Consider the following 550,634-nt stretch of genomic DNA (forward strand, 5'->3'; position numbering starts at 1 on the left):
TTTTATCCTTTTTATCGTATTAAAGTCACTGAAATCTGATGTGAATTTTACAGTTGCACCACATCTCAATTTAGTTGCTAAATTTTCATTGGAAATACTTGATCGGGATTTAAATTTCATAAAACTTACTGTTGAAAAAGTAGGTTAACCTGCCCAAGTTTTCCCAAACATAATTAAATTTTCCTATATCTGAATTAAGAATCTGTTTTCAAATTTAAATTTAAGTGAATTAAAAAGACATAAAACTACAAATCAGGTTCCTCAGTTGCACGAGCCCAATTTCCCGTGTGGCTGGAGGACACCCCATCACACCTCTCTCCCCTGGGCGGGATTACTAGTGAAACATTGACACTGGATAGGCTACTTTATGGGGAATAGGCCTGAACACACCGGCTTCTCAAAAAGTTCACGTCTAACTCTTAATCACGTCAAAAGAATGTAAATTGTAAGTCCTTACCTACTTTCTCGGCCTCTCTTTAATATCGCTGAATCACATGTATGATGAGTTATTCTCGGCAAATTTATCTACAGAACGAGAAGTAATAGCCCACACTGAAAACGAGGCCTTGCTCTCAGCAATAAATTGGCTGCACGATTTCTCTTTCCCTCTCTGGATTTAGAGATGATTCTGCCACTATACGATTTCTAATAGTAAAGATTGAGGATGTGAAGAATGCAAAATACAGGCATTTTCCTACTTATAGTAGATGGATTTGCGACCGCCGGGGCAACAGAACCTCCTCACATATTTAAGAGCCTTGCATCACTCAAAGGACTGGAACGGATGAACTGTCCAAAGCTCAGCTGTGCTTTTCAGCTTGTCCATACAAACTGAAAAAGCCCTCTCCTGTTAGAAACCATGCCTGGTGGTGCTGGTGACTGCAGTATTTTAAATGCATCACAAACTGGACGCAAATTCTTGCAGAGTGGTTATGTGAAGTCGTGTCCTGAGTACTGGCAATGGATCAGCTAAAATAGAATATGCACACGAACATGGCTGCCAATGATGTCAACTGTTTGGAAAAATTATCATGACAAAAAAATCATGACAAATGTTCCTGTCCTTCCTCCGAATGAAGGTATTCCCCCAAAACCATAGACGTCATCTAGCAATATAAGTAAAATGCAAAACCAACTAGGATGTGATAACCTAAGAGTGCACATGAAACACTCGTTCCAATACGCCAATGAAACATCAATAAACTTTAATTGTACTGAGTGCCAGGCACTCCAACAGTCGTCAGGATACAACTACATCAACGACACAGCTCCTAATCAGGGCGGTTAGATTCACAGACAGCAGAAGGTAACTGACAGCTGTGAAAATTAACAAACAGAAACCTCATTTAAAATGGAGTGAGGAGGCCAGAGGAGAGAACTCTCAGCCACTGCCACTCAAGGCACATTACAGACCCCAAGAGGAAGAGAGAGACATTGCATCTCTAACAGGAAGCCTACGACTTCCTACCCCTGCAGAAGGAAGGAAGAAATCTCTCCTTGCCCCGCAGCAGCTCAGCCAATGAGAGATGGCCTAACCCGGCCAATGAAAAGCCATTATGCTGCCAACTCCCGTCCACGCCAGTGGATTCTTTGTTTATAAAGGCCCCTCTCAACTTTATAAAAAAAATTTCTCTCTTTTGTTTCTCCAGACTTGCCTGTGGTTTGCCACAGACCTCATATCCCGAATTGTAATTCTTTCCTGTTCCCAAATAAACTCATTTTGCTGGTAAAATAACTGCTGTTTGTTTTAGGTCAACACAGCTTAAGGCAATGTGCAGTTAAGTCGAGAGTTGAATGATTCAAATAGGTGTTCCAGGACGAGGGCAGTGGCTCTCAAAGTGAGGTCCCCAGACCCCTGGAGGTCCCCAAGTCCCTTTCAGGGGTTCTGTGAGGTTACAATTCTTTTCGTGATAATTTTAAGATGTTATTTACCTTTTTCACTGTTGATGTTTTCACTGATCGTGGGTAAAACTGTGGTTGCATCTACACAACGCAGGGCAGCAACATCGAGCTGTGGGAGCAGTGGCTGAGTTCATCACCACACATGGGCAGTAAAAAAAAAAAAGTCAGTTTCACTTGAGAATGTCTTTGATAAAGCAACGAACATCATTCACTAAATCCTGACCCACTAGGGCATGTCTTTTTATTATTTTGTGGGACGAACTGGAGGAGAATAGAAAGTGCTTCTGCGGAAGTACAACGGTTGTCTTGAGGAAAAGCACGGGCGCAGCTGAGCTTCAAGTTGAACTCGCCACTTTGTCAGACAGGAGCATTTTTATTTGAAGGAACAACTGACAGACAAACTATGGTTATTCAGACTTGAGTATTTGGCAGATATTTTTTCAGAAATAAACAAAGCGAGCCTGTCATGTCAAGGAAAGCAACCAACAGTATTTCTCCTCAATGATAAAGTTTGAACTTTTGAGCAAAAATCAGAATTTTGGAAAACTTGTATCCTAATATGTAAAATTTTGTCTGATGAAATCAATGATAAAATTAAAGAACTTGATATTTTTGATAATGCATGATGAAATGAGGCGACGTCGGAAGATCTGCATGATTCGGTGAACCAAGAGTTTCCTCGTGACCAGTGCCTGCCGTTACAAATCACGCATGGGACCAAGGCCCAGGCAATAGACCGACGGGTTTTAACACAAGAGAGTATGAGAAGTGTACTCAAATGGATTTAAATCCACATTGCGACTTTGTAAAAATTACCACTCGAAGAATTTTGGAGTACTATCAAAGAACATCCACAATTATCTGAAAAAAACTATTAAAATACTCCTCCATTTTCCAACTATGTATCTCTTTGAGCCCAGATTTTCTTTATGTGCTTCAAACTACATACCACATCCCAATGATGAGACGCAGAAGCAAACTTGGAAATTCAGTTGCTTACAACCAGCTAGATATTAAATCCAGCTAGATATTAAAGAGATTTATAAAATGTAAAACATTTTCCTCAATTTTTTTTTTTTTGTTTTGGAAAACATCATCACTTTTCATTAAAAACATGTCATTTATGCTAATATGTAATGGGCTTATCTTTATGATAAATTAAGTAACAAATGAATATTTTAAACATCTTTCCAATTTTAATTTCTCAGATGATGAGTAGCAATAGGTGCAATCCACATAAATCTACGTAACAAAAGTTTTTGGGGTCCTGAGACCAAAATATTTGAGAATTGCCGGACTAGAGAAAAGGGAAGCAATGAGGAGGAGACAGCAAACCTTCTGTGGGACCACGTATAGCATAATATCCAAACGTACCCCTTCCCAGCAATCCTTTAAGGCCCCAGATCAATGGTGTTGATTATTTAAATATAACCAGTTGACACCAGTGCTCTTCACATGACAATGTATGTACGTGAAATGCAATATAAAATCCCCAAATGCAGCAAAACTCCTTTATAATCAGAGATCTACTACTAAGTGCCAGAACTGAAAACTAACACATAGAACAACTGTATTATATGAGATTTTACCACGTATCACTGGTTCCTTTTCATGTCCAAAGCCTCCTTTTTAATATTTATTATCACTTACAACCCTCCATGGACCGTATGTAGTTAAAGATATTGTCTAGCAAACAAACTATATTTATTAAGTAGCAAACAGCTAATTCATTTTACTGTTTTAGATTGACCACACAGGTTTGTAGCCATGTAATGGTAGGCAGAGCAAAAACAATGGAATTTTAGTTACTCTATGTGCAGTAATCATGCAATTCCTGTTTAGATTTTTGAAATTTTAAAATAGCTCGTGGACTCCTCCCTACCCCTTTGTTACCTCCCTAAATCATCTGGGATACAGAAGCTCCAGATGCAGAGGCTCTGTGGATGTAGGGTGCTGGTTTGTTTTGTTTTAATTTAGTTTTTGGTCAATCAAATTGTGATAGAAATGAGTTTGACATTTTTACTCAGTCACCAGACACCTGAGAGTCCAGGGTCAGTGTCCATTACAGTGACACACTGCAGTCTCAGGGGCTGCAAGACAGTGTAAAAAGCCTGGGCTCTCGAATCAGAAAGTGGCTTTCCAGATGATAGCTGTGTAAACTGAGGCAAGTATCTTCACCTCTTTGATCCTCAGTTTCCTTACATGTGAAATGGAACTAACGACACTTGCCTTGTGTAGCTGTTGTGTGGCACACAAAATGACAGCCATATTTCATCTTATTGCCAGTTTGTAGCAACACTTTTTTTAATAGGAAACCTTTTGTGGTTGATCCTTGGTGCAATTTTTTGCCACCTTTAAAACATGAAATAAAACACATTTTCATGCTCAGTGTGCAGTTGCTTAACACACACATTTAAGGTAAACAGCATTGGCCCTTGACCAACTGAAAATTGTTCAGGTTTCTCTTTAGGCACAAGTGCTATCTGTGTTCTCAGATCCCACAGGGAGCCAGTCCCCTGGTTCTGCAGCTGTAGGACGGACCTCACAGAAGCAGCTGGGTCTCTGGTTTCTCTTAGGACTTTCAACCCAATTTAGAAATCCCCCACCTGATTTACTCGCTTTCTTTTCCCCACCTGGACCACAAATCTGTCTTTTCCTTCTCCTCTTAATTTCTCCTCATCCCTCTCAAATACCAATTTAATATTTTCCTACAAATTTTATAGTGCCTTAATTAGTATTCATCATCACTTGGGGAAGATCGTATATTCTTACATCATTATATGGACTTTTCATGTTAATGAAACTTCTAACAATTAAGTGTGCGCTTGAAATTCTTCCCTTTAGCAGTTATGACTGCATTTCTAGAATCTGTTATGGTATTGAAAAAAATACATTAAAGGTAGATATCATCAATATGTTTTGTTCTTAATTGTAATAAAATTAAAACCACCTAGAATCGTGTTATGATAAGTTCTATAATTAAAAAACTGTAATTCTTCCCTACCTTCCAAAGGTATTTCAGAGATTAATTAGGGTTTTTAATTGTGCATGAGATTTATCAAGTAAGGGCACAACCTTGCTACTATTATCTATTTTTCATTTGGATAACTTCGAAGTTTTCACTTGTTAAAAGCTATTTAGATGTGACAGTAATAGCCAGTCTCTAATTTTTTACATTTTCGGATTTTTCTTTTCTTCAAAAAAACAATTACTGCTCCACAAATGTATTTTTAACTTAGATTTTTAAAATTCTCATTTTTAAGGAAATAAGCTTTGGAGAAGATATATAATGCCTCCTTGACAATTCTGAAAACTGAAGCGCCGGGGCTACCGACTGAGGTGGGATTTCAGGAAAATCCGGCCCTTGGTGAATCTCCGGGGATTCTCTCTGGATGGGTCTGGACCAATCCGCGCTGCCCCAGCTCCGCGCTCGGACCGGGCTGCGCCGCAGACGTCTCGCCGCGCTTGCGGACACACCCCTGCAGACCTGGCCCCGTCCTCCCAGTTTCCCTTCCCAAATGCCTCAGAATCGTGATCACAGCAATCAAACGACTCGGTGGGTCATGGTAGTTCCCAACCTCTTCTAAAAAGAGACGCCCTTTTAAAATTCAAAATAATTTAGCAGACCCCACCACCACCACCATCCAGACTGTGATAGCTGTACTTTCAAATTCTCTGTTGATTGAGAAAACTTAAAAACGATCAAAAGCTTCAATAGATTGTGTAATACTTTCAAATGCCTGTATACTTTATTAATCATACTATTTGCATACATCTGAATTTATTTATTTATGGAGTATGCTCACTAAGTGTACAGGCACTGCTTGGTGCACAAATGGCTTCGCCCACCCCTTGCACAGGGAAGCCCCCAGGGTCCCCAGGAGGCGCCCAGGGTCCAAGGCCCGGGGCCGGGAGCTGCTACCGAGGACGTAGAGGCGCTAGGTCCTGCCTTCTACCCTAAACGTTCCTTTAAGCCGGATTCCCAGGGGCTGCAGGCGGCCCTTCCTGCAAGTCGCCGGGGCATCGCAGGGCATCTGCTGCCCCCTATCGGTGGTGAGGCGAACAATAACCCGAACCCAGTTAGAATCGACTAGAAGAGGCCTCTTGAATAAAAGAATATTCCATGACTACGCAGTAGCCAGAGGACTCTCAGAGCCTGTTTTCCGCAGACATCCAGCTCCGGCTGCCGCGTTGTAACGCAGGTGTCCGCCAGTCAAGGAGAAGATGATGGATTGTGAGGAGCAATCTGACGCTGCTTCGGCGAAGGCAGGGAGCGGCGTGGGTTGCGGGGTCCCGGATACACCCAGGGTTCACCTTGTGTTTTCCACCCTCCCATTCACCAGTCCACCTCGTCCTTAGGAAAAGCGTTTGCCCTCACTCGGGACGGGGATGTTCCTTAGGGCACAGCGTGGTGTTTTCCCAAGCCCCTGAAACACCTGTCCCCTCATATTACACCTTGAGCAGAGTCCAGTGACCTCTGCTGCAGAGGTGACAAAGGCCACTCTCCTTGAGTAGCCGCCTCAACTGTGTCCAGGAATGGCCTTCCAACAGCGTGTTACTTCTCTGATCCCTTTGGTGGGAATATGAATATGCTTCAGAAAAGTCAAATAAATACTGAGAAGAAAACTCTCGGACACCCCCGGCTACCACTGATGCCCGTACAGTGAAAGTTCCTGCCAGGACCGCACAGGTAAAATTCGCCTGCCCCGGGACACAGCCGAGGCTGCTAGCCGACTGAGAACGTGTGTGACAGTTACGTACTGAGATATTTCTAATTTTATTTTCATTATTTTCTCCCACCCCACTACCACTCCCCTTCCACACACACACACACACACACACACTTTGCAGTGTCCTAACTTGTTCACTCTTGTCCATATTTGCCTTGGCCCTTTTGGGAAGAAGGCAAGAGAAAGATGAACGAAGGTGAGTGGGGGAAGGGAGGGAGGGGAAGAGGGAGAATCGCCTTCTACGCAAGACTTTAAGCCGGAAGACGCCCCGGCGGAGGGTCTTCAGGACGACAACGGAAAAGTCCCACTACACGCTCAGAGCGCTGGTGCTGGCGCCCCCAACTGCCGGTGGCAGCAGGAGATCCGGGATCCAGTTGGTCCCCTCCGAGGGTTCCGCCCGCCCGCGCTGGCGGTGGGGCCCTCCAGGGTCGCTGCGAGTCTGGGAGAGGAAGGAGGCTCCGCTGGCTCCGTTCTCCCTCCCAGCTCGCCGTGGCCATGGCCCCGCCAAGTCTCCGCTCCCGAGCGGCCGCAGGTGCCGAGTGGCCGATCCCCGGAGCGAGTGAAACGCGGGCCTCGCCGCCCCATCCCGTCCCCGGCTCCAGGAGGGTCTCCGGCGGGTGGCCGCGTCCCCTCGGTCCGGCGCCCCTTCCCCGCGGCCTGTGGGCGCGGCGCGCAGGGGCGCGGGCGGGCGGCGGCTCCCGGGCGCGGGCGGAAGGCGCGGCACCGCCTCGGTCACGGCCGCCGCCGGGCTCAGGCGGAAGCCCGGGCTCCGGAGGGGCGGGGCCGCCGCGCCCGGCGAGGCCCAGGGCTCCGGGCCCGGGCGCGCCCGTCGGTGCAGCAGCGGAACCCCGGCGGCCGCCGCGCCCGCCAGGCACCGATGGCCCCTGGTCAGCTTCAGCGCCCTCCCCGCGCGTGGTGGGGCGAGGCCGTGCCCACGCGTGTCCGTCCGGCTGCGCGTCTGTCACTTGCACACTCGGAGCCCCTCCGGCCGCGCAGGCCCCGGCTCTGGGGTTGGCGGCTCCCGCGTCTGCCACCTCCAGGACCCGGAGCCGCCAACCCCAGCCTCCCGGCGAGCCGGGACTTCCCGGATGGGGCCATGCTTTCCTTCCAGGACAACCAGGGCTCCTCCCCTCCCGGCGATCTTTCTAGGAGGCCACCTCCAGAGATTCCGAGGCGATTTCCTCCCTGCCGGTACCAAACCGGTAACTCCTCTCACTGAAGACACCAGGGGGACTGACAAGCTGAGTGAGTGGCGAGGGACCACCACCACCGAAAAACCCAGCGTTCCACGTGCGCGGACTGTTTTGATCGGTGGGTTAATGGGGGATAGAGGTCCGCTCTCTATTTTTGATAGCCCTGATTTTCAAGCTTTTTACAAAGTTACGTTGTCCTGCTTTCTGCTCGGTCAACAACACAGAAAATGGAATATTGCTTTTTTTGTGATTCAGAATCAATTGTCATGACAGTGACTTGGAGATTTTCCCGGCATCTTGTGAGATAAAATGGAGATGCACACGTAGGTGAGAGTCGTTGTGTTACACGGTGGCCGCTGCATCGGCCGGCAGCGTCCCTGAGCCTCGTTCCCTGCCCCTCTCGGCTCTCCCACCTAGTGGGACTTCTGTCATTTAATTATTGTTTAATTATCCTGAGGGTCTAAGAGTAAGCATAGGGCAAAGATTGAGCACAGCACTTAAACAGTTCCTTCAAACTGTCTTCACCTTTCTTAGGGAAGTAATTCCTGGGCTGATAAAGAATTTCAGATCTGAGGGCAAAAAATAAGTTGCTAAAAAAAAACCCCACTTCAGTTATACTTCTGTTATTTATTTAATAGATATTTATGGAGCACCTACCCCACACCAAACACACACACACACACACCCCCACACACCCCCATACATACATACATACTATGGGCTATACAAATGATAATATAGGACATCTGTTGAATGCTTAGTATGAGACAGGCAATATACTTGTTTTAAAAGCATTATATCATTTTACCCTTCCAGGGACAATAAGAAGTAGATGCTATTATCCTTATCCCTCCTTTATAGATGAGAAAAATGAGATATTGCAGACTGGAAATAACTTGCTCAAGGTCCCCCGGTTAGTAAGTGGCACAGCAGGGACTTCAAGCCAGCCAGTCTGATGCAGAGTCCACAGACTCAACTGCTAAACCAGGTCCTCCAGTCAGATCTGAGAATCTGCACGTTTTGGAACCACCTCAGGTGAACCTAAGGCAAAGGAGACCTTGAGAAGCATGAATATGGTCACACTCCCTCATCTTCCTGATCAGAAGGCAGACCCGAAGAAGTGATTTGTCCAAAAACACACAGTTAATTAATTGCAGAATGAGATCTAGAGGGCCGGCCACCTCCTCATCCCTTGTGGAAAGACTGTCTACCATCCTAACCACATCGGCTCAGTCCAGGAGGAGTCAAAGAATGTAAATAACTCAGCAATTACAGTAAATGTACAGTCAGATCTGGAATATCCTTAGCTTCCTCTTCTAATTGCTTGCCTTCTGGATATTTGACTGTGGTAGTTTCTCTCCCAGAGGGAGAGAGAAACCAAGTGAAACTCAATTATTTTATTTCTGCTAATGTTAACTGGTAAGAACTCTAATTTTCAAGAGAAAAAGGGGCAGGGGGGTGGGGAGCCAGGAGGTTTGATGGCAGAAAAGGCTAGAACAAGTTCCTAAATGAAGACCTGCAGGTGATCCCTAGATTTTGGCTTCCGTGCTACCCATAACGGCCATTGCCGTAGTGAGGGCTTAAAGTGGGGAAGAAGTGAAATGGACGCCACGTGGAACACAACTGTTCCTCCACTCTTCCTCTTCCTGTGCACCCAGGCCTGCCCCGGTTTTGATATTTGAAAAGTGAGGAAAAGGAGAAGGAAATAAATGAAGAGAGTATGATGAATTATCCTGGAACAACTTCTACTTTTGTTTGGGAGAGTGAAAGAGTTATAGTACTGAAAAGAAATACCTAGGCCACGGTTCCTCCATCCTCAGCCTCAAGCACTGAGCATAGATAGTCATAAATTGTCATTAAACAAATAGATTTGGCCTGCTTATAACATCTTGACTTCTACTTCTTTTATTTATTTATTTATTTATTTTTGCTGGGGAAGATTAGCCCTGAGCTAACATCTGTGCCAGTCTTCCTCCACTTTATATGTGGGTCGCTGCCACAGCATGGCTGATGAGTGGCGTAGGTCTGCACCCAGGATCCAAACCCAGAAGTCCCAACCCCAAAGCGGAGCATGCTGAACTTCACCACTACACCACAGGCTGGCTGCTGTTTTTGTATTTTTTTTAATATTTTTCTTTTTAACCTACTCTCAGATCATAGGGATGTTGAGAGGCTGTGCAGGAACCCTGGGGACTGCTGCCTTTTCTCAACAACTCTGACCAAATCATTTCCTTATGTAACATCATTTAATGATTCCTCATCATCTCTAGGGAATAAAATTTGACTCATTAACAAGGAAAACAAAATATTACATGCTAAAGCCCCTGATTACTTCCCGCCCACAACTCTGCCACTCACTGAAACTTTGATCAAGAGGAAACTAGCTGTAGTCCTTGAACATACACGCCGTCTCCCGCCTTCGTGTTCTTGCATTATCCCCATCCTCTCCCTGGAATTCTGTCCTCCCTTGTCCTCTTGGTAAATACCTATTCATTGCCCCAAACTCTGCTCAGACAGCGCCACACCTGTGAATTCTTTCCTGACCCTCTGCTCCATCCCCCAAAAGCAATCATCTCTTGTGCATGTGGAGGCCACTTCTCTTCCTTATGTTCTCTCTGATGGTTCTGAGTCTGTGGAATGATTTTTTTCCATATCCCTTGCCTTCTGTTCAACTGGAGCTCCTTGGGGATCTGTCTGTATAAACTTTGTTTAGTGTATCTGAAAAGTTAGGGAACAGAGGGTTAACTTACCTTTAAGTAGAATATTATTTCCATTTTGAAATAATATGCTCAGTATGTTTAAAGCAACAGGTCCATTAGTTATATAGTACAGAATGTCCAAAAAATATGGAAACAGAGGAAAACATAGTGTATTTATTACGCTTTTTTCAGATTACCTCATTACTTTAAATTTAGAGGTACTTAACCTAAAAGGTTTCTGGAGTCTGAATAACATACGGAGCATATTGCTTGACAATGTAACTAAAATACTGTTTAAATATAAGTATATCCTGTTTGCTGAATTCCCCACCCCTTCCAGTCCCAGCACCTAACACTGTCTGGTGCCTGACGCATCATAAGTGTCCGCTGAATTGTTCTAAGCTGAACAAAGCAACAGGCTTTGTCCACTGGTCCACGGTCTTCTGGTTCTCGCTCCGCCCCGGTCCAGCTCTGTCTCTCCTTTTGGTGAGCTCTTACTAGCTTCAGTCCCTTTGTCAGTCACAGTCCTGTATGTGCTCTCGTTCAGTTTGAATTAATGCTTTTGCCTAGAGTGTAATTGCTTACATGCTTTAGACATTTATTAGGGAAGGGAGACCCCAGACTTTTCCTCGTTGATGACAGGACAAGTTATTGAGGGGTAGAGACAGTTAATGGAGCAATAGAGCAGATAAGGCCCTAAACCAACAAGTGGGTCATTCATTCATTTATTCAACAAATTTTTTTTTCCAGCACTCATTACCTGTCAGCCTCTGGCCAGGCAACAGCCTCCCAAACCTGCAGAGGCACTGTTTTCTACCCAGCATCTCCGGTTGTACTTGTGGCAGAATTTCCTACTGCTGGAAGCTTATGAGTGGGCAAATACTTTCTGTACCTTCTGAGACCACGAGGGCATGCCAAAACCAGCCACTTGAAGTAAGGGCTTTGCGTGGATACGTTTCCCTTGTCCATAACTGTTTAGTGAATAAGGAACTTTGTGTATATTTGTGCAAAATTTAAGAAATAATTGAGAGCTATTTAATCACACCTCTGGAGCACAAATATATATATACCTAAAGTCCACATCCCTGACAAATGGTCTCACAGTAACAAACTGATCTCATATGATGAGACAGCTGCTTCTCTAGAAGGGTTCACTTAGCATTTAATATAACAATACTCTAACTATCATACATGTTTGTTTATTTAGATATATTAGCAACGTGCATATACTCACTTCAGGTAATTAATGAGGAAGAAAGCCTGTGATATTGTAGGTACAGTTGAATATACTTTTTAACATCATTAAAGTACATGTTGTACATCACTAGGGAGGAGATTCTAGAACTTTACATTCTTTAGTCCTGAGGAAAATAATGTGGAATATAGTAAGATATGAAGAATTAGTGGAGTCTGTATTTCTGAAGAGTGGCTATATTCTCTAACAAAAATCATTTTGGGAACTCTTGGCCCAAGAAGCATTTCTTAGATTACAGGTTTGAGAAATAGGGGGCAAGTGTCGTCACCCCCAGTGAGGGGTATTTTTAGAAGTGCAGTTTTTATGTTTTTTTCCCTCAGAGACATTCAGGTCATGTCTCAATTGGCAAAGCAACCAAAAATATCCAGTCAGTTATCTGAGTAATTTAGGCCCCCAGATAAACTATCTTTGTTTGAATTACCTCAGCAGCGTCACCCTTACAATCATATTAGCTTAAAGTAGCAACGACAACATGATAGATTGGAAATATCTGGCGTCAGATGATGAAGATTAAAATCCCAACTCCTCATTTCTCAGCTCTGTGACCTTGGCCTTGCTGAGCTTCCTTCCTGTTTGGTTACCTCCTTGGTGAAACAGGTGTATCCCAACTGCCCTGTCTACCATTAGGGAGGTGTTGTGAACATCAATAAGGTCCTGTGTGTGAAAACTGCACCTTGACCTGCAGAGCAGTTCAAATATATGTTTTTGATGTAGGTCATACAATTTTAGGTCAAAAGAAATATTCCTTGAAATGAATTTTAAAAATATCCCACTCCTGGGTATTTATCCAAAGAACTTGAAGTCAACAATTCAGAAAGACTTATGCACCCCTATGTTCATTGCAGCATTATTCACAATAACCAAGATGTGGAAGCAACCCAAGTGCCCATCGACTGATGCATGGGTAAGGAAGAGGTGGTGTATATATACAATGGAATACTATGCAGCCATAAAAAAGACAAAACCGTCCCATTTGCAACAACATGGATGGACCTTTAGGGTATTATGTTAAGCTAAAGACACCAGACAGAGAAAGACAAACACTGCATGACTTCACTCACATTTGGAAGGTAAACATGGACAAAGAGAACAGATTAGTGGTTACCAGAGGGGAAGGGGGTTGGAGAGTGGGCAAAAGGGGTAAAGGGGCACATATGTATAGTGACAGATAAAAATTAGACTATTGGTGGTGAGCACGATGCAGTCTATACAGACACTGATTAATAATGTACACCTGAAATTACACAATGTTATAAATCATTATGATCTCAATGAAGTAAAATAAATATTCCTTGAAATTAATTAAGGAAATATTCAAATTGTTTCTTGGAATCACTCACAGAATAGAATTCTCTAAATTAGATACCCAAAAACCACTTTCTCAAATGTTTGTCCATTTTGGGTTTTCTTGTATTTGATCAGTAAAATGAGTTCTGATCCTACTGTAGCTACTAAACAATTTCTACTCTGACTCCTAAACCAGTGAAGAAAGCATCAGTGCAGTGACCATAAGTATCATTGACTTCTCTTGTCATCTGACAGTTTATTTTACTATGCATTCGCTGGATTCATTATTAGCATCTGTGCTGATAGCCTTGAACAAACATTTATAAATTCTGTAGCCATTTATCCAAACATTTGTGAGTTTATATGCAAGGCAGATGAGAAAACTGAGGATCAAATAAGTCCTTTTCTATTGTAGATCCTCACATTTGATTATGAAACCGCTTTTTGCCTAAGCAAAAAGATGCGATGAATTCATAATTCTAAACTAGTGCTGTTGAAACTGGAAGTGAAAGGAAAATGTATTCATAAAAATAGCTGTATAAGACTTAAGCAACAAGAGGCATCATAACGCAAAACAACACCCATTTCTTCCAGTTAAGTTTTCTTAAATGAGATGGGTCTGCTTCATTTCTCACCTCTATCTTCCCCTATAGTTTGGGGATTAACGATTAAAATGTGTATCCTTTTCATAATAATTGCATTAACATGCCCCCCCCCACCACCTAACTACTGGTAAAAACAGAAGAAAAATTATTGTAAAATGGAAATACAAAGAAAGCCTAACTCAAAACATTTTTTTTTATTTTGGGTAAGGAGAGGGAAAATTTGAGCATCACTGCCCTAAATAAGTTACGTAAGAACTGTATGTAAAACTAAGTTTGTTACATCTTTATATCCTATGAGGTTATAAGCATCTTGAGCAACTGGTCAAATTGAGCTCCTTTCCAACAGGTAAGGAGACCAGGTCTGAGAATATTCTGGAGTCCTCTACAGAGGGGAGGGCAGTGATTGGCAACTCCCATCTCTTTGCAAACAAGAAGCCATGTTCTCTGGAGGTTTCCCTGGAAAGGCCAAGAAGTGAGTAACGTTCAGATGCAGGGTTGCAAAGGTGTCCAGGGGATTCTAATATGAATATCTGTGTGTGTGGGCATGTTAAAGAGACTCCGCAGAGACGAATGTTCAAAACACTAGAAAACACCCACTAGAATTATTAATGCCTCTTCAGGGTTATGATTGTATTTTCCTGATTAATGTGGTAAATTAAACTGTTCTTAAGTGAACAGAATAAAAGATAGGTCCGTGTCTACACAAGAGTATTAGAGATGACGAGAGAAGGTATTTCGTGATCCACAGTGCCAATGAGTGGATTTCCCAAGCAGAATCAGTCTGTGTCACAAGAAAAGGAAAGAATGAGTTGGAAACCCTCACAGCATCTCCACAGCTCCCGGTCATTTGTAACTTTATTCTATTTCCAGTCTTCCTTGATGAACAGGGGGCCTGATTTCTTGCTTTTCATTAGCTCGGTTTTCAGTGTTGTCTGAGAGAGACGGGTTTGCCAGCAAAAGCTCCATAGCCATGAGTTACAGTGAATTCAGTGGGGTGACCACAGCCTGGCGGAGATGGACTTGACTGTGAGCGGCTTGGAACGCTGTACCCCTGGCCTCAGCGCTCGGGACTTCTCTCTGCAGAGGGTGTGTGTCAATCTGCACAATGTCTCTTTTAGTATATAAACTTCCAAAGAACACGCAAAATTTATATTTTACTCATTCTATATAAAGGTTCTAGAACAGGGCTGTGAAAAACCAGCTGCTCTGTTTTTGGAGACGTTCCCTATAGCTTATTAATTATTAGTGAGTAAAATTTAATAGTGGTAAAATTTTTTGAGAAATTAAAAATATTAGTAAATAATAGTTGACATGTTTTTCCAACTGTGAACTCATGTAACAGTTAATTCCTGAGTACCCACTATGTACCAGGCACTCTTCTAGGACCTGAGGTTACAGAAAGTGTTAAGGGCAGAATTATGTCTCCCCCCTAAATTCAGATGTTGAAGCTTGACCCCTAATGTGATGGCATTGGGAGGTGGGGCCTTTGGAAAGTAAACAGGATTAGATGAGGTCATGAGGGGGACCCTCATGATGAGATTAGTGCCCTTATAAGAAGAGACACTAGAGAGCTTGCTGGCTCGCTCGCTCTCTCTGTCTCCCCTCAGGCACATGCACAAAAAAGTCATATGAAGACATAACGGGATGGCAGCCACCTACAAGCCAAGAAAAGAGGCCTCAGAATGAAACTTACTTGCCAGCACCTTGATCTCAGGCTTCCAGCCTCCAGAAAAATGAGAAATAAATTTATGTCATTTCAGCCACTCAGTCTACAGTATTTTGTTATGGCAGCCCGAGCAGACTACGACAGCAAGAAACAAAACTGACAAATAACATAGAAGTAAAATCTACAGTGTGTCAGGTGGTTATAAGCACAGGGGACAGAAATAAAGGTGGGAAGGACAATGGGTGGGGGTTATAATTTCTTAAAGGAAGACTTCACTGAGAGGGTGACCTTTAATTAATGACCTGAAGGAGGTGAAGAGCCAGCTGTGCAGCATGGGGACAGAGCAGGCCAGGGGGAGAGCAAGTGCCAAGACTCTGAAGCACGAGTGCGCCTAGCAGGGGAGAGCCAGGAGGCGGGTGTCCCTGGAGTGGGTGGGGACAGGAGAGGAGGAGCAGATGGGGTGAGAGGTAACGAGTGGGTGGTGTGGACCCATAGCACCTTGAGGTCGTGGTGAGGGCATGGCCTTTATTCAGAGTGATCACGGAGGGTTCTGAGCAGAGGCGTGACCTGAGCTGTCTTATGTTTTATGAGGAGCACTCTGTCTGCTGAGTTGAAAATAACTAGAAAGAGCCCAGCTGGAAGCAGGGAGACAGGAGCTACTGCAGTGGCCGAGGTAGGAGACGACAGTGCAGAGTGGCGGTGGTGGAATTAGTGAAACGTGGCATATGTGTTTTGAAGGAAGAGCCAATAGTATTTGCTGAGAGCTTGGATGTGGGGTGTGAAAGAGAGGAGTTTTTAAAAACAACAACAAGGCTGGACTTGGAGCGAGAGAGGTTGGGCTGCCGTTACCTGAATTGGGGAAGACTGTGTGAGGAGCAGGGTGGGAGGGAGAAATCGGGATATTTTAAGTGCAAAATACCCCTTATGTATTCAAGTAGAAATACCAGACAGGCAATTGGATATACAAGTCTTGGGGTTCAGGGGAAACATTTCAGTCTGAGCTGGAGATAAAAATTTAGGAGTTCATTTAAAGCTCTGTAAAGTGCAAGGATGCTAATCAAAATATGTGACAACCAGTGTGGTAATGGTACTAACCAATCAGAAGGTACTGGAGCACAGTTCTAAAGTGCCAGGTATTAACATTTTAGAAACTAGGTCATGGGTAGGTGTGGGGGTCCCAGAGAGAGGCTGGAGTCGGGGGGTGGGAGAGGGCATCAGAGTTTGAGAGCAGCTCTTTCCTAATGGGAATGGAAATACGTCAACATTTTATCAAGCAGTATAGCATACCAGTGCACAGCAGTTGGAAAACAGCCCTGAAGGAGTGTAGAGAAGGAAAAGAACAAGAAGTCCAAGGATGCCCTGGGCAGCCCAGTATTTGGAGGTTGGGGATAAGAGGAGGACAGCAGAAGAGACTGAGGAGAAAGAGCCAGTGACACAGGAGAAACGCCAGGAAGGTGGTGTCCTAGAACAGTGACTCTCGGGTCCAGTTTGCCTGAGATGGTCCAAGCTGGTATCTGCGTCAGTGTATTGAGAACTAGTGCCCATCTTTCACTCTCAAAAATGTCTTTATTCTGAAGAAAACTTATATGGTCTCCTTACAAAGAAGCCAAGTGAAGAAAGTAGTTTAAGTGGAAGGAATGACCAACTATTTAAAATGCTGCTGCTAAGTGAAGTAAGAGGAGGACTGAGAACTGGCCACTGGATTCAGTCTCACGGAGGCCACCTTGTCAGGAAAGCAGCTTTGGTGGCGCAGGAGGCATGACAACCATAAGTCAGAGGAGAATGGGAAGAGAGCAACTGATGGCACTGAGCAGAGACAAATCTCTTCAGAAGTTTTGCTCTTAAAAAAAAAAAGGCCGAAAATTGATGAGGAGTGGGTGGTTGGAAGGGAAGGAGAGTCGAGACAGGGTTCAGGTAATGTGGTGGACTGAATGCACGTGTCCCCCCAAATCTGTATGTCAAAGCCTAAGCCCCAGTGTGATGGTGGGCCTCTGGGACGTGATTAGGTCATGAGGGTGGAGCCCTCGTGAATGGGATTAGTGCCTTATACAGGAGACCCCAGAGAGCAAGAGCTCCATTGTATGAGTGACTATATTAACATTATATATTAAAATATCTTCTTTAACCTAAAAGTTCCTATTTTTCTTCGGATTTTAAGCATTTTCCTGGGCCCCTCAAAGTAAGGTGGGCCCTAGGCACTGTGCCTGCTGTGTCTGTAGAGCCGTGGCCCTGGATCTCATTAAGGAGGAGAAAGGGGTAGGTTTGTGCACAACGCAGGGTTGGCCTGAGACAGAAGCCCTGGTTGTTCATCCACAGGAAGAAGAACGAAGGCCAAGAACAGGGGCGCAGGTACGGGGTAGACGTCATACTGGGAGTTTGTGCAGGGTGGGTATTTTGGGGTTTTTTCCCTGCTTGTTTCTTTTTCTCAACTTAATCATAAGCACAGTCATAAACTAAGAGTGGGGATGGTGGAGGAACTAAAGAGGTTTGAAGAGAAGAAAACAGATGGAACAGCCGCCAAGGGGTGTGGGAGAGTGGCTGGACTGGGGAAAATGCAGTAGGATTCCGGGGCAGCACTGAAAGCCCCCCTAAGGTTAGGTGAGGAATGTAAAAGGAGACCAGGCAGCATGAGTTGCGTGGCTTTTCTCCAGCCACGTTCAGCTGCCCAGTGGCATGGCAGAGCAGGAGGAGAGTTGGAATCAAGCAGGGATGGAGTTTACCAAGGGAGCACAACGAAGCGAGAAGCAGCAGGGCAGTTAACATGTATGCAAAAGTGTGCTTGTAATAACGGACACGGAATTCAAGCTGGGTAAGGACGGAAGAGGGGATATGAGGGGACTGAGGACATCGAAGATGGGGCTTGAGCGTAGATCCTGGTGGGTCCAAAGAGCTGGAGTTAAACTGTAGAGGAAGTGAATTGGAGTGGTGGCCGATGATGGGGTAAGAATCAAATGTTTGAAATCGAGATGATGGAGGGATGTGCAGTTCTTAATGAGGAGGTCTACAGGTAACACTCGATATTTGTTATGCAGACTGCAAATAATACTCCATAATCCCATAGACTTTCCAAATGTAACCACTGTTAAAAATTTGATCAAATGTGTATCACACATACATATATACATACAAAACACACAGTGCTTCAGTTTTGGTTTAATTATTTTCTTACATAAATGGGATCATGCTACATTATCCCATTCCTTATTTTTTCACTTAACAATATATTCTGGAATTTTCATGACCGTTTACATAGATCTACCTCATTTCTTAATGGCTTTTTTTTTTTTTTAGTTACATGAACTTCCAATTGAACGATCTACTGGAATATTCTAAACCTGTTTCATGTTTATCATGGCGGGTGGAATGGGAAACTAACGAAGCTCAGGTCTGGGTTCTTCCCTTTCTCAGACCCTTTCCACGACCCTGGGCGGGGGTTAGCAGAATATTCATATGGCCGTAGGTTTTTGGAAAATTTACAAGAGTAAGATATTTCAAACATGATTGGTTAAGACCAAGTCTCTTTCCACATTTCCTCCATGGCACGTTCCCTGTTTTGGACGGTGTTGTAGAGACTGTGAGCATTCAAATAAATACTCACTTCCAACTGAATTCATTTCTGAATAGATATGCATTTTCATACCTAATTTTGAATTCTTTTTCCTAAAGAGGGCCTTTACGACTGAATAAGCTTTAGACCCTACGAAGCCTGGATCTGCCCCTACAGGTTTAGCAACTCTCCTTAACAGCCTATTTCCTCAGTGATGTCTAGACCCCTGGCTATTCCTGCTGACCCCAGCATGTGTTGCTGAATCACATAGCGAGAGTTCTCCCCCCTCCCTCGCCTCTTCCTTCTCCTTCCGTGAAAGCCAGCAGTGAGGTGGCCAGAGGACTTTCACTTTCCTGGATCCAGTTATTGCCCCTCAAACTGATTTTAGGCAATTATGAAAACACGCAAATAACTCTGTCTCCAGTGCTCTAATTTGGAGTGTTTATTTCTGTCATTGTTGCCTTAATCTCTGCATCAAAGCAGATAATCATTAACTGAGAATTTTAGATATACAAGATAATTTAGAGATTATCTAATCCTCTCCTCTCTCCTTTTAGAGCTTTGAGAGCTGAGATGCAGAGTAGAAGGCCCTATGACTGTTTATGATTCTACAGAGAAGGCTAATCATTTCTTAAGTAAGGCCGAGGCCTGTGTTAAGTGGGAGGTGAGAAAATGGAGTGAGGCAGGTCCCGGCTCAGAGACGGAACACTGCTCACCACCCCCTTGTAAAATTCAAGCACGGCTCCCCGGCTAACAGACACTAATGACTATAATAAAGTAAGGAGGGTTTAGTTAGGCAATAAACAATTACAGCTGACAACAGGGTGTAAACTTGATGCCTTAATTAATGTATTGACCAATAGCTCTTTCTGGGTTAAGAACCCTAGCCTTAATTCAGCCATAATATCTGTGTTCTTTTTTTTTTTTTAATGTACTAGGACTAAACCACGTTCAATATTCAAATAATAATTTCACAGAGTAAGGTATTAGAAAAACACAGAGACTCAAAATAAACCCAAGTTTGGCCACACTTTCCTCTATGAGTGATGATACTTTGACTTACCTCACAGTATTATGAAGATTAACAAGATTATGCCTATAAGTATTCTAAGCTCTTTGGATTTAAAAGCTGCAGTTGGCTGGCAGTGACATTTCCTTTATGTCTGGCCTGTGTGGTTCATGTGGTAATGAGATATGACTGTAAAGTAGGGAGACTAACTTTGGACAAGCATACCCCGTTAAGACTCCTGCATCCAAACCTTTGTCCTGCCATGTGGTCACGATGGGAGACTGGGTACTTATTTTGAGGAGGCTGCCATTGCTTAACACATTTTCTGAACTGCTCTTTAGGAACTGCTTCGGAGGGAGCTTATGAGACATGGGAGAAAAGCAGCCTACTTATGGTTTAGGGAAACTGTAGAAATACATAAAAGTCTTTAAAAACAACAACAACTCATTTGGCAGGTAACTCAGTACCCTGCAGAGACAAAGTTCTCTGTCTAGCAAAGAGGCAATTGCATAAGAAGGCATATGTCAGGTTGAAACTCCTATAGAGTTGTTATAAGGCTATCAAAAGCATTTTTAAGCACATCTATGCATGTGACATTCTCCTGGAAGATAGGAAGAGGAATTTTTTGAATATGAAAAGTAAGACATCTAGCGAGCAGTGATTTGACAGGTCATATGCTGGCCAATGATTTTAACAAGAGTGAACATCTGTGTAGTACCTTATAATTATTTAAGCATTTTTATTGTACATTGGTTCATCTTATCTTCACAACCCTAAGATATTGCAAAGACAGACAGTATTATCATCTTCATTTTACTTATGTAAAAATTCAAGCTTAAAAAGTTGAGACAAGACCGAGTTGACACAATTAATAAATGAAGCGAACCTCAGACCCACCTCTTCTAACTTTTCACCCTGACTTTCAACATTATAACTAAGGTTTTCTAAAGTATGGTATGAAAAATTCTGGACCCCCCAATATGGTAAGTATAGTGATTTTATAATATACCAATAAATTCTTTGACATTACTCCTTTCGAAATTTGGAGCCTAAGAGAAAGGGTGGAATCTAATTCACCTTCTATTGAGTGTGGGGTGGGTTTAGTGACTCGTTAGTGGGTGTGATGGTGTGTAACTTCTGAGACTAGGTCATGAAAGACGTTACAGCTTTCTCCTCGCTCTCTTGTAGATTGTTCACTCTAGGGGAAGCCAGCTGCCATGCCATGAGTGTATTCAACCAGCCCTGTGGAGAGGTCCCCATGGTGAGGAACTGAGGCCTCCTGCCAACAGCCATGTGAGTGCGCCATCTTGAAAGCAGACCTTTCAGGCCCAGTCCAGCCTTCATATGACTACAGCCTCAGCCAACATCTTTGCTAAAACCTGAGGAGAGACTCTGACCCAGAATCACATAGCTAAGCCACTTCCTGATTCTCTGAAGCTATATAAGATAATAAAGCTTTTTGCTTTAAGTCTGTAAGTTTTGGGTAATTTGTTATTCAGTAATAGATAACTAATACAGTCCTTAAAGTATTCTATGATCAATTAAACTTGGGAAATCCTCTTAAAGATTCATAATGTCCAGTAGAGTATAAAGGTTCTTGAAAAGTCCTGCAGCAAAGCAGCCTGTTTTTACTTTTTTATAAAGCAATTTCAAGTCCCCTTTAACAAAACATCCTTTGCACCCCAAAGAACTAGTTTGGGACACTTTGAACTATAGCAGTCTGGGTCACTAGCCATTTCAGTTAACTGTAAACTTCCAAGTGAGCATTTAGACCAAATATCAAAAACTACACTACAAATCTAGCACACGTTTGGGCCTCTATTGGACATCCTCCAAAGCAAGGGCTTGGATTCTTTACAAACGTCAATGTCATAAAAGACAAAAACGTTTGGGGCAGATTAAAGGAAACTAAAAAGACATGTCAACTACCTGCAATCCTTGATTCTTCCTTAAATTTTAGACCAGAAAAAAAAATAGTTATAAAGGACATTATTGAGACACTTTGAGGAATTTAAATTTGGATGGTAGGTTAGAGAATAGTATTGTATTAATGTTAAATTGTCCAATTATAAGAATCATACTGTGGTTATGTAGGAAAATGTCCTTTTTCTTAGGTGATAACATGCTGAAATCTGTAGGGCTAAAGTGTCAAAATACCTGTAACTCTCAAATGATTCAGAAAAAATGTGGTGTGTGTATTTGTGTGTGTGTGTGTAGAGGAAGAGTTGAGAGGGATAGAGGGCGAATGTGAAGAGAAGAATCTCAAGGCCTCTGGAAGCACAACTACATATGAAGGTGTGGCGCAGGAGATGAAGGCCCACGCCTTGATGGCTGACTTTCAAGGTCTCTGCTCAGAGGCAGCCCTGAAAAACTGATGCAGGAAGTGAAATGCCTGTTCTGGGCTCTTCCCATTACTGAATCCTCCTCACCCTTCCAGTTATAGCATAAATCTCTCTTCCCGACCATCCTATCTGAAAAGGTTCTTCTCAGCTATGCTCCATCACAAAGCACTCTGTAAATCTCATAACACTTTCTCGGTCTTTAAATATCAAGTGTATTTATTCTACACGTCTTTATTGCTTCTCTTGTCCCACTGGATGGTATGTCCCCTGAGGACATGAATACTGCGTCTTCCATTTACTGCTCTCCTCCTATAACATGTACTCACTATATTTTTTTAGAGTGAATTAATGTCCTTTCCACTCTTCCTTTTCTACTGCATGGTAGTCCCAGGTGACTTCTCACATTCAAGAGGTGCCAAGTGCTTTTATGCTACACTCACACACACATACACACACACACCAGTGTCAATGCCCCATATCATATGATGATTACTTGTCTCCACAATCAGATTTTCCCTAGAAGTTAGCTGAGTGTCTGGCCTTAACAGATAGAGTGCTGGTTGAATAGCGTCCCCCAGAAATTCATGTCCACTCAGACCTCAGAATGCAACATTATTTGAAAATAAGGTATTTGCAGACATAATTAGTTAAGTTAAAATGAGGTCATACTGGATTAAGGTGTCCCCTAATCCGATGACTGGTGTCCTTATAAGAAGTGAAACAGAGGCACACAAACACACAGACACAGTGGGAAGAATGCCATCAGGAGGTGGGTGTCGTGATTGGAGCACTCCATCTACAGGACAAGGATCACCAAGGATTCCTGGCAACCACCAAAAGCTGGGAAGAGACGAGGAAGTGTTCTCCCCTAGAGCTTCCAGTGAGAGCGTGGCCCTGCTGACACCTGGATTTTAGACATCTAGCCTCCAGAACTGGGAGACAATAAATTTCTGTCATTCTAAGCCACCTGGTTTGTGGTAATTTGTTATGGCAGCCTAGGAAATGAAAACAGATGGTTTGTATAGATAGTTGTAAAACTTAACTAATGTGCTCAGATAGACCCTTCCCAGGTAAGCCTCCACTGTAGGCCTATAAACCCACTACAGTAACTGGCCCTGTGGGTCATCTCAGAGACTGACCACATGGAAAGAGTTTTGATAACAAATCCCCAGCCTACCAACTTGTTAAATAGGGGATGACAATTTACTTGTCATCCCTCTCAGAATATTTGCATTTTAATAGGGCACTTGGTCATTTCAATATTCTGGAATCCCTTTACTCAGGAGGGTTTCCCGAGTGCACACTCTGTCAGGTGGGGCTACAGGTCAGCCAGAGAACCAGCCTGGGACATGGAACCAGCTTTCCCTGAGTGCTTGACATCACACCCTAGAGCTCTCCACCTGCTCATGCAATGAGCTCGAGGAACCTACTGGATAGTCTACCTGGGGAATACAACAACACGTATATCTTCTATGGAAGAAGAGCATACTCTATCTGGAAAAGTTATTCTCAGTGTGAGCACAGTTTGGGGAGATATAAACAAAAAGTGAAGAGGACGAAAATTCACCAGCCATATAACCAGTCAAGCAAGGTTCCGCTAATCAACATTGGAGAACCTCACAGCACATCGTCTCTCGGCTTTGCTCCCAGCTCTCTGGCCTCTTGTCCTCCCCCTCCTTTAAATGCCCATCTCCTTCTGTCCATTCTGCAAATTGTTAATGTTTTTTACCTTTTTGTCCTGAGTCCTCTTTTTTTGTCATCCGACATACTTTCCTTTGAGTTTTGCATCTGTTTCCATTGGTCTCCATTACCATGCAATATATGGAGACATCGCCCCAATCTTTAACTCTAAACCAGGACTTCCTCCTACGCCACACACCATTAAATTCAACTGCTTACTAGATGACCCCCCTTGGACATTCCACAAATATCTCAAGTTCAGCGTCTCCAAAACCCAACCAATTGCTTTCACCACCAAATCTGCTTTTCTATCACTATCTAGCATGTTGCTTAAGTGAGAAACCTCAGTGTAACGAGCTCAATAATGCTCAGACTGTACTGCCTTTATTTGTCCTAAATTTAGTTCTTTCGAGCTTCAAGGGCAACCAAACTTCTAGTTCTCTCTGATTTTGTGAATACATTTTTGCCTACCCTTTCGTTGATCCATCATTTCTCCTTTCAGACTATAATCTTAATTTCCAAAGCCCAGCTCCATTTTTTTCAGGGCTTTAATAATTACCTTGGTCTTCTCCAACTCTTTTGTAAAAGTCTCGGAATAATCTAAATTTCTAACAATAGAGTCTGGTTACTGAAATTGTGACACATCAATATGATGAAGTATTAAAAATCATGTTCTAGATGAATATTTAATAACCTAAGAAATGCTTATGATTTCATATTATAAAAAGCAGGTTTTAAAATTATACAGAGCATGGTGATAAATTTGTTCCCAAAAAAAGGCATGAGCATAATAGTCAGGTAAATATTGCAGACCAAACATTTACCTTTATTCCATTTAGAAATCACACTAAAATGAGAATTCCGTGAGGGAAATAAAGAGGATGTTAAGAGAGTAACTGCAGGTGGCAACCTAAGAAATGAGGTCAGGGGAGACCTCTCTGCGACAGCAATATGAGATCTGTCACCGAAAGGTTGAGATGGAGCCACCTGTGTGAAGAACTGGAGAGAGGCATGCCAGGACTAGGCAACAGGTACAAATGCCCAGAGCTGGGCAAAGGCATTTCATTTTTGAGAAATAAAAACTAGGAGAAGTCTTTGATGAATTTTAAGTTGGGAAGTGACAACGTTCTGATTTAGGCTTTCATCTCTTGCTGTGGCAAGGAAATCTATTGGAGCATGGCAAGAATGGCAGCAAGTGAGCGGTGAGGAAGCCATTCCTGTTGTCCAAGTGAGAGATGATGTGTTTGCACTAGAGGGTGGCTATGGGGATGGAGCAATTCAAGATATATTTTGGCAGCATAGTTTGATGATATCTTGAGATAGTTGATGTTATATGTAGATATATTTTAGTGGTATATCCTATTTGGTCGGTAGGACTTAGATTTGGGTGTTGAAGTGAAAGAAATAAAGCAAGCCTTTAACTTATGCAATGTGGTGAAGGCTGCGTCATTTACTGGGAAGATATTTGTATATTTAGGATGTCTATTATGATTGAGCATAAATGAGGCGCCTGTTGGTGGGGGCGAAGAAGTACTTAAAAATTACATCACTCACTCTTATGTCTAGATGTATAGACTACAAATTATCTGCAAAAAATATTCTAGTTCAGAGAAGAGTTATTTGAAAGGAAATTCTTAGTTATGTAAACAACTAAGTATCGATGGTTTTAAAAGCAGGGCGTAATAATAACTTTTAAAAAAGTGTTTCAACATAATCTGCCTCATGACTTCATAAAGAGAACTCGACCTTGGAAGTTGATATATCAGTTTGCAAAAGGAGCCCAGGCCTTCTGCAGCAACAGGCCCAAATCACTAACCTCTGCTCCTTGAGACTCAAAGTTAAATAGACTTGGAAGGGAAGACAGGGTGGTCTCGCCCAAGGCTCAGGAGCTGAAACTGCCAAGGAGGCCCCTGAAATATGCTTGAGGAAAGGGCGAGTGGAGGGTGGTATCCCAGCCTACACTTGTTGAGTGGTCTCTACAGCGTGTGACTAAGGCTAGCCATGATGACATAGTGACTCATAGAAGGTTTTGTTGTGGTGAACAATGGCAGAATGTCTGCATGCCACTAAGAGACCTAGAAGTTCAAAGTCCAAGTTCAGAGCCCCAGTGTGAGGCTGACAGGCATCCAGACCAGCAAGGGCATCACACAGAGTAAATAGGCATCTGTTGGACTTTGGGCACAGTCTTCACAGTGACACCAGGCGCCAGCCAGAAGTGATGAAAATCCTGAGTGGATCAGTCATTCCAGACCTCTTCATCCCAACCCATTCTCTGCACTGAGTAAGTTTACCCCTGGTACTCTTGAAAACTTGGCCAGCAGAAAGGAGAGGGAAGTTGGCTAGTTGGGTAGAGAAGGCTTCAAAAGGGTTAGATTCACTCTCAATAACAATAGGGTCTCTGGATATACTTGTGTCAAACTGGTTCCAAACCTACATAGATCATACAGCAGCCTCTTTTCACCTGGGTACATACACCTCGGAGCCGGCATTTCTAAAAGAGTCATTGTAAAATCCTTATAACATCAGTGCTCATATTCCACCAGGTAGAGGTCTTTGGTTTCTAGGATTTTAGTTGTACCTCAGTGACAAGTCTTTAATTCACTTTAAAAATGTTAATAATCTTTATATTATTAGCAAAATCTCCTTCTTATAAATTTCCAAGTGTCTAACCTTTTTCATAAGAAAAATAAGCCTTTTATTTTCTCAAGAGAGAGGGAAAAATTGACTTTGCCATAATACATGGCATGACTCATGGAAAGGGCTTGAATAATTTGTAGACATGTTGTTATTGAGTCATCATGGATGATACAAGACCACTTGAATGCTGATGAAGTTAAACTCCTTACAATCTGTAAGAAATACAAATACTACTTTTATATTTCAAAAAGCTCAGTTTCAGTTTTATCCTCGAGGAGACGCTGGGGCTAGATAGCAACAATTCTCATTCATAGATAAGACAGCTTCTTCCCTAAGAAGCCAAGCATGGTCTTCATCAAAGAGAAAGAATCAGAGCTATAACATGGGGTTTAATACAAGTGTTATCTCTCCTTGTCCGGTAGATTCCTTTTCTTTATAACCACAAGTAATATATTATATTAAAAATCAAACTGGCCCAAATGTGACTAAAATACTTAAAGATCCTGTGATCCTAAAGGTTCTAAGCAACACGACTGATGGGGTTTGATGGGTACATTGGAATGCTGGTGATTTACTATATAATTTAAGTACCCATCTGTGCAGCTGGGCAAAGACATAGCTGATGAAAATATTAGCTGGCCAGCTGTTTTCTCTGCTCAACAGAGGTCATGAGGATTGCTTCTCTGGCTGCCATCACCACTCCAACAACCTCATCTTTGTCAGAAGGACTCTTCATTTCCATACTCTCCCGAAAAAGCAAGGGCAGCAACACTGGTCCTTAATCCTGAAGAAGATCTCCGCTATTTTCTAGGCTAGTTGCAGCTTAATGAGCCTTGATATTGGCTAAAGGAGTCATTCCCTCAAGCTCTATGTCACTTTTTCTCACTTCCCAGGTAGCCAGCGTGGGACTTGGAGGGGCTATGGTCTGGCCTAGTCTCCTGGGTTGAATTTCTGGCTCTTTACATTTGCCTTTCAACTCTTAAAAGAAGAAATTAATTATGCAAAAACAGGCTATGCAACATTATCTTCCAGGCACCTTCCAGGCACTGCCTAGCTGATTTGTCCATTCTCCATGGTTCTGGGACCATTGACAAGTTAGGTGACTGCAAGAGGTGAAACAGCCAACGTAGAGATAATTTCCAATGGGTCCTGCTTTGTTTTAACATGATTTGCTTGAGTCATCTGGGCCTTAGCCGCCCTTCTTATTATCCTTTCCATTGAGATAGTTACTCACTAAGTGACAAGTGTTATAGTAGGTATTCAGTAAACAGGACGAACAAAAGAAAAGGTAAAGAAGATAGCCAGTTGTTGTTGACTGGTAGGTAGGACCAGAAGAAAGGATTTGCAAATATATACAGGATTTATTTACTATGGTATAGACCCAGTGTGTATTCAAACTTCTTACCACATTTATTGCCTTTAACATTGAGGACCTATGATCAGTCAGGCATTGAATTCATAGCTATTGACCCTTCCATATGCCTTTCAGAGCCGTAAGTAGCAACTTTGACCCAAGTGCAAAGAAAACAACAGGACCCTCAAATCAGTAGTGTGGGGAAGAAAAGAGCTGGGGGGAGGTGTCCTGATGGCACTAATGGGCTTCCCAGTCTTGATCTTTGGTCTCCTATTCCATCATCTCAGCCAAGGAGGCTGGCCTAGGGCCCAAGGCTTATTTGCCACCTTGACTAGAGATTCAGGGGAAACAAATAGGAAGTGGCTTAAAAATTTGCACAACCTTTAAAAAGTATGATTTAAAAACATAGGGGCCCTTTCAATGCCAGTGCCTAGGGAAAAGGCCTGGTTATCCCACTCTTGTTTTGGGTTCTGACTTTTTCTTATGCTAAGGACAGATAACATGAGATCTACCTTTTTAACAAATTTTTAAGTGTACAATACAGTACTGTTAACCATAGGCACAACATTGTACAGCAGCTCTCTAGAACTTATTCACCTTGCATGACTGAAACTTTATACCCATCGATCAGCAACTCTCCATTTCCCCCTCCCCTTCACCCCTAGCAACCACCATTCTACTCTCTGTTTCCATGCATTTGACCATTTGAGATACCTCATAGAAGTGGAATCACAAAGTATCTGTCCTTCCGTGACCGGCTTATTTCACTTAGCGTAATGTCTAGGCTCACCCATGTTGTCACACATGGTAGGTAGAGTCTGACTTTTTACTATAAAACTGTGAATACCTTAAGGACAGCCCATACATGCTATGCATATTGTAAGCATATGCATAAAGGGCTTCCTCAACATTGAATTAATTCCCAGTAACCATAGGAATTGTTAATGATAAAGGTTCCTCTTTGTACCTCATTCAGAACAGACATGTACTCCTGTGATGGGTAGACTTTAATAAAGCCAAGCAACAGAAGTCAGCTGGGTTTTATTTGGAGCATTTTACTCTCAGTTTCTCTGAGTCTCTGTTAACTGCTTATTTGTGGGGGAATGATACAGTTCTAGAGGCTTCTCTCTAAATTTCTCCCTGGCCTGTCACAATAATAATGAGTAATATTTGAATGGTGCTTTACAATTTGCAAAGGATTTTAACATTCATTTTCTCATCCCACCTTCAGACATAAAGTAGCTAACATCCCCTTTCACAGATGACGAGACAAAGGCTCAGAAAAGGAGTGATTTATGCAAGGCCACCCTACAAATCCCAGCCGCTTTCAACCATATCCTGAAGCCTTTTATGTTCTTTCATTTTAACTTCAGGTATGCCTATTGCTTGAAAAGTAAACTCTTATGTGGGAAATTATGTCAAAAATTTTACAAGTAATATCAATATAATTAATTAAAATTAAGTTTGTAACTGCTTATCCTTTCTTGCCTACAGAGTCTTATGCACAGAATCATCATTCAAAGCAAAATTATTAGCACGATCATAAAACAAACATGGAACCCTAAGTAGATATCTCTCTCCTTGTTTGTTTTCAATGTGCTAAAATTTACATACAGTCTTGACATATAAGATGTGTCAACAATGTAGCAAGATAGCTTTGTGGGCTGAATTGTGTCCCCTCAGAATGTGATTACTTTTGGAGATAGGATCTTTAAAGAGGTAATTAAGTTAAAGTGAGGTCATTAGAGTGAGTCCTAATCCTATATGACTGGTGTCCTTATACGAGGAGGAAATTTGGACACTGACACACACACAGAGGGAAGACCTTGTGAAGACACAGGGAGAAGATGGCCATCTACAAGCCAAAGAGAGAGGCCTCAGAAGAAACCAACCCTGCAAACACCTTGATCTCAGACTTCCAGCCTCCAGAACTATGGGAAAACAAATCCCTGTTGTTTAAGCCACCCAGTCTATGATACTTTGTTATGGCCCTAGCAAACAAATACAATAGCTAAGATTTAGTTGCTTGTACAGCTTAACAATATAACTGACTTTTAGTATAATACACGGGTATTGAAATGCCATTGCCCTCAATTTTTAAAAATATGTAAATATATATGTTAGTCATATGTATATGTTTATCATGTTTTAAATAGAGGCATTACTCATCAGGCAATGATAACCAATGCATAAATAATCACATGCAAGTTAAAGTGACACACACAGGGGCCAACCTCGTGGTCAAGTGGTTAAGTTTGCACGCTCCACTTTGGTGGCCCAGGGTTTCACCCATTCAGATCCTGGGCGCAGACCTAGCACTGCTCATCAAGCCACGCTGAGATGGCATCCTATATAGCTTGACTAGAAGGACCTACAGCTGGAATATACAACTATGTACTGGGGGGATTTGGGGAGAAGGAAAAAAGAGGAAGATTGGCAACAGATGTTAGCTCAGGGCTAATCTTTAAAAAAAAAAAAAAGACACACAATGATAATGTTATACACTGGACAGGCATTCAGATTTCTAGGACATCAATTCTAGATGATATGCAAGAGAAGTTTTCACTAAAGTGGTTGAATTATGCTGGGTATTAAGAATAGATAAGGTTTTCATGTAAGTAGCTAAGAAACAGGTTAAGGAAGAGGCAATGAAAGTGAAAAATCATAGAGCACACCAAACAGGCCACTTTGGCTGGAGCAGAAGCAGTGAGGAAACTAAGTCAGTTTAGTTTCTGGGAAGAAAGAACTGAAAAAGGGTGAGAGATAATCCCATGGTGAGGAGACGGTGTGAGGATGAACTCAGCATATCCACTAGCCTCAACACAGAAGCCAGTCTATGACCCTGTCTATAAGAACAACCCTCTGGTGACCATCCCGTCACCATCCTGGGGCTGCCGTTCCACTTCTTGAATCCTTTTCCAGAAATACCCAGGGAAACAGATGCTTTGATCTATGGCACTGGCTCCGAGAATCAAGGCAGGGCTTTCTTCATTGTCCCCATCCTGGATGTAGTCAACAGTACCTATAGGGCAGTGTTCTCAATGTTGTCTGCACATTAGAATCACCCATACAACTTTTAAAAAATTCTGATGCCAAGGCTATAGTCTAGACCAATTAACTCACCAGTGGTGGGAGGCAGGTATCAATATTGTTCTAAAGTTCCCCAGGTGATTCCAACGTGCAGCCAAGTTGAAGACCCACTACTGTAGGCAGTAGGGCCTGGGTATCTGTGCTTTTAGTAGGCTTCCCAAACGATTCCTCCTTGCCAACCCATGAAGAGCATTTGATCCTCAGCCCTGAGGCATCTATCTTCCATTCCCCAGTTAGCTTTCTCTAATCCCCTAAGAAAAAGCAAACACGTCACCTCTTTTTCATTCTCTCTTTCCTACCAAAAATCTCATCCTCATTTAGCTAAACTTAATAGTTTGGCAAGATAAAAATGGGGTGTGATACATAGAACATATGACATAGAGAAGGGGTTCCACATTCATCTTGATATCAAGGCTCTTTAGTAGCTGTATTGTGAAGCAGTGAGTTTAGGAAATAGAGTATTGAAAAATAAGAAAGATATGGACCAGATTCTGGAGGGACCAGTTTTTCAGCCACAAAGACAAATGGCCTTGAAAAAAATAATTCACCAGGAGATTGACAAGATCAATACTAGATTTTAAGGAAATTATAAAGAAGAGAGCAATGAAAGAGCAAAATAGGAAAGACAATGTAAAGGAGGAACAATTGAACTTGACTGATAGATTATGTCAGAAAGTTGCGAACTGAAGATTTGATTCTGAGTTGTAAGCCTGGCTAATAGAAAGAAATTATACAAATGGGGAAATGAAGAGAAGGGGCTGAATTTTCTTGGGGGGGAAGTGGAGAAGGGAAGAGGACTGAGTTGGGTTTTAGACTTGTCTGAGATAGTGTGACATTTAGAAAGTAAGGCCAGTCTAGAGGCAGAGATTTGGACTCTTCTGCGAAGAAATCTCAGTAGCAGCCAAAAGAGAATATTGGGAAAGATGAGATGAGAACTAAAGACAGAAATGGGAAAATGCTATTGTGGAGATAAGGAAGCCTAAAAGGAAGCATCTATTGGAAATGCAGGAGGAGAACCTGGATAGGGCCATGGAAGAAGAGAAAGAAGGAGGAGGTGATCTGTTATGTTAAATGGCCAAGGAGAAGGAGGCTTGAGATAACACATACGATAACTGCTCATTTCATGGCAGCGCCCAAGAGCCATCATTGGCTTCCCATTGCCTAAGGATAATAGACAAGAAAAGGTCTCTATAAATTGGCTCTAATATACTTTTGTGGTGCCTCATCTCCAAACCCATACTGAACTATATACTATTCTCTATGAAAATATGATCTTTTAGGCTTCTTTATGTTTATACATGCTACTTTCTTTGCCTGGCAAAATTCTACTGATTGCTCAAGATCCAGCTCAGACATAATGCCCGTTCCTCTGTGAATCATTATATACCCCTAGTCCCTAGGCAAATACTATATAGTCAATACTTCCTCAATGCTACCACTTCAGTTTGTACATACCTGAATATTAGTACTTACCACATGCATCATCATTATTTTTTTACTCATCTGTTTCAGTTATCTGTTGCCATGCAACCATCCACTCCAAAACGTAGTGGTTTAAACAATAACTAATTTATTATCTCTGTAAATTCTGTGGGTTGACTGTGCAATTCTTCCACTCTATGTGATGTCAGCTGGGGCTACAGTCAACTGCAGGGCCCAACTAAGCTGGAACTTCCAAGATGGTTCACTCATATGTCTGGTGCCCTTGCTGAAATAACTGGGCTCATGCTGGGATGCTGGGAAAACTGGGCTTCTTTCTCTCCAAGAGGTCTCTCCACATGGTCTTTCCACCAAAGTAGCCTAACTTCTTGCACAGCAGTTCAGGGCTCCCAAAAAAGAGCATTCCAAAAGGAAGGAATCGAAAGCCACAGGTCCTCTTAAATGCTAATCCCACACTGTCACCTCCACTGCTGTTAACACAAGTCACAGGCCAGGGACTACTCAAAGGCAGGAAGAGCAGAAGGCATGGTTCCTGGTTCCATAGGGGCCATCTTTGGGGCTAGCTCCCTTATTGCTCTGCGATTTGCCTAAGGGACAAAGAGTGTGTCTTTCTCATCTTTGTGGCCTGAGTACCTACCACAGAACTTAACACACAGGGGACATTCATTAAATGATGGTTGAGTGAGAGAGCAGAGGTGGAACTGGAGGACTGAGGCACAGGCCCGGTGAAGAACAGTCAGGGCCGGTAGAAAAGTCGGGGGTGGGAGTGAAGTGCCTCATAGCTAAACTCTGATGCTGTGTCAAAATGAGGCCACACATGCTGTCATCAGTTTTGTATCTGAGTTAAAGTGTTAACCTGTTAAGTGTAACCCTTTAAATTTGCATAATCCTCTTTAGCATTTCTGTATTTTTTTATATGGAAGTGGCCTGAGTCTCTCCTGACATTTGGGAGTCCCTGGGAATAACCACTGTTAAGTGCACGTGTTAGGTAGTAACTTTTAAATTGTGTTGCTAAGAGATGCCCTAAGAGTTCAGTGGAACTCCCTCAGGGACCACTTTAGAAGGGATGGGAGAGAAGGGTCTGAGCATAGGGCCCTGTGGGCCCACAACCCCATCCTTACTCCAACCAGGGAAACTTTTATTGGTTTCATTTGTTGGCACAAATAAGGCTTTATTTGGAAAAATAAATAAAGGCAGTATTTTGATTTTTTTCCCTAGTAAATAAATCGTGAAACTTAAATGCTAAGAAAAACAGAGGAAACGAATAACAAGATTAACCATAAAGACGTAGCTGAAGCCGGACAGCCCAAGCTGGCAGCAGGCCAGATCAGCATGGTCCTGTTGGCAAAGCAAGCGTAAGAGGAGATTAAGGTGCCCAGGGAGTCTGGAGAGGCAGTGCAGGGGAGAGAGAGTGACATACTTCGAATATGGAGTCCAGATTTTAGTCCATCTTCGTCACTGATGGGCCCTATAGCTTGGGTAGGACTTAACCTCTTTGGGCCTCGGTTCCCTCATTTGCAAATAAGGTCATTGGTCTAAATGACTTCCAAAGTCTGGGCTTCCTGCCTCTGTGACTCCAGGGAGCTACGGAAGCACTGTAGTGTGGGTGACTGACAATGATTTCCAGGCTACACATATTACTCAGTATCACCCACGAAAGCTCATTATTTGCAGGGTATGGAGCCCAGAAGGGAGAGGTGAAAGGCTTAGGAGCTTGATATTGGAGTATAGAGTATTTAGCTCCAATAATATCTGTTAAATTAACTAGACAAGGAGAGCATTGGACTCAGGCGGCTCTAAGCCGTGGAGGCCTCTGTAAGCAAACTAAAAATCTGAGCCAGTAAGCGCCTCAAGGTTATGAAATTGAAACCTAAGGACAACCAATCAAAAACAGCCAACTAGGCTTTAAACTACAGCCGATCAATAATTTCCTGACTTTGCTTCCACCTTTTCTCTATACCACTCTCTCCTGGAGCTCCTGTCCGTGGAGCGCTCCTAACCACTTCCGGGGTGGTGCTGCCTGATTTGAGTTGATTTTTGCTCAAATAAACACTTAAAGTTTTCAACATGCCTCAGTTTATCTTTTAACATAACTAATAGTGTCTGAGCATTAAGTACAGATATCGTACTAAGGATTTTACTGGCAAACAGCATTTCATTCTCACCACGTCTCTCTTAGGAAGGTGCAATTGTTATCCCCATTTTAAAGATGAGGAAATTGAAGTTTAAGAGATTGTCATTTGCTTAGAGCCACACAACTAACAAAGGATAGAGCAGGGATTCAAATCTAGGCATTTAAGTGCATATCTTTATTTTTCCTTATTCATACGAAATCTGTCTGTATTACACAGAAAGCTCGAAAGAACTGGAATTGATATCAGTTTAACTCAGTTTGTCTAACCATAGCACACGCCTTCAGGCAGACAGGCACCTTTTATAATGATGATGCCGGGAGTACTGACAACGTTAGTGCTGGTTAAAGAGAATTTATCTTTGAAATGCAAGTTAACAAACCAAAGCGCATATTTCAGTATCAGTTCTACCACACTGTTCTTACATAATTCTACTGGAAGCTCTACTCTTAAAAAGAAGCTGAAAGAATGGAAGCATTTTCAGAGAAGCTCAAAAACTGAATTCTATTCTATCGATTAAGTAGATGTGTAGGTGGCAGAAATACACAAAATAGTTCCCATTTTCTTGTCTTGATGGCAACTTGTAAAATAGGTAAGTATCAAAAAATATAATAACATATTTGTGAAACATTTAACAGACTACAGAGCACCTTCCTGCATAGATATTACCTCAGTTAATTCTCATAACTCCACGAACATTATCATCCCCATTTTACAGATCTCAAAACTGAGGTTTATATAAGTTAAATTTTTGGCCCAGGGTGGCATAACTAGCAACCGAACCAAATTTTCATCTTCAGACTCCGAGTCCGGTGTACTTTCAATTACACTACAATCTACTTTATTAAAATGCACATTTTATATCACAGTAAAACGTAGTAGGTATTACTTGCTACTCAAGTCTACTCCACTGGTAAGTTTCGCCCCCGGAGGAGGAAATTATATTCTTTCCAATGATTTGGTTGTCAGAGGTAACAACTTGCAGTTACAATATTAATATTGTGATAGATATTGATTGAAATCTGTAGCTAACACTTTAAAAGAGGCACATAAGAATAAACCCAAACATAGGATTTTTTTTCAATGTAGGACTGTGAGCACAGTTAGATTGGGCCACTTATTGATATTTTGATGTTTTGGGATTGTGAAGTTGCTCATTATAAATCACCCCAAGAGCATCCATAGTTTATGGTTAAGCTGCTGGTAGTTTTGGTATTTGACGAGCTTAACTTTCTGGATCTCAGGGAGAAAGCCTATATGCAGCATGTTCTTTAAACCCATAGAGATCTGGGATTTCCTCTAGTTCAATTGCTAACTACCTGTGTGACCTTGGGGAAATGCATTATCCTCTGATTCCAAGTTTCCTCAACTGTAAATGGGGTAATCATTCCTATACCATTGAATTGGCTTGAAAATTAAATGTGGAAGTGTAAACAAAGGATATAGCAAAGGATGTGACACTCAAAAAACAGTAGTTCTCTTCCTTGAGAGACTTGAAATTTTGGTATATTGGGCCTCACACGTCAAAAAACAAAAAAAATAAAATAAAAACCCCTTCACCTCTACTTACACTTGACACCAAAGAGACAGCTATTTAGTACATCTGCTGTACCCCGTTCACAGCCAGGAGTTTGGTAGGTGCTCAATAAATGAAATGAAATTACCCCCTCTCCCCGGGTCTCAAGTGTCTCATTAGGAGACTGCCATAGCCAGAACCTCCTTGGCCAGTCTGCAGCCGACATAGGAAAGGATGTTGTCTTTGCAGCACCCCACCCTCCCTCTCTGGGCCCTGCTTTTTTGTCATGGTTCATTCCAGCCAAGCTAAAATTTCCCCAAACATGACTGGAGCGATGGGCCGAATCTAACAAGATTAAGTTTAATAGGGATAAATGTAAAGACTTATACTTCAGTCCAAAAAGAAGCCTGTACAAATACTAGATGGAAAATATGGGGATTAGCAGCAACACGTGTGAAAAAGACTTAGGGGTTTTAGTTGATATTAAGCTCAATTAGTCAACGGTGTGCTTTTGCTAACAGTAAAGTTGACGTGAACTGGGCCTGCATTAACTCCCGCCCAGGCCCAGTGGTTACCCTACTGCGCTGGTTCTTTAGCCTTAGCAGAATCACCCACCCACCAGAAAGCTCATTAATATCCAGATTACTGCCCCACCCTGCAGAGTTTCCATTCCTTCCATCTAGGGTGGGGCTTGATAATTTGCATTTCTAACAAGTTCCCAGATTGGTGGTGAAGTTGCTGGCCCCCGGATCCTTCTTTGGGAACCACTGCTTTCCCTATTCCACCCGGTCAGGTGACACGGGGACCAGTCCTAGTACCAAGGGTAGTGAAGAGACTGCAAACATAGGAGGGACAAGGAAAGGAAGGGAATGGAGAGTTGTTAGGTGCTGTAGTAATATCAGTAAATTCATAATAATAGGTAACATTTATTGCGGGTTTATTGTAGGCTAGAGGTTCTACCAAACTTGTAACAGAATTAAAAATTGTAATAATAACAATAGTAGTTATCATAATAACTGCCACCCAAATAGCACTTCCTGTGTGCCAAGTTTTGCTCCACACGCTTTACGACAATTCTGCAAGGTACATGTTACTATGCTCGCTATCAGGTGAGGAAACTGCAGGCCTGAGAGGAAGCCCACCAAGGCCACGTTCACACAGCTCACAGGAAACCTGGCTGGGACGTGGATCTAGATGTGCCGACAGCCAAACTCCTGTGGTACAATGAGGACTCCTGCAGGCGGGATTGAACTAAAGGCAACGTTCTGCCTAAAGAAGAGAAGAACAGAGAGAGGAGGATAACGTATTCAATGGTGAATGAATGAACAGAATATGGTGTATCTGTACAATAGAATACTACTCAGCAATAAAAATGAACTGAACTACTGAAAACAACATGAATGAATCGCAAGATAATTATGGTGAATAATGAAGCCTGACAAAAAATGATTAGAAAATGCTTACTAAGCGATCATGGCAGAAAGCAGGTTAGTGGTTGCCTGGGATGGTGGGAAGGGGAGCTTGAGAAGATGTAGGAGGGAAAGATTACAAATGGGCACAAGAAAACCTTTGGGAGTGATTGATCAGTTCCCTATCTTGATAGTGGTGTGCTTTCAAGGGCACCTAATCATGTTAGAATTTATCAAACTGTACACTTTAAATATGCACAGTTTCTTGTACGTCAATTATAGTGCAATAAAGTTATAAAAAAAATTGGGGTTTAAACATATTAAGTAAAATACACAAATCCTGTGAAATAGACCAGTATTATTACTCTGTGAATAACTGATTGAAAGTCGTGTGCAGTATAGGTTCACACCTATGGAATAAGTAATTTGGATAAACCTACCCCTTTAGCATGGATCTATACATGTAATGTATAACCAATGTGTCTTACCAATTCCCAAGTAGAAATATCAATTAAACAATAATTTAGGCTCTATGAAAATCTACCTCAATGGAAAAATCTATAACTAAATTCTAGTTCATCAAAAAACAACTGGGCCTTAAGAGGTCATGGATTATAAAAACTAAAATAACACGTACATATAATTACAGTTGTAATAGTAGCAGTAGAAGTAACACTATTTTCTTATTAAATTTCTCATTTTAAAAAAATTCCAAAAAACTTAAGCATTTTCCTTCTGAAATAAAAGGATAGATGGGCTTATTCTCATTTAATAGATGTTAAAATTTAAGTTGCCAAAAAAAGACCTTTTTCATATCTTATTTTTTAACTGCTTCTGATAACAAGGATCACAATATGTTTGTAAGTTTGCTTTGCTCAGTGTCATAACTTGGTTTAAACTTCAGTTGAAAGCCCTGGTTTGTCATAGGAGCTCACCAATAAGCATAATAGCCAGTGCTTTTTAAAGACGTTAATTAGAAAAATTACAATAAAATTAATTCACATAGCACTTGTGTTTTGAGGACTTGGGAGAAACATGATGACAGTGAGCAAAGAATTCTAATCAAATTTGGAGACACTCCTATAGAATTATTCTTGGAATTGTTCAGGATTACCAATACATGCTGTTCTCAAATTATGTGTGGCTTAGTAGATACATGAAACCCACCCGGCTCAGAAACGCAAAACTGAATATACAGCAGAGGTGGGTGACATACCTACCATGTCTTTATTCTACTTTTAAGAGAAAATGTAAATTGTTCAATTCCCTCATTCTGTTCCCAGGGAGAATAAAGTGATTAATGCAAGTCAAAGATAAACTCAAGGATACAACTGAGCCTCAAGACAAGGAGAAGCACGGAGTTTGAGGCAGGAGGAGCAAAGAAGACCAAACTCTCTAACTCATGAAGATCTCATCCCTCTATTGCCTAAGGGGTGAGATGGGGAAAAAGGGAAAGGCCTAGAGGAGACTGTTTAGACCCTCTTGGTTGGTGGTCCTGAAGTAAAAGGGGTGCAAGGATTCAGCTCCAGCAAGGGAGATCAAGGGGATTTGCGGGAAAGGCCACAGTGAAATAATAACATGGATCTATATGCCATTTCTCCCTCATTCCTAAGCAGGGTGGGGGTAGGTAATTGCCTAAAACCCCAAAAAGATTCCAAGATTGGGGTCTTGGCTTTTAACAACTGATAATCACGTGGGAAGGAATGAGAGAATATCCTTCTAGGATTAATTATTGAAATTCTATTAAGAGCCAGTCCTACCCAAAAAATCTCTGAAGTTTCCTGCTGTGGTGTACCTAGGTATTCCGGTATGTTAAGAAATTACGGAATCATGTTTCCATAGCCCTTCTCTAGGCTCAGTCGTCCTTTAGATATCTAATGTGTATCCAGGGACACTTCACTGGCCAAGAACCACTGAGAATGAAGCCTTGTCGTGGAGAAGGAGCTCAATCAAAGGGTGGTAACCAGGACCAGCCCCCGGGGTGTGGGACCAGTGCATTTGCACAGGCCCTCCTCCCACAACGTGGCTGAAAGCTCTGCTGTTGCTGTCTTGAAATTCTTCATCAGTTTTGAACAAGGGACTCTGCGTTTTCATTTTGCATCAGGCGTCAGATTATGTAGCCAGGCCTGAGTGTAACAATGCAATATCTAGATTACAGATCCCTCCCTTTTGGCAAATGTCTTCTGCACCCTACCCCCGGTTACAATATTTTTCTAAAGAGATCGTCATTCAGAGCAACTGCTACTCCCTGACGAACTATGCGTTGTTCCTTAATCACAACTTTAAAATCTTGCAGAGTTCAAAATTATTTAATCCAAAATTTATTTTACATTAAGAAAACAATGCCAGAACTGTAATCCTGTGAGTATAGTTTCATGCAGAATGTTTTTCTTTATATACATCTGCATCCGATCCGCATTCCTTTTCACAGAGTAACTGCTTCTCAACCACAATGACATCCACAAGCCTTCTGCACAGATCCACATGCACAATCTATTCAAAAGTATTTGACTTTTATCTCCATATGTAAAATCATATAGATTTGTGGATCACCCAGGGAAGGGAAGTGAGTACTGCCTGACCAAGCCCTGATTTGTCCCTTCTCAGCTGCCAGTGCCACTGGCAGAGGAACCTCTAACGCCATCTTCTGAGGGACAAGGCCCTAGTGAAATTCTGACCTACCAGGACTTGCTGATGATTCAAGTAAAGCTGAAATCCCAAACACTGAAAAGAGTGACTTTATAAGAAATATATGACTGGGTCCAAGCCATACAATACTGACTTTTCCTCCTATCTTTTGCATTATTTTATTTTCTTTAACTAAGCTAACTTTTCAAGGGTTATGTCTACAGCAGCCTGGGGAACACACACAGCTGTGTCTGTTATGGTGAATTCGATTTTCTGGCTGCAGGAAAAGTTATAAGATCTGTAGACTGCCTCTTTGGAATGAAGAGAGAGCTAAATGTGAATGAATACTGCATTAGAGGCTATGGCAAAAAAGCTAAAGGAAGAAGACTACAAAATTAGAGTATTTGGACACTTCATCCGTATCACACTTTCTACGAGACCCTGATTCAATCATTGCTCAAGTAATTTCAAAAGTACAGGAAAACCCCATCAATTTGGATGCTTTCAACTTAAACTTTATACTAGCAATATGATAGAACTCTGCTCTTACCTTCCTATAGTAGGCATAAAAATGAATAGTATAAAGATGATTATTGAAAAATAAACTATGTTCAAAAATAAGCCATTTTAAAGCACCCTTAGGTGCTTTATAACTCGTGGCTTTATTTTTAAATATTTTCGGAGTTGCACACATACTGCATGCAAGACATCAGGCTAGGCAGGAGCTGGTACTATAAAGAAGCATAAATCTAGGGCCTGTCTTCAGTGAACTTAGAGGCTGGGGGGTGAAACAGTACAGGTATAAGGAAATACGGTTCTCAATACCGGGTAACTTGAAAAGTGTGGAATGAAGGCAACAGATAATTTGTTCTGCTCTTTAGGGCAGAGCTTCTACTGCATGAAGTGGTCATTGCTCTTACAGAGTTACTATAAGTCCTTGAAAAATATAACTTTTTCCTTCTTTTAAGTTGTATAATGCAGATTTTCCTCTTTATTGAAACCACTCCACCCTTAGTTGTTGAACACCTATGTCAAGGAAGAGATCGTGATCGGTGTTGAAAGGAACATATGGAGGAAGATGCTGTTCCTGACCTCAAGCATTCCGACAGATCCCCAAATGAATATTTCCCAAGGTAAATGAGGCTACAAAATAGGAAGAGCCTAAGCAGCCTGTTCTGAGCACAGAGACAGTGTACTGTGTTGAGTTCCATCGAAAGTGACATGAGACAAGAGTATATGTGTGAGTGGTCTATCTGAGAGGTCACAGAAAGCACAGGAGGGGATCAGGGAAGTGGGGCAAGGAAGCAAGGTAGCCCACAATAAAAGAGGCGTTCCTGAGCAGACTCCTGCTGTGAGTGACTGAGGCTCCATCCTGAGCGCCTGGGAGGCAGCTCTGGGATACGGAACAGAAAATGCCTCCGTTACCCTCACTGAGGGGCAAGGACAGCTGGACTTTGTCCTCCAGCTTGCTTCATTCATTGATTGAGAGCCACTCCTTGGGAATGAAAAATCCTGGCTCCTGTGGCCTGCCTTGTTCCAGGTACAAGAGGAAAGTGCCCAGGCAGCCGCTCACAGCTGGAAGCCCATTTTGTTGTGGTGTATGGGAATGATGTTCCAGGAGGAAAGGGCAGGGTGCTAATAGTATCTGCTTGACAAGGGGCAAATATGATTCCAGAGATGATTATAAAAGAAGGCTGTCGAAAGAAGTGGTATTTTTTTTTAATTAAAAAAAATTTTTTTTTTAAAGATTGGCACCTGAGCTAACATCTGTTGCCAATCTTCTTTTTTTTTCTTCTTCTTCTTCTTCTTCTTCTCCCGAAAGCCCCCCAGTAAATAGTTTTATATTCTAGTTACAGGTCCTTCCAATTGTCCCATGTGGGTCACTGCCTCAGCATGGCCTGAGGGGCCGTGCCATGTCCACACCCAGGATTTGAACCAGCAAAACACTGGGCCATCAAAGTGGAGTGCACAAACCTAACCACTCGGCCATGGGGCCGCCCCAAAGTGGTGGTATTTTAGTAAGGCCATACAAGATGGAGGTGGTGATAGAGGATAAGACTAAAGGCACAGAGATGGAGAGGGGTGTGTAGTGGTCACTAAAGACAACCCGGGGTTCACAAGGAAGGAGGGATGGAGGGCGATATGGCTAAAAAGACAAACAGTAATCAGAATGAGAGGGCCTCTTTAAATGTCCTATCCAGCAACTTTAAACTCTCCCCTGTAGGTGTCAAGGAGACTGAATACATGTGATTAGTGGAGTGACATTATTCAATTTTTATTTTAGCAAGCTTGCTCCGGAACTCTTGTCATAGTCTTCAGGATGGTGTGGAGGAGGTGGACAGAGGGCTCTTGTTAGAGTCAAGGTGGGACACAATCAGCGATGGTACAAGGGGATTGACAGTAAGAATACAGAGGGGTAGGGGCGAAGACACCTTGAGAGAAGAGGCCAGGGCTGGGTACCAGAGAGGAGGATAGAGGGGGAGCAGACAAGTGTCCCACAAATGAAGCCTGGTGACTCTGGGATTGATGTCTTTAACTGAGGTAATAAATTATAGCAGGAAGAGTAGGTTTTATGGTTGGAATTTGGATCTGTTGAATTCAAGGTGGGTTATTAATCTGGAAAGGTCCAGCAGGCAGCTAGAAAGATGTGTCCAGAGCCTCAGTGGAGAGCTGGAGCCAGAGATATACATTTAGGATTCACTGAAATGAACTTCCAAGGAAGAGGATAAAGTGAGACAACTTCAGGTTGGTCTCTCTCAAATATTCAGAATTAGTGATGTTTTCCGGTAAATATAATTTGGAACAATCATTTCAGGATACTCACTAATTAGGATATAGAATTTCCCTTTCCAATTTTTGTTTTAAATATGAGAGTAAAAGGCTTGCGGAGCTATAAAATATAAAGTTTTTTTCTCTTACTGAATATAATTTATTTCTATAGGAATAATATAGGAATTATAAGTGTAAATTGAGGATAAACTACAAATGCATTGTTCAGATCTTTGGGTAATGGATGAAAATACCCGAACCACTATATCCTAACAGCACTGATTGACTGATTCCAGAAATACTCCGACTGTGTTCCAGGAGAGGAGATACTAATTTTAAAGTATAAAATAAAGCAGTCACCCGATTCACTTTTGCCAACTCCTCTAATGTTCTAAATTGGCCACTTACTTCCCTTTCCAAAGGCTGTGTACTTGGTGATCAGCACCTTGAAAGGTCCTGCAGAATATTTCTTGAGCAACTTTAGGCCACCTCTGCTGTTTTCCTCGCTAAAGCTCGAGACAATTAGTGATGAAAACATGTGTTGAAGTTTGTGGAGGTCCAATAAATAACACTACTGTTTTCCTCACTTGGGTTTTGAATCAAAAGACATCAGGCCAATGGAGAACAACATATTGCCTTTATCATCATCGTCCTCATCATCATCACCACCACCACCACCATCATAACCATCGTCATTGATAAAGGCCAGGTTAGAAGATGTAGCTTTAGATATGGAACAACGCCGGGCATCCTAGTACTGAACCCCTGAATTACACAGATTTACTCACCAAGTCATATGCAAAAGTGGACAACCACAGGCCTCCCACGTGGGGACTTACCTTGTAAAACAAACTTCAGGCATGAAAAAGCCAACCAGAAATGATGCTCCCAGCAATTTATTCTCAAAAATAAAAGAGAGGGAAAGAGGTAGCGCCTCGCACGCCCAGTTCTTTATCCTACACTTACCAAGAAGTTAAGTCATTTATTCTTCAGTCACTGATGTACTTGGATGTCCCATATCCTGAAAACAGGAAGCCATCTGAAAGAGATTCCTCTCTTCCTTGTCACCTCCCTCCCTTCTCTACCACCCACAAACCCTTAGTCCAAGGACTTAAGAAGAGTTGGAAAATAGAATCTAGAGTTAGGAAAATCCTCTGAGATCACTTAGCCTGACCTATAATGTAGGGAGGTGAAGTGATTTGCTCAAGGTCACACAGTTAATTAGCAGAAGATCTTAGGCCAGTATTCCTTAAGTTTAAAGAAAGGATCTGGAAAAACACTTGATTCCATAATTTTGCGTACCACTCAGAGGTGCCTTTGAGGAGTACACATCAGGCAGATGGTGATGACTTTTTCAAAGGATCTCTAACCCAGAGAGGAAGCTTAATGAAGCAGCGGATTTGCACATGGCCCTCATTTATCCTGATCTGAGCCATATTTCTGAGGCCACTGGCTGCGTTCCTTCTTCTACTCTTGAAAGACTCAGTCTTTTCTACCCCGGAAATGGCAAAAGACTTATTCTGTCCATTCGTTTCTGTGGAATCACCTCCCAACTAGCACAGAGCCTGACAGATAGTAGGCACTCAATAAATGGGAAATGATGAAGGAATGAATGAATAAGGTTTTCCTGTCATGTGAATGAAGTACAAGATGAAAAATCAGTGCCATTCCAGCTAAGGCAACAAAAAACTCAACAGAGAAGTGCATCAATTTACTTTCTAAAAATTATCTGAAATGAATCCAAATATTAATAATTATCATTCTAATTGACTTACGTGGGAGAAGGGAAAGGAAAACTGCGATTAAAGAAACAGCAGGAGAGAGATCTAACTAAGAAAAGTAGTTAGGAAAGCCTCACTATTTATGAGGGACAGTCCTGACAACCCCACAATTCCCCAGACTGACAGGAAACTCTAAGCACTAAACCAGCTTCACTTCTGAGCAAAATGCTTCCCTCCTGAATACCAGCCCCAGAGCATTTGAAGTTTATATTTGTGCCAGGAACTTTGCATTTGCTGTTCCATTTCAACCTTACAACCACACCAGGAGGTAGGCCTTATAAACTCTGCTACAAACTATCCATGTCACAGACCTTCACAAATGCTAAATTAATAAATACTACATATATGCTGTATACATCTTTCTTTAAGCTTACCTCCTTCTCTCTCCTTGGGCTAAAAATTTTTCTCTTGCTCATTCACACGTCAATCTATTAATTTAAAAAGGATTTATTAAGCAATAGGTGAGATAATTAGTATATATAGAAAATGAACAATTCAGTAATGAAATTAAGAAGACAATTCTATTCAAAATAATACAAGGAAAAAAATACTTAGGAATAAATTTAACACAAGAAATGCACGACTTGTACACTGAGAAATTAAAAACTTTGCTAAAGAAGATCTAAATAAATGGAGAGACATTCCATGTTCACAGAAAGAAAGATTTAATATTGTTAAGATGACCTAAGATTCAATGCAATTCTTACCAAAATTCCAAAAGGCTTTTTTTGCAGAAATTGACAAGCAGATCCAGAAATTTATTTGAAAATGCAAAACATCTAGAATAGCCAAAACAATTTTGAAAAAGAACAAGTTGTAGCACTTTCACTTCCCAATTTAAAAACTTACCATAAAGCTATAGTTAACAAGACAGTGTGGTACTGACATAAAGATAGATTTAGATCAAAGGGAAAGAATTGAGAGTCCAGAAATAAATCTTCATATTTATAATCAATTGAGTTTTGACAAAGGTACCAATGCAATTCATTGGGGAAAGGATTCTGTTCAACAAACGGTGTTGGACAACTGAATATACATGCAAAAAATTAACTTAGAGCCTCACCTCACACCCTACACAAAAATTAACTCAGAATGGGTCATAGGTTTAAATGTACAAGCTAAAACAACAAAGCTTTGGGAAGAAAATACAGGAGAAAACCTTCAAGATCTTAGGTTAGGCAAAGATTTCTTAGATATGACACTTAAAGCACAGTACATACAAAGAAAGAAAAAGATAAATTGGACCGCATCAAAATTCAAAACTTTTGGGCTTGAAAGTACATTATTAAGAAAGTGAAAAGACAAGCAACAGACTGGGAGAAAATATTTTCAAAACCATATCAGATTAAGGACTTGTATCCAAGATATATAAAGAACTCTTAAAGCTCAATAATAAGACAAAAAAATCAATCAAAAAATAGGCAAAGCCATGAACAGACAGTTCACCAAAGAAGATATATGAATGGCTGGCTAATAGGCACAAGAAAAGATGCTCTACATCATTCTTCCTTAGGGAAATGAAAATTAAAACCACAATGAGATACCATTTTACACCCACTAGAATGGCTAGAAGACAGACAATAACAAAGGATGTGGAGAAATGGGAACCGTCATTCATTGCTGGTGAGAATGCAAATATTACAGCGACTTTGGAAAACAATTTGGCAGTTTCTTAAAAAGCTAAACATAAAATTCCCATACAACCCAACAATTCTACTCCTAGGTATCTACCCAAGAGAAATTAACACATGTCCACACAAAGACTTGCACCAGAATGTTCATACCAATAAATGCTGGAAACAACCCAAATGTCCATCAACTGGTGAATGGATACATAAAATGCGGTCCATCTATACAATAGAATGCTATTCACCAATAAAGAAACTATGTGATGGATGAACTTCCAAAACATTATGTCAAGTAAAATAAGCCAGACACAAGAGACCACATATTGTGAGATTCCACTTACACAAAATGTCCCAAAAAGAGCAAAAAGAAAGTAGAACAGTAGTTGCCTGGGGCTGGGGGTACAATTTGAGATTAACTGTAAATGAGCATGAGGGATCTTATAAGGGGGGTGAAAATGTTCTGATAGTTGCACCATTTGGTAAAGTTACTAAAAATCATTGAATTTTATACTGGAAATAGGTGAATCTTATACGTAAAATACACCTCAATGAAGTTGCTGAACAAAAACATAAACTAAATTAAAACATAAATCAGTAAAAGCCAATATATCATTTGGTTCTAGATGGAATACACAGCATATACTCAAGCTCCAATTTTAAAGTCATTACTGAAACATTCCTCTTCTTCATGGTCATACAGATCAGATATCAAGGCCTTCCTTGTTCTTCCTGTGAACTTTACTGCATGAACTCATTTCTTTATTTTTCCTTCTGAAGCCATCCTACTAATCCAGATTCCTTACTTCTTTACTTTATTTTGTTAGAATTGTAAGTACTTTCCCTAACTCTATTTGCTACCTGTAAATTAAACAGCAGTAATTGCTAGATGAACCCTCCAGTGACACTGGTTTCATCAGGTGGCACTTTCTATCCCCAGACCTCTGCCTGTTCTCCTTGCAGGCAGTATACTGTGTAAAGGATAGCCTTCCCATTTGAACCCACCTGTTTCCAATTTTATTATTACGATCCCTTCACTCTATCAGATTGGTTTCCTCAACGTCCCCTGTATTAGTTTCCTGGGGATGCTAACAAATTGTTACAAACTAGTGGCTTAAATCAACAGAAATGTGTTCTCTTACAGTTCTGGAGGCCAGAAGTCCGAAATCAAGGTGTCCACAGGGCTGTGTTCCCTCCTAGGAGTCTAGCAGAGGCTCGTTCATCGCTTCTTCCAGCTTCTGCTGTTGCTGGCAAGGCAATCCTTGATGTTCTCTGGTTTAAGCATACACATCATTCCAATCTCTGCCTCCGTCTTTACATGGCCTGCTTCCCTGTGTGTTCTCCCGTTCTCTTCTCTTCTGAGGACACTTGTCATTAGGCCCACCCTAATCCAGGATGATCTCTGGTCTGAGTCAAGCTCACAAAGCTGCTACTGATCAGAACACCCCATATCAGTTTCTCCTTTTTCTGAACTCCCATAGCACTCCCTGTTCCCTTCCTTGCTGCATTGTTTATGGTCATGTTTGTAGGTGCTGTTTGCCAACCAGATTTTAATCTCCGGCAAGAGGATCTCAAACTCTACAGCAGTGGTCTCAGCTTGGGTTGCTATTGGAATCATCTGGGGATCTTTAAAAAGACTCTCTTATTTGTGTCCTACCCCTAGAGGTTCTAATTTAACTGGGCTGGGTGGGGGGTGTCCCAGGTACAGGTATTTTTTAGAAGCTTCTTTATTTCATTCTAATGTGCAGCCAAGATTGGGAACCCACTGTTTTAGAGTTTGTTCTCAACAGAGGGTGCTAAAATTGGTTCTCAGAGTACGAAGGGGGCACAAAAATCTTAGATATCACAATGGTTTGTCATCCTTGAAAGGGCCAAAGTATGGAAACAGATATATAGTATACATCTATGGTACTAAAATTTCATGGGGGGGCAATTAGGAGAAACATGCCTAGAACGGCTTCTTGGAGGAGCAATAGTGAAAAATATATGGAGTAACACTGCTCTAAAGTGTATCCCAATCACCTGTGGAGCTTGATAAACCGCACGTGCCCAACCTCCCAGAGATTCTGATTCAGGAGCTTGGGCTGTGGGCCAGAATTCCGTCTATTGAACAACTAACATTTATTGCATGCTTACATAAACCAAGTACTCTCCTGAGCACACCCATGCAGCATCTTCACTTTACAGGTGAAGAAACAGAGGCACAGAGAGCAACTTGCCCAAAGTCACTCAGCTGTAAGGGCCAGAGAAAAGATTTGAACCCCGGCATCAGTGCTCCCCTACTTAACCTCTAATCATACGACCTCAACTACCAGAGCTCGTGCTGGAGGGCAGGAAATATGCTTCATGGTTCTCTTCTATTCCATTCCACAGGAGCAGAATGTTTCACATGTTGAAGGGGCCAAAGAGCACCTGTTGAGTTAATGATCATGACACTAATAGATTCCGTGGCTGACTCGGGTAGTTACCGTGAAACTGGTTAAATGGGCAAGGATGAAGAAGTGTTTGTCCTTAGTCTGAGAGGTTTAGGTAATATCTGTGAAATCTCCAGTATATTATGACTGTTAACACAGGGTTAAACCAACAAAAATCTCAAAATGTTCATTGCTCATTGTTCCAAAAGCCACTTGATGGTTGAGATTCCTTTAGAACAGAGGTTGTTAACTTTTCTTAAGTTCCATGGACTCCTTTGGCAATCATATGTGATGTCACATAACATATATTTAGAAAATTATTCTGAGAAAGGGTGAAGTCTATGTTTCTAAATGTATGTAATGGAGTTATGAGATTACAAAGGCCACCAACTCTATTGAATTATAGTTATCAAAATATGTTTTTAAATGTGTGATAGGGTAATAAGTGTTTCCTTATTAACATTTTTAAAAAGAGCCAGTGACAAGTCTAAAAACAACTGCAATTTGAAGTTGCGATGAGTGTCAATGATAGTTCAAGTTATCCATAACAACTCGAAACGTGATACAGAAATATCTGTGATTTCTATTGGTGACAGCCTCACAGGTACAGCTAATACTAAAGTGATTTGTTGCCAAATGCATAGTAGAAAGAAATACTAATTCTCAGTTAAACAATAGTGAAAATAAAGACATAAACGTTTCCCCCTCCATAGTCCCTTGGGTGGACCCATGGACCCCAGATTAAAACACCTGCTGTGGAACTGCCAGAGCCTAGCCCTATCTGCCTCATCCTGCCCAGCTCGGCCCATCTGGACTGATGGAAGCTCGTAGACCAGCTCCATCACTGTCAACCTCTTCCGGCCAGAGAAATTTTTCCAGAAGTTCAGGACATATTTCTTTGATGCCGCAGCAGCCTTGGACACAGCACCCCTTCTAATGACAAGAATGGAGCAGTGTTGTGCGGAAGGATTAGTTGAAAAGCATTTCTGGAAAGCAGCCTTTATCTTTGCTTACCAATCAACTGGGGAATCTAGAAAAAAATGCAGATTCCTGGACACTCCCTCCCCCACCCCACAACATATGCACCTCTCTCCTCTCCCTTCTCTCTCTCTCTTTCTCACACACACACACACACACACGCACACACACACACGTCCCTCAGAGCTTCTAATTCAGTGGGTTTAGGGTTGGGCCCAGGTATCTGCATTTTAAAGGGTCAGGCCAGGTGATCAAGCCATTGCTATCAGGTGCATTAGCCTAGAGTCCAGCTTACCAGAGACCTCTTTTGGGAGCAATTTTTGTTTCCAAATGGAAGAGAAGGAAGAAAGCAGGGACCCTTTCAGAGCACTTCCCAACAGCTGCCAGGCCAGCCCTCAGGTGGCTATTGGCCGCCTAACTCTAAGGGTTCATCATCAGGGCAGAGCAGCCTACAGTTCCCATCAGAAGTAAAATCTCGTGGCTAAATTATCCTCTTTTGCGAAAAGGAAATGTTCTTCCTCCTTTTCTCTCCACCTCCCCTGTTTTCCCCCGGGGGATGCTGCAAAGACAGAAAGGAGTAAATACATGATTCGCAGAGAGGCTTGACCTCTTAACAAAGGTGCCGAATAAATCCTGGGTGTTTCCCAAAGCCCCCTACTTTGGAGCACACAGCGTGAGGACTTCTCAGACTCAGAGGCCTGCTGTTCCAGTGTACAGGGTAGCTCCTTTGTCTTATCTGCAATAACTTTATCTGCAATCTGGAAGATAACTTCAGACTGTGTTAAGAGAACAATGATATAAACCTCTCTCTATCATTCGACCCTTGACCTTTTTCTGGAAGAAACACAAGAGGGAGGTCTGTGGCTCGCTGATCTTTTTATATCTTTATCCTCACCAGTCAAGACTTTATTAGAAACTTAACTAAAGCCGCCTAGACTCTATCTGGCACACAGGTGGTGAGATTCTGCATTCAAGACTGAATGAATCTAAACTGACAGGTTAAAATCGTAGTTTTGTATGTGAACAAAGAAGCAAAAGATTTTCCTAATATATTAAACACATCTTTTACATATAACATTATGCTAAATTATATTTATCAGCAATTACAGTGTGATTTAGTTTTCCCCCTCTTGCTGTAGGGCTATTTATAGCTTCTGGCAGTTAATTTATCAGTTTTAGATTTTTAACAGCTTACTATTTAATAGGTGGTTGTTCAGTGAAATATATAGAATTTATGCATTTCTCTCCAGTGTTCCATCCACCTCTCACAAGCAACAATAGCACTTATTACTAACTTTTGGTTTCCGCCCCCCCCGCCGATATCTCTCCAGTGCTTACAACAAAGTCTGACATAGACAATATTTGTTGAATCAATTCTGAGCTAGGCACTGTATTTACTACTTTACTATAGTTAATCTCATTTAATCTGATTAATTAAATATTCCTCATTAAATTCTATGAGGCTAATTAGAATTATTATCACATCTCGCTTGATAAACTAAAAAACATGCCTGAAAAACACTGAATGAATTTCCAAAAGAATCACTGGGAAAACTAACACTAAAACTGAAGTTGCTTAGGCCCACGGGTTTCTAATTGTTCAGTCCAGGGGTGAGCCAGCTATGGCCAGAGGCCAAATCTGGCCCACTGCCTGTTTTATTGGAACACAACTCACCCATTTACAACTCAGAAAGCTGATCTGAAATAAAGAATATTACGAACTCCAAATCCTTATTTCCTAAACCTCCACAAAGAATAAACATGTTAAAAATATTTGGCTATCTTGGTATGTTGACAGTATTTTAATAAATAAATTGTATTTATATTTGTCAGATTAACCAGATCTCTAAACATTAAAACATATGGGCGTCCACTAATTTATTTTTCACTCTCTGTCCTGATGTTCAAGGACCATTTAATTGTAAGAAACAGAAGCATACTGGAGAAAGCAGAAGTGAAGACCAGATCCAGGGAGACTCCAGAGTCCAAGGGCAGGAAGAAAGGCCTCGCCTCAAGCTGAAATGGACTCAGAACTAGGAAGACATCAGAGCCCATGGCTGCTTATTTCTCCAACTCTCCCTCTTTCCAAAACCACATCCTCTGTCATCTTAATGCTCTCTGTTTATCAAAAACACATGGCCCACAATGAATGCCCCTCCATGGTGGCCTCAGTTGCTATATGACCGTATATGTCTAGATTTTGTGGCCATTAATACAGTCTCTGGGTCAAACTCTTTGCTCAAGTATCTAATGCACTATTGCTGGGGGAATATGTGATATTGAGATCTGTCTCTTCCATGTTATGGAGGGTCAAATTCTCCAAGAAGGCTGTATGGAGGAGAATAAATGATTGTCATCACTAACATGCCCTATTAAAATGATTCTCAATGTGATGGAGACGGGTGTCTATCCTTCAGATTGCAGTATAACACTGTAAAAAACCACCACTACTCATAGGAGTATATCATGTCCTTTAGTTTTGTTTGTCTGGATAAAAGGGAGAAAATCATGCTCTAGTACGATTTATAATAATATACGATGTTATGGAGAAAAAGCTTTGTTATTTGCAGAAATATTTTATTTGGAACTAATGCAAATATATGATAAATGTTGTTCCTTGAAATATTTAGTTTAGGATATATTGTTAAACAACAACTGATAATTAAATGGAATTATTGAGATGATAATTTGCGTTACTTTGATGTGCTGTAAGTGTCACATTTCTTTTGGCTCCTTAATCTGAGCTACATATTTGCTTGCCTTCTGTGTATTTCTTGTAATATTTATGCTTAGCGACACAGGAGTACCAATAAGTACCACAATATTATAGGCCTATCCAACAGCAGAATGTCTAGCCTATTGGTAGACTTTAATGATATTATCATGTCTCTGTCCCAGTACACCTTGTAGCAATTTTCCAACACATTTCTAGGATTACATTTATAATGCAGTATTAATCCATTTGCAAAATCACATCTGAGGTCATAACATTGACCTGCAAAATTAACAGTATACTCGTGCTGTTCATCCAGCAGCTAAGTATAACCTCCAATTATTTTATTTTTTTTTTTTTTAAAGATTTTATTTTTTCCTTTTTCTCCCCAAAGCCCCCCGGTACATAGTTGTGTATTCTTCGTTGTGGGTTCCTCTAGTTGTGGCATGTGGGACGCTGCCTCAGCGTGGTCTAACGAGCAGTGCCATGTCCGCGCCCAGGATTCGAACCGACGAAACACTGGGCTGCCTGCAGCGGAGCACGCGAACTTAACCACTCGGCCACGGGGCCAGCCCCTAACCTCCAATTATTTTATAATTGTTTTGATGAGTGTAGTTTCTTTTGTACATGAAAATAATAATCCTTTCTCAGCTGAACTTACCCTTGGATTGTTTCCCCTTGTGAAACAAAGTCTCACATTTATAAATCAGTTGATCCAGATTGGTGGTATTTTCCAAGAACAAAGTACAGTGTCTTTCTCTATAAAATTCTAGTTTACTCTATGAGTGAGAATGTGATTTGGAGCTATTGTCATGTGTCTGTGCATCAAGTCACATTTTCTGAGTGTCCATAATATTCAAAGCAGTGTTCTAGAGGTGTAGGTTCCAAAAGAATAAGATAGTCACTGTCCTCAAAGAGCTTCTACTTGTTAGGGAACAGTCACTGAAACATTAAACCTGAGTAATTATGACATGTGTTATAAAAGACTAGAGGGATGAATAAATGCCATGGGAGAACAGAAAAAGACGTTATTAATAATTCTGGGAGTGACACAAGAAAAACTGCATACGACATGACCTTTGAGTTTGGCTTTGAAGGAAGAAAGATAAATTCAGGTGAAAGACAACAACATGAGAAAGTATGGTGAAGTGAGGCAAAATAATTAGGTCAGTAAAAAGACTGTGTCTAGGATGGCTGCAATATTTTAGGGAAAGAGGTGAGAAATAAGGCTGGATAAATAAGATGGGACCATGGTATAAAAAGCCTTGCTTGCCGCTCTAGGGCATTCAAATGGATCATAAAGACAATGGAAAGCCATTGAAAGTTTTGAATTTGGGGATTTACAAAATCATGTTTATGTTTTAGAAAGATAATGTGTGTGACAGTGTGGAGGATTGACCAAATTGCAGTGATTTCCATGAGTATTCATTTAGTATCATTCTAGTTTCCCTCATTCTGTAATATAGATATTTATCCACTTATTAATTTAACAACTCTCATGTGCCAAGAATCCTATTTTGAGTTATCATGACCAAGTATATATTATTACCATTGATTAACTAATGGTTCATTCCTTTCAACTTCAAGAAACCCCAATATTCTTAGATTTCCCTGATACTAATCTATAAATGTGACTTTCAATAGTAGTTAAGCCTCATTTACATCAAGTTTGCTTCTTGCCATTTATAATTATGCAATATGGAGGTATATGTCATTGTTCAAACTACTTCAAAACTTTCAAAAAGAGGAACAAACACAAATTACCAATATAAAGAATGAAAGAGGAAACATCACTACAGATCTTACAGATATTAAGAAGATAAGGAAAAATTATCAACAAATTTATGCCTGCCAATAATTCCAACAACTTATCTGAAGTGAACATAATCCTTAAGAGGTACAAATGATCAAAACTAACAAAAGAAGAAACAGAAAATATGAATCATCCTATATCTATTAAATAGCTAAAATTCCATAATCTAAAAGTATTCTCATAAAGAAACCTCCAGGTCCAGATGGCTTCACTGGTGAATTATACCGAATATTTAAAAATTAATAACAAACTTACACAAACTCTTCAAGAAAATAAAGGAGGAAGAGGGGATGCTTCCCAACTTATTTTATGAGGAAAGCATTACTATGACACCAAAATCAGATAGAAATATTACAAGAAAACTGCAGACCAATATCCCTACAGACTTAAAAGTTCCCAATAAAATATTAGCAAGTTGAATCCAGCCATGAACAAAAAGGGTATTACATCATGACAAAGTGGGGTTTTATCCCAGAAACATGAGTTTGGTTTAATATTCAAATTATTTTAAAAGTTTAAAAGCTGAGATTTAGAACTAACATAAAACTTCAATAAGCATACATGGGGTAAATGACTCACAGAGGGATGATAATCCTCATAACTGATGTCTTATTTTCTTTTAGCTCAATGGACTCAGACTGAGTCAGATGCACAGAGATGGCTGTGCAACCCAGGTCTAAGAGAGTCTGTGTGTGATATACTCATGGCCACATGATTGGTTTATATGTGGGTCCAATCAGAGCGAAGTCTAAGACTTCTGATTGTTAGATGAGCAAAGAGAAGTTCTCTCTTACTCTGGAATCAGAGTCATACATATGTTATCTCTAGAACTGCTCCAGCCATTTTGTTATAAGAATGAAGCTAACGTACTAGGAAGGCCAGTGAAACAATCATAAAAAGAAAATATACAGGCAAAGCCAAGGTCAAACCATTTATAAAGACATTTATACATCTGAGTTTTTTCATAAAAGTCAAATAATTCCAATCTTAATTGGACTATTTTTTTTATTAGCTAAGTAATAAATAACCATAGAAGAAAAATCTGAAAATACAGACAAACCCACTCTATTTCCATTACTTTTGTATGTACTGTAGAAATTTGACCATAACATTTAATTTACAAATTCTAAAATTAATCAATATCTGTATCATCCTCCTGAACAACACAAGGTCACTTGAACACTTTAACTCTGATAATGTCTTAGAATTTATAGCTATGGACTTTTGGTATATCTGTCTTTCAGCCCCTAAAAGTTATTTTTTTACAGCGTTTGCTAAGATTTACCCATATTTTTATATTTTGTTTTATCATCTCTTCTTGAATCTCAAGCCATCGATTTGGAATCATTTCCTTACATCTGAAGCACATATGTTTGAATTTCGTTAGGTTATGGATTGTTGATTGCAAACTCTCTCGGTTTTTGTTTGTCTGAAATGTCTTCATTTTCCCATTGTTTTAAAAATATTTTTTGATAGGCATGCACTTCCAGGGTGAGAGTTATTTTCTTTCAGCACATTAAAACTACTCCACTTTTTTTTTTCTTCCATGGTGGTTCTCAGTTTATCTTTTCTTGGTAATCTGTTTTTTCCTTTAGGAGTTTCCATGTGACTGCTGTTCTACACTTATCTACAAGGTGGCTGGATGTGGATTTCTAAAAAAATTTATCCTGTTTGGGAATTGATGTGCATTTTGAATTTTTGGATATATGGTTTTCATTAGTTCTGGAAAGTTCTCTACCACTAACTTTTGTAATATTGCCACTACCCCATTCTACCTCGCATCTCTTTCTGGAATTCCAATTTCATGTATGTGAAGTCTTCTCACTCTGTCACTCATGTCTCAATGTCTCTTCACATTTTCTGCCTCTCTATGTCTATACTACATTCTGCATGATTTTCAGTACTGTCTTCCAGTTCACTAATTCTGACTTCAGCAGTGTCTAATCTCCTTTTAAACCAACTTATTAAATTTTTTTCAAGTATTATACTTTTCATTTCCAGAGGTTCTACGTGATTAATTTTCAAATTATCTTGGTCATCTTTGATTTGTTTAAACATATTAAAATACCAATTGTGTTGATAATTCAAATAGTTAAAGCTTTTGTGGGTTTATTGATTTTGCTGGTTCTTGCTCATTGCAGCCATGCTTCCTTGTGTATTTCGTGATTTTTGATGGTGACCTAGTAATTCTTGGGATTTATCTGTAGGACTTTTTTGATGTCTGGATTGAAGTCACCTTCCTTCTGAGAGGATTTGTGTTTACTTTTTCTAAAGCCTAGAGGAACACTACTAATGTGATATCACTTTAAACTTAATATTCATCTTGAAGTTTTCCAGACCATGTGGGTGGTGTGAATTCAGGCTGGAATCCCTTGAGGTTGGCCTGTGGTTATGAATTCTGAGGAGAGAATTTCCTCCTTCAACCAGTGCCAAAGTTTAAACCCTGCAATTTTCCTTGCAATCCCCTTAGGAAGTGAGGAGTAAGGTGGGTTTATTTCACTGTCACACTGAATAAGTGTACATATTCACTGTCAGTGTCTAATTTACTTTCACACTGAGTATTCTGCATCCTAGTGAAATGTGTGAGCCTCAAAATTAGACCCCCCAATTTGAGAGGACCTTGGAATTAATCTTTTGTCTCTTGTACTCCTCGAGACTCAAAAAGTGAAGTTCAAGTTCAAAAGATTTGACAATTGCCAAATTGCCAATTACCGAAGTGAGAGACATTTTCCGTGTTCAAATTCATGCTTTCACTTAGTTTTGGCGTCTATGTATTCCACACTTTCTTGCCATCTCACTGATGTATTTAAACACAAGTTTCTTATCTTTTTAATTCAAGATATTTAGGGTTTTTAAAATTTGTTTCACAGTGGGAGTGTCAGTCGGTATCTAGTCCATCATGCTGCCAGATATGGAAGTCCTCTTTACGTGTCTTCTCTCATGCTATTCCATTAGCTGGAAGACTTTCTTTTCGTACTTAGTCAGTTTCCAATTTATTGCCTCAGTTTCAAATTCACTCTTCATTGCCTGCTGTGCAAAAATGCAGCTGGACCTTTTGAATTGTTTTTATTTGCCAACTGACAAAATGCTAAACTTTGTCAATAGAGGGCGATGGAGAAACATTGGGGGATGAAGGGGTTTTCCTTCCTGTTCCTGGTGGGCTCCTTCAGCAGGATTTTGCAGCATGTGCAGCTTCTCCAGCACCAGGCTCCTGGAGCACTCACAACTTCTCTTGCCTGGCTCCTGTAGTGCACATGGTTTCCCCGGACCCACCTCCTGCAGTGTGGGCAGCTTTGCCAGAACCAGCCTCCTGCAGCTCAAGCAGCAACCCCAGTACAGAGCAGTCAGCAGCCAGGAACAGCCAGCAGCTTTCCCCAGCACCTGCTTGGGCTGTTTCCTAGCAGAGTGCCTTCAGTGAGACAGCTCTCCTCCTGCACCCCAGAGAATATATTTCCAGGACTTCCTTCATAGCAACTTCTCTGCCTTTCAGCGAGTCACGGGCGTAAACTTTTTTTGGGTCTCAGACCTGGGGTGGAGGGGAGAAAGAGCTCTTCTTTTGGTATATGGGTAGGATTCAGTAGTGGCTGATCCTTACATATGCTATTTCTGTATTCTTTAGAGACCTCTTTACTTCTTACTAGCCAATCCTTCCTCACTCAGATCCCTTGTTTCTTTTTTTGTTTTTTGAGGAAGATTAACCCTCAGCTAACTACTGCCAGTCCTCCTCTTTTTGCTGAGGAAGCCTGGCTCTGAGCTAACATCCGTGTCCATCTTCCTCTAGTTTATACGTGGGACGCCTACCACAGCATGGCTGCCAAGCAGTGCCATGTCCGCACCCGGGATCCGAACCACCAAACCCCGGGCCGCCGAGAAGCAGAACGTGCGAACTTAACCGCTGCGCCACCGGGCCGCCCCCAGATCCCTTCTTTCTTTGTGTTAAACTTTCCCTGTCCAATTCACTGTATGGTTTTTTCTGCTGATTTGACCCTGACTGATGAACATGCCTTGTCTGGTAATCTCCTCCTTCCTTATCAAGATTCAGCTCAGCCAACATTACCCTTCTGGTTCAGGGGTATAGAATGAATCATATGAAAATGTCATTGTGGTAGGTCAAAAATAGTTGAATATTGGCAATTTCAAGTGGTTCAAACTAATATTTTCTCTGGATTTCCCACTGTATACTTCTGCCAGCATTTATCCACTAATTGAAAAATATCAATTTTTTTATATAATGTCACCCACTATAAGAATGCACACTCTTGGGGACAATTTTTAATCTTTTGTTCCTAATGCCTAAATGCCTAATCCAATTCACAGTAATTGCTATATTCTCAAAAAATATGCTTGTTGAATAAACTGAATACTGGTAAATCATTTATTCTCTCTAATCTTCAATTTCTTCTTCTTCTAACTGGAATCATTAACACCTGCTCTATTTAATTCAGAAGTTCTTAAAATGGACTAAATGAATATTTGTTCCTACTTAGTACAACTGAAGGTAGATCATGCTACTAAATGTGTTATGTGGGAAAAATAATTGAAGAATTACTCAATAATAACATTTTATTTTTCAAATATTATAATCAATTATAGAATTGTTTAAAGAACACAAAAAGTTAAAGAAAATAAACATTATTCAAAGTTCTACTAACAAACGTAAAACAATATTTTCATGTAGTTATTTCTAGTACTTTTTCCCTGAACATTTTTAAAAGTAAAATTAAGAAAAAACTCTATTATAGTTTCTAATCCTCCTTTTTTTTTTTTTTTTTTGCTGAGGAAGATTAGCCCTGAGCTAACATCTGTTACCAATCTTCCCCTTTATTTGCTTGGGGAAGATTAGCCCTGAGCTAAAATAACATCTGTGCCAATCTTCCTCCACTTTATATGTGGGTCGCCCCTATGGCATGGCTGATGAGTGGCACAGGTCCACGACTGGGATCTGAACTTGTGAACCCAGGCCACTGAAGCAGAGTTCACCAAACTTAACTACTACACCATGGGGCCAGCCCCATTAAGTAACTTTTTTCTTTTGGCGAGGAAGATTGGCCCTGAGCCAACATCTGTTGCCAATCCTCCTCTTTTTGTTTGAGGAAGATTGTCACTGAGCTAACATCTGTGCCAATCTTCCTCTATTTTTTGTGGGATGCTGCCATGTGGCTTGAGTGGTGCTAGGTCCACGCCCAGGGTCTGAACCTGTGAACCCTGGGACACTGAACCAGAGTGCATGAACTTAACCACTAAGCCACTGGGCCAGCCCCAACCCACTAAATACCTTTTTAAAAACATGTTTTTATTGGCTGAGTAATATTTTATCATATGTATAAAACCATCAATAATTTATCAAGTTATTTGAATAGTTGTGATGTTTTAATTTTTTTGCAATTAAAAGAGTATTACAATAAACATTCTTACAAATATTTATGCACATTTCTCCTTGTTTCCTTAAAAGAAATTAGTGGGAGGACATGCTAGATCAAAGCATGCAAATATTTCTATGGTTTTTTGAAACTATTGCCAAATTTCCTTCCAAAAACTATGCATTAATTTGCACTCCAATATAAGAATAGCATTTCAACACATACTCGGCAACAAAATGGTTTGGAAAAAAATTGCCAATTTAGTTGTTGAAAATACTATTTACTTACATATGTATGTCTTTTATTTTTAGTAATTGTTGTACATGTTTTCATGTTACTTCCTTTTGATGTTAAGTATCTTTTTTTATGCATTCTGCTTTTCTAAAAATTGGGATGAACATATTCTTTTACTTTTTTATTTACATATTTTTAATTTTTTAAAGTTGTTTATATATTATGGCTATTAATCAATTTTTCATTTATTTTGAAAATGTTTTTCCTTATCATTTTCATTTTGGTTAGGATAGGTTTGTGAAATTTTAAGTTTTTATAGACAAGTATCTTGTACTGGTATGTTATGCTATGTATTGAATATGCAATCAATTTTTTTCTTAGTGATTCTTGCACTAATTTTACGTTAAGAGGGTACCTCCCCTTAACATCCTGACATCAGAGAGTCACCTCTATTCTATCCTTTTCTATCCAGTCCTGGCTGTTTTATTATTTCAGTTTTAGTGTATCGCATAAGGCAGAGTGTGACTTACTTTTTCCAAAAATATAATAACATACTCGCTATTTGATAATCTGAAAGGTAACCTTAATATATTTGCAAAATCTGTGGAAAATACCAGGCATTTTTGGGGGGTGGAGATTTGGAGGAGCTGAGCTATGTGCTTGAAAAAGAAGTAATAATAAATATGGTTCTGCTTTATTTGTTGTATGATTTTCTGACAAAATGTATAGTGTCCATAATGGCCTTGCCTTTACAGGTCTTTTATTATGTACGATTTTCATTAAAGAGATCGTTCTTCTCAACATGTGAGTGAATCGTGTTTGCTAATATTAATTTTCCTGGCTTAGAGATGGTAGGCATGTTAATAGCAAACTGTCTTCTGAATTTGAAATAGTGTCTTTGCTGAAGGGGTGTGTGTGCGTGCGCATGCGTGTGAGTTTTGTTAGTGAAATATCTGGCGGCCCTTCCGGTGGAGCTGAAGGAAATAAATGGTAGCTTTATAAAGTGTCCCTCCCTATCCCATTCTTCTGGCTTCCAGTACATTCTACTTGGCTTGCTTGGCACAACTGATGACCCTCTTGCATTTTTATCCTCTCAACAGCATCTTAGACATCCACAGTCCTCGGGTTGGGTGGTATGAGGACTAAGGAAGTTTCTGGGGTGTTTGCTTAGGTATGACGCATACTTTCACGGAATGTATTAGAATTCCCCAAGAGATTTTGGATCCCACTCCCCTTTTCTCATTGGAGTTTGCTATACATTTCCCACGGGCAACTCAAAATAATTATCCTCAAGTCTCCTTGGAAATATAAAATGGATCAATCAACATTCTGGTTGAAAATAACAAACCCTCACTCTGGCTAATTTACTCAGAAAAAATGACCTTAACTTTAAAAAATATTGAGTAGCTCATGGAATTTGCAAGAGGCCTGGAGAGCCAGGAGTAGAGGCTATCCTGCCATGCATGGCACCCTAAAACACTCCGCAGAACCAGCCTCATGAGGTGGCTACCACTGCAGCCGCCACCACAGCATCACCACGACGGAGTCTGAGGAGTCCCTGCTGCTTCACATCCTGACTCTGACTCAGAGTCCAGAGTGGGTATATCTCATTGGTGGACTTTATGACGTTGCTGCAAGGGAGGCTGGGAAAGTGAGTTAGTTGCTGGTATTTTCAGCGCCTGTGACAAGGGTTGCCCATTTTATGAGGAAGGAGTTCAGATGCTGGGTAGACATAAAGAACGTCAAATGTCCATCCTCTAGCCTGGTGCAGATGAACACCCAGTGATTTTACAAGAATATGGACATTAGGTGACCAGAAGTTCTCAAAGGGATTGATAGTATCTCCATATACCTCCTTAAGCTTCTTATTTAACAAATATTTACTAATAGAAATCTACCATATGCAAGGCATGATACAATGTATAAGAAATTCTTGCTGTCCTCAGGAGACTACAATCTAGTTGTGGAAGCAAGACTTATATTAAGATTTTAAAAGGTTGAGTTAATTAAAACACAAGGGCAATGCAAAGTAATGCAAAACTGTTGTCTTAGTTTCGGTTTCTCTCAAAGCAGAACCTGAGGCAAGGACTTGGGTCAGGCAGTCTATTTTGGACTTGGTCCCAGGAAGCAGGAGTGAGGGAGAAGGGAAAATGCATGAGAAAAAGAGGAAAAGCCAATATAACAGTGCCATTTAGAGGTCATTGTGTAGACAATGGGAACTTATTTCTGCCCGGATCTCTAAAAAGCATACAGAATAGAAATGTCAGGTGAAAGTATTTATCCACTGGTTCCCACACCCCACTGATGAAGGGTTTTCCCCAGGAATGATAACCCTCCCACACCTCCAGTCTGGGCTTGTCCACAGCATGAGCTCCCTCGTATTGGAGAAAGCCCTGCGAGCAAGCGCACTCAAGGAGAGTGAGGTGGGATGCCCACCGAGTGAGAGGAGACTGAGCTTGCAGGGGCCCTTCCACAGAGCTGCAGCTGACATCAGAGGTGGATCAAAGGGATGCGACAAGGGCACTAGAGGTGCTTGTTACAACTGTCAACCTACAGAAACACTACTGGGGGTGATGCATTCAAACAAGCACAAGGTCACTGCAGGCTGGAGTGTTTGGGGAGACTTCCTTAAGGAGGCTGGACTCCAGCTGAGCCTGGAAAGCACTGACAGAATTTCTCACGCCAGAAATTTTGCAACCTATCAGGATCTGGAGTTTTCCAAAGTCTGTCTATGCTGAAGGCAGCAGTTATATATTCCTGTGCATTGTGCCTCTGTGATTCAGTCTATACTCTATTTCTCTTCTTGCAGGAACATTACACTGAGGTTATGGCAAGTCAGGCATCTTTCAAATGCTTGCCCGGGCTTTGACGCCAAAAAATATTCCCCCTGTTCAAGTGATTTTAGAGTACCAGAAATTCTCATACGGTTAATAGTGGTTATTTTAAAAGACCTTTGAACAAAAATAGTCAACGATGGTTTATCTTAATGATAATTCTGATAAAATAAGCTATTACTACTGAGTAAAATAGGTGACATTTTTCCCTCTGATTTTCATAGCCTCGCTTATAAGTCGTCTGTAAAATAAAAATAAAGACATTTCTTTATATTTAAGAGCCTGTAATTATATCAAAGTATGTATATTTAAAAAATGTTTATAATCTTAAAGTAAAATCTGGGTCTATGAAGAATCATATTTTTTCATTCACTTCATTTTATTGCTGTCAATACAATCTACTCATTCTATCAGAAGAAGTAAAACTCCACTTCTCTTAAAATTTATATGATATAGACTTTACCTAAACCCACCTTGCATACTCCCCAATTATTTCAAAGCCAAGTGTTTTCAGACTTTACAGCTGCTTCTAGCATAAGGCTATTTGCTTGTCTCTTCCTGCTCTCACACTCGCTCACTCTTGCTGAATGGGATTCCTTATTCCTCACTCCTCTTCTCCTGAGAACAATCTCTCTGTGGACAACCGCTAACCTGCCCTAAGTTGCTGATACCATAGAAAGGCATAGAAACATGGATAAACCTCCCATGCCCCCTAACCCCATTCATTCCGCTTCTTTTCTGGGGTCGGTGATGGCCCCATGTAATGGCCCTGTGCTCTTCCACCCCCACCTCCCTGCTGTTACATCACCTCAGGGGACAGCTATTCCCACCAGAGACAACAGCTTACATTTCAGAGGGCCTTTTAAAATACCCTCTGCTTTCCTTGGCTCCCCCAACTTTTGACAATTTCCTCAGTAAAATCCCTACTTCTTTGCTCGGTTAACCGAGATCATGTTCTGGAATGCTGTTGGTAAACTATAAAGCAGTGCACAAAGCCAGTTTACTGTTATCATTGATGATCTCCCCAAATAACCCAAGTCAGGCCCGATGAATACCGCCTGTGATAAGTGTTTTAAAAAACGGAGAACAGTGCAAAATTTCATATATAAACTTTCCTTTCTCATTCCAAAAGTATGTAATATTCCATAAAAATGGAAAATAAAAATGTACCCAAATCTGACCATCCAAAATTAGCCATTTTTTTCTTCCTGTCTTTTTATCTATGCCTATTTTCTTACAGATGTGGTCATATTATACCTACGATTTTGTAGCCTGCCCTTTTCAGTTAACATTATAGTAGAAAAACTTTTAATGTTATTATATTCTCCATAACATCCTATAAAATGAAATATTTTATTGAAATTTTACACAACAAAAATGCCAGCACCATTAACCTCCTAAACCTTTGAAAGTGTTCAGAAGTTCCCTTTAAAATATCCATAAATTTTTCCACCTATCCCCTCTAATTAAACTTGCCTTTACTCAACTCACTATTAAAAATAAATACATGCACGTTAAATAGGCTAATTGTATGGTATATAAATTATATCTCAATAAAGCTGTTATTAAAAAATATTATAATTAAAAATAAATACAAATCTATTTCCCCCTAAATGTGATTACACTTTTAATTACTTGATAGTATGGCAGGATGATTTATTGAAATACTAATTTGTATTTTGGCCTGTGCATTTTTCTCTGCCCTCAGCCTCAGATGTTAGCCTAAGATTTTGTATTTCCTTTCTTCAGAGTATTTGCATGGCCAAGGAGAAGCCACATGAAGCAAATTCTCCTTCCAACTTGGATAAAAATCTAAAACTCATTGAAGAGTTTATGCAAGGTGCCCCAGAGAGGGCAGGGAGAAAGGGAAGACCCTTTGAAAGAGCAAGAGGGGAAAAGAAGGGCTGTTCTAGCCTGGAGAGAGAGCAGAGGGAGAGAGAGCACAGAACACTGCGGCAGGTGGCCCTGAATTGGGGTACCTGCCAGGGCCAGGTCCCAGGCACAGATATAACCAGCCTCACCCAGCAGTGTCACCGAAGCATCAGAACCCTTGAGACAAAAGGTCCTCATTGGCTGTCACAGGTTCCAGTGGAAATAGGGTTGATCCTGGGGTAACCAGACTGGCTTCCCAGGAGTTTTGTGACTGCAAGAGAATCTGGCAATTTTACATGAACCCTTGCTTGCAGGATAGGGGGTCCCAGCAATCACAGCCTGAATGAACCTTTTGCCAGAATGGAGCCCAGTGATGAAGGCTCAGGTTTAAACTGGTTTACGGGACGAGAAATGCAATTGCTTTTACTAAGGACATTCATATTTGCTAGTAGTACCGGAACCATACAGATTGCAATTATTTTCTAAACATTACCTCATATATGATGTTACCAGTCCATTTTTTAAGTGAAGGATTTTTCCCTTCACACTAGATAGACTGCTCTATTTTAAACCTGGAAGGGAACTTGTAGATCTAGTCCCTTCTCATTTTACAGACGAAACATTGGACCCTGCAGGCTAGGTGAGTCCCCCAGAGTCACAGAGTTGAAGCTGAGCTAGAATGAGGAGTCCTCACTCCTAGCAATGCTCCTCCACCTTCTCCGAGGTGGGTCTGCAGTCGCCACATTAAAGAGCTGGTAGCTAGCTGAGTTATGGAGCCCCACCAGGCAGTCTTGCCGGTCCACTCCGTGGATTCAGATGTTGAGCTGGATAATCATCACACATTCACTTGTCACAAAGCTTGGCTTGAGCACCGTTCACTTGAGAATGGCAGGCTTTCAAGTTTGTATAGTTCACCAGAAAACGTCATTGCAACCCAAGCCGTGCATTTACCGTGGCCCTTCATCCAAGAAGAGCAGTGAACAACTGTCATTGTTATCATATACTGCATAAGAAAAGCACATTATTCCTGCATTTATTTCTTTTAGGATTCCCACAGTGACTTCCAAAAGACACACTTTGACCTACATTTATATTACTCCTATAACATAACGATGTTGTAATTCAGAAGTGAACCACCAGCAGAAATGACAACATAAGATGCAAAGAGTCAGAAAAATTGTGAAACAAAAGAAATGATACATTGTGCAAGGGTTGGCTGTACATAAGGATATGTAATAACACGAAAGGTTAAAGAGATGCTTTCACTTGTACACTGGTTAAGAAAACCAGTGTGGAGAGGCAGAAGTGTGCAAGGTTTATCACGACACAGGGAGAGCTGTCCTTCCCTTCATTGTCATCCTTTGCATGCTGGTTAAATATTTGTTACGTATTTTATCACCTTTTAAGCACTTTCCTACTCACTAACTTAGAAGCAATTTAAGTAATTTTAAATTCCCACTCTGGGAAAATAAAACTGCCATTAGAAGAAAACAAATTTACTTTGATTTATTCCTATCAATACATTTTAATTCAAAAATATATTTTTCTGATTACACCTTTGTTCAATAATTGCAACTACACAGTATGGTTTTTGTTGAAGGAATCAAATGTAATTTTTATCTGGTAACCTCACTAAATTTTGTATCTAAGGTTTGGGCTTTATTCATGAGAGCAGTTTTTCTCATTATAAAATTGTGACCATGCAAACAGTTCTCTCAGGTAAACAGATTATTTTGTGATATTACCAGGTCACCAGTGCTGAAGTTAAAGTTCAGAAATAGAGATATCAGAGGCAGGTGGCCAGTCATAAGACCTCCCTGGGTCAGCGGCCTTTGAGGAGTTTCCCCAGCTCAGTATGGGTCCTGAGTATTGTAAGATCAGAAACGATTTTGTCAGAAAACTCAGATCTGATCGATTCATATCTAGTAAATTGTCAAGGGACTGATCTATAAACTCAGATGCAGAGGTACTCCTTTATAATGGTAAGGAGAACTTGGGTTATGAAGTCAGCAGAACTGGGTTTTGATCCAGGCTCACCACTACTGACTGTGAGGCTAGTTCCTGAACTTCTCTGAGACTCAGCATTTGCATCTGTAAATGCAACTGCCATGAGGAGTCAAAGAAATGTATAAGGGACCCAGCACAATGCCCAGTGCTCAGTGAACAGTGGCTATTATGATGAGCATGACGATGGTGATGACAACAAAGGAAGAGGAGGGAAAGGAGGAGTGGGAGGCTGGAGGGATTAGAAGACTTGTGTTGGCTCATCAAAGACAGTCAAGAGAGAATTAGAAGGTACTTGTTTAGCAGAGAATCAGAGCAAGTGAATTAAGTGGAATATTATAAAGGTTGGGTCTCAGCCACGAGGATCTGATCGATCCATTCTACTCTAGGGATATAGCTGTGTGGCAGACTGGATAAGTTGTCTGTTCCAGCACCTAGAATAGTGCCTGGCAAGTGGCACTTAATAAATAGTTAATGAATACATAGATAGAGTATCCCAACCCATACACAGTGCAGGAGATAGTGATAACTCCTCTATCTTTGCTTCACTTGTTTCTGAACTCAACTGAGGTATTGCTCCCTCCCGTTTCTCCCCAATTCCCACACTATATGAAGACAGAATTCCTGCAGTAATACAATCAAGTGATTCACAGATTTCTCTGTTACATCAATCACGTTTAGACATTGTCTAATTAAACTCAAATCACTTTGTCATTCACTGCAATCATATTTCCAAATTCTGCGAGTTCTGCTTTATAACCTGACATATGGTTATGGTAGAGACTGGGTAGCCGCTCCTGAAACTCATGTCTCCCTTGTCATGGGCACATGGCTAGTTACATTTCCGATGACCAACTTAGTTAGTGTGGCTACATTATAGAGTTCTTACCAATCGAATATGTGCACATGTGATGTACATTTCTTCCAAGCTGGGCCCATAAAATCTTCCTATTTGCAACTCAGCGCTATATCTTCCTTTGTCCAGATAAATGTAGAGAGTCTAGTGGCCCTAGAAGATGGTGGATTCAATGAAAGAGAAAAGCCTCGGTCCCTGTAAAATCGCAGGGAGCAGAGTCAGCCTCTCTTGCCACTATCACATGCACACATATCAATCCTCACTGGACTGTGATGGGGATGAGAAATATATCTTTATTCTATTAAGTCACTGAGATTTGGGGGGTATTTTTATAGCAGCTAGTCTATCTTGACTAAAGATATATTTATATATCTCTTGAGAACTTGGAATGGTTGGAATGGTTCATTTTTGTCCTGTATTCCATATTTATATGGCTACCCAAGCACAGCCTCTTTCCTCTGTTCTCTTAGTCACTCATATCACACCAAATCAATCAATAAGTAATCAATTCTACCCCTAAATATCTCTGCCTCTTCATCCCCAATACCTAGACCTTGTTTAATAGATCCCTGATTTTCCCACTTGGATCATTAAAATAGCCTCCTACAGTTTCTCCTTGCCCTCAGTCTTTCATTCCTTCAGTTCATGGGCCAACCCTTGCCAGAGTGATCTTTCTGACATGAAAACCTGATTTTGTCGTTCCTTTGCTCAGAATTCAGTAACACTTCACCTTCTGGTTAATATCTAAAGAAATGAGCCTTCTTTGAGAGCCTCTTTGCTTGCCTCTCCCTCATCATACACCCTCAACTCTTATAGTTCAATGGTCCCCAGTTGTGAGTCTACAATACCCAGGTTTCCAGGCATTACTGAAACGAGTTCTGGAATACATAAGTGGTCCAGATATTATTTGTTGACTGAACAAATGATATGGCTTGAATATATATGTGTTACTATTGAATGAGTTAATACATATGATGATGCAATACATGTGAGCTATTATTATTACTACCATCATCTTCCAAATGTATGTATTTGCTATTGTGATTAATAAAATAAAAATTTATTTGAATGCAACTATTTGTATCATATCTCTCATTCATAGGCTGTTAAAATAAAACTATTGCCATGTGCATCAGGGGCTCAACATTTTGAAGTTAAAAAGGGATCCACTATTTGGAACTACTACTCTAGCCATTCCAAATGATTTGCAATTCCTTGAATGGACAGTGACATTTAATCTGCACATGTGGTGGATTCTGTGGCTTGGCTTGCTCAACCTCCCTTCCACCTTCCTTCTAGGGAGCGTTCCTGTGCTGCAGAGACTAGAAAGCTAAAGGCTTCCTTTCTCGACTTCTTTTGCAGCAAGTGTTGTGCGTGTACAAAATAGATGTACTCCTGTGAGATTCAGAAATTTAAAACAGCGCAGAGGCCGTCTTCCTGCTCTCCTGGCTGTCTTTCTACTGGCAAGCAATTCTGTAGAGATCCTTTTCTCCAGCAGCGTTCCTGTGTCCGGCGGCAGCAGCATCAGGGCTGCCTTCCTGATTCCTCATCAGTGAATGGCAACGTGTTCTTGGACTGAATGATTCCAGGGACGGTCTCAGTGAATCAGTACTGTAGTCTTTTGGGAATCATTCCTGGTGAGCCAGGCTACAGCTCATTTTTCCAGCCCTTCCATGATTTTGTGCTAATTACCTATGGATCCTAAATCCTTTCTTTCTTAAAATGACTACACTGGTTTCTGTTTCCTGCACTGAATCCTGACTAATACAGGCCTTGGAAAATATTGCTCTAACATGGAACGCATGTCCCCTCCCCACCACTCGTCCTCTTCTTGTCCTCAGTTCGTGTCTTTTTTTCTAGAAAGCCGTCACCAACCCCCTCAGCTGAGTCGAGTACCATTCCTTTCTGCCCCAGTCATAACCCTAGGACGGCACTTCTCACTATTGTATACTAATGGTCTATATTTTTCTATTATTTGTCCCTAAAAGTTAACTATTAAACCTAGTTTGTGTTAGTTACTTGTTCGCAGGCAGGTGCACTGTAGGGTTTGTGGAGTGAATGGATGAACAAATGAACAAATGAGGATCTCTATGAATAACGAGCAACAACAAGTAGCCAACCCCTAAGGAAGGAAATGCAGGAACATGGAGAAGACGTGTGGAGTTCTTCTTACAAAATGGTCCCATGTACAGGTACATGTAAAATAAGGCAGGGCTGAAATGTCATGAATCTACCTATGTTCTCCTTAGACCCCAAGAAAGACCCTACAGTCTTGTCCAGGGATTGGCAATTTTTTTTCTGTAAAGGGACAGACAGTAAATATTTTAGGCTTCTTGGGCCGTATGATCTCTGTCACAACTACTCAACTTTGCCATTTCCGAGAGAAAGCAGCCATACATATAAGCAGATAATATATAAATAGGGGTGGTTGTGTTCCAGTAAACCTTTATCTATGAACATTGAAATGTGAATATCATATAATTTTCACATCACAAAATATAATTCTTTTAATTTTTTTCAACCATTAAAAAAATGTAAAAACCATATAAAAACAGCTGGAGGGGGAAGGAGGAAGGGGAGCAGATTTAGCCTGCAGGCCCTAGTTTAGAAGATTAAGGAAAGGTCTGGGCTTACACTGTGGAGTGACTTTTGATTTATTTTAATGGACCTTTGTATGCATTTCAATTTCCTTCCATGTAAAATGAAGATTATATTAATTACTTATGTTATAACATATTACTAATTTAATTAGCTCTGATATAAAGATAATAATGGTTAAAAGGCTTTGAGACCTTGAGGACAGGCCTTTGTCACTTGTAGGTGTCTTTAAGTTCATAAAACCTGGAATATTTCAAGTGTCTGATAGATAACATCTGATGGTGAGGGCTTGAAATTCTACGTGTATAGCATAACCACTCCTGAGCAGTATGTGGTAAGAACACATTCTCTTCCTCATTTATAGCATGAAAGATAAACACACAAATGATATGTGGAAGATGACCACTTCACTTTTGTTCCCATCCAAAAATGGACAAATCACCTTAACTGCATTTTCCAATTATGCAGATGTCAAGAGATTATTGGTCCACACATTATACCTGCTTTAGTTTCTGGGAGAAAAACTTTATTGGCACTTTTCAAAGACTCATGGAACTGGAACGGAAGAAGGGACAGCTCCCCCACCCCGAGTCACAGGTGAGAAAGTCTTGGACAGAGAACTGTCAAATGCTAGTGGCAGGGCTGGGGCCTCTGCAGACCCCGGCCTCTGAATCCCAGGCAGTGCTCTTCCTACTTTATCAGGCTTTCAAAAACAAGATGCTGCTTTGCTTTAAGAAAAATCGTCTAAGGTTAAATCCAATCATGGATGTATAGCTAAATCACGTATGTTTCCCTGAGTTGCAAAGGCGTTCTGTTATCTAAAACACAGAGATATAGCATAAGAAGCCCTGATTTCTCATCTTTTATTGATAACATTATCCATCACTCAAGGTCCTGAGACACGAAACGAAGGGGAGTGAGGGATGAAGATTCGATGACTTCAGAGACTAGAGGTGAGTGAGGTCAGAAGAGGAAACAAAGAGGAAAGCAGTTCTTGCCACCTAACGGGCAGCATCCCTCAGCTTCCTCCTGGTGCTTTCTGCTGCATTGGAGAAATTAAGGAACAATGTCCCACTTCTTCTAGGCATTCCAGAGTCTCGATTTTGCATAAAATTGCCCAGGTATAGTGAGTTCTGCACCACTTCATGAATAAAGGTAGTTTCCACCTCCCCTGTGTTTGAACAATAACAGGAGGCCTACCTGATCATCTCATTTAAATTGGAACCCCTTGACCGCTACGCCCACTCTCCACTCCCCTGCTCTCTCTTTTTCCACAACACATCCCACTCAGCATGCTGTGTGATTAACTCATTTACTATGGGTATTGAAATATTACTATATTTCTCCCCTCAGGTAGAACGGAAGCCCCAGGATGGCAAGGACTTTTGTCTGTTTTGTTTTCCGATTTAAGGACCTAGAATAGTGCCCTGAGTGCTCATGGTAGGCACTCAGGAAATATTTGTTGAATTAATAAATGAAATTGAGAAAATGAAGAATAGGAAATTAAGGCACATCTTGAGATGTTACACGGTTACATTTGAAAAAGACTTGCACAAGATGCAAAAAAAAGATGGGGACAACAGAGTCATAAAAAGACAAAAGAAAGACACCACTGAGGGTTACTACGCGTCATGGACGACACAGAGAGCCATATGTCCATTACCTTACTTTTCTCACTGCAGCTACTGTTACCCTCATCTTACAGTTGATGAAACTGAGGCTCCATAACTTGTCCAGGTTCATACAACTGGCGAGGGGTGGAGCCAGGACCCAAAAACCCACACCTGACTCCAAAGGCCCTGTGTGTAGCCACTGCTCTGAACAGACTATGTAAGCCAGCCCTGTGAACCCGAGGGTGGCTGGAGCCATCTTAGCATGTGGGCCCGGTTTTATCCAGGTGGCTAAATGGACAGGTGTCTTTGGTGGGGCACCGGCAGATTCATGTTGAAGAGATTTTGCTTTTCTGAGTTGCCGTCTCCAAATTTACCATATAAAGAATGTCTATTTCCATTAAAGATAGGAAGATCTCCTAAAAACATTTCCAATCAAAAGTAAATTAGCATTGTTTCATCCACCATTCAACCCCCAAAACCACAGAACTTCAAAGACCAAGCTTTGTCACGCAGCCTCGGCAGAGGAAAGGGGCTGAGCAAGCTGCGGCCGCACAGATGCCCCACGCTGGGGGCAGCAAGCGTCAGACTCGCCCCCACGGCTCACCTGTCTCTGCTGTGACCACTCAGGTCAGGCAATACCCAGGAAGAGAGTCTCTCCTGGCTTCATAGGTACCTTTCCTTTCTTCTCCCACCCTACTACGCGCACTGTCACTTTTACGCATATATTTCTTTTGTATTTATAAACTGGAACACGGAAATGTAAGTTTTACTGCCTTCATGGCTAACAAATTTGTAGAAGCAGAATCAGCTAGCAATCACAGAGATCTGGATGATGTGATCACAATGGGTATGGAGTAGTGATCAGGACAGAAGGGGCAGGAATTTGTAGGTTGGGGATGTCATGGGGATATATGCCAGGGGTACATGAGACTTTTGGGAGAGCGGGACCGGGGAGAGAAAGGCCAGCTTTAACAAGTTCAACCAGGGGCAGGTTTGCATAAACCAGGGGTTCTCTATGCATCCCAATCATACGTCTGTTCACTTCCGCCCCATCGCCAGGCCTGTTCTTCAGTAAGGACGAGGGAACAGTTGCGCTGTTACCACAACAAGCAAGGGAAGCCAATTATTTCTAAGGACTAGAGGAGAAAGTAAATCATTATTAATCAAGTGATTTGGAATGGTTGTTAAGGCATAAACAAGAAAAAGTTTTATGTCCTGGGTGGGTCTTAGTTTCACACAAGTTACCATTTAAATAATAAGCACAACCTGGCGGAGCTTCAGAAGTCTAGCTTATATGTGGAACACCACTATTTGTGTGGTCTAGTCATTCTTAGGCTTGGGGTTGATAAAAATCAGATGGCTTGGAATATTTATTTAAAATTCAGAGACTTCTTCACACGTCAGGGCCAAGAATCTGAATTTTTAACAAGTCACCTGGGTGATTTTGATGAACCACTTTTTGAAAAATGCTATCATAAGACTGCAGAGTGCTAAGGATGAAACAGTGACTTGGAGCTAAAAATGAGTTCTTATTCTACTACAGACACATATTAAGAAAGCTAAACGAGTCAAGTCAGAAGCGCATAAATATTCTGAAATTCTCCAGTGTTACCTAAATAATTGTGAATGCCACTATTTTTGTAAAGAAAACAGAAGGAAATATTTAGTTCATTCCATCCATTGTAATTACTGTGCCACCATATTAAATTTTAGCAATCTTCAAAGAATGGCCCACCCAAATCTCTCAACATTTTAATTATCATCCTCAGAAGATGAAATTTCTATTTACCTTCCAGGCTGCATCACTGGACATAAAACATTATATGACAAGCCACACTTAAAATAAGAGCTACTATTTACTGAGTGTCAGGGACCGTTTTTATACGCAGCATCTTGTTTAATTCTCACAACAAGCCTTAGAGGTAGGAACCATTCTAATCCCCATCTTACACGTTAGGAAACCGGGGCCTCCGGCTTGGCAGGTTTAAGTTTGTCCAAAGACATACAAGTAGTAAATAGCAGAGGCAGTGTTTGAGTTCAGATCTTTCTGACTCCAGAAGCACCAGCTCTTAAGCTCTAAGCAATTCTGCCTCCACTGGGAGCCTTAGTTTATACACACCCTATGAACATGCACAGATAAAGCAAATATCAATACAAATAGCATAGCTTACTGAGGATACACAGTCCCAGAAGAGTAACAGGTCTATTCCATGAGAAATGACATAAAATCAGAATGTAATTATGCCTCTCCAAAATATAAATAAAAACTAAAATCTACATCAATATCCAGTCATTCTTACCAGACATGCTTTAACTAGAGAAATAGTCATTCTTGTTGCCAGCACATAAACTTTTTTCGTTCAGTGTAGCTGCCCCCTGAAACCTCCCGAATGTAGTATTTTCTGACATATCATCTTATAACTATGAACACTTAAACTTCTTTTTATTTTTTTTTTTGCTGAATACCCCTAATACATTTAGCCTCCTACTGAAATTTCTGAAGCAAACAAAATAATCTCTCCCAACCACTCACTACTACCCACAAACCCTAGAGTTTGAAAAGAAGAATACTGACCACAAAACTCATAAAAAGGACACGTCCCAAAGTGGCATTTTCTTTTACGTAGAACAGAAAGCCAACCTAAGAATTTAAAGGTCCCATAAACCAGTCTTTTTCCTTAGCTGACGAAGGAAAACCTCTTTACTCTTTAAAATAGCTAAACCTTTAGCATCCTCAGATCCTGCATTTACTCCTCCACTTTTAGATTCCTCCAGCATTGCAAGCTGGCATGCTCTGCCTCCATCCCTGATTCGGAGGAACATTTTGTATTATGTTGTATATTACATCAGTCTCTGCTGCTAGACCTAAGCTCCATTAGCACGGGAACCACATCTGTCCGGTGTCTCTTGCAATAAACATAGTACCTGGCACAGAGAAGGCACTTAATGAATGTTATTGAATGAATTAATAAATGCGTGACCCACGTAACTTCGTGGTTACTAGAGCTTGGTTCTTTCTTCCCACCTCACCAGGATAATAGTTTGAGCTGTATTGGATGCCTTTTTCTTTCGTACTTCATTCAGGATGAAAAGCCACTGGTGTCTCAGATAACCACCAAGACCTTGGGCCAGCTCTTCTCCGTTCATCACTCTGAGATACCTTTTAATCAGTAGCTCTTGCTCTTTTGGAATGCTAGAGACAATTCCAGTCTGAAGGCTGAGAGAGCAGCATAGCCTCCAAATTAGGGAGGGAAGCGTGGATGGAGTGGTGGAGGATGACAAAGTGAGGGCTTTCTGCTGCCTGCTTTTCTCCTCTGAACAGAACAAGTATGACTAGAGAGAAGAAACCCTGGGATTCTACTCGGCAATTAAGGTTTAGTAGGAGGACGCTCTGTCTAAGTCAGGATGGAGAAAGGAGGCCTTGTCCCGGCTGCAGCCGCTGTCTTGGTTATGTCTAGAGTAGCTGGGAACTTAGAGATTAGAGACCCTTATGGCTCCGTCTGGTGTTGGGGCCCAGGTGTTGCTGAAGAGGCTTTCTTCTTCTAATCAAGAATTATCTATTTAGGGAAAGGTTTCTTTTATATTTATTTCCTTCCCCTCTCAACCCCTACCCAGGTCACATCTAAATGCAAAGTCAGAGCCAAGGGTGGGTGACTTCTGAAGTCATGCCAACAGAACTTCTCTTAGAGCCTGTCTTTTTTCTTTTCCTTCTTCTTTCTTTCCCTATTTCTTTTCTTCTCTCCCTCCCTCCTTCTATTGTGTGATGAGCAAAGTCACTTATTTCATTTTTCCTTCTCTCGAACAGTGCTGGCCAAAGGTCAGTGCTTTAACAAACTTGTAACAATCAATCTGGCACTTGGAAGGAGAACTTTAGCGATCCAATGATCCAATGGATTAGAAAGTTTTGTTTTTGAATGAGGAAGAAGATGGTACTGTAAGAAAAAGTGTCAAAAGATGGAAAAGAAAAACATCCCTTTCCAAATAGCTAAGTACCCTAAGACCTGAGTCAATTCTTCCATTGTAACGAGCCTTCAGCCTCATTTCAGGAAAGGTGTTTACTGCCTCCTTTCTGAGCACTGTCACATCGTTCTTTTTAAAGCTGTCCTTTCTGGTAGGCCAGCCACAATATATCTGGTTTTTGCTAGTGACTCCAAATAGTGGGGGTGAGCCAGCGGTGAATTTAATACAACCTCCCCTCCTTCCTTAGTTTCAGCTTCTTTACCTCAAAACATCATTGTTTTAGTTAACTTCCCAATTGTATGCCTCTCCTGTGGGTCCCATCTCACTTCAGGAAAAAGCAACCTTTCTCCCCAGCTGTACTTCCTGCCATTCCTTCAGGCAATGTCCCTGGCCTACCGCCTATCTCCAAGCCTGACAATCCCGCTTCATTTAGGGTTTAAATTATAGCTTTCTGTTGGTTGTTCCTTGCTGTAACCTTACCTGTGTAGCAATTCTAATAACTCCTCCTTTTCTTCAGCTAGTTTGCGTAGACTGCTATAGAATGTAATAGGAAGTAATAAATAAGTTTAAAAAAATTTAAGAGACCACCTACGTGCGCTAAATGAGTTCAGATTTCCTAGATCTATTGAATAATACCTGAGAGTCTTGAGAAAACATGCAGTTAAGTTTGAACTGAGGAAGACCAACTGAAATCCTTTCTGGAATGAGTAGGGGCCAGCCCGGTGGCGCAGCGGTTAAGTTCGCACGTTCCACTTTGGCAGCCTGGGGTTCACTGGTTCGGATCCTGGTGCGGACGTGGCACTGCTTGGCAAGCCATGCTTTGGTAGGCATCCAACATATAAAGTAGAGGAAGATGGGCACGGATGTTAGCTCAGGGCCAGTCTTTCTCAGCAAAAAGAGGAGGATTGGCAGTAGATGTTAGCTCAGGGCTAATCTTCCACCAAAAAAAAAAAAAAAGAATTAACAAATAAATAAGCATATTAGGAAGTACTTTATTTCTGAATATATGTGGGTATAAAATCAGGCCATAAACATTCTGAGTAATTCTAGTTAAATTTCTCGGGATTGGGGGGAAAAAGGTGGATTCTGCAAATTATAGGGTGGTAAAATGAGACATGGAGTCTAGATAAGATTCTAGAAAGTGCTAAATAGTAGAACACCCATTATATCCTCCCCTCCTCGTGCTCACTTTAGAGGACTCTTTCTGTCTACAAACACCAAAAGAGCAGCCCGCCATAACAGGTGAATCCTTGCTCCTCACCTAGTGACAATGACAGCAATGGAGGCCATGTGTTTCTGCTTCCACGCCTGGTTATTCTTACCGTCCTTGAGTTCTGTGAGAGACTCCAATATTCATAAGATTAACTTCCCTTTTTTCTTAAGCTTATCTGAGTGGCTTTATGGTCCTTGAAATGAAATGAAATCTGACTAAGATAGGCAAGTGAAGGAAAGATCTGTGTGTACTTAGAAAAAGGACGAAGTAATGGCCAGAAGCCAGCATGGGGTCACTAAGACTAGTCTAAACCTATTTTTCTTTTGTAACAGGGTTCATGAACATAGCTCCGTTGCACTGCGGCTGTTGGAGATGTTGGAGATGCCTCATTTTCACCTGCCCCGTGTCTATTTGCCACCTTCTCTTGGCAGTCCTTCAACTGTACTTTGGGAACCTAAAAGCCTTCTTTAGATGCCATCTCTTTTTCTTAAAGTTCACTTCTATTTAAAAAATATATTTGATACACAGAGCAGAAAAAAGTAACATCTATGTAAGTTATAAAATGAACACCTGTGAATCTACTGGGAACTAGAATGTTACCAATACACTGCATCCACCTCAGTATTTCTGTCCAGACTCAGTTCCCTGCCGCCTCCACCGCCGCCCCATCCTCCCACACCAGGTAGCCATGCGGTCTTGGTGGGAGGGTCAAGCAAGGCGTCCTCTTCTAACTGGCCAAAAGGTAGGCATAACAGTTGGGTAAAGGCAATTGGATTCTTCCATTCCACTCTCCTTAGCAGTATGAGGAAAGGAAGGATGGAAAAAAGTTTGAGCAAATTCATCATAATGAAGATATTCTCATGAAAACTAAGTCTCAACCCCTGGAACTGACAGTGTCCCTTGGCTTTCTGAGATCTGGTTCTCTACCTTTTCTTGATTTCTAAGAGCCATCCCATATCCTTTCATAATTTCCTGTTTTCGTTTTAATTAACCAGAGTTAGTATATCCCACTCCCCACAGAACGCCTCTCTGATAACATCAGCGAATGAAAATTTCATAAAGCCTTTTGATGAAGTCACGTCAGGTACTTTCATGAGTGGGCTTTAAAAAATATGGATAGGATGAGAGTGAAATTATAAAATAATGGTCACCCCTGGGGAGAACTGGCCCAGGGAAGGGGGCTTCCATTGCATATGCAATGTTTCATTTCTTATAAAGAAATCTGAGGCAACGTAATAACATGTTAAGTTGTAATAAAGCTCCTACATGATCGCTATTATTATATTATCCTCTACAAATTTCTTTAGGTTGAAATTTTAAAAATTTAGGTAAAATTGGGTGACTCTATCACAGGTTCATCAACAGTGGCCATGGGAGAGCGATTAATGATCCGTGTGAACTACTGGGCGATATGTGCTCTGGGCTCTGCCTTAGACAATGCTTTCAAACATGACCTCGAAAAATGTAAAGAAGGCATCCAATTTGAGAATGAACCAAAGATGGTGAGGTTAATAGTAAAGATGTCGAATGAAATGATCAGCATACAAAAAGATGTTGGCAAAATGGCATTCTGGGTTGAATCTCATCAGCTAAAGAAAAAAGATAACTCTAGCATTTATTGAGTGCTTATCATAGGACAAGCACTTTTTTAAGTATTTCACATACACTATTTTATTTAATCCTTACAATAACCTGATGAGGTGCACATCACCATCCCCTTTATACATGAGGAACTGAAGCAAAAAGAGGTTATGTAATTTGTCCAAGTTCACAAAGTTAGTGAGTCCTGGAGCCAAGCTTTTAACCCATGTTGTTATAACTGTAAAGCCTCTTCTCTTGCCCACTCTACAACACCAGGGTTCTAAAGACTTATGCCTCAGTTTCCCCAACATAAATTACATAATACAGAATGGAGGAGACATGGCTTAAACGCCCACATTTCCTAAAACCTTTTTCTTTTGGAGAATAAGCACAATATCCATCAGCACAGTGATGTGACTGCCAAAAAGGCAAGTTTCATCTTAAGCTGCAGTAATAGAAATTTTGTATCAAGGAAAAGGGAGCCAGGGTCATGTTGTACTGCACACTGCCTCAGCCCCCACCTGCCCCGGAGATCCCACTGAGAGGAGCACACCAACAAAGACAATAGGCAGGCTCTGAGAGGAGAGCACGGAAGGAGAATGGTGCCCTAGGAAGAAGGTTTTAAGGAACAAGAACTGTTCGTCTGGAAAAGGCACAGCTCAAGGCAGGAGGCGGTCATGAGAGCTATCTTCACATATTTCAGTGCCACATGGAGGCGGGATTAGATTGTTCTGTGTGGGAACAAGGGAACAGAAAAAGGAATAATGGATAACACATAAGAGGCGAGAAATCATGGTAAATATTGGGAAGAACTCTGTAGTGGTCAACACCGTACGAAGATGAACCAGATGGTCCTGGGAAGAGGGGAGCTCCCAAGAGCTGGATGTGTCATAGTGGACGTTTCTTGTTGGGGATGTTGTTGAAGCTTCTAATGAGCCAGTGGCTAGAAGGACCGTCTAATGCTAATGCTTGTGCTTACTGATTTTATTATCAAATCCATTAGTGTAAAATCATCGTCCACTTAGAGACCTATTTTTATGGTATGATCCTTAAGTGACTCCTTGGTGACTTCCCCATTTCCCTCCCCAAGGCAGAAAGCTTGCAGAACTAGGTGTCTAATCCAGCTCTGCTACTCGCTGTACAACACTGAGGGAATCATTTAAATTTCCCTGCTTCAAGTTTTTCACCTTTAAAAGGAAGTTTCCTCTATCTGTCTCCTCCGCTTCACGTGGATATCAGGAAGTATGCTAGGCTGTCTCAGACGTGCTTCAGAAAATTAAAATAATATGCAGGTATAACCTATGATGACTATAAGTTCGGTGCACCATTTACTTGGGACCACCAACATTCTCTGGCACCTCTTGCATCTGCAGATTCTCTCTGATCCTTCTTAGAATTTATAATCTGTCTGTTTGTTTTGTTTTACAAATCTTTGTTGAGTTACTGTTATGTTAGGCAATGTACAAGTTATTGTGCTAGCCACTGTTGGAAAACAAAATGATGAACGAGAGCATCATTTTCTTCAAGGTGTTTGCCATCAAATAGAGGTCTCCATCAATACACAAATAATGTAATACAAGGCAAGGTATTTGAATGCTTTAAGATTAATGTAGATAAAATGCTACAGAAGATCACAGGAGGTGAGAACTGCAGGATGCTTTGGCTAGCATCCCTCTAGGAAAGCAGGATGCTCTCCTCTTTCTTACCCCCAACTCTGCTGGGATCTAGTAGAAGCTGGTTCTCTTCGAGATTATGAACTTTTGCATTGGCGCTGAGAAGTGGTGCAGCTGCCCAAGATCCAATTTTTAGTCCCTTTGCATTGGCCTTGAGGAGAAAGCTATGATTTTTCTCTTATAGAGAGAAAAAATATCTGAAGCTCAGCAAGGTCAAGTACAAGTCAAAAATGGTTATGTAAGGCAGACCCTCACCACTGGAACTATCTAGAGTTTCAATGCAAAGAAGAAGGCTTGTTTCAAAGAGTGATTTATTACAAGTTTTCCTTTTTTAGGTGCCTAATAACGGCCACCCAATAGGATGTTTGCTTTCTCCTGGGATCAGGCTGCATCCCTTTTCTGTACAGAGGTGCTGGAGCTGGTAGATGGCAGGCTAAAGGGACTTGCAAACGCTGCGCCAGTCAGCTGCAACAAGTTCTGTAAACTCCCTTGGATGTGATGGGCCAGTCTTAGAAAACTCTGCAAAGCAGCTGCCATTGGCTTGCATGTGTGAAAGATAAATAAATAGAATATTTATTGACTGTTTAGTATGTTTCAGGCTTAAGAATTTTACACGGATTAATTCACTTGTGGTTACTCTTACTATTCCTATCTTACAAACAAGGAAACTGAGTCGTAGAATGACGAAGGAACTTTTCCAAGGTTACACGGCTAGTGTAACCTTGTGGTGAAATCAGGATTTGGAGTAGGATTGTGTAAAGAAGTAATGTATAAATAAGGAAATAAAATGTTATTTATAGACATATATTTAACAATATATATACTTGTACATACACATTTACACACATATTTAAATTTACTCTCCCCAAATTATTTTACGTGGCTTAGAACAAAGGACTCATAAAATAAAATTAAGAAAACAGACAATCAAGGCCGTGAGAGGGAGAAATGTGCTAACTGTGTGAGCTGCACCTGTGATTGATATCAAATGTGAAAACAAGAAAGAAAAAACATAGATCCTTCTAAAGGCCATTTTACCCAGGAACCAAAAGTTGTTTTTGTCTTCATAGCCACATATTATAAAAATTAAACAAACTCTACTATCACAATCTTAATTAAAAAAAAATTAAACAAACTCTATGAAAGCTATGATTTTTCCTGATCATATTTTAAATTTTTGAGCATCCCTGCCATTTAAAATTTCTTGATATTTATTTTTAAATGAGATAATAAAAAATCTAAAACATATTTCCTTAACGGTGAAATACTACATTTAGTCCCAAGCCTCTTTTCCTTACTTAGTGGTCAGGCCCTATATGTCATATTGGAGACTGGAAATCTATTCCAGCCCTTCTTTCAGGAGCAGGCAATTTTCCTTTTCCAGAATCCGAGAGGCACAAGTGCCTGGCACAGAGATCCCGCTTGCTAAACCATCTGCAGAAGAATATTGAATGATGGCTTCTACTGCCACATGATGCCTCACACCACCGATATATAATGCGTGTTTTAAAAAATGTGTCATTGTCCCAATCTAAAGGCTCTGTGGACCCACCAGTTTTCCAGGAGCAGTAATAACTTGCAACAGGTAATTTCTATGCACTTCTTTCTGTTCTCTTGCATTAGTCCTGGTCAGTCAGCACTTTGTCCTGCCAGAGATCTCCAAACTGGAATGCAAACCCCTTGGGCATGTGCTAAGACTGTATCATGGGAGTGTTGGAAGAAAATACTAAAACTCTTAATTTTATTTTTATCTCATGCTTTTTCACTTCTTTTTTGTGAGTGTACGCTTTATAATAATAAATATATATCCACGCAGTGGTACATTTTAAAAATGTATACATAAATATATATATTGAGGGCACACGCTCAAATATTTTACTGATAGCAATGTGTGTTCTAGAAGTTTGAAGACTGTAGCTCTAAATAATTCTGCTGAGCTAAGCGTAATTCAACAACAACAAAAATCTTTGCAACCATAAAGAAATAAAGAACGTTTTCCTATGGGTGGGGTTGAGGGTAGGGGTGAGCAGTGGGCTGTTTTTTTAAATGTTTCGTAACATAAATATACCAGCAGTAATTCACAACACTTCGCTCAGCAATTAAATACAGTAAGTTGTGCTGATTTTCTTTTCCTCTTCAAAAAAAGAGCACAGTAAAATCCTGAGAAAGTTTTTCTGGTTATTCTTCCCTCTGCCTCTTGTCCCTGAAGCTTGTCATTTGGAAGGAAGGACTTGTCAAGTTAACCAAAACCTGTGTTGGGTATTAAGACTTCTGGGTTTAAGTTCCTTCTTCACCGGCATTTATGTAAGATCGAGCAGGTTATATAATTTGTCCCTCTCTCATTTCTCTTATGGATAAAACAGATAATAATACTTAGCACCAACCTCATAACAGTGTAGTGTGGATAAAGAACATGGTGACAGAAGTCAACTAAATGCAGCGCGTCATTAAATAACCTTTAATATTATTAGTTTAAAATGCTGTGATTTTATATACTTTTCCCTTTAAAAAATTGTTTTCCTTTAAAAGAATAAATGAAACATCATATTTCTAAATACCCACTATGTGTTTGTCTCCTAAACTTCATCAATTTAAGTTTTCTCTTTATCTGTTTCTTTTTCCCACTCTTTCACACACACACTCATTTGATAACATTATGAACGTGAGTGAAGAACCTTAAGATAGCATCGAGGAACTAAGAGGGGACTTGAAATAGGTTCTCTTATTCAGCTTTCCTGTAAGTTTTATAGCTATGCATCCAGGCCATAAAATTATAGTGGTTATTTAATCCTCAAAACGTTTGTGTTTTAAGAATAATTCACAGACTCTTACATCAGAAAGAACCTTAAGAAAACATCTAGGGACTATAATAATGCCTGGCACTTGGTAGATGCTGGATAAACATTTAATGAAGGGAAACTGGAGGAAGCTTCTTGTTTTAATCTTGAAAGAAAAAATGAAAACAAAACCCAAAATCAACTCTGAGGATTAAAGAGCCTCAAGATTGTTCAATTAGTTTAAAAGTTGGGTCTAGAATTTATTTCTCTTAATTTTCAGCTATAGCTTTTCCCCAGCAACCTGTTGACTTGTTTATATAGGACAGTCAAATACAACCTGCCAAAGACACATCACAGAAAAAAATTCAGACAGAACAGCCCTTGGGTTCACCATCTCCAAAAGTCGCCCAACACGTGATGGTCACATCTGACATGAAGCGAGTGAAGTCAATATCACATATAAAATGCAAAATGTAAATCTTGCATATATTGACTCAAAAGGTCTATTTTTAAGGGAAAGGGTCAACAGCCAATCTTCCGTGACTCGTGCTACCTAACAGCACTGTTTGCATGCCCACCTAGGTGATTTGCAGTCCTCTGACCAGCTAAAAGTAGATCGGCTATTTCAGTAAAATGTTTATCTTTGTTTCTGTGTATCGTCGTATTAATTTTTCTGAATTCACCTACGGATGAGGCATTAACAACCTCAATGCATGATAGTCCTAATAAACTTATCTGGCACTATTTTGGCCTATGTGATAGTAACCCATTGACAAAAGAAATCCAAGCTGATAAAAGCCATTCTCGGCCACTTGTTAGCCAAGTCAGGCTGTAAAATCACAACACAATGCACGCCTCTTCATGGGGCACCACACGGCAGCGATTAAAAAACCCCCTCACTTCCATATCCAGTGGAGTTGTAGTTCATTACTATAACCCTCCCAAGTCCAAAAGATGCCCGTTTCAAGCCTTGCAACTTGGTGCAGACAGGTTTTTTTCCCCTAAACCCACTCCGCTGGGCCTCTCTACCTGTCCTCTCCTACTGTCTACAGGTCCCGAACATTAGAAAATAGAAAATGTGATGATCTTTGTGTGTCTCTGTAAAATGTGTGTATGTGTGCGTGTGTTTGGGTGTAACGGGCCTCCTGGTTGGCCGCGCGGGCCGTCCGTCAGCGCGCGGGCCAATGGCAGGCTGCCTTATATAAAATGAGTGTTTTCAGGCTCTCGGGGTTGCATGTACTGTATGTGGAGCAGTGTACAGTGGAGCGGAGGCAGAGCGGCTCCGCGAGCTCCTCGCCACTTTCCCATAGAGCAGCCCCGACTGGCCGCCGAGGGCGAGCCACACACACGCCCTCGCGCCCGGCGAGCCCGCGAGGTAAGCCCCCGGCCGCAGCCCTCCCCGGGCGCTCGCCCCGCACTTTCTGTTTTCCTACTCACTTGCGAGCCGCCGGCTGCAGCCCCAAGGACTCCGCGGCAGGAGCAGCGGCGGCGGCAGCCGGCTGGGTGGACTTGAGGAAGACGGAGGGGACCCCCGCGCGCCGAGCCGCCGCCGGCCGGCCGCTCCCCGGGCACTTTCCCCCTCCGCCAAAACTTTGGGTCGGGAGAGGTCGCGGGCGAGGGTCGCGCGGCCGCGCCGGCGGGGGCGGGGGGCGCGGAGGCAGTGCCCGGCGGGCGGGAGCCGGGGGCCGGCGGGGAGTAGTAGGCCAGCCGGTGCCAGGCTGCGTTTGCAGGCAGCACCTCTCGGCGCGCAGGCAGCGCCGCCCGAGAGGGGCACGGGCGCCGGGGCGCGGGCAGGGGCAGCCCGAGGAAAACAACAACAGAGCCTCACGCCGCCGGCGCCTCCAGGCCGCCCGGGGAGCCCCAAACTTCATCGCGGCGAAAGTACGTGGAGCCAGCCTGGTCTGGCTGCCGGGGAGGTGGGGCCTGGGGAGCAGGGGCAGGGGAGGAAGGTACGAGGAGCCAGCCCTCCGTGGATTTATGGAACGTTCGTGTGCGTCGGTGACCGGGAACAGCAGCCCAGGGGCTCGTCCATCGGGAGAGTTGGGCTTGGGGTGTTCCGGCCCCGCAGATCGGTGCCCTCTCACCCCCCACCCCGAAGCGAATGCGCGGCGAGTAGAGAAAGTGCTGTTTTAGTGCCAGAGTAGCCGGGAGGAAGAATGGGGGAGAGGGGGAAGAGGGCGAGGGAGAAGGGGAGAGAGGAGAGGGAGGGAAAGCGGGGGGGGGGGGGGGGGGGGGGAGAACGAGGGAGAGGGAGAGAGAGAACGGGAGGGAAGAGAGAGGAGGGGGAAGAGGAGGAGGGAGGCTGTGTCAGGATTTTGCTTGAATGTGGGATTATGTTGTGTCAATAAGTTTAAGGTGGAGAGAGCAAGGCTGGGGGTGGTGGTGGAGGGGAGGAGGAAGGCCTCGTCTGTTTAAAGTCTTATTTCTGAAGGTAAGTTATGGCATTGCATGGTCGCGATGACAGAAAACTTGCAGATCCTTTATCCGGGGATGGGGTCGATGCCTCTAGAAAGAGCTTCCCAGCCCTCTTAAGCCACACTCATGTTACACTGTTATTTGCTGCGATCCGGGTCGCTAGTAAATTACAGAAATCAGACTCGAGGTTTCTTTTCCTCCTCCACCTCGTCTCGCTCGCTCACCCTCAGAAATTTATTATTATTTTTTTTATTTTTTGGTATTGTATGAAACTTAACGTAACTGAGACCAAACCCGAGTCCTGTAATTTACAAGGACCCTGAATCCAAGAATCTGGAACACGTTTGTGTGTGAAATAGCCGCGATCATTTCTGCTAAATGAGGAAGGTAAAACGAAACGATGCAAAAAGCTAAGACACAACATGTACGACAGAGGGGGGGGGGAGAGGGAGAGACGGAGAGAGAAGCTATTTTTTGCTTTCCTTTCTGTAGAAAGGAAAATAAAGCGTGCATTCCCCTTCCCTCCGGTGTGTAGGGTCTAGTCAATATTTTAACTGTCTGAGGACAAATTAGTCCAGGTGGATCTTGTTGAAAAGTTTCGCGAGGTGGGGTGGAGGTGGGGGGGGTTACGAAGGGGAAGGTGGGTGGAGGTTGTGGGGGATGGGGACGGAGCGAGCTCTGCCTCTGCTAATGGTCATTGGCCTGGGGCTTTGAAACCATTGCCTGTCCTGCTAATGACACGTCCAGTTCTCGTCTCCCGGCCGCGGACGCCGGGCTGCCGGGGACTGGGGTACTTTCCCCGCGCGGGGAGGGGCGCTCCTCGCCATCCCCTGGGGTTGCCCACTCGCGGCGTGGGAGCCCCCACGCGCGCCCCCTCTACCGCGCGCCGCCACCACCTCTGCTCGCGCGACTTTTGTAGCCAGTGCGCGGCCAGGGGGCGCGGGGGTCCCCGGCGCGGACGTCCCCGCGCGGCCACCCCGCGCCCGGCCCCACGCGCGCCGCGCGGTCCAAGCCCGGAATGGCAGCGCCCGGCCGGGCGGCGGTGCCTCCCCGGGGGGCAGCGGAGGCAGCGGCGGTGGCGGCGGGATCTTCGCCGGGGCCCGCGGGAGGAGGAGAGGGAGGAGGAGGAGGAGGAGGGGAAGGAGGAGGAAGAGGAGGAGAGCGAGGCGTTTTCTGCCCAGATCGCCGCCAGTTCGAGCGGGCACGGGGACGGGGACACCCTCCTCGTTGCTCCTCCGTTATGGAAAGGTGTTGAGCAGACTTTTACGCCTGGAGTGTGGGATTTGCACTTCATTTTTTTCTCCCCCCTCTTCCCCAAAGCAAGATGGACTCTATTCCCTTTCTCTTTCTCCCTCTGCCTCTGTCTTGTCAGCCTTTAAGATCGACATTTTGTACTAAGATGCAAACTTGATGGTGACCAGCAACAAAGCCGGGGTGGGATCCTCGCTCCCGTCCTCCCTCTCCGTTTCCCAGCTCCCCCCACCCCAACCTCCGAGACCTGGTGGCCCTGCACTTGCCACCGGGGGCTCTGGCGAATGTGTTTCCCCGCTCGATTCCGATCTCCAATCTCGGGTTTGTGCCAGGGGCCGGGCGTTTGGGCGACGGCTGTGGCCGCCCAGGTCTGCAAGGCTGAGGGCTGTGCTACCTGGACCCGCTGCCGGCGCCGTGCTCCCTCCAGCCGGCTCCTGGGCACGGCGGAGGCTCGGGCTGTCTTTCCATTGCTATGATTTGGTGGCTGGTGTATTTGTCCTGGGGGTGGCGATCACTTGTGCAAGTTGTTGGATGATCGCGGTGTGGGTTTTGGATTTGCAGAATGGATCAACTTTTTGCTTTGTACATACGGGGAGTAGGAAGCGAGGGTACTGGAGACACCCCGGAATGCCAGCGGGGCTGCCCTCAGCCTCTGCCCTTTGAATACCGGGATCTGTGCCTCTATTGCCCCCACATTTCACACGTGGGAGTGGGGGCGGAGAGAGGGGAAGTGTTGGTGAGGAGCTGGACTCCTGGGTTTCGGGGTTCTTCCTTCATAGATGTTGCAGGAGTTGGGACTCTATTGTAAAGCTCTACCATACTGCTGATGTACCTTTATTTGATACTTTATAGGTCGCTATCATATGACAAAGGCTGCACGCAGTTCATCTTGCTCCCCGTGTACTTTCCATTTGCCTTCCTGGGTGAGTATGCTGACTTTTCATCCAGCGAAGCTGGCTAATTGTTAGTAATAACGTAAAGTCCTTACTGTTCACAGAAGAAGATGCGTTACTGGGGTTGCAACATCCCAGAGAGCTTGTCTCCCTGAGTTTCCCACAGTAGAAGTCAACTTATGATTCTTAGTAGTTAGAATTCGGCTGCTGTTATTATCTTAAGGTAGTTTAAATGTTCATTTCATGTTTATCTGCAAGTAAGTGTCATTTGAAAACTTATTTTCAAATAGGCATTTTAATTGATAATGAAATTTTACACAGAGTTGAAGGCCTAGGAAATTTAATGTGAGATAATATTGTAGAAAGGTTGCAGCTTAAGTGGGAAAAGAATTATTAAAAACCCAAGGAGGCATTGTGCAGAAAGCCTCTCGAGTTATGGTGACTGACATTTGCTTACTCTTTCCTAGGTGCCCTTTCTTGGGTGACGTGTGCTGTTTGTGACTGTTACTTTGGTGGTGGGGACAGGTGGCCTGGGCGGTATAGTAAATGTAGCATTTAGTGTACCAGCTTGATTCAAAAGGCAAATAACTGTCCAAATTGATCATAATTTCCTTCAAAATTTATGTATTTGGAGAAATTGAGTACATTTAACAGCCTGTGTATATAATAAACAGCGACTTTGAAATCCGTTCAGTGCCTTTTTCAGATATATGCCCCCCCCCATGGAAAAATCGGTGAAATGATGTGTGGGACAGCAAGTGCTTGAAAAGTTTGTTTGTGAGAAGTAACAGTCTAGGTGAAAATGGAGGGTTTCTAGAACATTGGAAAGCAGCACGGTGAGCCCAGACTGCAGAAACCAACTTGCAGTGTTGCCCCTCCATTGTCAGGAGCACCTCAGGTACGCTCAAGTTGCTGATATTTAAAAAAAAAACCCGGGTTGTACTGAATTGTGTAAATCGCTTGTCATGCTTTGAATGTTATCATCAAGGACATGGAGATTATATTTTGTGAATGAAAGTGGACTTGAACTCAGTTTTCCATAAAAGAAGAAGAAAAGGGACCTTGCCTGTTTTGTTTCCTGGCTTGCTGGGATATTGTGTACCTTACTAAAAGGTTGTCTTAGTATTAAGACAACTTAACCTTTGAGGACCAGGGCTTTCTGGCAGTTCCATTTGGTAGTAAAATATACTTTGACATTGCTGAGAACCTTAGATGATTTAAAATATAAGCTCTGTGTCTAACATTTTTTATGGAATGTAAATATTCCATTATTTCAGACAGTCAAGAGAACTTCCTGACATGTCACATCTGTAACAGGCCAATTGGAGCGGTCAAAATGAGATGGTTCTGTAAGATGAATTTAGTGCCCACCAAAATATGTGGATTTCAGTGTCTTTGATTTTTTTTTTTAAGCTTGTTTGCAAGAGAAGTTTTTCATTTTTGAACATATGGCAAGAGTCTTCAAAATGCATTCCTGATTACTAAGGAACGCCACATTTATACATGTGAGGCACATTATTTTGTTCGCTGGAGCAAACTTTTAATGTTAGCTCTTTCCCCATGGAAATATATTTGACCAATTCAAAATTTAAAGTGGTAATCAGTAATTTCCTGAATAACAGCGATGTGATCAGCTCCTGCATTTCTTTGAGATGTCAAATGACTGCTTCAATAAAACAACATTTTAAAGAAGAGTCTTGGTCAATGAAGTCACAGTAGTTGGTATAGTGTAAAACTCGTAGTAGTGATCTAAAAAGGTCACACTGACAATGAATTGCCAGTTATTTGCATCTAAAATGTATTTATTAGATTTGAGGCTTAATTATCAAAATAAGAATTTAGATAAAGGTTTTGCTTCTGCATTGCCAAGAGTTTCCAAACTTCCCATTTTATTATTCTGCATATCTGTGTTAAGTTGTGAAACTGAAGTCTTGATTTGCATTTCACGTTTAGTGCTAGCTATTGAAAAGAGGGTTCCTCTATGTTGTTTCTTAGTGCTCCATCTTTGGAGGTACTCTGGCAGTCTTAGGAAGAATCTTCCACTAGAGACTTAGATTTTAACAAAAATTTGCAGTTTTGACTTCTTTCTGTTTTTTAATCCATCTTGATCTTTGTATCCAAGTTAAAGTTCCAGGTTTCAGAGTTTGTGAGATAGCTCTGCTTTTCACATACGTGTAGCTCTGCTATACCGCTTGGAAAGTGTATGCCACCTTTGACTTTATAGACGTGAGCTTTATACTTAATCCATTGAAACAGAGGAGATTTGTTTAGACGTTGAATTTAGAACATAGCTTTGAGTGAAAGTAGGATGAACATATCATTATGGTTTGCTTGTGCTGTAAGTAGCTATGTAATTGATAAGGTTTTTCATTTGTAGTAAAAAAGGAACAACTCTCAAAATAATGTGGTGTAACTCATGAAAATCTAACTCAGCAGCTAAAGTATTTATAAAGCCGCATTTTTCAGTAAAATTACAAACATAATTTTAATTATTAATCATCAGCCAGCACAAGTACAGTTTACGTTTTCCTACGTTTCGTGAAGAGACTGGTAAAGCAAGGGACCATATTTGTAACTGAATCTTACCATGACTATCGATTACTTTTATATTAGAAATCTTTAATAGAAGTAATAAAGACTTCATGGCTCAACCCTATGAAAAAAAACTTTTTGAAAGTAGTCTCGTTACAGAGGTGCCTGTTTTTGCTGTGCTGAAGGAAATCCTCGACATTATTAGTGTCTTAGAAAAGTGCAGAGAATGTTTAAAATTGTGGTTTTTAAGTGCACTAACTTACTAAATTTAGGCAATTGATATTGACATGTTGCATCACCACAAGTGTGGCATACCTGTATTTTAAGATTTAAACTTAAGCAGGTGCTTAGCTTAAGAAGATGACGCTTCTTGAACTTGTAGTTTGAAGTCCACTATGTGTTTTAACAATCCACCACTGTGGGTACCTTTTACAGTAGGTCTGAGGGGTGTCTCTCCTATAGTTTTAGTCAGCTTCCCTCCTCTCCCTGTGAAATAAAAACAAACCCACATTATAGAAACATTGTAATTTCACGCCTTTGTTTTTATCGAGTGCCCCAGGTAAGTCGGATGCAGGCAGTCCTCCGGCTGCACTTGGACAAGCACTGCTCTGAAGGTAGTAAGGACTAAGGCTAAGGGCTGAGTGAAGCTGCTTCCAGCTTGAAGATTCTGTGACTGTAATCATTCAGTGGGTTTGTACCGGCTCAAGGGCAGTCAGCACATACGGAGTCGAATTGTAGCGATTTCTATGTTTTAAGACGGACTTGAGGGAAGCACTTTTTGAGAACAGCTTCAGTCAGTATTCATGTGTGTTCATTTTATCCCTAAGAGGCAATGACAGTTCCTTGAAACACCTGGACGTCATTTTAAAACTGTAAAGACATCCCCAGAAAATCCTCATGTATTAATGGGGATTGTTTTCTTTTTTTTTTCTTTGAAAGAAAAAGATAACGTGAGGATTGAAGTAAGTACCAATCACACAATGGAAATGCAAAAGGAGGCAAGCAATAAAGAATTCTCTCTAAAAATGTATATAAATAGAGAGGGAATGAGAGACCAACGGAATGAAAGACTTAAGGGATTAAATATAGAGCGGGAAGCATTGACACACCTACCAAAATGTAAACTTAGTAAGTGAAAATATGTGAGTTGGTTCAAAAATCTAGATAGTGAAATAACTTCAGGTAGTGAGCAGGTTGTATGAAATACAAGGTAAAAATTAGTAAGAATGAATTGGATTTTATGAAATCTTAGAAAAATAAAAAAATTCATAGAATGTTGATTAAATAATTAAACCGGTAGTTAAACATGGCCCTTGGGTGAAAAGATCAGAGAATGAAACAGAAGCTCCTGGAATGGAATGCTTGAGATCCTAAAAAAGACATAGAAGTTTGGATTTTTGTGAAGGGGATAAATAAAAGATCAATAACTTATTTTAAATGACTTAATCACTTCATATCATCCTAGACTTTTGAGGAGAGCAGATTGGAGCAAGTGGAGAATCTGTTTTTGTCCAGTATTGACTCTCGCTCTGCTAGCAATTTTGTGAGGTTTTTTTTTTTCCCTGAGGAAGATTTGCCTGAGCTAACATCTGTTGACAGTCTTCTTCTTTTTGTATGTGAGCTGCTGCCACAGCATGGCCACTGACAAATGAGTGGTGTAGGTCCATGCCCGGGACCTGAACCCAGGCCGCTGAAGTGGAGTTTGCCAAACTTAACCACTAGGCCACCGGGACTTGCCCCTGAAAACTTTTTAAAGGGGAAATAAGAACAAGGATAAAAGTTGTTTACAGCAGCTATGTTTCTCAGATGTTTTCGACTGAGATGTATGGTAAGAAGTACTTTTTATATCGTGATCCCCATATGAAAACTGAAACAAAAGTTTCCTGAAACAGTACTGAGAGCAATGCTGTCTGGTATTTTCTATTCCTATCTCATCTTTATAAATCTGATCTGTTTCAAACTATTTTATTAAAAACAGAATAGAGGGTGTCCTTCACTAAGTTGATTTTATGACTGACAGTTTGAAAAACACCAACCTGGAGTGCTTGCTAAAAATGAAGGTCCCCAGGCTGCATCCCCAGATCTTCGGAATCAGTGTGTCTGGGGTAGAGCCCAGGAATCTGCATTTTAACTAGGACTGGGGTGGTTCTGAAGCAGGTTCGAGGTCCTCTGACACACTTGGAGAGACACTGGTGTGAAGGACAGATGGCTCAAGGTTGAATGGGAGTCATGCGCTGAATGTAGAGTTGAGAGTGCCTTGCTGAGGTCTCCTCCAGCTTCAGGATTCTTCACTGTGTCAGTCCGCAGGTTTGCAATACTGAGAGGGCCCTCGTCATGCTCTGCAGCTGTTCCCGGAGTAGCGAGGGTAGTAGAAGGAGCAGAGGCTTTGCAGCCGGAGAGCCCTGGGTTCCATTCCCGCTGCCTCATTGCTTACTAGCTGAGGGACTTGGAGCTTGTCGCTTCAGAATAAACTTCCAGTATCGCATGTGCTAAAGGGCATATTAATATTTACCATGCACCAGAATGAGAATTACACAAGACAATGTCTGTAATGACCTCTCTCCATAGTCAGCACTCAATATACAATGTATGTTTTTATAGTTATATCTCACCCCACCCCAGCTCCCCCTGTTTGAAATTCTTAGAAGCTGTGTCTTAATTTTTGTTTCCTCTAAACCCTGGTATGAAACACAGGTGCGTTTTTAGCTGGATATGAGGTGTTGGATAAGTAATTTGTTACCGAAGGAAATAGGAAAAGAACAGCCGAGGCAAGCCAGTTAAGCAAGCCGGTTAAGTACGGTACTCCCGCACGTTTGCAGAAGGATTTTCCCACCTGTTTAGAAAGACATAGCTCAGGACAGCAGAACAGCTCTTTTCCTATTTCATAATGGTTAGTTGACAGCCCTGGGCATTCTTCTGTGACTTTGATACATCTTGGAATGTCTAAGAGCATCAGTTCTCAAACTTTCATCTACCAAGATGCAATGCGACTGACTGATGGTTACATGTGGGCCGATATGATTTCCCTAGTTATAGACAGGTAAATTGTGCGGTAGATTTCATAGGTAGTTCACAGTGTGATAAAGCCGCTTCTTTCTCAATCAAGAAAGTATATCAGAATACTAGGAAGAATGATATAATCATAATGAAAACCTTGAACATACCCGTACACACACATGTAGAGTCCTTTATAAACTGTGGTGTGTTAACTGTGTGTAGCTCATTACTTGGGGCACTCCTCATAACCAGTTAAAACTTACCCCGTGTCGAGGCGTGAAGATTGAGAAGGGTTACATCCACAGTGCTCTACAAATTACATTGCAAAAAATAGGCGCTTAAAAAAGAGGGGCAAGCGAAGGAGAAGATGAATGGGAAATACACTAAATCCCTGAAATCTCAAACAGTGTGACAACTAAAAGCTGGGGAAGAGGCAGCCGGTGGTCAAACGCAGAGAAAGCGCCAAAGACGACATAGTTCTGGTGGGCACTAACTTACTCAAATACACATTGTCTCTACCATCGATGTTTATTTTTAGGTAGTCTCAACATTCGTGTAATTTATCTGAATAAGTTAAAATTAAATAACTTTGCGTTTCCTAATTTTTAAAGTTAATATTTGCCTGGAACGTCTTTCTGCTTTGCTAAATTTTACTTTGCCGTACTTTTTCATCTCCCAGCAATTAATAAACTCTCTGTATGTTGAAAATGTCTTTGTGCTTTGGTTTGTAGTGGAATCAGATATATATTCACAAGCCTTTATTTAAAAAGTCTCTGAAAAGCTAAAAGCTTTCTTTTCCTCCGGAAGTTTGGCATCAAAATTCGTTTGGTGGCAAAACCTGACCCAAACTGTTAGGGGCCTATTTAAAGTAGTTTTAAAGCCCACTTAGAAAGAATATTCACATATTTTGCTGTAGAGATAGTAATATGTTTGATTATGAGGTGGTCTCCTAGCTCTAGCTAGGAATGTTACATAATATTTGCTATATGCCCTTTTGACCTTTTTAAAACCCTTAAAAATCTGAAGCATACCTGGACCTAAGGGTTGCAGATATGCGATTGTGGTCCTATTGTGTTAACTTCCTTAGTCTGCAGAGTGAAATTGTCTGATATTCCTACCCATTTAACTCGATGAAAATCCGTTTGCTAATTTGATCACTGATCATCTGAACATTTTGATTTCGCTGCAAGCTGGCAAGTCCTTTTCCTTACATTACATATTAACTCAGTCAAACTGTCTGTTGAAACGCTGTGGCTTCAGATATAAGGGTGGAAGGCGTCAGAGGTTCTCAAGTCAGGTAAGCAAATGGTAGTAATTAATAGCGTTTTTACCCGCTAGGTTGAGCAGGGGGAAAGGCTCCTGAATAAGGAAAGCTTACACTCACACCCCCATTAGCTGAACCTCATATATCCATTTTGACGTTTTGGTTCCTTTTCTGTCGTTGTAGTTAGTTTTATTAAACAAACAAACATACACTGAAATCTGCATAACATATGAAACTTCTGCCATGGTGGATGTTTCTTTTATAATAGTGAACAAAGTTTAAGGTACTTTCATTATGATTTACTGTTATGAGAGATTTCATGAAGGGGTTATATTTCCTTTATTTTATTGATTGCCACTTACACCTTTCTTTCCTTCTATCCGAAAAGAAAAAATAGAAAGTGTTTTCTGCAAATTTAGTCTACGCTCAGGTGAGAATGTTTTTTGAGTTGTATTGTTTTATAGAGGTTCTAGGTACCTTTATTTTCAGTAATTACCTTTGGAAGACCAAGTGAAGATCTTGGCTTTGTACTTTTAATTTCCTGTAAAACCACTATAGAAAGATGAAAAGGGTGATGTGAGGCAGAGTCTGTATGACTCTAGGAATAAGGCAATAGCTGATTGGATCTGTCGTTATCGTTGCAATACTTAAATCAGTCTTCATTTGGTGTACACTGAAATTGTTAATGGCTAAAGAAACCGTTTATTTTTTTATTACTTATTGATACAACTACATCCTTTGGTGTAGGAAAGCCACAGACTGAGTAATTCAGAGGGTGTCTTATTAGCAATGCTGATTCTTTTAATATTAAAAAATGCTGAGTTGTTTTTCAGCTTTTGGTGCACCTCTCAAAACTCACCCAAGTGTGGCGTTCTCGTTGACTGCAAAGGGAATGTGCTGGAGCATGGAACAAAATGAGAAAATAATTCTCACATCCAGCTGTCAAATTGTGATTATCTTCCGAGTTACTGAAGTTATCATTTTTTTCTTTCCTTCCCCTCTCTCCCTCCTTCCTTTCTTCCTCTTTTCTCTCCTTTCTTTCTTCCTTCCTCTCCCTTCTCTTCCCCTCTTTCCTCTATCCTATCTTTTTTCTCTCTCCGCTTATTGTATTCACTAATGTGCATCTGTAATACTGCTTACAAATGTGTAAGAATGGGAATGTGGAGTTGAACTTTTTTTTTTTACCATCATTTGATTTTAAAGATTCGTTTGCAGTTTTTGAGTTCTTTTAGTATGTATCGTTACTCATATAATAGAGTTGTTGTCTGTGAGTTTGAGACTTGCACAGTTCCCCGTGTATAGAGGAGGATTTCAGAGGGGATTTCAGAGGGGATTACGAGGAGCCTTGAGCAGGGCTATGTGAAGCAAAGTCGCTTGTTGTTTTTATGAAATAAGTTGAAGTAAACTCCTTATCCAGCCGTTTTGTGTCTTACGGTGATAGAATGGCTACACTGGTTCATTTGTGTTTAAGGGAAAGTTGAAAGCGGTTTTTAGAAGAGTTTCTCAAATAGTATTTTACTCTGGGAGGAAGGGAGAAAGATAATTTCGACTGAGGACCTCCTTATGAAGCTCAAGTTTTATTTTTACTACTTTATTTTTCACAACACCTTTCTGATGAGAGGTCACCCTATTTCAATGATGAGGAAGCTCAGTCCTAGGTGTAGTGAGTTGTCTGAGGTCACACAGGTAGCACGTGACTGTGCCAGGCTTAGGACACCTGTCTGCCGTGCCCCAGTCTCTTGGGCTTTTTCTGTATTTACCTGTCTTTAGGGCCACATTTCAAGAGGTTAGAATGAAAGGTTGGGGGCAACTTTCAGCCAAGTATTCCCCTCAGTTTTTTTTTTTTTTCCTCTTGGAAGAGAAATCCCCTTCATTTTGGAGTCATGGGGCTAGACTGCTGGTCTCTACCAGGCTTACAGGAGGTGGATGAGAAGGTCTCTGAGCTGGGGACTCTGGTCAGTTTTCATCAGGGAGGTCACAGTCAAGACTGAGCCAGCCCCAAGCTTAGTTTATAAATTGACGTTTAGTGAACTTTCTTCCTAGTTGGTGTATCTAATGTAGAAATGTTTAGTAACAACAGTTACTGTTTTTACTATTTGTTTATTCCTCTGGTACATCAGTAAAAATCATTCGTTCTTTCATGAAGGCTTGAGTTTTCCCAGCTGAATATTCTGAATATGCCTTTACTCTGATACTTTTTAATACTTACTCAGTGAATATATTTTACGAAAGGAATTTCCCAGTATAATGTGGATAATGTTATAAAATAGTTTTTTGACATTTGCTTTGCAAAGAAATTCACTGTTAGTGGAAAATTAATAAGTAGATTCATGGACTTCATTTCAGAGTGTCTGGTGGTCAAACATGAATTAGGCATAGGATCAGTCAAACTTACCAGTTTTTGAAGTGGTTTCTGGGTACTTTTGATTTGTTTTACCTAGGAAACTTATTTCTACTGTGATAAGTAGAAGAGATTTTATAGAGCATACATTTGTATACAAGTAGAAAATCATTTAGAAAATACAAAGTGACTTTTTTGTACTAAGAGCCCTATTTATCTGAAATTAAATCTTTATTTTTGCAAATTCGGCAAAATCAGAGCCTCATTCATGTATAGAAGATAAAAAGTTTGTCATTCTTTGTTGTTGGTTTTTTTTAATGGCTTTTCTTTTTCCCTGATCCATGAAATGTGTAAATAGGGTATTTATCTATTTTGGCAAAGTAGCTTTTGTGGATGATAATCTTATTAAGGGTGTGCTCTTGGATTGTGTTAGCTGCATGATATTTTAACAAAGATGTTGAGCTTCCGTTTCTTGTATTTCATCTCGCCCGAATAAATCACTTCCATATTGTTCTCATTCAAGTAGGTTTGTAAACTGAATAACTTTTATGCCATTTGACACCTTTCTTTCAACTTATTTTCTCTCTTTTTTTTTTTTTTGAGGAAGATTAGCCCTGAGCTAACATCCGCTGTCAATCCTCCTCTTTTTTGCTGAGGAAGATTGCCTCTGAGCTAACATCCGTGCCCATCTTCCTCTGCTTTATATGTGGGATGCCTGCTACAGCATGGCTTGGTAAGCAGTGCGTAGGTCTGCACCCGGGATCTGAACCGGTGAACCCTGGGGTGCTAAATCGGAACATGCAAACTTAACTGCTGCACCGCTGGGCCAGCCCCTCAACTTATTTTCTTGAGTCATGTTCAGAGAACATTTTGCACATTAAATAATTTGATCAAGTGTTGGTGAGATTCAGGTAGCAAAAACTATTATCAGTTTAATTCAACCTTCACAGATTGAGTACAGTGTATTGATGCTGACTTATACTTTGAAGATATAAAGATGAATATGGAACAGTCATTGTCCTTAAAGCAAACGTGTTCTACTGGCTGGAAAAGTCCAGGAGATGTAAATATCTATCGTATGAGTTATTCTGTGTTAACTGTTCTAATAGATATGGCATAAAATAGTCCTGAGTAAATACCACTGAAAAACTGCCTAATTCCTATGTAGGATCGGGACGTTGAACTATGGGGGGAGTTCTTGCTGTGGCACTGTGTTTGTCCTAATTGTCATTAGGGTTGTAAAACTAATTTGGCCCAAGCACTAAAGTGGATTTTATAAATTAGGCTTCTAACCTGCATTTGGTTTTTATTTAAATGTTAGTACATTCTTTTACCTTTTGGTAAAAGGCCTATGACTTTTTTTTTTTGGTAAAGCTTTCAATTTGTATTAGAAAGTTATGTTTCAGTCAAGTGTTTAGACTTTATTTATTTTTCCTTTCATATTTATTGCTGTTAATATCACATTCTATAATGACTAGACTTTTGAAGTGCACAGAAGTGTTTGAGGATTCGACATAGACCAAATCCTGTTAAAAGCACACTGATAGAATAAGTTTGAACTAGACGTCAAGACACATACCAATAAAACTATTATAAACTGCTTCCAGCTAACACTTACTTTTACTTAAATCGTACTAATTAGAAGTATATTAGTGAGCTCTCTTGCCTAAATGTTAAACACAAAATGAAATGCTAAAGAGGTGAAAATGTGCTTTCTATCCATGAGAGATTGGAGATGAGAAATTATGCCCAGTGCTTCCATCAGGTGGTTTTCCAGGATGTTTTCCGCCCGTGTTTACAGCTGCAGCTGTGAAGGCCCCCGAGGGGGTGCTCCTCCCCTTTATGCTTAGGGACCCAGGCCTGGCCTTGGGAGTCCCCCTTGACTCCATCAAACCTTCAGTGTCGCTTCTTTTCATCGTGACTTTTGTGTTTATTACCCCTCTCAATGTATGCATTTTCACCCAGTTTTATTTGTGGCCCTCTTTTGACGGGTCATTTCTGGATAGCAGCCCAGTTTAGATTACAACTTTGTTTCTAAAATGTTGTGCTCAATGTTCCAGATGCCAACCCTGGGTGCTGTAATAACAAACAAATAACATTCATAAGCGAAATCATAAAGAAGCAGCTGATCTGGGAAAATATTTCTTCATAAGCTCGCAACATTGATAATGACCCTAATGTTTACATTAAAGCAGTGAAGAGGAACAGAGACACACAGAATAATAACTCGGGAGTCTCCCATTCTGTCTTGGGGCTGTTTGACATTGTGGAGGTATGGCTATTCGGGTCTCATTATTTACCAATTCTCATAATAATGAACTTCTTTCTAAGTTTTGTATATGGACATATGTTCTCATCTTATTTGGTGCTATACATTCTTCGTAGTCACAGAGAACATGTTCAGATTTCTTGTAAGGCCAGGGTTTTGTTTTATTTTAACAATTTTCTACGTATAGTCTCTGCATGAATAATGCAAATCCATACACAGGTTTTCTGTGCCTTGAAAGGTCTTGAGGAATGGGATCACAGGTTGACACAGCTCCTCATGTGAGGACCTCACACACACAGCGGTGAGTTTACTGCATAAGGAATTGTGATCAGGGTTCAGTTGTTAGGAAGTGAATTTCCTTTTCTTTAATTTGTCTTTTTAATGTGACCGTAAATGTCATTCCTGACATATATTTCAAATACATCTAGCTGGCCTTTAATATATAGGTCTTAAGAATTAGGATGATCGGTACTTTTCTTCATTAAAGATGTTTTCCTGAAAAGTTTTGACTTAATTTGTTTTTCAAAATTAACTATTTGTATATTCTTATGGACAAATTATGATTTCAGAATGCTTCGTTTGCATTTCTAATTGATCTCTGACTTGCAGTGGTTACTGATTTTACAGATTCAAGTTTTACTATTCCCAGCTCCCTGTATTAGGTACACGTCAGGGAGCTGCGTAAAGGAATACAGTACTAATCATTTTATGAATTTTTGGTAGAGCAAATAATACCTTTTTGGTAATTCTGCGTTCCATATATTGAATCGTCATTATTTTATGTTACGTGTTTATTGAGTACCCATAATATTTAAAGCTGGATTAGGAATTCTGGGGCTTGCAGAATAAAAAAATAATGGCTCTGGCCTCAGGATGTTTCTAGTATAGTAATGACACACATATGTCAAATGTGGAATAGAAAGTAGAGATGCTGTAATCTCCATGGGGCTCAGGAATGGTGAGTATAGGGCAATAGGAGATGATTAGGGAAGGGAAATTGGGATGGCCCTGAACTTTAGTTGTATAGCTAAATGTTTAGGCATCCTTGCAAAATGCTGACTTGAATCCATCAGGCAGAAAATGAATCTAGTGGGCATTCCAGGCTAACCCCACCTGGGCCAACCAGTTCACTCCAGATGTGTCATCAGCCAAGCCCATGTCCTCCAGACTTTTTAAATGCTGTCCCCCTCAGTAAAAGAATTTGAGCATGTATCCTCAATATGTGTACATTTATTTATAATTAACATATACTGGGCTATTAATATATTATGTACTTAATAAAGTATAAATAGCTTAGAAATAAAAAAGATAGATAAATTGAATATAAAGAAAAATTCTAATATTTTCATCTCATTACTCCAGTGGACTTTGTTTTGTTCATCTTTTGGGGCTCGAGAACCCCACTTTGGAGACCATTGGTTTAAGGTGGGCAGTGTCACCCCAAGTTTGGGTAAGTTCCATGAGATCAGGGACTTGGTTTTGCTGCGTGCTGTGTCCTCAGCCCCTGGGACGTGGTTGGAGCTCAGGAGGTACTCTTGAACTCATAGGCAGAGTTTGGCTACTTGGTAGGAATGCGGATGGTCTAGCTCAGTACCAGGGATCTGGTAAGAATAGAGACCATTTTTGTTCGTTGCTGTATCTCCTGTGCCTATGAAATTGTCTGCCACCTGGTAGGAACTCAGTAAATATGAGTTGACTGAGTCGGGGTGTGGACAGTGAGTGGCTCAGCGTGAGGGATCTGGCAGAGGCCACAGATCCATGGGCATGGAAAGGTTAGTCCCAGGAGGTCCCCTAAAGCGGGACAGAGAGTGAAGATAGACTAGCTATCAGTAGGCAGATAGAGACAGCCAATGTGGGGTTCCCAGTGTCAGTAAGAACATCTGAGGTTGGTGACCTGAGACCGTAAAGCAAAATCTGTGACCTTCGTAAGCAGTAAGATCTGGATTTTACTCATCTTTGTACCCACAGGGCCTAGGACACAGTATAGTAGGTCTGATTAGTTTTTGTTGGGTTGCTCAGTTTTATACTACGTTGTGGGTATAGAAGGCCTGCCTGCAGGAGCGGATCGGCATCAGATCAGAGCCTGTCAGTGAATGCTGCCCCTACTGAGGCAAAGCCAGCGGGGCGGCGCCTGCCTCACACGCAGATGTGTTTTTAAGCCTTGGCAGTGCCTGCCAGAGGTGCTCTGGTGAGCACAACTGCCAAATCCCATTTGGTTGTTTATTTAAAGGTCATTATTAACATACTATTGACATATTTATCAGTGAGGAAAACAGTTTACAATAGAATTATTTCTAATATGCTATCATCCTGTACCTTTTTCCCCATCACTAAAGCTGGGATGTGTCATGGATCACCCCCATGTATACTGTTAGAATTAGGACTGGATTTTTTTACAGATAACTGAAACAAAGTAGTTTGCATTTTTTCTCCTCTTTTTAGAATTATTTTGTTCAGACTTCCTCTTTAAAAGATGAGAAAAATTCTACTTTCGTGGTCATAAAATAAACCTGCCATCATTTTCTTGAGCGTGGTCCAGTTGGGGAGAACAAGTACTTCCTCCCTGAGAAGCAGTGATGGCATGAGCACTTTCCTTCCGAAGCGGGCCAGATGAAGGCCGCCTTCCCCGCCGGCTAAGGCGGGTGCCCCCTACCTCTCCCACAGTTCAGTCTCCTTAGGACGGGTTTATTTCAAGCACTTCCACATCTGCACCATTAATAAATCCCCTTGCTCTCATTTGCATTTCTGATGTCTCGTAGTAAATATGGGAAGTCCCCCTTTGCCCTTACAAAAACAGTTTCGTCGGCCCAGGCTTCCTAGAGTTGAATAAAAATTTCTCAGAGCACTCCCGCATCTTCAGCATGGTCTTCAAATGAAAGCTTTAAGAGTTGAAACTTCTTTGCTCTCATCCTTTTCGTCGTCAAGTCATCAAATCTTTCTTTCTTGCGAGCTGGTCACCTGTAACAGCGCAGTAGTCGTCTGTGTCTTACACTCATTCCTGTGATCTCGAGTTTATGCTGGGTTCGGGGACATCTTTCTTGCACTGTGTAACTGTGCTGAGAGGTAGCCAGGAGGGTATCGTTATTCCCATTTTGCAGATGAAGAAACAGGCTCAGCGTTGTTAAGTGGCTCGACTCAGGTCACTGAGTTTGTAGCTCCCTTGAGACCAAGACCCAGTCTTCTGGCTGCTCCTGCAGAGAGCTGGCCAGTGTGCAGCACAGAAGGCATCTTATTTGAACGAAGGTTTGTTTTTTCTTACTTTCAACCTTACTTGCTTTCAACCTGATAAGTTATTGTAAGTACCTGGAATAGCGGTGGTATAGACAATATGGGTTGTTTAATTGTTCATGCCCTGTGAGCTCTAAGATACCAGTGAAACAGGCCTTAAATTTCTGGTGTATTTAAATTTATTTGTGTATTTAAATAAGTGTTCTCAGATCATGTGGAACGACTGTCCACTTGACTGAACTTTTTTACAGCTTGTGACGGAGAATTAAATTCGTAGGGACCACACACTGACAAAGAATGTGCTTTGAAGTGTACATTAGGATTCTTGAGTGAGATTTGGATTATGGATTGAGGCCATTTTTTTTTTTTCCTGGGAGACGTATTTCCGAAATTGTAGTGAAAATTAATTGGAAAATGTGAATTGATATCTAGATATCTGACTACACCCATTTCTGGACCCATTCATATTATAATTTGATATCAACTGGTGTTTTTCAGAGAAATGAAGGCAAGTTGTAAAGTTTTTTTTTGTTTTTAAATTTAGAAGGCATTTTAATTTGGTACTTTGTAGAAAAAGAACATTTCACAGGCCAGTTAGAGAATTCAGTGTAGTGCCACTGCCAACCATAACAGGGAAGCTATTTCTCTCAAAAATTACTACAGGATCAATTATGCAATTAATATTTTACATAGTAGAAAAGTTTTATTTGTTAGCCTCTTATCTTAAAGTTCCCCTGAGTAAAGAGGCCTAGTAATTATTTTACTCTGGGAGAATGATAAGAGATTGCATTAGAGTTCCAGAACCTTTTTTATTTTAAAGATGTAAGGTCTGACAGAAAAGCAATTTATGTAGAATATTTATTTCTATAGATTCCCTTTACTTCAGTTTAATTTTTCTAACTTGCATTCGAATATTTATACCAACTTTGGGACATGGTGTGTCAATGGCTAAAGAAGAGGTTTGTTGAAGAACTGCGGTTTGAAGAAAAGCCTTGTTTATTGAACAAGGCATGTGAAGATGGAAGGGGTTAGAAACTGTGACCTTTCTTTTCTTTGGTTTGGCTTTTCATTTAAAATGGAGTATGAAAATAATAAAAGTCATGAGGATAATTCAGTAGACTTCCTCCCCACCCTCAGTTTTTAAGCAGTTGAACCCAGTGGTCCCTCTCTTTGACCTTGAAACAGCCAGTGAGGAAGGAATTCCCATCTCCATTTTAGATGAGGGCTTTGAATCTCCGAGGCTCAGGCAACTTGCCCAAGGTCATTCTTCCGGTAAGTGGTGGAGCTGGCGTTCCATTCCAGCTCTTTCCGTCTGAGGAGGCCACGCTCCTCCTCGCTTGCTCCTTTATTCTGCCTCTTGCGCTGCCCACATGGTGTTTGTATGGCTCCATCCTGCCACGGACCTGTCTTGGCTCGTGTTGAATTGTAACGTTGAGGTTCTGGCCAGGATAAAAGTGGCTTTTCTCTGTTTGTGTTCCTGCATTGTCCAGCAGGTTGCCATATACACAACTGCTCGTTAATAGCTACTTCTTAAATCATTCTAAGTATATGGGAAACTTCTAAAGTTAAAAAAGGTTGGTATTATATAGTATTCTAAGAGATGATATAGCTGTGATTTTTTTTATTTAAATGACGTTGTGCCTCAGCATAGAAAAGAAAATAGTTTTGGAATTCAGAAAATGGACATTCAAAGGGAATAATAGAATTTTTGCTCTAAAAGGGACGTTGCAAATGATCTTGGAGTTGTGGAATCCATCTTTTTAAATTTGAAGGAAGCGAGGCTCAGATGAAGGAACTGGGACCCAGGCCATGTGAGTGGCTGAGCTGGAACCAAGATATGAGACTTCTGATTTGGTGCTTTGCTGTAGAAATCTGCTTAGCTCCGAAATGACGTAGGAAATATTTTTAGTCAATTGATGGCACCATTTTCGCAGCAGGAATATCTGACTTTTTTGTGTTCTTGTTTATAAATGGTTAAAAGGATGAAAGAACTAAAATGTCATACACTGTTAGAATAGAGCTATATGTAATACAGTATACATATTAACTGTGAAATCATTTTATCTTACTTGTTGACTTCTAATTTATTTAGTAGGATAACATAATTTTGGAAGCTAACAGATCATAAACTGAAACATGGCTTTGGTGTCGTTCTCTGTGTCCTGTGAAAACAGAGGAAGAATTTGCGAAACAATAACACATTGTTAAATGGCATGCCAGTTTATCAAATGCCATAAGTTTATTACAGTCTGGTCTTAGGAAAAACCATCCCAGCCTTAGAGCCGTGCATCCTAATCTTAAGCGAAGAGCCTTTAAAGTTATTTAAGGGCCGTTAGATTTTGTTCTATCCTTGAAATTGTAAAATTCTCATAGCTGTTGATGAGGAGAAAGAAGTTTGTAAAACCATAACAGATTTAGTTGTAAAAAGAGTGATTTAACTGATTTGTGTACTGTGACACCTCATGGTGCCCTTATTAAGAAACTACTATAGTGAGACGTCTTGACCACATACCTTACTGAATCCACTCAAGTGTATGTGGACTAAACGTTATAGAGGTGAGACCCTAGATGATATTGTCAAGGTTGTTATGTTTGGGAGAAATTAACCTCTGCTCTGCTGTTCAGAGAGGAAGCTTGGTCTGCCTTATCAGAGCTCTCCTGGGAGTTCACCTATGGAGTGGCCATCCTCCAGCCCCGAACTTCCAGAGAATGAGAGCCAGGTACTTCCAGCAGCTGCTAGCCTCTTGTGCTCCTTTGTGTAAATTAGAAAGAAGCACTGTTTTGTCAAGATACCCTAGTTCCAAACGTTGGAAAATTATCGTAATAGATTGATTTTGTTAGAGCAAGATACTTTCCTGCCTTTTAGCGGGAAATTATAGTAATAGTAAATATCTAGACCTATGCTCTCGGATGTGGTTGGCACCCCCTAAGGTTGTGCCCAATGTAGCTTGCATAGCTGTATGGCCTGGAGCCCCTGCAGGCAGTTATATTTGAGGAGACCATGTCTATTTTTTTTTTTTTGAGGAAGATTAGCTCTGAGCTAACATCCCCTGCAAATCCTCCTTTTTTTTTTTTTTTTTGCTGAGGAAGATTGGCCCTGAGCTAACATCCTTGCCCATCTTCCTCTATTTTATACATGGGATGCCTGCCACAGTATGGCTTAGCATTACATAGGTCAGTGCCTGGGATCCAAACCAGTGAACCTGGGGCTGCTGAAGCAGAGCACCTGAACTTAACCTCTGTGCCACTGTGCCGACACCTGGAGGTCATGTCTTCAAACAGCAGAAATTAAAACATCACATCTAGAAGACTTTAAATAGAGCTCTTGAATATAAAATGCTAGTTATTTATGAAATTATTATTTTAAAAATTGTAAACATCATAGAAATTAAATTAAAAGAATAGCTAATGGAGACCTTTCTTTACCTCTGCAGTGTACGGACAAAAGGCTCTATATTCTCTTCACATCTCTTGGCCCAACCAATTTAATATATTTTCAAAGTTAGTCTGTCTTTTAGAGTTCTGATTAAAGAAGAAAATTCTCTGACCTTTATAAGAGAGCTTTTCTTTATTAGATGGGTGCAGTAATAGAATGCAGAATGACTTGAAGCATCCGCTTCTTTCATCCATCATTAAAAGTTAATTGTCACATCTATAAGTGCAACTTGATGGGGTTTTTAACGTACCCCAAATTGGCAACCTGTGACGAGGAAAGTATGCTCTGTGAGGACGTGAGTTAAGAGAACGAAAGGAAAAACGAACCTTTTATAAATCTTAAGTGGCAGCTAAATGGAAATGAAAGCTTTTAATTTGCGTGGGAGAGTGGTGACAGCAGATCGGTGCCTTCTGTTTGGTTGGAAGCAGAAGGTCTCGGCACGCCGCTTGTCTGACTTGAGGGTGGTGGTTGGTGCTCTTGGGATTGTAGACGAGTTAGTCTTCTGCCTGTTCGGAAAGATAGTAATGCGTTCGCCGTCTTCGCGCTGGTCCGTGGAATTGTTTTCTTAACAGGAGCAGTAATTACCTTTCTCATTCTCAAGGGAGGAGTGGCGGGTGGCGGGCTGTCCAGCAGGAACCCCATTACCCCGTGAGCAGTCTGTGGTGCTTCCCTGGTTGAGTTTGATGCGCCCAGTAGGTAGTGATGATGCGTTAAGGAGTTATAACCACAGTTGTGCTGCCCTTTCCTTCAGCTCAGTGACTTGATTACAAAATACAGGCTCTAAACAAAGATTTTGAAGTGGTGCTCTTTACCAGTCCTCCTCACAGCCTGGGAGAAAAGGCAGGAAAGTGTTGCTGGTTTGTAAAAAGGATTGTGCTTGTTTATGATAGTTCAAAGGTGCTGATTGTTTCTAGTAGGAATATTACACCTGAAACCTCCAGGTAATCCTTAACATTTTCCTTTTGTGTGGATCCGACTGGCCCCTGACCAGTTTTCCGACACTGTAGTACCTGACCTGTCCGGAGCTTTCCTGCTTCACAGCAGACTCATTCGAGAATGTTAAGTTTGTTTGAGTCGGCTCCCTTTTCTATGCCCTCTGAAGATCCGCTCTCTCCAAGACCTGGGAGACACTCACCGGCCATATTTTGATTCCTCAACTCTTTAGACTTTGCCAGAATATGACACTTGTTCTCTAGTCCTTCCTGGCCATAAATTACTAGTTTCTTAATTTTATATTTACTACTATCATAATTTTAGGAAATATTACTGTAACTTAAGGACCATGTTTTAAAAAAATTTTCATTTATTTATTTTTTAGTATTTTTTTTTTTGAGGAAGATTAGCCCTCAGCTAACATCTGCTGCCAATCCTCTTCTTTTTGCTGAGGAAGACTGTCCCTGAGCTAACATCCATGCCCATCTTCCTCTACTTTATATGTGGGACGCCTACCACAGCATGGCTTGACAAGCGGTGTGTAGGTCTGCACCTGGGATCCGAACTAGTGAACCCTGGGCTGCCAAAGTGGAACATGTGAACTTACCCACTGCACCACCAGGCTGCCCACAGGACCATGGTTTTTAAAGCCCATTGTCAGAACACTGGTTATTTGCTTACTTTATTTTTCAGATTTCATGATACACAGGGCTACATGATTAAATAAATCATTTTCAAGTGATTTTAGTGTCATACCATTTTAGGAAATGTGATAACATCATTTTATCTCACAAGACTATTTTTATAAGAAATTAATATCCTTTTTTTAAAAAAGTCTTTTCAGGTTTTGGAAAGGATTGAGACTTCTGAGTTAAATAACAAAAAATATTTTACTTTCATAAAAATCCATAGTAATCATAATGTTAATGCAAGAAAAATTTTTTGTTAAATATGTCTTATTCATTTAAAATGTATGAATTAGATATTTAATCATGATTTTTGGAAAACTGGTTGTCATGCTGGGCCTTTCATTCAGCATACCCGAAAAACTATCTTTATTTCATTATAAATGTGATATAGTTATTGTACCTGAAAGTAACATATGGTTCCTTTATCCTCCCAACTGCCGATATATTTTTAGAAGGAAAAGTAATTATATTGATTTTCTCAGTAACTTCTTACCCAGCTAGTTTCTGCTGTGGTCTATTAACATAACTGCTCTCTAGTTTATTTAATCTGACTTGTGAGTAATGAGTATTTTAGGTAGACTTCATAATGTTCAAGATCGTTTGAAAGATTAATCAATACTTATTTCCTTGCTTTAAAAATGTATAAATGCTATTTCAAGTAACAATTATCTAAACAAACTCTTTTATATTAGAATGAGATGGTGCTAGGGAAGTGTTTGCTCTGACAACATGAAGTAGAAGTCAAACATTCTCAAATTTGTTTGTTAAGATTTATACGTTTAAATCTTAGCTATAGTTATAGCACGGTGGCATAAATTATAGTTATCCTGCAGAACTTGAAGCAAAGTTTGAAAGAATTTACGATGGTTCTAAAAACATCTTTTTAGTAAGTTAATGGAGTTGGTGACCATCCACTGAGTACCTGTTCTGTGAATGAAGTCATTGAACTTGGTCTTCTTTGTATAGGTGACGATTGTTTCTACATGCTTGACAGTACTGACTTCAATAGCTGTCAAGTCAGGAGGCATTCAGGAGTTACTTAGTGGCTGAATGAAATGTACGGCTGAATTCAGAGTTTTGCAGGCTTGTCTGATGTATAATTTTAAGATCTGATCAGATTTTCAAGCCTTTCCCAGATTCTCATGAAACCTACCCCAGTCGGTTTTCTTTTTGTTTTATATTTGTCCTACCCTTCAAGAAATGAGTAAAATATGATGTTAGATATAATATGTATTTGCTACCTGTTGTGTATCAGGCACTCGTCTCTGCACTTTCAAATATCTCACTTTAAAGATCATTATAAATTTTGCCAGTAGATATAATTTATCCACCCTCCCCTCCTTCTTTTCTTTCTTTTCCTTCTCTTCTCTCACAGATTTTGAAACTGAAGCTCTAAGAGGGCGAGTAACTTACCTGGGATCACACAGGAGGGGCCCGTGTCTCAGTCCAAAGCCAGTTCCCTTTCCAGTGTCCCCACGGATCCAGGGAATCGTACACGTGACTCTTTAATTTCTCATTCCTCAACAGTTGCGTTTTTCCCCCTCATTTGCTTGGCTGCTTTTTGTGATTTAAAACTGAGATCTGGGCCTGGCCACACTCTCAGAAACCTAATTAAGTTGGTCTTTTAATATCTGCCTGGGCGGCAGCGTGGTTTAAAAGTACCATCGTGTGTCAGACGAGCCCCGTCTGAATGTCGTCTCTGCCACCTCTTAGCTGTGGGAGTTTGGGCCCAGCACTGACCCAGTTGGGACACTGGTTTCCTCATCCAGAAACAGGAAAAATAAGAGTTGCTTTCTCAAGTCGTTTTGAAAATTAAAGATACAACCTATGTAAAGCAGTCAAGTGCTTTGCACGTAGACACTTAGCAGCTATAAGTTTATACTCTTTTGTAAAAAAAAGACATTCCTGCCTCTGTTAGATGTATTCCCTGTATCTGTGTTTGTTTGTTCATGCGTCTGTTTGTAAGCATAATGTATGACCTTATATTTACAATCATTTATATATGAAAAAGACTGGTTCAGAAAACAAGTGGTTTTCTCATGGATGGGAGGAATCCTGAAAGTGGGTAGTAGTATACTTTTAAAGATGAACGATAAGAGAATTATAGCATTCATTCAACAAACGTTTATTGAGCTCCTCGTATGAGCTACGCTCTGTGCTACCTCTGGGGCTATAGTAATAATAATAATAGGATGGTTAAAAAACACTGCCTGGGTGGGAGGGTACCTTCTAGCAGGGGCAGACAGACAGTAAATAAGTAAGCGGTGTGATAGGTTTTGTTGTCTAGTGGTTAAGATTCAGCGCTCTCACTGCCTGGTCCAGGTTCAGTCTTCATCAGGGAATCACACCACCCATCCGTCGGTTGTCATACTATGGCAGCTGCATGTTGCTGTGATGCTGAAAGCTCTGCCACCAGTATTTCAGATACCAGCAGGGTCACCCACGGTGGACAGGTTTCAGTGGAGCTTCCAGACTAGACAGACTAGGAAGAAGGACCTGGCCACCCACTTCTGAAAAAATTGGCCTTGAAGATCTTGTGAATAGCAGTGTGGAGTATTGTCTGATGCAGCCCTGGAAGGGGAGAGGATGGTGCAGGAAGACCGGGCAGGGTTCTACTCTGCTGTCCCCAGGGTCCCTGGGAGCTAGAATCCACTCGACCTCACCACCAACAAATACGTTAGATGGTAAGACAACAGAGTGTGGGTTTGCAGTTTTAAATAGGGAGGTTTGTGATTAGAGAGGCATCATACTGTCAGGAATTGTGCAAGTCCGGGAGGAGTTTGTACAAAGAGAGAGAGCCTAATGCTGACCTCAGGAATGCCCTGTCCTTCCCAGATCCGAGTGACTTTCTCTGCACTCTTTAGAGCGCATCTGGTGCTCTTGGAGACATTCCTGTTCAGCATGAAAGGTGGTACAGAAGTGTGTACCTGGTGGCAGGCTTGTGGGGAATCGACTGTTATGCTTGGAAGAGGGTGCCTGGTATTCTGGATGGCTTTGCCTGTAGTTGGCAGAATTAGGGGCAAACCGTGTGCTTTCCTTGCAGCTAAAGTACTCACTCATACTTCTCTTAAGACTTTTCTTTGAAATTCCCTGATAGCAGTCAAGTGAGCTAGTAAGTAGACCTTTCAGACTGAGGAGAAGAGTGTCTTCACCAAGTGTGTTCTTAATTGCCTTTCTTTTTTTGGAAATGGTGAATGGGAGGAGGGGTGCATTCAAATTTTAAAATAATCTACGAGGAGTCAAGATAGGGAAAAAGAGGAGTAGTGTTGAGCTAATACTTTTTTTCAGAAAATTTTATGGGAATGAATACTATCACATTGATTTATAGATCTGTTATTTCTTTCAGCATATCTTTATTGAGCATCTACTATGTTCTATGTGAATGTTACCCAGAGGATAAGGATGGGTAAGGTGTTGTCCCTACTCACCAAGATAGTATACAGCAGGAAGGGAGAGGAAGTGCAGAAGTACCTCCTTATGGGACATTGATGAGATAACATGGGAGGTAGGGAGCACAGGCCTCGGTACAGTAGATCACTGCCACCTGTTTGGTGACTCTGGGATAAAATAATGAGTCACGCAGACAGGTAAAAGCAATATGCCAAAAGGACGGGTCAGATGAGGATGCGATAACATCTGACTACAGTATCAGGGATGTCTTCATGGACATTTGGAATGCCCTTGAGGATTGAATGGGATTTGGGCAAAGCCCTGAGTGTGGGGAGGTTACTTACTTGGTTTTGTATTTTTAGCAGGTGGTACGGAATAGGCTGTCAGATATTTGTTGGGTGAATAAATAAGGGGAAAGGACAATCTTGATGACAGGAAAACTGAGAGGAAGGCATGCCAGAGATCAGGAGGCCCAGGGACGCTTAGGGGCTGTGGCTACGATTCAGTGCAGCGGAGGAAAGGGTGCGTGTGAGGGAAATACTGCTTTACGGTAATAATGGGTCAGATCCTAGGGGCTTTCCTGGCCAGGCCAGGTAGTGGAGGATCACTGAGGCAGGCTCCGTAGCCTGCACTGGTCACCCTGGGGCAGGTGGTGGCAGGAGCATCAGGTGAGGAGACTAGTACAGCATCAGAGGCTGGAAGCAATCAGGAGCTCATCTGGGATGGCCACAGGGATTGAAGAGCATGATTGGGGCCAGGCGATCTTTGAGAGGCTGAATTGATAGCACACGGAAGTTCTTCCACTGTTGCTCAGTGGCGTGATTTTGAATGCTTCCTTTTGCTATTCGAGGTCTTTTTGAGAAAATGAAAGCAACAAATCAGATTTACTAGAACAACTTTTCTTAGAGTTTCACACTATCTAAGTCATGCTTGCAAGAGCCCTTATAAACACTGTGAAAGCAAAAAAATGGTAAGTAAAGTTATTATATCAACGTTTAGGTAATTTACAGCAGAGTTCAGTTTTTATATACCGTAAATACATTTTTATAGTTCTTTTGGGCCCTTTGTATATTATAAATACACACACACATTAGGAAAGGAGAGAGGAAATACAGAAATAACTGCATATCAGTTACTTATTTGACGCTGCATCTTGAATCAGTAATGTAGCCCAATAATAACACTTTGTTGATTTTTATGTGAAAATTCTTTATGATCATCAGTTTTATAAAGTGGTTTCCAAGAAAGCTTTTCAAGGAGGTTCTTTTTTCTTTTTTCATTTAAAGAAACATTTAGAATAGTAATGCTGTTTTAGTTTTATTTAGTACAATACATTTTTTGTTAGAAGAAGCATTCTTTAGAAAAATCGTATCAGCTTTTGCCTTCACAACTAGCGTAAATGTATAAGACAGTAAGAAGAGACAATATAAAAATGCAGTATGTATGATCCTTTCTTCCCAGCATCACGGTTGCCATTAATCTACTTGTAGGTTAGGGGGGAAGTTCTGAATGTTGATAAACCCAGTTCCAGCCTGGGCTTTGGCACCACTGAAGTGTGCAACATACCAGACACCTCATTTCAGTAGGCCTCACTTTCCTCATCTGTGAAATAGGCATCTGGCCTGGAATGATCAGGTGGGGCCTTCCCAGGGTAAGTCCTCATGACTCTGTGACCTGTTAGAGCTACCAGGGGAAGAATCTCCCACAAACACTGACAAATTGTATTATTTCAAAGTTCAGATCATTTAGTATTTTTCACAAGTTCCTGGCTTCTTGTGTCTTTTTTCATGTAGGGGGCTAAAAGGCCCCCGTTTACTTCAGTTGCAGAATGTTGCCCTTATCTGAGCAGAGTGTAGGGCGCGTGGAAGATGCCCCCAATAAATAGTTGCTGGGTTTGTTTCAGCTGTGAGAGACGGGCGTGTGTTAAGGGATTACTCTGGGACTTGGTCTGATCCTCTGCTAACGTTAGAGAAGCAGTTGAAACAACTCTTGCTGTGTCAGAAGTGAACTCTTCAGTGGATGATCACAGAAGCCATCACATTCACCCGAGGAACACTTGTTGGCGTCCTGCCATTTGCCTGGCAGGCGTGGTGTTATCCCCGGGAATATAAAGTAAATAGAAATAGGTACCCCGACACCAGCTTCACTAGTAGTGGAGAAAACAGGCATCAAGGACTTAGTACAAATAGATGTTACTCCAATATTACAGGTGGAGAAGTGTGAAACCAGATGACTATCCTCTAAGTCATTGTTATAAGTAAAATTCTGTTTTTTAGAAAAGTCCAAGTTGATAAAAGTACTTGAAAAAATTAAAAGGTAATAGGACTCACCTCAGCTTCCCCTCCCCCGACTGAAGGTTCCTTTTCCTGAAGTCAGATGAATAATTCTCGTCTGGGTTTCCTCATGTTTCCCGTGTTGAGGTCTGAAGAACAGGAACATTGAAGCTGGTCTCAGCAGCATGACGAGAGGCAGGGAGGTAGGCAATCTCTGAGGACGTTGCAGCTCCAATTGTTTAGGGATTTATAGATCAAAGCTGTTTTTAGTCATTTTTGCTGAGGTAGCGAGGACCTCATTTTAGTTACCCTTTCAATGCTATACTTCATTTGACTTCATTAAGAGAAAACTCTATTTCAAAAATTTTATTTTGGGGGCTGGCCTGGTGGTGTCGTGGTCAAGTTCACACACTCTGCTTTGGCTGCCTGGGGTTTGTGGCTTTGGATCCCGGGCGTGGACCTACATACTACTCATCAAGCCACACTGTGGTGGTGTCCCACATACAAAACAGGAAGGTTGGCACAGATGTTAGCTCAGGGACAGTCTTCCTCACCAAAAATAAATAAATAAATTTTATTTTGGCGTAACAGTGATGTCAGGTTGGGAAGGATGTGCTACATTTGCTGAGTTTGGATGGACTGTACTAGTGAAAAGTTTGACTTTATTTGGTATTTAGACATCCTATTCAAATGAAAGATAAAAATTGTCACTGCATTATACTGATAGATTTCATCATTTTTATAAATTCTTCTCCATTTATAATAATAATTGCTACCATTTATTGAGTGTTATATACCAAACAATGTGATAGGTATTTTAAATCATCTTGTTTAGTCTTTGCAGTAATACTATGAGACAGATATTATTACCCCCTTTTCTACCTGTGAAGAACCTAAGCCCTCAGGTGGTTAATACCTTAGCCACATAGCTGTTTCTATGCTCCAGGATCTGAATTCTGATCATTTTGACTCTAGAGTCTTAAGTCCAATTTGCCACTTTCCCCCTGCTCCCAAGAAATGACTGCCAGCGTCTAGGCCTGATCTTTTTAATGCATGGGCTCAAGGACAGATAGAGTAGGTGAGGGCAGCGTGAGGGAGGAGAGATTTTGGGGCTTACAGAGAAGAGGTGCATTTTAGGAGTTGAAGTGAGGACAAGAAGACAACAGCCAGCAGGGGAGCCCCAGAGAGCCACTGAAAGACACTGCGTCAGACACTCGAGTGAAAGGGCGGATGGAGGGAAATAAATGAGGCCTTGAGGTGAAGCTGCTGCTGCCTCCCTGGTCTGCTCCTGAGCAAGTCAGCGTCTTCGGAGGAGGATCTGAGGACCTGTGCTTTTCACGAGTCCTGCAGGTGATTCTGATATGGGCAGATGCTGGTCGGGTCCCAGATGGGCATGTGGAGAGGGGGAAGTGGATGAGATGCGGGCTTGAAGCTGAGATCCAGGAACAAAGCAGATAGTGGTGAGGGTCTGTTGATTATAGATTTGGATATTATTCATTCTTAATTTTTAAACCCTTTTCTGGCTATTTGTGGAAAATAAGTTGATCTTTTCCTCTCACATTTTCTGTGTATAAAGTGAGTCTATCATAAATGACCTGGTCCCCAAAGAGGTTTTGTTATGAATAGACTGATATCATTTCACTTCTTTGTTAAGCATAATATTAATTTTAAGCAGAAGACGTGTTACTCAGCTTAACATAGGCATATTTTATTAATTCTTTTAATTATTTATTCTCTCTTGTTTCATTAAATCTTCAATTCCAAAACACTTAATTTCTAGATTTCTCACGATGGTGGGCTGTGTTATTTCAGGAAGATGGTGATGCTTTAGGTTTGCTTTGTGATTTTTTTTTTTAATGCTCCAGATAAGGAGTTACCACAAGTGACTCTGGAAGTATGGGTATATCTTATGGATTGTAAAATACTTTAAACTTGCTAACAGTAATTTTTTTCTCTTTAAAACCTTGAGTTTTAAGAAAAGAAGGTGGTATGGAAGTGAATCTATGGGAAGACAATGCAGAAGTAATATTGAATCTGCTGATGGGGCTATCCTGAGGTCTTTTTATCCATAGTTACTATAACAGCATCATTTTTTGCCTTTTCCATATTGTCTGAACCTCTCTACTACGTAAAGAATACTTTTGGCAAGAAATAAATCCAGACAAATGACTGAGAATGGCTTGATAAACATGGAAATTCATCCTTTAAAAAAAAAATTTGTTTCTACTTTCTTTCCAGAGTATTTGTTTCTGCTAGACCAAAGCCTCCTGTTTGAGGTTCATTGCTCCATTTCCCACCCTTGTCTTACTCTCTACTTGCATGTAGACTAGTTTTGAGTAGGAGGGCGTGAGAATAAGATGATTTGACCCAATGGTAGAGTACGGTTGGGATACTTTTCTTGTGTTGGCTCTTTGGTTGGGGGTTTTAGGTGTACCCAGCTCACAGAGGAATTGATAGATTTCCCAGGGGACTTTAGCAAAGGGAAAGTGACATACAAAGGTCAAAATAATCCACACAAGTCGAGTTCTTCATTAGAGACCCCGGGAACAGCTTGGAGAGTGCTTGTTCACTTTTTAAAGAAGATCTCGACTGCTGTGATCACATCACTGCTTTGATCGTAAAAGTCCAACAAAAAAAATTATTCATCGAAAAGCAGAAATGGAACCAGAAATACTATCCCACTTGTGTTTAAGAACACAATCTTTGTCTTCCAGAAATACAGTATGCATCTCTAGGTTAGAAAGATGCAAGTTAAAGAAGCCCCAAGGAAGGGCATCCGAGACACTGCTAGGATGGGGAACTGCCATTGAGAGAGGTGCTCCTTTTGAACGCTGAGAGCATCTCTGGTTTAAGCCTGTGAAATCATGGATAAAGCCAGCAGAGAATTGTTCTGCCAAATTCTTGTGAATTTGAATGAGTAGTAATTTCTTGTAGTCCTAAAAATTTCTGGACAAATTACCCCCGACCCTGCTCACCCCAATGTATGACTATTTTGAACATTAGCACAGAAATGTTATAGTAAACTGTTGTCCCCAGAGAAGATAAAAAGAAAATATACATTTCTGCAAAAATATAATTTAAATAAATTTATGTTAGAGAAATAATGGGGCATTATAGCAACTGGGAGGTTTGTGAGTTTGTCTATAATCTTGTGAGGCTGATGTCAGGAGAGAAAGCCTTGCCCTTCTACAACAGGCCCTTGTCTCTACTGTCACGTTGAGTATGGCCTCAATGGCTCAGGGCCTGCTCAGCTCTGTTGTTCTCGTGCTCTGATATTATATCACTCTTTGTTGCTATCCTGCCAAGTTCCTCCAAGATACTAGGACTTTGCTTTCCATTTTAGAAAATGATTGGTTAATATAATCCACTACCTATTCAACTCTGATTCACCAGATGTTTGTTGAATAGGTTTATGTGCTTATTATTACGTATAAAATGGCTCCTATTAGATTCATAATTTGAGGGATGTATATTTTATTTTATTTTTTTGGATTAGATGCTGTTTTAGACGCTGGCCGTGAGCCAGGCCATTTTGCTGAGCAGACTTTCAGAGCCCTTCTCCCTGTAGGGGAATATTACATGTAAATGCTGGGTGTTGAAGAGCTTTACAGGTATCTGGTAACTTTCTGCAGTTATTCCTCTAATTAACAGAACCAGTCTGCTGTCCCACTGGGGCTGCTGTGGTTGTGGTGATTTTCTGGTATTTCCTTTGAAGAGGTTGCTTTAGGAAATGTGCTTTAAGATACAGACCAGTCTTAAGTGGTAATCTTACCAGGTCATCCTCTTAAATTTCCAGAGAAGTCTTAGTTTATATAAAATAGCCAGTGAAGATCTTGGAACACTTTAAAGAACCAAGCATTCTTTGGCTAGATTCTGAAGCTCTCTCTTAAATAAACCTAGAAGCCAGAGTCAGAGGGATCTTGGGTTTTCTTAGTGTTCTGACTCGCACATTTTTTGATAAAGTATCTGAATGACAGAAGAAAGTGAATTCAGATTCTTAGGAAGTCAGGGGTCGTAGGCCAAATTGTGCTGCCAGAAGCTCAGATTCACTGAAGTTTCTAGAATACTTTATCTTAAAAATCCATTTGAATATTATATTCTATTCCATAATATATACCTCTTTTCTTTTTTTTTTTTTGTAATTAAGGTAGGATTGATGTATGGTGAGATGCATAGATCTTAAATACAGAGTTTGGTGTGTACTGACGAAAGCATGCGCTAATGCAATCCACACACCTCTCAAGAATATACCTACATGTTTGAATATAGAAGTTGTGTTTGAAATTATTTTCCATCAGGACAGTTGCTGCCCTGAGAGTATTTACCTTTTTAGTTTTGTGGCTTCTACTTGTTATACCACCCTATATATTCCCCAGGGGTAGTGGCAGTAGACGTGGTATGATTATTCCATCTTGCTAAGTGTGGGCTTCATCAAGATAGCTGTGCTTTCTTTAGATGAAGTCTAACATTAGCTGGAGAAGTTGATTAATGCCCATTGTTCACCTAAACACCAAAAAATTTTTACTGCTTTAATTGCTGTTTATCAAGTCAAGCCAATAGATCTAGGATCAGGAAATTACAGATTGATTGTTTTTGCTGGTCATCTATTTTATAGTAAGGCCTTATTCATATGTATGTCATCTACCACTTAGTTCCTTTAGCATCTTAGTTGACACTTTCCTTTGCAGGAGTCTTCCTCCAGGAATCCTATTCATGACCCACTCCCAGCTTTTTATTCCCATTTCTTGAATTCTTTCTTGAACTTTGCCTGCATCTGTGACTGAGCGCACCTCTGTTTTCTTCCAGATTCTTTCAAAGAGCAGATATTAAAGCTCCCTTTCAGTAGAGACCAAGTTTCAGTTATTGTGTCTAGTGCAGTGCACAATATGTTCAGCCCACTAGGTTGATTTCAACTGTAGGTGTTGGGGTTAGGTACATACAGGAGATACAGAGTTAGATAAGGGATGGACCCCTGTGCTCAAGGAATGTTGAGTAATGTTAGGGGAGCTGCTGATGGTAACTAATACTTATTAAGAGCTTTTATGTACTAGATACTTTTCTAAGCCTATTGCATGTATTATCTGATGTTATCTCCTCAATAATCATGAGTTAATTAATAGTATACCCATTTTGTACATTAAGAAGCTGTGTGTCTTAGGTCAGGTTTCCTGGAAGCAGCGCCTGAGATGCAGGTTCTTGTGCAAATGATTTATTGAAAGAGGGCTCAGGAGGAATCTGAGCAAGGGAGGGAAGCAGGATGGGGAGGGCAGTGGTCCCTGGGCTAGCAGTGTCAGCATCGCCTGATGTATTAGAAATATGTATTCTCAGGAACCCTGAATCAGAACCTCAGAGGAGTTGGGCAGCACCCCGTGGTTTAACTAGTCTTCCAGGTGATTCTGATTGATACCAAAATTTGAGAACCACTTGGGTAGAGGAAGAAGCCAGGTAAACCTGTGGGTTTTGCTAAAAATCTAGCCTCAGCAGGATCCTTGATGGAGTTCTGGAGTATGAATGGCACCACAGAGTTGCCATTGAGAAGAGGACCACTTTGATACTTTGATCTGTCCGGCATTGGCTGTGGGGGACTGTCCTGGGGGACAGACAGTGAGGGAGGGGTGTAATTTCCTAGATTCTCTGGAAAAGGTAGCTCTTGTGCAGCTGTGTGCCGTTAGCATCCCACACTCCCAGCGACTGGACAGTGTATGGTATGCCGGCCTAATGGGGATCTGGGGGCCCGTCCCAGCATCCACTCTACTGAGGTGCAAGGTAGTTAGTAACTAGCTCACAGTCCCACAGCTGGTAATGGGATTTGAACTCAGGCATGCTGGCTCCAGAGTCTAATGTCCTAACTATGAGCTGTACTGTCTCCTGTGGTCAGAACACTGATAGCAATAACGACATGGACAGAAATAAACATTAGACAATTTAGAGGAGGGAGTTGCTTCTGACTGGTGAAAAGAGAAGCTCTTACGAAAAGGGTGTCGTTTGATTTTGTCTTGAAGTAGGATGAGGTCTGGACATGTAAAAATTTCTGAGAGAGGCTTTCTAGGTGGAAGGCAGAGCTCGAGAAAAGGTATAGCGGCATGCAGCTGTGAATTTGCGTACAGAAAGCTGATTATTCTGTTTGGGTGCGATTTGGCTTATTGAAGAGTTCTGGGAGAAAAGTCGTTCAACATTGGTCTGAGGCCAGGTCGTGGATGCCCTTCAATGCCAGGCAAGTGAAGATTTTTAATCTGGGAAGTGATGTAGTCAGTACTCTACTTTAGAAAGATTAATTTGATGACGTATGTGTGGGATGAATTTTAGGAGGAGAAATGGGATAAGCAGAAGGGGGACAAGTCTGGAAGCAATCAGTGTACAGGATAAAGTAGGACCTGCTCTTGGCCGTGGCAGTTAAACTGGAAAAGGAGAAATGGATAGAAAAGATACGACAGAAGGAGCACTACGCGAGTTGGAATAAACGCGAGCAAGTCCTTGAAGAAACTGCCTGCCTGAGAGGATGCTGGTCCTTTCACACGTGGACGAGCTTCCGCAGTGGAGGGTGTTTGAGAGTGTGCAAAGTGCAGTTCACATTCCGGAGGGTGGAATTCCGTCAGGGGCATCCTGTGTGGCGATGTCAAGCAAGCAGCTGGAAATGCTGAGCTAAAACTCAGGGATGGATATGTACTTGTAAAAGACTTCATTGCAGAGGCAGTTATTGAAAGCCACAAGGGCTGGTAATAAAATTGCCAAGCATGGCACTAATAAAAGAGGGTCAGTGTCAATTAGGATTAAAATTCTTGGTCTCTTAACTTCTTGTTCAGTTTTTCTATCCATTGACTTGTGTGGCCTCCGAATGAACAAAGAAGTTACATTTTGTATATTAAATTGAGAGAAAGTTAGACCCCTTGATGCTTTCTAACTCAGGGTAGCAAAGATACAGGGGAAAAAAGAAAAAAAAAAAAAAAACCTCGGGCAGGTGAAAGCAAACCTGTGTCTTTTCAGCTCTTCCTAGGCAGCGTGTTGACCTTTTATCTCTTGTCTTTTTTTCCCAAAAAGGTGATTATATAGCTTGCCTTAAAATCTTTCTTTCTTGCCCTTGCTGTGCCTTAGATTTGTAAATAAAAGAAAAAGCCAAAATGTCAGCCAACGTACTGAGTCAAGTCAACTAGGAAGTAAGAGAGATTTCTTTCTGATAAGCCCTGAAACTCAGATTTAGTTGTATTTCCAGTTGTTTCAGTTTAGGTATGTGTAGTCAGTTACTTCAGAAAGAGATCTTGTAAATGCTCTGGTCAGTGGGGCCGGAGGATGGCCTTGTGTGTTATAGGTCGTTCTCCTCGGAGCTGAGTCCGGCTGGTTGTGATGTCAGAAAACACTTCCCCTTGAGGTCACTGCTGAGTATTTTCTAAAGAATGCTTTCATAGGCCAAAAGTTCCTGGAATATATACTTGGCCAAGAAGTGAAAGTGAATTTATGCCAGAGCAAGTGAGGTGGAACTCTCTCCTTCAGAAGGTAACATGGGGCAAGTGAGGCGTCCCTGGCCTCCCATTTCTGGCCGCTAGTCCCGTTCCCCTGGTCGTGACAATCAGATGTGTCTGCTAGGGGGAGAATGACCTCTGTGCTAACTAACCTAAGCGGATCAGGCAAGAACGTGAAACTCGGCATGGTCTGGATCTTTTAGGTGTTGTAAGGTATGGAATAAATGAAATTTTGCCATTTTGGAAGCCGGTTGCTTGAACGCTATGCTTGGGACCGATTGTCCTGCTTATGTAGAACCCATTCCACATCAAAGTACGTTTGAAACAACCACTTAGGGGAGCAGTTTGTCAATATCTAGCAAAAGTTGAGAAGTATAGCAATTCTACACTTAGTTATACCCTAGAGAAACAAACATCTGCACAGGGGCACGTGTACAGGGACGTTAATGGCAGAATTGTTTTGTAACAGAGAAGGCTGGAAACAGTATAATTGACCACCAGTCGGGAAGCAGATACGTTACGGTATATTCACGTGATGGAATAAATACGAACCAGTTAAAATGAATGAAGTGAATTAATATGCATCAATCTCAAAAACAATGTTGATGGACAGAAAGCAAATCGCAGAATAATTATCTTCCATGTATGTTTTAGAAAACACCCAAAACAATGCTGTACATTGTTCAGCTCGAATTCATGACTGCGTCCACTTCTGAGGAGGAAGGGATGAAGATGAATGGGACCAGGGAGAGAAAAATGGAGGATGTCAATTTTATTTACATTGTTTTGTGTGTTTTTTTAAAAAGGTCTGAAGTCTATAACTACACAATGTTAAATTTTGGTGGTAGGTTCATGCATATTTGTTATTTATCATTCTTTGCATTTTTCTTTGTTTTTTTTCAAGAGAAATATAAAGGAAACACTTTTAATACTTGGCGGTGTAGATTGATATTGATGTTCTTGAGTGTGTTGTGAGATATATTGAATTGTACCTTTTCCTGAAATATCTTTTAGCTATAGGTTTAATTTTCAGGGATGTGTTTGAAAAATAGGATTGTGCTGTGTGCCATTTCCCAGTCACATTTCCATGCACTAAGTCATGGCTTCATGATTCGTTCTTGCACAAACGTGTGTAGATCTGGATTCTCACACGTTGAAATAAACGCAGCTGTGTTTATTTCAATGAGATTACATTCAAATAAACACACATGTGATCCCTTATGAATGAGAACCCGTAAAACACTTGTTGATTTGGTTCTGAAATTGTATGTTCAAATAAACACTTGTTTTAAGGGAAGTTTTCCTTGCCTCAAATTTTCATGCCTTGAACATGTGTTCTATAGTAGGCAGATGTGAACACGAGTGTCTTAAAAGAATAATAGTTCCTGAGTCTGTCGTTGCTTTAGACAAATGCAGCATTATTAAATGGGCTATTTTTTAATATGTTGGTAGTTGTCCTATGTAAGTAGTTAAAAATAATTTTTGAATATCACATTTTGTTTAATTCATTTATTCTTGACAGGTTAACTGAATGGAATAGAGCTTTTAACAAATTAAATAATATGTAAAAATATACTTGTGTCTTTTTAAGAGCTATTAATGATAAATTAAAAAGTGAAGGAGTGTTTTTAATTTTGGAAACTGCTTCTTGTTTAACCAGACTGGTAAATCTGTGTTTTTACACTTGAAATTTTAGAATGAAAATAGAGAAAAGTTCCAAACCAGGAAGTACTATTCACATTATTTCTGCTGAGGTGACTGCAGGCAGCCTGAAAAGAAGTGAGTTAACAGGCTTCAGCCTTCTACAGAATATTTTTATCAAATAGAATATAACTTGCTAAGTACAGTATTTGAGGTTATCTTTTGCCAAATGAGCCACAAGACTGTGGCAGCCAGAGGTCTTTCTTTTCCCTCCAAAACAGGGGAGAAATTTTTGTGTGCGGTGTTGTGCAATGGTTTAGGAAGTAGACCAACTGTCGTCTGTTTTTGACCTGGAAGCCTGCAGGTGGTCGGACTGACCACACACGGGAGGTTCTTTGGTTAGGAGTCTGTCAGCCCTGCAGCCTGTGCTCCACAGCTTCTCCTCCCTGTTGGATGGAAGGAGTTCAGGGCAAGGCTGTCGCGGGACGAGAGGGAGGAGTGGAGGTTGTTAATGGAGGGACCTCTTCAGTCAGTCTCCTTTGCCCAGTTAGGGCCTGCGTGTGGCCTCAGGGGCCCTTCCTTGCCTTTTCTCCAGACCCGTGTAGCTTGCTCACCCCCTCCTGGATCTCAGTGTGGCTATTCGCCCCATCTCAGGAGCAGACCCGAGGCGCTACCCTCAACCTAGTGCCACCTGGACGTACCAGTGTCTCATCACCAACACTGCATTTCTTCCATTAAACCCCTGTTTTCTGGTCAGTCATTGCTGAATTTGGCCTTTTAGGAATTTTTATCCAGGCATTTCAGAAGATTAAATATTGTTATATGTATAAATTCCCTAAATGTAAACTATCATAGAGAAAATAAAATTTTATAGTTTCAAAAGTTAGTGTTTCTATTTCACAGGTAATGCGTGAATGCATGTTTTTTGGTCAAAGACCAATACATGCCAGAATAAGTATACTTCTGTTTTGTTTTTCCTAGTAATTACTAATTTCTAAAGTTATTTTAATTTAAAATGAAAGGTACTTTAATTATTTGCTGGCTTACGTGTTCGGAGCCTGCCCCTCCCTCTGGAAAGGAAGCTTTCTGGGAACAGGGCTTTCTGTCTGTCATTGCTCCACATGTCCAGTGCTTATAACAGGGTCTGGCACATAGTAAACGCTCAGTAAATGTTTGCGAATGAGTGCAGGATGAACAAAAGATAAGGATAAATTTCCTTTTTTCTTTTGGTGAGCAAGATTGGCTCTGAGCTAACATCTGTGCCAGTCTTCCTCTATTTTATGTGGGACGCCACCACAGCATGGCTTGACAGGTGGTGCTACCTCTGTACCTGGGATCCGAACCTGTGAACCCTGGGCTGCTGAAGCAGAGTGTGCAAACTTAACTACTATGCCACTGGGCTGGCCCCAAGGATAAATTTCCTTTGACTTTCATTCCCAATCTGAATGTTTTGCCAGCCACCCCACCAACTCTGCAAGCAACTTTATCAGTGAGAGGTATCTTTAGAACGCTCTCTATGCATTTACTTAGGTGTATGTGCCTTCACAGAAAAATGTGGGGCATAGTTGCTGTTTTCCTACACCTTTACAAATCTTATTATCAAACTGATGTGTGAAAAATATCTTTAATATGAATTTTTCTGTGAAATTGAGCATACTTTCATCTGTTTATTAGCCAATTTTTTTCCCCTTCAAATTCCTTGCTTATATATCCTTTGCCCATTTCACTGCTGGGCTTTCCTTTCTATTTTTCTTTGAATGAGCTTTACGTTTGTAGTCTATATATTATTCCTCTGTCTAATATATATATTAATGTGTATGACAAATATTTCTCAGAGTTTATTTTTAACTGTTTATAATGTCATTTCTGGTGGGGATGTTGATAGTTTTTACGTAGTCAACTTTATCAATCTTTCGTTCTTATCTTTTCTTTTTGTGCTTTATTTAAGAAATCTTTTCCTACCCCATTGTCATTAATATATTTCTGTATATTCTCTTATACGTGTATCCATTTGATTTTCTTAAGCCTTTTAAAAAAATCTACCTGCAATTTATTGTTAATATTGTGAGGTACAGATGAATCTTTTTACCTCCCCAGCTCCTTCCCCCCCAACACAAAGGGGCACCTAGTTGTTCCAGCCTCGCCCGTGGACTAGTGTGTGCTTTCTCTCATTTGAAATACTTTTATCATATACAGATGTTTTTGGGTCGATTTTTGAACTTACATACTGTGTTCTATTGAAGTATTTTTCTATTTCTGTGGAAATAATAGATTGAATTATATAGCTTTGTAATACCTCTTTTACTAGTTTGTCAGTAGATTCTCTTGGGTATTTTCTTACAGAAAATCAAATCATACATAACTAATGATAGTTGTGTCACCTTGTCCAATCTTTCACTTTTTCTATTTTTCTTCTTTCTTTTTGCTTTTGCCTCTGGTTAATGGATTGACCACTGCCTCTGGTGTAATGTTGATTACTCCTAGGGCTGGTGTGTGTCCTTTCTTGTATATATTTTTACGTAGTTTAATGCATCTAATATTTATTTCGCTACTGTGGATGATGTTTTCTCTGTGCTTATCCTAGATCCTCTTTATCAGGTTAAGGAAATTCTCTCCTGTTCTCAGCTAAGAAATTTTTATCATGAATATGTGGGAAAATACTTGTTGACCTGCCTTCTTGTTGTCATCCTTCACTCCGTCAGTGCAGTGAATGGCATGATAGCTTTTTAGATGCCGATCATCCTCACATTTCTGAGATAGACTCTACTTGATGTTACTCTTTTTTTTTTTTAAAGATTTTTTTATTTTTCCTTTTTCTCCCCAAAGCCCCCCAGTACATAGTTGTATAGTTTTGGTTGTGGGTCCTTCTAGTTGTGTATGTGGGATGCCACCTCAGCATGGCTTGATGAGCAGTGCCTCATCCGTGCCCAGGATCCAAACCAGTGAAACCCTGGGCCACTGAAGTAGAGCATGCGAACTTAACCACTCGGCCACCAGGCTGGCCCCTTGATGTTACTCTTTTCATGCTCTTATTGTATTTTGAAGTTTTACTTAAGAATTCTATATGTGCGTTGAAGTGAGATTGGACAATAATTTTTGTTTTCTTTGCTATTCTTACCTGGTTCTAACACGGGGTTTGGTGAGCCTCAGCTGACATGGTTTCTCGTGTGTTTCTTTGCTATGGAACAGTGCGCTTTAGGCGAGAACTGTTTCTTCTGACTGTTTACTGGAACTCCTGTAAAACTGCCTCAGGCCGGTGCCTTTCTTGAGGGTGGAGATCTTTGACAAGTGCTTAGTTTTTTTACTTTGGTTAATGTTGTTGGATTTTCTGCTTGTCCTTTGGTCAGTTTTGGTATTGTGGTAGGAAACTATCCATTTTGTATATGCTCTAAAGCTTTTGTTATAAAGTTGTTCTTAATGATCTCTTCTAATGCTTAATCTTTTCTTTGTCTCATGTTTTCTTTATGTCTTTTTAAATTCTTTTCTCTTAATTAATTCTGGGTTATTTTTTTCCCTAGTGCTTGTTTGGAAATAATTTACCTATTTTCAAACTTTTATCCTTTAAAATGTCATTTGCACTATTTCCTATGAGTACCATTTGGATGATATCTTACAGGTTTAATCTATGAAGTGGTCATTATCAGTTTGAACTATTTAAAAAATTGCACATTGACTTAATATTTAACCAATGTATTACTTGGAAATATGGTTTAAAATTCCTAGTTAAATACTTTTTTGGCTATCTTTTTATTATTGATTCCTTATGTTATTATTGTATTTAGGTTAGTGAATGTGGCCTGCAGGTAGCAGCAATATTTAGGAATTTGTTAATAAATATTTCCTTTGTTGTCTGCTATATGACCGGTCTTTGAACATTTCACATCTTTGAAAAGAACGTGATTTCTTTCTTTCTTTCTTTCTTTTGATGAGGAAGATTGGCCCTTAGTTAACATCCTTTGCTAGTCTTCCTCTTTTTGCTTGAGGAAGATTGTCCCTGAGCTAACATCCTTAGTCTTCCTCTTTTTGCTTGAGGAAGATTGTCCCTGAGCTAACATACGTGCCAGTCTTCCTCTATCTTGTGTATCATGGGACACTGCCACAGCGTGGCTTGATGAGCAGTGTGTCGGTCCTTGCCTGGGATCCGAACCCGGGAACCCTAATCCACTGAACTGAAGTGGGTGAACTTAACCACTGTGCCACCGGGCCTGCCCCAGAATGTGGTTTCTTTTTATGTGGAGTCCAGAGTGCTACATATTTATGTCTGTTAGGTTAATATTATATCTATTAGATTAATTTTAATGTTGTTATTCCTTTCCTTTATAACGTTACTTATTTTCCTTTTAATTTACCTGTTATTTTCTGAGAGGTATTTTAAAGTCTGTCAGTGTGATTGTGATTTGCCAATTTCTATTTGAATTTTTTTGTTACATATTTGAAAATTATGTTGTTAAATGTATAAGAATCAGTGACTTATTCGCCCTTGGAAGGTTATTCTTTTTGGCAATGTAAATATTTCTTTACCCCTTTTAATGGTTTTCTCCTTGATTTCTGTTTTGTCTGTTGTCACTGTTGTTGTCTGTGCTTTCTCTTTCCATGTTTCACACCCTTGAGTTTGAAACCTTGGTGTGTCATGTTGTTGTAGGTGTGTCTTTTATGGATGTGGACATAGCTAGCTTTTACTTTGTGTTTTTCAATTTAGCCTGAGCATATCTCCGATTAGGTGTGTTTATTTTTATTGTGACTTATAGCTGCTAATTTTTTTTATATTACCGTCTCTTCATTTCCACTTTCCTGACTTTTGTTGGAATGATCACATTTTCTGTTTTATTCTTTATTTTCTTTGCTGGTTTGGATAGCATACACTCTTTTCCTAATTTGTGGTTACTTTTATTTCTTCATTTACTTTTTCTTTTGGTTTTATTGAAATACAGTTGACATACAGCACTCTATAAGTGTAAGGTGTACAACGCAATGGCTTGACTTACATATATTGTGAAAGGATTACATAGTGGGTTTAGATGACATCCCTTATCTCATAGACACAGAAAAAAGAAAAAAAAATTTTTTTCTTGTAATGAGAACTTTTAGGATTTACTTTCTTAGCACCTTTCAAATATACCATACAATAGTATTAACTATAGTCACCATGCTGTACATTCCAGCCCCAGGACTTATTTCTCTTATAACTGGAAGTTTGTGCCGTTTGGCCTTCCTCCAAATCCTCTACTCCCCAATATATTTTTCACATACATATTCACACATGTTTTTCTAACAGTAGCTGGAGGTTTGGGCATCTATAGCTTCTCTCTAAACAAAAGAAGAACTTGAGCTGGCTCTTGTTTTCCCTCATTCTGTGTCTCCAGCCCCTTCGGTTGACCAACACAAATTTCCCCTTAGATTATTGCGAAAAGTGGAACTTTGGTGTCTCTTTTGTGGATAATCTTTTCTCATTTTTCTGGAAGTTTTGAAGAGTTTTGGTTTATCCTTGTTACTCAGAATTTCTCGTTGGTATGCTAAGTGTTTTTGTTTTTAATTTATCCCAAGTTCCCCTCAGTGTCTCCTTTCAATGTGAGGCTTCATGCCTTTGGAATCATGTTCTTCAATTATGTCAAATTCTCAAATACACCACCTTCAGATACTGCCTCTCGTCTACCCTCTCTGTTCTCACCTCTTGGAATTGCTAGTAGATGGATAGAAACGAGCTCTGTCCTCTGTGTCTCTGTGTCTTGTAACTTTTCTTATTTTTACCTTTTATTTCCTTCTCCCTGTCTTTTGCATTCTGGAGAAGTCTTTGGCCCAGGTTCGAGCTGAGTGGATCATTCTTCAGTGGTGTCCTACCATTCAGTCTTTGTTAGTTCAGTAAATACATTGTTCATTTCCAAGTTTTCCAAAGTTTCCAGGATTCAGGGTTCTTTTTCTATGCATCCAGATTATTTTGAAGTCCACGTAAAATGTATGTCTGATATGAGCATATAGATTCCAGCAGTCACACAGACCTGTGTGCAGATCTTGTTTCTCCACTGCTCAACTATGTTATAGCTGGTCACTTGATGCCTTTGTTGAAGCTTCAATTTTCTAGCAAAATTGTGATAAAAATGCCACTTTGCTCTGTTGTAGGGATGACATTCCATAATCGTGATAGTATTAGCTAACTTATTAGACACTATATGCCAGGGACTGTAATGGTTATTTTACTCACTAGTGTTATCTTATTTAATTCAGCAATTCTTTTACAACCACCCTGAGAAAATATCCTCGATGGTTTCTCGATGTTTTATTCCCTTGAAAGCAACTGATCGTGTTGCTCTAGTTGTTGACTTTCATTGCAGAAGCAAATCTTTGACCACTGGTTCTCCTATTGGCTTCTCAAACTTATCAAGGAAATGGTACTTTCAAGAAAGGTGTGTTTGGCCTACTCTTGACTGTGTTTCTTATTTGGGGTAATTTCTTTTTTATCCTTTTTTTCTGCTCAGTGTTTGGTCCCTTTGTGTGTGTGTGTTTGTGTGCGCGTGCACGTGCCTGTGTGTGTCACTTATTCCACTGGTTGGGTTTCATTTGTTGAGCTAGATAAGCATTGATGCAGATTTTCTGCTGCTTACCATTGGCCATGCAGGGCATTTACTCTTTCTGTAAGGATAATGTACTTACTTTGTGAAGAAATCATTTAACAACATGTAATATGAAAGGGTAAATAAAGGTTGCGGGAAATTATATTATGCTAGACTAAGAGACTGAAAATATTACTCAGAAAGTACATTACCTTCTTTAAGTACTTAGCATGGTCTAGTTATTCTTTTTTTTTTTTTTTTTTTGAGGAAGATTAGCCCTGAGCTAACTACTGCCAGTCCTCCTCTTTTTTGCTGAGGAAGACTGGCCCTGAGTTGACATCTGTGCCCATCTTCCTCTACTTTATATGTGCGACGCCTACCACAGCATGGTGTGCCAAGCGGTGCCATGTTGGCACCCGGGATCTGAACCAGCCAACCCCCGGCCATCAAGAAGTGGAACGTGTGCACTTAACCACTGCGCCACCCGGCCAGCCCCAAGGTCCAGTTATTCTTGAACAGAACTCCTGTGTGTGGTCACCGTTTCTGAAACTTCCTGAAACTCTGTGTCTCCTGAACTTTTCGGAACTGCAATATTCAGATGATCGCTTTTTTTAGTTCTCAAAAATTCTTATCGAAAGCACTTGCGACAATCATCTATTTCTTAAATAAGAGCAAACTCATTTAATACATAGTCTTGAGACAATCTATGCCTATCACAGAGCTGTTTTACTGGGATTGTTATTCCTCAGAGAAACCAAAAATGCCTGAAATGGATTGGAGATTGTCGTGTGTTAGAAGTAATTGCATGTTAGGTAGTCTTTATATCTAAATGTTTTATAATTATGAGTAAACTCTCAACATGTTACCTCCTTTCTTCATAACCTTCTGATCATTAGTATGTTTGTAAATTCTTTTTAAAAAGATAAAAATTACCATCAATATGGTATAATCGTTTCAATGTTTAGTATACAAATGTATAAACAAGTTGATTTTAAAAAGTAGCATTTAAATTATCAACCATTCAAATAAAATATTCCATCTATTGAAGTATGAGTTGAAAAGCTAATCTTTTTCTGGAAATGTACTGATTTATTCCTATTATATAAAGAGGCCCATTTTAAAGAATATAAAACAACAAGAAAAAATTGTATTAAGTGATGATGTTAAATGAACCACCTCTTGGTTAAGTTTGTCTTCTAAAGAAGTCAGTGCCTTTAGCTTACTACCAGTGCACCGATACATGTGTTTTCTGGCTTATGTAAGAATTTTAAGTAAATTTGCAACTCGTATACTCATTTTTAATGTTAGCCCAATTTAGTAATAAACAGATTAAACAAGTAAAGACAATGAAAATATGACATTCAATCCTAAACCTTTTTTATTGGAATAAGATCATTTTCACAATAATTAACCTACTTTAATGGAGCTGTTTTCCAGCATTTCACAATTATGATTCTTTAATATGAACGTAGATTAAATCTAAACAACAAGAGAAGAATCAAGTAAGTTATGTTTAACGGAGATTACAAAGTATTGTCCTTGAAGATTTAGTCAAATCATCTGGTTTTTCTTTGTATAAACTCAAATTTCTTCAGGTACAAATAAATAAAATGTTTGTGAAAATATTATATAGGCTTTAAATGTGAACCTGTGGATTAAAATAGTTACAGTGTTCTTAATATTTTCAGTAGATTTTAGAGAAAATACAGTTTTGGTATTTAAAATCTTTTCTCTCATTGTCTTCACTAAGTACACTAACATTATTTCAGACCATGTGTCTCTACCTTTGGTTTGGAAAATCTACATGGGCAATAAAAATAATTTAATAGCTGTCATTTATTGGACATGCCCTATGATAAGGCAATATGGTTTCGAGGATTATATCACTTATTCTTCCCCCAAATTGGTGGTGAGAATTATAAACATTTCCATTTTGTAAATGAGAAAATTGAGATCCAGACAGGTTAAGTAACTTATCCAGGATCACACAGCTAATAGAGGACCCCAGATTCAAACTCAGCGTTCTCTTAGTTCAAGACAACATTGTGTTAAATTCTATTTGAGGAGAGGTTATTTCATTCTTCTTCTTTTTTTTTTTTTTTTTAAGGTATGCTTTGTGGTAAGGAAGATTGGCCCTGACCTAACATCTGTTGCCCGTCTTGCTCTTTTTTTTTCTTTCCCCAAAGCCCCAGTGCAGAGTTGTATATCCTAATTGTGGGTCATTCTAGCTCTTCTGTGTGGGATGCCGCTACAGCATGGCTTGAGGAGTGGTGTGTAGGTCAGCACCCAGGATCTGAACCAGTGAACCCCAGGGTGCCAAGGTGGAGTGTGCCAACTTAACCACTCACCTCTGGGGCCGCTCCGTTCACTCTTTGCAATATAGCAGCTTTAGATTGATCTTTTAAGAAATGTAATTTTAAGTACATATATTTTAAATTATTATCTGTTATACTTAAGGCTACTCTTTGGAAATTATGAAGGATAAAGGATGATGTCTTATGAATTTTGGTGCTCCTAACACCTAGCACAGTGTCATGCATAATAATAAGCACTCGATAATTTATTGAAATGAAATAAAGCAAATTTGGGGCTGGCCTGGTGGCGCAGCAGTTAAGTTCGCACATTCTGCTCCCACGGCCTGGGGTTCCCCAGTTCGGATCCCAGGTGTGGACCTACACACCACTTGGCAAGCCATGCTGTGGCAGGCGTCCCACATATAAAGTAGAGGAAGATGGGCACAGGTGTTAGCTCAGGGCCAGTCTTCCTCAGCAAAAAGAGGAGGATTGGCAGCAGTTGTTAGCTCAGGACTAATCGTCCAAAAAAACAAAAAAGAAGTAAAAAAAGAAATAAAGCAAATTCCTTATTGGGAGCTTAATGAATAAAAATGGGTAAAAGGTATGTAACAATATTTAAAAACAACAGTTCTCAAGTCACCATTATTAGTGTGGTTTAGAGATGAAACCCAATGCCGAAGAATATCTTGACCCCTTGTTCTGTGTTGGCTTTCCACATTACAAAAATACAGACTGCCTTTGCGGGAGGAATGACTCACGGCTGTAGAGGGCAGTGTAAGGCAACTCAAGTGTGCCTTCTGGGTTAGTGAGGTGCTATCATAGTTGCTGTTTTAGATGGCTGGTTAGGTTTTAACACCCGAGCATTTGACCACTGGCTAGTAGAATTGTTCTCAGACTTAAAAATAGAGATGGATAAATGAAAGGTGTATTAGAACCAGAAAATTATATAAACCCACAAAGAAGCTGGCAGGTAAACACTGTTTCTAGCCATATAAACTTTAGTGGCAAAACCAAGATAATCTAGGCCTAAAAACATTTTTGTTTCAGTGAACTTCGTGATAAAGTTTCTTGTAAACAATTTTCTCTCCTCTTTAATTGTCTGATTATATAATTTCAGTTTAAAATAGTGAAAGCCTCAGTTATCTTTCTCTTTTCCTGTCCCCTCCCTCCCCACTTTATGAAGGTGTGGACTGTTGAGTTATGCATCAAGTCATGAGCCATACTACATTTAGAAAGTATATTTGACGTTCTCTCATTCTGTTGCCAGTATTCATGGACAAGTTTGATTATCCAGGGTTTGCTTGATTATATCACTTTTCTGGTGAATAAGGTACTTTTGGACTATATTTTATAGTACGTGGGATAGGTTTCATTTTGGGGGGAAAAATCCCAAAAAACCTACCAGCTCACTTCAGTTTTTGCCCACACTGACTGTCTGATGAGAATGAATACCTAGAGTCTGAAGAAGTAACGTACAGGGTTGTGTTAAAGTACTAATTTTTATTGAAACACCCATCATCCACCCATTTCTTTTAGGTTTTTGGTTTTGGCTTTCGATAAATAAAATTTTCAGGGCTGAAAATTTCCTAAGTAAAAATCATATCTTTAATAATTGCTGACGCAGTACTGGTCATTGTACTAATTTCACTGGGTAATTATGTCAAATTTAAGTAATTTTACTAGGCATGTAGTCTTTGAGTAACATAGCATCTCTAGAGTTTTAATAAAAACGAAAAAGCAAGTTTTCTAAATGTAGATAAATGAAGCATGGATGCCAGAAATCACAGGAGTGCTGACTTCAAGTCTTTCTTGTATGTTTGGCTATTTAAAATATGATGAGAGGGTCTGGCCTGGTGGCCCAGCCATTAAGTGTGAATGTTCCACTTTGGCGGCCCGGGGTTCGCCAGTTCGGATCCCAGTGTGGACATGGCACCGCTTGACAAGCCATGCTGTGGTGGGTGTCCCACACATAAAGTAGAGGAAGATGGGCACGGATGTTAGCTCAGGGCCAGTCTTCCTCAAAAAAAAAAGATGAGAGCCAAGGAATATATAGTTCAGAAAAAAGAATTTTATATTGTTAGAATGCATCCATATTCTTATTTGATTTTCAGAACAACATATTGGTAGAGTCAGGGTTGCCATTGTTATTTTTGCAAATGTGGGGAAACTGAGGCTCAAGCAGCATGAGGGATATGCTGAAGTTGAGGTGGCTGGTAAACGTAATGCTGCAGTTGGAGCCTAGTCCTGCCTGTGGTGTTTGCTTAGAGTTAAATGGCAATTTTATGATTATGTTGGAACAAACTTGATTTCTTCAATATGTTTAAGAATCAAAACACTACCTATATTTTCTTGAATGAATAACTGACTTTAAAATCAGAGAATATGTTATCTGGAAATTCTCAGTAACAGATTATAATTTTAATTTATTTACCTACAGGTTCACTAACTTTGGGGCAGTTTCCAGTTTTCATTTTTACTTTAGAGGTCTTTTTTTGTTGATCTAAAGTGTCATTAAGCTTGTCTGTATATTTCATGCATATGAAAGCCAAAATTTAAAAGGATTTATAGAACTATCTACAAGGATAGTTAATAGGACAAATTATAAGCTGAATAAATTTGTGATGCAAATCTCCTTTCTGACATTCGGTCTTCTTTAGGTCCAAGCCGGTGTTCCGAGGGCTGATCTCTCTGTCTGGGTAGTTATTTTTACCTGGTGAAGTTTGTTTTAGCGTTAGGGTCTGGTGTCTTTGGCTACGAGGGACCCACCAAAACTTCTTTTATGACTTTTTTTTCCCCCCAAAGCCCTTTATAAACATTAAATCACAATAAGAAATTTATTTTTTACTGCATCTGTGAAGGGCACGTAAAATTTGTTGCTGTAAATCCCATTAATTAAAATCCTGAAAAGGATCCCTAACACACCTGTTTTTCTCTGAAGGTTGAGGGTGGACCAGTGTGTGGTACCGTTGGTGTAATCACAGTGTGTGATTGTGTGTGAATCACAATGTGATTCACCTAGCAAAGAAGTAAATGCACATCTTTGGTTTTAAGTTTATCAAAACAACATTTCCAGAGAGAAAAATTAGTAGGAATAGAAGGAAGGATTGGAAGATAAAGATGTTCTGCTTCTGTCTTCCTAGGAGAGGAATTGTAGGCGTTCGCTTTAAGTGTGTATGACTTTGGGTGGTTTACTTCAACTCTCTAAATCTGCTTCCCCGTCTTTAAGGTGGGATAATATTGGTACCTCCTTCGTTGGCTCTTGAAAGGAACAGTGAGATAAAATATGTAGTTGGCTTCTGTGCTTGGCACATGGTATTCTCTAAAGAATTGGTAATAATAACAGTAGCTCTTGTTGCTGCAATAATCTTAAATGAAAGTTAATTCATACCTAAAGTTCAGTGGTAGCAAAAGGAAGGGACAGGAAAGATGGAGCGAGTGAAGAGTGCATAACTAGACTCCGTAAGGGCTTAGCACCTGCTGTGATGTGGCTGTTGAAGTTAAGGGGGCACCAAGGTGACTGTGATGGTTCAAGCGGTAGGGGGCTATTAAAGAGATGGTGTTCTCCCTTACCCCAAGACAGTAGGGTTTTCAAAGAAAATCAGTGAGGCAAAGTAGTAGGGTTAAGTTTTGTTTTTATTTGACACATTTATTTTTAATAAATTTGTGTTTAACATGTACCATTTTTAAATGCTTCTAGGGCAGGCGGTGGTTGTCCTGCCTAAGTAATTCAAGTTTTCCGTACTAATTTCTTTGGCTGTGGATGTTCTCCCTAAACAGTTGAATGGCAGCATTTCTGCCGTTGCTCTAGCTAAAAGAATCAGCCCTTCTTTAGGATAAACAGTATCTAGAAGCATGGCCAGGTACCTTCCCTGCACTGAGAGAGGGAGACGGGGAGTCGTCAGGAAGCACGGAGGTGGGAAGGGTTCCTGTTTCCAGGCAACAGCGAGCAGCTACAGAGGGAAAGCAACTTGAATATCAATTCATTCAGGAGAGGACATTTTACCCCACTGCCTTCCAGCCGGTGGGGGGGGGGACACACTTGATCCTGGAAGAGAGGGTGGAGTTTAAACATTTGTCAATGGGTAAAGTTATCGGAAACCGATTTCTCATCAGGTTCTGTGCGTGCAGAAATCCCCCGTACTGGTTGGTGGCCAGCTTAGAATTTTACAGTATTGCGAGGACAGCACCTGCGTGGCTGCCTCCTGTCTCCTTGCCCGGAGGCACGGGGCTGGGGCCTCGTTTCCCGTCCGTCGGTGCGTCTGCTCCGGGAGCAGAGGCTCCAGCCCGGCCGCCCTCTGCCTGCCTCCATCTGCAGGAGGGAGGGCGCAGCGCAGCCCCTGCGCTCCCGGAGCCGCCTCCCCCGGCGCAGCCGCGCGCAGCTTCCCCGCCAGCAATGAGAAGAATCCCGCCTGCCCCGGGCGCGGAGGGTGTGTGGGCTGGTCCCCTGCTTGCGACATCTTCCCCGTCCAGTGAAATGCATCAGAATGGCAGATTTGGAAAAGTGGAGGAAGCTGCTTGCAGGAGGCAGCTACCTGATGGCCTGCCTTCATCTTGAGGCTTTGAGATATTAGGTGGTGGTGTAAATACTGGTCACCCCCGGATTTTGTAACTGACACAGTAATTCTCTAGGCCGTGAAGGACCCTCTGCGTTTGTCCTCCAGCCCTGGAGGGCGCGGGGGTCGTCCAGTTTGTGGCCCCGGGAGAAACCCGAGGAGGGTGGCAGTGCTGGCAAGAGTTGCCCTGCAGAATGCACGCGCCCTCTTCTCACTGTCACACGGGGGTCCCTTTTGAGCTGTTGAGGTAGCTAGTTTTCTTTTAAAATCTGCTTTTCGTTGTTTCATTCCACTGCTTATGTTTAAGAGTTTTTCTCAAAATCGAAGTCAGAGGATGGGTCTTGTAAAGGGGTGAGGAGGCGAAGACGGGGATCTCGCCCTGGGAGTTGTCCTCGGCTAGAGGAGAGGAGCAAAGGGGGTGCTGCTGTGTGAGGGTCGGTCTTACCGCCATCTGCAACCTCCAGCAGTAACCTGTGCTGGGGCTGCAGGGGCCTGGCTCCCACTGGTCAGTTCCAGGGCCACAGAAAGAGCTGCCCCGACGCTTAAGCAAACAGGCAGGATCCAGGCTTTATAGTGGATCCCGCTCGCCGTGTGTCCAAGGATGAATCACCGCTTGAAGGGTCTAATCTGTCTCCTTATTGTCCTGTCTGGAAGGGCCACATTATTTAAGTGTAACTCCTGAGAGCCTGGCAGGTCTTTTCAAACAAATGTTGATGGATGCTCCGCAGCCCCTCCCCTCCCAGCAGATTGCTTTATGCCTTTTTCAATGGAGACACTTAACCTATGTTGAGGGTGTCTCTTTTATGACCAGAGAGAAGAAATTAAAGGAGTTTAATCCTCACAGTTTATATAGTTTGTTTTCCCCAGCCTGCTTTAAGTCGGATGTCAAGCTGTATCCCACTTTGCGTCTCTGTCTTCGTTCTCTGCTTGTGTTCTCAGCAGCCTGTGGCGACATTTAAGAAAGTACCTGTGGTGGATGGATTATCTTTTAGTTTTACTATCATTTTCTATAGAACTAATTTTTAAATCTCGTTTTAAGAACATGAGTTGGCAAGTTCTGGGGTATTTTTGTTAATTATAATAATAGAATCTTATGTTTATGCGGTGGATTTTTCCCCCCATGTAGCGTTCGATTGTACTTGAGAAACTCATTTTAAGTCACGGCAGCAGACTTTAAAAAGCCAATAATCTTTTACGTAAAATTTGAGTTACTTATAACATTATATAGGCAGTTAATTGGGTCCAGTTCATTGTAATCACTTGACATCAGTTACAGAGTCTAATTTCAGATATGGGAAATTATTAAAGATTAATGTAATAAAATAGACTATGCATCATGCTTTTTTTAAAATGAAAAAATAGTTTACCAGGAGTTTATGTTGGTTGTTTGTCTGATTTTTGAAGACATTGCTTCTGTTGTGGTAGCATTTTGGACAGAAGATAAATCTTAAATCCAAAGGATTTTTGTTGTTAATTTTCTTCTTCTCATTATTCCCACTATCTTCCTTCAACATTGTCATCCTTGCTATTTCTTTGAATGTTCAAATTGTTACCTTATACTAGCACGTTCGTGTGATAATATATGGTATTAACTTTGTTTTATTTTACTGAAGACTCAAAAGTAAGATTTCTCTGTGGGATTCAGTTAGTAAAGGCACAGTGTCTTTTCATGTCAGTCACACTAAACTTTAGTTGAATTCTTACTAGTTAAGTATTTACCAAAAACATGATTGATATATAGGTGTGCTATCAGGAAAAAAATATCCTATGATTTTAAAATGTTAAATGGTCAATATTTTTAATAAGAGATACTAAATTTCCTATTTTAGTCTTCTGTAATTATGCAAATAAACGCTTAAATATGGAACACCTAAAGTCTACCTGATACCTCCTTTGAAGTTAACTTCTTAAGCTGTTATTCATAAGTGAATTCTTGAATGAGTTTTGCTTAAAGAACAACCTATATTTAACTAGGAGCAAATTTAAATCCAGCTTCTAATTTTTTAAAGAAGCTGCTAGTTTTGCCTTAAAATATCTTTAATCATACTTTCACTTATTGAGTAATCTCACTTAAGTTTGGAAGTCTGGGGTGGATAAAAGAGAAATTTAAGACCTTTCCCCGGCATCCTAGGAAAGTTAATAGCCTTCCCTGGCTGGTGATCAGGCCAGGCTCTGAGCATTCCTGAACTTGGGAGTGCCCTCGGCGATCCTTTATTTGTGCCTTCCTCCTAATAAGTCTGAAGTGAAGGGACCATGTTTTCTTTACTCTGCCATCTTGCAGGGCCTAACAGTGTTTTCACAAACTAGACAGGTGATAATTGTGGAATTAAGCAGAGAGTTTTAAAAAGTAGCTTTGAGAATGGAATTATATGCCAAATTATAATTAGTGGTTTGCTAATTGGTCTCTTCTGTGGGCATGAGCGGGTGGTGCTCGGTTTTTATACATTGCATACATCCTTGCTATTTCACATCCTTGACTTGGCTGTTTCTTTTACTTTACAAAGGGGAATTTGTGATTCAAAAAACTTAAATTTGAGTTAAACATAAAGAATACAGTTTATCAGCAGCAGGGCAGAATTTCTAGAACTTATTAAATCTAATTGGTAATCATGTACTATGTCCTTTAAGGAGCAGTTGTCTGATATCTTTTAGAAAAGAATTATGCTGTGTCGTTATTACTACTATTAAAATTGAGGTTCTATCAATTTGTATACAGTATTACTCCATCTGTAGTGGCATATGTATAAAAGAATGTTTATTTTATAATGTTTACATTAGTACAGAAAGTATAGATGTGAGGCAAAATATTTCTTTTAGAAAAAAGGAATCTCTAACTTTAAAAAAACTTTATTTCAAAGATTTCGGCAGAAACAATTTCTTCGTAGCTTGTTAGGGTGTCAGATATTTTGGCAAACTTTCTGTTTAATAAAATATTCTCATTAACCTGGTAGAAGTATTTATTAAATACATTGTAGAGACAGCAAATATTTTGCAAAATTGCTGGATGCTTTTGGAAACATTTGGCAAAAATTTGTGCACTTTTTACCTTAAGAATCCTCAGCACACATATGACATACATGGAAGCTTTTTTTTAACACAGCTTTTTTCTGTTTTTGTTTTTTTTCTTCCTGGAAGTTTGTACCTCTTGACCACCTTCACCCATGTGTTTTATATCCCAGTATCCAGACAATGTTTATAAAACTAAGATTTTTTTTAAGTTTGTTTTTTTTTGATGAAGAAGATTGTCCCTGAGCTAACATGGGTGCCAATCTTCCTCCACCTTGCACATGGGACGCTGCCACAGCATGGCTTGACGAGTCGCATGTAGGTCCATGCCTGTGATCCGAACCCACAAACCTGTGGCTGTCAAAGTGGAGAGTGTGAACTTAACCACTATGGCACCAGGCTGGCTCCTGATTTTTTTTCTTTTTACAAAAGCAATGAAGTTATGTCTTTGTGATTGAAAATGTCTTAGTCTGCCAGTTAAGTAGCCATCTTTAAAACCAGCTGAATGCCAAACAATTAATACTAATTTTAAGACAGCTTCCAGACATAAATTTTAACAAAGGAGAGACCTTTCTCCCTGTTATTTCTTTATTTTCTTGTTTGTGTTTAATCATGAGTGGAGGACAGTTGTTGGCTTGCTAGTGTCTTGCCAGTGCAGTAGTCGCACATGATCCCAGGGGGATTCGTTCCCACAGCCCCAGTGGATGCCTGAAACCTCGGATAGTGCTGAACCATATATATACTCTTTTTTTTCCTATACATACAGACCTATGATAAAGTTTAATTTATAAATTAGGTACAGTAAATGATTATAACAATAACTAATAATAAAATAGAACAATTATAACAAGATACTGTAATAAAAGTTACTGTCAATCTTAGCAACCTCAGCATACGATCTTTTTTCTTTCCTTATAAAATTGAGAACTCTCACCTTTTCACTTAAAGGAAGCACTTTACGCCTTCTCTTTGGCATATCTGAATTGCCAGCATCTCTACTCTTGCGCTTTGGGGCTGTTGTTAAGTAAAATAAGGGTGACTTGAACATAACCACCGTGATACCTCCACAGTTGATCTGATAATCGAGATGCTACTAAGTGACTAAGGGGCAGATGGCGTGTACAGCATGGATCTGCTGGACAAAGGGCTGAGTCACCTCCGGGGCAGGACAGGGCAGGACGGGGCAGGAAGGTGCGCGATTTCTTCACGCTACTCAGAACGGCGCGCAATTTAAAACTTATGAATTGTTTATTTCTGAAATTTTCCACTTCCTATCTTTGGACTGTGATTGACTGGGGGTAACTGAAATCGCAGATAGGAGGGGACTACTTTAATATTATTAGTATAAATCTTATTGTCTTACTAGTATTTTCCACCTTCAAACTGCTGGTATACAAATAAGGGAGTACTTCCTGTGCTAGTGTTTTATTGCTGGCACTATAATGTATCATAAAGTATAATGCTTGGGAGCTTAAGTTTTTAGAACCTTCTGCTTTTTTAAACTTTTTTAAAATTTAAGTTTAAATTTTAAACTTTTCCATAATGATATATTTTCCTGCCTTGCTAAATAGAATTTTAACAAACATAATTTTACTTTTTTCTCATCATTCAAAATCATCATTATTGCTGTTAGGATTAATAGAATGACGTCGGTGTGAGCTTTGGAGGTGTACTGTGCTCTCTGCTTCCTGATAAATGCTCTACATTGCTGTTCTTTAAAGAAGGATCTGTGCTTTAATCTTTTTTCCTATTCCGTGTTTTTAAAATCCTGTTTGCTTTTTGATTCTTCTCAAGGCTGTGAGCAGCCTAGTTAGATGATTTGCTACTAGATAATGAAGCGTATTGTAGCAGTGATCAAAGTAAAGTTTAAAGGCCTGCCCTAAACTTACAGGACTTATTGGGTATTAATAAAAATGAATCTTGGCTATTCAGACTACTTTTAATGTTTTTTAGGCTTATCATCTTTTGCATTTTGACTAGTTAAAAGAGTCAGAAGCGGACTTTCCGGTGAACTGGGATGTTCCCGTGTTAGGTTTCTTGTGTAACTTCAGACTTTCCAAAGGGTTAGAAAGGACTTCACAGATCAGCTACTCAACTGCTTAGGTGAGTGAGGAACAGAGAGCGTGAGTGATCAACACCTCATTACCAGTAGCACAGGCTGCTGCATTTTTCAAGTAATCAATGCTTCATTTATCCGTAAGAGCAAATTGAGTCATTAAGAGTCGTTTTAAAATAGTAATTCACGTTGAAGAAATATTTATTCCAATATGTTCGTGGTTTTCTACATTCTGACCTGATTTCTGCTGAGCCCGAGTGGATTAATGATTCTGCAGAATAGTCTTCAGTCTTGACTTCTGGAACTATTTTCTATAGGGCTGTTTTGTTTCTTTTAAAAGTGCCAGTCATTTCAGTCTTCGGAATAAATTGTACTTGAAATTATATGTAGTATCTCTACTATTATTGGTTCTTCTGAAGTTCAACTAATTTTGCAGTTGGTTTTTAACGTCTGATCGAATTATTGAGACGATACTATTTTTTTCTTTAGTTTTAATACATCTTTTAGAATCAAAGTTATCATTTAGTATGTGAAACTAATTGTCCCTTTCTCCCTCCTTCCCTCGTTCCCTCCTTCCCTCTTTCTGTCTTTACTTGCTTCCTTCCGTCCTTCAAATATTCATGTATAGAAAGCTATGTGCTGGGCATCAAGGATTACAGCCTCTAACCTTACCTTCTAGTGAGGGCAGTTGACATCAAATAATTACTTATGCAATTATTTTAATTCAAATGGTCGTAAATGCTTAAAAGCAGAAAAATGGCATAGGCTGAGAAGAGAATTGCAAGTGGGAGCTGACCAAACCTGTAGGAGGAGCAGGGCAGCCGTCTTTGAGGAAGTGATGTTGCTGTTGAAATCTTAATTAGTAGGCCTTTGGAAGACAAACTGCAGAGAGAGTAGAGGAAGAATGCCCGGAAGAGAGCAGGTGTAGTGGCGTCAACCAGGAAGGGGGCCGAGGACTGGGCAGGGAGGCTGGAGGGAAACCAGGAGAAGGTCAAGGCAGCAACTCATGTGGAGGAAACAGCAAGGTGAGCATGTAAGCTCATCTCTGCATTTAGGAATGTCCAGCCGTTGGTGTTCTTATGGAGAGTCATTTTTGAGAAATAGAGGGAGGGAGAGCCTACATAGTAGTGGATCAAGGAGCAAGTAAAAAGGGAGAAAAAGGTGATAGGTGCTGTTGACAAGTGTTTTGAAGTTTTACTTGGAAAGGGAGAGGGATAGGATGGTGTCTGGACATGGAGTTGGGAGCTGAGATGGTAGGATGTATCTTTATATCCAAGTAGAGAAAAATAACTTAGCTTCTCAAAAGGTCCGTGCTCCGTATATGAAAGCAAGGACAATTAACGTCTTTATATTTTAATTACATTTTTGTAATTCTGATGTTTATAGGAAGCCTTTCTTTCCAATTATGGGGCTTTTAGCTAACTCAGTACAGCAAAAATATGATCGTATTTCTTTTTCTGTGGTTCTTTGTAAAATGTTTTATCAAAATTTATAATTTTTAGTGATGCTGAATTGGCATGAACCACTTGAAATACTGTGAGAAATATTTGCAGAATAGGAAAGCTGTGTTTTATATGTATGACTCTCTGGGTAACTAGAAAGTGAGCTTGTTTAAATTGTGTTATTAAAACATAGTATGTTATTAAAACATAGAAAACAAGATATTTGGTTATATTATTTTTATTTCACCAAGGAGATCAAGGACCCCTAAAGTAAGAGGTTCCAGAATCTTCAGATTTCAACCTGCAATGACTCTTACTGATTAGGGTCACACTTTATTTAGAATTTTTGGACATTTTTGTGAAAGAGTAATAAAGGACCAAGTTTCAGATATATTTTCTGATGCTCTTTCTTATAACTTTAATATTCTCATTTTAAGAAAACCTGATGCAAAATCAGAATTTAATAACAAATAGAGGATAATTATTTAACCAAGATAATTCATTCACATGGTTCTCTTTAAATAGCAGTAGTCTGCTATTTTGAAGAGTTTATGTATGATTAGTTATTTGTCCATCAGAGAACTGTGGCTGATGGACAGAGAAGTTTAAAATTTTAAGGTTTTCAGAATCACTAGGATTTGAATATTAATCAGGAGTGAACTTTATTAAAGTATTTAGTTTGTTGTACATATATATGCCCATACCACAAATATGCATGAGTTAATTTCTTGAGAGAGACCCTTAATTGTATGCTTTTAGATCTGGGCTTCACAAACTTGTCAAGTAATAGACATATCTTCAGGGGTTAGCTAGTTCTTAATGAGAATTTAAGAAAAATTTTTATGATTCATTTAGAAGATAAATAGAAATAATGTGAGTATTTTCTGGGTGGCTTGATTAGTTAACTTACAACTGAGCGTTACTAATGGATTTTCTTCACAAAGTTTGCATTTGTGTTTATGGTACTATTGACAATTAAATGTGTACCTAAAGTGAATGTTTAACCGTTAAGACTGTGTTCCTTAAACTGGGGTCCACAGAGTTGTCTGGATTTATTTTTGTTCTCAAGGCTAAGTAAGTTTGAGAAACAGTGTGCTTGATTATGATCTGTGATTATTGTGTCCAGTGACATAAACAAGTGACTCCACACTGTTGAGGGCTTTGCCGTTTTATCTTGCTTTATTTAAAAATATCTTCCACCATTTCTTCTGAATGTTTTGAAAACTTAAACTAACATTTTTAAAGAGATGAAATTAGTTTTGGTGAGCTTTTGAGAAGTTAGTCACATATTGAAATGATTTGAATCTTCTTGTAATTTTAGATAATCTGGACTAGAAATTGCTATTCTCACAATTCCTGAAGAATTAGTTAAGAATGTGTTACTGAGTCTTTCACTTTGCTCTCTACTGTTAGTTATTAAATCGGGGACCATGTCCTGAAGGAGAACCTGGCTGAGGGCAGATGCTTGCAGGAGCCAGGCAGGGAGCTTGAACATGGGACCTGGGCTTTGGGTAAAAGGGTAGGAAAAAGTAGGGCCCATTCCTTGGCTGGAGGTGCCTGCCCTCCCTGACATCCTCAGATTCATTGTCATAGGCAGACCAGACCAACATGGATGTGCAGGCCCTCAGCTCTGGAGCCTCAGCCTGGTTGGGGGAAGCAAAACTTAGAGATGAAATGGTTTAGTCATAGTTTGAGGCAGTCGTTCATTCATTCATCCATCCATCCATCCACCATCCATTCATCCATTCTTTTCGTTTATGCATGCCTAAATTTACTGGTGACTGAAGAACTATTGTGTGCCAGGTTTTAGACGTAAGATGGAATCCTTGCCCTTCCATAATTCACAGTTTTACAGCAAGTTGTCAGAAAGCCAATCAGAAATAGTACAGAAATCACCTTGTTTTTTATAATACATATCAGTGACAAATTATTTTTGCATTGTTTTGCTTGTTTATCTTCTGTTCTTCCTATGAGAGCAGAAGCCTTCTTGACTTTGTTCCCCTTTCTATCCCAGTGCTCAGAGCAGTGCCTGGTACACAGTAGGTGTTAAATAAGTAATTATTGAATGATTTGAATGAAGAAAGGTCCTGACTATTCAGTAAGACCTTATGGAGGGGAGGGGGCATGAGACAGATATAAAAAGACGGTCAGGCTTTGAGGAGGTGGAGAAAGGAGGAAGTGACTGACAGACAGAGGGAACCATATGAATAGCATGCTCACAAAGTAAGAGAAGGGGTCTGGAGCAGCATGGGTGTGGGGGATGGAAGGGTGGAGAGTGGGAGGCTCAGTGAAGAAGCCAGCCTGGATTGGGTGGCCATTCCATGTTGGAGAGAAGCCAGAAGCTAACGTGGTTGAATGAGGTGTAGGTAGAAGGAGGGGAGGGACCTGGCATCCATTGCACTCGGAGAAGCAATGAAGAAGTTACTAGCATGGAATCATACATTCTAGGTTCAAATCCTAGTTTGCCACCAATAAACTTGGTGACTTTGTTCAAGATGCTTCTCTGTACCTGAGTTTCCCAATTCCAGAAAAACAAATTATAATTCAGCCATTAAGATTATGTTCATTAATATTTTTAATAACACAAGGAAATGCTTATGCTGTTTTTCCTAAAACTAAATAAATAAGTGAAAAAGAATGGGGTAAAAATTGAACATAGAGCATGATCTAAAGGCAGAGAACCTATTGATGTGCCGGGCTTTGGGGTTACAAAGATAAAATCCTGGGAGTCGAAAATGTCAATAGTGATGTGCTTGTGGGTAATATTGATTTTAATTTACAAATCACATATGTAGTTTACTCGTGAATGTTCATGAATGTGAGAAATTAACTTAAATAATAGTTACAAAGAACGTCTGGGTGGTCAGAATCAGGGATGATGTGTTACACACACTTATTTCCATCTGCAGTTTACCCTGCCTCGTCAAACTTCCATTTGGCCTTTTTGACATATCCACTTAGAATTTTTAGACATTTTATTCTATTTCTCCTGTTTTTAATACAAACTTGATTTTAGAGCAGAAAAAAATGAGGAATAATTTTATTTTATTTGAATTTCTTATTTATACTCAGTGAGTAAATTTCTTTGAACATCTACTATTTGACCATTATTTTGTGTTCTTAGGAAGATAGGTAAAGAAGTGTACTTGGTTCCTTACTCCCCAAAAGCTTATAAAAGAGCTGAGAAAACAAAGCTATTAGATAGAAGAAAATAATTAAAGAACAGTTGAAGTCAAAATAGTTTAATTCTAATTCAGAGCTATTCTCCAGGTTTTCTGCCTCTGAATTCAGGGGTCTTTCTCTTGTTTACAGAGTGCCTTTTTGATCAAGGTACTTGTCCTTCAGATAATTATTTAAGAGCAAAAATATAACGGAGAAATGATCACTGATTCATATACTCCAGCTGCTTCCAACTCGTCAGCACTGGTTTAAGGGATCAAATAGTTCTTGGCACTCTTTCAAGACGTTCCAGCAGAGGAAGCGCGGACGCCTGAGGCCCGGCTTGGTTTCTGAGGGGTGCCACACAGCAGTTCTTTTCCAAAGTTTCGGAAGTGGAATTGTGCGCTTCATTTTCTTGGGGAAGATATCAAAGAGGGCAATTGAATCTGACTATTGTCCAAGTACAGAAATATCTCAGAATTTCTCTTGCCTGTTCTGAGAATTTCAGCCTTGTTAATCACAGAAAAGGCACACAGATGTATGTAGTGAAAGGGCAAGATCTAGCAAAACCACATTTGTTTCAAAAGTGTGATTTTTGCAGGTGGTTAGAGACTTTGCATCATGCTCTGTAAATTTTGATTGGTTCCTTTATGCTTTTGTTTCAGTGCTTTCCATTATTTTGGGGTCTAATGTGGTTCCTTCATCCTTTCTACAGGTCTTAATCTTTTCACTTTTTTCCAGGAATGTATGGCTTCACAAGTACATTATAGAGTTTTACAGTTTCAATTATGAAGTATTTCCTTAAAGTGAACCTAAATACCTCTGAAAATATTTTCATAAATAACCATTCTGTGGGCCCAGTAGGGTTATACCAGCTTTAAGCATGAAGATTTTATAAATCAAATAATTAGTTATATGCTTTATAATGTGGATAAGCAGAAAATTATTTATATTTGTTTATATATATGCATCTATTTAACTTCAATTTTCTACATCTTTGCCTCTCTTGTTTTACCAGTCTTTCTCTCTCTCTCTCTCTCTCTCAGTGACCATGTTGGCTGCTTGCCTCTGTCTCGCAGCTGAGAGCTTATTGCTTATTATTTACTCCTTCATCAAAAGCCACACCACTGGGCCTGCGACCAGGACATGGCGCTGGGACTGCTAGTGGAGTTAAGCTGCTTTGGAGTGTGAGGCCAGGGGTTCCACTCCTCAGTTAACAGCGCAGCTTGTGTGTGGTCCCAGCAGAAGTCCTGGCTCTGCCGACCCCAGTATTACTGGAAACTTAGTTACTGACCTTTCATGACCTTGCCTCTTTAACACGACCTCTAATACCTCCAGCTTCCAGGCATCATCTGCTCTTGGGAATTGGCCAATTTCCTAAAGGTTAATGCCATTCTGGATAGATTTTTCCCCATAGTCTTAAGGACAGAATCACAGATTAAGTATATGATCACATCATTAAATTTCAAGGGATGTACCCTCTCTCCTCGGTGCTTGTAAGTCCTAAAAGAAGCCGTTTTTTTTTTTGTTTTAAAACTCTTAACACCTATCTAAAGAAAAAAGTGAACTTGGATAATTTTCCATTGAGCCTGTTAACGTTTTCCATTTTCCATAGGGCAGTGAAGAAAGTTATAAAAATAATGAAAGAGTGAAATGGATCAAAACCATGGTTAGAGAATCGGGGGAGCAGTGCAAGTCCTATAAAAGAGGCTTGAAAAGACTTGGCTTAAGATGCAGAAATAATCAGTCAGTGCTTAAAGGGGGTAGTAGGGAAAGGAGGCATTTTAGAAGCATACAGAATCCGCCCCCCCCCAAATTTTATACTACATTGATATATATATTTGCTGAGGAAGATTTGCCCCGAGCTAATATCCACTGCCAATCCTCCTCTTCTTTTTGCTTGAGGAATATTAGCCCTGAGCTAACATCTGTGCCGGTCTTCCTCTATTTTGTATGTGGGTCACTGCCACAGCATGGCTGACACGTGGTGCCAGTCGGCACCTGGGATCCAAACCTGTGAACCTGGGCTGCCAAAGTGAAGTATGTGGAACTTTAACCACCAGACCACGGGGCTGGCCCCAGCAAATATACTTTTAAACTTTCCAGTGTATGCTGAAAGCACCTGATTTCCAGGAGAAAACGTAGATCAAATCTTGACTTTTCAGCTTATTAAGTTGATGAGATGCTTGAACTCTCTGCATCTTAGTGTCTTCCTCTATAAAATGGAATTAATATTTACCTCAGTTGTTTTCTCTGAAGTGAAAATGTATTGTAAAATATGTTTGCTAAATTTCCATTGGTTAAAATTTTAATGTGTCAGACTCATTTTAGATGTCTGTGTAGCTAGAAGGGGCTTGCTAAAACACTTACAAATTTTGATTTTCAGAAATGCAAACTCACTCTTAGAGCTGAGAGAGATGTTAGAGTAGTATAAATAAACCTTTTGTTTGGGAAAATTATCAGAATAAAAAGAACATGTAAGTAAATGATATATATAATGTGATTTGAGAGAATATATTTCTACCGAATATGGCTTATTTATTTTGTAAGGAACTATAAAAATCAATGAATGTTACACCTGTTAGTAATGGTATCCAGTTAAAAGGAGGACCCAAATCCTATACTTAATAACATTCTATTTATTTTAAAGGATCTTAATACTAATAGAAATGTTTCCTTGAGGCAGAGTATAGTTAATTGAAATGTTCTTGGTAAGTTTTTATGAAAGAGAAAGGAGAATATTTGAATAGATGTGGTGAGGAAAATCTGTAACTTGCTAGTGAATTTATGCTGTCTAGCCTTTATAAGCATTATGGTACAAAAAAATGCTACTTTGCATATTTTGACATTTTATAACTGAACTTGTAGGTAGCTATGACTGTGGCTTTATATTAAAGAGATTAACCCTTTCAAGAAGTTAATAATCTCCCAGTTTAGTATGACTTTGATATTTGGGAAAATTTGTAAGCCTATCAGCTTGTAAAATTTAATCTACTTTACTGTTCTTGTTTTTTTCTTAATGTTTTGAGTTAAAAAAAAAGGTGTATCACCAGGTGTTCTTTGTGAGGTTGCTGATTTTTAAAAAAAAAAATCTCAAACTGACTTTTTTTTTTTTTTTTTAAAGATTTTATTTTTTCCTTTTTCTCCCCAAAGCCCCCCAGTACATAGTTGTATATTTCTCGTTGTGGGTTCTTCTAGTTGCGGCACGTGGGACGCCGCCCCAGCGTGGTCCGACGAGCAGTGCCACGTCCGCGCCCAGGACCCGAACCAACGAAACACTGGGACGCCTGCAGCGGAGCGCGTGAACTTAACCACTCGGCCACGGGGCCAGCCCCTCAAACTGACTTTTAGTATAATAGCAGCCTTGGTGCTGAACAGAATGCTCAATCTTAATGTCTCTTAGAGTCTAATAATGAAGGGAAATCTTAGGGAAATTCGAAACATTTAAAAATGTTTGCATTTTTTGCATACAACCTGAAGTATTAAAGTTTATTTGTCTCTTTATTTACTTATTTATTTTGCTGCATTTACCAGTGCACATGAACTCAGGTTTTATTAATAAAAGGGGCAAGTGCAATTTTCAGGAGTCCCCAGTAACTTCTTCAAATAGATTTGTTTAGATTTATCAAAATAGTAATCAGATTTGTCAGATTTCAGGAATATTGGGTGATCCTTGATCCTATCTCCCTCCCCCACACACATACCAACAATTTCTGTTAAATTGTGCTGTGTAGTTTATGGGAAAATTTCTTTCTTTTTTTACGTTAAGGTAGAAAGTTCTCTATAGCATTACATTTTTCATAGACCTCCATTCAGAAAAAATAGAAGTATGATATTTTTGGACTTCTTATTGTCTCTGACTGTATTTAATCATAATTTTACATTTCTAAAAAGCTAATTGTCTGGTCTTAGAGACTAAGTGGTGTCTTGCTGAATCTTTTAACACCCTTGTTGGTAGTTCAAGGATGGTCTGCGTTTGGCCCGTGGCAGTTCTAATGGCAGCAGTCAATTAATCAAGAATCTAAAAGTGCTTATCTGACACTGACCTTGTGCTCAGCACTTTGCTGGATATTAAGGGATAAACAGAACCCCTTGAGCTAGTCAATAAATTTTCAGTGATCATGACCCTAAGGCATATCTTTTGTCTGAAGACTGAATGCTGGGCGTTATGTTAGGCATCCAAGAGGATACTGGAACTTCCACCCAAGGGTGTGTTTCCTTTTTATTTTCCCAACCCATTGCCAGAGAAGTCATCACTAGTCCATTGAATCCTGATCACTTTTGGTGATTGGATTATCATGATCTAGAGAGATGGGCTTCCGGAGTAAGCTCAGTGGTGAAGGAAACCTTGAAGGAGTCAGAAAACAGGCCTGAAAACTTTTCAACTCATCTTCTTTAAATGTTTTTTTAGTGCAACACGGTGCACTAGGTGCTGGGGTTGTAAAGATGAACAAAACGTAGATTCTCTTCCGTGGGATCTTATGGTAACAGAGAAGCCAGATCTGTGGTCACACCTGAGAGTCCTCAGTGCTCTAACAGCGGCGCACATGGAATGTTCTGGAGCACAGGAGAAGCAGCCCAACTAGGCCTGAGGGAAATGGGCAGACTGTGGTTTCCACCAATCCTGTTAAGTGGAAAAAACGAGCTTTAGATTCAGACAAGCCACAGAGGAAAACAATGTGGATTAAAACAGTTATCCAAAGGAACGCAGAAATAACATTGCACGAGCATATCGTTTAAGATTTGCCAAAGGAATAGAATTTCCCTTCAGTAGTTGAGAAGGAGATTTTGCTGGGTTCTAGTACTTTCAGAGGCAGACGCTTTTCACTGGGCCTGTATCAGGTCATCATTGAGAGTTAATGAAAATGTTTCTATTTTCCCCTGGGGTCAGATAACACTTATTAAGTAGACAGGGAGTAGGCCCCAAATTATATCACAGGCCAGGTTTTTGCCTTTTTTCTTTTTAGTATTCTTTTAGGCACCTGATGAAATTTTATAAATATGTTTGTTTTTCTTAGGCTAAGTTTCCCTTTTCCCCCCTATCTGGTAGCTGATATTTTTTTGTGTTCCCAATTTCAGGCCTCCATTTAGTTTCTCCATTGTGCTGCACATTATCCTCTTCCAGGGACCGGCTTCCTTCTTGGCTTCTTCCCTAAAGCCCTTACTCCTGTCACTGTCCCTTAATCAAAGTCCGGGCTCTTTATGTCTCATCACTGGGGTAGACCTAAGGCCCTGAAGGCTAACTATAGAGAAGGTTGATGGTGAGGATGGAGATGGAGATGATGATGGTGATGGTGATGGTGGTGGTGGTGGTGGTGAGAACAGAGGTAGTGCTGTCATTGTAATCATTCCCAGAGAGGCAGTATACAGTAGTTCAGAGTGTGACCCTGGAGTCCAGCTCTTGATCTCTGTGCCAGTGCATGACTTCTCGGCTCTGGGACAGTAGGCAAACTGCCTTACTTCTCTTGGACAGAATCTTTCCTCATAGATAAAACAGCACTGATGATAATAGTATCTATCATGCCATAGGATTATTGGGAGAATTAGAAGAATTAAGATGTGTCACGTAATGGGAGCTCAAAAATGTTAATTTATTATTCAGTAAACTCAAGTTTGTAAGTGGCAAGGTGCTAAAAACATCTCTTTTAATCCCCACAGCAACCTTATAGGTGCTGTTAGTACCTTTTACAGATGAGGACATCTAGGCTTAGAAAAATTAAATAACTTGCCCAGGATCACATGGTCTGGATTCAAACTCGGATCTGTGTGATTCCAGAACGTCTGCTCTTCAGAATAAACTGTGATGCCCCCTGGGCATGGTGCCACTGCTCACTGCAGCTTTTGTTGATCATACCAGCTGTTCCAGTGCGGCAGGTCCATTTAGTAGGGAACTTTGCTGGACCATCCATCTGCAGGACTGCATTCTACTTCTGGCTTTCATTGCCTGCCTTGGTGATCTTGAGCGAGTCACTTAAATACTTTTGAGGCTCAAATTCATAATCAGTAACCTGGAAGTAATACAGTTGTTTAAAGGGTCAAGTGAGATTGTAATAATAGTGACCACATAGTGATTCATGGAAGAGAATAGGTGCTTAATGTACCATATGGACATTTTATTTTTTTGCTGAGAAAGAGTCACCCTGAGCTAACATCTGTGCCAGTTGTCCTGTATTTTGTATGTGGGTCACCACCACATCATGGCTGCCAGCAAATGGTGTGGGTCTGCTTCTGGGAACTGAACCTGGGCCACCAAAGTACAGTATGCTGAACTGAACCTCTAGGCCACGGGGCCAGCCCCTGGACATTTTAAATAGAACAGTTACTATCAATTAACTTTTTAAAATCTTATCTCCCATTTGATGCTGTTTGAATTTTATTTGCTACTTTTGAAAGTTAAAGGTTTATTTTGTGCTTCTGGGAATGAAGCTAAGGTTCTGGGGCACCAGATGGACCAGTAGCTTGGAAACTGAAGTTTTGGAGTACTAAACACCATAGTAAGCAAAAACATTTTGTGAGCAGATAATTAATAAAAGTAACTTGTACCTGTGTGTTGGTGGTTGGGAGAGGGGTGTGTTTGATACTAAAGTGAAAGAGGGATCGCATCTTAAAAATATGTTAGGCCTCTCCTTTCTGTGAATCTTTGGTTAAAGATTGAGCAGATTGAGATGAGATCAGAGCAGATTGAGGTTTTAAATGGAACACATGCAGAGTTCCATCTTTCTATCCGTTCCTCAGCCATCCAACAGTATTGGTGATCCACAATCCATATGACCTCTGGGAATAAATGTCGCAAACTCGGTGTGTTTTATAGAAAACTCCCATCCCTTACTTAAACCATTTTGATCAGAATTAAACAAACAGATCAGTTTAGCTTTTTGGCTGATTTCCAGACCTATAGCAATCCAAGTGGAGAGGGGAGCTTCATGCAGGCACTCAAGGGTAAGACGTGGTGGGACAAGTGTGACCAAAAGAGGAAAAAACCCCAGGACAGAGTCAGTTTTCTTGGTGTGGAATCTTTAAGTAAAGTGTGTTCACTTCTGTGAACTCATCTCAGTTTTGTGGCATAGTTTAAGAAGGTGAGATTAACTTCTTTTTACTGTGGAAGATTGGCCCTGAGCTAACATCCGCTGCCAGTCAGCCTCTTTTTCCTGAGGAAGACTGGCTCTGAGCTAACATCCATGCCCATCTTCCCCTACTTTATGTGTGGGATGCCTGCCACAGCATGGCTTGATAAGCGGTGGGTAGGTCCACACCTGGGATCTGGACTGGCGAATCCCAGGCTGCCAAAGCAGAATGTGTAAACTTAACTGCTGCGCCATTGGGCCGGCTCCAGGTTAACTTCTTTTTCTAGGGGAGAAAGTTGGAGCTCAGGAAGTGTCAGTACCTCCGGTCCAGGGCTGGCAGCTTGTGATTGGTAGACCAGGAGTTGAACCCATGTCTCCCACTTGGTGGCAGACATGCAGAGAGCCCGAAGGAGGAGCGTCACTGGTCCTGGGGGCTTGTGTGGGTGCTCAGCAGCATTGGTGGTAGTGACAGTTGTCTGGGGAATACTAATAAAAGATCAAGTCATGTTGGTGTGATCTAAGAAGGTGGGAAGGAGTTCCTCATTTTGAGAAGATTTTCATTTATAACAGTTTAAAACTAGGAGACAAAACCGTTGTGGTATTCAAAGAATATAACCACAGATAACTGGAAAACTTAGCTGTTCCCAGAGGCTCATTTTCTGAGGTTCTAGATCGCTGTTCCTGTTGCTTTTGTTTTTAAACTCTGTAGTGACACTTGAAAGGTCTTTGGAATGGAAGGAGGGCGGGTGTCATGGTCTTTTAAACATTTTTACTCTAGTAAAAGAATTTTGAAAACTATGGATTCCCTCATATATTTCTTTACTGACATTTAAAATATTTGTCGTAAGTTTAAATTACTTGATAATGGTATAATTGTTGATTGTAAATATCGACATTTCTTAATAAAATTGCCATATCCTTCTTAAATACATTCACTTGGATGAAATACCATTGCTGTATAATACCTGCCACTGTCCATTTACAAGTGACTCTTTAACAGTCGGAAATTTTAGAGTGTTAACTTATCTCCTTGAAGTCTTTATTATTACACTTTTCCCAATAAATTTTATCCTTATGTATTGCTATGCTTAAAAATCTATCGTACTTCTGGTGACAAAATTTAATTTACTGTGACCATAAGATTCTAAGTGACTTTTTAAAAAGTTATCATTACTGTGATAATTAGTATACGGTTGATCAGAAATATGTGTGAATTATAAATTTTGATATATAATATTCGGGGAAAAATGAAATTTTATTGGAAATTTATCTCTGCATTACTGGTGCTTTTCTTCTAAGTGGATGAATATTATTCATTGCAGAAAGAGTTCAGCATATTTTTCATTCTTTTTAATACGTACACTGAAGTTTTGTTTACATAAATAAGTTGAACAGGAAGAGAGTATTAATCCAGCAGTGTCACTCAAGTCTTTGAATTTCTGGGTTATATTCAAAATCACAGTGATCTCTTATGTAAAATTACCTTTAATGATTTATCAGCTGACAATCACATTAGGTCCTGCTCCAGGTTTATTCCAAGCAGAGGGTTGGCAAAGCCAGGTGAGTTGGGAAAGAAAGGTGATTTGGGCCCTACACCTTTTCACCACCAATAGTTCTAATTGTCCCTTTGTGCCCTGCCCAAAGGTTTTTCCTACCCCTAGCAATGCTGTAGAATGAGATGGATGATGGATGAGCTGTGTGCCTGGGTTGTTGTTGTTGTTGTCGCTGAGGAAGATTCACCCTGAGCTAACGTTTGTTGCCAGTCTTCCTCTGTTTTGTATGTGAGCCACCATCACAGTGTGGCTACTGACAGATGAGTGGTGTAGGTGCTCACCAGGAACTGAACCCGGGCTGCCGAAGTGGAGCGCACCGAGCCTAACCACTAGGCCCCTGGGCCGGCCCTAGATTTTACAGAGTGGAGAAGGGGGATTGGAAAAGGGAAAGTGAGACGGGCAAACCTCCTCTCAAGCGTCATTCTCAAGAAAGAGTGCTTAGAAAAGTTGATCTGGAAGTCGATTTACCCTCCACGTGCCTGCATGCCCTTCATACCCTTTGGAAAGTCTTGTGTGATTCCAGGAGTTTGCCTTCTTAATTTGAACATGATTGTGCTAGTAACCAGTATATTGTGGTTTCTTAATTAAAAAACATTTTTTTGTGCCGTGTGTGTGTCCTTTAAACTTAGAACACTGCTCACCAAGGTAAATAGTTTATGTCATCTAGGGTCGTGTCATAGGTCTTAATTGCTTCCATGCATCTGTTTACAAATTGTCCTTTTCTGAGCAAGAATCTTCACGATCCTAATTCTCTATAAATTCTCCAGATCAGGATTCAAACTTGAACTGCCTGTAGCTTTTTCCCCTGTGTGTCTTTTGCTAGTCCTTCTCACATTTACTGGTCCTTAGGCAAAGCATATCTGAAATAGCTTAAATAAGGAATTACTTGCAGGTTTAAGTAAACAACAAATGATTGGCCATAGTCAGAGTACATTTTTGCTCCTGGCTTATTTCTTTTAGGTATCAGTTTGTAAAATTACAATAGTACAAGAGACCTCACATGTAATTTATATTAACTCTTTACTTTTACAGAAAATGAAACCAGAGAGATTAAGCCCGTTGTCCAAGGTCACAGAAGTGGTATTAGAATCTAGAACCTGTGTCTCCTGACTCCCATTATGACACCCTTCCTACATTACACCTTCTGCCGCCTTTGGCTAAATTGCATTCCTCGCCTCAATCCTGTTTAATATGATTTCTCCTGGGGATTGACTAGTTTTTGTCGACTCAGCATTATTTTTCAAATAGAGAGGCATTTGCTTTTTCATTGAAGACTTTTCTCAAAACAAAAATACTCCTTATTCCCTGGCAAACACTGTCTGCCGCACAGTAGGACACAGCTAGGCGAGCCCCGAGGGCCCCAGCGGCCCCAGGGCAGTGGCACTGGGGGAGGGAGGGGATGTTCACAGGTCAGAGGAGAGGTGGATTGGCAGAGCAGGGGCTGGTGGGAGGTGGGAAGCTTACATCATTTCCCTGCAACTGGGCTCCGTAAGGCCTCACTTTCCCCTGTGTCATAGTTTACCAGACTGACCGAGATTCGTAAAAGAAAGAAAAGGTAGGGCAGGACGGATGCTCACCGTGTTCATAAATCTGTGCTGTAAGATGAAACTGTCAATAAGTAACTAGAAGCAGCCGGGACCTTCTGTGCTTTGCTCTCCCCCAGCTCAGTTCCTTTCTGCTCCGCCCCATCCCTGCTCTCTGCTGCTCAGATCGGCTTCCTGCTTCTCACGAAAGCTGTTCTCCCCTAAAGCTGGTCTGCTCTCACTGAAAAGCATTATCTTCCTAAGTCTGAGTCAGGTTTTGTGGAAGTATTGTCGGTTTGGTGATCTTTGGGGACAGAAGGGGAGGGAAAAATTTTTTTTAAAAAAAGGGGCAGGATGAAACAGCAAAATCATCATGAATTTTGTTGTCACATCGTGCCGGTGTTATAACCAGCTCTGTAGACTGCCGCTCTGAAAACATTTCTGAGAGAGGTATGTGCTTGGAAAATGGAAAGGTGACTGGAGGCTGTGGAGCAGGCTGTCTGCCCAGCAGCTGCTCCGATGGCTGTGAGGTCGTAATTCTTTCTAGTGTTTTGATACCGGAAAGGGCAGTCGTTACTTGAAACGTGGTACAGTTAACCAGCTGTTGGTAAAACATTAATGTGTGCTTGTCTCCCCATCAGGACTCCTGAAACGCTTGTTCGGGCTGAATACGTCTAGTCAAATCCACAGTGTTCTTCCAGGCTCTTTTGGTGGTGGTGGTGGTCTGTAAACAAGATGTTGATCTGTAATACCGCTCTCATTATTTATGAACCACATGACAGAGATTAATGAGAACGTCTTCAAGTAGCCTAGAAGCAGCCTCAGATTCATGAGGAGCTTTTGCATTGACAGATGGCAGAAGCAAAAGAGGATGGTTGATGATTTACTGTAACCTGAAGTGAAAGTTTTAAAGTTGAGAGGGTGTGTAATATCTAAGTGGAAAAATCTGGAGGGGGCACTAAACTCTAGAAGCAGGAGCCCACCCACTACAGTGGATGTCTGACCTATACTAAGGCCAGGAGACTGAACACATATGGATGTGTCTTTTCAAAGGAGATTAGGAAATATGTGGAAACATTTCTGTTCAGTGGTCAGAAGAATAGGATTAAGAATAAGAATGTAACCCACAGCGAAGGAAATGTGGAGAACTGTATATTGATCTGAAACATCCAGGCTATTCTGTTGTAAAAAGTTTTAGAAAATATTTAAATTGGGAAAATATGACATTTTATCATGTACATTGGATAAGCTACTAGTGGCAGAGACCATTCAAACTACAAAGTTGTTTCTGCTTTAACAATTATTTTATCATGGAAGAAATTTGAGAACTCTTGAATGTTAGTGTGCTTTAAATTTATTTTACACAACTTTGGAATTAAGTTTATCAACATATAAACATTGCCGCACTATTGTCCCTTTCCCACAAAGATGGTAGTGCTTAAATCGTTGAAAGCTCTTATTTGTGAGTAGACTAGGCTAGCTATTATAATGCAGCCCAGATTCTTCCCTTTAAGAGACTCTGCCATTTAAACTTAGTTTCTTCTCAGATATTTGCCAAGAGAAGCTAATCTTCATGATCCTGGAAGATAATGTTAACAAGTTAAAAATATAAAAGGTTCTAGAACAGAAAAGATCCAGGAAGAAAACCTAGTGCAGGCTTCTGAGAAGGAATCCTTCCTACACTGCACAGACAGGTGGCCACCCAGACTGTATTTACCTTGGTCATTGTTAACTGTAGCTGCACATTAGAAACCCCTGGAGAGCTTTTAGTACCTACAATTGCCCAAGCCCTCCCCCAGAGATTCTGATTTAATTGGTCAGGGGTGGGGCCCAGGCATTGATAGATTTCAGACTATTCCCAGATGTTTCTAATGTGTAGTTAGAGTTGACAACACTTGCACTACCTGAGCATGCCCAGTGCTGAAGCACCCCACTCTGTTTTGGGTCTGTTTGTATGGACACCAAGTCGGCTTTGCTATGTGTCCTCTTAGGTCTGAATTCTGTCACTGGAAGCTCATCAGATATTTAATATTATCTCTCCCCCAAGACTTTTAGCTTTTCCAGGCTGAATACTCCCAGTTCCATCAGTCTTCAGGAACAGTTGTCTGGGTCCTTTCCCATTCCGGTCACTCCCTGTCATGCGTGGAATGGCTCTTGTTTTTCAGAATCACTCTTCAATAGGGGGCTTTTGGGACTGAGCCCATCCTTCTAGGTGCGTGGTGCCCAGCACAGGATGCAGAGAATGCGGTAAAGCTGTAGCTCCCTTGTTCTGGACACGGCACTTCTGTTATCGGTGACTAAGATTACGTTAGCTTTTTTGGCAGTCACGTCACACTGTTGACTCATGTTGAGCTCGAAGTCAGCTCAAGCTCTTGGTTCTTTTTCACATGAACTGTACTTAAGTCAGGGCCTCTCCTACTCCATGCCGTTAGATTTTTTTTCACTGTGGTGCCAGGATTTACATTTTCCCTTGTGAAACAACAAGATAACCCCATGAATCAGTTATTCCCTGCAGGGAGAGTGATGTGTCCAAACTGAATGCTAGAAATTTATTACATGCATATAGCAGCAACTTTACAGAGTGATCTAGACCATTCATTTGAATCCACAGTTAAATTTGTTAATTCAGTCCATCTTTGCAGCATTCCTTCTGACTCGTTACTCAACGCTTGGTGTTCAAAGTTAGGAACCCAGTTGACTGTGCAGCCTGTCCTAACATTTGTATTCAATACTTGGTCAGATGGCTTCTAAAATCAAAATACATTATATCCATGGCGTTCTCCTGAACTGTTTGTGTAACATCTTTATTTTAAAAGGAAATTTGTTGAATTCGTCATGCATTTTTGTTTAATGACAGAAATAGAAGAAAATATTTTGCAGATGAGCAGGGGACTTGTCTAAGGTCATGCAGTTCGTTGCTGTCAGGGCTAGAGCCCAGATCCAGCTCTGCTGGGGCCACTCCACTGCTCTGGGGGTCAGACAAGTGCTGATGCCGTTTGTCATTTAGGATAAGACTTCAAAGAAAACTGAAAGGAGATGACGCCTCCGTGGATGCCTCCCCGTCTCTTTTGGGATGTTTAATATTTAATCCCTTAACATATAGCCCAGTCAACTCTTGATTTGTTATTCATTTAGTGTACTGCCCAAAGCAATAAAGAGAGCCAGCCTTCCTAAATTCACTGCAGAGAATAGTGGTCGGGGGGCTTGGGCATCCTAGCTCCTCTTGGAAAGTTATCCGCCCCCCTCCCCACACACACAATGGTAGAGTAACATCACTTTGCTCATAATGACTCACAGCACAGGAAGCTTTTATGTATTAAAGGAGAGGCATACATGGCTGGTCTTTTCATTCTGCAGATGGAGAAACTGAGGCACAGGCAGGAAAGGCTCGCGGCAGCCACAGTGCTTGGCATGTGCTTAGTGTATGAGCATACTTAGTACCTTAGCGCACTTAGTCAGTACCTGGATGTTGCAGATCTTTCTTCGGTAGTGTTTTCTTCTCCATATAGGAATTGGATTTTACCTTTCTTTTTCCCTTGGGCACTCATTTCCTTAAAAGTGTTGAAATGGAACAGATTTTTCAAGAATACTTATTACTTTAGAAAAGCTCCCGTGCTATCATAAAAGCTCAGATAACCAGGTTTATTTTCCCTGCTTTTGACTTATAGGAAAATAAGCTCCTTCTTCCTGTTTAAAAAATTGATTTTATGGGGCCGGTTCCATGGCCGAGTGGTTAATTTCGTGCACTCAGCTGCGGTGGCCCAGGGTTCGGATCCTGGGCGTGGACATGGCACTGCTTGTCAGGCCACGTTGAGGCAGTGTCCTACATCCCACAACTAGAAGGACCTGCAACTAAGATATATAACTGTGTACGGCTGGAGCGGAGGGGGGGGGGGGGGTTTGGGGAGATAAAGCAGAAAAAAAAAATTGATTTTAAACAGTTTAGTTAAAGAAAGAGGAGCATCCAAAGAATGGTTAGCCTCGGGCCAGTATACATCCAGCCCAATGTCCGCTGCTTCATTAGGGTCCAGTGAAAACGGATGCTCACACCAAGGCTGACCCTAATGTATGGTAAGACCTGCGGTCACCACTGATTTCATTATGCTTCCTCTACTGTTCACTTACTAAGCAAGCAAGTATACCTTAATACATTTTAGAAGGATTTTCAATAGCAGTGGTCGAAACAAAAAGGCTTTATAAGAAAATCTAGTCAATCAGGTGAGGCTGCTTCTCCAGCCTCTGGTTAGTATAGGTTTGATTGTATGTCCTCTTTCACAGCTTGGAAACACCTGGTTTTATTAAGCTGAGGCTGGCAAATATCAACAGTAAAACCCTGTGAAGCTGCATTTTTAGAGCATCTGTTGCTTCTTTGGCTCCAGTAGTCCCAAGTGTCTAATTTCTATTTTGTAAGCATATTTTACATTACTTCAATTAATAGTGGTTGTATTTTTACATGGCTATTTCTCTTATATCCTGAAATCCACCCCTTTATTATTTTTGTGCTTCATAATGATGCTTTCAACCAGATGTTTTTAACAGGAAATGAAGATTAAATGTACACAGAATCATGAGCCATGTATGCATGAACCGTCAGAAGCATACAGTTGAAAACTGTAATATGACAAATAGCTGAAGGTATGATTACTAGTAGAATTACTAAGTTCTTGAGTAGTACTCAGTACAAAGTACCTATAATTAATTTGAAATTAAAGATGGGATATCAGAAAAAACCATGAGATTGGGAAATACAGATTCATTAGAAATACTTCTTATTGTAGAATTTTAAAATGTAAAGATCTAAAACCCTAACCACTCTAAATTACTATTGAGAGAGTGCTTGTAGACATACATTCTAAAGCTTCAAACAAGTTGCTTTTACATGCCACATCCCCACATCATTTCCCTCTGTGTTTTTTTTCTTTATTGTTTTTATTATTATTAACAGACTGAGTGATCTCTTCAAACTTTAGAAAGAATCCTGGATAACTAAACTCTAGGGTTAGTTTTTCATCTTCATTTACAAAGCATGTGTTATTTCTCATAGTTCTGGGGTTGGAAGTCTGAGATCGGGGTGCCAGCACGGCCAGGGGAAGACCCTCTTCTGGGTTGCAGACTTGTATGATCCCATGACAGAAAGGTCAAGGGAGCTCTCTTTTATAAAAGCACGAATCATGTTCATGAGGGTTCCACTCTCATGACCTAAGGCCCCACCTCCTAACACCATCACACTAGGCATTAGGATTTCAACATAGGAATTTTGGGGGACACAAACATTCAGACAATAGCATTCTGCCTCTTACCCCCATCCCAAATTCAAGTCCTTCTTGCATGCAAAATACATTCATTCCATCCCAGTGGCCCCAAAAGTTTTAACTAGTTCCAGCAAAAACTCAGAAGTCTAAAGTCCAAAGTCTTATCTGAATATCATCTATATCAGATATGGATGAGACGTAAGGTGTGATTCATCCTGAGGCAGATTCCTCTGCAGCTGTGAACCTATGAAATCAAACAAGTTATGTGCTTCCAAAATGTAATGGGGGGACAGGCGTAGAGTTAAACTCTCTTCTTCCAAAAGAGAGAAATAGGAAAGAAAGGGGTGATAGATCCCAAGCAGGTTGAAACCCAATAAGGCAAACAACATCCAGTGTTAAGGCTCGAGAGTAATCCTCTTTTCCTCGATGCTCCGCCTACCACCCGCTGGGGCTGGGATCCCTCCTTCTGGACACACTCAGGGCATCCCTGCCCCCATGGCTTTGCTGAGTGCAGCCCACACAGCAGCTTTCCCGGGCTGGAATGGGACACCTGTGGCTCTGCTGGTTTGGGGTTGTGGGCCAGCTGCAGCCCCACCCCCACAGCTCTGCTGGGCATTGCCATATGGGAGTCTCTGTGGTGGCCTCACTCTGCCTGTGCCCTCAGCTTGCGTCCTGCCCCCGTAGCTCCAGGCAGCTCCATCATTTGAAATCTAAGTGCAGAGAGCCTCTCCCCTATGGCTCTACTGGGAGGGATCTGGCTCCCCTGTTTTTAGGGGGGAGGTCTTGTGGCCTGTTGAAACCCAAGTGATGCTCTAGCTGCTCTTGAAACCAAGGAGGAAGCCCTGGTGATGTCTGAATCGCCTTCGGGATCCTTCTTTCCTTGGCTTGAAGCGTATCGCAGGTTTGCAGCAGAGTAGCTCCACGGTCCTGTCCTGTAAATTGTAAGTGTGACAGCCGACCTTCACTCATGCCTGTCTCCTTCTCCCTTAGTTGGGATCTGCTGTTTCCTGCCGGGGTGAATCCCAGGTTCACATCTGTACTAGTCTCCTTGTCCAAAGGTCTCTTGGCCACACGACGAGTGTTCTCTACCGAACATGCATTCTCATTTTTTGTAATATGGATAAGCTGAGTGTTTTCCAGACTTTAATTTCTGCTTTCTTTTTTGATTAAAAATCTGTCTTTAAGTCATGGTTTTCTCCTTGCATTTTACTGTAAGCATTCAAGAGAAGCCAAGCTGCACCTTCAACACTTGGCTTAGAGAAAGGTTGAGCCAGATACCGATTTCATGGCTCACGAGTTCTGTCTTCCACACAGTGCAGGGATGTGAACACAGTTCAGCCCCGTTCCCCGCTGCTTTCTAACCAGGATGGCCTTTCCTCCAGTTTCCGATAGCATGCTCCTCATTTCCGTCTGAGATCTCGTCAGAATGGCCTTTATGGTCCGCTTTTCCGTGAACCTCGTGTTCACCATCACTTAGGTATTCTCGCGGAAGACTGGGCCTCTCTCCACAGCTCTTCTTTTCTCCCTCTGAGCCCTCACTGGAATTGCTTTTAACGCTTTGGTCACGGTTATGTAGGCTTTTTCTAGCACGCTCTTCAAAATTCTCCTGGCCTCTACCGGTTACCCAGTTCCAAAGCCGCTTCAGATCTTTGTTATAGCAACACTACGGTACCAATCTTCTGTGTTAGTCAGTTCAGGCCACTAAGACAAAAGATCACAGACTAGGTGGCTTAGAAACAACAAGTGTTTCTTTCTCACAGTTCTGGAGGCTGGAAATCCAAGATCACAGTCATAGTTGGACAATGAATGACAAAGCCTCTTACTAGGAGAATTTATTATTATTAGACTTCATATTGAGAAAGCGTCACAAAAAATGGATGTCAAGTTTATCAGGTAGGCCAAAATTAACCTAAGTAAAGTGCCAAACCAAATGTGTATGATTTATGTATTGAAATATGTTGATTTATACTCTAGGTACTACCTGTGCATGAATCTCAGATTGATTTGATTGTTTTCATTAAAACACTTTAATCAGCTGCATTTCAAGTTGCATAGGTTTGTTTATTTAACAAGGGACCTGTCGCAGTCTGAGGGCTCAGGAGAACCCATCTTGGAGGAAGTGTCTGTCAGATCAGGTGACATCAGGGAGATTGGGCTGGGAGTGGTAGAAGTGCAGAGGCCCTCAGGTGAGAAAGACCAGGATGCCTAGGAGAAACGGGAGGAGTCTATTATGGTAGGAGTTTAGAGAAGAGCAGAAAGGATGGTATGAAGCAGGTGGCCACCAGAATATGTGAGATTTTATGTGCCTTGATGAGATTATGGCAAGCGCAGTGGGTCCCATTGAAAAGTTTTCAGCCAGGGAGTGAGGTGTTTGGATGTGCATTGTGTGAAGGTCAGTCTGGTTGCTGCAGGAGGGCTGCTTTTGAGGGAGCCACAAATGGGCATGCAGACATCATTCAAGAGACTGGTACAGAGGCAGCTTAGACCAGGTGGGGATGGGAAGAAGGATGCTCATTGACCATGTATTTAGGAACCTGAATTAATGGTGTTTTCAGGTTGACTAGATATGTGAGAAGGAGACAGAGGAAACCACATATTAGCATTAGCAGCCATGTGCACTGGACAGTATAGTGACAACTGCCGAAACAGGGAAAGCCCCAAGAGAAGCAGATCTGGGGGCCGTGGGGAAAAGTGATGTGTTTAGATAAATGTACACATGCTGAGCTTGAAGTGCCTATAAGATACCTGGATTGAGACAGTCATTTATCAGTAAAATATGTCTGGACTTCAGAAGAGAGGAATTGGCTTGAAATACACATTGGGCAATCATTGGCATACGGTCATTGATGCTTCCAGAATGAGTGATATCAGCAAAGGACGAATATGGAGAGAGAGTAAAAGCTGACTTGGTAACCCTAGCCCTAGGGAGACAGTCTCCACACAAGGCGTGAGGACGTGAAGGAGAAGCACACGCCACTCACCTGCTTTTTGTTTGTTGTTATTTTTTTATCAGTACTGTTTTGTCATTTTTTTTTAGCTGAACTTTTTTATTTTGAGATAATTGTGAATTCACATGCAGTTATCAGAAATAATGCAGAGAAATGCCATGTATGCTGAATCCACGTTCCCCAGTGATAGCTTCTTGCAAAACTCTGGTGAAATATCCCAACCAGAATAGCGACATACATACAGTCAGTATGCAGGACATTTCCATCCCCTCAAGGATCCCTCCTGTTACCCTGTTTATAGCCACATCCACATCCCTCTTGCCCCCACCCCCATATAACTGTTTGCAACCACTGATCTGTTTTCCATTTCTATAATTTTGTCATTTCAAGAATGTTACAGAAATAAAGTCATGTAATATGTAGTCTTTTGAGATTGGCTTCTGTTCGTTCAGCATAATCCTTTAGAGATGCATGCAAGTTGTTGTGTGTATCAGTAGTTCTTTTTTTATTGCTGAACAGTATTCTGTGATGTAGAGATACCGCAGGTTAACCGTTCACCTGTTGAAAGACATCTGGGTTGTTTCCAGTTCGGGAGCTATTATGAATGAAGCTGCTGTGGACATTAATGTACGTGTTCTTGTATGAATTTTCTTTTCTTCCGGATAAATGCCCAGGAATGCAGTTGCTGCATCGTATGATAGTTACATGTTTAGTTTTTTAAAGAAACTGACAAATGTTTTTCCAGAGAGGCCATATTATTTTGTATTCCCACCGGTAGCATATGAATGATCCAATTTCTCTATATCCTCACCAGCTTTTGGTGTCGTCACTTTTTTTTTTAAAGCTGTTTCGTTAGATGTATAGTGGTATCTCATTGTGGTTTGAATTTGCATTTCTGTGATGACTAATAGTGTTGAATATCTTTTCACGTGTTCATTTGTCATCTGTAAATCTTTGGTAAAATATCTGTTCATGTGTTTTGCCAGTTTTCTAATTGGATTTTTTTTTTTTCAGTGTTGGATTTTGAGAGTTCTTTGTATGTTCTGCATACTAGACCCTATCCTTTCTTCATAGGGTTTTTGGCAGAGAAAAGTTTTAAATTTTGACTGAGTCCAGTTTATCAGTATTTCCTTTTGTGGATTGTGCTTTTGGTCTAAGTCTAAGAGTCTAAGTATAAGAACTCTTTACCTAGCCCTAGATTCTGAAGATTTTCTCATGTTTTTTCCTAAAAGTTTTATAGTTTTGTGTTTTACATTTAAGTCCATGATTCATTGTGAGTTAATTTTTGTGTAAGGTGTGAGTTTAGGTTGAGGTCCTTTTTTTGCCTGTGGTTGTTGTTCCAGCACAATTACTTTGAACAGGCGTCCTTCTTCCTTTGAGTTGCTTTTGTGCCTTGGCCAAAAATAAGATAGTCTTATTTCTATGGGTTTATTTCTGGGTTCTCTGTTCTGTTACATTGATCTATGTGTCTGTTCCTCCACCAATATCATATGTTCTTGATTACTGTAGCTGCATAGTATGTCTTGAAATCAGGTAGACATTCATTCTTCTTTTTCAAAATTGTTTTAGGGGCTGGCCCTGTGGTGTAGCGCTTAAGTTTGCATCCTCTGGTTTGGCACCCCGGCTTCGCTGGTTTGGATCCTGGGTGCGGACCTAGCACTGCTCATCAAGCCAAGCTGTGACAGACATCCTACATATAAAATAGAGGAAGGTAGGCACAGATGTTAGTTCAGGGCCAATCTTCCTCAGCAAAAAGAGGAGGATTGGCTGCGGATGTTAGCTTAGGGCCAATCTTCCTCAAAAAAAAATCAAGTAAAAAAAATTGTTTTAGCTATTCTAGTTCCTTTGCCTTTCCATATAAAATCTAGAATAATCTTGTCTGTATCTACTGTAGCTACAGAAATCTTACTGGGATCTTGTTAGTAATTGTGTTAAATCTCTGCATCAATTTGGGGGAGAATTGACACCTTTATTATGTTTACTCTTCCAATTCTTGAACACAGTATGTCTCTTCATTTATTTAGATCTTCTTTGATTCTTTTTCATCAGCATTTTGTAGTTTTCAGCATACACTGGACGTGTTTTATTAGATTTACAATTATTTCATTTTTTTAACTATTGTGAGTGGTATTTTTAATTTTGGTGTTTACATGTTCATTTCAGTATATAAAAATGTGTTAATTTTGATGTTCACATATCCATTGCTCATATAAAAAGCAATTGGTTTTTGTATATTTAATTTGTGTTTTTTGACCTTATAAACTCATTCATTCATTTTTAGACATTGTTTTATAGATTCCTTGGAATTTTCTACGTAGACAGTCACGTCATCTGCAAATAGGGATAGTTTTGTTTCTTCCCTTCAGATGTACTTGCATTTTATTACCTTTTCTTGATTTTCTGGGCTGACTAGAACTTCCAGCACTATGTAATAAGAGTGATGAGAGTGGGCATCCTTGCCTTGCTCCTAATCTTAGGAAAAAAGCATCCAGTACTTTCCTATTGTAATGTTAGCCATAAGTTATTTTTAGATATTCTTTATCAAATTGAAGAACTTCTCCCTCGATTTCTCTTAGTGAAAGTTTTTATCATGAATGGATGTTGAATTTTATTAAATACCTTTTTCTGAATCAGTTGATAGGGATGTATGATTTTTCTTCTTTTACCTGTTAGTATGGTAGATTAATTTAAGTGGTTTCTGAATATTGAATCATCTTTACATTCCTGAAATGAGTTCCTGATTATGTTGTATAATTCCTTTTATACATTGCTTAATTCTATTTGCTAATATTTTGTTAGGGATTTTGCATCTGAACTAATGAAGGATATTGGTGTCCCGCTTTCCTTTTTGGTACTATTTTTATCTCATTTTGCATCAGGGTAATACCAAAATCATTTTTCTGTTTACAATTTCATTGATTTTTATTCTTTATTATCTCCTTAAATTCTGTGTTTTGGGGTTTATTTTGATCTTTTCCCAGGTTCTTGAGGTAGGGATTTAAACTATTGATTTGTAAGACTTCTTTTTTCAAAAGAAAGCACTTTGTGCTACGAATTCCCCTCTCAGCACTGCTTTTGCTGTGTCCTACAAGTTTTGATAGGCTATATTTTCATTTTCATTCAGATCTCGTGAGATTTATGATCCTGGGTTATTTATAAGTATATAATTTAATTTTCAAGTGTAAGGGAGTTTTCTTATCTTTCTGCTGATGATTTCTAATTTGATTTCATTGTGATCAGAGAGCACTCTCTATAAGATTTTAATTCTTTTGAATTTGTTTATGAACTTGTTTTCTGGCCTGGCATATGGTCTTTCTTCCTATGGATTCCCTGAGCCCTTGATAAAGAATGTGTATTCTGTTGTTGGGTCAGGTGTTCTATTAGTGTTGGTTAGATCCTGTTGTTTGATGATGGTGTTAAGTTCTCGTATAGCCTGTCTGATTTTCTCTGTAATCATTCCATCAATTGCTAAGAGAGAGTGGTCAGCGTCTCTAACTGTGGATTTGTCTGTGTCTTGTTTCAGTTTTATAAGTTTTTACTTTACCTGTTTTGTAGATCTGTTATTAGTACATACACATTTAGGATTGCTATATCTTCTTGATGGTATGGCTGGCCCTTTTATCATGATGTTATACTCTTCTCTGTGTTTGATAATTTTCTTTGCTCTGAAGTCAACTTTTTCTGATTAGCATTCTTGCTTTCTTTTGATTAGTGTTTACGTGATATACCATTTCCGTTCTTTTCAGCCTTACTACGTGATTATATTTGAGGAGAGTTTCTGGTAGACAGCATATAGGTAGAACACGTTTTTTAACCACTGTCACTCTGTCTTTTTAATTAGTGCGTTTACCTCCCTTTTCTTTATGTGCCTTTACTTCTTCCATTTATGATATGAATGTGTTAATACTTTATCTGTGTACATTTAGAACTGCATCAAACACTGTTATAATTTGTTTCAACCATCAAACATAATTTAGAAAACTTAAGAAGGAAAGCGTATTGTATTTATCCATATTTTTACTTATTGTGTTCTTTTTTTCTTCTTGACATCCCAAGGTTCCTTTTCCTTTTTCCTTTTTGTTTGCTGAACTTCTTTAGCCACTCTTTTTGGTTAGGTCTGCTGGTGAAAATTCTCTGAGTTTTCCTTCATCTGATAATGTCTTTATTTCCTCTTTCTTCCTGAAGGATATTTTCACTGAGTAAGGGGTTCTAGGTTGACAGTTCTTGTTTGCAGAACGTGGAAAATGTGCCACTGCCTTCTGATCTCCATGGTTTTTGATGAGAAATGTGCTGTCATTTGAATTGTTCTTCCCCTGTGTAGGTAAGGTCTCTTTTCTCTCTTGCTGCATTCACGATTTGGGATGGAGGTGGGGGAGGAGATGATTAATTTTCAGAAGTTTGAGTATGCTGTGTGTTGCTATGTGTCTTTTGCCAAATTTGGGATGTTTTCAGCCATTATTTGTTTGAGTACTTTTTCAACCCTTCCCTCTTTTTCTGCTTCCTGGATTGCAGTGGCATTGATCATAGATCTTTCTTAGTTTTTCATAGATCCCTGAGCCTCTGTTTAGTTTTTTTCAGAAATTTTATTTCTTTTGTTCAGTTTAGGTAATTTCTATTGTTTTCTCATCAAATAGTTTACTGATTCTTTCCTCTGTCCCCTCCATTCAGCTGTTGAACTCATCTTCATTAAGTGTTTTATTTTGGTTGTTATACTTTTCAGTTCCAAAATTTGCATTTGGTTCTTTTCTATATCTGGTAGTATTTCTTTGTTGAGACATTTTATGGTTTTGTTTCAGGCATGTTTGTAGCTGCTCATTGAAGCATTTTTCTGATGGCTGCTTTAAAATCTTTTTCAGATAATTCTAACATCTCTCTCATCTTTAATTTATCATTGATTGATTGTCTTTTTTCATTCAAGTTGAGGTATTACTGGTTTTGGTTCAAGGAGTGACTTTCGATCGAAACTTGGATATTCTGGGCATTATGTTATGAAACCAGATCTTATTTAAACTTCCTTTCTTAGCTGGCTTGCTCTGACACTGCTATGGCAGCGGGAGGGGATGGCACCATCTGTTAGTGCCGGATTGGAAGAGAAGTGTAGGTTTCCCCGCTTGGGCTTCATTGACACCCAAGGGCTCCTTGGTACTTCTGGGTAGAGGTGAGAGTTCCCACCCTCCACTAGGCCTCTGTGGGTACCACTCAAGCTGGAAAGGATAAGAGTGTCTCATTACTGCTTTACACATGGCCTCCACTGATACCAGTGGTTGGGGTCGGGGGCGGCCTCATTACTGCTGGGCAGTGGTCAAAGTCCTTATATCCTGCTAGGTCTCCTCTGATACCACCCAAGTGGGGAGAAAGAGGGAAGCGTTGTTACTGCTAGGTGGTGATGGAAGTTCTGTGTCTTCACGTGACCTGTACGGACTCTCTGTGTGTGGGGCAGGGACAAGGGGGCACTTGTTACACCTGACAGGATGAGAATCCCAGCTCCCTTCTGTCCTCTGATACCGCTCGTTGTGGGAGCTGTGGCTCATCTTTATAGCCTGGTGAAGGGGGAAAGTCTAGGTTCTGCATTGGCCTTAGCTGGCATTGGTAGGTGTGGGGCCATGGTTTTTTCTGTCACATTTTGCTCGTGTAGAGCAATTATTGTCTAAAAGCTTTCTGTCTTGATAGGCTGCCCCTTTCCCTGTCCTTTGATTAGAGAGAGCTGGCTTTGGTTGGGACTTTTTTGTCTGTGCCCTCTTGGCATTTCTGGGTTGCTGGCTTCTTCCGTTCCAAGTCTAGGATATGTGGGTCAAAAAGAAAATCCAGGGAACTCCCCACTGTGTTGTTCCTTGGGTCCTGAAGTCCTTAGCCTAGTCTGTTTTTTCCTCCCTTTCAGAGTCTTTTTAGGATTGTTTTATATATAATGTCTAGTGTTTTTAGTTGTACTTAGTGAGAGACTTAGGGACAAGTATGTCTGTCCCATCTTTCTGGAAGTGGAATTTCCTCATCTGGTTTTTACTGTGGCAGAGAAAATGAAAGCACTGCACAGATGATGTGATGTAGAACATAGCTTGGGATTTCCGGGAGGAATTATTAACGTTGGATTGGGTCTTCTAAAGACAGACAGAGTCTTCTCTCAGGTAGTGTCGATGTTCGGCTTAAAGACCTGAGCCGCTGGCTGGTGACTGACGGTGACACCAGTGTTCTTTGATTTTCTTTCCATGTGCTATTTTGGTCTTGGTTTTGTATATACAGTAGAGCAGGAAGTATACTGGGTAGGATTACACCTTTGTAAGTCATTTTCAATTCCAGTGCGGCCTGGTTGATTCCACTGGCCTTTAGTGTAATGGGCCCAAAGCCTCTTAAATCAGTAAACTGATACAACTTATCTCTTATAAATGCTTTTATTCATAAATACTCTAGCAATTTTTGTTCTGTTTTTCTATTTAAACTTGGGCCTTAAAAATTTTCACTTTTTAGATTAACTTGCAATAAAATTGACTTTTTGTGTATATCAGTCTATGGATTTTAAAAGGCGGATAGGTTTTGTGTGTAGTTCAATGTTAAAATTTAGAAAGTTCCATCGTCCCCCAAATTCTTTTATGTTATTTGTAGTCACACCCTCCTTCTAACCCCTGGCAACCACTGTTCTTTTCCTCATTACTATAGTTTTGTCTTTTGGAGCATGTAGTATAAATGGAATCATATGGTATGTAACCTTTTGAGACTGGCTTTTTTTCACTTCCTGTAATGCCTGAGATTCATCCAAGTTGTTGCTTGTATCAATAGCCCATTCTTTTTTTCTGCTGAGTAGTATTCCATTTTATATATATATTACAGTTGTTTATCTGTTTACCCATTGGGTTGCCTCCAGTTTATGGCAGTTGTGGATAAAGCCACTATAAACATCTGTGTATGCATTTTTGTGTGAGCATAAGTTTTGATTTCTCTTGGGCTAATACCTAGGAGTGGAATTGCATGGTTATATTGTAAGGGCATGTTTATATAAGAAGTGTGCAAACTTTTTCAGAGCATCTGTACCACTTTTAAATCCTTTCTGTCTTCCCATCCTTTTCAAGAGTTGAGGATATTTTTATAAAGCTTCTTTAAAATCTTTGTCAGATAATTCTAACATTTCAGAGTTGGTGTCTGTTGACTGTCTTTTTCTATGCCAGTTGAGATTTTTCCTATTCCTTCATATGCTGATAATTTGGATTTTATCTTGGACAGTTTGATTATTATGAACTCTGGGTCTTTTTAAATCCTATGGAAAATATTGATATTTTAGTTTTAGTAGGCAATTGATTTAGTTAAGTTTGGGATTCAAGTTCACTTCAGCCCTCTGTGAATTGTGGTTCCTATGTCAGTTCAGTTTTCAGAGCCTTTTCAGTGTTATTTGGATCTGTTCCACTTATTTGCCACCCAGTGACCAATCTTGGAATTGAGTGGTGCTCTATCCGTTAGTTCAGTTCCCACTGTCTTTGTACACTGTCCAGGATCGGATCCATGCATGTGTAGCTTTGGTGAGACGAGGAGTTCATAAGAACTCCTTTGTGCCATCTCCCACTTTCATTTTGGTTCTCTAGTTGGGAAGCTGGGGCTTTAGTTACCATGCTGTACTGTGCAGTTCCCCGTGATTGAGCCCTGGTCTGGGGATCAGTGGTGGGAAGATAAAGAGAGAATAAAAGCAACAGAGGTTTGCCCCAAGGCATCTTGGGACCAGTGTTCCTCCAATCAGAGATGAAGGTTCCCCTTGTTTACTTTTGGCTCCTAGTGGGCTCTTGTTTCAACTGCTTCCTTCTACTGCCACAGAAATGCTTGAGGCCCAGCACATGACAGAATGGAGAAACCGGTACTTCAAAATTTGTTGTTCTTCCCCCATTTCCCTGTTAAATAGCTGTGACGTACATTTTGTCCAGGTTTTATAGCTACATTCCATGGGACAGACAAGGTGGAGTATATTTAGTCCCTCTTACCCATTTGGCTTGCTTTAGAGTTGAAATAATTAATGGGGAGAGCAGAGATAGATCCAGGGTTTTTTTGTTTTTCTTTTGAGGAAGATTAGCCCTCAGCTAACATCTGCCACCAGTCCTCCTCTTTTTGCTGAGGAAGAGTGGCCCTGGGCTAACATATGTGCCCATCTTCCTCCATTTTATATGTGGGACGCCTGCCACAGCGTGGCTTGATAGGTGGTGCTAGGTCCACGCCTGGGATCGGGACCTGAGAACCTGGGGCTGCTGAAGCAGAACTTGTGAACTTAACTACTGTACCACCAGGCCAGCCCCTAGATCCAGGTTTTGTGGAGTCTGAAGTTCATACAATTTGGAGGCTCCATCTTTAAGAAAAGGAATCCAAGTTATAAGTATGAAATCAGGCACAGTGTCTTGGATGGGGCTGAGAAATTGAAGGACCTGGAAGCTTAAGCTCTGTTGGCTTTAATTAAAACCTGCCTATGGGGAAAATATAAAACATGAATAAATACTGGTTATGGGTTCTGCCTTGTCTAGGGTGTCTTTTATTCATGTTTTAATCTAATATTCATAAAAATAAAAATGAAACCTATTTTATCCCCATTTTACAGATGAGAAAAGCAGATTTGCAGTAGTTAAATCATAGACATAAGGGGCTTTATACCTCTGATATTCTAATTCCAAAGCACATGGTCTTTCCATTATTCATGGTATATTTTTGTGCGTATATGAGGAAGATTGGCCCTGAGCAAACACCTGTTGCCACTCTTCCTCTTTTTGCTTCAGGAAGATTGTCGCTGAGCTAACATCTGTGCCAATCCTCCTCTATTTTTTGTGGGATGCCGCTGCAGTGTGGCCTGATGAGCAGAGCTGGGTCCGCACCCGGGATCCGAACCTCTGAGCCCCAGGCTGCTGAAGCAGAGCACGTGAACTTGACCACTACACCACCGGGCACGCTCCTACCCATAGGAGTTTATGAAGTAGACAGGTTAGAGGTTAGGAGAGCCACTATAGGCTCGTAGTTAAGAGCATGGGCTCAGAAGCCGGACTGTGGGGGTTCAGTCATGGCTTTGCCATTGATTTTGTGTGACCTTGAGAAAGTTCCTTAACCTTTCTTTACCTTTATATGTCTATTAAAAGGAGATAATAGATTCTACCTTGGAGGGTTTTTGTGAGGATTAAATGGTTAATATAAAGCAGGTTAGAATAGCTTCTAGCATATAGCAAATGCTTTTTATGTACCATGCACAACTGTGTATTTAGATAAATCAAATTTTATTTGCCGTGTTAGCAGCCTGCCTTCTTGAGCTACAAAGACAGCTTACAAGAAAAGGTGATTTTTTTACTTATACAAAGTCATTATGGATTTGGAATACCAGCTGAGACGTAATCATTGGTAAAATAGGCTACATATGATATAATCAATAATACTTTTATTTTGTCAAGAATTAAAAAAATTTTTTTTAATGTTTAGGGATGTTAATCTATTTAACAAGCAAATCTAGAAGAAATGTTTTGTATAGGTGATTGGAAAATCTGGACTATGACAGGTTAAATGTTTTGGGGAAATGGTCAAATAATAACAGAGCTAGAATAGCTCAACAGAAAGGAAAATATTCCTCTTTCTAGAGACGTTTAAAGTCTTAAACACTCCCAGACTCTTCTGTGAATGGAGACTGTAGCCGTATCAATCTGTATTCGTTATCTGTTGAAGTGTAACGAATTGATGTGGAACTTAAACCAGTAAACATTCATTATCTCACAGTGTCTGTGGTCAGGAATCTGGGAGTGGCTTAGCTGGGTGACTCTGGCTGCAGTCAAGATGGCAGCTTGGGAAGCATTCATGGGAAGCCCTGACTGGGGCTGGAGGCTGACTTCGAGGATTCACTCACATGCCTGGCAAGATTGTGCCTGGCTGGCAGGAGGGCTCATGGGGTTCCTTGCCATGTGGACCTTTCCAAAGGACTCCTTGAGTGTCCTCATGATACTGCAGCTGGCCTCCCTCAGAGAAGCAGTCCAAGAGCAATCAAGGCAGAAGTTATGATGTCTTTTATAACCTAACCTCAGAAGTCTCTGTCATTTCTGCAGTAGCCTGTTGATTACACAGGTCATCCCTACTCGGTGGGAAGGAGACTACCAGGAGGTGGAAGTCCCTGGGGGCCATTTTGGAGACTGGCTACCACCTTACTGCATAGGATTATTCTAACGATTAAATGAGATTATTTCAGTGAAAGCTTACAGAAGCTAGTAGGTGCCTCGTGCAATTAGTTCCCTGTTTGATTAGTGTATTTTCAATTGATGGTTCTGATCAGTACAAATCAGTTCCTAGTTGTTTCCCAAATGCAGAGGAAGGTTTGTGTGTCTCGGTGGAAAAGAGATGAACATTGATGGGGAAAGTCTTGAGGTTGTTCTTGTCGTCGTCGTCATTGATTTGTTTAGAAACTAGGTTAGTTTTTATTTAGGTATCAAGTGATAGTAGCAGAGTTTGAGGCAAGAATATTGATAAATACTGTAAACAACAATTTTGACCCACAGTGAACTCATTTAATTTTATTCCCATGTAGCATATGATCATTGACGAGGAATAATGTATTTCAAGTCCAATACATACATTTTGTCTGTGATTGAATATCACTTAACCTCTTCTACTTTCTTTAAAGTTATAAACAGATTCAAAATAATTTTTGTTTTCTGTTGATAGTGATATAAGTATGGCTTATTTTGAAGAGGACACGTACTAAATTATTTAGAAAGTGATACATAACAAGAATGTATAATAGTTACTTCTATTTGTTGTGAAAAAGAATGCCTGAGGAGAGCTCTCTTATTTAATGTTTTCCTTAAATGGTAATATATAAATATTTGGCCACTGGAGGGCTCTGTATTTTAAAAAATTATATTAAAGATATAAATGCTCACTGTAACAGTTTTAAACAGAACAAAAAGATATAAAGGACTCCATACTTTTTAGTAAAGATACTGAATCAAATAGTTGCTGATTCTAAATGAAAATTGTGTGCATGTGCAAATAAAGTATATTTAACGGATGTTTGCTTCCTCCTTTTTCTTACATTGGAATGAAAATAAAACATATTACCCAATTTCTTCATAAATAAAAAATATGAAACTAGTTACTTGAAGCCCTTCAGTAAACAAACAGATTGAGAGAGATTAAATAATTTTTTCTCATCTCTCTCCTTTATGTACTATTTTTACATGGGGAAACTTAGGGTTCATTGAGGTCATTTCCATTTAGTTTAACAAACTCTGCAGTTATCTCATTGGATGCTGTGACATAGTTAATCAAATTCACGGAACGTTAGGAGACTTTTTGAAATTGACCCAAAAACAAAAGTAGATACGGCATCAAGTAGTTGGCAATCACTGATTTTTAGGGTCTTTTTATACTGTGTATTAGCATTTTTTTGAGTCCACACATGTAGTTTACATTGTTTTGCACTGAAATCTGAGTTTCAGCATTTGTTTTCCAGTATTAAAGTAAAATGGGAACTTAAAAAATTGAGAAATCAGAAACTCTTATAACGGGTATCAATCTCTGCTCATCAGATTAGAAGCATCTTTCTGGGCAGAAATAGTCTAGATAGGAAACTACCGTGTTTCTCAAAAGAGCGTTTTTACTTCCTTGATGTTTCCTATTTGAAAGAAGTGTTTTGATTTCTTTATAATTGTGAAGTGTTTACTTTGTAACTGTTTGATCTGAGCTGGGGGAAGCCTGCCGTTTCTAGAGTAGTTAAGCAGTTTACCCTGATGAGACATGGGTCTCTTTGTACTGAGCGCACGGAGCGGAGGAGCCCAGGCTGTGTATTTTGGATGATCTGAGTAGCTAAGTGCCCTGGTTATTCACCTTCGCCCCTTAGCACCTCCCAAAGGAAACAAAGTAAAAACCAAACGAACAACTTATGTGCATCTGAAAACTATCCAGGGTCTAGGAATATATAAATTCCTACTTATTTCTACATATAAGGACCAACTGTTAATATAAGGAAGAGGGATATAATATAGTATAAGGAATGTAAAGAAGAGGGACCGGCTCCGTGGCCGAGTGGTTAAGTTTGCGCGCTCTGCTGCAGCGGCCCAGGGTTCAGATCCTGGGTGCAGACATGGTACCGCTCATTAGGCCACGTTGAGGCGGTATCCCACATCCCACAACTACAAGCACCTGCAACTAAGATATACAACTGTGTACCGGGGGGGGGGGTTGGGGTGATAAAGCAGAAAAAAAAAAAGAAAAGAACGAAGATACCAAAAAATCGTGAAAGATAGTACTAGTGGCTAAATTAGCTAATTAAACACGTGACATTGAGCAGCACTATGGAATGGTTTTTTTTAAAGCCACTGTCAAATACATTGGGCAGTCCCACAGGGGGCTGCCCCTCTCCCACTACCACTGCCTGTCCAGTGCACCGCCCATCCACACTGCTCCTTATATGTTAGACAGTAACCAGGATCATTAACTTTGGGGCATGGGATGCATTTTTCTTCTTTCCACGAACACACCATTTAGTGTCTCATGTGTTCCTCTGTTTAAATAGTGATCATGGCGTATATCCAGTTGTAGCCTACTGGGCATATAGACAAATCCTGCCCATCTCCTTGTAGCTGCAGAACACATCCTTATTAATGGTCAGCTGTGTTGCAAAACTGTGTCTAGCCGAAAGATGTGGGAGAGGACCTCGGAGAGAGCATGACTGCCATATGCCGCAGCACCTGCTCCTTGCTGCCTCCTGAATTTGAAGACAACTCTGCAGTGCTCGTGTTGAGAACCTTCCTTCCTACACCTTTCTTACACAGGTCCTTTCCTCTGTGTGGCATCAACGGTGAGATGCCTGTCAGGGCAGAGGCGCAGTCTTGCTGTAAAAGAGAATCAGCCTGACCCGTCTGATTCGTTACTAGCTGTGACCGTCTTAGCTCTGTGCGTTAACTATCTGAGCTCCTCCGCCACAGGCACTATGAGTTTGTCACCCTTCATTCTGTCACTCCAGTCCTTGTATATGTATCCGTCGTGGTTCTCAAGCACTTTAGAGTCACCTAAGAGGCTGTTAGTTGTGTGGATGCCTGCCACCAACCCCTCAGGTTATTCTCATTTACGTGGTTTAGGGTAGGAAGTGCCTGGGCATCTGCATTTTTGAAAGTGTCTCGTGATTGTGTTTTGTAGTTCGGGTTGACAGTGATCAAGTCAGAAGGGAGCGGCGTTGTTGAAATTTTTGGGGCCCCTACAAGTTCTGATTAAACAAATGTTTCCGAGTAGATACAGCTACTCTTTGTGTTTGAATATGTTCTCTCCCCACCCCACACCCCTGAAGAAAAAAAAACAAACCTGGTATTATTTTGGTTGCTGACATTTGTCTAAATGATTTTGAACTGAACATCGCTGGGGGACGGGTGGGGAAAGTGATGTTAGATCCTCAGATCGGGTTTGCCGTGGTCTGATGAACTTGTCATTTCTGTGGCCCCCCAAAGCAGTCAGCTTATCTTTCACTTTTAAACCAGTCCTAACAGAAAATAGCATATGATCTGGCCAAGGGAACATAATTCATTGAGTGAAAGAAATAGGCTTCTGAGTGTCGAGATCTTTTGCAACGTGTGGGGTTGTAAACATGAGGCAAAGCCACGGAAGAACAATATGCGGGACAGGCAGGCCATCGGTGCTGCTGGGAGAGGGAACTTTGGGATTAGCAGGCCCCGACAGCAGCTTGCACCATCTCCTGGAAACATGCAGCAGTGTGGATCATGGGCGACAGTGATGATCCCGCCGGCTTCTCTCCTCACTCTTCTCACAGGGAGGAAGGAACTCTGGGAAGACAGGACGTGCGGGTTCCCTGAGATTTCCGTCTGTGAGCCCCTGTCCTCCCCACTCTTAGGGAAGGACCCTGAATGACATCTCTCAGCCATGGGTTTAACCTGTGTGCGTTTGGATGACTCACAAATCCTGCTGTCTGCTCAGCTTCTTTCTGACTCATTCCATATAACGCTCTGTGTCAGAGAGATCACTAACTGGATCTCTGCCAACTGGAACAGACTGTGGGGGTGCCTCCTCACTCCCAACCACCGGGACACTCAGCTTTTCCATGACAGGAGGGTAATACCACTTTGTCGCCCTGCCCAGGCCTCGAAGCCTTTGGGCTCATCCCCTATTTCACTCAGCACGTCTGACTGTTCCCTAATCACATCTCCCTCACCAGGTGCCCGGGGCGGGCAGTGATGAGTGGAAACCACTTGGGTGAAAACAGTGAAGATATTTAGGTTAAAAGAGACAAGAAGAAAATTACCATAGAACGTCTGTGTGGTGGGAGAAAGTGAAGTGTTAGGGAAAAAAAAATCAAAGTTTCAAATAAATCTCCTGGTTTAGGGTATCTAGGAGATTTTAATCAAGCATTGTGTTTGATACATGGTATCAAGTTTTCTTCTTGCATGTTTGGGCTGAAACCATTCTCCTTCCTAGAATTAGATTAAAAGAACTGAAAAGGAAGGCTAATTAATTAAGACAAGTTTCGGGGTTGTGTTTTCTTTTTAAAGATACTGTCTTTTTTAGTAGGACTCGCTTGCATATAAGTATTACCAGTACATGTGTTCTTCTTGCTATTTGTGGGTTATCTTTAGCAAGCTGATGATATTTCAATCTCAGGTCAATTTCCCTTAGCTACCAGAGGCTCTTTAACTTCTCCCCACCTTTTTGACCTGTACCCTAAGAAATGTAAAATTTATTTTACTTTTAACCACAAGAAACATCAATAGTAGTTACTTAAAATTTTATAATATTTAAAAACTTTTCAAATTATTTTTGCATATATTATATCATTTTAAGAGATTCATTTACGGAAAGAGGAGGTTTTCCAGAGCGAACTGACAATGGTTTTCAGAATACTTCATCTAGTTGGCTTCTGTTCGCATTGGCATTCAGGAGCTGGCTAACATGTCCCAATTACAGATCCTAGTGCTCAGTCTTAGAAATGCTTGTTTCTACTTGTTTATTACCTCTTTACAGTGTTTGGAAGTGTCTAGGTGTATCTACCTGTAATTTATTTGAAGTTCATTTTTATTGAGGAAATACGATTTGTAAAGTCTGGGTGTGGGAGTTTGTTTTTTGCTTTTATGTCGGATGTTTGGGATAACCTTCAGAGAAGGGTTCATGCAATAAAAATGTACGGTTACAAACAGAGCTCGTGGGCGAGTATCAAAGTAGTTATCTGTACAGGGGAATTTTAACTGACGGGGAATGCCCTCTGGCGGGAGAGCAATGGCAAAATCCCTCAGGAAGTCAATTATAAGGTATGTTCATCCTACCAAGATATTAACCTCATGATCTTCAGTTCCAGGGTGCATTTTCCCCCCTGCAAGGTCAGCTAGAAATAGGCTGAAAGGCAGATTTCATAAGATAATGAAATAAAATTGTGGACCTAACTCTGTAAGATACAAATTAGAAAATAAAATCCTGGTCAAATGGGAGAATCTGATGGATCCTTTGCTGTCTTACAATTAGTAGCTTGGTCTTTTGGGATGTTCATAAATAATGATTTTAAAAAAATGCACATAGAGGAGCCTTGTGGTTGAATGATTTACCCAACTGATAATTTTTACTCTGGAGACTTTTTTCTTTTTTGTGCAGTTGCTGAGTATAACTGTAGCTATTGGTGGCTCTGTCTTCTTAATATATAAAATGGACAAAAAGAACTTATGATGTCAATTACTGTAATAATTTTTTATAGATTGGTATGTCCATAAAGTGTTTTGGATTCCAAAGGATAGTTCTATGAAAATAGATAATAATGCTATTTATTTGGAATTTCTTATATTGGTCCAGTTTCAATTCAGTGTAACAATATGAGTATAAGCTTAGTAGGTCATAATTGAATTGTATTAATGTTAAATCTTTTGATTATGTGAAAAGATCTGTACTATCCTTTAATTAGAAACTAGCGTTGATCAGTTCCCTTAAATGACTTGACCAATACTAGCATTCATTGTGATTTAAAGTGCAAATAACCCAAACTTTCTTTGAGATATTACTGCACTAGCACTTTTGGCAGATGGAGCAAGCGGATAGAGCTGTGGTTGCGGGCACCATGGCTGCTGGGCAGGATGGATTCCCAGCCTCGTTGTTTCCAGCTCTCATTTGCTTTGATTTCAGAAAGCTAGAGAATCTTGAAATGTTTGGATCTTAGACTCTGTAAGGCTTAGAGATCAGCTCTCAGTGCCCTGCACGAATCCTTATAACCATAACTCCTAGAGTTTCTGCTTGAACGTCTCCAATGATGCAGAAATAGCCAAGAGGAACTCACTTCGTTTTTGGACAGATCTGATGGTTAGAAAGCATTTCCTCAAACTGAACACCCCAAACTGCCTCCTAGAAACATCTGTTAAAATTGATTCCAGTTTTAAACTCTGAAACCACCCTATAAAATTATTTCTGATGCCTCTTCCTTATAAGACCCTAAAAGGATATGAAAACAGCACTTCTTCTTTTCCAGAGGAGCATTTTCATTTCTTCCAACCATTCTGCCCCCAGCTGGTTTGCTTAGCCCCTGTCCGTACTGAGTGATCTGGTCTCGAGGCACTTGGAGTTCTTTCTGTCCTCACCTGATACAGACAGACTGTTATCCCCTCTTGCTAGACAATGTGGTTCTACTAAGTCCAATCTCTTTTTGAATACTTCACAATGTGGACTCGTATCAGTGTGTCGTTTTACTTGAATTTCAATTAAGGTAGGTATCTCCTATTGCCTGCTTTCAGTTTCGACTAAACGTGTTACCTTTTAGTGAAATAAACAGATAAAGATGATGCTTACTTATAAATCTGTGGGTGTGCGTTCATGTTACCTACTCATTACTCCACAGTTAGCGATGTTTTACTTAGATGTAATGCCTGTTGAGCACGCACATTTTATTCCCCAATTAATATTGTACACGTGCTCCATCATTCATGTAAAAGTAGGTTTTGATGTGGAGATGGGAGGGTGAAACCCGCTGGTACCTGTGGTGGGCTGAGGGGTCTTTGGGGGAGTGGAGAAGATTTGTGAAGAAAGATTGAGGACACCAAACCTCAGCTTTAATTTTGCTTAGGACCAATTCTATAGTACTTTTCTTTTTCTAATTTTAAATCTTTCTGTCACACGTAAACAGTTCTGTATGTTTGTTGAGACTCTTTGCTGAGTAGAGTCGAGTCTTCACGGGACAGAAACTATGATGTTTCTTGGAACGTTATACAAGGAAATTTAGATTTTATCACTTGCAGCTGCTTTGCAGTCTCCGAAAGATGTATCATATTATGTTGGGTATTTTCAGGTTTACATTAGCCGTACCAACTCCTCCTCTCTTCCTGCCCCCATTCCCACCATCGTCTTTAGCAAGAGTTAAGTGACCCAAGTTCAACGTGGTGGTGAAGGTGGGGTAGGCAGAGAGTTGAATCTTCAGCTCCGTTTTGCCCTGAGAAAAAAACGTAGCTCAGGAAATAAACAGAAGGAAAGTGTTATTTGAGTTCTCATATTGAAACTTCAAAAGAGATTTCCCTCGTAATAGCATCTGTCTTCTCCTCCACCTCTGTTTATGTGATGTGCTATTCTCAGTTCTCTGTAAAATTAGCACATATTCAAAATACTCAGTAAGCACATTAAAATGGTTGCTTTGGAAGGAGGAAGGGGAATGGGGGTGGAGTATGGGATAAAGGGAACCTAATGAGTTACTTAAAATTATCTTGTTAGCAACAGTGCTGAACTGTGTTGCAGATTTTACTATAAACAAATCGACTTGAATTTCAAGTGTATTCAAGTCTGTATCTTAGACGGTATCTTGAAGACTCCCCAGAATTCATTATATGAAACTCTTCATGCTGGCTGGATTCATTGAAGACTAGGAACCACATGCCAGTGTCAGAATCTGAAATGGGTTACTCTTCTTTCTGCTGCTGTGCACCCCCAAAATAGAATAATTGAAGTTCAGTTGTAACCGTGTTCTCAAAACTGTCTTTGACATTTCCAGAACACTGTAAAAGCCTGTTGGTGTAGCTGTTTGGAAATACATCCTAGGTCTGAATTTATGTTTAAATGATACTCCTTTCTTTCTGTCCATCTTACACCAAAGTAAGAAATAAGTACTTGTGTTCTTGCTTTTAAATTATAACTAGCACCTCTCTGGAATCTGAGTAACCATAGAACTTAGCACTTTGAAGTTGAGGTTTTGGCTGTGGGCGTATGTTCATGTGTGAACGCATAGATATGTTCAACTTTTATGCAGGAGGCCTGGGTCAAGTAAGCTGATATGAGAGATTTAGTGAAGAAAGTAATTTCCAATATAATATATGATACCCAACTCTTTGGTATCTATAAAAGTATTATGACTATTACTATCTATAAAAGTAACTCAAGTTACAAAGAAGATTCCCTTTAAAAAATTATGTTCAGAATAGTTTTGGTGTAATTATATTTTACTTTTTTAATTCTTCAAAAATTAGTTAACGTTTTTTCTGGAAATATGTGTGGTAACTCTCACCAAAGCAAAACACTGTTTTCCCACCTATTCCATGTTTTTTTTTCTCCTCCTCCTAAATCTAAGAAAAAATATAATTTCGGGCATGGAGAGTGAATTGTGTGCCATCATCTCCTTAAGTATAACAGCATACATAACAAATTTCGAGACAGTAGAAATGCCCTTAGAATTGGTGTTAGAAGTCAGATTAACATCAGCCAATTTTCCAGTGTTTTTGTTGAAACCTGAAACTTCTCTTTATAGGGAATATAAATTGAAAGAGAAATTGTTGTTACAGGAGTACAGATTGAAAATTTAAACATCTTGACTTATTGAATGTCATGATGTGCCCAGAATTTCGAATAAATTTGTTGAAATTAGGATTTGAAAGAAAATAAAATAAATCAGTACTCTGTTTCATTTCTTTTCAGGAGGTACGCATGTGGTTCCATACTTTCATGTTCGTTTTCTCTTATTACAACAAAACTGCACACCATTCCAATTTCTCTTCTCCTCTCACTTTAGGCACTAATATTATTACAGCATCACATAGCTGTTATTTATTGTGTGTGCTGTGCCGCGATTTAGGTTTCCTACCCCTTCCTCAGTCAGCCGCAGCATCCAGGAAAACGGAAGGAGCTGACTGACCGAGCCCAGGAGAGATTATCCCTGAAGCCTGGGTACATTAGGCCAGTCCCACTCGAGGTACGTGGACTGTGCACAAGGAGTATTTTCCCCCAAATCAAAGTACTTTTACCAGAAAATGGGAGATACATGTATGCTGGGCAGGCAAAAACATCTATGTCTGTTATTTTCTGTATAGAAAAATAACTCTTTTATGGCTGATTATTCTCCCATTTAAATAAGGCTTCTCCAGGGAGTTTCCTTTTTAACTCGAAAGGTGACAAAATCTGATTTTGTTAATTATAAAACAGGTAAAGTTTCAAAATACCGATCAGCAGTATTCCGCACTGTGGCTGTTAAGCTGTCACTCAGGCCGCTCCAGGACACGCCTTTCATTGCTCACCTTGTATGCCATGTGATTATTGGTTCCAGGGGTGGGGTCACACTGAGCTCTGAGGGTCTCTTCTGGAATTAGTGACAAAGGATAAACCTTAGTCTACCAATGGGAATACTTGGAGAGTATTTCCCTTGATATTTTGAATTGGCTTAATTAGAACCAAATATTTTATATTACTTTAAATATTGACTGCCATAGGAGCGGTGGCAACTCATGCAGAGGTCATGTGTGGAGGGTTAGTGACCAGTGGAGCATTCCTGTTGAACAGAGATGGTGGTTGTAGGACACATGCTTAGTTTTACTGGAGGACGTAATTTTAATTGGTACTAGGTGTTTCTAGTGGGAGTGAGCATTTAAGGGAGAATTACCGTTTATATATTCTGAACTGGCAATGGCTTGTCATTCTCCAGTCAGTATATAAGTGAATAATTAGAATGAAGCTAATTGACGTTAGCTTTTTAAAAAATTAATAAACTTTATTTTTTAGAGCAGTTTTAGGTTCACAGCAAAATTGAGTGGAAAGTACGGTTCCCATATACTCCCTTCCCCTACACACGTAAACCAACATGAACTTTTTACTCCAAGGTATTTATGAGAATGTTTAGAAACGTAAAGAAATATTTGGCATACCACTTCTACAACTAAAAAGTGTCCTTATCTGCCTTCAGACTAGAAAGGGGAAAGTGTTCTAGAGGCAAGCAGCATTCTTGGACTTAACCCTGAGAGGGAAAAGGGATCCCCTTTTCCTATGATCCTTCTCCAGGTGAACACTGCTGCTGTGAAGACCACGAGAAGAGTAGGGACCCTAAGTAGCCTGGGGTGGCCTCCTGCTGGTCTGTGGACAGCAGGCTGCAGCTCCCTTGAGTAGTGCTGGTCTGGAAGAGCAGTGTGCTGTGGGGCAGGGGCACTGACCTGCCACGGGAGCCCTGGGGTCTGGCTGAGCTCTGCGTCTAGTTTGCTGTGTGGTCAAAGGGGTTGACCCGAATCGCCTGTCACTCTCATCTGCCGCCAACCCTCTGCTATTCCGTGATTTAATGGAATGTCTAGTGGGGAGTGACACTGAGGCCTCCAGGGCAGCAGTGTGGAGGGATGGGAGAAGCCCCATGGAGACCAGGGGTATAGTCTGCACTCAGTCACAAAGAGCTGAATGCCGTTTGTCCAATCCCTTCACTGTTTTGGGTCTGTCTTGGTTTCGGCTATCGAAATTCTGTGATTGCACATCCCTGTTTCCCGCTAAGGAAAGTTTTCTGGATCTTTCTGATTGAAAATCGCTCGTTACTGTGTAGTATTGTTCGTCCCAGGAATAACTGCTTTGTGAATAAATAACTTCAGAAGGGAGCGTGTTGACACTTAGCGTGGCTCACTTTTGAGCAGACTCCTTTGTGTCTTCATGTGAGGAATATTCTTGCAATTACCGTCTGAGGAGCAGGAGCCTTTCTGCTGCTACATTATTTGCTGGATATACATTAGGCACACACTAAAGGCACAGGCTCTCTTTCTGGATTAGTACAGTTTTCTTTTAGTTTTTTAGTAAAATATTTTTATATTTTATTTTAATATTAATAAAATATTTCTATTTAATAAAAATTTTAGTAGAAATGTGCTTTTCGATGGCAGTTTTACATTTGTGTTTATGTTTCTTTAAATTACCTTTGTGCAACTTAATTAATAAAGGAAAAAAGGGAAAGACTAGTATCCTTTACTTCTCAGAACAGAATACCTTCCATTTAAAATTATGTAAATTGCTGATGAGTAACTTCCTTTTTTTATGAAATGGCTTTGGAGTAAGTTGTTTAAGAGTGTGGTTTTTCTGTATATTGTGAATTATTGCTGATGTGAAAGCAGCTAAAGGAACCCTTTCCTTCCTCAAAGGACAGGGTGGTCCTGAGGTTCCTCCCGTGGGTTTCCTTCTCAGGACCCCTCCTTGAAGGTTCGGGCTAATTCCTGAAGTGTGCAGGCCAGGCTTTGCTTGGGCTAGCCCACGAAACGCGTGGGTGGGAGGGCCCACGGGCTGGGATTACCCCTCGCAGGGCTCAGTGGCTCGGTGGAAGCAGTGAGTCTCCCAGGATGCCTGGGGGATCCCCGTCGGTATTCCTGAGGCAGCTGCTGGCAGGAGTGTTTTTATACCCTTCCTGGAAGTGAAACTCCTTCTGCCTTAAATGTGCAATTTCCCGTGCCTGAGAAGGTCAAAGGCACATTTGTACAGTCCACAGGAGTATAAAAGAGGCTTTCAGGGCCTCCCTGCCAAACCATCTGACTGGACGAACGCCTCCTCACTTTCCGCCCCTGCTCATGGAAACTGCAGAAGCTCATGGTTCCACCATGGTCCCTGAAACAACAGTCTTGTGGCAGATGAGCATTATAATGATGTAGCCATATTATCAAGTCAGCTAATGTACCTCGGAATTGGGAGGAGTAAGAAGTGGTTGCTTGGACTGTCAGAATCAAACATGTTAAAACCAACCTAAATAAAACAGAATCTACAGTGAAACACCATTTGCAAAACGAGCAATTCACTTACCATCCAGATGCTGAGAATATTCAAGGCACGCTTCAGTGTGTTCACCCTGTAACTTTGTTAAATACTTTTCTACCACTTAGTTTTAACTCTAGTGAGATTACTAACATCTACTGAGCACTTACTGTATGCCACCCCCTTTGTATTTATAATATCTCCTAATAATTTAAGGCAGCCTTTAGAGGTGTGGGGATGGTGATGTCGATTTTGCAGCTGAGGAATGGAGGCTCAGAGCGTCTCAGGGATTCACCCAAAATTGCAGGGAAGTGAATGGCGGAGGTGGGGTTTGGCCCTAAGGTCAGTCCGCTTTGGGGAACACCATGCTGCTAACTATACTCTGCTGTTTGTGAGGCTATGGAGAGAAAAAAGCAAATTGTATCACTTTCTCGTTTGCCCACATTTTATGTTCCACTTCCTGATGGGAACGGTTCTCTTCAACGAGATCTGCCTCCTGTCCCTTCCAGCATGCTTCGTCCAGTATTGAACCTCTGCTCGTGCTGTGCCTGTGCCTGCAACACCCTCCTCCATCCTCTCTTTCTGTGTCACCCGTGCTTCAAGTTCCAGCTTTATTTGTCTCCTCCATAAAGATCCCCTTGGGCATTATGACTCTCTCTGAATTCTTTGCTTATCATTGTGACGTTCTACATTTTTCTCTGTTATTATGTAACTTGTGTGTGTGTGTGTGTGTGTGTGTGTGCTCTTACCCAACTAGATCATCAGCTTCCAGAAAACAGCAACTCTTAGAATACCTTTTGCAGTATTAATGCATAGCAGCTTCTTAGTAATCTCTCAAACTGTGAAAGGTTATATCATTTGCATCTCTGTACCGTTGGCATATAGATAGGTAGTAAGTATTTTTCACAGCATAATTTTATAATTGGTCAATATTGAGTACTGCTCTTATAGGTGCATGTTAAACAATGAATGCTAGAGTTTTCTGACACCTTGCTGGAAAGTCCAAACAGCTAGACAAATCTTTGCTGACTGAGCAGTCACGTTGGTCGACTGTTAGTATCTGGGAACTCAAGACTTGTTTTGCTTTTATTACTGTGTTTAAGGTTTCTTAACTGAAAGGCTCTGGAGCATAAGGAAATGCAGGGGTGGCGGTGGGAAAGTGACGAAGAGGTGCTTCAGATTTGCATTTTCTTTTAAGAGATTTCCGTTCTCAATATAGCTGACTCTTGTAATTTCTCTTAAAGATTGGTGCCTGGCCAAAAATGCCTGTGAAATAGCTGTGGTTTAAGCTTCAACTATAGAGACAGGCAGGTGGATGATTTTAACAAAAGTGTTGTCTTTATTCCTACTTTATATTGTCATACTTTTTGTCGTAAAGTATTTTTTATACTTTCTGTACTGTCAGTGACAATATAAAGTAGGAATAAAGACAACACTTTTGTTAAAAAGCATATATATATACATGTTTATCTCCCCCTGCTGTTATCTTTGTCTATGTGAAGATATTTTATTTCAACAGACGATTTAACTGGAAGTCAGACTGCCAGCTTATCATTTCTAGGAAAAGCATCCTTTGGCCTGTGGCGGACCACAGTGCTGGAGTGTGGAATTCACTGGCCAAAATTGCATAACAACTCACGTGCATTTTCAGTACTATCTTATTGTATACTGTGCCTGATGCTGCTGTTAAGGAGATTAAAGGAACATAGAGTAGAGTGGAGTGGGTGGGGGAATTCACGTACACATACGACAGGGAAGGCTTTAGTTACATCAATGAGAATGTTTTTGACCACAAATATAATATATTACATAAAAGTAAGAGCTTGGAGTTTGTATTTAAGTTTATTTATAAAATTTGTTTTATTTGTAAACATGTAGTATATAAAAGAGTGAGTTGAAAATATAAGACTTGTATAAATGTGAATAAGTAGTTTTAAGACAGGAAAAATCTTTGAGGAGAACTTGCGTTGTAAAGTAGAGATTGGAATACACATTGTTAGGACAAGGGAGAAAGCCAGGGGAAGATTTCGTGAGAAAGTGGATATTAAGACTGTTATTTGTGACCTGGACTTGTTTTGGCTCTCATAGGTCGTGCTGACTCTTAAATTAGAAATGCAGCCTCTTTCAAACCATAAACGTAATTGAAAATGGTCATTTTAAAATTTGCTTTCTTGGGTTCTCCATTTTGTTTTCTTCAGGTGTAAAAGCATGAGTATTCTATTTTCAGGAGGATGAGGAAAAAAATCTAATATCTTTTCTAGCAGTTTGACTGTTTCTATGGTTGTTTCTGGCTCCGTCAATGGAGAGGCATCTGTACCGTGCATTGTATCATGCCCGGCAATTTTTTTTTTCATTTGAATGTAATTGTTCTTTAGCAAATAATTGCAGTCCAGAATCACTTTTATTGAGCTTGATTGAATTAGGGTTATGTATGAAAATGAGTTAGTTAAAGCTTAATCTTTTACCCAGAGAATTGATGAAAACATCAGAAAAGCAGTCATTCATGGGGATTAAATACTCTTCCGTGTAAGTGGACAGCATGGTTGCCTTGGAGTCCCTTCTGCACTGACTAGGTGGTAGTGACATCAGGGTGCAAAACACACTGTGTTGGCATCGAAGAGGATTTTGCCATGATGTGCCTTTGAATGTTATACTGGACATTAGCACTAATTGGGAGTCTGCTCATTGTAAGAAGTGGCGCCTCACCTTTAATAAGCTTTTCAAAACATAGCACCCCAAGGGGCAATGTGTCAGCTGTGCCAGAACGCCAGTAGCTTAGGGATATTTCAGTGCTTGCTCAGGCCAGCTCTTTAAGATAGGTTTTTCAGATGCCAAGTCAGATGCCCTGTTTGTGGTAAGAGGTAAATAATAGATGTCTAATAGGTAGCTCTCCCACCGGCCATGATGAAGCTTCTCAGAGGGAATGCTGAGCTGTGCCGGCTCAGGCCTGGCCCGGTGTGCCTCCTGTTGGAGGCAGTGTCATAGGTGGGAAGCAGAGGCTTGCAAAGGGAAAGGGAACTGGTTCTTAATGCGGCTGTGGAGCTGCATCATGGGCAATCAGGACTCCAAGGCCCTATTGATGGTGAGAGTGAGAGCTGAGAGGAAGCTAAAGTGGGACCTGAACACAGACGGTGGCTCAGACGAAATCTGCGCTGGCTTTGGTCCAAGGGTGCATTCAAGGCGCCATTCTGCAGGACGTATTCACACTTGAGGCTTCTCCCCCTGCTTGCCCACCTGTCCCTCTGACACATCACACACCGCCCATCTCCATCAATCAGATCGGAACACGTTCTGAAGTGCTTGTAACTTAAATGTGGAACAGCTTATGCTGAAACTGATTTGCTGAGGCTGCTCACGTGGCCATTTGTAATAGCCAGATACAACCTGGAGTCTCTGAGTTTGCCGTCAGAGAACTCAAAAGGAGCCTGTCTCAGGCAGCACCTTCAGCCTTGAGATTGCCCTCTGCTCTGAGGCTGAGTCCCTGGCCTCTGTCTTAGTTAAGTACAGCACAATTTATTCGTTATCCTGTGAGTTTTTAAACCCATATTGGCCATGGCAGAGCCAGCCTCTCTCCCCTCCCTCCTCACTTTATCCATAGTTGTATCACAATTGATAAATTATTAAACAGTAATCAGAATAAGGTGTAGTTATGGTCTATTTTGGGGTATATATCTGATATAGAAACAAATCTATAAAGGTACCTGAAGATTTGTGAGAGTTTATTCTTGAGCTCTTAGAAGCTCTGTATATAGGCTGTATTAGCATATTTTATTTCTCTCGTAGCATGTGCTCACTTCTTAAAAAGTAAGCAAATCTTTAAATCAAAATAAGGATTAAACCCACACTGTTAAAAATTAGTGGTGGACTCTCCTCTCCCAATTTTGGCAGTACGAATTTTATTTATTTTTTTAGTTTACAGCAATTTATTTACCTGACAATGATTTATAATTATTTATTTACTTCATGATTTTTACTCATGTATTTTAATGGTTCTTCTCTATACTGGTTTTTATGGATTTATATGAAGACAAAGTATGTGAATAAATATATGAAATAGTGTATGTGATTTTCTTAAAAAACATTTTTAATAATGTTAGTCGCCTATTTTATGATAATTAAGAATAGACTTTTACACCATTATTGAGTCAGTTTTTGGAATTGTACGCTTCCTTAGTAAAAACATAGTCACTTAACTTAAAAGTATTCATATGTGGGGCTGGCCCGGTGGGGCAGCGGTTAAGTTCACACGTTCTGCTTAGGCGGCCCAGGGTTTGCCAGTTCAGATCCTGGGTGCAGACATGGCACTGCTTGGCAAGCCATGCTGTGGTAGGCGTTCCACATAAAGCAGAGGAAGATGGGCATGGATGTTAGCTCAGGGCCAGTCTTCCTCAGCAAAAAGAGGAGGATTGGCAGCAGATGTTAGCTCAGGGCTAATCTTCCTCAAAAAAAAAAAAAGTATTCATATGTGTTCTTTGTAGTTTGTTTCAAAGATCTGGATTTATACTTTTATCCATACCCTTGTTTTAAAAAGTATGGATGAATGACTGTTATCTTGTTTGAAGCCACATGAGACCATTTAATATTTTATTCATTCTTTCCAGCTCTTGTTTTCTTCAGTAGCGCTGGGTGACAACTGAGTCATCTGATTTGAGATAGGATTACTCACATGAATCGTCACACACGTTTGATATTTAGTGTGTGAGAGCCGGTTCTTGCATATCGCAGTGACTGATAGGGCAAAAAAACTTCAGCCAAGCCATAAAATGACTAATCATATTGATAAAGCCGTAAGTCAGTGAGTGATACCCGATTTCTAGAGTGTGTTATAGCCTGCTGGTGGCAAAGGAATCTCTTGTGATGATCTGCAGGGAGCAGGAAATTGTCTGTCTTAGTTGCGTGTGACTTTAGCGTTACTACTGAAGCACACCTGACACTAAATGAATGTGTCTCACATAGAAACTGAAATAATTTAATTCTTAAAAATGATACAATGTAGTTGCAGGTCTATGTTTGCAGTATTATTAATGTAAAATGTTCCTTTTCATTTGTGTGGACACCCTTATGCTGATGGTCATCCTCTTTCCTATATTTCCTTCACCACTTGTAGCTAGAAAGTAATTTTTTGGTAACGGTTTTTCTCTATTTGTGTGTCTCCCGCAATCCCCATCTATTAAAAAAAAAAAAACCTTGCTTCATGCGTTATCGTTAAAACATATAAAAGATAAATTTTAAGATATTAATACCCAAACCATAGTTTATCTGGTTGGGTTGGGCCAGTCATTTAAAATAATTTGAATTAAAAAAAAAAAACAAAACTTTCCCACGTCTCTGCCTTTGAGTGTCTGCCAAGCTCAGGTGCTGGTGGCTGACTCCTTTGCCGTAGCAGGCTCCGAGTAAATAGTGCTCGTTCTCAAAAAAGAAATAAGTAAATGACTGGAATTTAGCCAAAATGTCAATTTAGCGTTATGTTTTTCCAGGGGATTTGACTGTCATTCTGCACTTGATTTTAGCCAAAAAACTGAGAAATGATTGCCTATAATTCTTTGTAACTTTAATCTTACAATTCCCATTGAATGTATAATTTTAGTGACTTTTTGTTAAAGTTGACAATGAACAATTTAGGCCACTTTCTGTAAATAGTGTTGGCATAGGGGTTTTTAAGAATTTGCCTGGTTTTGAGTGTTTGGCTGTTAATTTGTTTGGGGGGCGGATTATTTTGCTAAAGGACCGTAAGTGTCAACCTTGTTTGAAAGGCCTTCGTGGCTCACCATTTTAACCGCTTTGCTCTGGGTTTTTCACAGAATCCTGCTGCATCACAGAGGCTGGAAATTCTGATGTTCCATTGAAATCACAATGGAAAGCCTTGACTTGACGGGTAAGAGAGGCACTGGGGTTGCATCTGACTTACTGACCTGGCGGCGGTGAAACAGTCACGAGCTATGTGCTGGCGGAGCTGGTCTCAACTTCTTCCCGTTTGATGGGTTCACCTTCCCTGTTGATCAGGGAAGTGTGATAATTGTGTATTTTTTCTTGTCAATTTTATTATTACTATTTAAAGCGACATTGTAATCTCCATCACCCAGTAAGTTATATTTTCCTTTAAAATCATGAATTTTTAAAAATTAACTCTTTCAAAACGTTTGGTTTGTTTCTCCACAGTAATATATTGTTGGTGAAAAGTCAATTTATTTAAGTCCTGAAAATATCTAGAGGTTATATACGTAAATAAATGTTAAATTGGCCTGTTCCCCAAAAGTTGTTTTTTGTACTGCCTTTGGCTTAAACTGAAAAGTTAATCGGTATCAAAGCATTATGGCTGGTTTTGTTTTGTTTTGTCCGTATTAAAAATAATAGAGGTGTATATAGCAACGTCATGAAACTACTTTGAATATGAAAACCACCCAATGAAGAAAAAGTTGAGATTGTAAAATATATACGTGACAAATTATATCAAACTCTGAAACTCACAGGTACTGTAACTCTGTCCTCCTGTACATAAGCTATTTCAAAGCTGTTTCTTTAGGAAAAAATTTTTTTTAATGGTTTTAAAATGCGACAGTATTTTAAGATTGATTTTAATAATGACTCCTTACATGCAGAATTTTCTCCATCTGGGAATAAAAATCTGTGAACTGATGACTTGTAAAACCAAGGAATTTGATGTAAATTAAAATGAAAAAATATAGTAAATATTGTTTAGTTGCAGTTTTCAGGACCTGAACTTATTCTTTAGTTTTCTGATGAACTGAAAATTAAGCTTCAATCCTTTCTGTTTTTAAGTATTTTGGTTAGCTTATGAAATCGGTCTAGAATATCTGTCTACCTTCTTCTTTTAGTGAGTATATGGCTGAATGTTGCTTTTATGATACAAGCATACATATAAGGCCTGTGAACCATTCTTCTGAATGCCATTGCGTAAGATTGTACACACAGTAAAAATGTATGCAGTTTGGCTTGAGTGTGTATTTATGTGGATATTTAAACACCAACAAAATCTTAATGTCCGTGAGAAGATTGAGATTTAGTTATCATTTTCCCTCCTCTCTGTGCTGGCTGGTAAGGCAGAGTTAAGTTAGAAATACAGATTCTGGATTTAAGAATGGCAGTTAGCATACAGTTGATGGTGGTTTCACTGGATCAGCAGAATAGACTATAGAATATTGAAATATCGATAGTGAAATTTCAAATATGTTCTCAATAGCTAATCCAAAGGGGAGTTGAGCATAGTGAGTTTTAAAGAAAATTAAATTTGTGGCAGTATTTTCTTTGTTAAATTTGCTAGATCTGAATACATAAGTAGAAAGTAAAGCAGGACACTTAATCTGACGTGTTCAGAAAACTAAATCGTTAATCACTGTTAGTATAGCAGTCTTGACTTAAGTAGCCATCTGAGCTGTGATTTCTGAATGTTAATTAGATTCTTTCACTAAAATATTTTTTATCGACTGTAACCGAAATTGACAAATTCAAATTGCTGTTAAAATTTAAGAAGCTTAATTGAAGATGGCTAATACTGTATACTTCTAGCCAAGAAATAGAAAAGATGCCATAAAAAACCAGGCGTAATTTAGGAAACAAATCCTGGAAGGTGTTATGTGGCAAAAGGATGCCAGGGTCCACAAAATCTAGAAAACATGCCATATCACGCAGCATAGGCAAAGTTATGTTTCATTACCCAGAGTCCCCACTTCTTAGTAGTTTATAGCAGTAAAAGTTTCTCGCTCATGTTCATGATCTTGCTGAGTCTGCTGCCACTGTGCTCCGTGTTGTCTTTGTTCCTGGACCAAAGCTGAAGGAGCAACCTCTCTGGGATGCACAACTCTTAGACAGAAGGAGAGAGGAATGATGGTGGAACTATGGCTCTTAAAACTGAAATGAATGAAAATTACTGCAGACTTGACCCTCTGCAGTTTGCATACAGAGGTAGAGAAGGGAATATCATTTTCATAATAATTTCTTACCTATGTATAACTGGTTCCAGAACTTTAACAAATATTATCTAATTTGATTTGAAAGGGAATGAGGAAATGGGAACTTTGCTTTTTCCAATAGTAACATAATAATTTTACTGTGTAATGGTAGCCAAATGCCTCTACTTAAGATTAATTTGGGGGCAGGCCCCGTGGCCGAGTGGTTAAGTTTGTACACTCCACTTCAGCGGCCCAGGGTTTCTCCGGTTCAGATCCTGGGTGTGGACCTAGCACTGCTCATCAGGCTATGCTGAGGTGGTGTCCCACATAGCAGAACCAGAGGCACTCACAACTAGAATATACAACTAGGTACTGGGGGGCTTTGGGGAGAAGAAGAAGAAGAAAAAAAACGATTGACAACAGATATTAGCTCAGGTGCCAATCTTTAAAAAAAAAACAGAAAAAAGATCAATTTTAAGAATGATTATTGAGCGAAAGAATGCAGACACTGTAGGGAGGTTAACAAGTGTATCCCAGGAGTTTTCTAAAGTACTCCACCTGGGGGGCCGGCTCCGTGGCCGAGTGGTTGGGTTTGCGCGCTCCGCTGCAGCGACCCAGGGTTCGGATCCTAGAGGCGGACATGGCACCGCTCGTCAGGCCACATTGAGGCGGCATCCCACATCCCACGACTAGAATGACCTGCAACTAAGATATACAACTATGTACAGGGGGGGTTTGGGGAGATAAAGCAGAAAAAAAAAAAAAAAAGATTGGCAACAGTTGTTAGCCCATGTGCCAATCTTTAAAAAAAAAAAAAGTACTCCACCTGGGGTCATATTCACTATACAGTGACATTGCATTATTGTCTCCTAAGCCTTCTAGAAAATCCCTAGGCATATAGAACTCCTCAGCCAATATTGGTTTGAATAATCCCACAGGTATTATAAAGCGTTGCTACCAGACCTATAATAAAAGATTGCTGCCAGACCTGTGTGGATTAAGATGATTTAAAAATCTAGGAGTGTATAAACAATGCTTAGTTTGATAGTTCGTAGTTCCTCAAGACTAGGGGAAAGGAACATTCTTAGACAGCTGTGGATGCAGAGACATTTAGGCATAATCCTAGTTCTGGCACTTTTTAATTCAAAGAGTTGGGGCAATTATTTAACCTCACTGAAACTTTGTTTTCTCATCTTAATGTGGAATAATGATCTCTATCTTGTGGGATTGTGATAATTAAATGAGGTGATTATGTCAAGTGCCTGGCACATGGGAAACACTCAAAAAATGGTAGTGTTTTTTTGCTTTCAGCTTTTAAAATATTTCATTTTACTTATTTTTATTTTTATTATGGTAACATTGGTATATAACATTATATAAATTTCAGGTGTACATCATTATATTTCGATTTCTGTGTAGATTACATCATGTTCACTACCCAAAGACTAATTACAATCCATCAGCACATACATACGTTCCTAATCATCCCTTTTGCCCTTGTCCCTCCACCCTTCCTCTCTGGTAACCACCAATCCAATCTCTGTCTCTATGCGATTCTTTGTTGTTGTTTTTATCTTCTACTTATGAGCGAGATCATATGGTATTTGACTTTCTCCCTCTGACTTATTTCACTTTGCATAGTACCCTCAAGGTCCATCCATGTTGTCACACATGGCTGGGTTTCATCGTTTCTTATGGTTGAGTAGTATTCCATGGTGTATAAATACCACATCATCTTTATCGTTTCGTCCCTTGATGGGTGCCTAGGTTGATTCCAAGTCTTGGCTGTGGTGAATAATGCTGCAGTGAACATAGGGGTGCGTGTATCTTTATGCATTCGTGTTTTCATGTTCTTTGGAAAAGTACCCAGCAGTGGAACAGCTCGATCGTATGGTAGTTCTATTCTTAATTTTTCAAGGAATCTCCGTACTGTTTTCCATAGTGGCTGCACCAGTTTGCATTCCCACCAGCAGTGTATGAGAGTTCCCTTCTCGCCACATCCTCTCCAATGCTTGTTTCTTGTTGTTAATTATAGCCATTCTAATGGGAGTGAGGTGATATCTCGTAGTTTTGATGTGCATTTTGAACGTCTTTTCATGTGCCTGTTGGCCATCTATATAGCTTCCTTGGAGAAATGTCGTGTTCAGATCTTTTGCCCATTTTTTAATTGGGTTGTTAGTTTTTTTGTTGTTGAGATGTATGAGTTCTTTATATGTTTGGGATATTAACCCCTTATCCAATATATGGTTTGCAAATATCTTCTCCTAATTGTTAGGTTGTCATTTCGTTTCGTTGATGTCTTCCTTTGCTGTGCAGAGCTTTTTAGTTTGATGTAGTCCCATTTGTTTACTTTTTCTATTGTTTCCCTTGCCCGGTTAGACATGGTGCTTGAAAATATGCTGCTAAGACCGATGTCGAAGAGTGTACTGCCTATCTTTTCTTCTAGAAGTTTAAAGGTTTCAGGTCTTACATTCAAGTCTTTAATTCATTTTGAGTTAATTTTTGTGTATGGTGTAAGATAATGGTCTACTTTCATTCTTTTGCATGTGGCTGTCCAGTTTTCCCAGCACCATTTATTGAAGAGACTTTCCTTTCTCCCTTTTATGTTCTTGGGTCCCTTGTTGAAAATTAGCTGTCCATAGATGTGTGGGTTTATTTCTGGGCTCTCGATTCTGTTCCATTGATCTGTGTCTTTGTTTTTGTGCCAGTACCATGCTGTTTTGGTTACTATAGCTCTGTAGTATATTTTGAAATTAAGGAGTGGCATACCTCCAGCTTTGTTCTTTTTTCTCAGGATTCCTTTGGCTATCGTGGGTCTTTTGTTGTTCCGTATAAATTTTAGGATTCTTTGTTCTATTTCCGTGAAAAATGTTGTTGGATCTTTGATAGGGATTACATTGAATCTGTAGATTGCTTTAGGAAGTATGGACATTTTAACTATGTTAATTCTTCCAATTCAAGAGCATGGAATATCTTTCCATTTCTTTATGTCTTCTTCAGTTTCTTTCAACAATGTTTCATAATTTTCAGTGTACAGGTCTTTCACCTCTTTAGTTAAGTTTATTCCTAGATATTCTTTTTATTGCAATTGTAAATGGAATTGTATTCTTAATTTCTCTTTCTACTACTGTTAGTGTATAAAACGCAACTGATTTTTGTATGTTGATTTTGTATCCTGGAACTTGACTGTATTAATTTATTATTTCTAAAAGTTTTTAGTGGATTATTTAGGGTTCTAAATATAAAATCATGTCATCTACAGATAGTGACAGTTTCACTGCTTCCCTTCAAATTTGGATCCTTTTTATTTATTTTTCTTGCCTGATTGCTCTGGCTAGAACTTCCAATACTACATTAAACGAGAGTGGTGGAAGTGGGTATCCTTGTCTGGTTCCTGTTCTTAGAGGAATCACTTTCAGTTTATCTCCATTGAGAATGATACCAGCTGTGGGTTTGTCATATATGGGCTTTATTATGTTGAGGTCCTTTCCTTCTGTACCCATTTTATTTGGAGTTTTTATCATAAATGGATGCTGTATCTTGTCAAATGCTTTCTCTGCATCTGTTGAGATGATCATGTGATTTTTCTTGTTAATGTGGTGTATCACGTTGATTGATTTATGGTTGTTGAACCACCCCTGCATCCATGGAATAAATCCCACTTGATCATGGTGTATGATCTTTTAAATGTATTGTTTTATTTGATTTGCCAGTATTTTGTTGAGGATTTTTGTGTTGATGTTCATCAGTGTATTGGCCTGTAATTTTCTTTTTTTGTGTTGTTTGTCTGGTTTTGGTATCAGGGTAATGTTGGCTTTGTAGAATGAGTTAGGAAGCTTCCCCTCCTCTCCACTTTTTGGAAGAGTTTGAGAAGGATAGGTGTTAAGTCTTCTTTGAATGTTTGGTAGAATTCACCAGGGAAACCATCTAGTCCTGGGCTTTTATGTTTTGGGAGGTTTTTGATTACTGTTTTGATCTCCTTACTGATGATTGGACTATTCAGATTCTCTATTTCTTCTTGATTCAGTTTTGAAAGGTTGTGTGATTCTAAGAATTTCTCCATTTCTTCTAGATTATCCAATTTGTTAGTGTATAGCTTTTCATAATATTTTCTTGTAACTCTTTGTATTTCTGAGGTGTCTGTTGTAATTTCTCCTCTTTCATTTCTGATTTTATTTATTTGAGCCTTCTCTCTTTTTCTCTTGGTGAGTCTAGCTAAAAGGTTGTCAATTTTGTTTATCTTTTCAAAGAACCAGCTCTTGGTTTCATTGATTTTTTTTTTCTATTCTTTTTTTTTTTAATCTCTGTTTCATTTATTTCTGCTCTGATTTTTATTATTTCCTTCCTTGTGCTGATTTTAGGCTTTGTTCTTTTTCCATTTTCTTTAAGTGAATTGTTAGGTTGTTTATTTGGGATTTTTGTTGTTTGTTGAGGTGGGCCTGAAATGCTATAAACTCCCTCTTAGAACTACTTTTGTTGCATTCCCATAGATTTTGGCATGTCATATTTCTATTTTCATTTGTCTCCAGGTACTTTTTGATTTCTCCTTTGATTTCTTCATTGACCCACTTGTTGTTCAGTAGCATTTTGTTTGTTTTGTTTAATCTCCACATATATTGTGGCTTTTGTCATTTTCTTCCTGTAGGTGATTTCTAATTTCATACTGTTGTGGTCAGAAAAGATGCTTGGTATTATTTCAGTCTTCTTAAATTTATTGAGACTTGTTTTGTGGCCTAAAATGGTAGTTTTTTAAAAAATTAAAATGTTATCAAAGTTCAAGAATTTGAATGCACTATAAAATACCCTTAATAGACACCTTACAGTGTTTGGATGTCTAAAATGTGTTCACATATTTATAGATACCCACATACACACACACACATATACCTCTAAGAGCTTTAAAAAATTAACCTGAATGCATAGGAACCTATGTATTCTCTTGCAGTTCTACTGAAAATTGAAAGAAGCTTCATCGTTATTGCTGAGAGAATGGGTGAATACTGTAGAAGTATTAGCTACCCTCTGATCTAATAATTTACTTCTTGCCACTGAGAATGTAGAAGTTGTAAGGAAGGAGTGACAATGGGGTAAGGACGGAGTGATGGGGTGTGGCTGTGTGGCCATTACTCTGAATTATTAATGAGGTCAGCATCAAAGAAGTCAAATTCTATATGATCTTGCAGCAAGTTACAAGAACAAGAGATAGTGCCACTGAAATTTTCTTTGCCATGTAGAGCAAATGCTGTTTGGTTTCAAAAGAATCAGCATTTCTATTTCAAGATTTTTATGTTACTGTTTTTCAGTGATGGTTATTATTTAGACTCCATTAAGGACTTCTCTGTGAACGTTGTCCCCTGACATTCTCAGAATCGAGCACAACGTAGTGATATCTCTTATGGTTCAAAGCTGTATGCTATTTCTAAAATGAAGTCATCAGTAAAATTTAATCCGTTTAATTTAGAATAACACAAGTGTATGAAAGTGATTTTTGTGGATGAATTATTCTTCAAATTGTTCCAAGCTCTTCTCTTTATAAATGGATCATCTTTGTAACTATCAGTTTCTCATTCAGCTGCATTATCAGTAGAGTAAAACTACTTCAAAAATATTAGCTGTTCATTTTCAGAGAGTATATAGTCTGCTTGGGCTGCCGTAACGGAATACCACAGACCAAGTGGCTTAAACAACAGATATTTATTTTTTCACAGTTCTGGACACTGAGGCCCGTGATCAGAGTGCTGGCAAATTCTGTTTCTGGTTACATGTCTCTTCCTGGTTTGTAGACATCTGCCTTCTGCTGTGGCCTCACATGGCCTTTTCTCTGTGTGTGTGTGTGTGTGTTTGTGTGTGTGTGTGTGTGTGAAGAGAGTGAGCTCTGATGTCTCTTCCTCTTCTTAGAAGGACACCAGTTCTGTCAGATAATGGCCCCTCCCTTCTGACCTTACTTACCCCTTAGGGCCTCTTTCCCCAATACCATCATTCGCATTGGAGTTTAGGGCTTCAGCATGTGAATTTGAGGGCTATCACTTCAGTCCATAACAGAGGTAATTGTTTTTCTGTACTGAAGTGTGAAGTGAAATATAAAAAAAAATACTTTCTATAAATCTATAAACAAGCAAACCTTGTTTATTATAGTCATCTAAGATTCTAAAAATATCTTTGGATCTTTGAAGTGGGAGACATTTGAAATTACTGAATTCATATTTTTTCCACTTTGAAGTCAGTAGGCATGAAAATGAGTTTCTTACAAGTGAAGGAATCAAGTCTAAGAACTTGAAAATCAGAGTGATTTGTATAATGGCGGAATTTGTAACAATTTATTTCTACGTGTATTCGTTGGTTCTAGGAATAGAATGTGTTTGAAAATTAGGTTGAGAAATATGACAGTTACTCTTTTGGGTTATATCTGTTTCTGCCTACTGTAAGCTGTCAAGCCAATTCACGTTTCCAAGGCAGTATTCTTTTACTTTGTGAATCAGTTGTGGATTCGGAGGGAAATGGTGTATACTTAAGATTTTGGTAAACAGAAAGAAAAGATTGTATATTTGAAATAATGCAAACAGAAGTCACGCAATCTTAAATCTGTTATATCAGCCTATTTATTGTCCTGGCTCCTTCTCTTCCCCCCCCTTTTTTTTTTCTTTAAATCCCTTTTTCCCTTATTTCCTCTGATATCAGCTCTTAAGATAGGTAGGTTGTTTGCATTTCTTAAGTAATAGTCTAAATGCGATTCCATGCGTGTCTGTATAGTACTTCTTTCCACTATACAGTAGTATACCTTTTCTTTTGGGGAAGTGAGTTGATGCGTATTTGGGATTAGCAATGGGTAAATAGTGCATATAGTCGTTGGATATTGATGTAGACTCAGTTAACTCTCTTAGTTTTATCTTTGAACAACTCTTTCTTATGTGGTGTGTTCCATGTCACTAGAATAATTTGTTTCTAGTTATTTGATATCTATCTAAAAGAGAAAATATAATTAAAAGGAAATAAAACTTTGAGACAAACACTTTTGTCTAAAAATAATTTTAAATTGATTTGTAGAATTTGTCATCTCCTGTTGCGTGTTTATAGACTGAAGGATAAGCTATAGAGCAGTGATCTAATTTTGTGGATGTCAGTTTAATTACTGAAAGGTATTTTAACTCTTCCATCTCTTTTGAGTTCAGTTTCCCCATAAAGCTCTTTACAGAACGACTCAAACTCAAATGCCTTATATATAATAAATTTTAGCAGAATATTTCTTCTCAACAGTAGGATCAATCTACTGATGTGAAATGTACTAGTTAAGGACAGTACAAATAAATCCAGGCATGACTTCATCTCATGCATTAATACTCCTATGAAAGGTGATGGATAAGTTATTTTTTAAATAAATTTTTCAAGTTATTTACACTGAAAGGAAGAAAAATAACAGTTCACTCATTTCTCTCACCCCCCCCCCCCCAGTATTTTTATACTGGCGTCTGTATTCGCTCTGATCTCTATTATAGAGAAGTGTGTTTCCACAGGAAAATAAACAGATCTAATGGGCAAAATTTCTCATAATGTTTTTCACAGAATTTTTTCGTATAACCCCTTCAAGAAGCTGAGGGACCGAAGTTTACACTACAGAGTCTGTTTTGTTCGTGGCTTTATCCCCCAAACCCAGACACAGTGTCTGGCACGTGGAAGCTGCTCAGTACACATTTGGTGAAGGAGTGTTATAGGAGTTCCTATTTTGTTAATCCTGTATTCCATCGAACGTGGTGTTGAGCCTCCCCTGGTCTACCTGGAGATAATTATTTTTCCCAGACTGAGTTCAGGGAGAGGAGTGTCTTCAAAAATAGAAGTCTCTCTGTGCCTTTAAGTTTTCAGTTAGTCTTATAATCAATAAATGTTAGCAGGCCTAACTTAGAATGAGCAGCAAAAAATTTCTGGGGACCTGTCAGCTCATTTGTAGTGTCCGCTGAATTGGGGAGGGTTTATTAAGACTTGTAAGCCTTCTGCCAAGTGCTTCTTCAACATGCCATCAGTGGAGTGCCCTGTGAGTGGAGCACGTGTGGAGGCTGTGAGATTTAAGGTGGGCAAATTGGCTCAGGCTGGGCTTAAAGAGATACTGTGTGGCACCTAGGCTCAGGTAATAGGTGCCAGAAATATTGACTAAAGGCCACTTTTAGGTGTTTTATTTTGGGGGTGGGTATTTTTAGGGTATTTATCTATGAAGATGGTAGGTTAAGAACATGGTCTTTTGGTATTATGTTGACTTTAATAACCTGATGAGTTTAATTTGCAATTGTTCTGCCTCTGCCATGGTTATATTACTCATCTTAAAAAGCAGATGCTTGGGGCTGGCCCCATTGCCTAGTGTTTATCTTTGGCATGCTCCACGTCAGCGGCCCAGGTTTGCAGGTTCGGATCCCGGGTGCAGACCTACACCACTCATCAGCCGTGCTGTGGCATTGACCCACATATGAAATAGAGGAAGATTGGCACAAATGTTAGCTTAGGGCGAATCTTCCTCAAGCCAAAAAAAAAGGAGGAAGATTGGCAACAGATTTTAGCTCAGGGCTAAACTTCCTCAGCAAAAAAAAAATAAAAACAAAAACAGAGCTGCATTATATAATTCAGTGTTCCTTAACATTTACTGTAAGACCGTTTATTACCAAGTATCTCTCCATGGCAGAAGGATTCCACTTCAGGTAATGTTTTCAGGTACTAAACATTACCCTAGGCACTTAGAGTGCACGGGCTTCTTGAGAGAACCAGCCAGGTGGGGAGGAACTGGCTTCTGAACAAGGCTTAAATAGTAAAAAGCTACCATTTATGTGGTGAACACTGTCCTAAGCGTTTTCAGTTGTGCCACACTAATTACAATGAAGAATTGCCAGATTACAGAGACGTGAAACCTACAAAATATGAGGCGCATCCATGTGCAGAGTACCATGTGCCCCTCTGTCTGACCAGGCACCGCCCATTGGACACATACATGAAACTCTCTGTGCCCCCAGTACAGCTTTTGAATACCTGCTATGATTTCATCATGGTTGGAGTTACCCAGTCATCAAATAGGTGTATTATCTTATACAAGAGACAACAGAGAAAAGTTTGAAATCAGCAGCCACTGTCAGTCAATCCCCTTTTTAAACCCCAAACCTCTTGCTATAGCCATCATTTTGCCCTGCTGTTAGATGGAACATACAGCTCATCCCTAATTCATTTGGTGAAGTGAATACCTAAGTGGATGATAAGGTTTTCAGGTTTGAAAGTTTCGTTGTTCTGTTAAAATGATGGGTGTTGCCTTTATTATTCAGCAAGAGTTTCACTCTGTAGAGACCATAAGATAAATTTTTGTAATAAGGCTACTGTAATATGTCTTGTTGATGGTAAAGATGTCCCAGTTATGTCTCTTTTTGTGAGTTTTTACTTAATCATCAAAAGCATAGAATTTTTTACCGATTATTTCTATTGTAATGAAATATTTTATACATTTGAGTTTATAATGTGCCTGTGAAAAAAATAGTTGAGAACTTTTTCTTCCTAATGCTTACAAGCATCCATATTCTTGCCTCTGGATTGTCAGCTGCATAATGCTCACTATTGCTGAAGATTAAGATGGATAGGCAGAGACTTTAAGGTTTCCTTATAGAAGACAGATTTAAATGGATCACTGGGTTTTTTGGGCTGGAGCTTGATCTCAGAAGCATGGGCTGTGGAGTCAGATGGACCCAAGACGAGACTGAATCTAACTCAGCTGTTTTGCTGTGACTGGGATGTGGGACAGTTACTTAGCTTCCTCTGTGAAATGGGATGAATCCCCGCCATGTAAGGTTGTTACAAGGATTAAAAGTGTTGGAGGGTACAGTGCCAGCCCAGCCCATGGCAAGGCTCTTAAGAAAAGATGTGTTTGTTCTCAATATGGACAGTAGGTCAAAAGTGGCATTTGACTTTTTGGCTGCTTAACTGTTCCTTGAAGTTGACTATCAAGCATGTTATCATCTCCAGCCCTGGTGGTCTAGTGGTTAAGGTTCAGTGCTCTCACCCCCTCGGCCTGAGTCCCTTTCCCGGTCAGGGAACCACACCAGTCATCTCTTGGTTGTCACACTGTGGCAGTTGCATGTTGCTATGATGCTGAAAGCTCTGCCATCGGTATTTCAAATACCAGCAGGCTCACCCATGGTGGACAGGTTTCAGCAGAGCTTCCAGTCTACGACAGACTAGGAAAAAGGACCTGGCCACCCACCTCCAAAAAAGTTGGCTGTGAAAACCCTCTTGAGTAGCAGCAGAGCATTGTCTGGTAGAGCGCCAGAAGGTGAGAGGATAGCACTCAAAGACTGGCCAGGGTTCCGCTCTGCTGTCCACAGTGTCGCTAGAAGTCGGGTGGACTCTCTGGCACTAACAACAAATTGTCTCCATTCACGACAAGGGAGCTGTCCGGCTTCCAATTGCACATGTTTATTGTGTTGGAAGTCTTCACTGAGTACAGGGTAAACTTTCTTTAACTCATTATGAAAGAATAACATTTACTCTTTATGTTGTTAGATATCTTAAAATATTTGCTATACAACCCTAATGTTAGAAGTTTGATTTTAATTATGCTTTCCCCAATTAATTTTGAAATTATATTAAATCCAATCCAAGCTCAAATATATAAAAGTATTAGGTTAGCCACCTGTCCTTCAATGGGTTATAGTTATTTTAGGAATATTATAATTTCATACTATTGGTATTAACAAAATTAGCGCCCCAAACAAGTAACTTATTTAAGCATAACAGTAAATTTTTATAATCTATATAATTTTCTTCAAAGACTATTATCTTAACAAAATAAGCTGTATTATGAATTGTTAACGAATTTTAAAGTATGAGGGCTATTTTTGAAAATTATCTCAACCTGATAACCATAAAAAATTAAAAAGATTTAAACTAATTCAGTCATGACATGACTTTGCTAGTTTATTCATAAACTGGGAAAGAAAAGCAAAATTTTTCTTCATTTTAGGTCCGTGGTTTAGCATTTCACAATTAATTGATCCAAGAGAAGAAAGTATTTTTCTGCATCTGCAGAAGTATTACCTCTGTGAAAGTATTTACTCTAATAATTTTCATGCCCATCAGCATGAACTAACACGGGTTGGTTTATTGTCCCTGGTTTCAGTAACTTTTATTGTCAGTTTTGAATATCGCTCTATCATTAATTTGTCTAAGCTTGTTTTGAAGATAACTTAGTACCCTCTATGAAAATCCCTTGGTGCCTTCTGGAAGCTGCTCTGCAAGTGAGCATGTATGTGTTAGGTATTTGTGGTCTTTTGGTAACAGTTTTAAAGCCTTGTCTTAGTTGAATTTGTGAACATTCTAACCTTGACAGCCATGGATTTTATAGACTTTAGTTATGTACTTTTTCAATTATTAGCATATATTGGAATTCGGAACCTTTCCGGCCCACCCGTGAGTGTTCATACTCTCTCCAGCTCTTTGCTGTTCATTTTTAGAACCTGAACTGCCTTACAGGAAAGATGTTTTGTTTAAAGGTAAAGTAATATACTTTGTGTTCCTCTATTTATTTATCTAATAAATCGTTACTAGCATACGTGCAATGTGTTAGACATTGTCAGGGTCATGATAAGATAATAGAAGCAAATTCTAATTAGGCAGAAAAAAGGTAGACGAATAAACCTCATTAAGAATTCTAAGGAAGATGGTAAATCCCAGGTAGGAACATCAAGGCAGTCTGCACAGAGGGGGACATACAGGAGAAGATGAACAGACCCCCTTTGCCACTTGGAGGGGATGTATGTAGGGGAAATGGGAAACTGGAGAGGTAAGGCAGTGTAAGAGGGCCTTGAATGTCAAGATGACTTGGCTTTTTTTTTTCCCCTTAAAGACAGATAAACCACTGAAAATTTTTTGAGCAGATGATATAAATAGGATGGATCTGAAGGGCAAAGAGGTAGGCATTGGAAAGACTGGTTTTGGGTTTCAGGGTTGAAACCTCAAACTTAAGGAAGAAGAAATTCATTAGCACGTCCTAGGGAAGAAGAAATTTGTTCTAATAGGGTTTGAGAGTTGTACATGGGACCACTCTGGGAAATAGTATGAAATTTACCCTGTCTGGATGTAGCTTAAAATATTTTGGAGTGAGGTGTCTAGCTCACAAAATCAAATAAGTCTTTTCCCAATTCATGGGGCAACAATTAATACATAACTCATTTTTAAGGATTCCTTCAATGAAGATTTTCTCAAATGCTTGACCCTACTACTGTGTAGCCTGTGTGTCTCTGTGACTGTGTATTTAGTGATTGTAAATTTAGCTTTTGCTCTGTTTCTCAAAGAATACGAATCCTGTCCTGTCACCAGAACCAAAATACTGATGCAATAGACTGAGCTTGTGTTGAGGTGTAAAAGGGGGTCATGAGAGGGAGCAAAGCAGAGGGGGTGTTGAAAAGGAGGTCAAAGATAGGTTTTTAATTTAAGTGTGGGTGTCCAGATAATACTCCTGCTGGAAGTAGAGAGAGTAGTAGAAACTGATTTGTCGGGGAGGGTGAAGTCTGGGATGGAATGGATTTGAAACACAGAGGATGTCCATGCGATAATGTGTAGGATAGAGTTAGAAATTTGAGATAATTTTGGAGGAGATTCAGGCTGAAGATAGGTATAGCTTAAGAGAGAGGTAGAGCTGACACTTTGAGAAGTGGTGAAAGTAGAAAATATGCTTAAGACAGAACTTTTGAAAACAGTTATTGTTTGTTAAGAGAAGGCTAAAGGAAAGAAAATCAATCAATCAGATCTGTGGCGGGAAAAGCAATATAGTGCCGAGGGAGGTGGGAAGGAGTTTTCAACAAAAATACTGAAAAAATACAGAGATTTCTAAATGCCTAAAAAGGTTTTTGGGTTAGGTGATCCAGGTCCTGTGGAGAAAGCAGATTTTGTAGAGTGGTCAAGGCAGAGAGTCCTGCTGTATAACGTTTCCAGTGTTCTCCCTTTCATTGCCAAGTTCTTGCTTCGCCTTTTAGCTGCAACTGTGTTGAGCCACTGTTTTCGTGGAGTGATCTACAATGATTTATAAATCTGTTCCTTGGGAGCCCAGAACTCATCTTCTATAAATGTAGTTTTAATATTCCTCTCTTTAAATATATCACCTTAGACTATTTCAAATCAAAACTTATCCAGGTGCTAATATCATTTCCTCTAAGGCACTGAAGTGACTTTCTTTAAATATCCTCAGCAAACTGACTTCCTAAATGCCTCACCCGGAGGACTTACATTTATTATAATTGGTGTTACAGAGGGATGATTAATGAATTCCCCGTCACTGCCAGCTCTTCTTTAAACTAAGTACAGCGATCCTTTAAATAAGGCCTGCTGTTTGAATAAAGATCCCCGGAAAGCTCTTTGGAGTTGTAGGGCCAAAGTTTTTAAATGAGAAACTGAATGGAATTCTTTGACTTTTCCAAATAAATTGTGTAAAAGTACGAATACAGAGTGGAATAGATGATAGTGAATTTTTATTCTTTGGTTTGCAGTCCTTAAGTGTACCATCCCTAGGAAAAGAAATTGGGTCTCTTTCTTCATTGTGTCCATGCCACATGCTGTGTCTTAAAAGTTCACTGGCACTCTGCTCACTGCTCAGAGGATGAAAAAGCAGCCGTCGTCTGTATTAAAAAAAATTCTAAGTATTGCCCAGAAAGCAATTAAAAAAATAAATAAAAGCATACAGTTAGCAAAACCTAACCAGTCACTAGAGGGCAGCACTATACTTTCGGCCTTATTTGAGAAATCCTAGTTTAAAAATTGTTGAACGTGGAAAAATATGTTGACGCACAATTGAATAGAAATTTCTTTGTATTATTATCTTGTCTTGCTATGAAATCCAATAACATGCTTACACTTGTATCAAAGGAGATTTCTGGCAATTACACTGATTGCTTCCAAAAGGGCATGCTTGTTTAGAAGAGTATAAATATCCCTCAAGAGAAAATGCTAATGCTCACAAAGAGCGGTGCGTGAAGTTGTTCCTACTCTATCCAGTACCCTGAAATTGAATCGCAGTGTAGGCGGCAGGTGACACATTAGGAGAGAACAAGTTAGAGACAGATTTACTAGTATTTAGATCTCAGAATTCATTGAGATGTGTGCATCTTTTGATCTTTCTGCTGAAATTTGTTGATTCATTAACACTTTGCTCTTCAATGAACTAACGCCAGCTCCTTTTTTAAATGTTAAAATTTTAAGTGGCTGTCCACTAAGTTTTGTTTCTACTTGAAATTTTCTATCATTCTATTTTCATTTCGATTTCTTTTTTTCTGATAGATTTTTACATTGATGGAGCCCTGAGGTAAAGTGTCCTAGTAAGGAACCTGAATAGTTCACTGTCTCAAAAGATAGAAAATTTTATGCTGAATGTATAGTTTGAATTTTATTTTACAAAAACAGTTTGGATTTGTATGTGATTTATTTCCAATAGAGAATATAGGGTAACAGAAAAAGCACTAGATTTTGGAATCGGAAGATTTGGGGGCCCAGTTACCTGATCTTGCCTGTGACCTTGGGCAAGTTACATTACCTCTCTGAAGTAACCATTTTCTAAACTGGAGAATTAGAAAAATATTTCTTACTTACAGCTGGTTGTTTTGAGGATTGTGTTTACGTCTGTGCGTGTGTATCTCCAAAGATGAGACCATGTACAGATGAATTTTAATGAAGACACAAGCTCAGAAAAATCTTAGAAATAACTTTGAAATGGTTGATTGTCCCATAAACTTAGTAACATGAGGGCACCTATTACTTGAGTAAACAGTACCAAAAATTTGGTTTCCAAACCAAAACCCAAGCTCAGATTGCTGACTTCCTCCCTGTCTCTGAGTGTCTCTGGCTGCTGAGTCTCTCTCAAACTCCTGACTCTTTGTTGCTCTCGGTCTTTATTCTGTCCTCTGTTTGTTTCCGTGTTCCTCTCTCTGTGTTTCTCCTGACTGTCTTTGGTCTCTCTCTGTGTTTTTCTTGTCCCAGGCACCCTCAGGAAGACCCCACGCCTCTAGCGGTACCTGGTATCGTCTCCAGCATGTTTATAGATGTGGAGGATTCACTGGGATATTGAGAAATACCAGAGACGAATTGTTCCACTGTAGTAAGTCAATCAGCATTTATTAAGTGACTACTGTTTAAAGAGCACAGTTGGTGGTGCTTTGGGTGAAGAGGAATGAGTTAGGGCATAGCTCAGAAGAAACAAACTCGTAAACTCTTCTCAGTGGTTCTTGAGGCTGGACACACATGCAAATGAAAACAACAAAATGAAAAGCTGACAGATAATTCTATAAATGAGTTGTGCTGTATGTGTGCTCAAGAGGCCCAGAGTTAGTGGCGTAGAGAGAACCAGGTGGTATTAATCAGGTTTCCTGCATGGGTTTAAAATTAGGTTTTGCAGCATGATTGGAAGAAAGATGAGGAAAGAGAGGGTGGAAGTGAGTAATTTCTGTGGGGCTTGGCAAGCCAGTTTGCTTGCCTGTGAGTGAATCCCTGATGGCAGGGTAGTGAAATCAGAGCACTAAGTTTCAGCCTACAACAGCTAACTTTCCTTACGCTTCCGGTCTGAGAAATTCAGCTTATGAAAAGAAGCTCAGCCACGGTGAGAGTTTCCCTAAACACAGTTGGTATCGTCGCCAGTTTTAGAATTTATAGTTTCAGGGTCACTTGTGATTATGAAGTAATGAAGAGGTACTATGACATAAAATTAATGCAGACTGTTAGAATATGATCTACAGATGGGTTTAAATGCTAGGATGAATTAAACTAGAAAACTTCAGTATTAACAAGTCAGTTTTGCTTTGTGTTGGAAGTTTGTTTTCGCTGTTCTATTTAGACAGTGCTACCTGCAGACCCTCTGTGCTTTTCAGACTTGCGTCTGCCTTGAAGCCCACCTCTGCTTGCTCTGTAACAGGCGGTCTGCACAACAGCACTGAGCCTGTTTGCTGGTATGCAAACTGAGGATGAAAATATTTCCCCCGAAGAGTTATTGTGTGAATTAAAAGAGAGCATTTTATAAAGTCCTGAGTGCCTGCCAGGTACTCATTACTTGCAGATACTTAAAAAGTACCTTTAAAATAGTTTGTTAAATATAGTGTTATTTCTGACAGCTTTTTAAAAATAGAAGTTACCCCATAGTATTTAGAAAATGCTACATATACAAGGAATGTTTATAACATGTGAATAAGACAACAAAGAATAACATTAACATGAATGACTGAGTACCCAGCATTAACTCAGCAGATAGAGCTGAGCCTGGCCCAGTTTCTCTCACCTCCCTCTAACCCCACAATCCTGAAGGTTGAGTTTATTACTTCCTTGTTTTCCTTTATAGTTTTTTCACATATTTGTATATCCCCTACATTGTTTTGCTTGTTTTTGAATTTTATATAAATAATATAATACTGTATGTTTTCTTCTGCAACACCTATTTCTCCTGCTCAACGTCATATTTGGGAGAGTCATCCTTGCTTGTACTTGTAATCCGTTAACGATCACAGCTGTATTGTATTGTATGAAAACATCACTATTTCTCCACTTTCTTTTGATGGCTATTTAGATTGTTTCCAGTTTTTGTGTTATTAGAGAGAGAGCTAAGAATGTTCCTCTGCAGAGTCCTGTTCATGCCTCCTTATGAACGTATTATTTCTCTAGCATGGATGTTCAGGAGTAGACCTGCTGGGTTGTAGGGTGCGCCCAGCTTCAAACTCCACATGATAATGGCAAATGGATTTCCACAGAGCTTGTTAGATTTTACCCTCCCTCAGCCAAGTGTAAGTGTTCCCTCTCTGGATCTCCTATAGTTCTTTAAAATTACTACATTTTTGTTTAAAGAATTTTGTCAGTTGCCTGTCACACCATCTTAACAATAACCCTGATGACCTTTATTTTTTAAAAATTAGTTTTGTCCTTTGCAGCAGCCTCTTTTATGTCTCTGTTTTCCAACGGTCCGTTGCACCTTTTCTCAAATTCAGTAAAGTCCAGACATCCAGAAGTAGCTGGTTATGTTTGCTAGCTAAGTTTTTCTCCCAAGCAAACCACATCATAATAATGTACTTGTTCCCTTATGATAAATAAAGACCGTCAGCTGCTCCTGACCTCTAAAGACAGTTCGGGCAGAAAAATGTGCACATCTTTTCTTGGTCTCTTTTTTCCCTGAACTGGAGTTGAGATGGAGAAAGGGTGACGCACAGAGGGCTGTTTGCAAGCTGCAATGGCCTCACCTGTGTTTTGTTCTGTGTTGCAGAAGTCCAGAAGCTTGAGTAAACGACTCAACTTGTGTTTGCTGCTGTTCCGCTTTCTGCCCTTCACCCACTTGTGTTTTTCTCAGCCAGTGATTCTTCTGATATGCTCCATTCCAATTTTCATATTACAGTTCCTCCTAATCTTGTGCTCTATACTTGGTGGTCCATAATTTTAGTTGACTGATGTCAGTATTTTGCCTGTTGTCAGACTTGTTGCCACTATCAGCCACACTCATTTTCTGAGGTTTTCCAGGGAAGTATACCAGGATCTAGCCTAGTGCCTAGTACTGACTATTCAGTAGATATTTATTGAATGAAGAAAGGAAAGATGTCAATGCAGTGAGCACTGAAATGCCTTTTCCCTGCTCAGCAGTAATAATTTCCCTAAAAGCTATGCACAAAAATCATGCATACAGTTCTGCCCATGAGTAGCAGTGTAGGCCAGAAGTAGTCATTTCTTCTGGAGCTTCACTCTGGTTTTTTGCAAAATGAGAGTAGTAGACAGTGATCTGTAAGATTCCTTTTGACTCTTAACAGTTTGTATTCTATCTTCAACTGAAATGAAAAGTAGTTTCTCACAGGATGTTTGGGCACCACCACCAGAGCCTGAGTCCATCTATCTCACCAGGCTTTAGGCCCATAACTGTGTCACAGCGACCTCCAGTTATTGTCTCTCATAACCCCAGCAAGTGGGGCATACATCGAACTCCCTTCTCTTTCTTTGTTACTTAGGGTTGATCTGTTCTAGAGAAAGAATACATTTATCCTTCTTTTGAGAAAGTGTAATGAATGTCTTTGGCTTCCAATTTCATTCACCAGGCAACCCAGGCATTGTTCAGTACAAAACCTTGAGCTCTGCCCTCTTGCTCTCTCCCCTCCTGCCCCAGCCCCACAGCTGTGACCAGGGCAGTTCGTCCTACCTACCCTTTGTTACTTGCTGTATAACTTAACCCCATGTCTCTTCTCACGCTCCAGCTACCATCTTGGAGTCAGAGTTGGTTTTTACTGTTGGGCCTTTCCTTGGAGTCAATGGGTCTGTCTTCATCTGGTGCTGGAGGCAGGTTGCCCAATCCTTTCTCCTGTAGTTTCTCTGCTAGGGACTCCTCAACTCCAGGGAGTGGTGAGTGAGGGCCGGAACCCGTCCCTGTGCTCCCTGCCCTGTCTTCCTACAGCTGTTGCGGGGACTCCCACTCTAAGGTGTGTTAGCGCTACAACCGCTTTCAAGGAGCGTTCTGACTCTTGGGATTCCCACATGACTGACATTTCCTAAACCTGTTACTTGTGTAGAATTCGTCTTTTGAGCACCTGTGAACTCTGGATTTAAAGCGAAAGGCTCCAGAGAGCAGACGACAAGGAGCAAGGGACACAGACTCTGTCTTAACTTTCCGTCAGTTGTAAACACTGTCCGGCCACTCCTGAGGGTCCGGGCCATACAGCTGCGTACTTGACCATGAACCAAACTTGAGTAGGCTCTTTCTGACCTTCATTCAGGGACATAAAATAATCTAATCTTGTCATGATGTTATGAATCTGCTGTTTGAAAATCCAATGTAAGTCTGGCAAATTTTAGGCTAAGGAGAATAAGGCAGGAGAAGAATTCTGTAACCAAAAATATGGAAAAGGGAGAACTTCTTTGACGAAGGATTTATTTTTAGGAACATTAAATTAACTCTAAATTAAATTTGGAATTTCAAAACTCTTTGTAGTTTTTTTTTTAGTGTTAAAAATTACTTCTTATTGAAAGCCCAGTTGTTAACCTCCAGGCTCCATCCACATAAAGGACCTGAGGTTTACTGGGCTGTCCAGCCATGAAGAAGAAGCAGCCAGAGGATCTGAGATAATTCACCCCTCCTAACTGCTTACTTGACAAAACTGTACAAAAACATATTGTGCCAAATGTTCTCTTCACAAAAGAAGCAGTTAATATCATCCTATCTCTAGAAGAACAGATTACTTTTGTTCCTTGGTAGTGCAAGGAGAGAAACATCCTTTTATGCTTATAAGGGAAAAATGAGAGAAATCACCTGAAGTGAAAACTTCACTGATAGGAGAATACGCGCTCCAGCCAGTCTTCTGTCGTGTCTTTGATTAATGTAAAAGCCTTGACCTGTTAAGTATTCACATTAATATTTTAAATTATCAGTGATAAAAGTCTCTTTTGTAGTACTAACTCACTTAGTATTTTATTAAATTAGACAGGCTTGAAAGTGCTTCAGAAAACCTATAACACTCATTTAGTATTCTTATTTTAGTTTAATGTCTTTTGAAAGAGAGCCATATATTCTCCAATGGTTAAGTTGCAGCAATTATTAAAAATAAATTATCATGTTAATAAGTTGGTTCATCCTTAAATCCAGTAGAAAATTTAGAAATGTACATAAACATGTGATACAAAATTTTCCCTTGGAGGAAGCAAGGAAATGCATTTATTACAGATTCTGCATTGAGTGGGCTTAACTTGGAAGAGGAATTTTTAAATGCTAAATTAAGAGCACATTTATTTTGAACTACATATTTAATTTTTGCTCGCTTTACATCTGTTATACAGCAGAGTTAGTGATACATATAAAAGTAAGCTCACAGTTGAGCTTTATGTAATTAGTCATGTAATTATACAAAATTTAGGTTTATCTAGCTATATTATTAAAAAGCATCTCATTAAAATAGTTCTGAATAACTTCATTCAAATTTAGGTATTGCTGGAATGACAATATTCGTTTTGTCTGGAAGTTTATATCTGAATAAGAAAACAGTGAAATGTTCAAATGGGTCTGTAATTTTGAGGAAAAAGAAGTGAGCGATGAGTCTGTTCTTGAAGTCAGTTTCCTAGTCTATTACCATTCATTATCATAGCTGCAAAATCCACATTTCTAAAAGGCTGACCATGTTTTATTAAATCTGAAAAATAAATCACTGAGTCTTTTTTATGAAAACAGTAGAACAGAAAGTGGAGCAGCTCTGCTTTAGTATTAGTCTTTGTTTTGAGGAATTAGGACTCCTCGGAAGCTCGCCTAGACATCATCATGTTGTTAAAGATCACTAAATATGGTTTTCTTGCGTGTATTTGCCAAACTGTTTTCTCCCACCAAGTCTTATTCAGAATCTGTACTTTTTTTGAGCTTGGCCAGTGGACACTACTCCCTTTCCTCGTGCCAGCCAAGCACAGTGTCTCATTTGAATGATGGCATCATTGCCCTTAGGTTCAGGTCTGTTTTGATCTTAGAGGAATCTTGGCTGCTGTTTTCATCCATTTATAGTTATTTGCTGTTACTTAACCCTTAACGCTGCGTGGATGGCACTGTTCCTTTCTGGGAGCCTCAAGCTGGCCTGTAAACACAGGGTTTGTGTGTTCATCAACTAGTAATCTGCCAACTGCTGAGAACCAGTGTGGCCCCGGGGAAGTTGGCGCTCTGGAACTCTGTAGTCAGAGAACTTCTGGATCTCAGTGCCAGGGCGAGAGTGGGTCTGATTTTCACTGAATGGAGTCGTCCAGTCAGCTGTTCTCTCGGGATTAAAGCTCATCAAGACAGCCTTTCTTCTGCTCTTACTGGGGCTTACTCAAGGACTGATTTGAGTACGTTTCTTTTTTCTTCAAACTTTTCAAAATGTGCCAGAGATTTTTGTTGATTTGTTTGAAAGCGTTTGCATTTAAATGATTTCAAAGACCGTTTTCATGAATAGATTCTGGCTCTTTTACTCTTTGTACTTAGTACGGATGGTGGAATTGTGGTTGGATCGTGTTCTCGTTTTTTCCTTTACATTTTTTTGGGGACTTCAAAGACCAAGAAGGGCTCACCCCACTTTTCTCACCCCCTTTCCTCCATTTAGAGTTTACAGTTAGGGGGAGGATGAACCAAGGACAAGTTTAACTTACAGGATTCTGTCTGTGATTTTCGCTGGGGGACTTTATGTTTAACACTCACTATCTGTAAATAAGAGGCTACTGATGATGACGATGTGGATGTGTCTGGAGTGGAGGTGAAAACCATAAGAGGCTAAGAGTCATGTATTTCATTGAGTCATGTGTTGTCAAATGATCATTGAGACAGTAATAGAAGAGGGTCACAGGGAGGTTTATGGCTCTTGCTGTATGGAATTAAAAAATTTGGAGGAAGGAGATGTTATTTTACTTAAGATCATATTTGACCTGCGTGGAGAGGAATAGAGAAGGGGATTTGAAATAAGAGATTTCTGGGCAAACAATAAGAGGCAAGAAATTACCCCAGTGCAGGGAGCTGAACCTGAATATACCTTCCAGGATATAGAGGAAGTCAGTGGAAGTTGGGGGCCAGACTTTCTGTGTGTGTGTATGTTGGGGGTTCGGGGGGAGGTGAGGCAAGGAGGGCACAATAAAGATGTGGAATGCCTGTCTAAGGAGTTAAATTCTGAGAGTAGACTGGGAGGTGACGTAGAAGAGTTTGGATTCAGAGAGTGAAAGGCTCAAAGCATGGTTCTGAGTAGATCTACTGGTGGAGATTCCTTTGGCAGTGGAGATTATCGCTAAAAGCTCCTGTCATCATCTCTTGGGGTGAAGTGGTGCCAAAGGGCTTGAAGAAGGAAGAAAACACATTCATTCATGCGTGGGGTTTTTTGGTAATTATTGGAGGCAGCGTATGAGAGGTGCTCTAAAAGGGGTTTTCCATATTATCTGTTTCCGTTCTTGCATCCTGCGAAGTAGGTACTAGCCTACTTTATAGATGAGTGAACATAGGCCCTTAAATGAGACAACCAGTAGTGGTAACAGTTCATTGCCGGGCCCATCTGACTGCCAAGGCCCAGCTGTTGTACTCCCTTGCCCTGACTCATGGAGCATGGAAATGGGAACAGATGAACTTTTTATCCTGTGTTTGATTTGTCATGTGCTCCTTTCTTAGGAATTATTAAATGGGTCCAAATTAGGACTATATTCCTGCGTGTTCTTATATGCATAATTGCGTGTGTCTCAGTACACGAGTTTGAGTTTGATGCAGATGTGGTTGTGAGACTTAGCTCAGTCACAGCATCTGAGAAAATGCTCTTTTCTGATAATTTAGAGAAGAATGTCAGTTGACAAAATTTGGGTCATTAGTATATTTTATATCAATTTAGAACAAATAGGAAGCGATGATTATTTCCTACCAAGTACAGTCGTGCACCACATAACATCATTTCAAAAGTCATTGACAGACCGCGCATATGATGATGGTCCCATGAGATTAGTACCATGTAGCCTAGGTGTGTAGTAGGCTGTAACATCTAGGTTTGTGTAGGTGCACTCTATGGAGTTCGCACAACGAAATCGCCTAATGACGCATTTCCTAGAATGTGTCTCCGTCATTAAGCAACACATGACTGTAGTAATTTTAGTATATCAAAAATGAAGTCAATGTCGTAGTTTCCTAGAATAAAAGTTACAGGGTAAACTGGAATGTTTGGAAAAGAACATTTTTGATTAATTTTCTTATTCATCAAAAGTTAGCTAGAGAAGTTTTAATTTTAGCGTTTGTAAATCATTGCAGAAATGTTAGTACACAACTGAATTTCTTATTGATAGTAGAGTGAAGTTTATTTTGTAATGGGAGGAGGATCTTGGTGTCATCACTCTGATGATTAATAATTATTTTATGTTTTAAAAAATATATACTATGTATAAGAGGTTGGAAATTTGAAGAAGTAGGTACTGATGCCCGGTGAGTTGCCTGCTACCAATACCAGCAATCTCTCTGCCTCCTGCCTAAGACATTCTGGGAGGTTTTTTAAAAAATTGACATGAGCTTGTTTTTATAATTTGCCACTTTTTCCCAAAAGCAGTTTCCCCCAATATATGGTTAATTGAGGAATATCTATTAGTGAGTTCTGGTTAAGTGAGATTTACATATATATTTCAGATTGCTATTTTATCCTCAAATCGAGCTAAATGAAGGCCTTTCTTGTGGGAACATTTTGTTTTGGGATCCTGATTTTTATTTCTTTTTGTATAACCTGCATTTTCTTCAGCAAAAATAGTTTTAGGTTCACAAACAAGAAGCAGCTGTCTGAAATATGTTCATTGACTCAGCTGGGTGTCTGCAGTTGCCCAACAAGACTTATTTGATTTGGATAGTGTAAAGAAATAAAAATAAGCATTCAGATTAGATTTTGGCTGCTGTAATAGGAACTTCTGTCTGTAACTTGATGTCTTGAAATCCACATGTAGTATCATCTTATGTTGAAATTTGGAGAGATTTGAGCCTAAGCACCATTGAGACTGTTAATAAGAGTCTAGCTTAAAGTATAGCATGCTTACTATTGCTTCTGAGTGATTTCTTTGATCCTCAAAGGAAAACATTGAATCTTCATCTCAAGATTGACCTGACGAGGGATACGTCTCAATATTGTTCACAAGATGAAAAAAAAAAATGTAATTTTATGTGTGTGTGTTATTTGGTGAAAAGCATTGAATGCTTTAGTTCACCGAAGAAAATCAATCCAAAGAATGAAATGGACAAAGCCAGAAGCATATTGAGAATGATGTCCCAAAAGACTTTGAGGAACTGTAAAATTGAGTGCAGTGGTATAAAACTATTCACACATTTTATTAGGTCCACGTAGGCCTGCAAACTGACTGTCTCCTTGAGAGACTGTTGCTGTAGGCATTTACAGACAAAAAGAGTGTTGATAAGTCCCTGGCATAACTAAATATTCACAATGGAAAAATGTATTAAAAGAATAAATTTTATCGCACTTAGAAATCCAACTTAATTTTATGATTCTGTTTTCCAAGATCCTTTTCTTGAAAATCATATGTCTCCAAAGTTTCTACTTGTAACTGTTCATCTGTTCATCCCTGATAGGTACAGAAAGTTTAATATGGTTGGGCAAAGTTCCAAACACCAAATATGACAATTGATAAAGCTCATTATTAAAACTTGGCGAATTGGAAATGCTGCCTCCTGTTTGATGGCTTTCAGAGGAACTGTAACCTTATGTCCGGAAGGGTGAATTGAGAATTAGGGCAGATGGCTTAGTGTGAGACCTTAAGAATTTCTTCACCTTAGCTCCCTGAGTGTAAAATAAGTGCATTAACTCTTGTACTTATTCTTATATAACTCTTTGCATAGGTTATTTGAGAAAGATTGTTCTTATTCTAAAATCACAATATGAAAAGTAAGTACTGAGAGGATTTGACCTCTTAGTAGAAAAGTCCTCGCTACTTTATATGATGCCAAGTGGCATTTTAAGTTCAAGGGGACCTAGGATACTCTGACTTCAGTTTTCAAGCACAGTTGAATGTGGCATTTCATGGAAAGGACCTAGGTTGAGAATGTTTTGTAGTCGAGGTAGAAACTTCGTGGAAGGTTTGCAGTATTTTTGTAAGTGTGTTGTGCTGTACTGTTACTGGCTCCTCAAGACAGCAGCCCCTATGTATAAGGTGTAAATTATTTAGACGTTGAAGTTGACGATGGTATAAAAAAGCAGCTGGAACAGAGGAAGAATGGAGACTATGGCATTCTTTTGATGAAAGTGCTATATGTTGTCTCTTGGAATGTGGTGTGGTGAGTTAATTAAACCTTTCCAGGAGAATATTATGATCTTATGATAAACTTTCTCATTGTCTGGATGCCTTCTTAGTTCTCGTATCTTGGTTTGTCTCTTTTTCAAGGTGCCTGGCAAGGCAGTGGATGCTCAGTACATTTATTTTGAATGTTGAACGACTGTTGGTCCTTTAATTAACGAAATTAATCAATGATGATTTTAATGAAATGAACTTTTTATACTTTGTGAAAAGTGTCAATGATTTGCTTTATTGTTGTTTTAAAAATATTAAATGAATAAACTGCAGTTGCCTTCGGAAATGTTACCTTTTTGACTTTCTCAGTGATGAATGAAAATGAGACATTAACCCCATGGATGGCTTTGTGCTAGTTGTCACTCCTTGACCTTGAACAAGTTCTGGGAGCTTGATCAAATTTCTTAGTTTGGACCTGAATTTCCTCTTCTGTCAACGAGAGAGTTAAATTGGATAATCCTTAAAGTTGGTTCTAACTCTATAAATCTGTGATTTTGAATGAAGAACAAAAGAGGAGTTCAGAATAAGTATGAGTATTCCCAAGTCAAGTTAGATGAGGTTTATAAGAGGAGGAGTTCCACATTCAGTAAGTTTTTAGCAGAGTTTTGATGAGGAAGAGAAAAGAACAAATTGGTAGAGAAAACATTTCTTATAGTAGAAATGGCATAATGATTGCATGGTAGTGAGACCTGTAGGGGGGTATAACGGTAATGAGATTTGTTTGATTAGAGCAAAGAGGTTTTCCTGGGGCAAGATAATGAGTTTTCATATTCTGTGTCTAAAAGCTCAATTTCTGGTAAAACAGCCATTTAAAATCTGTATTTAATAAAGCTTTGTTCTATACTTTTTTAACCCCCAGCATTTTTGCTTGAGTTCCCACCTTCCCCCGCTCCCCTCCTCCCCTCCTCCAACCACAGGAATCATATTATTCACTTCCTCTTTTAACCAAAAATTTTCCTCAAAAAATTCAGAACATGGCCAAAAGTTTAAAAATTGTCAGGCTGTTGGAGAATGAAAATAATACTGATTAAGATGAAAGTGTGTCTCCTTTATAATATGATTTTCCTTTTTATAAATTGTTCTTGATAAAGAAACAGATTATTAATAAGACTCATTTCAAATTTTTTTCCTAGAAATATCTCTTATTCAGGATAACATTTGTCTACTGTAAACTCTTTCAAAAATTAGCATAACATGAGGCTGGCCCAGTGGTGTAGTGGTTAAGTTTGTGTATTCTGCTTCGGCAGCCTGGGGTCCGCAGGTTCAGATCCTGGGCACGGACCTACACACCGCTCCTTAAGCCATGCTGTGACGGCATCCCACATACAAAATAGGGGAAGATTGGTGCACGTGTCAGCTCAGTGACAATCTTTCTCACCTAAATAGATAAATAAAGTAAAATAAGCATAACATATAACATGAAGAATTATTTTAAAAATTAAGAAGCCTGTTTGTTAGAAATATGTTTCCTAATATCTAAACATGTATCTTTTCTTCATTTAGTAGTTTCTTTTCATCTAAAAGATTCAGAACAGTTTGTATGGAAGAGGAGCTGTCTTCAGTGACAGTCCTCAAGTGTTTCATTGATGTTGGAGGACAGAAATGAACTTCTTTTTTACTGTGGTGTGACCACAAAATGTAAAGTTAATCATTCTCCCTTTCGGAAAAAAAAAATGCATTCAAACTTCCATATGATGTAATTTGACCAAAACCATTAATAATACTCATGATGATGGATTTTTCAAGGGGCAAGAGCCTTCAAGTAAATCATCGGTAATGCCTTAAAAGTTGGAAATAAGGGTTAGAGGAGCCTGAAAATGAGGCATTCACATGTAAATATCTTTGAAAATTCTCAGACTGTGTAAGTAGTATTAAAAACTCTGGCTGTTTATTCTACTTGATTCTTCTCATAAGTGCCAGTAATGCCTTTGATCCAGGAAGGTGTATATGAATGTTCTTTCAAACACACACACTGTAATTCCTAAGTCTCTGTCTCACTACCCTTTTAATTTTCCACAAATTATTCCAAGCTTATAATGATCATGTAAAAAGATCTCCTTAGTAATGATTTTAAAGTTGTATCATTTTGAAAGTTTCAGACTGGAAACCTTTGCACTAGTCATGACTTTGGGACTCGTAATGGAGCTGGATGACTGATCCCAGTGTGTGGCTGCCAAGGAGAGGGAAGACATCGAGGCGTGCGATGCGTAGAATTGCTTTGACTCTCCCGTCCCCTGGCAGCAGTTGCAGCCTGGCGGCAGCAGTCCCAAATCTGTGCATTTGCACGTTTGAAAGCTGCTTTTCTTAGGCTCCCACAGCAGTTTGTATAGAGGAGGAGCCAAAGTAAGATGTCTACAGAGACTTTCTCAAAAGCAATTCACTCACAACCTACAAAGAAGCCCTGTTAGATCTGGGCCTGTCCCTGCCCTCCTCTGACTTCTGTTAAAGCCTTCGCTGAAGCAGGCCTGATAAGTTCTGTTGTGTTGAAATCTGTTGTAGGGTGTTTTCAAGAAATAGAGCCTTAGAATAATTTAGAGCTGGATGGGCCTCTCCAGGGCCAATGGAGGGAACCGGAGATTCGGAGGTGATGTGGCCAAGGCATGCTCCCGCCTCGCGGCAGTGTTTGAATCCAAGTTCTCAGACTTCCACTTAGTGTGTGTTTACTGTGTCGGAAATATGGTCCTACGAGTAGTAAGATAAAAGTAGCAAAATAAAAATGAAAAGGACATTTTTAACTGTGGCTTAAATGGGAGTGGGGCTGGCCCCGTGGCCGAGTGGTTCAAGTTCTGCACTGTGCTTTGGCGGCCCGGGTTCACGGGTTCAGATCCCAGGTGTGGACCTACTCCACTCATCAGCCGTGCTGTGGAGACATCCCACGTATAAAGTAGAGGAAGATTGGTGCAAATGTTAGCTCAGGGTGAACCTTCTTCATGCAAAAAAAAGAGGAGAATTGGCAATGGATGTTAGCTCAGGGCAAATCTTCCTCACCAAAAAAAAAAAAAAAAAAAAGTTAAATGGGAGTGTCAGTTGCCCCAAATCTGACTGGAAGACACAGATAAAAATTTCTGACCCTGGAAATTGGAGCTGATTCCAAGCTGATCGAATGTGTGGTGGGTGTATCCTTCTCTGTGAGAGGATGAGAGGTAAAGATGGCAGTTTGGAGGGAAATCAGAGGTTTTCTTCTCAAATACGAAAGGCTATCCTAGGAACCTGTCTATCAGCCATCCCGTTTTGAGCACCTGGTGAGGAAGTGGCCCCTCCTCAGCTAAGGCTGAAGGACGGTGTTGGTGGGAAGCAGAAGTGGTTCCTCCGCCCTCCCAGTCAACAGTAATGCTTCCCACCTTAGTAACTGCTGGGTCTGTTCCCTGGTCTCGGTCCCCTCCTTGAAATCACTGGTATGAATTGCCCCACAGAAGCTGGTTTGCACCTTCCTGATCCATTTTCTTTGGTAATTGTGAAGAAACCACAAAGGCCCTATTTGCCTTTCGTGCACAGCTGGGCAGCACTTACCACAGGGACCTTTTAGATTAAAAATGCAACTGTACTACCTAAGAAGAATTCATTGGAAATGTCCCCTTTCCTTTGCGGGAAGAATAAAAAGGCAGTGTGGTATAGTGGCAAGGGTGCTAATTTTGTGGTTGAGAAACCTGGATCTTGACTCTGCCACTAATTTGTTTGGTGAAGTTGAGCTAACCATTGACCCTCTTTAGGTCTTGGTTTCCTCATCTGTAAATTGGAGGACACAGTGACCTCCAAAAGGACTAGGTTTGTAGTCTCCATCAGTTCTGCAGAATGAAGCATTCATTTTTAGAAGAGCAGCTCCTTAAGCAGAAATTAGCCTATAAATTAAACATAGCCTCCTAGAACAGCATGGAAACATGCAGCGTTTTCCTAAGAAAGCCACTTACAACAGGCTGCAGGCAACTTTTTTTCAAAGTTGAAACTTTTCTTTTCATCAGTGAGTGGGATATTCTCCAAACCGATCATTTCTGTTTGACAGTCTGGGAATCTGAAGATATCTAGATTATTAGAAGCTTTTAAAAAATATTCTGAAGGCAAACTATTGAGTGTATAACTAGGAAAACGTCAGTAGACGGGAATTTGATCGAAGTCCAGCCCTAAACTTTTAACTGAATTACCACAGACTAAAACTATAAATATCTGATTGGCTATCTCAGCCTTCTCCTTTGCCTTGATTTTGTATTTATTCCACATTAATTCTTTTCATTAGTTTCATTTCAATTGGTCATAACTTGTGTTACAGCCACTCCTGATGTTTGTAAAAGGGGGCCTTTGCAGCTCGCACGTGCAGGCACGTTGTGCTCCTGTAAAGGCTTTGCTAGAAACCTTACTGATTTCTAAATATCAGATGCAGCTTATTTAGACCAAGTGAATTTGTTTTCATATAGTGTAGAGTAGTGGTGACAGTAATTACTGTCCTGAGACAATGATGCTAATCTTTTATTATCAGCTGAAGTGAATGATCAAGCACATGTGTTAAATTGCATCTCCTTGCTGACTTGTGTAAGATGCTGTTATAGGTCCTGGACCACTTAGGACCCGCTGGGGCTCTTCCTTATTCTCTGTGCTGGTGGCAGAGGTTCAGCTTGAGATTTAAAATCAGAAGTGTGCTTTTTAAAAAATGATTTGTCATCCACCAGCTCAGATCAGTAACTGGTGAGGAAATTCTGTAAGGAATAGCTGTTGCCTCATACAGAGTATCCATCTATCTATTTTTATCGAGATGAAATTGGCATATTACTTTCAGGTGTACAACATAATTTGGTTTATGCATCTGGTCATTCGTCGCTTAACGACGGGGATGCATTCTGACGAATGCGTCGTTAGGTGTATTTGTGTCTGTGTGAACATCATAGTGTCCTTACACAAAGCTAAATGGTGTCACCTAATACATACCTGGGCTGTGTGGTACTAATCTTATGAGACCACGATCGTATATGAGGTCTGTTGTTGACTGAAACGTTGTTATGTGCCACATGACTGTATATTGTGAAATCCTCACCACAATAAATCTAGTTAACATCCATCACCACACATAGTTAGAAATTTTTTTTCTTATGATGAGAACTTTTAAGATCTACTTTCTTAGCAACTTTCAAATATACAGTATAGTGTTATTAATTATAGTCACCATGCTGTATGTTACATCCCCAGGACTTATTTATTTTATAACCGGAAGTTTGTACCTTTTGAGCCCCCAGAGTAGTTTTTCTAAAGATTATATCCTAACATTTAAGCGTAAGCAGAGAAATTATAAAAACATCCACTAGATGGCACTTTATAATTGTGTTTGCATTCAGCCCAGCCGCTTTCTTGACTGGAGGGTATAATCGAAACAGAAAATGTCTTTCTCTGAAGGCTGGTTGTTCATGAATATCTGGACTCATATAAACCTTCAAATAGTCTTAAAGTGAAAACTTTTTATCAGTCATTTTGGTGTATCACCCACTCATTGTAAGGAGTGTTTCTACAACATCCCTGACATGGTCTCAAAGACAGCAGGACGTTGGTAACCTGTGTGAGTAACGTTGGGAAGCCTGCTTGCCTTACCATTTTAAATTCTTAATTTTATAAAACTATGGCAAGTACAGAAGAAACTGGTCCTCTGTTAGAATAGCCATCACTTGAAAAATAATGTATGTTTCCTGCCAGGTGTAGGGCATTGTCCTTGTAACCGATAGAGATTACATATTTGGTGTGGTTTCAAAGTTCTTTTAAGTTAAGGTTGTAGGAATCACTGGCCTGATGTTGCGAAAGGTTTTTAGTATTTGAGTTCATTTTCCAAGTAGTTAATTATTGACACGCTAAAAATCTTATTCTTTTTTTTTTTTTTTTTTGAAGAATATTAGCCCTGAGCTAACTACTGCCAGTCCTCCCCTTTTTGGTGAGGAAGACTGGCCCTGAGCTAACATCCATGCCCATCTTCCTCTACTTTATATGTAGGACGCCTACCACAGCATGGCTTGCCAAGCAGTGCCCTGTCTGCATCCGGGATCTGAACCAGTGAGCCCTGGGCCGCCGAATCGGAACGTGCGAACTTAACCACTGTGCCACCGGGCCGGCCCCTGAAAATCTTATTCTTAATAGTATATATAAGTTTATGAGTGATTTGGTTAATCTCTGGTTAGCCAATTAGTATTTTAAAAACCTTTCGTTTATAAAAGCTTACACTATACCCCAATGTTCTCTTATTTTTTGGTTTTTGAATTATTTGTCTTTTAAATTAAAGTTACAAAATAAAGTTACCAAGAAGAAGAAAAACTCACTCATAATCCTGTCATACAGAGAGAATGTTGTGAACAATTTAGGGTTCATTCTTCCAGGCTTTTTTTTGTCTATGCATATATAAGTGCATATTTATTATGTCTTTATAAAAAAATCATAATCTTTTTATAGCCCATGTAAGCTGTCCCTTTTTTTTCACTTAACAGTTCATCTCAGATGTCTTTTCCTGTCAGTGAAAGTATTTTCATGGAATTCTTAATCACTCTGAATTGTTTCTCTTTAGACAGTCTCTCCCTGTTTATATTTAGGCCTTCTCCCCATGTTTTTCCACCCATAGAATTTTGAAATGTAAAGGTATTTTTTTTTGACTTGTAATATTTCACTTGTAATATTCACTAATGAGAGCACTGGATTAAAGCAGCATAAGTCAGCCCAGCACAAGATCTGTTTAGGGTAAATTCTCAATAATGTTGAATGAATTTGTTACTTTTTGGCTATATGACGTTCATGATTAGTCGTTGTTAATTATAGTTTATTTCAAAGTGATTTGCATGTTCTGTAATTAATTATAACAATAATAACAGTAAACCCTTATATACACTCACTCTATGCAAGGCAGTACTCTTAAGCAGTTTATATTTATAAACAAATTGGTCTGATCCTCACAGGTGGTAGGTACTGTTATTATTCCCCTTTTTACAGATGAGGATGCCAAGGCACAGAGAGGTTAGGTTTCTTGCCCCAGGTCACACAGTTTATAATCTGTTGATCCAAGTTTCTGAATCCAGGAAAAAACAAGAGTCTACACTGTTAACCTTTATGCCAGACCACATGAAGCACAGATGTAGACAAAGCGGAGTGAAGCAGGATGCTCTGGATTTCTTTCCAAAGCTGTATTTAGGGGCTTCATTTTTAAAAAAGGCTCTAGACTTATGTGGTTCCTTTTAAAATGATATCAGTGTCATCAGATTTTCGTACTGAATGCCATCCTGCAAGTTCTTAATGTAACGACAGTTGTGCTCCATAGCAGGTGTCTCATTTTATGAAGATAACACAAAAGATATATAATTTTTAGCTTATGTGGGATTTAGAGACCAGAGTAATAATTTAATGTATATTACCCAAAATTTATGCTCGTGAAGTTTTCTGGGCTTCGATGCAGGGCAGGCTTTATGCAAGGCAGGTGGCCTGCGAATGGAAGCCACACAGCTCCCCAGCTGCAGGTGCGTTTATTTAATGGGCGTTTATGAAGGACCTGATATGTGCGAGGCACAGTGGCAGCCCTGGGCATACGAGGAAAGATACAGGGCAGCCTCTTGAAGAAGTACATAGTGTGGGGCCAGCAGCGTTGAAAAGATCTCCAAAGCAGCAGACTTCTGTCCTAGTGCTTGCTTACTTGTTTCAGGATTGTGTCTTTATAAAATGCAAAAAATAAACAACAAATTAATAAACAAACAAAAGCAAGGAGATGTTTGTACATTGCAGGCTTCCTCTTTCCTCTGAACTGCTCTTGAGGGGAATCTATAAAAGCCCTTCTTGCTTCGATGTTACCTGCCTCAAGTTCCTCCAGGAAGAGGCAGCCATTAAAAATTACTCTTTCCTGGGCTGGCCCGGTGGCCCAGCAGCTAAGTACGCACATTCCGCTTCTCGCGGCCTGGGTTCGCTGGTTTGGTCCCGGGTGCCAACATGGCACCACTTGGCAAGCCATGCTGTGGTAGGCGTCCCACATATAAAAAAGTAGAGGAAGATGGGCACAGGTGTTAGCTCAGGGCCAGGCTTCCTCAGCAAAAAAGAGGAGGACTGGCAGTAGTTAGCTCAGGGCTAATCTTCCTCAAAAAAAAAAAATTACTCTTTTCTAAAACTAGTTTTTTTAAATGAGCATTAATTTTTTATGTTACTTGAGACAGTCATGAAAAATTACTCTTTTCTAAAACTAGTTTTTTAAAATGAGCGTTAATTTTTTATGTTACTTGATGTCCGTTGTCTCATTGGAACAGCCCAGTCTGTTGACAGCCTGGCATTTTCAGGAGAAAATCTGGTGGCAGTGAGTGGCTCCAGTCAGAAAGTCAGGTCCGAGCCCCAGGGATCAAGGAGGCGGGAGGCATGAGTGTATAGCAGAACATAATTCAGGATTTCAGATGCTTCCCGTGGAGCTTGTAAGCATTACTGTGGCCAGACGGTGGTCAGGCACTGACAAGTGAGTCCTATTTCTGGATAATGGAGGGCCGAAGAGGCCAAACCTTCTCAGTGGCCACACGGGGCTGTTTGGTTCTTAGGAAAATCTGGAAAAGTTGTTCACAGAGCGGAGTTGAAGGGTGGCATAAATGAAGACATCTGGCTTCCCTGTTTTAACTAGAGCTACCCCTGAGCAGACTCGTTAGCCATCTCAAGGAGTGTCTCTTTCCAAGGCAAAATATCCTGGAATCCTAGATTTCGAAAAAGAAGCCCAGGGTTGCACGTGGCAGCAGACACGCCAAAAGCCAGGGTGCAGTGGTTTCCAAGTAAAATGAGAACGTCGATTGGCTTGACTGGCAAAGAAAAAAGCCAAATTAGGAAAGCAGTAGGACTTGCCGTACCTGAGAGAAAGAGGCTGGGTTTTCAGTCAGAAACCACTGAAACCACTATTTATGTAATATTTATAGGAGACCATTTGTGATTCTGTCGAATGACCAGGTCTTGTACCAGTTTTTAAAAGGCCTCTTCAGGTGTTGACAGGTCCTATATGCAGATAAGAGAAGGGCTCACGGTTCCACTTCCACGCTTAGTGGTTGTTCAGTTCTTATAATTAAAAAAGAGTGCGGATTTACAGTTCTAGATAATTTTTCCTTAATTGAACAAGTTGGAGCTTTGTTGCTGTTTGAAAGTTTTGGAATGGCACTTCATGTTTTAGCAATGCCTCATCAGCTCCGCATTGCTTGGCTCACCAGAAGGCCCTAAACTTGCAGAAATAATATTACCCCCTGGGCTTTGGAGCGTGCGTCTTTGTGTGTGCAGCGCTGTGGTCGCCTAGCACAGAGGGTGTGGGGATTCACTCCCTTACTGTGGCACTTTAACTGACTAGTGGAAGTATAATGGCCGTATGCGTAAATAATGCTTTAGAAACCTGTTTTAACAAGGTTGGACCAATTTAGATAGCTCGTATGTGATTAACACAAACAGAAATAGGAACTGACATAGAAGTTTTATGACATCAGGATTGCGAGTGCTCAGAGGTCTCAGAAAATATTCAAGCTGACCAAGGACATCTTAAGAATACAGTGTAGGGGAGCCTTGCATATTCCTGAAAATATGAGGGGTGGGGGACTGGGGAGACGGTGTTAGTCAATGGAGTCATTGAGGGAAAAGCGCTACAAAGCTTGTTTTTTAGGGAGTTTTAATTAAATTATCTTTAAAATGTGGATTTTTCTGTATTGGGTTTATTTAGAGCAGTGATTCTCAACAAGGGGTCATACTACCTCCTCGGGGAGTGTTTGGAGACTTGTGGGATGTTACTGATCTCAGTGACTGGGGGATGCTCCCACCTGGGATTGGGGGTGGGGTGAAAGGATGGGGAAGGAGCTAAGACGTGTGTTGACTCAGCAGTGAGTGAAACAGTCCCTCCTGGTAAAGAATTGTCCTGCCCCAAATGCCAAAAGCATCCTCTTTAAGCAAGGCTGATGTAGAGTACAGGATATTCCTGTACGTTAAGCAGGGCTCGATAAGTTACTGGAAGTTTCTGCTCTTCGGACTCTGAGGATGCATGCCACCGTATATAAAGAACAAGGTGGATGGTGCTGTAATCCTGTAGAAACTCTGGAGATTTCTACACTTACTATTTTCTTAAGGTGAATTATCTTGTAGTTTTACTCAGTTGCGTAACAGGGTGAAGTTTATTTCCCAGTCCCAGAGTAAAACCATCAACAGGGGGCTGTAGATAGAAATTCCCAGAATCTGACACCTGCTGGCTGTGAAATTCGGTCTCGATCATAGAGGAGACTGCACCTATAGCTGCACCGAAAGCACGTTCTCAGCCTCTGCTGATCTTGTAATCAGACACACAAGGGAATGACACACATTCCTAACAGGGCAGAGTAATGAGGTTCAAAGGATAACTTATCGTTAGTGAGGAAAAATCAGGTTTTGTAAATGTACTACAGATAAAACTAATTTTGTTCCTCTGTATTTTATTGAGGTCATAATAGTTTATAATATTGTGAAATTTCAGTTGTACATTATTGTTTGTCAGTTACCGTATATATGTGCCCCTTTACCCCTTATGCCCACCCCTCAACCCCCTTCCCTTCTGGTAACCACTGATCTGTTCTCTTTGTCCGTGTCTTTATTTTCCACGTGTGAGTGAAGTCATGTGGTGGTTGCCTTTCTCTCTCTGGCTTACTTTGCTTAACGTAATACCCTCAAGGTCCCTCCATGTTGTTGCAAATGGGATGATTTTGTCTTTTGTTATGGCTGAGTAGTATTCCATTGTGTGTGTATATATATATATATATATATGTATATATATATATATATATATATGCATATACACATCTTCTTTATCCAGTCACCAGTCGATGGGCACTGGGTTGGTTCCACATCTTGGCTATTGTGAATAATGCTACATGAACGTAGGGGTGCATAAGCCTCATTGAATTGTTGATTTCAAGTTCTTTGGATAGATACCCAGCAGTGGAATAGCTCTGTCGTATGGTATTTCTGTTTTTAATTTTTTGAGAAATCTCTGTACCATTTTCCTTAGTGGCTGCACTAGTTTGCATTCCCACCAGCAGTGTATGAGGGTTCCCTTTTCTCTACATCTTCTCCAACATTTGTTGTTTTTTATCTTGGTTATTATAGCCATTCTAACAGGCGTAAGGTGATGTCTCTTAGTTTTGATGTGCATTTCCCTGATGATTAGTGATGTTGAACATCTTTTCATGTGCCTGTTGGCCATCTGTGTATCTTCTTTGGAAAAATGTCTGTTCATATCCTCTGCCCATTTTTTTGATAGGGTTGTTTGTTTTTCTGTTGTTGAGTTGAATTAGTTCTCTATAAACTTTGCAGATTAACCCCTTGTTGTATATATGATTTGCAAATGTTTTCTCCCAGTTTGTAGGTTGTCTTTTTGTTTTGTTCCTGGTTTCCTTTGCCTTGCAGAAGCTCTTTAGTCTGATGAAGTCCCACTTGTGTTCTTCTTTTTTTAAAGGCAGATGTTGAGTAAATTCTTGACAATGTTAGGAGCATGGACAGGAGGAGTGGGGTTGAAGGAAGGAAAGAAGACTTTCGTTGGTTCACTATGATTTCTTGAGCAATCTCTGACATTTGTCTCCACGTTTATTATTTCCAGGACAGTTTATTCATTTATCATTTAGTGAGTGTATTCTTTGTAGTGAGTACACTTCAGTCAAGTGTGGAAGACAAACCTGCAAACAGGAAAATTTCCTTCCAAGGTGCTAATGTCACAGTAGCTGTGGGAATAAAATACCGTGGGGCCCAGGGAAGGCAGTCTAGCAAACCAACTCTGCCATTGATCACAATGTGGACATTACTTAAGTTTCCTAGAAATGAGACAGCACAATGTTTCTACTCTCCCGCTAGACCCAGAGCATTGGCTAATAAGCTAGGATGACTCTGGGATAACAGACAACGGAATTTTTAAATTCACTCTTAATTAAGATATGATATGTTGAAAGTCTGCTTTATTTCTATGTATATAGTCAGGTATATGCTTCACTTCTTAATACTCAAACTATAAAACCTTCCACAGTAATTGGATTACAGACAAAAAGGTTCATTTGCTGGAGTTGTAATCATTATGTAGTGAAGCAGTTAATTTTGAGCAAGGGTGAGAGGTGTCACATGGTCACAGACAGCATCAGAAAGAGAAAATGACTTTCTACTGCAGCATATTGATTGGGTACCTCAGAAGCCTGCTACTTTTTTTCTCTGTTAAATTACATTTAAAATATCTGGTTTTAAAATAACTCACTGGCTTTCTTTTATGCTTATGAAATAATACACATCAAAAACACTGAAAAGCCTGAAGACGAAAATGGAACTCACCTTCAATGCGTGTACGACTCCATTCAATTAGTATCATGGAGCATAAATGTTACTGTATGTGCATTTAAGGAAAACTTTTGGTTTATATTGATTTTACGATCTAATTTTTATCGCCTTTCTTGTTAGAGTTTTCTTCCTCTTTTAGTGTTTTATTTGTATTTGACAAGGATGGTGGGATTCATGGTTTGATGTGCTGTGGAGGTGTACATTTTAGAAATGTGTGCTTCTTCATGTGTTCCCTACATATCTGTAAAATTGCTGCCGTTCAGTAAGAATGGGAGAAAAAGTTTTCTTTTTCAGGGAAAAGAAAATAGCCATTTTGCTGGAGATGAAAAACTTGAGAGTGTCATGAGGATTTATTTATGACAACATTTCCCTGATGCTGACAGTTACCGTGATGCTCGTGACCGTCGTTCTTTGATTCTGCTTCCTAGGATGTGGCTGCAGCTGCCGGGAGTCACCGTGCCTTCACATGCTTAGGCGGTTAATACTGCTTTTCGAAGCTAAGCTGTTCAGCTGTCAGTCAAGAACATACTGAGTGCTGACTTTAGGCATGAGTCTCAGAAGTTAGGTTGGGCTTTTGGGGTCATATTCAAACAAAACCCTGTTTTGTGGGAGCATGGAGTACTGTCCCAGTGCAGATGGCACTTCTCTAGTATCTGTCAATCTCTCAGCTCCCCACTTTGAGAGTGTGTGTGTACAGGTGTGTGCATGCACATGCATGTGTTGACCTGAAAAGCCTAGTTCTTTTCTGTGGAAGGTGCTCTTTTCCTATAGCCCAGAAAGATTCTATTGTTGTGTTGAGGGCTTTTCACATAGGATTACACATCTTCCTTAGAGTTCATTTAGACGCTACTCTTTCTCTCTGCTAACTGCTTTAAGGGCTATTAGTTATTGAAAGTGAGAGCATCCCCCATAATTTTACCACGTCAGTGTCTCTTGTTTACTCTTTGTATTAAAAGACCTACAAGCAATAGCTGTTGAAGTGAAGAAAATATTTTTGAATAATAGTATAATAGTATAGTAAATACTATAACAGATAATAGTATTATCTTCCCTAAATGTTTAAAATGGACCATGGAGACACTAGGGATATTTTTATTGTTGTTAAAAGAGGCTTGTTTCATTATTGAAGCTACATATTATCATTAGACTTCTGCTGTGAAAGAGAATGGGAAAAGTCGAGAATAGATTCTGTTTTTAAATATGAAACTTAAATTCTGTTTAGGTATAAGGTCCTCAAAATTCTTCTCATAGTTGCAATATATGTTTTACTGAGATAACAGTCCCCATCTGGGAGATACTGAATGACTCTCCGGGACTGTCCACGTTACACAGAAGGAGCTGAGAGGGCCTGCCCAGTGCTCAGATGGATGCTGTTACTGTGACAAGTTCTCATGTCATCATAGCAGGCAGAAACTGCCCCGGGCAGCGGCCGTGGCAGAGCATAAGCAGCTGTTTATAGGCTGACAACTAAAAGCTACTAACTCACATGAGTGAATCTCAGGGAACATTTTTCCCATAGTTGGGAGTGGGGTGCCTAACTGAACCATCAGTGTCAGCTCTGAACAGTGAGAAAAATGCTTTTCCAAGATCAAAGACAGATATTGTATTTGGAATTTGTTCAAAAAGAGTAAGTTTGCAATTACAAATATACTTTAAACTGCAGTATTTTGTTATCTGTCTTCAAAGGAGAACCGGTTGTTGATAGTTAGGCCACTTCCTGCCTTTCATCTTTTTTTCTGACTACAGACAAAAGGAAAAAAAAAATGCAGCACCGTAGTAGTGGCAAGCCTTTTTTATGAGTTGTTTTAGAACATGGGCAACTGAACCAGGCACTTTAGCAAGCAAAGTTGGCTGTCATAGAAATGCTATTCTCATTTTGTGGTAGGTCACTGCAAGTGGCTTCCACATAACTTCCTGCCAAATCAGTAGCAGAGGTCAGCAGTGTAATCTGTAGAGAAACCAGAGAGTGGAAAATAAGAATTGATAAGCTTTAGGAGCCAGGAGATCATACAGACTTGACAGGAGGCTGCCAGAGTGGAGAAGCAAGTTGTAAGGAATAAGAAACTCTTCTGACAGGAGACAGTATCTGACAAAGACACTGATTTGTCAGCTTGACAGGTTCTTGTTCTTGGCGTCAGCATAAAGCTACCTTGATCCGCTTAACCAGAGGGTGTTTCATCAGGTGCTTGCTGTAAGGAATGTTGAGGGTGGTAATTTGGGGCCACATTAGGCTAGTTGCAAAGTCACACTTGAATAACCTAACCAAGAGGATTTTTCTACATGAAATTGAAGGAAAGAAAGAGAGAAAAACTCATCCGGGATTGAAAGTCATCAAAGTTTGCTGAAAATTACTTATAAAAGGTACACCATCCCCTTTCTCAGCCTTCATTTGTCTTCATCAGCTCTCGCCGGTGAGGCATCTCTAAGAGGATAATGCAGGTTATCCTGCCATGAGTAATGGACCCTGGTTTCCACTTTTCTGATTGCCCACTATCTTCTGTAAATAATGCCTTACAGAAATTCTCCCTGTGTCCTAGAGCATTTTGACTAATGTTCTGTTTGGGGCAAAAGTCCCAGTAACCACAGAATCCTTCATCAACTTTTCTGATTTTTGTCTTTATTGATTTTCAGTTAAAACTCTCAATGTAGGTTTTTGCTCTCCTACGTTTTGTGGCCACAGGTTTTTTGTTGATATATACTTTTTCTTTGAGATATTTTATTCTTTCAAATAGCAAGGAATCTGGAGAATTGTAAATTGGCTTCGAAATAGATCATTTCTTGCCTGCTCCATTCTGCAGTGACTTCTCTCATTAGGATAATGGAATAAAATTACCCTTTAGAAGCTTTTCCTGTGTTGATCCAGTTCGTTTCAGAGGCTGAAAGGGGAAGAGAAAAAGAAACCAAGAGTTCTTTCTGTTATCTTACTGTAAATAAATCTGGCAACTTTGAATTTTAAAAATAGCATTTTACCCATTTGTCTTACTAATAATACAACTTCAAAGCAATCTCAAGTGTGTAATTTAGTAAAAGGAAGCAAATAATAACCATTTGCTCAAAATGAACCCAAACTTTATACCACCTCAGGATAAGAAGATTTAGTTTTAAACTAAACCCCTTGTAGGCTGTGTTTTATAGATGTTTAAATTGATGGGGTTGGACTCTGATTTCTAAGGTCCCTTTCGATTCTGACATTTTTTTAGCAGTTTTATTAGCAAATCCAAATTTCTATCTCAATAGAATCCAATATCTAGAGATAAGCATGAGAAAACTTCTGGTGTGCCTCTCCATTTTAGCAATTGTGGAGTCCAATTTTAATATGACAATAACTGTCCATGCTGGGATTTTTTTGGTTTGTTTGTTTGTTTGTCTTTCCCTTTTTAATGTGTTCAGTAGAATTCTATCTTATTTGGTGTTTGGCACCTGGTGAATAATTTCTGACTGCAGTATGTTTAGGGAGCGTTCCAAATGGGGCTTGGGAACTATAGTTATGGAATTTTAAAAGCTAGTGGTAGTGGCTCCGATCCTGTTATGTTTATGAATGAAGTAGTTATAGCCCCTGCACCTCCCACCTACTCCCTAAACACGCTTTGCTCTATCCCACCCAGTATGTGCGATCTGCAGGAATAGAGGAGAAATTGGGATTATGGTTCCATCTGCGTAGCTATTTGGTAGCAATGATGCCTTTTCGATGATTCTCAGAATTTGTGAAAGTTGGTATAACATGGACTCCAGGATATTTGGGAAATATTAAATAAAGCAAATCTTAGTTGTGAAATACTTAGTAAACCAAAGAGTGGGAAAAAAATCACCCAACAAAATATTTAGCCGGATTCTGTCTGTTAATATTTCCTTGTTATATAAATAAAGTCATTAAATGAACTCAAGGATATTTAATAATATGACCCTTGTAAACTACCAGGGTAAGGCAGTGATTTAATTGTAGTTGAGCCTCATAATGCTAATTAAAGTGAAGTTAAACTATTCTGAGTCAATTTAGCAGTACATGGTGCGTGTCGCTTGGAAAAGAAAATCACGAGTTAGAACTGACAAAGGTAATCATCCTGTATTTTACTTCTGAGTCCCTTGATCTTCAGAGGACTTAATGGGAACCATTTTAGTGTAACCCAATTTTTAAAAAAATATTATAACAAATGCAGCGTTTACTGTTTTCCCGAATGCTTCTAGAGCCACCTCCATGTGGAACGAGGTATTGAACAGCAGTGTCTTATGGCAGCTGGACCACTTGGGTCCAAATCCTGGTGTCCAAATGCAGTGTATTGACTTCCTCGCTGCATTACCCTGGGCGAGTTCCCCTCCAGCCTCAGCTTTCTTCTCTGTAAAGTGTGGATAATCCTGGTTGCTACTCCATAGAGTTGTTTTGAGGATTGAATGAATTAATGATTGTAGTTAAAATAGTGCCCTGGTGTATGATTATGTCCAGAAAGAAAAAAATAAAAGGAATAGTTGGCCTCGTTATTCTCTGTGCTTTGTTATTCATGAAAGTTCTATTTTTAGTTTTACACTACGTCTTCCCTTATTTACAGTAAAAATGTAGTTTACTAAAGTGAAAGTGTTAATATTTCTGGAAAGGAAGTATCATTGTTTTTATAACGTAGCATTCTTTTTGACTTTGTAAATCCTAAATATGAGGTGTAACATATTGAAATGGATATATTACAACTGGATTTCTAATACTATAAACCTGTGGTGATTTTTAGGTGGAAAATGTTTTCGAGTGTTCTTGAAGATAGGTGTTGAAAGACTGGTGCCCCCAGTGGTTGCCTGGACTTGGCACAGGTGATAATTTAGCACTTTCAGTTGTCAAGGACAGACTCTTTGTCTATATTCGTGGACGGGGCTCTTGTAATTCCTCATTAATCTTTCCGTCGTCGTGAAGGAGCTCTTCAGTCTTCCCGCAGGTTCCCCTCTTGGCATGTAAATGGTTTGGATTGATGTGAGAAGGCCCAGGATTTAAAGGCCTAGATTTGGGCACATTTATTAGCTGTCTGAGCTGCATATTGTGGTGGTCAAATTTTCCAATGTCAGAGGCAGAGATTTGCTACAGATGTGGCTTGTGTGATTCTTAGTAAATGCAAAAGTAGGGCAGAGGTGGTTTAATCCTAACCAACCTGTGAGCACTCTGAAATTCTTCTCTCTGAAAGTTTGACATCTCCATATTCCAGCATACACTGAATTACTTATAAAGTAAAAAAATTATTTAGAGTCTCCATGGCTTTGCTTTGTAACTACTAGAAACAGACCTTTTCTTTTAAGGGGGAGAAAAATGCTTTCCCATGTACTCTGTAGAAAGATGTTGGGAAGTCTTATTTAAATGTTGGAAAAGTTATTTTTCCTTAATATAGAATTCTAAGAAAGAACATGGAAAGTGTTGAAAATGTCAGTAATTAATAAGCAACTTGGTAAAGATATAAAAAATGCAATATTGTGTATCCTATTTCCAAACTGTAGAATCCAGTGTTAATTAATGGTGGGAGAGGGTTGGCATAAACTGTGAGATACACAAACAATGTGAGACAAATCGACAAAACAGCTGTTGAAATTTTTTTAAGACCCATCTATACAGGTAAGAAACTGTCATCATTGTAAAGGCTGTGTGAGGGGCTGTGAAGGCTGACTTATTCTGTCTTTATCTTCCTGGTGGGGGGTAAGAGAGGAGAACAGAGGCCTAGGTGCCAAGAAAGGGGAACTCTGCAGTACAGCCTGGAGGTGAAGATCACAGCGGAGATTGGTAATAATGGGCCTTCAAGGTCGTCTAGACCAGCCTTCCAATGCTTGAAGGCCTTCCACAGTTTTTCTGTTTCATCGACTGCTACTTTTGTCCTTGAACAGGCCTGGTATTGTGTCTTTCTCTTTTTTGAGGCAAAAACCAGGCCTAGAAGTTGGGCATCCTTGCTCTCACAATCTGTTACTGTTATGGGTCTCATAGTTCCCTGCTTCTCCCTATGCAAAAAAGAACTCTACAAGCAAGAGAAACGAGGGTGAGAAGCACAAAAATGTTACTACACTTTACACCTGTTCTTGGATCGGCTGTAACCATTTTTATGTGAACGTCAACAAAATTCCAATTCTGTTCTCCCTTAAGCATTCCTTTCCGTTAATTCCCAGCCAGTTCCTCTTAAGGCAAGCCTGAAGTTTCAGGAATGGCCAGCCACCTGACTTCCTTCCAGCTACCTTGTCCCGTGGAAAGTTGCAGACCCTACCCCAGTCTTAAATAGCACAGCGAGGATCTGAATAGTTCTTTTCTGGATTTTTTCAAAGGGCTATTATTGCTGATGCAAAATATGCAAAAATTCCCTGGAGTAAGGGAATCTAGCTCAGAGTTGGCAAAGTTTGCAGGGGCAGGAAGCTCCCACAACCTGGAGTTCACCCCTGGCTGTGTCATCGGTAATGTGGGTGAGTTTAGCCACAGTTAAAGGGTTAGCAGTAGGACAAATTGAGGTCATCAAAGTGAATTTTCTGAATTCTCTAATGGCTTTTGTAATTGCCAAGTATCTGGGTGCCGAGAATGTCTTATTATTATATACTATCTATTCCCTGATGATTTGGACCACATTTGTTGCACTCTATTACATGCTGTCTAGTTCCCAAATTGTTTCATTATTATATAGATCTTCTCTTACCAAGAAGTCCTTTACTGGTCCAACTCATCTTTTATAATCAGTGTCATCTCAATGCTAATCCATTAATAGGGCCTCAAGAGGCTGATTTGGGATCAGGAGGTCTCCCTGGAGGGCCTGGAGAGGCACCGTAGGAGGAATTTTCCCACCTCTCAAGTACAGATTGGGTAGTCATCAATCCAGACAGCTGAGAGAACTCAGCAAGCAGAATTCTTTGACTCCTCAATGAGCCTTCCCTTCCAATTTGAGAAATGCTATAATGTGATATAAGTAGTGTGTCTGACATTTGCTGTTATATTGTGATTTTTGATACACAGTAGACAGTGACAAGTTTTATTTATTTTTTTCCTAAAATCAGGGTGCTCAAGCATATTTTATTTACTCCAGTTGGTTCTTTTTCAAATTTTCACCCAAATTTACTTTTATTCTCAAACAGTATATTATTACATATTTTAAAATCCAGTAAAGACTTGGGCATATGTGAGGACCTTTCTTTTTGCATTAAGCATGTTCAGAATTTTTGCTTGTGCTTAAAAATATTTGTAACAACCCTAGGAGTTTGTGTCCTGCTCCGGGATTATATGGCAGACTTGGAGGGCCCTTCCCTTGCATGTTGTGGTGCTTGTGGAAATGACAGGCTTTCGGGATACCTGTTCAACTGTAACCTGCCTGTTGTGTTCAGGGCAGAATGCTGAACTTAGTTGAGAAATCATGTTGTTTGTTCCACCCCTGCCTCTCAGAATAATTAGCTAGGATGCATGTGCTCTCCATCAATAAAGCATATTTGTTTTGAAAGACACAGCACTCATGGGCTGTCAGTCATAATGACTTCTGAGAGCACTTTAGGAGCTGCAACATCAATATTTACAAAATGCAAAGTGAAGACAAGTACACTGAGTCACAGATACACGTGCTTTCTTGTTCCTCATTCCCTCCCTCCCCCAGTCTACGTAGTGTGGCTAAGCCTATATGAAGGACTGTTTGGAAATATGAACGGAAATTTGGGATTCCTCTGTCTAAAGTAAATACTGAGGGACTAATTAAATGCTAAAAAGGTTTGTAAAATGGAATTACTTTTCCCTTCCGAAATAAATGTATTGATTAAAAACTAAAATCAATGATACGGTTAGATGGAAGAAAGTACGTGTGTTTTGCAATTAAAGCCCAGAACCTTTAGGCTGTGTCTCTGGTTTGCCCCTTTTTCTTATTAGAAAATATGTTTAGAACTTATTAATGAAATGTACTCCAATTCCATATTATAAAGTACTTTATTATAAAAGTCAAAACAGAATTTCTTGGCTATGTCAGCAAAACAACTTCCATCTTTGAAAAAGAAAGTGGAAGAAACACTGCTGTGGGCAGTGGGTAGTGCCACAGCCCCTGTTGCTGGTGGTGTGTTCTGCCACTAGCTCTGGTGGCCTTGGCAGATCACTGTGTGTCGGTGAGAGCACTCCCGCTGGCCCTCTCTCCGTGATAACGTGTAACGTGGAAAGACTAGATTAGATATGTGCTGCACAACCCTGTGGAGACTCCAGACAGAAAGGAACTGGATTAATGAGACCTGGTCTCTGTAGAGTTAAGAATCTTGCTTAGGGGAAAAATGACACTAAATTTGAAAATTCCTGGGTTTAACTTCATGCTTGGATGATTGCTTCTCCCACAATCAGCTAACGCCATACCTAAATGCTGTGGAAGAGCTTGCTAAGTGATTTTTCAGGTTTATATGGTTTATAATTCTTTGTAGAGGAGCTTCTGTTTTGTTTATACTCTGAAGCATTGCCTTTGTATTTAAATAGGATGCTAGAAGATGAACATTCAGCCACCAGAGGGAGCAGATTGTGCGAATTAGGCTATAAGAAAAATACTCCAAGATGCCTCAGTCAGCATGTGTCTTGTGCGTGATGCCCATTCTCATGCTGCACACTGAGAGAAAAATGGGAGGAAGGAGGAATGAGCTTAGGTCATACTGAAACATCTAACTCTTTTATTCTCACTTTGGTAGTTTTTGAAAAGGAAAAAAGGCAGGCAGATGATACACAAATAGCAACTTTTTTTTTTCTGTGAAGTGAAGAACTTTTGAAAACAAATTCCATAAATGTAATACATTTGGAAGAAAAAAACAAGCTTTCAGTATTGGTACTGAGGGTAGAGTGCATTCATCGCACACACCTGAAAGGAGTATGGGAGGAGTGGGTAACGTTCCCAGCGGGGCACTGTATCGCTCCGAATCAGCAAATGAGCACTTACCTTTTGTATCGTGTCTGTGAAGTCAGAAAACTGGGGTATATTTACGAAAAAAATTTCACCAAGTGTGAAGCCAAGTATGAAATAAATGGTTTTCTGCTTAAGTCTAGTTAAACAGAAAATACAAATGTATCATAGCTCCCTGTGCATTCTGATGAATGTCTTTGGCAAATGTACAGTCTGATATAAAATCATTAAATTCATACATTTTCAAGCACTTTATTAAAAACATATTAAAGGCGTTCTAAGCATTTGGGAATATAAAGATAAGCAACGTTCTACATTCTTGTGATATATAATCTAGTAAATGATGGGTTAACTCAATTCTAGTGTGCCAAAATGTGTAAAGCAGGTGGGCATTGCAGAAGCTAGAATAAGCTAGTTCAATAACTATACTAAAATAAATATCTCTTCTTTTTTACTTTAAGGAAAAATTAAATTTTTTTTATAACCATTAAGACTGAGAGGTTTTGCTTTATGAAGTGAATTAAATTTAACTGTAACTTAAATTATCTGCAGGGCCAGCCCCGTGGCCGAGTGGTTAAGTTCGTGTGCTCTGCTGCGGCAGCCCAGGGTTTCGCTGGTTCGGATCCTGGGCGTGGACATGGCACTGCTCGTCAGACCACATTGAGGCAGTGTCCCACATGCCACAACTAGAAGGACCTGCAACTAAGATATACAACGATGTACCGGGGGTATTTGGGGAGATAAAGCAGAAAAAAAAAAGAAGAGTGGTAAGAGTTGTTAGCTCAGGTGCCAATCTTTAAAAAAAAAAAAATTATTTGCCATTTGTTAGAGTAAATAACAGTAGCTTAGGAAGAAGAGATTCCAACTGGAGAAATAATATATTGTTGATTCTTAACTGAAGCATTGTTTGTTTCTTTTTTTTTTTTGCTGAGAAAGATTCTCCCTGAGCTAACGCACATGTCAATCTTCCTCTTTTTTTGTATGTGAGCCACCACCATAGCATGGCCACTGACAGACAAGTGGTGCAGGTCCACACCTGGGAACTGAACCTGGGCCGCTGAAGGGTAGCATGCTGAACTTAACCACTAGGCCACCAGCGCTCACCCTGTTTTTTTTCCCTTGAGTTATAGTGAGAGATCAGGATGATGGATATCTAGATCTCTTTATTATTTTTAAACTTAAACCTAAGTCTTATAAACAAAAAAATGATTGCTTTAAACTTCGGCCATTTTAGATGAAATTTAATATGTATACTTTTTAAGAACGTGTGTGATCACCCTTAAAATTTAAAGGACCATGTGTTAACTGGTGCGCAGAAGATTAAAGAATCAGTGTTTGGTGATGGGTACAGAAGAAAAGGGAATGGATAATTACTTCTCCTGTGAGGTCGGAATTATTTGATGAGTCGTTCCTTCTTTTATCAAATCTGCTGCATAGGAACCATTTCCACATAAGTAAAACTGCCTGGTGTTTTAGTTTGATAGTTTGAGTAGGTGCTAGGAATTTCATCCGAGAGCTGGAAGAAAGGACAGGGCACGGTGAGGATGGAGTAGAAAAGAAGCAGTGGCCGATGAGGAGCAGGAGTGAAAGGGCCAGGACTAGATGCAGGGGTCAGGCCTGGCGCTCCTTCATGCAACAAGCCTCTGCCCACAGCGTGCCTGCCTCTGGGTCAGGCCCTGGATACACCATGGTGAACGTCACGCAGCCCTTGTTCTCTGTCACAGTCCAGTGGGGTGTAAAGAAGGAAACCGACCATTTCGTCGTGGGCTGTTGAGTGTAGGGTGCTGTGGGGACACTTAGAAAGCACCTCTCAGATTAGAAAGGGCCAAGTGGAGCTCAAGGTGAGACCCAAGCTAAGCCCTGAACTGGGATGAGCATTCCACTGCAAGGAGACTGGTGCAGACGCCAGAGGCAGGAGTGCAGGGCAAGCTCCCGGTGATGGCGCACCGCTCTGTGCGGCTAGGGCTTTGAGAATGAGAATGGAACAAAGAAACGTGAGCCATAAAAGCAAGCAGGAGCCAAGTCGGGAGGAGGGTTGTGTGTTGTGTGAAGGAAGGATTTTGCACTTTTTCCTGAGTTCATTGAGGGACTATTTAAAAAGGTTCATGCAAGAGAAGGATATGAGCAGATATCTGTAGTGTGGAGCATTGAAATCAGTACAGCCAAAGGTCAGAAGACCAGACTGTGAACCAGCATGGTGGGGATGGAGAGGAGGGGACCTGATGTATGAGGTAGGGGGGACAGAACTTGGTGAGAGATTAGATATCAGGGCAAGAAGCCAGTTGCAATGATTTGAATTCATGATGAGAAAGTAGAAGAGATACGTCTATGCTTTCCAGAGGTTGATGTGAAGAGAAGGAATGCCCAGTTCCTATGCACCCGCTCTGGCATCCTCCCCAGGGTTATGGAGGAGGCAGCGGCCTGGCCCAGACAAGGTATTTTTTCTAAGAGACTAGAAATGAAAGATGTAAGTGTGAATCATCGTGAGGTGGAGAAGCCAGAGCCTGTGGCGCTGTTGGAATGAGTCGTGAATGCTTTCTAGGAAATTAATCCTGGGGTTTAGAACCAAGAAGATTAGGAACCAAGTCAGTAAGTGAAGTGCAGGTGGAGTCTCTGAGCAGTGAGAGGACCAGGCAGGCCAGTTCTCGGCTCCTAGCTGCATAGCTTGGGGTGAGGCAGTCTCCCGGCTTGATGGCTGGAGGCCAGTTTGTACGATAAAAAAGACTAGCTAAAGGAGGAATGGGGATTCAGAGAGGCCTTTGGAGTTGAGATTGTGGAGAGACTGAAGGAGAAGGTGTTAACTGGAAGGAACTATTGACACTTCGTCAAAGAAAGAAACTGAAAGACCAGTGGCCCAGGGTAGCAGGAAAGGAGGTGAAAAGCACAGATTGGGAGTGAGGAAGAGGAGTTGACCTTGAATCTCTGCCTTTGAGAGAAGATGGAAGAAGAAAGGAAACTAGTTTGGCAGTTGGTAGACAAGGGTGGGACTTTGGGGGAGTTCACATGGGGAGACCTTCCTGTGACCCAGGCATCAAAGGCGTTTTCTTGGAGGGGCTGGGATGGTGCTGGGAAGGGCAGCGTGGAGGGGAAGGGACTGAAAGCTCAGGCTCTGGGAACAGGAGACCCCAGTTTGAATTCTGGTTCTTCCACATGCTGGCAGAGTGGCCTGGGACATGTTGCTTAAGCTTCGCCGTTCTCATTGCTGTGTGTATAAGATGTGATCAGTACAGTACCTTTCTCCAGGAGTCGTATCAACATTAAAGAAATTAATTCCTGTAAAGGGGGTAGCATGTAGAAGCAGTTCAGGAAAGTTTGTTGTTATTAGGAGACAATATTAGATAATGTTCAAAACCAGACTCTGAAGCCAGCCCTCTTGAGTTCAAATACTGGCTCCACCGTTCGTGTGCTGGCTCTGTGACCTTGGACTTGATATGATGTACAGACAGGCATGGCTCACCAGGTGATCGGTAAAGAGATGTTCAACTGCATCGACAGTAAGTGAGGAGATTCCATGAGCTTGTCTTCTTGGGCTTCAACTTCTTGCCAATGTGTTATGTCCTACACATGTGACAAATGCATGTAGTAAAAACCTTTGTTAATTTAGAAACTGAAAGAGGCAAACTCTGTGTTTTCTGTGCCTCAGTTTTCTCATCTGTAAAAAGGAGATGATAATGGTACCCACCTCTTAGGCTTGTTGTGAGTTAAGAAGCTCTTAGGTTCTGATACATAGGAAGCGATATATAAATACATATACATATATATATGCATTATATAGCATTATTTCATATTATATATATGTATCATTATTTGTTATCCTCACTCACCATCTTCAATAGGCATTGAGGAGAAACTGAGACCTTATAATGGGCACTGTGGGGTGGAGTGAGACTGAATAAGACAAGTGGAAGGATTGCTGACGAGCACTGACGACCGGCCTGAGACTGGAAGCTTTTGTAGTGGGATCAGAGCACGGGAGCAGCCAGCAACCTGGGGATAGACCCAGAGAGGAAGAATGGTTGGAGGAGTTCCGAGTTGGGATTTATTAGCAAACCAATTATGAAAGGAAAGGAGAGCCAGTGAGCTGAAGGTACTAGGATATTCTATTTGGGGAGAATAGTGAGAGTCATCATCAAATAACCGGAGAAGGGAATAAAGCTACTAGAACATGCTTTTTGACTAGTTCTGACAGCTGATTGGAGGTGACTTGGGTTTTACTGTATTTATTACGTTGCCTTGTCAGCTCGCCTGTTTCCATTCTCCCCCCGCCCCTCCTGAACAGCCCTTCCTGGGTTCTTAGTTTTCCTTCTCTGCTAATTTTCTTTTCAAGCTTTATATCTCTTCTGCCTTCTAGCAAAACAACATATAGCATAATAAGGAAGCAGAGAAGTACTGTATCTGTGTTCAATTCCTCACATATTCTCTGAGTATCTACTTCCTGTCCAGCTTGGGGATGTGTGCTCTGACAGATCCAGAAAAAGGCATCTGGCATGTTCATACCCCAGGGCTCTCTGTGGGAGGAATCCTCATGAAATCATTATATATACATTGTACAGAAAAATGATAATTGTTAGACAGTAGTCCCCCTTTATCCTCAGGGAATCTGTTTGTAAGACCCCAGTGGATGCCTGAAACCGCAGATAGTACAGAACCCTATATATACTATGTTTTTCCTAAACATACAGGCCTTTGCTAAAGTTTCATTTATAAATTAGGCACAGTAAGAGATTAACAACAATAACTAATAATAAAATAGAACAATTATAACAATATAATAAAAGTTACCATAGAGCTTAGCAAACTCAGTATATGATTTTTTCTTTCCTAAGTCAAGAAATTTCACCTTTTCACTTTAAAGAAGTGCTGTATGGCTTCTCTTTGGCACATACAAATTGCCAGCATCACTGCTCTTGCACTTTGGGGCCATTATGAAATAAAATAAGGGTGACTTGAACACAAGCACTGTGATACCACGACAGTCGATCTGATGACCCAGACTGCTACTAAGTGACTAACGGGCAGGTGGCCTCTACAGTGTGCATCCGCTGGACAAAGGGCTGAGTCATGTCCCAGGCGAGACTGAACAGAATCGCTTGAGGTTTCATCACACTACTCTGAATGGCAGCCAACTTAAAATTTACGAATTATTTATTTCTGAAATTTTTTCCATTTCATATCTTTGGACCACCGTTGCCCATGGGTAACAAGTGAAACCACAGAGAGAGAGGGACCACCGTACAACCAAGTGTCAAAAGTAAGGCACAGCCATTAAACGTGGGTGGTCCAAAAAACGTGCTCGGGAAGGAGAGAGACATGAGCTGGGGTGTATGAAGACTGCTTTTTGGAAATGGGAATTAAGACGGGCTTGCATAGAAAGTGTGAACGGGGGTGCAGGGTATGGTGTGCAGGCCTGGGAGCGCAGAGGACAGACAGTGCAGAAGCAAAGGGCAAGTGTGGCGGACAGGACGGACACTAGCCTTAGCAGGGGAGCAGAGGTGGATGGTGAGTTGAGTGGGAGGTGAGGCTGGACACTGAACTGCCACAGTACGTAGCTTGCCAGGTGATCAATAAATACGTGTATGGCTACGTTGAGAATAATGAGGAAGAGACTCCCATGAATTTGTTGTCTTGTGCTTCAGATTCTTCCCAGTGTGACAGTCATATCCTAACCATGAAGTAAATGCATATAAAAAATTTTGTTGATTTAGAAACTAAAAGAGGTAAATGTGTTATGCTAGGCCAGTTAAAGAATAGGCATTTGGTGACTTTCTGGTTAAGAATGTAAACACCACCATAAAATTATAGGAAAACAGGAGTTGGGCTTTTGGCAGGGTATGGTGGGGGACATGTCCTAGCCTGTGGTGAATTCTCTATATAAGTAGCTTTTCCTCCTTAAGCCACCGCTTTCCGTGCCTTTCTCTCTTTCAAGATAGCTGTTGTCTCTATCTTAGCATGGAGGCAGCGTGCATTTTGAGAACCATGTTAAGCTCTCCCAAGGCTAAATGTCATGGGGTCTAAGGTTTAGAGATCTTAAAATACATATTCCTTCATGAAGAAAGGGCACAGGGACCAGAACTGCCAGCACAGCTAAGGCCTTCTTTGAATAGTGCGTGCCTTCTTAGTATTCACGAGAGCATGTAGACAACATCTTGACGGAGTTAAAGTTTCAACGTGAAGAGCTGCTCCTTTTCAATAAGGATGCATTTAAAGACGCTCTGCGTGAATAGAGTGACTGAATTGCTCCTGAAGCGAGAGTATGACTTTATTGAATGAGATATTTTTCATTTAATCTGTCTGCAGTTTGGAATTGTCATTAGAATCGCAATAAATAATAATGATTAGCACTTGTAGGGCTTTTATCTTCAAGGAGTTTCAGAGTTAACCTAATTTAATTGTCACTTGGAGTCATCAGAGACGTGGGTTTGCTTTTCTGCCATGAAACCCTGAAAATGTTCACTTTCCAGCCCTCAGTGCTCCTTTTTGGTGTTTCCATGGTCTGTGAGCTCCTGGTTCTGTGGGAGATGCCAGGGGAGCTGACAGAGGGAAAGGCTTTCTCTTAGAATGCCTTGTCCTTGGGAGGCGTCCCGGCTCTTGAGTTAGGCTTCCTGGATCTGGTGCCTGCTCTTCTGCTGCTAACTGCGTGACCCTGGGCAAGTACTTAACCTTCAGCATCTTCAGCTGGGGTTCATAGTGGTGCCTACCTTGGAGGGTTCTTTTGAGGATTAGGTGGGATAATGAAGTAGGCGTTGAATAAAGATTAGCTGCGTATTAGTATTGTTTTGAAAATTCTTATTAGGAACCTGTCATTCTGGGACATTGTATGTAGTTAAGTATTAGGTAAGGAAATTATAAGCCAGTAAGTACTTTTTTGGGGGACTGCTGTGCCCCAGGCTCAGGGCTGGGCGCCGGGACAGAAAAGGAAGGAATCATAGCACCTCCCCTGTGGAAGTTCACAGCCCGTGGGGATGGGGAGGGCAGAGAGAAAACTAACCGGAAGACACTATGTTGAGTGCTTGACCTAGCAACGTCGAGTTTGATCAAAGCTCAGGAGCAAAGAGTGACTATTTTGACGTAAGGTTTTCACAGAGCTTTAGAGGGAAGGGATATGTGAGCGGGCCTTGGAGGAGGAGAACTTTGATGGAAAATGGGAGAATCTGTGGGAGAGCAAGGCCTCGGGGTGGGTGTTTGCCAGCTCGCGTGGCAGCAGGACTCCCTGAAGGATCGAAAGCCAGGAGTGTCTTGAAAGCCGCAGGCCTCCCTTGAAAGATTTTAAGCAGGTCAGCCTGATCTGTGGAAGCTCTAGAACCACCGCTGTCACTCTTCCTCGGGGCTGGTTTTTCCTCTTCTCTGTAGCCTGGAGAAAGCTGTGCGGCCTTGCAGTCTTCGCTGGACCCCGTAGACGCCTTCCCCATGGTTGGAATGTGTGGTTGTCTAAAATGAGATTTCACGGGCCTCCCTTACCTTCCTCTGTTTCGCTGGGTCTGAATTTCCATGAAGATGATTTGAATGGGATTTTATTGGACAGTTAGGGAACAGAGTAAACTCTAAAATACCCCTGTGACACAGTGAGATTCACAGAGTTTCAAAGACTGAAGTGGACTGATTGCCTAAGTTGTAAGACAAGATGGCAGAAAGACTGAGAGGATCTTAGTCACAAAATGTGTGACTCTGTCAAGGCTCTGTTTCTGACTGTCTCTCACTCAGACAGAGGAAAGGAAACTTTCCATCTCTCATTTTCAGTCTCTGAGGCTGGAGATGGTATCCGCTGGCGAGCATGTGGACTGCTGTTCATGGGAGACGTCTTTGCTCTCCCTTGAGCAGCCCCTTAGGCTGAGTTGAAGTGAGCACGTGCTGCCCGTTCAGCCCACGCTCCCCTGGGAAAGGGGGAGGCTTGACGAACGTCCAGGGAGGCCTTCTAGGAGCCAGGCTCTGTGCTGGGTGTTCTGTGTCACTGTTCTCACTGTAGAGCTCTTACTACTCAGCTTTAACAAACGAGGAAAGATGAGCAAGATTAATAGTTTTATAGCAAGTAGTTAGTGGTAGAGGCGGGATTCTAACGGAGACCTGTCAGGCTCTAGTGTCCATTTTTTTTCTTTTGTTAAATGTGGTATTTTCTTTGTACTGTTTCTTCTATGGTATTTCTTCTTTAAATTTTTCATGAAGTTTGACCTCAGTAGTGGTCTTCATGAGTGGGCTTGCTGCATTTGAAGAATACAACTTAATGAAGTTTTTCCTAATTTATCACCAAGTTGGCTTATGTTTAGTTCAGTAGCAATGAGTATCTAATTAGGGTCCCTCATCCTGGCATAGAAAAGGGCATGCCTGGATTGGTTTGTTTTTACGAGATAAATGAATATTCAGCATTTTGGACAGGGACCTTCAGCTTCCATCATTTGACAATCTCAGCGGCATAATTTTGATGATATAGAGTCTTTCAAGGAGAGTCCACTGATGGTTAAATAACCTGATTTCAGTTATGTAACGCAGGAGAAAGATTGACCCCTTTTGAATAAAGTCCACCAATTGCTTCATTTATTGCATATAGATTTTTCACTTAATTTGCTCTTGTTCAAGAACAAGAAGCCAAACTTTACAGCGTGTGGGGTTTTTAGTGGCAAAATAATTACAAGAGTAGGCCTCTGTTACACTCAAAAATTAACAATTTTTCCTCCTCCTCATTGTTGAAACAAGATGAGTGATAAGGTTAAGTTTCAAAATTCTGCCTGCTTTGCCTTGTCCTTCCCACCTTTTCATCATCTTTTCTTTCGTTCTTCTCTCTGGGTTTCTCATTCCCTTTTTTTTTTTTTTTTTTTTTTTTTTGAGGAAGATTAGCCCTGAGCTAACTACTGCCAGTCCTCCTCTTTTTTGCTGAGGAAGCCTGGCCTTGAGCTAACATTCATGCCCATCTTCCTCTACTTTATACATGGGACGCCTACCACAGCGTGGCTTTTGCCAAGCAGTGCCATGTCCGCACCTGGGATCTGAACTAGCGAACCCTGGGCCGCCGAGACGTGGAACGTGCGAACTTAACCACTGCGCCACTGGGCCAGCCCCTCTCATTCCTTCTGAATGATAATCAGCAGCGTCATTTCCCCTGCTCTTGCCTTCTTTCAACAGTTCAAACATAGATCCATAGGGAATGAAAAAGTAATTAGATTACCATAAATTATTAAAGCATCCGGTGTCTAGTTTGAGGTATTTCATAGCCATTAGAGCAGTTGCACTTTTCTTGACTCTTTTGTCCGCAGTAGACTACCTGCAATTCACTTAGCATTTGTTCATCTTTTGCTCATGCTGAAAGTACTTATTTTGCTCCTGTGTTGTGCCAGGGGTGATCAGCCTTACTTCTCCCATGGCCCAGGTGGCTGGAAGGTTCTCACACACCACACTCCTCATGTCAGAGTTGTACATAGTTTTCAACCCCTTTTGATTCCCACGTGGGAAAAAAATATCTGAATTCAGGGGAATATGAGGATGGGAGTTAATTGTAAAGCCATTCTAGTAAATAAAAATAGTGAATTATCACCATAATTTAGCACGGGGGTGTTCATATGATTGCTTACGACAACTCCCACAGCTGACTGACCTTGATGTTCTGGTGAGCCCAGATGCTTCTGAGCACCTAAAGATAAAGTCTCAAATTATCAAGAAAAAGACCGAGTGCTGGAGGGAGGATGTACCCAAATGTAATTGAAGGGAAGATGTGGTGAGCGTCATTAGCAATACAGAGACTTTCTAGTGTATTTCTGGGGGAGGAGAGACTAATTTTAGGAGTATCAGAAAAGACATATATAGTGTCTTAAGTGGCATGTCAGCTCCATGGAAAGAATTGGAACAGTTGTCGGGGTGGCGGATGAAGGTGATTATTTTGAACCCAAAAGCCACATTTACCATCTATTGATATGATTCTTGATATTCTGTGTTTCAATATTGAAATTATACATACATACGCAAAGACATATACTTAAACACATTCACACATGATTAAGGAGCATAATCAAAGTCCTTGAGGCTAAATGATACATTTTTGTCTAGGCACTGGCCATCACTTTGACCTCTCCAGTTGATAACAGCTGCCTGATTTATAGTTTCTCATTGATTTCTTTTGCTATTTAAAAAATGTGTTATAAAACATTGGGCCCCAGTATGAGTTTAATTACCACTCAAGCAGCTCCTCCTGAAGTGATTAATAAGCCACAAATATAACCATTTCCTCTTTTCTCCATTTAGCATTGGTATTTTTGGAAATTGGGTTGCCTGTGCCAAGTTTTATTTGTAGATAGAATGGGAATTGTTAAATGGTCTATCAGTTCACAAGAAATCTTTGTTCCTTTATTAAGAGCACACCAGGTAACTAATTCCATTTAGAGTTTTCAATAACAACTTCCACTCTTGAGGCAGCCACGTGAACCATGTAATTGCTTCAGATGTTCAGCAGAAGTTTCTTGCTAAGAAAACCACAGGAATGTTTTTTTCTCCCCCGCTCCGTTTTTTGATTAGACAAGGCTTTTAATAAATTAATGATGATTTTAATCAAAATGAAGATATAAAAATAATCTTTATTAAAATTAAGATTTTATTGCAGCACAAGAAATCTGAATGTCCATCAATAGTGAAATGATTGAATAAATTGTGATATATTATTTTGAAATATTACATATTTATTACAAAATGAGAACTATTAAGATGTATTGACTTAGAAGAGCATGATATATGCAACTTAAATTTTTTAAATGGCTATTTGTATTGATATATTTGGATTTTAAAAAAGGTTTAGAATGATATAGTCCCTAAGGATACTAAAATTGGTCAGAGGCTAGGTAAACAGTTAGAGGAGAGAATCCAGAAATAGATTTATACAAATGTGGACTTTAGGATATAGGATAAAAGTGACATTTCAAGGGAATGGAGAAAAGCTAGATTATTTAATAAATGATGTTGGGACAATTGGCTAGGTATTTGGAAAAAAAGAATAAGCTAGATCCCTACCTCACTCCTTTTATCAGATGAATTCCAGATGGATCAAATATTTAAATTTTTATAATAGTCATGCAAGTTCTAGAAGAAAACATTAGTGACTCTTCCTTTTTGGTTTTGAAGTTAGGAAGGCGTGACACAAAATCCAGAAGGAATTAAGGAAGAAGGATCTATTGGCCTATCCATATTGTCTTGCAGGCTTGAGAACTGGATGAACCTTGAAACTATATGTACATGGACCCTAGGTTCAACAACATGGCATTATGAGTTTATTGGTATCACTTTGCAAGCACTTGAACCAATGCAAACTTACACTGACCAAAAAGGCCACTACTGTGTGATTGTAGCCGCATTTGTGTTTCTAATTGTCAGCATAAACCATTTAAATTGATGGCATTTAACTGTATTATTTGAATTTTTGCACAAGTATGTATAAACAATAATTTGTATATTAATGTTACTTCAGATGAACGAATGAGAAATACCAAATCAGAAAAAACTGAGAGAAAGCTAAGACACTGACATGTATAGTTTACCTCTGGGCTGGGGGGCTGGGCGTGATGGAGAAGGAAAACCTCAATTTATGCTACTTTCACCTTTGAAATATGATGAATATGTGTTGTTTTTATCATTGAGAAAATCTTTTTTTTAAAAGTCATGGAAAAGTAATTTAGAATTTTAGCCTTCTGTAAAAGATTTTGTCACATTCGTAGCCTGGCTGTCACTTAGCTCTTACCCGTTAGGGACAAAAAAGCCTGAGGAGCAAAGCTTTGTTCCCACATAGTGATGCGTGTGACTCGGAGAGCCAGGAAGGTGTGTGATTTGTGTGTCACAGGCGGACACAGGGTGCCCATCCCACTCAGTGACACACAGGGTTCACGTGCTGGCTCCTTGGGGGCTGCACCCAGCTAGTTTTTGAAAAATGTGTGTCATCTTTTGAAATAGTTTTATTTTAAATCCAGAAAATTTGGTTCTTACAAAATATTTATTTTCCTTAATAATATTCCAGGCTCAGATGTATCATATTGTAGAATGCAAAATTCATATAAATTATTATACTAAACTAGGAGCCATTGGTTAGAATGTATGGAGGGCCACCTCTGTGAACACCTCTGCTCCCCTGGGAGGCATCTTTCACATTCCTCAGATGGAAAACACTACCCTGGGTAAATATGAACAGATGATAGTAACTCATAGTCATCCTAACACTTATATTTGGATTTCGAGTTCTAAAGTTATGGAGTGAAAGGAAGTAGATTTCATAAAAGGCAAATTTTATTAGCTCAATTTCATTCATTAAAATGACTGTTTGATTATGTACTTAGAATTCTTACTGAATCCAGTAAATGCCTGAGCTGGTAGATACTTTAGTCATTAAGACTATAATCCAATTAAAGCCAAGGAAGCTAAATAAACTAATTTTAATCAAATTTGCTTTGATTTCTCTCTGTTTCTCTCCTTTCTTTCCTTACCACAGGTCACAGTAATGAAAGGCAGTAATAGAAATAAAGATCATTCAGCAGAAGGCGAAGGGGCTGGGAAACGACCCAAACGAAAGTGTCTTCAGTGGCATCCATTGCTGGCAAAGAAACTTCTAGACTTTTCAGAAGAGGAGGAAGAGGAAGACGAAGAGGAGGATATTGATAAGGTAATTCCTCCATTTATCGTAGAAGTTTTAAGTTCATTTGAACATTCATTCTAGAAACTGCAGTGAACATATATGCTGTGAAAGAGGCGTTCCTAAAAGTCTGTATAACTTGAATCCTGTTTAACTGCATGACTACTTAATCTACATTGTTCTTCCAAATACTGATGACTCTTATTAAAGTATCTGTACTTCCTAATAGTTTAGACTGAAACAGATCCTTCTTAAATAGTTTCTGTCAATTAACTAATGATTTGCAGGTAATGTTCAAATGCAGCGGAGATGGGGGTATTCACCTGGCACCCACCCCGTTGTTCCTGGCCTCTCCTTGCTTCGCTTCCGGCCTAGCCCTGCCAGTGTAGGGCAGTCTCAGCTGCTCAGGTCGTCCTCTGTGGCCTTCGCAGCGTCTGGCTGCCTCACCCCACCACGCCTCTGAGGTCAGTCAGTCCTCCAAGCCCCCTTCTCTCATCTTATGCTTGAGTGGTGGGCTTTTGTTTAGAAAGTCACATAGCCGTGCAGGTGACTTAAGAAAGCCACCCATTCCTCCAGGTCTTGGTATGACTGGTTCTTCCTCTGCATTGTTCAGATCTCAGCACAAGGACTACCCCCCTGAGGGATGAGACCTCATCATCTTAGTGTCCCTCCCACCCGACTCCTTCCATGTCAGAGGATTTCCTTCAGGACACATCTTACTAGTTCCTTGTGTTAGCTGTACCCTTCTTTATGTCTGTCTTTCCAGACTAGAACGTAAGCTATCAGAGCTGGGGTCTTGCCCCTCTTGTCCTCTTCTTCCTGAGAACCTAGAATGATATTAAATAGATAGATGCTCAGTGGAAGAATAGATGAGTGTATGTTTGTGTCATCACACATTTTAGAAACGTGTTTTATTTTCTCCAGGCCTTTGACATCCATCCATTGGCTTGGGTCAGCTCCCTCTTCCACTCATCTTGGCAGGAATTATAAACCTTTTTTCTCTTTCTCAGACATCTTCTCTGGATACCCTTTATGATCTCTCTCACTGTTGACCTGATGTCCTGTTTCACAGAGAAAATTGAGGCCACCATAGCTGACTCCTTCAGCTTCCTCTCCTCACCTGGGCACTGGTGTCACTTCTTACTCATCTTGTCTTCCTCCTTTCCTATTTTAGAGAAATAGGTGTTACTCCTCCAGATTGAGGAAATTTCTAAGTTTATACTTACTTGGATCTTTCTGGCACACTTGCACCTGTTGACCACTTGCCCCTTGAGGCTGCCTCCTGTTTCCGTGATAGCTTTCACTCCTTTTTCTCTGCCTACCTTCCCAACTGTACCTTCCTAGTTTCTTTCGGTTGATGCCCCTCCATCATTCTTCCTCAAATGGCGATGTTCTCTAAACCTCTTAATTTCTATTGCCCTCCTGGACTTTTTTTCCTAAACTCTGGACTTGTATTTCTGCCTATTTACTTGACATATCCACTCAGGTATCAAATCAGAATCTCAGTTCAAAATGAAGCTTTCACTTTTCTCCACCAAACCCCGTCCTCTTGCATCTTCCTTTTTCCAGTAAATGGCAAATCCAGCTTTCAGGTTGGTCAGACCCAAAACCTTGTCTATTTTCTTTTGCTCAAGTCTCACTTCCATCCGTTTATCAGCACATTTTCAGCTCTACCTTTAAAATGTGTTCTCGATTTGACCCTTTCTTAGCAACTTCATTACCACCCCCTTGATCCAAGCCACCACCATTTCTAGTGCCATGATTGTGTTCGACCTCTCCCTACATCTGCTCTTGCCCTTCTACAATCTTCTCAACAAAGCAGCCAGAGGGATCCTTTCAAAATGGAGGCCCGGTTGTGCCACTCTTCTGCTTCTCCAGGGCAGGGAATTTGCATGCTCACTGCTCTGTCTACCTCACATAGAACAGTGCCTGGTCCATATCAGGTGCCCGGTGAATAGTAATTGAGTGAAAGAATGAGGTCGTTGAATGCTCTTCTCTTTTCAGTCCACATTTGGTGATCTCATCCACATCCTTGGTCCTACACCCTCTTTATATTGGTCCTTCGGTTCATTATCCCAGCTGAGACTTCTCTTCTGAGAGCTGCTTCAACTCCAGCCTTCTCAATACTGATCTTCCTGTTCCCCACCAGGTCTAATTTCTCTTATTTGAGAAAAAGTATTCTCTGTTGCCTTTGAAGGAATCTTGCCACCAAAGCCAGAAACACTCTTCCTTTTCAACCTGTAAATCCAATCAGATACCAGTCACTCTTGGTTCTACCTCATAAATAAATATTGTCTCTGTTCTGTCTTCCTCATTCTCATTATTACTGCCTTGATTCAGCCCTGTCCCCTTTCCTGCCTGGACAACTGGAGGAAACTTGTAACTGGCTTCTCTGGTTTTTGGTTGCTGCCAGGTTTGCTGTTACACTTTCATGCTCTACACTGGTGACAGGAGTTATCTTAAAATGCAAATCTAGCAATGTCCATCCCCCTTGTCCCCGTCCCCCCCACCCCCGCCTGCTTAAAACCACTCATGACTCTCCATTGCATCCACCTGTGCTTTCCATAGCCTGGTCTGGTATTCGTGTTGATTTGTTACAGAGTATTACTTCCCCCAGGGGTGAAAGAAAAATAAGTCCAGATAGAGAGTTTTTCATTTTTATTTAATTTATTTGTTCATTTGCTTTTCGTTAGTTAATTTAATGAGATAATTATAATAGTAGATAGCAGTTAAAAACATTTTGTTTTTAATGTTCGTACTTGGCAAAATAAAAAGTTGAAGGGCCAGCTCCATGGTGTAGTGGTTGAGTTTGGCGGCGCACTCCACTTCGATGGCCCAGGTTCATGGGTTCAGATCCTGGGTGCGGATCAACACCACTCATCAGCCACACTTTGGTGGCAAACTGCATATAAAGTAGAGGAAGACTGGCACAGATGTTAGGTCAGGGCTAATCTTCCTCAGCCAAAAAAAAAAAAAGAAAAAAAATTAATCTATGTCCATCCACCAAGGTTTTTTTTATTGGTCCATACAGTCTGAAACCACTCATTTACAGGATTAAATGTACTTTTTTTACATGGCAGAGCACATTCTTCATGAAGTGGCCCATACCTTCTTCTACGACCTCATGCCCCAGATCCTTATTCTAATCTTTTATATGTTAGTGCTATTGAACTGCATGTGGATGTTTGAATAAACCATTGAGCCTTAATCCCTGTTAGTTCCCCATGTCTCCCCATTGACTACCTGACACATTCGGATTCATCTTTCGAAGAGTAGCTCAGACAACGCCTTTTCTAGGGAGACTCTTTGTGCTTCCACTCATCCATCAGGGCTTCATTATCGTGCGGGCTCCCTGTTGCAGTCATCATACTGGTTTTTAATTTATTTGCTTATATATCTTTCTCCCCTCCCAAAACGGCGAGCTCCGTCGGCCAGGATCTTCTCTTATTTATCTTTTTCCAGCTCTTGGCTTGAGTTTTATAATTTAGTAACGGAAGCAAAAGTTATTCTTTCTAGAGGGAAAATATAATTACTTCCTCAACCTACATAATACATTTTTATGCCTGAGTTTTCTGTAGCTTCTTAATCAGTTTCAGAATGCAAAAATAAATGCTCCTTGAAAATGCAAATCTTGTTAATGATTGTATATGTAATGAGGAAGAGAAATCTGTAGCCTTCACCCCCAATAATAATCCCTAAAGTATTTCTAAATCAGATAGCTGTGACTTCAAGATTGTTCTGTACTATTTGTGTTTGAAGATAATTGATGGTTAATTAAATGTATTTGCAATACTTAGTTTAAACTTAAAAGGCTTTTAAAAAATGCCAAATTGGATTAAGCTAGTGATTTGTCCTAGAGTATCTGTCTGTAACATTTGCCCAATAAACATGATATAAAAGAACATGATTGCCTTCTAGCAGAGGTTCTCAGAGTGTGATCCTCACCCCAGCAGCATCAGCATCACCTGCGCACTTGTTGGAAATACAGATTCTCAAGGCCTGCTCCAGACCTACAGAATCAGAAACTGGGAATGGGACCCAACACTCCATGTTTTAACAAGACTTCCAGGGCCTGCAGTGCCCACGCAAGTTTAAGTCCCACCCCACTGTATAACGCAGACTAACAACTACCGCCATCCTTCTTGATTTTAACTATGAAACAAGAAATGAAAGAAATGGTTTTAGTAAGCATTCTGGACTTCTGTTCATGGTTGCACTGTTTCTGAGAAATATCATAGAATTGTATTTTAGCTGTAGAAGATATTTAACAATCCTGATATGTTCTGAGATTCTGTCATCAGAGATATGCTTTGAGCAATTTAATCTGTGGCCACGTGCAGGAAGTGTTGTAAGAGATTAAAAGCAGGAAGATGGGGCTACAGGCCAGAGTGGTGCTAGGGAAGTGGCAGTGAGAATTGCACAGATGGCATGGACGGGGTCAGAGCTTTGCAGGAGTCCTTGAAGACCATGAATTGAATGAAATGCTTAGGAAAAGGAAGGATTCAAAACTGATTTTGAAGGTATAATCCTAGGTGAGTTTATTCCTATCACCATTGCTTTTCACTAAACAGGAAAGCCTGATATTTACAGGCTTGAAAATTTACTGCATAGTTCTTCTTTCAAATAATGTTAAATGCCTGTTTTGATTTTGACAGTAGGAGGCTCCACTTTTGATATGCACAAAAACATTGAGTATAGTCTATATTAGGTTATTATCTACTTTTATGTTACACATTTTCATATTATTCGCTGTAAAAAGCACTTTCCAAAGAGGAGAAAGACGGAATATTCATGTATTTTATGTGGATATTCTTGCTAATCTTGAGACCCATATATCACAGAACGAGTTTATTCATTCATTCAACATTTAGGTAAGCACTAATGTTATACCAGGCATTGAGCTAGGCGCTGTGGTTGTAAAGGTAAATAAGAGAGCTTTTGTCCTCAAAGAGCACACTGTTTAGTGAGAGAGCAAAAAACATAAGCAATTATAACACAATGTCATATGATTTAATAGAGACATGCACAGGTTGCTATAGAAACTAAGCAGAAGAATACATCATAAGTTGGTTACCAACCACTCACTAACAGTGGTTGATGATTTTAAGAAATCTTTTTTTTCAATTTGTAAGGTGTTGAAATGGAACTAAGAAAAAAATATAATTTGAAAACCAAGACTAATTGTTAAAGGGAAATTGTCCAAGATTTGTTAAACTTCTGGCTTTTGTTTTGGTTGGTAATAGGTTCAGCTTCTTGGGGCTGATGGCCTAGAACAAGATGTTGGTGAGACCGAAGACGATGAATCACCAGAACAGCGCGCCCGGAGGCCAATGAACGCATTCCTCTTATTTTGCAAACGCCATCGCTCCCTTGTACGTCAGGAACACCCCAGGCTTGATAACCGAGGTGCTACCAAGATCCTAGCTGATTGGTGGGCTGTTCTCGATCCAAAGGAAAAGCAGAAATACACAGACATGGCCAAGGAGGTAGGTTACAGTGACAAGGTTTGATGGTGGCTGTGGGCAACCAATCCCGTAACCCCCGGTCAGCAAGCGTGGAGAACCTGCGGAAGGTGTAGAAGGGTGAAGGTGAAGCCTGAATCAAGTGCTAAGTGAAAACTTAAGAGCTTTCTTCCTATTCCTGAGTCCTGGGTGCACCTTGCAGATGCTGGTGGAGATGCCAAGGGCAATTTATTGCCAAGAAGTTTTTCTCATTGTATATACTCCACTCATTGATAGAGGGGATTGATTTTTATGAATGATGATTTATTCGTTATGAATGATATATATATATATACACTTTATATGTATTTATATATATTTATACTTTATAATATATACTTTAATATATATATATATATATTAAAGCTTTTCTAGGGACCCAGCTTCTGCTGTCAGATAATGGCCATGGTAAAGATGACCATCTTAGGTAACTCTGATTGTAACCTGGGAAAGAGTATTGATGTGGTTTTGATGCTAAATAGCTTTGTGACCATATCCGAGTCAATCTCCCGGTCTCATCTTCTTCTTTTTTGATGTGTATTGGAATGAGGAAGTTGGACAAAGATTTATATCCCTTCCGCTCTAACACTTTTTCGTTTTATAATAAACGGTTATGAAGAGATATGCTTTGACTCGTTTCTGCTCTGTAGGTAGTGCAGCATGAATACTTAAAACCAGTAAATGAATGAATCGCACTGAAACAGGATGTGCTGTGAGCATGCCTGTCAGCGCTGTGTAGGCGTAGTTGGTGAGAAGCATTTCCATGGAGGAAGGCTATTGAGAGAGGTGGGACATTAATCAATTCCAAAATGATAGCAGTGACTGAATTTCTTCAAAAATTCTATACCAGTCTGTTTCTAAATTAATCTGAAATTAAGGTCGGTCAGTGTACATTTAAAACGTATAATGTATTTAGGAAGTAAGGGAAAAAGCAAAGTAATACCATTATGATTAAACTTGAAAGGAATAATTCTAACATTATTTCTTCAATATTAGAACGTGCAAACCATCTTACTTCATGGACACCAAGTTTTGGTTAAGTTTGTGAAAAGATGAAGTAGCAGGGGACAAAATGCAGAGTTTCAAGTGACACATTTTATTAGACATCTCAGTATGTGGAAAAGTAATTCTTTCAATTGCTCTGGTTTTATTGAGTTGTTTAACAAGCCAACATGGAACATAAAACTTCCTTATGCAATGTTCAGGGAAATTTGAATCCAGAATAAATGATTAGCATATTTGCTATGTAATTAATGATCACATAAGGCTTCAGGAATTGGCTGTTGTTAAAAACAGGATTAGAACTATGTAGAGCATCTGGAAAATTTAAAAATCTCGGTCACCTACATGATTTTAAATGTTTCAGTAGATTTCCACTAGCGTAACAGTAGTTAACAGTCAAACTTTCCCCTTAAATAGTCTTAGATCCTTTCATAGTCATGCTTATCTGGTAAAAGAAACAATTACCTGAACCCTCAGAGGGAACTGCAATAGCTTCCTATAATTAAACACTCCAGTTTGCTTTTGGATAACATGCAGCCTGTCCCGAGTATATTGTTTGCATTTTCTTAAATACAGCTAATTTACAAACCCAACAGGTGGCCACTTTTAAGAGGAGGAAGTATTATTTTCATACAGGAAATCCCTCACTAATTACTTAATTAGGCTCACAGTATTTACCATTGTGGGGCTGTAATGAAATCTGTTAAGGGGCCCCCTGCAATCTACTCCCAGTGGAGACCATAACTGGATCTTCCACTTTGCCACTCACCTTCTTTATAGCTTCTCTTAGGAAATGTTGTCTCATTTCTAGTGCAAAGTGTGGAAGGTTCAGCTTCTTCCAAAATCAGTGTACAGTTGGTTTCTAGTCATAAGTGATACTTACCTGTTTCAAATTATTTACTAAATGGTTTTGAAATTACATTAAAGTGCAGGTAAGTGTGCTGGTGCTTTTTGTGTTAATATTGCAGCCTTAACTGGAATGTCAGTTTAACCAACAAAAACCTAGGGAGTGTCTTCAGTGCACCAGGTCTTGTGGGGGGTGCTGGTGATAAATATGGTCTCATTCCTCAAGTTTCCCCCCAGGCAGTCATTTTTAAAACTGTTTCATATGTGTAACCTTTTAATTATAAACTCCCAAATATAAAACGTCTTCTCTGTTGAGAACAAGACATACTCTTTCACCGTAGTCTGCATGTGACTGTGAATGCTTACGTGATATTCACCAGCATCTGTTCTGCCATTATCAATTGAATGAGAAATACTTACTTTTTTCCTTTCTCTTTTTGTTCTTAAAAGAAACATTTTAAAAACAAAAGTTTTTTTAAAAAGAAATGAGCAATAATTAATACAACTTTGAGAGTAGTTTTCTCACCTGTTGGAGATTTCTCTGACCCTTCCTTTGCCCCTGATTATTTTCTGTTAGTGCATCTGGGGAGAGGAAGCACCTGTTCTGGGATTTGTTTTCAGTTTCTTGAATTGTTGCCCAGTACTAATTTGTGCTGTTGAAAAAAATGATTGAATGAAGGTTTCTTGTTCTCTGATTAATCTCATTAGAGCAATAATTGGCTATAAGTAATATAAAAAATGCTATCCTAAGGATGTAGCCTGGATTACTTTCTTAAATTCAGCAGTGTGCATGCTGGTGCAGTATTGTGGGTGTTCAAGAGTTCTTTTTTTTTTTTTTTAAAGATTGGCCCTCAGCTAACATCTGTTACCGGTCTTTTTTGTTTCTTCTTCTTCTCCCCAAAGGTCCCTGTATGTAGCTGTATCTTCTAGTTGTAGGTCCTTCCAGTTGTGCTATGTGGGCTGCCGCCTCAGCGTGGCTTGATAAGCAGTGCTAGGCCTGCACCCAGGATCTGAACCAGAGAAACGCTGGCCCGCCAAAGCAGAGCACATGAACTTAACCGCTTAGCCATGGGGCCAGTCCCCATAGGTTCTAATTTCTGACTATTTGACTGCCTGTTAGGAGACCCAGAAACAATATCGCTTTTACTTTTTTAAAAAAATTATATACATACATATTTTTATGGCAGTAACACTGGTTTATAATGTTATATAAATTTCAGATGTACATCATTATATTTCGATTTCTCTGTAGATTACATCATCTTCACTACCCAAAGACTAATTACAATCTATCACCACACACATGTGCCTCATCACCCCTTTCGCTCTCCCCACCCCCCTTTGGTAACCACCAACCCAGTCTCTGTCTCTGTGTGATTGTTTGTTGTTTTTATCTTCTGTTTATGAGTGAGATCATACAGTATTTGACTTTCTTTGTCTGACTTATTTCACTTAGCATAAACCCTCAGAGTCCTTCCATGTTGTCATACATGGCTGGATTTCATCATTTCTTATGGCCAAGTAGTATTCCATTGTGTCTATATACCACATCTTCTTTATCCATTTGTCCCTTGATGGGCACCGAGGTTGCTTGCAAGTCTTGGCTATTGTAAATAATGCTGCAGTGAACATAAGAGTTGCATGTACCTTTACACATTTGTGTTTTCATGTTCTTTGGATAAATACCCAGCAGTGGAACAGCTGGATCGTATGGTAGTTCTATTCTTAATTTTTTTTTTTTTTTAAAGATTGGCACCTGAGCTAACAACTGTTCCAATGTTTTTTTTTTTTTTTTTCCTGCTTTATCTCCCCAAACCCCCCGTACATAGTTGTATATCTTAGTTGTGGGTCCTTCTAGTTGTGGCATGTGGGACACCGCCTCAACGTGACCTAACGAGCAGTGCCATGTCTGCGCCTAGGTTCCAAACCCTGGGCCGCCGCAGCGGAGCACTCGAACTTAACAACTCGGCCACGGGGCCGGCCCCTATTCTTCATTTTTGAGGAATCTCCACACTGCTTTCCATAGTGGCTGCACCAGTTGGCACTCCCAGCAGCAGTGTATGAGAGTTCCCTTCTCTCCACATGCTCTCCAGTACTTGCTGTCTTGTGGATTATAGCCATTCTGACGGGAGTAAAGTCATATCTCAGTGTAGTTTTGATTTCCATTTCCCTGATAGTTGATGATGTTGAACATCTTTTCATGTGCCTGTTAGCCATCTGTATATCTTCTTTGGAGAAATGTCTGTTCAGATCTTTTGTGCATTTTTTAATTGGGTTACTGGTTTTTTTTGTTGTTGAGACGTATGAGTTCTTTATATATTTCGGCTATTAACCCCTTATCAGATATATGGTTTGCAGATATCTTCTCCTAATTGTTAGGTTGTCTTTTCATTTTGTTGATGGCTTCCTTTGCTGTGCAGAAGCTTTTTAGTTTGATGTAGTGCCATTTCTTTATTGTTTTTATTGTTTCCCTTGCCCGATCAGACATGGTACTTGAGAATATGCTGTTAAGGCTGATGGTGAAGAGTGTACTGCCCATGTTTTCTTCTAGAAGTTTAATGGTTTCAGGTCTTACATTCAAGTGTTTAATCCATTTTGAGTTAATTTTTGTGTATGGTGTAAGACAGTGGTCTGCTTTCATTCTTTCGCATACTTTTACTTTTTATCATCTTTATGTATGTACTCTTAAAAGCGTAGGAATACAAGTCTGCATTTTTGCCTAGGATATTTGTGGAACCTTCCACATGTCACTTAAACTAATGATCATAATTAATTAATTGACAATCAGTTTAGAGGCTCACATATCTTGACCTTCAGGTAGAGCAGAGTCAGTGCAAAGAAGAGGGGAGGACCTGGAAAGTTAAGACAATTTTGAGTGACCTCTATGATACCCCCTCCCTCCTTTTTTTGTAGGATCAGAGGCATGAGGTAGAATGTGTATCTTCATTGGTTGATTGGTTCATTGCAGGCTTGATGTTTTACATAAGCACAAGCATGTAATTTCAGTTAGGATCATCCCCATTGTTCAGAGCAGGGACATATGGCTCTTTAGAGTTAGCATCTTGACCAGCCAGTCATCCATTTGTGGAACTTGTCTGTCTGACTGTAGTGCCCTTTTAATACACACTGCTCACTTTAGATGCCTGAGAGATGAGTAGATTTGAGTAAGTTTAGCAAAAATGGTAACAGTAAAATGTCCTGGATCTCACAGGAAGAGTCTGCTTGTGCTGGGCTGGGGGTTAGGTGGGGTAGTTCAGAAGAGGCTTCAAGAAGTGCATAGAATCTGGCCTGGGCTTTCGTTTAGGATTCAGAGAGAAAGGCAAGGATGAGGGCAAATGTGGGAAAGTAAGAACAATTTCAGGAACAAGAAAGTCTGTTTTACCCCAAGCCTAGAATGTGTATAGGAGAGTAACAGGAAATGATGATGTCAAGGCAAAAATCATGAGCGACCAGGCCGAGAAGTGTGGAGGTTCAGTGATATGCCAGTAAAATAGCCAAGGAGTTAAATGCAATAAAATACCTTCGCTTGGACATAAACTGGAATAGCCTTTTGTCAATGTCAGTATCTGTTGTTAGCAATACTCTAGGAAAGATTATCATACCCTGAAACTCCATGGAGTTTTTAGTGATTCGCTCTTCCTCAAGATAAAAATAAACTATTTTTGGTTATTTATTTCAACTGGGATCCTTTTTTAAAGACCATTCATTCCCTTATTTTGGTTTCATCAGAAATGGATTCTTCTCCAAAAAAGATATACTCTCATTTCCTCATCTATTATAACCCGGGAGCAGTTCTGTTAGCTGTCCCGTGTCATGCTGAATGCAGGCTTGCTGTGGCGCCCCGCATCCTGCTAAACCAGAGTGGCACCTCACTTATCCAGCATCCTTGAGAAACCTATGTTACCCTGAAGGGATTTCCAGAGGATGAAACTTTACGTTCCTTTAAACACTTTTTATTTTATATATTTATCCTGGAAATTTTATTTAGAATTTTGTTTACATACTTCCTTGCTTAAAGTATTCAGGACACCTTCTGGATTTTCTTGTAAATTTCTACTCATTATTTCCAAACAAGAAATATTTTATAATCTGTAATTTGGTGACAGCTTTGTGAACAGTTGAGCTGCGTTCACATTTTTATCTGTATCCTAAGTGATTCTCAACTATTTTCTTCTTTTGAATTTCCTCTTGGCTTTTCCATGGGTCTTTCTTTTGGGTCCACTCTGGCTGTCAGTGACATTTCTCTCCTCTGTCAGCCACTTTTGGCCTCCTCTAATGAAATGACTTGCTCTGTATGGGGTTTTCTGAGCTTGGCTTCCTTAGGGGCCCCACCACTTTTGGGGGATTTGGGTAGTAAAATCAAAGATTTGGGCTCCATGCTTTACAATATTCCTTGTTTCTGAGACTTTTCCCATTCCTGTGTTCCAGATATCAGGATGTTCTTACTGAATTTAAAAAAATATTCACGTGTTTATTTTTGAAATCATAATAATCAATTTTTGAATATTGTTTTATAATGTCCAGGATTCTTCTATAAACATTTAACTCATTTAATCCTCAGATTAATGCCATGAGGTAGATATTATCTTCCAAAAGCTAAAGATGATGACACTGAGGCCCAGAACGGTTAAGTGAATTAACCAAGGAAGCGAGTTGGTAGTTGCAGAGATGGAGTCTCACACTTGGCCTTCTCCCTTCTCTGACCTTTCCAAGTTTCCACATCTGTAAAGGGCAGTAGAGATGCCTGACCTCACAGGGTGCAGGGAAGATGCAGATAAGGCAACATAGGTGCAAGCATTCTGTAAAGTTTAAGACGCTCCACAAATGTTAGTTTTATCACTATTCCTGACAAGCAAATATGTGTTTGTACTTGATTTTTCTCTATGTAGTCATTAGCTACTATTTTTATTGGGAGCTGTTAACACAATGGAAGGCTACTAAAATGCAAAATTAGTCTTTGAAACAGGAGAATCAACAAACTAAATGTATCATTTGCCCAACTTGGCATATATTGTCCAGTGTGATTATGAACCCCTAACAAGACAGATGTTCAGATAAGTGACCAGCTTGATTTCAGAAGTATCAGTCCATTTGCTAATTGTTAGTAAACACTAACATTGAAGTATTCAAATAAAATAAAATTATAAGGATTTTATGAAGACTCCATAGCTGGTGATAAATAAACCCCATAGTGAGTGATAGATTGAGACTTTAAACTGAGTCTCCTAAAACTCATTTTGGTATTGGTTTCAGATGTTAAGTTTTAGATTGATTGAGGTACCTAATACTCTGATATCATCTAAGATGTTACTACATTAAATCTTGATTACTTTGGAATTTGACCATTCAAAGAGATGTAGATAAAAGTTAACTTCTGGACTGTTTCAAAAATTGCAGATTCATGCTGTAAACTGTTTTTAAGGAGAAAGTTTAAAGTGTTTAAGGAAATTACTAAACCTAAGTGAACAAATTTTTTAAGGAAAATGAGCATTTTACAATTCCAGTTAGTTAACGTATGAATTTATCTATTAATACATTTTCAGAAATGTAGGTAAAATAACAAAATTGCATTTTAAAAGACATTCTGAGTTTTGATTTTCTTATTAGCACAAACTGATTAAACTGACTTTTCTCCTAATTACCCAAATGAGGAAGTAAAATTGTCCTTTCAAAAAAGTTTTATGTACGGAAATGAGCACTGTTGCCGCAATAATCTCGGTTTAGGGAACCATATCTGCAGCTACGCCCGTGCACCCAGGTTCACATTTGTGACTTTTCCACAATCAAACAGCCAGATGATCCTGGTCACTTAGTCAAGTCACTTTTTGAAGTGTATAATTTTTATTGGAGTAGCTGTATCGTGAAAGTTTTGCAGGTCAATGTATAACTTAAAATATTAAGTCAACGTCCTGTCACATAAAACTGTCTAATTTTCTTACTGTTAAAAATATCCAGCACATTAGTTCAGATCAGATAGTACTATTGAGGCTTATTATCTAAATGATAATTTTTAAATTTCTGTGAGGGAAAGGTCGTGGAACTAAGGTGGTACAGATTCGCGCCACCCCTCGGATGTCTTCCTTTCTGCTTCCAGCCTGTGTAATGCGGTGTCTGCCTGCTGCTGTGAAGAGGTATGGGGTCTCACGGTTTATGATGTTAGGGTTTCACTTAGCCCCCTGCATAGTTATAAAATTAAAAATGTGTTATATCTCTTTTTAAAATACCAGATAATTTCCTGTGTAATCTCTCCTCCACAATTCTGGTAGATTTTATTTCATGGCGATATTTCAATGGTTTGCACCAGAATCAGCTGTGTTTTTTTGTGTGGACATTCCCAGGGTCCCTTCTTACTCGACCTCACCAGGGTAGCCATTCTCTCTCCCTCTGTTGAGAAGATCTAGACTGTAACAATAGCTAGAAAAACTATTGGTTGGACTTTTAGATAGTACCCTCCCCCAATTAAAACAAGCAATTGGAGAACAGTTGGTTAAGTATGTCTTTCATTGACATTAAGGTGCTTTTAAGATCAAATTTCTGTTCTTTTTTTTTCTTCTTAGATTAGCACCTGAGCTAACATCTGTTGCCAACCTTCTTTTTTTCTTTTTTTTTTCCTTCTTCTTCTCCCCAAAACTCCCCCAGTACATAGTTGTATATTCTAGTTGTGAGTGCCTCTGGTTGTGCTATGTGGGACACCGCCTCAGCATGGCCTGATGAGTGGTGCCATGTCCACGCCCAGGATCCAAACCCACAAAACCCTGGGCCGCCGAAGTGGAGCGTGTGAACTTAACCACTTGGCCGTGGGGCCCGTCCCTCAAATTTCCATTCTTATAAATGATCTGGAAAAGTATTTAGTGTTGGGACCCAGTTTTTGAGAGAGTAACGTAATAGAGTATTGTCTTTTGGTGTATGACAAGGCAACAGAAAGGCTTAATCATTTGTTGTCATATATGAAGTAGGAAAAATACTGTGACCAGGGATATGTATTTAATACCACTCCTGAATAATGGTGATTTATTATTATTGCTAATGAAATGTGGTAGTTGGGGTCAGAGAGAAGGAAGCCAGTATTTACTGAGGATCTTGTAAGTTAGGAACTGTGTCTGTAAAGTAGATTCACTTAGATTATCTAATGTGTTGGAAATTTGCAGAAAAAAATTGGAAGCCATATGGTGAATTTTTATTTTAATGGGAGGTTTTTGAAAATCAGTATAAGAAGTTAGTCATCTATGAGATAGGACCAGTAGTCCATGATTGATGTTCTCGGAGGATAACTGAGCTTCCCCTCCCACTGCAGCAAGAATAGCCCTGCCCTGGGGATCCAGATGGGTGGGGCCTCTCTGGCTCTTTCAATCCTGTAATGATGGATTTTTGCCCACATGGTTGGCCAGCATGCTAATAGTTTTACTCAGCTGTTTGTTTCAGACTGTATATAGTCTTCCCTCTTTTCTCCCTTACTCAGCCTTCTCTGTAATCCCTTTCTAATAACCTCATCACAACAAACGTTTCAACCTTTCTCTTGCCTCCTATAGCTGAATCAGAGCAAGTGATTAATGAGGTGCCAAGTTCCAAGGACAGACAGCTGTCCTCACACCCTGAGGCTCTTCCTTTCTCCGCCCTCACTTGGCATTCACACACTGCCTGTGTTGACCTGTGTGTCTTTACATGAATTTATGGCATCTCCATCTAAGTCTTACATTCCTTAAGGACAAGCACTGTTTGTTATTCTTATCTCTGTCTCCCACATTCTTAACCTTTTTGCTCAATATATATGCTTGATTGACCTAATGAATGTCTTGGTATGGAACATTTACATTGAGTTTAAGAATCTGCAAGGTTAATATTGTGATACAGTTACAGAGTGTTAATCCTTCATAGTGAATTCTCCTTTACTGTTTTCCATAAAACCCCACATACACCAGACATTTCTCTTACCCTTTGGCCTTCAACTCGTAGGTAGCTTCCCCTTTTACAGGCCCTTTGCAAATCCATTTTTCATGCCTGAGCCAGGGCAAGGTTTATGGACCATGTGTAAAAAGAAATATGTTTGTGGCTAATTGTAGATTGTAAACAATTTGAAGGCAGAGACCCTAATTCATGCTCTTTTCTTTCCAGTGTCTGTCATCAACTCAGTGCTCATAAACATTGAGATGAGTGGGTGGGTGGAATATGTGCAAGAGGAAGAGAAATGGTTATGGTCAGTGACTGTCACTGCTTTGTGTTGTCTTCAGCACAGCTCCGTATCATGTTAGTTTAAGCTGGCCTTACTTAGTGTCATCAGTGCTTTAAACATAATTCCTTCCATAAGGATGACAGTGTTATCACGTTCCATTACATGTATTGATTTTCACCAAAGAAAATTACTGAATGATTCTTAGCAAGGGATGTGGTATCATACTGGAAAAAAACTTATCTAGCAGCTCAACATTGGAAAGGAGGAAGGGGAGACCTAAGAAATGAAGAAATCTGAGTGCTAGTGACATCTGTCCAGCATCTTTCATAACTGGGGCTTTCTTCTTAAAAACTACCAAAATTTCTTTTTTATTTCTCATGACAAATATGTCAATTAATTTGTTTGAAAGTCTTCTGTCACTTTATAGAATGGTGACCTTTGTCCAAATGACTGTTCATCTGACAAACCCAGCCCGTGTGCCTTTTACTGGAACACAGTAATGATGTTTGTTGTCTGCTTCTTCCATTTTCATCTCCTCCTGCCATTTGTCACTTTCCACCTCCAGACAGCAGGCGAGTCTATTTGTCTGCCTCAGCTTAATATGTAAATCCCCCCCCAGCACGTGAATGTGCTGGGGTAGGGTGTCTCTTATATCACATTTGATACCTCCAAGTATATTCTGCTGTGTGTAGTAAATTCTAATTTGGCTCTGAACTTGTGACCTATTTTAATTATTTTGTAAGAAAAGTAGAACTGTATCTTACCATGTTTTATGCTTACCTTCCTTCTACATGTCTCTGTGTATCAACACGCAGATATACAGCTTTTAGTGAAAAAAAAAAGGATTATTCAGAAAATTTGAATTAAGATAACTTTGGGATAATTCTAAACCATTGACAATTAACATTGCTTTATATTATCTATAGTACAATTTTCATTTATGTGTTTTAAAGTGAAGTGGTGGAAAAAGTTTATTTGGATTACATATACTTTTCCTTATACCAAGGATGAAGGAACCTTTTTTCCTATTGGGTTAAATAAAAAGCTGTTTAGAGCTTACATTAAATTAGTTAATTTTACACACCAAGTGATCATTTTAAAAGACCAGCTTATAGGATTGAAAGAATTGTATTAATTTAGTAACATATCCAGTAGACTGACGAATACATGGAAAATACAATAGTGATAAATGTATTTCGTTTAGTTTTGTTGTCAAGAAAGGGGGAAGAAGTGGCAGAGTTGGGAGAAAGGGTTATAGGAGAAAGCCACAGAAAAATCAAGGAGAGAGGAAGACATTGTCAGTGAAGGCTGAAGCTTCCAAGGAAAGACAAATTTTCTGATGGATTAATTGCATCATCACACATCACAGCTCTCAGCACGGTAACATTTGTGATCATGCATGCCGATTACAGAACCCTGGGATGTTGGCAGGTATAGTTACACTTCATGGATGGAGTAATTCAGGCTGAGAAGGGTTCAGCAGCTTGCTGAATGTCCATAGCTGGCTAATAGCAGAGGTGGGCCTTGAACCCAGGTCATCAGACTGTGCACCCAATACTCTTTCCTCTTCATGGCCCTACATCTTCAAATAACTGAAAAGTTGTGCATCACTTTGTCCTGCCTTGTTCCCCTTCTCCCATTCTTGATCTTGGTTGGTTTATTCCACAGCTGGCTACTTTGGTCTGTTAAGTTTGCCTACATTTGCCTCACTAGTACATCAAAGCATAGATTTAATTTTTACTGTACTTGTCAAATTAAGCAGTGGGCGGAATCTGGTAACTGGCCCTGGTATTGACTTTGTAATGTGGACCGGAGACCTACTCTGAAATAGTTGCTGCACTGTGCATCACTGTTTACAGTAACCCTGGGTGTAGGTGGTATTGGTCTCAGTTTATGGAAACTAAGGCTAAGCCCAGAGAGGGTACGTCGTTCTCCATCCTTGCTCACTGGAACCCTAAGTGGAAATGCTAGGGTTTGAACTCTGGTTTTTCTGCCTTCAAAGCCCTTGGCTCTTTCCTTGATGAATAACTCCCTCTCTCCACCAAGGTCAGACAGCTTTTTGGATACTGAAAAAAACCTGAGGGTTAAAAGGTGCAAAATTTTCTGTCTCTGTACCCTCATCCCACAAATGAACTTTTAGGTAGATAAAATGTCCTGTCTCTAAAGCTGTGTCCTGAGATTGTCATTCTTGTACCAGGAAAGCCACAGAAGTTACTGAAAGTTTTTTTTCACTCATTATCTAAAAGAGGGGATGAAGTGAAAGCTATTAGGACTTTTTAAACCTATGTGTTAATTAAAATCTGTTATCCTTTATTCATAGTATAAAGATGCATTTATGAAAGCAAATCCTGGCTACAAATGGTGTCCTACCACAAACAAGCCCGTGAAATCCCCAACACCCACTGTCAACCCACGAAAGAAACTCTGGGCCTTCCCGTCTGACTCTTCGAGAGACTTACCAAGCCCCAAGAAAGCTAAGACCGAAGAAATGCCTCAGCTTAACTTTGGAATGGCCGGTGAGTTTAGACTCTGTTTCTACCTTCCTTAAGGACGGGGCCATACGTTAGGCAATATTTTTAACAAATAATACAGAGAGAGAAGCGAAGTGAAATTTATAACCAGTGGAAATATATAGCATATCTTAAAGCTTTGGAGCATGACATGCATAGAATGTGTATAAACAATTAAAGGAAGGAGGTACAGACCAAGTGCTAGGGTCGTTATAAATATATGTGAATTCCTGACATTGATATTATGGAAAAGCAGACAGCAATGTGGAGACTGTCAGGAGCTCAAGGAATTTTCTAATGTAACAAAACAGCTTACACACACATATACACTATTAAGCTGTCCCAGTAAGCACCTTCGTTATCGTGGGTACTTAAAAAGTCACAACTATGTAGGTCATCTGAGGATCTGAAGCATTGAGGGCAAGAATATGAACAACTCCATTGCAAATCTGAGACAAATCTGACAGCTGTTTCTTAGAGGGAATTCCAGTCCTACCCACTTCCTACCCCAGTTCCTGTATGGGCTGGGCAAATTTAAAGTTCCAGATGGTCCCATTTGTTATGGGACCTTTAATACTCTTTGGGTGGTAAGGAATGCTGAAGCATTTATTACCATGAAATAAAGTATTTATCTTCACCCTGCAAATGGCTGTGTCTTCCCTGGCTGTTGCAATGCAGGAATCAAAAGAGGAATTTTCCAGGATGCAATTGGGAGATTGGACAGAGTGGAGGCAGTGAAGTTGGTGTTGAGCTATCAGGTTCCTATTTCATTATGACAAGCAAATGTTCTTCAAAACGAGAGCACTGAGCCATTTGCAATACAGAAAGCTTAGGAGAGAAGGTTGCACAACATTGTGAGGACACCTCATTTTTTTAGTAGCCAGTAGACCTAATGAGATTTAATAGTGCAGTGTGTGATTCATAGCATAACAAGGATGTGTTGGTGTCCTACATACACCGAGAAAGGCAGTCTAACGTAATGGCAGCGTGCTGGGGGACAAGCGCTTGGGGTGACTGTGCTGTTAGTGTGTGTAGTATAATTCCAGGTGAGCTTCCGAAATGATGCTTCTGCATATCCCAGAGGAATCCAGAGATCTGTCCTTGTTGTAGCTGTCATTTTATATACAATTTTAGCTTCAACCCACTTGCCAGTAGTCTTGGTGAGCTTTCTGCGCTTCCCAGATTCTAGCAATTGGTGTGTTCTATAAAACATTCTGTTATCAGGACCAAAGAAGACTATATGGACGATTGGCTTCTACTGGAATTCCTTCGATTATTATTTATCTTCCGTTACTTTTTCTCCCAATACTAAATCTACATCAGTCTCTGTAGGTTTTTTGCATACCATGTCTCTTCACAAACCAAAAATAGCTGTAGAAAAACTACAGAAAGCTGTAAAAGATGACTGTAGCACCACTTCTGACAGTTTACTAGTCTAGCTTTTATACCTACAAATTGAAAACGGGACCTAGACTTCAACAAGATATTTACATGTCAGCTTTTAAAAACAGCGTTCTTTAAAGTGAAATGCTGGAAAGGAGAACATCCCCCTCACATTACGTCGTTACGAAGGACTGGTGAGGGGTGCTGGGAATCCACAATGAGAGTCCTCGCTGAGCTAGTGTATAGTGGGTGACACTGGTCCAGCATTTCTAGTTATGTCCCTGTTCAGCACAGTGAAAGCAAATTAGTTTGCCTTTAATTAAACATGGTCCTTAGCTTTTTGAATCTAGCCGATACCGTAGGACTTTTAGAGGCCAGTTGAAGCTTTTCCTCAACATGAAATCTCATTTTGTTTTTTTTCCCGATAGTCCTTATCACATGAGATTTTGCTATTTTGAATAACCCCAAAGCCGTCAAATGTATGACTTCCAAGAGTGAAAAGCTATGTAGAATTTAATTTAGTATGACCCCTTTGGAGGAGGGAAAGCATGCTATTTATATATTTTTGATATTTCTGAATAACATTTTGTAAGTATAAATTAATATAAAGGATGATGGCAATTCCTTGGTCTGCGTTTTAGAGTCTATACAGCAAACTTCCTGCAAAGTCACGTTGGCGTATAACTGAAATAAATTACCTTGGAAATGTGTTCCTGTTCTACTTTAGAATTTGCACTAATGCATTGTCCTTATTAGAAAGCCATCCTCCAGCCCTCCTGAATAGAACGTCTAGAACGACAGCAACAACAGTATTTAGCTGCCCAAAGAACCAAATTAAACTTGTGCTTTGTTATATTCATCTCCCCCTCTTGATTCTTATTTTTAAATAGATTTAAGTGTCTGTTTTAACAGCCAGAGTAGTTCTTAAACTTAACACTTAACTAAGGATGGAATCTTAAAACAACAGCAAAGAGCCTTGTTTCGTCAAATCAGCCGGTGTTCCCGTGTATTCACCATTGGTGTCTTCCTCTGTGGCTGCCTTCCAACACTGGGCTATTTCTTAACCACCTGATCATTTGATGACACACTATCCCCTCTAATAACCTCTTCCTTTTTTTTTTTTTAACTCTCTCAGATTCTTTTTTCAATTGTTTTTTAATTTGACTCTATATAAGGTGCAGTCTGAGTTGCTTCATGAGTTCTCGAGACAGACTATGTACAAAGATGACTTAAGGGCCTACCTTTAAACAAAAAATCAAAAATCAGAAAGAAACTCCTAAATCTCTTCAGGCAACAAGATGCCTGGTCCTCAGGTTTAATTGTAGAGAGATCCCTAAAATTAAAAATGCCTTTATTGAGGACCTTTATGCACTAGGATAGGTGCCGAGGGAGGCATTTTCACATGTGTTATTTCATTGCAGTTCTGAAACTTAATTCATTTAAGACAACCTTAAAGGATCTAGGTTTCTTGTTGTCTGTAATACTTTCTTTGTTTAGATAGAATCCTGAGTCAGAAATCTGCCACTCTCCTGTTTTTATTTTGTCTTTTTGTTTCTACTGATTATCAAAGGAATGAAAACAAAGACTTTGGGTAATATAAAAAGGATTCATTTTAAATCTTAAAGATATTTTGAGGATGGTCCTGTCTGTACGCTTCAGATGTAAAATGTCAAAAATACATCACTGTTTAATTTGTTTTTGAAAATCTTAAAGATTATTTGAACAAAGCCCACTAGATTTTGGAGGCCTTTTTGTAAAATTTCTCTCTGTTTCTCCGATAGCCTGGACCTTTTTCTCAGCCCCAATTTCACATGGCAGAAATAACAATGTGAGAAGAACAATCTCAAACTTCTTAGAAGACAAGCATAAGCACTCTTTTGTTTAAAAAAATTCATCTAAACCCCCTAGGCAGTCAGGAAAGAAGCCTTTCATTAGGAGATAGCTCATGTTCTAAACAGCTGTGATTTGGAAGAAAGCACTGTGTTGGAACGGTGGGACAACAGTGGTGTTTAAAAAGCTCACAAAGTAAGAGTACTGAGCACATATATGCTAGGTTGTTGGTACATAAAGGGTTTTTAAAGTTTTCTATAAAAAGTTATATGTGATTCTGTTGGATTTCTGATTGCTAGTCTTTGTATTTGACTCCGCATGGATTATAGGTACTTCATGGTTATAAATTGATGATTTATTTGTTTTTGACTTATTTAGATCCTACTCAAATGGGCGGCCTGAGCATGCTGCTTTTAGCTGGAGAACATGCTCTTGGCACACCAGAGGTAAGCCGGTCCCTCACCCCTCTCCCCTCTGCTCATGCTGGACGTTGAGAGCACAGACATTTGTCTTCCATTCACACTGTTGGTTCTATAGTTTCACTGTTGTACAGACTCGTGAACAAACTTTGCTTTTAATTGTTTTCAGTAAGATCTGTTTATTGCATTACATTGTGCCTTGAGGGTAATGGAAGTGGTGTAAATAAGCCCAAGAGGACACAGACACGGGTCAGGTGCAGATTTTGAGGTTCCATGAGCCTAGGAGTAAGAAAGGCCGTGGACATACCGATAATTCGCATTTGCCATGACTGTGTCATGGGTCTGTACAGTGGATCCTATGATCCATTCGGCTCTATTCATAACATTCCCTGCTTTTGTGATGTTCTCATTTAGACTTGCTAGTGAAAAGATGAGAGTTAAAAAAAGCATGAAGCTGTCAGTCTCTCTGGTGTCTGAATAAATTCAAACTCCTGTTTTTGAAAATCAGGAAACACGGCATTCCAAGCTTGTTTTATTCTTTAAAATGGAAAATGAAAAGGACCCATGCCCTCATGACCTTGGTTTCATGATCTTTTATTCCCTTGTATAGTTATTGGGCTGCTTTTGCTCAACAGTTTTTGGTCTGATTTTGATGGGCAGGTGGTAGCAGTTAACCATGCATAGTTTGCATTTGTGGAATTCCTCTATTTTCCAGACCCATTTAACAGGGGCCAGACAAATTAACCTGCAGGTCATGTTATTTTACCACACTCAGGTACTTGAGATGGAAATATTTCAATCCCCAACCACAGTCACTATTTAGGGCAAAGTAGCAGTCAACTCAATTTTATTGCGGATATATTTTTTTCTCTTTTTTTTTTTAAGTTGTGAGTATGCCCTACAGATTACAGTTGAAGCCTATTCAAATAATGGTTTTAGAAGATACCATATAAGATATGTACATCACAAAAGGCTTTTATGATTTATAGTTTACATTTGGGATCCATAGTAGTTGACCAAATGCTTGATCTAACTTAATTATTTTGATTCCATTCAATTCAGTGTAGCAAAAAATGTGTAAATTGATGGACTGGTAGGTATTTACATTGTACTACTCTTTAGCTGAAAAAAGTAAACATGTCCCTCTGAACCTTGGCATACTCATTCGGCATAGATTGTGCTTCCTAACACACTAGCATTCTCGGGCGTCATTTCACTCTCTAACACGCGGCTGCTGCCTAACAGCAGTCAGACTAACTCTCACGTGAGTGTCTCCCAAGCATGTTCCAAAAGGTGAATGTTGGAATAAGAACGCACACTTGACATTTCCGCACAGGCCGACTCATGATTTCCAAGGATGCACCATATTCTGAAGTCAGCCTCATCTCTTCTAACAGATTAGATTATAATAATGTTTCCTTCCCAACATCTGTTAGTGTTCTTTTTAACCTTCAGGAACAAATGTAAACAAATAAACATCTATAGAACTTACAGATAGATGGAATGCTAGTCAAAGAAAAGAATGATTGTTGTTTTCTTTGATTAAAGTTTGCCTCCTGGGCTCTTTTCAGTGAAGATTTCTCCTCCCGCCTTTTTTTTTTTTTTTTTAAAGATTGGCACCTGAGCTAACAACTGTTGCCAATCTTCTTTTTTTTTTTTCTCCCCCAAACCCCCTAGTACATGGTTGTACATTTTTAGTTGTGGGTCCTTCCAGTTGTGGCATGTGGGACGCCGCCTCACCGTGGCCTGATGAGCAGTGCCATGTCCGCACCCAGGATCCGAACCAGCGAAACCCTGGGTCACCAAAGGTGGAGCGCGAGAACTTAACCACTTGGCCGGCCCCTCCTCCCGTCTTTTAAGAGCAGCCGAGTTTTGACACAAGCAGTTTAAACAGTGCAGAGGTCAACCTTTCGTTTCTGATAAAGGGGAACCATTTTGAGAATTCTCAAGCTAAAGAAACTGAGAAAGCTAAGTGACTTAAAGAAGTGGACCATATAGGAGAAGGGAGGTTTGCTAAGGCGTTGCCCTCACTTAGGTCTGTAAGAAATGCTTCTAAGAATGCAAGTCTTCCTGCATAACCCCTACTTCTCACCTCAGAGATATTTCGGTCGTTATTGAAGATAATCTTGAGATACTGAAACAATAAAGCAGTGAAATTTGTATAAAATAATCCTGTCTCTGAATATAATTAATTAGAGAGTTTATGTCTTACGTATTGGCAGACTTCGTGTAGCACCTGATTTCCTGTGCACAGTCTTGCAAATGTGCAGACATGGTCGTAGAACTTTCGGGGCTTAAATACATAGAGACGTGATCAGCGTAAGACACATATAGTAAATATATACTTACATTTTTCTAAGAAAATTGTCAGGATAATGAGATAAGAAGAGAGAGACAGAAATTTCATACTTCTGTCATTTGGAACAATTACTATGAAGTCTGTTTATAATGTTAGGTAGGACCAGTCAAATAAAGTGACATTTTCCAAAACTTCTGCCACAGAGAAGGTCTGATTGTAAGGACTTTTTAAAATGGCCATGACAGAATTCTTATTCTGAAATAGCATTCTTAAAGGGAGGAGATTTTCCTGAGTTAACTAAGTTGAGACCTAACACCACATAGAAAAAGTCCTCAAAAGCCAATATTTTTTAATTATGGAAATTTTAATATAGGTTAAATATATTTTTAATATAAGTTTTATATATATATATAGGTTATATATTTAATATAGGTTATAGCTATAGGGCAGTATATATGTATATATTTAAACAATTCTAGAAGGTAGAGAGGCTGGTTGTAACTGAAATAATACAATTTGAGATTCAAAGCATCTTTGGCGTATAGTGTTTCCTGCATCTACCTGAAGTGCTCATATTTTTTAGAGAGAAATAGAGGTTCTTGAGATAGCAGGGGAGAAATAATAACAAAATATTTTCTCTTTTTCTTAGTCCTCTGATTAACTCTGAACCCACCATAATAGATTTTGGGCATTATTGGGCCAGTGTTTCTATATGTGACTGTTATTGAGCCACGCTTGGTTCTGTGGTTTCACTTGTGGCAATTTTGTGTCTCTGATGTAAAAAAGGGATGAAATTTGCATTTACAGTTTGTTTTGGTTCTTTTATTTTTCACATAAATCATCAGCCTCATATTTCCTTTATACCCAGAATACATTGAAATGCATTAAATATTTGGGATAAATTTTAAAAAGCAGTGTTTGTCATTAAAGAATTTATGGATAGAGGAAGCAGCATAGATGTATTGGTCAAGATGGGCATAGAGGAGTGACCCGTGGCTCAAAATGGTGGACACAGCTTCACGCTCCTGAGACCTGGTGACACAGGAGCACAGCAGTCTCGTTAGGAAATAATCCCATATCAGGGAAGGAAGTAGAAAGAAGTGTTTCCAATGAATGTGAGATTTTAGCAAACTTACGTAAATCAGAAATCGAACAGAAGTTGTTTAATCAATAAAATATGATACAAGTGCCAGCTGAAAATAGGCTAGCTGGGGGCTGCAGAGAGCCAGTCTGTTCACCAGAATGCCCTGGGATTTGAGCGAACATACATACTTTTTTTTTTGCTTTAAAGGAACAAGAAAGAAAAAATAGAAGAAATGAAAGTAATAATGTTCACATCAAACTCTGGGAAGAGCTAAAGAGAAGGCAGCTAAATTAAGAGAGTTAAGCCCTTAGGTTTCATATCAGGGAGTTATTATCTAAGATGAAAATGCAATAAATAATAAATAAGTATTTGATCTAGACGTTCTAGAAGTAATCTTTAAGGCTAAAAGTCTTCTATACTGTTATATTTGTTACTTTAATAAAAATGTGAAGCTAAATTAAAATTTAATAATAAAGGCATGGATGACCAGTCCCAGTGGCCTAGTGGTTGAGCTCGGCACGCTCCACTTTGGTGATCCAGGTTCGGTCCCCAGGCACAGACCTACACCACTTGTCAGTGGCTGTGCTGTGGCAGCAGCCCACATATGAAACAGAGGAAGATTGGCAACAGGTGTTAGCTCAGGGAGACTCTTCCCCAGCAAAAAAATAAATAAATAAAGGCAGGGAGTGCTACAATTCAGAGTGTGTGAAAGGAAGATAATTCTGTTCTATAATCTATAGAACAGCTTGGATTAATAGTAGAAAGGACAACATTCCATGGTGGACCTAAGTGGGCGCCAGAAAGTCATCTTGGCTAGATCAGAAGGGATGGTTTGGGGAATGATGGAAAATATGTAACGTTAGGCGGATGAAAAGGTTTGAAGGCGTCAGTATCTCTTTAGTTGAATGACTGAGGGTAAGCTTTCAGGTGTATGGGAAGTGCATTAGATCTTGGGACCTGATTTTAGAATGCCTAGTCTCTGTTGGAACCAAAAGACAAGACAGCAAAGTTATGGTCAAGCCACTTTCTTCTTTGCCTTCCATCCTGTAAAATGGAGCTAATAATAATACCGCGTGCCTCTAACTCCCAAGACATCTGTGAAGATTAATTAAATAAAACCCATAAGGCATTTTTCACTCTCCTGAAAAGGCTTCTTGTAGGTACCTAGTATTATTACCATAAATTATTCCAGGAATTTCATACTTAACTTGAAAGCTTAAATTACAGCAGGCGTTGCTCCTAAAGCCTCTGGTATGCTTTACCAGCACTGCACGCACACACAGAGTTCCTGCCCATTGAAAATTTGTAGGAAATTACAGGTGTAATTTGCTCCTTTATCACCAGGTGCTCGAGGAGGAGACAACTTTTTAATACCTGGGAGCAATCAATATACGAAGTCTGACTTCAGCAGCGTGGCTGAGTTAGCATCAAAGTTAGGGGAGAATATGCCTACAGATGATGGCGCGCCTCCGTTAAGGAACTATAAAGGTTGCGTTGTATAAGAATTAAGCGGTGCAGGAACTGTGTGTCATCTTTTCTCAGATTCAGTCATATGGCAGGTATCTATCACATGCTTTCTATGTGCCAGGCACATTGGCAAACAGACCAGATACAGTCTCTGCCCTCGTGGATGATGTATGAAGGTTCAGGTTTTTAGAGATAGCAACCCTTCACATGATACTTCTGGCTTCAAAGGGAATCACATTGATTTTTGTTCATTAATCACCATCTGCCTGTTTAAAAATAGTTTGTGTATCTAAGTTTCTGTTTGACAGTAAGAGCTATGAAGGGTTAGGAAGAGGAGGAATCAAATTTGGCTCAAGAAATCAGAAAGGGCTTCCTGGAGGAGGTGGTGCTGTCAGTGTTATACATTTCAGCACTTGATTTTATTTAGTTGTGTTCTTTATTATAAACTCTATAACAAAAGTCTTTTTTTTAATTTTTTTTCTCATTGTATACTATGGGTAAGTCTTGACTCATCCAGAAGATCTTCAGCAACTCGAGATCAGGAACAATGACAGGATGGAAGTGGTTAGGACAACTCAGCTTTATTGAACACTGAATGCCAACCCCCTCCCCAGCTCACCCCCCACACCCCCAAAATCAAAGCTTTTCTTCGCTTCTCACAGTTTCATAGCTTCTAAGTGTATTTTGTGAGGAAATGTACTAGATTTAAATTTCACCTTTCTGTCTTCCTGGTGGAGACCTCCCCGTTTGACGTCACTGTTCGCTGGCCGTTCGGGCTGGAACTGCCAGCCCAGCCTCTTCTCTCTCAGCAGTGGGACTCAAAGCCCAGAGAGTCAGGTCCTTTCACCCACCTTGATTGACAGGTGTCTGTCCTCGAGGAGTTCCCAGGCTGCACTGCGCAAGACAGTGATGAACTTGCCTGGGCTCCTCCAGCGCCCAGAGCTGGAGGGAAGGGGTCATGGGGAGGGTGGGCAGCCAGGGAGCCCAGGTGGACAGAGGTGGGTGGAGAACAATGACGGCAGAGTAGCTCTGTTACCGCTCCATCAAATGCGGAAGCTGAGAAGGATGCTGTGTTGTCTGTAGAGGTGGCTGCAGTCACCTCTGGACCCCTTACTGCCTGTCACAGCGTCCAGTGCTCTGGTAGCCCCGTGCCCGGAGTAAGCCTGATGCTGCCTCTCGGCCAGATGAGTCGCCGCGTCTAGTAGGGGAGCCACTCTCTGCCCTGTTAATTGGCCGTGCCCCCGGGGTAGCCCAGCCCTGGGGTCGGCCAGCCCAGTGCGGCGCTGTAGCTAAATTCAGGTTTAATTGAGTGGCCTCATTTTAGTCCTTCACAGCGTTTTGAAGGACTAACTTGGATGTAATACCCTTACATTTAATTCACCTGTGTTTAAGCTCAAGTCCATTTCAGAGCTTCATTTAACATTATCATATCGTTAAATGCAAATTAAATAATCAGTTATTGAAGGATACCTGGCGAAACGGGGAGGGGGGGTGAGAATCAGATCCCTGGGCCTCCAGTGACCCAGGATCTTCACTCTTGAACTCTGAAACTGGCTCCTCGACCCCCAAGCCCTCTCCTCCCATAGCAGACAGCCCCAGCCCCACCTCACCCCACTTCTTTCTGGCACAGCCCCTCTTTTGGTGACAGGCGTTAGCCTGCCTCCGTGGAAGCACTCGCCTTGTCTGACCCCTCTCCCTCAGCCAGCCTTGTCTCCTGCAGGCCTGGCAAATACCAGCTCTGGCTTAATTGGGGCCTCACATCTCAGCTGGTCTATCTCCTTAACCTTCTAATTGGTCTCCTGCCTCCAGCCGCTCCCCAGCCAAGGTCGTCCTGCGCTCCCTGGCAGAATTCTCCGACTACACATCTCTTATCACACCACTCCCCTGACTGCAGACTCCGGCTAGCTCCTCATTGCCTTTAGCCTAATTTTCGAATTTCCTAACATAGAATTCAAATTTCCCTCATTCCAATTCGTTTCCCACAGCGCTCCCAGGTGTCTTAATCTTCAGCCACACTGGGAAAGTCACTGTTTCTCACACACACGGGGCACTTGCCTCTGTCCTTTCCCTCCTGCTGTTACCCCATCATTTCCAGTTCTGTTGCTGTTTGTAGGTATATCTCAGGTGTTGCTTGGCTTCCAGGCATCCGAAAGAACGAAGGCTGCTCTGTCCTCCCATGGACCCCATAATATTCCACCACCAGGATGCACTTAGTTCTTACATGTGTACCTGTCCCCTACACTTGAATTGTAAGCAACTTAAGGGCCAGACACATTCTCCTAGTCATCATTTCATTCCCCAGCACAAAATGCATGCAAGTGGAATGAATGTAAGCTTCTTGAAAGCAGCAGTCTTTGTGGCTGACACGCGATAGATGTTGATTGACTGTTTGTGGAAGAAGTGAGTAATCAGTGAGTGTTTGAATCAGCGAGGGCTGGAGTGTGTACTTCACCTACGGCCGGTGTTCTTACCCCTTTGGTGGACTGTGTTCATCGCAGTTCAGCTGTGCTGGCTGTGGTCTTGTGCCTTGAGAAGCAGTAACGGGCTCTTGATGAAATCTGGCTTTCCAAACCGGGTCTAACTGGCTTGATCTGTTTTATATCAGGGGCCTGGATCGAGTTTCTGTCTACAGTTTTCACAGTCTGAATTGCACCTGTGAAAAAATGCTGCTTCGTCATAATTGTTAATTATACTAATCATTGCCCTTCCTCGGCTATTGAGAATTACAGCTAAATCAGAGAAGATTGGGTTTAAGGGAAGTTGACTATGTGGTTAACAAAACTTTGTAACACCCCTTGAGCTGTTTGCTTTCTTGGGCAGACAGCTACACCTAGTGGCGTTAGGGATTATTTCAGTGAGTATTTCTAGAAGCAGCTTCTTGGGTTTTTTCCTCCCTTTATTTAACCTCTGCTTATTTAGTGTCTTTTCTTAACTCTTAATTAGTGAACAGATATCTTTGACTCTTTTATATTCTGCTGTATTTAGAAAGTAAGCTGGATCTAGCATCGGAATGGATATTGAGGAGGAGATGTTTATCCGTAAAAAACACACCCCACCTAGTAAGGAATTTCAAGTGCTATAAATACAGACAGCAAGACGACAGGGTCTGGGACCATCTGACTGATAACATTACTTCAACAGGAGCCTTTTGTGGAAAATACCCTCCTCCTTTTGTGTGGAGAGAATCTGAGATTTCTTTACCAAACGTGTATGCATATTGGTGTTTGCACAAATACACGCACCTGCATTGGGTGCCATATTTATCAAGCAGTCAAAAATGAATTCTGCATGTACACATTTTCCGTGTCATTGAACCATTTTTACATTTTGAAATTTTAGATGGGAATATGTGTAGCATGTATCATGCATTTCTGCCTTTTAACAAAGGATATATTTTATAATTATCCTTATCTTGACAACTTAGAATCATAGTTATAAATATTAATTACTGAGTGAACTGGTGCCTTCAGGAGGAACTCTGGGCTATTTGCCCTACCTTCATTCCTTTTAGACCGACTAGAGTGCTGTGGAACACATTTCTGTCTGTTCTTAAGTTCTTCTGTCTTCTCCCGGTGTCTTCTTGCAGCTGGCACTGTTTCTTTTGCAACGCTCTTCCTTTTTCTCACCCCTCTCTTGGCCCTCCTGACTGGCTGCTTCTGTTCTGCTGTGGACTCGAGTCAGATAACCACGCAGCTTAGTAGTAACCCAGTTCTCCTGGCTCCTGATTTTTGCTGTTTCCATTGTAATGCACTGAAGATTATGCTAAGTCCACAGTGCTTTAAAGTAAGAGTAACTAGGTTTGGAGAGAGGGTGTCATCCAGTAAAATGCACAGCCTCAGTGCCTCTGTTACTGCTCTTTTAACCATTGAACAGCCGTTGTTGTGCAATTCCTGGCCAGGTCATTGAGATTCTTGATATTCACACACACACAGAATCAAGTCAGTCAATGGGTATGCCTTGTGCATCTGCTGTACGTCAGGTGCGTGGTGATCATGAACATGCGTGCACAGATTGCTTTGATTGTGTAGTGCAATTGACTTATCATGTGCAGGATTACAGATGCCTTGATAATCACTTACGTTTGAATTATCCGTTCAAATAGAAAGTTTTGTTTAAGACCATCCATCCCAGTGATTTGCAAAGGGTCTCATTTAACTTTAAAACTTTGTGACTTGATTTGTAGTTACGGTTAAGTAATCTATAAATGGGACTTACAAGAAAATGGACTTTTCTTCTTACAGTTAATATGAACTCTAATTAAGCCCTAGGGTAAATGGTAACTATTCTCATGCATTGTGGGAAGTGAAATAAGAATATATATTATATAGGCTATATGCAGTGTATTACCCTAAATGATATGTTTAATTCCAAATATCTTTTCATAGATTTCTGTCACGTGTACAACCTACATTATTAAAGATTTATAAAGACACTTTATAATTTTCGTTTAGTCCTAGGCTTGATTTTAAATCGGGTTTTGATTATTTACCAAGATATCTAGGGGCTAACCACACAGGATTTCTTTTTTTTTTTTTTTTTTGGAAGATTAGCCCTGAGCTAACATCTACTGCCAATCCTCTTCCTTTTGCTGAGGAAGACTGACCCTGAGCTAACGTCTGTGCCCATCTTCCTCTATTATATGTGGGACACCACCACAGCATGCCTTGATAAGCAATGCGTAGGTCCATGCCCAGGATCTGAACCTGTGAACCCTGGGCCACTGAAGTGGAGTGTGTGCACTTAACTGCTATACCACCGGGCCAGCCCCAGGATTTCTTGATAAACCAGGATAATATTGATTTTTTCCCTAAATTATAATATAAAGATATATTTTGTTCAAGTATTCCTTCCAAAAAAGGAATTTTTTTTGTGGCTAGTAATTTCAGGATTCATTGGCCTTCTTTTTAGTGTATTTTGTGTCTCCTTGGCTTCCCATTCTTGGGAAACAAATAAAAACACTTTTGAGCCATTTGGCATACAACTTGTCAAATAGTCAATGACAGTAACAGAGTCAGGCTTTGGCAGCCAAACCACAGGTAGCAAATTAATTAAGGCTGCCGCACCTTCTCTGTGGAGCTTATCAGTGGAAGAAGGGGCCATTACTCTTTCAGATCCAAAGGTGACAATTAAAATTAAAATTGCCTGCTTCTGCCCGATGGTCTGTGACACTGTTAGAGAAACATGTCTTCGCTGTCTAATAAAGAAGTTTGGTGAGAAAATCTGTTTTTAGGAATGCAGCCTGGGTGATTCTCAGCACTTTCCATAGGATTCAACCATTGAATCTAATCACATGCAGCTATTAAAATTACGTTGGAAAAGGTTTAATAACACAGGGAAGTTAATGTGTTGTTAAAAAAGAACATTCTATATCTATAGTACAAAGTCCAACTTTTGTTGGAAAAGTTATCTACGTATACAACTGGAAGAATGTGCATGGAATAGTCACAGTTTATCTTTAGAAGATAACACTGTGGGTGACTTTTCTTCAGTATCTTGTTTTTTGTTTTTTTCAGATTTTCGGTGGTGAACTTGGATTATTTTGTTCTCAGAAACATGTTCTTAAAAAGTATTTTTAACTTCTTAACTGTTTTCTTCTATAGTGAAAGATAGCTTTTTCCCTAAGACTCCCTAACCTTGTCATTCAGGAAGGTGGGATTGATGGGGAGAACACACACTCATTTGGGATTTAGAATACTTGTTGTCAACTTTCATTTAGTTTATTTAGCATATTTGTTGAGTATCTACGTCGTGCCCAGGCAGGATTCTGCATTAAACAAAGCCACTGAGAGAAGATGCCCAATAAACAGATATTTTTGTCTTATGGTGATCAGTGCCAAGTGCCATGAAGATAAAGAATAAGATTATTGAGTGTTGTTCCTAATTTCCTTCATCTGTAAAAAGGGTTAGATGACAGCAATAATGAAATCCTTCCCTTGCTAACATTGGGACTCCTGTGACATTGAATTACGGTTGGTTACCTATGTGATTATGTTACCCAAATGCAGAAATGGGCCAATTTTAGTGATGAGATAGAAGAGGAAATGTGTATCCTGAAAAGAAGACTTGACTAGTAGTGAGAATTTTTTAAAAACCAGTGGTGTTTCTGTAACTTGTGTTAATAATGAAGATGGCAAATGAAGATAGCAGAGCTTTAAATGTTTACCCAACATGGTAAATGGTGCAAAGGAAAATAGAAGTTATAAAAAAGTTCTCTTAGATAAATACTAACCTTTCTAAGATTGAGGCTTGTGTATAAACACGTGAAAATCCTGGAAAACAAGCATTTGATTTTAGTTTTGTTTTCCCGAAAGATTTATATTATCAGATCTTGTGTGTGTTCATGTAGTCTGGGGACATGACATCCTGGGGAAACACAGAACGTGGAAGAAGTAGCTATTCTTTTGGTTTGGTGACAGAAAGCCAGCAGATCAAACGGGCATCACTGTAGGAATTTCTCTTAGGTGAATATTAACTTTTCTAAAATGCATTATCCTACTATTTATGGCATTATTTGCAGTTGAGTGGCTTCTCATATAAAACTATAGAATACAACTACTTTTTTCTCACAGTATTGTCTCAAATTGTGGGAATCGGAACCATTTTTTCCTCAAATAGGAACGTTTTCGGTGCATTTATCTTCTGTTGTCTTCCAGAACCCACTCTGTGATGCCTCATGTATCTTCTTTCTTTCAGGTGTCTTCTGGCACTTGCAGGCCTGATGTTTCAGAATCCCCTGAATTGCGTCAGAAGTCCCCATTGTTTCAGTTTGCTGAGGTAATACATTACAGCTTATGTGCAGTGAGGAAATTATCAAGTGAGCCTGAATTTGGGCTGATCGCTGAAACTTAAAGCGACGAAGAACTCTACTTAGCTTAAGTAGCGATAAATGGGAAAATGGAATCAAATTTTGGGAAAGATGGTTTGGAACACCAGAGTCTCTTAATGAAGGAATAACTATATGTGTGTTCATAGAAGCTTATTATTAAGTCATAGTAAATATTATTACACTTAAAGCTCATCACTAATTTTTATTCATGGATAGTAAAGTTAAGAGTATAATTGAGTTATTGTTACAACTGAGTCGTTTGTCAGGCGTTAATTTAACAGGTGTTAAATCAGAAGACAGAATCAACTCATGGTTATTGGCTATGCATTCCTTTTTTTTTTTTTAAGTACCCTTTTCTCTTAACTGAAACTTTAGTATGCAGTGGGCAGTTTTCAGAGTCTTAGGTCTTGTGTCAAACCTGTTGAGCTTGATACATCTCTAGCATTGATTCAAAGAGATGACATGGAAAAGCACATTATCCTTGATATCAAGTCTAAAGGTTGAGACTGCTTCCCGAAATATCTTCATTTACCCTAGAACTCAATATGGAGCCATCATTGATTAATTTTTTCTAAATTTTAAACCACGTGGTCCCCCCTTGATCATTTGAATTGTCTTTCACTAGACCTTTTCTCACCCTGCCATCCTTCTGAGTATTTGGCCACTGGGTTACAGTTTTGTACAAGAAGAGCATATTTTTAGTTTCAGATTTTTTTTCCTCTCTGGTGTTCTTTCCTGGTGGTTCTTAGTATTTCATTGGCAAAACTGCTTTTCACACTGGCGTATTAGGCCATTCTTTTTAAGGCATTGTTTATAATGTGCCTAAATGCCTTGTTGATATCACCAGAATGTTACAACATATACTTGCTGACATGCTACTCCTTATCAGTCACTTTTCTGACTGCCTGTGTGAGATGTGCCATGAATTCCAATTGTTTGTATATCATTTCCTCAAGAATTTAATGGAACAGAGGATTCCCTCTGCACCTCCCTTTTCTACGGTAGTTATGGACATGTTAAGTAATGTTGGTCCCAACTTTGAAAGCAGAAATGCTTAGCCAGTGATCCCTGAACCTTAAAGATCTAATGAAATTTATAAAATTTCATATGAAATTTTGGTTGTATTGACATATGTGCATTTTGGTGGCTTCTACAGCATACTGAAGATTCCAAAGAGATCCCTGACCCTATTGCTTTTATATCAAGGGTCCCTAATCTTTCTTCACACGTTCTCTATTCATGTCATTAACTGGATACCTCCTTTATCTCAATATTCATTCATAAAAACATCCTTTCCTTTAGAAGCTTGTGAAATGCTTTTCAAAAATCTAGGTGGTTTATGCCACTGGTTCTGTTTTGTTCACTATCTGATTTAATTCTTGAAGAAATATATGGTAGGTTAGGTGTTTCCCCTTACATAAACTGTTTATTTTATTTAACTTTTATAGAGGGTTGCTAGGAATGAAAAGTGATGTCTGAAGTAAGACCCACCCAGTTTATAATTCCTAGGACTTCAGGAAAATCCTTGTGGATTCATATTTGCTGTCTGCCACAACTTGCAAATGGTGGTCTTTTGAAATAAGTTTCATGGTTTGACCAAGGAGAATTCTACAACTTTCCCCTCAAATGTCTTCAAAAGCACTTGGTTAAATCTTACCCATTCACTATAGTTTGTTTATATCTAGTTTATTCAATAGGTTCTGGGAGATCTTTTTTCTTTTTACTGACATTTATTTTAAAAATGCTTATAGGTCCAATTCAAAAGATAGAGTGGAATTAAATTTTCCTAATGGCTTTAGCAGTGAATAAAGTCAATAATTCTATCAGTCTCTTTACTAATTCTTTCTCATCCTTAAAAATCACTTTGATACTGTATCACCAGCTGCCTCCATTGTTTTTCTAACCAACTTAAGATGAAAAACTGATTTCTGTGATGGAAGAGTTATGATTGAGGTGCCTTTATTGCTTAGTAGGTACCCTGTGATGGAGTTGGTGGGCACAATTAATTGAAAAAAAAAGACTTTCTGGGGCTGGGAATGGGCCGAATTAATAATGCCCAGGGGTTTTTGCTCTTGTGACTAGCTTTCACTCTATTTTGTAACTGGATAGAAGTTTTGTTCACTTTGGAACCAAAATTGATAACTGATCTTGTTCTCAAAACATCCTTGAAAAGTATTTCCACCTGGCCCTCAGAGCAGACTTTTAATGAGGCTACTGTAATTACCAAGTGGAAGCAAAAGGTCTCCTGGTCCAACCAGGTGTGGTGTGGCAGGATCTTCTATCCACTGCCAGACACCTGAAGAGAGTGTGTGTGTGTATTTGGGGAGGAAGATGTATGGTGTTAAAAAAGAAAGAGATGTTGCTCATATTCATTGAAAACTTCATGGAGTTCTGGTGCCGTGCAGACAGTATATTCTGTGGCTTATCTTCTTCTCACTATAATCCTGTGAAATGGGGATTATCATCATCATCATCATCACCAATTTACACTTGGGAAAATAAGTCCCAGAAAGATTGGTTGAGCTGTCCAAGATCATGTAGCTAGCGAGAGCAGAGCTGCGATTCCATCCCAGATGCCCTGACCCACAGCCAGAGGCTTTTCACAGCTGCTGCTAAGCAGAGACCAGCTCGGGGGCCGTGGGTTAGGGAAGAGAGAGAGTGTCTGGCTCCACTTGCAGCTTCCAGCTCTTAATAATATTTTAAAAGATCCATTGAAATAAGGAAATTCATCTCAACAGGTCTTCTCAACTACTGCTTGTGACGTATACCTGATAATGTCACACGAGACATGGCAAATGAGCCAGACTCGGTCTTTTTGTTCTTTCCAGTCATCTGTTTTTAGAAACATGGCCTTTGTCTTCCTTTATCGTTTATACTGTTCTTCGAAAAGAGATTGAGGGTGATGACTCACGTCTTAATCTTTATCAGTGTCTGCATTGGGAATATATGGCAGAATCTATTAATCCAATATGGGAAAATGTCCTTATGCATTAAAAATTACTTGTTTCCTTTCAGATATCTTCAAGTACATCCCACCCTGATGCTCCTTCGAAACAGTGTCAAGCATCAGCCTTGTTTCAATTTGCAGAGGTATGGCCTTCTTTTTAAATGCTTATTGGGCTCAGAAAACTTAGCGAGCTCAGGAGGTATTGGAATGGAGTTTTTGAACTTGGGCATACCTCTTGACATTACCAACATAATACATATCACAGAACACTTAGTGTGTTTTGCTGCCTTTGCTGTAATCGTAGATCAGCTCCAAATTTTATATCCATTGTATGAGCATTCATTAAAGAGTTCCTTCAGAAGAGTCACTTTCCAGTAATTCGTTTATTTCATTTTACCTTGTGGTTAATTTGTTCTAAAAGCTTGCAAAAACTGCTGTCAACAGGAAGGACATAGGATTCCGATTTATTAAGTTTTTCCAGTAGTGAAGTTAGGTGCCACAGTTCGTGAATAACCCTCACAGCGAATGCAGTGGGGACCACGAGCTGTTAATGATCGGTGCTTACCTTTGATGTGGTGTCGCTCCAGCCGGTATTTTTATTAGTGTTTAATCTCAGGCCTAGATCAGGTTGGCTCTCTCAAGATCTCAGGTTTCTTTGGTTTCTCAGCCAGTCAGAGATCACAGACTCGAGAGCATTTTCTGGGTTAGTGTGATGAGGAGGCCAAATTTGCCACAAACCTCTAGCCTCAACCCTATGCTCGTCTCTAATGAGCACTGTCTGACAAACAGGAAGGTGTGCACAGTTCGTAAAAATATGATGACGTCTGCTGTAGGTCTTTCCCCTTATTCCTTTTTATGAATCCCAACTGAAAAATGCATATCATAAACGAAGCAGTTTTTTATAAGGCTGAGAGAAAATGGCGAGCAGGACTGTTCTGTTTAATATTGATATATTGAAGCACTTTGATTCATTTGAATAAAGAGTGCTGCATAAATGAAATGTAAAATGATATCCTTTTGGCAGGAGAAAACCCAGCATCTTACTTTGAAAATGAGAAAAAATCACTTTCAGCTCTTATATTAAAAAAAAAAAATGCTGCTGCTTCTTAGGACACTTGTGTCAAGCTCCGTCTCCACACCACCTGCTCATCTGTTTGCTTTCTCTGCTGCAGTATTTGCTTTCACTGTCTAGGGCTATTCTATAAAACTGGTAACGAAAATACCGTATAATGTTATCATTTCATGAAGAACAATTTGCTTGATGAATCTGAATAAATTAAGATTTTATTATAATTTTTCATTGTGATAAACAGGCTGTTATTTTCACTGTCTGGGGAAATAGTTTTGTTTAATACTTCCTTGCTTTCCTCCAGTTGTTGACATCCATTTATTTGATATGAATAATTTTTTCAAGAGTAAAAAAAGAATTTTGGCACAGTGGCTAGATTTATTTTTAATGTTGATCCTTGAACCAGTTCCATGCAACTTTTTAGAAAATTTCCTTCCAAACTATGTATTCACTGTATATTCTGTTCGATTAAATTCTACAGTCTGTACCATGAATATTAGGAAGGTGCTGGCTCATCTTTGACACACCTGATATTTACGGATGCATTGACCGCCAAGATCTTCAACCTCACTTACAGTGTCAGTGTGGGATATCTCGGCTGGCTGTGTCTACCAGTTACGCCCCTCAGAGCGTGATTGTTATTTAAGTGATCCCATCTTCAGATTTATTAGGAGCTGCTGAAGCCCTGGGCAGCTCTGAGTGCCCAGTTTGGTGGTGTAACAGCTGCTGTCCTGTGATTCTGGAGAATGAGGTTCCATGCCTCTGTGAAACAAATTAAGTTTGTCCTTGCTGCTCCATATGCTGGTTCCTCAAAGCACGAGAAGGTTTTTGTGTAGAGAAGAGAGCCTTCTCTTGGGAGTTGTACAAGGACACATTTCCAGATGTCACGCCTCACTTCTGAGGGCTTTTGGGTTTTGACCATGGGACATATACAAGATTTGAGGAAGCTTAAAAAAAATTGTTATTTTGAAAACTTATTGGGAGTTGTTTCACAGCATCATAACACAGGGAGGCATGCATGATGGAGAAACCAGAATAAGATGTTTTGCCCTAGAATCAAATGTACTTCCCCCTCGCAACTCACTATATTATTTTTCCTAGTTATATTTTGCACAGTTTGATAATATGAACACTTTTCATTCCTAAGCAAATTATTACATAACATGATTATTGAACTGCAAATGTTCTATGTGATTATAAAAGAGAAATACGTGTTTCTCTGAGGATGTATAACCTCTCTACTCACTTTCCTCAGCTGACCCAAGAGAACCCTAAGTGTCAGTCTTTAACATCTCATGATCTGACCATGTTGTCAGCCCATTCTGGGCTGGTTTATTGAAAACTAAACAAGCGCTAACTAGATGAACTAATAAAATTATCTGCTAAAATCTGCTATGAGCATATACATTGTAGTAGAAATAGAATATTTCTAATTACTAACTATGATCGTAGCCCTAAAGCTCTTATAATTATTTCATAACACACCCATCACCTTTGAAAAAACACAAACTCTTGAAATTCTCATTCTAATTAGTCTATAGCAGAGGTTCTCAAACTGGCAAATACATCCGTCACCTCAAAGGCTCGTTCAAACACAGATGGCTGGGCTCCACCCCAGAGTTTCTGATTTATTAAATCTGGAGTGGGGCCTGAATTTGCATTTCCAACAAGTTTCCTATTAAGAAACCACAGTTTGAGACTGCTGCTCTATAGTTGATCATTTTAACCCTGAGTTATTAAACTGTCGTTGTTAAGGCGCCTCCTAGTCTCTCTGGGACCTCATAGGGTAAGGGTGAAGTAAGGAAGGGATAGATGTAAAATAGAAAATTACCCAGGGGGCCACTTTATACCCCCATCCCTTTTCAGAGGGATTCTCGGTCCTGAAAAGTGTATGTTTATATAATTTAGGAAACAATTTACTCTTTAAAAATGTTTAGCTTTGTAATATTTTAAGATCAGGCATGGGAGATTCCTAGAGACCATTCCTGCTAATTTCACTGACAAACATTCATAAATCTACAAAGAGATTAGCTAGACCTTCTCTTGGCAATGGGTCATTTATCATGTAATATAATTAGCCTAGAAACACACTTTTTAAAAAACAGCAAACCCTGGGCATTTCTTTAAGTTTAAAATGTTTTTTTCTTTCACATCAAGTCCTGGGTCTCTGCCTTGCAAGCTGAGAAGGATATTTTTCCTTCCTAACCAAATCTAATAGTTTAAAAACCCCTTGAAGTTAACCTATATGGAACCATGAAACTGAATAAAGAACATATTGTTTGTAGGTTCCTCATGAATGTTTACATTTAGACGGAGAAAAATATATCTGCTCTACGAGATCTGGAAAGAAATACAGGGTTCAAAGCCTCTCCCCCACTCCCCCCATTTCAAGCTGTCTCCGCTTCCTCACTGACGCTCAGGATTCACCTAGATTCAGCATGGCCCCTCTGAAGGGCCGTCACTGTTTCCAGGCGCTGATCCGTTAAGTTGATCTGTGTGAGTTTCCTTTCTGCATCACCTGTTGTTTACTGATCGAGGGACCCATCCGTCACTTTTCAGTCTCATTTACTGGAGACTAATGGCCAAATGTAATGCCGGAAGGGCACCGTTGTCTCCCTTTATTTAACAAGTCTGAGCTCCGTGACCAGTCCACTTATTCTCTTCTCTGCTGTGTGGCTGACTCTTAGACCTAGAGTCTATCTTTGCATTGAAAAATTGCTTATTGACTTTGAAGACAGAGAGCCAATCTGGATGATTTAGACAAATAGCTTTGGACATTAAAACTTTCCTTAGAAGGTATTTACTTTGTCAATATAAATACGGCCATAATCTCATCAAATTTAAGGTGTTGTCACAGGTGGATGCGAGCAATAGGTGCAAATTTAAAGTGTTCATTTTCGTGATGGAATGCTCAGTATGTTGCAGAGTACTGCACTCGACAAAAACACCATATACTCACACCACAGCTAATCAGTGTGAAAGTATTATGTGTTTTATGAGAAGCATTAATATTTCTTTTAAGATAAGAAAGACCAGTCGTCTCCTATTGTTCATTTGCTCTTTGATTCATTAATTCCTTCAATAATTATGGGTCATTTCCTCCCAGGCTGCGATGTTGATGATACCCCTCATAATTGCAAAAGACTTCCACCATTGCTTAATCTGCTTTTGATCTTTACCACTTGTTTCCTTAGTGCTCTCCCCCACCTCAGGCAGCTATAAAATTAGCAGTTTAACATCCCGGGTGATAATTTCTCTTAACACCTTTGCTGTACCTCAGTTACGCTCACACCCACCCTGTTTGTCAGAACTCTACACAATTACCAAAGGAGAGACCACAGTGGAGTTAACAGATTGGCAAGCACCATCCAACTCGAGGAAGATAAACAGCAGCATAGCCACGAACGCACGATGCAGTATGGCCCACTCGTGCCCCCACCTGGGAGTGTAACATGACACACGCTTCTCCCCACTAGCTGACCAGTCATTATAAAACATGAATTAGCTATATTGTTCTTAATTGAAAGGCTATGTATATGTCTCTCAAACAGAGAAAAAGTGGGGTGAATGAACACGGGTGGAACAGATCGGTGTGGTACAAGCTATGCTTATAATCAAAGCCCTCAGAGGAGATGAGATTACTGTGAGAAAATGTGTAAATAAAGAGAGAGTGGGCCCTAAGACAGAAATCTGAGGAAAAACGTTTAAGGGATCACCATAGAAAGACCAGCTAGCAAAGAACAACAGGAGTGACTTGAGAGGTGGGAGGAAAACAGGACCCATGTGGTAATGGAAGCCCAGAGAAGAGGTTCCTAAAAGAATGCTCAGCCACATTGAATGCTGTGGAGGAATCAAGATAAGGCTTAGCCATAGACATCAATGTATGTCCAGTTTTCCAAAAAAAATTATGCCCCCTGCCAAAAAAATTAAGCCAAAAGACATTCTTAGAAAGCGTATCTTACCTCTAAGTCATTAAATGAAAATTTTATTCTTAGATGATTCTAGAAATATTGGGCTACTAAAATATATTGACCGCCCACACCCCAACCCCCACCCCCGGTCAAAGCCTTTTTGGAAATCAGGCTTACAGCAAACTTGAGCATTTAAAATACTGCCCTATACCTGCAGATAGGCTAAAATCCTCTGTAGGCGGTGAGGAAAACTGGTCTTACTAAACGTAGGTGGTTCCTTTTGAAAGGCAAGGAACCGTTAATCTCAAGCCTTGAGTCAGACAGCTGTCCGTGAGCTCAGATGGCAGGTAGTGTGTCTGTGCAGTTCCCCTGGGAGCCTCTCTGTGTGCCATGCGCTGCACGGGGCCCAGGGAATTGGTAGTGAACACACACAAAGCATCAGGGAGGATAAACCTACAGGGACGAAAGTGACAGCAGAGGGAGCCAGTGGAAGAACTAGAAACAGTGTCTGTAGCGTTACACAGCTGCTTGTCCTTCAGTGGTTCTTGAGGGTGTTGTATGATTATGCAACAAATTCAGTACTCTACAAATTACTAAATTTAATAATTATCCTCTGACCTTGCAATTTTTAATTTCGTTCCAATTTCAGTGTGTAACTAGTATTTGGAATTGTACTGAGTTTGTTTATTAGTGTTAATAATGATAAATCCTTATTACTAATAATTGCACCATTTATTGAGAGCATAATATGGGCTCAGCATGGTGTCACACTCTTCACTAACAGAAAATCTAAGGCAGGCGTTATTGTTTTCATCTTGAAGATAAGGTAACTGAGGCTCAGCGTCTTATTTGCTTAAGTCCTCACAGCAAAAAGTAATGCAGGTGTGTCTGACACAGAAGCCATGTCCTTATTACACAACCTTGGTTCAGGGACTGGCACTGGTGTTCAGTACCCCCAAGTCGCTGAGAGTCGGGGATTGTATTACTGTATTTGTTTCTCTTAGTCCAGTGATAAGGTGAGTCATTGAATTCAACTTGTCTAGAAAAAGTAGAAGTGGCATATATCAGAGAAAATTCGCCTAGAGGAAGACATTCCAAACTTCAGAAAGATTGAGCCGCATAAGTTGATCTTCTAAAGAAAAAGTGATTGAGATGAATAGGAAAGGACTTTATTAAAAATGATAACACCTAGGAAGAAAAGGTCCTTAAGACTTTCTTAAACTAGACCCTTCTGACTCTCCAAGGGCCTCTTGTCCAGCAGGTGTTCTTGGAGAATTCCCTGTAGCAGCAGGCACCCCGTCTCTCCTGGAGCTGGCAGCTCCACAGAGTCCCTGGGGGTCTTGGGGTCCCCTGTAAGGACGTAGTCACAAGGCAGGATTGCCTCCTAAACCGAACTGAGAAATGCCTCCGTCTTAAAGTGAGAAAGAATTCAGGATCACGAAGAATATAAAAAGCTTAGACCATAGCTCGCTGCTCTAATGATGACAGAACTTCTCCAGGAGAAAGATGCCTTGTAAAGATCCTTAAGAATGTATGTCCTTCTCAGCTCTTTACTGAGTTAGGCAAGAAATTGAAAATGAAGTTTTCATGTAAAAATGAGAAAGCACAGTGCTCTTCCTTGTTATCAGTGCCTGGCTGCTGGTTAGCCAGATTTGCAGATGAGCATGCAGTCAATGTAATGTCATATATATCGATGTTTTACTACAGTGCATGTCCTTATCTGTACAACTTATTTAGGCTTCTGGTCTTGATGGTCAATCTGCGTGTGCTTTAGAGCATACTCACAAAGCCAGGGCCAATGTTTTATATAAACTCTTAGCTTCCTGAGCTCCCGTCCTACTGCCTACCACGTTTATATTAGATTCTTAAAGAAATTTTTGTTGACTGACTTCATGCTATCTTTCCACAGAAATCCCAAATATATTCCTTAAAAAAAATTAACTAATTGCTTTGGTAAATACAAAATGATTCTAAGTCCCTTTTATATTTGGCCAGTTGATGAATTGGTATTTATATACAAATGGAAATGCATGTCTTGTTTTAAAGTTATAGAGTTCAGTTTCAAGCCTGAAATATACAAGATAATACTCTCGTCATTAAAAAGCCACCCAAGCAAGCCACACCTGATTTTTGTTACTATTTTTGAGGTTAGTTAACTAAAATTGGTTTCAAAATTATAATCCCAAGCATGACACATTTAAAGTTATTTGGTTCTTGGGAGCAGTGATGTTCTTATAAACTAAGGAAAGTTCCTGAATGAGTGTGAATGGGAAGCAAAGATTCTGATATTACAATTAATGTTATTTGTATGAATTGTTTTCAATATAGATTTCATCAAACACTTCGCAGTTGGGTGGTGCCGAACCTGTGAAACGCTGTGGAAAGTCTGCGCTCTTTCAACTGGCAGAGGCAAGTTTCCAAGAATATATTGAGATGAGATCTGCAGAGTGGAAATGGCAGAAAAGTTAATCATAACAGTGTTCCTCAAACTGCACCATCTCACCTGGGACCAGAAAGTCTGTTGTATCTAATTTTCAACAATAAGGGGGCTAACCTTTAATTTAGGAAAAAAGGAATTTTGGTTCTAAAAATCATTAAGCATTGAAAAAGGTTACCTGGGGAACCTTCGAAATCGTTTTCGCAGGTAGTATTTTAAAATAAGGTCAGTTTTTGTCTCTCTCAGATTGGTTAAATAAGTCCAGCTTGAACCCAGAGTAATGAGCTCAGTCATTTTCCTCTCCTCTGATTCTCTTATAACATCTATAAATCCCCAGAAGGCACTACTTTCAAACCAGGTGGTTGATGTTTTAATTTTTGTCTTTTTCAGTGAAGAACTCAAATGACGTGTTCTAAAGTCTGGTTTTATGACATCTATCCGTTGTACATTTGATGTGATGTGGGTGTAAAATGCTACTGTTCCCTTGGCAAAGTAGACAATGTGTTTTGACAGAGCCCTCCCTTGGTGGGCGATGGGTTGCGGGGAAGATGCTGGAAGCTGCTGTTGCTAGCCTGGGCAGGAACAATGGCTTTCTCTGCCAAGCTGCGACCGCTCTGCCTTAAGGGAACATGTGAAACAAATGTCTTTAGCACCAGGACGCTGTAGTGATAGTTTTCTCTTTGGTGAGACAAATTAGGAGGTACAAAATGGGCGACCACAATCTCTTATATTAAACTTTTTCTGTTTTCTCACTTCTCTGTCTTCCTTCCAATGAGTTCCTTCTAAGTTTTTTGTGGAGTGATAGGGTTCTTTTATAAATCCTGTGTAGTTTATTGAACTTAAAGGGATGAACTATCATTTTCAAATTTTATGGTAGCTTATATCATAAAAATATAGGAGTTTTCAATATCTTTAGATTAAACTTTTAAAGTCTAGCCAGATTCAAATTAGAAATACAAAAATACAAAGGCCCAAGAAAGTAAAGAACTGTATAAACAGTGGAACAAATTGACCTGTTGTTGTCAGACAAGTGATATGCCTCCTGTGTAAGAAAAATTCAGACCCAAACAGAGGGCTATGAATGACTAGAAAACGTATGAAGACCACAGGAAATAGTTTGAAAAAGAACTGGGTGAGTCAGGGGCCAGCCCGGTGGTACAGCGGTTAAGTTCGCACATTCCGCTTCTCAGCGGCCCGGGGTTCGCCGGTTCGTATCCCGGGTACAGACACGGCGGCACTGCTTGGCACGCCATGCTGTGGTAGACATCCCACATATGAAGTAGAGGAAGATGGGCATGGATGTGAGCTCAGGACCAGGCTTCCTCAGCAAAAAGAGGAGGACTGGCAGTAGCTAGCTCAGGGCTAATCTTCCTAAAAAAAAAAAAGAATTGGGTGAGTCAGTGGCAAAGTACTAGTTCAGATGGAACCAAAATGGTCAAGATGTGGCTACAAGTGTGTCTTTGGAGTTAGAGTTGTAAACAAGTCTTAGAGAAACCATGAGGTCATGAACTTGTCTAGCACCGTCAAGACTATGTGGATCGTCAAGACAAATTGTTTGGAAGAAGTGATTATTTTTCTTGAATAATATGAATATATGGCCCTCTCTGCATTTCCTGGTGATGTGTAAATGTGTGTGTGTTTGTACACATATACACAAAGATATACATATGTATAAGTTTTTAAAATATTAAACAACACTAAATTGTAAAACAAACTGTCAATATTAATATATCTTTATTCAACAGTTTTGTGTTAGAAACGTATGGACCTTTGAGGTACTTTGCTGTGGGGGGTGCTAGAGAGATGAATTTGTCTCGTTTTCTTTCTTCAGCATAACAGTCATAAAAAAAGGATTCCCTATTAAATCAGAGCTCATTAAAAAGAACACTCTTCTAATTTGTAGGGACGCATCCCAAATATGAAACAGATGCTCTGGTTTAACAGATGTTTGAATGCTGCTATCATAATTTAAAGGGGTAAAATGACTGAAATAAGCCTATTCCAATTATAGCAAATCAGCTTAGACTCAGACTTAGTTTCCTATAACATCCAAGTAAAATGTATGCTTTTGATGAAACAAGGTCGCTAAAAAATAATTTACCAAGAAAATCTTCACACATGATTATTTGCACCACATGAATATGATGCCGTAATGCTAATAGACTGTGTTTTACAATAGCATCCTCAAGCCTTCCCACTTGCTAATTAGACATCAATACGTGCACAATGGATTCATCAGTGTCTCCACAGAATCGCCAGGAGAAATAGGCTTCCTCCATTTCTTTTCTATTCCATGTGTATTGGAAGTTCATTTTTCTTGAACAAAAGATAATGTTTAATTATTTTGGGCACCTCTTTAAATAAATAGAACAGGATATTGAGGAGGATTTTTCCTGTTGCCCAGAATTGGTGCTGTTGTCTGAAATCTGAAGAAACAGCTTTAAATTCACACATTGCAAAAGGAAAGCCACCAAGAAGCCACCTGCAGTTTGGGCCAGTCCCTTCTATCGGGATTTATAGAGACAGCCTAATCCAGCTGCTATCCCACATGCCACTCCAGGGGTTTCTCCTCTCATGCCCACGCTACCCCCGAGTCATCAGTGGGGGGGGGCATCACAGGCTCTCCCGCCATCTGGAGTGTTTTGGCCTTTCATGCTGTCCTGAGGAGGAAGGGGAGGAAGTGCTTTCCATTCTCACCCCTGCCCCCATCAAGCAAAGTGAAGATAACTCTAAGGGAACCCCTCTTAAAGACTGGGGGTGAGGGGCTGGCCCAGTGGTGTAGTGGTTGGGTTTGTATGTTTCCACTGCAGTGGCCTGGGATTCGCAGGTTCAGATCCTGGGTGCGGACCTACACACTGCTCATCAGCCGTGCTGTGGTGGTGTCCCATATACAAAGTAGAGGAAGATTGGTGCAGGTGTTAGCTCAGGGACAATCTTCCTCACTGAAAAAAAAAAAAAAGACTAGGAGTGGTACCTGCAACAAGTCTCTTCTCATTCTTCAGCGAGAAGCAAGAAGTGTTTAAGACATAGGTTGTTGCTCTGCCTTTCACCTGTCTGACCAGGCAAAAGAGAACTGGAGGAAATGGGCAGCAGGGAGAGACTTGCAATAGCTGGCTGCTATCTCTATTTGGGGCTATGAGGATGTGTGAGTTTCCCAGGGGTCAATTGGACAAATAGGAAGTCGTTCAGCTTGATCAGGCAAGAAGCCAAGGAACAGTCATGAGGAGGGGGCAGCAGCAGGCAGGCTGCGGGCAGTCTCTCACATCAGGAAGTGTGTGGCAGAGACGACTTTGCTCAGGACACTGACGAGCTCCCACAAGCAGGAGTGAAGTTCAGCTGGTTTGCACCAGTACAACTGTCCTGATACTGAAATACCAAAATACTTCCTCTTGTTAGTAAAAAGGCTGTGACCCAAACCCCCTGAGGACGCTTGCAGCAACTCTGCCAGCATCCCTGGGCCCCCCTGATCCTTCCAGCAACTGGAGAGCACAGCAAGGGGCCTCCAGGGCCCTGTTCCGGCCCTGAGACCACGTCCGTTCCGATCAATTGGCCTCCGTGCCTGTTAAGTATTTTGTGTATCATCCCGCCTCTTGGCATCCCCTGACAAGGTCATTCCGCCTGATGTAGAATTAGCAAGGACAGACAGGAAAAGAAAGAAAGAACCACAGGCAGTTAGGTTTACCTCCACCAACCTCCTCCTGTCTTCTAAACGAGAGGCTTTAGGCCTTATGAAGGAAGGGCGAGGAAACCCAAGAACTAACCACTCACCCTTCCCCAACTCCATTCCTGTGGGCTGGCACGGGAGAAGGAGGGAATGAGGAGACCACCCAAAGACAGGGGCTGTTGCTTGTAAGAAATGTCTTCTGCGCGAGAAGCAGGAAATGTTTTAGGCATGAGTTTATTGCTGTTCCTAGACCTAGAGAGCAGGCGAAGAAAAAAAATTGGAGGATGTCAACAGCAGAGACAGAGACCTGGACAGGCCTGCAATCTCACTTTGGCTTTGTGAGGCCCTCTTCCCATTTCCCGGGACCCCAAAGCCAAGGGATCCCTGGGGAAGACCCTGCCTCGGGCCTTTGATTGGTATTTTAAACTGGATGGATTTTTAATAGCTGAAAGTGACCTGAAAATTCTGGGATCTGTTCCAGGTATTTTTCAGGAATCTACTCCAGCTAGGAAAGGAGATTTCTTAGTGCTGCTGAGGTCAGGGAATTAAGAAAAATACAACCCTTTAGGTTGGAACCTCCATGAGGTGCATACTGTTCAGTTAACAGTTACTTAATTGGCACAAGTACCGTAACATATTGTGTTTCCTTTCATTTTGAAATTAATTAGGTTAGGTCATATAAAGAACAAGGCAGCAGAGCATCCGCCCAGAGATCCTAATAATTGCTGTAGTGGGAGGACACACAGAGACATCTTTACCTGTACATTTTAGCAAGGAAAATTCTAAACTTGAAGCTCTCTGGTACCAAGATTGCCTAGTATAATAAGTGGAGCAGTTTATTCATTTATTCTAACAAATGGTGATTATTGAGGCTCTACTCCAGGCCAGTAACAGTGAGGCCACTGAAGCCACCTGCATGTGGATGTAGAATATTTTTAGTGTGATGAGCTAACCTGTGAGCCTTCTCCAAGGTCAGTGGTACAGGAGTGCTTCACCTCCAGGTATGGTTTTGGTGTTCTGGAGTGCCACTAGGGGCTGGGGCGTAAGCCTAAAAGTATTAATGTTTGTTTTACTTCTGATTTATCTGAAATAATCTCATGTGTTCTTTAAAATAGATTATAAATTTTAGTAGCAGATTTTATCTGCAGGTAAGTTTTATTATCTAACCTAAGATGATACTGACTGACAATTATTGTCTACTGTGTGCTGGATACTGTTCTAAGTACCTTACATGTGCTCACTGAATTCTCCCCCCAGGTCCTCTGAGGTAGATGCTATTGTCCTTCCTCTTTCACACATTAGGAAACGAGCAGAGAGGTTGTGAGTTGCCTAAGGTCACGTGGACAGGAAGTGTTGGAGCCTTGGTGGAAACCCCGGCTGGCTGGGCTCTTCTGTCCCCTTGTTCTAGATGAATATAAAAGACTGTACAAGTTGCTTGTTATAGGAGTTTGCATGTTATGGAAAGCTCTATGGAAGACAGCTTACTCCTACACAGAAGTGTATGGCTGAATAAGATGACAGATTGTTCAAGGCGCTGTCAAAGAAATGGGGCTGATATTCCTTTTTTTAAAAAGTGTCTGCACTTTTGAAACTGCCAAAATATATCTTACACCCTTAAATAAGTGTCTGTCTGTGAATATACTTTGGAAGGTACTGTGAAGGCTTTAGGAAATCATGATGTACAGCCCTGTCCTCCAGGAGCTTGTTCTCCAGTTGCAAAGAGATAAGGTATAAAAAGTTAAGGGATAAGAAAGAAATAGTGCAGGTGGTTTCACAGGGGACCATGCGATGGAATGACAAAGCTCCTCTGAGTGCTGAGTGATACACTAAGTGAGAGTGTGAGAGCAGGAAACGGAGAGGTTAACATTAGCAGGAGCATCTGAGGACCCAGCACAGGGGGGAAAGCATGAAGACGGTTCTCGATGAAGGAGTTGTTTAGGAACAGAGGTTGAAACTAGCAGCCTTTGGGCCACATCCAACTTGGCAGAGATGCTCTCTTTGACCCACAATTTGTTGACCTGTATTACATTTTATGTTTGAATTAGAAGCTAATATTTTAAAATTATGGATTTCAAATGAATACATATTTCTGACTTCTCATGAAAATTTAGGGGATCTGGAGACACTGGGCCAGGCTTCCTGCATGACAACAGTGGGTCAGAGCTAATAAGTGGCTGTCCCCTTAGAGAGGAGTTTGCTGTGCAAATGTCACCGTCCTCTCCTTTTCCTGCTGAGCCCTGACTTGGGGCCAACAGTCATTGCCAGCATCCACTTAAACTTGTCCACTGCCCTCTTTTACACCTACGCACCCATGTGCAGTGGAGATTGTGACTTATGCGTAATTAAATGGAGAGATGGGGGAGATGCAGCAGAGGGATAAAGGCAGGCAGATGTGAGAGAGGTGGATGACAAATCCGTCAGACTGACTGGAGTAGAGGCTGTTGTGCTGGGAGGTTACAGCGGGTGAAGGTCAACTGCAGCTGCAGAATTGGGAGGGTGTGTAGTGTGAAGCAAAGACATGTATACTTGAAAATAATGAGGAGCAGTTGAAGATGTGGGGCTGGGGTGCACAGCGATGGAGGCAGCACTTGGAAAGACACATGGCTGCTGTGTGTAGAATAGAGTGGAATGCCTCTGTGGACTTCCACATGTGAGAAGACAAGAGGCAGGATTGGGGAGCTGGCAGCGAGGAGGGTAGCAGAAACAAGACACCAGGGAGGTTGCGGGGGATTCGGCTGGATTTGGTGATTGAGTCGATGTGAGAGGCAAAGCAAAAGGGGAGTCAGAGACGACTCCAACTCTGAACCTGAGTGTGTGGGAGAGAATGGCTTCCAGAAGCTTGACCCTGACCTTGGAGCCCTCCTTCAGGATGCCTGGGTGTTTGCGAACAAAGAAGAAGCCCGAATAGTAGAAAAGAAGAGGAGAAAGATGCTGAGAGAGAAGGGACAACTGAAGAAATCCAAGACTGAGAGTCAAGGAGGGAGGGGCTTGCCAGCTAGGTCAAGATTGGAGCTTGGAAAGCAGAGAGCCGAGCTCATCTGAGCCTAGAAGAGAGAAAGATGGAAGATGGTGCCCCCGGGAGTGCTGAATTGAGTCTGTGGTACCCGTAGTCTGCGTTGTTCTTTTCCTCTTTATCATGATTCATGAAGCTAGTTATGTGTTCGGGTGAAGTTGAAGAAAGAGGATATACTCATCATATGTAAGAAGCAGGATTACAGGTCTGGTAGGTCTCAGGGAATTGAAAAAGTTGTCATTACCCCTATTTATTAAAAAAGGATGAAGACATTTTTCAGAGGCCTCGAGTCCCTAGTTTTTCTTAATTCTTACTTTCAAAAACTCCTTATAATTAAAATCAAATAGGTAAAGATGAATTTACTCCAGTATCTATAAGAACTGGGAGGGTGTTTAGTGTGAACAAAAGACGAAGAAGCAGAGGCCACCCTCACCCCATCCGGAGTCTTCAGAAATGGTCTAGTTTCTGAAGAAATACTGCATGAAGAGAAACATCTGAACCACCGTTGCACCTGGCCCAGTTGTTTCAGCAAACCACATAGTAAACGCCCAGATCTCAGTGTTGAGAGACACGTAGACCGCTGTTCTGCAGCCAGTTATCTTTTATAATAAAGAAAATTGAATTTTCTTAGCAGTGAGGCTATTCTTTATTCTCTGAAACCATCAGCCAGTGTATTTTTATGGCAAAAACATTCTGGTTTTATTTAATTATGGGAGAAATGCACATCTTGGAAAAGACTGCTAAATGCCTTCCTAGGGTTATGTCTGCGCTGTCTTGGCAGATAATAAGCTGGTACAAAATGATTGTAAACATACCTTGGCTGCAAAATATTGGTTTTGTACTCAAAAGCAGAGATTGTGAAATTGAAACTTCTTGATTAGTGTCAGTGGGTCTGTTTTTACACTGTCTTGTTTTTAATCAGGTTGGCTCTTTTATAATAGACAATGAAAGACAAAGTATAATTAGGAGTGAAATGATGATAGGGTACATTTTGGAACTTCTTACCCATTTCTTTGTACCAGTGAAAGGGCGTCTACTTCTTATCTAGTACAGTAGTCCCCACTTTTCCACGGTTTCACTTTCCATTGTTTCAGTTACCCGCAGTCAACTGCGGTCCAAAATATTAAATGGAAATTTCCAGAAACAAAAATTCATAAGTTTTCAATCGCAGGCCATTCTGAGTAGCATGATGAAATCTTGTGCTGCCTGAGGCATGACTCCTCCCTTTGTCCAGTGGATCCAGCTGTGTAGGCCACCTGCCTGGTAGTACTTAGTAGCTGGCTGGGTTATCAGATCGGCTGTCGCTGTATCACAGTGCTTATGTTCAAGTCACCCTAATTTTACTTAATAATGGCCCCAAAGCGTAAGAGTAGTGATGTTGGCAATTCAGATATGCCACAGAGAAGGCGTAACATGCTTCCTGTAAGTGAAAAGATGAAAGTTCTCATCTTTTAATAATAAGGAAAGAAAAAAAATCATATGCTGAGGTTGCTAGGATCTATGATAACTTTCATTACAGTATATTCTTATAATTATTCTATTTTATTGTTGTTAATTTCTTCTTGTGCCTGATTTATAAGTTAACCTTTATCATAGGTCTCTACGTACACGAAAAAACATGCTATATATGGAGTTCAGTACTATCCACGGTTTCAGGTGTCCACTGGGGGTCTTGGAACATATCCCCCTCAGATAATGGGGGCCTGCTGTACACATGATTAATTATTTTTCACTGGTCATTTCACTCAGTCTTTTAAAGCAGGACACATTGAAGAATTGAATTGGTATCTTAACATTTGTAGAAAGGAACATATTTAAAAATATCTTTGATTCAAAGAGATCAAAGCTTGATGCAGCACAGATTTATTACATCTTTGAGTCCCCAGTAACAAACCCGGAGCCTAAGGTGTGACCTTAGCTGAACTGAAAATGGCGGCCTCCCTGGACCCAGGAATGTAAAAAGTCATCCCTCCACTGCACGTTCTATCTCCCCTCCTCAGTGTTCCTGTGGCGTTTTTTCTTTGTAATCATTTTGAAGAGGAGGACTTTTTATACATGTGCGTCCTTAGGATGTCAGTTTCAACATAGTGGTTTTTGTTTTTTGGGAACGAGTTACATTTCTTCCAGCCCATCACTTTCAGGCCATTCTGACTGCGCCAAACAGTGAGAACCCTTAGTGTGGTTTTAGTTGTTAGAGGTAAACTTAAAATATTGGTGATTAATTTTCACTGGTGCTCTTGGGAAGAGTAAGGAGAGCGTGATTGCTGGTCTAGGCCAGGCAGTGGCGAGGTCATAATTAGCATTGTTTTTTATAGGTTCATAAAGTAACTCTTTCTTGGTATGAGTCAGAATGCCTTTAAGACTCATCAGTTACCTTGGAACTAATGAACCATTCAATTCAACACAATTATGTGGTTGAATGCCTTCGTTCTGAAGGTACTAGGATATTCTGGGAGGAGAATGCAAGGGTGGACAGGGTACATTTTGTGCCCCCTAAATTACTGTTATAAAGAATACGGTAGTAACTGAGGAACAGACAATAGATATCAAATATTTATGCCCAACATTTGATTTAAAACATTCGCATTTTATCTTCCTTAAATACAGCCATGGGAGTTCCATCTGGAAGGTGGCCTGCAGATGACTTTACATTCTCACTTTTAAAGGAGATTATTGTTCCATTTAAAATGATTATAGAAGAATAAATTGTCATTTACTAAGGCATGTTCTGTTTCAAGGCCTGGTTAACAGTGAACCCTCTCTTAAGGGCAACTTGACTAATTAATAACAGACATTAGTTCTGTGCTTCCCACAATGCAGCTTTATTCACTTGAGTTCACATCGATTTATGTTCTTCTGTGTCCACTTTGTGCTTATCCGTGTGCATGTCCCTGCAGATATATGTGATATAGTCTCTGTGCTGTTTCCTGAGTCCCACTAAAGTGTTGGTATAGGCACCCAAAAGGCGATGCAAGTAGATAGGCTTGTACTCAAAAGTAGAACTGAGCGTAATTATATGTTTATGAAGAGTTGCTTCTTGAAAGATAACTGATTTAAGATCTTCCTGAATCTAATTTTGTTGTATATGCTTCCCCCCCCCCCCCCCCCAGTTATAGAGTCATTCAGCCCTAGAATGAAAAATTAGAGCAAAGCTGTTAGTCTGCCAGGGCCATGACATGCTACTAATGATACCAATACGAATGTATTACTACTCGTAACAGCTAACGTTTGTTCTGTATGGTATAAGGCCCCCGAGGGATGGTTGTCACAACATGTTATTCTTACTCTGTAACGGGCACTGTTTTAAGTACTGTACATGTGCAACTCATTGACCCTCACAGTACTCCCAAGGCAAATGCTGCTAACATCCATGTTTTATAGATTGGGAAACTGAGGCACAGAAAGGTTTAGAGAAAATAAGCTGATCAGTGGCAGAGCCAGTCTGCCTCTGGGGTCCCTGCCTTTTGAAACTCTCTGAGTGTAGAATTTGCTTACATCTAAGCATGACAGCATCCTCTAAGAGTTATTACATCCATAGCTGTTCCCAGGTGCTGTTTATGTCATGTGGAAATACAGACTGTTAATTTGTAGAAACTTTTGAAAATTATTTCTAATAGTATAATGTTTGAACTAAGAAAAGAAGATGAAAATTGGGAATTATCGAAATCTCCCCCTAAAAAATCATTGACAAATGTGCTATCCCAGAGTCTGTTTGCCCTGCGTGCTGGCTTATATGCCAGGTGGCTACAGACTGCCTTTCCTGGGTTCCTGTGTCCCCTGATTTCCAGCTGGATTGAGCCAGTGCGACACACTAGTGGGAGATGAGGGGATGGAGGAAGAGAGAGGCTGGCTGTGCAGGGAAGGGGAAATGAGAGATGGAGGTGGAGCAAACGCAGCATCTCTTCCCTGTGTCCAGCTCCCTCCAGAGAGGCCACCGTGGTTCCATCTTCCCTTCCCCCATTCGTCCCTACTGTGGTTTCCTGCTATTGTTAATCCCTGAATTGCCTCACCACCTCTTGTTTGGGTGTCTCAGTTCTTCATGACCTGAGTAACCAACTTATTCCCTGCCTTAAATTCCTTCAGCTCAATGTGCTTTAAGTTGTTTCTGTTTGCCTAGTTAGACCCTGGCTGGTGCATAAGCCATCCTTGTTCTCTATTTGGTATGATTATATAGTAGGCTAAGAGAATGCTGCTGGCCTACTGTATTCCAGATTTTGGCAAGACTTCTGACGGATAATCTTATGATGTCCTTGTGGAAAAAAAAAGGGGAAATTTAGATTGGATTATAAAACTTTCTTAAATTGCTGAAGTTTATTAACGTTCAAATCACCTGACGAAAGGGTTCTAGAGGTTTTCCAGAAGGCTGTGTCCTTGGCCGTATTCTATGTAACATTATTACCAGAGATTTGGAAAAAGATATAAGCTTTATCAAGTGTGTCTGTAACATAAAGCGGGAAGGTAATTTAAATCAAATTTTGAAAGGATAAACTGTAAGGAAAAATGGAAATTTTGTATCGAGGAACTAAAAATAGAAAGATATAGAATGGAAGAGACCAAGCTTCCCAGCATATTATGTCGGTGAAGAAATCCAAGATTTTAATTGACCACAAGCCCAATACAAACCAGAAGTATGACCTGTTTTTTAAAAAAAGGAGGGGGGGGTTCATCCTTGGACCCCATTAGAAGATAAGTAACGTCCCTGTCAACTGACAGATAATTCCACTTCGCATCTAAAGTGTCACAGGAAGGGTAGGAACTTAATCTAAGGAAAATATTGCTAAAGTGAAGCATCAGTGCTCCCCAACCCCAGTATTGTAAAGCTGGTTACAGGTAGACCGACCTGTGAAGTCACTTACAGGTTGTGTTCTCACATGTTGGTTCAGTTGCGCCTCACAACAGCCCAGTGGAAGATGTACCGTTTCCATTTCTCAGCCTTTATTTCTTCATCTGGGTTGAAGTCTAAGCTCCGTAGCTCATTGTGTGGTCTTAGGCAAGCAAGCTGTGGTGTTTGGTTATGAACCAGCCTATTTCCATAAAGCCTGTTCTCACTTCGGGACCACAGACTGCATCTCGAGAATCAGGGCCCAGCTTTTGAAAGGTCGGGAAGCCTTTATGTGTGATGAGCAGTTCCGGGAACTGGGACATGATGCCAGGGGAAGAGGCTTATGGGGACATAAAGGCTGTCTTCCAGGATTTGAAAGTCCGTCACATGAGAGAAAGAGTAGATTACTTGTTGTGGCTCAGGGAACAACTAGGACTGATAGGGTGATAGATTTTTGCTCAATATCTTAAAAATTTCAAATAGCACTGCCTTCTAACATGGTCATTATCTTTGCGCAAAAAGTTGGATAACTAACTCTGAGAAATCTTGCAGTGAAATGAATTCCTGCATTGGGAAGAATGTTCAATTAGATAACCTCCCGGGAGACGCTCAACTCTGAGGATCTGATTTGTGTGTGTTCTGGTTTTTGGTTACTGAGATTTGTGATTTATAGGTATTGATTCGGAGTTATTTGTTTTATTTTTATAGTTTAACTTCCAGCAATATAATTGTTTTTCTTGTAATTTAGGATTAACATACTCTATTTGTGAAAAAAAAATTTTTTTTAAGAGCCTGAAACAAGGAAGAAAAGCATGACTGGTGCTCAGTGTAATTACCTTCACAAGAATTATTATGCTATTTCCCGGAATATGTCCCTGGAGTGAGTGTCTGCATTTGTTCCATTTCATTCCTAGCTGTAGAATCCTATCAGAGGTGATGAGGAGAATCATTGTGAAATATATTGAAGCAGAGAATAGAGTTTGCAAAGTATTAAAGTATTATTAGCTTTGCTAAGATGAACCTGTGTGTTGTAGACTGTTGGCATCCCACTGTGAAAACCGCACCGGTGTGGTAGAAGGTCCCCAAAATGATTTCTTAAAGGCCACCACAGTGACACTGGTCTAAAAACCGTAAAATATACTTTGAGGCCTTTCCAGCCCTTTTTTCTAGAACTAGTATAGTCTCTCTCCCCACACAGGATAGTAATATTCATGAAGAGCCAGGATAATTGAGAAAGGAAAATAAAAATTATTTCAAAATTGATACAAAAACAGCAGATCTGGGTCCAGGCTGGTGGCACAGTAGTTAAGTCTGCACACTCCACTTCAGCGGCCTGGGGTTCGCTGGTTCGGATCCCGGGTATAGACCTACACACCGCTCATCAAGCCACGCTGTGGCAGTGTCCTTATACAAAGTAGAGGAACATTGGCACGGATGTTAGCTCAGGGACAATCTTCCTCATCAAAAGAAAAAAAAACAAAAAACAGCACATCTCCTCTCATGGGAGTAAAACATGCAGAGAAGATTAAATGGATCAATGTCTCAGGATTAATTTAAGAGGATATTTTGCTTTGATCTTATTTGTGGTTGGGTTTGATAAAGGGAAGCTCTCAGTCTTCATAACTACTTGCTGAGGTCTGAGAGTTAACTGACATGAGTTCCTGAAAAAGACAGCTCCATTGCAGATCCGTAATATTTCAGATCTTCCCTCCGAATGATCTGAAGGGCCGAGTGCTCTTGTCAGGTTCATTTTTTTTAAGAATTTGCTCTGTCTGCCTCTCTCCAGCCCTTCTCCAATTTCTTTCCAGACTTGCCAATCATAATGTAATTCTCGCAGAAAGATTTGAGATCCACTGAAAGTACTAAGGGGAAAAATGAGCTAGAAGAGCATCTGATATTTAATTGAATATATTACCCATTTAAAAAATGAATTTTACAGACGTTAACGATCCCTGACAATTGGCCATTTGATAAAAAGGTGATTTTTTTCTGAGGTGGGCCCGGTGGCACAGTGGTTAAGTTCACGCGCTCCGCTTCCGTGGCCCAGGGCTCACAGGTTCAGATCCCAAGTGCAGACCTACACCCCTCATCAAGCCATGCTGTGGCAGCGTCCCACATAAAATAGAGGAAGATTGGTACAGGTGTTAGCTCAGTGACAATCTTCTTCAAGCAAAAAGAGGAAGATTGGCAACAGATAGCTCAGGGCCAATCTTCCTCCCCCAAAAGTACACAAAAACAACAAGTATTAAAAGACAAAAAGGTGATTTTTCAAAAAAAAAAAAATCAGTTTGCTACTCATGTGCTTGATTTGGGACTCAGCAAGCCTCAGTGTTCTTTTTCCTCTGCTTTGCTAATACAAAATAGATAAAACAAGTAGTGGCTAAAAATTCCTGTGCTGCCCTTTGCCTCAGGATGAATTCCTCAAAGGCACAGAGGGGGCCTTATTGAACTTTGTATCTATAGTGTCCTCCGCAGGGCCTGGCCCTCAGGGGCCTTGCAGGGGATGCTTACGAATGCAAACCCAGTTATTGAAAATAAATTTTACAAGTTGTAATTTCTCCTTCTAGAAAGTAGCTTTAGATTGAAGTATTGAGGTACCTGGGAGCTGGAGGGGAAGATGGCAAGTTTCTCCTTTAATGTCCTATATGTGAAATTTGGGGAGTTTAAAAACATAACCAAATTGCTGCCAGATGTGTTTTGGTGTTCAGAATCTTTCAGATTTTAGGAAAACGATACATTATATGTATCTTACACTATGCAATTAATTCCCACAATACATATGCAAATACATGAAGATTCTGATAGCAAAAGTATATGAATAGTCATTAAGTAAGATAAATTAAGATGTTAAGCCGTTTCACATTAGTTCTGGTCAGAATTTGCAGCCAAGTAAGTTTGGATCAGATTGAGTTTGCCACCAAATGCATTTAAAAATGCCACGACTTAGTTTTCAGAACTTTTGTGATCTTCATGTTGTCTGTCAGCATTTGTGGACCCATAAGGTTTTGTTCATTAACCAAAACCTTCTGTCGTTGTTTAATGAATCATCTTACCATATCTAATTCAAGTGGGTAGATAGAAAGTGTTACTATTTTCATTTCCCCAAGAAAAGAAAAAGTGAACATCTGAACAGAAGTTGGCATGATTCACTGAGTACTGCCCTAAGTACATTGTGTCAGACCTCAGAATCCTCAGGGACGGCTAGCCTCACCATCAGAGGAGCGAGGATGAAATGACTCATTCTAGGTACGAAGTTAGCACGGAGCAACACTGAGATTCATGCGCAGTCCTTCAGCCCTGGGTCCATCCTCCTCCTACCAAATCTTGTTTTCATAGGAAAAGCTTCCAATGAAGCTAGAAGGGGGGAATTCGGAAGTATGCTTGTCTCGAGTTTAATGAATATATCATAATGCCTAAGGCCTTTCACTAAGAAGTGGACTGATTATTGTAAAGTTTGAAGTATATTTTGATTATTTTTAAGAAAGGATATAATTAAAAAGTTCAAGCTAATTTTGAGTATAGAATAATAAGGATACTTTTTGCTGTTCTCCCATTTTTGTTTTAACTGTTTAGATGTGCCTGGCGTCAGAGGGGGTGAAAATGGAGGAATCAAGGCTAGTAAAAGCAAAAGAATCAGATGGCGGAAGAATTAAAGAATTGGAGAAGGGAAAGGAAGAAAGAGAAATAAGAATGGAGAAGACAGATGAAGCCAGGTTACAGAAGGAAGCTGAATTTGAAAATTCAGCTACAGAACACATAAGAGATTCTAAGGAATTAAGAAATTTCGAGGAGGTGAGAATGGATGATATAATGGCTCTAAAAATGGAAGATCCCAAAGAAATTAAAAAGGAAGAATTAGAGGAAGATCAAAAATGTAGTCACTTCCCTGATTTTTCTTACTCTGCCAGTAGCAAGATAATAATAAGCGATGTTCCCAGTAGAAAGGATCACATGTGCCATCCTCATGGAATTATGATCATCGAGGATCCCACAGCATTGAACAAACCAGAAAAGCTAAAAAAGAAAAAGAAGAAAGGCAAAATGGATCGGCATGGAAATGATAAATCCACACCCAAGAAGACTTGCAAAAAGAGGCAGTCCTCGGAGTCTGACATCGAGAGTGTCATGTACACCATTGAAGCCGTGGCGAAGGGAGACTGGGGCATTGAGAAACTTGGAGAATCTCCTCGCAAGAAGGTCCGCACATCCTCAAGTGGCAAGGGAAGCATTTTGGATGCCAAGCCACCAAAGAAAAAAGTGAAATCAAGAGAGAAGAAAATGTCCAAGGAGAAATCCTCAGACACCACCAAAGAGTCAAGACCTCCAGATTTCATTAGTATTTCCGCCAGCAAGAACATTTCTGGTGAGGTGCCAGAGGGTATAAAAGCAGAACCATTGACCCCCATGGAAGATGTGTTACCACCCAGCTTGTCGGGACAGGCCAAACCTGAGGACAGTGACTGTCACAGGAAAATAGAGACTTGTGGCTCCCGGAAATCCGAGAGGTCTTGCAAAGGTGCTCTTTATAAAACCCTGGTGTCTGAGGGCATGCTCACCTCTCTGCGGGCTAATGTTGACAGAGGTAAGTGACTTGTGCAGATCCTAGAAGAATATGGAAATCTAGCAGAATTTCTCCTTTACACTTGTTGAAAAGAACCACCGTAAAGAACAATATGTTATCAAAATAATATTTTACGTTTGATGGTTCTTTATGGTTTATGGATCATACACATTTGTTGTTTTACCTACAACTTCTCTGGCACCATAGAGGAGAGTTTGTATTCATTTTGTGGGTAATTCTCAGGATACAAATGTTCAAAGCAATTCAAACTTTTTTTTACTGGAATGGGCTGGCTTTTTGCTTTCAAGAATCATTATTGCATGTTTGGAGCTATTAATCTGATTTTTAAAACTGATGGAAAGAATTTCCTGAATCAAGCAGATATGTTTGGCAGAATCTTGACTTGCAGGCTCCAGAAGCAAATAACTTATCTAACCCTCTCCATTAGGTAATTAAAACTGTAATTGAAGTGAAGGGCTCTTTAGACCATAACAGTATCCAGAAACGAGTTAATGTGTATATCTTTATATGCATTATACCATAGAGTGTTTCATATAAATTCATCTATTTTAAAATATAGCATCTGGCGAGGGACTACTTCTTTCCAAGCTGAATTCTAGCAAGAGATGTATGAATAATAGGTCTAACAAGCCCTGAATGAACATCCTTGGGAGTATATAGTTCTCCAGGGATGTCATTCCACTCAGTCTTGGGGAAATTAGAATTAATAGTGCCCACCAGCAAAGGGCTCCCACACCTTAGGCTGATTCTCTAATAGAAAAGCTACTAGTGGTTAGTCTGTCTGTGGAGTCATGCAGGTACCTGTTGAGTTATGACGAGACAACCCATCTAGGGGCTGTGGGTCACTTTTTCGCAAGTTCTGTTATTAAGGGTAGTCCATCATGAATGACTCTGAGAACTCAGAAATATAGAGAGCATTGTGCAAATGATACTTAAAAGGTCACTTGTGAAGCAGCTAAGATGATTTCCCTCCCATCCCACTATACCCAGCACTTCCTTTTTTCTTGAATTTCCTTAGGGAAACGAAGCTCAGGAAAAGGAAACTCCTCCGATCATGAAGGGTGTTGGAATGAAGAAAGCTGGACATTTAACCAGAGTGGGACCAGTGGGAGCAAGAAGTTCAAGAAGACAAAGCCGAGGGAAGACTCTCTCCTTGGGTAAGTGCCTGGGAGCACAGTCAGCCACACTGCACAGACCCCAAGTGTGGTAGGATGTTCAAGGTGAACACAAATCGCTACCTGCTATCCTTTGAGCACTCACGTGGCACTTACTGCAGTCTTAGCAAACACATGAGGAAATACAAATCAAGTGTATCACAGGATTCCTGCTGTTTGCAGGTCGTGTGAGTGCCACGTCATTCACGTTTTAAGTACAGTACAAAACATGCAGATTTTAGACTCAGACCTGAGTTCGAATGGAGGTCCACCATGGATTAGCGGTGTGATATTGTAAATCCTTTAGTATTACCAAGGATGCATTTTCCCATCTGGAGTTTACAGTGGATGTTATAAGTCTGTTTACATTGTGCCCATTTTACATACTGTGTATACGTCCTTTAATATTTCTAAAGGTATGTACATATGTTTATAAAATAATGACAGCTGAAAATGCAAGGTAAATAAAATGTTTCTACCGCTAACCTTACTTTGTTTAAATGGTGTTCTGTTACTCTAAGATAAAAATATTACGTTGAGTGTTCTCCTAGTATAGAGAATATTCAGTAGTTAATTATGTATTGAAATGGCAATATCAAGCAATAGCATACATCAAGATAAAATCATCGAGAATTATTTCCTTTTTTATGTTATGCCCAAGACTCTTAATATAAAACAGTTTGTTAGTTAGGTTAGGAGAGCCAATACTTTATATTGCTGGGGAAAGCATCTACATCTTCAGTTGTACTATTTTGAAAATCCTTTGAGATTTTTTATTAGCCCAGTTTGAAGAGAATGCATTGAATAGAAATAAGAATTATATTTTCCATATTTTTTCATAAGTGTGTTTAAAGGTATGCCAATTTTATGCATTGGGAGGATTGTATTTGGTTTATTCATAAATATTTGTATTTCTGTTTGTGGAATAATATATTTTTTCCTTGGAGGTTACAGTGCTCTCAAGTCTGGTTAATTCTCAAGCTCTAGGTCATCACAAAGTCTGGGGGGGGAGTTACTTTTCATAATGATGATTCCTCAAGATTATTTATATTGAGATGATATATTTATATATATTTCCTTCCTAATATTTTTAAAAGTCCAAAGTAGTTCAAATTAGTTTTGCTTGCATAATGCTTAAACAATGACATGAAAATCCTCACATGTGTCATTGTCGAATGATACTTTCAAATGCAGAATTTCCTTAAAAAGTGGCCACCGAGTGTCAGGACCGATGCCTGGACTCCCAGTGCTCTGTGGGTCTGCATGCCGAGAGAGGAGGAAGTCTCCTTGCAGACGGTGTGAAGTCCTAGGGCAGTAAGCGGGCCTTCAGGATCCCCACAGAAAGTTCTCTGATGCTGCCACTGGAAACTTCTGACAGCCATGAGAGAAACCTTTTCACCAATCTTCTTTGAGGAAGAAGAAAAGTGAAACAATCTTTTGAAAATGTGTCCCTGAGAAGAGATTGGTGTGTGGGTTGTTTTGTTTTGTTTGTTTTTGACCATTTCTAAGGAAGCCACATGTATACCTAGGAGTGTGGTTTTCTGCAGGCTTAAGTCAACAGTAAACCTCTAGCCTCTCTCTCCTCCTGTCACCCCTTTAGACGTTGGCCATTCAGAGTCAGACTTCGCTTTGTTCAGAACATGCCAACATCGTGCATTAGCAGTGAGGAATGCCGGTTCCTACAGTCTTCTCTGAGATTTCTAAATGAGCATTTTAAACCTTTTTATCACAGAAAACGTGCTACCTGTTTAGTTAACTGTAGCCAAGAAAAATTCGCTTAGTGTTGACAGTTCTAATTTTATAGATTTCCCCAAGAAAAACGTAGGTGATTATTCTAGTTGGAAAAAGAAAAAAAAACTCCCAAGGAACCTTAAGAGTTACATCTTGCATTTTGGAGTTTTCTTTTGGTTATTCAGAGTATCTGAAAAATTCACAACTTATAGGTAGCTTTCTGGTAGCAACCTGTTAGTATTAGATAGTATCTGCTTTTTCATTAGTGTAAACATTTTTTAACTGAGTAAGACGATTTTATTAAGAGAGGAGCATCACCCCCACCCCGCACCCTCACTGCTCTGATAGAACTTACTCATGGCTTTTTTACTTGGACCATTGTCATGGTTACCTGGCGGTCTTATCTCTGCTCCCCAAGTTTTGTACATTCCTCCAAAACTGAGAACAGTTTTAGGTGGACACATCTCAAGTCTACCCCTTAGGTAGCAGCCTAACACGTTAGCTAGTAGCTTCTTGTAAGTTGGTGCTCAGAGCTGCTCTCTTCCCAGTACACCTTCCATTTTCCATCTACCAAGCAGCATCCTTCTCCTGCAGCTTCTCCCATCTGTTTGGGCTGCATCTTAGTTAATAAGTCTTACTAAGTGAAAGCCAGCAGCCAGCGTAGGATCCAGCAGGCATGCTGCCATTGCCATGGGGGGGCCTTAGAGACAGTCAACACAGCCCCAGGATTTCCCACCTTTGCCGCTGACTTTTCTGAAATTGTTTGTGGGTTGTGTTAAAGCAGTGTGGCCTCTCTGCCACCGTGTTCGTGAAAACTGGCTCTCCTTTTCTCATTGAGTGTTTTATCCTCATCCTGGTCAACTGTCTAGAATTTTTTTCTACTATTTGAAATATTTTTACACATTTTCTTTGCATATGTGTTTTAATCGTGTACTAGTCAATAAATATTTTTTTAAAACTAATCTTACAAAATTACCTGTATGCTGTATTACCGGTAAGCTTGCCAATATATATATGAATCTTTAGAATGAGAAACGTGTCTGGGTGGAACTTGTTTTGTATTGAACTTAATGAAAAATTCCCATGCCAATGGAGAGAATGGCAATTTCTCCACTTCAAAAATATTCTGATATTTTAAATAAGGTTCCTGCTTTTCTAAGGTAATAGCCTAACCCGTCTTGTGAGTTTACTAAGAAAACTGTGCTGGTAAATCTTCTCAAGCATTCCTGGAAAGATGTTTTTTGTCCGTGCATAGAATTTATTAACAATGCCCTAATTCTCGGGGACCCTGTTTTCAAATGGAATATCGTAAAATAAATCTTGCATCATTTTCTGTTTAAAGATTTACGTCGTGTGCGGATTGATTCCACCTCCCGCTTCTTTTCTTAGGTCAGCAAAGCTGGATGAAGAATTTGAAAAAAAATTCAGCAGCCTCCCTCAATATAGTCCTGTTACGTTTGACCGGAAGTGTGTCCCTGTCCCAAGAAAAAAGAAGAAGACTGGAAACATGTCCTCAGAGCCGACGAAAACCAGCAAAGGTTAGATGCGGCCATACCTCCTGCCGTGTGGTCAGAGTCTCACCTGAACCCTCTCCTGAGCTTCTGCGTCTCCCTATAGGTGTATGAGTGGGTTTAGAACTGATTCTCGAGTGAGTGGAATTTCAGGTCACTTTCCAAGATGATGTTGCTTCCTGCCTCGCTTCTCTCCCTCCTTTCCCTCCTGATTCTCCTCAGCCCCTGTCCTTTGGCATCTCAACCTGTACATTTGCCCTTAAGGATGCAGATTTTTTGAAAAGTGTTGCACGTGCTCTTCGATCTTCCACTCTCCAGAATTCTAACTCACACGTTGAGCTCTTCTTGAGCAGAACCTGCTGGCTGAGGCTAAATCTTCTGTTCCCTGTGTCTGCAACAGGTTGGACTCTGGGTCTCTGAAATCGTTCTGTTCACCTAATAAGCAGACTCCATTCTTTCCTGGCAGTATGAACCAAATGAAACTAAAACTCCCCATATTGCTCTAGCAATCTACTTTTTTTATTGCTTTCGTTAAATTTGAAAAAAAATGTGTTTAGCCTGTTCATTTTCAAGAATATCAGGTTCTCCCTTGTGTATCAGGGAAGCTTTTAAAATTATCAGCAGGACTTGAAAGGGTCTCAGATTTATCAGGGGCAGCACCAGCTGGAAAAGGGGGCTTTTAAAGAGTGTGGGGGCCGTTTTCAGTGGTCTCAACACCTGGGAGCACTGTGACATTTATGGGGCATAGGCTGAGATTCTAAGCATCCTGACCTGCTCAGGACATCCGAGCACAGTGAAGGAAGGATTGTCCTACCAAAATGACAGTATTGCCCCCATTGAGACACTTGTCTTCTGATTTTACTGTCGCTCTAAAGATTGGTGGGGGAAATGTGCCTCTAGTTTTTTCCACAGATGCAGGAGACTTCATTTGGTTAGCTCTCCTTTAATTAAGGACAGTGAATGGAGAGATGAAGAATTGGTGTGGCTGAACTTTTTATTCCTTTCAGGATCAAATTTTGAGTAGGATTTGATGGAAGAGTTCTTGTAATTACCCTGCAAAAGTGGCTGCCTGTTACCTGCTTTATGTCGTGTCAGATTAATTCCCTTCTTTTGTGTAGTTTAGATGGATGGATGGATGGATAGATAGATAAAATATATATCTTACATAAATCTTGCTGAGTTCTAGCAATCATGGATAATGATAAGAGATAAATATTAATGAGGAGATACAATTTCGTGGATTTTGAGGTAATAGTTAAGGTGTATGTCTGGGGAAAATTATGGTTTCTTCTCTGAAGAAATCTAAATCTTTCTCCCTCGAGACCTAAAAACCCCTTTGTGCATTAGAATCAACACAACTGAGGAGGGTTGCTTTGAGATTGTATCTCAAGATGGGTCTGAAAGGCTAAAGAAAATCCCCATTTCGTGATTAAAGGCAGAGAGGAACGTGAAAGTGATTTTAGAATTAGCTCAGTTTTCCTCTGTGGTTAATAAAAACAAGTCTAGTGAATAAAGAACTAAAAAAGAAATGTCACCTCACCAGTTTTGCTCATCAGGGAAAACAAAACAGGATTGTATCAAGATCTTTCAAGATAGATAGGAAAGAAATAAAGTAGGCTTCTTGACAGGGAGGTAACTGAGCACCATAATGGATCACCATATGAAATGACAGTCCATGTGCCCTCGAGATGCTTAAGAATAGGCAAAGTAGTCCGTGAACCCAAAGATGCCAGGTATCTTGATCTTCTATAATTTTTGGATTTAAAGTTGCTGATAATACCTGACAAGCCAATAAAATGGAACTTAATTGATTGACATCCAGGACATATTCTCTTCCTCTGCTCCCTGGAGTTCGAGACATTCATTTTAGACCTCTAAAGTGGGCTGAATTATCTATCAGGGAACGTAACAACAGGTTTGTTTTTGTAAAGCTATAAAACCCTGAAGTTAGGATCTATTTTCATGAGACCTTCTCTTGGGTCTTAGTTGTCTGTTATCTATTTTTCCTCTGCCCGCTGAGATTAACAGTATTTCTTTTGATGTGAAATAGCTTTTTGGAGTTTTGGACTATACTTCATACAGTATCATCTTAACTCTGCTGTTACGCCTCTCAAGCCACAGGGTCCCTGGATCTTATTCAGCGTATCAGGAATTACATAGGTGGGAAGTCTTTCAAGCCTTTGGATTTTGTTCTGCGTTCTGACTCGTGGAGCAAGATGCAACTGAAATAAAGCAGAAATTAAATAATATATTCTCTGTTTAGCAAACTAAAGAAATAGTATTTGTGACATTGTAATTTGGCATTAGCAGCACCAATATACTATCCTACAAGTTATTAATGAAATTATCATACCAGCTGTGCTGTAATTGCCTGATCTTTAGAGGATAGAGGAGATTGTTTTCTTAGACTCCAGACCCTTTGCATAATGAATCATCCAAAGCAAGCACTGTGGATGAGATCATTAGTTCATTAGTAAAAGAGCGTGTATCCATAGGAAACCTCATTTTCCCCCAACAATTTGCATTTTGTCTATATTCTCTTTTCCCCCATACTTGTTATCATTCAACATTCATTATACTTTTTTTCCTGTGTTATACTAGGTACTTCTTTAGCTACTCCAGGCTATGTAAAATGTATAGAATTTTTCTGAAATGTAATTTCTAGAGAAAATGATTATGTATGCATTTATGCAGTGATATATCTCAGAATCATCGTACCTGCTGGGCACTTCTACTTTCCCAGTGGTCTCCTTTTTTATATCTGTATTTCAAGTAGTCTGTTCCCCTTTCTCATTGTCCCCTCCACTATCTCTGCCCTGTCCCTTAGGCCTATGTAATGAGTCTTGTCAGAAACTCTACAGTAAAAAGGGATGAAAATAACTAACCGCCACCTCCCTCCAGCTGGGCTCAGGCTACCTGGGAGTAGGGTTAGGAGGTAGATGATTGAGGAATAGAATTTCCCTTTGCTTCTAAGAACAAATTGTGCAGTAAATTATAATCCATCTAACTCACAATGCAGTTCAGCTGAAGAAAGCCCGTTCCTACGGTGTTTTCCGGTGTATCTCTCACAGTTCCTTGCCTCTATTCAAATGAAAGCTTTAAATTATAAGTCTAAATTTAATTGTAACTTCTTAGGAGATTTGTTTTGACACATCATTTTAAGTATACTGTTAATGTATGAAGCACTTTTTACAAAAGTATCAGAAGTCAGAGTGCTCCGCAAAATAGTAATTTTCAAACAAAGTAGGGTCATGGAGAAAAACTTGAGTTCAACTTCGAGTGTCTAAATTATGCCCCAGCTTGACCCTTGACTTCACATCTCTTTTAATTCTTCTATCTTTGCACGTGGTTCCATAGCGCCTTTATCAAATATGCTGTTGACTTTTCCCATTTTTTTTTTTTTCCAATGCACACTTCAATTTTAAGATTGGAATTTCAAGTGGTTGCGGATTTGAGATTGTAAAAAATCATCAGTGGTAATAAAAGAAACAAGTTTCCAGCATTGAAGGTTGAGGATGGAGTCCTCTGGACTGAGCCCTCGCGGAGGATTCCTCCAGTGTTCGAGAACTCAGATCTGGCGAGAGCCAGGCCAGCTCTCCTAACAGGAAGGGAAAGCTTCCAGATTGGGCAGAATCCTGTATTTTGCCTTGTAACTGTGTGAGTCTTCATTGCCACCAAACGTTTTCAGGGACATGGTGACAGCACATTTGTGAATATAGACGGATACCCAGTATAATCCTGAGTTCCTCACCAAAGCACACATGTCCAGCCCAGTGAGGTGGCGTCTTCCCCTCAGTGAATCCCAACTTGACTGTGGCTGGTTTACTCAAACTTATTCAAGTCAGCAGATCCACGTGCCCAGCAGCTGGGAGCTAGAAATTATTGCAAAGGAATGTATTGTTTCATTGGTTATTCGTTACTTATGTGTCCATTACAAAAATGACAGCCTAGTTTTAGAATAAAACCTCTGCTCTTTTTATCGCTTAAAAACATGAAACTGTAGAATATGAGCTAAGCCACCATGTTCAGGTTATGCCTAATATTTGTTTCCTACAACAGTTCTAAAGAGCCAGGTTCACTTAATTCATCTTACCCGCTGACTTTAAAAAATTATCATAGTGGCTAATACTGAAATAGCTCCTGGGTCACTGCAGCTTCTCACCCCCAAAATATCCGTTTTTCAGCAAGCCATGGACAATATTAATGTTTTGGAAAGGTTATTGTTAATGTCTCTATGGCACCTCTCTTATCTTCTCAGATTGTGGTTTGTGTCTGCTATTTACTACCCAGCTGTGAAGTTGGGGTGCAAAGGAGATTGCTACCTTCAAAATACAGTCCATCCTGCCCCCAAACTGAAGTGGAGTCCTAAGCTAGTTACATGCCAGCGACAAGTGGTTTTGTCCTAAGGAAGCAGAAGCTGATGCAAATACTCTTTCAAGAAATTTGGTAGGAAGACGAGGGAAAGAGATGGGCTGGAAACTTGAGATGGTAGTTTAGTAAAAGTTGCCGATGCTTTGTATTCTGAATGGTTCCTTCTAAAACTCTTTTCTCTGCTTTTCACTTTCTACCTTCTTTTCCCTCCATGGATGTTTCTGTTAATATAATAATTAACTAAGGAAAAAAATAGCAGTAAATTTCTTTATATTTGGTATTTATGACAGATTTTGACTTCATATTTTCTTTAGGCAAAATATCAAACATATCTGGTGGGCGAAATCAAATTGTTCGCTTCTTGACGCTGAAATTGCCGCTTTTCAGTGACTACAGTTACAGCTTATCTATTACTCCTTCAAGTTTGTCACTTTCTTTTTTATCTGAAGTTGTCATTCACTTAGATTTGTTTCATAACTATAGTTTGGGGATGGCCAGGAGCAAGGAAGTTTAAAAATAGAAGTTTACAGAAGCTCCTCTATGCACTAAACCACTCTGGATATTCTTTTTTCATGTTAAAATTACAGGCTCTATCTTTAGCTTTTTCCTTAAATTGTACTTTTTGGATTTCTCTGCGTATGGTTGAGTCTGAAAATATGTATCCTTTTCTTCTTTCTAATGCATTTCATACATCAAATCAGTTTGCTTCTGGGAACCACTTTCTCATCCCATTGTCCTCATACACAGTGATAAATACAGAAATCATTTTCCCTATGATCCAATAACTTATTAAATTATTTTCCTATGGGTAAATCTCTAGGATCATTATGGTCCTGAGAAGTCTCAGCATTGTTTTCCTGCTTTCTTCTACTTCTGTTGTCTGTGATTGCCTGTGTATCTATCATTCAGGTGCACCAGCCTGCAGTTTCCTGGGTTGTATAAAATATGTATGAGGCAGTGATTACAGATGGATTATAGAAAGTACCTATAATGTCACTGCAGTGTATACACACAATATATTTTCTTTGTATTTGTTATGTTTATTTTCTTTCCCTTGTTGCTCAGTTTTTCCAGAAAAAAGTCAACAAGAGGCATGTCCTATTTCTATTTCAAACCACCACCAGCCAATTCAGAAGTATTTGCTATTGGTTATTTAGAAGGATGGCTTGGTATAGTTATCAAAAAACACTGGCACAGCTTTATGTTAACAGTAACAACTGTCATTTCTTGAGCTCTTATTTGATGCCAAGCAGTGGTTTAAGAGCTTAATTTATTTGTTCATGCAACAAATATTATTGAGAACTAGTCATGTGCTAAGCACCATTCCAGGCATGTGGAATATATCCACAAATGAAAACAAAGAATCCTGCTGCCTTGGAGATTATGTTATAGTGGAGGTACCAGGCAATAAACAAGCCTAAACAATAAGCAAAGTATATAATGTGTTAGAAGGTGAGACATGCCATGGAAAAAAACAATAGGTTTGATAGAACAACTAGGCAAAGGATCAGCAAGGAAGGGGAAACTTGAACAGCGTACACCAACTAAACCTAACAGACCCATATAGAACACTCCACCCAACGATAGCAGAATAAACATTCTTCTCAAATGCACATGGAACTGACTCCAGAATGTACCATACACTAAGCCATAGAACAAACCAATACATTTAAAAGGACTGAGATAATTAATATTATGTTTTCTGACCACAGTGGAATGAAATTAAAAATCACCAGCTGGAGAAAATTGGGGAAACTCACAAATATGTGGAAATTAAACAACACACTCTTAGTAACCCATAAGTCAAAAAAGAAATCAATAGAGAAATCAGAAAATAGTTTGAGATGAATAAAAAGGAAAACACAACATACCAAAGTTTATGGGATACAACTAAAGCAATGCTTAGAGGGAAGTTTACAGCTGTAAATATATATAGAAAGAAGAAAGATCTCAATCAATAACTTAACCTTCGACCTTGAGATGCTGTAGGAAGAAGAACAAACTAAACCAAAAGGAAGTAATAAAGATTAGAGAGAAAATTAAATGAAATTAATTAAATAAAGAATAGAAAAATAGAGAAAATCAATGAAGCCAAAAGCTGGTTCTTTGAAAAGAACACCACATTTGAGAAATGCCTTGTTTTTTTTCTTTTAAAGATTGGCCCTGAGCTGACATCTGTTGTTAGCTAACTTCTGTTTGGGGCTTCTTCTCCCCAAAACCCCCCAGTACATAGTTGGAGATTCTAGTTGTGGGTCCTTCTAGTTGTGCTATGTGGGATGCGGCCTCAGCATGGCCTGACAAGTGGTGCTAGGTCCACGCCCAGGATCCAAACTGGCAAAACCCTGGGCAGCCGAAGCGGAGCACACGAACTTAACTGCTTGGCCATGGGGCCAGCCCCTTGAGAAATGTTTAGCTAGACTGACCAAGAAAAAAAGGGAGAAGACTCAAATTATTACAATCAGAAATGAAACAGGGGACATTACTACTGACCTTACAGAAATGGAAAAGATTATAAAGGAATACTATGAGAAATTATATGTCAATAAGTTAGATAACCTACATGAAATGGACAATTCCTAGAAAGACATAAACTACTGAAACTGACTTAAGAAGAAATAGACAATCTGAATAGACCTATAACTAATGAAAAGATTGAATTTTGTAATCAAAATAGTACCCAGGGAAAAAAAAAGCCCAGGCCCAGATGGCTTCACTGCTGAATTCTACCAAACATTTAAAGAAGAATTCATACCAGTTTTTCACAAATTTGTCCAAAAATTAGAAGAGGAGGGAATATTTCCCATCTCATTCTGTGAGACCAGTAATACGCTAATGTGAAAGCTAGACAAAGACATCACAAGAAAGAAAAACAACAGACCAATGTCTCTTACAAATATGGGCACAAAAATCCTTACCAAAATACTAGCAAACCAAATCCAGCAACATATAAAAAGATTATACACCATGACCAAGTGGGATTTTACCCCAGGAATGTAAGGTTGGTTTAACATCCAAAAATCAATTAATGTAATATGCCATATCAGTAGAACAACAACAAAAAAATATGATCAGGGGCCAGCCCAGTGACGTAGTGGTTAAGTTCACATGCTCCACTGTGGAGGCACAGGGTTCACAGGTTCAGATCCTGGGCACAGACCTAGCACTGCTCGTCAAGCCACACTGTGGTGGCATCCCACATAAAATAGAGAAAGATTGGCACAGATGTTAGCTCAGTGACAGTCTTCCTCAAGCAAAAAGAGGGAGATTGGCAACAGATGTTAGCTCAGGGCTAGTCTTCCTCACCAAAAAAAAGATCATCTCAATAGAGGTAGAAAAGGCATTTAAGAAAATCAGCATTTCATGATAACACTAAACCAACTCAGAACAGAAGGGAACTTCCTCATATGATAAGGGACATCTACAAAAAACCCACAACTAACATCATGCTTGATGGTGGAAGATTGGGTGCTTCCCCCTAAGGTAGGGAACAAGACAAGGGTGTCCCTTCTCATCATCTCTATTCAACATTGTAGTAAAAGGAACAAGAAAAAGAAACAAAAAGCATCCAGATGGTGGAAAGGAAAAAGTAAAGCTATCTTTGTTTGCAGATGACATGATCTTTTATATAGAAAACCTAAGGAATTCACTAGAAAATTATTACAGTGAACAAATGAGTTCAGCAAGGTTGCAGGATACAAGATCATTATGCAAAAGTCAATTGTATTTCTGTACCCTTGCAATGAGCAGTCCAAAAATCAAATTAGGAAGACAGTTTCATTTACAGTCTCATCAAAAACAATCAAGTACTTAGGAATAAATTTAAGAAAAGAAGTGAAACGTGTTGAAAGCTGCAAAACATGGTTGAAAGAAAATCAAAATAAATGCAAAAACATCCCATGTTCATGGATCAGAAGACTTAGTATTGTTAAAATGGAAACACTCCCTCAAACTGATCTGCAGAATCAGCCCAATCCCTGTTAGAATCCCAGCTTACTTCTTTGTAGATATTGACAAGTGATCCTAAAGGTAATTTGGAATTGCAAGGGATTCAGAATAGCCAAAACAATCTTCTCAATTTCAAAACTGCCTACAAAAAACAGTAGTCAAGACAGTGTGGTACCAGCATAAAGACAGACATATATAGGGGGCCAGTCCCATGGCCAAGTGGTTAAAGTTCTTGCACTCCACTTTGGTGGCCTGAGGTTCACTGGTTCAGATCCTGGATCCTGGGCTGGACCTGCACACCATTCATCGTGCCGTGCTATAGCAGCATCCTACATAGAAGAACTAAAATGACTTACAATTAGGATATACAAAACTATATACTGGAGCTTTGGGGAGAAAAAAAAAGAGGAAGATTGGCAACAGATGTTCACTCAGGGCCAATCTTCCTCACCAAGAAAGCATACATTAAAAAAAAAAAAAAAAGAAAACCAAGGCCTGAGCCCCACTCCAGCCCTGTTAAATGGTTAAAATAGTCTTTTCAAAAAATGGTGCTGGGGGGGTCCAGCCCTGTAGGGATTAAATTCAGCACATTCCACTTCATTGACCTGGGTTCAGTTCCCTGGCACAGACCTACACCACTCATTAGTGGCCATGTTGTGGCAGCAACCCACATACAAAATAGAGGAAGATTGGCAGAGATGTTAGCTCAGGGCTAATCATCCTCTGCAAAAAAAAAAAAAAAAAAAGGTTCTAGGACAACTGGATATCCACATGCAAAAGAATGAAGTTGGACTCTTACTTACTTCACACAGTATACAAAAACTAACTCAAAATGGGTCAAAGACCCACATGTCAGAGCTGAAACTGTAAAACTTTTCAAAGAGAACATATGGGTCAATCTTAGTGACTTCAGATTTGGCAAGGGATCCTTTGATATGACAGCAAAATCCCAAGCAACAAAGCACAAAATAGATAAGTTAGACTTTATCAAAATTTAAAACTTTTATGCTTCAAAGTAAACTAATAAGAAAGTGAAAAGACATCCCACAGAATGGCAGAAAATATTTGCAAATCACATATTTGATAAGGGATTTTATCTAAACTATGTAAAGAACTCTTACAATTCAAAAGAAGAAAGACAAGTCAATTTAAAAATGGTCAAATTATCTTAATAGACTTTCTCTGAAGAAGGTATACAACTGGCCGTGAAACGATGCTTGACATCATTAGTCATCAGGGAAATGCACATCAAAACCACAATGAGAGAGAGACCAATTCACATCATTATGGTGGCCGTAATCAAAAAGGTAGATAATAATAAGTGTTGGTGAGGATGTCAAGCAGTCTGACAATTCCTCAAAAGGTTAAACATAGAATTACCAAATGATCTAACAATTCCACTCCTAGGTATATGTCCAAGAGAAGTGAACACACTTAAGCTTGTATGTGAATGTTCATAACAGGATTATTCATAGTAACCAAAATGTAGAAACAATTCATGTCTATCAGTAGATGAATAGAAAAACAAAATGTGGTGTGTTCATGCAATAGAATATGATTTGACCTTAAAAAGAAGTGACATACTGATACATGCTAGAACGTGGATGAGCCTTGCAAATGTTATCCCAAGTGAAAGCGTGCAGAAACAAAAGACCATATTGTATGATTTGATTTACAGGAACTTTCCAGAATAGGCAAATCCATAGAGACAGAAAGTAGGTTAGTGATTGCTTAGGGTTAAGGGGGGAATACAGATATAGGGAGGGGTCATAGCTAGAGGATATGGGATCTATTTTTGAGGTGATGCAAATGTTCTAAAATTGGTGTTGGTTGCAAATATCTGTGAATATGAGAACTATTGGGTTGTCTCCTTTAGACAGGAGCCCAGCTAGTTTGCCTCTGTCAGGAAGGCAGAGCCCGTGTTGCAGAAGCACATAGGTGGGGAGATGCAACAGGGGCGGTTTACAGAGCTGCTAATGTTTTTCATCCTCACATCAACCCTTTGAGTTAGGCACGGTTGTTATTCCTGTTTGCAGATGAGGAAATAGAAGTTATGTAAAATTAAGTCATTTGACATAGGAATACCAGGAAAGTGTAGAAAGCAGCTTGCTTTTAGGAGGTCTGTGCTGTTGTCGGCATTTCTGATTGGTGACTGAAAAATCTCAATTTTGTTTTTTTATCTGAGAAAATTTATCTGAAATATAATCTTAAGACTTCTCCCCAGAAAAAGGTTTTTAGCAGATACTCTTCTATTTTTAAATCACTATATCTTCCTAGAATATTCTCAGAAAAGGCTAGAAAGCTATCTGATGTTATCGGGCCAACTGTTATCCCGAAAATTCTGTCCTTGTGAAAACCAGTTTCTTGGGAGAGATGAAACGCCCAGGCCATCCTTTTCTCCGGGATCCTGAGGAATCTAAAGTAAAATCTTTTCTTTGTTACAGACTGCAGCGGCTCTGCTGCTGTGAGTGGTGGCCTGTCTCTAGTCGCTAAATCCGCAGCTTCTGCTGAGGGCGTCCCGGCCCTAATGGAGGCTTCTACCCAATACATTTCTAGGGAAAAATCTCACTGGGTTTGAAAGGAGCCTCAAGAAGAATGCTGAACACTAGTTAAATGAGTAATGATGCAAGATGACATTTCTTGTGACTCACTTTGCTTACTTACTCCACAGGTGGGAGGCGGGTAATTGTTTAGAAACACAAGTATTGTTTTATGAAACATTGTGAATTTAAAATATATTTATATTAATATTGTCTGTAGGTCCTTTCCAGTCTCAGAAAAAGAACTTATTCCACAAAATTGTCAGCAAATATAAGCACAAAAAGGAGAAGCCTAATGTTCCGGAAAAAGGTATTGGTGTCTTCCATCCTCCATTAAGGGTTCTTGGCCGCCTCCATTGTGAATTCATCTGAGTGATGCTTCCGCACCGCCTCTGCCTTTTCCTCCCCGTTGCTTGCTTCCGTGTCTTCGGCTCCCGACGCAGGCACCTCCGTTATTTCTAGACTCCGCAGCAAGGAGAGTTCTCCTTCACTTGGATTCCTACTCAAATTCCAATTTTGTCTCTATTTTCAGAGTTCCATATGAATCCTAAAATTGCTTCGTTTTCATCTATATTTGGTACATTTTGTAATTTAGTCTTCTTGAGCTGTTATCTCCTTATTTTCTTTGACTACTCTCGTTTTTCTCATGTTTGGCCGCCTTCCTACCAGGACCGCATTTTCCTACGTCCTGAAACCTCACCCGTTTCATAGTCATACGAAAGTCCCACAGTTTCTATACTTCTCTGACACTGGAGCATTCTTGTCCGGGAGGATTCCACTCCTTAGTCATAACCTATCTTTTTTTTTTTTCCTATCTGTATATTTCATTGTTTGCCAGAATCTTCTGCCCACCTCCTTCAGTCATGTAACTGTTATTTCCAGAGGGCACTAGAGACACGTTGCTCTACCCTCCCTTTATTCTGAGCATCTCTCTCATTGTTACGCTCTTGCTGGGCCCTTGAACCTCTTTGGGGCTGGTGTAAAGATTTCTTTCTTCTCATAGTTCAGGACTCCTGTTCTTCTTTCACATAAAAGAGAAGTCTCCCCATCTGGTTTGGGACAGCCGCGTGTCCTGGAAGCCGGGCTTTCTGTAGCGTCTCCCTGCATGCTAGTGTCGTGACTGCCATGAGCCTGCTCATCTGATGCCCATGCGCATCCTCCTTGCATGGCGACATGTGAAACTGTCGTGTTTCTGGAATGAGGCTTTCGGTGCAGCTGTCTCCATGTGTAGGCATGTGTGCTTATGTGTTCCTGTATGTAACCTATTACTTAATTTGGGTTTCATTTGCACCTCCACTTCAGCCTCGTAGTTTTGTTTTGTATATTAATATTTTTTTCACTGCTTCCAGTGGAGAAACATCACTCTTTAGGTAAAACGTCAGCTTTTATCATTCCCTTTTAACTGATCTCCAGGTTATTTTGATTAAAGTCATAAAAATTATCGAACAGTGTATTTCATAAGAGGCAAATTTGTTTTTAATCCATTTCCTGTATAGCCTAATTATTTTAGTTGGCAAATGCTGTTTTGAGAATTAAGTAGTCGAATTAAAATTCTGCTTCATTTGTGTGATAATGTTTCATATTTAAGTTGTATGTTGTCTTATTTTTATAGTGTGTGTGTCTCTCCTAGGAGTGGAGTTTCACTTCTCCTTTCTCTCGTTGTTTTCAGGAAGTGGGGATAAATGGTCAAACAAGCATCTCTTCTTGGATGCCATTCACCCTGCGGAAGGTAAAAGAACAATATTCATGGTATCATTTCAGGAAGTCTGGGCTGGAAATGGCATAATTTTTATAGGTTTTAAAAAAGCATAAATTATATAGGCCCAACCAACGTTAGAACTGAGAGTTCATAATTGGGTTATTTTTAATTTTCAAATTAAAACTGATATTTTTGACCCTGCTAAGAGTCAAGGCAGTGTTTCATGTAGAGTTTAATTTGTCAAAGGGGAGTTTATAACCTTTGAACCACATTAACCAGAAATTAGAGATTTTTATAACTAAAAATACTCAGCCGTGCAGTTCATGTCGCAGGCAGATGCTTGTGGGAGTCAGAATAGGGCAACCTGGGGCTCTCCTGCTTGGCTGGGCCCGGACAGCCCAGCAGGGGTGGTTCCTGAGCTGAGCTTTTTCCCTTGCCCACCTCCCAGGACCTCTAAACATGATCCGATGCAGTGCCCCTGAGGCTTACGAAAAGCCAAGGAAAAGGCCCGTATTGACTGGCATAATGTTATAGGTCCCACATGCAGATTTTATTTCAAAATTCCCGAAGTCATATTTATTTATGACTTTATCTAATCCCTGTTAAATATTGAACCCTGAGGTGAATGCTAATTTTGTGATGGTTCAGAGGCCATCCCTCCTTCCTGATGGTTCGGATGGCCTCTGAACCATCTTCCCACAGGTTCTCTTTTTTCTATTGTAGGTATTTTTAAAGAGCTGAACATTTTTGTAGTGCTTAATTAGGAGTCGCTTCATTTGCAAGCTAGAAAGAATCTTAGGGATCATCCAGTCCAACCTTTTGATTTACCTATGGCCAGAAAGGGGAACTTAATGAACAGCGCACGTCTCTTGACTCCCAAATACGCTCTTTACTGAAAAGGAGAAGAAAATTCAAAGGCATGTTTGGCCTGAGTCACTTTTCAAAAATACTCCTGTTTTGGGGCTGGCCCCGTGGCTGAGTGGTTAAGTTCGCGCACTCTGCTGCAGGCAGCCCAGTGTTTCGTTGGTTCGAATCCTGGGCGCGGACATGGCACTGCTCATCAAACCACGCTGAGGCAGCGTCCCATATGCTACAACTAGAAGGACCCACAACGAAGAATATACAACTATGTACTGGGGGGCTTTGGGGAGAAAAAGGAAAAAATAAAAAAATCTTTAAAAAAAAAAATACTCCTGTTTTAAAGATATTTACCAAAAATATTCCAATTTGAATTCATTACAAACATGAAATATTTCGGTTTGGTGGGCATCGTTTACAGGAGCCACAGGTCTGCTTTCACATCTTCGTAGTTTTACAGAAAATGCCGGCAGAACGTTTCTCTTTTCTGACCTGTTAGTTCACATTCACTACCTCTATGGAGTACCATTTCTCCTCTCTCCTGGCAAAATAAAACGTGAATTGTCCTGCTGTTCTCAGCATTAAATCCTTGCATCCCAAAATTGATATATAGTAGCTCTTGTATATGTTGAAAATATCTTCTGCACAGACTTGATCAATGTAAGGCACTGATGAACTATTAGAGAAATGTAAAAGAGGCATTTAAGACCACATTGCTCTTTTCTTGAAATGATACTCTTCTAAGTGTTTTGTTTTTGAAACAATGAAACCCCTACCTTATGTAAAAGGAGCTATCACAGCAGGTGCCGTGCGGTAGGAAGAGCGAAGTAGGTAGGAATTAGGGGACCTGGGTGCTAGTCTCAGATCTGCCCCTACCTAGCACTTGTCAGTAGGACAAGTTGTTCACCCTCACTAGGATTCACTCTCCACGTTTGTACCGTGTGTGTGGGAGGCGTGTTTTCAGGGCTGGGTGGATGATGAGAGGTAGTAGTACGTGAACCGTGAATTTCATTTCCCCTCAAACACGTGATGACTGTGTTCCTCTGATGTGTTGAGCGGGTGCTGTGATGCTGGAAGTCCCTTATCCTCTCATCCTGATTTTCTGCCCTTTACAGGACAGAGAACAAAACAATTTTGGGTCTTCTGGACAGTCCCAAGGGTTTAGTTAGAAATGGAGTTATTATTGGTGATATTTACTTACATTTATTATTGACGTATATGAAATAAAACTTTGGAGAACATACACTGAAAATTGCATTTGCTTTAGTGTAGAATGCAAATTCATTTACGTGGCCAGGAAAAAGGAATCAGAGCACTGGAAATTGCCGGTAATTTAGAGTGACCCTTTTTTTGCTATTTACTTTCATAACCATCTCCTACATTTTCTTGTTCGGTGATGACTATGTGCTTTGTGAATTACAGGTTCTTTACTTCATCCTCTCTCTCACCTATGGCCATATCACTGCTTATTAGAACTTTACCTTGGAGAGTATAAATATATTAGGGCAGAAAATGAAACCATAATCAGGATAATTTTAACATGTGTGAGCCGTCCTGGGCCAAGGTTAGACAGGATTTGTTTGTACTGATGTCTATAATAGAAATGTTGATTAAACTGAGGCTACGCCACTGCTGGCTGTTCCTGACTTCTGTTAAAGTGGATGACTTCCAGTTCACTGGGCTTTCTTTACACCACTCTGAGTATAATTGCCTTGCAATTCATTTCTTTTTTTTCAGGATATCAGAAATCTTTATGTGCTTAGTAATCACATCTGAGGTTTAAATGCTAAGCTTATAATCTCTTTTAAGCGTTTTTCCCCATGCTTTTAAAATTCAGAATCACTAAATGATTTCTTGAAACTTTTGCAGATCATAAAGATTGCCTATAGCCTAGAATGAAAGATAAAATTTTCAAGTAAACCGAGATCACTTCCCTCTGCCACTGTGTTTATCTTTCCACCAAGTTACAGTATCACATGCTCATGCTTAAGCTAGCATTTTCTAATTGTGATAATAATGATGATGACCAACACTTCATTGCTTTATAGTTTCCAGAAGACTTTCACATACATTTTTTATAAAAAGTAGCCTTGACCACAGCCCCAGTGAATTTACAGAGGGCTTATTAGCCCCGAATCCATAGTAAAGAAGAGAAGCCTGGCCAACGTGAGCAGAAAGGGAAAAAACCAGGCCTCTTTCCACTAAACCACAGTGGCTGCTACAGTTTGGATTTTTCAGACATATCTGTAGATAGCCCTCATTTGGCTCAGATGTTGAAATTATAAATTGTTATCTTACAAAAAAAAAAAAAAACCCCAAAACCTGAAACCTCAGACCAGGAACCTTCATAAGATTAGTTTCTTTGCAATATATAAATCTAATTACAGAGAAGAAAACTCTGGTTTATAGTTGGATTTTCAAACATGATCCACAGCACTCAAGCTAACTTAATCTCTTTCCTCAATTTCAAAAGAGTTGCTGTATAACTTCAGCAAGGTCTCCCGGGCTCTTAGATAAGCCTCATTCATTTGATTTTTTTTCCTGTGTTCCTTTCAGCATCTGACTGCGTTTTCAGCTCCTGGGAGACCAACCAAAGGCAATGAGATTCCAGATTTGGCTATAATAATTTTAGCGCACGTTTGATTTCCTGGGTTAGAATGTGAATTCCCGACTCTGGAGCACTCTAGTGGTCTCCTGAGGTGCAATACCAGTGCAGTGCCACGTTCCCGAAAAACTCACTCCCCACTTTGGGAACAGAGTTTGGGAAACAAGACAGGCTCTTATGGCCACATTCCTGACGTTGCTCCAGGAGTGTGCGTGCGTTATCACTCTCGGATGATGCACTCCGAAAGTGTTATGATTATCATGGAGTGTGCAAGCTAGCCCTAGGGATGTGTTTCACAGTGCTTGGGTAGGTTTGTGTGTTCAGTTACAAGTTGGAAGAGAAATGACTAATTTGTTTTTAGAGGACAAAGCCTTTCTTTTCTCATATTTCCAATAGTTTGGCAGGGAGAAAAAAAGGAACTGGCTTTCAGTCTTGGTCCTCCGCTTCGGGCTCTCTCCCTCTCTGAGCTTTTTCCGTTTCCTCCGTTTGCTTGGCTCATGTTGCTGGACCAGACAGCTACTTCTTTGACTTAGCCTTACCTCCTTCCCCCGTTCTTCTGTCTTAGAGAGGGTTCTCCCTGAGCGCTGACTGAAGGCTGTCATTGGTCTAGGCCTCAAGACAAGACAGGACGCTAGGACACTTGGGGGTTGACTCATGGGTCAAAGCATGAGGCAGGCCTCACTCTTGCCTCCTCTTCCAAACTCCAGCAAGATCACATAGATACCTTTTTCAAATGTGGATGATCTGCAGGCACCATGATTGTTTGTTGATCTGACAGTATGCTTAGAGGAGATGACATCTAGATAGACGGCATTGCCTGCTTTTCAGTGATTTATGAGAACTTCCAGTGTATTCTCGTTTTTTGCCTCTTCTATTTGGTCTGCACCCTGATTTACTCCTTCACTCTCTCCCAGCACACCAACCACTGGTATCTGTTGGCCTGTGTGCCTTTGGCACCCTGGCTTGTCTGCTCATTCCTGACCTTCCTCTAGCGCCAGTCTGCTTTTAGGCCTGAATGATACATCCCATTTGCAATCCCTTTGCAGCCATCCCCTTTTTTTATATTGTGTTTTTGTCAGTTCATCTGGAACACACAGGAAAAGGAGTAACCATTAAATAGAAATGAAACCATTTGAAAGCTCACCAACAAAAACATAAGTAGTGCTGGTCAGTGGAGTATTGGTCCCCGGCCTTGAGACGCTGGAGCTGGCTGGAGGCTTGTTTTTCCCTGGCCAAGACCTGATTCCAGGCTGCGTGGCAAGAGGAACAGAATTCCAGGGCCAGAAGGCTCCTTTAGAGCTAATGTAGCCCAGCCTGCATCTTTACATGAAGAGACTGAGACCCACGGTGCCACAGTTAGAACAGCACAAAGCCAAGAGTAGAATCCAGCTCTCTCTCTGCCCGTGCTCTTCCCATTGCCTCCTCATCTTTGCGGAAGAGCCAGGTCATCTGCCCCAGCCCTTTTCTGGTCCACGCTTTTTCTTTGACCTCCTTGGTTCTTTCTTTCTGTAAGCAGTTCTTATGATATAATACACCCTTCCTCTTTGGAAGCCTGCTACACCCTATTTCCACGAGTTCTGGATTTTTCTGGGAAGAGGAAGGAGAGGGAAGCGGTTAATGCTTTTTCTGGAAGGTCCACCTGTAATGTAGTGCTCATACAGGAGAGGTGAACAAGATCCCCCCAGTTGTCAGGAGGGGCAACTGATGGATCTGAATAAGAAACTAGAGATTTTGAAGCTTGTGCATATCCAATAAAGGTTATTCAATGCTCACTGTAAACTAAGAGTTTGGCTTCTTTGTACCTATAGGAAGGTTTGGATTTCAAGGCTAATGCAGAGGTCCTGAAACTTCTTTGGAGTGTTTCTAACCAAATATCTTCTGTTTTGCTGGTAGCTTTTATTGAAGTTTAAACTAAAAAAAAAAATCTTAAAATATATACCCCCACTGACCCATGTTAAGCTAAGTGTCAGTATAAATATGCTAAAACTGTTGGACCTGGGTATAGGTCTATGATTTAAAAAGGAGCCTTTTCCCTACTTCTTGATTACTGGCTTGAAAAGGTGTTTGGGAGCATTGCCAAATAATTTTGTTGGTTTTTTTTTTTATAACTATTATCTTAAGCCCATTCCCATACAGCCATTTATTATGCAATATTGAGGTAAGGCCAACACACACATCGTGGTGTGATTTCTGCTTTACATGCTTTCTTTGATGTAATTAAAATCATTTCCCACTTGTTTTGGAATGAGAAACCTAGAATCAACCTCTTGAGGGCAAAGGTCTTACAAATTCATAGCCCTCCTTTCTCAAGGATGTAGCTAAACCCAATAGAGAACTAGATGAGGCATTTTAAATCAAACCTCTGCAAGTGTTTATAGGAACAAGTGCACTTTTAACACCCTGAGTTATTCTTGCTCTGTTCTTTTCCTCTTATTTTGGCTTTTGTTTCTTCCCCTTGTATAAATACTGTCTTAGTTCCAATGCCTCCCTGCGTATGTGCCTTCTGAACTGCACCTTCAGTTGTCCTCTGGGTTTGGTTTGCATGGAGTTTGTCATGTCACACCTTGGTTTCCTGAACCACGCTCCCCTCATCTTTGTCAAGAATGAGTTCTATGGCTGTCTTAAGAGAAAGAATAGTTAAAAAAGGGAAAGATGCCTCTTCTCTCTGCCCAAAAGCCCTTAGGCCACTGGAATAAAATAGTCCCATTCAGGAAACTTGACTACGTGTGTATACTCCTAAATGCTCACTATACTCATGTCTGCATATTCTTGTCCACTTTTAAATTAAGTGAGGAGAGGGGAGATGAGCTTCTAAGGAAACGAGTATATAAAAAAAGACAAGCTTTCCCAACCCGTTGGCACCGGAAGCAAAGTCTTTGGTGGCAAGTGTGTTCCTTACTCTCGACACAGTGACTCATAGGACACAAGCATGTGCTGGTCAGTGATTTACTCATATTACGGTTAGAATTACGGTACCTAAAACTGCCCTTTCCAGAGCCCCGCTGACATGGGGTACTTCATTACATATCTCACTAGGCAATGTTTTGTTTCTTTTCTCATCAATACTTTGAAAACTCTAAATGTAAGTTCTCCATTCAGATGGGTCAGACCTTTAGAAATGCTTACTTCCAAGAGCAATGATGGTGCCTTGTGTTTTTGTGTGTAACTATATATGATTTGTCCTGTTTCAGCCATATTTTCAGAAGACAAAAACACCACAGAGCCTGCTCATAAGGTTAAAAATGCCCCATCCATTCCCAACACTCCAGAGCCAACAGCAACGCAAGAACCCTTGGTGGGCAGCCAAAAGAGAAAGGCAAGGAAAACCAAGATCACACACCTTGTCAGGACAGCCGATGGCCGGGTGTCACCAGCAGGAGGTACTTTGGGTAAGAGGATGGAGCTTTAGAGCAAGCAAGTGATCATCATGGCCACGTTGGCCCGCGAGTGGCTAAGCCAACTGTGGGTCTTCACTGGAAAGTGGGTCTGTTCTGTGGGTTTGGCCAGAGTAACCTTTTCTCTCTCTGGATCTCCCTTAGAACTAAGTTTCTATAGACTTCCAAATGTACATGTTTTAGTCGATGTTTTAAAATCATAGCTCTTTTTCCAAGGGCCTATCTGGAATTCCTAGAAAGAAAAGGTAATTTTGGGGTCTATCAGCTTCTCCTTCCCTTTCTCAGCATGCACAAAAACAGTCTTGATCAAGTAAATTCCTAAAATACTGGATGAGTCATGTTTCTCTGTGGTTCAAAGCCACTACAAGCCAGATTATCAGGTATTTAAACCAGTGCACTAAGGAATCTTGGAAAGCATTCAGCAATTCCTGTAAAGCTGATTCAGACCACGAAGGGAGCCTGAGAATGCTTCTGGATTTCTTGAGTTCTCTGGGCTAATCTTTAACCAGATCTTAACATACAGTAAATTTTTCCATTTTCAGTCGTGGCCTGTGGTCTGTTTGCTGTTTCTGATGGCCTCCATGGGGGTCAAAGAGTGACACTGAGCATCCCCCCCTCAAATCTTGGGGTGCTACAGCATCTGAGCATTAGTGGTCTTTGCTGTTGCCTTTCTGCCTTTTAGCACCTCCAGCATCTCATTCTGTCAGCCCTGAAGGAAGCATACCTGCCCCCACCCTAGTCCAGTCCCCAGGAAAAGGTCAGAGGTCCGTAATGACTTCTATACATAGAAAAAATGTTTGAGTGTCTTTTGAGAGTAATATTTATACATATCTGATTGGTTAATCTAGTTAATAGAGATTCATTGGTTGCTGAGGTAGAATTAGAGGACAGTTAGTGAGTTCTGGGCACTTTTTCTTGTGTTTTGCATATGTAGATTGTTAGAACCATAAAGCATATTGAAGACCCCAACTTTACCCTGTCGTGTAAGAGATGAAGCTCAAGGGGGAATTTTGGTTTTGGATCCATTGAACTACTAAGTCGAAGTAGGATGAAGCCTAGAATCTAGTTTTCCTGATACTTCATCCAGCAGGCCCCTCCCTCCTTCCCTTTCCATTCGGGGTTCTGTTCTGTGATTTTCATTTTTTAAATGGTTACAGCTTCATTTTCACTTCTAGGAATAGTGAAAGGTTTTAGAAAATTTTCCCTTTCATGTAGAAAAGCACAAAGCACTTTCGTAGACATTTACAGGCTTTATCAATTGTTTTCTGTAGTTAAAATATTCTAAAACTATGATAAAGATTCCTCCTTCTCCATAATGGCTACATAGTAAAGAAAGTGTACTCACTCCCAGCAGGTGTATTTGCCTAGAGCATTTCAGCCACCTCTTTGTAAATACCAGAGGACCCCTTCTCTTCCTTCCAGTAGGTCTTCAGAGCAAAAATAGCAACTTGAGATCTCACTGGGATTGGTCACTCTCGTTGGGATTGGTGTAGGCCATCCTAAGCGGTGGTATTGGGCGTACCAAATGTCCCAGTCACCATAGAAGGGCCTGCTATGGCTTTATCAGAAGTGTTTGGTCAGCTGAGATGTTAGGGCTCTTTTACAGCATCCACAGGCCACTCTGCACAAGTCCCTTGGGTTTTATTTTGGCCAGAGCCCATTTTTCCCTGTCACTCCAAGACTGACCTATCCTTTGACTTTGGGTAAAACACAGCTCCTGAGCCCAGCTTCCGGGCACAGTGCTGCCTACAGCTGCAATTGAGCTTAATAAAGAGCTTTATTCCTTTGGGAGAGATTCTGTAAAAGCCTTAACATTCGATGGATGACAAAAATGAACTGTAAAGAATATTAGCTCATTGCACATTGTCTGGCACAGTTTTCTCTGTGTCCCTTCTTTGGAGAGAGCAGAGTGATCCTCTCATGATGGATCTGCCTTTCCTTATAGATGACAAACCAAAGGAGCAAATGCAGAGGAGTCTGCCTAAGGTTGCCGAGGTGGGCTGCCACGACGAGTGCTCCCACAACCCCGAGGCCACCGAGACCCGGAGCAGCACCCCCGAGATGCCGGCCGTCTCTGCCTTCTTCAGCCTCGCCGCGCTGGCTGAGGTGGCCGCCATGGAGAATGTGCACAGGTGAGTGTGCAGCACCTTTCTCCTCTGGGGTGCTGGGGACCCTGTTCAACTTCACCCCTCCCATGGAACAGGGGCGGAGCAGGAGACGTGGAAACCCGAATCATCCTTCCGACGTGACTTGTAAGATTTCTCACCATGCATTGGGGTTCATGAGACTTGGTTCAAGACCATTCTTGTTTATGTGACGTGTTAACAAAAGTATATGTGCTGATTAATTAGCAGTGTGGGGAAATATAGTCAGCCAAGCATTTTATTTTGTATATATTATTCTGTGGCTAAGCTTTGTTTCCATAAAGAGCCTCAGTGAGCAGAGGAGCAGTATTATCTAACCATTCAGCATGAGCTTGGAGTCACATCTCAGACCTAGGTTAGAGTCCCAGCTCTGTCACCTGCAAACTGCAAGATCTTGAACCTCTCTACCCTCAGTTTTTCCTTCTATAAAACAGGGGTAAGTGGTACTCATTTCATAGTGATGTTATGTGGAGTAATTCTAATGTCACAGTCCTAGCGCATGGTAAACACCCCCATGAGGATGATGTTGGTCGCAGTGGTTGTACCAACCGAAGAAGACAGTATGGTTCAGGAGAAGGGGCATCATGGCATCTGACTCAGTCACCGGGGGCAGAAGGCCTGGGTTTTTCTTCAACTCTCTGTGTTTCCTACAAAGTAATTTGTTTCTCAGTTTTCTCATCTTACATAGAGCATAATGATGTCCCCAAAGAATCACAAATTGTAAGGATCAGACAAGATCGTAGATGTGAAAACCTTTTAAACTCAATAAAGCCCCACAGAAAATATATTAAGTTCTAAGTATATAATTGGATATTCTGCTACTTAATGGATCCTTTGGGAAAGCAAAAGAGCCTTTTGTAAATTTGGGTATTTCATATTTTTATTCAAAGTGGATTACACACAGATGAGCTGCTTTCTTAGACTTTCCATCTTTAGTACAAAACAGCTTGACATCCTGCACAACTTGAATACCACCTGATGGGCTCCATTCTCCTTTTCCACACCCAGGTTCAGGAAGCCCTGGGCTAAGCTTTGTCTGCTTCTTGCTCTTCACCTGTCATGGTACAGTTCTAGTCTTCCTCACAAATAGCCCCTAGATATTTCCAAGAAGTCAGATTCCTTTTCATGTGTAACACTGCAAATGCTTAATGGCAAGTGAATGCTGACAGACACTGTTAAAATCTGCTTGGGTCTCTGAGGGAGATAACGCCCAGACGCTTCCACTCATGGTGTTTTACCAGTCGAGTGCAGAGAACAAACTCATTCGCATCAGTAGGAATTAACTATATGCCTGAGTGTTACTAAGTGCCCCCATAAACTGTAGAAATAGGAGGGAGTGTAAGAATTCAGAGGGGGAATCATGATTCAGGGCTCAGAAAAGGCTGCCACAGTCACCCTTGCCAGCATTCCCTTCTGAACATGACTGGTCGCACCATTGGCGTCAGCCAGCTTTGCACGACTTCCAGTTTGCGACAGCAGAGAGCCTCAGCCAGCCTTCCCGCCCTCCTGACCACCGCCCCTCCTCCCTGCCCTGCTCTGTGCAGAAGGGCCAGGTCCTTGCCTTTGTGCATCCTCCTCAGGTGAACTGCTGCACCTCCTTCCATCTCTTATTCTTTGTCCCCTTCTCTCAATCTCCTCCTGAAGCCTCTGCCCTCCTTGTGCACACCTCTTTAGACCGGCTGCCACATTGAGTTGTAATTATTTGTTCATGCTTCTGTCTACTTCCAGTATATTTTGAAAGCAAAGCACTGGTTTTATTCTTCATGTCTCCAGCTTCCTTAGTTCCTGTTATATCATGAGATGAGTGAACAAATGAATGGGTGAATGACTAAATGAGGTGTTCTTGAAGGAGGGCTGCCTGTTACCTAGCAGGCATAGAAAAAATGGTGTGAGGAAAGGTGTATGTTGGGTTTTTTTCATTACCTCCCGTTAGGAAGAACAATATTGCTTACTAGAATTTTACTATCCACCCAACAAAGGGTCAGTGTCCTTAATATCTAGAAAGACAGATCCCCCTGGAGACTCTTAGTTGTAATTTGACTCCTTAGCTGTTAAAGCCGAGCTACCAGCCCGCCGTCTACCTACAGACTTAATGTAATTGTACCTGGTTGCACATCAATTAATTATTGCTTAGGCCTCACCTAGGTTCCTAATTTAGAGAGTGGTCAACAGAGTGAAGGGTAGCAATATATTACCTGCAATTCTTGCCACAAGAAATCTTAATATTAGGTTCAGAAACCCAATGTGGAAAGGCACTTCTGCAAAATTCGGGAAATAGGAAGTTGGAGTAAACGTTTGTTGAGAGCCTGTTTATTTATGGAGAGCTTTATAAGGAGGTGAGCTCATTGAACTTACTCGTAAAATCAGCCCTGCCAGGTGGATCTTTTCAGCCTCCTTTTGATGATGGTGCGGATGGTTAATGAACCTCCCAAGGGCGCACAGCTCAACTGAGTCAGGATTTGAATCCACGCCTTTGAACTCCAGTATCTTTGCCTTTGTTGTAGCGGCTGCTTCAGCGAGTATCTATCAGGTCATGGAAAGTCAGGAAGCAGCTCCCCGATCCCTCTCCTGGGAGCTGGACCCAGCGGTCCCACAGCCTTCTCTCCATCGTGCTTCTGACTCTGTTTCTTTTTCCATCAGTGAACCTGGGCTTTCACCCTGATTTCTCTCTTCTTCTTGCTCTCTCTTTTTTTTTACCTTGTACTTTTCATCTTTCACTTTCTTTTTTTTTTTCTTTTTGTGTTTCTTTTTCTAATACTTATTAAAATTCTTTTCACTTTTGCAATATGAGTACATATTCAATCTTAAAGGTAAAAAAATCACATTTTAATTTCATTTCGTGAACAGAGAGTTGAACATATTGAACAGGTGCTGCTTAGAGCCTCCCCACATGAATAAACAGATTAATCCAGAGGTTTGATTGTAACACATGTTTTGTTTTTCTAGAATCCTAATATCTTAGGCTGTTAAGTGATCATTGGATTCTGAAATCCCTAAATGTTGTAATTTGTCTAGATTACTTTTCTTTTTTCTGCACGAAGAGAAAAAATCTTGGAGATAGTTGTGGAGCAGATAGACTTTGAGTTTTAAAGTAGCACCTTTTGTTTGTCATAATCTGAAGAAGACACTGGATGGACACGGTCAGACCGACGGAAACATTGCTGCTACATCCTGTGTGTCAGCGCAGTGCTGTGCCTGCACACTGCTGTCGGCCAGAGCAGCGAGTGGTTGTCTAGGCTCGGTAGGCCTGCTACAGGGAGTGTCAAGAAGGTGCCCAGTCCTACGTTTTTAGAATAAGAAGCTCTGTAGAAATCACCAGGAATTTTGAACAGCTCCCTTAGAACCGTGAAGTAAATCCTATTTTTTCCTCCTCATTCAACAAAAGCTGAATGAAAAATCAGCTCTGTTCGGCATAGTTCCAATCCCAATGATGGGAATGTCCGTGAATTTTCTAGTCTTGTCTGGAGTTAGTTCTCTGTCTATGTTGACTTTGGCCCAGGTTGACTGGGTTTTCTCAGCCTCTAAAATTCAGAGTCGGTTCTGCTGTCTGCCCTCTCTGCTCTCTCCCCACAGGCCTGGGAGACATTTCTGTAGCCAGGAGGGTTTCAGTGTTTGCTTTTCATTCATCCTGTTAGAGTCACAGTCCACCTCTCTCTCTTTAGGGGTCATCATTTTTATCAGCCTTTAGTTTTAAATTGAGTTTATTACTTGTCTTAAGAAATGAGCCTGAAGGTTATCAGTAAGTATGGGAGAGTTTTCCCCTTGGGCAAGTCAAGGAAAGAAAGAGGTCATTTTTTAATATCAGTGGATCCAGAGGCAGATTGTTGTCCTAGAACCACAGCCCTTGACTGAAAGCTTCCCACTTCCTAGGGAATTTCCCCACATCGGTTGGTGCTTCAGGTTTTGTCTCTACAAAATGGAGTGTGGTCCACTGGGGACAGAATATGTTGTTGAGTTGTGTGAGGGCAATTGAGGTAAGAAATCCTTACGGAGAAAATGAGAAAGAAGCTCTAAGGACAAAAACGCTTTTACTGCAAGGGACTAAGTAAGAAGTTGGCGGTAGCTATTAAACGAGATTGTGGAAAGCTTTTATAGGTTATTCATCATCCTCTCCTATTTCTGATATCACACACTCTAAATGATTTCTTCTTTTTCTTCCTCTTGTTTTGCAGAGGTCAGAGGTCGACTCCGCTCACCCATGATGGACAGCCAAAAGAAATGCCACAGGCTCCTGTCCTTATTTCCTGCGCTGACCAGTGAAGCACCCTTTCCTTGTAAAACATTGTGCTTTACCTACTCCCTAGCCTTGTCTTTCCCGAGGGATGCTAGTGAGTCCATGTGGTGGAAAATATAGACTGCACACAAGTGCTTGTCCCCTCCACGGCCCAGGTTCACTTGAAGCAGAAGTTAGCATCCTGGGCCGGTCTGTTCTTTCGGAACCCAGAGTCTTTGAGGGTGATGTTATCTGTCTGATAATGAGCAGAAACGGGATGATCCTGGAGCTTTGCTTTCTATTGAAGGCTTTTGACGGTCTTAGGTGGTAACTTGGTAAAAGGCTGCCTTTAGTGTAGCTCATTCAGCATCTCTTTTACCAACCAGAGAGTGTGAAACTAGTTTCGTATATTACCTAGTTATTCTTTCAAAACAAAAACAGAAAACAAAAAAACAAAAACTGACGCACTGCACTAGTTATTATTAGACATTCTTAGTCTTTTTTGTACATGCAGATTTAAGTTCTAAGATGGTTTATATAATAGGTTATACCTACATTTATATTGTAGAATAATATTAAAAAGCCTGGTCCAGAGACTCCAGCAGCGCGGGCAGGCAGATGTACCATTGTTAGCGGTGTATGCTCGGCCTCGTGGTCCATATATTCTGCACTTTTCTATTTGCCACCAGAGTGGTAGTTTGCTGGCAAAAAAAAAAAAAAAAAGAGAGGACAAAAAAATTACAATTCTTACAAGCTGAATTTTTTTCTTAGCCTTGAGTGACCAAGAAGAATTTGCTTGGGGCAAATTGTGGCAAATATTTTCCCAGACCGGGGAAGAAGCGTCCTGCAGATTACAGATGCCTGATGTTTTCATGCCTCGAGGATTCTTTTCTTTTTACACAGGGGTCGAAGTGACCAATGGATCGTTCATACAAACAAAAAAAGAAAAATATTATTCAGAAGTGACCTTAGTATTGCTTCACTATTCTGAACACATTGAAGACACTCACTTCATGTGGACTGTGAGCTACAGACCTTTACATCCATCCCAGACAGACTGGACGGGGAGCAATTGCTATGCACAGCCTGATGGGCGCTGCGGGTTTTTAGAGCCATTTGAGTTTGTGTGGTTAGGGAGGGACTGAGTGAGCAATGAGGGAGGTGTGCCTGACCAGAGTGGGGCTCCCAGTCAGAGATCCACCTGCAAGTTTCTGTTTCCTTTGTGTGTTTTGTTGCTTTTGAGCATAAAACCAACCATACACAGGCCAGTGCCAAGTGGATTAACTGGCTCAGAACATTCAACATATTGACTTAACCACCTGACGTTCATGGTGTCTTGTTTCCTAGCAACAGATGCAAAGTGATAAATCAAAATTAGTCAGAGGCTACAGATTTTACAGGGTATTTGTTCCATAGCACAAAGTATTCCCCCACTCTTGCATCGCAGCACAAACTACCAAATTTTAATCATTGGATTCCAGCAATAATTTTTATTGGTTTTCAAACTGGCGGAATTTTGATAGTGTTAGTTCGAGTTTGAAGCTTTTGAATTAGATCTCTAAATGGTGACAGTTTACAAGGTTTTATCTAGCTTTCTTATTTATACTTGACTGAATTGTAATGATGATTTTTTTTTTCTAATCGTAATTCGACCTAATAGCCATACAAAAAATGACTCTCTTAGTACTGACTTAGGTTTAGCTTTTCATGGTTGTAGATATTACTTCAGTTTCGGTGCTGGAAAATATGTACAACGTACTAACAGAATCGAAAAAGAATATGGAGATTTGTTTTTTTCAAAGCAGGGAAAGAGGGCAGCAGAGCATTGGAATGGTGTCCTCAAATGCATGTTCATTGTGGGCCTGGAGGAAGAGGGAATTAGTAAGCAGGGTAATCAGAGGTGAAAGTTCAACCCCATTCACGTAGAAATAAACCAGGTGAGCCGCCCCGGATTTTAGCATAGTATTTTTACTCTGATGCTGTTTTATTAATGTTTTCTAAATTTCAAAACACAAAGTGAATGTCTGGAAATTGCTGGGTCCCAATATTGGTGGCTGTTGGAGTTTTTGGACCACTTGCTAGCAGTGATTTAAAAATTATAATTAGCTAAAATCCAAAAAAAAAAAAATAAACCAACAACAAAAATTGTATGGTGCAGAACATGCGCCTTGACAATGGTACTAACTTGTTATTCTAGAGAACACATTAGAATAGATCTATTTTTGCCAGAGCACCCTCCTTCAGTCCTCCGATTACATTTCACTAGAGTTCCTTAAGAGATTGCTGTATATTCATGGGACCTTTTTTAAAAAAGAAGCAAAACAAAAGATTACTTTTTTCTATGTGATTAATATCTTACTTGATCTGCTTTTCCTAAACCTCAGTGGCTTTTCCCTTAGGCAGGGGTGGGGCGGGCGGGCAACCTACTGGATATGACTGTTTTCAGATACTTTAAAAAAAAAAAAAAACCTTTTTGTAGAAATGCTTAATTTTTAAGCGGTTAGGCACTGAGAGTAGCAGAAATCCTGCAAAGCTTTATAGTCCTTTAGACACTCACCTTGTCGTTTCTCTGAGTGAAGTCTTGATTTCAATAATAGTGCTTTCCTCATGCCCTGAATCCGCTGGAGAGGGCTGTTGGTATTTTCAGGTAACAACATTTGTTAGCACAAATATTTCAGACCAACATGTAGTACCCCCCCCATTTATCATTTTCATTTCATTTCTCTCAATCTTTTTTATTTTGGAAAATCATATTGCTATGGTGTGTACCTTAATCTGCCAGCAAACACCACCTACACTAACATTTGTCCCATAAACATCCTCAAGAGAAAAAGTTGTTGCACCTTATGTATATCTCAAGCAAACCAAAATATGATGCTCTTTCTGCTTTGTTTTATTCTAAATTGTTGTATCATATCTTTCTGAAACCATTCTGAATTTAGTTGAAATTATCAATATTTATGCTTTTAACCTTAATTTCTGGATTCAAACCTGTATATAAATCTTTTGAAAAAAATTGTCCTAGCCCTTCTCTGTGATGCTGGAAGTGGATGATTTAGTCTCAGATGGAGACGCAGTACTGTTCCAGTTTTCTTTAGCCTTTTATTTATTTAGTTATTCTGGGTCTTTCCTTTGTAATTTTGAAGTGTGTAGAGTATATTATAGTAACTAACGCTGCAGCTCTAAGAAGCTGAGTGAAAGAAAAAATACTGTAAGACATCCTTTCTAAGTTTGTATCTGTTTGGATACTGTATTGAGATCAGGAAAAGGAGAAACGTCCCACAGCCACGTTAAAGATACAGGTTCTTATTCCCAAATTAGTTGAGCTCCCAGATTCCAGGTCAAAACTGTTGCTTCATTAAAGCCCTTTTCCAGGGCTCAGTCCTACTGTTGTAATTCTGGCAGTCTCTTCCCCACAAATATCAGAAGTGCTTATGTTTAATTCTGTCAGATGAGCTTTCCACCAGGGCCATCCCCAGGCCATGCTGACTGCTTTCCCATGGTATCACTGTTACTCCGGTTCCCTCCACTAAAACCACTGGAGAAAAACAAGTGAGGGAGCACCATGAACAGCCCGGAGCGGCCCAGCTGCTCTGCTGGCTCAGAATCCAACATGTCTGGCCCCGGTCGTTTTCTCGTTCAGTCAGATGCTCCTCTGCCGAAGTCAGAGGAAATTTTGTCTGTGGTCTTTGGCTCGTCGGATGGAAATGTTTGCACCTAGGTAGAATCTCAAGCAAATTCTAAATCGATGCAGAACCGGGAGTAAGCTGACAGCTGAATGACATGTTTTGTTTATACGGTGTGGGGGAGGGATGAGATTTGTCACATCGCTCTGTCCCAAGTCTGGCATTTGGCACAATCTGGAGCAGGGGCACCCTGCTGCCTGCTAATCTGCTGTAGGAATCGTGCGTGTCTGGAGACCAGCGGCTGGAGGCCGGAGGCCGGCGTCCGTAGAGCAGAGGGAAGCCCCGCCACCTCGCTGGGGGAAGGCAGGAGGTGGGGAGAGGCCTGGCGGTGTCCTCTGTGAAGGGAGAGCAGAGGGGTACGCAGTGCTGTGGAGGGGGGATCCCCTTTGGTCGCACGCTCCACAGAGCCCTGACCGAAGGCCAGTCCTCATGGCTACCTCGGCTTTAAGAGTTCATTTCAGTAAGTCCTGTTTCAAAGATTTGTCTTGTTTTGCTTCTACCTTCAGTGCCACTGTTTTCCACTGCAGTGTTTTGACTTTGCAAACCGCCTTCTCCAGAGAGAACAATGTATTGCTGAAAACGGGCAGTAGAAGCAAATGCTGTGATTGCATTTGACCCGTGAAGTATTCAGAGTGACTTCTAGGTGGAAATTAAAGCTTAGCTTTCCCCGCATAGGACCTTGTTTTGCACCTTATGAAGAGTGTACTAATTGTTAATTAGATGTTGCTTTTATTTATACAAGCATTCCCAAAGAATTAGATTTGGATTTTGTTTTTATTTGAGTTTTGGGATTTTTAAAAATTATCTTGTTTAGATTGACTAACATTATACTTAACAATAAACAGGAAACAGTTGTTCAGTTCGTCTTGCCAGCCAGGTCTGGTGAAGTATTCAGGGTCTGATGAACTGCTTTGCCTTAGTTCGGCAGTGATAGCTAAGTTTATTATACTCCATAATAAATGACCTTGTCCTTTTCACTGGGGACGTTATCTTCCTTACATTTCAGAGCAAAGAGGCAACAAAAGAGAGAAAAGACAATATACTGGACTCCCTTCGTCCACCTCCATCTCTTTGTGCTATCTTTCCTTTAAAAATTATTTTATACTTTTTGTTCACAAGAAAAATAATTTTCTCTCCTGGCCAAATTTTATTCGTGGTATTATGATTCACACTAATAAATCGAGAGGGAAACCTTGTCCTTAGAAGTTCTGTGGCCACTGTTTTCTTGTTGCAATCCGTGGTCAACGTTGATCCTGCCCTCAGTTTGACTTTTATTTGCCCAGAACTCGTTGTGAAGATTACTCCTCCCTCCAAAGATTGCCTAAGAACTTGGGCCAGAACTGGTTACTGAGTGACCAGGACCGGATTCTATGCCTCCGAACCGTCCCACCCACACGGCAAAGTCTTACCTCACAAGCTCTAACCTAAATTGCAGAGGCGCCAGGATTCACAGGCTGAGAGGGATCTCTCTTTGTGGCCCCCTGACACCTCACAGCAGTGCCTCGGCTCCAAGAGCGGCAGGACTGGGGGAAGGGAAACTTCGCGATCAGAGCTCAGCAAGGTTTTTCTCATTTCATTAGCCCTAAACAAGTCTCTCGCTCTCAGGAATTTGTCAAAAATAAGAGTAAAAAACCACCTGAGATTCCACCCACCCGATTATGAACTTTTCTCATAGGTTTGAATTGCTTACTGACACGTCATAAATTAACCATAGCCTCATTCGACCACCAGTTCTTAAGTCTCTTCACAGTTTCAGCATGACCTAATCACTCATTTTTTTTTTTTTGCTTTCAGAAATTGGCTTGGTTCTCTTTAGAGTTGGTGTAAACATGCCATGTAATAAATGATTTCCACTTAATGGTACAACAGAATTATTGCTTTCTTAGATGTATGTGTGGTAAAAGTCAATATACACATTTATATAATTTCTTTCTTCAGAATCTTATACTTAATTTGATATTTCTAAAAATCGCACATGTAAGTCATGTGTATAACATGCTAAAGTACTTTAACTGTGATCTTAAAACTGAATAAAAATATTTAATAAAAATTTGAAATATTTTAAAGATATTCAAATATATTTCTTTACGTTCACACTCCTGGCCATAGAGCCTGTGCCTTCAACACGCCGTGTCCGCTAAGAACACTTGGGGAAATACTTTCATGAAAGTAAGACGTGTCAGCTACTTCAGAGCAGCACGTGGTAGCCTCCCCTAAACTGTTTGCCCGAGACTCTCTGTTGTCTGAGCATCCCCGGATGCTTTTCCCTAAGGTGTGGAGTGGAAATCAGCCAGACAGAGGAGGAACATGTGCTTCAGTCTGCTGCTCAGGACGAGAGCCTGGGGGCACCTCCCTGGAAAAGGGAGACCTGAACAGACGGTCTTTCCCTGAATATAACAAAACTGTGGAAGTGAGGTCATTAAGACTGAAACCTAAGGTACACACTCAGACCTCACGTTTGCTGAATACCATGTTCCTGAAACTTAGAACCTTGGATGTGTCTCTTTATCCTTTGGAACCACGTACCCACACACTGTATGATAAATACACATATAGTATAATTACATCGAACAGGCTTAGCATTCAGACAGCCTTGGCTTCAAATTTGGGTTCCACCCATTTCCCACTGGGGTTTTGACCCTCTCTAAACCACACTTCCCTTATCTAAATGGTGGTGGTGATACTACTACTTCACACCGTTGCTAGGATGAAAAGAATATTTAGGAAAATGTGAGCTTTGGGGCCTGTAACAGAAATGCTCGTTAAATGGTAATTGTTGATTTGATTATTTTCATTTCACCTCCAAGATTGGATCAGGGTGGGGAAATTCTCCTTTCTTCTTGCGTTCTTATGGCTGGACTAATAATAAAATTGACATAACAGACAACATAACATATTAACAGGAGAAAAACCCAGTTTAAGACATACATATTGGAGATGATAGAGAAATGATGCTCAGAGAGCAAACAAAGCAGGCAGTATATATATATATCTTGTATGCAAAGAAATAATAAATTTGTGAGGAATGACAGGACAAAGAAACTTAGATCTGAAGAATTTAAGCAGAGTTTAGGCTCAAGGTAGTAAATTAGCAAACTTTGTTTACTCAGGGTTCCCGGCGCTGAAGTCCCCAGCTGTGGTGATAAGGATGCGGGGAGAGCATCTTTCACACTGGAGATTTATTTCCTACTTTCAGGGGAGACAGAGACTGGAGGGTCAGAAAGCCATTTTTGCTTCTCAAGTAACTTATTTAAATAATCAATATGCCATTGTGGGATATTGTGGGGTGGCCTGCCCTGGGCGCCAACAGTTGACATGTTTAAGTATATCAAAATGAGATCTAAGCATAACCTCCCCTTCAAAATAAACTTCTGAGGGTCTGATGCATTAGGGGTGAGCTGTTTCAGGAAATCTGGTGGTGTGGGAAACTCAGAGTAGGTTAAATTCCCATAGCTAACTCGTATGTAGCAGTACAAGATTGCTCTATAAAGTGGGTCTACCTAATGCATTACGCTTTCCAGTACTGCACCACACTTCCTTGTAATTACTGAAATTAAATGTGTTGTGGGGAGGGAGGGGTCCATACCAAAGAATATAAATTCTGTTAGAAAAAAAGGTAGCAGAGTATACATATGTGTGGCTTTATGATCCTACACACATTACAATTACACTTGGCCTTTTGGGTAGGACATGAAATCTCGCAAGGAAAAGTGAAATTGTTCTTAACAATAGGTGAGCTAAAATTACCACTGACTCCATTCCATGCGTACGGAAAGAAGATAAAATTGTTAGTCAGGGGGCCGGCCCTGTGGCCGAGTGGTTGGGTTCGTGCGCTCCGCTGCAGGTGGCCCAGTGTTTTGTTGGTTCGAGTCCTGGGCGCGGACATGGTACCGCTCATTGGGCCACACTGGGGCTGCATCCCACATGCCATAACTGTAGGGACCCACAGCTAAGAATATACAACTATGTACCGGGGGGCTTTGGGGAGAAAAAGGAAAAAAATAAACTCTTTAAAAAAATTGTTAATCAGAATTTATCAAAAACCTTTTCACCTTTGAAATTTTCAAATATATGCAAAAGTAGGCTAGCATGTTGAGCTCCACATACCCATCATCCAGCTTCAACAAATACCATTTTCTAAATTCCTACTTCATCTGAATTTAGCCCATTTTCTTCCATTTCATCCCCCAACCCCAGATATGCATATCCTAGAAGCATGATTTCATGTATACTTAGGATACAGCCTTTAAAAATAAATCTTTTGATATGTATGTACAAGTTCCCATTTTTTTTATGTATCGCCTCCTCATGATTCCAAAAATATGTTTCCTTCCTGTCCGAAGCAAAAGGAATCCATGAGCCACAAGAACAGTAGTGCTGGAATGAAGGTAACTTGGAATTAGAAACACTGTTCAAATTGGACATCTACATTTACCTTTTTTGATCTAGTTTTCTAAAGAGATTTTAACTTGACCAAAGAGAGCCCTCCCTTAACATGTGTTTGGGGAAGGGAGGGTCTTGCTTTCTATGATCTGTTTTCCAGACTTAATGTCTAAAAAGGCCCAAGGGCTAAAACTTAGAACTGCATATAAAACTGTGGTAAACTTTGTATCACCTTTACACTTTGCCCTCCAACCCTGTTCTCACTGCGTTTTCTTCCTCCACCAGACTTCCAAGACTGAAATCTCTCATAGGGGAGAAGTAGAGACAAAATTTTCGAGGAGCTCTGGAAAGCTGGTGCCAGAGATTAAAAACTCTGAAATCCTGGGTCAACAAACACCAGAAATTAAAGCATAAAATGAAACCCCTTGCTGGAAGAGAGAAAATGAGAATTCTACCATAAGGCTCACCCCACTTGGAGATCCTTTTACCCACGGGAATTTTACAAAAGGTCATTTGGTCTCAGGGTTGTGTGTTGCAGAGTCAGAAGAGAAAAATGTGAGGATTGAACGTGTCTTGAGAATGACGGAGGATGAAAAGGGAAAGTTCATACAAATAGGTCTGTAAAGTTTGATGTCTAAAAGTCAAAATGGTTTTAAAGCCAGTGTGAAAATATTTCCAAGAAATATACTCAAGTAGAATGATTGTTTCTGATCTACTATTTTTTCCATTTGATCTATTTTTTCCAGTCTAATATTGGGCATCGTATCTGTGGTGCTTATGAAAGGCAAATTGAACAGAATTCGCATCTTCCAGAAATAAATATATGAAAACACTGAAAAAATATATCAAACAATAGAAATATAATCGTCGGTAGATACAAAAATACGTGATGATTTGCTATCTAATTTGAAGTATTTGTTGAAATATATTTAATGGAAAGGCAGTATTGATAGAATTTTAAAAATTTTTCCTCCAAAATATATAATTCTTGAGCTAAATACTGGAAAAGTCTAGACATCATTTCATAAAATAATTTTAAATTTTCACTTGCCCCATACTATATCTTTGCTTGGGTTTTTATAGCAGTATATTAAAAATATAAGAGCAATATTCTGCGTGTGAATCCTCAATGCATCTTCATTAAACATGTATATCAATCAAAGTCAAAACTGTATTGTTAGGGGGCCAGCCCCATGGCGGGTTTAAGTCCATGCACTCCACGTCCGCAGCCCAAATTCTTGGGTTCAAATCCTGGGCATGGACCTACATCATTCATCAACCCATGCTGTGGTGGCAACTCACATTCAAAATAGAGGAAGATTAGCAACAGATGTTAGCTCAGAGCAAATCTTCCTCACCAAAAAAAATAAAACAATGGATCGGCCTGGTGGCGTAGCAGTTAATTCACGTGTTCCACTTCTCGGCGGCTCAGGGTTCACTGGTTCAGATCCCAGGTGCAGACATGGCACTGCTTGGCAAGGCATGCCATGGTAGGCATCCCACATATAAAGTAGAGGAAGATGCGCATGGATGTTAGCTCAGGGCCAGTCTTCCTCAGCAAAAAGATGAGGATTGGCAGCAGATGTTAGCTCAGGGCCAATCTTCCTCAAAAGACAACAAAACTGTGTTGTTAGAATAAAATTGCTTAAAAACAGTATGTTCCATTCAACTTCTGTTTCAAGGCCCATGAAAATCATTTAACCTCGCTTGCTTTGGCTCCAGAAAAGTTCTCTGTTATGCATACCTCATGTCCATTATACGGCTTGTATCTTGCTCCTATAACAACAATCATTCAGCAAGTCTGCGTTGGATGCCTCCTACTGGGTACCCACCAAGTACCAACCGGGCAGTCTTCTGAGGTGTGTGATCTAGTGGGGGTGAGAGATACTCCACTGAAATGCAACATGGATAAGGGTGGGCGTGGGAATCAAAGGCTGTCAGGAAGAAGTTATGTGTAGTCTCATGTGAAACTTGATAATCTGCATTTTGAAGACTTAAGAAAAAAAAGTGTATGTGTTCCTGTTCTACTTTAAAAGAATTTTATTATTTTAAAGCTCTTTCTCACATAAGAGATCTTGGCACAAGAAAAGAAGGAGCTGCTTACACCAGGCTGCAGATCTCCCAGACTGACCGAAATGTGTTAGAACTCTGGGGAAGATCGTTATGCAGTGTGTGTTTCCTTTATGTGTGCCCTGGGCACGGACATCCCAGCTCTGCTGATTCCAGGATGGATGTCCTGAGGTGACAGCCTTGGCATGGCTGGGGGTATCTGAAACCGTGAGGTCACAAAGCACAGCTTAAGCATTTGGCCTTAGAGGCAATTCTGGTGACCATATAGTGTGACTCCCCAACTCTGTTTTCCTTCTTCCTTTGATGTACCTATCTTTCCTCACCTTAGTCCTAACTCTTGCATATTGCTGAAGTTTAATTTTTTCAATCTTTGCATTTTTCTTCAATGGTGACACACCCCTTCCTTCCCCCCTCAACCCCCGAAAAAGTTTTTTTAGCTTTCCCTGTCTTGTTTACTTTTTTCTCACCTGAAAATAACTAATGTTTTTAAAGTGGGTGAATGACTCAAGAAATCCCTTGCTCCGGGAAGATTTCATTCACGATCCTTTGCTTCCGGGAGCTGTTGTGAAGGATTCTCATTTTTAGTGTTGCTGCTGCCATTTCAACGTGAGTCTAAATGGAGCACATGAGTCTTCCTTTGTTAATCCTCAGCCTTTAAAAAGGACTTTACTACAGGAAATACCTGTTCTAATCTAGGACTGTGTGGGATTACTTCCCCTGTGGGAGTACTGAAGGCCTTGTGTCTACTTTTTAAACTAAACCTTCATCTCAGTATGGCCAAATCAAAATCTCCTTTTTAGAGATCAATAGTTAAAGAAATTCTTTTTTTTAACTCCAAAATCATCTGCTTCTTAAAGCAAGATGATGTCTCTTGGGTGTGCAAACTGCACGGTACATAAGTGTGAATTCGGAGAGACTCAGGCGCTGAGATCTGTGTCGCCAGAAGGCTCCACGGGTCTTCCTCTCCCCACTTCCAAAGATCTGACTTTAAACGGGTGGGTCACCTAGAGAGCAACGTGTCCTGAGGACCTGGTGTGTGCCAAGGACTGGCTGAAGCCTGCACGAGCCCACCCACCCTGGCACCTGAAATTCCAGCAGGACTGCTTGGGGTTGACTCAAGTATGCACAGCCCTTCCTAGGACACCGTTCAAACTGGAATCAGACCAAAATTTTTTCTTCTATCTATGGGCATTTATTCATGTGAATTACTTTTTTTGGGCTCTCTTTCACTCCTACCCACACATCCAATATTCCATATGCCTTCTTTTAAAAAACAAATGGTTTTCTGGTCCGGGTGTGCACTTTTCTCTTTTGAGTTGCCTTTGTGTGACATTCTAGCCTGCCACCACCACCACCTGCTCCTCAGCCAAAGATCTATTTTAGAATCTGTCCCAGCTTTTGAGCCTACTGCAGAGAGCAGCGTCAGTAATTGGTGGTGCAAGATGAACTGAGTCATAAATGAACTGATGAATAATATTTCCTAGGGAAGCGCAGACCTTCACCCGCAGTCAAAGAAAGACAAGGCAGAACCAACCACGTGGCAAGATTGCGCTTCCGGCTGGGCCCTGGAAGACGCCCCAGCCACAGAGCACGAAACTGGCTTTTCCCCGAAGGTTCACCTTTCCCTGCTGAGGAGGGTTGGCTGCCAGCACAATCCTCCGAGACCTGGATGGGAGCCAAGGCCTCCGAGATTAAGCTGCTACAGATGAGCGATGCAATTCACACTTCTTGGTCCCTTTTATTTTCTTCCTAGTCAATTTTACATTAACGGTAAAACTTTGCAACTTGAATGTTAACCTCGTAATAGCTTAAACGGTTTACCTTCAAAACTTAAATCATACGCACGTACGGTTCTGTTTGAAAATCAGACAGAAGGTGATCCATTTTCATGTAAACAGTGACCTTCTGTGTCCCCAGGATACAAAATAAAAGCTGAGAAATGGGCACTTCTCCTCCCACCATCTTTATTTTTTAAAAAATAAAGCTAGTATTTTATACTACTTGTGTTGCAAGTATTACCCACAATGTTTAAGTAGAATTATATGGGTTTCAAATTCACTCAACAGCCTGATCCACCTTTTCCAGTTTTAAAGGAGTATTTTCTCCTGATTGCCCTACAAGGTTGTGTAAACCTAATTGTGTTCATTTCTACAGAGCTGCCTTTTTTTTCCCTCTCTTTTGTTACCCACACCAGATAAGCGTGATTCAGCTTATAAATCATGTGAAGGGTCGCCTATCTCCCTGCACTTCTTATACCCAAGTGGAGACCTGTTGCTCACGTGCCGTCGGAGGCTGACTGACTGGCTCCTTCGCAGATCACTAGGCGCATGTCACCCTGCAACCAGGCCTCCAGGGAGCCAGAGAGAGAAAGGAACTACCAGCCGGCCTGAGTACATTTGCACTTTCCACTTGGCCATGATTATCAGCCAGAGAATATTCTCCTGAGATGGCCGAGACCAGGTCTATTTCAAATGACTTCCAAAGGACAATGCTGTCATCACATACTTGAGGAAATTGCCGGCTGTACAGAGGAAGAGAAGTGACATTCTGAAATGCGATAGTGGAGCATAACTGTAAAACGAAAGCAGTTTAAATATATTACTGGACAAAAACCATTAGCCCAATGAACGCAAATAACCTCCCTGAGGAGGGGCACTGTTTCCGGATAACTTCTCCCCTGGTTTGGAGGAAATGAATCTCTTACTGGAAGGCCTTCGAGGGTCATTAAAGGAGTTTGCAACTGAAACATGTTATCAGGGCGTCAGATTTTTCCACTTGTGTAAACAACTCCATTCGAATCACTGTGACATTTTTGCAGGCAGGGAAGCCAATAACAACCGGTATAACCAGAGCCAGGCAATTTTGCTTTCTGAAAGAAGAGTTGTCAACTCTTGATTATTCCTCTCAGATTATCCTCACAGATGCTGCCAAATTCCTATTGACATCACCCACACCATTAACCACTTCATTAAATTCTTCGTATTGTTAATGCTGTCTTTATTTGATCTGATTCAGCAAGAACTAGCAGAAAGGAAACTTTACATCTCTGGGCTCAGGGAAAGATGCAAAGCTTGAGACCCCCGCACTGCCTTAGGCCGGCCCAGGACATCCAGATGCGTAGAAGTTGGCATGTGGGTCCCTGTGCACGGATGGTGTCCTTGGGATTATCCACAGGGCAGAGTGATCATCGTGATTCCTTTATACACTACGGAGACACTGAAAGAGTTTATGCAGCTTCCTAATGTGCCAATGAGTCTCAAGGTATGGTACCCTCCTCTCGAGAAGCTGAGACTAGAGTAAGATGGTGATGAGCAACCCCTAGTAAATATGTTCACGCTTGAGCCCAAATGCAGTATGTCAATTCGTAAAGAGAGAGGGTTTCACTTTTTTGTTTTGGTATTCTTTGTTGTTGTTTTGCCAAAACAGGAGAGGGAGTTTCTAGGACAATCACATTGGATTCCGAAAAAATATCTTGAAATCTCTTGTCTTGAAGTAGCTGCTCCCAGTGGGACCCAGACCACAGGCACTCCAAGCTGGAGGCTGAGAACTGATGGAGAGAATTACCCCAGACAAGGGATGTGTGGTGAGGACTGCCAGATGTGGGATCTCTGACAACCAGGATCCTCTTTAATATAAATCTCCAGTCCACAGGAAGCAGAAAAGAGACCCCCCAGGAGTCAGAGAGCCAAGCTAGGGGGAGGAGGAGCCATTTTGTACAGCCCTGTAGCACCAGTTAGCACAGTGCCAACACACAACAGGTAACCAAAAAGTCCCAGTGATTGGGGCAAGCCTTTTGCCCCTCTCCATTCTGAACCCCTTTGTGACCAGAATCAAATCACCTCACCTCTCTGTTTCCACATCTCTAATGTGGGCACTCTGACATCTACTTCTGGCGACCTTTCGTGAATGCAGTGAGATACTACATTTGAACAAATTTTGTAAACTAAAATGCTATATACACAGGTAATGGTTAAAAAATTAGAAAGCTTTAAGAGATAAAAAGCCATACACTGGGAGAAATATCTGCAAACACATTTCATGAATGACTTGTATCCAAACTATGCAAAGAACTCTTAAAACTCAACAAGAAAGCAATCCAATTTGAAAGCAGGCAAAAGATCTGAACCTCATGAAAGAGGATATAGAGATGGCAAATAAGCACATGAAATGATGTTCAACATCCTATGTCATTAGGGACTTGCAAATTAACGCAACAATGAGATACCACTATATTCCCATTAGAATGGCTGAAATCCAAAATCCTGACCATATAAAATACTGACAAGGTTGTGGAGCAACTGGAGCTCTCATTCATTGCTGGTGGGAATAAAAATGGCACGACCACTTTGGAACAGTTTGGCAGCTTCTTATAAAGCTAAGTATAGGCTTAGCGTATGATGCAACCATTGTCCCCTTACATATTTACCCAAATGAGCTGAAAATTTATATTCATACAAGAACCTGTGCAAAAATGTTTATAGAAGCTAAATAATAAATGAATGGATGAATGAATGAATGGGTGCCCCAAACTGGAAGCAACCAAGATGCCCTTCATAGGTGAATGGATGAACAAACTGGGGTACATCCATAGAACGGAATGTTATACAATGACAAGCAAGGAGTTATCAAGCCAGGAAAAGACATGGAGGAACTTTAAATGCGTATTACAAAGTGAAAGAAGGCTATCTAAAAAGGCTATATGTTGTATGATTTCAACTAAATGACCTTCTAGAAAAAGCAAAACTATAGAGAGAGTGAGAGGATCAGTTGGTTGAGCAGAGAAACTGTTGTGTGTGGTACTATAATGTTGGATACATGACATTATGCATTTGTCAAAACACATAGAATGTGGGGCTGGCCCCATGGCCGAGTGGTTAAGTTCGCGCGCTCCACTTCAGGTGGCCCAGTGTTTCGTTGGTTCGGATCCTGGGCGCGGACATGGCACTGCTCATCAAACCACGCTGAGGCAGCGTCCCACATGCCACAACTAGAAGGACGCACAGTGAAGAATATACAACTATGTATCGGGGGGCTTTGGGAAGAAAAAGGAAAAAAGTAAAATCTTTAGATAGGAGATAAAGCAATTGAAATACTAATTTAAAAAAAACAAAAACAAAAACAAAAACGCCTAGAATGTGCACCCAAAAAAGTGAACTCTTATGTAAACTATGAACTTTAGTGATTAATCATGAATCAATATCGGTTCACCAATTGTACCAACAGTGCCACACTAATGCAAGATGAGGGGTTGGAAGAGTGAGGGGGTATTTGGGTGTTCTCTGTACTTTCTGCTCAATTTTTCCATAAACCTAAAACCAGTATAAACAATAAGGTCTATGAATTAAACAAAAAATTAGAAAGTCTCCTCCATGTGTCTACTTCTCAAATATCTCCAAAGAGGAACTGTTTAGTGGCTAAAATCCACGTTAATTTTCTCATTGACGATTCTTCTGTTTAATAAAATAGGTAAACCAAGTAAAAAAAAAAAACCCACAGTTTTCCTTCTTTGGCACTCAACAGTCTTTTTTTTCTTTTTCTGTTTTGGATAGAAAAAAAAGTCATTGGTAAACTTTTCCTTTTCCTGAATTAGTCTGTACACAAAAAAAACTGGTAAGCACTGCATCTAAATGAAAATGAAAATAAAAAGCAAGTCCTCTGTAGGGACAGATACTGTCTTCCACGGGTGGTCGTGCTTGGTCCAGGTATCAAAGAGTGTTTTAAAAAGCATAATGCTCAGAAAGCTCCGATGCTGCTGAAGGGGGAGGGGTTGGCGCCCTGTCCTGTTCACTAAACCACTTCCCTGTTTTCACTGTTTCACTGACTTGGGGAAAATGCCTTACGGACTTTACCGCTGCTGTGACGCCCATTTCTATCAGGCTTGGAAGTAATACAACGTTTGTTAGAGCCTGGAGACAGAATCTGAGAAGCGTGAGTCTCTCTTGAGAGGGGATGGACCTTCACGCTCTCACGGGTTCATTTATCCACCTGCTCAGCAAATCCTTACCGAGCCTACTGACAACTGGGGCTTGAGATTTTTGTGAGAAAGCCCTCATTTCTGCCTCAACAAAGTCACAATCTGTTGGGAAGGTGGGAAGGCAAAAAAATTGAGAATTACAATGTAAAATGATAATCCTTCTAATGCCTGAGGAGCATAGTGGAGGGAACCAGGAAGACATCCCAGAGGAGGCAACTAATGAACCTGTGAACAGGGCGAGTCATCGGAACTGCCTCTCACCCAGGGAAGCAGAAGGCATATTGCAGACAACCCGTCTTTCACTGTGGCAGGATGGCCTCTGTTTCCGTTCTGCAGGAAGCATAAAGACTGTGGCATAAAGAGAGGCAAAAGGCATGGATGGATTTCCAAATGAGCACAAATGTTACAAAATCTGATAACTTAATCCTGTTTTCTTTACAATGTTTTAGGCTCCTTTCAATGTTTCAGCTGGCAATGCTGAAATCCCAATTATTTTTATTTAATTAGATTTTCATAATAAAATTACCTATGATCTTCAGTAATACTAAATTAGAAATCGTACCCACTCTTTCAATTCTTGTAAGCAAAGCATTGGTCCTTTTGCCTTTCACTGTTCCCATCCTGTCCTGCACCGGCTGCCCGTGGCGCTGTGCACCTTAGGGCCTCTGCCCCTGTGAACAGTGTATGATGTAGGGTAGGGGCTCCGGCCTGGGAGCTTCCAGATCTGTTTGCATTATAGACTGGCCCTCGCTGGATGCACTGGATGACTAAGAAAAAAGCTCAGGGTGTTCTGAAGACATCAACAAAGTTGGGGCATCAAAGGAAACATTTTTGAAATAATTTGACATTATTTAAGTCTGAGCAGGAAATAGGTGACACAATGGAATTGAGCAAAGTTGAGTTTAATAAGGGAACTAGTTACAAAGGTGCTGGGAAACCACAAAAGATAGTCCAGGGTCCTTGGGCTACTAACAGAGGGCCCTGCAACCCCGCTTCCTCCCAGACCTGAGGGGCCTAGGTCCTGGAAAGGTAACTTGAACTTGGAGACACAGAGGGCTGGGTGGGGAGGGCAGGGGGTAGAGACCCACAGCCAGCCCAGGACTCTACCTTCCTCCCTTCCTCTCATCTCCTGCTCTGTTTGCCTTTGCTAAACCCAACCAGAAGCCAAGAACAAGAGAACTTGTTGAAACAGTGTGTTCATCTCCCTTCCCAGGTCCCAGAGCAGTGGGGAGTGGAACTGGATGGCAAAGGAAGCTCTCTGGCATCAGATAGTTGATGGCCCCCAAATAGTGTCTACTTATGTCACATGTTAGTATATTATTTTGAAATATTGGCGGGGAAGAAATCATAATCTTTTTTCATGCTCGAGGCCTCTGGAAGTCTCAGTTGGGTCTCCCCATTTGGTGTGTCTGACCTGAAGAATCAGGTGTCATAATTTGGTCCTTTTCAGTCAGCTGCAGCCCAGAATATCAAAGGCTCCCAAGGAGGGACCGTATGTTCTGCTCAGCTGAGCATGCTGGGCTCTGACCTTAGCGGAGCTGGGCTGTCAGCCTGAAGGGCAGGGTGGAGCTGGAACCTGCTGATCAGGCCATACATGTGTCCTGCCACCTGCCCTCCGTGTGTGTTTGGTGACACTGGCAGCTTCAGGCCCGTCAGGAGCAGAAAGATGCACACTTCGGGAGGCGAGCTGTCCCACTGGAGGGGAAAAAAAAACAAAACAAAACCAGAGTCAACACGTAGTTTAGAAAAAAACCAGGGTTAGTACATGACACTCCAATGGATTTTTTCCAGGGGAAAATGTGGTTATTTAATAATGTTGATGCCTCTCACTAGCTCTCAGCGGTTAAAAGCAACAGAGCATTTTCATCTGTCCTTGGTATCAAAACAGAGCATTTGTATTTAAATATTTGCGTTAAACATATCTTGTGTTTGTAGAGCATTAATGCTGTTGACGTTGTTCTATAGCTGCAGTCTTTAGGGAGCTGGAATCTGTCTTCAATATTAGTCAACAAACCTTAGAAAACATCTGAATAGGAATCAGGATATGTAAGCTACTCCAGGGGGCCCTCGAGGTGAGAACGAGAAGATCAACTCCGGTGGCGTGGGTGGTAAGGAAGGCTCGGATCTTAGAGGTGGACGGGCTGCTCTTCTTGCTACTGCTGGTTTCCCCTCCGAGGGTGTGCATTTGGGCCCGGGAGGGAGGCTCCATGTGCAGGGGAAGCCGTGGCTCTGGTCCAGAGTGAAGCCCTCCGCTTCCTTTCCCGCCCGGGGTCTACCTTGAATTCCTAGAAAACTTGTCTCTAGCCTCTGGACACTGACCTCACACACTTAACTCCACTTCCCTCTGTTTACCCTGACCCCTAAATTCGGAAACCATGTTCTGATGTCTTGGGAGAGAAAGTAATTCACCAGCGGGGAGCTGAGCCATTGAGCAGGTGACAAAGGTGGCAGAGGAGACTTTGTGGATGCCATCCTCTGTATCTGTAGTGTCCTCATTTCACTCCCCCCTTTTTGTACCTCAGAGAGCCGACATGCCAGCTGAGATTCAAGGGTGAGGGGGCTCCAGTCCCCAGAGCCAAGGAAGAGGCCCAGATGAAGGCCCCACCGTCTTTCCTATCCTGACCATGCCAGCCTCAGACCAGCTGGCAGAAGAGCCTGGGTGTCAGAGAGCTTAATGTAATCGACTTCACGTGGCTGAAGAGGAAATTCGAGTGCCCCTGAGAGCTGTAAGTTTTCATCAATGACTTGGGCCTGACCTGGGGAAAGGAGTTTGAAGGAGGGGACCAGCAAGATGTGACCTGTGTTACCCAGAGGTTCAGAGTGACATGGCACGATGGAAAGGAAGATAGTGAGGGTCTGGGGTGGTGGGGGCAGCCGAACCAGAGACAGAGGAGATCAGAAAGATGAAGCGCCCCACTCCGCCTTTTCCTGCTTTCCCCCGTCTCTCTCCTTCCCCTGCCTTGCCCTTCCCCCACCCAAGCCTTTTCCGAGACCTGGGGGCAGAGGGCCCCTGATCTCCAGACTTCCCCAAGGGAGGTCTCCCCAGGTGAGGGGAGAATCTACCTGTGTTGCAATTCAAGACTTGGGACCAGTGGGGAGATTGGCATGTCCCTTCAAGAGTATGTGTGTGGCAGCAGCAGCCCTTAGGCCAGCCCAAAGCGGGGCTAGGCAAATGGCGTTGTAAGGCCAGGACTCAGATGTACCACTGTCACTAGGATCTGGGCCATCATCACCTAACTCTACTCCCCGAAGAGGGAGACACATGCTGGAGAGACAGCCCTGCCCCTAGTCCCCCTTCTTTACCACTCCCCAAGGGACCCTGACACCCAGCTTCCCAGACTTGGAAGCCTCCAGGGACCGAGTAGCCAATTCTCACCTCCCTTGAGCTGTTTCTTCTAAAACAGCAGCCACAAAAACTGCTGTGTCCTTAAAGCCATTAATAACCTGAACCCTCAAATCTGGAGGTGTGACTTCATGGCTCATTGCTCTTGACTCTCAGTGATGTCCCATTGTTGACCCTTTGCCTTCGCAGCCTTCCTTTGCGATCTCCCAGCTGCCCTCTTCTCCTACCTGCCTGGCCAAACCCAGTCTGTCACCTTCACCAATTCCACTAGGTTATTGAGGCCTTTTGGTCACGAGCGCCTTCCACCAAATCAGTGCCCGAGGCTGCTGCATAACAATCTCCTTCCTTGATTAGAGCATCTTAATTATGCTCTAGGAATTTGCTTAAACAGATTAATCATTCTTGAGGACAAATTTAGAAGCAGCGCTTGCTAAGGGATCTGCTCTGAATATCTCCTGGGAAATTCTGATTACACCTGCCTGGTGGGCCCCATGCCAGGGCCTTGGGTGCCCTAAGGACTTGGACACTGGCTGAAAGCTATATACTGCCCCTGTATGCTTCCCTTCACTGCTCTGGGCCAGCCAAGCAGGCTCTGGAAGGTTGTGAAATTGTGGCTGGGGACTGGGAGCAGGGGTCCTGGTGCTCTCTCTCCCTTCTAGAGTGCAGTCTGTGCCCAGAACGGTGAATTTGTGGACGACTCCTCAAGGACATGAAAGTCTTAGTCAGTCCACTTATTTGGGGAAACCTCATTAGATTCTCTGGCTTTTAAAAACTATGGATATTGGCACCTGACCACAGAGCAACTTAAGCAGAATCTGCAGGATGGGGCATCTCTATTTTGATAAAGCAACTGGAAGAGCCCGCCAGGTGGTTGTAATACACAGCCATGTGGAGAGCCAGAGCAAAATCTGAGCACAAGCAGATGGTTTACTTCTGTGCACATAAATGTGGGGAGTCAGCCCCAGAGTCCTTCGGTCCTGAGGACAGATCTGACACTAATGGCAAATGATGTATGACCCAATGTACCCAAAGTGGGTGTTCACAACCCTTGATGCTGGGGGGCAGAGGGGCAGTGTTTCTTGGTGAATGAAATCCAGGTCTTTGGATCGGACTACATGGATTTAAGTGCAGTTCTAACATTTCCTAGCTCTGTGAGCTTGGGTAAGCTACTTAACATCTCTGAGCCCCAATCTTCTCATAAAGGCTATACCAACATAGGACTATAGAGGGATGTGGATAAAATTATGCAAGTGAAGAGATTAGAATAGTATCTGACATATAGTAAGCTCTCAGTAAAAGTTAGTTATCATTGTTTTCCTCGTTTTTGTCTTTGACATCACCATTTGGCTCAAGGATACAACAGAATTTTAATAAGAAGTCAGGCCATTAGACTTTTCCTAGTATATTAGTCAGTGCTCTCCAGAGAAACAGAACCAATAGGATATGTATGTATATCTAGAAAGAGAGAGAGATTTATTATAGGAATTGACTTCTGTGATTATAGAGGCCAAGAGGCCCACAATCTGCCATCTGCAAGCTGGAGACCAAGGAAAGTTAGTGGTATAATTCAGGCTGAGTCTGAAGGTCCAAGAACTAGGAGCACTGATGTCTGAGGGCAGAAGAAGGCTGACCCAGCTCAAGCAAAGAGCAAATTTGCTCTTCCTCCACCTTTTTGTTCTGTTCAGGCCATCAGTGCATCAGAGAGAGTGACCTTCTTTACTCAGTCTACTGATTCAAATACTAATCTCTTCCAGAAACACCTTCACAGACACATCCAGAAATAATGCATTACCAGTTATCTGGGCATCCTTTAGTCCAAACCAACACATAAAATTAACCTTCAAAACTCCATTCCTTGTCAACTTGGCATCCATGCACATTTCCTTAGACCATGCTTAATCTTCAAATAAAGACGATAAAAATGTTATAATTCTGCCTAACATAGCAACTATCCTGTGTACGACCAGAATTGCATTAATCCCTTCCCCAGAAGAGGAGATAAGTTCTTGAGTGAAGTTTACTGCTCTCCTGATAGCCCATAGCTTGCATACTATGATGGAAAATTAACAATGTTTAAATTCTGATGTACAGATGACACATCTTATGTTACACGATAAGAGAATAAAGGAGGAAAGAAAATGAAGATATTTGCATAATATATGTATTTATACACACAAATGCATTCATAGCAAAATAGGTAGTTAATGCTCATGACAGTTACGGTCCTCATTTCTCTAAGTGGCCATGTAGTCATAGCTGGTATTTATAACTACATTCCTCCACTACCCATTCCGTACTCCCTTTGCCTTCAGCAAGCAGCTCACCTGGTTGTGGTTCTTTACCTCGTGGAGTGACCCAAACTTTCATTCCAGAAGTGACTGTGCTGTTAGTAGTCCTGACTGGATTGGGTTGTTGTAGTTTTCCGTTGACCTTAATCACAGGGCAAGGAAATAATAAGTGACACCCTGAGGGATCTCCTGTATTGCCGACATACTTTTTCCACTCCACTGTGAAATAGTAGTCCAATTTGCCCATGGGAGTCTGGATCAATCACTCCAGCCATCATCAGAACTTCTTGTTTTGCCTGTTGATTCAGAGGCATAAGGAGCCCAAAGTAGCTGGGAGGTAGTCTTAACTTCCAGTTCAATGGAATCATTGCTGTGCCTGCTGGCGGAAGCATTTCTTCTTCAGAACTAAGATCTCTGGGCCAGCAGAGCATAAAGCTGTGGGAACAGAAAGCAAAAACTTCGCTAGTGGGTCACTAGAGGTAACAGTGAGTAGTGCCACTCCCATTTCCACCCATTAATTCCTAGACCTGTGAATCCTGGCTATAAGGGAAATAGCATCTTAGGATGCTAATTCAGATCATATACAGCCTTCTGGACATCCTTGCCCCAGCCCTGCATGGTATTTCCATCTAACTGGCACTGTAACAATTTTCAAAAGGCTGTTCCATTGTTCTATCAAGCCAGCTGCTTCAGGATGGTGGGAAACATGATAAGGCCGGTGAATTCCGGGAGCATGAGCCCATTGCCACACTTCTTTTGCTGTGAAGTGAGTTCCTTGATCAGAAGAAATGCTGTGTGGAATACCCTGATGATGGATAAGTTAGTCCATGGATGGTAGTTTTGGCAGAAGCGTTGCATTAAGGGAAGACAAGTCTATTCCAGTAAGGACAAAAGGCTGCTCCTTCCATGATGGAAGCAGTCTGATGTAATCAACCTGCTACCAGGTAGCTGGCTGATCATCCCAGGGAATGCTGCCACATCGGGAACTCAGAGTTGGTCTCTCCTGCTGGTAGACTGGGCAGTCAGCAGTGGCCATAGCTAGGTCAGCCTTGGTGAGTGGACATCTATATTGCCGAGCTCATGCAGAACTTCCATCCCTCCCACCATGGCCACTTTATACATGAGACCACTGGGCTATGACAGGGGTGGCTGGGGTAAGAGGCTGACCGGTATCCATAGAATGGGCTACCCTATCCCCCAGATTGTAAAATCCTCCTCTACTGAGGTCACCCTTTCGTGAGCGATCACATGGAACACAAATATCTTCATGTCTTTTGTCCATTCAGAGAGGTTTATACACATGCCTCTTCCACAAATTTCTTTTTCACCAATTTTCCAATGATGTTCCCTCCAGGTCCCTGGACATCCAGCCAGATCACTGGCCGCAGCCCATGAATTGGTATATAAGTACGTCTCTGGCCATTTCTCCTCCTAAGCAAAGTAAACAACCAGGTGCCCTGCCCGAAGTTCTGCCCACTGGGAGGGTTTCCCTTTACCCTCAGACTGTCCCAGAAAGGGGCCGTGGTGCTGCAGCTGTCCACTTTCAGGTGGTACACGCATATCATGCAGAACCACCTAGAAACCAAGTCCAAGTCTTGTCTTTCTCTGTCGAGTGATTGAAGGGATCTTGCCATGAGACAATTGGTGCAGGCCGGGAGAGAGACAGCAGTGTGGTAGAAGTGGGGACTATAGACATGTGTGCCGCTTCTTGGTGTAACTTACTTGTGCCTTCAGGGCCTGCTTGGACCTGATCACAAATATATCACTTCCACTTGATGCTGAAGTGACGATGCCCGACTTTATGGCTTGGTGGGTCAGATACCAGTTCATGGTGGGAAGCTCAGGTCACTTGGTAACTTGGTGACCCATGGTCAACATTCAGTCTCTACTAAGGGCAAGCAGCAGGCCAAGAGCTGTTTCTCAAAAGGATAGTAGTTTTCTGCAGATGATGGCCTTGCTCCAAAATCCTAAAGGCCTGAGCCGCAATTCACCCACAAGGGTCTGCAAAAGGCTCCAGATGGTATCCTTATCTGCTGCTGACACTTCAAGCACCACTGGGTCTACTGAATCATATGGCCCAAATGACAGAACAATTTACACAGTAGACTGGACCTATTGCAGAATCTTCTCTTGTTCTGGACTCCACTCAAAACTAGCAGCTTTTTGGGTCACACAGGAAGTAGGCAGGAATAGCACACCCAAATGGGGAATATATTGCCTCCAAAATCCAAAGAGGCCCACTAGGTGTGGTGCCTCTTTCTTAGTCGCAGGAGAGGTCAGATACAACAACTGATGCTTCATCTCAGATGGGATATTTAAACATGGCCCACACCACTGGACCCTTAGAAATTTCACTGAGGTAGACACCCCCTGAATTTTAGTCAGATTTATTTCCCACCCTCAGACACATAGATGTCTTGCCAATAAGTTTAGAGTAATTGCTACTTCTTGCTTACTAGTCCAATCAGCACAATGTCATCAATGTAATGGACCTGTGTGATATATTGTGGAAGGGAAAGGCAATCAAGATGCCTAAGAACTAAATTCTGACATAAGGCTAGAGAGTTGATATACCCCTTAGGTAAGACAGTGACTATGTATTGCTGGCCCCTTCCACCCCAGATTCCAATGACTCCCCTTGCATTTAGATTTTCCAGTTAAGGGGCGGCAGTTCCCACTGTAAGTTCTGGCCCAGAGAGAAGAACACTCACGGAGCTACTCAAGGATGCTGGGGGCTCCTTTCACAATTTTATTTCTCAATGTGTTGGTGGAAGATATGTCTTCTGGACTCTCCCAGTGTGAGTGACTGGGTCTTAAATCATAAATTCACTCTAATATTCCAATCTCCCTAAGCCTCTGCATCCCTTCCTCTACATAAAAGTACAGGAGGTTGGACATTTCCAATTCACTCACGGTGGGCCATCTTTTGGTCATGTTTCAGTCAATCAACCAAACAAACTGTTGGAGCCCTTTATAACTCCCCAAGCTGCAAAGTTAAATGCAGGCTTTCCGCTTAGAGAGCCCATACCCATAAATTCAGCCTGATCCAATTTTATGTTCCTACCACCATTATCCCACACCCTTAGTATCCATTCCCATGCATGTTCCCTGGATTTCTGTCTGTATAAATTAGAAAACTCAGGTATTCTATTGGAGTGTGCACCTCCTCCTGGGTCACACTTTGTACCCCACCTTTAGGGGCCTGCCAGGACTTGAATCTAGTTATAGGACTAGAAGCAAAGAGGGGTGTTGGGGATGGGTCCTGAGGAGAATCTGCAGTCTTGCATTGCAACTTCAGGAGAGGCCATTACTGTTTCCTAGGGCAATGCAGGGTTAGTCCCTTCAGAGTGAGGTGGAGAGGCTATTTCTACTGGCTTGGGGAGGCCACCTCCTCTGGGGCTGGGGAGACCTCTTCTATTGGCAAAGAAAAATCATCACAACTTAGGGGCCCAGGGTCCCCAGTTTCATCAGGATCTTCCCACTCATTCCTGTCCCAGTTTACAGGATCCCATTCTTTCCCAATCAATGCCCTCACTTTAACAGTAGACACTCTGTGAGGCTGAGAGTTCAACCTGTGCTGTAACTCAACCAATCACAGGATGAGCTTCTGCATTTGATTTTCAGCAATTTCAACCCTGTGGCTACAAGAGTTAAGGCTCTCCTTCAGACACACATAGAAGTTTTCAGGTCATTTGTTCTGCATTTGAATTGGGAATTTGAATCCCTGAGTTCATTCTTGTCTTTCACCACTTTGTCCAGCAATATTAGGAGCAACCAACCGATGTCATTATATTTTTAGTTTTCCAAAAATATTCAAAAGTACCACACACAGAGTCACTCAGCTTCTCGCTTCTTATAAGTGGTTGATTACGAGTGTCCAATGCAGATATTTTGCATATGTCTGTAAACACTTCACATGATGGGCTATCAGTGTTCTCTTTACTACTGTAAGTAGAGTCATTAAGCATTTTCAAATCTAATCAGATTTGAGATCCAAATCCAGAAACCCCAGAACCAATTTAAAAAACTCCTCCTTAAAATTCTGTCCCTCTAAAATCACTCCTGGTACCCAAATCTGCATTAGTCAGGATTCTCCAGAGAAAGAGAATCAATAAGATATAGATCTAGATAAGAGGAAATTTATTATGGGAACTGGCTCATACAATTTTGGAGGCCTTGAAGTCCCATGATGTACCCTCTGCAAAGTGGAGAACTAGAAAGCCAGTGGTGTAATTCAGTCTGACTCTGAAGGTCTGAGAGCCAGGGGAGTCAATGGTGTAAGTCTCGGTTGGAGTCCAAAGGTCAGAGGACCAGAACACCAATGACCGAGGGCAGGAGAAGATGAGCATCCCAGCTCAAGCAAAGAGAGCAGATTCGCCCTTCCTCTGCCTTTCTGTTCTAGTCAAGCCTTCAGTGCATTGGCGAGGGCAATAAGATGCAAATGCTAAACTCTTCCAGAAAACCCTCAGAGATACACCCAGAAATAATGTTTTACCAGCTATCAGGGCCTCCCTCAGCCCGGTCAAGTTAACGTGTACAATTAACCATCACACCTAGGCAACAAGGCTCAATCTGAAACAAAAGTCAAGGTGAGTCAGCCTGCAGGTATTCGCCCTATGTATGGAATGCCCAGGAAATGAAATGTGTTCTCTGCAGGGTTTGTAGTCATATTAAGAAACAGATTAGTCTATTGTTTAAAAGTTGTCTTTGGGAAATTTTTTAATAGTTTGGAAGAGAACCAAAAATAAATAAAGCTAATCTACCCACTAGAGTGAATTCCGAAAGCAAATATACATAATGGCTTTCACTACAACACATGTGTTTTTCAAGTCATCCTGGTCCTGGCTCAACCACGTTTTATCTTTAAATCCTGTCGTGTAAGGAACTGCTAGTATTCCATAGTTTTACAGGATAGTGGAGAGGGTATGGCAAATGCAGGTAGGAGGACTCGCCGTGTGCTTGGAGCAGGCGCAGAGTTCTGTTTGGCTGAGTGGGCATGGAGCCTGCAAGGGGAGCAGAGTGAGATAAATGAGAGGGATTGTGCAGCCCTGCCACGCCAATGAGTCTGCAATTGACTCTGGAGCCAGAAGACTCATTTATTATGTAGGAAGAGAAGTGTAGAAGGAGTTTATAGACAGATCTGGAGGAAAGAAAGATCGGAAGCAGAGAAACTGATCAAGAACATGTTTAATCAAGGAAGTGGAAAAATGCAAAATATTTAGGCATTTGTTAGTTTGGTACTTAAAGCATTGATATCTTTAGGGGTAAAAATTATAAGTGATCCAAGTTGTTAACTAAGACATGGCACCACCATCTATATGTAATGTAAGATCACCTTAGAAAAAAAGGATTTCCATTTCTAGATTGAGATAATTTTCTTTCCTTTTATGTTATTTCTATAGACAGTAAATTGTCAAAATAAAGATATTTGACTTTTCACTTTATATCAATAAATACTCTTTGCACCTCTCAATGTGTGTGATACTAAGGGAAATATTGGACTAAATTAAAGACATGATCCCTGCCAGTAGAAAACAATCACATTCTAACAGGGAAGCCAGGGGAACAATGCATGACATGGAAGGACAACATACTGGACGTTAAATCGGAAATTCTAAGACATGCTGACAGCCAGGAGTGCAGCATTGTGGAGAAGGGGAAAGAGAACAGAGCTCCATGGGAGATGATCTGAGTTCAAGCCTTGGAGCACTAGCAACTAGCATTGTGAGCTCCGGGCTCATTTATGGTTTTCACCTTTGACTTCCTCTTCTGTGAACTGGAGCTAAAATACGTGGGCCCTTCACTCATGCTGTTCCAATCATGTACTTATACAACTTATTCCTTAGGTCCCAGTGGAAAACCATTTATCTCAGTAAAATTTTATCTTGGTAGAAATTTTCAAATATGTGCCGGGTCGGTGTATTTATAGAGGGGTTAGATGTGGTCATGTGACCAGGGGCCAGAAGAAGACAGATCTGGGCAATAGAAAGATAGATAAAGGGCCCCTGAGAAAGTAGTTTTCTAACCTTCAAAACAAAAATAGGATGCATCCTCTGTGTGAGGAGGAGAGGGGTCTCACGTCACTAGAGGTGTTAGAGAGGAACACGGTAGAGGCGATTCCAGCATCAGATGATGTCTTTTCCAGATACAAAGTAGAATTAAACATGGCACTGAAGAGAATCTCATCACCGTGCAATGAGAGTCTAGGCAGGAGGCGGCCTTCTGGGTGAAGACTAACGAGAAGTTTCCATTTAGGAAGCTTTTCTGCAGCGAGCTGACTTTGAGTCTAATACCTTTTTTTTTCTCTTACTCTTTTCTGAGATAATTCTATTTTAAATAGTTCTTAAAAAGGATTTTACTGGGTGGAAATATAAGGCTTCGTTCTTTCTGAAGGAAGCGGTTTCAGTGAAAACTTATTTAACCCTACGGTGCCAAAGGTAAGCTTAAAAATACTAAATTTTGAAAGAAATTTCTATTGACATCTAGAAATATATATTTATATTTATATATGTATGACTGAACTACAGGGAAAATTAAATAGGTCTTCTATTTTTTAATACATTTAATTACCAAGAACTTAGCGGAATTAATTGTAGACAACTTAAGCTATAAAATTGACTCAAATCTGTGTTTTTCCACATGCCTCTTATCAGCCTCTTAAAGAGCCACTCCTGAGGAGAGTTTTGAAATGTGTTGAAAATGATTTATTGTATTCAATCTGAATGCTTGATGAAGTAGAACCATTTATTGCTTTGTCATAATTATGTATTTATCTGAATGTTCTTCAAGACAATCACTTGAAGTATTTATTTCAATGAAACATTAGGTAGAATTCATATAGAGTATTATGTACCTGAAATCCGAGTTCAACCGTCTGGTCTAAAAGATTCTATCCGGGCAGGGCTTTGATCTATCTGAGCCTGGAGCTGAGTCCCGAGTCCTGAGTCCCTGGCCAGTCATTCTTATCACCATCACCTGCATCGTGACCATGAGGAGCAGGTGTGCATGCCGGGAGTGTGAGTGATGATCCATGCAAGGAGGTGGCCGCCTCTCCTCTAGTCACTGAGCATGGCCTCGGCAAGCTGCACTGGCTGGTTTTCTCCACAGAGGTGCATTTGGGGTGTACTGGAAGCTCCCCTATTAAGAGAAGCGTTATGTGTTTTTCTGTTCCAGCAATTTCTTCCTTTTTTATGCCTCTGAAGTCATGCAAAACTGCTGTCCCAGTGATTCTCAACCCTGGATGCATAACTTAATCTCTGGAAGCTTTTAAAAAATACAGACATTGGTACTTAAGCAATGGTTCTTGAACTTCGGCATTAGAACCATCTGGAGAACTTGTTAAACACAGATCACTGGGTCCCAGGCCCACCCTTCCCCCTACAGTTAGGATTCAGTAGGTCAGGGTTGGGCTTAAGAATTCACAGTGCTAACAGGTTCCCAGGTGATGCCAAATTTCCTACTCCAGGGCCCACGCTTTGAGAACCAAGACCTAGAGATTTGGAATTAATTGGCCTTAGACGGGGTCTGGGCGTTTATAGTTTTAAAAGCTCCCCAGGTGATCCTAATGTGCAATTAGGGTCAAGAATTACTATTAAATCTGGTGAACTTCTTTACTAGAAACATGTACTTTTTAATTTTTATATCAAGGTTAAGAGAGACGTGGAAAATCTTATGCTGAATACAAAACTAACATAACACCAACTGCTAAATATTGAGTGTGACCTAATTTCAGTGCCCTTATTGACTGAACTATTACACCAGCAAGAGCTCGGCTGTGAGCACAGATAGTACTTGTAAAGCTATGAATATCTTCTTAAAATACTTCCTCCTGCAGACTTAAAAAAACAACAATAAGCTCACCAAATTGCACTCCCAAATATTTTTCAACTTGTTCCCCTCAGATTTCACCAAGGTCCTTAGAAGTAGCTAACAAAGTGTTGAACGACCATGGGGAAGCTAAGCAAACAAATGTGTTATGACTATAGCCGGGAGCAAAAGAAAACATTTTCGATGAAATAGGCTCATTTCAAATTAATGCCATCACTAAAGAGCCTATAAAAACTTTGATTTAGAATTAAATCTTATGCTGTTATCATGCATTACACTGGATCAATAAAGACGGAATAAGCAAAAGCCATTTGGGAAATTTTTAAGATTTTTTATTGATAAATCATTGAAACAGAGTATTGGGTGGATGTGTTTAAAGGCCCACAGGTGTGTTTCTCTATATGCGTGTCCTGGGAACCCTACATCAGAGCTTACTTTGCGTTTAACAAATGGCTCCGGTGGAAATTATCCTAGAGGATTTTACCAGAAGGCTGAACCATTCTATTTGGTGTATGGCTTTGCCTGTCAGGGATCATCAGGACTCAGGGGTTACTCATTTGTAATTTCATACAAATGAATGTATGTCCTCTGAATGGAAGTCTTTAAGATCGATGTACTTAAAAATATGGATAAGGGGAACTTTCAAATATTAAATGGTGTTTGAATTTTAAGAATGTATTTGAAAAACAAAAACCTAAATGAAGTAGATATGTCCCTTGTAAAAGCTTTATTTCTACATGCCCTTTCAGAAGGATTCCTTCAGAGGAACATAATAGCTAATGTTTGCACAGCACTTTACAGTTTTCAAAGCCCTTCTGTATAGAGTACTCATAGGATGCAGGCTTAAGAAAAAAAGATTACTTTTTAGAAAAAAGATTTCAAAAGAGGGAAATAGCAAATAATTTGCCTGCTTTTATTTAGTGACGTTATCCGTGATCTGTGTGTGTTCGATACAAGCTGAATGGGGCCTCGGGGTAGGACACAAGCTTGGCAGGGACTAATGGGGTGGGTAAGGGATGGAGCTGTTTGGAGGCAAGGTGCAGGTGGAAGTCCACTGGCCTGGGGGAGGATGTCCCTGTCCGCGGATGCTCAGCTCCAGAGCTGGATGGATCTGGAGACTGCCGACGCCCCAGCCAGAGTGAATGCAGACCCAGGGCTGAATCCCAGGGCACTGTCATCCACCAGGAACGAGTCTAAAACCTGATGGATGAAAGTGGACACAAGAGAGTTTCACGATCAAGGACAACATAGCCAGAAGTGGGTCAAGATAAAGAAGGGCATGTGGCACTGGTGGCCAGACCAGGCCAGGCACGACTACTGCCCTGCTCTGCACTCCCTCTTCCTTCCACATTGCTGACATCATGCTCAGCATCCTCCTCAGTTTGAGAAATCAACACTACGGTTTCAAGCTTAAATTTTCCCACAGGCTGTTGTCTTGATTTTATGCGTGAAGCCATCCCTTGGGCAATGGTTTCTTTTCAGTAGGAATCTATTGTGAACTTCCATATTTTTTATCAGAGTAATAAGCCATCATCTCAGATTATCTGACTATGCTTAAGTCATATCGACTCATACAATTAGCAAATCTTTTTTTTCATAGTTGTTATGTGGTGGGAAGATGGAACCAGGTTAATCTATATCCTTTCCTACTGCCATAGGACATAAAAAAGAGCTGGCACTAGTCTGAAAGCACATTTTTAACCCCTTTCATCACTAAACTAGAAAGAGTATCGATTCCCTTCTTCCTCCACAAACAATATTGAGTCCCAGGCAGGAGTCCTTATCGTCTTCATTCCTATGCACCAAAGAAGCTGAGCCAGCCCAATCTGCTCCATTTTCCATCCCCAGAAAAAGTATGATGCTGCTTCCTATTTGTAAAACCTATTCCTTTCGCTTTCTGACTCACATTTGTTATCTCTTTTGTCACAGAAGCTGATTCAACAGCCATATTCAGTTATACTTTCCGCTTCATCTCAACAGTAGCAGGAGCCGAGAAGGGATGCCCGTGGCATTTAAACCTGGGCACTGAAATGCCTTTGCATGCAGTTTAAAGAGCCCACTAAGTACTCCTGTGCCAGCATCTTCGTGGCGGCTACATCTTGGTAATTGACTAGTTGGTGCTTCTCGAGTGGACAGGCTGGCTAGTTCCCTGTAGCTGAGTTCTCAATGTGGGTGATCCTCTGAGCATTTTCCTTCACTGGTGCTTAGAGGAACACACCCAGAGACTCTGAGAGCAAGGCCAAATGCCAACATCAGTTTTCTACGTTGACCTAATCCTGTTGCTAGTAGCAAGACTGAGAGGCAGTGGGTGAGATTGGAGTGGGAAGCAGTGTGTGGGTATTGAGAGGAGCTAGTGGGAATGAGGAAGGATAATCTGAAATAACCTGGAAATGGACCTGCTCCTACTGCAGAGCAAGTGCTGGGGAGCAGGTCTGGCTGCCAGTGGAGGTTCTTGGAGGCTGGGGTGGAGGCAGTGGGGGCACAGGTTCTGGGCTAGAGGGGCTAAGCAAGCCCCAGCCATATAGAAGCAAACAGGCAGTGCCTCAGGCTGCAGTGGAAGCAGAAAGGCATCCTGTTGGGGGAGCTGAGGCCACTGGTGGGAGCCAGGCAGGTCCTCCCAAGGCGTGGAGATGTGGCAGGGCTGGCTTCTTGGGCTGGCAGCCTGTGCAGGGGCAAGGGCCCTGATCTTGGTTTAATGCTCTGCTCGCATCGTCTGGAAACTCTTAATAATTTTTTAGCAAGGAGCCTGGCATTTTCACTTTTCACTGGGTCAGTCCTGCGTCAAGCAAAATAAAGAGTCTAGGTGATATCAGTGAAGGAGTTTATTCAATAATCAGAGTGAGGAGTTGGAACCCCAGGAAACAGGTCCACAGAGTGCTCTGATGGAACTGCTCCGAGGTTTGTGAGGTTAAGCGCAACTTTTATCTCTTTCACCAAACAGTGTACATGTTGGGAAGAGGAAAAGAGAAAACACTTACAACTAGATTTCATATATGTAAGAAAAGGCATAGGCTACATCTGGGCTCCTCTCTAGATTCTACATTGAAGGTGACATCAGCAAGAATTTCTCGGTTATGCATCAGACGAGTTCAGAGATGCTGACATCATCTATGTGTGGAGGTTGACAAGGACCAGGGTCGCTGATTATTCCCTCAGTCTCTAAGAAATGCAGCTGGGAACTGTGAGAGCAAGCTACCCCTTTGTCTTCCCTTGTCGTGGATCTGTCCAGCTGGCGTCTCCAGTCATGAGGGATGGGGTTGCAAGGTCATTTGACACAGGCTGAAGATGGCCTGTGCAGCTGCGTCACAGCACAGCACAGATGTCATTGTACTGATTTAAAGCCTGTGCAGTTTTCTTGCTAGATTCGCCTGTTAGACCAGGGAGAGGGGTCCCCCGAATCTGTCCACACCTGAGTGGTAGTATGGGGCCTGGGCAAGGAAAGGGAGGGCAATTCTTCTTCTCAGATGACAGGGCCCAGACCGCAATTTAGGGCTTGGGGCAAAACTCCACCCCCTGCACAGTCGCCATCACTCTGTCTCCTTGCCCTGCTTGATGTTTCTGCAGACCAGTCTTCACTTCCTGAAATTAGAGTGTTTATTGTTTCCTTGATTGTTGCTCATCTCCCTCTCGCCCGTAAGAGGCAAGGACGTAGTCCATCTTGCTCACTGCACTCTCCCTACTTCCTACAACATGTCTGGAGTGTATAAATACATGACGCATGAATGGTTAACCCAGGCCTTGGGAATGGTAAGGTTCCCAGGACCCCAGAGGAACTGCTGGACTCCATGGGGAGCCAGACAGAGCTCAGAAGGAACTCAGCCCTACACACAAGCCTCGGGCGTCTGGCCCAGAAGAGCAGCTCTGTTGGGGGAAGGAGGAGGCGGGCGTCCAGGGAGAGGTCTGTAGTAAAGGCAAGATCAGTGCGCACACCGCTTACCTGCGTCCTGCCTCCAGGCACTGGAACTGGGAGACTGGACGGAACATGTCAGCCCCAGAAGCAGTAAGTGAACCTGAACAGGTGAAGGCAGCTTAAGTAAGACTGGGGGTTGCTGGCATTCACATTTTTTTGGCTGTCTATGAGTAACATCCAAGTTGGCAAGTGATACACTGGTTTATATTGGCTTGTGTTCTAAAGGTAAAATGAAAATGGACACCAATTGTGCTGAATTGTTCTTGCCCAGCAGGGTGGTGGCATCTTCCAGAGTTTCATGGAAGTGTCTGTTGATTGGGATTGCCTACAGAGCTTGATTCCAGACCCCGCTGATGACGTCATCCTGCAACATTTTAGGATTGTCATAAAATTAGCTTCTGTCAAAGCACTTATTTTCTGTAAATGCTCTGTGCTCATGAAACCCTGTACCTGTGGCCACAATTGCCTGTAGGGGCCGACTGACCCTGGAGTGTGCCTTAGACCCAGGGTGACAGCTCTGGTCCTTTGTAGCTAGCGCAAAATATTCCAAAATGAAACAGCCCTTTCCTTTCTGATCTGAGTGCCTCCAAAATCTTTCCTCGTCTCTGGATTTCCCCCACCTTCCCCTGACTCATGCGATGGAAACACTGAGGAGCTGTAGCTGTGATCTCAATAAATGATGAGCTGGTGTCTCTGTGAGCAAACCATGGCAAAAGGGGAGGAGCTGGGCAAAGAATCCCAGTGTTGATTTCCGAGTAGCCTGGATGACATGTTTGGAAACTAGTTAAACCAAGAAAGGCCTTTAATGCTGGTACAGGTTTTGCACCTGGTAATTCTAAGGTGTGTGTGTAGGGGGGGTGTTCCACACACCACCAAGCGAATAACTCAATTCTGACATTATCTACCTGGATGTCGTGTCCGTGTTTTGGGAGCTCTGTGCCAGAAACGGAGACAAAGAGCAGATGTGTATTTCTTATTGTAAATCACAGTATTACAACTGGTAGACCTGTGGCTGTGCCCAGTACTGTCACCCCTGGTCTCAGGCTAGAGGGACGCAACTTTCTCCTCGCCAGCCTCACCACAATCAGAGGGGGTAAGGATGGGACAAGGGACAAGTGGCCATTGGGTGTGTCATTTAGGCATGACATGAGTTTCACTTAATGAGGAGGGGAGTGTTTTTTAAGTGCGTCGTCTTCGCCTTCCCTGTAGCGCTGGTGAAGTCCAAGGTCTCTACAGGCAGCATGTCGGTTCAGACCCCGCCTCTGACACTTGTTAGGTCTGTAAACTTTAGCAAATTGCTTACCTTCTCTGCCTCAATTTCCTTATCTGAAAAGCTAACTCCTGCCGTATGGTGTGGGTTCATTGAATTGGTCAGCTACTGGAACAAAACTGCCCTAGACTGGGCGGCTTAAACAACAAACATTTATTTCCCACAGTTCCAGAGGCTGGGAAGTCCAAGATCATGGCACTGGCAGATTCAGTGTCTGGTGAGGACCTGTTTCCTGGTCACAGACGGTTCATAGACACCCATCTTCTCCTTGTCCCCTCACCTGGCAAAAGGGGCGAGGGAGCTCTCTGGGGCCCCTTTCATAAGGGCACTCATCCCTACCACCTCCCAATACTGTCACAGTGGGGGTTAGGTTTCAACGTATGAATTTTAGGAGGGTGCCACAAACACTGAGTCCATAGCGTTGATACATATGAAACACCGAGCATGTGCTAGGTGTGCCTTGAGAACTCAGTGCTTGCAGACTATTACCATCATTTCATTATTCTTAGCACCACCTTTGCCAGCTCCTCTCTTCTGATGGGGAAATCAAATCCTCTTCTCATTTCTGCCCTTCCTGTTGGGACTTACTGCTCCGGAGACAGGGGTGTGGGCTGAGTTGTATGGCATTCCTCAATTATTAATCCGTTATTTAATCAATCAGTAAAGATCCCACAGTTTACACAAAGGCAGCAGGTGAGCATTGTCAGTGCAGGGAATGGACGAGTATTGGCTCACTCTGGAGGCCTGGCCTAATGATTGGGTCGAGGCTGAGTGTCCTGCCTGTTGGGCACAGGATGTTCAACGTGGTGACCCAATACACAGTGTGACAAGCAAAGAGAGATGGACTCTCGCGATGGAGTGCGTCATTTACGATGTTCATTCATGGTTCCCGAGAGTCACGTCAAGTCTAAAGCTCACCGCAAATGACAGGATCCAAACCAAACCGTTATCAGAGTGGAGCATCTCTTTCCGAGGCACCTTATCACCAGGCATGACTCCAAGTCATGTAACCTGCAAAATGGAGTTAATTACACCGGCCTGCGCTGTGTCGCACAGAGACAGCGTGAGGATTAATTAAATAATGACTGCCAAGAGCATGGAGCTCCTTTGAGATAAATGCTCTACCAATGCAATCTGAGATTATTATGCAGTATTCCATTCTGTAAATATCAGGACAGACCTTCAGCTTATGAGACCAGACCACATCTGCTCTGCTGGGATTCCCCCGAGGATGGAAAGCCTGGCTGGAAAACTCCTGACCACCACAGCAACACATCACCAGAGAATCCCCACTCTATACAGTCATGCACAACTCGACAGATGCTTCCTTAGCTCCTATCAGTCTCACACCAGGTACTTGCATCTGGAGTTCAGCTTCAGTAGGAACGTTGCTGCCTTCGGAAAGAAAATCTCTTCCATGCTTGTGCCCTTGTTCAGCTGATTCCACCTGATGTGACTTTATTCTCATCGCTGTAGAGTGACCAAACACTCCACTTTGCCCAGAATGCAGGACTTTCAATGCTGAAACCAGGAGAGTCCTGGGAAAACTGGGCTGGTTGGTCACCCTAACATGCTGCTTATTGGTAATGATACCAAATTGCTCAGCAACCTCAGGAAATTTCCTTCAGAGGCTTGTTCCATAAAATATTAACTTTGGAAGTGAAAATAGTAAGAAATTATTTTGTGCAAGGTGCAGTTCTAAACAGTTTATGCCTAATACTCACAATAACTCCCAAAGAAAGGCATTAACATTATATTATATCTATTTAGCAGATGAGACATGTGAAAGTAAAGGAATTTGCTTAAGCTTGCACAGCTGGGAAGTTGGCAGGACTGGGGTTCCAACCCAAGTGACAAGAAGCCAGGGCTTTGCTCTGAAGCACCATGCAATACTGCTCTCTAAGGGACCTTTCAGTGTACAGAGTTGATGATTTTCCTACAAAAAGAAGCCATTTTGTTTTTATTTCTATCTGACCAGTACAGCAACTCAATAAACTAAGGGTATAAATACAGGTACATATCTTTTCTATTTCTCTAATTAATAGTGCCAGGCATCAGCCCCCTCGTGGAGGCAGACCTTTCTCCCTTCTCTTCCCAAAGACTCAGGTATCCTGGACTCAGGTTGTCTTTCGTTTTTCAAAACCTCAAAAAAGAGTGCTGGTTACAACTCCTTTGCACTGCAGCTGGGTTATCTGCTCACGGTTTTAAGGACAGAGGTCTTCGTTCTGCTGCCACACAAAATACCATAGGCTGAGTGGCTTAAACAGCAGACATTTATCTTTTCGCAGCTCTGGAGGTCTGGGATCACAGTGCCAGCATGGTTGGGTTCTGGAGAGGGCTCTCTTCCTGGCTTGCGGATGGCCACCTTCTTGCTGTGTCCTCACAGGGTGGCGAGAGAGCTCTGGTGTCTCTTCCTTTTCTAATAAGGATTAACCCCACCATGAGGATGCCAGCCTCATGACCTCATTTAATCTAATTATCTCCCCAAGGCCACATCACTCTGGGGATTAGGGCTTCAACACATGAATTGGCAGTGGGGAGGGGAGAGAGAGTGGGGGGAACACAATTCAGTCCATAATGACAGTTTATCATCTTCTAGGGACCCGTTGGCTCACTCACCTCCCATAGAGGGAGAACTAACTCTGGTAACTTAAAGGTGATTTACTCCCCTGATCGTGTCCAAGCCAAAACGACTTTCTGACCCCTACCTTGTTTCTGCAGAAAAAGAACAAAAACCAATTTTAATCTCCAGGAGAGCATCTTCACTCTACCTGTGAAAAACAGCATCAGAATGATGATCTAACTTACCTAGTTTAGGGCTCAGTGACTTAAGGATCATAGTTCCAAATGGCCTTGGACTGTTCTTACCCTTGATTTGGAATTCAGAACTCAGGTTAAAGTAGCTCAATCAGAAGGAAAGTACTCTTTTTGCCATTCTATGATTAGCCTTCCCCGTTAGCTAGGCACCAATCTTGTTCACAGTCCGTTTCGTGCCTCAGCATATGCAGAAGCGCTCACAAGAATCAGGGAAGCGAAGACAGACGCCATGAGAAGCAGAGGGGACGTGATCGGATTGCTGAGTTGGGCAGATCAGGCCATCTGGACATGGGGTCTCTGATGATCTGAAAGCTGACTGATTGGAGCTGTTCCATACATCAAAAAATCCCACTAGTGCTTCTAGCATCCACCTTATTTTTTTGTTTGTTTTCATTGCCATGCCCTCCCCACCCCATTACTCAAGCTTTGCTTTCATGAAACAGCAATACATTCAAAAATTTAAAGAGTTTCTCTGGTAGGACGCCACCTCCCTGGAAATACCATTAATAGTTTGTTTTCTTAGGAGGGTAAAAAAAGAGGTTGATTCTGGGATCCTATGCCAGAGGTGACCTGGTGCTGATCACCCCTCCACTGCTTCTGGTTGGGTGTCTTTGTTTTAGGGATGTTGCAAGAATTAAATAGAATAATACGTGAAGCACTTAGCAGGGTGTCACGTGCCATGAATGTTAGTTGATTTTAGTATTTTCATTCTTTCGTGGGACAAAGTTGTTACTTTTGCTTTGTGTGACATAAGAACAAGCAGACGAATGAACGTTTGTTGAGTGAAGATTATCTAAACCAGTGGTTCCCAGAATTTTGGATTTCAAGGCCCATTAAAAACTTTCACACAGAAATTAGGATTGATATGGGACTGTTGGCTTTTTATTTTTCTAAGCTAAGGCATGGGAAAATTAATTTCCAGCAACTAGCAACAGTATGGTGTTACAAACAAAGGGAGTTGCACTACAGATATAACCTATAATTAAAATGTAATAAATTTAACTTATGGAAAAACACGATATAGCGCTCATATTTTTCTCGCTTTGCTGAGGAATGGTGTTCGCATGGCGATCTGGTGTGGGGACTCGGGCCAGCATTTAGAAATCACTAGTTCAGCTCAAACCTTTGCCTTCATAAACCATCTGAGCCAAGTGATTCTCGCTCCTAATTTTAGGGATGAAGATTTCACAGTCTTCTTGGCAGCTTGGTTTAAAGATTAGTCACACTTAAGTTATATCTGAGCCACCAGAGGATTGAACCACACCAGTGAATAAAAAGCAGCCCGCCCCGCCTGCCTTCTGAGCGGACTCTGCCTTCTGAGGTGTTTCGTTTATCGTCAAATCTTCTCATGGTCATTCAGATTTGAAGACATACACAGAGTGCTTGCTCATCCTCACATTAAGAAAATAAGTAAGCGACGTAAGTCTCACTGAAGGCTTTTTTTTTGGTGAGGAAGATTCACTCTGAGCTAACACCTATTGCCAATCTTCCTCTTTTTTTGCTTGAGGAAGATTAGCCCTGAGCTAACATACTGTGTCAGTCTTCCTCTATTTTGCACGTGGGTTGCCACCACAGCATGGCTGACCAGTGGTGTAGGTCCACACCCGGGATCTGAACCCTTGGACCCTGGCTGCCAAAGCGGAGCACACCAGACTTAATCACTACACCATGGGACCAGCCCCCTCAATGAAGGTTTTTTGACCATGTTCTTTCTCTTTTCTCTAGGGACATATAAGAATTCTGGAAGTATTAGAGTCTATACAATTCATCCCTCCTTCAAGTCATGAGATCTTCAATCAGGGTAAATATGAAATTAAAGCCAACTCATGGCCCTGGCCTGGAGCACCCTTACGTGAGGCCCATGCAGCCATCTGAGCCGCTGGATATGTCCTACTTTTTGTCCAAATCTCTGGGCCTCACAAAAAAGCCCTCTCACAGTTATAAAACTTATAAGAAAACGAAATCAGAATCTCTCTATTTGACATTTTTAACAATTACTACAAGAATCTGAAGTTTGTTGCTATTCGGAAATGTCCAGTAACCTTGGAGGGGCTATATTCTGTTGGCGGCAGGGTCAAGTAAAATAGGAAGATTGATTTTAGTTATTAAGAAGATTAATTTATGCTACAAATAAACTCCACAATGGGGCTGAATTTTCTTTATCCTTTTAAATAAAATTACAATGCTGAAAATCCACCGCTTTTTGTTTCTTTTAAGTTGGGTCTACACAAGGCAGCTAGTTACCAACATGCTTCATTATCTGCATCTGTTTGGTGTCTACATATGGCTGAAGAATGGTTAGAAGATTAAGCAGAACACAAATTCAATTTGAAATAAATTTAGGAGACAATCAAAGATGTATTTGCTTTAAAACTCTTCATATAACAAACACACATATATTGAAATGAAGGTGGGTATAAGGCTTTCTTACATTCTTTGTATTTTTCTCACGTTTTACAATTATCCTCTCTTCAGTCCTTACCTAAGGTGACATCGTTTCTGTACCCCCAAATCAGGATATATGACCTAACAACAGAATAGAATATTTGAAATTTTGATTACCCTTGAAAACTTCAATAGGGGACCACCATATCTGAATGTGAGCAAAAAATTACACAAGATATCCAACTGCAGTCTCAAGGATCAGGATACCAATTTATATATTTCCATTTTTTTTAAAACCCACCTTAAGAATTAACTAAGTGTTTACACACAGATAGACTCATACACATTCATGCCCTGAGCCAGAGAATTGCCAAAACCACGTTTCCCTTTGTTGCGCAATGTTACTACTACGTTAAACATTTTTCTAGTTCTGAATCAATAAAGAAAGCTTTCTGTTAAAAAAAGAAGTGTTCCCAAGAACCAGGCAGACAGCTGAAAAGAGGAAGCATGTCAGCTTTGTTTAATACACATCATTGTAAAGGAAAGCATCCTTTCTCAGAGAGGGAGAACGCACACTTTGGGGAAGGCACGAACACATGGCTCTGCAGGGGAATTCTCTTTACCCAGGTGACCCTTTGCAATAAATTTTGAAACTAAAATTATGCAGTAAATGCAGATTCCCTCTACGAAATGTGAGTGTTCTGAATAAAGGCCTAATTGTACCCTTTGCCCTCTTTCCTCAAAAAATGAAAACATTAAAAAGAATCCAACAACTGAGAAGGGTCTGATGCTACAAGAATTCACTGAACAAGACTATTGCTAAAAGAGAGATACATCACTGTTAAAATAGAAGTAGAACTGGCTCTAGTGGGCTTTCACAATTCAGCGCCCCTGCTTTTAGCAAATTCAAGAAACCAGGACATTACTAGGCCCGTGTACTACCAAGGGATTGTCTTTTGAATACAAAACACAGCCTAGACTGCATGAAGGACATTCGAGAGGGCCACAGAGACACTGAGCAGGGAGAATGGTAGCGATGTTTAAACGAAGCCTTTATTGGAGCAATTGGAAAGAGAGGCCAACTGGGGATAGCACTTTCCGGAAGATGTTTCAGTGATGATCCTCAAAGGTACAACTACCCACGTGTGTGCGGCCCATGTTTCCATAACGTGCCTGTCTTCGCTGATGTATTACAGCATTAGTGCTATTTATAATCAACAGAATTACTAAAGCCGTAATCATGTCAGTTTGGTGATAGTAATTATGACAGAATAAATAGCAGTCAGAGTGCCTTGCAGGAGTTATTGATGTTGATGGCAAACACAGCCAAGGAAGGTTTTTTTTTCTGCTTAGGGAAGCCATCCAAGAGGGCAGAACCTGTAAGTGTTTGCCAAGAGAAAGATTTTATATTCCATTTTAAAATAGACTTCCGGAAGAACTGGGAATTCGAGATGCGGATGGGAAAGAACGATGAGGGGAGCATGAATTAGAATCTGGTGTGCTATGTCCTGCTTGCCTTCAAAAGTCAAATAAAACCTTCCTCTGTCCAAAAAATAAATAAATAAAATAGACTTCCTCAAAGATGTCAGAAAGGTATATTGCCTCTTTAAATGATTTATGAGTAATTCACTTATTTTTAAAAATAATGACATATGTGTTTAGATAAATTATACATGCGAACATATGCTCACCAGTCCCCCCGAGCCCCCTCCTCCCCTCGAAAGCCTGTGGCTTATCCAGATTTGGTGCTCACACTGTTTCCACAGCCCCCTCCCTAGCAAGAGCGTGCTGCCTTCCCAGCAAAGGGCCTGCATATCGAGTTCCTTTTGCACCACTCCAAGCGCTTCCTTATACATTTCTTACCATTGATGCCGGGCTGAAAATAAAATCCAGAGACTTTACTACTTACAATTAAGAGTTCCACCATTACCAGCGATAGAAAGACTGAGCTGTTTGAGAAACAGACATTTTATCTTGCAGTTGGTTTTATTTCCATGTGGCTTAAATTATGAGTGAATGTTTTTCTTATTTCTTACTTTCCCCATAAGCAGTCTTTTCAGCAGCAAAATTACTACTCATTCTTAATAACTACCAGGCAATAAAGTGAGATGTCTATTTGGGATACAGTGGGTGTACATTCCAATTATTCCGTTCATCACGGTGTTAGGAGAGCAAAAGGCGGGGACTGCTGGAGCCTCTGGAGAGGCTAGCTTAAAAGACTACAGGAAGTCAGTATCAGTGCATTGCCTCGACGGAAGACCCAGCTTCGTGAGAGCTCTGGGATGGAATAGGCACAGGCAAATAAAATAAAATCAATCCCCTTTACAGTTAGGAACTCTGTTCAGCAGAGCACTGGTTTGAGCTTGTTTTTAAAGGTCTGCAGCGTTTACCTCATCAGTGAACATTTGTAGGAAGTTATCTTTAGGAAATAATTAGGTCGATGGCAGAGCTGGACCTTCAGGGACATCCTGTGTGTCATTGTTCATCATAGTCCCTATTTTGGGTCTGAGTCTGAGAGCAGGACTTGCCTGGGTACAGGTACTGTATTTCCACAAGGATCCCGAGAAGCAGGAGGGAGAGAGGAGGAAGAAAGAAGGAGAAGCCAATATAGAGGGGCAGATGTTTGGGCTACTGGGCTCTGCTCCACTGCACCCTCCTTGGTGTCATTCAAAAGGCCTTCTATAGAGCTTTCCTCTGGAGGAACAGGAAGCTGGAGCATTTAGTCACCAGTTCTGTCCCCTACTGGTTGAAGTTTCCTAGGGGCAGGGGGACAGCTCTCTCTCCTCACTTCCAGGCTCCTTGAGCATTAGCAAGGCTCCTGTGCTGGCTGAGCCGGGGCTGTCAGCAGCACCAGGTGAGTCTGAGCGCTCATGACGCTTCGCCATCACAGCGTGGCTGCAACCAGAGGCAGGCTGAGGAATGGCACCTGGGAACCAGAGGCGTCACTGTGGCCCACAGGGAAAACCCCCCAAATGTCCCCTAACTGGAGACAGTTTAAATGAATCGTTGTAGATTCAGACAATGGGATATTTTGCAGTCACCAACAATTATGATGTCTGTACGCATTTATTGATGTACAGAGGCATTTGCCAACAAAAAAAGCAACTTGCAAAGTGGTATATATACTATGAGTTTATTTTGGTTTTTTAAAAAACTATAAATATACAGATGTTCCTCAGCTTATGGGACACAGAATGAACACAAAGTTGCTTTATGCAAATTGCTCCATAATGTACATCATTTCATTTTAGCCATGTGGCCATTTTCACATTCGATGTGCACCACAGTGCACAGGTGAACAGCGGGAGGTGGGAGTCAGAGCCCACAACAGCTGCCCCACCCTGTCGACTCTGACTCCGTCTGTGCCTGGCAGGGTCTCAGGGTGTCAGCCATGCTCGTTCTGTGCCGTCCGTGTCACCCTCCTTTGCAGCATGCTAATTGCGACTGCAGAGTGGTGATAAGGCAGAGAGGCCAGCAGTCTCTGTGAAGGCAGAAAAGGAAAAATGCAGCGCTGCTGGTACAAAGTTTGTGGCTAGTCACGGGTGGTTCCATAGTTTTAAAGACCTTGTCTTTTTAAAAATCATTTTAAAAGGGAATAGGAAAACTGCTAGTGCTGCTACAAAAGCAGCGGAAGCAAATCGAAAGCATTTCAATGTATCTGAAATGTGATTTACTCAAGACCTTTGAAAACTAGATGATTGCCTACCTTGCAACAGGCTATATTCCTGAGGAAAAGTGGTTTTCTCTGCATGGTGAAATTTCAAATTATACTCCTTTGTTGGCTTTTTTTTTCTGATATATCTCCAAAAATTGTGTTAGTTGAGTAACAAAGCATGATGATGAAGAGGGTAGGGAAGAAAGACAGAGCATCTTCTTAATCACTTGCAATTTTCATGGGAAAATGGCCATTAATAAACACACAGAGAGGCAGTTCCAGAACATGTCTATAGGAATCTGTTGGGAGGAACAGACTGAAAATATGTTTCATAGCACTTTGGTTAAGATCGAGACAACATCAATTCCAGTTGTCAAAGATGAGGGGGGGCCAGCCCAGTGGCATAGTGGTTAAGTTTTCAAGCTCCACTTCAGTGGCTTGGGGTTCACAAGCCTGAATCCCAGGCATGGACCTACACCCTGTCATCAAGCCATGCTGTAGTGGCATCCCACATAAAATAGAGGAAGACTGGTACAGATGTTAGCTCAGGGCCAATCTTCCTCACACACAAAAAAAAGAAGAGGGCCGGCCCAGTGGCGCAGCGGTTAAGTTTGCACGTTCTGCTTTTCAGTGACCTGGGTTCGCTGGTTTGGATCCCGGGTGTGGACACGGCACCTCTTGGCACGCCATGCTGTGGCAGGCGTCCCACATATAAAGTAGAGGAAGATGGGCATGGATGTTAGCTCACGGACAGGTTTCCTCAGCAAAAAGAGGAGGACTGGCAGTAGTTAGCTCAGAGCTAGTTTTCCTCAAAAAAAAAAAGAGGGAGAGTGGCCAATAGAGATCATGGCCAAAGTTTCCCCTCCTCCGCTTTCACCTGGACATCTCCTCTAGCCACTAAAAGGTGACGTTCCACATGGCTGCAGTCTAGGCTGGGATCTCACCTATTTCCATGACAGTATAAAACTGGCTTTCTGACGTCACAGAAGAGCATGGCCAGATGGCCTGGAAGAGGGTTAGAAGCAGACTTTCGAAAAAGCCTTCCTCTTTCCCTCTGCCAACACCGGTCAGTGGGTCTGGTCCAGCTAGTGACGCCCCAGATATACACGACTCTACACGAAATGGCGCCAGCTGTATAACTAAGGTAAGCATGTTAACTGTGGGCCCTCTTGCAAAAACTGCTTTTTTTTGGTTATTTTATTAAGGTAGGGTAGTACCTTGTTTCTTTAAAATAAAAACACAATTATTTCCTAATTTTTTTAAAATGATGTTATTTTTAAAGTGCCATATATTTTTTAAATGTATAGGTGCCCTGGCTGAATGCAGCTCTAATAAATTCTGTAAATGAAGTTAATAAATATTTAGACTTTTCAGTGCATAAAAAAAATGAAGGTTGATGGGCACTGAGAAGAACAGAGACATTATTTAAATTTCCTGCATTTTAATAAAAGAAATGGCTCAGTTGTCCTTCCTTTCTTCAAAGCAATGATTTTCAGGCTTGGCTTTTCAGCACCCTATGGGATCACCAATTATCCCAAGGGAGGCCACAGGATTGTCATTGCCTTGGGTTCGGCTCATCCCATTCATTGATTTAATAGGTCCACCCGGACATTTTTCAAAGGTGGTAATTGAAAACGCAGGCTGACAAGTTAGCAGGAGTGGGGGACTGGGCGGGCCTGGGAGGCAGGGCTGCAGCACAGGCTGGTGATGGCTCGCTCATCAGCCACTCCAGCGGGCACATCGAATGCTGGTGCCGAGGATGCTGACCCAGGGGCTCCCTGAACACCGGAGGGTGCAAGACAGGGGCTTCCCTCCTGCTCCTGACTGACCTCAGAGAAGGGCCGAGACCCAGGAGAGAGGCAGGAGACTCTGACAAAACGCAGCTGCTTGCCGTGGATCTGCTAAGATCAACAGCCGCCACGTTACAAAGACTACGTGTTATTTTCTCCTTTCCTCATTATCTGACATCTTTTTTCTTGGCTGGGTCTCAAATGTAACTAATCTAGATCTATTTACACACATCCATTATTATTGTTGGTAGCAATAGTGGGATACTAAATTTTATGAAACATTTTGTTTTATAAACTATTAATGGGAGTTCTCACCTCTGTGTCAGTGTTTTCCACTTCTGCCTCCATCCCTGCAGGCATGGGGGCAGTTCTGTGCTCATTACCTCAGGGGAGGATGTGACTCAGCGGAGAGCTGGTGAGAGCATGAGCAAGCTAAGCCCACGGCCTCAGGGAGCGATGAAGGCTTTGAGGGAAACCAGATCTTCAGGAAGGAGTTTACGGGAAGATGGCTCCTCTGGGGACTGGGCGGGATTTCCCCAGAACCAGTGGAGAGACCAGAAAGCAGAAGAAAGATGTTTCCTTCTTGTTAGTAACTAGGAGCCCAAGAGACAATCTTAGAACCAGGTGACAGATGAGAGGAGCTGTCGAGCCCAGGGACAGGAAGACCTCAGAGAGGGACTTCAGAGTGAATATAGGAAGACGGCTTCTACAAAGCCTCACAGAAAAATTCCCATACCTCCAAGGAGGTACAGACACAGTGGGGAGAGCCACGGGGTCTACAGGTGCCAGTTGGACAGAAAGAAAGGATATGTCACTGGCAACTTGTGTGGGTCAACAACTGAGGACAAGTGGACACCCCAGCAGACATCTGTGTGAAGACTCTCAAACCCGGTGCCCCACCCCTGCCATACATTGGTACTCTGTGCACCCCCAGAACCCACAGTCAATTCTGTAGAAAGGAAGCACACGAGTGACTAGACTGTTTCTAGGCTTGAAACAGACATTAAGTTTAGCGTTAGAAAATAAACTATGTTTTTGTACATCTGAAATATGAACAAGGTTACATTGCCCATAGTGTTATTTGTCCTTATCCTGTTTTGTAGATGTTAGAATGATAAAACCTACGGTTGTAGATTTTGCCATTTCAAAGCATTTCTACGAACTTGTTAAAAATGTGATATTCCCCCAAAGCATGTGATGTCGGCAGGAAGGGTATTAGGCTCCTGTCATAGACGAGGCTGCTGGGAAACGGTGAGGGACTAAGGAACGTGTTCAACACCACACAGCTGATACCCACGGCCAGTTTCACTAGATCAGTGTTTATCAGTCCTTCTAGCCCATCCTACCACCACCTTCTTCCACTACCCTGCCCTTCTCTATGATAACCTAAGAAGTTTCATGTCTTCTTTAGCCTGATTGTTTTACAATCTTTTCAAACAAATTAAATAGTGCATTTAAGAAACCATCAAAGCAATGGGACAGAGAATTGCTTTGCTTTTGAAGTGTGTCCCACGCACCCCCATGGTTCTAAAGATCGTATAATTGGTAAACTTTTTGAGGGCAAAGGCCCCTCTTATGCATCCCTTACTATGTTTTGCATGGAGTCAAATCAGTGAGTCATCCCCTGATTGGTTCATCGTTACAGAGCTGTCAGGGCAGCATCAGTTGGAAATACCCAGAAGGACGGGGCTGGGAAGACTTTGACCACCAGCTCAACCCCCTGCGTGTGCAGCGATAAATGTAACGATTGTTCAAGGTCACACGGCCAGACAGGGGCAAGCTGAGTAGTAATAAAAGCTGGTCTCCATATTCCCTATACACTGCATGGCCAGTCAGCTTCAGCAAAAATAAATTCAAACTTTGATGAATTTAGCAACGTCCCCCAAACCCCATCTATAAAAAATAGCCCTCTAACTAAAAAAAAAAAAAATTTGTTTAGCACATAATGCTCTCCTTACTTGAGATGCTTTAAAACTTTCTTCTCCAGAGAAAAAGGAGCCACAATAAATGTCTCATATGGAAAATGTCAAGTTCCCATTTGTTAAATGATGATGTCAGTGACTACAAAATATGAATTTCTGGTTTAGGCTATAAACTCTAAAAGGCCTTGGATTCCAATATCTGTAGAGATACGAGTGATAACTAGGAAGTTGCTTTGCAGCAGCTGTTTTGACATAGTTGTGATGACTGTCATTGTTTGCAGCAAGGCTGTATACAAGCATGTCTGAAAGAGAGATTGCCACTGCTGATATTGCACTTGTATTTGTCACTGTCACCCAACTCTGAAGCAGATATTACCAAAGGGTCTCGTTCTAATGCAAGAGACTATGGCTGACAACAGGAAGGACAAGGCACCAATGTTTGTTGAGTCTCTAACACGTGTAGGGACCATCACAGGAGGTGGTACTTCCATTTCTGAAGGAACTGGCTGGCCTGCAGGGGCTTCAAGACACTACGACTGACTCACATGTCATTCATCGGTACATCCATGCACCAGACAGTCTACCAGTATGCACTGGGCTCCTGGGTGTTGTTCTGGGCGCTGGGATACTGCAGTGAACAAGCTAAACTCCTTGCACTCCTGGAACTTACATTCCAGAGAGTAAAGAAAAGCATTAAAAAATAAGCAAATAAAAGAACAAGCTAATGCCTCTCTTTCTGCACTGCACTGAGGACTTAATTGCACCATATCATTTAATTATTAGAACAACCCACCTGGGTGCTACTATTCATTTAATGTTTCAAATGAGTAACATGAAAGCCACAGAGGATAAATAATCCTTCCCAGCTCTCAAAGCCCGTGAGAGGCAGAGATGAAATACAAACCCAGGAAGCCTTGTTCCAAGCTCCTGCTCTTAACCATTATGCCATAAAACTTTGTGAAAATCACCTATCAAATGCTAGGACTGCTCCTCCAGGCTGGTGGGGGAGACAGAAAACACAGTGTGACAGGTGGCATATGTCGGCAAGCAAAGTTTCAGCAGGCGCATGGAGGATGGGCAACACATCCAGATTGGGGTGTCGGCAAAGGTTTTCTGGAGAAGTTAAGGACTGATGTGAGTCTTGATGAGTAAACGGCAGTTAACCAGGGAAAGAGAATTGAAGAGCATTGCAGCCAAGAGGGCGACTTTAACTTGATGTACGGCCTGTGGTGTCGGGGAGCCAGGAGACAGGAACCTGAAGGAAGTCAAGGGCTACATTGAAACGGCCTTGGGTGCCACCACCTTTCCTTCTAAAGGTAATGGGAGCCATTGACTGACTTTAAGAAAGAGAATGATGTGATCCCATTTGCACTTTAAATGGTTCCCTTTGGGCTCCTTGTCCTCCAGGAGCTTGGTAAGAGTTGAGTCCCTTTCTCTCCTACCCCCTAATCCCAGCTCTCAGGAGCAACCCGGGCCAGTATGGTAATAATCACCCAAGACATTCTGCCACCAGTAAAACATTCTACTGTTGAGATAAAGAAACAGATTTTGAACTGGGATGCAAGCTGGCTAGAAGATATCATGGTCAGAAACTATTCTGAATCATGGATCTTTTCTTTTTCTTCTCTTGCCTTTGTCATACCTAATGCAAACCTCGAAACCAGCAAGCTAACAGTTTAATTGTGTGCGAGCCTCTCAGCACTCCTCAGGTCAACGTCAGTCCCAGAGCCTTGCGGACTGAGCAGAGCTGGCCGGGGAGACTGGCTGAGTAGGAGGATGGCTCAAGATCCAAGAGGTTTTCTCTGGCTTCTCCCTAGTTAAGAAAGCAGTTTTGCAGGATGGAGAGACGTTTGAGCTTTGAAGTCTGGTAGAATTGGATTCAAATTCCTCCTATGAAGGCGCAAACTGCATGGGAGCATACTAACTTTTGTTGTTGTTGTTGTTAAATAAATAGGAGGATAAGAGTGTCTATTCATTTTTTGCTATGTATGCATACACAAACTCTGGAAACCAGCACCAAGAGGTATGGCAGCTGGGAGAAGGAGAGCTGAGTAGATGGAGGTGGCAGAGGGAAAATTTCTCGGGTTACGTATACATGTTTTTAAATCTTTGAATTAAGAGACTAAGTTACCCATTCCAAAGATATCTTGTCTCTAAAAGGGATATAATTGTGCCTACTGGTTAGACTGTGGAGAGGACTGAGATGAAGCATGTGAAATAATAGGGCCCTGAAACCCAGGGTGAAGGACGCAGCTTCCTTGTCCTTAAGGAGGGTCACGTCCCTCATTGTTGGGGGGCGGTGTAATGATGATGGTAAACCTAGGAATGTACTTCTTGGTCACAGTACAGAAGGCACAAGATGGTGCCAGAAGAGTTACTGACTTGACCACAAACCTGCCACTCAATATGACACAGAAAAATGACAGTTTTCTCTTCCAGAATGATCAGTCAGCAGCCACTCCTTTTACTTTTTTACGTTACAAATGGATTTGTGAGCTGGAGAAGTGTCTCATTGTTTCCAAATGGGAAAAATGTGGACATTTTCATGCAAAAGAAATCTATTTCTCAGTAGAAGTATCTTCTGTGATTTCCTTCCAAGCCCAGACATTTTGATTTGGGTAAAAATCTATTTGAGAAATATGTAGTTGAATGGCAAGTGCAAAAGTCAGAAAAAGGCGTCTTGGTGATTTCAGGCAATACTTGTGAAATTATTTGAACTCTTTGTAAAAGGTGATTAATAGCCACAGTGATTCATGGGTTTGACTTAACTTTTGCTCCTAGTTTCATTTTAGCAAATATTTATGGAGGGCTCCCTACATACCTAACACTGTTTTAGATGCTAAATAAGCTTTTTTTTTTTTGAGGAAGATTAGCCTCAGCTAACATCTGCCACCAATCCTCCTTGCTGAGGAAGATTGGCCCTGAGCCAACATCCGTGCCCATCTTCCTCTATTTTATATGTGGGATGCCTGCTAAAGCATGGCTTGATAAGTAGTGCGTAGGTCTGCACCTGGGATCCAAACCGGTGAACCCTAGGTTGCTGAAGCAGAGCCTGCGAACTTAACCATTACACCATCGGCCAGTCCCACAGATGCTGAATAGGCTTTTAAAGAAATACTGCACGCAGTTCAGTCCCTATCTTCAACAAGTTTTTTTTTTGTTTTTTGCCTTTTGGCAAAAATATACCAAACAGCATGGAAATGAGTCTTCCCTCATATGCAATAAAACACCAGGGCAGGGAGAAAGCCATGTTGGATGGGGTTGTCATGGCGAGAGGGAACATTAGACAAATTTGAAAGGATTAGGCAGCCAGGATGTGAGAAGACACTAAAATGAATTATTTTCAGCAATAAGAGTAATCTCTATTTCTTCATGGCTAGACAGACTCAAATGTTAATTGTACTTTGCAATGGAAAGATTAAGCAGAGAATATAAAACCATGCAAACAGGAGGACAACTACATCTTCCTGCTTCACCATTTGCTCCATAAGTCACTTTTTTATAAGGAGTTGTTATGAGAAAACTGGAGGCAGGAGCTGGCTTCCGAAAACAGGAAAATAAACTCTCTGAGGTGTGAAAATTAAATCCCTTTCTACTTCCAGCCCTGGGATTGTGGTGGACCCAGACACAATGGGAGCACTCCCCTGGGGTTGGCAGGAGCTTATCATGGGCACCCTCGGAAGAGCTTGGGAAATTAGTTAAAAAGTGTTTAAGGGGGACTTTGAATAGTTGCCATCACATAGATTATAAATTTGATAAAGGTACTTAACAAATTGTTATTTTTTCTGAGAGTAACGTCTTTTGATTAAAAAAATATAGCGTACTTAAGAACACACACATATGCATACACATATATGTATACTCATATTATTTCATAATTTAAAAAACAATAATCCACTGATAAGGCTGTCACTCGATATCTTGCAGCCACAAATCACAACATGGTGGAACTGCGCCCTATCCCTACTCTCCGCGGGTTGTGGGCGCCCGCCCGCCTGGCTAACGGTTCCCATTCGGGCCTCCGCGGGCCTGACCACTGCAGGAAATGAGAAATGCAAGGCAGAGATAGCAGGGCTGTGCAGCTCAGAGCCACGTCTTCTGTAAAGTGTCTCCCCTCCATCCCACTAGGGCTTATCTTTAAGCCTAGAAGCCGAGGGGGACTCCTTCGAATTAGGCCAGTGGTCACCATCGTGGCTCCGATAAAATTAATGAAATGACTAATTAGATGCAGAACATCATGCCATTGTTACAGTCCACTAAGGAGTAAAAATGTGACAGTCTCCGCTTAGGAAGCTTATGGCCGAAAGGAAATATAAACAGACCTCAATTTCCTTTTTCCTCACTTGAGTGAATATATCCTACACCATTCTGTCAAATCAGAAGGCCCTGTCAGGCAGAACGGCTCCTTCGATATGCATGCAGAAAGAAACCTGAAGAGTTAGAGGAGAAAGCACAACACGGTCACCTGTCCCAAAGGCTGGTAAGGGCCCCTTGAAGGAATAGCCTCGGAGTAGAGATGGTCCAGTCCTCTCATCCCTGGGGTTGAATCCGAAGCCTGTGCAATTCACCTTAGACGCTGAAGAAAGTCATCTTCGAAAGACAGAAAATTAATGGTTGTGAACGCTCTAAAAAGAGATTTTATTTTACTTACCTGAATTACTATTATTTTCCTTGTGAAATTATGGTGTTTTACATCGGGTGACTCAATGCTGTAATGTTTGTGTACCTGAAGGGAGAGCCTCCAGGTACCCGAAGAGCTGCATCTAACGGATAGGAACATGAACCATGATGCTTTTCTCAGAGGGCAACCCTCTAATTTCAGTAAGAAGTGAGCGACATGGTGTTTTTATGTGAATAACCGCAGTGAAGGTGTGCCAATTGTGAATAAAGGAATTAAAACATTTCTGAGAATAAACACTGATGATATCTACGAGGGTGGTTTTCCCTAAGTTGTTTTTGAGTGAAAATTGGAGGTATTTGTTTTAAGAATTCTGTTCAGTTGTTTTCTGTGGGTTCCTGCCTTTCTTCCCTGCTGTCTAGGAAAAACTGCTGTGTTTTCCTTTATTCTCTCAATTTGGTGGACACCTGGTGTATGGTTTTTTCCCCATGCTGACCCATTCTGACACCAGCTGAGTGTCCTACAATTCAATTCAGTTCTGACACTATTTACCTGGTATTAGCATGGATCAACTGCCCCTACTTCAGACACTAATCGCAAGTCACCCATACTTCTGACTGACCGGCTATAAATCGGGGTTTCTGCGACCTCCTCCTTGGATTTGATAATTTGCTAGAAGGGCTCACAGAGCTCAGGGAAACACTTACTTACATTTGTTATAAAAGATATGATGAAGGATACAGATGAACAGCCAGCTAAAGGGACGGATGAGGCAAGGTCTGGAAGGGTCCCAAGTACAAGAGTTTCTGTCCCCGTGGAGTTAGGGTACACCACGTTCCCAGCACATGGATGTGTTCACCAACGCAGAACTTTCTGAACTTCATACTGTAGGGATTTTTATGGATTTTATGGAGGCTTCATCACATAGGCACAATCGATCATTAACTCAATCTCTGGCCTCTCTCCCCATAAGACCTCATAAGAATATGAGACCCAAAGAAATGACCAAAACAGATAGCTTTTGTACTTTTTAGACAAAGAAACAATAAATTTGCGGAGAATTAACAAGACAAAGAAGTTTGGGGTTGGGATAGCAGATTAGTAAAGAAGTAACAAGGTTTATTTACGCAGCCTTCTCGGCCCCAAACTCCCTAACTCTGGTGATAAGGATGTCTCTCTTCCAGGGAAGTTTCACGTATTAAAAGCTGGTCTGGTGGCTGTGGAGAGAAGAATCGGGTTAGTAGCTGAGTGGTAAGAGATCTGCAAAGGGAGAAAAGAACGTAGACTAGAATGAAGATGAACAAAGAGAAAAGAACAAATGGAAGTACATTTCCCCACAACCCATTAAACCAGTCCCCGGACCCTGGGAATAGATCAGTCCAGTGAACTGGCTGTGTTTCCGTTATCTGACGGAAAGTGTTAATCTTCTCTTTTAATAGATGTGAGCCAGATATTACTTGTCCTGTTTGATTTACATAGAAGCAGATTTTTCATTGATGATCACACAAGCTCCTCGTTGCTGGGCAGACATGGATCTAGGACATGAGGATTTTGGAGTACAGCAGAGGCTAAGCTGCTAACTCTGGCTGGAGAATTCCCAAAGTTTGCGTTGTGGCGTTGAACTCTTCTTCTGTTACCCTGGAAAGATTTAAGATCACTCTGTCCATTTCATAAGTTCCAAAGCTTGGAAATAAGGCCCTTCATACTGAAAAGAAATAGGAGTGGTGATACACAAGAGGGTTTTCTAAGACTTCTCATTCAGTATGTACGTGGAGTATTTGGTGACAGAAGGAGCTAGATATCCCAGGTCACCATCCTGACCATTTAGTTGGAAACCCTTCATATACTTTGTCACCACAAAAGATAAAAAGTCCAATGTGATTCAAAAATAGAGTCAGAGTGGAATCTAGATCTGGGGCATTCCATGACCTTTGCTACTAGTAATGTTAGTATCCTTGCATCTCCATTTTCCATGTACTCCTGTCAGTTTGTAAGAAGTTAGGAAATATCTGATATAGAAGCCTGAAGTCTGGCTTTGGGAGTTATAAAGCTTGGTTTTGTCACTTGACCAAGTTAGTCCAGATTTTTGGTCCACTCATTCATAGTTTGGGGGTATTTGGAAGTCTAATCAGGGAAGCAGCTGAGATACCCCAAGTTGGACAAGGCTGGCCTTGAACCATCCAAAACATTTGGTGATCTGGCAAACATCTGTGCCAGAACCACTTTTAATCTCCTTGACAGGTTTGAAGATGCCATCTAAGGAATCAAACCACAGAGTTTGATTGCAATAGTGTCCTGGTATGTCTCCCAGGAAAGGTCCAATGAAATGTCTGTTTTTAATACAAAGGGAAAAATTTTCACCCGTTGTCTTTATCTGGGCAAGGGACAGTCTGTGAGCTTCTATAGAGATTTTCCTGATCCCAACTAACTCACAAGAAGAAGAGGCATAGCAACGTTCTAGTTGTGGATACCATACCTTGTTGTTCATCCATCTTTGTGCTTAGTCCACCAGGTACTCACATTGGCAGGAACAAAAACCAGTTCAGGTTCTTTTGCACTATCTACATGTTGGCATAGCCAACAGTCACATTGATTAGTTAACATAGCCAGAGTTTGGTAAACTGGCGTAAATTTACCCTTAGTCTGTGCCTGACCTGTTGAAAAAGTAAAAGTTTTGAAGACCCAGTCGTTGAAAGAGAGCCCATAGTGGGGACGGAGAGAGGGGAGGTAGGACAGAGAGAAACAGCACTCTCTGGCCAGCCTTTTGATCAATGACTAATAAATGTGGGGAAATTTCATTAATAAGAGAAGGAGTTTTTTAAAAAAATTTCTCTCATTTTTTTGTATGTGTATATATAGGGAATCTTAAATGGGGGGAAATTGGTGGAAGTGAGGTTTCTTGATTCATGATCTTGGGAAAACCGTCTACTTCATGGTGATGTCTGCTTCTGGGGCCTGGGAATTGGCCCTGGAAATCCTGAATTTCAGGTCACCTGGAGGGGTTGTCTCCCAGCTGTCTTGAAAGCGATGATCTGGGTCTATTGTGGTGTGGCTTGCATGAATTCAGGAGGATTTTTCTTTATTTTGATGGCAGTGTGGGTGGTTAGCAAAACCTCCTAAGGTCCTTTCCAGTGAGGCAATAGCACATGTTTTCTTCTCAGGACCTTAATGTACGCCGGGTCTCCTGGTGGACAGAGATGGTAAGGCTTCTCAGTAGATGGAGGACATGCCCCTTTTACCCGTTGGCGCTATGCCTCAAGTTTACTAGTTAGTTGTTGTATATTGCATAGATTCACGTTGTGCACAGTCATAGCATCAAATTGTTCACTTAAGTTCCCATAATGTTCACTTAATCCAGGAAGGGAAGGGGTTAGCGATGCCTGTAGGCACTAGGTATCCAAATACCATTTCAAAAGAGATCAATCCATGTCTCCTACTTGGAGTATTCCGGATCTTTATAAGGGCCAAGGACAATGCTTCTGGCCATTTAAGTCCAATTTCTTGATAATCTTTCCTAAAGTCCTTTTTATGCCTAGATTTTTACGTTCCTGATGATGGAGGAATGGTATGGGGTATGAAATTTTAATGAGTACCCCAGAGTTTTTGCAAGCAGGTGGTTTATCTCTGCTGTAAAATGATTTCCTTGTCTGATTCAATTCATAAAGGAATGCGAAAACACAGAATAATCTCAGTTATTAATTTCTTTGCCACTTTTGAGGCATCGGCATGTCTCACTGGATAGCGTTCATTCCATCCACTAGACATGCAGACAATAACCAAATAGTGAGAAGGGCCTAAGTCTGGGGGCAAGTCTATAAAATCCACCTGGAGGGCCTTGCAGGGCTTCCTGGGCTACATTGATTTCTTCCAGAAGTTTGATGAGACTTACAAATGGTGCACTGGGAAGTAATTTGGTGAGAAATTTTGTGGATGCCAGGGCAAAACCAATTGTTTTTTAGTTCCTTAACTATTCCCCATTCGTGCATATGCCTCATTTGGTGGGAGATAGTGCAAGCCAAAAAGCCAAAAGAAAACGAGCTACAGGAAGTCCGTCTGGCCCCATGTATAACCTATCTGATAATTGTTTATCACCCTTTTGTGTCCATTTGCCTTTTTCAGATTGTGGGACATTTACCTGATAGTGAATAATGTCAGTCAAGGATAAAGGCAGGTTTCAAAATTAAGTGGAGAAAGGACAAGGGGGTCCATTGTGGGCTGCATGGTGAGCAGCTCTGTCAGCCCTGTCGTTTCCTAAGCATACAGCATCAGTCTGCTTAGTATGGGCTGAACGGTAAACAATGGCAGCTTTAGAAGGTGAACAGCTTGTAATAGGGCAGCTAATAAGTGTCCATTAGCAATAGGAGTACCACAGAAGTTAAGAACCCATGGGATTTCCAAGTTGTGCCAACAGCGTGGCAGCCTCCAAAAGCAAATCTGGGGTCTGTATAAAGAGAGGCAGTTTTTCCTTTTCCAAATATGCAACCTCTAGTAAGAGCTATGAGTTCAGCAGCTTGGGCTGGTTTTACAGTGGGCAAAGAGCATGCCTCAAGTGTTTCATGTGGGGAGACGGTGGCATAACCAGTTATTATGTTTCCGTGGAAATTTCAGTTACAGGGTCCATCACAAAATAGAATTAAGTCTGGGTTGTCTAAAGGCGTGTCCAGCAGGTCCTCTCGTGTGTGGCTTTGAGACCATTTCTGTACCTGCAGGGCCATCACGTGGATGGAGAGAGGCGCTCCATCATCAGGGAGAGTAGTAATGTAGCTGGATTTAAAGTGTTACAACCACGCGAGGTGATGGAAGGCTCAGTCAAAAGAGCCTGCTCATAGGTGGTCTGACGCCGCGTAGAGAGGTGCTGTGTCCTGTGAACTTGTAAGACAGCGGACACGGTATGGGCAGCATGGAGATGGATGGTGAGGCTAATGTGAGAGTACTGGCTTTGCCAGTCAAGGTGGCAGCTGCAGCCCCTGCACGTAAGCATGGGGGCACACCTGATGCTACAGGGTCTAGTTGGCATGAGAAATATGCTATAGGACCTATCTAAAGATTGTCCTAGAACACCTGTAGCAATCCCATTATTTTCATGGCAGGATAGATGAAAAGTTTTGTCAAAATTAGGGAAGCCAAGAGCCAAGGGTGTAGAAAAAGCTAGTTTTGAGGCTTCGAAGGAGGTTAATGCCTCTAAAGACCAGGAAATAGGCTCTGGAGTGACATCTGGGAGAAGGGCACACGGAGGTTTAGCAAGGGCTGCAGAATTAGGAATCCATTGGTGGCAGTAACCAGCTGCTGCTAGAAATTTATGAGATTATTTTTTCATTCTGGGGAGAGGGGTGGACAAAATTGACTCACGGAGTTTTGGGGTGAGCTTTTGAATGCCCTGAGCTATCTCATGTCCTAAGGAGGTAACTGTTGTTTCTTTCTTATGCCTGTTGGAATTTAGATTGGGAGACTTTCTGGCCTTGGGCAGCTGGCGCTTTGAGGAGGATAAGCGAGTCTGTAAGGGCTCCCCGTAAAGGTCATAGACATCCTGGACAAGCGTGGAGGCTTGCGTAAAGGCTACAGAGCCCAAGTTGGCTCCAAGGACTCGGGAAAATATTAAGAGAGACTCACAATATCCCTGAGGTGCATGAGTCCATGGAGTCTGTCCATGTTAATTGTCTCCCTTTAAATGTCAACGCAAAAGGAAATTGCGAGTCAAGATGCAGTGGGATTGAGAAGAAAGCCGAGCAGAGGTCCATTACTGTAAACCAGGCTGATCAGCAGGAATTGAGGTGAGAATGAGGGCTGGATTAGGGACTACAGAGTGGCGAGGCATTACAAAAGAGTTGCCAGCTTGTACAAATCTATAGATCTGGTTCCCGTCTGAGCCACTTTACCTCTTTCTTTACTGGCGAGATTGGAGTGTTGCAAGGTGAGGAAGTGAAGACCAGTGGACCTGCAGGAGAGGGTCTATCATAGATTCAGTTCATCTCTCTGCAGCTCTGGAGAGAGGATGCCGGGCCACTGATGGAAACGGTGTCTTCTTTTCCAGGTAATGCACACAGGCTCTGCACTCAGTAACAACCCAACTTTATTTGCATGTGTAACCTAGAGACTAATTGGGACGTCTTTTAATGACTCATCCTCTTCAGAGGAATTTAAATCAGAATAAGTTTACAGTAAGGAAAGGAGGAAATTTGAGGCTTGGTCTGAGGGCGGAGAAATAAAAACGCCTTTCTCATTACATTTTATAGTGAAATTAAATTTACATAGCAAATCTCTACCAAAGAGATTTGCTGGTGAGGACCTGGAAACCAGAAAGTCATGATGGGGGTTAAGAGGCCTCAGGATATTGGGACAGGCTGAGGTGTGGGCAATGGAGCAGGCTGCCCAGAGACTCCGACTGCTTGAACAGGAGCAGAGGTGGCAGGTAGACATAAATCCTCTGAGCAGATGGTAGAGATAGTCACCCCAGTGTCACTTAAGAAATCCAGTTCCCCATCTTCTATTTTAGGTTTAATGCTAGGCTCGAGGGTGTGACTGAGGATTGACTGGCCCCTTGATTTGTGGGGGATTTTTCCCTCAGGAGGAGAAAAACAAACTTCCTGAGGGTGCTCGGGTTCAGGGAAATTGCTTCTTAAATTTTCCTCTCTTGAGTGCGGGACAATTTTTCTTCCAATGTCCTGATTTTCTACAATACCTGCAATTGTCTGGAAGCAGATAGAGAGGGCTTGGAGTGGGTTTTGAGTTACTCTCAGAGTCATCCTCTTGTTTATCTAAAGATTCAAGTTGCAAAGCAAGAATTGTTGCTTTGGACTCTTTTCTCCTTCTGCATTTCTGCAAGCTGCTTTCAAAGAATTGAGTCGCAGCCTCCATCAGGACGCTCAGCGGTTGGCCCAACCACCTGACCACACTATTTTGAATTTGTTTTTTACTGTTGGGGAGAGAATTTCCTGCTAACGTGGACATTAGAAGGTTCCAGTGCTCCGGGGCTTCCAGATTTAATGCAGTGTGCCTTCGAAAAGTCTGTATAAAACGTTCAACAAAGGCCTTTGGAAGCTCTCCCTTCCGGGTGAGTAATTGAACCTCAGACCAATTTACTCCGGGGGGACCACCTCTAATATTGCTCCTCCTGAGCCCTGAATATCGGCCTCTAGCTGGGCCACTTGCTCGTCATTTGCCGGAGGGCCTGGCAGAGGGGCTGGACTTCTGTTTCCTCTGTGAGGGGGATTTTCTCCAGGGGGTTGTCTGGCATCCTGAGCAGGAAGAGCACCCTTACAGCCAATCAAGGTCCCTATGAGTGGGGTGCGAATAGTCACGAATCTTTCTGATTCCTCTCTGAATGTTGTAGGATCTTCTCAAAGTGGAGGTAAAAGGGCTTTGTAATTTAAAAGATCTGCTTCTCTCCAGGGTTCATGAATTCTTTGCCATGGGGTCCAGGATACACTGCCGAGGACGTTGCATAGGCATGCCTGAAGCTAGCAGAGCCCCAGGACAGAGCCCTGGAAAGTAGGAGCAGCTGTAAGGGGTGGCAAAGCCGGCCTCACCGTCAGTCTCAGGTGCGTCTGCTAATTTACCTCCCGGCTTTCAGCATTTACACAAGCCCCCTGTGTTCTCCAAGCCTGGAGATCAGGCCAGTGTGTTCCCTGTAAATCTTGTAAAGAAAGAGAGGTCACAACAGGCAGCTGGGTGTTTAAGAGATTTTTCTGGGGAAGTTGGAGAAGTTTTAGGATCTAAGACAACTGGCTGAGGAGGTGGGGCTGGGTTTTGAGAGGGGGCGTTTAGACCAGGGGCTCAGAGATCCGAAAGAGCTTCTGGAGGGTCAGGAACAGGGAGTTGGTATAAAGTGGTGTGTAAGAGGGAGGGGAAGAGGAATTTATGTCAGATTTGGTTTTTAATTTTTGTTTTAAGTCTGACTTTTGTTCTTTTATTAAAGGATTCCCTAAGGCTAGCTTTTATACTTTTTTGTGTTTTTTTAAATTTGATCCCCCCATAAATACCAATAAACCAGCTATTTAGGATGAGAGCTCTCTAAAAAAGTTTTCAGATATAGTTTTTCTGATTCAAAAGCTCTGTCATCTGGCCATTGATGAGTAGGATCTCCATTAATATATTTATTCCATAATGACTTAATCCAATAAGCCTTTCATGGAAAAATCAGAGGTAACTTTCCAGGCTTAGAATAAATCTTTGCTGTGGACACAAGAGGCGTCGCTGGAGTGGGTGCAGATGGTGCAGCCCCGTGATCCAAAAAGTTCACACCCAGAGATAGTCTAAACAAGCAAAGGCCTGTACTGCACAGGCAGTAAGGACGGTACAGTGAAAAGCTGTGTCTCTGGTCTCGCATGGGAAGGTAAAACGCCTCCAGTTACAACCCCACTAATCTGCGATGCTGGGCAGGTGCTACTGGAACGGGACTTTCCTGCCACTGACAAATAAACAAAGGTTGAGATGACAAAGGTCCCTCATGGACTGGGACTCCCATGACGAACTGAGGGCTGGCACGGCCAGACAAAGACAGTGCTGCTTGTGACTTTGTGTCTCGGAACCCCACTCTTTTCGACGGGCCACCAGATGCACCCCAGTAAGTATACCTTCTGGATGGCAGGGACCAGAGAGAATCTTCTCACTGGCCACAAAGCCGAGCTCTCAGGACATAGAACAAGCTAAAAGGAAAAACCTCATCTTTTTTTTCCCCCCCAATTATTTACTGAGGTCTTAATGGTTTATAACATTGTGTAATTTCAGATGCACATTATTATGTATCAGTTTCTGTATAGACTGCATCGTGCTCACCACCAATAGTCTAATTTTTATCCGTCACCATACTTATGTGCCTATTTACCCCTTTCACCCACCCCCCAACCCCACTTCCCTCTGGTAACCACTAATCTGTTCTCTATAACCATGTGTTTGTTTACCTTCCACATATGAGTGAAGTCATGTGGTGTTTGTCTTTCTCTGGCATATTTCACTTAACATAATATCCTCAAGGTCCATCCATGTTGCGAATGGGACAATTTTGTCTTTTTTATGGCTGAGTAGTATTCCATTGTATATATGCACCACATTTTCTTTATCCATTCATCAGTTGATGGGCACTTGGGTTGCTTCTATGTCTTGGCTATGTGAATAGTGCTGCACTGAACATAGGAGTGTACAAGTCTTTTTGTATTGTTGACTTTTACATAGGGGACCCAGAGCAAAGTTGTCTAAACGGTTGCTTGCCTGATGAGAACTGTGAACTCACCAGTCTATGGGGCCAGCTTAAACAGTAGGCTTATAGAGCCAATGCTTATGTTCTGCCCTGTGGATTTTCCTCCTATGACAAATAACAGACAGAGACAAAGAAAAAAAATGACCATTTCTAGGGGGAAAAAGATCAATAAAAACTCATTACCAAATTTTTTCTGCCGGAGTCACTATGCCAAAATTGTCTCTCACAATTTTTGCTTCCGCCTGACCCTGTGGTGAGAGACCTAGGAGGCTGAATATCATAGGAAATCTTACCTTCTGCTGGCTTTTTGTCAGAGGTCCTGGGATCTCTTTATCTGTAGCAGTTCTGGGAGAAAGCAGGATTCAGCCCGTGAAGAGCCTGCCAACTACACCAACTGTTGGGGAGGAAAATTTTCCTCTATCCTTCTAGGTTCTTCTGGATGGTCTAAGAGTTAAACTGACATTAGACAGATTAACAATAGAAAATCAAATTTAATTATGTATGCACAGAGGCCTGGCCTCATAAGAATATGAGACCCAGAGAAATGACCAAAGCAGGTTTTATGCTTTTTAGACAAAGAAACAATAAATTTGTGAAGAATTGACAAGGCAAAGAAGTTTGGGCTTAGGGTGGTAAATTAGTAAGAAGTAACAAGATTTGTTTACACAGCCTTCTCAGCTCTAAATTCCCTCTCTCTGGTGATAAGGATGTCTCTCTACCTCCTGGCACGGGGAGGGTACCTTTCACACGGGAGATTTATTTCCTGCTTTCAGGGGGACAGACAGGGTCAGAGTGTCCTTCTTACACTGGCTGTCTCTCAAGTAACTTTAATTTAAAATAATCACTATACCACTTTGGCACATTTGGGGGCAGCCTGCCCTGAGCTCCAATAGAGCAAAAGATGCTCCTGTCATGTAGAAAACTCCGAGGGATTTAGAAGCTCTGTGTCAGGAACTGGGGTCAAAGACCAAATATTAGCAAGAACTGGGGGCAGAGACCAGTATATATATTTTTTATTATTTCACACCTGCCATGTCGGCTTCCTGAAGTTAAAGGCCAACAGCATATGGTCCATTTAGGGATCTGCATTAAACTTATGTGTATGAAAGGAGAGACGTATTAGGACAAGGTGATCTTCACACATCCTCCTTTCAGGCTGCTTTAAGATCAGGCAAGGCCAGGTGACCATCTGGGTGTCACACAGAAAACCTTCCAGAAAGCGAAGGGACCTCAGACCAAGAGACCCTCAGAGTCAGCTTCCAGATCTTGCACTGTTTTCCAGGCCCCTTTGAGCCGGTCCTCTCCCACTTGGGGCATGATTTGGAGTTGTCTTATTTGGTCCTTTGATTTCAGCTTTTGCTTGGATTCCTGTTCCACCTTCCCCCAGCCCTATGTAGCTTTCTCTTTTCCCAAAGTCTCTCTATTGGATGAGGTCAGAGCTTGTTGTCTGCTTTTGTGTCTCAGCTATACCCTGGGTTCATCCTTAATTTTGTACTCTGAGAACCTTCAATTTTGTAACTCTGAAAGCTTCAGTTTTGTAAGTTGGGAAAAAAGTACAATATCCCTGGGGTGGGGAGCCTGTTGTGGCCTCCATAGCCCTCTTAGACATCTGCCACAGGAGTGGGACAGGTGGGGGCTCTGCCTCTGGGCTCCTGGCTGCAAGATTTCTCATGAAACTGGGTACCATAGTGGGTCTTAACTTGTGAGTTCCGGTACAGAAAGCAGAAAACAAGAAAATGTACACTAGGAAAAGTGCTTTGAAAAAATGTTTAAAAACATCTGAGTTTTATGTTCAAGTACGAGATACAAATTGCTTGATTATCGTAAAATGTGAATATGACAAAAAATATTATGTGGGACCAACATCTGGCTGTTCACATGTTATGGAATTAACGAGATTTAAAGGTCCTTTTGATCAAAAAAAATCTCCCCTAGCGGCCTGTCATTGAGTCTGAAAATTTGCATTTTCATGTCCAGAAGGCCTCTGTTCAAATGCAACAATCTTTTCTGAGAGGTACACATTCAAATTAATCACCATCAGTGTATTAGTGCAGTGAGTGGTACTGTGTCCTAGCTGAAGAGGCTCTGAGAAAAATCAAACATGGAAAAGCAATATTTTAAACCCAGAGTGAGCTGAGAATGTTTTAGAGCTGTGATGTCCAATCTGAAGGATGCTAGCCACATGTGGCTACTTAAACTCAAATTTAAATTAATTTAAATAAAATAAACAACTCAGTTCCTTAGCCGCATTTCAAGTGCTGAGTAGCCACGTGTGATGAGTGGTTAGTATATTGGACAGTGCAGATATAGAGCATTGCTACTGTTGCTGGAAGTTTTATTGGACAGTGCAGTCTAAGAGAAGGAACTTAAGGCAGAGGGCATGTCTAAATGGCTGTTCCTATGCTGTGCTTGCAATCCGGAGAACAACAAAGAAAACATTGGAGACGAGGTGGGGGAGGGGGAGAGCTCCAACAGAGAAATGGAATCCCATAAAGTGGGGGTGGCCTAAAGACCAAAGGCAAGCATTACCTACTTCACAATTTTGCCTGGGGTCTCCTGATAATGTATTCTACTGGGGAAAGGCAGAATTTTCCAGTAAGTCATGGGTTCAAATTCTAGCTCTGCCAAACACTAGCTCAGTGGCTATGGGTAAGTCTTCTTAATCTTTCCTCATGTGAAAGATAGAGATTATAATTCCTACCCCGCACCAGGGTCATGAAGATTAAAGATAATATATGTGAATCTGGTACATCGTAGGTGCTCAATAAATAGGAGCTGTTATATCGTAAAGCCCATTAGCTGCTTTGGACCACTGACCTTGACTCCCACATCTTTGTATCTTTCTCAGTGCCCAGCATGCAGTAGGCACTCCATACACAGTTGTTCAAGTTAATTGAATTGGCGTACTCCCTGTCTCTTTTTTTCACACTCTTGCTTTCACTATGAATAAAGGTTCTGTGAAAGAAAGATGCTGTGCAAACTCTGGTGTTATTGGTATTGCAAGAGTAATCAACATGAAATAGGATTAGAAGACAAGAATTCCTTGAAAGCTAATCCTTTTAAGTTAATGGAATTGAAATATTGTAATTCATGGAATAGCGCTTAAATGGTACTGCTCGGACAGTTACTGCTTGCTATTTATATACGTTGAATTTTTAAAATTACGCCCTGCACAGAATCACTTGAGGGCACAAGTACAAAGAATTAATACATTAATTATCATAAATGAATCATTAAACAGCAACAGTAATTAATAGCTTAAGCTATACATACATTTTTAATTTTTTTTCAACAGTGGCCTTAGTGCTCCTCTGCTGGAAAAAGTTGGTTAGAAGAGGAGCTGATTGGTAGAAGACTGGAGGTGAAAATGGAATCATGTGAGTTCATCGTGTCTGTTCCACTGCCTTTGTATTTAAACCAATGTGGACCGGTGACCCCTCATTGTGAAGCTCTTTATAAGATATTTTGTAATCTTTCGTAGGCCTGCACTCGTTGTCGTGAGTTTTTTCTTTAAAATTATGTAAAAAGACTATTAATCTGTTCCTAGGCAGTAATGAGCATCATCTGGGTCTTCACTTCCGAATCCATCCAATGAATTATTTGAACCTCTCACATGAGAAGTTTTTAAACTTGGCTCCAAGGAGGCCAGGAGCGCTGGAGGCCTTGGAGGACAGAAAGGAGGATGGGACGTGTGAGCAGGCTGGAATTTGCACACCCTCTGCCCAGCGCCAGCACTGCCTCCCAACCTCGATTAAGTCAACACAGCTTGAATTTCAGATATTTAATATGTTTGCTTTAATGGAGTTTGAAGAAAAGGCTCCAACAATTTAAAAATAATTATTTTGAAAATCACCAAATTAGATAATTCTAAATTTCCTGTTCACTTTGGTGCTCTCGTTCTCAACCCTGCTGCTGCATTCCACCCCCATGTACTCTGATCCAGGGACCTTGACATTTTAAGAAATTTCCCCAGAGGATTTTAACTTGCGGCGAGGGTTGAGAACTACTTTTTAGTCCAACTGTCTTGATCTCTTTTTAAGTAGAAATGAGTGGAGGTCAGGTCTCATTTTTTTTGTTAGAGAACAGAGTTTTGCCCAGGAGAATTAATGTTTATGGAGCTTATTTTATTCTTTCTTCCCATATTCATACGTAAATCAACATTCCCACCTTGACACCCAGCAAATAATAGTTGCTATCACTCTCAAACTGTCTTACTTCACCATTTAATTCTCCTGATGTGCATCTGTTATCAAGAAGAGGTGTGTTTGATTCAATTAAGATGATCTATTTTAGTAAATCTGTAAGTGCCCACATATAAATGTTAGTTTTGAGATGGCAAGAACAAGAGTTATTTTTTAAGAGTGTATTTTGCCTTACATGTGTTATTTTTTTTTGCCAAAATTGAACCTATTATTGTACCTTGCACGCAGTAGGTTCACACTGAATGATTACTATCAAAACAGGAACCCAGGCATTGGTCTACTTATCTGTTAGAACATCTGTAAAGATTCAGCTACTAGTGTGTACCATGTACTCTGAGCTGGGTGTTTGCCATCACTGTAGGACCAGCATCAAGTTGACAAGGTCAGGGCCTTTTTCTTACCCCTTTCGTGCCCTAGTTAAGTAGCTACAAATTTGGTAAACAGGCACCCAGGTGACTAAGGAAACCTGGAGCAATTTTCTGGTCTGAACAGATAGAAATAGCATTTGTATGGGTGACTCCATCAGAGGGAATAAAATCCTCTTCTTCCCTTCCATTCCTCCCTTCCTTCTTTCCTATATTCCTTCCTTCCTTCCTCCCTTCCTTCCTTCCTTCTTTCCTTCTCCTTTTGGAAATATTCAAGGAAGCAGAAAAATATAAAAACTAATATCATAAACACCCACATACCTATCACCTAGCCTTGTCAGATCTTAACATTTTGGCACATTGGATCCAGTACTTATTTTAAGAAATAGAAATTCACAGGCAGAGCTAAAGTTACCTGTATAACTACCTGCCCTTAACTTGTCTTCTACCCTAGCAGTTCTCAAACTTGGCTACCCATTAGAATCACCTGGAGAGATTTAAAGCTCCCATTGCCAAGGTCTCATTTCATTTCAATTAAATTGGAATATCTCAGGGAGGCAGCCAGGCACTAGTATTTTTTGAGATTCCTAAGTAATTATTACAATGTGCAAAGTTTGAGAAGTCCTGTCCTATCCCGGACTCCGACAGTAGCTACTATTATACATTTGATGTTTATGTTCTTGCTACATATGTGTATTCATAAGTAATATGCCGTTTTCCATGTTTTAAAAATATGTATAAATTGTATAATACTGTATGTTCTGTGACTTGCTTTTTGTACTCAATTTTGCCTATTTGAGGTTAGCCGCGTTGACGCATGTAGCAATAGTTCATCATTTTAACAGCTATAGAGTATTCAACTTTTTAATAAACCACATGTTATTTGTCCATCTCCTTACTAGTAGATGTTTGCAATATGACTTTCATTCAAAATGAATGAATTCAGGAAAAATGAATTTCATTCATGTCCCCATTTATTTAAGTCTTTCTTTTTATGTCTTGGTAAAGATCTTGCACATCTTGTGTTAATTTTTTTCCTAGTTTCCTCGAGTTTTTGTACTACTGTAAATGGTGTCCTTAAATCATGTTTTGTTTGTTGCTGGTTCATAAAAATAAAATCAACTTTAGGCGTTGATTTTGTGTCCAACAGCCTTGCCAAATTTTCCTATTAGCTTTAAGAAATTTTGTGTAGATTCTTTTAGATTTTGTTTGAGACAATCATGCTACTTGTAAGTAGTGACAGTATTTTTTTTTCTGACCTTTATAAATTTTGTACTTTTCTTTTATCTTCCTGCCTTGTTTAGGACTTCCAGTATAATGTTTAATAAAAGCCATGAGAATGGAAACCCTTGGCTTCTTTCTGACTATAAAGGAAATGCTTCTAATGTCTTACTTTTAAGAATTATGTCTGCTATAGGTTTTTTGTGAGTTCCTGTCACAGATACCCTCTGTCAGGTTTAGAAAGTTTTCTTCTCATTTTGCTAAGAGTTTTTCTCATGAAAATATGCTGAATTTTACGATGTGCTTTTATTTGCATCTACTGACATATCATATGGTTTTCTCTTTTGATTTGTAAAGAGGATAAATTATGTGAATATACTTAAAAAATATTATCGTATGAAATTTTATTATTGTTGATTCTTAGTTTTAAGATCGTTCTTGCGTGTTGTCTACTCTTTCCGTTAGAGCCTTTGACATTCGTCACAGTTAATTTAACTGTCCTGTTTTATAATTCCCACGTCATTGTCATGTCTCAGTCTGGTTCTGATGGTTACTTTGTCTCTTCAGATTGGGGTTTTCCTGCCTTTCGACATGCCTTATCCTCTTTTGCTGAAAGCTGGCTGTGTTATATTGGGTGATAGAAATTCAGGTAGATGGGCCCGTATGAGGATTTGTGCTAATCTGGCTGGGTGTTGCGTTGTGTTGAATGTTTTTTGTAGCTATAGGTGCCAGAGGCTCCAGATTCCTCCAGTGTTCTTGTTTTCATCTCCTCTCTTGACTTTGGGCGTCTCTTATTCTTCTTCCTCAGAGAAAGTCTATGTGTTACAGCTCTTTTAGCAGCATCTGCTGTTATACTGGAGCCTTGTGGTGAGTGCTAAGGTATGAGGGACAGAAAGCTTTCCATAATCTTCCAGTTGAATCTCAGTCTAGTGGTGAGCCTGTGTCTGGTGTCCTTCAGCTTCAGAAGTATTTCTCCCGTGGTATAGTTTTCCCCCATCTCGTAATCCTCTTGCTAGCTGCAGTATTTCCAATCTATTTCCTTTGAGCCTTGACCTCTGTCACCTGCATTTTCCCCTCTTTATGTGAAACAGGAAGATCAAAGGGGACTGGACTTGGAGAATGCCCTTTCTCTTGCTGGGCTAAGGCTCTGGCAAAGTCTTTTCCCCCAGAGAGGATGTCTCTGGATGTATTTCACGATTATTCTTTCTCTCCTGTGGCCAGAGTAATAAGGGGATCTCTCCTGGATCCTCACCATTAGAATCTAGTAGAGTTCCTGGAGGTAAAGAGCATGAAACTCAGCTCACCCTTCCCAAGACTGTGTCTCCCAAGAGTTTCTTACCCTCACGTTTTCTCACACTCAGCCTCCGACAGTTCATCAAAGTTACCATTTAAGTGTCCCTACCAGCTTACGGCTCCACAGCTTCTGTTTCAGGTAATCAGATCGCAGCTGTGACTCTATGAATGCACCTCCCTCTCCCTATTTCAAGGTGGTGGTTTACTTTGCAAACTCAGGTCTATGATGTGGGTCCAAGAAAAGTCACTGATTTTCAGTTTATCCAGCTTTATCTTCTTATCAGGATAGGAGTAAAAATTTCCAAGCTCTTCACATGTCTGAGCAGCAACCCAAAGTCTTGACTCCAGACATTTTATAGATTCCCTTTGAAGGTAGACTTTCAAGGATCCTGGATTCATGTGGATGAGGGGTTGACACAGTTCCAACCACTCCCATCTACTATACGGACCCCAGATCTCATTTCCTGTTCCTATCTGGACTATCTGCAGGATCTTGAAAAACAGCAAATTCAGTGAGAGATTTTCTCTGAACTCCTTTGTCTGCCTAGAGCAGATCCTTGAAAAGGAGCTCAATGGTCATAGCTCCCCACTCAGGAGTTCAATCAACCAGGGAAGATTGGCTCTTCTTACAGGAGCGGAGACTAGAAGTCAACACCACACCCAGACAAACTTTGTCACAAACTATCATAATCTCTCATCTATTCTTCTAAGGGCTCATTCATCTTTTCTAAAAATCGTTTACTCTCCCCCAAGAGACCTATATCTCTCCTCCCTTTTCCCTTTTAAGATGGTATTTAAGCTTGAATTCTAAGCTACCTTTGGGAGTTAATCGTTTTTCCCTGGGTGTCTCCCATATATACAGGAGGTATATGTAATAAACTTTTGCTTGTCTCTCTTGTTAATCTGTCTTTTATTACAGGGATCTCAGCTAAGAACTCAAAAGGGTAGAGGGCAAATTACTTTTCCTCCCCTACCTACCCAAGCCCCTAGGCAGTGGAAAGAGGTACCGCTCCATCTCCACAGCTGCTACAGCATGGACTCGGGCTCTTACTGCTCTGCTTTTTAGTTTCCTCTTTGTTTTTGGCCACTAGGAATTTCCTTTACTTTCTAGTATTCTCAGATGAAAATTTATAAGAACCTTTATTTATGTTTATCTAGCATCACTGAGTGTTTGGCAGATGGAGGATTTGGGGGTTACTCAGTCTATAATATTGGTCAAACTAGCATCTAACCAGTTTTTTAATTTAAATATTCGGTGGACTGGTGGGACCCTATTACTCCTGAGACCTCACTGGCCTAGGCAAAGCCCTGGGCAGGAAGTCAGGACTCCCAGACACTGCTTGCTGTTCTGTCTGCCCTTGACTGTGTCACGATGAACGTGAAAAGCCCTTCAGCACCGGTCAAGGCTTGGGCCTGCAGGGATGACAATGATGGTGTAGTATTTCCAACAGATTTCTCTGAGCTCAGTGGATACTGTCTACCCCTGCTTCTCCTGTTTGTGGTCTGATACGCTTTTCTTCTTGAGTGCCATAACTCTTTACTTCCGGATTTCTTTTGAGTTGTCTCTGTTGCACCTGTCCTATGGTGAGCCCCATCCTAAGCACCAGTGGGCTGGATTTTGGCTTCTGACTCTGATTTGCTTTTTCCATCTCTCCTTCCTCCCTCTGCCTTATCCCAAGATTCCAGCTTATGACCATTCCTTTAGAGATAGGATTTTGAAAATCCTGTCTCTTTCTCGGTGATGTAGTTTGTTCCGTTTAATATAGGGCTCCAACACAGGAATATATTGCAGTTAAATCTGCACAACTACTTTGGAGAACTATGGGATACCCAAATAATGAATCCCTGGGACTTAATTTGCCTCGGTGGCCCGAGGTCTCACAGTTAGGGGAGCTCCATGTGAGGAAGAATAAAAGGATCTTGTCAAATATCTTAGTTTCTTGAGTTAGTCACTGAAAGAAGGAATTGAGGGCCATGACTCTGCAACATGCAATATGGAAACATTATGTTGGAGTACAGAAGCCTGGTATTTTAAAAGCCTGAGTGTTTTAAAAGAGCATTTTGTTTTTAAGTATTTTCTTTTTTTTTTTTTTTTGAGATAAGAATGTTAAAACCTTAATTTCTGGACTTCGGATTAAACTCTCTTAACAAGTGCAGTAGGTGGGGGTGGGGATGGGGCTGGGGAGGCCACCCTAAAATATCCCATAGTGGCATATTGATTATTTTGAATTAAAATTAAGAAACAGTCAGTGCAAAAAGAACACTCTGATCATCCTTTGTCTCCTTGAAAGCAGGAAATAAATCTCCCATGTAAAGGTGCCCTCCCTGTGCCTGAAGGCTGAGAGAAACATCCTTATCCCCAAAGTCGGGGAATTCAAGGCTGAGAAGCCTGTGTAAACAAACCCTGTTACTTTTACTAATTTACTACCTCAAGCCTAAACTCTGTTTAAATTCCTCCCTTATTATGTACCTCAAACCTAAGTTTCTTTGTCCTGTCATTCCTCACAAATTTATTGTTTCTTTGTGTAAAAAGATATAAAAGCAGCCTTGTTTGCCCATCCCAGAGAACATCAATTCTCTATGATGTCCAATACCTACATATTAAATTGGATGTTTCTCCTGTTAATCTGATCTTATGTCAATTTTATTGTTAGTCGAGCCATAAGAACACAAGAAGGGTAGAAGGGGAAATTTCCCCTCCAAGACAGGAGGTTCCTGGTCCTTCACAAGAAGCCACTCATCAAACAGTCTTCTGAAACTGAACCAACAGGTAGAGGCTCTGGAGAACAAGCTACAATTACCCATACAAGAGGTTGGGTAATTCAAGTATAAATTAAATGGAAAAGAAACAGCAATTTTCCCTAAGTGCCTGAGGTGCCCATAATGAAGAATGCCTTTTCCTTTAAGCTGACTTAAGCTGGTTGGTTTTAAAGAAATCCTACAAAGCTCAAGTCCTTAGGTGCATATTTCTGTGTAGACATGGCAGCATGGTTAGTAATAAGAAAAAAGGCAATCTCTTAGTCAGGTTAAGAGAACATCTTCTTGGACAACTTACTGATCTAATAGGCTTTTATTCAGTGATTCACAAATTGGGCAGCATCTAAACTAGCAGATAGAAAGAAGCTCTGAAGAGCTATACAAAGCGAGAGATTTTTGTAGACCAAAGTGATCAGGAACCAGGAAGTTACACTGGGTATTTTGGGATTGGTTGAAGCTGGGTTACTTTCCCTTTATGGAGCAAAGAGAAGTCTTGGAGTTGGGTCAGATAACTTGTGCTGAGCAGGCAAGCGCTGATTGGTTGACCTAGGCCTTCCTTTTCTGGGAGAGACGAGCATAGAAACTTAGCTCAGTTTTGGGGCTTAGCATGAATGGCTCCATCTTGGGCCTAATCTAGTTACCTTGACAGCAGAGAAAGGAGAGGAACATATAAATATGATGTCACATCCCATATAGGCTTGAAGGGTAGCAGAATATGCCACCCCAAAATATGCCTTTTTGGCAAAAGGATGATTTTGCGTAAAAGCAGACACAGGAGAAGCTCTGAAAGTGAAGAAGTTACCCTTTTGTAAAGGATATTTACATTTATAAGAAAATCCCTGTTTTTGAGGGTGTCTCTTTCTCTGTTCCAGGAAGAGAAGGATTATTCTCACAAGAAACTTTTCTTGATGGAGAAGGTACACACCTCAACGTGCATAGCAAACTCTGTCCTTGTTTACCACGCTTTTCCTGGTAACTTCTCATTACTGGCCTCCCCTCTACCACCCAACGTTTTATTTTGTCTTTACGGAAGATGGTATTAAAGGTGGTGGTTTGGGCCATCTTGGAGAGTTACTCATTTTTCCTGGGAGTCTCCCATGTATACATGAGGTATATGTGTTAATAAACACTTTTTTTCTTCCTCTTGTTAACTTGTCTTTTATTACAGAGGGTTTCAGCTGAGAACTCAGAGGGGTAGATGGAAAATTATTTTTCCCCCCTTCAGGCTCATCATGTCAATCTTTCAAACTGACTAAACCTTGAGAGATTAACACGCCTTTACGTCTTTGAAAATAGAAAGTTTTCAGTTCTTCTTTCTAGTGTCTATTGCAAACAAAAATCTCCTTGTTTGTGTCTCTCACCTCATTGCACCTTTCAAAGTAGATTGTCTAGAAACAAAGTGCTCAAGACTATAGGGAGACCATATTGTGTGACCAGTGACTGTCTTCTGTTCCTGAGCAAAAGAATGTCATAGAACAAGCAGGTAAGTCTTGTTGATGTATGTGGTCTCAATTCTCAGGCAGAAACTTCTGAGCTTCATTCCAATATTAACTATGATGAGTCAGAGACCGTGTGAGGACTTTTTGCCCCCATTTTGAGACCCAGTAGGCTGCTTTGGGTCTTTGCTTCTGGTGGGGCCCTGGGAGTTTGCCTGCTTCCCTTCCCTCTGTATAGCTACCCCACCTTCTTCATTCACGGGCTGGCTCCTAGTCATCATTTCAGCATCAGATGGGCTCCGCCTCCCTCAGGAAGCTTCTGACTCCTTTCTCCACTCCTATCGCCCACTTACTCCAGGGCCCCTGCCAGGGGGCTCCCACACTCTCTCTCAGTCATTCAGTATTTTCAAAATCCTCTCCTTGACTATCTGCTCTCAAGCCTGTGAGATCTGAGAGGGCAAAAACTGTCTTGGTAAAGTATTCTTCTCTGTTACTCATTACCTGACACATAGCACACAACAAAATCTTTTTAATGTAAGCTTTTAAGCATTACACAGTGCAGGAAATTACGTGGATTATACAGCTACAGCTCAGTTAATTTTCTGACAGTGAGCACACCTGGGTAACCAGCGCCCAGATCAAAGAATAGGACATTTCCAGAACCCCAGAAGTGCCCCTTGTGTCCTCCTCCAACTGCTACCACTCCCCCAAAGCTGACCACTCTCCTGACTTCTAACACCACTCGCTAGTTTTGCCTATTTTTGAACTTTACATAAATAGAATAATACAGTTGTGTATGTTTGCTTCCTTTGTAAAACATTACCATTGAAAGTGAAGTGAAGGGGAACAGAATATGCCACCCCAAAATACGCTTCTTTGGCATATGGATTATATTGAGCTGATTATTTTTAAGAAACAGTAGACACAGGAAAAGTTCTGAAAATCTAATAGAAGTTATCATTTTCTGTGGGAAATTTATGTTTATAAGGGAAATATCCATTTGTAAGGGTGTCTTCCTCTCTGTACCAGGAAGTGGAGGATGATTCAATCTCTAGAAACTCTTCTCAGTGAGAAGGCACGGACTTAAATCTGCACGACAGCCTGACCCTTGTTAACTGTGATTTGCCTGATAGCCTCCCGTAACTACCTCCCCCTAAGCCCAACATCTTTTGTCTTTAGCTGGATATGGTGTTTAAGATGGTGGCTTGGGCCATTTCGGGCCATTTTGAGGAATTACTCTCTTTTCCTGGGTATCTCCTGTGTATACGGGAGGTATACATGTTATTATGCTTTTGTTTATTTTTCTCCTGTTCATCCATCTTTTATTACAGGGGGTCTCAGCCAAGATCCTAGATGGGTAGAGGGAAAATTATTTTTTCTCCCCTATAGAAGATTCTTCCAACAATTTTTGTGTGTATAGCTATAGTTAGTTTATTCTCCTAGCTTGACTGTATTGGGCATTTAAGTCTCCAGTTTGGGGCTATTCTGAATAGTGCTGCTATGAACATTATTGTACATGTGTTTTGGTGCACAGATATTTGCGTTTCCAGGAGAAAAATTGATGGACAGAGGTTTTGCATATTTTCTCCTTCTGTAGAAATCACCAAGCAGTTTTCCAAAGTGGTTGTACTAATTCTCACTCCCAGAAGCAGTGGACAAGAGTTCCACAAATGTGTTTTGAATAAATTAATAAATGAGTAAAGGAACTCATTTCTTAGTGTTTCCTCCCTAAGTTTGGCTCCTAAGGGGGTCACAGTCTCTCTAGCTGGCTTGAAAACCAAAAGTCTTCTGTTCTTTCCTTTTTAATTTTCTTCTTATATTTGTTAATGAGTGACTTAAACTACGGCTAAATGAGAATGTATACAAATTTTACCTGTGAGAATAGTCCCAAGTCACTGAAATAGAGCTATCCTGTGGATGTTTCCTTTCCTGTCTTTATATTGTTACTGCTGATTACCATTCAGGGAACAACTAGCTTTCCTGGAATATCAGCTTGTGAATAATTCTGAGGGTATATTTAATTTTTCAGACACACGTGAATAATGTATATCTTCCTTTGTGGGATGACTTAGACTCTCTTCTAGCTGTAAACATATCCTAATCAAAAGTAATTGTCAAGTTCAACAATGGAGACCAATTAAAGTGCCATTCCCATTTGCTATATGAGTTCACCAGCGCCGTCTGCCTCTGCGATGGACTCTGTTTCTTTCATCTAGGCAGCCACAAGGTCTGAGCTGCCTTGGATCTCAGTAGGTGAGAAGGATTGAGTTAAGAGGGAAAAACTAAGTGCTGCTAAGAGTCAGGCAATTTATTTAGTAATCGGCTTTGTTCTCTGAGAATTGCTACTTAGGCTTCCGTGCCTGGGAGTCTTCATAATTATTTGCCGGAAGGCAGCTTACATTTTAGCAGAGAATCAACAGAAGACAGGCCTCGTCAGTGTAGTGAATTTGCTCTTATTCATAGGGTCTCATCTGTGATGTGTGGAGGGAACGAACTGAACAGCCTCCATTGCAGGCCGTGTACTGGGACTTAGGAAGCACTTGCTGCTATTGACCTATTAATAGTCATCTTAGACCTGAGGAGAAACTGCTTAGCTCTTCTTCAAGTCACCATGTGTCTGCAGCTCAGATCCACAACCCTGTATGAAAACCTAGTGTGAGATAAAATGAAATAAAGAAGACCCATGAGAACCAGATGGACTCTGTATAACTAACTGGGACCTAAAACCAAAACAGAGCCAAGTAGCTATGAAGGGACCAGGATGCAGTCACAAACCCTGTTCTAGAGAAAAACAGACTGTACTCTTAAGCTTTGACTCTGCCCAAATTCCCGATTGTACAAAAACCCCTAACAGCCGCTTGAACCTAAGCAATAAAACTGTGACCTGCACCAACCAATCAGGACTACGCAGGCTTGCACCCCTCATTTGCATAAAGAGACCTGAGTGGGAGCTTTTCTTTAAAAGACAGCTCCCTTTCTTCCTTCTCCTGGAGCATACTTTTGGTTTGCTGCTGAAGGCCATGTCTCCCCAGTTTGCAAACTGTATGAGCAATAAAACCTTCCTAATTAAATTCTTGTATCCTAGAGATTTTTGTTGACATCCTTTGTCATCAGAAGTGGGATCTGAAGTGACCCCTGGACCCTTCCCTGCACCATCTGGGACCAACACATCAGTGCCTGCAGGAGCCCCTTGAGCTCGGTTGCTTCTCGGAGGTGTTGAGAGATGGTTGGGTATGGCCTTTCAGGTCCAAGACCTCCCACATTTTCAGGGAGAGGTCTCAGAAAGCTTTTTGCCTGAGGGGTCCCTTGATCCAGGTTCAGGGAAGGGAAAGAAGGGATCCGATCCAGTTGTCTGGCGCCCATCCCCCCTTTCCTATTTCTGGTCATGGCAAGTAAGGTTTTTCAACGGGAAGTTTCCTTTCAGAAAGATAAAGTTTGCTGGAGCTGAACATAGGAAACCCATGTTAAAGACAGCCTCTGCTGATCAGCCACTCTCTGGTACCCGGGCTGGGTTTATGTTTAACAATCATGGCCCTGGGTCTCATAAATATCTTGTTCTCTGGACTAAGATCTTCAGGGATGATCTCAAATTGTACAGGCCAACTTGGGTTCTTTTGGAATCCCGGAATTAGTTTCTCTCTATGCACAATTAGAAACAAGGACATATTGAACTTCCCAGGGCCAATGGGAAATCTGTTTTAACTGGTATTTTGAGGCTTCTAAACAAAATCAGGAATCCTTTATTGCCTTTTTAAAAGAAAATAATTCCAAATTAAATGAGAGACTTGCCAAATTAGAAAATGACAACTGTGCCAGTGGCCATGCTAGTGAAAATGAAACCAGATCTGCCGCTCCTCCTGCCACTCAAACCGCTTCCCCCTGTCCTCGCATTCCACTCTCTCTGCCCACCCCTACCCCTCTCTCCCTGAACTCCCCTGCTTCAAATCCCCCCCAAATCCCTGCCCCATCCTCCTTTTCTGAACCCAATTCACCTCCCTCCATAATAGCCACTTTCAATGTTCAAACTTACACTGCAGGAAATGGGGTCTGACAGGTCTTTCATTCTCTGTGGACAAAATCTGAATTGTTAGCCTTAGTTAAAGATTTTCCCAATCCTGAGGTTGATTCCCTTGAATTCCAACACGACTTTAGCCTTATGGTTAGTGCTTACCAACCTGGCTTCTCTGACCTTTACCAATTGGCTCACATGCTGGTTGGAAATGTCCTGGCCCAAGGATGTATGAAAGCTGCCGAGTGGGAGAACCCCTTAGACCATTTTAATCTGACTGGGGTCCCAGTCCTGAAACAGGCCCATTTGATCAAATCCTCTCCATGTCTCATTGTCTTTGCAAGGCATGGCAAACATTTGTTTATCAAACATTTGCTTTTCCACCTCCATGTGAATTGCCTTCTTCCCTTTTAAATTCCAAAAGCACTACCTGCAACATCCTCCTTTGTATTTAGCTGTAGATGGTATTTAAGATGGTGGCGTCAGCCATTTTGGCAAGTTACTCAGTTTTCCTGGGTTTCTCCCACGTATACATGTGATTAAATTTGTTTGACTTTCTCCTGTTAATCTGTCTCATGTCAATTTATTTCTTAAGCCAGCCAGAAGAACCTAGAGGGCAGAGGAATAGTTCCTCCTCCCCTACAGTTGACGATGAAGATGAGAGGAAACTTAACTGGCTGCATGCTGCTCACTCTGGGACTACTGCAGCTGAGAGATCCTGGACCTCTGGCAAGAGCCGGCAGGAGATAAGAGTTCTTACCTTGTCAGTCTCCTGTATCTCTGCCTGCAGGGTCCAGTGAAAGTGAGAGTGGTAAGGTTTTTCCTTTGCTAAAGTTAGATTAGTAAGAGAAAATATTTGTGAAGCTAGAATTTTGGACTCAGCTACTCTGGGAAAGTTAGTTTGAGCACTTTTTGGTTTATTGATCCTTCTCCCAAAGAGGGTCACTATTCTTCCTTGTCTGTCTTTTGTGTTGTTTGTCATAAAAAGGAAAAGCTATAGGACTGGAAACAGGCATAGACCCTATAAGTCTGTTGCGAGGGCTGACCTTCAGTAAACTTTGCTGTGAGTTAATATGCACATGAGGTAAAATCTATTGCTAAGGGACACCTTGGAAGCCAAAATGCTGCAAAATTTGTGGGCACAGGTTGAGCATTTAAGAGCCATTAGGGTGCTCACCACCTCAAGAAGACTCCCTTGATAGGATTAGTTGGTCACAGAATGGAGTAGATGACACACACAGGTCGCCTACCAACCTCAAGGAAATTTCCTTCAATGACATACTCAGTAAAACAACACATAATTCCCAACCCATGGCACATCCCTCTTAGATATTAGTTTGGCTCCAGGAGACCCAAGACTTAGCTAAAGTTGTTAACGTGCATATATGATGAGATTTTTTTCTTTTGTCTTATTCTGTGTTTTGAGAGTTTGGCTTTGTGACCTCTCTGGTCTCCACTATCTGGATGATGTACATACCAGCATGCATCTTGGTGGCCAGTTGAACAGATTGGGATTCTGAGACACATTCTGTTTGTCTGGCTGTATCAGCTCTCAGGGGAGTTTGTCGTAAAGGGTCCCACTTCATGTGGGGTCTTTGTCGTCTCAACCATCATTGCTTGTTAGTACTAGAAAAATCTCATTCCATTAGCACTTGCCCCATGCCATAGATTAGCGTGTTGGTGACTGTAGGCCTCCCACATTTCCATGGGAGACTGGAGAGACTGTTCTTCCTATACCATCTTTACTGCCCGTGCAATGAAGTCCTTCGCTTTCTTAGGTTATTTTTTGGAGTAAACTTTCTGGACCTTGTGAGGGCTGCTTTTTTTGCTCTCTCTTTTGGGGATACCTCTTATATTCCTCGTTAAGCCATAAAAGGATTATTGGTTTGAGTTGCTATTAAGATCCTACTCGTCAATGGCCAGATGATGGATCCCTTAAATTGGAAAAACTTCTAAATTGAAAAACAAATTTTAGAGGGCTCTCATCATAAACAGCTGTTTTATTGGTACCTATGGAAAGACCAAATTAAAAGAAAATACAGAGAGATAACGACAAGCTTAAGAACTTAATCAAATCTGATGTCTCAGCTTCTTCTTATGGCCTTACAGATGCTAATGAAAGCATTAACTTAATTAACAAAAGAATAAAAAGAAGCTGAGGGGAGAATCAAGGAACTCTTCTCAACAAGGTGGATTTTTAAAAAAGGGTTTCTAGGAAATTAGGTAAATAAAGTAAATATTAAAGAGGGGGAACAAAGAGGAATCAGAAAGGGAAGAGTTACAAGACTCATCCCAGCAGGATGGGAACCTTTAGACATTGATGGAGTTACAAAAAGGTTTAATACAGTATTGCCTAAGGTCAGGCAGGCCAAAGGGACCCCCTACGGGCCCTCTCAACATTAAAGGGCTCCAAACAAGTCCACTCTATTTACCCCAGTTGGAGGAAATTTAAAAAGCTGGAAGGCAGAAATCACAATGAGAAACCTGACCAACAGTTCCTTGGAGCAACAGTTAGGCTGCTTAATCAAGTGAAAGATTGACAAATGGGCCAAAGTCCCTTGACTTGACCTCTTGCTGGGAACTCAAAGCCTTTTGCACAGGAGTGGGTAAAATAACTGGGAGATGAAAAAGAAAAATTTCTGAGACTCCTTGATGCAGGAACCCCACGATCTGTGATACCAAAACCCATTGGTGGGACTCTGACTCAGGCTACAATTAGACTGAGAAAACATAAAAGAGTAAGGGTTGATAAGATTATAGAGGTTAAGATTAAGATGTTTGAGCTAGCATTATGTGAACAGGTTATGTCAACTTTGAGTGGTTTTTTGGAAATAAATGTTATGTCTGGTCAGGAACACTTCCCCTACCCAATATTGTGAGACTGAGACTTGTTGATGAAGTCCTAATGAAACCTATGACTACTGGTGTAAGAGTTGATGAAATTGATAAAAGATTTATAGGAGAATTGGTATATTTAAATGGGCTTTATGTGAAATGATTGTATCTCTTTTTCCTGATAGTATTGTAGATTGCATTGTGGGGATAGACATTGTGTTCACTGGGGAAACTGTCACCTGCTTGATATTGTAAAACAGAGCATATAAATCCATCCCTCCAGGCAATGTTAATTAAACATGCTAAGGTGGGGTCAATAGGCTTGCCAGTGTGAGATGAAACTAGAAGCTGATATGTGAGGGGGGATAATAGAAAAGATAATGGACCCCTCCCTCCCCCAGGGTGAATTGGTCTAGGGTTGAATTGTACACTCAGAAAAAGCGCCTTTGTTAAACACTTTGTACAGACCTTTTAAAGTTGTGGCACATTGTTCTGAAGTTTTAGAACATAAAAATCTTTTGATTTACCTCTTAGTTAAAAATCCCCCTGATACAAAGAAGAAAATGTAGTTGGAGAGTGGATCAGCCTTTTGATATTATTCAGACTACAACCCAAGTATCTGAGAAATTTAAGGCAACTATCTTTTTCTTACAAAAAGGGAGAGGAAATATTTAGAAATTCAACAACAGCAGCAAAATCTTAAATGCCCTCCTCAAAAATATCAGTAAAAAGATTTAGCAGGTGGGGGGCTGGCCCCGTGGCCGAGTGGTTAAGTTCACGAGCTCCGCTGCAGGTGGCCCAGTGTTTCGTCAGTTCGAATCCTGGGTGCGGACATGGCACTGCTCATCAGACCACGCTGAGGCAGTGTCCCACATGCCACAACTAGAAGAACCCACGACGAAGAATACACAACTATGTACTGGGGGGCTTTGGGGAGAAAAAGGAAAAAATAAAAAAAAAATTTAAAAAAAAAGATTTAGCAGGTGAACTTAACTCTTTCCCACTGTTAAAACAAAATTTGGATTCAGCTATTCTTTTATAGACTATTGAGATTTGTATTGTACCTGATACATAGTGAAAATTTAATGGAAGCTATAAATAGGTTTCTGTGTCTGCCTGCGTGTTCATGTACGTCTCTATGTATGTGTTGTAAATGTGAGATATTTTTCTACCTCCGAAAGGCATGACCAAAATTAAGAGCTCTATTTAGCTGGCTTAAAGTAAGAGGTTATATAAAGTGCTTCAAAATGTAATGGAAACTAACCCAAATGTTTTTCAAGTTAACATATAAAATAATCTTTGGTAAATAAAAGCTTATTTAAGTTTGTTGGTTTGATTAAAATAGACAGATCTTCAAAGTTATCAACATTGGAAATGATGCAGACATGCAGCCTGGGTTTACTAGTCAAATAAGCTCATGTTATCTCTGTTACAAATTTTTTGGCAAAAATAATAACTTAGAATGATAGCTAATTTTGTGTAATGTCTCATGAAATTTTCATGAGTAATCTAAACATAATTGTTGCGAACAAATGATTTGATAGTTCTAAATGAGGTAAGAGTATAGATAAACTTTCAGAAATAATTATATTTTATGACACGTGTATGTAAAACAACTTCCAAAATCTCTTTGGTACCTTGAAACTTTGAAGTTTTGCTGGATTAAATTAAATGACTGAAAATTCATGGAATATTTAGATCATTTTCAAATAGGATAATATACTGAATTATTAATTGCTGAACAAGTATATGTTTACCTACTTTTGTCTTCTTATTACAAATAAACTATAAATGTTTGGGTCTATTAATAAACCTGTCTTGTGCATTTTTGAAAGATCATACTATGTAGTAACATATGTTTCTAGAAATTATAAAAAGTACTTGTAAATTTGCCAAGCCACCAAATGCTAATGTGAACAACAGTTCATAATTACTTCTTAGTTTTCACTAAAAATTAAGTTTTATAAGTGTCAAGAATTCTAATTAATATATATCATTGAAGCTGCTAAAAATTAATAAGGGAAATATCTCTGTATACAAGGAAAGTAAGGTATATGTTTTCAGTAAAGGAGATATAAGCAATGGAGATATTTTTGTTTGCTTTGTTAAGAAAATAAATTTGTCCTAAAGTAAAACTCATTCCAGAAAAAAAAAAAGTAATTTTTCTCTTAAAGAGAGGCTAAGAAGAGGGGAAAGCATGAGACAAATTCTGAGTGAAAAAAAGGTATAGAAGGTTTGCGGAAGAGGAACTCTGAGAAAAGAGTTTTGCGCGTGGTCAAGTTAGCTAAGATTGAAGTGAATTTAATTAGGTAAATGAGTTTTAATATCAAAAGTAAGCTGGTACAAAATTAGAGTTTAATTTTCTCTCTTTCTTAAAAAGATAATTTTCTTGAATTTTTAGTGTGCTCTTGATGGAGAGATTATAAAATGTTTTTCTTTATTTTTGAGTAAGTCTACCTAAAAGGCAGAAATTCTGTTTTGTCAAAATGATTTCCTATGTTCAAAAAGCTGAGGTCTCTCTATTAAAAGAACTACAGTTTTTCTTTTCTTTTTTTTTAACCATTTAACTCTCCATGTTTGCCTTTAACATCTTCTGTTGTCACTTTGGTTAAATGGATACCTAAGCATTGTATCACAGTGCCCTATGATCCTTTCCCCAAATTCAAATTTTAAATATACTACTTAATTTGACCTGAAAGTAACTTTGAGGGTTTCCAGCAGCCCTTGGGGGTTCTCAAAGAATTTTTCCTCTTCCATTTGTCATAAAGTGGGAGATATTAAACTAATTAGGCTTGTTTGGTCCATTGAATTGCATGGGAATCATTGTCAAATAAATGATGATAAGTCTTGTTTATGTTGCATGGGTGAATGTTATTAATAAGTGTTTAAAAAATTATGTAACATTCCTAAAATTGTGATCTGCTGATCTGTCCTGGTTATCATTCATAATTCTAGTTATTATCTTAAAATGCTGTATGTCACAGAAATAACCAAATTTCTTTGTTAATTGCCAATTTTAAGTCTTTTGTCAATTAGGGACAGTTATTGCTTTACTCTGATGCTTTTGCAAATATATTCCATCTTCAGAGAGATTCATGGACAGGACTTTGACTTTATTCTAGAATACAAGTTTCTGATAAACTTTCAGATCATAAAACTGAACTAGGTGAGAAGTTACAGAACTCTAACGGAGAAACTGATGACTTCATGAAACTGCTAACAAAGATTAAGATAAAGCGTTGTTTACATGGGACTGAATGAACTGATGAGGATGATTATAATTTTTACTACTTTTGTTTGAAATATTGCTGATTTTTTTTAATGTTTTGTTTTTCCAGACTTAAGGAAACCTTCTTCTCTTTTCTCTTATGCTAACTGTGACTTATAGCATTTTGGTAATTGTACCTTTGTAAGCAGAACTGAAATATTTATCTTTTTATCCCTACCTGATGCCTTCAGAATTTGGAAACTCTTGATGAGCGTGTATTCTTATTTTCATGGCAATATGGTTATTTTCATAAGTTCAATAAGAATCTGTTCTCCCTAGAACAGAACACAATTGGAAATACTGGTTATATTACCAAAGCTTTGACTGGAATTTCATATTTGAGAGAAATATACATAGACTCAGATATGACCAGACAGCTTTAAGGAACAAAGGTTGACTATAGAACAACAAAGCCACTTGGAAACATTGTCTTGGCAACTTGCTTAAAGGGTCTCAGCAACCCTACCAGAAGAGTAAAGAAGGTCACTTCCTGGTAGGTGCAAGAACCTCAAGATGTTTTTGGGAACCTCAAGACGAGAGGAATTCACTCATATAGGCATTGCAGATGGAATCTGATGACAAGTCCTTGGTTTGGCTTTCCTGGCCTCAAGAGTCCTTTAAAGTTAATCTGAGATTCCAGATTAAAAGTTCCAGCAAAGCAGATTTAAAAGGGCCTATATGATCAATTGCTATTCTAGCTAACTTACACAAAGAATTGGGCCAAGTTTGTTGAAACTAGACTTATTTTGCAAACAAATTAGTGCTAATTTGGCTATCTTTGATAAAAATGAGGGTGATTTTAGAGAGAAAAATTATGTTTCAGTAGAAACTATAGTACACATTTGTAGATATTAGATTCTAATTCTGTTAATTGTCTTCAAAATTTTGTATTCCACCTGTAAACTGGACTGGATCTTGAATTCTTCTGGTTCCCTCAAATATCTGCTACAAATCTCCAAACTAACATTTTCAATATTTTTCCATCCTTTTTATTTGGAATCACTGAGAACTTAAACCACTCTTTTTCCTGAAGCCCTGCAAACTGAAGCTTAACAACCTGATATAAGCTTAAGAGAGATCACCACAATAGCCCATGTTTAGACAATCTTCATGCTTGTTGCTGTATAAGGCACTCAAAAATTTTACCTGAACACCTGATGACATCACCAGAGACATTTCAAACTGCATGAATGTGGGGGATCAGAATTTGCCACCCCAAAATGTATCTCTTTGGCTTGATTATTTTTAATAACAAAAGACTCAGAAAGAAACTTTGACCTTCCTGCTAACTGTCTAAAAGAATTTAAGATAGAAGGCCTGTTTCAGGAAAAAGTGAATACCGTAGATACCTAGAGTATAATGTAAATGATGTGTGGTAGACTGGAAGGAACCTAGCAAGGCCACTCAGATTCCGCCCCTGCACTAGTTTGACTTTAACTTCCCAGATCTTTTTATTTGGTTAGCCTCTGGTCTGGGGTCACTTTTATGATTGGATCTCCAGGTCTTCACGTTATAGTTGGCTTTAGACCTAAGCATCTGATTGCTCTTTAAAATAATTCTGGCTTGCTTCCACAAATGCCTCTGTAAGACTTCAATCCAAATCATGATGACTCAACATCTTTGGGCCCTCAACAGGGCTATCACTGGAACCTCCATGAACTTCCCCTCTGAGACCTTAATTGACCTATAACAAGTACCTGGCTGGACACCTGAGAACCTGATGGACTCTGTGGCTAATAAGGACCTAAAACCAAAATTGAGTCAAATGGCCATGACAGGACCAGGATGCAGTCACATATTCTCTTCTTGGAAAAACCAAACCACAGAATGTACTCTTAAGCTTTGACTCTTCCAAAGGTCCTGATTTTACAAAAGCCCCTAATAGCTACCTGAACCTAAGCAATTAAAGGATGACCTGATCCAACCAATCAGGACTAAGCAGGCTTCTATCCCTCATTTACATAAGTGAACCTGAGTGGGAACCTGGGTGGGAACTTTTCCTTTAAAAGATAGGCCCCTTTCTTTGTTCTCCCAGAGCATACTTTTGGTTTGCTGCTGAAGGCCACATTTCCCCAGTTTGCAAACTGTCTGAGCAATAAAGTTTACCTAACTAATTCTTGTATTCCAGAAATCTTTGTTGACACTAGTAAGAGTAGGACTGACAAAAGCTCAGTGTCTTAGTTTTAAAGATTAGAGAAAATTTAGCGGCCACATGCAAAGATTTTAAATCTTTGGGATTGCTGCCATGCCTGAAAAAGGGACAGGAGGGTGAAAATGATGTGCTTTTGCTTATTGACATCAATAGGGTAAAATATTGTATTTCTAAACTGTGGTCTCTCGTACAAATAGTTCCTGTAAATGATAAGATGCAGATTGAGTTAAGCAGGAGAGAGTTTCACTGCCTTTAAATTGGATTTTTATGGATTAATGGAATTCAATTTAACCAGTACTTCTTAAAAAGGCACTGTGGAAGAGACAAATACAAAATTTATGTCTCTTTCAAACTTTTGATCTTGTAGTATATCAACATGAAAGAGGTATCCATGATCCCTACTGAGTCTGTACCTATCGTCTATGAGAATTAAGGCTTCTCTCCCCATGGCAGGATCAGTCAAGAGGACTTTGGGACTTATAGTCATGGACCCATCGCAGTGAGAGTGCTGAATTTTAACCACTAGATCACCAGGGCTGGCTTATTATTATTCACAGTAATAATCTTATTGTTTCTCCTTTGCCTCAATTCTTCCCTTGGAGAGATGTGATGAGAGCAGGATGTCATCCCACACATGCCAGGTTCTGTACTATAGCGAGAAACCTCCCCCAAAATATGAATCTGGGAGCTTGTATAAAATTTCCCTTCCTGAGTGTGAGGCATAAATTTACTTAACCTAATGAAAACAAAGTTCCCTTGGGAAGAGAAGAAGGATCCTGAGTTGCTATCCTTTGAAATATAAATAAATGTCACCAGGGGAAAGAGAAGACAATCATCTGAGTTTACAACCTCCAGAATGTCTCCAAGTCTTTGGGTCTCATCCCCTCCTTGAAATATAAACATGTACCTCCTGGGAGGTAAATCTGTTACTATCTATACAGTTATCATCTAACTTCTATGGCTTATCTTGTAATGAGCTGCCAGTAAAATTTGCCAAGAAGGGCTTAACCGTGCAGAAACATAAGGGTAGTCACTTCCTGACACAAATCTGAAATGTGGCTTCCAACTCAAGTAGTTGTTTAAAAGAAATGTTTATAGTGTACTCTTGTCTTTTAATCACCAATTTCATTTTGCAAAGCATTTGACTATTAAGGTCAGAGTGAGAGATCCCAAAGTATTTCCATACTTTGTGATGTTTATCAATTTTTAACTCATCATAATGTCCTCATCTATTCGTTTGCAATTCCTATACCCTCTACTGTCCCCCACAGGGCTGTGAGAGGAGCTGAGGAAGAGAACCATGTATTTAGTGTACAGTGCTCCTGGAAATAGGCACATGGTTGAGATGTCATAAAGTATCCTCAATCCTCTAATAACTAAAAATTAGGGTTACTGTGTGTGGTAGATTGTATTTTCCAAAACTGTCTGCAATAATATTTCCAGTTCCATGTGCTCCTCTAGAACCTTGCCACATCCTTATCAGGAGCCCGAGTCTCTGTCCCCTCCCCTGGAACCTGGGTGGGGAGGGTCTGTGTGCTTGTCTTGACTACAAAAGCATGGCGGAAGTGCCACCATATGACTTCTGAGGCTGGGTGATAAATGGCAGTACAACTTCCGCCTGGCTCTCCTCTCACTTAGGACAGGAGCCTTTGGAGCCTGGAGCCACTCTGTGAGATGTCCAGCTAGCCAGGTGCTGCTATGCTGGAGAGACCATGTGGACAGACACATAGAGACAAAGTAACATGCCTAGGGGCTTCTAGAAGCTCCAAACTCCAACTGTGTGAGTTTTCCCAGCGTACACGCCAGACATGTGAGAAGCAGGTTTTCAGAATATTCCTGCCGTAATCTGATTGGGGCTGCATGAGATGCCCTGAGTGAAAACCGCCTAACGGAGCCCAGCCAACCTTCTAAACCAGGAGGGCTAATAATCAAATGATGGCTGTATTTTACACCACTCAGCTTGGCATGGTTTGTTATGGGCCATAGATAACCCAAACATTCTTTGATTGTTCAACTAGCGAAAACACTCCACAAAAGGATGACATTAACTCCCTGCCGAAGTAACATTAGATGAGAGCTCTCAGTGTGGGGCAGAGGTGACTTGGGAACACGACATTCAATAAAGGCAAAATCTCCAGGAGGAAAGAACAAGTGTGACTGCAACCAAGAAAGCTACTTCTGTCAAAAGTAACATGCCAGATCTGAAGGCAGACAGAGCAAGGAGCACAGAGTCTACAGAAAAGAGTTGCCAACAAGGGTTTATCGGTTTTTATCCCTCATTGTTTAATAAACAAAGACGTCAATTCTGGTGAATTATAAAAACAGGAATGATTGCTGGGGCTTTTACTCTGACCTGGATTATACGTCCTTTAGGACTAACTGCTCTCTTTCTCCCTGATTTGTTTCCATCTTCCCTTTAGATCTGCCCCTAAGGAGAAACTCTGAGGACCCAACAGAGCACAGTACTGTGCTAAGCCAAGCGGCAGTTATAATTCTGTTGGTGAGTGATGTCACCTTTATACATCAATGTCTTCCGAGATTAGTTCATGTAAATCAGTCTCCTATAACCTTGTCACCTCAGAGGGAGCACATAAAAACTGAGTTCCTGGATATGCAAATCTGACAAGTGGAAAAGGACCTTGACAGCCGCTCAAAGGCCTTGTCATTCTGGCCTCACACCATGTTGGCATTACACATATAACACTTCAAGTATCCAACTCATATCTGACCAACAAAATTGCTGTTTGTAATGATCGTTGCTGTTTAGCAACATTCCACCCAAGACCTTTCACTTTATTGAGTTAAAATATGGAATCTATAGAAACAAAAATTCTGGACTCTTAAATAGACTAAATCCTAACCTATGTTCTACAATAAATGGAATAGTCCCTAATTTATTAGTTTTTCCATATTACTGTCAACTTAGACAATAATAATAATATTAACAACAACAATAACATTAAGTGCCTACTTAGTGCTGGGCACGTTGTTCAAGAAGCATTTTTTAAAAGGTTTTAATCAATGTTTAATGGCATCATTAGTGATTTTCACAAATGTAAACAGTCATGTAATCACCACCCAATCAAAATATAGAATATTTTCATCACTTCAGAAAGTTCATTTGTGCCTTTTTGTGGTCAGTCTCCTACCCCCACTCCTAGCTTCTGGAAGCACTGAAGTGTTTTTGGTGCTTATAATTTTGCCATCCCTAGAATGGTGCATAAGTGGAACAATATAGTATATCACCTCTTAAGCCTGGCTTCCTTCACTTTGCACAAATCTTTTGAGGTTCACTCATGTTACATGTATCAGTTGTTCATTGCTTCTTATTGCTGAATAGTATTCCATAGTAGAAATATACCACACTTTTTTTAGCCATTCACTAATTGATGGACATTTGGGTTGTTTCCAGTTTTTGGCAATAATGAATAAAGCTGCTGAAAACCCCATTTGTATATAGGGTTTTAGGTGGCATATGTCCCTATTTCTCTCGGGTAAGTATCTAGGAGTGGGATTACTGGGTGGCATGACAAAGAGTTTTAAATATAGTATGTCATTTAATCCTTGCCAGCAGTCATTTGTGGAAAGTATTATTGTTAGTTCCTCTTTAGAGATGAAAGCTAAGACTTGCAGAAGTTATGTAATTGCCTAAAATTACATGACCAGTGGGGAGAAACCCAGGCTTGTTTGACTGCAGAGACTGAGATCTTAACTGTTACTTCTGTCGCTGCTCCCAATGTGTTCCCAGCTAATGCCTAACCACTTTGGAAATTAAAGTAAAAAATGTGACCTCATCACCCCTGTGATCAAGTATGATAAAGACTTGATTTCAGATAGAGAAATGAAAGGATTAGAGAGTACAACATGAAGTCTTTATAGAATCGATTTGAAGGAAATTGGAATGAGTCACAAAATGGCAAATATATGAAGATGACAATGAGAGTCAATTCAAAACTCAATTCAAGGATGAGTCATCATCTTTATCTTTTGATCCAGTTCAAACAGTATAGGATTGCACTGGCTCCAGCATTGAAATAGAGCTCTGATGGATGTTTTCTCATAAGGCTCCTCTGCTGTTAACGCATACTAAATACCATGTTAGCACTAAAGCAAGCAGGAACAACATCTCCCTTCAAACACATACTTACACTTGGGAACTTCTAACGTTCTTTTGTCACAATAACAATAGTAATAAATTTACTATATGAATAGTTAACATCTTTAACAGTTGTGTTTTATATTCAAATATATATTGCTTGGATTCCAAAGTGATATTCATAATACAAGCAGAGAGAAATTGTGAGATTAACCTCTAAAAATGTATTGTGGAGATTGTGGAGCTCTTCTGTAGAATCGGGAATAATGGGAAATTGACAGTGAAATATAAAAGTAGATCATGAATAGTTAATACCCAATTCTTCTATGATGAAGGAATTAAAATAACAACTAAGTAGTCACCAGTGACAATTTAAGACAAATATGTCATCCCTCAATGCCTAGCACAAAGTCTTGCATTTATTAGAAGCTGAATAAATATTTGCTGGGTTGAATTTAATCTTTCCATGACAAATGTTCATAGGAATGGTGAGATAATAGTGGCAAGCACTCTCTATAAAGTCTGGGTTTAGCATTAATAAAGGCAATGTATTTTTGTCTTACCAACAAAAACAGAAAGGAAATGCAAATGTTATTATTAATATGGTAACCAGCTTTCCCAAAGAAGACCAGGTTGAATGGGATTGTTGACAGTGGTGACTGACACTTGGCTCGCCTAAGACACTTGAGTACTAGTGTATCCTTTTCTCTTAGAATTTAGGTACCAAGGAAAACTCTCATAAAGTCCTTCTGATGATCACACACTAGGAGACTCTCGCAGAACAAAAACAAATGCAAGGGACCCAGCATCTGGAATTGTCCACCTTGTGAGGCAGAGCTCGCCACCCAATCTAGAAGCTTAAATCAACAGACACTCTCTGCCCACCATTGCAGCCAGCACTCAGGGTGTAGGCTCTGTTAATCAGATGCACTGGCTCCTGTTTTAATGGGAACCCACTGACTTGAAGAAGGAAGAACTCTAAGGAATCTACTCTGGTAAGTCTGGGAGCAGAGGAGACAGGACATCTAGCTTCCAGAAGCTGCAGAGGCCACAGTTCCAAAGGCAGCTTTTGGCCTCCACTGCCTGCATTATTAGCAGCTTATGCTCCAGTGTCTATGCCCATTGTTGATAGCAGCAGGGTCCTCATGGGACTAATTCTGTGGTGTGATGTTGGGTAGTGTTGAATGATGCTTACCCTTTATTTTTTTAAGTGAGGAAGATTGTCCCTGAGCTAATATCCATGCTGATCTTCCTCTATTTTGTATGTGGGGCGCTACCACAGCATGGCTTGATGAGTGGTATATAGGTTCACACCCGGGATCCAAACCCACAAACCCCAGGCCACTGAAGCAGAGCACATGAACTTAAATACTACGCCACTGGGCTGGCCCTGGATGCTTAACTTTTTGATCTGGAATGAAGAGCCTATCTGATATGTGACCATTTTTATAAAGTAGCTGCAAATAGCCAAAAGACATGAAATATTCTTGAAGAGTAAAGTAAATTGGGGCATATGTTTAGCTCCAGAGGAAAATAGGAAAACTGCATAATGGTCTGGGGCTCTAAATCAGTGAAAAGAAAACAGAAAGAATTTATTAATTGTGCAAAAGAGTGGTTCCCCTGGTAATTGTAGAATAAGGGTCCTGCATAGGTGGTGTTCATAGAAGTAAGTATTTTAGGCAGCCAGGCTTGACTGTGGTGTCACATTAGGTCAGACGCATGAACCAGTGGACAACAGTAAGAGTCAATTTCAAAATTTTACTGCTGTGGGTAATATGAACTGTTTCATTTTTTTTGAAAGAAATTACATGAAAATAAGCTTCCCAAGGAAATGCAGTGGTTGCCTCCCCAGCATTCATTCTCTCTCCCCTTTCTAATGGGACCCAGTGCTTCCCAGCCTTGTGGATCAGTTGGAATTGATCTCACAGCGGCTCTAGGGATGTGCCCTAGTCATGGTGGTTGGGATAGGATTCTGACTCAAATTGTGTCAAAGGGATAGAAAGGTGATGTTTGATGAGTAGCACCTGGAAAAGAGAATCATTCCCTCTCATGAATGCTAGAAAAAGATGCTCCCTTCTTCCACTGGTTGTGAGTGAGGAGGAAGTTAGCTCCAGTTGATGCTTGTGGCTCGGTGCTATCATAAAGAATGACAGCTTTAGCGAAATTCTGCCACTGGGGAAAGCAGAGTAGAGAGACAGAGAGAAAGTGGGCCCTGTGGCATCATTAAACTCTGGACCAAGTTTTGCCCAAATGTCCATTCAGGTCCTCCGGAAAGCAGACATGGAGATGGAATTACCAGTGCCTGAGATTTGTTGGGGGTAAGTCCAGTGAAAGATGAAGGTGGAAGAAGCGTATTGGGGAGTGAAAGTCTTTAGCCCTGGATGCAGGGGCTGAGCCAAGGGGGAGGATTGGGCAGGAGAGCCTAGACTCTGATGCAGATTTTGCAGTCTCGGCTGACCCAACAGGGAGCTTCAGAGCAAAGGTTGCTTGTTGGAAGAGTCTCACATTGGGCAGAAACTCAGCCCCTGGTACTCCTGCTGTGCTTATGGACCAGGGCTGTCCGGAAAGAATGTGGTCTCAGCTCAAGGCTGTGGAGGACCCCGAACGTCCAGTAACTGGTGGCGGTCAGTTAGCTGCTCCCTCACAGTTGGACAGTTTGTTCTTTTTGGAGGAAGACCCAAGTGGTGTACGTCCTCTATCTCTGGACTTCTTAAATTGCTTGAACCGCTAGATCCCTTTCTTCTTCTTGCTGTTATTATTATTATTAAAACAGTTGGACTTCAGTTTCTGTTACTTGTGACCAAAGGAATCCCAACTAGTATGTGAAATAAATATTTTTAGATTTAAGAAGTCAACACACTTAAGGAGCAAGGTAATTTATATTCTCTCTCTTTTTTTTTTTTTGAGGAAGATAGCCCCGAGCTAACTACTGCCAATCCTCCTCTTTTTGCTGAGGAAGACTGGCCCTGAGCTAACATCCATGCCCATCTTCCTCTACTTTATATGTAGGACGCCTACCACAGCATGGCTTTTGCCAAGCAGTGCCATGTCCGCACCGGGATCAGAACCAGCGAACCCTCCATGGCCGAGAAGCGGAACATGCAAACATAACCGCTGCACCATTGGGCCAGCCCCCCATTTATATTATCTCTTATCTTCAAAAACAAATAAATGAACAAACTCAGCATCTGTGACAGAACTGGCACGTAGTTGGTACATAATAAATGGGAGCTACTAGGATTGATCTCCATTGCTGCCATGTTGTTCTTCAGTGTTTAATAATGGTAACTGAGTTTTTAGGCCCAAAAGGTGCTTTTTTTACACAGAAGGTAATATTTATAGTTCCTTGTGTTTGTGTTAATATTCCATTTATAAAAGGTATAAATTTTATAACCTAGTTTTATGTTTTTACTTTTAACCTATAAATCTTATTACTATTTGCAAATAAAATTGTTACAATTTTAAACACTTCACTTTATTTGCTACCTAATTAATGCACAATTAACTTATAAATTTGATGGATTAAATCTCTTAAATGTTAACACTGTTTAGAAACTGTATTAACTAGATTTTCTTAGACATTTCAAACTATCATTGCCAATTTGATAAACTGATTCTCTCAAATATTTCAAACACGTAATAAGGCAAACTGACAAATCTAACATGCAAGATACTCGTAATCCTTGTAAAACTCTCGTGAACTTAATAAATCAGATTTATACTAGACTCTCTTATCCGTTTCAAACATCTTAAAACAGATAAAGCCGATACAAAGCAGGACAATAACTGTGAAACAGCTTACACAAAAGGATCATCTCTATTTGAATTTCTACCTTCCTGGAACGGCACACTCAGTTACCCTACTGAAGGGAGCAGACTGCCATCAAGAGCCTGCTGTGTGCGACAGAGAAAGACAAACACTGTATGATCTCATTTGTATGTGGAATCTAAAAGAATGCCAAACTCATAGAAACAGAGACCAGAGGGGTGGTTCCCAGGGGCTGGGAGGTCAGGAAATGAGGTGATGAGCTGGTCAAAGGGGACAGGCCCTCAGTTACAAGATGAATAAGTTCTGGGGATCTAACGTACAGCATGGTGACTATGGCGAATAGCACTGTATTGTAGTCTTGAAATTTGCAACGAGAATAGATCCTCGCATTCTCACCAAAAAAAGAAAAAACATAACTATGCGAGGTGATGGATGTGTTAATTACCCTGATGGTGGGGATCATTCCACAAAATATATGTATATTCAATTATCACTTTGTACACTTTAAATGTACATGATTTTTTTTGTCAATTATAAAGCTGGAGAAAAAGAGAGAGAGCCTGCTGTGCTTGCTTGGGTAAAGGTTAGGACCATGAGAAGGTTACTGGTCCAGGTCAGGATAAGGAATGTGGCTTGGGAACAGCATCCAGGTACCACTTTAATGATGGTGCTGCCTTAGCCATGGGGTCACGCCTTCTGTGTGTCTTCTCACAGTCAGGTTTTAGCGGCTTCATCCCCAGCAGACTCCAAGCTTGCAGTTTTCAGCTGGGATCAAATTTAGTTTTCCAGTCCAATGGATCATGTGTGTCGTTTGTGTTCCTTTCAAGTTTATCCTTACCTAAATTTTCAACTTTTTACTGATTTCCATAGACAGAACTCTGAATCGCCTACCAAAATTGCCACTTATCTCTTTGCTGTCTGATTAGACATAAATTCAGCATTCTCTTTATATTTTACTTTTTTATTTGTCTCAGATATCTGTCTCCCAAAGTAACTTACTGAGAAAGGAAACATCTTCTCTACCTTAAGGAATTATCTTTCTATCGAGACACCTAAGACATCTACATAAATCACCTATAAAAAAGGGCAAAAAAAGAAGACTGCTATACAAGCATTTTAAGCACATTTCTAAAAGATTACTGTGATTGACAGAATTCCAAGATGGCTCCTATGAGCTGTGCCCACTGGTGTTACTCATATTATGATGTTATCTTGCATGGCAAAAATGGGTTTCCCAGATGTAACTAGGGTTGATAATCAGTTGACGTTGAGATAGGCAGGTTACCCAGATGGACTCCCGTCATCACACAGCCCTTTAAAAGTGGGGAGTTTTCTCTGGCTGGTGGCCAAAGGAGGAGGCGGGGAGATTGGAAGCCTGAGAGGAAGTGAATGTGAAGGAAGCTGTTGTCGAGATGGAGGGAACCTCAGAGCAAGGACCTGAGAGGGCCTCTAGGAGCTGATGCTGTCCCTAAGTGAAGCCACCAAGGAAGGGGGGACCTTAGCCCTGTCACCACAGAGAACTGAATTCTGCCAACAATCTGAATGCATTTGGAAGCAATTCTTCCCCAGAGGCCCCCAATAAGAGCCCCATCAGACTGACACTTTGATTCAGGCTTTGAACCTACGCAGAGAACTCCGTCGAGCCTGTCCAGCCTTCTGACCTATGGAGCTGTGAGCTAAGCAGTGGATGGGGTTTTAAGTCACATGTTCGTGGTAATTAGTTAAGCGGCCGGAGAAGACAAATACAATAAAATTTCTCCTCAAATCCGAAGATCAATTTGTTAAACTTTGAATTAATATATACTGATTATATATGTTATATGTATGTAAATAGGCACGTATATATACATGAAATATATATGAAGGCATCTCTAAGGTAGGGAGATCTTGGGATATAAGATCTGGTGATTGATGGGACTTCCCTGGCGGAACTAGGGACTGAGACTGACGGCCTAAGGCTTCGTGGGGTTAGGGAGGGCTTAGGAATATAACTTAAAAGGTCTATTTGGAGAAATTTTAAAGGCCCGCAGGGTTTTCCTCTATTGGCCTTGCCAGAAACATCTATGCCCTCTTCTTCTGGCATAAAGCATTAAAACGAAATGTCTTCCAGGTTGGATAACATACTGTGCCATTTATCAGTGAGCAATGTTTTAGCTCGGATTGTTTATCCAATTGGCAAGTTACCTTGCAAGACTCTGGGGAGTGGAGTTCAGAGCAGGTAAATGCTGTAGGGAAGGACAGGGTGAGAGAGTGGAGAGATGAAAGGGGGCTTTCCGGAAGGCAGACACAGGTGCGGGCCACAGTGAGCAGCCTTGGAACCACACCAAGGGAGGGGGCACAGTAGCAAGAGTGGGAGTCAGTGCAGGAGACTCGATGGAGGAGGACCGGCGTGTGTGACTGCATTAGCTTTCTGTCCGGAGCATGAGCGCAAACCCCGCCTACCTTTTATTTCCCTGTGGAAGCCCTGAGTACAAAGGAATGGAAAGAAAGTTCTAAAACAGCCACTTTTATGTTGTGTACACTTTCTCCCCTGCACCCTTGCTGGGAGGTAGTAACGACCTGATCGTACGATGCCTTTAACTCATAGAGCACTTCCACGTGCTCAAAGCACAGCCTGTACAAGAATCTTTCATTTCCTGACGGGCCATGAGGATGAAGTTTATAGTCTTTTTATTGCTGGTATTTTGACATTTTTATATACCTTTCCCCACATAGCATAGAACATGTTACCCCCATAATTGTTTTTATATACTGCTTGTCTTAAAGATTGTTTCAAACCTTCTTGCTCCTAAATCATTTTTACTTTTAGACAGTCGGAACGTGGACTAGGTGGTTTTTAAAAAAGCACCAGAGTGTTCAAGTTGAAGGTATTGTTTTTTACTGCTTTATTATATTTTCACCCACCTAAAATGATACCAATGGTTTTTTAAAGAATGAGATAAAAGATATTTTGAGTTTTTATCTTATTCAAGCCCGGTTGTTATTTACGTATAAATATATTATAAATATATATATTTAAATATACATTAAGGCTTCTAGATTAGCTTAGCAGATACATAATTTTGAGGTAACTTCCTGGTATGCTGCTTTTGCATTAGCTAGTTTTTTTTTAGAATTTAGATTGGACCATATGTCTAATGATCTCATCACTGGGTTTGTTTGTTTGTTTGTTTGTTTTTTGGCTAGGAAGATTGAACCTGAGCTAACATCTGTGCCATTCTTCCTCTATTTTATATGTGGGATGCCGCCACAGCATGGCTTGATGAGCGGTGTGTAGGTCCACACCCGGGATCCAAACCCTCAAAACCCAGGGCTGCCGAAGCAGAACATGCGAACTTAGCCCCTGTGCCCCAGGGCCGGCTCCTTATCCTTGGTATTTTTATAAGTGATAATAACAATTAATATTTGTGAAATGTCCTTAGTGCACCAAGAGTTTTATATAATCTATAACATGACAAATTTCTACTCACAATCTTATTTAAAAACGTATTATTCTATACCCTATCATTTTCTAATGATGAGAAAATAACCTAATTTTGTAAAATATTTTATCCCCAACTTTTTACCGTAGTCATCCATTAAGGTTTTATTTCATAATTTTTAAAATCAAAGGTCCCATTGATCTTTATTTTAATACACTTTTGTTAAAAAAAAAAAACAAAACCCTAACTCAGAGTAATGGCTATAAACTTGCACTTCCCATAACAGGACTTTAGGTCCCTCCTTAAGCATCAGGCTCTCAGGGTGTTGGACCTCAGGGTGCAGACCCCTAATTTCTCGCATCCGAAGTCGCTGGCTTCCTGGGCTCCAACTGTGGACGGGAGGAAGGAATGTAAACCAATAGCCTTCTGACTGTGTATTTATTATCTTGTCAATGATCACGTACACAATTTTCTTATACACAAATGCCTACTCTGAAAGACGATATGTAAACACTTTCATGCATGGGACGCACCAAGTTCTCTAAGAATGTGGAGGAAGAGGGTTTGGGTGAGGAGGACGGAGCAGAGTCGTTGCCACAGACAGAGCGTGGGGCTCATCCCGCCTCTGACCTTCCTTAGAGACACTGTGGACATATTATTGCTCAACATTTCTGGACTTCAGTCTCCTCATCTGTGATAACAATAATAATAAACAACAACAATAGCAATTTTATTACTTACAGGGAAGTTTAGAATTAAAGCTTCTGATGCATACAAATCGATCAACAAATATTATTTTATTTTCTCTTAATTGGTTGTCTGTAACGTCTCTAAAATAAAAATCAATAGTAAACATAAAAAGACTCCCAGGCCGAAACAGGTCTATTAGTCTGCTCAGGCCGCCACAACAGAATACCATACGCTGGGTGGCTTCGACAATAGAAATTTACGTTCTCATAGTTCTGGAGGCTGGAAATCTGAGGTCAGGGTGCCAGCATGCTTGGTTTCTGGTTAAGACTCTTTCCTGGCTGCCCTCTTGCTGTGTCTTCATGTGGCGCAGAGTGAGCAGCACACAAGCTCTCTGGCGTCTCATCTTATAAGGGCACTGATCCCATCAGACCAAGGCCCCACCCTCATGACCTCTTCTGCCTCCCAAAGGGCCCATCTCCATTTCTATTGCATTGGGGGATAGAGCTTCAGCTTATAAATTCGGGGAGAAACAAACATCAGCCCCTAACAACAGGTTTTGATCCACATATCAAGTAAGGTGACAACATGAATGGAGAGAAAGGAGCATATTTGGAAGTTATTCCAAAGGAAATTTTGAGATGACTTGTTGATTAGCCATAGTACATTGATATGTTCTAAACCAAGAATTAAAACACAGTTTGTGACCTATGGTATATATTTCAACAAGGAATGACCTAGGCTGCAAATACTGAATAACTCATCTGATGAGATCTTTTTTTTTTTTTCTTGCTCAGGAAGATTAGCCCTGAGCTAACATCATTCTCAATCTCCCTCTTTGTTTTTTTGCATGTGAGCTGCTACCACAGCATGGCCACTGACAGACGAGTGGTATAGGTCCACACCTGGGAACCAAACCCAGGCTGCTGAAGTGGAGGTCACTGAACTCAACCACTAGGCCACTGGGGCTGGCCCTCATCTGATGAGATCTTACTGAAGACATTGGATTATTTTACATACCAATGGGTTCCAGGTTTCCGATTCCAGGTTTGATCTGGTGACTCAGTTACACCCCGAGAGATGCAAGTTCTTTCCCTCCTTTCACTTCACCATCCTCAGCAGACTCACTTCTATCCTCAACTTGCCCCCTCAAGGTCATGTGATTGCCACCACAGTCTGGGCATAACGTCCCAACACTAGCATTTTAAGCAAGAAGAAATGGGTGGAGAAGCAAAAGGCTTTTGCCTCTTTTATACGACCGGGAATAAAAGCTTTTCCAGAAGCCTCTTTTTGGCTCATTAGCAAGATCTGGGTCATGTGTTTATTTACCCCTAGCTGAAAGGGAATCTGGGAAATCAGATAATCTCACTTTTTCAGCCTCTATCGTGGAAGGTAGGGGAGGGAACATAGGGGCTGAGAATAACTGTTGCGTTAGTTAAATAATAATGTTACCACTGCATGGGAACAGGACGGACATAGAGACACTTTTGGAAACTACTGGACCTCTGATCTACCACATGAGGCTACAGTGGGGGATTTACTGAAATGCCTAAAGTTTTAGGCATTATGTGGCAGCGTTTGCAGAAATCATAATGCTGCTGGGAGAGTCAGGCCAGGAGTTGTAAATACTGCTCTGTCTTCTAGGCCTGTTGTAGGAATAGTGGGACGATGATATCTTTGAGGTGGCTGAGAACCTTTTATGGAATTAGGGCTGGAAGGCATCCCGGAGAGCCTCTGTTCTAGTCTGGGGTCCTCTCTCACTCCCCCGTTTACAGAGCTGCTCAACAGATATTCCTATACATTCCTAATCATTACCATCACAAGAAATTCTGGAATATTCTCTTGGAAAAATAACCTACTGAAAAACACAACGACAGTTATGTGTTAAATTGTATGGCATCTCAAAAGATCTCAGAACCACATTTTTATTCATTTTCTGATTACCGTTATATAAAAAAACATGATTGTATAAATCTCTTTCACTAAACATTAGAAGAAAAAAAAGTCCCCCCTTTGGAGCTCCAATACTGGCTGGTTATGATTAAAGAAATTACAGGTCAGCTTCCTGGGACTAATGACGCCTGTGGAACCGAGTCAGCATGTCAAGGAAAACAATGAGAAATTGGATTTGTGGCTTTTGCATGTCGTGACACTTTTGCATCCCATTGCTTATAATAATACTACCTGTGCCGTTATTTAGCTCTTTGCATTTGTAAGTCCAGAAGCACTCTACTAACATTAGCTTAATTGCTATGAGAGCCCTGAATTGAGAGGCTATTTTATTTAAGTGGAAGCCATGGGTCCTCCTCCCTTTAATTCTGAAAGAAGCTCCAGTTTTCTAAGTGACGTTTGAGTGACAGGAAGGAAAGACGCCGTCATATCTCAGTCCTCCACCTGTCTCTGCCCTGAACCTAGTGCTGTTCTGTGATGCCTGGAAGCGGTTGTCGTTGCTGGACAAAATTTTCTGTACATGGGCCGTTGTGTACTCTCACAGCGAAAACACGGTTCCCTAACATCAACACACAAGAGCAGTGCCTGTCGGTCCCTCACGTCTAGGAAAGTATCACTCCTTACAAAATGCGGTGAGCTAGCCTCGGTTAGGAGGCATCTTTAGGAAGTTTAAGAGTGGCGGATGCCAGCCTCACAAACATGACGGCAGCAATCAGCCTAACACGGAGGGGGAGGTGTTTTCATGTTTTAACCCTGTCTCCTGAAATGAGTTAGAGAAGACAAGAAGCCCTACAGTCTCATCTGAATGTGCAGAAACAGAATGTTTGGGAACAACCAAATGGGTTCTCCTCTCCACTTGTGTTAGTCTATCACCAACCACAGAATGGGGTCAGAACTCCACCTCTAAAGCGCTGGTTCCCAATCTTTACCCTACATGCAGATACCCAGGGCTTGTTAAAACACTGGGTCCTGTTTCCAGAGTTTTGCTTCAGGAGGTCTAGGGTGGGGCCTGAGAATTTTCATTGCTAACAAGTTCCTCCTGCTGGTGCCGATACTGCTGGGCCAGGGTGCACACTTTGAGAACCACCATCCTAAAGAAATGATATGAAATTCTGCGTCTACCCATATCACTCTTTTCTGGTTGAATCTCGGTTTCTAAAGTTTAATACGATTTGGATTGCTTTTTCAGATGACAGTGGGTCTAAATTATTCCAACGCTTTAACCGTGAGTCAGCACTGGCCGTGGCATTGGCAGCACTGAAATGTGATCGTTGTATTTGTGCCCTTTAGGAAAGCCAGCCAAGCTAAGGCACGATGGCTTGATTCCAGAAAGGCTGCAGGTGTGCAGCACGCATGTGTACCTCGTTAGGCAATGACAGGCATGTCATGGAAATGCCCTCCTTGGCTATAGATAAGAAAACACACTTCCCGCTCAGTGGCGGGATTTTTCATACATCTTTGTTTGGAATTTGCAGGAGAAGTGACAGGCTCCTGGAGAGTGTTGCTGTCTTCGAGCTCTCAATGGTCCAGCAAATTATATCTTTCCACAGGTTAGATTGGCTTGACTTGAGGCGGGCTGCATTTCCACGAGCAGAGCAGTGCCTTCCCGGGGCACAGACACCTTCCACACTCCTACTGCCGTTCCTTTATGAGAGGGGACTGATTTCCTGGTGAGTGTCTGTGTGCATGTGTGTTTAAGGAAAACATGCAACACCTTAATTGCAGGTTTCTTAAGAGCACTGTATGAAAACACTCAGGGCTTGCAAGCATTTATGTAATCTGGATCCTTAGAGTATCTCTTACGCGGCTTTTTGATCTTTGAGGGTTTCTCCCCCCCTCATTTACTCTGCTTAACTGAGATGAAATTCATTTTCCATCTGTGCCACAAGTTTCCTGTTAAAGTGTCTAAAAGTTTCTGGCTGGGAAAAGCATGATGAGTGCTAGGTTTCCGACTAAATTGATGTTCTGTGATCTGCCCCTCTCCCTTTCATGTCTGTGGCGCTCCGTGGAGGGGAACGCTCAGTCTCTGCAAGTGAGAAGAGCTTCACTCGATGCTGTGGAGATAAAATCCGTGGGCTTATCATTTAGGAGTCGGTGAGTGATCAACTCCAAGCCCTTACCTACGAGGGCATAATTAATCCGCTCCTACTTCCGTACTTCACAGCCCAGCTCCTCTCCCAGAGGACCTCTCTGGTGTGGTTGGAAGGAGGGCAGGGGTGTCTGCCATAACATCAAACTCAGAGGGCTACAGATGCCTCCCTCAAGCATAAGTCATTTTCCTTAATAACCAAGTAGGATTCTGCCATCATCAGGCACAGGCACTGACACAATAGGTGCCTTTAAGTGACCTATGAAGAAATGAATATCATCCCTAAAAATAGCTAAGTGCTTCTTGAACCTAAGAACACACTCACTCTATTACACCTCATGGGTTAATGAGTTCCCTGAATTTACCTTCTGCCTTGGAAAATATTTCCTTTTTTTTTTTTGGCGTTAAAGTTTTCTTTTTCAGAGGATTGCAGAGAGAAAGGAGAGCCTATTTCTAATATACTGGGAGTTGTTCAAAACAAAGAAAGTCAATGCATATATTAGTTACCTTTTGCTGTCTAACAAATTACCCCAAAGTTCAGCAGCTTAAAACAACCAATATTTTTATCTCACAGGGTTTCTGAGGTTGGGAATCTAAGAGCTTCTTAGTTGGATAGTTTGGCTCAGGGTCTCTCACCAGGCTGTAGTCAAGATGTTCTAGGGCTGCAGTCATCCGAAGGCTTGACTGGGGCTTGAGGGTCTGCTTCCAAGATGGCGCATTCACAGGCCATGGCAAGATTCCACAGTTCCACAGCACATGAGCTTCTCTGTAGGGAACTTGAATGTCCTCACAGGCCAGCTAGCCTCCTCCAGAGCAAGCAGTCCACAAGGGTGTAAGTGAGTGAGGAGAAAGCCATAGTGCCTTTTATGATCTCAACTTCTAGACTCCAAAGTCTCACACCACTAGCTCCACCGATTTTACTTTCTAGAAGCAAGTCAGAAATTCCAGCCCACATTCAAGGAGGGAGGAATTAGGCTCTACCTCTTAAAGGGAAGAGTAGTAAAAAATTTGTCTACATATTTTAAAACCACTACAGGAATGAACAATAGAATTGGAAGATAGAAGTATTTTTTAGTACATTTAGTGCCTGGTAAAATTAAGTAGCAAGACTTATAGGACCTCAGTACTTTCTACAGACACTGAAGTTGTCCCACTGGAGGGTGACATGACATTTTGGAGTTGGAAGGGGCTTGTTGGCACACACATGTCATTCACGTGTGTTAAAGCACATCTAAACTACGTGTCTACTCAATGTTTGAATTCCTTCTACCAGCCTCTGCTCGGACACAGGGAAAGGGAACTGTCTGCTTCCTGAGGCAGCCCAGTGTATTTGAAGAGAACTTCATTGCATTTATTCACCTACTCATTCAACCTACACAAAGCACCTACAACATGTCAAATGATCTTAAGCCTTTGGTATACAAAGATGAATAAGACGGTCTCTATCTCAGAGAGAGTAAAATCTAATGGGGGAGAAAGTATGTAAAAAACTAACTAACCAACTAGTGTGAGAGGGTTATTGTGCATATTTCATGGAGAAGGAGCTATGGGGTCATGGCAGGGGGAGGTAGGCACACTTCCCTGGGTAGTTGGGGGGTGGGACAGGGTGGGAGAAGGACTGGAGGAAGTTTGACAGAATAAATAACCTTTGAGCTAAGCCTTGAAAGATGAGGACCAGTGCTCTGGGGAAAGGAGGGGTAAGGAGATTCTAGACAGAATCACGGCATGTGCAATGCATAGAAGTAGGAAGCTACGTGGATCCATCCAAGAAAGACCAAGCCCTGTGCTCTGGGTGGAACAAGAATGGAGGAATGAAGTGTGGGGCTGGAAAGGCATTTTGTGGCCAGCTGTTACAGGTCTTATACATTATGCTATGGAGTTTGCACTTTATTACCAGTAGTCTTCAAAGGGGAACAATACTCTACTCTAATGAGTGGTCTACTGTACTAAAGAAAGAAAAATGTTCTGAACTGAATGTTTATGTTCCCCTCAAATTCATATATTTTAAACCCTACCCCAAAGTGATGGCATTAGGAGATGGGGACTTTGGGAGGTAATCAGGATCAGACAAGGTCGTAAAGGTGGAGCCCTCATGAATGGGATTAGTGCCCTTATAAAAGCCATGAATGACCTTGCTTCTTCTCTCTTTGTGCCATGTGAGGATATAATGAGAAATCAGCAGTTGGCAGCCTGGAAGAAGGTCCTTACCAAGAACCCGACCATGCTGAACCCTGATCTCAGGCTTCCAGCCTCTGGAGCTGGAAGAAATAAATGTTTGTTACTTATTCTAGTCAGTCTGCGGTGTTTTGTTATAGTAGCCCAGACAGACTCGGATAAAAATGTCAGAACTTCTGTTGATGCTTATTTATTTCAACAAATAAGAAAGAAATTTAGCCTTGGTAATTAAAAAAAAATTGTATGACTTGAGAGAAAGTATATTAAGCAAAAATATTTCTCATATAGTACAGATGTTTCTGAGAGAAAATGTACAGAACTCCATGCCTGAGTAGTTGTAGAGATGATGACTCTGAGATTCCAAGTTTGAGTGGCAAGGAGATGGCAGAACTACCTCCTGCAAACTATTGAGTAGCCTGTACACTACACAAAGACACCCAGCAAAGGGGATGTGAAGGCAAAAGTCTTTCCTGAGCGCCACTGTCCACTCTGGTATAGGGCTGAACCAGCCTGGGGAAAGGGGCCTTTTTGTAATTCACCCAAGACCCAGTGTGTGCCAGTAAGGGCTCTGGCACTGGTTCCATTCACTGGGACAGAGATTGAGGAGGAGTAGATTAGGGGTGCAGGGAGAAGCTTGAGTTTGATTCTAGGCATGTTGTCTTTGTATTTGTAAGAGACAATCAGCTGGGATGCCCAGTGGACACCTAAAAATATGGATCTAGAGCTCAGGGGAGAGATGAAGGGAGGACTTGGGAAATAATTAGAGAACAGGTTATAATTGAAGCCTTGGCATGGGTAAGACCATGGGTAGGCATGTAGCTTGAGAATAGGCAAGGATAACCTAATTGAAGGGGCAAGTAGAGGGAGAAGAGCCAGTGAAGTGACAAGAAATAGTCAGAGAGGCAGAGAGAAAGCTAGGGAGGGGGGAATATAGGAGCTGTGGGAGGAGAGAAAGTCAAGAAGAGAATGGCCAAGGGAGAAAGATGAAGTAAATGAGAAGAAAAAATTCTCGATTGGATTTGGAGTTAGGAAATTGTTAATTCCTTTAGAAAGAGTTATTTCTCTGGAGCCACGAGTGCAGATACTTGATTAAATGATTGAAGAGTGAAATGGAAGTGGCGAAATCAAAATTGGAAATGTAAGATATATACATTATTAAGAATGTTTACAGAAGAGAGGAAGGATAGAGATTATGGCCGTACGGACCCTTTCAATACCCCTTGGAATTTCACTGAATGAGTGTCCATTTCCTCTTAGCTTGATGTGTGAGATGTATGTCTCTCCTTCCGTGGGAATCAGGCCTCCATCCTTCTAGCCGACTTTCCTTACTCAGTGGCTTCACTGCGTTTCTTGATGTCCAGAATTGAAGCACTTTTCCAGATGTGCACACAACATGATTTTGTGCCAAGGTTGAAGAATACTTGCCACTTTGCTTCTAATGTGCATTGTAATGATAACCGGAGCTTATTTTCCTTTCTGACTTTAGCAACGCATTGGTCCCATGACTTTGGGATACTTTATAATGCAACTTCCTCCCTCTCCAGAATTTGCATACACGTACGTTGCACATAGGAGACGCTGATTATTCACGATTTGGACAGATCATGTCAGAGTCTATAATTTTATAAGTAATTTTTGTTCTCTTTTTTCTTAAAAGTATTTCCTCTTGAGTTGGCCGTCCTGAAGCTCAAATGTCACATAACGTACCACACAGAGTTGACTGTTTCCTTTCGAATACCATTAAACTACCCTAAGACCATCTAATGTCTTTATACCTGCAGGCATTCTTTTTTTTGTATTCCCTCTTCCTGAGCATTTATAAAATATGCTAAATGGATTTTTCTTGGAGGCCCTGCTGCTTATGCTTCTTTATCCAGAGAAGCACTCATTTGCCCCTAAACTTTGATTTCTGTCTCAAAATGTGTATTTCTTAACAAAACAGTCCCCTTCATGGGTTCCCACTCCACCTCAGGCTGCATTATTTTAAGCTGTCTTGGAAATAAAATCTTGTTGAAGGTTTTAAAATATGGAAATAAAGTGAGTTCCCTAGCATCTCATATTTTCATGCCTAATATCTCAGAGCAATCTGGTGGCTCCATCAGGAATAATTTCCTCTGACGGAAGCTTTATTTGCGATATGTGCCGAAACGTTTAGTGAGCCTACAGTTTATGGTACTATAATTTTGCTCCGTTTTCCAAGGTCTGCCTGCCAGGGTCCTCATCAACAATGGCAGGGTGCCCATTTTGATCAATATGTACACATTCCAGCTATAAATTCCCTCAAAATGCTTGGGCGGATGCCCATGATTTATTTATTTCTGTTTGCCAATTAGGTCTAGGGAGTCATGCTAATAATAGACTCCCTGGAGAAAGACAGAAAGAAACCTTGGAGGAAAGGAGCTGAACTAAAAAAGAGAAGCCTTTCTGTTCTCTAAATTTAGAATGAATCCATCACTATTTTTGTTTTACCTCAATTAATGTTCTCCCTCTGAATTCATCTAGTCTCCAAAGAAATGTTAGAGCCTGGAGAATTCCTCCATTACCCTGATCTTTAAAAGTTCTTGTGAAATGTATAGTCCGTGTGATCCGGGATTCTGAGTATATTGGTAGCTCATTATTATGATGGCGCTCGTGGGAGTCAGGAACGATAATGTCTGTATTTAATGATATTTGTGGCTTGCCCCTGGCTTGCAATTACCTGCAAAATGTAGTGGCAGGATTGAAAGTGTGATTGCAGCAGCCCATTTTAAGAGGTATCCTACTGGCTCCTTGATGATAATTTGACCTAAAGCATGTTTGTGGGGGGGTGTGGGGGGGTGTGGTGCACTGCCATTTCCTTGTTCCTCCTGAGCAGTAAGAGGAAACTTCCTGGGGAATCGAACAATTCAAATAATAAATTTCTTCAGTATTGGCGTTGCTGAGCCACCTGAATATTCTTGATAAAACAGCAATTGGTCGTCCTCAACCTACCCCACAGGCAAGAGATGCCCAGGATGTGGAGAACGAACATGCTGTGTGTGCGTGGCCATGGCAGCAGAAGGCTGTGATGAAGCTGTCTCGTCTCAGGAGAGCTTTATTGTCCAGGGGCTCAGACTCTTTCGGGAGCTGCTGAGGATTTATTCGTTTTGTATTCATTTGTCTACAGGGAGTGAGGCAGCGGCTGTTACCTTTTCATACTCTCAGAAAAAAAAAAAAATGCCCTGCACAGCTTGGACAGCTAAGCAACATTACCCCCACCACCGACGGCTGAAATACCGACATTGCATCTACACAGAGTTGGCTGTGAACAAAGCAGGATGCAGCCCAGCACGTCAGGGGCCCGCTGCTGCGCAAAGGGCCAGGTACAGATAATAGCAGCAAGAGCTCAGGGAAATCTGTAAACCTCAATCCTAAGAACTTTTATGTTCTTTTGAATGGAGCAGGAGAAAGCCACGGTCATTGTTGTCTGATGTATTGTTTTAACAGTTTTAACTATTTTATTTCCATTCAGAATAGAAATTAATTAAAATGTCTGCCGTTTATTAGCAGTTCATCTCTTATAAAGACCCTTTTTTTTAGGTTTTATACATTTTCATGTTGTAAAACCAACATTTAATCACTGTAGAAAAATTAGAAAGCAGGAATAAGCAAAAGAAAGCAATATAAATATCTAACAATTATATTGCCCTTACCACGTTCTGGACGCTATCATAGACGATTTTGCATGTCTGGTTGTTTAGTCCTCAAAGCAACCTTCTGAGGTGGGTTTTTACCTACCCTCATTCTAGAAATAAGGAAACTGAGGCACAGAGAGGCTACACACTTTCCCCAAGTCCAAAGGCAGTCTGGCTCTGAAGTCTGTGCTCCATACCTTGCTGCCGTCCTCCCCCTGCAACTACCCACAATGCCCCTCACTCATGGGGAGCTTACTGTTAACTTCAGCAGACAGCATCCCAGACCTTTTTCTGTTCATATAAAAAAATGAACATATGATTCACTAGTATATCATATATAAATATATTTTCTATGTATATCTTATCTATCTTCTACTATGACTCAAAATAGGCATCTTTATTTTTCCAGTCTTATGAATGAAGAAACAAGCTTTGAGGGGCTGAGGAACTTGTCCTAAATCTCACGGCTTTGGTGGGAGAGAAACCTCTGTCCAGGGCCACCACCTTCCTCAAAGGGATTCTTTTCTCTGCGCTAAGCTGCCTCACTGTCTTTCAGTTTTGATTTTGACGAAATCACATTATTTGTGGTCATCTGAGGTGTCCCTGGGTGGAAGGTGGTGAGGTGGCGTAGCGGATGCTCTGGAAGCCCACCAGATCTGCCCTATGGGCTGGCACTGCTATTCCCCTGAAGCGGCCATGCTGGCTAGTGACAACTTCTGGCTGTCCTCTTCTCTCGACAATAGCCGTTGGTCGCATCGCGCATCTCAGGGTCTGCATCGAGGAAACCTGACTTGGGACAGGTAGGGAGCTCCAGTGTCGACCACATGAACACCCTCTGTACAACAAAGATCAGAACCCACCCCGAGGCAAGAGCTGCGTTTTGGAGCTCTGCAACAATTTTCATAATTTTTAGCCACATAGTTTGCCTTGAATCTGCAGGGATATTTTCTTCCAAAGAGTTCAATGATTATTTTTTCAAAATTTTCTATTAAACTGTTTTGTTAAGGTGACTTATATGGACCAAAGAAAACCCTAAAAACCATTTTAAATACATTTAATTCAGGATCATTTCTCATGTTTCCATATTTCCGAGCTTTAATGGTCTCCTATTTCAAATCAATTACATTCTATTCATCCTTTAAGCTCACGTATTTTGGAGTTATAACAGAAGAAGAGCTATTAATAACCAACCCGCCTCCTTCTTTAATTTCACAGTACCCCCATCTGCCTTCCATCTCTTTTGCTGAAATTTTCCTTTTTTCCATCACTGTAATTTCACAGTTAGCTTTCTCTTACCAACGTGTCCATCCAGCTGTTAAAGTGCCCCTGTTGTCGCCATCTCCCTGGGTCCTCTCTCCCGATGCAACGCTTTCACTTCTCCCCCAACTTTCCTCCTTTGAAACCATATGTAGGGACAACATCCAAAATTTTAAAATGGATTCTTGGATATAGTTACCTTCATCATTTATGTCTTGGAAATGTCTGAGCAATACTGTAATTCTTCATATGTGGAGATTCTGTCACCATACAATTTAATGTTGTTTGAATTTTCCTGTATTTCTGTTTCCATCCCCATCCCAGCTGTCAATACTTTTTGTCCATATTATTGCAAGAGCCCCTGAGCTGAGCTGTCTCCCTTCCCATCCTCATCGGTCTGCTGATAAACTCAACTTCTAAACCTTGCTCTCCTCAAGGTACAGCCATGTTCAAAAGCTCTCCCTTGGCTCCTATTACCTGTGGAAGACCATCTTGTGAGTTCTTTAGACGAAGCTGGCAAACCTCTAACGTTCGTAGGACTGGAATAAAATCTCTGGCTCACTCCTCTTCTCTTCTCACTGTCAACCCCATCCCACCACAAGGGGCCAAGGAGGCATGTGTGTGAGCACCCAGCCTACAAGCAAATTCTGTCCACAACCCTGTAGCCTCCGCCTGCAAATAGTCACCCCCTTGCCCACTCTTGAATCTAGGGGTGTCCATCAGATGTTCTTGATTAAATTAAAATTATGGTATATAATGCAATTGGCTGAATGTTTTCCAAGTCCATTTTTATCTGTAGTTTTCTTCTTCATCTCCTTTTTATTCTCTATGATTTTTTTCCAAAGAAACTGGAGTTTTTGTCTTGTAGAGTTCCTCACAGTCTGGACTTTGAGGAGTAAAACTCCTACAATGTCACTTAACATGTTGCCCTGTCCCTTGCATTTCTTGTCATTGCTGAGTACGGAAACTTGCTCAGTGTCAGTTTTGATATTTTCGGCAAAACTATTTCACTAGCAAACTCTCCAGATCTCAGGGGCTCACTATGACTAATGCTGTTTCTCGCTCATAGGGTTTGCAGGTCAGCTCTTCCCTCCTACAGGCTGTGGCTTGTGTTCTGGTCTTTTCTACATGTCTTCTCATTCCGGCAATCAGGACAAGGAAGCAGTCATTATTTGGTGCTTGCCGTTTCCATGGTTGAGGACAGAAGCTCAAGGAGGGCAGAGACAAACCACGCACAGGCATTTGCTTCTGTTGCAGCCAATGTTGGTGGTGGCATATGTCAGGTTTGCTCCCATTCCATTATTTAAAGGCAGTCTCGCGGCCAAGTTCACAGTCAATGCGGATCTGCCAGGACATCACAGCAAGTTGGAGAGGAGATGAATAATTACAAACAAATAGTTGTTACATAGTCTATTTTTGTGTGTTTGTTCTTTGGCGATGGAGTCATTAAATCACAAGGGCTACAAAACGGTGCTGTTTTAATCCTACCATTTTTTCTATCTTTATGAGCTGGGATAGTGTATAAAGAGGAACTTCTCTTTAACTATTTGTCTTAAGCTACAGTTTGTAAAGGAAAGGCAAGATGAACACTTGAGGCTTTCTCTTTAATTGCTTATTATTAAAATAAAGTTGCTCCTGTCTTTCAAAGAGACTCATGAGTACTTTGAAGTGGGGGTGTCCTTGTGAACTCATGGATTTATATATATTTGACACATTTCAATCTATTGACGTTATCCTAATTGATGTTAGCTTTGTTAAATGATCGCATCGTCGACCATTGGGAGCCTATTCAAGTTCCTGACTCCCTTGACCATGATCCTCGTGGTCTTGCACCCTGTCTTTGCTTTCTGGTATGAGATATTTCAGGTTCGTCCTGTTCATTTTCTGCCCCAGACCTGGAATCTGACATTTCTCCAAGGAACTAGTTTCTTTTGGTGGAAAATGGTATTTAGAGTCTATAATCTTGGCACTAGAAGTGTTCTTTGCAACTGGGTTAGTCATTGTTTCTAGGCCTTTTTAGTGTACAGAGTTTTAAAAAATGTATTTTGATTTTAGATAAAAATACATCGTGAGTTCATATTAGTATTTCCAATCCAAAGTCAGGGTTTTTGCCTGGTTTCTCACATAACCCAAATCTGATCCTGATTCAAACAGTTAAAATATAATATGACAACCAGGAAAAAGTAAACACAATGCAATATGATGATATTAAAGAATTATTACTAATTTTTTAAGTGTGATAATGTTATTGTAATTATATTTCTCAAGAATCCCATGTCTACTAGAGATACATACATACCAAAATATTTACAGATGAAATCTCATGGTGTCTGGGATTTGCTTCAGGAGAATCCAAGGGTCTGGTAGGAGATGTGGACAGTGTATGGAAGAAAGAAAACGGGCCATGAGTTGTTAATTGTTGAATTTGGATGATGGGTACATGGGGGTTCATTATTCTAGCCTCTACATTTCTATATGTTTGAAAATTTCGATAACACTTTTTTTTAAAAGATAGGCTAGAAGAATATTTAATGACGTGGGACAATGTTCACACATAATTAAGTGAAAAGGTAGGTATGCTATCTTTTTGTAGAAGAAAAACTGTTAAATATATATATATTTAAAAGACTACAGGGATTTACCCTAAAAGTTGAATGGTCCTCTCTGTGTTACAGATTATTTTCATTTTAGTCTGTGTTTTCTGTATATTCCAATTTTTCAGTATGAACATATCCTACTTTCATAATCAGATAAAAAATAAATGTTATTGACAGTGACTTTAAAAGAGTGAATCCTTCTCCACTTTCTTGTTTGTATGCTTTTATGATGATGGCCGTTTTCAAGCTATTACCAAACGCTGTTTTACTGTGGCTGCTTGAAAGCCTGTGATCTCTCCTCTCCTCTCGACATTTTCCTCCAAACTGCATCTTCCCTGCCTCAGGCGGCCCTCATCTTCCTTTCACTGTGGGATGCCCAGACTTGTGAAAGTAAGGACCTTAACTCAAGGCAGGATAGAATACAACTTTTCTTCTCCCTGCTCAATGTTTCTTCTCTGTTCCTTGTCTGGCTTAAATTTTTTTTAAGATAATTTTTTTAGAACAGTTTAGGTTCACATCAAAATTGAGAGAGAGGTACAGAGATTTCCCACATGCCCCCTGCTCCAATACATGCACAGCCGCCTCCCCGGTTATCAACATCCCCCACCAGAGTGATACATTTGTTACAAGTGATGAACCATTGTCTACATTGACACGTCATAATCGCCCAAAGCCCATAGTTTACCTTAGGGTTCACTCTTGGCATTTCCCATTCTATGGGTTTGAACAAAGTATAATTGCATGCATCCATTATTATAGTATCGTATAGAGTAGTTTCACTCCCTAAAAATCCTCTGTGCTTTTCCTATTCACCCCCCTGTCTCTCCGCCCCCAAGCCCTAGCAACCCTGATCTTACTGTCTCCACAGCTTTGCCTTTTCCAGAATGTCTTGTAGTTGGACTCATACAGAATATAGCCTTTTCACATTGGCTTCTTTCACTCAGTAATTTGTGTTTAAGTTTCCTCTCTGTCTTTTCATGGCTTGATAAACTCATTTATTTTTAGCACTGAATAATATTCCATTGTCTGGCTTAGATTTTTTTCATCTCTAGTTCTCTTCCTTGTATCTGATAATTTTCTTAACAATATTAATAAGAATACATGACATTTACAGAGCTTCTGCTAAGTGCCGGGCACTTTGCTAATTACCTAACATCCATTAATTTCTTTAGTCTGCAAAACAACCTTAGCATTTAAGAATTACTTCCAATCCCTGCAACGTAGCAATTTCTAGCCACGCTGGGTGGGTTCGGCTCAGAGAGAGCTTACGAGGCTTATCCAGCCACACTTCACCCGAGAGGCAGAACTGGTTCAAGTTCATGTTTGTCTGGGTCGTGGTTTTCCCACTCTGCCCTGCTGCTTTCTTTTAAATAGAAGAGAAAAGGGGGCAGGGGGACTCCTCAAATTACCCTAAAGCAGAGATCTACAAAACCTGATAGAGGATTTAAAAAGGGATTATGTCGTATTTGTTTAATTATTCTGTGTCTACGTGTATTTCACATTAGCCCCATAATGTGAAATAACTTGCTGTTTTATAGTTGGCTTCTTTTTAATAAAAGTAGAATTCAAAATGCACAATAATAATATTTGGAGTTTAAACAAGTCTTATTAGGAAGGATACAGAGAACCAACCATCTAGGGGTGCTCTGTGCAGAAGGAAGAGCCTCAAGGCCAGGGAGAACATCAACAGGAAGGAGAAATCAGGAAGAGAAAAGAATCACACCAGAAAGAAAGGAAGCTCTGGAGCCCTGGGGCTGTGCCATCTCTGGGTTCTAAAAGCAAGCAAAGGCTCTGAAGCACATCCACTTTCACATCCTGAGTAATGTCATCTTTGGCATGGCGTTCCTTAGTGAAAACATGTTCTTCCAAGTTGTAAAAAAAATAGAAAGTCCCTAAAACATAAAGGATGCCTTTTAGAAATTAAAACCAAAACTAAACAGTATTTCTCACGGTGGCAGCTCTCTGCCAACGAACTGAGTGTGTCCTTGGTGTTTCCCAGTTCACCCTTTGGAACCGTCTGCCCCCCTCCTCACATCTGATGGCTGAATACTGCCATGGCCCCAGCACTGTAGGACCATCCGTGGCCAGGACCTCTGCAGCCCACTCCTTTGGCTGCATGGAGCCTGCTGGATGGGAGGACTTTTCTTCTTATCACATCCTACCTCTCCCTCCTTCACAGACTAACGTGGTGCTTTGGGACCCTGCTGCCACACTGTAGCAAGTGGGAATCTGACAACCGAGGGGACGTTGCCAGTGAGTTACCTCTCCTAGGAAGATATTTGCAGTTTTGCAGGAGTCTTGGGGAGAAAAGGCCTTCAACCAGAGAAAGGGGTTTATCCATGGAAATTTCAGACTCTGGGAGAAGCTAAAACATGTGATGTTCGGGGGTAGATATAGCCTCATGCACTCATCAAATCATAGTGTATTTGAAGCACAAACCAGTGGACACAAACTCTTCAAACAGTAACAGTTTTGGCCCTGCTGTCAGTGGACATTTTTATTACACTGAAAGAGCTGAGAGATGGATAGGGCGGTGGCGTAAGTGGGAAAGGAAAGAGAGGAAGAGGATAGTGACAAAAATGGGGCAATATGGAAAGAATACATAGGGGAAATGACTTCTAAGTGCTGAGGAGGCTTTTAGGTTGAATTCATCCTGGAATTTTTTCTCTTCCCACCAAAAGCTAGAAGAGCCCACAAATGCATCCCACCAAAGCAGGGAAAGTGAGAAAAAGCATTCCCAGGAAGCTAAAAGCAGACACTTGGAAGAACTTGAGAAAAGACCCCGTACTGAAGACACAAAATTTGCCCAAATCTGTGCACTAGCACATGGAAACAGAAATAGCTGGATATAGGGGCTCACGGTAAGAAAAAAATAATAATAAAAAGACTTGATAATCCTGAACTGTGAACAAATACAGGCACATTCTCTGACATTTGACTCATCCCTCTGGTAAGGACTTGACTCATTCAGCACGAATTTTGGTGGAATATTGGAAAACATGGACAAGTAGAACATTTAGAAAAGGATCAGAAGGCAAATGCAGAATCAGACCTCAAACCAAAACAAGAACAGAGTCAGACCCCAAAGGCAATCTTGGCTGATTACTTTTTCTTATAACTAACACTTCCTCTTTACTATGTTCCAGGTGCTGTTCTGTTTTCTACAGATGAATTCAATTTTACAACAACACTTTGCAGTAGGTACTATTTGTATCCCCATTTTATAGGTGAGTCCTTTGTGACTAAGGAACAGATAAGATAATTACGTTTCACCCGAGTCATGTAGCTAGTCAATGGCAGAGACAGGATTCAAACCCAGGGGGTCTTAGATGGAGGGTTGGTGCTGCACTGCCATGCAATGTTAGTCTACTTTGAATTGGGGAAATCTCACCACCAGGGGACAGCTCAACGGCAAAGGCAGTCCAAACCTTCATGACTCCACTCGTTCAAGTTCAACTTGTATTCCACAGATCAATTTATCAACTGTGGAAAACAGAACCATGGCCCAGCATTCTAGGCCCAAAAAATAGAAATATAAAGCTGATTATAGATTCCATTTCCTCCTCCCTAGAAGTCTCCTCTCCTGATGCACATGGACGTCTTTGCCCCAGCCCACGTCTCCTGTGAGTGGTCCTGGTCTTCCCTTCCTTGTCCCATTTCCTCAGTGGGTGTCTTTGTCCATCTACACAGAATTTTAATATTACTATTCCTCCTGGGAATGCAAAAACCTATTCAGTCCTTTCATTACCTCCTCCTGGGACATCCTCTCTTCTCTACTTTGCTCAAGACCAATGACTCATTTCTGGAATATATTCCTATGTATTTCTCCTCTACAAAAGAGCCACTAGCCTTCCAGGAAGCCAAATTCTTAAGCAATATTGAAAAGGGGCTGAAGAAGAGGGACCTAGGGTCTCCTTCAAATATTTGGAAGGCCAGGACCCTTCTAATAGGAAGCATCAGAGATACACCAAGGATATGAGGCTGTGTCATTTACAGTTTGTGCATTTAGTGAAGTGTGGATAATTCATTTCATTGTTCTAGTTCAATAAGTCTCACTTCTCCTTTTTATTATTTTCATTGAGTACCAGGGTAAAGAGCATCTTGAGCTATCACAAAGGGGAAGTATTTGAGCTGAGTTGACCACCCTTTGCCCCACTGCTGCCGCCACCAACCATTGTTACAATAAAAATTCAGGTGCCCAGAGTGTGCAGAGAACCCTGGAATGGTGCCTGAACAAGGCCTATTCCTAGCTGGGTGCCCAAGCATCTGTTGCTCACTCTGCCTGTTGAAAGGTAGGACAGGACACCCTTTGTTACTCATTCTGAACTGCTTTCATGTTTCCACATCAGCAAGAAATAGTTAGGGTCTACTTAGGTGATGGTGTTCTGACCGAGGGGACCAGTTTGTGTCCTGCGACTCTTGGAGGAAGAGAGAACGCAGGCCCTGGCCTGCAGGACCAACTGCCCCAACTCGCCGACAGGCATGGGGATGGAGGCAATGCTGCAGTCTGATTTGAGATTACACAGTTGCATGATGTTTCTCTTGGCTTCCACGTGTAAAGGCTGATGTCCAGGGCCAATTGCTGGCAAAACAGAGCAGAGGGAAGTTTTTTCCTCCTAAGCTGCCCAGCACTACATGGTAGCACTGCGGTGTTACTGCAGGGGGCAGAAAGCAGTTGGTCCTCTCAGGGTCCACTGGGTCCCCCTCTCTCACCACTTGTTCTGAATTAAATTGTGTCCCCCAAAGATAAGCTGAAGTTCTAATCCCTGGAACCTGTGAACGTGACCCTCTTCAGAAATGGGGTCTTTGCAGATGTAATGAGGTGAAGATGAGATCGTAGTGGAGGAGGGCGAGTGCCCCGATCCAGTGTGACTGGTCTTTATAAAGAGAGGAGAGACGCAGAGACACGCACAGAGGGAGACGGCGTGAGGACACACAGGGAGGGGGCCATGTGATGTCAGAGGCAGAGAGTGGAGTGACACGTCTGCAAACCAAGGAACGCCTAGGACTGCCGACCCACGCCAGAGCTAAGTCCTCCACAGGTCTCAGAGGGAGCCTGACCCTGCTGACACCTTGATTTCAGATTTCCAGACTCCAGAACTGTGCAGCAATAAGCGTCTGTTGTTGTAAGCCACGCAGTTTGTGGTACTTTGGTATGGCAGTCCTGGCACACTGCTGTACTCACCCTAAGCCAACCCCCACTGCCGTCACGTGTCCAGGCAGTCAGCTCCTCCACCCCGGGCTAATGCCAGCCCAGCTGGTGACTCAGCACCCCGGCTTATCTTCCTTGCGGCCACATCTCTGGTCAGGCCTCCTGTGGAGCATCAAGTCCATGACCTTGGGCTGCTTCCTGACCTTTCAGGGGAAGATGAACAGGCTGTGGATCTACTTGGGCACCTTTAGGATTAAACCACAGGCCGCCAGCTGTGAAGGGAATCAGAAGAGAAACCAAGTAAAGCTCTGACTTCAATCCTAAATTGTCTGTTTCTCTGCAGCCAGGGAAAATGGGCTTTTTGATTAGAGGCAGGGCCCCGCCGGCGTGTCTCGGTCTGAGAATTCCCTGTGGTCTGAGTCTTCATTATGTTGGAGTCTGCATTTCCTCCAAGCACGTCTGTGATTTGTCACAGAGGTCGCTGACTTTCTGTGCAGAGGGGGAAAAGGAAAGGGTGTGGGATGGAGAGCGCGGCAGAGCTCTCTTAACCTTCTCCAGGTCCAAGCAAACTGTAAACATTAGAGGGGGCCTTGGAGGCAAGATGATCACAGGGATTATTCCAGAATGCCTGTGGTCTGTCTCATCTCGGTCCACTCTCAGACATTCTTGCTCTTGGAGTGTGTATCTCTACAGTGTCCTGGAAAGAATAATGTAATAATAATAGCAAATATTAAGAGAAGAAGAAGAATAGTCAAGAAAACTACCGTTTATCAAGGGCCATACACTGTATGTCCATTGTTTTATATCCGCCTAGTAACTCCGCAAGGCAGGCACCATCCCCACTTTACAGGTTGGCCTCAAAGAGACTACAGAATTGCCTCCAGTCCACAGAGCCGTGGGTGGCTGAACCAGCAATGGAGGCTGGAAGAGACTATCTTCCCACGAGAAGGCACCACTTGTCCACCAAGAGGAACACACCTTTGGTCAGCCTCGGCCACAGAATTCTCTGGCACTTACTTTGTCCTTGAGTTAGGGTAGCTCTGTGGAGGCCTAGCCCCTTCTTTACAGCTCTCATAGCTGTTCTCAGTAGTCTTTGCCTTTTTTTAATTTTTGGAGAACTGCGCACAAAGAAGAAAACAAAGTAAATAAATTACAACTCTCCCAGGTGGAGCAGAAAGAACAGAAACTTCCTTGATTACTCCATGGTTTTGCGATAGCTGTACTTTATTAAAGCTGAGTTGCATCTTATTTTGGAAGCCCTTGTTCCTCCCGTGGTATCCTCTCCACACACAATGCCCGAAGCATTTCCACAGATCAAGACAACACCCGGAACTTAGGGGAGCAGGAAAGTGAAACTGATCCGAGCCCCCCAGGGGATCTAGGTGTGCCTCCCTTCTTGAAATGTTTAAGGGCCTCTGGTTAAGGAGAAAATTTGTCTTGCTTCTGAATTTCTGAAAAATATTTGATCAACGTTTTAGGCTTGTGTGCATGGATTCCTAACCTGTGAGCCTGTGAAGAAATTAAGCATACTGAGAACTACAAATTTTGGTTCCGGATAAGAGAGAGAAGTTTAAACTAAGGGAATTAGATAAACAGGGTCATGCAATTTTACAAGTACCTATTTAAGACTTCTCCTACGAGGGTTACTTACAGAAATGGCTCTGATGGGGGTTCTTTGCCTCCCTGAGTCTATAGCTGAAGAAAACGACCCCCCTCTGTTGAAAACGTCTAGGATGTAGGCTAGTCATGGGGTACAGCAGCGGAAAGGAGGGTTTTTCTGTAAAGGACCAGAGAAATATTTCTTTAGCCTTTGCAGCTACTCCACTCTGCCATTCGAGTGTGAAAGTAGCCATAAATAATGCACAAATGAATGAGTGTCTGTGTTCCAATAAAACTTTGCTCACGAAAACAGTCAGCGAGCTGGGTTTGGCCTGCGGGCTATAGTTTCTGACCGTGGAACAGAGCAGCCAGAGGAAAAAGTTCTCCAAACATTGGAAGAGTTGGCCAAGGTGCTCCATTGCAGGAGGTTTTTAAAAACACTTGTTGGGTTGACTCACATACATTAGTTCCTCCATTTGGTGCACTGTTGGCACTTCGCTGTAGAGAGCTCTGTATCCCACAAATGCAGTAAGGTTCTTACAGGACACACTGGTGCCTCAACATGCAGAATCTTATACCCAGTGTTGTCGCAGGACTGCCAGTTAGGTTTACAGTAACTAAATACCGTTCAAGCGGCACTGAAACAGTAGAGAGCATTTCTCTCCGAGTGTTGCCTTACGTCCTCTAAACAAAAGATGGGACATGTGCGGGGACACGGCAGCCACAGTGTGGGAGGATCTGAGCCTTGCAAGCACTTGGGTAGAAGAAAATGCAAATTTATTAACTCGTCAAGTCTTTCCCCCCAGATAGCATCTTGTAATTCCAGAAAGAAAGTGCTCGAAAAAACACAACGATGGGGATATGTGAGATGAAGGAACTCCCAACAGCCAAGGCTGGGACGATTTGAGCAAAACAATGAATCACGTAGTATTGGAATGTAACCTAAAGTATAAAATAAATACCAGTGAGTCCATACTGATGCAAATAGATGACTGAATAAAGAAAGGAAGAAATGGGGCAAACAGGCAATCTTCCCTACAGAAGTATTCCAAATAACTTATTCAGATATTCTACCTCAGGGAGGTGGAGTGTGGGCTGTGCATAGCGACTTCCTTCCAGAGAGTGCATTATGGCAAAAAGAAAAAAAGAGCACCTCTACAGTGGAGAAGCCTGACACACATAACCTCAGCCATGTGATCAAGGTCACCATCAGCAGCGATCACTCATGTTGGCAGCGTGTACCCTTGATATCATGTGGTGAGAATGGCGCTTAACCTCTGTGGTCTTTTCCCAAAAAACCCACAACCCCAGTCTCATCGTATGAAAGATATCAGACAAACTCCGTTTGAAGGACCTTCTAGAAGTAGCTAACCAATATTCCCACAAACTGTCAAGATCATCAGAAGCAAGGAAAGTTTGAGAAAGTGACAATGGAGAGGAGCCAAAGGAGTCATGGAGACTATCCTGGATGGGCTCCTGGGATGGGGGGGGGGGTGGGGGGGTGGGGGCGGTGAGGACATTAGTCAAAAAGAAAGGAAATTAAAATCCATATGAACTTTAATTAATAATATTGTATCGATATTGGCTTATTAGTCATAACAAATGTACCGCACTAATGTCAGATGTTAACAGTAGAGGTGACTGGGTGTGTGGTATATTGGAATCTTTGTACTGTCTCTGCAACTTTTCTGTAAACCACAAAACTATTGTAAAATAAAAATTTCATTTCTAAAAATGGGCAATAGATTTAACAGGTACTTTGCTGAAGAAGACATACACATGGCTAATAAGCACATGAAAAGATCCTTAGCATCATTAGTTCTCAGGAAACACAAACTGAAACCACAATGGGATAGTATTCATCCACTAGAAAGGCTAAAGTTATAAAGACTGACAAACACAAGCATTGGCAAGGATATGGAGGAACTGGAATTTTTATGCACTTCCAGTGGGAATGAAAACAGCTACTTTGGAAAACAGTTTGGCAGTTTAGAATAAAGTTATATGTATACTATGATATGACCTAGACATTCCACTCCTAGGTATTTACCCAAGAGAAATCAGAACATATATACACATAAAAACTTATACGTGGAGATCTGTAGCAGCTTTATTTGTAATAACGCAAAACTGGAAACAACCCAAATATGCATCAACAAGTGAATGGATGAGCAAATTGTGATATATCCATATAATGGAATACTACTGACCAATGAAAAGAGACAAACCACAGCAACACTATGGATGAATCTCAGACATGCAATGCCTAGCCAGACACAGGAAAGTACATGCTATATTATACCACTTAGAGGAAATTCTAACAAATCTCAAGGGGTGGAAAGCAGATCAGCAGCTGCCTAGGACAGAGGAGCAAGAATTAACTTCAAAGGGGTGAGAGGGACCTTTTTGGACAGATGAAAATGTTCTTTATCTTGATTGTGGTATTACATGGGGGTATTCATTGGTTAATATTCATCAAACTGTACGTTTACACTGGAGCATTTTCTCTCATGCAAATACACTTTAACGAATTTTTTTTTTAAGTAGACAGAATCTTGGCAGGGATTCTGAGGATGGTCCTCTGAGATCCTTCAGGATGACAAGTTATCTTCTTCAGCTTCAGGGCCCTTCCACCATCCCATTCCATCCCCACCACGCCCACCACCTCAGGGAGCGAGGGAGCTGTTTACTATGTAACCCTTTAAGATTGAAGGCTCCTGTGCCTTAGGTGGTTTTGGAAGGCAGACGGCTCATGGAATAATCAACACCAGAGTTTGGAGTTGGTGAAGGTAGAGTAGACAGTGTTAGTTCAGAGAGAAAAAGTTGGGAACTATGAGCAGTGACAGCTAATAATATTGAATTGTGACAGACTATTCAACAAAGAGAGCCTGAGACTATAATAACCAGATTGGATTACAAAAATCAGCAAACTAGACTAATGTTTCAACAAGAACAGGCGAAAAATAAGATGTATGCTCTTGGTAAATTGGAAGATTCAAGGAAGTTTTGAGAACATAGCAAGCTTTATTTTGAAAAATATTTGCATTGGTACACCTCAGTCCAACTGTTACATTTACATATGAATAGCATTTTTATAACATACTGTTTTGCAACCTACTGTTTTCACTGGGCTAGGCATCAAAGTGACACTTGTCCACACCAATATATCGTCTTCTACAACATAATTTTAATGTCTATGCAGCATTCCATCATACAAACATACATATTTTACTCATCTAGTAGCTTATTGTTGGACATTAAATCTCTTCCAGTTTGTTAGTGTTCTCAGTAAATTTGATGAAGAATCTTACACATATATCTTTTCACACATCTCTGATTATTTCTATGAGATAAATTCACAGTTAAGGAATTGCTGGAACAGAGGGTATTCACATTTTCAGGTTTTTAACACCCTTTGGAGGTTTGTACCAATTTACACTTCCACTAGAAATGAATGACTTTTAAAGGCTAATTTTCTACTTATTTATACTTCTGTTCTGGCTCAACGGTGATTTGAACTGGCTAAAAGGATGGTCACAAACACCTCTCTCTTTCATCATTATGTCATTGGGTTAAATCAGGGCTAGTAAAATTAGTAACACTATCAGTGTTGGAGTTTATCCTCAGTTTAACCACAAAAATGGCCGTGTCCATGTGAGGATCGCAGGGGGAACGGAGTAACCCTTCCTGAAAGCTTGCGCTATGGCGGGCAGCATTCACGGTGCTTTACAGGTATTAACGGTCCTACAAGGGAAATACTATTATCCTCCCCACTTTTTTTTTTTTTGAGGAAGATTAGCCCTGAGCTAACATCTGCTGCCAATCCTCCTCTTTTCGCTGAGGAAGACTGGCCCTGAGCTAACATACGTGCCCATCTTCCTCCACTTTATATGCGGGATGCCTGCCACAGCATGGTTTGACAAGTGGTGCCATGTGCTTACCCAGGATCTGAATCGGCGAACCCCAGGCCTCCGAAGCAGAACATTCGAACTTAACCACTGCACCACCTGGCTGGCCCCTAGCCTCCCCATTTTGAAGAAGAATAAATCGTGTCATAAAAAGGGTAAGTGCCTGGATCAATGTGATTCTCTGTATTAATAGGTATCATCACAACCTGGACTGTCTTAGTGGTTTTTTTTTTTAATATTAGCCCTGAGCTAACATCAACCACTAATCCTCCTCTTTTTGCTGAAGAAGATTGGCCTTGAGCTAACATCTGTGCCATCTTCCTTCACTTTATATGTGGATGCCTGCCACAGCATGGTTTGATAAAGGGTGCATAGGTCTGCACCTGGGATCTAAATTGGTGAACCCTGGGTGGCCACAGGAGTGCGTGAACTTAACTGCTATGCCCACCACAGGGCTGGTCCCCTGTTTCAGTGCTTTTACACACTCTATTTCTTTTAATTTGTATCAGATTCTAAAGAATCTCTCCCCCAGATTAAACACTGACTCATGGAGAACTTCTGCTCCGAAGATGAAATATTGTGTTCGACAGGTCTCAGGGCCCTCTGTGGCAAAATCCTGGAGCCTCCATCCCTCACTTCATCTTGAACATGGGGACACATCGTAGCTCTAATTCCCAAGCACAGCTTGGATATATGTGACATATGTTGTGACATATGACACAGTTGTGACATACTGCTCCAGCCAGTCGTGGAGTCTGCCATAGGCAATTTGTTATAAGTAATAAAGTCCCAAAGTTTGCAAATGGGGCACTTTTCATTTAAATTGGAGTGGAGATAAGGTTGTCCTTGTGCTAAGGTCACGCTTGCTCTCACACACACCCGTGTGCTTTCAGGGGAGCAGGAGGCATGTGAGGAGGAGGAAAACACACAGCCTGCAGCGCATCTTCTCTCTGCCCCAGGGAAGCGGGTGGCACACAGCTACCTGGGTTTCTGCAGGAAAAGCATTGTGAGCCACAGCTCCGACCTGAAGGAATTAAAGGGTGGGCAGGGGTGGGGGGCAATTAAAGTGACTGAAGAGAGGGAAAAGGTGTTTTTGCCTGAATACAACAGAAAAGATTTTTTAAACATTCATTCCCAGTCTTCTTTCCTTAATTAGCATCAAGAAGTCAAATTCAATTCCCTACCAAAAAAAGACAAGATACATGGCACAGCGGGCTGAGATGGGGACAGCACTACGTTTAAGCCTGAGCATGTCAAAGGCCATCACGATGGCCATGAAAAGAACAGGACCTCCCGAAAACTTTGTTGTCAAAGAAATGTTTTCTCATCAACGAACAGCTTGCCAAAGCCAGATAAGCTGCATGAAAAGCAGATGAAAAAGAATGCTTCTATTTGTTTATTCAGAGAGTAGTTCTTAATAATTCATTTGCTTATAACTTGCAGAAGGAGATTTCCATCCCCAGCCCATTGACTGCCTGGGAAAGCCCTGCTCTCAGTGTTGAGCTGTCCTTTTCCTTCCTTAATCTTTGCAGTTCAGGCTACCAATGCTCTTGCTTGCTGGTGAGCAGTCAGGGTCTCTGTCTGCTAATGAGGTCAAGGCCATGGACTATAAACCTAATTAGGATAGTTAACTCATTGCATTTTGTCATTGCAAACTGGGTATCTCATCCAAGATAAACATTCTTCAATTTAATGTCTGTGTTCACTGCCAGCAAAAGCCCAGCCTCTACCGGAGAAACAGCTCAAAGCAGCGTCATTTCAGTATATATCTTGTGTACAAATCACAAACCACTGTTATTATTTAAAAAAATAGACATTTCCCTACTTAAGGGCAGCCTGATCAACAGTATTCCCAACTCTTAGGCTCCCTTTCTTGTTTCTACGCTGGCCCCTCCTGCTGTTACGGGCATCTTGCTCTAGATGACTTTTGTTGGGGATTAATATCAAAGGAGCGTGCTCCCATTCTGCAACGATCCCTTGATTTTGAGGTGGCCTTTTTCACATAGGATGAATTTTCTTTAATGTTTTCGCTTCTTCCTCTTAGTGAAAATCACATATATACATTGTAGAAAAAATAAAAAATGCAGAAAAGTATAAATTAAAAAATTAGGGGCCAGTCCAGTGGCCAAGTGATTAAGTTTATGAGCTCTGCTTTGGTGGCCCAGGGTTTCGCCAGTTCGAATCCTGGGCATGGAGATGGCACCACTCGTCAGGCCATCCTGAGGCAGCATCCCACAGGCCACAACTAGAAGGACCCACAGCTAAAATATACAACTATGTACTGGGGGGATATGGGGAGAAAAAAGCAGGAAAAAAAATTAAACCTTCTTTAGTTAATGTGGGAAGAATTTTTTAAAAGAACTTTGACTAAATGATAAAGCAGCTTTTAGCTTTTAACTGATTTGATTAAATTATGGACAGTCCTCTGATTAAATTCTATACTGTAGGAATGATTCATAACTCTCTCTCTACGCCATTGTTTTTACCAGGTTGTTTATTTGAAAAATCATACTGCTGTTTTCTCTTGCATAAATGTCAATCTCTGTTGAGAAATGCCATTAGATGCTTTTCTATAAATCATAGTTTAGAACGGTTTCTTCTTTTGAAAAAGACTGCCATTAAATATTACTGTCTTGGTAATACAAGTAACAGACTGTGATAATTCTGGAAAGTAAATATTTCAGAAGAGCCTTGTGTAAATAAGGACAACAATATTTACCACTTGAAATCATTATGCTGTACGCCTTAAACTTATACAGTGCTGTATGCCAATTATATCTCACTAAAACTGGAAAAAAAATGATTTACACAATACATATTTACCGCTTACAGAGATTAAAATGAATTAGTGAATCTGAGCAGATAGGACTATACCTAACACCTAAGATCCATCATTATCAAATACTCCACTAATCATTATTGTGAAAAATTTTATTTCAAAATGATGTGATAGACAAACGGATTTAAACCATTTTCATCTCAACAATTGACTGCATCTCACGTTTCTACATACCTTAGGAAAAAGAGACAGACACTTCCGTGACTCTAACGCGGAAGTGCTTCTTTAGCATAGGAATATGATTTTCAGTTCCAGTCTACTTCTGAAATTTTCAAAGAAAGGGAGGCAAGAAAATAGAATGGGGGTAAGGCAAGGAGCAGCTCACGTTTCCTTCACTAACTTAGAAGAGCTCTGTTTGTAAAGGGTCTGGTGCAGAGCAGGTTATCAACTCTTCCTTTATAATTGGGAGCTTCCCACAAGGGCAAGAGTGCAGCCTACCAGCCCTGAAGGAAGGAAATCATCCATCGCCCCTTCTGACTCGGGGAAGGATGATCTGTTGCCAGGAGCTGGGTACCTCGGGCAGCACTGCCTGGCCAAACGCCAAGCTACGCTAAAGGAAGTTGGGGGTCCTGTCCTGAAGAACTGCAGAATGGCGGGGAGACTCCAGAGACTTGCATGCCTCATGGAGTTTGGATGAAAGTGCCTTACCAGTGTACCAGCAGTCCAGCAACCTCTCCTTATGAAGAAGAAGGCTTGTGTGCCTAAGAGAGAAAGCCTTAACCTGAGAGGAAGAGTGGCATAGGAAAGAACCCGAAGACCTGTTTTTTCCCCCCTGTTCACTTACAGACCTGCTGTGTGATCTGGACAAATCACTTCGTCTCTCTGAGTCTGTAGTTTCCCAATGGGTGCAATGTGCTCCTTCCAGCGCTCACACTCTGCGCTCCTCCTCATATGGGGGACCGTAAACCACAGTGCTGCTGACTCGTCCTGCGAATCCCACACACATTGAGAGTTGCTGCTGGTTGGTTTCTTCAGGTCCCTTTGGAGCTACAGACTCCAAGTTTTATAGCAAAAGCAAACACATATACCACTGCCTCATTGTTTTCCTATTCCATTTTACCCACAATATTAATGTTTACCTTTTCGACTGCAGAGGCAACAACAACAACAACAACAAAAAGGTCATTTCCATAAAGAAATGACAAATCACTCAAAGCTTGCTTTTGAAGTCTCCTTTCTGTCTTGGGCGGTCAGCAGCCTTTGCTCTTCAAATAAGAAAGGCCCCAATGAATTGTTGCCTCGGCTCATTCCTCTGTTTGTGTGCATCGGATTTGTAAATGATGTCTCATTTAATCCTGTGCCTCAAGCCGGAAACGGGGAGAGATCTCAGAGACTTCTCCATCCCTCAACTTTCCTGTTTAATCCATCACCAAACCCACAAATAGCTCATCCACTTCTCTCCATCTCTAATAAGCCAGGCCTTGTTCAAGCAGCCATCACGTCTCACCTGAGCTATTGCACTAAATTCCTAATTGTTTCCCCATGTCCATTCTCCTGTCCCATTTCCCACTCATTCTCCCTATCAGAGAGTGGTGATCTTTCTAAAATATACACCAAATCACTTCACTCTCATGCTTAAAACTCTTCAAGCGGTCCTCCCATTGTGCTTAAGATGATGTGCAAAATCCTTACTCTGGTTTACAAGACCCTATATAAGCTCTCCAGTCTCTTCTCACACCCTTCTCCCACTTGATCACTACCTTCCCAGCACCATTTCCTCCTCAAAGCCTTCCCAAGTCCATCTATGACACGCTCACTCCCATCCTTCACCTGGCTAATGTGTGGGTCTCCGCTTGAATGTTGTTTCCTCAGACAGACCTCCCCTGTCTTCCTCTCCCCAAATAAATGATGTCCCTTTTATGATCATCACAAATCATAAGCACATGTTTCGTTGTTCACCTATTTATAACTCCTGCCCTCATAAGTTTCCATGAGGGGACGGACCACATCTGTCTTCTCCATCACGGTATCCCAGGGCCCACGACAATAGCCAGTCCACTGTGAGTGAATATTTGTTGAATGATCAGCCAAGTGAAGGCCCTTTAGTGAAAGTTCCTTTTTTTTCTGGTCACTTTGTCTCCATCTTATAAGCTATTGTCAGGAGCAACACTGCAGGTGATAATTTCTTTGTACATTTTCACCTTGTAAGAGCTCTCCCAATGAAAAGCCTTTTGGCTTTGGCCCAGGCAGACCTTATTTGAGAGTTGCCAGCCTCTCTTCACACGCACGCTCCTTTGCTCAGGAATGCAGAAGGGTGAAGACTTTGCCAAGAGTAGGCATGTCTTCAAGACACAGAAAGTGGTGATAGCACAGAGCATGTGCTCTCTGGGGTCACTCACTACTGAGGCTTGAATCTCGGCTCTGCTGCTTTCTGGCTACCTGACTTTGGGCAAGTGGCTTAGCCTCAATTTCTTCAACTTTAAAATGGGGATAACAATGAGACTTAGCTGACAGATTGCCTTGAGGGTTTAAGGAGGTAACAAATGTAAAATGGTTAGTACATAGCAAGTGCTTGATAAACATTAGATTTTATTTAGTAAGATGTTTCACTCAACCCCAGAAGGAAGGTTCACACGCTAAATTCCAAGGCTGGGAAATTTCTGGCGAGGCATCTTTCTTTGTCTTCTGACTCCCTTCCCATCACACACAGTCCACCCTACACTTTGTGGTCCCAAAAGATGGCAAGCAAAACGTGACAGGCTTCGATTGCCGACCCTCTTCATTGGAAGCCACAAGCAGATGTGAAATGTACAAGCCAGTGCTATAAAACTGCTGGTGACCGTTATTTAAACTTTGAGAAGATGAATCATGTTTAGGAATAACTAATAATATTTTAAAGTCAAGTCATCGTTTCCTAGAGGGCACTGGCATTTGGTGACAGCGCAGTAGGGAGCCGGTGATATTAACCTTCTAAACAGAAGCCACAGCACACCCAGTGCCAGAGTACCAAGAAGAATTTCACATTCCACTCCCACCGCCCTCCCCCACTTCTCGGCTTCAGCAATGTGGTTTTGAAACGAGAAGCACATCCCCAGTGCTCCGTGTAGGTGGTGGAGTGGGAGGAGGTGAAATGCAAGCTTTATTTTCCCGACTGCCTGTCATCCAATTCCCCGCTTTCCCCCTGACTTTCATGAGTGATGAGGTCATTCTGGCGCAGGAAAATCAAACTCCTATTTTTCAAACCCAATAAAGGCCGGCATTGTGTCTGCGTAAACAGAGGCCAGACGGGGAGGGCGGCGGGACCACGAGCGGCCCGCCCTCTGGCGGTCGCATGGGCCAGTTGTGCCCTGCGCTCCGCGGAACAGCGACAGGGAGGCGGAGAGGGTGCGTGCTAAAATGTAAGTTAAAATTAGATCAATAGTCAGCTTAGCTCTCTCAATCAATGCTTCGCAGGAAGAGCGTACAACCATCTATTTATAAGCCAAACCCGGCATTATCTTCCTCTTTCAGGACGCAAGGATCCGTTACTGCGCCCGGCAGGGGAGAGGATGCTGCGAGGAGCTGATGCATGCCACGTTCCAGGCTGGCTGGCTTGCCCCGGACTTCATCCAGCCCTCGAGGCGCGCGGAGTGGGGAGTGGCAGGATCTGCTCCTGCAGTGGGTGGCCCCCCTGCTCTCCGAAGGACTCTTTCTCTGACATGCCCCCCAAGGAGCCGCTCCCGCCCATTCCTTACCTCGATGGAATCCTTAGTCTTTAAATAGAGAGGGCCAAAAAGGCAAACACCATCATCAGGGGCCCTCCTGTAGATGCAGAGTGCACACTGGCCGCATCTAACCTTAGAGAGCTTGACTGCTATTGACAAAGGTTTCCAACCTTGCTTCCCTGAGGGACTGCATTACTCAGTCCTTGCTCAGACAATTGTTGCTGTAAATAGCAGGAGTCTCCCTCCTCCCACGTCAAGGCACGGATGGGAATGGAATTTACTGCAATCTGTCTGATTGGGTTATATTTAAGGCCTTGGTGAGATAGCTGCGGGCCCCGTCCAGCCCTTGGCCTACTGGGACATCTGGGCATTCCCACTTTCCCCAATGGGCGGAAGTCACCTCCAACATATAAAGAAATGTCCACACCCAGCATTCGTGTTAAAGTTGCCAAATTGTTTTCAGATTTTGAAAGATGCTACAGAAAAAGAGGCAAAATCTGACGCAGCACACCCTCCTCGAAAACACAAGATCAAATCATAGTTCTGGGGGGGGGGGACAAAAGCATTCTAGTCTTAGATATGTAGACAGCATATTTTAAATTACATATATATGTATGTATTTTTTCCTAATTTTTGAGTTTCTCTATTTTACAACTTTCCTTAGTAAGCAGGCACTATATTTACCATAGAAAAACTTTAGAGCCAAGGAATTTTAATATTAGCTTAAATGTACATTAGATATATTTATAGAATTAATTTATTATTGTTCAACATAAAAGGATTTTGAAATAAAGAAACTGAAACATACTTCATTTAGAAACCATCTTTCTCCCCCTCTTCAAATTCTTGTTGGCTCGCCTCCAAATCATCTCTCGCATCTGTCCTTTCTCTCATCTAGACGACTTCCAGCTTAGCGACAAGTCACCACTCATTCTCCTTCACCTGGATTACAGAAATAGCATCTTGTCTGGTCTTCCTGGATCTGCTTCCTCCTCCCTGCAGCCTGCATGCCCCACAGAACAACCAAAATGTAAATCAGATCATATCTCTCCTTTTGCTAAAGCCTTCCTTGGCTTCCGTTGTACCTCAATTAGAGCCCAAATTCTTCCCCATAACCAAGTGTGGAGTGTGATCTGGCCCTGGCCACCCTTGCTCATCCCTTCTCGCCTCATCTCACGTTCTCACGTTTTGTCATAGCAGGCCGTCACTCAGCGCCTTATTTCTGAGCCTCAAACTCCTAAACTCCGAGGGCTTGTTGCTCACTCTGTGTGAACTCTCTTTCAGAAGATCTTCTCAAAGCTGCCTTGTTCTCATCATTCCTCAGCTCAGGGACAGAGACCTTAGCTGACCACCTCTTGGCCCTCCAGAGGTCATTCTCACATTGCCCTATTTCGTTTTCAGCCCAGCCGTTAAATGAAATTGGTTTGTTTATCACTGGAGTATGAGCTGCTTTTCCCTTTTCACATTCTAGAATGTAAACCCCATGAAAACAGGCTCCTTATCTCTCTTGTTCACTACTATCTCTTTGGTTTCTAGAACCGTGCCTGGCCCATAGCTGATAGTCAATATATATTTATTGTATAAGTCCTGGATATGATTTCCTAGTATCTTTCGCCTTATGCATATTCTGACTTGAATTCTATAGTTATTTTTATACCCATCTGCTTCCTCCTCTCAAGTGTGAACTCCTTGAGACAGGATCATGCTTAGTTCATTTTATTCTCTGTGGCTTTATGGAGTCTGGCATATTATAGGTGCTTAACATATTTATTAGATTGAATCACAATACGTGAAAGGGTAATAAGCTGATACAACATGACTTTACCCCAGATCTAGCTTTCACCAAGGAAAATGCAAAAATATTGTGATATCCAAAGGGATAAATTGTTGCTTTGATCCTTATAACACCCTACACACACACACATTTATTTTCAATATTTTCAAAGAACGTTCATATCCATCATTTTGTTTGATCTTAGTACCAGCTCTGTGAGATGGGCCTTGTGATCTACGCTTTACAAATGTGGGAACTGAAGCTCAGGGGCGTTAATTGACCTGCTCAAGCTTGCACGACTAACGTGAAACAGAGATAGGGCTAGAGCCTGCTAATTTCAAACACGCACAAATATGCACAGATAAAAGCATGCACACATCCATGCCCACGGTCACCAACATCCTCCCTTGTCAACCACCTTTGTGGTTTGGATCAAATAGGAGCATAAATGCAAAGTACTTTGAATGGAGTCTGGCATGTGACAGGCTCCAATAAGTGACCATGCCTTTCTCTTGCTTATGCTACAGTTGCCATAATCTACCCAGCCCAATAAGAAAGAATGCATGCATCTTCACTTTGTTCTTTTTATTACCAGACTGATCTCCAAGATCCTCCTTATCGTGAAATTTTAATACATAATGTTAATTAGATACTTTCATAGATCTGAGCAATAGTAAATGGATTTTTGCTAACTGACAACCTATTGCTCTTTTATCTCTTACTCTAATACAAACCAACGGGAAGCGTTTGTGAGTACCTACCAGAACACGGCTTCGTTTAAGTTATGCAATCAGTGTCAGTGAGGAAATGGCACATAAAATGCTAAAGCTTATCAATCATAGACAAACACTAAACATAGTACCGCCAGAGGGGTCAAGTAATGTGCAAAATTAGTTTCATAATAGGCAAAATAAATCAAAAGCCCATTCTGATCATTCATTCATTCATTATTTATTGAGTGTATTTTAGTGCCAAGCACTGAAATCAGTGTGGGGAATACAGAGGCAAGCAAAACCTGATGAGTTATCTACTGATATAGTAGAAAAGACAGACTTAAACCCAAGAATCCCATAATAGAGATAAATATTGTGAAAGGGCCAAACAGGAGGAACTGACAGAGAATTCAGAGGAGAATTCTTTGAAGAAGTGATGACTGAGCTGAGCTATGTCCGGAGTTCAGGTATGACTCGATACCTCCAAGGGTTACTAAAGAAGGAAGAAGAGGAAGAAATGATCAAATAAGTTAATAATAATGGTGAATAACTTTAAAATTTTTTCATTTAATAAGTTTGTTGAGTGACTCAAGTGCCAGGTGGTTGTCTAGGTGCTGGGGTTACAGTTGTGGGCAAAGACAAAACTCCCCGCCCTCGTGCGCTTACATTGTATTGGGGGAAGGCATACAATAATAAAGAATTCTAATAGAAAAGAATGTTAAATGATGGCTTCTGCTAAAGAGAAAACTAAACCAAGGAATTAAGTTAGGGCTGTGGGCTGAGGTGGGGTTGTGAGGTACAACTTCCCATAGGGGAACCCACGTGCCTTCACTGGATAATACGTTTGAGGAAGTGATGCTGATCTGAGGGGCGGGACAGGGTGGGTGAATGCCGAGGGAGAACTCTCGGGGGAGGATTGTACGAGTCAGTGACCTGAGATGGCTGCACAGCTGACTAGTTTGAGGAGATACAAGGAGACCAATGTGTTTAAAGTAAGTGGAGTAGGCAAGAGGGTTAACTAGTGGATGAATTCAAGGAAGTCATGGATCTTAAGGAACCATGGAGGTGATCATAAGGATTTTGGCTTTTACTGTACGTGCAATTGGAAGACATTGGGAGCTTTTGAACAAACGATTAACGTTATCTGACTTATATTTTAGTCGTCACCCTCGCTGCTGTGTAGAGAACACTCATTATGTCCCAGGCAATGTGCTAAGTGTCTTAACAAATAACCTCACTCTATCTTCACAATTCTGAGAGGTACCCATTTTACAGGTGAGAAAACCAAAGTATAGGGAGCTAAGTACTTACTAAAGGTCCCAAGGCTAAGAGCTGACAGAGGTGGAATTAAAGCCAAGCCATGTGATTCCAGCACCCATGCCGTTAACCACCAGATTAGCATCTCCTAAGAGAGGCTGGGATGGCGGGTGGTGGGGATGAGAGTCACACATACCTGTCATTAACTGAGCATCTTCTAGTCACTTCTAGAGCTTTTCTCATTAATTTTCTTTCATTCTCACAAAAACCTTATCAGAAAGTTATTCTTGCCTTTCATTAGGGATAAGGGAACTGAGACTCAGAGAAGTTATGTAACTAACCTAAGTTCAAACGTATAAGCAGAAGTTAGAATTCAAACTCAGGGCACTTCCTCTCCAAAGCCCATGCCTTACTTCCTTCCGGAAAGTAGGTTAAACGTTAACATATATTTATTATAAAGAGCCTGTAATTGAGTCTTACGTTTAAAAAAAATCCAAATCCATTCTATCTTTCTTTCTTTGATTGGAGTGTTTAGTCCATTTGTTTGCATAATTACTGAAATAGTTGGTTTAATTCTCTCTATTGTTATTTTTACTACTTATCCCATCCACTCTTTTTTCAATTTTTTTTTTTTGAGAAAGATTAGCCCTGAGCTAACTACTGTCAGTCCTCCTCTTTTTTGCTGAGGAAGCCTGGCCCTGAGCCAACATCCGTGCCCATCTTCCTCTGCTTTATATGTGGGATGTCCACCACAGCATGGTGTGCCAAACCGTGCCATGTCCACACCCGGGATCCAAACCGGCAAACCTCGGGCCACCGAGAAGTGGAACATGTGCACTTACCTGCTGCGCCACTGGGTTGGCCCCTATCCCACCCACTCTTTATTCTTTTATTCCTCCTTTACTACCTGCTTTTGAAGGATTTATATTCCAGTTTTCTCCTCTATTAGCTTTTTGTTATCCATTCTTGGTTTTCTTTTAGCTTTCACCCTAGAGAATCAACATGCTGTCCCAGCTTCTCAGTATGTACCTTAAGTTAGTATTTTGCCACTTCACAAGTCATGCAAGAGCCTTCCAACAGTTTAACCTCATTTCGATCCTCCAGGTCTTTGTGATATTATTTACAATTTTACTTCTACATTATGATATTCTCACAAATCTTTCCTTATTTTTGTTTTAAAAATGGCAATATTTTAAAACATTTATACACATATTTATTCTTTACAGTTCTCTTTATTCCTTCCCAAAGTTTAATATTTCCTTGGGCCTGAAAACTTTCTTTCAGTAAATCTTGTGGTACCATGCTCTGGAGACAAACTCTTTCAGGGTTTGTTTGTTGGAAAAATATCTTTATTTTGGTTTAACTGTTAAAGTATGTTTTCATTCAGGATAATTTCATTTGGGATAATATTTTTCTTTCAGCTCTTTAAAGATGTTGAAGCATCATCTTCTGGCTTCCATAGTTTCTATTGGAAAGTCTACTAACAGTCTTCTTGTTGTTACTTTGAAAGTAATGTGTCTTTTTTCTTTGGCTTTTTTCAGAATTTTTGTTGTCTTTAATTTTCAGCACTTTCCATATGATGTCCTAGATGTGGTTTTCATTGTTTTTGTTCTTCCTAGTGTTCCCTGTTCTTGGATCTGTGGGTTGACATCTTTGATTAGTTTGGAAAATCTCCGTTGTTATCTCTAATAACAATTACTCTTTTGCAGTCCCTTTCCCTATGGGACTTCAACATACATCCATTGGGTCTTTTGACTGTGTCCCATGTGTCTGTTATGTTTTATTCTATTGTTTTTCACTCTTTTTCCCCCACTTTTGGGCTTCAGTTTGGGCTTTTCTCTTCTGTTTTTTTTTTTTTTCACCTGATCTTGTCTTTGAATTAAATACACTGTGCTCCACATGCTGTTAAACTCATCCAATTAATTTTTCAGTTTAGATATTGTTGTATTTTTTCAGTTCTAGAATGCCCATTTGATTTTTTTAAGCAATTCCAATTCTCTATTGAAATTTTTAATCTTTTAATCCATTTCTCCTCTATTTTCTTTAATATAATAACCTTAAATATTTTAAAATCCTTTCCTACTAATTACCATATTTGAATTATCTGTGGATATGCTTCTATTGTTTGATTTTTTTCTCCTGATTATCAATCATATCTTCCATTCTCTTCTCATGTTAGTAATTTTGAATTGTATTATAGACATTAGGTATTAAAAACACCCAAAACAAAACAAAACAAAGGGAAGAAAATGTTCAGATGAAATCTTCTGTAAGCAAGGGCTCCTCCTTGCTTTTGGTAGGCAGATAGGTAGAGACTGAGCTGGTTTGAGGTTGGTTTGCAGAGGACACTTTTGGGCTTTTGATGGGCAGCCTAGAAGCTCCCTGTCTCCTCAGCTCTAAAGCTCTGCTTTTCAGAAATTTTGAGCTTACATCTAGGACTTCCACTTCACACGGCTTCAAAGTCTGGCAAATGGTTGAAGGAGAAGAACTGTTGTGCATTCGTCGCCAACCCACATTTCAAGGGGAACTCTGCCTCCTAGCACTACAGACTCTTAGAGATTTTACTCTCTTTTCCTGGTTCAGTTCACTCAAGACTTCCCCACCACACCAGAACAGAAGGGAATGAGTCTTGCATTTTGCGCTTGTCTGTTTTCTAATCCATCATTCTGGTCCCATACTGCGAGTTCTGCTGGTTTCTCTTTTTCCCCGTAGAGTCCTCTTGCTTGGCCCCAATCCAGTCTCACTCGGTACCCATAATGGGCAATGCTCCTTGGGAAGCAAGCAGCTGGTGACTGTAAGCTCACTTAGGAATCTTAGTTCATTGAATTCTCTTTGCATCCATAGCTCTTCCATTCTTTAAAGATGTTTATGATGTACCTGTTTTTGTCCTTCTTGCTACGATGTGGGTGTCAGCCAGCTGGGATCTTTTGCATTCTATCTGAAAGTGGAAGTCCCTCTCAGATGGTGAAAGGGTTAGAAATTTTGGAACTGGAAAGGACTTTGGCATTTACCTAGTATAGCTACCTCATTGGACATAAAGAAAACTAGAAGCTCAGAATGGCAAAGTGATTTATTCAAGGCTAAAAAACTAATAAGGTGAGAAACTAGACTGAGGAAGCCTTGACATGGGTCTCCTGATCCCAAGGCTGGTCTTCCAGAGGACAAGAAGGAGAGAAGGAGACAGAAATAAAGAGAATATACCGTGGAAAGGACTCCACCTGAAGCAAAGAGCAATTTTGGAGTCCTTGCTATAGCAGCCCAAGTGATCAGCCCTCAAGAATTCAAGGTAGAAAACCTAGCTGAGGTCTTTTAAGTCTGTCAGAAAATCTGACACTTGCTTATTTCTTTTTTTCCTACCTGGTTTGAAAACTGGATTTAAAATGGAGTGCCAGTGATGAGAGCTTCTCTGGGGAAGTTACAGATGAGGCCAGTAGGATGGTGATGTGGGAGTAGCAAAAGCTGCCATCCACAAGCCGAGAGCTGACCTCTGGCAGGGGTATTGGGAGCTGGGGGAATGTCAGGGTGTTGCAGGTGTTGTAGGCTCGTGAATTACTCTGCTCAACAGAGTAGCTGAGACAAAGAATGCGTCCATGTCCTGAAAACAAAAACTCAATGTTTCTACCCTTTTCTATGCAGGGAGAGTTTATCACTGCCAACTTTCTCCCCTCTCTCATTGTTGAGCTAGGCAGGGAGGACAAAGTGCAGGATTAGTGATGAGATGGGGCTCTGGAACAGGGGAGCAGAGCAACCCATCCCTTCCCCAGATGCCCCTCACCCTTCTGCCAACACACCAAGGTCAGCCCTCCCCTCACATACGGGTGGGAGGAATTGTTCGAATTCGCAGAAAGTCAAAATCATGACAAGATACTTTAAAATAAACCTGATTTTTATGTTTAATATTTAATATGATAGTAGTATTTTATTTAGGATTTGTGGTACTTTGTCCTATTCTTGATTGAAATGTTATATCTCTATGCAAGCCTACAAGAGGGGTTGCTAAGCAACTTAATGTAAACAAGTAAGGGGGTGGGATTCAGGATCAATGGGAAGTAGTATGGTCAAACTTCTTAGAGGAACAAACTGTATTTAAGGATATCATCACATTATTGTCCACATGCAAATGTGTGCTATTCGTAAATGAATCACATCTCTTCATTAAGGAAGGACGTCTTATTTATCATCCCTGTAGCAGTTTCGGTGACAAAGAAATCGCTGTTTCTTTCAAATTATCCAGTATTGATCATAACTAACACCTTTGAGTACTCGCTATGCACCAGGCATTTTACTAGCAAGGAATACTTTACGGAAGCGATCGCATTTATTCTTTACAGTAGTTCTATGAGGTAGGTACTACTCCTCTCTCAACAAGTGAGGAAACTGAAATTTAGCAAGGTTAAGTAACTTGCCCAAGGACACATAATCCAAAGCCTGCTGCTAAGAATGTTGTGTTTGTCAGAACCATCTTTCAGTGGCTCCCAACTGGTGGGGCTCACCTTTGCTTTCGAATGGCGGTCAACTAATGGCTTGCTTCCTAAACAACAACTCCATTTCTTCTTTCTGTTCTACTCAGCCAGTCACCTTGGCGACCCGTCTTCTCTCTTAGTGGTGGTCAAGCTGAGTTGCCTGAAGCATGAAAAAGGGCCATGAGCAGTTTTTGGAAGCAAGACTCTCCTGGTATCTTCTCTGCCGCAGCCGTCTTGCTGGGCTCCAGCGCATGCCTTGCTAATTGCATAGCCTAAGGCTATTAACTTTAGTATTCCTTTTCTGTAAAATTGGAATAATATTCCCAACCTTGCCAGGTTGTTGGGGAAATGAAATATTGTGTGTAAGATGCTTAGATCAATGCAGACACAGGATAGCATTTGTCAAATATGAGCTCACTTCCTTTTCCTGGTCCTATCATTAATGCATCCTTATGGGATCTCTCTCTTCAAAGTGAGCACCTTATCTAGGAGATTTTTGAGCACCTTGTTGATATCCAGACTTTGCATATAACTGGGGGAAGTTTGTGAGTTGACTCATTTGAGAGCACCTTTAGACAAGCAGTTATTCTCTTCCTGCTTGATAGGTCCTCCTAATTCTAATGCTTTGGGAGTAGGCCTCCACTTTAAATACTACCTGATTTTCCCATTTGGCATTAAGATTTCCTGCCCTTGCTCCCCTCTGCCCTTGATTTAGAAACCCACGATAACGTACTCAAGAGGTAGAATTCAGGATTCCTTTGTTTCATTTGGAGTCATCTGAAGTTGAACAGCCCTCCTTGAACAGGGGGCACTTTTCTGCTGTGATAAATTTGTCTTGATGACAAACTCAAGCCACTGACCTCCAGATGGAGCTGCATGAAAGAGAGACAAAAAGGAAATGGGAAAAAACCAGCTTGGCGTAACTCAGATAGCCTGAGAAAGACACAAGGAAACGCAAAGATGGAGCATGGTCCTTAGGGGATTTGCAGGGAAGAGAGTGACATGTGAACTGATTCAGCCTGTTTAATTCCACAAGAACTTGAAGAGCCTGTCAATGTGCTTGGCCAGCCCAGGGTGGGGTGCAAGAGAAATGAGACATGGTCCCCAAGGAGCTGGCATTCTTTGGGAGTGGCAGCACATAGACTTGGAAGAAGGACAGCAAAAGACCAATTGCCTTCAGTGGTAAACTGTGATGCAGCTCAGGACACAGTTTCATGGATGACAGAAAGGCTATTAGTGCTTTTTGCATGCTATACTCCAGACACTAAATTAGATGGATTAAATAGATTATTTCACTTAATTTCATCCTAAAAACAAATCTTTGACGTGAGCCCATTTTGACGATGAGTAAATTGAAGCACAAATAGATTAAATAACCTGCCCTGGATCCAACAGCAAGTGAGCTACAGGATTTCAATTTAGATTTGTAGAGCCACGTGCTGGCTCTGTGACTAAGCCCTCCTGACTTTTCTATGCTTTCAGTTTCCTTGTGTGGTGAGTAGAGATGGTAATACTGTACTGGAATTGTTCGGGAATAATGTTTTGCTCGAACTCTCTTTTCTGGCAATGTGCCCCTCACCTTAGCCCGTGATAATCGGGCATCTCTGTACTCTAACCACAGGATCCTGTCTCCATGTGGAGTCTGTTCAGACCACGATGAGCACCTGACTCAAGGGAGGGAGAGATGGAAGCAGAGGGTGAGAGGTCCCAGCTACCTCAATTTTGTCTGTCCCAAGGCCTGATTGTTCAGTTTGTCCTAGATTCCAGTGGGACTATGCTACAACCTTATAATACTCCCCGCACCCCCCAATTCTCCTTGTCTTCTTGGACTGAAGAGAGCTTCTGTCACCTGCAGCCAGCAGATCTCTGACTAGAGCGAATACTTTCCTCATAGAGTCATTGTGAGGCATCCAAGAGATAAGGTAAATTACAAAGGGCAAGATCGATGAGACCATACTATTTATCTTCGTGAGTAAAATACAATTTGGCCTTTATAATTGGGTCCTGAGAGTTTCAGCTATGGAATGCTTCATTATGTCAAAAGGAGGCTATACACAAATTTCACTTTGACTTTTCCTGCCCAGAGGAGTCAAAGTGGCTGCTAGTGGCTTCAAATTAGAGACACACAGCCCCTAGGTTCTCTGTATTCAGGTCAGAGCGGCTCCAGGCTGGTCATCTGGTAACCACTTTAAATTAGGTGTCCAGTGGAGCCAGATTGTACCCTGTGGAATCTTGCAGAAAGATTTGTAGACAGCTTGATTGAATGACGGACCGCCTGACTGGCTGACTGGCCACACTGCTATCTCTACCTGTGTGAAGATGCTGAGAGGAATGTGCAACTCAAATCCAACAAGTTGTTTCACCAAGGAGACGTCTTATTTGATTTGGTTCAATTGCATCGACTGGTCTTGTCACTCAAAATGGCCGAAGCAACTGCATAGACATGTAAACACAGCCCGAGCATACAAAGGCCGCTTCTTTTAAAAATAAAATAAACAGCATATTGGACATTCTAAGACTGGGTTACTTAGTATCACAAATGCTTTGCCTTTGGGCTGAAGAATCAGTAGGTTTGAAGAGCTGGTCGGAAACAGCATACCTTCCGCTGGCGTCTGATTTGTCACTTGGTTGCCTGTGGCTTTATTTATCAGGGACCTCAGGGAGCCACGTTTTCTTTTGTTCCTTGATGATTTCAGTAACCCTCGGATGAAAGTGAAGCATCTTCACCTGCTCTCCTCCCCGACGGCCTCCTCGCGCAGCCCGCGTTCTCCTCCTTTCTCTGCAGAGCGCACTGCTCGCCGCCTCTCCTCAGTCAGGCAGCAGAGGAAGCAATATTCTTTCAGTGAGATTTTTTTCCCCACGGCTGCTTTGTTATTTAACTCAGACCCGTGTGAATCACTCGTCAGAGGGTGGCCTTTGCGTGACCTTCATTCTGAGTCTCAGTTGACTGTTGCAAAGATGGGGAGTGTATTCTTCCTGCTACTCTTCACAGATCTCCCTGCTCTCAGCTTTGACCCATTAGGATCAGTTCTAATTCTTTAAAATAAAGTGCCTTTTGTTGGTAATATTAAGCTCCCCCCACAATAGAGCAGCAGGTCAGTGTTTACAGTCTTTGGGAGAATTTTGGAAGAGGTTCATGGGAGAAGATCTGGTGCCATGTAGATACCATGATGGCCTTTAATCCGCGTGACTTCTCAGAAGAGAATGCTGAAGCCTGCTTTGTGGTTGGTGTCCTTTAATTACCAACATCATCAGAAAAAGAAACCACACCATCATCTCATATTGGAGGATTACATCGTAGGCACCAGACAGAAATCTCTTTTTAGAACCACCTTCTCCAAGGTGGTGATGGAGGAGAGTGGCACTTGCCCAGTTGCCTGCTCTGTGCACTGGAACCTTGGTGGCAAAGGTCAGGTAGGGTCCACCCAGGCCAGGTATCTATCTACAACTGTACTGGATGCGTTAACCTGGGACCGTATGAATTCAACAATAAATATCCACAGAGCCTGTGAATGACAAATGTATGCAAATGTATTATAATACAAGTGAACATTTATTGCGTGATTACTATATGCCGGGCATGAATCCTCTCTCATCTCATCTTCTGAGCAGCCCTATGAGGTCATAATGACAGCTAAGATTTATTGAGCTCTCATTATGGGCCAGAAATTATTTCAAGTGCCATTTGTGCATTAACGTACTTATTTAATCTTCCCAATAACCCTAAGATGTGGGTACAATTTTTCAACCCACTTTATAAATGAGGAAACTGAGGTGACAGACAGATTAGGTGACTTACCCAAGGTCATACAGCTGGCAAGTGGTGAAGCTGGGATTCAGACTCAGCAGTCTGATTTCAAATCCTGTGTGGTAAACTACAACTCTCTCTGCAAAGGACACATGGTAGAAGTGGACCAATGAAAACTTCCAGTTCCTTCCGTGACTGAGGGAATGTTGTTCTTACATATGGTCAGGATTTCTCTGCTCTCAGAGTCTGCTCATCCTCACTTTGGTCCCTGCATGTTTTTGCCACAGGCAGCCTAGGTGGGAATGGTGGTGGCCCCTTGTGGGGCTCTGTTACTACCTGGAGATTTTTCTCCATCTCTGCCAATGTAATTTCTCAGATTTCCCTTTAAATACAGTCTTTGTCTGTTGATTTCTACGGAGGTTGGCTCCCCCAATACTTTCTGCAAAATACCTGCCTCTAATTGCCAAGAACTGCCTCTCTCTGGGTTTATTTACATGGCACTGTGGCTCTGTCTGCTCAGACTGTGCCCTCCATGCCCTGTCTGTGTTTCGCTCCTCTATTAGCATTCTCTGCCACATGAAAGCTGTGAAAAGAGCCATATTTCCCTGCCTTTGCTAGGAAGAAACATTTTAATATTGGGATTTCAGCTAAAAAGTGAATGTCTCGTTGGCCACCTCTATGATACAATTAAATCTCTGCTGGTAATAATAGCTTAGGAGTGTTCTGATTTGTTTCAAGCATTTCAGACCCAATATCAAGCATGTTACATAAAAAATAGGAGTTCTGTCTTCTATGTTGAGACAGAGTAGTAAAGAGAAATGGATATGAACGTTGGAGTCAAGCAAATCTGAGTTTGCATCCCAGATCTGGCATACACAGCCTGTGTGGCCTTTGACCACTTATTGGACCACTCTGACCTGTCTTCTTTCATAAAACAGAGATAACAACACCAACACCTAACAGAATTTTTTTTTTTTTTTCCTGAGGAATGTTTGCCATGAGCTAACATCTATTGTCAATCTTCTTTTTGCTTGAGGAAGATTCACTCTGAGCTAACGTCTGTGCCAGTCTTTCTCTATATTGTAGGTAGGGCATTGCCACAGCACGGCCACTGTCAAGTGGTGTAGATCTGTGCCCGGGAACCAACCTGGGCTGCTGAAGTGGAGCACACTGAACGTAACCACTAGGCCACAGGGCCTGCTCCCAGAGAACTTTTCGAGGATCCAAAATGGTACTAGATGTGATTTCCTGGTATAGACTAGGTATGCAATTATTTTTCTTTTCTTTCATCAAATTCCTGTCCTGCCAATATTTGGCTGCTACATTTAACCTCTCTGGAACTCATTTTCCTCATTTTAAAAGTGAGGTATTAGGATAAGTCAACTGCCAAGGTCTCGTCTGACTCTGTGTCTCCTGTATCCATCTTTGTAAATGGGCTAAGTGCTTTCCTCATTTTACTCACAGGATCCTCTGAACTACCCTTTGGGTTAGAGTCTCTTAAAATTTACATTTTACAGATGAGAAAACTGAGGCTCAGGAAGAATGAGTAACTGGCCAGGTTATGGAACTAGCAGTGGGCTGGGGAGTGAGGATTTGAACCCAGAGGGTACACATCAAATCAGTGTGCTGAACTGCAGGAGGCAGAGTCATGCTCAATAGATCCTTGAATAATGGCCGCTCAACAATTGCTTTCAATGCTCCGGAGCGTTTAGACCACGCACTGCCTATGCTATGAGGTTATGGGATGCATCCTGCCCAGTAGGCTTATTAACAGGGCACAAATCCAGAAAGATAGGAATGTCACCAGAAGGGCTGGATAGCGCCTCACTCAGGACACAAGCAGATGCCAAGGAGCTACTGATTTGCCGACTGATTGCCTAGATGGCTCACCAGCCACCTGACCAACCTGGACGGACACTGTCTATAGGTGAACATCATGACTAGACTGACTGTTGAACAAAATATCTGGCAAGGGTGTGTGTGTCACTCTTTGGTGCTATCATGGCATCCGTCTGTAGCAGCCTTACTCCCTCATTGAATTTCTTGTCTGTGTTATGCTATGGGCTCAGAAGCCAGCAAACTAAACTTGTTAGAAGTGTGCTTCCAGTAAGACTAAGTATGTTCTGAGGAAGTGCCTGAGCAGGGCTGGGAGAAGCGTTAGGGCTTGGAGAGTGTGACATTTCAGTGTCATCAGAGAGAAGGAAAAGCCGTTCAAAATAATTTGCAGCCTATCAAATGTTTATACTAATTTGCGTACATAAATATATAGATGTTTATGTCTGCTACACCCATATTTGGCTCTGCTTAAATGTTCTGTTCCTTGCTGATCTCGAGTGCAGATTCAAATAGTAGCTATATTCCAGTTTCCCACGGAAATTGCCTAAAACTGCACGTATGGACTCCTGGTAATTTTATTGGCGCACATCTTAGGAGCCTGCATTGGCATTGCAATTATCTGTTGGTAGGAAGCTGATGCCCATTTCCTGGGCTTTGTTACCTTTTTTTTTCTTCTGCAGATATATTGGGTTATAGCCTAGCAATGCTACAGATACACTTGTGTACTTAGGTGATTCTAATGCGCTGTTTTCTTTAACTTATTAAATAAAAACATACCCATCGGCAGTGTTTCGGATCCAATTGAATTTTTATTTCACTTTAAAACCTTAACAACCGCCAAGAAAATTGTACTGTGAGACCCTGAGTGGCAGCCAACATCTTTCATCAAAGAAACCCAAAACCCTTCCCAAACATTAATTAAACCCCACCACACTGGAGACTAATTGTATGCTGCGTTTTTCCCTTCTTTAAAAAAATCAATGCAAGCAAGTAGGTGACAGATGTACATGGCAGAGGAAAATGAAAACTTCTTGAGGGAACAAATGTGAGTTTTCCAGGACCAAGAGCATCTACTCCCTCTTAATAAAATGACATTCTAGTCCCTGATCACATTTGACTGCTCATCTTCTCACCTGGAGAGCTGTGGATCCAATCTGCCTTTTATGAGCATTATTCTCTTGGCACAAGAGGGAAGATTTACTTCTTGCTTTTACCGTGATCAGATGAGATAAGGCTGTGGCCACAGGGAAACTTGAACAGTTTCTAAGGTAACAAGGAAGTTGGAAACTTTCCTTGCGTCACACCCTGTGCCCCTGGTCCACTGGGAATGGAGGATTTTAAGCCAGAGTCTAAGCCGCCTTGGAAGTAGGAGAGCCTGTGGAATGAGAGCTGGAACCCCGGCCTGGCTGGAGGTTTGATTGCACCTTGAGGTCAAGCAAGGCACCTGGAGGGACTGGGCACAGATAGGGGCAGGAGAGCCAGCAAATGTGTGCTCCTCTCCCGTTCCCGTTACTGCTCACCCCTCCACGCTGCCCCCCGCTCCCCAAAAGAGAAAGCTAAATTGCTAAGCTTGAAATTGCAGAGTCCTTTCCCCAGAAATCCTCCGACTCATCCAAGCGGCAGTTCCACCCCTCGAGCAGAAGTTAGCTGCCAGTTTGCTAGAATTTTTGGTTGGCCTTGAGTCTCGTCTAATTGCTCCAATGCTCATCTCCCTAGACACATCAAATCATGCCTCCTGGTGTCTTGCGGTTTCCATGCCTACTGGATTCAACATCTTGGATGTGTCTTCTTCACCGATTATTACTACTTTTTGCATCTAGTCCAATATTATCATCATATAAGTGTTAGTTGTTGCTGTTATTATTATTATTTTCTGTGTCCTTGAGACTATGGTTGTTTAAGCAACAATTTTAAAGAACTGGGTACCCTATGTGATAATAATAAAAATACCTTTCATTTTTAAAATGTTTTCACAACCAGTATCTCGTGTCTCGGATTCATTTCTTTATTTGTTCATTTATTCACTCATTCAACCAACAGACTTCCATGGTCTCACTGGGGATAAAATGGTAATTAAAATATGGTTCCTGGCTTAAAGGCGCTGACAGTGCAAAGGGGAGACTAGACACGTAAAGAGACACCAAGAAGATACAGCTGTGCTCCAGCTGGTCCTCAAATTGTCTTACTTACCACTGGGAACAAGAGACAGAGAGGGCAAAAGAGACCTTCTTAAGGTCACACAGCTAGTTACATCAAGAATAAAAGCTAAAATCTAGACCTTCTGGTTATCAAGACATAGTATTTTTGCCATTTCTGCCATTTGGTTTCCTTCAGAGGAGTGGTTCTCAAAGTGTGGTCCAAAGACCAGCATTGGCACCTTCTGAGAACCTGTTAGAAATGCAGTTCTCAGACTGCACCCCACACCTACTGAATCCAAAAGTGTGGAAATAGTGCCCAGAAATGTGTTTGTTACTAAGCCCTCCAGGCGATTCTGATATACACTAAAGTTTGAAAACCACTGCTCTAGAGCAATGCTTCTCAAACTTTGCTGTGCATGGGAATCACCTGGGGGCCTTTTGAAAATGTAGATTTTGATTCAGTAGGTCTGGGGAGGGGTTTTTGATTCTACGTTTCCAACAAGCTCCCTGGCTGTGTCTGTGCTATTGCTCTTTGCTTGAGTAGCAAGAACATATAGAGACTTAACAGCAACAGAGGGCACTGGTTAAACCCCGCTGGGGCGTCAAGTGAACTCAATAAAATTATTCTCTCATCCAGGAGCTTCACACTAGCACAGTGTTTGGATAGATAGACTTTCAGGGCACAGAAACTATGAAATAATCACTGAAAGTGTGTGTGTGTCTGTGTGTGTGTGTGCAGGGATGCACATGCATGCATACACTCAAAGAAAACGAGCATCTGTTTAAAGAGACAATATTACATAGCAGCACCTCTCTCTTTGAGAGATGATTTGAATATCCAGGTATTGTAACAAAACATAGTCAAGAGTCAGAAGGCCAGAAACATTTCTCTGAGCAGTCAAAACAAATATCACGAAGTCCAGCATTTTTATAGATAGATTAGCCCTTCATATCATTATTTAAAGTTATTTACTTTTATTTTAGACAAAATTCTAACAGAGTCACGTTAAAAACCAATAGGAAAGAGTAAATTGGAGAGCGGATTCAAGATGCCATGGACAGGCATTCTGACAGTAGAGTAGTACCAACTGGCAAGAGAGAAAAGGATGGGCGTGTGTATACATATACACATATGACCTGAAAACTTAGCAGATTGGAACCATTTCATGCAAGGCAAACACATGAGCAAACATCAAGAAAGAGCATTGTACAGAAAGCAGAATGCAGTAATCACAGAAGCATGCAGAAATATTAAAATTACAAAATGTTCAAGCTATTTGGAAAGCATGTAAAACATTTTAGGACAGTTTTCCAAAAAAATGGTAGAATTGCTAGATTTAGTAAATAAAACTGTTTTACTTGGCAACCCTAAAAATGGATAAAAAGAAGAGGGCTTTGATAATCTCCAGGAATTTCATTGATGTGGCTGCCAGTTTCTCTGAAATGCTCGTCAAACAATCTTGTAAGGGGAGGTGGTGGGGGGCCGAGTGAATCAGAGCTGTTGGAGTTAGAGGTTTGGACAGGGAAGGTCCCGGGCAAATTCACTTTGGGACTCTCAATTGGTTAAGAAGGGTCTATCTGTCAGGGTTGTTCGAGCTGCAAGCAAGGAAATCCAACAAAAGGTGGCTTAGACAGGAAAAGAGGTTACTGGTCTCATGCCACAGAAGGTCAGAGTTAGGCAGTCCAAGACTAGAATGAGTCAGCAATGTTGTCAAGGGTCCAGAGTCCTTTAATCTCCCTATTTCATCATCCTTAACATTGTAAAATGGCTGCAGTGCTTCCAGACACTGACGCTAGGTTGCAGGCAAGAAGAGAAAGACAAGACCAAGGTTAAAGGACCCAAGAGCATGCCAGCTGAAATTGTCTCTAAAAAAAGTTGCCGTGAGCTGTACCCAGTGAATTCCTTTTTTATCTCCTTGGCCAGAACTAGGTCATATGGCCATTCCTGTTTGCTGGGAGTCTGGAACGTTATTTTAAGTTGGACACATACCCCTTCAATAGATTTAAGGTTCAGTTGATAAGGAAAAATAGGGAAGAATAAATGATTATTGAGTGGGCAATTAACAATGTGTGTCTTAAAGGAGCTTGTGGAAGAGGTGGTACAGGGGATGAAAGAGAAACAGAAAGGATGAGGGAATGATGGAAGAATCATGAAGAGATTCCGAAGCGTGAGTGAAGAGGTTGTATCAAATTGGATGTTCATGGAAACTATTATATGACCTTAAGGAGGGGTCAAATTGCCCAAGAGAAAGTAAATATTCATCTCTGAGATCTGGAGCCTGACATTTTGCCTGATTCTCTGTATCCCAGACTCTTTCAGAAAACAAGCTCAGTGCTGAGTGACCAGTGTTATGTATTTACCTGACATGTACTTATGAGTAGACCGCATTGGTTCTCCATCCAGTTGAATTTGAGAGACATGGTAGGCAAGGTCTCTGGGCCATTGATAATCTCCTACAGGGCAAACCTTGAGATATGACATGACTTAACCACTATTCCATGCACAATGGGAGCATCTTTGCAGTTTTCATGGCATCTCTGCTTGGACTAGTGAAATCTATAATCCTATATAAAACAAATGACTGTTACATCAGGAAAACAGGGAAAGCTTCACAACATAACATGTGAACCAAATCTTAAAAGATGAGTAAGAGTTCACCCAGTGACGCAGATGGAGACACTTACAGACCCTGCATTGTTAGAGAACTGTTAAATTACCTTCAAAGGACATGTCTTGCTATGTCAGAAAGATGGACTCACCTATTCTATAAGGAAAAATTTGTAAGAAAAAGCAGACAAAATAAGCTTCCTTGAATGCTGCATTGGCTTTCTGCTTTAGTTCTGATTCAATTATCCAGAAAACATCATTCCCCTAAGTCTTTTGAAATAACTACCTTTTTCCCTGAACCCTAAGGCGTCTTTCTCGTCACGGTGTGTTTTGTGGAGCTCTCCTTCCTTTCTCTCCTGCAGATATTATGAGTAGCTCAATTTTGTTCATTTCTTGACAGGTAAAAAGGTGGCAGTCTCTTATTTCACCTCCATCTAAACAACACTGTCGGGAATTGTTCCTCTCTGGCTTGATATTTGTATGTTGGGGGAAGAAAACCCAGAGGAATGAAGAACAAAATGGGGAAACGAGGTTAAGCACACGTCACTCCGGACCCCAGGAGCAGGGGAACCAAGCTGCCAGCTGCAGCGAGAATGTCTGTCATAAGGAAATTAGAGCATGATCATTTCTGGCTATGTGACTCTGATTCTAATAGGTTTTACAAATAGATTGTGATTGAACTTGGAAACATAAATAAATGGGCTTTGCGGAATAAAGGCTGAACTACATCTTGGGGAGAGAATTAAAATGCTTTTATGGAAGGCGCTCTGGGAGGACAGACAGCTATTTTAATGACGGCATATGCATTTCTGAAACTCTCCGGCTTTGTGGGCTTCCCTTTGGAGAGTCAGGTCTGATAAACTCAAAAGAAAGTTTCCCAGCAGAGTCCCTAAGAGCACAACTGATAAAGGCAGAGGATGGGCAGTGTGTATTTGAAATTCCCCATTCAGACGCTGGGAGGAGAGGTGCCATTTAAAAATAATAGATTTTAAAATATCAGTAGCTTAAAAAATTCTAGTCAGCTGTCTCCCTTGGACATTTCTTTTGTCTCATAGAGGGCTGGGGATAGAGGTTCTTTAAGCTCCATTAATACGTTTTCACTTATAAATATTCATGCAGTGTTCCCGGTGGCTCCCCCACTGACTCAGAGCAGGCTCCCCACCCAGGCAAGAGAGTGGTGCCGGAGGAGATGCTAAATTTCTAACAAGGCCCCAGGTCAGCCTCAGACAACCTCGAGCCATTTGAAAACACCGAAGACTTTTCAGTCGGGATAAAGGGTTATAAACGTCTGTGTGTCCAAGCTTATATTCTACATGAGAGGATTACCTTTCACTCTCTGCACACTCTCCCAGTTGTTACAAGTAGTCAAGGTTTTGTGTGTTTTGTGCTTCACACAGTGAGAAAACAGATTTGCCGACTGGAAAGAGGCTCTTTTTTATTTCCTTTTTTCTAAATCCACTGGTTACTCACTAAGGCCTGATCCCTTACTGAGTGCAAGTCAGCAAAATCTCTCTGCTAGCAGTAGGTTTGTGCGTGGAGAAACACCAAGGGTTACACCCAGGAGGGATCACAGAGGTCCTTGTCTTGTTGGGCAGGAGTTTAGATCAAGGCTGTGCAGAGAATAGTCCACTATCTCAAAATGCTGCTGCTGTGGAAATTTTTCCTGTGACCTAACCCGGGTCCCTTTGTGCTAACTCTTCACCCCACATCCTGGTATGTTACTGGGGAGTGGATGAAGCCTACAGCTGCATTTACTCCTTCTCTCTTATTGGGATATGGGTCTCTCACATCCCCAGGGCCTGAGTGGTTAATTGCCCCCAGTGAATGCTTTCTAGGCCCAGGTGAATGAACATTAAGGCTATATCTATACTTAGGTCTATGGCCCCACTTGACACACAAAAACCTTACATTGTATATAGGGAAATAAACTATTTTGCTAAAAGAAGCTTATATTGTCTCACATTTTTATTTCAGAGATACTTTATCCTCCTTTATGATTCAGCTTTAAATGAGTATTTAGCCCTAATATTTCAGTCCCCTGCTGTTGCTTTTTCTGTCAAGCATACAGAAATTTATAAATGACTTACGAGGTGAGCTCCTTATTTAAACGGAACTCTTAAATTCATTCATGATGAAAACAAAGTTTCTGCTCTCCTTAGCTCACCCACTCAATATAAACAGTTTATTTTCTTTACAGTGTGTTTTCCTTAACAAGCACAGTACAGCAGAAAACACACCAAACTGAGCATCCTGTGACCTAAATACTAGTAATAGCTCTTCCACAAATAGGTGAATCTGGACAAGTAATACATAAAAGGATGGAGTTATGCCAAGTTTGCTTCTCAAACTTTACCATTTGTATTATTCTGGGTTTTCCAAAGAAACAGAACCAATAGGGTAGAGACAGATAGAGATTTACTTTAAGGAATTGGCTCATGCGAATATGGAAACATGGCAACCCCCAAATCCACTGGATGGGTGGGCAGATTGGAGACCCATGGAAGAGCTGCAATTTGAGTCCAAAGGTGGTCTGCTGGTGGAATTCCCTCTTCCCAGGGAACAGTCAGTCTTTTTTCTATTAAGGGCTTCAACTGATTGGATGAAGCCTGCCACATTAGGGAGGGTAATCTGCTTTACTCAAGGTCTACTGATTTAAATGTTAATCTCATCTAAGAAAATTCCTTTACAGAAACATCTAGAATATTGTTTGACCAAATATCTGGAGACATGGGCTAGCCAAGTTGAGACGTAAAATTAACCATCACACTGTATATAAGAATCACCTAGGGAGCTTGTTAAAGATAGGCTCCTGGGCTCCATCCTCAGAGATTCTGGCTCTAATTTGCAGTTCTATTAAACTTCCAGGTGATGCTGATGCAGCTCTTCTAAGGATTTCTGTTGGAGTAGTATTGATCTAGGTATGCTACTGTGTGATCACGGTCCAACCTTTTCTACAGATGAGAAAACAGAAGCCCAGAGTTATGAATGAACTTGTCCAAAGGAGCTCATTTACTTAGGTATTCTAACCCAAATCTTCAAATGTTAGTCCAGGCTCTTTCCACATTACATACTGCCTGACGTGTAGTGCAAATGAACTTTCTTAGAAGGAAGTCTAGCCTTGTAATTGAAACTTCCTCAAAACCAAAGGGAACTAGTGGAAGTTTTCGCAAAACTTGACAACCTGATCCTCAAATTCACATGGAAGATCAAAAGGCCAGGAATAGCCAAAGCAACTTTGAAGAAGAATAGGAAGGTAAGACTCATATTACCACATCTGCAGGTCCTTTATAAACTATAGTAATTAAAGCAGCATGGTGTTGACAAATAGACCATCAGGACAAATTGAGAGTCCGTTGTCAGACCATAATTATTTGAAGTATCCATGACAGAGGTAACATTGGGAAAAGATAAGCTATCAATAAATACTGCTAAAAATGGCCATCCATGTGAGAAAAAATAGACTACTCACATCACACTTAGAAAATAAATCCCAGATGGATCAACGAAGAAGCAAAATTTTAAAACTTTTAATAGAAAAATCAAGATAATATTTTTTATATCAAGGCAGATAAATATTTCTTAAATGAGACAATAAAAGCACAAAACGTAAGCTAAAATAATAACAATAAGCCAATAGTTATTGAGCTATTTTATCTCCTACACTATATTCTGAGTACATTATATACTAACTCATGGAATCCTCATGAAAACCCTATGAGACAGTGAGTATTATGGTCTTCACAAAAGACTGAGGCCTGGAGAGACTTCCAGCTTCCTTAACCTGTGTGGTAAATGGTCCAGGTGTGGGCTGATCCCAGGCCTCCCGGCTCTAGAGTCACTGCTCGACACTACCTCTCAAGGAAGAAAAGTTGACTATATCCAAGTTACAAGAATGTATGTCATATAAACTAATTAAAAATACAAACCAGTGCTGGGAGAAAATACTTTTAATGAATATAACCGCCAAAGGATTACACACACATACACTTACAAATCAATATGAAAAGGAAACAATCCAATAGGAAAATGGGCACAGATTATGAACAAGCACTTATTGAAAAGGAAAGTCAAATGGCTGTAATCATATGAGAATATGCCTGCCAGTACACATATAAATCAGTATAATCACTTTGGAGGACAATTTGGCAATCTCTACTAAAATGGAAGGTGCACACTCCCTATGCGGGAAATTCTCTGTGTACACAAAAATAGTTTTTGCAGAGTTGTTCTAGCAAAAGATTGGAGGTAATAACTCAGTAAAGAAATGGTTCAATGAATTGTAAGATAATTACATTTTGCAATACAAAATAAAGTAGATCAGATATGTCTACACAAAGTTAAAAAATCTAATGTTGAGTGAAAAGAAGGTAAATTAAGAAACCACATATAGCATATGAGATCACTTGAGTAAAGTCTAAAATCTCACAAAATAATGCTATATATTGCTATGGGTGCATGACATTGCCACAAAGGTAGAGATCAACTTTAGGGTAATGATCACCTTTGAGTGGTAGGAAGTGAAGAAAGGGAGGGGGTGGAGGATGAGAACAGAAATTTAGCAGTATCTTATTTTTTTATTTAAAAAAATCTCAAGGAGACATGGAAAAATATCAACATGTATGAAATCTGGATACCTGAGTGTTTTATTATTTCCTATATATTTGAAATTGCCCATAATTACATGTTTTTAAAGAAATAAAAATACTAACTCCACAATCATTATTTTAAATATACAATTGTATTCTTTTTTCTAAAGACTAAAATGCATGGGCTTTCCTTTCTGCATGTTATTTTTTCTTAGGTATTCTTTTCTACTTATAAAAATCTTAGAGTTGGAAAAAAATGTAGAGGGCGTTTGTTCAAACCTACCACTTAACACAGGCATTTGTGGATTGAAATTGGTGTCTCAGGTGAAAACACTTGCTAGAATTTTCTTTTATGCTTAATAATCTGGAAAATACGGTTTTGGTTAACTAGATAATTCATTTTAACTAATTTAAGGTGCATGGATACTGAGTTTTTTTAAAAAATAAAACATAATAAATTACACTTAACATTAATACTATGTTGAACTCAATTTTATCTGGAACGACACAGAAGGCTGTGAAGAATCTCAGGGTCATCATCATAACCATCAATTATCATTATTTTGATAGTATGTGGAAGCGCCAATTGAAAGAGTTCTGATTGGCAAAGTGTTATATAATGTGAGATAAAGGGAGAGAAGGGAATAACCCTTTATTGAAGTATCATGGGAAGTGTTATGGATCTAGCATTTCATTTAAGTCTTGCAGCAATCCTGTAAGGGAGCTATTATTATTCCCATTTTTCAGATAAAGGGATTGAGGTTCAGAAAGGTGAAATAATTTGCCCTGTGTTTTAAGAAAAATGATTCCAAACCTGAAAATAAGGCAAAAAGAGGCTTGCATGTCCTTTCAATGGAGCTCCATCTAATTGGAGCCCATGGATTATTAATTTTCTTTGTTTGACTTACTATTTACTATTGATTAGTACCAGACTCCGTGAAGCTATAGGTTAGCTTGCATACTTTAGTCTGATAAAAATGCAAATGAATTCTGTACAGTAGAAAATATAATTCTAAAGGACGTTTCGATAGATATTCCTATCTATCTATCTATCTATGTATAGATGTATACTTAGTCTCTCCAATTCTTCAGCCGGTTTTACAATCCTAATGCTTCTCTCATTAGTAGATCAAATGAATTTTGACATATGTTCTTTGTATATTTGTATGAGAGTCAAGTTTTTATCTTATTAAAAATTATACTTTGACAGTCCCACAGGCAAAGGCTCAGCTCCAGAGCTCATGTTCTTGCTCGCTCGTCCATTTTTTTGGCCATATATAGCATACTTCATTACTGAAATCGTGTGCTTAATTAAGGAACTAGTCCTCCAAAATGAGGGCAGAGGAAACTTCATTGTTAAAAAACAGTCTCAGCTGTTGTTTATCTGAGAGGTGGGAACAATATGCAGAAAGCTCATCTCTGGCTGTGCATCTCCTCATATGCGGAAGGCTCATCCCTGGGACCCACACAGTGGCCACTTCCCCTGCCTAATAAGTAGAAGGATAGGGATGGATTATCCACAATTTCTTGCTATGTATTTTGTACATTTGTACAAAATATATGTGTATTTGTCTGATGTATTTTGTACTTCATAGTCTGGGTTGTATAGAATGTGTAACATAAATGAGTAGAGTCAAAGTCCTTGTCTGTAATTTCTATCACCATCTCTGCCCACCCAATTTCTAGCTCTATACTGAACCCCTATAGCCCAAGGTGTTTTACAAAGATAGTTCTACTCTACAAAGTCCAAGAGCACACAATCACAGACATATACTACTAAACCCACTCATTCTGTGTAATAAAGGAAGATGGGGCTGAATTAGTGAAAATACGGAATTGTGGACTATTTTTAAAGAAACGAAGAGCATTATTTTGAAGTACATATATGCAGTATTTCAGTTATGAAACTATACACAGTATTTGTCCTTGGGGACTTAATTAATGAGGAGATAAAAGTGGTATGTAATCAGCTTATCAAGAGAAGGAAGAAATGGGCGTTTCTTAAGTGATTGCAAAGTTTGTTCTCTTAAGCAGGTTAAACAACTCTTAGTTTCCTTATAATTCTTTCCAGATTATCAACTGACACAGAATAACTTTTCTTGGTAAGGAAAACCAATACAATTCTTTCAAATCTAAAGCAGAGATTTGTGAACTAAGGTGGTTTCAGTGGTTCTACAGTTTTTTCCCTATAGGTTACTTCGTTAAACAAATTAATTGGCTTAGTCCGCATTCCTAGTAACATCATCTTGAAGCAAAATGTTGCACAAGGTCTCCTGGCAACTGGAAACTAGCGGCCACCACCGTTTTGCCCAGAAAAAGGGGGCGACTGTTGTACCAGGCGATGCCCAGTGACACAGCAGGCAGTCTGGCAGTGCTGCCTGCTGAGGCTAATTATCCTAGTCCAGCACTTCCCTTCTGGGGAAGTAGGAGGAAAGAAATCGATGCCAAGTTCTTGCACAAGGTCAAATGTTTCTGGAGGAAGGGAGCCAGGGTTAAATTAGCAGTCAAAATGAGGTAGGAAGCTGGGTGGAGAAAGTCAAGCTGGGAGGGTGGTGAGAAATCTGGAAATTCAAATGGAGACAGCAGTAAAAAGTAATTACTAACACATTTCCCAACTTGGAAAGGCAGCCACATTCCACACCAGGGCCAGACTTGGAGCTCTTCTGTTCCAAGGAGGTTGGAGCAGGCTCAGGGACAGGAAGGCACTGTGTAAGCCAGCTGCCTGTCTCTGCCTTTGGACCTACGGTCCCCCAAAAGGGAAATTCATCTTGAAAGAGAAAGCAAAGGACATTTCTGCCCAAATTCTCCATTAAGATAAACATTCTTCCAACATTCAATGTATCCATCTTTTTAGGACTACTCAACAGCAAAACTCATCGAACAGCAAAACAAAGGAAAAGGAAACCTTTTAGGAAAACATAAGCCTTTGCAAACTTAAAATAATTCCCTTCTCTTCTGTTATCAACATCACTGGAGGAAAGAAAGTGTTTGCAGGAGGAACAGATCTCAGGAGAGGTGGAGAAGGAGGAGGGGAAGAGAGGGGAAGGAGAAACAATGCTGCCTGGCGCTGGGGAGAAATTCACGATTGGATTGACTGTTTTGGATTGACTGTTTTGACAGTTGATTTTTGTTATTTTTTCCCCTCCAACTTCAGAGCCATGACAGACAATTGCTGAACCTCAAATTGATGAGTGAACACTTCATCAGATCTGGTTGCCTTAACAACTAAAATAGCCAAAATGTTAAGACAGTCAAATAAGATTGATTATTTTTGATACAATCTGTGGGTGGTTGACCCAGAATTCTCAGCCTAATCACACATATAAACACAGAGGCTGTATCAACTGAAGCGAAAGCAGCCAGAGGACAAGGGAGGGATCCGTCAATCACTGGGGTGCCTCATCTCTACACTGTCACAGAACGGCGTGCAGAGAAACCCCTCAATGAGTCTCCCGATTGCCTCTGGGTGCTGGGTGTCACAGGAGGCAGTCAGCCTTGAAAGCTGAGAATTCGATCCTTTCAGTTTCTAGCAAAAAGACAGAGGCTGGCCTGTAATGGAAAAACAGATTCCCCCAAATTGTTGTCTAGAGGTGCTGAATCATGCATGAATATCAGCAGATGATGCCAACCACAGCATCATTTCATGGGGGCTTCATCTGGTATAAACCAAGAGAATTCTACTTTATGAATTTTCTTTAAACATCCACAGATAATTGTTGCGCTGTGTCATAGACCAAAAGGGAAATTAAATCTCCCTCATAATTGGATTTGGTATTTGCAGGCTTTCCTGAAGCCAAGGGAAGGGAAATTCATTTTAGATCTTTAAAAAAAATCTTGAATTAAAAAATTGGAATCACCATATCAGATGCCTATCTGAATTCAACTCACCATGTGCAGAGGGACAGATGCCTTAGCATAATGGGACAGGTACAGAAGGTTCCTGAAGCCTCACTCTTGTTTATTTGTTTGTTTGGTTAAGTTTTTTCTTTTCATTTTGAGTTCTAAAAAAATTGTTACTTGATAGCTTGGTGGCAATGCAGTCTGTGTTGAGAAAATAGGAATTGATTAAGAAGTGAGAGACTGTGAGAGACTGAAAATGAGTGAAAAAAAAAAAGCCTACGAAGCATTTACAGTGTAATTTTCCAATACAGATTTGAGTAGATACCACATGCAGTTAGAAACAGATGCATTTCAAGCTTTCATTTTTGAACGAAGAATAATTTCTGAATTTCCCCCTTTTGAAAGAGAATCCAAGAAAATACAATGCTAAAATCTATGTATTAGCATGGCATTCATTGGAATGCCTAATTGCGTGAAACTTGAAAGAGTCAGTCTTAACTCTTGGAGGTCCTGACATAGCTAGCACATAGCTGGATGTTAGGGAGGAATGATTGCCATGATCATTTATGGAAACAAAACATTAATCTGTAAATATCTGTTGCTAGATTAATTAGCAAGGATGTTAACTTGACGTATTAATTCTTAAAAAGTGAATCTGTGGATACATTTGAATGCATGTTTAAAACAGAATATCGCATCTTCTTCAGTAACTTTATATTTTACAATACCTTTTACTTTTCTTATTTTAATTGCACATCACAATCCTGTGAAGGACAACATCTACATTTGGCTCTGTGGATCATGGCTGTCTTGTCCTTCCGGCTTGAACTGCTAAGAGCTGAGCTTTTCTTTATATAAGAGTGGTGGCTAAGTGGACAAGAAAAAAAAAATGTGACCCAAACACAGACGATCCACTTTGAGACCAACAAATTATCCTTTTCCTGGGAATTTGAACCAGGAGCTTCGTAGAGAACAAGACAGTAGTGAGAGCTGACATTGAAATGTCTTGATGTAGAGGGAAGCTGGAGAGGCTGTGATGCTAAATCAAGATCTTAGAGAGCAAAAACTGAATCATCAGAAGCGATAAGGAAAGGACAGAGAGACGGCAGAAGGCGAGCAAGGAGTGGGAGGGAGAAACTGAAAGGAAGAGAACAGCCAAGTCAGGCATACACGAGAGCACAGAGTGGGACTGCGTGACTTCCTGCTGCTCATGTCACTAGGATCCACCTCCAGTTCTAGGGCAGCTGCCCCTCCTGTTCTTGGTTTGGTTTTTCCTGGCAACGTTTGGTAACATGAATGAGTCTCTATTCACGTTACCATGAATAAAGTTTGACTGAAATGTATTGTTATCCTCCATGTTGCTATTGAGGAAACTAAAGCAAAAGGAGAAAGCGAAATTCATTTTCTGAAAGGATGGATTGTATTATAGTTCATAGGCACACAAGTGGAAAGTGGTGGAGCTGACACACATGCCCAGATTTTTCTAAAGTTGATGCTGGTTCCAGTTTATCACACCATGGCATTTTTAAAATACGGCCCCCAAATCCTTTGACGCTCCTTCCATCAAGAGGTGGAGTCTATGTCCCCTGCCCTTCAATCTGGATGGGAGCTGGTGATGACTCCAACCATTAGAGAGTAGCAGAAATAATGCCGCATGATTTTTGAGACTAGGTTAGAAAAGATCAAGCAACTTTGACTTGGCCTTCTGAGAAGGTTTTTGGAACCCAGCCACCATGCCATGAGGAAGCCCAATCTAGTCCACGTGGAGAGACTGTCTGGAAAGATCCTGAGAACACAGGGAGAGAGAGAGAGAGAGAATGATGTTTTGCCAGTTTGCAGCTATTGCCGTCCTCCCTTCCCTTTCCTTGCCCCTTTTTCCCCTCCGCTATTCTAAGCCCGACCACTATTTAACTAGAGACCCAAGCCAGACCCAGCCAGATGAGACCTTTCTGGATTCCTGACCCACAGAAACTATGAATAAAATAGTCACTGTTTTTAGCTAAGTTTTGTACATAGCAATAAACATTGGTCAGAGCATTATCACCAGATATGTAATAGGCTGCAGCCAGAACCTAAAGAGGCTTGCCAGGCACTGTGCGTCCTCCTTACTGATGGAAGGGGCAATATACAATACTCTGTTCTTTGCCTTGAAAGGGATGTTTTGGTATACCTCAAACTACTGGACTCCTGAAAATGTCACTGATATGGGGAGTCCCTGAATCTTCACTGGATGCATCTTCCACCTTCTGGAGTTCATGTGTCTCACAAGGCCTCCAAAATACTTGCTACTTCTTGCTTATCTGATATGATTAACATGATGTCACTAATAAAGTGAATAAATGTATGTTTCTCTGGAACACCCAAACAGGCAGGTCACTATATTATGAGAGAGGGAGAGAGTTCGCATAGCCCTAGGACAAGATCATAAATATGTACTGTTGTTTATCCCATAAGCAGATCAGTGGCTGCATGCCATATGTTAGATACCATGTTAATGTGCTCCAGTAAATATACCACTTTTGGTACAGCAGCTACCATTGGGGCTACTACTTGACTGAGTTTGTGGTAACCCACTGTCTTAGTGCAGGGTCCACCTGGCTTTTGTAGATACCAGCTTGGTGAATTAGGTGGGGATAGTGTGGTAAATCCCACCCATGCATCCTTTAGGTCTTTGAGACTGACACTAATCTCTGTCGTTTCCCCCAGAATACAATATTGTTTTTGATTTAATATCTTGTCCATGACTTGGAAGGGGACAGTGTCAGAGGCTTCCATTTGGCCTTTCTCATTATGATACTTCTCATCCCACCGGCTAAGGAACCCATATAGAGAGTCTGTCAACTCCTTATTCCAATTATGCATTCAGGGACTGGGGAAATGATCACTGGTTGGGTCTGTGCACTCAGTTGACCTACTGTGATCCAGGTACCAAGGTAAACACACAATTCTTGAGATGTTTGAGTGTTCCCTTTTCCCCAGTACATGGTTACCTAAGTAAATGATGTGGATCCCTTTGGATAAGGACTGGAAGAATCGTTACAATAATACTCGCCATGATCTTGCAGGACCTTTTTCTCATGAAACCCAGCCTTTCATTTTGTTGATAGGTTCTCGGTTGAGAACTGAATCAGGTCCAGAAGATTCGCAAGGGATTGTGACATTTTGCTGGGGCACTGGTCCTTGCCCTTTGTTTCTTTTTGTTGTATAGACTGAGATAAGCTTGTTGCCTGCTCATTCTGTCTTGACCCTGGAAACACTATATTCCATTAACTATCTCCATAGCGCTACATGAGTCATGCCACCCTCCCCCAACCTTACCACTCTTTACAATAATTGAGCTCACTTTGCTTTTCAGAGTCAAGTGCTACGACCTGGCCTCTATTTTTGCAGGAGTCTCTCAGCATTTTGCCATGCGAGAGCCAGTTCTGCAGCAGCTTCCTCCAAAATCAGTCCTGGTCTACAGAGGTTAACTGCTATGGAGATTCTTAATGATGCTGGTATCCCCATGCACTCCATTTTCTTTCATAAATGGAATGTCCTCTGAACTCTCTATGGGACATAATAAGCTAACAGGTTTTCTGACGTGGCGTAATATAGCCACTTCAATATGCCCACTTTCCTAGCTTTTTGATCTCTTCCTCCATCACTTGCCCCAACAATGTTGGCATGTCTCCCAACGTTCTTGCCAGGATCCTAAACCCTACTCCAAGGGCAAGTCCTCCAATATTTATAAACTATTCTTTATCCAACTTTATATTTCGTCCCTCTTAATCCGGTCCATTCACATTCTGCTGGCTCCTGCCAGTAATGTTGACTAGATCTTTCAACTCCTTAGGTGTACAATCCCTTTCCTCGCTTTGCAATCCCAGGACTTCCCCAGCTGTTATTTGTGACTTGATCCTAAATTATTCTTCTGGTGATTACAAGGTGAGGGGGTAGACTATGAGGAATGCATGTTGCAAGGTAGAGGCTTGTGCATCATCTTCAAGTAAGGAGAAGACTAGTTTTTTAAAAAGAAGGAATAGACCTTTTTCTAGGCCCAGAGCGTTCAGCAGAATCTGAGGATTTAAATTTCTTGCCCTAAGTCTCAGGGTCCCACTCCTTCCCAAACAGGGCCATGACCTTAGTGTGTAGGAGATTTGTCAAGGTGAAATTTCAACATCCATGGGGCTCTGTTACTCTTATACTTAAATCCTGGTCCTGATCTTCAGGTTTTTCAGCCTTCCTGATGCAGAAGATGAGAGTTTCTTTAAATACTGCCAACGAGGTCCTCTGATTTTCACACTTTGCTGGTTAGTTGCCTTCAACTTTTCATTGACACCCTCTAATGCATGGATGGCCCCTAGCAATAGTCATCCAGTTCCAAAGTCCTTATAATAACCATTTACCACAACACTCTCAAATGCCAGAAATATTGTACTTGCTAGTGCAATTCCCTTCCACCAGTATTCCATCCCAGTTCACCACTGGTAAAAGTTTTAATGATTGCATTTCAAGTATATGCCAAGGGCTATTCATGCTTCATCTCGTACCAGTGATGGTCTTCATTGCCAGCTGGCTGAAGTCTGCTTTCTTGGGCCCCTTCTGGTACCGCCTGTGGCAGGTCAGTTTCCCTAGGAAACAGACTCTGAAATTCCTAGAATTGTCTGCAGGAGGTTTATTTGGAGAGTTCTCACAGGAACAATAGACATAAGAGGTGAGGGGGAAAAGGTCTGGGTATAGGAACTATCATGCAATTACAACAAAGGTCTCAACCAATCTTAAGAGTTCTGGACCATCAGATTGTCGTTCAGAGTAGTCCTACCCTAAGGCACGGGTGTTGGACCTTCATAGGCAACACCCACTCCCTGCTATCAGGTAGGGAGGGTGAACTTGGTGGGGGCAGCCCTCTTTGGCTGTTGCCAATTCCTGGAGAGGAACTCAGCTGAGAAGTCCCCAGAATCTGGCGGAAGACAGCCTTAGTAAATGGAATGTCCTCTGAAAGAGACAACTGGTTGGTGCACCACAGCAGCTATCATATCCCACAAAATGATGACCATTTTCCATCGCTGTATTAGGTCCTGCCAATTATTCCTGACAGATTGACTGCTTACCGCAATCTAGACATAGAAGAGCAACAGTGTGGGTGGAATTAGAGAGTGGTGACACCGAGAGACAAATGCTGCCCCAGTAAGAACTCCTGGTCCTGACTTCCCAGCTTTCCTCAGGCAATTCTGCACATTTCATGATGTGATCCCATACCACAGAGGAAGTAGGCTTGGAAAGGGCATTCTACTCCAGGCTTTTCACATTCTCACATCAGATTAGGTACACTGTACAGGTCCAAATGGTCTTTGAAATAAAGGAAAGGTACCTGGGATACTGTAACTTATAGTAAGAAATATATGTTTGGTTTTCATCCAGGGTTCCTGGCACAAAGCTCCTAGAACCCTTGGAATTTCCTAAGTGAAGAAAGCATAAAGATGTCTTTTGTTAGGTTAATGAGGTGACTTTTGGAAAACTCATAGGTAACCATAGGATGGGGACTTGTTGCCAGGGGAACCAACCTTCTGATAAGGCTGTTGGAACTTGAGTAGCCCCCTCAGTGGGAGGGACAGGAGATTGAACTCAATCACCAATGGCCGATGATTTAATCAATCCTGCTTGTGTAATGAAGCCTCCATAAAAACCCAAAACGATGAGCCTCAGAACGCTCCTAGTTGGTGAACATGTGGAGACTGGGGGTGAGTGACGTCCCTGGAGAGGGCATGGAAGCTCCTGACCCTTTCCCCATACCTTGCCCTGTGCAGCTCTTCAGTCTGGTTGTTCTTGAGTTACATCTGTTTATAATAAACTGGTGATCTAGTAAGTAAAATGTTTCTCCGAGTTCTGTGACTCACTCTAGCAAATTAATTCAACTTGAGGAGGGGGTAATGGGAACCTCAAACCTGTAGCTGGTGCATCACCAGCACAGGTGACAACGTGGACTTGTGATTGGCATCTAAAGTCAGGGGAGGGGCAGTCTTATAGGACTGATCCTTTAACCCATGGGATCTGATGCACTCTGGTGTGGAAAAAAAACACATATCAGAGTACCAAAGCTAGAAGATTTGGACTTTTAACATCATTTAGGGCATAGTCAAAGGATAGCAGCAAGGTGTAGTGGGAAAATTTACTGCCCTTGGAACCAGAAGATACAGAAATTTGGAGTCTAGTCCCAACTTTACCACTCATTAGCTAAATCGCTTTGGGCAAAATCACTTAACCTCTCTGCATCTCAATTTTTTCAACTGTAAAGTGAGTTCAGTCAGCCCTGATGGTTTAGTGGTTAAGATTCAGCGCCGTCACTGTCGTAGTCGAGGTTTGTGTCCCGGTCTGGGAACCACACCACCCATCTGCCGGTTGTCATACTGTGGCAGCTGCATGTGGCTGTGATGCTGAAAGCTATGCCATAGTTATTTCAAATACCAGCAGAGTCAGCCCTGGTAGACAGGTTTTGGAGGCGCCTTCAGACTAAAACAGACCAGGAAGAAGGACCTGACTACCCACTTCTGAAGAAATTGACCGTGAAAACCTCGTGAATAGCAGCAGAGCACTGTCTGATACAGCGCTGGAAGGGGAGAGGATGGCACCAAAAGGCAGGGCGGGGTTCTGCTCTGCTGTCCACAGCATTGCTAGGAGTTGGACTCAATGGCATTAACAACAAGAAAAATATGACCAAATCGTGTTATACTCACTTTACAGATGGTTGTAAGAACCAGAGGGGCAATGTTTGTGAAATATAAACTATTATTATTGTTCTGATTAAAAGGGAAAATTTTTAAAGGATTGTAACAAGGGCTCTACATCGCTTTTATTTTTATACCTCACTAGTTTTGAATCACTAACGGGCAAATTTTTCCAAATTATACTTACTACTTTACCTTAAAATGGCTGTTTTCTCCTCTCTACAGGATTCTAAAGATAAACCCAAAGGAAATCTTGGCAGATGTGACTCATTGACAATCAGTCTAGGATGCTTTGGTTAGGAAACCTCCCCTGGATGGTATAGAAAAGCCCGATTTCATACAAATCATTAAATAATAGGAGAAGACCATTTTCCACAATAGCAACCAAAAGCAGAACCACAAGCAGCGCCCACTGAGGCTCCCAGGACAGCAATCCTCCGAACAAGAGAGAGAGGAGGAAGACAGAGGGGAGTGATAATAGCACTTTATATTCACACATAGATTTTTCCCTCCATTGACTTCCAAGCATTTGGCAAACTTTAATTGGCTAATCCTCACATAGCCCTTTGAGGTTAAGTAGGCGGCAAGTATTATCCCTGATTTCAAATGGAGGCACAAAGGTACAAAGAGCTTAAGTGTCTCTCCTGAGGTCACAGACATGGACCAGTGATAAAGCTGAAAACCAATGGGACACAGGACCCGGACTCCCATCCGCAGCTCAGATTCTGACATCTCACGCTGTGGAATCCTTTGGGTCATTCGTTGATCTTTCTGAAGCAAAACCCTTGACAATTCATTTTCTCAGACAGAAGATACAATATTTTTGTTCCTACGTAGCATTTGCTTTGGATCACAGGCAAAGATACATATTTTCAGGCATGACAAACTTTTCTACAGTTAAGCAAAGCTCAGTGTGGGCAGCAAAGAAGGCTTTTGTGTGTGTGTTTAATTTCCAAGTAAGACATTGATGTTCTTTTCTGGGGCTGAACGCTCTTTGAATCCAACAGCAAGGCAGAGCCAGTGAACAAAACCCTTCCTATTCACTTCAAACTGTAGTATCTTTGCTAAACATTCCTCAGAGAATTCCCAGCTTTGTTTAACAGATTACCAAGGCTTCTCTTCAAACTACCCAGCTGACCCCCATTCGTCTAGTCTCCTCGACGTTGCCAGGAGAAACAGACTGTCTTCCCCAGATTAAAGCTTGCTGTGGGATATAAGACAATTCTACATTAAAAACAAATACTCTGGTGAGAATTGTAACAGACCTCTAGGGATACATACAGGCAGACAATCTATGAGTCAGTAAGAACAGAATTATTTCACCTTAATGAGACTCACAAAACATTGGACATTTCAGAGCCCAGTCATGATGTGGAGAAAATCAAACTTTCATCCAGAGTCTAAGCACTGTCATATGCTCTGGACATCCTGCCTTGGGCTTTATCAGAGTCCTGAGGCCCTTTAGTTCAAGGCCTTAGGCACCTGTGAGGCTAGAATGTGCCCCTAAGGCACTAAAAACCTGAGTTTCTTTGAATTGCAAGTGTAGAGGAAGAAAGGGGGGGGGGGTGGGTAGGGATTTCTTGGAGGGGGCAGAATATGTGTGTTAAAAGATAAACCGAGGCATATTAAAAATTTTAAGAGTTTATTTGAGAATTTATCCACTTGAATGGGGCAGCACCAAACCTGAAGTGGTCAAGGAGAGCTGCGCAGACAGGAGCCAGGAGAAGGATTTATATAGAGATAGAGAAAGCGTAGAAGCAAAGAAGGGAAGTTATTGTGTTGGCTGTGGCTTAAAGCCTAGTTGGCTGTTGTGACTGGTTCTCCCTGGCATTTTGATTTCCTCCCCTTGAGGCATTTTCAGGCTTGGATTTTGGTTTGCTTTCGTAGCTGCCAGGGCCTTAGAACCACCTCAGTCTAATGGCCTCCTTGTTTCATTAGCTCACTGGACTCGGCCCCAGACATCCTGGGTTGGGGTCAAGCTCTGCTACTCCCAGGTCTGTTGGCAAGGTTTTTGACATTATGGGTCTCAGTTTCCTCATAAGTCAAACAAGGGAACTTGGGGATTTTTAAGGTCCTTTCTAACAGTCTCTGAATGACTAGTAGCCAAAACAACCCATTAGTCCTCACCTCCTCTTTCCCTTCCTCTCTTCTGATCAGCTCTTGGCCTGAGAGGAGACCAGGATTCCTCTTCGTTGGGTTGTGTTCAGGGCCCACTTCTTTTCTGAGTTGCCCAAAGCTCTAACGACCCATTTCTGAGGAAAGTGGGACAAGGGGGCGCTGGTGGGAAAGGAGGGAGTCTGTCCTGGGTGGTGGCCCACTCTCTCCAGCAGCCCCTTTACAGAAGAATCTCATTCACTCATTAACCCTGAGAGGAAAGTGCTGTGAAGAGCATTTTACAGATCAGGAATCTGAAAGTCAGAAGAGATAAAGGACTCATTGAGATCCCGTGGTCATAAGAATAGTCATCACTGGCTATGCGATTTAAGGGGCCAAGTGCAAAATAGAAATGTGGGGCCCCTTGTTCAAAAATTATTAAGAATTTCAAGATGGCGACAGCAGAGCATTGAGCCAAGCGTGAGGCCCTTCTAAGCTCAGGCCCTCCGTGACCGCACAGGTCATGAGTCCATGAGGCCAGCCCTGAGGAAAGTCAGATACAAACTTGCTCTCTCTCGGTGTACTGCGTCTGGATTTTTTACATTTGCCCCTCCTGACCCCTCTAGACACTTCTCCACCATGCTCCATGCTCAGAAGGTATGACCTCTAGGCCACACCCTCTGGCTTCTGGTTGGGTTTGGCCAGTGGGACGCATGGCAAGAGGCCAGAGGACTGGACGGGGTGAGCTTCCTCCCCACCAGCGGCGGTGTGGTGGTTGCTGTGTTCGCCCCTCTCCATCCAGCTGGGTGACCGATCACATGGTCACAGCTCCGTAGCTGTAGTTAACAGTTCCCTCCCTCAGGCTACGTGTCCCCTGTTGTTAGTCCCAGCCTTATTCTCCATCCCTGACCAATGTCCACACCTTTGGAAATGGCCCTATTCTAAGAGTCTGTTTCCTGCGGCGGTCTGCTGTTCTGGCTTGCCCAACTCCTCCCTTTTCTTTTGGGGACTGCAACCTGCTTTCTCTTGGGAGAACTCCTTTTCTGCTCCCAGGTACCCAGGGGTCATATGACTCAAGCATGGTCAATCAGAGTCCCTGCCCTCCCTGGCCACGTTGACTACCTCAGGGAAGGGCATGACTCCCGGGGATGTGTCTGCTAGAATTGGTGGAGGAGGTGAGAGACTGTCTCTTTCCTTTCAGGATGGGAGAATTTTTCTGTAAAGGGCCAGATAGTAAATATTTTAGGCTTTGCAGCCGACATAGAGCCCTGTTTCATAGCCGCCTTTGTTTGCTATTTCACTACCCTTTAAAAATTTGAAACCATTCTTCACTTGCATGTGTGGAGTTGGGGACATATAAAAACAGGCAGCCAGGCCAATAGTTTGCTGACCCCTCAGGGTCACAGTACAGGAAAAACGAGGCCAAGAGCTACTCGCAGCCATCTTCTCTAGTGGCACAGAGGGAGCCAGCATGCATGTGCACACACACAGATGCACACGCACACACTCTGCAAGGAGAGAAATTCCTGGAAGCATTAAGACTCCCATCAGAGTCCCTAATGCCCAGGTTCTGAAACACTGTCTTCTGCCTGTGAGCCACCCAGCACACTTCCCAGTCACTAAGCTACCTGAGCTGGGTTGAGCTGGGTTTTTTAACCTGTAAATGATAAAATCCCAGCGAACACATCTTTCTACCTCCAGAACCCACCGCCAGCCACTCCTAGATTCCAGGGGTCTCGGCAGTTCCCATGCAGCCCAGGACCTGCATAGCTCTCGGTCAAGGGGACCTGACTAAGACCATTCCTGCTGAAGGTTTCACACACTGGACGTGTACATTTTTTTTAGGATAGAAAATTGGAAAAACAAAAAATTTTTACAAAACGCGAAGATGAGTGCTCTTTGCACAAACGTTTTGAGTCCCAGCTCATGGGCCAGGCAGCACTGCTGTTTCCTAACAGGGTCTCCGTGGTGTCACAGATGTAAGCAGGGGCCTCGGGCCAGGAGACGGGCGCGTTAGCAGCAGCAGCTGCCTCTGCTTCTGATTCACTTGGTCCTGACGCAGAGTTGCTGTTCTCAGGCAAGGAGGCATTGAGTCACGTTCAAAAACTGCCATTGCAAATGGCCTGGCTTCCTGTATGTCCAGTGGAAAGAAATGAGCATTTCATATGCAGGACCTGTAAGATGCACTGAAGCGGGGCGGCCAGGTTGTCACACGGACCAGCTCCATCAGTGCAGTGACTGACCCCCACCCAGAAACAAGGTGGGAAGAGGGCAGGTTCCCACGAGGTATCTGTAGGAAGTCTTTTTTTCCTTAAAAGAAATGTTTTGGCAGAGTTTATAAAAAGCCACCACACAGCCTTATCCACGACCAGACTGGAGAGGTGGATTTTAAAATAATTCTCCACCCTTTTCAGAAACAGGGAAGCAAAATGGTTATGAAGTGGGAGTTAAACATGGTGATGGTAAAACTCGATGTCCTACATTGTGTCCCCTTGCTCTCACTAAGTCAACTCATATTTGATTTGACCACGTGTCTGGATTTGGGTTGAGGAGAAATACTCGCCACAGGAGAACCTGGGGGAGATTGCCCTTCTGAGTAACGCAGAGCAGGTGGGCTGACCCTTCAGGGAGGCAGGAAGTGTTGACTAACTAACTGGACTGCAGGACGTCTCAAAAGTGACTGTGGATGGGAACCTCCTGCGGATCTTGCTAAAATGCAGATTCTGACTCAGTGGTTGTGGGGTGGGGCCTGAGAGTCTGCATTTCTAATAAGCTCCCAGGCGATGAGGATGAAGGCAATCTGTGGATGCACTGTGAGTAGCAAGGGACTGGAGGATAACCGGGCCTTAGAGCTGGTGCCATTTGGTCACTAGTAAATGTTAGTCGTAATAGCTAACATGTACCGAGGGCCAACCACGAGAAATGAAGTCAGAGCGCTGGAAGGGAATATTGCTCGGAACTGTCTGTACAGCCCACGCTCTTCCCACCCCTCCAGCCGGGCTCACTGCTGTGTGGATGCCAGTGGGGACGTTCTGGCCCTCCCAGTCCAACACGAGATCCCGACCCCTCGCAGCCCAAGGAGCCACCGCACCTGGTGGCCTCGCCATGCAGAACCGTCTGGACGGAGGCTCGGCCTCGTTCAGTGAAAAGCATTCCAGGCTTTAAAAGAAGTCCATCTGGCTTTTCCAGACACTGATGAACACGCTAGTCTTTTTGCTCAGCCAATCTGACTGATGGGGCAGAAATGGAGGATTAGGATGAATGAAGGCAGGACAGCCTCTATCTGATTGAAAAATGGTTGATTCTATACAAAACACAGTAGAATGACGAACTGCTCCTCTAGGTTAACGTGGGGTGTTTCTTCACAGCTCATCGCATCCCCATTGCCCCCCGCTCTCCCCAGAAGAGAGATCCCAAGAACGTGGGGCTGACTCCCGCCTTTGCCTCTCCAGTTGGCAAACACAGGGCCACGAGGAACAAACCCTCCAGAGGGGAGCCGTCTATTTCAAGCCATTCTGTCTCTGAAAAGAAGCCTGGATTCCAGAAACTTTTGTAAAGTGGGTTTACCGTCTCAGTCTTTGTACTGACAGGACGTGGGTGACTGCAGACCTGCACAATTGGGAAGAAACACAATCCGGGTTTCAGAAACGTCTACCCATGGAAAGCTTCACAAAGGAGCTTTTTCACTTTGGCCTCCTTTCTGAACTGTTTCTGTGGTAGAGCTCCAGGCAGAAGCGGCTCCAGGCGAAATGGGGTCACGAGGGGAAATTCTCTCTGTCGTTTTCCTACCTCTTCCAGCTGGGTCCTTTCTTCGACCCACCACTCCCTCCAGCCTCCTCCACTTCTGATACAGAATTCCACCCGTGGGCACAAGCTGCGGATAATATTCGTAGGGGACGGGAGTAGTGGGAACAACCGCTCGGATATTCTAGTGATTCATATTTATTTTCTATATTGATGAAAAATTAGCCATTTTTTTGGTTGTCACAGAACAAATCGAATCATGATTTATGTTTTATAATTTATACAACTGATTCATATGCTTCTAAAATTTTTATCAGCTTTCTGACAGTTATGAATCATTTTCCCCTTCTGGAAAGATGAAGGAGCATGTTTCCCTGCTCTGCCCAGCTGCAGCCATCTCTGAGCTTCTAGTTTCACGTTGTTCTCCCCTGTGTAGTGTTGAAATAAATTTCTTGGCCCAGGATAGAGCTGCTTCTGCCCAGGGGGCCACATCAGCAAACCGAAACTGAGACAGCTTTCATGTTCCTGTAAACACTCTGCTTGACCAGAAACACAGTATATCCAGTCAGCCGACCCCAAATGCCAAACCAACCCTGGGCACTATCCTTACTTCCTTGTTCCCTATTCTTTGCCCTATAAAAGCTTCCAGCCTCCACCCCATTTCGCAGTTCTCTGAATGGAGACTGTCCACTTTATGAGGCCTGTGGGGGCCTGAACCAGAGTCAAGGGAGAGACAAGATGGCCCCAGGTCATTTGCATTTCTATTCCTTCATTGTGAGGCAATGTAGGACATCACCGAGGAATATTAGAGCCCAAATGCCTTGTGATTTTGGAGACTAAGTTGAGCCCGCCTTCTGTGAAGGGAGAGAGCAATATCTGTGATGAATGCACTTATTCAACAGCGAACTTTTATTGCATTAGCAAACAACTGGAAATAATTATCAATGGCAGGGAGGGCTGGTCCAAACAAATTATGAAACTAGTAAATAAATCGTGGAACTGCCATGCGACAAAGCCATTAAAACAGTGAGTTGGATCTGCATGTGCTGTCAGGCAAAGGTCTCTAAGCCTACTGTTGCATGAGGAGAAGTAAGGAACGCATAGCTTGCTCTTGTTTGTTTTTGAAAACCCAGAAATACATCACTGAGTATGTATACAACATTTCTGGAGGAATATACAAGAAAATATTGATGATGCCTGTCAATGGTAAGGCAAGCTGTTGTCTTCCTTATATACTCTAATACTCTTCTGATTATTAATAATAACATTAGTCAACATTTATTGAGTATTTGCCCTTTGTGCTAAGTGCTTGGTATATATCTTCTCATTTAATCATTCAAAAGTCCACAGGACAGATTTTATTATCTTTAGTTTACCTTTATCTAAACTGAGGCACAGAGATGTCAGGTAACTTGCCCAAGGTCACACAGTTGGTAGGCGGCAGAGCTGGGACTTGAGCTCAGCCTGCAGAGGACTTGCACTTCATCACTATGCGGTAGGGCTTCTATTGTTACCTCCTTTTTACAGATGTGGAAAGGGGGACACAGGGAAGTTAGGCAGTGAAACCTGGATTCAAACTCAGGTAACCATATCCACTATACCACATGGTCTCTCTTCTTGTACTGTTGGACTTTTTACCAGGCAGATGGACTCATTTTCAGATTTTAAAAATCTTGGCCAAAAAAGGAAAGGTATTCTATAGTTTAAAAAATTCTTTGGGAAGCTACTATATATCAGTTCTGTGCTATAATACAGAAACCGACCACCCTGTCTTGACCTGCAGGGCTCACAGTGGACGGGGAGATACCTACAAATGAAGAGACACTGTAAACACCGGAGTAGAGAGGGGAGTGCAAGGGGTTTGGAGCCCAGGCTCCAGCCCCGGGCTGGGGAGGGGAGGGCAGGGAGGGAATGCCAGACTGATAGCATTGAGCTGAGTTCTAGGAGGATAAGCAGGAAGGAGGTGGCAAATTAAGAAGTGGTGAGTGGGGCTGGGGAGGGGTGAGGAAGGCAAAGACAGAGCAGAGGGTCATAGGTGCCTCCAAGAACTGGAAAGCTCAGGATAGTCCCAGCTCAGAGTCAAGAAGTTTGAGTGGCTGGAAAGGAGACGGAAGAAGTGGTCAGGAGCCGAGCAGAGTGTTTCAACTCAAGAGCTCCTGGTCTTTGGATGAGATGCTTCTTCTTTGGGCAGAACTGCATTTCCCATGCTGGCTGTTCAGCATCCCTGGCCTTTGCCCACTGTCAGTAACATCCTGGTCACTGAGAAACCCCAAATAACCCCAAAGGGATGGTGCTGCTAGAGCCCATCCTCCTTTGAGAACCACGAGATACAAAGTCTTGTGGGCCACAAGGGGTGAGGACTTTATCTTGAGGCAACAGGAGACATGAAGAGGAACAACAATGAGCTGTGTGTTTCAGAACTCTTTCTCTGGTTGAAGGATTCTGTGCGATTTAGAGGAGTGAGAAAACTGGAGGCAGGGAACACAGTTGGGAGGTTGTTGCTGGAATGCAAGTAAGAAATTCTAAGAGGTTAGAGGAGGGCGGTGAGGAAGCAGGAAATAGATCAGCCACCATCAAGGAGATGTTATTAACATATGTGTCTACCAACTGGATGAGATTAAGGAGAGAGCAGCCAAGAATGTTCTCTGGGTAGACCTTGGTGACATTGGGCAGATGGTGGAGCCACTGGCCATAAGGGATATAAAATGAGCAGGTCTGAGAAGGGGAAGGATGATTTCAATTTGGACATGTCAGATTTGAGGCACATTTGTCACATCCAAATGGGGATGCCCAGTGGGGCAGGAGAGAAGCTGGAGTTGGAGATAGACACTGAGTCATCTGTGTGTGTGCAGTAGTTGGAATCGTGGGCATCAAATGAGTCTAGTTGACTTGGGCAATTGAGTTATACCCCACGGTGCCTCTTTAGACAGGAAGAGCCATTAGGTGAATCATGTGAAATTGCCACTATTTAACTGATTTTTGGCTTTCCAGAAAGCATTTCATGTGGTTCAGACAAAGAGTAGCCCCATCCTTACACTTCGTGTTATTACTTTCTCCCTCCCCACCTGCAATAGGGAGTTAGATCATCAATCTCCTGCTTGGGCAGAGGGAGGCATGGAAGAGGTGGGTATGCTGTAGGGTGGAAACTGGCAAACTATAACTGCAGCTTGAAAATCTGAGGGCCTTCCTGGGGTCAGGCAGGAAGTCAGCCCACGTGAGGCAGGTGAGTGCCAACGAAGCGCCGGGCTACACTGTCAAGAAGGCATTTATTCTTGGGGCCAAGTTCCTACACACCTTACAAAGAAACGAGCCCTTCTGTCTTCCTTTTAGGGAAGCCCGAGGAGCTAGTCGTTAGCAAAAGAGCGGTGTGCAGGGGAGTCAAAAGCGTTTCGGTGCAAAGAAGGTGAGTGAAGAGCCAGTGTTCAGGGCCTGGCTTCCTCTGATGGAGAATGGTCCACCCTCTCTGTAGGTCAAGGAGAACTCAGTAAGCCGGCTACACCTTGGAGCATGTAAGTGTACCCTGTACTCCAAGTGTAAGACTCCCCTGCTTTGAGAGTCCCACTCTTCTACCAAACTTTGAGAGAGAGAGAGTTTATCTCACGTCTCCCGCTGGGAGGTGTCCGCTGGGCAGATGTTTTTTCACATTCTGTGTTCCTTATTGCCATTCTTCTGGCTATAACCACTCATGTTACTGATGGTCACAGCCTGGAACACCTGGGCCCCAGTGTCCCTGAATTGAATGTTGCTTCCCACATGTGACAAAAGGATAAATATGGAAGTCAGCTATACTTTACTGTCCTTACTTCCAGTCTCTAAAATGCTACTACAGTCATGCTTCGCTTAACGATGGGGATAGGTGCTGAGAAACGCATCATTAGGAGATCTTGTCATTGTGCGAACATCATAGAGTGCACTTACACAAACCTAGATGGTATAGCCTCCTACACACCTAGGCTATATGGTACTGATCTTATGGGACCACTGACATACACGTGGTCTGTCACTGATCAAAATGTCACTATGCAGCACATGACTATATATGAGGTGGTATAAATACATAAAATGTTTCTGAAGGGCTGTATATAAAGAAAGGGATTTTTGTTGAGAGAAAGGAATTTTGATTTTAACTATGTGTTTCTGTTGGGAGACAATTCTCCATGAATATCTCACATTTCTGAACTATCCGGGTCCTCTGAGCAAAGACATTTACGGCCCAATGAAGCATATTTGTATAAGGAGACATTCCAGATGCTAAAGCTGAGGGATGTCTCCCTCCCTAGAGGCATATTAAGGTAGGAAAGATAAAGACCTCCCCTTCCTCCACCCAAAGGAGAGCAGCTTCAATTCCAGATTAAAGTGAAGGTTTTCCTCTCTCCAGAGGGGAGGATATGCAGGTTGAGAGCAGCTCTATATATGATCACAGTTTCCTAATTGTGGGGGTCCTCTCTAATAATGAACCCCACTGCATGTGTAGGTGCCATTTGTCTCTCGCTGCATAGCCCTGTAGGGGACATTGTTCTGATATGCTGCTTTTGTTGAGAAGAATAACTGGCCTTTGTCTCTGAACCAGAAGTCTCATTTTTTCTGTGTGTGTGTGTGTGTGTGTGTGTCCTCACATATATCTGTTACATTTATATATATTTGTGTGTATATATATATACACATATATAAATAAAAGTATGTATTATGTGGTACACACAAACAAAACTGTGCCAGGCTAATCTGTTAGGTTGTAAGATAAAGATCTCAGACTCTTCACAAATTCTGACAATGGTTTCATACGTAGATTCCACTAAGAAAATTCGTTTCCCCTTCAGAAGGATTATCCTGGCCTGGGCTCCATCCCATCCTTCCCCCAGGGAACGGTGGGAAGAGGGATTTGTAGGATGGTTCAGGACAGATTTTGGCGTTCCGAGTCCAGGGCTATTTGTGGTGCCCCTACAGGTACGGATGTCTCCTCACGATTCAAGGTCATGCAACAGGAAATCATTGGATCAAATACAGCACACTTTCACAGGTGGATAAGGCCCTGGGACAATCATCAGTATCAGAGACAGGAAGGTCCATATCCCACGGAGGAGGAGACACTGTTTCCTCATGGTCACACTAGCCCTCACCACTGACGCGCCCCTGGGAAGCTCAGCACTTGACGTCTCCTGCAAAGCAGCCTTCAGCAACCTTTTTTCCTCTTCCAGCTTCCAGACTGTGCCTCAGGGCCTACAGATGTCAAAGGAACGGAGCGTTCCTCAGGCACTACCACTTCACAGCCACCTGTTAGCTACACAGAGACCTGGCAGCTCCGTGTGTGCTTATACATGGAAGCTTCAGAAGCTTTGAAATTAGCGTGTGCCTATCCAGAAACGTTTCCTAATTACGACCTGACCTCCTCTCTCCACTGAACATTCTACAGTTCCCAGTAACTCTCAGCAATCATGAAGACCCAAGCAAGTGAAGGCACTTAAGCTCTATTAATTTATAAAGAAAATCTACGTATTTTTATATGTTCTCCCTTTCTTGAGGCTACTTCACTGAATTTCCACAAATTTCCAATATCTAAAGGGAAACAAAACTAAAAGTAGGTAATGCCTTCCAGTAGGGCTTCATACTTCTGGTCACGGACACACTTTGCACCCACTTGCGTTATTATCCCCTCGCTCCCCCACCTCCCCACCACCTAGCTGCACATCTCCATCTAAGGACGCCAGTCTGGACCTCGCGGGAGATGGTGGTCAGCCTGGCAGATTCCAGACTTGCCTTTACAGAGACGGCAAGACTCTTCCAATAACCACCTCCGTACTTTCCTCCTGGATGAAATTCACATGAGCCTCCCAGTTGTCTAGCCTGTCATTCACTAATAGAAAAGATTTTGCGTTAATCTTCCTTCTTCCGTCCAGGAAGGAAAAAAGAGCTCATCCAAGTCCTGTTGTGCAGCACCACCTGCCCATTCGTCCAGAGCCAAGCGATGATGGATCTGGAGCTGGGGGTGAATGGAATTGTATTTATTCTATGAGCTGCAGAAAGTTGGCTGGGGAACCCAGTGGGAGTCTTAGCTGCAAAAAAAATGATTTTATCTTATGCTACGTGTCTGCTCTTTAGAAAAATATGTGGCGTTATCCTTTCTTGAGATTGGGAAAGTAAAAAAGGAAGACCTGTTCTCCAACTACGATGTTCAAGGGCTAAGCTTCACAGAGTTAGGCCTGTCTCTATTTTCCAGAAGGCTCCACCCAAGCCAAAGGCCTCCTGTTCAGACTGGGTGGTGGAGGAAGGGAAAGTGAGCCCCACTGGGGTTGGGGCCCTGACAGAGGGTCCTCGGGTCGTGCTTAGTGGCCTGGAGAGGATCCCACACTACTGGCAACTTTTCAGATGGCAGAAAGGAGCAGCTGTCCTCAAAAACGGAGACTTTCCCTCATGGCAATATTCTGGCATGCCTTTTTGTGGAAGCCACCACACTTATCTTAATGAGAATTTAGCTGAACAATTTAACACAGAACAGCTTTAGAGGATGTTATGAAGAAAAACACTATGTTAAAGTCTTCACTTCTGATTTTGATTGATTGGTGAGAGACGGTTTCCGAGTTGCTTTCTTGCTGAAGCAGTTTCCCTAAGTTTCAGTCTGTATAAAGTTGAGGTTGACCTAGGTTGTGGGAAAAGGGCTCTGGTGGGGACGTGTGAAGAAATAGCTCACCATGTGCCACAATCAACTCAAAATAGATTAAAGACTTGAATGTAAGACATGAAACTTCTAGAAGAAAACATAGGTAGTACGCTCTTTGACATTGGTCTTGGAAGCAGTTTTGCAAGTACCATGTCTGACTGGTCAAGAGGAATAATAGAAAAAATGAACAAATGGGACTACATCAAACTAAAAAGCTCCTGCACAGCAAAGGAAACCATCAACAAAATGAAAAGACAACCTAAGAATTGGGAGAAGATATTTGCAAACCATATATCAGACAAGGGGTTAATATCCAAAATATACAAAGAACTCATACATCTCAACAACCAAAAAAACCAACAACCAAATTAAAAAATGGGCCAAAAATCTGAACAGAAATTTGTCCAAAGAAAATATATGGATGGCCAACAGGCAAATGAAAACATGTTCAACATCATTAACTATTAAGGAAATGCAAATCAAAACTACAATGAGATATCACCTCACTCGGGTCAGAATGGCTATAATTAACAACACAGGAAACAACAAGTGTTGGAGAGGAAGTGGAGAGAAGGGAACCCTCATACACTGCTGGTGGGAGTGCAAACTGGTGCAGCCACTATGGAAAGCAGTATGGAGTTTCCTCAGAAAATTAAGACCAGATCTACCATATGATCCGGCTATTCCACTGCTGAGTATTTATCCAAAGAACACAAAAACACAAAGGCATAAAGATACATGCACCCCCATGTTCATTGCAGCCTCATTCACAATAGCCAAGACTTGGAAGCAACCTAGGTGCCCATGAAGGGACGAATAGATAAAGAAGATGTGGTATACATACACAATGGAATACTACTCAGCCATAAGAAACGATGAAAACCAGCCATGTGTGACAACATGGATGGACCTTAAGGGTATTATGCTAAGTGAAATAAGTCAGAGGAAGAAAGTCAAATACCATATGATCTCACTCATAAGTAGAAGATAAAAACAACGACAAAATAAACACATAGCAACAGAGAATGGATTAGTGGTTACCAGAGAGGAACGGGGAGTGGGGAGGGTAGAAGGGACAATTAGCCACCTGTGTGTGGTGATGGATTGTAATTAGTCTTTGGGTGGTGAACATGATGTAATCTACACAGAATTCGAAATACTTTACGATGTACATCTGAAATTTATATAATGTTATAATCAGATGTTACTACAATAAAAATAAAAAAATAAAAACAGACTTTTCCTTAGGGCAATATTCTGGCATGCCTTTCTGTGGAAGTCACCACACTTACCTTAATGAGAATTTAGCTGAACAATTTAACACAGAACAGCTTTAGAGGATGTTATGAAGAAAAACACTGTGTTAAAGTCTTCACTTCTGGTTTTGATTGATTGGTGAGAGACGGTTTCTGAGGTGCTTTCTTGCTGAAGCAGTTTCCCTAAGTTTCAGTCTGTATAAAGCTGAGGCTGACCTAGGTTGTGGGAAGAGGGCTCTGGTGGGGACGTTTGAAGAAACAGCTGACTTGCAATTCCCGAGAGATGCAGAGGGGATCAGCAATAGTGAGGAAGGGCTCTTGCAGATGAAAAGAAATAGTGCCAACGTAGGTCAGCCCAAACGGGATTTTGTTCTTAGTGTAGCCCTAATGATATGTCCCATTTCTCACTCTCTCTTTTTAGAAAATTAATTAATTTTTTATTGACATATAGCACTGTGTCAGTTTTAGGTGTGCAGCATAATGATTTGGCATATGTGTGTGTTGCAAAATTGTCACCGTAAGGTTAGTTAACATCCTCACCTCACATAATTGCTGTTTTTCTTCTTGTGATGTGAACTCTTCAGACCTACTTTCTTAGCAACTTTCAAATATACAATACAGTATTATTAACTATAGTCACCATGCTGTATGTTACATCCCCAGGACTTCTTTATCTGACAAGTGGAAGTTGATACCTTTTGACCACCCTCACCCATTTTGCCCACTTCCCACCTGCCGCCTCTGGCAACCACCAATCTGTTCTATCAGTGAGTTCGGTCTTTCCTCACTCTCTTTGTGCCACATGAGAGGAGGCTGAGCATGATAAGGCAGAAGAATACAGAGGGCAAATGGGAGTTGTTTGGAAGAGCTAGAAAGACACAGTAAAGCTATTGCTTTAAGTTCCTCTAACAGCCCAGCAGTGGGTCCTTGTCCATGCTGGATGAGCTGAGGGCCACTGCTAACCACACAGCACCTTTGCTTAAGCGGAAAAGGCTCCCCATCCTCCAGACGGCGAGGCTGGGTGAGCAGAACAAGGGCTGAACTTCAGCCAGTCTGCATCCCCGGGATGATGCCCTTGTGCCATGAGCAGCCCACAGTGCTGCAGAAAAGCCCCCTGTGTCCAAGGAAAGGTCCATGAACTTGAATGCTTTCCCTGCATCAGTTTTCCTGGAGTCCCAGCCCTCCAGCCTGGCACACAGCTCCAGGACTTCAGGACAACCCAATTAGATGATGGCAAATGTCACGGCCACGTGGGTCTTTTTTCCCTGCTTCAGTAAGAAGCCCTTTCCCCTCAGAGGCCACTGTAAACCCAAGAGAGAATAAGCCATCCTTCCAGTCAAATAAAAAGCTGCCATCAGGGTTTGACATATTCAAACTGAAAACCCGTTTCCAGGGCTCACCCAACGTAAATGTCCTTCCACGTGAAAAGCCTATAGTCGCTGTTAAAGAAAAAGCAAAGCCTTATTAGTCTTCCATTCTCCTTCTACCCTGTCCTCCTGTATCTACCAGATCTAACTGTACGGTAGTCTATGGGAAGGAGTTGCTCCGCTCGTTAGGGAGTCAGACGACAAGAAGCCCGCTGCCTGAGCCAGGGTGGGTGCGGAGTGTGAGCCCCTTTGTCTAAATGCCACAAATTGTTACAGTTTTGCTCTGCACTTCTGTGTTGGCATCATCACCCTGTAACTGGCCAGAAGAATCTGCTGTAACATTCAAAAGGAATAAGAACTTTCTCGGTCCCTGTCCAGTTTTCACCATAATTATTTGTCAGAATCATATTAACCTGAAGTATGACAAACCCGTAAAATGGATTCATTCGGGTCTGCAGGAGGCCTCCCTCATTAACTCTGATATTTACAGTTACGGCTTCGATGCTCCAATCCCTCCTCCTGTGGAACACGGAGCAGGGACGTCACATTTCCCTGACGCTGTTGGGGGAGTCGTTTGTTTCCAGTGTTGCAAAGATGCAAAGATGCGTGAAATAAACTGGCCTCGAGTCCAGGCCCCCGCGAACATGGATTGGCTCCTCTGCTTGTTTTTATCGTCTTAGGGAAGGGAAAGAAAACTAGACACATCTACACGAATCCTACAAGTTTAATACTTTTCCCCAGATAATGAGGCAGAACCAACGAGACTGAAGTATTCAGAGGGCCGGTTCTGAAATCAGACTTCCTGGCATCGAATCCTGGCTTTACTACTTACTAGCCTGGGCAAGATGCCAAATTTCCACAGATCTCAGTTTCCTTATCCGTACAGCACGGGTAATGATAGTTCCTAAACTCCTGGGGCTGGTGAGGGGATTCAATGAATTAACACATGTAAAGTGCCTAGAATAATCTTTGGCACATAACAAGTACGAAATAAATGTTACTTCAAAGTAAGATTACAATGGCTGTTATCACCTTGGGCCACAGCTAAACCAATCTTTCATTCAGTAGGTCTACAGTCTAGCCCGGCTGGTTTTGCAGCGTGTGCCAGGGAGCTCTGGATTTCAGCAGACGTGCCTCAGTTTCCCCAGCAGTGGAGGAGGGTTAGCCGTGGAAGGTGCAGTGGGCAAAGGCCCATGAGAAAGGACTCCCCATGTTCTGTAGCCAGAGCCTGAACACTTCCATCCAGTTCACGTATTGGAATTCTAGATGAATTTTCATTTAAAGAGTGGGTTCTGGGCCCAAAACAGATTGAAAACTGCAGCTCCAGATACCTGTGACCTGTTCAAGTTCCCCAGCTAATCAAAGGGGCCCTGTGACCACTTGTCCCTGCTACCCACCCAGAATTCTTCATGAAACTGTGATCACGAGGTCCTTGGAAATTTCCTTCTACTTTTAATTTTTGGGGGAGTCAGAGGGCCACAACTTTGATTTCTTGGCTTTGCCAAAGTCTAAGGGTGCTTCCAAGGGCTTGTAAATGGCTGGGTTGGAAACCTTGTCTGCAATGATACCAAAACCTTGAACTTTCGCTCCATCAGGACTGCAGAGATGGGCTGTTAATAATGATGGATCTGCGTTCACTGTGCCGTTTCTCATGTCACCTTCTCCATGGCTGAGCTCGTTCCCGGAATCCCAGGCCCAATGTGTTCTTGATTGTCCACCTGTCTCCCGGAGACCAAGCGTCAGGCATTTGCCATCAGTTCACATTCTTGGGGAGGCCCCCGTTCGACTCACAAAAAGCCCTTTAGAATTGATTTGTTAATTCTGAACGATCATTAGAACGCAATGCAGCCCCTTCTGCTCATGCCAAAAGACCTAAGTCAGACACCAATTCCATCCTGTCATTGGTTTCCTCAGAACTGTAGTTTCTCCCTCATAAGTCTGTTGCCTAAAGTCCAAACCCTCAGCCTGGCTTTTGGGCTGACCGAACCAACTCTCGCTCTCATAACTCCTCCAAAACAAACTTTCTGATAGAGCAAGGAATCTTTATCACCCCCTCCACACTGCTTTTCCCCCATCTTCTCCACCTTTCCAAAACTGAGTTATGTTTTTAAGACCCATTCCTGGAGCCCCTCCTGTCCTGACCCTTCTCCTGACCACTCAAAACAAAATGTTTGCTCCTTTCTTTGAGCTGCAGCTGTGTGTTCTGTCTGCCTGGCTAACTTAGGTCCTTGTTCCATGGTGCTAGTTCTGATGAAAGGGATGGTGAATTTGAGGTGCCAGCGAGGAAAATCAGTTGCACTTACCAAGACGGGATCTCAAAGAGCAGCGTCTGGCCCGGGGATGTGGAGTACCCTAACCAAGCTCTCATGTATAAACCAGGAGCAAATCATCACAAGGAGACACAGGCCATTCACGTGAGCAGAATGCATGGGTCCCCTGTCCAGGGGTTCCTCCAGGGTCAAGATGTCAGGGAAGCTTAATTAGTCATTTGGAGGTTGACTAGACATTTCAGCAAAGAAGGAAAATAGCCTCGTGAACCATCTAATGTGGCTTACTGGGAGAACTTCTTACACTCCACTGCCCCTCAGCAGGAATGGGGACCCTAGTGACCAAATGCTCTGGCCCCCAAATTCAGTGCCTCTCTGTTGAGTGTTACCATCAACAGTAAAGATATTTGCTTCCCTTTTTCCCCATTTCCTCAAGTTCACAAGGCTGACTTTTTCCCATGACTCAATACTTTTATCCTTTTATCCAAGAAATATTTGTTGAACATCATTTACTATATGCCAAGCGCTGGGAATATGAAAGTGAACAATACCCTAGATACTTTCACACCGCTGGTTTTCCTGCAGTCAAGTTTTGATATAGATCTAAAAGCCATTCTTTCTTTTTAAGGTGACTTTGGTCTATCTGATCTGCTCCATTTAGGCCTTGATATCAGAATTCTGCAGATCACTGTTACCTGACTTTCCTGAGTGACTGTCTCATGCCTCAATGACACTTTAAGCTCCTAGAAGGCAGAGAATAACTTGGCATTTCTCATGTATCCTTATGGTATCCAGGGTATGTTGTGCACGCAATAGGAAGTAAATATATGTCTCTTTCTAGGAGGTATCATGTTCCTTACTAGCTGCAAGGGAAGGAAGGAGGCAGCGATACATGGTTTATTTCAGAGATTCCCGAAACAGTGGCCCATAGGTTAAATCCAGTCAGCAGACATGGTGTATTTGGTCTACACAATGCTGTCTTTTTTTTAGTTGAGCCAATGTTTTAAAAATCGAGATCTCTTATACACACACACATACGCACACACACGTGGAGAATTCCCAGCTCTTCTACATTTTCAGCTTCCCTTGTAAAATTGGAAGACCTGCAACCCTCAGCCTCATGCCCGCTGAGCGAAAGTGCTGGCTGGAAAGTGTGCCGAGCCACTTCAGAGAGCGAGCCCTCCCCGGCAGGCGCGCTCCCTGTCGCTCTGTGTTCATCACTTGGCCTGCCTCTCTTACATAACAGCCCAATCCTGGGGCCTTTGAGCTTGTGACCTCTGTTTTACACGAAGCCAGGATGCTGGGGAAGGGAGCAGGAAAGAGCCCCTTCGACCCACAGAAAAAGAACGACTCTGCGCCAGTCTCATGTTTCCTGGCACTTGGGAGACAGGACAGGCTGGCGGGCCAGGCCTGCACCTTGGCCCTGGGCTTCCTTAGTGGGCCTTCTCTGGAATGTTGGTGCTCCCTGCTGGGGAATCTACTGGGCTCCAAATGGCCTGTCTCATCTAATCCAAGCTCTCTGCCTCCCAGGCCCTTCTCCATCGCTCCCTGGGCCCCATTGCAGCAGCTTTGGGCTCGTTGCTTGCTGGCACGGACTACCCTCTAATCCTGACAAGGAAATCTGCTGGCATCTCTGTCCCCTCCCCCAGGCCTGTCTTGCTCATTCTCTCCTCATGCCACAGGCCCCACAGTGGAGGAATGAGAGCCAGGAGGGAAGTGAAAAAGAGAGAGGAAGAAAGGAAGGGAGAGAGGGGAAACATTTAAAGGGGAATTTTATATTCTTTACCCTTTGATCTCAGGTTCCTGTCCACAAAGATTTCAGCCATGTGTGTGGGTGCATTTCTGTTTGAGTGTGCTGTGTATGTGGTGTGTGTTTTTACAGGGAGAGGAAATAAAAGGAATAAAACAAATGGATCTACAGCTGTTATTCAAGCTAAAAAAGGAAAATCGGTAAGAATAGTGAGCTTGTAACACACATGGCAGCCATTGTGCAAGAGCCAGTTGCTTTCCTGTCAAGACACCAAAAGTGTGTGCACTCGTATGTGTACATAGAAGCATATATGCATATGTGCACACACATGCACATACACATATGCATTTCTTTTTTAAAATTAATTACACGCTTACTTGGAAACTTGGAAAATAAGATCTAAAAAGTGAAAGAAAAAGGAATAAAAATCAAACATAACCTTATCACTGAGAGATAATTTTTAATCTGTTTCCTATTTCTATGCATAATGCATAGTGTTTTATGTAGCTGAGAGTTTATATCGTGTATTAAAGTTTACTAGCTTGCTTTTTCCCCCTCTTAAAATTATATCATAGACATATCCCAATGACATAAAAAACTGTATAACCATCATTTTAATAGTTTAGTTACATCCATCGTGTGGATTTTCATAATTTACTTAATTAAACCATCTCCAGTTTTCCAGAATTTAGACTGAAAGAAGTTTTCTGACTTTTATAAGTAACATGATCATAAACATCTTTGTGCACATAGCTTTGCATTTAGCATTTATTTCTTTGTTTCCAAAAACGGAATTATCATACAAAGAGTAAAAATGCCTTTAAAACTCATGAGTTCTACATAGTGCAGTTGCTTTCATAAGAGGGATACTAATCACTCTCCCACCAACGGCCTTACATGAAGGTGGGCGCTAGAAAGCTTACAGAAATTTTCCAGTGGAAACACCTAGCTAAGATGCCCAACAATACATGGAGGAGTCCTTTTATTACAGCGTTCATGAGTGACAACAGAATATACCATTGGAGAGCAATCAAAGCCACTAGCTGAAAAGGTGTTTGCCCAGGCCCCACCACAATTCAGTCTTTCTAAGAGAAATAAGAGTAATTCCCAGGTTTGTCCGCAGGTGTAGCTCCAGGGTCTTCACCCCCTCTCATCTCCTCTTTGAGCCAGAGCAGAGCTGCAGCATGTCCCACAAGCGACAGTGGAAGAAGAAATATATTCTCTGCTGCAGCCCACCATACTACCGGCCAGAGGAAGTCCTTCACTCCACAGCCACAAAGTCGCCGCAGAGCCCGTGGGGCCCCATTTTCCTCCACTGCCCGCTTCGTTACGATTCTCTCTTGAGCTTCAGTGTGTTTCGTCGTCCTCGCTCCTTTCTGCACCAAATTTCTCTTTCTGAAGTGAAGGGAGGAGATGCCCCTCCGAAGTACACTTCAAGGTTTCACAACCGTGCTGCCTTGGGCTGTTAGATTTTTTGTTTGAGTGTTTCCTTATTACTATTACAGTCATTTGCTCTTTGTTTTACCGCCGTCTCTCCCTGTAATTTGCAGAACTGGTCCACATGGGGCTGGCCTGGCAGCCAGCTGGGCACCGGCCGTTGAACTTCTGTGCCTGAGGGAGCTCTGACAGCCACTCTCCCGCTTCCTCCGGGAACTTTGCTCCACCCCTACACTGCCCAGGCCGGGTGAGAGGAGGGGGTCAAGAGGCAACCTTTGTTTTCCTCTGGCTTAGGGATTTTTAGATCCAGAGTTCAGTGAGCCTTCTCAAAATGTCCAGTCAGTTTTCCATGCCATGAGGCTCCTTAGTCCCCGATGTGAACAACAGCTTGAAGTTGGCCCATGGGCCCGCTAGGCATCCCCGACGTTTCAGCTCGTATGGAACATAAGCCCTTACTGTGGACCCAGTTATGGACCATTCAACGTGAGACATACAGTGTGGCTCTGATGTTAAAATCCAATCCCTTCCTCCTAAGAAACAGTAAGATACCCCTGTCTCTCTTCTTTCTTAGGGATTGCATCCTCATTCTCTATCTTTTGTCACTCAGATATCAATCTGTTTCAAGTTGATCATTTCCTTGGTCCCAGGAATTTTTATATGAATTGCAAAAAATTCTCAGTTTCTCTATCTCTGAGCTTCAACTCTCTCTGACCTTCACATTAGGTGAAAGATTTTGATATCTCCTCCTTCCTGGGCCAGCAGAAAGCAATGTTATTTATTTTGAGGAAGATTAGCCCTGAGCCAACATCTGCCAACAATCCTCCTCTTTTTGCTGAAGAAGACTGGTCCTGAGGTAACATCTGTTAGCCCATCTTCCTCTACTTTATATGTGGGACGCCTACCACAGATGGCGTGACAAGCAGTGCGTAGGTCCGCATGTGGGATCTGAACCAGCGAACCCTGAGCCAGCAAAGCGGAACGTGCGAACTTAACCGCTGCGCCACTGGGCCAGCCCCAGAAAGCAATTTTTAAGGCTGAACACAACCTGAAAAGAATTTCCCTCTTGTTCAAAAATTATAGATCTATGATAAATTCTGAGTCACAACATTAGTCATTTACCTGGACTGCAGTTCCCCGAGGATATTACTGTTTAACTGAACTAATTCTCAGGGAGACGTGCTCTATATGCCAGTCTGTGAGACTCTGGCTCCAGAGTGGTGACAGGCCAGCTGATGAGCCAACTTGATGGGAAGTCTTTTTTATGTAAAAAAAAATCACTGAAAGTAACCCACCTAAGTCTCTTTCTTGCTAAATTAAAAAGCCTGTCTAATAGATTTTAGGACTAAATTCAGTATATCTATTTTTAATTTTTTTCTCATATTATAAATGTAATTCAAGTTTATTGTACAAAATTTAGAAAAAACAAGTCACCAAAAAATAAAATCAATAAAAATTACCTGTAATTCATCAGAGATATTTAATTTTTTGCATATATTCTTCCAGACATTTAAAAAATACATTTAAAAAATGAAAATGGGGGGCTGGCCCCGTGGCATAGTGGTTAAGTTTGTGCTCTCCGCTTCGGCGGCCCAGGGTTTGCAGGTTCGGATCCCGGGTGCAGACGTGGCACCACTTGTCAAGCCATGCTGTGGCAGCATCACACATAAAATAGAGGAAGATTGACACAGTTGTTAGCTCAGTGACAATCTCCTCAAGCAAAAGGTGGAAGGTTGACAACAGATGTTAGCTCATGGCCAATCTTCCTCACACACACACAGAAAAATGAAAACAGGATCTTGTGGTTGGTGATCTTTTTTCTTTTGTGGAAGAGTAATGTCTGCCTTGGATTTGAATATCAAACCTAACGTGAGAACCCTTACATTTTCTCCTTAGGGAATAGATTTTTCCTAAAGTCAGGTGATAACAAACCAAGAATAAATGCAGTAGCTTATCACCTAATTCGTGCACTTGTTGCTCTTCTTTTCCTCATTTTTCTAGTTTTGGTAACCAAAGTAAAGATGAGAAAACACAAGAGAAAGGAGCCTGTGCCCCATCAGGTAGCTGTGCTGTGTCCCTCTACATTGGGTCTTGGGTTATGTATCTTTATGAAGGAAGGAGCCTCCTCTGGGTAGCTCCACAAGTGTCCCGTGGCTGTGGGTTCCTGAGCAGGCAACAGATAACGGTGACATAATCCTGCCATGGGAAGTGATCCACAATGTTGCCTCGAGTTGGAGTGCCTTGTTTTGACTTGCAACCACTCAAGTAGGTGTGGTCATGACATGGGAAATGACCTGAAGCCCCAACCAGGGTGGGGGGCCCATCCTCTTGATCCACTGACGTAACTACTCCACCTGCCTTTTCTGTATATTGGAACCCAAGATGGACAGCCCCTTTTCAGTATTTCAGTTACTTTAGTTAATATTCTTCTCTGTTATCATCTTAGGCAGTTTATAGAGGTGAACTTGTTAAAATCTCCTACTTTATAATCATCTCCATCCATATTAAGAAATATTTCCACAGTTGTATTGTATGAGATACAGCTTACCTTTATTTTAAAGGCTAATATTTTTAGATAGTGTAAATCTTGACACTCATACAAATATAAAATGAACACGTCAGGGATTTTATTTAACTCAGTAATTAATGAGAAAGCCAATACAGTGTTACAAGTGGTTCAAAGGAGAATCCAGAGCAGACATATATATGAGCGATCAGGAATGCTAAAATGAATAGATGAAAAACTGGTGAGTATCCACAGGGCAATAATCAATTGCATTCAAGTAGACACAATTCATGTACATTTCTATGCATAGGAATAATTTGTACCATTATCAGTTTTCTACAACTTACAGTGTTGTAAAATAGCTCAAAAACAATGAATGATGGAGATGACTCCTGGACAAGGAATCGTTTTTGCCCATTTCAAAATCTTCCACATTTCTAATTGGAATCTGCGTGTCCCTTGCCCTCGCTGCAAGATTCTTTTCACTCTAAGTAGGTGCCATTAAGCAACACTGGTATGGACAAAGGATCATATGACACCCAAGGGGGAGGCTGCCTTCCTGCAAAGTTTATTGCCATAGCCCTAGATCCTCAACTGGTCCTTGGGAGACTGAGGAGAAGAAATAGGAAGAGGTTGGCTTCTGAGTAACTCCCTTGAGTGGCAGCAAAGTACCTGAGCAGTCTCCTGGGCTCCAGAGAACACAGGAAAAAGAAATCTGAAACTTATTCCTTCAGATCCTTTTATTCTGGGGTAGAATCTCCTTTGGTGGAGTGAAACTGTGGCATCAGGGTGACTCATAGACTGAACCAGAGGGTGACTGCAAGGTGAAATCAACCAAATTCACGCCATTTCAATACACAATTTTTATGACCTAAACAATTAAAATACTTTAAGTATTTAAAGTATTCCTGCCAGCATATGCTTCACTGGGATTGTAACATCATCCAACTTTAACCACTACATTAAAAGTATCTTCAAACAGTTTCACCAATGCTCAATTTAAGTCATCTCTTGAAAATAATGTGTTCACGGAACTACTCAGCCTAATGAGCAGCCTCTGGAAGCCACAAAGGAGGAGCATTATGAAATTATCTGTCAGCAGCAGCAAACCAGCCCTTAGGGGATTCCCAAACCTTCCGGAAACATCAGACTTCTTGAATGGGGGCATAGTCCTCAGAAAGTACGCTAGACATTTGTTTTGGAAACACCCTGGATACTTACTAGTAATAGTTTTCTCCAACTTAGTTTGATTCTAGCTTGTTTGAAATAAAACACTCTCTCCTGTCTACTTTGCCTGAATGTGAGTTCTGTGCCTCCAAGAAAAAGGTGGGGCAAAGAAGTCTTCTATCATTCTGACACCAAGAAATCCACTTTCCCAGGAAGACGCGGGCTTAGAAGAAGAGTTGAGCAATGACCTGGGTGGAGCTGTTGGACAGCTTCCTGGCAACTTGTGAGTCAGGTCACTGTTGTGTAATTTCATCATTTTGTTTGAAGGAAATTCCCAGGACTCCAACCACACCCAGATTCTTAGGTTATGCACACATATATTCCAAAATCAAACACACGCATTGTAATTTGGGACTTTCCAACCCTCTGCCTTTTGTTATCCACTAGCAGAATTCTGAAGCGTGCATCAGGGTACACGTTTGAATACTCTTGTACATGGTTTGATACACATTCTCGAATTCAGTTTGTGGGCTCAGCAAGCCCCGTGACCACGGGCGAGTTTCCTCTTGACCCAGTATGACCCTGTATGCACTCATCTGTGCACTAGGGGCAGGGCGACCAGATAGCCTTCCAAGTCCTTCTGACTCTACAAGGCGCGTCTGCACTTCTCCAAACTAAGCCTGAGTTCCTTTAGAAAGCTTGTCAAGAGCCCCGTGCCTGGCCAAGCCCTTGAAGCACGATGGCATTGCGCTTAATCCAATGATCCAACTAAATGTGCCATTCCTCATGTAAGTGTTTATTTAGGGTCGATCTCTCTTGCTAGACATTAAACTCCAGGAGTGCAGGGCGAATATCTTTCTCACTCAGCACTATCTCCCCAGCACTGAGCACAGCACCCAGCACATTCCAAGCACTCAGTAAGTATTCGTTGAACAAATGAATGAGGGCACCAGGGGTGTGGATTCTTATCTGTTCGGCAATGGCAGTGAGAAAGCCTGACCACAGTGGGATTGGGCAAGCTTCGCTCTGACCTTTAAGGCAGTAGAAGCCTTCAGACAACTGTGATCTTCGTCTGGGACCTCTTCTGACAGCTGAGGCTACAGGATCTGCTGCATCCAGTCCCTGAAACCTTCCCAGGGGCGATTTCACACTCTGGGCGGACAGAGCAATAGGCAGCGGTGCAGCTCTCTGCCTGCCTGGGCTCCACCTGCTGAAGTTCTGGGCGGGCCCGGGATTTAGGTGCCTGCCGCTCCCCTCTCCACTCTGGCCCAGCCTGCCGGACCAGCTCTGACTCCACTCTCCGCCCTCACCCTCATCTCCCCGGCGCCGGGTACTCTCAGTCCAATCCCAGCGCAACTCGGCAAGTCAGATCCGACCCCAATGCAACTTGGCAGCTCAGAGCCACCACCAGGGCACCCAGCCACCTGAGGGGACAAATGGGGCCTGCAACCCCGCCCAAGTCCCCCTCACCAGCAGCGAGCCCTTCCCGGCATGGGGTTTTGTCCAGAGGAGGAAAGGGCAGCCTTGTGGGTGGTGACTAGACCAAGCCGTGATCCAGAGGAGCAGTTTTCAACGCTTTGCACAAAGGCAGCCCTGCCAGAAGCATCACTTTTGTTTTCTTTGAACTCTAAACAGCTAAATGTCCTGCATACACTCGTCAGTCCCTACATTTTATCTGAAAGTACAGCATCTGAGCCTTACATAAGTGCAGGACTTACTCTGACCGCCTCGGTGGCTGTGTTTGCAGCTGGTAGGCACGCTTAAACTAACTTCTTCCAGGCTCAACTCGGAGGAGAAGGAGAAGCCCGGAGAAGGCCCGAGAAGGCTCCTCTCCCCTCTGCGTCTTGGGACAGCACTATTTGTCCAACAGTCAGAGGAGTACTGTGTCCCCTACAAACATTCGTGTCCTTCCCCCAGCACACAAAGCAAGATATTTTCACCTAACACCAAGTTCAACTTTAATAAGTTTTAAGTTTAAAAGCTTCCCTTATGGGCTCCTCAAGCATTTTGTTTCACTCTTGAAATCTATGATCTCTACTAGAGATGGCTAAATACTCAGAATTTGGAATGACCGCGAATGGGCACCCTGGGATTGAGGGGCGGGTGGCAGAGAGCGAGCGCGGTTGGACTCTGACAGGCTCACTCTTTGTCCACCAGGCTTCAGTGTCTCCCAGGACGACACTATCTGATTCATACATGATTTTTCCATAAACACTCTCCACAGATTGTGATCAAAGGCAGTGTGCAGCCAAACAAATAAGTGTGAGAACGAAAGCATGTTCCTTCTTTCTTTTGCTGAATCTCTTCACAGACTCACAGCCCTAAGCCTTGGGGGATATTTGACAATGTCTGCAGCCATTTGCAAATGTCCAGCAGTTGATGTGCATCTCCTGGATGGGATGATAATTTACAAAGTGCATCCGTTTTGCAAACTGCCAAATAGAAGACTTGTAATTATAATATGTATCTGAAATTTGCATTTAAAAAAATTTTACTCAAACCTACAGAGGAAGGAAAAAATTGGATTTTAATTGGAAGTGTATGCGGTCTGCATGTGCAAACTCCAGAACAGATGAGGGAAGGCAAAAGGACACGTGATGGCATAAGTGCTTGTCTTTTAATAATAAGCAACAGAAATAGAGATGAGTTGGTCTGGGAAGCCTGACTGTACTTCTGTGAAGTCATTTGTGTGTGGCCCAGGGATTTGCATACTGCTGAGGCTGCCAGACCAGCACTGCTTCCCCCGGGCCTCTCCCCTCCTGCCTTCTTCCCACTAGGAGGATGGTAATAATTAAGCCAGCCAGGAAAGCCTGAGAACCAAAGAGGAGGTGCTCAAAGTCACCTCTTACTTTTAACTCTGGAAAGATCTGGAGACAGATCTGCCCCGTCAGCTTCTCAGGAGAAGAGTCAGACATTATTTTCTCTCTTCTAGAAAGGAAACCCATTTGAGGGATTATGAATGTTACCCTGTGTCTCAATCTGAAGTTTAAATCTTTCCAAGCACGCAGTTATAAAGATGCCAAGTTGCCTCACTTAATTACAACCTTTATTATGGTATTGAATACTTTAAAGGCACCATTCGTCACACGTGAAGAGAAGAGCCGTTCTGCCTTAATGGACCACTCTCAGTGGGCCATCTATTGATTATCTTCCCTCCTGAATTAATTCCTGGTAATCACCTAGTGAGCAGTAGTTAAAGGGAGCGCCTCCTGCCAGGGCGGGGCTGGCATTGGTACTTGTGATGGGCCTTCCAGACGGCAGCAGCTTTTGACTCCCTGGCTGCAATTGGAGCCCACATCGCTAATGAACCAGGGCCTTGAGACCACACTTGTGTCTTCACTGTAGAAAGGCTGTGTTTATAGGGGCCCAACAGATAGCGCAGGACATATCAGTTCCTTCCTTAAGAGTTTCTTCTAACTGAGCCAACTGCACTTCATTGCTCCCCCGTGGAGACTCCTTCTGGGGTCGAAACAAGGAGGCTGGTCTGTTGAAGAAGGTCCTGTCCGAGAGGAGGTCAGTGCTCTGGGAGTTTCTTCCCCGGGCTGGCTGCTGCGCTGCCTCATTTCATTGACTTCAATTCAGTCATGGAAGTTGTTTCTCATTCACGAAGTCAATTTCAAAGTAAGTATTACCGGCCCAATTTTTGGATGAGGTACCTGAGGTTCAGAGAAGTTATGTGTGTGTTCCAAGCAAACACTAGCCGGTAGCTGAGAGCTCTGTCTGATTTCAAGGAGCAGACATTGAGACACACAGCACGCTGCCAAGGGACAGGAAGGGACATCCAGAGCTGAACTTCTGCTTTCCCTGGTGGAGGCAGAAGGTCCCTGCAGACCCAGCATCTCCCAGGCGACCGCTGTTCTCTTGTCCTTTTACAGCTCCCATCCAGGGGTCACTGACAGCACTAGGCAGGGCCTGCCTAGGCTCCTCGGCCTTTTACTGATGAACTGTCTCCTCTCACTCAAGGCCACTGCGGTACCCAGCGGCTAGTGCGGAGTGATATCGGCAAAGCTAAAGAGTGGACAGTCTGGAGCCTCTTTTCAAACTTCCCTTTCCTCTTCCAGACCACACCCAGGCAGCCTGCTCCCTCCCGGGACCTCCACTTCTGGAACCACGCCACCATGGCAGAATAAGGGTGGAAGCTCTGATCAACGATCAGGGGTTGGCCGTGGAATTGGTATTTGAGACGTTTCTAGACAAGCGGCCAAGTCAGGGTTCTAGCGTTCCACTGGGCCACACTAAGCTTAACTCAAAAGTCGGTGGAGTTAGGTTTGGCCACCCTAGAATGCCTCCAAGTTTGTGTTTATGACCTCTGGTCTCCTTCCTTCATCCTCTTCTCCCCTTGTGGTTTCTAATAATCACAGCAACAATAATAATAATTTTTAAAATAATAATACCGACCATTTATTAAATGCCTATTGAGAACCAAGAAGTAACTTAGTGCCTTACACGTTATCTCCCTTAATCCTGACCACAGCCTGATGCGTGTAGCACGCTCGCTTCATTCCCAAGGAGAGAGTCTCGCTGTCAGCCCCAACTGCCAGTGATAAGCACTGAGAAGTTTTTGTAAAACGTGGCCCCATGGAGGTTGTTTCAGTTCCCTGGGGGTGGAGCCTGAGAACTAATGGCTCTTAACAGTGGCTGGGCATAGAAAGCACCAGGAGAGCTTTAATAACATACTGATCCCGGCTCCCACCCCCCAGATTCTGATTTGGCTCCTCTGGTATGATACCTCAGCATTGGGATTTTTAAAGTTTCCTCAGGTGAGTTTCTGTACAGTCATGGTTGAGATCCACTGCATGGGTTGGATAATTTGTCCAAGATCTGCGGAAATTGGGGAGTGAAGTTGGGGTTTGAACTGGCTGACCCCACTCCGCTCCTGAGTGTTACACCTCCTCCTTTCACCAACCTTTCCAACCCCCAGTAGGGAGCCATTGGTTGTTTACACCCCAGATGGACAGTTTCTGGGAGCAATCAAGCCCCCCTTTACCTATGGTGGAAGGAAAACCAGCTTATTCCATGAGCAGCATGTGAGGACCCCGGAGGCAGGTGAAGGCATCTTGGAGGTGAGAAGGAGTAGAGCCCCGCCTGTTAGCTCCCCTGCCCGTGTTTATGCAGAACACCAAGGTCAGGAATCCTCAGGGCTGGGGTCCACTGGCAGCTGGGACCAGAGCAGAGTCTCAGTTGTGCGGAGCCCATGGCAAGTTGCTCCCCTGAGCCCACTTTCTCCTCTCACGTAACGTCATAGTTGCTCTCACTTTGCAACTTAACCCTCACACAAGGGGTAAGAAAAAAATTTTAATTCTGACAGAGTCGCACTTTAAAAAAAAAAGGTAAAAACACTCCAATCTCTGTGTTTTAGCCTCATGAAGACTCCCATCCCTGGTGTGGATCATACTGTTCCTTTGGTCCCAAATTTAGCCCCTGGCAACAGCCACCCTGGCCATACCTGGGGCCATCCCAACTCCCAGCTGTCAGACCCCTTCCAAGGTCTGAATGGGAGCACAGGCAGGTCTTTTTCTGCCTAAAAAATCAACTTCCATCGAAGACTTAGAGTCTGTGCGTCTGCGGTGTTATTTCTAGCCCTGAAGGCAGGCAGGCACTGCGGCCCAGTGTGGTTCCCCTCAAGCCTTTCTGGGAGTTCCCAGGGGATCCCCTGCATCCACTCATGAGTGAGCCCGGTTAGATCTATCTTTCTTTTACTCGCTGGGCCCCAGGCAGCCCTGCGTGGTGGGGAGGAAGAGGCCTGGGCCAGTGTCACACTCTGGCAGGAGGACCCGACTGGATACAGCTCAGGCCAGGGGTCCCACAGAGCTTTCTGCAGAAACTGCTCTTTCAGGTCTTACCACATCCTCTCTCTGGGACCCAGGTAGAAGTCAGTGCAGGTCTGGGCTGGGGAAGAACCCGTCAGAAGTCAGACGCTGCCTGTGCTGATTCTGGAAGTTCCCCTCCCGTCCTGATGCTAAGGACTCTTTGTCATCAGTCTGGTGACTCACACTCTGTTTTCTTTTGGGGAAGGTCCTCCTAGGGGGAATGACTCAGTTCCTCAAATAAACTGGCTCCTAGTCCGCTCCCCTGTTCTCGTGCCTCTGGTGCCCCACGTGCCCAGGCTCAGACGATTGCAGCTTGGGAAGGCCCAGGCCAGTCCCCAGACGCATCCCTGGAATTGCCCTGTGGCTGAGAAAGACTGTCCGCCCATTGGGTCGCTGGCGCTGTATCTTTATAACTCCAGGAGAACGGATGGCTGCAGTTTACTGAAAGAAGAAATGAGATGAAGACTTAACGCCAGCTTCATTCTTCCAGCTGCTCATCAGCAAAACCTCTCCTTCTCTCCCACGCCCCATTCCACTAGTCAGCACACCCTGAGGGTTCTACTTTCAAAACGCATCCAGAGTTGGACCGTTTCTTCTACCCTACTCCAAGACTCTGTCGTCTCTTCTAATAGCTCCTGACATCTTCCTTGTTCTTCCACCTGTGCTCCTCTTGGTCTCATCAGCGCAGCAAAGTGACGCTGCTAAAGTTAGATCAGATCCTGTCACTCCTCTGCTTAAAACTCTCCCTCCAGTGGCTTTCTACCTCATGCGAAGTAAAGCCAGTCTTTACAATGGCTTCCAGGCCCTACAACATCTGGCCCCTGAACAGCTGGCCTCCCGGAACAGTGCCTCTCGTCTGACTCGTTCCCTCCTCAGCCACAGGGCCTTTGCACTGTTACTTCCTTTGCCTGGAATGCTCCTCCCTAAAATACATGCATGACTCACTGCCTGTGAGCTTTATTCAAATAATTAATTGTTCAGTTACTGTGCATTGGGTTGAATTCTAATTCGTATATTTGACTTTAAACCTTTGATTCTCATTAATCAATTAAACCCATATGTAAAAGGGGGAAATTGGCCAAAGTCTGCACAGGCAACTTTCCCCCACCCTCCTTTGTTTAAAAAGACAAGCTAGCTGTTCACTGAGATATGATACAATTATACACACACATACACACACACACAGATGCTATTTTGTATTTGGCCTCTTGTGAGCCATATATTATGGCAGATGGAAGAAATCTGTCCACTTGCTAAACAGTGTACCTTATGGGAACATCGAGATGGACCCCAGGCAAGTTCTGACACCATTTATGACCACTCAGAACCAACTGAAGTGTGAATGTACTTTGAAAAATGGCGATTAGGAATGAAAATGTCAAGCGAACTCTGACTTTCTCTAACTAGAGGAGATGGATTGTTCAGCATGTAAAACAGCTTCTGATCCTTCACCAGGATAAACCCTCTTCCAGACCGTGGCTGGAAGCCCATGGCCCCACGAGCTCAGAGGGGAACGTAATGGTTTCTAAATTATGGTTTTAGACGCCTTTAAATTATTCTCGGGTCCTGGGTAGGGCCAGCCTGACAGCTTGAATCTATTCATTTTCAAGTGGGGATATTTCATAGATTGGCGGCAATATGGAGATAAAAAAATTCATACACATACATGAAGTATGCATTTCTGTGCCATCTTGGTTTGTGGCAGTCTATATAATACATGGCATATCTATGATTAAGCAAGAAGAAATTGAAAAAATACTGACTCAGTGCCAGCTTGAATTACAGGCTCCTAGTTAAGATGGAGTTTAAAACTCAAAAGAAAGTAAGTTGGACCTAACCCGCTTTTTTTTTTTTTTTCCCCTGAGGAAGATTAGCCCTGAGCTAACATCTGCTGCCAATCCTCCTCTTTTTGCTGGGGAAGCCTGGCCCTGAGCTAACATGCGTGCCCATCTTCCTCTACTTTATATGTAGGATGCCTGCCACAGCATGGCTTGCCAAGCGGTGACATGTCCCCACCCGGGATCCGAACCGGCGAACCCCAGGGCCACAGAAGCAGAACATGTGCACTTAACCACTATGCCACCAGGCCGGCCCCCACAACCTACTTTTTACTCAGTAGTTGAGTCTTCCTGTGTGGGTCTTTAATGACTTATGTCCCCTTAAAATCTACACTCGGACAAGTCTTCAGGATTTGGCTCCCGAATTTGAATCTGTGATGGTTTAATTTTACATATCAGGTGAAATAAAAAAACCAACAATTTGATGTTAGTATAACCTGAGGCGTTGAATAAACATTTGATATAGCTTATTGTCACCTCGTGGTACCCTACAATCTCTCAGGTATTTAATCAGTCTTACAAAACTGCACATTCAAAAGGAAGAACATTTAAAAGGTTTCCACATTTTTTCATTCCCTGCCTACCTCACAGACGAGGTCCTTCTTTGCTACGGCGCTCGGGCTGCCAACAGAGAGTCCTTTGAGATAGAAGACACACTGTCCTCCTTTGGATAAACTATGTTAAATGAAAGGGGGAACTGATCGCCTCTGGCTGAGCGGAGGAGAGAGGAAATTTAAATTGTAGTTATTTTTCTATCCTCATCTAACTGTATCTCAATTCTCTTTTTTTGTTCTTTGTTTTTATTTTTCCCTATCTCTTCTAAATAGGAGTGAAAATTGGGGAGGCTTGAAACAAGCCGGGAAATAAAGGTACTGCAAATCTGAAACAAAAGGAAAGGAGATCCTACCTGTAAATACTACCTTTCAGGTTATTTCTAAATTGCTGCTGGGTCCTTCTGCTTGACTTTCTTTCAAATTCAATTAGCGTCATCAATTCTACTATGGCACCTACTACGTACTAGGTCAATGCTAGTCACTGGAGATGTTCCACATAAGTGAGACAGGACCTCTCCCCCCAGGGACTCATCATGGTGTAGGGACGTGTGTGTCAGCAATCATGAAAACATGGTGAGTTACTGAAGACACAAAAATTAAAGCTCAGTTGTATTCCCATAGCTTTAAAAATACTACACATTAAGAGGTGAAATGGCAATTTCAATACACTACTAACACGTAAAAATCCCCAGCGATTCCAGACTTTTTCCTATGCATACATAAATAAAGCTATGTATTTATGAGTTGAGGGACCCCGAGACGACCCCCAAGTTCTGTGATGTGCTAGGAGGCCTCACAGGACTCAGCATATAGTCATACTCCTGGCTGAGATTTATTACGGTGAAAAGAGAGAGAGCAAGATCAACAAAGGGAGAAAGTGAATGGGGCAAAGTCTGGGAGAAGCCAGGCACAAGCTTCCAGTGCAGTCAGACAGGGCACACCTAATTCCCCCAGCAACGAATTGTGACAACATGTGTGAAATGCTGTCTACCAGGGGAGCTCTTTAGAGACTCAGTGTCCAGGGTTTTTGTTGCAGGCTGGTCACACGCAGCCTCTAACTGGTACATATCAAAATTTCAGACTCCCTGAAGGAAAGCAAGTGTTGAGCATAAACCACGTTGTTGGTACAAACAATTTAGGCTAGTGAGCCTCTTTTACCAGTTGGGAATGGTGGGAACTCTCTTGAACTCCAAGTTCCCACATTCCAGCCAAGGACTAATCTTGTAAGCAAATCTTTCAAACGATTAGTCAGCCTGCTTTGTTAACTCTGTCTTACACAATTCATATGTGTTTTATACAGAATGCTCTGTCTCTATATATTCTGCCAGCTGTATGCAACTTTTCTTTTGAAGATAATCCTATCGTGGACATCTTTCCATGCCAGTTCATCTATGCTTACCTACTTCTTTGTCACAGTATTTCACTTTATAGACAATTTCTCTAACCATTCCTATATAGATTGATATTTGTTTTGTTCACAATTTTTGGTATGACAATTTATGATACAGTGAACATCATTGTACATATATTCTTCACTATACGTTACATAGGCTTCTAGTTTCTGTTACATAAGTTTCTGAAAGTGGTATTCCTGGTGTCATTTAATTTGAAAAGGAAGATCACTGTGTTGGAATTTTAGTGGATGTATTAGAATGTAGAGAGTTCGTCGGAAAAGAGGACAGTTAGAAGACTATTAATATAACCAGGTGATATTTTATCAGGGCTGGAACTAAACCATGGCAGAGAGCTTGGGGAGGAGCAGAAATGGGGTGCATTTAGTTAGAAGGCAATACAGTAGCCCCTGACTGTGGATGACTGGTGGAAAGGGGGCAAGGAGGAGTTAAAGGTAACTCCCAATTACAAGCCTTGGTGGACAGCAACTAGGTGGAATGCAAGGAGAGCAATTAGGAAGCAATTATAATAATTCAGGGAAGAAATGATGGGGACTCAGATTTTCGGGTGTTCATTCATTCATACATATTGAACATCTGCTCTGTATCAGTCACTCCATTCGCTGTTAGCATTGGTACAATTTTCTTTCTTTCTTTTTTTTTTTTTTTGCCAAAAACATTGAGATAGAAATTTGATGCAATATAGATTCCAATTAGCTTGCCCATTAATTAACTTCATTGCTATCCTTTTGTGAATGGCACAAAGCTTAATAAAAGCTGTAGAGGGAGGGATGGTGAATCAGGTCCCAGATGCTTGAATAATTTGCACACACTTTAGAGTAAAAATATGAAGAGGGAGGGGGAAGGAATTATGAAAGCAAATGAGATCTCTCTTGTGTCTAGATTTGAAGATAGACTCCCTCCCACACGCCCATTTCAGACAAATGCTCTTAGCAGATGTGAGCGGGCAGTCTTCCTCCTCCTCCTGCCCCCAGAGAGCCTTATCTCCTGCATGGCTCCGAGTACCACTGATGTGGGCATCAGGTGTGATGGGAAAGAGAGAAGCCAGGAAGCAGTTCTGTTTCTTCTTCTCACTGATTTGCTGTTCTCTTCGCATTCGCCCCTCCTCCCTTCAGCAGGAGCCTAGAAAGCAGCTTCTCGACTTCTGAAGCCCAGACACATATAAATCGCAATTTGGATGACAAGGGGAGTTCTATTTTTATAGGGTTTTATGCATCCTTCAATGGAAATTGATGCGCTTTTATGCATTTTATTTCACAACTTGTATGAATTTATATTGGAATCTGCTTCCTGATTAAGTTTATTTGACTAGACAGAAAAATCCCATTCTGCATTCATTTGCACCCAATATATGTAAGGAATGTGATCTCACAAATGCTTAAAAAATTTTTTTTCGTAGTCTCTGAAGCTCATGTAGGGGAGGGGGTCACATTTTTTTCTTCCTGCAGACTTAAGTCTCTTTATGCTCTTTTTAATTCCTGGAAAAAGTCAAGTTACATTCTCCGGAGAAGATGTACAAATGGCTAATAAGCACATGAACAGATGTTCAACATCTCTAATCATTAGGGAAATGCAAATCAAAGCCACAATGAGATACTACTTCGCACCCAATAAGATGGTTATTATAAAAAAAAAAAAAGAAAGAAAATAAGTGTTCACAAGGATGAAGAGAAATTGAAACCCTTTATGCATTGCTGGTTGGAATGTAAAATGTTGCAGGCACTGTGGAAAATAGTATCGTGGCTCCTCAAAAATTAAACCTAGAATCACAATGCGATCGGACAAATTTACTTCCGTGTAGAATTTTTCTACCCAAAAGAATTGGAAACAGGAACATGAACAGATATTTGTAGATCGGTGTTCATAGCAGCCTTATTTGGAATAGCCAAAAGGTGGAGGCAACTCAAGTGCCCATTGACAGATGACTAGATAAACAAAAGGTGGTATGTACATACAGTGGAATATTAGCCAACCTTTAAGAGGAAGGAAATTCTGACACACGCCACAACATGGATGAACCCTGAAGACGTTGTGCTAAGCGTCATAAGCCAGACAAGAAAGAACAAATATTGTATGGTTTCACTTACATGAGGTCCCTGGAGTGTCCAGATTCCTAGGGATGGGAAGTAGAGTGGTGGCGGCAGGGGCTGGAGGAGGGGCAGGGGGAGTTTGTGTGTGATGGGTACAGAGTCTCAGTCTGGAGAGATGTCACAGCTGTGGAGATGGATGGTGGTGACGGTTGCACAACGATGTGAGTGTACTTAATGCCACTAACCTGTATGCTTAAAAATGATTAAAATCATACATTCTGTATTATGTGTATTTGACCACAACTTAAAAAAAATGAAAAAAAAAGTGAAGTTACAGTCAGGGCTGCTGGGCAAGCCTGTACTTTCCCCCACGGATACTGTGTCCTCTCTCTGTGGGATTCTGTCTCTTTTCCCGTCTCTCATCCCAGCCGCCTCTCTCTGCCTTCCTGCTTTCTGCTCTCTTCTTTCTCTGCCCTATTTACAAAACCTTCTCTAAAGACAGACTCTGATGCAATCAATGACCCCCTGTAGGTACTGGAGCCAATATGATAGCTTTCCCTGGCATACTTTTATCCTAAGGCTTATCTCTAATTGAAAATGTAAGGTTGTATTTCCTGTGAAGGTGGCCTTCTGGGGCCCCTAAGATCTCTACGCTTTGAGCCCCATGCCTCTGCAGAGGACTGATGTACTGGTCATGGATTCAGTCAGGAAAACGGAGGTCACTGCAGGTATTTCAAACGAAGAGAGATTTCACATAGGGAGTGAAGCTTCCACGTTGTTGGAAGGGAAGGAGCAAAAATGGGGATGGGAGGAGTGGTACCACCAAGAAGTCACGCCCTGCCCCTCAATCCCGGAGGAACCTGCTGGCCTCTGAGCCCGCAGGCTGAGCAGCAGCTTCTGAAGCCGAAGGCGGCAGGGAGCAGCGCGGCCCTGCAGGATCCCACTGCGGCTGCCCCACAGGAGCTGGTGTTGGACAGCTGCCGCCCGGGCCTGGGCTGAAGCCAGAAAAAGGATCCCTCTGTCTGCCTCCTGCTCTTCCGGAGGGGCCTCCCATGGGCAGCATCTGAAGTGGAGGCCTGCTGGCCGGGGCATCTAAGAAATGTGGTTGACAGGTTGCTAACCCAGTGGTTTGGGGAGCAGAGACGGTAGGTGCTGAGCGTGGCAGGAATATCCGGCACAGAGCTGGTGTTGTGTGGGTGTTGAAATGAGCAACTTCACGTAGACAGTCTGATCCCTGCATGATGGCACAGCCTCCGGCTCCAGAAGGATCGTGTCTTGCACATCAGGCAGACCTGTCTCACCACCTCTGTGATCTTGGGCAACAATAGAAATAGCCCTTTACCAGGCCCTTTCAGGAAGCCTGGGGCTCTGCCTTTAAACCTCACACCAACAAGCCTGTGAGGTAGGTTTCATAATTCCCATTTTATAGATGAAGAAACTGGAGTTGGGGCAGGGGGTAGAGGTCACACGGCCACTGAATGGGGAAGCTGGGATTCCAACCCAGGTCAGAGCCACTCCTCCCATGCTCGACTCTCTGAGCTTCCAGGGCTGGCTCACAGGCTTGCCGGGGCTCTGATGAGATCCTGGAGGTACAGCTCCCGTTTTATGTGTCTGTTTCTCATCCCCAGTAGTGTGGCCCTCACCTCTCATGGTTGGCCCCTGATTTCAGGTGCACCTCTGTGGAGAGCCTGCACTGGGGGTCTCCTGCCCTCTGAATCTCCACACGTGGTTGGCACAGAACCGCTGCCTGGTCCTGGCAAACAGACCCAGTCCTAGAGCCAAGAGGGAGGTCAGAGGACTCCGGGTCGTTTCTGCCGCTGGGTAACTTTTTCCCATTACAGAGTGTTTTAGTTTCCAATGGCTGCCATGATAAACTACCACAAATGTAGGGACTGAAAACAATAGAAGTGTGTTCTCTCACCGTGCTGGAGGCCAGAAGCGTGAAGTCAAGGTGTCGGCAGGGCCATGCTCCCGCCAGAAGCTCTAGGCAGAATCCTTCCTTGCCTCTTCCAACTTCTGGGGGCTCCAGGCGTTCCTTCCTTCGCTTGAAGTCCCGTTACTCTATCTCATCACCTTCTCCTCCGTGTGTCTGTTTAATCGCCCTCTGCTTCACTCTTTCAAGACTACTTGTGATGGCATTTAGGGCCTACCCAGATAATCCAGAATGATCTCCTCGTCTCAAGATGCTTCACTTCCTCATATCTGCAAAGACCCTTTTCCCCAACAAGGTAATGGGCACAGGTCCGGGGGTTGGGATGCAGTAATATCTTAGGGGATACCATCCAGCTCACTACACCTCCCTCCCAAGGGAGGACGGAAAAAGCAAAAAGGAGCTTCCTGTGTCCTCCTCTCAGGAGCACATCTTTGGATGTAGGCCTTTCTCCTTCATTTGGCGGCATCTTCTTGCAGTACCTTTCGGGCAGTGCTACTGAAGAAAATCGGAAATCTCCAGGCACATGCTGAACAGTGGATATTTACAAATGCAGCCCTGTGCTCATCTTTAGTCGGGCAACATTAATAGACTCCGCCAGGCCTTGTTTCCAGCTCAGCCCAGATAACACTCCAGGGAACTCCCTGGCCTCCGAGTCAAAAATGCCTGTATGGTCCTCGCCTCAAAGGAACTGCTCATATGAGTCCTTCTCCTTTCTGGCCCTCTGCGCTGCACAAAAACACAAGAGAAGCTTCCCCAATGAACTTATTCACCTCTGGTTTCATCTTTCCGGACTTCATTTCACAACAAAGTTTCTTCAGTACTCCTGTCGTGTTAATCCCTTGCTTGGAATTGACTTGCAAACTTCCTGTTTCCTTCCTCCCAGATCTCCTCCCTCCCCACCCCCAACCCCGCAAAAATTCACCATGTTTTTGTTCTCGTCATCTTACCAGGCTGTCATTAATAAAAGTATAAAACACAAGCACTGGGCAACTCAGTGATGTTCTCCTGGCCTGGGAAGGAAGGGGTGATTACTCTGGATTCCCCTGCAGGATTAGGGAGGGCTTTCCACGCTCTGAAACCTCGGTGGAAAGACAAGCAGCAGGCTCAGCTCTCTGCCCTCTCCACCTGCAGCAAATGCCTGGTGGCAGTGGGCTCACCTCTCCCTGCATGGGGGGGGTGCGATGCGAAGCAAGACCGGCAGGTGCTCCTACAAGGTGGCTGCACATCCGAAGCCAGGGCTCCTCGCAGTTCTGTTCATTATACGGTAGACTTTCTCTTTCACTTGATGCTGGAGGCCTGGCCTTTTGATTCCCGCCCATCCTCTAAACACCATTTGAGTAGCTTCCATTTGTACAGCACTTCCAATTTTGCAGAACTTTCCACACAGATTCTTATTTGGTTCTGAAACAAACCAGTAAAGCAGTTGGCTGGATATCACCAAGCTCATTTGGCAGATTCAGAGACTGTGGTTATAAGATTTGTACCAAGTCACCAGCCTGGAAGTGGCCAAGCTGGGACCCCGGCACAGGAACCCAGGTAATGAGTGCAGTTTGCTTTCTGCCCCTGGCCTTTTCCTCTTGTTCTGTTTTTTCCCTCTTTCTCTTTTCATCTTCTCTAAGCCCCCTCACTCAATTCTCTACTATTTATCTGCCTCTCTGTTCTGGTTATTTCTGCCATTCTCTTAGACCTGAATTTCTATACTAGCTTCACTAGTCACTAACTGTGTGACCTTGGGCACATTTCGTAACCTCTCTGAGCTTCAGCATCCTCATCTGAACACAGGAATAATCCTCGTTTCCACACAGGGCTGTGGTGGAGATTTAACAGCATTAGAGAGAGAGATTGAAATTAATAGTCTCTGGTACTTGGCAGTCAGCAGACATATCCTTCTTCCACTTTTTTAATAGTGTGGACACATGGTTAAGACTGTACACTTTTGTCCCCCATTCACCTGTGTCATCCTTATCATGGAACTGTTGGATTTGATTTATCAGGGGCCCCTGGCGGTGCCTCTGTGACTATGAGCCGTGGCCAAATGAGAAGAGCCTGATAGATGGACCTGGAGTGATTAATAGCAGCCTGTCCCCGCAGCTCAGAGAGCAGCAAGCGAGCCGCATCGCCCTGACTCCACTTCGAATTCTGTATTGTCTGATGTGCTGTTCGGCCAAGCAGAGGCCCCATGTCCACAGCACAGCATCTGGTAGCAAGCCCTGGATTTCCTGGGTCACCAAGACAGATTCTCTGAGTGGAAAAGAAAAGGATACAGGATGATGGTATTTCCCCAGAGCAGGGTGTGATCACAGAGTGTGTACGCGGCTGCACTCCCATCCCTGACTGATCCCATGGCTGGACCAAGTGTGAGCCAGAGAAGGCACAGCCAAGGCACATGGCTGTGCAGGTTTCACCCGCATTCCTGTAATGCCATTCTCTGGTGCTTTCCCAGTGGGAAACTCATCATTAGGACAGCATGCTGAGGAATGGAAGTGCCCAGAGAACAGACGGGTCTGGTTTTCACACGTTTTAGTTGCTGACCTTCACCCGTCTTTGCACGTGAGATGCATTATTTTGCAAGGCCAGGTACTTACCTACTTCTGTTCTGCAGATATCTAACTGCCTCAGCACAAGCAGGTTTAAACAGAAAGAAACTTGGGATGTATCATTGCTACCTTCTAAAGTTAGGATTTTCTTCTCCCACCTACATGTCTTGAACATTGTTGTCAGCGGCTGGAAATAAATCTGGAGGCGGAGTGTTCACTGATTCCATTCAAGGGAAAATCAACAGTGAATATGTCTTCTTTCCCAAGCCAGCGATCAATTTCTTAAACGGTCCTTCTGGGACTGTAATCTGGCAGGAAGGGAGAGCCGGGGTCCGGGTCTGCTGGGCCGGTGTCCCGAATCTCGGCCCAGCAGTGGAGTTGGAGAAAACCCCGCAGTTCCTGTTTGAAATTACACAGTTGGATGGTGTTCCTCTTGGCTTCAACTCCAAAGGCTGGTGCCCACAGCCAGTCTTTGGCAAAACTGAGAAGCAAGAAGTTTTTCTTCCTCTAGCATTCCCGGCATCCCTCCTAATCACTTTTTCTCTTTATTCCTCTCCAAGTTCCTCAAGACTCCTTTCTTCCTCTACCTCGTTCACATGTGAACTCTGAAAGGATCTGAAACATATTTTCTGTATGCGTAAGTGGTTAATAATGTCTAAAGAGGTGCTTCCCAACTTTAAAGTGTGTACACATCTCCTACATTGTTAACACCCGGATTCTGGTTCAGCAGCTCCGTGGTGGGGGCTGAGAGCCTGCGTTTTTAACGAGCTGATGTGGCTGGTCTGTGGACCACACTTGGAGTGTGTGTTGGAAAACCTCCCAGGCCTCCTCCTGGGTTTCTCCATTATTTTCCCATGACTACCACACTCACAACACTTCAGACACCAGATGTGGGGGTTTTCCCACAATTCTCTGTGACACCAGGTGAGTGCCCTACATTCAACTCAATGCTGGCACTAGCTCCCTGGAGTTAGCATCAGATCCCACAGGTTAAGGGCTCAGTCCCATAAGACTGGCCCCACCCCCACTTCAGATGCCAATCACAAGTAGTAGGTCCCCAGATTACCCACAACTTCTGTCCGTCTTGGTTACAAATTGGAGGTTCCCGTGATCTCCTCCCCTGTGGAATTCAACAATTTGCTAGAACAGCTCACAGAAGTCAGGGAAACACTTTACCAGTTTATGGAAGGCTATGATAAAGGATACGGATGAACAGACAGATGAAGAGATACACAGGGCGAGGTCTGGGAGGGTCCAGAGCACAGGACCTTCTGTTCCCATGGAGTTGGGGTAGGCCACCCTCCCGGTACATGGATGTGTTCACCCACCCGGAAGCTCCCCGAACCCTATACTTTCCGGATTTTATGGAGGCTTCATGACCCAGTCATGATCAATTAAGTCCATCTCCAGCCCCTCTCCCCTCTCTAGAGGAGGCGGGGTGGGGCTGGAAATGGCAAACTTCTAGCCATGGCTTGGTCTTCCTGTTGACCAGCCCCCATTCAGGATCCATCAGGGAGGCCACTTCGAGTCGCCTCACAAGAACAAAAGATGCTCCCAGTGCTCTTATCACTTAGGAATTTACAAGGTTTTTACGAACCGTGTGTCAGGAATGACAGGCAGAGACCAATATATAATTTTTGTTATTTCACATGTAGCAAAGCCTTAAACCAATCCCAAAGGGAGGAAATGGGAATGGGAAAGGTGCCCTCTTTTCCTCTCTGGTTTAGGGATGTGTGTGTGTATAAATTCCCCACATTTCCAAATGAGTAGCTATATCATTGTGCTCTCTTCAGATCATGCAATATAATTGGTTTGCTTGATCAAAATTCTAAATTGATTGTTCCGGTATCAGTTCTCCTTGACACATAGTGAAGATAAATTTAATTTTCGCTTTTAGAAACTTGTCTTCTCTCAAAATACCCTGATCTGTCATTTTGGCAAAGAGCAATTCTGATTTAAATTATTTACAATTTTTTTTTCTACTGTGTGTTTAGGGGCAGGGGTGAGTAGAGAGGAGTCCAGCGATGGGACCAGAGGAGATAACCCAGCTTCTGTCTATACCTCATCCACCACTGCGAGTCAGTGCATCTGGTGAACTGCTGGAAGAAATGATTCGCTGGAGAAACCGAAGAGCCCGCAGATGGGAACTCATTGTGGAGGGTGGAATCCAGACGATCAGCCAGGCCCGGGACCAAAGCTTAGTTCTCAGGCACACAGATGGGTCCTTATGCCAGCCTTCTACTGACTCAAAATTCAGGTCATTGGAGAGAAGCTATGAGCAACTTCAAAAAGCTATTTTCACAAATGATACTCTGGGACATTAGTTTGCTTTGGTATCCTTTGAACAGAATGGACTGTGTAAAGGAGGAGGTCAAGCTTGGGGTCTTCCCATCTCCTAGCAGGGGCCCTCGCCAAAGCTGAGTGGTACTGCAGAGGGTGGCAGGCGTGCCCAGCAAAGGTGGCTGCCATGCCTTTGGGACTTATGAGCACCTACATGGGGCCCAGGAGTGCAACAAGGGAGGGAGAGAGGGGAATGGGGCACAGACACCACACTGGGCCCACGTGGGGAGCTGAATGATTTCATTCATGATCTTATGAGAGAAATTCTCTGGAGCCTGCCAAGAATATTCGGCGGGAGGTGCCCGCGAAGAGGGATTTCGCTGGGGGCTGAGGCTCTGCGTTACCTGTAGAAGCAAAAGTCTGGGGCTAGGAACCTAATTTATTCAAAATCCCACATGTTTAGGCTTCCATTCTGTGATTTATAAAACCAGAACATACGACATGAAGAGTAGTGGGGAGTCTACACACAGCCCTCAGTCAGAGCAGCTCTCTTCTTGTCTGTTCTTCCTTATGGGGCGCTCAGGGCTGACTGCCCTCAAGGTGAGGGTTCCTAGGCTAAAATCTCTGAGCAGGATGCTCTGGAAGGGCCCAGCCAGTGTTCAGACCCAACAGCTCTTCCTCTATATGTAGGAAAGCAACGGTGGGTACTGTGATGAGGTTTAGGAACATGGCTTCCTGGAGGCAGGGCCAGGCCAGCAGAGGTTGTGGTCAAGGAGGGGACTCTCCTAGAGTCTGAGGCTTCATGCTTCAACAGCTCTCTGTGCTGATGAAGTCCAGCTCCCTGTAGACACCACAGCCATCAGGACAGTGGTGGTAGCTTTTAGGGCAGGGAGAGGATGCTGGACAGGTGCTGAAATCCCTGGAGAAAATAGCAGTGGGCAAGGCCCCAGGCCCCACAGGCTATTTTAAACTGGGAATTAACAAGCTCTTACTCACATTCCCAGCTTTGCAGTGTTCAAATTCACGCCCATCACCAGCTGGCCTCAGCAGCAATGAATGTCCCCAGGGAGGGAAGCCATTTCTAAATTAACCAGGACCCAAATCAGAGACCTCATTCTACCATGATTGAAAGGTTCTGAGTAATGGGATTTTGTATAAATTAGTTATTCATCATGGAAGAGGTATTATAGATAAATACCATACCTCATTGCTATTCTAAGCTGTCCACCAGTCATCTCCTTTAAGGAAAAAAAAGATGAATTAATGTGGTTCTGAACAGTGATCTGCTTAATGATTTCAAGGTTTTTTTATCTGGAGAGGATTTCAATAAACTACTTTAAAAGAAGTGGAATGCATAAAAAAAAAATGTGTGAAGGGCTTGTATAATTGCTGAAAGGTTGGTTCTCTAGGGCCAGAAATCAACGAAAAGGGTGAATGTTATGGAAAGATTTTTAAGTACGTATTCAGGAGAAACTAAATAGAAAATCAATCAGTAAAATAAAAAATTCATAAATCCAATTGCTTCTAATTGGCTGAGAACATAGTACAGAATTCAAAATGTTTGCCTATGAACAGCTCTGTCTCTTGAAATTATGACTCTCATCGCAGGAAAGAGCATTTGGGTTACTTTTCTTTTACGATCAAAGAAAACCCATCAAGGCCATGGCAATCCTGCAAATGGCTCGAGCTGAAAACCTCCTCACTCTGGCCGTTTATGGAGAAATTCCTACTGAACGGTTATTCAAGCTAGGAAGAATATATCTTCATTTCACGTCTTTAAACATTTCTTAAGCCCCTACTGTGTACACAGCACTAAGCTGGGCCCTGTGGGAGATACACAAATGAATGAGCTATGATTCTCGAGAATTCACGATTTAGAAGGGGAAACAGGTGAATGCCTAATTAACTTTAGGGCGAGTACTAAAGCAATAACGGATTAATAACAGAGCTATCAGCAGAGTACGGAAGAGAAAGGGCACGAATGATTTCTGACTAAGGAGGTCTACGAAGGTTTCTTAGAGGAGGTGAAATCTGTTTCAAGGGATAAGAAGATACTCCATCCAGAGTGAACACTGAGCAAAGGTCCAGTGGAAATGTGAGCCAGACTTGGGGAATGCAGAATATTTTCTCATAACTTAGAAGAGTTGGTATGAGGTAGAATCCTGAAGAAGATGATATTTATGTTCAGCACTGTATTCTCTGCCTCTCCATCTCAAACTTCAGTGGGCACCCATAATTTATGAGCTGCCCTCATTTCTCTTGTTAGGATGAAAATTTCCCAGAAAACATATACACTCTTAAGTGTTACTGACTTAACAGGTTACCCCTCCCAAGGAGTATTTCATTTTTTAAAAAATTTTAATTTTTTATGATGTATTTGTCTAAGAAATAAAAGGACTCAAGATATGGAAGTATTCATGATTTAAACAATAAGGACAACTTTAAGAAACTTCTGGCCTCTTTTCTTTATCGTGAGCATTTACAACATTCCAAGGAACTCTCAGTGTTTGTTTTTAAAACAGGGACATGGAAAAAGAACCACATTCTGTTCCAAGGTATCGACCCTTCTCTGGTGGAGGAATTTCAGGCATCTGCGTCAAGATGGTATTTGCAGGCAGGAAGACTTGCCTAAGAAGGCCATCTAGGAGTTAGCTGAGTGTTATGGGACTAGCATGTGTTTTAGAGACACGAGCCCTGGGTTTCAATTCCAGCTCCGCCTCTCGCAGTGCTGAGTCTGGGGCAACCTGCTCTGGTTTTCGGAGACTGGACTTCCACATGCGCAAACTGGAAGTGATAGCTGATTGTTACCAAGCCCAGAGTGGGGCACAACATCCCCTCGAATCACAACAGGAGATGGCAGCTGATCTCACCTGAAGGCAAAGTCATCCCTGGTACAGACGTGGTAGAATGAAGGGCCGAGGGGCTCTGCTGAGCAGCTGCAGGTTTAGCCCTGGGTCCCATGTGCCCCTGTCACTCAGAAGAGAGCCCTCTCCCAGTGCCCCGACTGACCCCACACTCCTCTCTGCCTAGCCAGTTTCTCCTAGCAGAACTGAGCATCTTTTGGGTCTCAGAGGAAAATCATTTCTTCCGGGAAGCCTTCTCTCACCCTCCAGACCAGGTTGGGTCCAATATCTTCTCACTCTCATGGCAACTTCCAATTTGTTAACATTCAGCGCCTATATTCCTGGTAAGACTGTAAGATTCATGAGGGTGTGTATCAGAGCAATATGGTTTACTGCCTGGTCCCTGGTAGATGGCCTTAAATATTCTTGATTGAATTAAGAAAGGATAGAGAGAAAGAAGGAAGGGAGAGAGAGAGGGAGGGAGGATGGAAGGAAGGAAAGAAAGCAGGAAGGAAGGAAAGAAAGCAGGAAGGAAGGAAGGGCCCTGTTAAATTTCATTCCATTACAATCAAATAGACCATCTAGAAGACGGAAGGCTCGTGTGTTCAGACTGATGTGGCAGCCGCTGAGGAAGAATTAGGAGTTGCTCCCATTAATATGCTATGATCTTTCTGAAAGAACAAAAGGCAGCCCCGGGGCCCCTCATTCTTTCACGTGTCAGCTTTGCTTTCAGTGCTATTCTTGCCAACGTTTAAATGCCGCCGTCAAGACCCTGGGGCTTCATGAACTGCACACAATAAATTCCCACCAACTGACACTCTTCCACTGCTCAACAGAGACCTTCATAATATCTCCCACCTGCTTTGCAAACTGGACCCCTTTCACTAAGTGTGGTAGATGAATATTTTAAAGAGTCTTTCAAGAAAATATAATAATATTCCGCCAGAAAACATTCTGCTTCTGTTTGTAATTCAAAATACTTTATGGGGCCTGGAATGGAGAATTTGGATTATTCCTGTCATTCTTATCTCAACTTCAGATAGGATTCTGGCAAGAAGGAGAGTGAGGTTAGAGAGAGGTGAGCATGCAGTGATGGGAGCTTAGCACTGGGACTTAGCGTTCAATTCAATGCAAGGAACATCTATTCAGCACTTACTGGGTTGAGAGGTTCAAAGCAATACCAAGTGCCAGACACTTCGTTAATAATTAAAATGTTTTATGCAATTATGTTGCCAAGTAATGAATTGTCTCATTTAATCCTACTGGCTCTGTAGTTGGTATTGTTCCATGGTTATCCCAACTTTACAGATGAGGAACCAGGCACAGAGATGAATTAAAAAAGAAAAGAAAAAGAAGACAAAACAAAACAAAACCATGCACAGGGCACATAAACATTCAGTGGTGAGGCCGGGAATCCAGTACGGGCTCCAACTCCTCAGTCTGTGCTGTAGCCACTGCTGGGAGGGGCTGGTCCAATGGGAGGGTTGGGCCCAGTGGGAGGGGAGGACAGAGATAGAACAGGAGACACAATCTCCATGATTGAGGGGCTCGCAGTCCTTTGAGATGCCTTGTAGCAAGAACTCGGGTTTCACCATATTTCTTATACTTCTTTGTAGTTCCAGAGCCTACTTTTCGGAATTGGAGAGAAGTCTATTTTGCCTGGTACCTGCCATCCCTGAAGTGCCCTCTGTTCATCTGATCCTGCCATTGAGCCCTGATTGATTGGACCACAGATGCAGAGGAAGGAAAGCGCAGAGGAAAGAGCCTCTGAGAAGTCCCTGAGGTAATATTTTCCAGGAGGGTGGTGAGGGAGAGCAAGGAGGTGAGAGACAAAGTGAGAAATTAGAGAGAGAGAGAGAGAGACAGTGCACACCTGCCAGACAGGAAAAGAGAGCAAGGGTGAGCAATGCCAGACTGAAACATGTCTGGCCCTGCAGTCCGATAACTCAGCACCCTTTAAAATTTTGTTCTTTAAATATTTACTCAGCATTTGTTGAAATGAGAGGCTGAGCTCTGCCTGGAAAAGGGCAGGAGAGGAGGCCGTGCTCCTTTGATCCGCTGTCCTAATTTAGCTCCGACCCCAAACATCACATACGACTCAGCCAAGTGGGCATTCTATGGCAGCTGGGGTCTCCTTACTTCAGATTGTCCCCTTCCACTGACCTCCGATCTCATTCTGGCCATTTTCCATTATTCCTGCAGTGTACCCTTCGGAGGGCCTCATCTTTCCCACCTCTGCTAAGGGTCACAATTCCCCTGCTAAGCTCCCCTTCACCCTGTATTTTAAACTTTCCGAAAACATGCAGTAATCTCTGAGAGGAGATATTTCTCTGGTAACAATTTGGTGCCCAGTTATATTTTGGTGTCTCTTTTAGAGGGTGTTTCAATGAAATTGCTCCGAGCCTGTCCTTAACTTGTCTCTGAGACAAAGGTAGGTGCACTGAAGAGTGTCAAGTTCATGATCACACAGGGCATTGACCCAAGGGTGTCGGGA

General features: G+C 41.5%; 2 protein-coding genes and 2 long non-coding RNA genes across 22 annotated transcripts; all 4 read left to right on the top strand.

Moving 5' to 3' along the window:
- Positions 1-5,294: 5,294 nt before the first annotated feature.
- LOC139045210 (basic proline-rich protein-like) lies at positions 5,295-84,933 on the top strand. Its single transcript, XM_070508527.1, has 5 exons — positions 5,295-5,468; positions 5,763-5,955; positions 6,881-7,834; positions 84,100-84,164; positions 84,247-84,933. The coding sequence occupies exons 1-5, from the start codon at positions 5,295-5,297 to the stop codon at positions 84,931-84,933; spliced, it is 2,073 nt and encodes a 690-aa protein (XP_070364628.1).
- Positions 83,968-342,485, top strand: BBX (BBX high mobility group box domain containing). Of its 19 annotated transcripts, XM_070508703.1 has the most exons (20): positions 84,018-84,164; positions 87,308-87,378; positions 108,413-108,563; positions 190,925-190,998; positions 208,019-208,136; positions 251,396-251,566; positions 256,780-257,022; positions 269,376-269,571; positions 273,157-273,224; positions 284,741-284,821; positions 287,889-287,963; positions 295,129-295,209; positions 310,310-311,318; positions 312,337-312,475; positions 315,593-315,741; positions 326,791-326,880; positions 328,240-328,299; positions 334,924-335,121; positions 337,073-337,259; positions 341,444-342,485. In XM_070508703.1, the coding sequence occupies exons 6-20, from the start codon at positions 251,405-251,407 to the stop codon at positions 341,529-341,531; spliced, it is 2,826 nt and encodes a 941-aa protein (XP_070364804.1). In that variant the 5' UTR covers positions 84,018-84,164; positions 87,308-87,378; positions 108,413-108,563; positions 190,925-190,998; positions 208,019-208,136; positions 251,396-251,404; the 3' UTR covers positions 341,532-342,485. The 19 variants fall into 19 exon arrangements, with proteins under 19 accessions (XP_014708699.1, XP_014708704.1, XP_070364810.1 ...); XM_070508699.1 differs by lacking the exon at positions 108,413-108,563 and having other exon boundaries at positions 83,998-84,164; XM_070508700.1 differs by lacking the exon at positions 208,019-208,136 and having other exon boundaries at positions 84,016-84,164.
- Positions 342,486-399,716: 57,231 nt separating this feature from the next.
- On the top strand, positions 399,717-406,711 carry LOC139045399 (uncharacterized). Its single transcript, XR_011503726.1, has 3 exons — positions 399,717-400,473; positions 400,812-400,960; positions 405,914-406,711. It is a non-coding gene; the product is annotated as an uncharacterized lncRNA (long non-coding RNA).
- A 21,864-nt stretch (positions 406,712-428,575) lies between these two features.
- Positions 428,576-432,612, top strand: LOC123286099 (uncharacterized). The gene is made up of 3 exons (XR_006528341.2): positions 428,576-428,656; positions 430,966-431,247; positions 432,515-432,612. It is a non-coding gene; the product is annotated as an uncharacterized lncRNA (long non-coding RNA).
- The last annotated feature ends 118,022 nt before the right edge of the window (positions 432,613-550,634 follow it).

The sequence above is a fragment of the Equus asinus genome, chromosome 5 (assembly GCF_041296235.1).
Source record: "Equus asinus isolate D_3611 breed Donkey chromosome 5, EquAss-T2T_v2, whole genome shotgun sequence".
NCBI lineage: Eukaryota > Metazoa > Chordata > Mammalia > Perissodactyla > Equidae > Equus > Equus asinus.

Excerpts from the sequence above, each read along its gene's own strand:
- LOC139045210 (XM_070508527.1), top strand. The coding sequence starts at position 5,295 with ATGGGTCTGGACCAATCCGCGCTGCCCCAGCTCCGCGCTCGGACCGGG. Across the intron at positions 5,469-5,762 it reads AAACGACTCGGTGGGTCATG|GGAAGCCCCCAGGGTCCCCA; the intron begins GTAGTTCCCAAC and ends CCCCTTGCACAG. Across the intron at positions 84,165-84,246 it reads GCGCCCGGCGAGCCCGCGAG|CCCCAAGGACTCCGCGGCAG; the intron begins GTAAGCCCCCGG and ends CGCCGGCTGCAG.
- BBX (XM_014853213.3), top strand. The coding sequence starts at position 251,405 with ATGAAAGGCAGTAATAGAAATAAAGATCATTCAGCAGAAGGCGAAGGG. Across the intron at positions 251,567-256,779 it reads AAGAGGAGGATATTGATAAG|GTTCAGCTTCTTGGGGCTGA; the intron begins GTAATTCCTCCA and ends GGTTGGTAATAG. Across the intron at positions 312,476-315,592 it reads AGGGAAGACTCTCTCCTTGG|GTCAGCAAAGCTGGATGAAG; the intron begins GTAAGTGCCTGG and ends TTCTTTTCTTAG.